A 576,716-nucleotide genomic window follows, 5' to 3' on the forward strand; every position below is an offset into this window, starting at 1 on the left:
GTGAAGAAAACGTTGACGACGAAGGTTTCGGTGATGCGGAAAATTTGCAGTTTACGCCTGGAGAAGCATGGAGATATGGAAGCACACGTGTCGAAGCTGGCGGAGTTGTTCGAGAAGCTCAACAATTTGCAGCCTGAAAAAATCCTGGACGACCAGTGCACATTGGGGAAATCCGAACCCAAAGGTGGAAAAAATTGATAACTTCCACAATAGAAAGATAAAAAATAAGTTTTATAGCTCATTCGAAAGGAAATTTTCTCAGGAATCGATTGGTGATGGTTTCATGAATGTGGGGCCACTCTGGGATAAGCTATGGTGCCCGTTTTGCCCCGATTCCTTGAAAATTTTAGATTTTCATGTTGTTTTGAGTAAAACTATTTTATTGTGGAGATTATTTCTCATGAAATCCATCATTTCTAGTCCAATCAACAATGTTTCACAAAGAACGTTATAAAGAGATGGAAATTTAGGGGGGGGGGGGGGGCAAATGTACAATGAAATATTTTTGAAGAGGAATTTTTGTTTTAAATTTTTCCAACGTGTTTTTATATTGAAATAAATTTTTAAATAGTCTAATAATCATGAATATAGCATGCAGAAATAAGTTGTATTAAAATCTTTTAGAATATGTATGATCATTATTTATGCTCTATGCAAAATATTGTGAATAATTTACCTTCTTATATCACAAATTCCAAACGTTTCCAAACGATGTGCGATAGTTTGGGTAAACGATATTGATCTAAATGATCGATTGCCGTTAGCCTCATTGATAGGAGATAGTGGGAGCATATAGTTTTTTGGCTATTTTTGCCCCAATTCCCCTAAAAACGATTTCTTTCATAATTAATTGAACAGATATCACCGAATTAAATTTATTATGTACTAAATTATTCATTCAGTAGTTGGTACAGTATCTAAATCCTAAAACATAGGAGATTATGGGGATTTTTTACACACAAATAAAAAAAAAAACAAATAAAAACACTCAAAAATGGATCCATTAAGTAACCATCTGCAGTTTTTTTTTCTGATTGAAACAAATCACTCAGAATTAAATTAGTTACACAATCATACCTGAAGAAATTTCATGACAATAAAATTGCATTTTGAAGAAATTTCATGAGAATAAAATTGCGTGGAAGTGACCAAGTAGCTCTGCCTGCACCCTACTACTGAAAAAGTGATCATAAACAATCAAAGTCTTCCATATATTTCAATATGGCACATTTTGATTGAAGATGTAGTAGTTAATAATGCTTAATTCAAAATAAATTGAAGCTTATACTGAGCTGTTCGGTAATAATATCCGCATGGTTATTAAATTAATTAACTCATTACGCGTGGTAGAGATGAACAAATCATGGGTGAAATTATGAAAAAAATCCACGTGCTCGGCTGGAATTTGAACCCAGGACTCTTGTATACTAGACGAGTGCTTTACCAACTAAGCTACTGAGCCCGTAAAGCGCTCGTCTAGCATACAAGAGTCCTGGATTCAAATCCCAGCCGAGCTTCATATTTTCACCCATAATTTGTCCATCTTTACCACTCGTAATGAGTTAATTAATTTCAATTTCTTCATGTTATGCATTTTAGAAGGCTCTTGAACATGCTTGAAATTCAGTCAAACAGATGTAACCATAATTACTGTTTACAATATTAACAAAGTAAGGTTCACCATGAGGAACATTAATGTCAACCAACAAGCAATCTGTTAACAGCTAATGTAGAGGCAACATAACAAACATAGTAACTATAAATTATACTAATGAAATGAATGATCGATTTTGGAAAAATCTAGAATTGAGCATTATTAACAACTGCAATATTACTTTTATGATAACTTTTTCTGTAGTGTATGATGGCAATTGGAATATTGAATACCAAATATCCATAAAAAGACAAAATTATTTCCCGAATAATTTCTTGTAAAATGCAATTTGACTCTCACGAAATTGCTACAGTAATGATTGAATAACTAACCTGATCCTGAGTGATTTGTTGCAATCAGAAAAAACGGCTGATGATCTCTTGATGGATTCATTTTTGTTTTTTTTATTTGGTTATATTTTTGTTTATGTGTAAAAGATCCCCAAAATCTCCTTTGTTTTAGGATTTATATATTGTATCAGATACAGAATAAACAATTCAGTACACAATAAATTTGATTTAGGAAAAAAAGTTGAATTAATTACGAAAGAAATCGTGTTTATGAGAATTGGGGCAAAAATAGCCAAAAAACTATATGCTCCCACTATCTCCTATCAATGAGGCTAACGGCAATCGATCATTTAGATCAATATAGTTTACCCAAACTATCGCACATCGTTTGGAAATGTTTGGAATTTGTGATATAAGAAGGTAAATTATTCACAATATGTTGCATAGAGCATAAATAATTATCATACATATTCTACAAATTTTACTACAACTTATTTCTGCAAGCTATATTCATGATTATTTGACTATTTTAGAATTTATTTCAATAAAAAAACACGTTGAAAAAATTTAAAACAAACATTCCTCTTCAAAAATATTTCATTGTACATTTGCCCCCCCCCCCCTAAATTTCCATCTCTTTATAACGTTCTTTGTGAAACATTGTTGATTGGACTAGAAATGATGGATTTCATGAGAAATAATCTCCACAATAAAATAGTTTTACTCAAAACAACATGAAAATCTAAAATTTTCAAGGAATCGGGGCAAAACGGGCACCATAGCTTATCCCAGAGTGGCCCCACATTCATGAAACCATCACCAATCGATTCCTGAGAAAATTTCCTTTCGAATGAGCTATAAAACTTATTTTTTATCTTTCTATTGTGGAAGTTATCAATTTTTTCCACCTTTGGGTTCGGAATTCCCCAATGTGCAGTGGCTGGTTGCCATTCTGTTCAGCAGTCTGCCGGAGGAATATGAGACGTTGGTGACCGCTCTCGAAGCCCGACCGGAACAAGATTTGACCCTGGACATGGTGAAAGGCAAGCTCATAGACGAGTGGCAGAAAAAGAAGCAGCGCAACGGTGATGATGACGGGTCCGAGAACGTTCTGTATGCGGATTCGAGAACCGAGAAAGATCGGTGTTTTTTCTGCAAGAAATTGGGACACCAGAAGGCAAGCTGTGAAAAATTCCGAGCATGGAAGGCAGCGAAAGCGAACGGGGCGGTATCCAAGCAACCGAAGGTGGTAACCTAGCAACATAAAGCTAACCACGTGTCACAACGCAACGACGACGATGACGACGATCACTACGCGTTTCTCACTGGATGCGCAAACGGGACGGAAAAATAGTGGATTTTGGATTCTGGTGCGACTTGCCACATAGCAAACTACCGGAACTTCTTCGAGAATCTGGACGATGCAGCTATTGAGGACGTTTGGGTCGCAAACGGAACGAAATCTTGCTCGAAAGGCCGTGGTTCAGGACGGATTACCGTGATAGATGGTGCTGGTCAGCGGCGTGAAGTGCCAATAGAGTGCGCGCTGTATGTTCCAGAGATGAAATCGAATTTGCTGTCCGTGAAGCGACTGGTGCAACGGGGATTCGTCGTCACATTCGATACGAGTGGAGCTAGGATCATGAGAGGTGAGAAAGTGTGCGCTATGGCGGAATCCGTTGGAAATTTGTACGTGCTGCGTCAGCCCACCGAACGCGTATCGATGGCATCGGTGAATGATGACTGCGTGCACGCGTGGCATCGACGATTGGGGCACAGAGATTGTGAAGCGGTGCTGAAGCTACAAACCGTGGCTAACGGAGTGAAAGTGAAGAATTGCAACTGCAGCGGTGCTTGCAACGTGTGCATTGAAGGCAAGATGCTCAGAGCACCATTTCCGAAGGCATCCGAAAGTGTATCATCTGCGGTGATGGATTTGGTTCATACCGACGTTTGTGGACCAATGCGAACAACTACTCTGGGCGGAAGACGATACTTTATCACGTTCATCGATGACTACAGTAAGTACACGGTGGTCTATTTGATGCGTGAAAAATCCGAAGCGCTCGAGAAACTAGCTGAGTACGTCGAAATGGCTAAGACGCAGTTTGGAAGGAAGCCCAAAATTTTGCGATCCGATCGAGGTGGTGAATACACCGGCAAGAAGTTCAAAGCGTTCCTGAAGAAAAATGGTATCGTCGGACAGTTGACAGCACCGTACACCCCACAGCAGAATGGGGTAGCTGAACGGAAGAACAGGTACCTCGTCGAAATGGCAAGGTGCATGCTTATCGACGGAAATCTGGACAACCGTTTCTGGGGAGAAGCGGTTATGACGGCCAACTACATGCAGAATAGGCTGCCGTCGCGGTCCATTAGTGGCACATCACACGAACGATGGTACGGAAAGAAACCCAATCTTGGTCACGTCCAGCGGTTTGGTGTGGATGCATACTGTCTCCTGCCAAATGTAAAGCGAGGTAAGCTAGATCGAAAAGCTATTAAGTTGAGATTCGTTGGATATATTGAGGCGTCGAAGGCATACCGCCTAATTGATGAAAGAAACGGAAAGGTAACCATTAGCCGTGATGTTAGGTTCCTGAGCACATGAGGATCTGGTTCAAGCCGAGTGGAAGAAAGTCTGGTTGTTCCATCTATCAGCTTTCAACGACCGGAACCACCAAATGAGCCGATCGAATCTGATGATGACGAAGTCTGGGATGTTCCAAACGATGGATTAAATGATTTAAGTAGCGGCGAAGCTGGAGTGGAGAACGTACCTTGTGTTGATGCTGGTACACCTCGAAGGTCAACGAGATGCAACTTGGGTACAATTCCAAAGCGGTATGCGTGTAGTGCGTAAAATTTAGTTCAGGAGGAGCCGAAATCTTTGAAGCAAGCGTTAGCCAGTCCAAACAATACCGAATGGCGCCAAGCGATGGCGGAAGAGATGTCATCAATGCAAGCAAACGATGCCTGGGATTTGGTCGACCTGCCGGCCGGCCGCCGTGCCATTGGATGCAAATGGGTGTTTACGCAAAAGCGGGACGAAAGCGGTAAAATAGCTCGATACAAAGCCAGGTTGGTGGCTCAGGGATTCAACCAGCGATTAGGAATCGACTATGGAGAAGTTTTTGCACCTGTTGTTCGCCATGCAACGTTTCGGGCGTTAATGTCCGTCGCAGCGAAGAAGAAGATGTCCGTCAAGCAGTTTGACGTAAAAACGGCGTTTCTAAACGGCAACCTTGAGGAGGAGATCTTCATGAAGCAGCCTCCCGGGTTTGTCGTCAGCGGAATGGAAAGCAAGGTATACCGTTTGAAGAAATCCTTGTACGGGCTCAAGCAAGCGGCTCGTGCTTGGAATCAGCGACTACACGAGGTTGATAGCAGATGGATTCGAGCGTTCCGAGGCAGATCCCTGCCTATATAAGAAACAAGTCGATAGCAAGTGGTGCTATGTTCTCGTCTACGTTGACGACCTCATCGTGGCGAGTGAGGATGAGCGCATCATCGGTGCCTTGAAGACAAAACTGTCGAAAAATTTCCGGATTACCAGTCTCGGTGACGTCAAGATTTACATGGGAATCGAAGTCGATCGGGACCATAATGGAGATTTCTTCATCAGTCAGCTGAACTACATTGAAAACATTGTGCGTTCCGTTGGTTTACAAGACGCAAAAGTGTCAACCGTGCCAATCGATCCTGGGTACGGTAATACGGACGATGATGACGAGCTGCTCCCAACCTGAGAGAGACTCGCGAAGAGGAAAAATATCAACGTCATATGCAGCCCAGATTCCCCTCTCACGTAACGTCAAATGCAGCCCACCGTTTTTATGGCTGAAAAAGTGAAAAGTATTGTGTTCAAAGTAAACTGTTATTGAAAACCTCAGTCGGCAGAGCAGTTCCCAACTAACAATTCAGAGCCACAAACAAGCATGCATGTTTAATTATTGTTCAATAATGGTAATGGCAGCTGAATAAAAAAATGCTCTATAAAAAGCTGAGAAGGTGCTTTTTTAACACAAACTTAGATCAATGTTCAACGTTATGCATTAGAATGAACAAAAGTTGAATCGCCACTTATTAAACGTTTCCAAAGATTCTCATTTGGCTAGTCAAGATTGTTCTACAAATGAGCTGAACAAGACATGTTTCCCCCAAATATAAAGCCAATATTCCACTAAACAAATTTATATGTATAAAAGGATATTCAGAAGACGAACTAACGTTTTACTTGCGTCGCACTTCAGCTATTCCCACATGTTTAACATAAGCATGAATAAGAGCTGAATAAGTATCTTATAAAATCCTAATTCAGCTTCAGTATATTATAAGAACAGTTGATCCAATAGAGGCCAAAATGACGATTGACAAACACATTGTTCAGCAATAAATAAGCCTTGTAAAAGCGATCACACTATAGCTAAATTTCATAAAATGGACAAAATATCCGAAATTCGTGTTGAGTTCCGAATGCATTTCAAAGCTCATAAATTATGCTTTCTTAAAACTTTTGAAATAGCTGTTCAAAAAATAAACATGGTCAGTCTCCAGAAATGCAGAATTATTGTGAAAAACAAAAATAAACATTTAAGCTAAGTATTCCGAGTAGGAGCAAAATACTGACAAACAAAGCGTGATATTGACTTGATTGACATAAGAGATAAAATATCTGAAGACAATATCAAAATTTTGTTCCTGGAACTTCTAAACCTATGAAAAATTTGATGTACGCAGGTCTAATGAATAGCTCGCAGCTATTGGTAAAATCTTGCAGAATCTAAATATGACATGCCAATTTTGTTCTAGTAGTTTATTTTAGATATCATTTCCATATATTTTATATCATATATCTATCAAGTTAATATCACTTTTAGCTATCCATATTATATTTTCTATAGCTAAGCTTTTTTCGCCTGCTCGGGATGTTTTTCCGTACAAGAAAAATAGAAATTTCTTTGACAGAATTGATTAAATAAATTTCTATAGCCAGCTACATTTGAAATGACATTTCTTCACAACTGAATAAATACTGCGCTCTAAGAAAAATGATTTACTTGGCCATTTCCGAAAATAAAAATCAAGATATTCGAATATTTTTCTATTCAGGTGGGTTCTGAGGACTGACCCTTCAAATGATTCAAATATATTCATACAGAGAACTTTTACTTCAATGCATATGTAAAAGGTTTATGAAAAAATTCAAATAAAAAAATAATCAAACTATAATTCATAAAATTATTTAAGTTAATTAATCATTTTTGAACAAACTTAAACTTATTATGAAATTAGATTAATCATTTCAGACTGTTTTTACTTTGTGTAAATAAACATTATTTTGACCAACATCGACATAAATTTTCTCACTGTGCGCTAAAAATAGCCGACTGAACTCAGCTTGGATCATCACTAAACAGCAGCTAAATAATATGCTTGTTCAGTTGTAGATTAGAGTACCATGTGTTGATTAGACGTTGTCGAATAGGAGCTCGAACATGGTCAATATTCAGCTATGAGAAGTTTATATTTTGCACTGGACGGTATAATCATCAATTCTAGGATGGCGCAGATAGCAAGGTATACCGCTGACGATTGGAAGGTCTCGAGTTCGAATCCAGTATACAGGCGATTTTTAAATAAGATTGTTATACTATCATAATAATAGTGCACACTACATTTATAAAGTGCCTAGAAAAATAGTTTTTTGTTTTTATTAGTCTTTAATTATTTTTAGACCAGCCGTATAAAAGCTGAACTAAATGCTTGAAAAACGTTTTTAAAGCTGAAAAATAAAGTTGGTATTCAACGACATGCTTTAAAGTTTCTCCAAATTTGTGTGAACAATGCTTTAACAAAGGTTGGCCATGGAAATTATTAAAATGTTATAAAACATGATGCTGGATAAAACTGCCATAATGGTGTTTGTTAAATGAGTGAATGTTAGTTGGGTTTTTTTCCAAAGTTGCTGATAAATATAAGCAGAAGATTAATTATTTCTAATGTCTGCTACGTTTGCTGGCATGAAATTTCACTCAAACGGCTATTTATGATTCGATGTTATGCAAACTCAATCATTTTTTGCTGAGAGGTTCATGTGAGAATTTGAACAGCATGCGCATAATTGGTATAAACACAAAGTGGAATAAGAAAAAAAAACTCAGCAATCACAAAAAAAGAAGACCGTCTTCGCGAGTCTCGTCTCAGCTCCCAACCAATCTGGAGTACCAAAAGGTAGTTGGGCAGTTGCTGTACATAGCGGTCAACAGCAGACCGGATATTGCAGCGGCAATTTCGATCCTGAGTCGTAAGGTACGTTGTCCAACCCAACGCGACTGGAACGAACTGAAACGAATGGTTCGCTACCTAAAGGGGACAGCAAATCTGCGACTTCGGCTAAGCAGCACAGGTGATTCTTCTGGTTTGGTTGGATACGCCGATGCCGATTGGGCAGAATGTCGGACCGATCGGAAATCAAACAGCGGATATGTGTTCCATTACTGTGGAGGCACAATTTCGTGGGCATGCCGGAAGCAATCTTGCGTGTCTTTGTCCACAGCAGAGGCAGAATTCGTGGCTCTTTCCGAAGCGTCTCAAGAAGCGGTTTGGCTGCAGAAACTCTTGGAGGACCTAGGTGAGAGAACGAAAGTATTGTTATTTGAAGACAACCAAAGTTGTTTGAAGATGCTGGACTCCGAGAAGTTCAGTAACCGTACGAAGCATGTTTCAACCAAATTCCATTATGCCAAGGACTTGAAGATGAAAGGAGTTGTTCAGTACGAATACTGTCCTAATGAAAGGATGACAGCGGATCTTCTAACGAAACCTTTATCAAGGTTGCGTTTGGAAGTACTTCGGCAGCAGTGCGGTCTACAGCAGCAGCGTTGAGGAGGAGTGTCGAGTGTATGCAACGCAGCATGCCATCGACAATCGAAGCAACCCTTGAAATTTGAATTTTCAATTTGAATTCTTAGTTTGAATTATACTACCATCTAATAAAGACGTATTTTAATTGTAGTCAAATTTATCTTTTCAAGTCCAGTCCGATTGACTCCCACATTCCGCCAATAGAAGTCTGAGCAAGCAAAATCCTGGCGAAGTGCGATGGACGACGAGTACCAGTCGCACATGGTGAACGGCACTTGGGACCTAGTCGACTTGCCGCCCGGCAAGAAAGTAGTGGGTAGTCGCTAGGTTTACAAGGCGAAGCTGAATGAAGCGGGCGAAGTAGCGCGATTCAAGGCACGCATCGTAGCACAGGGCTATACGCAGAGATACGGTGTAGACTTTGATTCAGTCTTTGTCCCTGTCACTCGACACGCTACTCTACGGACACTTTTGGCGCTAGCTGGAAGAGATGGACTGCTTCTTCGGCACTTGGACGTAAAGACCGCCTATTTGTATGGTGACATCGATGAGGAGATGTACATGCGTCAGCCACCCGGTTACGCAGTGCAGGGCCAGGAGGAGAGAGTGTGCAGATTGCGTCGGAGCATCTATGGGTTAAAGCAATCCGCTAGGTGCTGGAACCAGAAGTTGTTCGGAGTGTTGAAGAGTATGGGGTTCGTCGCCAATTCGGCGGATCCGTGTTTGTTTACTATGGTAAGGAACTGAATCAGGATTTATCTCATCGTATACATCGACGATCTTCTCGTCGCTTGCGAGAGAGAGGCTGAAATCAAGCGTGTTTACGAGGCTTTGAGGAAGAACTTCGAGATAAGCTGGCTCGGCGAAGCGAAGCATTCAAGGTCTGGAGCTACAACGAGGCCCTGACGGAGTCTACAGCCTGGGTGTTCAGAGCTACATCGAGAAGCTTGTTGTGAAAGCTGGATTAGAGAATGCGAAGATAGCGAAGACGCCCATGGACCAGGGATTCCTGAAGAACACAGCTACAAACGAAGTCATGGATGACACTACGAAGTACCGGAGTATCGTCGGAGCACTGATGTACGTTGCAATGTGTGCAAGACCCGACATAGCTGCAAGTGCGTCGATTTTAGGGAGAAAATTTGCTGCGCCGACTGAGAACGACTGGACGGCTGCAAAGAGAGTGATGCGTTACCTTAAAGGCACCGTCGACTGGAGATTAAAGCTAGGAGGCGTCGAGACCAACGAGCTAGCTGCGTACTCGGACGCTGATTGGGCAGGAGACCCACAGACGCGTAAGTCAATGACAGGATTTGCAACGTTCTTTGCTGGAGGTGTCGTATCTTGGGTCAGTCGTCGTCAGGACTGCGTAAGCCTTTCGTCCATGGAGGCGGAGTTCATTGCGTTGGGAGAAACTTGCCAGGAAGTTCTGTGGATGAGACGCTTGTTGGAAGATTTTAGGGAGAGCCAGTTGACCGCGACTGTCGTCCATGAGGACAACCAAGGTTGTCTAGCGTTTGCACAATCGGAGAAGATCAACAAGAGGTCGAAACATGTGGAGACTAAGCGTTGTTTCGTCAAGGATTTGTGTGAGCGAGGAACCGTAAAGCTGAAATATTGTCAAACCGACGAAATGAGAGCCGACGTGCTGACGAAGCCACTTGGGGCTGTGAAACACCATCGGCTCTCGGAGCTACTTGGACTTGGACCTCCGAGGGCTGACCGTTGAGGAGGAGTGTTAGGAGTACAACGTGTCATCCCTCTACACCGGGCAGGACATCTGCCATACCAGAGCATAAACCACATTGTGTGGTATACCTTTCAGTATGTATACTTTGATTGTTGTTATCTAATAAAACGCCATTCGAGAGTACCGCGTGCGTTCATATTTTGGTCCGATTATTTTCCGAGATTTTCCCGTCGATTTCCTTCCTACCGGTCGCGTAATCCACTGAATTCTGTTCCGCCAAACCCACATACGTGATATTTGAATCGTCCCTAAACTGCAAAGCGATTAGAGCCCATTCACAAATTTCATAACGCTGAAAGGGGTGGGTGGGTGTCGTCGTGCTGTTACGGTTCATACAAAATTTGTAAAATGCTCATACAAAAAGCGTTACGAGTGGGTGGGTGAGTGTCCAAAATGGCCATTTTTGCAGGCCCATGGCACGGGACAACTTTTAGCGTAGTCAACATCTCCATGTGTTTACTCATTTTCGGGTAATTTGAATCGAGAGTGCAATCAGAATGCAAAGTTTTGTTTAATGTTTATGATTCATACTCGAGCAAGTGTCGCAATCAAATCACTGATTGCTTGCTTCGAGGCTTGCAGGATGCCTTTTAATGTTTGCTCTCCTTCCAAAACCATCGAAATGTTGAATGTGCTTCAACTTTTTGGCACTTTATTATTGTGCTCTGCAAGATAAATCCACGTAATGTGATTATCTGAAAATGTCGATATACCGTCGCAGTGATAATGAAAATCACCAAATGTTTCAGATTTGACAAATTTGAAACATTTGCGTCCTTGAAGAACGAAAAAATCCAAGCCTACTTGAATGTTGACGTTGCGTTTGAATTGCGCGCATATCTTCTGCGCGTTACCGCCGCCGCTGGACGTGGATTTAATATAAGCGCCGCAATAGCTGATTTAACAATATCAAAAATTGATAATCAAACCATAACAAACAATTAAACAAAGCAATGGTCTTTATTTTCACAGTTGTCACAACTGACAGTGGGCGATATTCATTTATCGCCCGGGATATCCTGGCTACGAAGAACACTGTGTATCGATATATGGTTGTCATGGGCCTGCATTTATGGCGTTATGAAATTTGTGAATAAACCCTTACTCGGATGCAAAAATAAATACCAATGGCTAAATATTAGGGCGAGATCATAAGTTATGCGAGAAGTCAATTTTAAATCGATTTGTGGTTCCGTGTGTGTCCCAAAAATAAAGCCTCGACTGTGTCATGTTTGTTTACAGCGGCACAAGTCTGGTGCGCGTCAAAAACGTTGCGATGTTTTGCGCCCTCTCGTTTGACGTTTCCATTTTCGTTCGCCCACCGCTCTCAAACATTCAACATTATTCCCAACGATCGTTTGACCAAACGCCGAGAGCGTCCATCGCATCGTAAAACGATTTACTGGTTTGAAATTACGCAAAATCCAATGGTATTTTTATTATCTACATAGTTTAAACAAGTGATTGAACCGGTTTTGTCCGAAATGGCCAAGAGAAAGCCATCGATTGTGTAAGTATTCACCGAATTACGCCTGGGCCGTACAATTCGATTCAGTTCTTTGTTTACCTTCTTGTGTTCATACTTTTTCTTCTGTTTGTAGGATAGAGGAAGTGCTACCGGACGATGACCGGCTTGGCGAGCGCGGAAAGCTATGGAAATGTTTGATGGAAGTTAGTATGCTAAAATAGTTAAATCATAATTTATTCAGTAAAACGATACCTCATCATGATAATACTAAGTCAAGTCTAGATAGTTTGTAGTTAGGATGGTAGGGTAAATGTACCAATTATGGTTATAGAGCTTAGAGACCAACCCAATTGCCTGCATAGTACACTTATGGGCAAAATAAAGTGCCCACCTTACCAGTTTTCGAATTTCTCTCATTGATTTGGTTCAAATTAAAGTTAACACACTTTTACCTTTATTGATAAGGTATCGCGGGGCAAGTGGGTAAATGGGGTAAGTGAAAACAATTGACATATTTTACTGAATATGTGAATTAACGTTTTAAACTCATGCGTAAACCTTTGAGGTCATTGAGAACATTACGATAGGTAAGAGATTTCTGAGATTTTTCAGCCATTGCATAATAGAGTGAAAAATTATTAACCTGTCAACTGTTACTCCGTAACAAGTTGGCGGCGTACAATCTTATTTTAATATTTTCAGTGGAAAAAAGTTGCGGAAAATAATTTCCTGTACCACTTCTTAGTTGTCCTCTGTGACAGTTTCAAACCGCAATAAAAAAAAGTTTTAGAATTAATTCGACGTAGACCAAAAAATAACTAAATTTAAACACCGTCAATTTTCTTATCAGGTGGGGCAAGTGAAAAGTTTATCATTAGAGATTGAATTTGTGTTTTCTCTTTAAGTAGCCATAAGTAAACATGGTTCGCAATTATCAGAGAAAAACATAAAAATGGGGTATAGGTCTATCCACATAAAAAATACCCTAAATACGTTATTGAAGGATTCCGTTTGATTTCTCCCGAAGAGTTATCCGCCGTCATATCCGACTTTCTCAAAAACAAATAACGAGCGATGGAAATTCTACAGAGCAGAAATGCAATTGCTGTCCTATAATGTAAGAACTAACATTGGAAATGTTGCAGTTATAATGTTGTCGAATCATTTCAACTAACATAACTGAACAGAAGAAAATTAAAGTGAAAATAATAACATTTTCTTTGTTTACATGTTACTTATGTTATTGTTCATTGGGAAGCCTTAACAAGTGTTAAAGGTAATAGAAATCGTGAATATAACTGTTTGTTTTTGAATTTATTGTTCAAACGGCCCCCAAGTGGGGGCAAGTGAAAAGTAAGGAGACATTTTTTAAAAACTTTTTCTGTATTTTTTTCTTCAATTTTCCATAAAAATCAATTTCAGCATGCTGCTTATATATGGTGGGAGTCAAGCTAAAAAATAGACACAACCTCATTTGTTTTAATTTAAAGTCTCTAGAATTGGAAGAATCTCACTATGCGAATTCCATTACCCACTTGCCCCACGGTACCTTACCAAATAAAACAGCTGGTTGTTTTTGTTTTCTTTTTTTCTTTAATTTGCTGGTTTAACAGGAGGAAACCGCTTTTTCAATTTTGACTTTTGTATCAGTTTTACTTAGGCCTTAAAGCATTGAATACACTCATACTTACAAATATTATGATATTCCAAAACTAATAAAAAACACTAACTCATACACAGGAAATTTTAATCGATAGTATCGTTAAATGGCAATAATGACTAAATATTACTGCATTAAACATGTTTTACAGTTGGATTACAAATTCATAAATTGCAATAAATTGTTTGTTTCAAAACTAGCGAGATGCAAATTTCTGCACATTTCAGGGTGTCCATCCATCCGGGAAATTCGGGAAAACCGGGAAAAACCCGGGAATTACAAATAACCGGGAAAAATACGGGAAATTCCCGGGAATTTGGTGAACACCCCGGGAAAACAAAACATAAGACTACCGGTTTATTTAAATTTTAAGTACTATGGGGTAAAACTAGAATTTTTAACAAGGGGTGCACTACCGTCTGTATTTCGTACTTCGCATTAGGATTATTTTTTGGTGAGGTGATAGAGAGATACTCAACGATTAGGATCCTTGAAAATTTTTTAAAGGGGTACTTAAGGATTTCTGACAATGTTCTTGGCGAGATGCTTGTTCGATTTCCATTTGAAATCATGGCATATAAAATCTTTGCGGGAATCCTAACGAAAATCGAACCGATATTCGACCAGTATTTAAAATTTCTTTCTGAGAGATCAATGAAATGGTTATTAGTAGATTGCTAATAAGATTTTCAGTAGATTCTAAAAAAGATCTTTGGTTAATTTTGCTTTAAATTCTTAGAAGTTATTGTCCCTCTGATATTTGGATAAAAATATTTTTTTTTATATCATCCGTTCAATGTTTTTCTCACAGGCGCTCTTTTTACTCAAAATTTCAATCACATATCACATAGTAAATGTTCATTTAAACAGCATAAATGCTGATACATATTTTTTAAATAGCAGTTTCCTGAGAAAAATCTTATTTATTCATTGTGAACAAAAACAAGCGAATTTATATGATTTAAAATTGTTTTATTGAAAATTTACACTAAGATATTTTCTTGAGGAATGCGCAGAAAATTACTGACATATTTTTGATTTTCCTCGGTGGATTTTTACTTATTGTACCCAAATCCTTGGCGCAACTCGCATACAGTTAACTGGATTTCTATTTGATTCCTTGTGAGATTTTAACATATTCCTGCAGCAGTACTTCTTGAGAAGATTCTTGAAGGTTATCTGACTAGCTTTTCTGATAGTTCCAGGTGAAATTCATCTCACGGTATACAATGGGCTATGAAACCCATTAGAAAGTGTCTTGAAATATTCACAGAAGCCGCCAAAGTTGATGCTTGCTATATTCCTTACAATATCTTCCAAAAATTGCCTGGCAGAAATATCTTCACGGGTAGATCCATACAGAAGACCATAGAAGATATTATATGGAACGCAGACGTGATCTGTGCGAGACCCTGTCAAGGATATCTATTGATAAATGTAAAATTTTTCGAAGGATTTCCCTAAACCGCTAATTAGGTTCCTTGCCAAGGTGGAAATCACGAAGCATCTTAAGCGTGTAAACCAACGCAAAACAAATACGACAGACTCGCGAACAAACTTAATGAGAGTAGGTTTGCACCCGCCTGCACGGGAGAACATACCAGAATAAATATTAAAATGTTCGTGAACATTTACTCGCGTGCAACTAAACAAGGTGAGATTTATTATGGTTTTGACAGACAAATCAAGTGTACATCCATCAAATCGACAGTTAACTACAAGTTTGTAATAAAAGTCCCTTGAAGTCTAGAAAACTCAGAGGCCTTTTCTACCAAAAGCCCAATTGATTTCGAACAGCTCCGAATACGTACACGAAAAGATTTATCATCGACAGATTACAGCACTTTTATACTCGCGAGTATTTTGCTTGTTTTTGTTCTGGTTCAGCAGATGTTCACCACCTTTATCACTGGTTCATTGACAGTTTCTTTTTTCAATGTCATTGATCGTAGCCAAATCCTTTGTGAGATCTATTTAGATATGCTGAGAAAAACGAGAAAAAATATGTTTTGTAATTGTAGTTAATTGAATTTGATCCTTTTTCTGATCTGCATTTAAGTCACCTTATACTAAAAACCAATCAAATCTTTTTTATTTGTTTAACAAAAAAAAAAGATTTCTACAATTTTTGTTTGCAGGGGTCCGCGGGATATTTGTAGAACTTGAAAGGGGCCACAGCTCCAAAAAGCTTGGGAATCACTGGCCTAGACGGTTCTTACACACTGAAATGAATTTTATTGTAGAAACTACTGAATCCATGGTAAAATTAAGAACTGCACCAACGATTTTCAACCGACTACATTAATCTGTTAACTCTACCAAAACATAGTCAACATCACTACACATGAAAATTTCTTCTGTTGATTTAACCAGAGTTGTAGTATTTTTGATTTGAAATATTCTAGGTTTGGGAAGTTTAGCATCATACTTTTGACCACACTGTGTTGTACGGTGGGTGTCACGGATTGAAATACAATGCTTTGTAGCGGATGCTACTTTGGACATAGTCAAATTTACTGCACTCCTCAGTGGTTTTCACCAGATTATAGTAAACTTAATAGATTTTTGTAGTCGGTTGAAAATTGTTGGTGCAGTTCTTAATTCTACCATGGATTCGGTAGATTATACAACAAAATATGTTTGCGTGTAAGGCCTCTGACGAGATTTTGTATAGATTTCTGCAGATTGACAGCGAATTCTTTCAATAATATAAAACAAATGTCATGGCTAGTTCTTTGATGAATAAATAAATAAAAAGGTCCTTTAGGTATTCTTGGTAAGATTTTTGTAAAGTATTTGACTAGATTATTAATATGTTCATTGAATCTTTTGAAGATTACTTGGAAGATGCAATCTTGGATTCATGTGATACGTTTTAGCCAGCTTCATAGGAGAACAATAACATGTATTTGGAAATATTGTTTCTGTTAAAGGATCTTTTCTTGGATCCAACATGAGATTCATCACAGATCAATCATTTCTCCATAAATCAGGCATAAGCCATGTCTAACGCATAATTCTTAAGGCAGGTAATAGGTTGGCTATTGTACTTTGCCCTTTTGTGGAAGTTTAGATGCACAAAGCAGGCATTTATATTATTCCATAATTTCTCTGAACTTCCTACGAATTCCAGGGGGTAACGGTGTTTTAGATATTTCAGCAAATCAGCTTTGTTTTTTCATAAGGGCCTATCTGCATTCATCGATTTCTCTTCATCGTTGTTTACTTTGCGTTATTGCAGAAAACTGATTCTGTTGTCGTAGGATGAAGAATCACTATATCTTCTTCATTAATAAGAAATGTTGCAGATTTATTTTAGCAAAGTTATTAGCGGAAGAGAGGATCGATAAAGATGTGCAGAAATATTTTAAATCTTTTTGTCCATAACCCTTTCAAAATGTAAACCGTATTTTTGAATTGTATTAAAATCAATTCATAAATAAATTAGATCATGTCCTCCAAATTTGTCCACATCGTATTAAAAAAGAAAAACGAAAATATCAAAACGCATCTGCTTTTTAATTTATTGGACACCCGGGAAAAATCCGGGAATTGGAAAACTGATTTTGAATGGACACCCTGACATTTGTGTATTTCAACAATATCTAAAAGTTTCTAAAACATTCTTGAACTGTAGAATCAAAAATGCAAAAGTGATCTGGAAAAAAAAAATTAGGAATTGTTTTTAGAAAACTATATTATATTTTTAAAAGTAATTAAGTTATGAACAAAGTTGCTTGAAATAGTATTTTCTACTACTTTTGTGAAAACACCAACCCTGTATATTGAAAAGTTCAAAACATAAAGTTTCTATCTCACTTTTAGGGGGATATAGCAAAATGCTGAATACATCAAAAGAAGCGCATTTACTTACTGAGAAACTTTCTAGAAGACACCAAAACGCTAGTAAGCATAATGAGGGCGTTATTTATTAAAAGCTGATGAAATCCCCCACTGTGTAATGTTGAGCTTTGTATGAAAAAAAAAACGTTTTTATATCAATAACAATGCATGCATATGAACTTTTAAAAACAAGAAATCATAAAAAGAGTGAAAAAAATGTCACACTATTCATTTTTTTTTTGTATTTTTAAATTATATTGTACACTAAATCGAGGCATACCTGTAGCAGTAGTAGCCTAGGCAAACTGTTTCTCCTAGCCGACTTAAACAATGTTACAAGGGATCTGCCTCTGCAGCCAACTCTTGACCGGCGCGTCATAGGCGCTCCAATTCTAACATAATGTGAGTGACAGCCCTAGTTACTGCATTCCAGCACTCGGCGTCCGCACACATTCTTTCTATAATATTGTCGGGGGACGTGTCCCAACTGCATGTAGCGAGCATGCGACCTCTCACAACAATGAAACGGGGGCAATCGAACACGACATGCTCCGCTTTTTCCTCCACACCAGCACAATTGGGGCACGCAGAAGATTCTGAGTGCTCGAACCTATGCAGGTACTGTCTATAGCAACCATGTCCTGACAGAAACTGCGTCAGGTTGAAGTTCACTTCTCCATGGTTCCTTTTGTACCAATCTGACACATTTGATGGATCTACCCATTATCCCATTCCTGCTGTCAACCTTTGAGCGTTGTTTCTTTGCACGCGTTGCGGACTCCGAAAAGTCTTGAAACGTTCAAAAGAATTCACTGCCAACTCAACTTTAAATCATTGTTTTACATTATAATTTCCCGATTTTCATTTAATTTTACATCGTCTCGGGAGGCATAATTTATATCCCAAATTCCTGGATTTGTTTGACTGAGTTGCTTTCGGATTTGCTTGGGCACATTGGTTCCATTTAACAGATTCTCTATCACCATTCGTTTGGTTACTGGTGTAGATTCAGCAATTGAATATAGCAAAGGGCAAAGAACTAAACGAATGTCCCCTCATATTTGCAGACGATTAGAGTTGGATCGGCTGTGATCGAGCAGCAGTTGAGGCTCTGGTACCTCGTCATAGTGCACGGTATGCAGGCCTTTCGGCGGTGGCTGGTGCTGCGGGGACGTAAACGTAAGCTGGATCCGCCACCGTCGATTGTGGATGCCCCGGACGAATTGGCCACCGGTGAACCGCCTCCGGTAAGACTTCCAAACGAGTGGTGATATTGAGCTTTATCGGGAAATAGAGTAAGGTGGGGTAAAAGCTACTTTGCAAGGTTCCTTGATCATTTCAACACAAATGTTATGTTGGTTCGAATACTATTCAAGTAGGAGACTTTCACTCCAAATATCTCAGAAAACGATTGGGATTTGGGAAAGCCTTAGCAATTTGTTGTTTGAAGACGTGGACATTGTTATTTTCGATAGAAATTTCATTACAAGGAACAAAATAAGAATAAGATATAATTTTTTATGTTAAGGACATAAATGTTTGCATAAATATTTGGAAACCATTTTTGATCCAAAGTTCGAGCCCTTTGTTATGTAATAAAAAAACTTATAAATTGCCTTAAACCTACATTATAGCTTTAAATTTAGCTAGATATGCCTAATTGTGTGAGAATGTTACAAAAAATCACATTTCATCTTAGTTTTGAAAAAAAAACTGCTATTTTCGCGTATACTGCAAGTATACTACAATCTCCATTTTACGACGAGTACAAGGTATTCTTGGCACACAAGTATCGATATTTTGTGTTTCAGTCAGCGAATTTTTGCCCCCTTTCTTCTTGATTTGAACTCTTGCCCAAGATAATCAATTTTGAAACGATTATAAGTAAAAATAGGAAAATATTTTGACAAAAGTTTGTTCAGTAACATTGTGGCCAATATATTGGTATTTATTACTTTGTTACTGTTACACTTTTTCCTGCAAATATTGGTCATACTACTAAGGTCGAACTTTTTTCCCACCTTACTCTGATGATAGAAATTATTATGATAGTGTATATAATGACTTACACATAACTTTTTTATATTTTCTTTTTCCAGAAATATGCCAAAACGAAGGATCGCAACGAAATGGAATTGGAAAATGTTTGTAATATGCTAGACTATGAAGTTAGCGATAAAAGCGATGCAAGCGACGTCGAAACGGATGCATTATGCGAGGAAGAAGATTTTCCACTGGAAAATCGCGAAGAATTGGACAAACAGTTGGAGCAAGTTGTGGCAGTTAGGAAGCGTAATTGGGCTCAAAACGGATTGCTAAAACTGATGGAGTCAATCGAAGCTCCGGATCACAACATGCTGAGCCATGAAAAGGTCGAAAAGTGGTTGTTCGGTCAAAGGGGTCCGCTCAACATGACACAAGCCAACGAAACGGTCATGACCGAACGGAACGCGGATGGGGATCGCATGAAGTACCATCGGAAGCAACAGGTGACCGTTTCTAGGAGTATAGACGACGCAGATTCGTTGTACTCCGTTGACACCGCAAAGTACATTTTGCAGAACAAAAGAGATAGGAACACAACCAGCAAAATTAAGGTCACGACTATGATCAAGCAGTACACTATTTCAACAAATAGCTCAAATGCGCTGGCGATTCGACCTAACTTACATTCCATCAGCAACTTTCCCATCATTAATGAAGAGCCTAGCACTAGCCTTTTGCATAAAACATCTAAATCGGATTCCGCTTTCGAAACGGGCGAGGATCAGGTAAGAAACATATACACCCCAACCTCTTTTTACGACCGTTATCGGGAGTCGTAAAAAAATCAGGGTTATAATTATGTTTTTGAAAAATGCAACGTCTAGATGCGGAAATACTGATTCGAGATATTCGGCAAAGTTGAAGCATGGGTTGAGAACTTTCCAAAATGGCCGTTCAAGTTTTCATATTTTGGTAATAGATGGCAACACTGCTCAATTGTTATCAAAAAAGCCAATTTTATGGGGGTGTGATATGCAAATACCAAAAAAAATTAAAGATAACGATACCGAATGTTCACCAAAGTTGAAGGAAGTGTTGCGTGCCATGCAGTCGGCCGAATCACAAATGTTCATGTGGCTGGCAGAACTGTTTAAGAAGAATAAAGTAAAGACCAAAACAATCAAACTTGGGCGGAACAGAAAAATTTAATGCTTAGCAACATAGCAATACTCTTCAACTATAATCCAGCTTTTCATGAAGGGTTCAGAATTTTTTTCGTAGCAGGCAACACTGCTTAACTGAAATTGCGCCACCAGGCAGTACAAGTGTGCATGCAACTATTGTTTTGCGGATATCTCAGGATCCTGACCACTTAGAAAGATGGCCTCTTCGGCAAAGTTGTTCAGTAGCTCAAGGACTATCATAATTCTAGCCAAGAGATTAGAGATTTTGCCACCAGGCGGCGCTAGTGAGCATAGGATTTTTGTTTTCCGGATAGCTTAGGATCCTGACCACTTAGAAAGATGGCGTCTTCGGCAAAGTGGATCTTTAGCTCAAGGACTATCATTATAAAAGCTATGAGGGTCAACATTTCGCCACTAGGCGGCGCTAGTGAGCATGAAACTTTTGTTTTGCGGATATCTAAGGATCCTAGCCACTTAGAAAGGTGGCGCCTTCGGCAAAGTTGTTCTGTAGCTCATGCGCTATCATTATAAAAGTTATGAGATTCGAAATTTTGCCACCAGGCGGCGCAAGTGAGCATAGAATTTTTGTTTTGCGGATAGCTCAGGATCCTGGCCACTTAGAAAGATGGCGTCTTCGGCAAAGTTGTTCAGCGTTATCATTATGAAAGTTCTTCTGTTTCCTGGCGTTACGTTCCAACTGGGACAGAGCCTGCTTCTCAGCGTTCTTATGAGCACTTCCACAGTTATTAACTGAGAAGCTTTCTGTGCCAATTGACCTTTTTTTGCATGTGTATATCGTGTGGCAGGTACGATGATACTCTATGCCCTGGGAAGTCGAGAAAATTTCCTTCACGAAAAGATCCTCGACCTGTGGGATTCGAACCCACGATCCTCATCTTGGTCTTGCTGAATAGCTGCGCGTTTACCGCTACGGCTTTTTGGGGCCCGCATTATGAAAGTTATGAGATTCGAAATTTTGCCACCAGGCGGCGCTAGTGAGCATGGAATTTTTGTTTTCCGGATAGCTCAGGATCCAGACGACTTAGAAAGATGGCGTCTTCGGTAAAGTTGTCCAGTAGTTCAAGCGCTATCATTATAAAAGCCATGTAATTAAAAATGTTGCCACCAGGTGGCGCTAGTGAGTATGAAGCTTTTGTTTTGCGGACATCTCAGGATCCTGACCACTAAGAAAGATGGAGTCTTCGGTAAACTTGTTGAGTAGCTCAACGTTTCCCAAGACGCCACACGCTATGTCTGAACCAGACGATTATAAAAATCGAATGTACATCGGTGTTTTTCTCGCTAGGGTACAGTATTTTGGTTATATTTTCGTAATCTGAAGGTTTTAAAATATTTTATCGGTGAAATTTTGATTTTCTCCAATTTTTAGCTAAGTTTAGGCAAAGCGTGCGCCATGGATCCTGATATATTCGCAAAACAAAAGTTTCATGCTCAGTAGCGCCGCCTGGTGGCAAAATTTTGAATCTTTTAGCTTTTATAATGATAGTCCTTGAGCTCATGAACAACTTTGATCAAGGCGCCACCTTTTTGAATAGTCGTAATCCAGAGCTATCCGAAAAACAAAAATTATGTGCTCACTAGCGCCGCCTGGTGGCGGAATTTCAAATCTCATAGCTTTTATAATGATAGTCCTTGAGCTACTGAACAACTCTGCCGAAGGCGCCATCTTTCTAAGTGGCCAGGATCCTGAGATATCCGGAACACAAAAATTCTATGCTCACTACCGCCGCCTGGTGGCGCAATTTCGAACCTCATAGCGTTTATGATGATGATATTCCTTGAGCTACTGAACAACTTTGCCGAAGACTCAAATCTCTTGGCTAGAATAATGATAGTCCTTGAGCTACTGAACAATTTTGCCGAAGACGCCATTTTTGTAAGTGGCCAGGATCCTGAGATATCCGCAAAACAAAAGTTTCATGCTCACTAGCGCCGCCTGGTGTCAAAATTTCGAACCTCATAGCGTTTAGGATGATATTCCTTAAGCTACTGAACAACTTTGCCGAAGATGCCATCTTTCTAAGTGGTCAGGATCTTGAGATATCCGCAAAACAAAATTTCTAAGCTCACTAACGCCACCTAGTGGCAGAATTCCGCAATTCAATGACCACCATATGTTAGCCCTTGAACTACTGAACAATTTTGCTGAACATCATGATCCTCTATTTTGAATACTTTTTAAGATAATGATTATTTATAAAAACGGTCGTTAATCTGAATTTCGGTCGTAAAAAGGTGTTCGGAAAAAGAACCGTCGGTAAAAAAAAAAACAATCGTAAAAAGAGGTTGGAGTGTAGTTGTAAGATCGAAGACCAGTATGAGAAAAAAACTGAGAGCTCTGTCAAAATCAGAATTCACTGTTAGTTACGTACACGGCAACGCGGGTCTACTCAAACCTGAGTTGTTTCAATGGAAAACCGTAGTTGAGCCCAATAACCCAAATTTGGCTAAATTTTCAAGGCCTCCATTAGGTACTTTGCCTTTGAAGCCATTAGAAAAAAATACTTAAATTTTGTTTGATTCAACGCAATGAATGAACTCAACCCAAGCTTGAGAATAAGGCTGATACAAATATTAATTTTCTTTTATGTCACCCCCCCCCTTCAAAAATCCGAAAATTTTGAAGGGGAGGAAAAAAAAGATACATAATTTTTTTGACATCAGTTAGGTTTTTTTTTATTTTTAGAACAAAAACTAGGTAAAATAATAATCCAGATGACGATTGGAAAAAATTTAACAACTATCGTTAAAAATAAAAATTCGAACAAATAACTTTTTTTTCATTTCTAATTTTTTGTTCCTTATTTATTTTTATCCCCCCCCTCGTACCTTCCAAGTGGTCTCGGACATAAAAGAAAATTAATATTTGTATCAGCCTAATGCATTAACCCAAATTGGGAAGGTGCAGCCAGGGACGAAAAAAATCATGCTCACTATGAACCAATGCACGAGTTCACTCGTTGATGTTTTAGCGGTGCCGTGTTATTTATGTGGCCATGGAAACGCGTGAACTTGGCACCGCTCAAACGTCAAATTAGTGAATTCGTGCATTGGTCCATACTCAATTCACTGACATTTATGCCACCATCAAAGTAACCGCACAACCACCACCAATATGATTGTACCAATGAAGATGGCACAAAATTAGATGGGAAAAACAAACAACGATTCCCGTATGTCGTTGATGTTTTTGATTATCAGAACCAGAAGAGTGTCAATTTTAGAAAATTGATTATCAATGAGGTTCATATTAATTAAACAATATGTTGCTGTGCGGGTAATTGACGATCCGATGCACGTCATCGATGATATTAACGCGTCTTTAGTGTGCTTAGTGCAAAAATTACAACTTTCCGAAGTGGAATTTAAGAAGTTGATTCGAATGAAAATCATTTTTTGTTTACGATTATCACAAAGCGGTTGGGTATCGGCAGGCTAAAAGGAAACTGACAATCTTGCAGCAAGCGCTTTGCCAATCTTTGTTGTATTGTCAAGGTGAGGATAAAAACACTGACTAAACTGACGTGACTCTCGATTGCAGACGGTAACCGAAAATATGCAACGGTCAATTCAAATGAAGAGTGGTCGCAAATGTCAAACTGATGCAACGTCAATAGTACAAACACAGACAAACAGACGTAACACTTAGAACAAATGTCGATCAAAATCATAGTCACGAGGACATGTACGCCCAATGCTAAAATCGGTGTGTTTGGCCGATAGGCCAACAGATGGCGGTAGTGTGCAAACGTCAAACACGAACAAAAACGATGCGAGCGCTGCGGGTGGTGAATCGGCCACCTACCATATTTTTGAACCGATCGTTAAAAAGGTGGTAGATGGCCAATGATGAGAGTGTGACGTCTGTTTGTCTGTGGTACAAAGGTGACATTTATACAACGAGCATCTTCATCAGTCAAACCAAACAATACACACTGGTTTCAAACTAGTAAGGTATGAGTAAAATACTAAATCTAAAATAAACTAAATCAATTTCGTATGATGCATTTTAGTTTTGTCAAAACTATCGACAATCATGTGAGTCTGATTCTAAAGCAATATATTTGAGTCAAGAAAATTTTATTTCGTAAAGGAAAGCTTAGATTTTTGTATTCTCTATTTCCCAAATATGATTAAATATATTCCTCGTATTTTTACCCGAACATGTGTAGTTTTTCCTCGGAGTGCTAAAGATTTGTCCGTCAAAGTGTTTCTTTACAAAAACCACCAGGTGGAGTTAGTGTTCCAACGTATTTTCATTCAAATATTTGGCTATTATTCATGAAGCAAAATGCTCTAGCCACCACGTCAGTTTAGTCAGTGATAAAAACATATAGAAATCAACGAGGATGCTCCCAGTAAGTGTCAATATAAAAGAGGGTAGATTGAGTATTTTCGTCCTTGGGTGCAGCTCTCTTTATTTTTAACAACATTGGCGGGGAAGAGAGAAAATACCGAGATATTTTGGGTTGGGAGAATAATCGATATACTTAATTTTGGGTAAAGCCAACTAAAAAATTAGGTAAACTGTTTTTTTCCGTGTAACGCTAAAATTATGTATTTTTGTTAACGGTTCATTTCCCGAAGCCTTCGTTTGAAACATTCAGCAGAAGCGTTAAAGTCGAACAACTCGTACACTCCGTGGAACGTTGCCGATATAAATCTTATAGGATCATGTGAGCCATAGCCTGTGTTTCTGGATTTCAACATTAGGAAGCCACGTTGTCGTAGCACCTGCGTTGGAGCATATATATTCAGTATTTCAGGAGAGTCCAACTCTCCCAACAAGAATTTTGCAATGATTACAGCCTGTGAATTACCATCAGTGCACCAGTATCCGCTCATGTACCAGTAGCCCGCTCACACCGAAAAAAGATAAGTTTAAACAAAATAAATATGAAAACTATAGCCACTAGACGATTCAAATCGACAAATTGAATTATACTGCGGACAATCTTTTGCGTATTTACTCAAATTACCTTACTTTCAAAACTCGTGAGCGAGCTACTGGAACATGAGCGGATACTGGTGCACTGATGGTACTCCTTCTTTGCTCAAGCGTCTCGATTCCTAGCAATCTGCAGCGGTCTTCGTACCTTGGCAGATTCGTAGAATCATGCCATGGAAGGCTACGTAGGGCGTATCTCACAAACTTTCGTTGTACAGCTTCGATCCTAGAGATCCATGTTGATTGATACGGGCACCATACAATAACTTTTTATTCCAGAATAGACCGAACAAGTGCACAATACAGGGATCGTAAACACACCCCAATTCAAGGGGTGAAGCGAAAACCTGTGCTGAGGAATGAGTGGTCGAGGGGGTGAAAAAGATGCTCGGCCATTAACGGAGCCTGTGGGGCACCTGGGCACCCCTCACAGTAATTTGTCCCTTACCGCGTTAATGCAGGGCTCTGGCGTGGTGGACCTCTTTTCCCGTGCTACTCGTGGGATCCATAATGAGTACAAATTCAAATCAAAATAGCAGTAGTAGCGCAGGTAGCAGTAGTAGGGAAGCGAACCCCTTCGCAAGAAGTGGGTTAGCTAGGTCTCCGTTGAGGAGAGCGGAAGCAGGAGGAGGCTGCAGTGCACGTAGTGCCAGTGCTGGACACCATGTTTCATCCCCGGCTAACGCATCGGGTGAGGTTATGGATGGAGCGTGGTTGATGAGGGCCATCAATAAAAGTAGAGATGGGCTCTCTTCGATGGAAGTGGCTGCACAGCAGCTTGACTCCATCATTGACTTTGCGTCCTCGAAATCTTAACATCAGCAAGTAAATACCCCGTCCAGGAGTTGGTGTCTACTACCTACGAGGGCTTCGTGATCGCCGAAGTAAACGGGGTCCTCTTCTGTAGCTGCTATGCGCCTCCGAGTTGGTCGACCGAGCGGCTCACGCAGATGCTGGACTGTATGACGACCGCGCTGACAGGGCGAAGGCCAGTAGTAATAGCGGATGACTTCAACGTCTGGGCCGTGGAATGGGGAAGCCGTATCACGAACCAGCGAGGTCAAATCCTGCTTAAGGCACTGGCCGTGCTAGATGTCGATCTGGCTAATGTTGGTACTAAAAGTACCTTTAGCCCAGTGGTCCTCAGCCTAACTGCTTATACGGGCCACTTCAATGGTTTCAAAACATGACACGGGCCGCAAGTTATGTTAAGATCAGGGTAGACAATTTTCGCCGGCAAATGGAAAAAGTCAGCAACGAAACTAACGAAAGAATAGTCAACCGTTGTATAACTATTTGCTGTAGTGATCCGTCACATAGGCTTTGCGTCATGACGAACAAATAAGCTTCTTTCGCAATGGTAGAATCTTCGTTCGGGATCTCTGAGCTGACCAAAATATCAATCGTGTAGGCCACAGATTACGGGTTTAAAAAAATAAAAATAAAATAAAGCACAAACAAAGAGAGAAATGAGGAGAGAGCAATGAGGAAAGCGGGTTCAATAGCCAATACAAGCAATTCTGTGATGGTATTCGTCGTTTGATGCTTAACAAGCAAATATACAACACCCCCATTTTTAAGAAATAATATTAAAAGAAACAAACTTCGTTAAATATTTTGGATTGAAGTTAGTCATTGAATCTTTCGTGAAGAAGCACAGAGTCGGTGTCACCGACCTGCCCGAGTTGAACACACTTATTCATGTTTACGGTGGATACAACTTTCGGTTGAATCCTATTCGTTAGAATCCATGGTCCACTTGATTTTGCTAGCGTAAACGTAAATGCTAAACGGTTTTCGAAGAGAATTTGAACGTAAACAAAAATAGGAGTAACTATTCTGGCTGACGATTTTTTTTATTTCGTCACGATTGTCAGCCTTCGTGAGGATTCATTTTAACGACTTTTTATGTGACTACAAAGATCTCTTTTTGAAGATGAGATTTATGGAATTTAAGGAAGCGTTGATGACATGAAATATCTAAATTTAACTTTAAATTTGTAAATCTTTGAAATATTTTCAACCAAGTAAAAATTCAAAATACATTTATGAAAAAGTTCTGAGGTGTCCGGTCTTTCTTTGAAGACTTGAACACATTCTATGGCGTTACTGGGGAGTGAAGACATTTTTGAAAGCATGAGGAAATTTTGGAGCCACTAGTCTGCCGATACATTTTTTTGGACTCGAAATAACTGTAAGATTTGGGGAACCTTGGAATGTTAAGTCGAGTCTAGTACACGACACTGAAGACGGCCTTACAGTTGAGGTCGAAATACGCGTATCTGTCAAAGGATACATACTCTAGTGGAATTAAATGGTATAGTACTAAATTCGGTTTTTTCATCTACTTATAGGTATTCTACTAAACAGCTCGAAGATTAATTATCTTGGGATGTTAGACAAGCTATTTCTGAAGAATTAAACACAGTATATTCCTCATTATTTCTTGTTAGGCATTCAATTGTTGGTCATGTAGAGAAGCAGGCAAAAAGCACGTAATTTTTGTAATGATTTGCAAAAACTTAAGAATTTAACCGTTGTCATCAATAATTTACTGCTTGCGGGCCACTTCACATTGCCATTCTAAATTTGTTCGCGGGCCGCACGAAACGCTCTCGAGGGCCGCATGCGGCCCGCTGGCCGCAGTTTGGTGACCACTGCTTTAGCCGAAACGGAGCGGAGTCGATCATCGACGTTACTTTTTGTAGTCCTGGCCTAACGAGTAGTTCGAACTGGAGGGTAGACAATGCCTACACTCACAGCGATCACCAGGCGGTTCGCTACAGTATCGACTACAACAACAGCAGGCAGCATGTAGAGGAAGCGGATAGGTCAAGGCCAAGCCCTCGTAGGTGGAAAACATCGTACTTCAATGAAGAAGTACTTAGAGAGGCGCTCCGTTGTGAGCGTAACCTACTCGGCCTAAGCGGGGACGAACTGGTAGCGGTGCTCTCGCGTGCATGCGATGCGACCATGCCTAGGAAAGTCCACCCTAGGAATGGGAGACCACCGACGTACTGGTGGACTCAAGCGATTGCGAACCTGCGCCGTGCCTGCCTACAGGCCAGGAGGCGGATGCAGCGAGCACGTACCGAGCAGGAGCGTGAAGAACGACGGGCGGTGTTCACCTCTGCCAAAGTCGCGCTGAAGTCCGAGATAAGGGCAAGCAAAAAGGCCCGCTTAGAGGGACTCTGTCAGAGTGCCAAACGCCGTATAAAATCCTGGAAGCCTGAGGGTTTTCTTGAGAGCTATCTGAAAAAATCTTTAAAGAAATTCCTGATGATCTCTGAGTTCATTTCTGTATATATTTGGCGAAAACCAGGTTGTGTTCTAGAGCTATCCAAAACAAAATTCTTTGATGAATTCCTTCGGAAATGGATTCCATGGAAACTATTCGCTAAATGAACTTCTGAAGAAATTTAAGAGATGAGCTAGCCTCGGGCTGCCTACCCCTCAAGTAAGAAAATCTATTAATCTTTTTTTTTTTTTTTTTTTTTTAAATCTTTATTTGAGTGTATTTTAACGCACGAGGGCTAGTTCTACACTTAAATCTATTAATCTATCCTCACCTAATGAAATTTTCGGAGTAATATCTGAATCTTTGGACAAATATCGGAAATAATTTATGGTGAAATTCCTTGAGAAAATCATTGAAAATGCATACAGTAATACGGAGCAGTATTATTTGTGGTAATGTCACGAGGAATTTAATAAAAAATAGAAATTACTGGTCTCATTTCACGAGGAATCAAACTTTTATCTCCTGGTTCCTGTTAGATTTCGTTCTTTTTTTACTGTTTGGTCTCTATAGGCATTTCGCTAACCAAACAGCAAGCCTCTCACTTCACCCCTACACCTTCCCGCATGAACCGGCGTAGATGCAGAGGTATATCCGGAATACTGTGGGAGCCAGTTTTAATGCATCATCAATTCCTTCCCCTTCCCCTCATTGGTCTGCATTCTGACGTGACAGGCGCCATTGTTGCCTAAAAATAGAAGATCACCAGCACTACCCAGGTAACCAGTAAGCATTTGAATAAGCCGTGCGGAAGACTATTGTCTGCATTTGAACTGCTTGCTGCACTATCAAAGCAGTTTGATTGCTTTGCTGCCTCTAATCAGCAAAAGCACTGCTATTTGAAATCTCTAGGCTGTTGATAAGCATTTCAGATGCCCAGACTGTTTTAGGCTTGAAGCAAACTAAATGCTTTCTTGTTGCTGCATGAATGCCATGTTAGAGACGTACAGGTAATATGTTACTGGTTGGATAATATGTGTTGTCTCTGTCGCACCCTTTCCTCGTTTATATAGAGACTAATTTTGACACCTCCATGACTAAAAGAGATCGCAAATTGCTCTCGCACTAACGAGAAATCTCGTAAGAAACTGTCAACATTTGCAGGAAGGAAAAGGCAACAAACATGTTGCTCCTTCTCTTACACAAAGCCTAAGAAAACGTCAGTATCTTTGAAGTCAAGAATAGCGTCTATCGAATAGGGAATATAATCGTAATGGAAATGCGGGAGGGGTATGGTTTGCCTGTTTTATTTACCTTCTTTCTTTTTATTAGATTAATATGCGGCTATCACAAGATCATGATCTGGTCGGTTGTGCTCCGAATACTTTAAACGAGCGCATAATTGGCACACAGTAGAAATGAATGCGAACAAAACGTACCTTTTAAAGGCTATAAAAGCATCGCGCAGCAAAACATCCTCTGTAGCATACTCTGTAGCGTGGATGGATTATCACCAATGCCATTCTGCGAAACACCGGGTCATAGTTTCAAGTTTCAATTATACATTCAGCTTGCAAAAATACACATCAACTAAAAGTATCCATTACAAAAGACAAGGGCCGGCGCAGGAGAGAGAAGGATAACATATTTTTATTTTGTTTTGCTCTTTTCATGAGGCGTTACACTTTTTGACAGGAATTACAACGTTCCTGAAGGTGTAGCATTAAAGCAGCCCGTTATTTCGCCAAAACCTGCTGTGAAGAAGCACTAAAGGCAGATATACTTTTTGCGAGCATTTATTACTTAGCTTTGTAGGCGCATATAATGCTGACTGAATGCTGCTTTAAATGCTCAATGGTTACTTGGGTAATACACTGAGGGTGTCTGTTAGACCCAAGCAGTCATTCGGTTGGTTCCTTGTGTAAGTGCAGCTGATCTGGCGATACAGGAGTAGCAACCACGGGCGCCCGATCAAGCTTAAGCTCAAGCTCATGGAAGAATCATACACTCAGGCAAATGGACTATCGATAAACATAGGAACCCCTTATGAAAATTCGCCACAAGAAATCGGGTTGAAATTCATAAATTTGCCTTATGAAACCAGAATTTGAAAACAAAAAACGTTTATCGCGGCAACCTGGAATCGTACCAAGAGCCTTGCGATCGATAGGCCCGAGCGTGCACCACGCGCCAATCGACGCCTTGATGTGGAGTGATGCTAAAACGATACATAAAGCGTTCGTATTGCAATAATCGTTCTACCTTTCATAAGGCAAAATGTATGAAATTCGATAGTCCAGTTCGCTGCGTGTAAGACAAATCCCTAGAGGTCTTACGCTTTGTCGAAAAATGTTTGACAGAATCTTCAATAAAAATTCTTATCGAATTTGAGGCAAATTCAATGATTATCCTTAAAAAAAATTCAGGTTGAATTCTTGTAGAAAATTTGTAAAAAAAAGCACTTAGTGAACTCCGGAAGAAATATGCTGAGTAATAGCTGAATGAAATATATAAGAAAATGACAGAGCTTCCAGTTTTCATCGATAAAATTTAATGATATTGTAACATTTTTGTTCTTTGCAGACGCAGAATCGTTCGAATGAACGAAGCACAGTTTCACAACCGTCAAAATCCACCAAACCTCCGGTCGTCGAGAAACCCGAAAAAGGCAAACGCAAAAAAGTGTTCAAAAAGACGGTTAAGAAGTCCGTCATAAAAAGCCCATCCAGCAAGGGAAGCGCCGTCACTTCGCAGAAGTACGAAGAAGCACTGAAATCTTGTGTCAACGTTAAAAAAGTCCCGAATCCGAAGTCGCGTCGTATTCACTGGCAGGAAACCTCGCATATTTTAGATAGCAGTAGCGACGAATCGGACGGAGTTTTCACCAGAAATACCAGATCCAAAACGAAACCATCTTCGAAGCGGGATCTTCGATCATCGACGAAAAGTAGCAGCAGATCTAGTGCAACACCGGAACGGTCACCCCGAAAAAAGGCAACCTCTCCGCGGAAACGTGTCAATTCACCGAGGAAGAACGTCGACCGAGATTTGCTCCTGCCATTTGAAGCCATCTGCCTGAGCCCTAGCAAACGAAACGCAAAACCCCCGTCTCAGGTTACCACCCAGCAAATGAACAAGACCGTCGACCAAACGACAAATCTGACGGCCCTTTTCAGCGGAGCCAATGAAAAGATTACCAATTCGACCGAGATTAACAACACGACGGCATTCAGTAATCGGTCCGTCAAGAGTAACAGTTCCTGGAATCGTAACGCGACCGAATATCCGGACGAAGCGCGCAGCATAGTGGTGTATGAACCGAAAACGATCCAACCGAACCTGGGTCCCAAGGACGTAGTGCGCATCAACTACGCTGACCTGAAGCTGGAACAAGTGACCAAGCCACGGCATTTGGATAAGTTTAAAACCTTCACTTGCCTCATCCACCCCAACTCGACGGTGCGGTTCTTCCCATCGGACTCGGAGGAGGATTTGCCAGCACCTTCTAAGGCCAACACGCTCCCATTGGACGACGACGACGATGAGAGCTACGATGAAGACGATCCCATTCTGACCTTCAATTTGCGTGACTCCGGTCGCCTCAAAGTCCTGGAGTATCCTTATAATGTAACGCATTTTTAGGGGTAAGATGTTTTAAGTGTTCTATATGATTAAGTAAAACCGTGCCAGTCGATGGTTGAAATATTTAACGGGAATGATATAGAGTGATTATGTAAGAAGCAAAAAATGTTATTTCCATATAGCGTTTTTAACGAGCATAGGTTTTTGGCATGTTTTCTAATCAGAGATTATGAAAGAAATCGCCCTCCCGATAACGGAATGGAAGTAGATTAACATATACTGCCCCTCTTTGCATAACAGTCCCATGTTGGAAAACGACAAACTGAGAAAAATACGATTGAAATGTGGAAACAATTTCGTTCCATTTTGAGTCTCTATTTGGCCTAAAATGTGTTAAATTTCTACATATCACTGTTTGTTGAGTACACGAACAAACCAAATAATTTTCTTTTGAATTTAAGTTGAAAATTTGCATTAAAATGCAGAAAAATCGTAGCGAGACTGTTATGCGATTATATACAATATAATATACCAATGTATTTGCATATCAGTCCCATCATGTTCATCGGCTCGTTCGACAGCTACTATAACACTCATTGTTATTAAAGCACTGGTTGTTTCATTTGCTATTTATGTTCTTTGGCCGTAAAAAAAAGTTATTATAGTACAGTCAACCCTCCGTAACTCGATGTTAAGGCGACTATCGAGTTAGGGAAATATCGTGTTAAAGAACACAAAATCAGGGCAACTTTGGTTAAAGGGACCATCGAGGTATCCATGAAAACCCACATTTACTACACGTTCTATAACTCTATATCGAGATACGGAATAGCGAATTACGGATAGTATACTGTATGTCCATGGTTGAATCACCAGATAAAAAAAAACATAGGATTCAATATTTTCTCAAAACACACATCATGATGTGGAATGCGCTTACAGTCATGAGTCCCAGTCATGAGAGACCCAGATGATAATGCGGAAATGGAATCCGATGGAAATGATTCGAGATGTTCCAGAACAACCTGGTTCAGGACGAATCTAGCTAATCCAGCAATTACATTACAAAATTTAAATGCAAAATGTAGAATGAACTTAATTTTATTTTTTTTTTGTTCCTCATTTATTTTTATTCCCCCCGTACCACCCAAATGGTTAAGTACGGACATAAAAGAAGATTAATATTTGTATAAGCCTTATATAAAATGGAAATCTGTAATGCATCGTAATTGAAAATACATAATTATGTGTGATATTCACTAATTTAAAAATATTTTCGAAACAACGTGAACACATGACATTTACAATACCGTAAGCATGTGTGTATTAAATACAGTCAAACCTCCATGAGTCGATATATGAAGGGACCATAGACTCATGGGACAGAAATGCTTTGGAATGCTGTTTAAGCGAATCATCATAGTTACCATGAAATTTTGTTTAAGTATGGTTCCATGAGTCAATATTAAGATATAGAACATCGACTCATGGAGGTTTCACTGTATAATTGATTTCCCTTTACTTCGTTACACATAAGTGAATAACTAGTAGTACCGAGAGACCGTATGTAGTACTAGAAGTGGTATCCATTCTGAGCCCGACCACTATACGGACTTTGATGTGACTGTTATGCGAATATTTTCAAGATGGGACAACACAAGTGGGGTTCGTTTTTGTACAAATTAGGAACAAAGGCTACTTTTTTAGCAGTTTTTATTGATCTTCTGAAGATGTTGAGTTGATTTATGTAAAAAACGCAAATCGGTCAAAAATCGACATGGGACTGTTATGCGATTATGGGCAGTATAGGTATGCTATGGATAGCACAGCGTAAGAAAAATGGCATTTTTGCGTGTCTCTAGGATTAAATTATGTGTCTCTAGTAGATTTGGGGTCGCTGAATCTTATGCCGTTTTCAGAAATATCCCTGCACGTCACAATTTTTAGCTACAGGTCGCCAAAGCTGTATAAAACACTGGTTTACATGAAATTTAAAACATGATTCATAAAACTTTTTTGTGATCTAATCCAGCAAGCATGCAAAATAGGACTTCAAACTTTCATTTCAGATATAATTTGGTTCAAATTGCACGATAAAATTTTGTTTTAATCGATTTTTTCAGCATGCCCACAGTCTTCATACAAAACTCTTTGTTTCTGTTATATGGCAAAGTACAATACTTTTCTAAAACTCCAAAAATCGATAGTATTATGAACTTTGCTGATAAATATTGTCATACACATAAAGTTTGAATTCTGTGGCAATTTAAGCAAATAAATTGCCTTACAAGCTCGCAAATTTTCATGCAAGTTGGTTGATATAGTCAAATTTTGCATTTTCAACAGCCAATAGCTCAAAAACTAAACGTGCTTTGATATTTTTGAAAACGGCAATGGATTTAGTAACCCTTAGTTGAGTACATAGGTAGCTGTATTTTGATACTTGAGACAAAATCGTGTTCCGCAGTGTAGTTCAACATAACATGCAAAGGCTAGGTCATTCATTTTATTTTCTAGAGATGAAGAATTTCTTTTTCAACTAATTGTTCATTGTGTTCTACCAGAAACACAATGAACACTTAGTTGAAATAAAAATGTTGCTCTTTTATCTTTATTAACGAGGCCTTTTTAGGCCATAAGTGACTATCTTGGGGATAGGATTCGATCCCACGTCCTCGGTGTGAGAGGCGTGACTTCTAACCAATACACCAGGCACGCACGCATCATGTATACGCGCTTCGTAATCAAGAGCTTGTGATCAGCTTGCCATGAGCACAAAAATATCCGCGCGCTTGAGCATGTGCTATGGTGAAACACATTTTTTTAGATCTCATGTAACGATCACGTCGATTCTATAACATTCCCTAGAAAACCATGGGAAACTAGACTTTATTCATAATTTACAAGTTTGATTTTGTTGAAAAATTTGACTTGTCGAAATTGCCTAATTCCGCCTAATTGGCTGCTCTTCTATATTTCGCGCAGAAGAATGCCTAATTCCGCGCACTAGCGGAACAAACAAACATATTTTTTTGCCTATCACATGAAATAAAGATAAACATTTGTTATGATCTTTTCTATACCGCGGTATTTGGTATGTGCAAATTTCATATAGGGGAAAGTGAGGCAGCTTGACCGCCTTAAGGAAAAGTTGATAGGGGTCATGCACACATTACGTCACGCTCCAAGGGGGGAGGGGGTCAAGTCAAGCGTGACAAGTCTTAAAAAATTTTCGAAGGACTCATACAAAAAACGTGACATAGGAGGGGGGGGGGTCAAAAAAGTCGAAATTTAGAGTGACATAATTTGTGTACCATCCCTAGAAGCCCAGAGAATAATTTGGAATTTTCTGATTTTCAACAACTTTTAGATCAATACACTAGATCCGCACGATTTCCGTCGTGAACTTTAACGAATGAATATTTTTTTCAAAATTTATAATTTTTCGTGTCGATTTTCTATCGATGCACAGTGCGTTGAACGTATGAAGATGCGGGACAAAAATCAATACTGGAAGATCCAGCCATTTTAGCACCTTGGTATGAAAGGGAAAGTTGTTTTTGGTCAAATGAACTACAATTTGCATAAATGACATATACTATACGCATAATCGCAAAACTATCACAAGCGCCAATTTCATTATTTTCCAAGAAAAACCTTGCAATTTGTACTTTTGTTTGCTCATAATGATGTAAGAAGTTATTAACAAATATACAAAATCACTCAATCAACTCAAACTGTAAAAAATATTTAGTCGCAAAATCCGTCAAAAATTCGTGAAACCCGAATGTTGTTGTTTACGTTAGAAAGGATTACTATAATTTTACCTGACTAACAAGAAATTACTGCCGTGTGTGAGTAAACTGTGGAAATACGAGACAATGAGTCAAAAAGGTGAGCCAACTCATGCATGATTTTTTGACTACTGAGTTTGTAGTGAAGGCTCGGGGAGGTAATTTCTGCTCGGGGTACAAGCCCATCTCGGGCGAATGATTCTTGATCATGGCAATTACAAATGGCTGCCTTGAGGCCAATTCCTGTATGATTGGTAATTTACATTGGCGATCCTGCCAGGAGTGTAAATGTTAAGGATAATAGCAAATGGAAAAGAATCATTCGACCGAAGACTATTAAGAAAACTCTAAAAGAGATTTTGGTGTGCTACAAAAAGTATCAGGGAGGGGAAAATAAAATGGCGTTTTTTTTCGGAGGACCACCGCAGTGAATCAGTAAGGATGGCAGAATTGCATTTGCAAAAAAAAAAAAATGGAGACGAGTAATGAAGACCGTTAATAGAAGAAAGTTTTGTTTGAAAGAATGATAGACGTGTAAGGAAAAGCGTCTTCAGATAGTGCATAGTGGAAAACCACAAATGAAAATGTTATCGTGAACGGTGTGTAATGGAAAGTTAAAAAAAAAAACAAACTAAAAAGTTTTCGTGAATGGTGCGTAATGAAAACCACCAATTGAAATATTCTCGTGAATGGAGTGTAATTAAAACCACCAAAAAAATCACAAATTTCGAAGGGAACGTAATGAAAATCGTAATGAATGGATTTATTGAATAGTTTGGAGATGACAATAATTATTTTTGCAAATTCTCATCGTAATAGGCTGTTTTTCATCACGCCAATCTGTCATGAAACGGCCTACTTTCCTGCACTGAAGTATGCAATGTGGGAATAGTCATTACGCAACTGAAATCAGTGCTGTAATGATTCATTACGTAACGCATTTTCATTACGCAACTGTTTTGAGTTGCGTAATGAATCATAACACAACAATTTTTGAGAAATTGTAAAATTGTGATGAATGCATTCCAATATAACTTCTGATACCCTCAAGTGGTCTTTTACGAAATTGCAAAAAATGTTGTACGTAACTCGTTGCTGAACTCGATTTTTACATCACTCGTCGTAATTATCCTACTCGGCAAGCCTCGTAGGATAAATTTACGACTCGTGTTGTAAAAATCATCATTCTGCAACTTGTTGCGTAAACTACTAGTTCAATTTTGTGAACAGTGTTGGAATAGAGGTAGTGTCGCACCTCAGGTAGAAGAATCGTCGGTTGAGAAGCATGCGTCGTCGTAGATAAAAGTATGGAAGATTTATTTGTGTAGGATGTTGAATTGTAAAAATAGATACCTGGTTTGAATAAGGAGAGTTGCAGCTGCTGATTGAGGTATCAGTCAGTTAGCTGCCCAGTTGAAGGAAACATCTACTGTATTGTATTTCTTTATGATTTGCAATCGGATGTGGACGGGCTAGCCTCGCTGGGATCTGCGTGGTCTTAGCGGACTAGCTCTTCAACAAACAGGACTGAAATTACTGAAATCAATGGGAATAATATTTGAAAGAATTAGAGAATCTACTACCGTGAGCGATAATGCCATATTCTAATTCAATTTGTTTTTGGTCATTTAACAGCTTGCAGACAATTTATAGGGGTCCAGATAGCCGTAGCGGTAAACGCGCAGCTATTCAGCAAGACCAAGCTGAGGGTCGTGGGTTCAAATCCCACCGGTCGAGGATCTTTTCGGGTTGGAAATTTTCTCGACTTCGCAGGGCATAGAGTATCTTCGTACCTGCCACACGATATACGCATGCAAAAATGGTCATTGGCACTGTAAGCTCTCAGTTAATAACTGTGGAAGTGCTCATAAGAACACTAAGCTGAGAAGCAGGCCCTGTCCCAGTGGGGACGTAATGCCAGAAAGAAGAAGAAGACAATTTATAAACGTGAACAAGTTCAAAGATGTGAAGAGTGAAAATGTCGAACGAAGGCAAGTACGTTCGTATGGACCGCCATAGCGTCGATGAGAAAGGAAACCGAAAGGATAAGTCCAGTATACACCTCACAGGTGGGTTGGCGTTATGAAATTTGAGAAAAAACCCATAGTGTATCAACGCGCCTGTCACAAGATATACAAATGCGAAAATTGCAACTTTTTCAATGAAAGCTCTCAGTTAATAACTGTGGAAGTGTTCATAAGAACGTAATGCCAAGAATAATAATAATAATAATTATATAATGTTAAAGAATCAACAAGCGAGTCAAAAAGTGAAAAACGAGTTTTGATTTCACTGTGTAGATTTAATGACCAAATATGTGTGAACATCTTTATTTTTTCAACCTAAGACCTTCGAATTTTGTTTTTGGATAATTTTGTAAACCGATTGATTATCTACTATATTCAAGATCAACACATTCAAAATCTCTTATTTGTTAAAATGCTCAATGGGAATTTGCTTCCACAGGGCAGCTAAGTGCCTTTATAGTATTCTATTTTTTTTTTTTTCGTTATTTTAAAAACCCGAAGAATGGCTTATCCGGGAATTCATGTGCTCTAAGACATATATGTAAAATTTGGTTGAATACTGAGCTAACTGAAACATTTTAATGCTTCGACTGCTGCATCCTATGTTAACCTTCCGTACATCACCGCAACAAGCACCACGCTGATGCTGAGTATGAAACGCAAGGTTTGCCCACCTGCGTTGTACAAAATACAAAAGCGCCACTACTGAACTGTTAAATTCAACCCGGTGCTAGGCAGCCATGTTTTCGTGGTCAGCATCAAACTCAAGAGCAACAACGTACAATGGTCTAATCATATTACTGAATTTTTCCTCCAATACTAAAATGTGTTTTTAGCTAATCACATCAACCCAAATTGACTTGCTGTACTGCAATCCAATAGTTTGCAACCGTTTGTTAGTTCGAATTACTGTTGTTATGCGGGAAAAGAAATTTTTCGGAGAAAAAGATTTCGCCATCACCGATTGTTATTCCTCAAACGATTATTTGTTTACAAACATTGAGCTGTCAATGGGAACCACTTCCCAGTAGGAACCAGAGATGTTTGCTCGTTTTTTTAAATGGGGTTGTATGGGCCGTGTCAGGAGGCTGGTTAAATAGCTTCCAATATGTCTAAATCTCACACAAAGCCTTCAATTTATTATTCTGAAAAGGCAAGAAAATTTCGTTATTTAGGGTGAATTATGTATTTTAGACAGGCTAACGATATGTCTGAAAAGGGCGATCGATTAACTGCATTAGTTACTAATATTTTATTACGTAATGCTACTTATATGCTTAATGTCTCCTTGTACTGTGAGTTTCTGGGGAGAAAAGGCTTACAAGCTTCCAAAATAGCGGCCTGTCTGTTATACATTTCGGGCACCAAATATACATTTTGGACACTCCCATGTAAATATAATTTGGACAGGGGCGTTATCTCAATATCCACATTCTTGGATTATTAATGGATTCTTAACCTTCCGCGGATGTTAAGAAAAACAACTTAATTGGGTTAATTCTACGAGTGGCGTGAGGTGGCAATTGTCAGTGTCGTATAGCGAAGTGACAATTCTCGACTTGAGTGAAGTGACTCTCCATTTGATTTACACGGCGAGTCACTTCACTCGAGTCGAGAATTGTCAACTCGCTATACGACACCGACGATTGTCACCTCACGCCACTCGTAGAATTAACCCAAATAAGATACTGGGGTCATTATGACCAAGAAATGTTTACCCCTATAAATCAGCGAAAAATCAACCGAATAATGAAATTTATGCCGCATTCTAAAGCCATACTAAGATTCTAATCACTACCTGGAATACCGGTTCCGGTTCCAGTGGCCACCGGGAATCGGCTACGAAAGGGACCATGTTGGGCACGTGGAATTCAGTACACTCAGTCCAGAAAGCTGCAGTCATCACCAAATTGTATGAGATGCAGGCCATATAGGGACGTAATATCTCCAGTAAACTTGCTTCGGGGACCAAGAATTTGCACATGGGATACAATTTAGTTCAGAACTCGACCACCGCGTGGTATCATATCGACGCTAGGATATGAACTTCCGGTAGGGGCTAATTATGCGATAACTTGAGATTGCGAGCACATAGAAGGATGCTGTCTGCGGCAAAGTTGCTCAGGTGGAAAAGGACTTTTGTATGGATCCTTCGAAAATTTTGTAAGGCTTGTCACGCTTGGCTTGACCTCCCCCCCCCCCCCCTTGGAGCGTGACCTAATTTGTGCATGACCCCTAAGATACAATTTAGTTCAGAACTCCACCACCGTGTGGCGCTAGACGGTCACATCATAAAATTTTAAGAGTTCACATGTGATTTATGCATTTTTTCGCCTATTGGATATGTATATTAGTGATAATCAATAATTTAATTTAATGCAAGCAAATATCATCAGATCCACGGAATATGCCTGCAAGTATGCATGCATGCGACATTCCAGTGTATTTCATCAGATGGTCAAATTATATCAACTGAACAAAAACCATAAAATATTTTGGACATCATCTGATTTATGCCTTATATACTTATGTTAAGATTTTAGATGAACTTTGCTTCAATTCTAGACATATTTTTTCATAATGCCGCTTTTAAACTTTTTACAAATGCCAATTCTGAGCGCTATTATTGCATTTAATGTGTGTTTTTGAAATGTACATTCTCTTGCATTCGTAGGTTTCACAGATGTTCTGTTGATATAATATACAATTTTGATATTGACCGTTCAGTTCCTAACTGTTCACGACCGTTTGAAACAGTCGTCGTTTCAAACGGTCGGTGAAACAGTCGCTGTCAGATTTGGCAGCAACAACGAGCGAAGTGAGAAGATTTTCCCGTTCAAACAAGCAGTCCTACTCTTTCAAGTAGAGCAACAAGGACAGCAGAGTGGGCGTCGAGTCAGATTTCCAAAATAGCTGTTGTTGACACTCAGCTGCCGGTTTCACTCTTGGAAGTTGAGGGGTGGTCTGATGGAATGTTAAAAAAAAAATGTTTCACCAAACATAATTCAACCTGTGATTAGTGTTTCTAACGCTCAAAATACACATTTATTGAAACAATACAATAAATGGCAATAGTTTATCGTGCGTAAGATATGTATAGTTATCATAATTATGTGTTTCAACAACATCGGCCACATTGTTCGATATGGATGAAATACATTGAGATGCCCCTTAATTCCCGACGACTGTTTCGAGCAGTCTTATAAATAACCGGGATAATCCAATATTCAAGTGGATTTACAATGTTTTTGAAGCCAATTTGTAATTGTTAAGAAAATGGTCATCATTAATTAGTAGCATAATGTATTAATAATGCAATGCATATTGCTCACGACCAGCATGCCCAAATTATATGCATGTCCAAGTTATATGCGTTACCCTGTGAGATTTTTTTTATTGAACTCTTCAGGGGTTCTTCTTCTTCTTGGCATTAATGCCATCACTGAGACAGAGCCTGCATCTGTTCTTATGAGCACTTCCACAGTTATTAACTGAGAGCTTTCTTTGCCAAAGTTGCCATTTTTGCATTCGTGGGCTTCGAAGCCGTGCGGTTAGCGGCGTCAGTCGTTTAGGCGTATTGTGCTACGGAGTGTAGGTTACGATTCCCGTCCCAGTCGGAGAAAACTTTTCGTCAAACGAAAAATTCTTCATTGGTCCACTGGTCGTTGCGTGTGTCCGTTGTCTAATGTTAGTTATGTTCAGTCTGTGCAGCCTCTGGCTGAAGAATGTATAAATTGTCTCTTTATATCGTGTGGCAAGTATGATAGAGTAGACATAGAGTATGCTCAGGGAAGTCAAGAAAATTTCCATTACGAAAAGATCTTGGACAGACCGGGAATCAAATTCAGACACCTTCAGCATGGCTTTGCTTTGTAGCCTCGGACTCTAACTCTAACTCGGCTAAGGAAGGCCCAACTCTTCAGGGGTCTAAGAATAAAAAAAACAACACATATTTTAACAAGTAATAATATGAACTAAACTAGGTTACTGCTGCTTGGATGCATAAGATTTATACACGCAAAAAAATTGTGCGGTAAAAACTACCATTTTAGGGGGTTAACTTAAGCGTTCGCACCGGAAATTTACAGCAGACCAGAAATGCGCTTGATTTTACCATGTCTGTAGTTGAAATCAGATTGTTGTAAATTATTTCTGTCAAACGTACCAGAAATATGGTGGGAAGTACCGTAAACATAGTAAATTGGGCTGAAATTCCATGGTAGTTTCAAGAATGGGCGTAGTCAGCTAAAATAGTAATTTTAACCACGAATTTTTTTTCCTTGTAGTGATGAGTTTCAAATATACCTAGTAACCCTTATTTTTTTCGGCTCTGGGGGTGGCGTTTGATCCCAAATCTCCCCTGGTTGCGCCACTGTTGTGGCATGCTCATTGACTTGGTAACGTTGTGCAAATAATTTAGTAAGGCAACCCTGTTGAAGAGCTAGTCCGCTAAGACCACGCAGATCCTAGCGAGGCTAGCCCGTCCACATCCGATTGCAAATCATAAAGAAATACAATACAGTAGATGTCTCCTTCAACTGGGCAGCTAACTGACTGATACCTCAATCAGCAGCTGCAACTCTCTTTATTCATTCCAGGTATATATTTACAATTCAATCACACTTATCCAAATATCATACCTCTCGATAAATCTTCCACACTTTTACCTACGACGACGCATGCTTCTCAACCGACGATTCTTCTACCTGAGGTGCGACACTACCTCTATTCCAACAAACCCAACATCACTTCGTTAAACCGTCCAAAATAGAACCGTTACCCTATTTTCCTTTTTTCTTTCACTCACTAATCCATATAAAAATGGGGAAATCCGTTACCTTATAAATATACAGGTACTTTGCGTTTTGCTCGGGAAAAGTCGATAAGGTGCCCTTCAGAAACAATCATTTATAATATTTTGTCAACGGTGCCGCTATAACAAAGGTCAGATCTGTCACCTTATGCTCAAAAGTAAACATCGAACATCGATGTCCATCTCAGAAACGTGTTGATTTCGTTGTATTAAAATCTTTTCTGATTATTTTGAAAGTAATTTTTAAATATTGTGTATATTGAAGTAAAGTAAAATGTCTAGCTGGAAGAAAGCCGCCAAGTCGAATCAAAAGGTTCACCGTGAGCGAGCTCAACCGTCAGCACGGTCCCATCTGGGAATCCTCGAGAAGAAGCAAGACTACAAACGGCGCGCCGATGACCGACACCAGAAGGAAGATACGCTCAAATTGCTTCGGAAGCGAGCATTGACCCGTAATCCGGATGAATTCTACCATCACATGATAAACTCCAAGGTTGAATCGGGAGAGCATCACGAACTGGACAAACAGGATGAACATTCGCCGGCGCAGATTCGACTGATGCAAACACAGGACCTAAAATACATCAACATGAAGCGAACGATGGAGGCCAACAAAATCCAACGGCTGCAGGGAAGGCTGCACATGACCGAAGTGGCCAACCGTATCCAGAATAAGCACACATTCTTCGTTGACGACGAAGAGGAAGCCAGAGGATTTGATTTGGCGGAACGGCTACAAACCCATCCTAGTCTGCTGGGGAGAAAGTCCAACCGACCGAAGCTGGATCAGTTGGACAAATTGGTTCTCGGGGTGCAGGATGAAGCGGTAAGCAACTTTTTGAATCGTGGTTTGTCGATAGGTTCTCCTGGATGGTGATTTTGATGTGTTGGTTGATAAAGAAGTTGAAAGTAGCTTTTGGCTGCTCAGTTAAGGATTGGATTTATTTTATTAGTTCAAAAGTTAGAGTAACGATTTTGAGCTTGATATTTACTTAGCACGGCTGTATCTCATAAACAATTTGAGAGGAAGAGCATTTAAACCTTTCAATGCATTATCAATAATCTAACTAATTTGTGATTTTTCCTGTAAACCTCATCAAAATCGATCAAACAATGGCGCGAAGACACCGAATTTTGAAATTTAGATGTCGACAGTACTGGGTCCCTAGAGACTGATAGGTGTATTTATGAACCTAGGGGTTGTATGTATCGCATCACTTACCAAGCTTTCGAACCCTCCCCACCAACAAACTACTTCCTATGACAACCTTGGAGATGCAGAGGTGATCTCGATCCCTGCTAACAATGGATGTCTCACTCATAATTTATATGAAGTTGAAGGTACATGAAGTTTTCTAATTTCAGACGATTTTGGCAATGAATCAGGAGCGCGAAAAATCATACAAAGAATTGCAGCGTCGAGTCGAGCGCGAGAAGGAACTCACAATTGTGCAGCAAAAGTTGGAGTTGAAGCGGGCTCTGCAGGAGAAGCGATCCCGCAAACCGAAGCGAGTGGCCAAGGGCACTAAGGACCAAGCACCAATATACAAGTTCAAGTACGAAAGAAAGCGATAAGGAACGATTATTTTGTATATCATCATTTATTAATATCAATATAAGTATGTAATAAAGGATAATCTTAAACTTCGTTAATAAATTCAATCCAACTTTATAGTAAACTTCATCAGTAATGCTTTTTGAAAGTCAAAAATAGAATAATCGATGTCGCAAACGCAAACTAAAACTTAATCGCAATCTCGATCGTACCCGTCGTACGAATTGCTGTGAATGTAGGTCGATCCTTCCTGAACCAAGCTGGCCAGTTCCGATGCGTTGTAACCGATCAGCTCTCGTAGATCGCACACGAATTTGTACACGAACCGCTTGCCGTGCACCTTGGAGATCATATCCCCGTCGTAGTAGTAGCGGAGTGCTCGCGACAACTTTTCGTAGTTCATGGTCGGTTTGTTCTTCCGTTCTCCCCACAGCTGAGCCACCAGTTCCGGATTGCACAACTTGAATTCGCCTTCCTTGCCTGGAATGTTAGTAATTGCAGTTAAGAACAATATGCACGGTGTGTCTGAAACGGTTATTATTCAAAATAAAATGACCATCAATTCTGCACCTACCATTCGAAAAATATGATATTCTAGCATCCTCTCCGTTAATTTGAAAACGGTTTTATCGAGGGAAACGAAAGCAATTTTGATTTGGAGATTGAGGATCTTTTACAAGGGACTTTTTCAATCTTGATAATATTGTACGACTGTGAATCAATCACCATTCACAAACAAATCAATTCTCAGCTTCACATTCAACACTCAAAAGAGATGATGTTCAAGCACATTTCCTTCAAATTTGTAGGCACTAGAGTTTGTACCCTTTGACAGATACGCGTATTTTGACCTCAACTGCAAGGCCGTTCAGTGTCGTGTACTAGACTCGACTTTGTAGAAACATAAAATTTCTACGAAGCACCCAGTTATCAAGGCTGAAGTTTACAAAATCAGTTGTCATCACTAGATCTACGTTGATCAAACAAAGCGACTCTTCAAGTCGAGTCTAGTGCACGACACTGAAGACGGCTATTATAGGTATAGGGGGATTTTGGGCATAATGAACATACGGGGCGAAATAGACACCCCCATTTTCTCTGAGAAGATGCACATTTCATGAAAATTTTAAACACTGTATGAAATCAGTATTGCATTTGAAATGTTTGACGGTATAAAAGTTTTTGGTTTGCTTCAATTATGCTCTATTTTTTTTTCTCAGCTTCAAATTGATTTCTAAGCAAGGTGGTGGAATAATCTTATTTTTTGAACAAAGTATGTAACCTAGAGAAGTCGTTTCTTGCTTATATGACAGAGGGGATCCTTTTTACCTATCAGAACGTTTGACAGCCATTAGGAATGAAATTTTCACAAAATTCAACGAAAGTGTTCATTTTGCCCCGATGCTTTTTTTTACCAGCCTTGTTTTCGACCTTATTTTCTATCTCGTTTTTCTGAAATTTGATATGATTTTCCTCACCACGAATGAATGCAGCACGTAGTATTAATAACGAATTTTGAAACCAGCTGAGCGTAACTGAAAAATATTGCCTTTTTATGGTCTTAAAATAGGTATTTGCTTAATGTGTGCATTATGCCCCTAATCCCCCTAGTACTGATTTCGGTTTTTCATTTATTTATATTTCTGGAAATGGGTGCAAATATCAGGTTGTAGGTTTTGGGAATTCTGCTGGCATATTTATCTTTAGAATCTTTAGACTTCCATAGATAATCTTCGGAACAAACATTTTAGAACAGGCACGAAAGTGTCCTTGTCATAAAGGCTGGAACGCACAAAAATTGGTCGACGAAAAAATCGTATCTTTCAATCAAAATTTATAATATAAAAACCTTCTTATTTTCTTTTGGTAGTCTAATTCATATGTTTAAAAGAAACAATATTCGTTTAAAATTGTGGTTTGACAAATCCGACCTACCGTGCCTTCAGGTTAACACCTTCCACAAAATTTTGCACAGTGGTCTCATCGATCTTATTCGCTCGAACGTTAGTTTGATTTAAACCGCTGCTCGTTTTCCATGGGTTTATTAGTTGTTTTAAAATTTCATGTGAACAAGACCCAATACCGTTAGGTACACACTAAGCTCCTACGGTGAATTTCACCGTAATCTCAACAGTTTGGTGAAATAAAACACCGTAATTTCGTCGGAATTTTACGGATTCCGGTGAATTTTTACCGAATACTGTGAAAATTTACCGTACTCCGTTAATTTGTTTTACCGAACCGTTCAGCTGTTGAGATTTCACAGGAATCCGTAAAATAATTTAAGTGTGTAGGAACGAGCTTTGGGCTGTTGTGAGGGTTGTGGCCTTTGGGTATCAAAACCACGTTTTTCGCATCGTACCACTTTTACCATAGTGGTAGCTCGCCAAGTCTGGCCAGATCTATTAGGTTGCTTCAGGAATGGCTGCAGCCGCTTTTTGAGGCACTTCTAGACGTAAATCTCTTGACTGATGGTTCCGTAGTGATGAACATGTCACTTTTTAGACCACACGTGCATATAGCATGCAGGACAAGGTATTGTTTTGTAAATTTCGACAGTTCGATGGTTTTGAAAATTTCTGTCTCCTTCCCTTTATCTGATGCGATATAGAAATCGTGCCCGGAAGCTGCTTGAAATCCGCCTTCACATAAGTTTCGTGTGAGAACGTCGGAATCTCTTATTGCGCGAGCAAAATTTTGTCACACTGCTCCTCTTACTTGGACGTCATTTTGAAAACTGAATAGCAAAAGGTGAAAATTCATTATAGCAACCATTGTATATATATACTCAATTTTCAACTTTCTTTAATGCATTCTCAATAGAAACACATCAATTTGAAGTCGATCATTTTTTGCGCGTTTCAGTCTTTGGCCCCCGGATAGATTCGAACGAACTTATGTTTTTATTAAATTCCGTTCAGAGTTTAATTTCCTCTAACCTCTGTAAGAATTCTTGACGAATAAAGAAACCACTCTAGTTGTGACGTGCAAACCGCGTGGACGGGTTTTTCAAAATGATCGCTCCTTGGCAAACACAACCCCAAGCCCAGTGCATAGACAAACAGACGTAACAGAGGGATTCCACGGAGGCATGCAAGTCGATTCTGATCGACCATTTCAAAAATATCTGAAACTTTGCACAGTTTTTCAGTTCCATCTAAATCGTCATTTTCCGATATCAAATCTTCAAGTTGAGTCACGACTAACTTTTCAAAAGGGTGTATGTGAAAATGGTTCAAAAATATTCAAAAAGCTGCACAGCAAAAACGGTTCGTTCGATTGTTAGACAACTAAAGAAACAAAGTTAGACAACAAAATAAAGATTCCAAAAAAAAATACACACAGTAAAAACAATTTTTTTTTTGCATTAAAAAACATCATTTTTGTCACAAAAACTCAAATATCTCAAAACCCTATCGGAATACCAACGTAATTTTTTGAGGGAAAACGGTCCATTATATTAGCTATCTACCATAAAAATTTGGTGATGGTAAGCCAATAAACAAAAAAGTTATGACATTTCAAATATTTCACAAATTTGACACTTAGTGAATTTTTTTTTTTTTCATTGTTGATTTTTTTTAGGACCGGAATTTTTTTGCTGAATTTTTTTGTTAAGGGTACCACATGAGGTTTAACAAGTTGTTTTCATGATATTTTATTTAATTATTCATAACTATTATAGCATCTATTAGGAAGTTAGACGCGATCCAGTGTTGTGATCTAAAGTCTTGATAGTGTCATATTTTTTATTGTACGTAACTGAAGAAAAATTCTCTCAATAGTGTTAAAACCATTTGATAAAAGAAACCTATAAGAAATCTAATATTGAAGACAAAAGCTACAAAAAAAGTTTTCTATACAGGTATACGACTAGTTTACCTGCAAAAAGTTTACCTCGTAGAGAACAAGGCGGGTCTATACCCAGGTGATCTAGTATACGTAAAGCAGGTCGGTTTTCTCGGCGCTGGTTTTCTCCACAAAGTTAAAATCTGATTACACCTGGGTATAGACCCGCCTTGGTAGAGAATAGACTTTGTTAATCATATTTGGGAGAAAGCGAGTAACTTCAACAACATCAAAAGCATGATAGGTACATACCATGAACATACTCACGAAAAAGCTAAAAATATACTACCACTATGGTTATAAAAGATTTAATTGTAAAATTTTTCTTCAGTCAAGCAAACGACACCAAACTAGTCAGTAAAAACTTAAAAGTGATTTTGTTTATTAAAATCTAACGAGCAACATGAGTAGTCGCTTTCTCTACTGTTGCAGGCCGTTTGCAGAAAAAAAGTGTTCGAAAGAGCTACGAAATCTCACCGAAAGCACCATAGATAAACTGAAAGCGGCTGGTTATGCTCCAATGTCTACATTGAATACAAATTTACGCATTTGTACGTCCTGCCGTTTAAACGTTGACAAACGGGCAATCTGTACATCATCGGTGGATCAGGTTGCAGGAAGTTCGAAAACAACAACTGAGGAATTACTAGATGCACCGACAACAACTGAGGAGTTACCAGAAGTACCAAGTGCAGATAGTCTTGCCACGGTACCATCAGCGACATCTGTTTCAACAAATCAATCAGAAGATGAGTGCATCCAGAAGGTCAACATCGAACGCTTCAACGAAGGGATAGCTGGAATAAAAGTAACTCCGATTAAATGGACGAAGATGGGTTACGTCAATTATCCCGAGAAAAAATATCGTGAAATCAACGAAGCTGTACGAAGAAACCTCTTCAAATTAGGACCTGAGGATGTGGAAAATACAGACTACGATGAGGTAATTATGAATATGAAGGAAAGGTTCTCGAATCTAGCCACGACAAGGAAAGAAAAATGATTGATTTTGTCGATGCTGCAAAGCTCGTGGTCTATTCAAGACGCCATTGATGAGTTCAAAACCAATAGAAATACAGCAAAAGAGGCAAAACAATTCAAAAATAACTGTCTTGCAACCAAAAATGCTAGGTCGTACTTCATTAACAGATGAGACAAAAGAAAAAATAATTCAATATTTTGAAGACGATGAAGTAAGTAGAGCTATGCCTGGCCAAAAAGATTATGTATCTGTAAAAAAAGATTAACAGATGAGACAAAAGAAAAAATAATTCAATATTTTGAAGACGATGAAGTAAGTAGAGCTATGCCTGGCCAAAAAGATTATGTATCTGTAAAAAAAGATGGAAAGCGTCAAGCAATCCAAAAACGATTAATGATGACTACTTTGAAAGAAGCGTATACACGCTTCAAGGAAATTAACGAAAATATTAAGGTAGGTTTTTCCTCATTTGCAAGCCTTCGTCCAAGGCAATGCAAGCTTCTATCCAATTCAGGAACACATAATGTTTGTGTGTGCACAACACACGAAAATATTAACCTAATCTTACATAGTTTGAAAAGAATCAATTTATCAAAGGATATTAAAATGTTAACTGGTAGTCTTTTGTGTGAAAATACAACATCAAATTGCTATCTACGATCTTGTTCGGATTGTCCAGATTCTTCATCATTGGAAAATACTTTATTCGCTGAGTTTGAAGAAAATTATATTGATCAGTTATCATTTGAGCAATGGGTGACCACGGATAGGTGTGACCTAGAAACTATTGTAATTGGCATTTCTTTGCTACGTCACATGGCAAAGGTCCTTGTGATGCTATTGGAGGAACCATAAAGCGTATGGCCACAAGAGCAAGTTTAGCCAAAGAACGTGAGCATCCAATTAAAACTGCAAAAGAACTATTTGATTGGGCGAATCGCAGAAAAGAAGAAGATTTAACAAAATTATCATTTTGTTTTACTACTACTGAAGAGTACGAATTAACGGCATCAGAGCTTAGCGAGCAATATAATAACGCGAAAACGATCCAAGGAACCCAAAAATTTCACTGTTTCATTCCATTGTCAGAAAATAAAATTAAAGCAAAACTATACTCGAACTGTACTGATAATGATGCAAAAGTGTTCTATATTGTAAAAAAATTGAATAACAATAAATAAATAAATAAGTATTAATAAAATGTTTTCATGATCTCATAACGCATACCCAAATCCAAAACTTTTAAAGTTTATATATAACATTTAGAAACTCATCGATCATACTCTAAAAAAAATATCCTGGTAAAAAAAAATATTTTCGTGTAATCTGTTAATTCATTTTAATTTATACATATATACATATACATATAATATTTATACATATACATAATATTTATACATATAATATACATAATACTAATGAATACATGAAAACGACTTGTTTAATTCACGCAAGGCCCTTAACAATAAAATCAGCAACAAACTGCGGTTCCCGTAATAATTTACACCGAAAAAATAATTTTTTTTTCTGCTAAATGTGAAAATTGTGACATGTTTGGAATGTCATAACTTTTTTGTTTATTGGTTTACCATCACCAAATTTTTATGGTAGATAGCTAATATAATGGACCGTTTTCCCTCAAAAAATTACGTTGGTATTCCGATAGGGTTTTGAGATATTTGAAAAATTTATGTTTTTTAATGCAAAAAAAAAATTTTTTTTACTGTCTGTATTTTTTTGGAATCTTTATTTAGTTGTCTAACTTTGTTTCTTTAGTTGTCTAACAATCGAACGAACCGTTTTTGCTGTGCAGCTTTTTGAATATTTTTGAACCATTTTCACATACACCCTTTTGAAAAGTTAGTCGTGACTCAACTTGAAGATTTGATATCGGAAAATGACGATTTAGATGGAACTGGAAAACTGTGCAAAGTTTCAGCTCAATAGAAAAAAATGAATTAAAAAATTTACCAAATTTTGATCAAACTCATAGTCAGGATGCCATGTACGCCCGTCGTGGTCTAATCGCTTATCAAAGTGAATCCTGTGGTTCAACGATCCTCCCCATTAACAAACATCCCTCCCCGCAACCTTTGTGGAGATGCAGAAGTAAACACGGTCTCCAAATAGCAAAGGTTATACACTAACATTCCTTCCCCCAATCCCACCTGACTGCAAGGACATGATCGGCGCCGTTATTGACTCTGTATAAATAGAAGCATTGAATTATGCACACTGAAGAAGATTATGGCCAATCCCAGTCGATCTTCTAACTGTTTTTTTTTTGTGCATTTTCACTGACTTCGATCAATCACGGAATAGCAATCATTGATATGTGTAGTCAGTCTAAGCTAAGCTAAGCTAACCATGTCCCAGGATATTGTACACAAGTGTGGATATGAACGTAATTTGAGTAGTATGATTTGAAAAGCATAGACAATATGATTATTTTCAATATTATGTTCACACTGCGAGTACATAGTGTGGCGAATACATAGAAATTCATCCTCAGTTTGTAATCTTCTCAAAAGCTTGAAATTATTTTTCCCCGGAATATAGATAACTTCGATGAATGATCGCTGTATTATGCAGTAGTTTGACCAGAACCATTAGATCAAAAGGTAAATATTTGATTATTATAATAAAAACTTTGCCATTGTCCTGGAAATCATTGATCTTCTATTAACACCATAAACACTACGATCAAATATCTAAAATGATTGCTCCCCGGAAAATATATCTTACCTATCTTAATGTTCTGAATGACCTCAAAGGTTTACCATTCATGAATTTGAAACATAATGTGTTCAGTACAAATACAAATTATGTTCACTTACCCCATTTACCCATTTGCCCCGCAGTACCTTAAGAATGTCTTGAAAAATCATTGGCAGAATTAGTGAAGAAATCTATAATAAAATCTCTTGACTGTATTCCAGAATAAAATTAGGTACTAGGAGTATTCTTGAAGCTTCTCTTAAGTGAATCAGGGAAGAAATTCCAGAAGACCCTGTGGAATAGTCGTGTAAGATTCTCTGAAAGTTTTTTTGAAGCCTCTAGGATTCATTGCAAGCCTAAAAAGTCATTTTAGAGATTGTTTTGGTTTAAAAAAGGGACTTAGACTTTCCATTGAAAATGAAGACTTGCATTGAAATATTTACCAAGTCTATAAAAAGAAACCTGTTACCAGCTCTGCATATCTTTGTGTGCAAAATTGATGGTCATTTTTTTCTCGTTAATAACGGTTTCAGCCAGTGTTTACAGTGAATAATGAGTCATACCTATCCATTGAATGATGCCCTGATGTTCCTTGTCGGTGAGTATCTCCAGAAGAAACTGCCATAGTTGGATTTGACCGTTGTTTCCGCTTCGATTGCCACAATAACTTTCATCTGAAAGTTACTCCATTTGAATAATCGATAACATAGAAACTAAAAATCACGTTACTCACTTGCCAAACTATTCCTCGGCACTTTCCTCAATATAGCCATCTCGTCGTAATCGTCCCCGTCGCCATGCTTCTGAACAACGGCCACAAACTTGCACTTCCGCAGCAACTCCAAATGGGTCCAGAACAAATCGCCCGGATCACTGGGAACCTTCTGTTTGAACTCCGCGTGATCCATATCGCAGAGTTCCTTCCCACTGATGCTCCAATCCTGAAGCTTGATGCTGGTGAGTTGGAATATTTTAACCGCCCACTGGATCCAATGTTTGACTTGGGCAACAGTCCACTCCAGGGGATCGTCCGGAATGTTCAGCCGTTGCTGGTCCCGCTTGAAGTTCGTATCGCAAACCCATCGCAGGGCCGATTGTCCTCCTTCGCCCATTTCGTCATCATCGTCGTCGTCATCGATTATCGTCGGAGATTCCATCATGGGCGGAGTGTATTTAACCGAATCCGTCCCGTTTGTGACGGTGGGCATAGGGGTAGTATTTGTTGTAGTGGTCACCGGTATTGCGGTCACTGTCGTAGTGGTCTGAGCTGCGACTTTCTCGGCATTCGCTTCTGCATTGGCGGAATTTATGATTGCAGCGACTGCCGATGCAGTTTCCATTTCTTCCTTTGCAGTTTGCTGTGGTGTTTTAGGTGGTGCTGGAGCAGGAGCAGGTACAGGAGGAGGAGGAGGGGCAGGTGCAGGATCATTCGGAACGGTAGCTGCCATTGGGGATGCCATGGAAGTCGATGTCTGCTGTTGAGGAGACGGAGTGGGCTCCGTGATGGAAATGGAAGCAGCAGCAGCAGCAGCGGCCACCGCAGCAGCTTGGGCTACAGCAGCCGCCTGGGCCGCGGCCAGTTCTAGCTCCTGTTGGTAGCTTTCCAGGACTTCATCGGTCGGTTTCAACACATCGGCAATGTTGATTCGGCGTTTGGCCGTCTGCACCTGCACATTAATTTGAACCAATCCCTCGCCTTGGACGCACTGATCGACCAGATTCTTGTGCGATTCCAGCATCTGAGTGTCCTGCAGCCAGAACTCATAGTGCTTCAGTGATACTCCGATTCGCTGCTCAACAAGACCTCTGGAAAAGAATCAGAAAGAGAAAGTTTACTTCCAGATCCGATATTGACTAATTAATAAGCGGTCTACCACTAGACCTCAAACTAGGCTTGACGAACCTCTTTGAACCGCAGGCCGAATCGCAGACATAGATATTTTTGTAGCGGGCCATGTTTCAAATGCGCAGATAATCACATGAAACCTAATAACAAATCAGTCAATAAAGCACATTTATTTTAGAGAAATCGAAACACACAAAATCCTGTTGAAGTTCGTGAAGTCTCTCTCTAAATCATTCATAATCTTGCCAAGGATATTTTGAAGAATTCACCCCATTTTTTTGGACCTCGTGAGAATAATGGCCAAAATTTCATGAAAATCATGCTCAGGAACAGGACTTCACCAGAATTCCAGCTCAAGTATATACTAGCTTACTAGTGTATTACAGTCGACTCTCCATAACTCGTTATTCAAGGGAGCATTGACTTATGGAATATACCGACACACCAAATCACAAAATCAAAGGATCAAATTTAATTTTAGTTCACTTCTGTAAGAAAGCAATATTATTTTGTTGATAGTAAATATTCGAAATGCTCAAAAAAACACGTTATTTTTACTGACAATATTTTTTTGTTTTCACGTTTTTCAACTTTTATTACAACTTGCAAGTACCTAGTTATCAAGTCTCTCAAGAGTGATTTTCTACCAGCCCTGTACTTCCGGTCAATGACCTTTCCCTACTTACAGGACAACTACTTACCTCAACGTCGAGAGATTCTCCCGCAAGTCCATATGCACCACAATCGTATCGTCATCGTCGTCCCCGTCATCCGTTTCACCCAGAAACAATCCATTGCTGTTGGCAAGGAATTCCGAATTGGCAATCATGCCCAGCCCATCTTCGCCCAGTTGCGAGATGTGATCCGGAAGTGGCAGATCCGGTACCTCCATTTTGATATTCAACGAGTCCATGGCTCTTCGTAGTGGATGTTTCGGTTATCGAAATTCTTCCGCCTTTTCTCCTGAGTTGAACTATAACACTTTGCGTTAATTAGTAGAATCGGGCCTACTGAACATGTAAAACTATCTCATTTCGCGAGAAATAGCGGAATTCATCACAGATATTCAAAAACAAAAACACGCACAACCAATTTCGGAGAATGCGGACCACGAAACCCAATCACAAACTGGTTTTGGCTGATGTGGTTGGTTTGACAGTTGCCGTTTATTGGCAGCGGTTCATTATTTACCAAAAAAAAAATAATTGGACCAACGATTCTGAAGGGTGTTCGATGTTTTTAGTAAGGACATCCATATACAACTAAAAGGGTTGTCTAAAACTAGGCGCTTCATATGCACTACACTGAACGAAACCTCCGGTCACACATTGAATGATTTGTAATTCACATGGTTATAAAACTTCATATTCCTCATTTTGAATGATTATGAAAGAATATAATGCATCCACCATTTATTGAACAAAAATCATCCAAATCAGAGATGAATAATAGAACATAATAGAATGACATTCTGCAGATAATCGAATGATGATAACACAAATGATTATCATGCAATTTATGACGGATTATTAGTTCTCCCTTGTCCCATACCGAAAATCATTCAATTACTGTCTGATATATCAGACGAAAAGGGAATGCTCCTAAACGTCAAATTAATCTTGTAAATATTTACGTTAACATCATGGTGGCGGCAGCGTAATTTGAAAAACTTTGCTGCGTGGAAATTACAGGTAATTTCACTTGAAATCTCATTTTATCCTCATTTGCGGTTTTTTTTTTAGTCTTCTTAAGAGTGCCTACTAACCACAGATCGCTTACATCCGAGTATTTAGGTGCCATGGAGCTATATACATCACACAATTATGCTCCTTACAAGACGGCTGAAAAAACTGAAAACTGAAGATGTTAAATAATGAGTTTATATCACATTTAAGAAATATAAAGCAAATCCAACAACGTTTTTTAATGCTTAACTTTTGATTTGATTTATTTTTAATTAATAACTAACATGAAAAAGGGATTGTTTACATGTATGTATGATAATCATTCAATTAGAGGCATCTATTTGAAGGATAAAAATCATTCCAAGACTGGATGATTTTCATTCGGAGTAGTTTGTAAACAACTGATTTTCGCTAAGATGAAAATCATCTTGATTGTGTCTGAAAATAGGTATGGGGCACGGATGAGTCAATAATCATTCAATTCGTGGCGGGGGATTTCGTTCAGTGTATGGAAAATCTCCACCCAGAGCCGTAATAGGATTGCCCAAACACCACAGATTATCGAGAAGTGAGAACAGACATCCAAGCTACACTGAAATGAATTTTATTGTAGAAACAACTGAATCTATGGTAAAATTAAGAACTGCAGCAACGGTTTTCAACCGACTACATTAATCTGTAAACTCTTTCAAAACATAGTCAACATAACTACACAAGAAAATCTCTTCTGTTGATTTAACCAGAGTTATAGTATTTTTGACTAGAAACATTCTAGATTTGAGAAGTTTAGCATCATACTTTTGACCACACTGTGTTGTACGGTGGGTGTAGCCTCCTGACACGGCCCATACAACCCCATTGAAAAATAACGAGCAAACATCTCTGGTTCCTACTGGGAAGTGGTTCCCACTGACAGCTCAATGTTTGTAAACAAATAATCGTTTGAGGAATAACAATCGGTGATGGCGAAATCTTTTTCTCCGAAAAATTTATTTTCCCGTATAACAACAGTTATTCGAACTAACAAACGGTTGCAAACTATTGGATTGCAGTACAGCAAGTCAATTTGGGTTGATGTGATTAGCTAAAAACACATTTTAGTATGGAGGAAAAATTCCGTAATATGATTAGACCATTGTACGTTGTTGCTGACCACGAAAACATGGCTGCCTAGCAGCGGGTTGGGTGGGTGTCACGTATTGAAATACAGTGCTCTGAAGTGGATGCTACTATGGACATAGTCAAATTTACTGCACTGCTCAGTGATTTTCACCAGATTATAGTAAACTTAACAGATTTTTGTAGTCGGTTGAAAATCGTTGGTGCAGTTCTTAATTCTACCATGGATTCGATAGATTATATAACAAAATTTGTTTGCGGAACCAGGTACCCGGAGGACTTCCGGGACGTAGCCAATGTGGCCAAAACCAATTGATATAGTGTTCAACATACTTGATTTGTAAAATCTTGATGTTTGATATGTCGCAAGCCCTGCTTCATAACCGGCCCATATATGGCCACTTTCCTGAGGGCACCAGGTGCCCGGAGGACTCCCGGAACGTGGCCAATGTGCCCAAAAACGTTTGAAATAGTCACCAATATAATTGGTTCGTGAAATCTTGAAGATTGATATGTCGCAAGCCCTGCTTCATAACCGGTCCATATATGGCCACTCTCCTGAGGGGATCAGGTGCCCGGAGGACTTCCGGAACGTGGCCAATGTGGCCAAAATCAATTGATATAGTCTTCAATATACTTGATTCGTTAAATCTTGAAGATTGATATACCAGGTGACCGGAAGACTACCGGAATGCAGCCAAAGTGGCCAGAAAGGCCCAAAGTGGTTTAAAGTGACCTCCTCTTGATAAATCATGAAGAATGACATGTCGAAGTCCAGGTTTCTGAAGCACTTTGTAAACGTCAAGATTTGGACCGTTTACAGAAAACGTCTTGTATTCGGCAAGAGAAAGTTGCATGCAGAGCATGACCAACTAAGTAAATAACACTTTGACATCAAAAACTATAGAAGTAATGCATTTTCCACAGCGATAGAGCAGTTTTTCCTTAGGGGGGGGGGGGCGTATTATACCTGTTTACCCTATAAGCGTAGTAAGGTTTTGGAGAGCAGACGTGCGAGCCGACTATTGGGGATTTGTTTAGTTTTTGGGGGAATGATGTTTGGTCCGTGAGTGTTGAAAGGTGGTGGAATTACATGTCAAATACACGGCAAAACAATGAAATATCACGTCATTTTTGCTGCATATGACTTGCGTCGCGAATATAACTTAAATTTAATGTCGAATAATTGTAACACAAAATATAAAACGACGTAAATTGATTACTCACGTCAATACTACCATGTATTACAACAATTTTGATGTAATTTTCTACAAAATTCACAACGCAGAAAATACGTCGAGCTGTGTGAGACTATTTGTATTATTTTGAATCTGTCAATGACCTAATGCTAATCGTTGTTGGGCAAACATATGCAATAACACATTCTTTATTGGCATTATAGCGCATGAGATTGACCGCCCTCAGTTGGGAACCAACAGATGCATCCTCAATGTGCAGATACTGGTGCTCTTATGATGAGAAACAATAACGTCACCGGCTGCGTTCGAATGCAGATCAATTTGGTGATGGAAGGAAAATGTTGACGTGCAACTAGCTTTATGGAAGCCGAGGAGTCTTCTGCACTTCCACAAAAAAATAACTAGAAGTTTGGATATGGGAAAATGTTGTTCAAAGAATGTGTTTTGGTAAACGATTAAGATATGATATAAAATGAGTACGTGAGCATAACTTGGGGGATTATCCAACTTTTACATTATAAACGTTAGATATATTTTCCAATGCATTTTGTCTAAATAATACCTACCTAGCTTGAGGTTTCCTTCAAAATCGGGTAGGGGAGAGCTGTATTCAGGCTTTACAATACTCCTTAACATCGCCAAAGTTCGGTAAAATTCTACAGAGCAGCGTGATGTCTTTGCCTCTTTGCGAGGGAGCGAAAAATACTAAACAGAGACGCAACAAAAAATGAGCGAGACGAATGCAGCACAAAACACAACAGTGTAATATGCCGTAACTCTGTGAGGCTTGTTTTGTTCGGAAGGGTCACTTAAGAGTTCATTTAAAGTGAGAGTAAGGGTGAGCATACAAGCAAGAGAGAAAGAATACAGGGAAAAATCTACGCATTTCGATGCACTCTCACTCGAATCGTTTAGGATTCATGTTGCAGAGGAGTTTCTGTCAAGCCTGGCTGTATTTGAGATTCTACCCCATTACCCTGAATTCCAAATCCCCGAACGACCAATAACCCCAAATTCCAATGTCATGCGGAAATGTCACCAATGTCATAATGTCAAGATAATTGTAAATTCGAAGAAATAGCATTCGGGGTGATGGAATTCGGGGTAATGGTACAATCGGGGTAGTGGAATTTGGGGTGATGTCATTCGGGGAAATGGCATTCGGGGATAATGGGGAAGAATCGTATTTGAACTGTCTCTGTCTTATTCTAAACGTTTGTTATCATCTAAGAAAGATTTATAATGTAAAAACCATAGTAAATTTTAAAATAATTGATAATTTAATAATCATCTCATTCAGCTAACAATCAATGTATTGAAAAATTTAAGGATGAACTTTGGAACTTCATTTTTGAATGAATTTGATAAAGGTATCCGAAAACATTTTTTTACAGAAATATTTCAAAATGCATTGTTAACTTTTAATTATTATTACTTGATTTTTTTCTTTAAGAAATTCATAGATAAATCATTGAAGGAATGATGGATTTTTTGAGCAATATGTTGATTGAATTGTGGATCATATTTAATGGATGAATTGAAAAGAAATTGCGATTTTCATTTCGAAAAAAAAAATGTTACGTAACTCGAACAGGCGAAAAAAGCTTGATAATAACGAATTAGGATATGATTAAATATTCATTGATAGATATAAGAGATATAAGATCTGAAAATTATATCCAAAATTTACTCCTAGAATACCATTAGCATATCATATTTAGTAATAGCAATCAGCTATTTATTCGATCTGCAAACATGATTTTTTGCAATGACTCAGAAGTTCCAGCAATATAAGTAAGGAGAAGTAAGCAGAACGAATTTTGAACAGAATAATTTCAGAAGAAAACAAAACGATTTTCTGGCAGCAAAAGAATAACATCTGGTTAAATTTAATGAGAATTTATGATAGTTTCCTGGACGAAATCTTAGATTTAAAAATTTTAAGATACTTTACATGAAATCTTTTAAGCATTCAGAAACTACTATGAATTTAAAATGTATTAACTTCAGAAACTCCATCAGAATTATTTAAACAAAAAATCTAGTAGGTTACATCAGACGTTTCAATTCAGATTTTTTCAGCAAATTCTATATATTTACATCAGCAATGAATCTCTATGAAATTTTTAATGTATGGAATGTAGGAAGCTTTTCAAGTATCTAAAAAAGCTCTCAAAGCTTTTGAAAAGCTTCTGAGCGAAGCTCTTCAAGCTTCTGATAGAAGCTTTTCAAGCTTCTGAAGGAAGCTCTTCAAGCTTCTGAAGGAAGCTCTTCAAGCTTCTGAAGGAAGCTCTTCAAGCTTCTGAAGGAAGCTCTTCAAGCTTCTGAAGGAAGCTCTTCAAGCTTCTGAAGGAAGCTCTTCAAGCTTCTGAAGGAAGCTCTTCAAGCTTCTGAAGGAAGCTCTTCAAGCTTCTGAAGAAAGCTCTTCAAGCTTCTGAAGGAAGTTCTTCTAGCTTCTGAAGGAAGCTCGTAAGCTTCTGAAGGAAGCTCTTCAAGCTTCTGAAGGAAGCTCTTCAAGCTTCTGAAGGAAGCTCTTCAAGCTTCTGAAGGAAGCTCTTCAAGCTTCTGAAGGAAGTTCTTCAGGCTTCTGGAGAAGGCTGTTCGAGCTGGAGGAAGGTTTTCAAGCTTCTGGAGAAAGCTCTTCAAGCTACTGGATAAAGCTCTTTAAGCTTCTTGAGGAACCTCTTCTAGCTTCTGAAGGAAGCTCTTCAACTTCTGAAGGGAGCACTTCAAGCTTCTGAAGGAAGCTCTTAAAGCTTCTGGAGGAAGCTCTTCAATCTTCTAAAGAATGCTCTTCAAGCTTCTGGATAAAGCTCTTCAAGCTTCTGAAGGAAGCTCTTCAAGCTTCTGAAGGAAGCTCTTCAAGCTTCTGAAGGAAGCTCTTCAAGCTTCTGAAGGAAGTTCTTCAGGCTTCTGGAGAAGGCTGTTCGAGCTGGAGGAAGGTTTTCAAGCTTCTGGAGAAAGCTCTTCAAGCTACTGGATAAAGCTCTTTAAGCTTCTTGAGGAACCTCTTCTAGCTTCTGAAGGAAGCTCTTCAACTTCTGAAGGGAGCACTTCAAGCTTCTGAAGGAAGCTCTTAAAGCTTCTGGAGGAAGCTCTTCAATCTTCTAAAGAATGCTCTTCAAGCTTCTGGATAAAGCTCTTCAAGCTTCTGAAGGAAGCTCTTCAAGCTTCTGAAGGAAGCTCTTCAAGCTTCTGAAGGGAGCTCTTCAAGCTTCTGAAGGAAGCTCTTCAAGCTTCTGGAGGACGCTCTTCAAGCCTCTGGATGTTGCTCTTCTAGCTTCTGGAGCAAGCTCTTCAAGCTTTTGGAGGAAACTATATAAGCTTATGGAGAAAACTTTCAAGCCTCAGGAGGAAGTTCTTTAAGCTTCTCTTCTCAAGCAAGCTCTTCAAGCTTCTAAAGGAAACTCTTCAAGCTTTTGGAGGAGGCTCTTCAAGCTGATGAAGGAAACTCTTCAAATTTCTGGAGAAAACTCTTCAAGCTTCTGGAGGAAGCTCTTCAAGTTTCTGTAGGTCTTCTAGCTTTTAAAGGAAGCACTCCAAACGAATAGGGGGATCGATCCCCCAAATTATTTCAAATTCCCCCGAGCAGCAAAGCAACTGAAAAAGTATGTTTATTGCTGTATTGTTGTTCCTGCCATAAATAGCAATGCCGACACCGCCGTGGCCACCACCTCCATCTTATAATAGTAAATATAATAGTAAATAGTTTTTCAAAACGGATAGAAGTGGAGTAGATGAAAAATGGAACTGAATGCTGGCAAGCAGGTTTCTGGTAGAATTGTTTTCAAGATTTGCCCTTCCAGTCGTTTTGGTCTCTAAACCTCTGAACGGAAAGATCAGTTTAAACCGTTAAGGAATTACTCACTTTTGTAAGGATTTCTCAAATTTTCTATATGCTGGACCAGACCGAATGGGACACTGTTATTATTTAACGTTTTTATTTTGATATTTTTAAAAATGATTCCTTTTGAAAGAAATAATAAATAATTCTGATACCATTTCTTCTCTCTTGGCTCTTAAAAATGATTCAACGTAAGGTAAACATACAGATCAAAATATAAGAAAACAGATATAATAACATTTTTTGAGAAGGTAGACGGAAACGAAAAGAAAATGTCTAAGGTCTAAAACAGAGTACGATGGAGATGCGAAAACTATCTGTAGTGATGCTATACTTAAACAGATGAGGAAAAGTTTGCGAAAAGACATGGAAGGATAAACTTAATCGAACATTATCGTAAATTGATAATAACTAGAATAACATTAATATGTTTCCTCTTTCTCTCGCTCTCGCTGCTGTTGGATGTCCTTTTGCGGCGAATTGAATTCTACGGGTCTCATCTGTTTCGTGGGGTTGTTCAAAGTCGTGTTTGTCTTTGTCTGGAGGCACGTATGTGTTCGATTTTATGTTTCTGTGAGAGAATTCAATTTTCATAAACTTATTTATCAGCGGACTGTTACAACTCTGTGTTTTAGGTCCCGCCTGGTTGTGAACTTCCCTATCTAGATAAAAACAAATGTTTTTGTGTGTTGTAGCATTTCGAGTGTCGGGTGATTGCAGGACGTCGAGATGTTGAGTTCTTGGTATCGATTGATCATGTCTTTCATGAATAAAATGTAGTTTGCTGGCTCCAAGAGTAGAGTAACTTAAAATGACACTGACTGGCCCTCTCGTTCGAGTTGTTTGTAGAGTGATGGTGTATCTTAATAGAAATAAAACAAAATGGCGGCTACCGAGACCTTCGAACGGTGTCGGTTGGGGTCGAATCCCCCCAAAAAGTACAGGTTTGAAGTGGTTTTCTTCTAGGGGAGGCACAACTAACGCGCACACACACAACGACGCATTTCTCTGCAATGGTGAACAGGAGGGGATGGACGAAGACGACGGTGACGACGTGGCGGTGGCGATGGATTTCTCCGGTGGTGACCAGAGGGGGCGGCTTACACTTCGACCTTGAACGGGGAACCGGGAATATGGTCGTCGCCCCATTTCACCAGCAGAATGTAGTCGCCACGCTCGCGGACCAGATAGTTTACCTGGTACTGGTTGCGGCCGGTATGCTTGATGAACACTTCGTCGCAGGGTCCCTTCGGTCCGTAAATGCCCACGAATAGGATGTTGTTTCCTGGTTAGGGTGGAAGAAAAGAGCGGAGAAAATTAGAGGAGTGCCAATAGATGGAGTTCATGGATGAAAATAAACCATTGGTTGTTCGGTAAAAAAAAAATGAGTCATCATACAATATATAGACACGGTAAATGGCTGGGCAAGGCGTACCTGCAGGAATAAAATAAATCCCTTTGTGTGGGCCTCTTGCCCAGCAACTCCTATTCCTACCTACTCGCGGTACTGGCCGGGGTACGAGTAACCTTAGGGAAGATCTGGTAACCAACGCCGGTGGGAACTTTGGTCGTATGCTGACAGGGAAGGGGGGGGGGTGCTTTAGCTTTTGCTTCAGCAAACCTGGAGTGTCTGTACTCCATGTTAGGAGCGGCTCACTACAGAGGGATTCCACGGAGGCATGCAAGTCGATTCTGATCGACCATTTCAAAAATATCTGAAACTTTGCACAGTTTTTCAGTTCCATCTAAATCGTCATTTTCCGATATCAAATCTTCAAGTTGAGTCACGACTAACTTTTCAAAAGGGTGTATGTGAAAATGGTCCAAAAATATTCAAAAAGCTGCACAGCAAAAACGGTTCGTTCGATTGTTAGACAACCAAAGAAACAAAGTTAGACAACTAAATAGAGATTCCCAAAAAAAATACACACAGTAAAAAATTTTTTTTTTGCATTAAAAAACATCATTTTTGTCACAAAAACTCAAATATCTCAAAACCCTATCGGAATACCAACGTAATTTTTTGAGGGAAAACGGTCCATTATATTAGCTATCTACCATAACAATTTGGTGATGGTAAGCCAATAAACAAAAAAGTTATGACATTTCAAATGTTTCACAAATTTGACATTTAGTGAAATAAATTTTTTTTTTTCATTGTTAATTTTTTTTAGGACCGCAGTTTGTTGCTGTTGTTTTGTTTTTTAGGACCGCAGTTTGTTGCTGACCGTTTTCCCTCAACAAATTACGTTGGTATTCCGATAGGGTTTTGAGATATTTGAGTTTTTGTGTCAAAAATGATGTTTTTAAATGCAAAAAAAAAAAATTTTTTACTGTGTGTATTTTTTTGGAATCTTTATTTAGTTGTCTAACTTTGTTTCTTTAGTTGTCTAACAATCGAACGAACCGTTTTTGCTGTGCAGCTTTTTGAATATTTTTGAACCATTTTCACATACACCCTTTTGAAAAGTTAGTCGTGACTCAACTTGAAGATTTGATATCGGAAAATGACGATTTAGATGGAACTGGAAAACTGTGCAAAGTTTCAGCTCAATAGAAAAAAATGAATTAAAAATATTACCAAATTTTGGTGCTGTTGCTTGGAATCACTCTACAGCGTCTGTTCCCCATGTCAGGGGCGGCTGATCATCGTCCGATGCCAAAGAAGGACTCTAAGTGGGAATGGTCCTCCGGAAATCTAGGGGGTTGATGTCAGGCCCTAAGTATACGAGAGTATACGAACCAGGACATTCGGCGAAGACCACAGCGACGTAAAGGGACTAATGATTGGAAGCTCGGTGCGTGGAACTGTAATTCTCTTAACTTCATCGGGAGCACACGCATACTCGCCGACGTGCTGAAGGACCGCCGATTCGGCATCGTAGCGTTGCAGGAAGTGTGTTGGAAGGGATCAATGGTGCGAACGTTTAGAGGTAACCATACCATCTACCAGAGCTTTCGCCATACACACGAGCTGGGAACACTTTTTATAGTGACGGGTGATATGCAGAGGCGCGTGATCGGGTAGTGGCCGATCAATGGGAGAATGTGCAAGTTGAGGCTCAAAGGGCGGTTCTTCAACTTCAGCATAATAAATGTGCACAGTCCTCACTCCGGAAGCACTGATGATGAAAAAGACGCCTTTAACGCGCAGCTCGAACGTGAGTACGACAGCTGCCCAATAATCATAGGAGATCTAAACGCTCAGGTTGATCAGGAGGAGGAGTTCAGACTGACAATTGGAAAGCTCATCGCCCACCGGCTGACGAACGAAAACGGCTTACGACTAATTGATTTCGTCGCCTCCAAGAATATGGCCATTCGTAGCATCTACTTCCAGCACAGCCTTCCATACCGATACACCTGGAGATCACCACAGCAGACAAAATCACAAATCGACGTTCTGATTGATGGACGGCACTTCTCCGACATTATCGACGTCAGGACCTATCGTGGCGCTAACATCGACTCTGACCACTATCTGGTGATGGTCAAACTGCGCCCAAAACTCTCCGTCGTTAACAACGTACGGTACCGACGGTCGCCCCAGTATGACCTAGAGCGGCTTAAGCAACTGGATGTCGCAACTGCACACGCGCAGGACCTCGAGGCTGCGTTACCGGAAGATGGTGAGCTGGACGAAGCCCTTCTTGAGGACTGCTGGAAAACATTGAAAGCAGTCATCAATAATGCAGCGGAGAGCAACGTCGGGTACGTAGGACGGAGCTGATGGAACGATTGGTTCGACGAGGAATGTAGGCGATTCTGCAGGAGAAGAATGCAGCACGGGCGGTTATGCTGCAGCAAGGGACCCGGCAGAACGTGGAACGTTATAGACGGAAACGGCAACAGCAGATCCGCCTCTTTCGGGAGAAAAATGTCGCCTGGAGGAGACGGAGTGCAAGGAGATGTAGCTGCTGTGGCGGTCTCAAGGAATGCGTAAGTTCTATCAGAAGCTCAACGCATCCCGCAACGGTTTCGTTCCGCGAGCCGAGATGTGCAAGGATAAGGATGGGAGCATCCATGACGTATGAGCGTGAGGTGATCGAAAGGTGGAAGCAGCACTTCGACGAAAACCTGAATGGCGCTTAGAGCACAGGCAATGAAGTTTGGGGCAACGGCCTTTGTTACCAACCAGCCCACACTTTGAGGGAGGTTAAGAATGCCATTCACCAGCTTAACAACAATAGAGCTGCTGGTAAGGATGGTATTGGAGCTGAACTCATAAAGATTGGCCCGGATAAGTTGGCCTTTTGTCTGCACCGGCTAATAAGCACAATCTGGAAAACATAACAGCTACTGGAGGAGTGGAAGGAAGGGGTAATAGGTCCAATCTACAAGAAAGGCGACAAGTTAGATTGTGAGAACTTTCGAGCGATCACCATTCTTAATGTGGACTACAAAGTATTATTCCAGATCAGGTTCCGTCGTCTGTCACCTGCAGTAAACGGGTTCGTAGGAAGCCGGCTTCGTTGACGGACTAGATCTTTACTGTACGGCAAATCCTCCAAAAATGTACGATAGAGCTATAAAAAATCATGGACGAGAACAGCTTTCCCGGGAAGCTTACGAGACTGATAAGAGCGACTATGGAAGGTGTGCAATATTGTGTGAAGGTTTCAGGCGAACACTCCAATTCATTTGGATCCCGCTGGGTGATGAATGCATCCAAGACAAAGTACACGAAGAACCACGAGCTCGCCCAACACTTCACTAACTCAATTTGCTAACTTTGTTAAAAAGGTCACTTTAAATAAATCTGTAAAAAACGACTTCTTAAAACGAGGTTTTAATGTACTAACCTGCATCTCCGGCATTCAGCGTGAACTGGTTCTGTTTGCCGAGGTACGCCTTCTTGAGTCCCATGCCCTTGGATTGCACTTTGCTGGCGTCCGATTTGAAGATGGGCAGAATGACTCCGGTTCGGTTGCCTCCCTTCGACACCTTGGCCACCGTTTCCACTACGACCGAGGACGTTTCCTGGCCACCTTCCTCCGCGAGTTTATCACCTGTAACGTAGATTGTGGATTGATCATTGGAGAACTTCAATAAAAGGCATTGTTTTAACAAACCTGTACACTTGATCTTGAACGGCGATCCGACGATATGCATCTGGTTGTACTTGATGGTCATGTAGTAGTGTCCCGGTAGCAGTGGAGTGTATCGTACTTTGTAGCCTTCCTCGACCTCGGTGCAGTCCATAGCTACCTTGGAGGGTCCGTCAATGGTAACGGCCAGGGTTCCAGCGCCAGCGTTGCAGGTGTCGATGATGAGGTCGGTTTTCTCGCCGGTCTTGATGTCGCCTAGGCCTTTACCGGAGGCGTGCACTGCAGCCGGGTCGACGTCATCCTTGCCAACCTTGATACGGTACGGCGATCCGGGGATATGCACTCCGTTGAATTTGACGTGGATGGCGTGGATTCCGTTCTCGCGGGGGTAGAAACGCACCGAGTATTGGTCCTGATCGATCAGCTGGATGAAGCAATCATCCTCGTTGTTCGATGGGGCAACGACCTGAGGGTACAAAGGTAAATATGAAGATATTGCTGATGATAAAAGATCGAAGAACCTACCTTGGCGTCTAGGTCACCCTTGGCACCATTCTTTCGGACCATGAACTGAGCAGGCTTGTCAGCTTGCACCGGTCCACTTGGGAACTGGGCAATCTCCAACTTGTGGGCTTCACCCATGGCCGGCGATACGTAAACCTTGAATGGCGAATCCGGAATATGGCGGTCGTTGAACTTCAGTCCAATGCGGTAGTCACCTGGTAGTACAAATTTCCGTTAGTTAGGATATATATGTTATATTAACATTCGTTGGATCAAACCTGGTTCGCTGACGACGTACGACACGTCGCACGAGCCGTCCTTGCGGTCCTTGAACTCGATTTCGGCCTTGCTGGGACCCTCGACGGAGATGGCCAGGGTGCCACCGCCGGCCTCGCGGGTCCACACGTTGAACTCGCATGGCACTCCCTGTTCACCGTGCTCCAGACCTGGTCCACCGGCCTTCACCAAATGGGCACCGGTGTCCTTCAGTGGACCGACCGTGAACTGGAATGGAGATCCTAGGAAAAAAGCATAGCTAGTTAGTATTTGAATCAACCACAAATTCTAAGACAAGGTCAACGCACCAGGAATATGTATCTGCTTGTACTTGACGGAAACGGTGTGTACGCCGAGTTCTTTCGGCACGAAGTGCACCGCGTAGAGGCCGTCTTCGATTTCTTGGATTTCGGCGTCCTCGGTGACTCCTCCGGGCGAGGTTACGGTTGCGGACAGGTCGAATGAGGTAATTCCTGGCATTTTGAACGTAAGCTTACATTGGCTGCCGACTTCGGTGACCGGGACGGCGTCGCGTTGGCGTTGGATCTTCTCGCGTTGTCGGTTGGTTCCCTCACCGGATACCTTAACGGTGAAGGGCGATCCATTGACGTGATGATCGGCAAATTTCAGGTTAACGATGTAGTAGCCCGGTTCGGTTGGTTTGTAGGAGATGTTCAAGGTGCCGTCCTCTTTGTCAGTGCATTGGATTTCGGCCTTGCTAGGTCCTTCAATGGACAGTGATAGACCACCGTAGCCTGCGTTGCGGGTGTCCACGGAGAAGACGTTTTCGGTATGGGTTTTGCCCTCTTGGAGGGCACTGCCGGTGACGATGACCTTCTTGGCATCGCCCACTTCACGTTCGCATACATTCACCTTGAACGGGGAGTTGGCGATGTGCTTTCCGAGTCGTTTGACCGAAACGGTGTGTTCGCCGATTTCACGAGGTGTAAACGAGATGCCGATATTGCCGGTGGGCATGCGCTTCAAGAAGCACGGCTCCTCCAGCCCCGATGGAGCCTGGATGGAAGCGTTGAGCGAACGGAGATCCTGATCGGAGATAACGCCGGGCAGAGTGACCTCCGAGCAGGAACCTACGGAGATCTGGTTACGCTTCCGGCCTTCACCAGTGATCTTGGCGAAAAATGGTGAGCCCTTGATATGCTTGTCACCGAACCGGACGGAGATCTTGTACTCGCCGGGCGCAGTTGGCAGGTAGGATACAGACACCGTTCCGTCCTTATTGTCGTGGTAGGTGATCTGTCGTGGAGAGATTATAATGAAATCACTATCACATAATTTAGGTTTAGTACTTACATCCGCCTTGCTAGGACCTTCGACGGCCATCTGCAGTCCACCGGCACCGGCTCCCTTGGTGGAGATGGTGAACTGAGCCGGTTCTCCGGTGACGCCATGGGTTAGCCCGGGACCGTACGCCGTCACGTAGCCGCTGGAGATGGAATCGACGTGGAACTTGAAGGGAGATCCCTGCACGTGTTCGCCGTTGTACTTGACGGCCAGCTCGTGGATGCCTTCCTCCTTCGGGTCGTACCGGATCGACACGGTTCCATCGTGGTTGTCGTCGATGACTGGCTTGTCTACTTCTCCGCTGGGCATCTTGATGTCGGCTGCGAAAGGATTGAAGGGAAGATAGCCGTAAGTATGTGAAGATCTCGATCACGTTGGAATTTCGGTTGAGCTTGCAATGGACTGCTTTTAGTTATATATAAAATGTATTGTTGGAAGGGGTGGAAAACCCCATTCCAAATCGTGAGTCCCTCTTCGGGAAAATTCATTCATAGCAGAGTTGTAAATGTGGTAGTGGCCAAATCCGATCAAATCCACGACGTTCAGCCATTTCTACATATCGGATACACCTGTTGGTTCTGGCACATTTTATTTGTGCTGGCGGATGATGTTCTCACTGGTTTGCGAGAGTGCTCATGGGGGAGGTTTATTTTTGATCGCCACTTTCGTCAGACGGATCGATATGCATGAAAGCAGGAGTGAAAAGTGGTGGGAAATTTTTCTCTCGATCAAAATTATTGCAAAATTTCCGAGAGTATGTAATACGTTTGGCGGTCATGACGGACTTTCCGCTGCTCTACGTCGAGGGTGGGGATCGAATTTGCATTCTTGAGCAGTGAGTGATCTCAGCCACGATTGAGAAAGTTGAGAAACGCGGAAGGATACATGCGATCGGGGCGTTGGAAGGGGTGCACATTATTTTAAATAATGGAAGACCAGAAATAAGAAAATGCGTTTCAAACGCGGAGGGAACTTCTATTTATTCGCCTACAAAATTGCACTGTTTATATAAACGGGATCTGTCGGAAATTTTGAAAGCCAGTACCATAATACGATACAAATACAACGGCGTTATAAAAACCTGTCAAAGTGACCTACCGCATCCTACTGAATTTCTATTCGAGTACTGTTTGGAAATACAAATCTTATTACCCAAACCTGTAAAAATACATTCCTATGAGATATTCCTTCAATATGCATATTTTTTTATCTATTATTTACACCTTATAATCAACTTGTGTGTCTTTCTTAGACTTCTGGAAACATACGCGAAATTTACTATGAAGAAAAGCTGTACTGATACAGGATTTTCGAATGCAAAATTAGCTTAGACATAGAAAGCTCACAGTTAATAATTGTTGAAGCGCTCATATAGCACTTTTCAACTGAGAAGCAGGCTCTGTTCGAGTGGGGACGCAATGCCAAAACGTGTTAATCGGCACGAACATAAATTACAGCAGCCTTAGTTTAAATTCCAGTTTACGACTGGACTGATGACTGTTTTCTGATTCTGACTAAGTAGTGAAACCTCTAACACATTGTACAAAAAATTTATTCAGCTTAACAGAACAGCAGAAGAATAGGATCAGAACTGATTCTGGTGGGCTTCGTGGCCGTGCGGTTAGTTTTACCAAGCATTTAGCCGCATCGTTCCAAGGGGTGTGGGTTCGATCCCCGCTTCAGTCCGGAAAACTTTTCGTCAGGAACGTATTTCGACTGTGCCACTGGGCGTTGCATGCTAGTCCGTTGTCTAGTGTGGTGCTTCCTTCAAAGGGCTAATCGTCCACTGGAAGCATTAACGTGTCGGTGTCTTTTATCGCCTTAACCCGGGTAGACCGGGTAGACGTGAATGGCAGATCAAAAATAAAATAGAAACAAATTTTGCCTTATGCACTAATATATATTTTTGATTTTTTCATGAAAAGCTGAAAAATCATTACACTAGCAAAATGTGCTAGCATATCAAAATATGTTATTTTGAATACCAATTGAAACTCTTAGAATAAGAGTGTATAGTTTCGTCTCATTTTTCCCATATTTTATATATAATTAGCTACAATATCCGAGATTTAACCTTGTCCCTATAATTCTACGTCATTTATGAATAGTCCCTAACTAACTTTCTTTTTATTTTAGTCAATTTAACGACATAAACGCCAAAGAAATTTAAATATTAGCACACGAATATAAAAAAAATATTTTAAAATGATAAAACAAAATCTAGAAATTATTTTCGGTAGTCGGTAGTCAGTGCCGGATTTGGGCTTCGGTGGGCCCGGGTCTGAACTCTTGAGGGGGGCCCTTGGTACAAAATGAGTGGAAAATGCTAAGAAATATGGAAATGAAATATTCGGAAAAATTCAAAAAAAAATTAATACTACACGAATTTTAGTATAACCAACTCACTTCGTGAATGTTACGTAAAATAAATCATATGTATCAATTAATTGAAAAGTCTTACACAATAGATGAAGATTGAATTTCAACTGAATCATCCTCAATCAAATTAAAAATGTTCCTTTTCCAATCAAGACAAAATGATTATCGAGATTTGGATAACAATAATAAAAATGAACTAATATTTTTTCAATTTAATTTAATGAACTTGCATGTCATTTGTTATTGAAGAAATAAGCGAAACGGTTAGCTTTGGTATTATATCGTGAAGTAATTTCTGATTCCCTGCCTTTATTGTTAGAAAAAAATGATCATATCGTGACTCGATTAAACTATAATCTTTGAAATACTCAATTTATTTTGCGTAACGGTAAAACAACAAACAATTATCAAGATTTGTTTCAATCAGAAATTAAACTAGTCTTTGAGTACAAGGAGCAATTGGTTTCAGAAAAAACACATGAGCATCACTCGCGGTATAATAACAACTTCCAGAACTAGCTACATAAGCTTTCTTCATGGCTCATGTTTTAGTTTCTTACTTTATAATTACTGTTCGAGATATTGACAACAGTTTGGAAAAACTATGCTCGCTTAGACAACCTGCAGATGGTGCTATAGTTTCTGTAAATAGCTCTCGAGCAGAAATAACCTTGATATTTTATCCACTGGGGCTAGTAATTTAGGGATCGATTTAAATATAGTTGTATTTAAATTCTGTAGATTTCAGTCAAAACTAAGGTCACTTTTAAACTTTAGTAAAAATTGCAATATTTAAACAAAACTATGAAAATAATAATGCAAAATAAAAAAAAACAGACACAAATGGAAAAGAGTAACAGTAAAATATGGAAACATCAAATTTCTGGTAGAATTTCGATGTGTTTGATAAGTTGGTAGTTTTAGTACTCTGACAGTAAAATCAAGAAAATATATGAATTACCAAGTATTTTAGATTTTACAGGATCATTCCAGAACATAGAGCACTGTAATTTAATTCAAAAGGCTGTTACTTGCTTTATATTAACCCGAGAAGATTTTCAAAGTTTTTGATGGTTTTCATTGGATCAAGGTTTTTTTTCCCAGCCTTGTTTCTGAAAGCAGTCTCGATGAGATTATCAAACAAAACATTAATGTTGCTAGTATTCAATCTACGAAGTATGCCACATCTACGCTAACGTTAACCTGGATGGTTTTTATTGCCGAATAGAAGGATTTTCATTAAAACTGAAAAATACAGATGAAAATCGTATGAAATTTAATGCTAACTATAAAACGATATCTCCGATGGATTTTTAAATTAAAGATCATTAATGTAAAGAATAATTCATCTTTCCTTTTTTTTCAATTCTCGGGGGGCCCCCTCAATCAAAATTTGCCCCCTTGGCACCCCCCCAAATCCGGGCCTGTCAGTAGTTGGTCTCTTCTGTGTATCTATCGACCATCTACGATGAGTAGTTCGCTCGATGCTCAAAGTACCCGAGCTCGAACGGTGCTGCGGTAAGTTGTAATTAATAGACCAGCTCCTGTGCTGCAGTTTGGTATTGGCAAACAATCATCATAGGTTGATACCGGGCAAACGAATGATAATTTCTGTAAACCTCCATGCGGCTCCAGTCGCTTCGAACCGCAGTGATGGGTTTCTTAAATTCTCAGATGATTCTGTATTTTGCATGGAGGTTAGACTGGCCCAGCTCAGTATGCAAATAGACTGTTAAATAATTCCACGGGACAACCCCCAGGATTATCCCTTAGGGTAAGAGGAAGACTTCCTTAAAATTCAGCTCATTTAGTCGTTCCATGATCTGGCACATTTGAATTGAAGTTAATGTGGGATTCTTAGCATAAACATATGGGAAACAGCGCATAACCTAATGTTTGGTTCTGGAAAATTGTTGATCGTGTTCAGTTGAGCCCATAATATCAAAAACACTATTTGATACCATAGCAAACAATATTGTAGAAGATTGTATCATGATTAAAATTGATAAATTTTGTGTTTTAACTATTTGAAGTAGATTTGTTAAGCTCATGCAACACTGCTTTGTATTTCTTAAACTAGTGGTACCAACTAAGGGCATCATACCCAGACAACCAGAAATCGCATGAAAGTGCACGTTACAACTCGTTTATTAATACTAATTACATCAAACCCGCAAAACACCGTGGATAAACTCGTCAGTTTGATGAGTTTCCTCGCATAAAACACTTCTTTTCTGAGTTCATTTATACATTTTGTTTCGTCTCGTACACTCGTACAAAGTAAGTCGAATCAATCCGTAGCAGCTGTCAAATCAACATTTGTTATCATAAGTTAAGTCGCATAATATCACAGGTTAGTACGGTAGAATATTTATACACTCGCATTGTATGTTATTATTCATCACATAATAAAGCCTGTCCACGTTAAATTTCGGACACCCAAATAATGGCAGCAAAAAAAAGTTACTCATAATTCAACAAAAACAATTGTTTATTTCAGAATAAAAGAGTTATATCTACAAAATAAACAGTTGACAAGGATGTTAATCCTTCTTTGATTTTGATTTTGACTTCCCAACTTTGCGAGCCACATTTCGCATAGGAAGATTGGGATTTTTCTCAATAATGGCTACCACCTTCTTATACATTTGTCGGGAGCATACTCTTCGATTTGTTCCACTTCCAACCTTCCGATCCACAGTCAAGCGCTGGTCAAATGATTTGCAAACACTAAATACCGTACTTTTCGGTAGCTTTAGTTTTTTGGCAAGATCGCGTACCGATAAATTCGGATTTTGCTGCCGTTCAAACAAAATGCGTTTGCGCACTTCCATTTGATTGGACGCCATTTCAGTGAATGTTACGATAATGTAAACATGTTGTACCACGAAATAAAGTGGAGAGTTTCAGCTGTCATATAAGTGAAACGTTTCAGCAATCCGTGAAATAATTCAAAATCTACACTGAAAAAAAAGTGTCCGAAATTTATCGTGGACAGGCTTTATATGCACGCATATCGCCTCCACTTTTGTACGTAGAAGGCCTTTTCGCGACATCTTATAAGTGAAATTTTGCACATATAAAGCCTCCAGGTGATTTTGTTATACATAAATTTTGGTTGTCTGGGTAGGCATTAGACTGGCCCTTGAACAAAAAAAGTTGTACGAATCAACGGGGCACTCCCTATATATGAGCCTTAGGGTAAGAAAAACGCTCTCTCAAAATTTCAACTCAATTGATTGCTCCACCAGCTGGCGCATTCGATTTGAAGTTTGTATGGGATATTCGTCTCAAATATATTGAAAATTGATCCTATGTCACTGTTTCGTTCCGTATACTAATTTTTCGCGTTCGAATAAGCCCAGAATAACAAATACACTAGTTGATACCCTAATGAACATAATAACAGAAGGTTGTATCAGGATTAAATCTAATTTTCATTACTCTTTCAGTTGTTGAAAGTTAGACTTAGATCAGCACTCCCGTACAGTCACTTATATGCATGCGACATGTGTCTCAGCTCGCCCAGCGTCATAGGTGGCTATGATGTGCTTAGTGGCTACCAACAGCTATGTTGAAGAAATACATGCAGTATTGCATGAAGATGGTTAAAACACCAACTTTATTAATTTTGATCATAGTACAATCTTCTACAATATTCTTCGCTATTACATCAAGTAGTGTTTTTGACATTCTGGGTCCTATTGAACGCAATCATCAATTTTCCTGAAACAAACAGTAGATGATGTGCTGTTGCTCATATGTTTGAGTTGAAAATCCCATATTAACTTCAATTCAAATGCGCCAGCTCATGGAACGACCAAATAAGCTGAATTTTTCAGAAAGGCTTCCTCTAACCCCAAGAAATAATCCTGGAGGGTGCCCCGTCCAAGTAACAATTTTAGTTTTACGAATTACTTCCAGGGTGGTATAAATGAACGCCCATAAAACCACGGTCAAGGCACTGTTGCCTGCATCGCATCCCCCAAAACCTCTTGTAGATTAAAACGTGCCTAATTGGCCCACTCTGATAGAGGCTATGAAGTGCATATTTATGTCACACAAATAAAGCAAAATAGCATTAATGATAGCAATTTTGAGGCCACCTGTTCTAGATGAATGTCGCTTCATCTTGAAAATGATTTTATCACAACGTCGATCTTACAACGTAAACAAAACAAAATAAGAATGAAAACGTCTGTGATAATTTATTTCGTAGTGCTTTTTATTTGAAGTGATTTCTTTGGATATAGTGCTCAAATTTTTAATGCCGAGTGAGATTTACTGTGAAATGTGATGGAAAAGAAGAAAATTTGCCTATACCCCCTCTGAAAGTGGCATATTTCTAGTAATTAAGCAATTGCTAAAATAAATCACCAGGTGAAGGATTCGACATTTCTTCTTCTTCTGGTTTGATTGGTCAGTTATTGTGCTTTAAATTATTTCCAATCAGTTTAATCATCACACCATATCATCTTATGAGGGAATTCATGGAGATAACATGATTAGAAAAAAATAAATTGTGGCAACCGAAGTGAAATTAATATGGCGGAACCATGATTGATAGATTGCCATCGACAAATGCTGTTTTATCATCATAAATACTCAAATAAGGGCACATAGTTAGCATTCGGAATTTGTGGATGTAAAATTGCCTTTATAAATGCTGATTGAAGATGATTCAGCTTTTATTGGCTTTTTATGGCAACTAAGCAGCATTCAACAAAGTTTGACAGTTTTGGTATGTTGTTTTGAAGAATATTCGCAAAAACAATGAAACGGACATTAGTTTGTCTTTTTTCCATCAGGAATAAGTGTTTGCAATGCATCGCAATGCATTCGCAATACATCTGAAGAGCCCAAATACTGATTTCAAAGGTATAAATAAGGTAAGTTATCAATATTCAAGTGCAAGTCAATCAGTTTAAAAGCAGCTATTATGACAACAAGGTGTATTATATCAATCTTTTATCGTAGCCGTCACAAATAAGTGTCATTCAGCCACCACTAGCAGTTTAAATGAGGTATTATTTGCTGCAATAAAGCTGGTCTTGTAGCCACAAAATTTTAACTTTATAGTTTTTCTCTAAAAGGTTTTGAAAACAACTTACAGCCGACTCACAAAATATAATCTTCTAGCAACGTTAAATGTCGCCTCTAGCTTTCCTAGCATTCACGTAACTGTCATAAAACATTAATAAATCCACAGGAATGCCAAATTGCTGTGGAATTGTTACTTGGGCGTGGAATCGTACAACTTTATTTTTCTCCCATACTGAGCTGGGCCAGTCTAATAGGCATAAGGCAGATTTTCAAAGTGTATTTTTGCAATAACATAATAAAATACTCGAGTTGCAAGAATTTTGACATTATTTTCAGATTCAGGAGACCCAAATTTAGTAGAGAGGGAAAGTTTTTATTCCTTACTTTGCTTTTTTTGTATGGTAATCAATTTCGCCCCAGTGTGTCATTTTGATTTTTGGATATTAAAACAATTTTTATGATGTGTTAAATATTATTTCATGAAAAGTCGATTACATAAACTGACAAAGATCAACAATGGAGTACTGATTTTAGCGAAATTTATTTGATCATATTTGAATTCCGAAGGACAACACAACAAAAAGTTGTAAAATAGTTATCAATTTGCCCCCAGATCACGGAATGCTTCCTTAAGAGCTCAGGAGTTCTCTCAAAAAACTTCGTGGGAGTTCATCAAGGGTTACTTTCAAACTTAATCAAATTTTATCAGATGGTATTTTGGGATTTCCTTCCGAAATATCTGAAAAAAATAAAAAATTTCACTTGTAATTTTTGAAAAAAAAAATCTTGATATTTTTCTGGAGATTTCCCTGGTTATTTTGACTGGTAAATTCTTTGAAGACATCTTTGGGAAATTTTTGGTGGATGTTTTAAGAAAACGATAGTAAAATCATTTGATCTTTTGATTGTCCTGAAAAATATTTGAAAGAAGCTTTGAAGGAATTCATGGTTGAATATCTGAGGTTAACTTCTTTGGTTATCCTCAGAAAAACTCTACTTTGAATTTTTAAAGGTATCTTAAACGGAATTCTTAGTAAGTTCGTGCAAATCGCATCTCCTGAATAAATCTTTGCGGTTCATTTTGTAATTTATCTGAAGGAAACTTTGGGCAAATTTATTAATTTCTTAGGCATTTCTTTCACCAAGAATTTCGAAACCGATCCCGGCTCAAAAATACATTTTTTTAAATGTTAATGTATCATATTCTATTAAAGCTGTAAATGAATCATTGCATTCCAGAGCTACTTCGCCAGCTAGCATTTTCACTTCCATGGCAATCCACTGGAAGTCCCCTCTATAATTTTCAGTAAACTAATGTATATCTAAACAAGAATTGAGCAAATAATTGACATAATCCATCACTTTAGTCATAATTATACGAAAGCTATTTGTTCCTCGTTTATTTCAACATTCGATTTCACATCAGCGCCTTACACTCAGATGGCCTTCATCTTAATCTTAATCTTAAGACAAAAATATTTTCGACAAACTTACACATGCAAGCGTGTACACGAACTAAAAATAAATTGGAATGTATTTTTAATTCGATCTTCGATTACGGATGCTTGTTTAAACCTGGCAGGGAATTCCAATCATCTAAACCAACAGCAATCGATTATGATTGATGACAAAGGCCTTGAGCTTGTTTATAGGGGAACTTGTTTGTTTATCACGAAACTAAATATTTGAAATCAGCCTGAGATGGAAATATTGTATAGGACGGTATGTGATTCGCCATTCCTATTGGCTTCAATAGGGCAATATTCAAAACTGAAATGGAAGTTTGAGAAATTTGAGGATCCAGCGTAGTGAGTAGAATACAAACATCAGTGCCGCTGCTCGGCGGCCAGTGAGAGAAACTTAATGTTCGAAAGGTTGTTATTTATACTTTTGCCGCTGGCGCCAACTGTTAGCTCTTAAGAACGAAATAAACAATCGTTACCCTATTCAGTTGCGTTAATTATTCATGACAGTTCACTTTAGCACCGTCTGTTGACAAAATCTTCAATCTTTTGACTAGGATAATGAAAGTCCTTGAGCTTCTGAACAATTTTACCGAAGACACCACCTTTTTAAGGCGAAGTAGGCCGTCATTGAAATTTGTACGCGTCGTTGATGATTGTTGCTAATTCATCTCACGATTTCGAATCAAAGAAAACCAGTTGGTTTTGCACTGACACTGCTGAATAAGTATCAGCATACTTTATGCATGTAAGCGCGTACAGTGATAGTTTTTCAAGTCAATAAAAACTATCAAGACTGAGTTTTATCACTTTGAAATGCAGGCTGAAAAGTCATCATTTTTGCCAAAACGAATGACGAGCTACTTAGCCTTAAGTGGTCAGGATCCTGAGATATTTGCATAACAATAGTTTTATGCTTACTTGCGCCGCCTATTGAGCTACTGATCAATTTAGCCGAAAACACTTTCTTAGAGGTCAGGCTCCTGCGATAAGCAAAGTACGGACTTGAAAAGTAAAGCACTCAAGTAAAATTTCTTCTTTTTAACAAAGTAATTTTGACAGCCGATATGTATAAGTAATGTCACTTATACTTGCGGAATAATTGAGCGGCACATTTTTCCGTACAGAAAAGTAACAGCTCCATTGGATTAGCACGGCAGGCGTTACCGACGTTATGAAATCAGCTCTACTTTTCAGCAGCATACAGCTCAAGTAATTTCGCTAGCAGAACCATTCATTGACCGTTTCTTGTTCTATCCTTTTGCACAGTACTTATGAACAGCGTAATACCGAATATCCGTAAAATAAAAGAATCATGTTCTAGCGCCATCTGATGACAAAAAAAAATTTGCCGAAGACGCCTTCTTTTCAAGTGATCAGGATCCTGAGATATTTGAAAAAAACAAGCACCGCCTGGCGGCAAAATCTCGAATTCGTAAGTGTATTTCTAATGGCTTTATAGAAGCTCTCAAACGATTTCAAGAAGTTATTCGGGTTTGTTTAGCATTCCGAAAAAAATAACAGTACTTTGGTTTTGACTAGGTTGGAAACCGGTCACCATAGTAGTTCATTATTACCCTTTATCATATTAGTTTTGAAGTGTTTCGAAAGGATTCCGTCATTTCGGCAACACTGTAGATTCTAATCGTCAACTAGTCAGGGGCTGGTCAGTTTTGGCTGGAAATATTTAGATATAACTGGATATTTATACTTGGATGTCTGCCTTAGATTCAGAGGTCATCTGGTGATGCTGGTAGTTCCAAGGGTATTCAGAAGTATTCCAAGAAAATCTTTTAAAACTACTAGAACCTCTTTTGTAATTTCTGGGAATGTTTTAAAAAATCCTGAAGTCATATGAGAATGATTTGAGTACATTTAAAAAAACATTACGATTAATTTGTCATTGTTGGGAAGAGCGGAGTTGATCGAACACTTTGTTTATCTTTGCAAAGAAAAAACTTTGCCTAGCCTCGTCTGACTGAACTCCGATAAACAGCTTGTAAACCCCTGGGAACCGCTAAGGAACTACTGGAAATCTCAAACAACTACACGAGGGCTCCTCCACTTTTGGGACCCCCTGGGAAGCAGTGCTGGAAAAGTTCGCATCACGAAGCAGCTCACGAGTGTATACCAACGCATAACAAACATCACACACTCGGGAACTGGCTAGGTGTGAGTAAGTCCGCACCCATCTGCTCAGGAGAACATGTCAAAAGAAATAGCAACAAGATTGGGAGCGTTTACTCGCGAGTAACCGAGCAAGGTGTGATTTATTATGGTTTTGACAGGCAAATCAATTGTATAACCACAGACAAACAGACGTAACACCTAGAACAAATTTCTTCAAAATCCATCGCCCATTTTACACCATCATCATCTGGTGAGCATGTTGCACGAAAAGGTGTTTCGTGCAACAAGACCGACAGATGGCGGTAGTGTGAAACGTCAAACGCAAATAAAAACGATGCGCGCGCCTCTGGTTGTGAGATTTGTAACATAACGAATTTTAAATGATCGTTAAATGAGTGGTCGATGGAAATTTCGTCAGTGTTACGTCTGTTTGTCTGTGGTATAACCATCATTTCGACAGCAAACTACTAGTTTGTAGTCAAAAGCCCTTGGAAACCATAAATCTCGGAGGGGAAGCAGCTTTTTTCTCAAAAGCACAATGTGACTCTGAACAGCTCCGAACAGGTTCGCGAATCACTTTTAGCTTCAGTTACTCGGGAGCCGACAGATGTTCGTCACTTTCTATCACTGCTGGGAAGCCCTTTGTTTTGCAAATCTCTGGAAGTTTTGAAACAACAACAAAATTAAGAAAAAACAACTCTTTATTTTTCAAAGAAGAAAAAAGAAATCCACTAAGCAAATCATCATCAATATTCTTTTTTGACCACGTGGCTTTCGACAATCAGTCCGTTTTTTTTTTTGAAATTTCTAAGAAGCATCTTGGAAACCATGGATACTATGAACTTTCAAAATCCCCTTTAAAATTTATGAATTCCCAAGAAACTCCTGGGAATGCTTCGGATACCCTTGGCAGCCTTTTGGTTATCCTCAAGAAACCTCGAAAAATCCATTGGATACCCTTCGGCACACCCTTGGAACTGCTAGTTACCATTTGGGAATCTTGAACCTTCGAAACGTTTGGGAACATTATTATTCCGCACAAATGTGTTGCAAACAGAACCCGAAATTGATGAGGTGTATTATTTATTAAATAATAAAAGCTTTTAATCATAGTTATCGCATCTTTATGAAAAATCTCATAGACCATGGGACAATCATGCATACAGCTACAGTATAAATCTAGTTGCTCCGTTCTGTGACATCTTTTTCCTGAGTATCTTGCCGTAGACTCAAAACACGATAGAACAAGCACCGCTCTCTCATTCCACTTAACTTAAACCCAAATTTCCGTTCGCTACAACGCCATTCTAAATGCGCGCAAGAACGGTAAACAGCACAATTCATTTCCCTTTCGTGGCTGAATGAAAAACCGAGCGCCCATCCATCGACACTTAAATTTATCGGTTTTCCCATTCATCAACCGGCACCGGGCCGTGAAATTCCTCCGCCGCCACTCATTTAAGCCAAGTGCACACGTTCCTCCACAAAACTATAGTCTATAGACTATATTCCGCCAAATAGGGGAATTCGGGGTAAGACCGACACCCTAAGCTTATTGATAAAATTTGTGTACTTTCGCTTGTCAAACGAACCTAAAATTGTTGTAGAATCACATATTGGTTATAAATCTATCAATCCTTGCGATCGCTGGATGATATATTAAGCTTATATAGTGATTTAAATCAAATTGAAATTTCATCCTTTTTAGGTGAGACAATTAAGAGTGCGGGTAAGATCGACACCCTGTTGGGGTAAAACCGACACTTCCATTTTGAGTAGAATTTATACGTTGTGAACATCACCATCACAATGCATATTTAAAAGAATGCTTTAAACGTGACTTTCGACATTTATGACCCCTTACTCCAAAGGATTAATCACATATTACGTAAATTATTGAGGAGAGGCCAAAGATCCACTAAATATATGTGAAAATTTCAAAAGCCCCATGCTAAGGTTACAAAGTTGGGGTGAATACACATGGATATAATTAATTTGTGTTCATGGAATGCTTACGAAGATGAAGTTTTAGCGAATGATTGGTTGTGGAAATAAATACTGTTTTATTATAACAAAACAGAAAAGTGTTATTATTTTTAGATGATAAAAACTGTCGAACCTCATAGTTTGTAAATAAACAATAAGATTAATTTATGTGAAAACATTTCAAATTCTGTTAATTCTGCAATTTAAAATGAGAAAAATTTCTTCAAGCTTCATCAAATTATTTGAAACGTGATAACATAAAAATATTGTTTTAATACTTAATGATAGCTTGTGGCAAGTCATATAGTGTCATATTTTACATGTTAACAAATTCGCCATCCATGAAGTTCACTGTAATTTGAAATTAAAGACTCACATAAACTACAGAGATAGTCATCCGATTAGAAAGATTCCTTGAAGTTAGATTATGAAGCAAAGAAAGGTGTCGATTTTACCCCAAATGAAAGTGTCGATCTTACCCCGAGTGGACATTTATTTTTCAATAGCGTTTTCAGCTGTCGAAAAACCAAACAATAATTTCTCCTTCATGTTGTATCAACGTAATAATAGTAAATGATGATGTAGACGCAGAACAAAAAATGACATTATAAAAATTTCACATGCGAAATAGTTAAAGAATAACAGCGAAATATTGCAACTGCTGTTGCTTCTATGTTATCCAATATGGTTTTGTTATTTATTTTGGCAGTTTATCGGTAGCGTCAGTTGTAATGTCATTCGAAACACAACATTTCACAAGTTAAGATAGAGCGTGGTGGAAATTGCATGAAAATCTGCTCAAAACATGAAAAATCAAAGGGTGTCGAGCTTACCCACAGTGTCGGTTTTACCCTGATTTCCCCTACGCGAAAGTGAATCCGACGCGTGGATAGATTTGAAAATAAACAAAACCACCGACCAACCCGACTCGTAATCTGCCCCCCCATTCTTGGTCTTGCTCCAACGTAATTCCCCATTCGTTACAACCTGTTGGGTAGTAATCGACGCTAGATTTAGTACACTCTTCAACCGAGAGAACGGGAGTCGATGTACCCGGATAAAATCGTATTATTCAGTGAATGGATTAATGTACAATATGACGTATTGGATTCAATAAAACGTATTGCAGTTGAATATCGAAGCAACATAATTCTTGTTTGTAGATACAATTCAAAAACAATCTACAATTATGTAAAAAAATACTGTTTTGCTTTTTCGTGGTTCTGAATATTACTATTTTCGTCAAATTAATTTTTGTCGTGTAAAACAACTGTGACCGTAACTAGACTGACAGAAGTTAACAAAGCATATTCAGAAAGCAAGCCACATTATGTGAAAATATTTAAATATCGTCGGTACGATTACCTGGTAAGTTGTGAGTAAATTCATAAAAAAAAAACAAATTCTATTCTTTTCGCCACCATTTAGAATGCATTTTTTGCATAGTTTGTTATTGTAGAACTTCAAAGGTTTTTAAAGGAATACCACAATTGCTTCATTCAACATACTGTGAATAAAAAACGCATTGATCATTCAAAACAATACATAAATTATTTGTTTTACAGTTGGATCTTTGAAAAACCATTTGAATCATTGTTTTGTACAGTATTGTACTCAGTTATGTAAGCCCGAAACAAACAATATATCGGATTTTGGCTAAGGAAGGCCCCATAATTTACTGTATTGTACTTTGTATTACAATACGTTATATTGTTTTCGTATGATGTTTTTTATCCGGGCAGCAGGCCCACAATTTTAACGATGTTGAACAATACATCTCATAATACCACGGGCCCTCCAAGCGTGTCAACCCCATATATATAAACCGTGGCCAACATGATTTTGACATTTTTGGGAAATTGACACTTTTGGGGAATCTGACAGTTTTGGGTTGTTCACGTTAACTTATAACTACTCATTAACGTGGGTTTAAGCTGGGTAAGGCGCATAATGACGAAATTGATTTTAGTGTGATATTGCTCAAAAGTTACACGATTCCTAGAAATATGCAAGTAAATGAGTAAACCATTGTGTAAGCCACTGAATAAAGGGAGAAACTATCTTCAACGTGTTTTTGTTGTTAGCTACGGGGAAATCATCTTTTGCTGGCCCCCTGCATAATACAGCGGCGAGGATTACGACTTTTGTCTACCGTGCGTTGTCGTTTGAATTATGGCCACGCTTTGTGACGCTAATTGGTGGGCGATGAAGCTCGAAGCGTTCAAATCTTCGGTTCTCCCCCATGTCATGTCATGTAGCAGCGCCAGATGTGTTCGTTTCGGGACGGAAAGCATCTTGATGTCCCGTTGAAATTTATTGTCTCCCAGGATAGACGACGACGACGACGACTGCCTGTTGCTGATGGAAATGATGGTGCTTGGCTACTTTCAAACAGGTGGCAGATTTTCGTTGAGGAGGAAAAGTTGTTTGAATTATTTGAAGAATTTTGATATAGATATAAAATTTGTTATGGAATTTATTGTTCAATATTGTTAAAATTATGGGCACGCTACATCGTCTTGCGACGCCGTGGACTAGGACACAACATCTTCAGCGTAGTTTTGCTGAACAGTTAACTGTGCATTCACCTCTAAGGCTATTTGGGCTCGAATTCATCAAGTATTGAGTGTTTTTGTCAAACCACTAAGGCAAGGGTCCTTTTGCCTTTTCTATCTTATTGTCTGATTCACGGTGATGAAAAACGGACTGTTCTACATTAAAGTGGTGGAAGAAAGTATCTATAACTACACAATATCGAATCAAAAGGATCTATTCCTACTAGAATCATACGAGTACTTTTTATTACCAATAAAACATATAACAAAAATCATTTCGATAATCATTGTTCTCAAGAATGGACTATTGATTTATCCATATAATCAAAATTTTCAATGGTGCTCCTGGTAGGAGGCATAGATCCAAGTAAATTAGGCTACATTAGCCATAGGCTACTATGTGCTACAGCAAAACAGCAGTGTTGCTCTGAATGTAATTGAATGATCATCTCAGCATGATTTATAATTTGTTATCTATAATAATAAATTATTCTTACGCGTCATCAAAATGTGTTCTTCAGCAAACTTGTAGGGGGAAGGGGGGGGAGGGTGAATACGGATGAATGAGTAAATGGTAACATTCTTTATGACTACAGAAGCCATTATTCAAGGAGTGGCATCTTGAGCAGTAGACATGTAACAGATCTGGTCATAACTAAAATTCTGCTATTAACCTTTTGGAGGATTTTGAAATCTTAAAAAAATATATTTTGCAATTTGAATAATTTCATAAATGGTTTTACATGACTATTGATCGCATTAGGCATTCATATTAACGTGATAATCCGACTCTGTGTCACAGATATGATCCTGGTGCCCTTAAGAAAGTGATAATCTCTACAATGTTGACCAACTTATACGCATTCAGAATTGATGGGGTCACTTCTGACAGGTTCCTAATGCCTCACATAAAGTGATTAGTTTTTCCAATGCTATTAGATTATTTCCCAATGTTCTAAACCCAAGCAACCAATAGTTCGGATTGTTCTTAAGCAGTGAACTCCTTAGTTTACTTTTGGTATAAATCTAGTTTCAGTGAAACTTTCTCGCTGATTAAGAGTTCACTGCGGACATTAAATGAACTTGATTCTCAGAAAAGTAACTCATGAACTCATCAACAACTTGAAAGTTTAGAACAAGGGCGAATTGAACTTATTTGGTACTTGAAGGTAAAAATCAAACTTAAACGAACTTTATATGAACTGTAAACTCCGGTTAATTACTTAAAAAGTAAGCTGATTAAGCCATAACATGCCCTTTTATCCGAACTTTTGGTTGCTTGGGATGATTCATGCAATAGGGTAAATGTTCCAATAGTGGTGATACTAAGGACAATTTTACTTCAATTACCGCTCAAAATTCAAGAATTGCAATAAATGTACAGTCAAAGCTCGTTATAACGAAAACTTTTATTGCGAAAAAAGCTCTCTATAACGACATTTTTCGGTCCCTCGAAGTATATTTCAGTGTTATAATAATTCTCTATAACGACTTTTCTCTATTACGACGGTCCCTTGCGATGTCGTTATAACAAGCTTCGACTGTACATATTATTGTTGTATAGGGAAGTAATGACCATTTACTTAAGCTAAGCATGCTGTTTCGCTTAAGAAAGGTAAATAAATGCCTTAACTGAATTGGTCAAGAAATTTCCTACTGAGAGCCTCATTTGAATTGACATTTCTTCTCAACTGTAGGAATTCAAGAAATGCGATTTTCTTGACCATTTCTGGGAAGAAATTTTCCACGTATTGCATGGGATTCTCCATTATGGGAACAAACTATTGGTACAAGTGAGACAAATTCAAGCAGCCTTGGTGATACCCAACAAACAATTATGCTGAATAAGAGTTTAACAAATCATTCTCCAGCATATTTCAGCTGAAGAAACGGTTATTCAGCTACTAATGTTACTTGGGATTTCATGAATTTCAAAGCAATTCAAATGGCGTTTTCAACTATTTCGTGTGTCAACAAGCCCAAACGTCGATAGCTAGTTTCGGTTCTGTGGCTCATATAAATGGCACTACTACAACTATAAGAACACCCACAACTAATAGATAACTTACCCTATCGAGGATTTTTTTCTCTTAGGGGATCAGCAACCTTTTGGAGTGAACCAGATCCCGAATGGTCATTGTACGATTGTAGTTATACTTTTCCGTCTGTCATTTCTCTGAATGTAATTCCTTTAAATGTCAACTCTTCAAATGTTCTTTTTTGTCCGAATACCATCCACTCGAACACGTTTGCCCGTAATTTGATATATAGAGGTCTACAAGCAAACTGCCACGAATACCAACGCACGATCAATTTTACACAAGTCGATTTCCTCAGAAACAAAAAGTGTCGATGTTTGTTTGACATCATTCGAGCTTTCGGGCAACGTCAGTCCAACGAGGAAGTGAATGCTCGGCAGCAATTATGTTTATATTTTCTTTCTCACAGCAAACAAAAGCAATGTTGTGACAGTTCTCACAGCAAACAAAGAAAATGTTGTCAACATTGCACTACTACGTAGGCAATTGGATTGGTCTATAGTTCGAAAGGTGCAGGAACAGGCCTTTTCACGAGACGTTTAAAATCAGCTGATCTCGAAGTACTTTGATGGTTCCTCTACCGATGTAAACAAATGCATACACACGGGTCTGTCACATGAAAAGGCCTACACGCTTCATATTCACTATGACCACTGTGCTCTATTGCTTTGAAATAGCTAGTTGCAAATTCAACATGGCTGCCAAAATCAATGATGGGCTACTTTAAACCGAGATTTAGCTCTCACATATTGTCAGGTTGCTCAGTAACGAATCACAATGTATTGATACTCGGCTCCTCATGAAATTTGTTTGCAGAATATTTGATAAGAATTATTATTAGCTTTATTTACGAGTCTTTCAGCCCGCGGCTGGTTCGTCTCCACTCGATAAGAGTGAACAGAGATTCGGCATTTTATATTCAGTGAGTATTGAATTCACCGGACGCGAAGCATCACAGATTTTTATTACTCATTCTGTTGTCGTTTTAACGTAACGTTGTCGTAAAGCCTGATTCGCTGCTGAAAATAAATTTCTTGGCCTATCTTGATGCATGGGAAATTCCTGCAAGGAATCGATCATGAGATCGCAGTACGCAGTTGAAAATAAATCATCTTCACCTTAAAATATCAAAACTAAGATTAAAAAAATGATCTCAAGAAATCAAATAGAAAACTGTTTTTGGTATCAGTGGGAGCAAATGGAAAATTTTTCTTCTTGGCCTTATATGCCCATATTCACATAACAGTCCCATTTATATAGGAAATCTCATAGAATTTTGGTTCAATATTTCCACACATCCTTATGTTACTTACAAGCACTGTAATGTGAAGTGGTAATCATGCAAAAACATAATTTAAACCTCCTATAGAACGATTTTTAGATGATCGAGTCATGGAAGCGTACCCAAAACAAAACTTTATGGTTACTATTGTCGATTTCGTTTTTGAACTTAGGTTGGAACTGGCGAAACCCGTTTCAACGCCAACCCGATTCAGGTTCGACCGAACTACAATTTGTTGACGTTTGTTTGTTTATGTGTTGATCGCCGACCCAGTTCCTAAAAACGAAAACGACATATGATGGTCTCCTAAAACAGCTTTGCATTCCTGATCCATAATAGAAAATAGTACCCTGCAACAGCTATTCAGCAGAATATTCGAAAATGTCCGGTAATATACTTATATCTAATTCATAGAATGTTCTGGAACTTTTGAAATGTTTCACAACAAAAAAAAACACTACAACAGCAATAAAGCCACGTGCTTAGGTACCGTTCATAAATTACGTAGTAGCTTTTCGTTGGACGTGGCTAGCCTCGTTGGGTAAGCTAGGTGTGTAATTTTTTAATTATTTATATTGAGTAATGGAGAAGAAGAACCATTTGATGCCGAAAACTACGGAGAAACCAAATGTAGTACAGTCTACTCTTGATAACTCGTTATTGAAGTGACCATCGGGTTATGGTACCTTTAGACTGATATTATGTAATATAGGCTATATTGATATCAAACGTCATACTTCTCATTGTCAGTGAAAACTAGATATGAGGTTTCTGATATCAAGAGAGCCTATATATATTACGTAATATCAGTTCTAGTCTGAGCGTAGTATTAGGGAGGTATCGAGGTACAGAACACAAAACCAGTGTTAATGCATTACAAGGGATCATCGAGTTAGCCATGAAAACCAACTTTTACTATGGTACTTTAACTCGATTCGAAATACAAAATATCGAGTAAATTGGCTTCCATTCTGAGCTCGATCATACTCGGCAAACGTTATTAAGATTCGGTAAACGTTTACCAACATCTCGGTAGTTTTTTTTTTAACCGAAATTTGACAAATAATTAACAAATCAGCTGTTGGGTTTTCGGCGAATCCGTTTACTGCGGTCAATTTTCGAATTTGAGTGTGTACGTTTTTATAGAGTCTTTGCTGGAAAGTAGAACTTTTGGAAAAGTTCACCTCTTCGCAGTTATTTCGGTGAGTCAAATCGGGTAAAATTGACTCCAACTTTCTTTTTCATCAATTTTACTCAACTTATAAGCGGTTTCTTCACCACCGCTTAGGCCTTAAACCTGGTTTAATCGTATGGGTAAACGTGGTTTACGGCTTAAGCGAAGGTGAAGAAATCGGCCCTTATTGGAATAAATTTGTTTTTATAGTTTCAACAACGAATGTCATGTTAGAACTGAATTAAATAGTTGTATCAGCATTGATTTTGCGGAACTTTTTTGTTAATTATCGAACCTCCTTGAAACCGGTCTCAGATAGGTCAATTTTATTTTTTCTTCAAAATTGGAAAATTTTTGGTGTCATTTTGAAAACCCAGCTAGAACCTGGTCGCTGGTTCACAGTAAATTCCCTAGACCCGTCATCTACGTGGCCAATATACTTGCAATGATTCCCCACGACCATGTCTGAGTTAGATTTTCAATATGATGAAGTTTAACACCCAAATACAGACACACACACACTTCTTCAAATTTTGATGAAACTCCACGTTTACTATAACCAAAGACAAATTAAAGACCTCCATGTCCCTTGCAGTTGCCCAAAATTTTTTGGCTCATAAGGTAATCTAGAATGCCGTGAAAAGTGTACTGTGACTGATCTGCCAAACTTGGGTTGGCAAGAAAACTCCAGCTTGCCAACGACAATCAAGGCAGACTTGATGAAAATCGCTAGTTTTCTTTTATTGTGTTCCTTCGATCGTTCTGGACAAACATGGAAAAAGGACTTAATTTTCTATGCATTTCATTTTCGTTTTTATTGGAAAAAGTAAAATGATGCGTATAAAGTATTCAATTATATTCAATCAGAATGTGACATTACTTTTGAATAGGCATGAATAGCTTTTCAATGGATTTTTTGTCACATTTGATAAAATGCAAAAATATGTTTTAATCGATTACGAGGTTTTATCATGTTTGTCCATTGTTTAAGATCTGGGCTCACAGTGGCAGTTCGTGACAGCAGAATTTCGGCTCATCTTGACGTACATAAATTTCGTATCGGTTTCTCCCTCCCAGCGAGGGAATGCACCAAATGCAGTACTAGAAGTGGTACCCAATCTGAGCCCGAGTGGGACGGACCTGCTATAACTGCTTCTCAAGTGTCTTGATTTTTGATGAACATATGTTCCAAATAAAATAGTGCTCTTATGAGCAAGTTAATGGAAGTTTTAGATCTTACTGTCTTATTTGGTGTGCAATAGGGTACTACAATGTTTAATGAAATCTTGTTTTTTTTAGTAAAACAAAAGAGCATGTTACTGTAACTACTTTAGCAATTTTTCCCGCTCAAATAACGGCTATATCATATTGAAACTTTAAGTTCAAAATTGGGTCCATAAATGAACCTTGACACTTAGTCGACAAAAACACCACAGGGCTTTTAGTTTTAACACTGGGGTTGTTCCTATCTGACATTTCGGAAGGGACACGGAAAACAAAATACACCCAAAATTTGAGTTTAAGGCAAGGGGTGCGACAAAATCTAAAGAAACGTAAAACAATTTTTTTTTTTGACTTGAACAAACGAAAAGCATTGGAAAAATTGAGTAAACATGTGTTTTTGGCCTAAACTTAACCGTTTGGCACTAAAATTGGGACAGGGCTCTAGGACCCTATTCGCAATACGAGAAACATCTTCATGAATAAAAAAATAGTTTTATATCCACTATTTACGTTTTATGTTTCTTATACCACACCGTACTCTCATATTATTCGTCAAAACATGGAAATATGATAACATATTAAAGCGGTAGGATATCAACTCGATTTTGTAAATGATTTAACAAAATATTTGTTTTAACAAACAAATTTAAAATTCGATGTGGTACTGGGAATCTGATAAAAAAAATGGTCTGGCATACCAAAATTTAAATATTCTATATTTCAACAAATATTTCTCCAACTTTTGTTCTAAATTATATTAAATCATGGGTAGGACATTGTCCTACTAGGACAATCCCTTGACTGTTCTACCCAGATCCCAGGAAATGTCCTACTTGTCCTACCCACTTCCCGTGCAACTGGATTGTAACTTCCTGAACTTTTGATTGCATTAGCCCTTTTAAAAAAAATATCGCTTTATTCCTGGATTCAATGATCCATTGAATCTAATTCAGATTAAATTGCCCGCATCCCGAACGGTGTCTTGCGGTTACCTTTGTGCGTGTGCAGGAACATGGCCGACAGCATGTTGGTCGGCACAAAGTCCAGCACGCCGTCCTCCGACGGGGGCACATCCTGCTCGATGAAGAACACCCGGACCGTTTCCTTGCGGTCGTGCTCGGAGATGGTCATGAACCGCTCGTAGCTCCGGTAGACGTGCGTATACTCCTCCCACGTTTCCACGATCGGTTCCCTCTTCCGGCCGAAGTGAACCTCTTCCTCGTCACTCCACATGGTTCCAGAGGTCTTGCCAAACTTGATTCCGAATTCGGGTCACTTGTCACTTGATCTGATCTTGGTTTCGTTTTGTTTTTCCTTTTTCTCGCTTGAATAGATCACGAACAATGGCACTTCCGATGACGATCTTCCAAGAGTTGGGCGATTGAAAATTGATTGCTTTAAGATCGTTTCCGTTTTCCGTGTGGGAATTTCGTTATGTTTAGTACTGGGCTAGTTTGCTAGTGGAGGTCAGAAAGTGAACTCGGCGGCTCTCATGTGGAGTGATAGAAGGAACCGAATCGGTGGCACCGGAGTCGTATCGATCTTACTGAACGACGCAGGATGGTCTGGGTGTTCCAATCGTTCAGGCTGTGGGGCCAAATTTTATGATTTAATTAAATTTTGATTTTGGAAATTTCAGACCACCTTGTTGAAGTTCTGTTGTAGGAATTTCTTAAAATCAATTTGGTTTGGAATCTCAGCTTTAAGATTCGATCGTTCGTGCAGGTTTCTTTAGAATCCAATGCTTAGTGGGTGAATGTGATGTTAGTAAGGAAGATGCCAACAAAAAAATGATTAGTGATTACTGGGTTTAGTGAAAGAAAAAATCCGAGCATGTTAAATGGTTTTCAACATTTGGAACAACCGAAACGAAAATCTTAAAGCAATCAACTGTCATAACCCTGGAAGAAAATAACTGATTTTGATCATTCGCACAACATCTTCAACAACTGGTTCACAGCGTGTGGGAGCTGAGAAATGTGGATGGAATTTCCAAAATGGCCGTTTTCGTCTTTCGGAAAATGGTTCCACGCAGGGCACAGACACAAACGCACGCACATTCTTCAATCCAGCAGCCTAAAGTGTGTCGCACGAGATCAAGCAAATTCCATCACCGCTTAATCCCGATGCTCGATCGGATCATTGCTCGAAAACGTAATTCACATTCCACATTTGGGTGTGATCTTCACAAGTCCCCAAAAGCAGATCACCTTGCAGCGATGGGTCATCTTCTCTGACTGAACACCACACAGTTGCAAAACTTGAAAATCATCAAAGTGATCCAGAAGAATCAATAAAACCACACTCACTCACGCCCTTTCACGACACGATCGAGTTAGCGATCGAGGTGAAGGGCGCCACATATCCAGCCTACTACGTACAATTAATTTCGTTCGATTCTGCACCGATTTTCCAGGCCGATTGCTCACGAGCTCTCCCTCTCTCTTGTTCCAGCGTACGATCACAGACACTTTCCGCGAACTCTTCAACGACTGCTTCCGGTCGGCGTTTCTTCTTCTATCCTACTAAGCACTGCGCTTCCGACGTGTGAAAGCCTCAGCAGTACATCCAGTTAGGACCCCTTTTTGTCCAGCACGACCAATCGCGATTTCCTTTTATGGTCAATGACGCGAATGATGACGACGACGGGACACTCGCGAAGCGCTGTGAATCGAATCACGATCACCTTTCACGCACGAAAAGATCGTCCAGAAGTCCAGAGTTTCATGAAGAAATGGCCCGAAGCAGACACTAAGCTAGGAGCTAGATCCGAAACCAGGACACAGCAAAACTGACCACACGCACAAAAAAGGACAAAAAGAGAAACCGAAGCCCGCGTGTCTCCGGGGGTACGTCCAAACGTTCCTAGCGACGTTTTATAAATGAGACAAAATATTTTGGATACTGGGTGTCCGCTTATTGCAACACCGGAATCGGGATTGAGCCGCGGGTGTGGATTTTCTTCTGCGTTGGTGTTGGAGAAAAAATTCTAGCCCCGTGTCCAGACCAAACCCCCTTTCCCTCAGAGGGGGACGAACCTTTCTTCCAAAATCCGTTGAAATTTCCACACGCACGCGGCCATAGAGAGAGAGAGCGAGAGTATGCGCCATGGCTGGTCTATCACGGTACGATAGGAGAGACTGGGTAGATTTGATCGACGGGGAGATTTGATTCCACTCCATTTTCTCGGAATCTATACAACAAGCGGTACTTTACTACTTCAATCATCTACGATTTACAGGAATCGACTGTGATGGAGGTTATGTTTTTGGGGTTTTCGCCTTTCAGTCTCTAGGAATCATAAACGGATTTCCGTTCTACACCTGACGTTTCGGTCACAATAAATGTGACCGAAACGTCAGGTGTAGAACGGAAATCCGTTTATGATTCCTAGAGACTGAAAGCCGAAAACCCCAAAAACTCAATCATCTACTCAAATATGGAAATCCATGAAGTTTACTTTCGAACATATTTTTTTTACTACATGCTTGTAGCAGAGAAGTATCAAATGAAATTGGTTTTCCGTCGTCTCCAACGTATGTAATAATCAAATTTGGAATTTTAGCATGTATTAGGGATCACGAGATTACAGCAATAAAACTAAGAATTGTACCACTCCTAGTTTTCTTGCGATTCCTGTACTGAAATTAGCGTGGGGCTCACTTGATTTTGGTCAAGTGATGTTACAGAATCGATTAAAATTCGTTATTTCGAATCGATTCACCGAATTATTCGAATCCTTTGGGTCGATTCAATTTTCAAATTCATTAAAAGAGTATGAAAACAAAACAAAATGCATATGCATTAGAGTGGTTCAAAAAATCGTTTTCGCTCCACACCGCTCATTAGATTCTAGATCAAATTCTGAGTGTCCTCCCAAAATTTGAGCTCATTTGGATGAAAACTGAGACTGCACAAGTCCTTTAAAGTTTATATGGGAATTACTATGGGAAAAGCAAGCAATACATTCAATCGGTCATAGTGTTTTCCCATGTGCTCTTGGGGATTAGAGCTACGTTGATACTGTGAGATACATTCATCAGCTACAACTTTGCCGAAGACCGTTTTTAAATCGGACGCCCCGGTAATTAGTTATTGATTTTTGAATGAGTTGTAAAACTTTGGCTATAGTTATTGGGCTGTTCTGCAGGCATCACTGGACATATGCAGTAAAACATAGTACCGTCGTTGGGGGTGACAATGGGTCAAAAAGGCATATGTACGATTTGTTTATTGAATAACTATCGCAATTTAGCTCCACTAAACTTCAAATTTGGTGTGAATGTGCTTTAATGGTACAATAACAACTATTCAAAAATTTATTGAAAAATATTTATTCACAGCGGCACTACAAGTGAATGAAAAATGACCCAATCTCACCCCATAGAGGGGGTGACATTGGGTCACTATTATTGAAATAACTTATTTTTGAGAATATGATTGCAAAACCATTCACAGTTGAAAAATATTGATGAAATACGATGCAAACAAGACGAAAAGATATCTAAGATGTTTCACAAGTATGATAAACCCACTTAAAATAACGATTATACCAAAAATTTGAAGAGCTATGAGAAAATATATAAGACCCAACATTTATCGTCAAGTTTACATAAATTTTCTTGTTTGTTTCCCTCAAATTATCTTCAAAGTCTCATCCCCATTGCCATAAAGCCTATTCAGTTTTCCCAAAGGTGTACTGAAACAGTGATTATTTAAACCCTCGCAAATAGTTATATTTCGGTGCGTTATTCCTCGATCAATATATTTCTGGCAGATTTTGACGTCATAGTACCGGTATTTCAGCGATCCAACTCATTCGTACTTTTGTGAGATGTTTCTGTAATATGAAAACACTAATAAATAATTAAATTTATTTAAAAAAAAAAACAATTGATAAAATATAACCATGTTGCTGCGCACGAAACACAGTTGCTGGTTTGAGAAGTTGTCAAAATTCGTTGCATTGTTATTTGATGCACGGAATCCTCAAGTAGACTTGTTTGATGTTTCAGAGATGCTGTATTTAGAAAGAATAAACACATCTTAATGAGGAATGAGAACACCCGGCACAGTAAAATGTCAATAAAGTGGTCTTGCAATTTAATTTACTATCGTTCTTGCTTGACCCAATGTCACCCCCATTTTCAATGTTTTAGACACCGTACCGAAAAAAATAAAATTTTTGTGGAAAAATCAATTAGATTCCAGAAAATACTTGCGAAGTGTAATGAAAAGCCTTTTAACCTTCTACTAATACAACGAGAGAGGTTAAAGTACATGCGTTATACTTTGCACAGGAGAAATTTAATGCTGTAAATTTTATCTAGTTTCAACATACAAGTTTATTGATATAGTAAACAAAAATTACTAATTCTAAAAATGTATATTGTGATGAATTATGTGTAATAATATGTTCCCCAACATATGAATCATTATTTCTAGCGATATCAGCGTTATTAGCTGATATATTACATAAATCATAATTTTCCGTTTTGACCCAATCTCACCCCCTAGACCCATTGTCACCCCCATCGACGGTAGCCATGATTTGTGCGTGCTATCTTTCGCGCCAAGTGCAGCAATGTTGCCTGTTCAGAAGTTAAATGAGCACTGCCGAAGAATTTGTGACTGGATATAAATCAATAACTAATTACTGAGGCGTCCGATTTAAAAACGATCTTCGGCAAAGTTGCAGCTGATGAATGTATCTCACAGTATCAACGTAGCTCTATTCCCCAAGAGCACATGGGAAAACACTATGACCGATTGAATGTATTGCTTGCTTATCCCATAGTAATTCCCATATAAACTTTGAAGGGCTTGTGCAGTCTCAATTTTCATCCAAATGAGCTCAAATTTTGGGAGGACACTCAGAATTTGATCTAGAATCGAATGAGCGGTGTGGAGCAAAAACGATTTTCTGAACCACTCTAATATGCATTCGATTTTAAAATTCCTTCAATTGAATCGTCTTTGAATTACAACGTTAAACAATAAATTGAAGTGTGAAGTGAAGGCAGGGTTAAAATAATGGTTTTTAAAAATCAATTCATTGAAGAATACTTATCAATTTTACCGTTTCGAATCGAAACAAACAATCAAACGAAGAAAATCAATTCACTCTTGTGTGCTCTCAAAATCTATGAAAAAAAAACCATTTTTTCGAATGAGTAAATGGATTTATGGAACATCGTTTCAAAATTGCCTACGCTAACTGAAATTTCGAAAATTGCGATAGAATTTCAATATTATTATGGGATTTCTTCACAGCATGAAAACTTTCAATGGTGACCAATGGCCTCACAGCACCCTTGGTAAACCTCGCTTTAGGCGAAAATTTATTTGCAAAATATTAAAAGCTCTAATCCAAAGATCTATTACTGCAGCATAATGCAAAAATAGCCTATACACGAGAGCAGATTATGTATCGTTTAAAATGTTTAAGGCTCTAGCGCAAAAAAAAAATTCTCCCAGCACAACTTAAATAAATAATACAGTTTTAAAAGAAAATATTTGTGGCAAAACTTTTCAACGATTCAATACAAATTTTAATTTTGGAAGACAGGTTCTAAAGTAATTATCATTGTAACAGCACGTCTTGCAAGAATTAATAAAACAGCCAAATATAAAAATGATTAACAGTTAGGTTTACCAAAATATAAAATTTAAAACAGTATAAGTATAAAGAACAACCTATTTTTTTAGAGGAGGCATAATTTATGATTAAACCAATAGAAGATTGGACGCCAAAAATCATTGCGGCATAATAAAACGAAAAGACATCAACAATTGCGTTCAGAATCATCGAAGTGATTGTACTACTTTTCCCCGAATGTCGTTTCTCCGAATGTCGGTTCCCCGAATGCCAGGTACGAATGCCAGACCGATGAGCAATCAAAAGAAGGTGGTAATCTGTCATTCCTGGCTATACACATGTTGGCAAAAATGCAGATGACGGTAAAACTCGAAAGAACCGCCAATTAAATAAAGACGGGTGCATATTAGAGGCCAGTTCGTTCACCCCTCTGAAATGTATTAAGTTACGACAGGGAAACAGGTATGGAACGGAAGGAAACGGATGGAAGAAGAGAAATTAATTAAATTATTTGCTATTGAATATTTAGCTCTATATGGGTTTGTAGCCCCGCAAACTTCTGCAAAAATCCCAAACAAAACTAGCTCAAGCGAGATTTATTTCTTGGCATTATCCTTTATTAAGGATTAAAGAATGAGCTTTCACTATGAGACGGTAAGTTTGTAGTTACATTACAGTACTAACGTGTTTGGAACATTTTTCAAAAATTTTCCATGGTAATTTCCATATAAACCTACAGCGTCTTTGGGTCACCTTTAAACTTTTTTTGAAAATTTTACGGTACGCAATATTTTTTTGTAAGGATGGTGAGGTAGATATGGGAGATTGGATTTTTAAACTTTTTTGAATTCTGAACCCTGACATTTTGGCAGTATTCTTGGAAGTTCTAGAATTAAATATCAGTTCCCATGAGTGGTTGGATTCCCGATCAGAAAGGCATAACATAATTAAAACACAATTATATCAACTGTTGATATTTATATTAAGTTTTTTTATATTCTGATATGCTCATCAAACGTGTTCTGCAAACATTTCACCATAATAACATTATTATAACAAAGCAAGTTATAATTTATTTTAATTCATTGAACAGCAGGGCTTCTGAGGTTTATAGCTACAATCGACATAATATGAATTTAACCCGACATTAAACCGTAATCGATCCAAAAACATTTTGATCACCGACTTTAACCCAATGGTAACCTGATATTAGTCCGACATCGTACCGACACAATTTCATCCGACTTGGACCCGACTTGTATGTCTATGCGTATGCGTACATACGTATAATAAGAACTATATTGGCCTTATATTCGCATAAAGGGCACGTTTTATTGCTATTCAGTGTTTTGACAGATGTACCACGTGATTAGTGTTTGCATGTAGTAATGAGAAGTAGCAAAACATAAAATCGTATTATTTGCTTATTTTATGACGGGAAGAAATTATGGTCTCCACAACAATCATCATCTTTGTGGTCAAACAAGCAAAAGAGCAGGTCTTCAACATTACGGAATTTCCATCACTATATGACAAGAATCAAAACGTTGCAATCGTGGAAATACAGATAAAAATGACAAAAAATCAATATGATACAAAGAAGTACTCTGAATCAATGTCGTATAGAACAGATCCGGTTCTTAGTACATATGTGTAGCTTGTTTTACGGTTGAGAAGACAATTTTTCGTTTTACGGTAGCCGCTGAGTTCTACCGCAGCTGTCAAAGTTCTACCGCAGGCATTGAAATCATTCTATCATTGAAGCAAACGCTTCAATCATAGTATGCTTGAAAGAGAAAACGCTATATGAAAAATAGCAACAAACAGCGATCATCATGACAGTAACCAATGTATCATTGAAGCCTACTGATGATTTACCAGTGCAAATCAGTGATGTGCACTGAACAAAGAAATATCATAAATAGTATTAAAAACGTCACATACTTGAACGATTATCGAATTCACATTCATCTTATGTGTATCCATCGAATTTTATGTACAAAACACGTAAAAATCAATATGATACCTAATAATATTTATCTGTTATACCGGTAAATTATACATGACCAAGTGTTATGGATGTTACCCGATAAAGTCTAAGTGATGTGCACATGTGAAAACTTATAGCAGAGTTTCAAGATGGCGCATCTTTTTGATTCACTCTTCACAGATCTGGGATTCTCGGAGATTTCATGGTAAGCTTTTAAATGTAAATTTCGTAAAATGCCAAATAACTAAGCACAATTATCTTTTAGAATGCGTTTCAGAATTTTATTGAAAATTTCGGGTTCATCTGGTCAGAGCGACGTGAATTGGAATATTTTATAACGAAATGTAAGTTGAATGCTTAGAAAAAAAAACTAATTGGAGTAAATTAATATGTTGTATTTGAAATTACAGAAAAGAAGCAGTTCTGAGAACTTTATCGCTTGAGTTACTGGTGCAGCAAATCAGCAATCAGGAAACACAACTTTTTTTTCTGGATCAACCCTGATTTCAATGAAAATGTAATTGGAGCTTAGGAGCAAAAGCAGATTATCAATAAATCATTTCGAAATTCAAATATTTTGTTTGTTCAATTTAGTGAAACAAAAAAAAGTTCATTTAAAATTTATTATAATATCACATGGACATTATTAACCAAATCAATTATTCTCATCTGAATTTTACATGAAATTCATTGACATATTCCCATAATTCGTATGTATTTATTACATCTAAGGTATGTGTTCCATCAGATAAATCCAATCAAAACCATCTCGACACTGTTTATGTGATATATTGATGAACGTCATGTGAAAAACTAGATGGAAAAAAACTACATATATGTGTTTTCAGATAAATCGGATATGATTCCTTGGTTCAGTGTGGCAGTTGCGGTAGCTTTTCGTTGAACCGTAAAACGGAAAATTTTCTCTAAAATTGCAATATTAGCCACGAAAAAGATGTAAGCAAACCGATCAGCTGATAGTGACGACAAGCCTGGTAGACAAGACGCAACTTCGTACATTTTTGGCTCGCCGAACTTCCACTTCAAAACTGAAGTTATCACAGATACTAATTCAATTCTTCAACCGCATCTCCTAATGAGCCTCTGCACGTGCCATGAATTATTTTGTTATTTTGACTTTTACAGAGCGCCATGTGTTGGTGCATTATCGCTCTCTCCCACGGGAAACTTGAATACTACGCGCACAATAAAAGTCAAACGTTTTATAACATGTAGGTATAGGCTTATACCCCACATCGACTCTTAACTGTTTCATTTTCTTTTTGATTGTACTTTGAATATGAGTAAGCTGCAAACGCTAAAGCACAAGAGATTCGCCCTAAAAATTGGGCAAAAATAACTTTCGTTTCTCATGGTGTAATATGCCTTTTCATGTGACAGGTTCGTGTCTGCATTTGTTTACATCGGTGGAGGTGGGGCTGTTTCCATACAACAACTGTCAAAGTGCTTTAAAATCAGCTGATTTGAAACGTCTTACGGAAAGGCTTACATTGGCATTCATGATGCAGAAGAGCACGGTTACATCTCTGCATTATAATGGGACGCTATGTTGCTTTTTGTGGCCTTGTAATGATATTACATGTATAAAATGACTACTCTATATGCGTATATGATGCTGTTATCGTGCCGCATTATCATGCATACTGGTTACTTGGAAAGGCTCAACAAATTCAAAATAAAGCCGAAATCATATTTTCTGATTTAGCGCATTTGATTTGAGGCTTGAAACGTATCAAAAGGTAATGGAAGAACCAAATTATGATAAATGTTTAGCCAAATTATTGTTTTCCTGTAGAGTTACAGCCTCTTTAAGTAAAAGGGATCAAGTCTCCCCAGTCTCCCCTATACTTCCTTCGTGGATTGCTTCGATGGATGGATGATGACCGATGATGATCATCATCAAGCGCATGCCGCTTCATCCTACCGTCCATCGCCTGCCTGGATGGAAAACCGATGAGTATCAGCGGAAAGAGTCTTTTTCCATCCCGAACAACACCGAATCAACACCAGCACCACTACAAAGTTGATCGTGGTGCACGATTTCCGATCCCCCCCTCGAGTGAGAGTGGTGGTCATTTATTGACGGCGAGTGGTGGAAATGAGAACTCACTTCGACCAACCGATAGCACGCTTAAAAAAAGATATACGGAATTGAGTACAACTTACATCTCAAATCGCGGCTATGCAGACTTTCTTCTTATTCTTTTTCTTAGATTTTAACATATTTTAACGATTTTGTGTAATATATTTTAAGCGTGTGTAGCGCTGGGCAGTCTCGCTACTTGTTGCATAAGGTTGCGTCCTCCTTCAAGTACAACCTTAACCGATCGTCATGAACTGGATCACACCTCGGCAGTATAGAGTAGAGGGGTTGCAGCCGATCATTGCCAACCGTTATTGTTGTTTACTTTTCGCTTACAATGTCTTCGGGACAGAACAGAAAGCGGTAACGGTAAGTAAAAAGCAGGTGCTAGCTAAAGATGATGTATGTACTCCGTGATTGAGGAGGTGCGTGGTGCTTTGTAAAAACACCGAACGACTTTTGCGGCGGGGATGGCTAATTTTACTGCTAAGTGGTGTGGCAATGATTCGGTCGAAGAAGTAATATGGATTCTTTCATACGTTTTCTTTATCTATCAAGAGATTTCGTGGAAGTTTAATTAATCTTATTATGGACAATGTTAGATCTTGAATACAGCCACCATCAAAATAAAGTTTCCACTTCCAAATAATTACGCAAATTTGCAAAAACATATGTTATAACGAGAAATTCTTCCGTTGGTGGGCTTCGTGACCGTGTCACCAACAATTTATTACCTAAATTATAAGTTAACTTTACCCAAAATTAAGTATATCGATTATACTTTCAACCCAAAATCTCTCGGTATTCTTTATCTTCCTCACGAATGCTGTCAAACATATTGAAAGCTGCATTTACCCAATGGGGGTACTTTAAGGTACCAATAAGATAAATTTGAGTAAATGCAACTTTTCTTATGTTTGGGTTGAAAGAACTCAATTTTGCGTTAAATCAACTCAAAACCTTTTTCTATTAGGTATTAAAGGCACAGACTACCTAGTCCTGTTATGTCTTGTCTCACGTTGCTTCTTGTATGTACCCCACTAGAACTATGGAAATTTCAAAATTGAGTAATTGGGCTACACTACGGAATTGCTTATAAACAACTCAAAATTTCCGTGTACTTTCAGAAATTAATTCAAAACATTTTCCAAGCGTTCATGAATCTATCTAGGAACCTTTCTTACAACCCTTGCATGAATATTCAGGAATGACCTAATAAAAATGTCGAAGAAATCATTTGGAAATTTCGTTGAAAACTCAAAATCCTCCTTCCTCCATCCTATCTACAAATAATATAGTAATAAATATTGCAGCAATTCCTTCCGAAATTTCTCCTGGTTTTTTTTTTCGAGAATCCGTTAAAGCATTTTTCATTATTATCCCAGAGTTTGCTTTGTAAAAGCATTTGATTCTACAAATACCACTACCAGGTTTTTAAAAAAATATCTAGAAAAAATTTTCGTATAATGTGTCTTTTTTAAGAATTCTTGCAGGTATGAATTACTCACTTCCAAAATTCAATTCAAAATGTTTTGGGTTATTTTTTTAAAGTATTTGAAACAGAAAATCTAACATTATAAAACCCGAATTTCCGATGAATTCTTTCTAATTTTTTTAGGTGGATCCGTCATTTACTTTAGAATTTTCAAAACCTTTTTTTTTCGTTTGAAATCGACTACATTTACATGAAAATGTGTTCACTGTATTATTAAACCGATACAAAGTGAACACATTTTCAGCTAACAAATTTCTGTTTCGAGTAGGGAAACTGCCTTTGTTGTTTTGATGACGATGATCGACTCTTAATAGATTACAAAGTGCATAAAGACAACTGCCTCAAAGCACTTCTTCGCGAATAGGGTCCAAAATCCCTGTCCCAATTTTAGTGCCAAACGCTTAAGTTCAGGCCAAAAACACATGTATACTCAATTTTTTTAATGTTTTTCGATTGTTTAAGACCAAAAGCATTTTGGGTGTGTTTTGTTTTCCGTGTCCCTTCTGAAATGTCAGATAGGAACAACCCCAGTGCTAAAACTAAAACGCCTGTGGTGTTTTTGTCGACTAAGCGAACGTCAGACGTGATCAAAAGTGTCAAGGTTCATATTGGGAACCATTTTTGAAATTAAAGTTCAAATATGCTATAGTTGTCATTTAAGATGGAAAATTTGCTAAAGTAGTTGCAAGAACATGCTCTTTCGTATTATCAAACAAAAACATTCCTGGAAGCCGAAAGGTATTCCACATAGAATAACGACTTCCAGCAATTCCTTAACCCATTGTTCTGTACATTCCTTAAAGATTTTTCAATAGTTTCTCGAGATTTCCAAACAAAAACAATGCACATATTATATGGATTTCACCGAAAATTTATCCATAAATTGTTGTTATTTATGACCCCTGCAATTGCCTTCAGTGAATTTGTAATGAATTAGGACAATTTTACTGATTCTTTTTTTTTAAAGAATTCAACATATCAAAAATGTGATCATCGGTTGGACTGTAAATATATGAATAACAGTACTTGACAAGTGTGGCTAATGAAAAATATCAAAATTTGACCAGGGATTATTGCGGAAACTTTTTCTGAAATTCTTCCAAGTATTCATTTAAAACACTAACAGGGTTCTCCTCAAGTATTCCAATTCATCGAACTCTCTAAGAACTTCTTTTACCCAAACACATTAAAATAAATCATGAGATTCCTTCTGAAATATCTCCAAGGATTTCTTAAAATAATCCTCCAGTAATTTATGCTGAAATTCCTCAGGGATTTCTCGAATAATGTCTCCAGGAATTTTCCAAAGGATTCATGCAGAGATCCCTTCATGAGATTTTTCCATAAATTCCTCGAAATCTCAACAGTAGCGATATCTTAGGGATTCCTCAAAGAATTATCCCAGTAATTTTTTCAAGATTGTTTTAAGGATGACTTTTCGACCATAACCGTGTTTTTTTAAAGCAGTTCCGATAGAACTCCAATCCATTACTCCAGGAACTTCTCTAGAGACTCCTCTAGGGATTCCTTCAATGATTTTTCCAAGGATTCTTCCAGAGGCTCCTCCGGAGATTCCTTCAGAACACTTTCTAAAGGGCTTCTAGACGATTTCTCCAACGATTATTTCAGAGATTTCTCTAAGGATGCCTCCACCATAGTCTTTACAGTGAAGAATTTCTCCAGGAATTCCTCCGAAGATGCCTCCACAGATTGATCTGACAAAATCTCTGTAAGGATTCCTCCTGAGATTCTTCAAGCATTTTTTTCAGGGATTACTCCACTAAAATCTTTTCATGGGTTCCTCCAAAAATAGTTCCAATTTTTCTTCAGGAATTCCTAAAGAGATTTGCCCGGGAATTCTTCCAAAGACTCCGGTTTTTTTTCCAGTGCCTCTTTCAGATATTAAACCAGAGATTCTTCCAGAAGTTTCTCTAAGGATTTTTCAAGAGATTCTTCCATGAAATCCTACAGAGATTTCTCCATATTTTTTGCTAGATGTTTCTCTAGCCAGGGATTTCCCCAGGTATTCAGGTATTTTTTCAGGAATTTACTTCCGTTCTACGCATATTTGTTCCGCGGTCCATGAGGTTTTCATAGAACACGGGACAAGTAGGCGTAGAAAGGCAGTGTCTCCAAAAAAATCTTCAGAAAAGCAGTGTCTGGAAAAAATCTTGGAGGATACCCTAGATGAATTCTCGATGTTATTTCTGATGCAATTTCTGGAGGAATTCATGAGGAAATCTCCAACGGAATTTCAGAAAAATTCTTGAACAAATCCTAGAAAAAAAAATGGGTAATTCGGAACAATTCTCTAGAAAAATTTCTGGGTAAATCCCTGGGTAAATACCATGAAAATCCTTGAAGTAATTCCTCTAGGAGAATAAATGGAGCAAACACTTGAGGAATTCATGAAATAATTACTTGTATAATCCTCGGAGAAATCCCTGCAGGAACTCCTAGTAGAATACCTGAAGCAATCCCTGTAGAAGTCTCCGGAATTACTCTGATAATTTTGAGTGTACTGCCTAAGGAAAACCCTGCTAGTATCCGTTGAGGAATCTATGGAGAAACATATTTAATAATCCTAAATAAGTTGTAGGAATTCCTGGAGAAATCCTTGGTGGCAACTCTGCAAGAATCTCTGTAGAGATTTTTCTAGAGGAATCCCTCGAGCAGTCTCCGGAAGACTTTTAAGAGAAATCTGAAAAAATCCTAGACAAATCTATGAAGGAGAATCCCTGTACTAGTTGCAGGAGGAACTCTTGGAGGAATCTGATTAAAAATATTGCCGGAGCAATCTAGAGAGGAATCACTGGAGGCATTCCTGCAGGAACTTCTCTTTTGTAGAGTTTTTTTTTGGATGAATCTTTGGAATAATCCTTGGTAAAATCCTGGAGAAAATCCTCGCAGAATTCCAAGAGAAAGTACTCCTGGAGCTTATCTGAGTCGGTCTGGAAGAATCTGGATCCGATTGAAAGCTCTTCTTGGAGAAATCTTTGACCAAATCCTTAATCACTGTAGAGATTGTATTGAAGGAATTTCTGTTAGAACCCTTGGTGAAATCTTCGTAACAAATCCTGGAGAAATCTCTGGAATAGACTCGGGACAAATTCTTGTCGGACACCAATGTTTCTATTTAACAATCTGACCAAAGCAAATGAATAATTTGTTTTTTTTTAGCAACGCAAGTTCGACAAACCAACATGATTGAATGCTTAAATATTGTTTACAAAATGTTTGCTAGAAGTTCGTGCAGTTCGCGCGAAAATTCGTGCAATTTGCACAAATGTTCGTGCATTGCACGCACTGTATTTTTATATCTTGCAAATAAAGAATAAAATACTAAGTTAATCAGTCCACAGTCCGGGAAGTCTCTTCTGCGTCTATAGCAGCCAGTATGTATAGCTCAGAAATCCCGTAGATACGAACAAGTAAAAGGTACCAGAGTCACAAGGTCGAATTTTTTGACAACAATGGCGCCTGTCACGACAGAATGCAGACCAATGAAGGAAAGGGGGAGGATTTGATGATGCATTAAGGCTTAGTAGCCCGTCATTCGTTTTGGTAGCCATATTGGCATTGAAGCTCGAATTTCAAAGTAATAAAACTCAGTCCATATAGTTACCAATGTCCCGCAAAAGTATCGTTATATGTGCTCACATGTAGAAAGTATGCTGATACGTTTTCAACAACGTCAGTGAAATATCAACTGATTTTCATTAATTCGAAATTGTGTCATGATTGGTAACAATCATCAACGAAGCCTGAAAATTTCAATGACGGCCTACTTCGCCTTAAACTGGCTTCCACGTAAACCGTATATACCACTGCGTTAACGCCAGTTCATGCGGGAGTATATGGGTTGGGGGGAAAGGCATGGCAGAAAGGTTTGCTCTTTGGTTAGCAGACTGCCTATGAATCAGGCGTAGGGAAACAGTTTCTTGTCCGTTTCTGGTTCTAGCGTTTGCTATGAACCAAGGCGGGTCCAATTCTCTAAGGTGTCCTATTATGTTCACCTTGTGGAGAAAACTAGACAGGGTAGGTGAGGAAGGGCTGGCCGTTTTGTCTACAAACATCTGAGACAGGTAGTCGAGAGATTGACTCCTGATTGGTTGGAGAAACAGTGTTGTCAAGAATTATTCTAATCTGGTCGCCCCTGCTCCTTGTGTGCTCTACTACTTTCTTTCTTTTTTGACAATTTCGTCCGCACTGATGGCAGCACAGTTAGTTTCAGTTTCAGCATCATCCAGGCAAGGCAGTAATGTTTGTAAACAAAACGGCCAGCAAGTTAAAGATGGCCTCCTAGCCGCTTTCGCCAAGTCATTACACCTTACTCTGGCTACAGAGTAAAGTGCACATGGGATTGAACCCATGACCTTCTGCATATGCATAGTTTCTTTCACGATCGTGATATCATTCAGAACAACCTCAAAGATTTGGAAAAAAGGCGAGGTGTTCCAGCCGTAATGGGTAATTTTTGCAGTAAATCATCCAGATTTCTTTCGAAACTTTATTGATTAATTATTTTCAGAATTTCCTACGATACGTTTTCTGGAATTTCTAAGGACATTTTGAAAGAATCTCGTTCAGGGTTCGCTCTAAGGATTTCACCCAAAAATTTCTTCATCGCATCCTCCAAATTGTTATTTTTTCATCGCATCCTCCAAATTGTTATAGAATATTCATTGATGGAAATGTTTAGAAATTTTCCAGAGATTTCGTCGAGACAGTTTTAGAAATATCTTCAGAAAAAAAAAGTTTAGCGATACCTCTAGAAAATTCACCCAGAAATTTCTTCAAGGATCAGTCTATGTAATCCATGGATTCATCCAGGAGTTCCTGCAGGAAATATTCTTTGATAAACTTTACAAGTCCCACGAGCTTTTGGAGGAATTCTGCAATAGATACTTTCAAGGTTTCTCCAAAACAATTTTGAAGATTTTGTTTACGGATCCTCCAAGGAATTCCTATGATTATACCTTTAAAATTTTTCCTAAGAATCTTCCCGAATCTTGGGTTTTACATTGTAAAATTACATCTACCAACAAAACCTTGGTTTTATCCTCCGTGTTATTGATTTTCGCTTTGACTTGCAATCTCCTAAATGGGTGTACTTAGGACCGGCTTCCTTTCATATTGCGATTGAAATGTCCGTTGTTATTTCTGTACCAACAAATTAAAATATATTCTGCTTACAGCAGGAATGACGCATGACTCCTGGATTGCCGTCGGTTTTGGCAATGCCCATGAGTCAAGTTTGACAATTTGGTCACGGGTTTCACGTGATCTCTTCCGTCAAAGAAGATTATCCATACTCATCGTTCTCTTCGAAGAGCAGGTATCGTACGAACGAGCTAGCTGTAGAATGTTGTAACCGGCAGGCATCCGACCGACCTACCCACGATTCTGGATTCCATCCACCACCAATACTGCTGGGTGTATCTAGCTACAGTCAACTCTCCATAACTCGATATTGAAGGGATTATCGATTTAGGGAGATATCGAGCTATGCAATACAAAATCATCCCAGACAACTAGATTGTACGTATAACGAAATCACCTTTTGCGTTATGCGATACTTATATGTGCAAAGATTCCGTATAGAATGTCGTAAAAACTCTTTATACGTACAAAAGTGGATGCGATATATATGCATATATTAATTATATTATGAAAAATGGCATACAATGAGAATTGACAAATTTTATTGTGATCTAATCTGTAATCTTATGCGACTTAATTTATGATAACAAAGTTGATTGTAATTCATACCAGTAAACGATTTTTTACGCAAATTCTTATGTGACTTTGGTTTTTTAGGATTCCAACTATTCAAGGGATAATCGAGGTAGCCATGAAAGCCAACTTGTATTACGGTTCTATAACTCAATATTGAGATACGGAATATCGAATTATGGCGAGTTGACTATAGTTGTAATTTGGAAGCTGTTGATCGCGCCAACAACGGCGCGCAGTGTAGCGCAAGCAGTTCCTTACGTCAACGGTCAACGGAATTTTATGCACGTCGGTTACGTTCTGCGATATATTTTTTTTCTCCACGGCCCGCAAAGTATTTGCTTTCTTCCTGTAGGCCAGAGCAACGCGCGGCGACATTGAAAATTGCAGCTGTTGGGCGGAGATTAAAGCTATTTTTATTAGGTTTTTCTTAAATCTCGCAGCGCACTGCAAACGAAATCAAAGAAACGACCGCCGTCGCGCCGTTCATCATTGCTGGTGATGGAACGCTGGAGGTTCACTGTAGGATAACATCCCGTTGGAATTTTCCAAACTGTTTTCCTTAGGATATCTCAACGCATGCTTCCACGAGGTCCATGGAAAGAGATCTGATTAGCAAAATATCACATTGAATCATCTCTATTAACCCACGTATAGACATGGAATGACATCGATCAAAGTAATCCAGTCATCTAATAATAACAATGGAGATTACCGAAATGGCCTACTACGGCCTGCACTAGTACCAATTATCAAGAATTGTTGTAATACTAAAATTTTAGCGCATACTGCCTCTTTTTCTGCAGAGTAAACCGAATGGAAGAAGTTTGCATGTTCAATATAAAGTGTCTCTCCACGAACTCGACATGGTTAACGGCAGCAACGGCACCTGTTGGACCGGGGACGGCCCCGAAGATCTGTGTAGTGCTGTATTGCGCAGGCGTAGCCAGCCCTAAGCAGGAACTGCCGATTGTGTGACGACATGTGTGCGAGGAGACATCTATTTTGAAAACTGCCAGGAGTAGTTCTTAGCAGCAGCAGTAGCGACACACTAATTGATTTCTGAACGTTTCCATCTTTATCGTTCGGCTTTGGTAGATGGAGGTAGAAGGGATCGTGGTGGACAAACATTTTTGAACAGGAAGCTGGTTTGGAACCGGGTGGGGTGGGTCAGGTCGGAAACACTCCATTGGGGAGCACACGGCAGTTGGCAACTGTTAGGGAAAATAGCTATAAATGTCTATATATTTTTACATGGAAAGAGTGAATGAATCAGGATGCTTGAGTCACATGTTGCAAGATGAAGAAAACTGGATATTTAGGGAAATTTTTATTTGGAGCGAGAGAAGAACATTTACTTTACTTTATGGGTTTCGTAGTCGTGCGGATAGCAGCGTATTGTGAGAGCCATTGATTGAAGGTTCGATCCACTTAGAGGAGAATTTCTGCAAACAAATATTATTACTGACTACCGGATTGGCTATCCCAAGTAACCATAAGCACTAATAATAAGCCCTTAATCAGCATCATAGATGCGTACATGCATTATAATAGCACCACAAATGCTTACACACCTTATAACAGCACTTCCGCTGCATAGAAACCCTATTACAGCATCATTAATGCTTCTAAGCCTGATGCATACAGGCATTAAATAAGCACTATATTGGCTTTATATTCGAATACAGGGCATGTTTAAATGCCATCCAGTGTTTTGACAGATATACCACGTGCTTTGTGTTTGCATATAGTGGTAAGAGGGAATCAAACGTAAATCTTCTCACTACTACAATTGCAGGTTTTATGACGGGGAAAAGTGACGGTTTAAATTGGTCACTTTTCTTTCCAATACTATTCATCTTATGTGGCCATAGGAGCAAAGGAGCAGGACAACAACTCAACAAAACGGGTGTCGCAGGTTCGAGACGCAAAATGAGGAATTTCATCATCATAAAACAAGGATCAAAATGTGGCAATTGCAAGTCCTCAAAAGGATGAAAACTACCAAAACGAATATGTCTGATATGGAAAAGTACTATCAGTATCATTTTATTACATTTTTTTGCATACTATTAGAGGTTTCCGTTTTCATTCATTCATTTATTTACCTCGTGTACCAGTTGCTTGGCCGCATACGCGAAGGCTCTCTGGCTGCGTACGCGAAAGCACAAAATATTCGCCCTAAAAACCTGGCGAAAACAACTGACGTTTCTCACGTGGTCTTATATCAGCATTAGTGGTGCAGAGAAGCACGGTTATATCTTGGCACTATAATGGCACGCTATTTCGCCTTTTCTGGAATTATAATAGCATTATATGCGTATATAAAACTGACATGCATCAAATGATTACCCTATATGCGCATATAATGCTGTTACCGTGCCGCATTATCGTGCTTACTGGTGACTTGGGATGTTCAATCTGCGCAGTTTCAAAATTACATCGCTGTATTTTTTCTGTAATACTGGGCACCCCTAGGTTCTCCGCTGATATCTATCATGTTTCGGTACAATATTATAATTCAATGCGCAGATTTGTATCCAAATCAATTTGTTTATCCAAATTGTTTCTGGAACTTGCAACAGCAGCCTCAAAAATTCGATATTTAAACGTTCTAACAAAATTCTTCGAAAAATATCACCCTCTTTATGTGAATCTTCAATATTAAGCTAGTCCTCTACTTAAAATCTTTCATACAATCTCCAGGTATTTTTTTTAAAGAAATTCAGAAATTTAATGAAGTTCCTGGAATCTCTGTAATTAAAATTTCCGAAGAAAGCCTTTTCGCAACAAGGCTTTTATCCAGGAGCATGAAAAGTTTTTTTTTTCAGCAGCTTGAAAAACTTCTTTCTAAGAGCTAACAAAGCTTTTTTTTCTAAAAGTTGTTCAAGCCTTTTTCCAAAAGCGTTCTTGCAGAAGCTGGAAAAACTTCTTCCAAACGTTGGGTAAGTTTCTTTCAAAAGCTGTGACAACTTTCCAGAAGCTGGAAAAGCGTCTATCTAGAATTTGGTAAAACTATTATCTAGAAGCTGAAAAAGCTGGTAAAGCTTTCTCCAGAAGCTGAAAAGCTGGTAAAGCTTTCTCCAGAAGCTGGGAAAGCTTCTCGCCAGAAACTAAGAAAACCTCTTCTGAGAAATTGGAAAAGCTTTTCCTCAAAAGCTAGTAATGTTTCCCCCGCCATTAACTGGAATACTTCTCTCAAGAAAAAAAGAAGCTGAGAAAGCTTCTTTCAGAAGCTGAAATAGCTTATTTTTCTTCAGGACGGGAATGGTTTCCTTTAGGAGCTGGTAAAGCTTCTGTCCAAAAGTTAGGTAAGCTTTCTTCAGGAGCTGGAAGAACTTTCTTCAGAGGTTGAGAAAGCTGTCTGTACAGGCTGGGAAAGCTTTCCTCAGAAGCTGGGAAAGCGTTACTTTAGAAGCTGGGAGAGCTTTCTTCAAAAAGTGGGAAGCTCCCTCCAGAAGCTGTGAAAGCTTTTTCTATATGCTAGGAAAGCTGGTCCCCATAAGCAGGGAAATTTCTCTCCAGAAGCTGGGAAAGCTTCTCGCCAGAAACTAAGAAAACCTCTTGTGAGAAATTGGAAAAGCTTTTCCTTAAAAGCTAGTAATGTTTCCCCCGCCATTAACTGGAATACTTCTCTCAAGAAAAAAAGAAGCTGAGAAAGCTTCTTTCAGAGGCTAGAAAATCTGCTCTCCAGTAACTGGAAAAGTTTCTCGCCACAAACTGTAAATATTTCACGCCAAAAACTGGAAAAGATTCTCCCTAGAAACTTCTTTCGAAAGCTGGAAACACTTCTCTCTAGGAACTGGGAAAACTTGTATGGGAAAACTTTTTCCCAAAAGCTGGCAAAGCTTCTCATCAGAAACTGGGAAAGCTTACTTCAAAAACTGGGAAAGCTTCTTCCAGAATACGCAAAGAGTTCTTCTCAAAAACTGCCTCCAGAAGCTGAGAAAGCATCTTGAGCAAAGGCTGGGACAGCTTCTGCCTAAAACTTCCTCCAGAATCTGGGAATGTTTCTCGCCAGAACCTGAAAAAAAACCTGGGAAAACTTCTCCAGAAGCTGGGAATGTTTAGCTTGAGCATGAGCTTGATTGGCCGCCCGTGGATGCTACTACAGTATCGCCAGATCAGCTGCACTTACACAAGGAACCAACCGAATGACTGCTTGGGACTGACAGACACCCTCAGTGTATAAGTGCTGGTGATCTTCTATTTTTAGGCTATAATGGCGCCTGCCACGTCAGAATGCAGATCAATGTGGGGAAGGGGGAGGAAATTATGTTGCTCTTAACTAGTTCACTGTAAACCGTGGAGTCCGACTGCATCTACGCCAGTTCATGCGGGAGTGTATGGATTGGGGGAAAGGCATGGGGCAGAGAGGTTTGCTTTTGTGGTTAGCAGACTGCCTATGTATCAGGCGTAAGCAAAGGCATGCGCGTGGAAGAATGGAAGCGTTGGGGAAACGGTTTTTTGTCCGTCTCTGGTTCTAGCGTTTGCTATGAACGAATAGTTTGAGTGCGATAGATTTAGAATGGAAGACAAAAGCAAGTGAGAGATATACAACTACAAAGAACGAGAAAAGGGACGGGCCTGGGATTGAACCCATGACCTTCTGCTTATGAAGCAGAAGTGGTAGCCATCAGACTGTAGTATAGTGTTGTGTCATGAGATAGAGTAGGCCATGCCCGAGAGATGTGACAGGAGGATTGGTGAAGAATAAAGAATTGGTAATTAGTACTGCGTAATAAACTGTTGGTTTCTATACTCTGCTACATTGGCGACGAAGATTAAAAAAAGTGTTCCTCGGTTTATCTTCATGCGGAAATTGTTGATGAAAAGTGCAGAAAACGATGGTAAAAGTGTATACAGTACTACGGGAAGATGTATCCTAATTTAAGGAACAATCAAGAGGACGGTTTTATGGAGAAAAAGATCAAGCTATGATCGAGTTTAAGTTTTATATCCCGGTTTAAATGGTTCAACAGATCGAACCAAGTGAATCTACAGTTTTGATTGGTTGGACAGAAGCGTAAGGATTCTGGTAAGATAATGTCAATACAATATGAAGAGAAAATCGTGACAGTACGCAATACAGAAATACGATTCAAATGTAACTAAAAAGAAACATCGTGACGTTGTATGAGGAGCCAATTGACAACGAGTTATTTGTGTGGATTGTGTGTCGTTAAAACTTGTTATTTGTGTGTTATCAAATCTTGCTAGATACTTTTTGTTTGACAGCATGTGTAAAGATCACAGTGTTTATAGTTGCTACGTACTGGGTTAGTCAGAGCTACTTTGATCTAATTTTATAAAAAAAAGTAACTCATAAAATTGTTCCTGGAACAATATTAGTCACAATGAATTTTACATACGGTATTGACTGTTTAAATCATTCCGAAATACCAACAGTACAACAACAAAATAGTACAGAAAATAACTTCTCTAATATTTAGCTCGTACTACTAACAGTCCAACGGCGATATCGAAATTAGCATTCCAATGATTGAACGTTCTACGCTCAGTTCTACAATTGACGCGAATTGTCACAAATTTCTTGAAAATAGGATAACTAATCAGAATAGTAATGGTTTTATTTCTTAAGTATAGAGGAGTGATGGAGCATAGTGTGTTTATAGTGTTTTCTGTGCTTCAAATTCTTGATTTTACTACCTTTGGCATGGAGTTATTTTTAGCTGACTGTCCTTTTATTACAAGCACATGAAAAAAAAATCTATAGATAGTGATCTGATTACTTTGATGATCGAACTTGCAGATGAATTTAATAACAATTGTATATTTATATAAACTTTATATTCTTTTCATTTTGAAAAAATGTAAACATTATTATCCTTATGGAGAAATATGTTTTTATTCAGTAAAAAGTATTCATTTGATTTGATATTACCTATAGGGTTGAAACTACTGTGTCGTACTACGATGTGTAGCTCATAATGTGATGAATTCACTGTTTTAAAAAAATGTTAGAAAATTAGAACTGCATATGAATAAAATCTTAATGCTTCAAAAGTACTTTAAAATAACCGTCTTCTGAAAAAAAGGACGTGAGGTTTGATAAAAATGGTCTATTATCCAGCAAGATTTTCATTGACGATATTTAATTAGTAATTTTTAACAAGTGGTCACCCTAAATTGATTGAATGGATGCTAAATTGTATATTCATTATAAGTTGTGTATGAAAAGTCTATACTTTTAGGGCATTATTTATTATCGTGCGTGTCATACACTATACATATTTATGCAATAGCAGACAAATAGAGCACTGCACTTAATAAATGAATGTCATTAAGTTGAAGAGACAGGTCAAAATTAATTGGGAATGCAGAATCACAAATAAGAGTACACAGTAAATCGACTGGTTTTGATATAATGATAATAATAATTTGTAAATGTCATTTGAAAGTCCAGTATACCACGAAATGAATGAAACTCTTAGTTTTGCAATTTTTAGGAAAGAAAACCTTGTGATCCTATGTTAGTAGAACTACAGCCACATCCACTATGTCTTTTAACATCATATTTATATCTTTAAATTGTTTTTCTTTAGTTCCTGAAGTTGAATGGAGCCTGAAATGTTTAACTTCAATTGAAAGGAATATCAAAATATTCAAGAAAGAATAATGGACAAACGCTCAAGAAAGAATCATAGACAGAAACGCTGAAACTGGGAAAGCTTCTCCCCTGAAGCTGGCGAAGCGCCTCCCTAAAAGATGGAAAAGCATCTGTCCAGTAGCTGGGAAAATTTGTCTTCAAAATCTTGAAAAGCTTCTATCCAGAAGCTGGCAAAGCTTTCTCCAGAAGCTGAGAAAGCTTACTCTAGATGCTGGGAACGCTTTCTCCAGAAGCTGGGATAAGTTTTCTTCAGAAGCTTCCAAGTCTTCATTTAAAAACTGAGAAAGCTTGCCGAGAAGCTGGGAAAGCTTCCTTCAGAAGCTGAGAAAGATACTCCCAAGAAGCTAGGAAAGCTTCTTTCAGAAGCTGGGAAAGCTTCTTCCAGAAGCTGGGGAATCTTTCTCCAGGATCTGGATTAGTTTTCTTCAAACATTTCGAAATCTTCATTCAAAAACTTAGAAAGCTTGCCATCAGAAGCTGGGTAAACTTCCTCCTGAAGCTGAGAAAGGTACTCCCAAGAAGCTGGGAAAGCTTCATCCAGAAGCTGGGAAGCTTCCTTTAGAAGCTGGGAAAGCTTCTTCCAGAAACAGTGAAATCTCCATTAAAAACTGAGAAAGCTTTCCACCAGAAGGAAAGTTTTCTTCAGAAGTTTCCAAATCTCCATTTAAAACTGAGAAAGCTTGCCACCAGAAGTTGAGAAAGCTTCCTCCAGAAGCTGGGAAAGCTTCCGACAGATGGTAAAATAGCTTCATACAGAAGCTTAGAATGCTTCCTCCATAAGCTTGGAATGTTTTTTGTAATAGATTTGATCCTCGTGAAAGTGCAACCCGACCTCAAGTGTAGGTTCTCATTTTATCCAAGAATGGCTTAAATGCCTTAAAAATCCCACACCTGTTCAGCAAAGTCTCTGCTGGCGAGCATATGTACATACTAAAATGTGATAGATGTTAACATGTGGTACGAAAGTTAATGGTAGCTAGATTTAAAGCCGACATGATTAGTCACACTCTACATCTTACAAGTTAGTCTGGATCCAACATTGGTTCGAATTATTGTCGCAATCAATCATGAGGGACATCGTAGTAGATAAACAACGGTAACATCTGCTGTAAAAGAGGTTCATTTATCTTTCGTAGCAGTTTTTTTTTATTTCTTATATAGTAAAACCTTCATAAGTAAATGATAATCGAAATGACTTCCAGAATTTGAATATTAGACATTCTTCATATCATTAATCATCCTAGGCAAATCTATTTCCGTTCCCCGTTGCTGTTAGTTCAGCAATTTGCATAACACATCCGGTTTTCCCTCATTATGATTGTCTTAAAAAATAAAAGTTGCCGACAATCAAAACAAAACCAAATTTTCAAATTTCGATCCGCATTTAATCACGACGGATGTCATAAAACTTTGAACAAACAAAAACGACAAATCGCAGCTCGTTTTCGTTTCACGCAAAAGAACACGCATTTCCTCGGATCCGTTTGCATTTTTTCACGTTGATGAAATTTATTTTTTCCAGTGGCTTCTTGGCTCATTAAACGAAGCACGTGGATGCAATATTCGACTCGACTGCGATCCTGTATCATAAACATAATTTATTTATTTTAGCACCCGATTGCTGCCCCCAAGGCCATCGGATGAAGAAGTTTGTTGATCGTTTTGTTTCGACTTTTCCATCGATTTTTCTACCCACTCCGGTGGACTGTGGAGCATGTGATCGGAAAAACGGGTCAAATAATAAAACGAAGTGAAGTTGTTTCTTTTCTGTGATAATCGAAGGTCTGTATAAAGCAAATAAGCTCGTGTAGCATGTGTTACGTGTGTATTTCGTATTTGAAGGGTGAACACGAAATAATTGCGACACATTCAACAGGGCATAACTTTTCTACCATAGGATAAAAATCAACCAAATTTTGCACACTTTCTCATTGATGTGTATTGTTTACAAGCTGTCAAACTCCAAGTCGTGTTTTTCGATTCAACGAAAATGGAGGTGAACCAACGCGAGTCGAGTGAGCAAACTCTTTCCAAACACCTGGAATTTCCTGACCTGTCGCACCGGCAGTTGGGAAAAATGTTGAACATTCACCATTCAACTGTCTCCAGAGTGTTGAAGTGGTTCCAGGAGCGGTTGACGTTGGACCACGGCAAAGGAGCTGGAAGAAAACCGGGACCGGAGAACAAAAAGACGGAGGCAGAGGTGAAGCGGATAATTAAAGCAAATCCCAACGCCTCAAGCCGTGATTTGGCTAAAAAGATCGGTATGTCGCAGAGCTACGCCCAGAATGCAAAGAAGAGAGCTGGACTACATACATACAAGGTACAGAACTTCCCAAACCGCGATGAGCGGCAACAATCGACGGCTAAAATTCGGGCACGGAAGCTCTACGAGAAGATGCTGACAAAATATGGCTGCTGTGTGATGGACGACGAAACGTATGTAAAAGCCATTTTTAGATTAGATTCCAGATTTTAAGCAAATTCCGGGTTGGAGTTTTTCACCGGCAGGAGCAAGTTAAATGTGGACGACAAATTTAAGAAAAAGAAAATGTCGAAGTTCAGCTCCAAATATCTCATTGGCAGGCCATCTGCTCTTGCGGACTGAGGAGTGAGCCTCAGTAAATGGCGAGATCTACAAATCTGAGTGCCTTGAGAAGCGCCTTTTGCCGTTCTTGCAGCAGCACGACGAAGCTTCGCTATTTTGGCCAGATTTGGCATCATGCCATTATTCTAAAAGTGTCCTGGAGTGCTATGAAGCCAATTCTGTCCATTTTGTTCCGAAGGACAAACTGCCAGAGCTGCGCCCGGTGGAGCAGTACTGGGCAATAATGATGCGGTAACTTCGGAAGAGCAAGAAGACAGCCAAAGACGAGAAGGAAATGTTAAGAAAATGAAAAAAAAAAAAAAACTAAGGGACTGGTACCGGATGACACTGAAAAGACTTTGAAGGAGGGCATCAAGCGAAAATGCTTTCAATTTTACACTCAAGGCTCCATCGATTAACTTTTCTTTTGATTTTTGAAGTAAATGTATGTATAAAACTACCCTAAAATTTTGGTTTGATTCTCAACATTATATACTGCTTCGCGACTAAAAATGGATGAACCAACGTGCGAAGTTCAATTTTTGACCAACTTCGCCGTGTCGCGAGTCACTTTGCCATAGTGCGCATCTATGTCCTCCACCGTGTGCATCATGCGCACTATTGAGAATCGAGTTGCGACGCGGCGAAGTTGGTCAAAAATCAAACTTCGCACTTTGGTTAACCCATTTTCTAACGCGAAGCAGTATAAGAAAATTGGCATGACATTTTCGGTGTCGCAATAATTTCGTGTTCGCCCTTTACTTTTAGGTTCCTTAATAGAGCTTAGTGCCATTTGAATACACGTAGACTAGCATACGCTCGTCATACACAGTTTGTTTTTGTTTTCCTCACAGAAACTTGCACACGCTTTCCAGACTCATGCATATGGAAATATTACCCAATTTAAAAAAAATATACCCGGATTCTGGGTGTTTTTCGAGACAGAGTGCATATTGTTTCCTCTAAGATACACAACTACATCTACACTAGGGCACCCATACCATTGGACATGATAACCACTATACTTATTGTAATTGTATGTAATGATACCACGAATCGAGTCATTTTGACAGATCATTCACAGGCAAGATAAAGACAAGAAGCAAAGCTATCCCTATCTTTCCAATTGTACATGTCAAAATGACCTGAGTATTGTCAAACTTAGTGAGGTTATGTTTGTTGGTAGCACATTCTGTGAAACATGCTGGTAAGTATTGAGAAGTGTTCTACGATGGGAAGTGTAGTGTTTGTGGCCTCAACATGAGATATTGACTTTGCAGCATCTATTTGGAGTTCGCTGGTAGGACTCCAAAGCGAATTTTCAAGCAAACTAACTGTCATTGCTCTGCCGGCTTAGCTTTTATCTCGACCGTTTTTGAAAACAGTCCGACATCACGTCGACGGAAGCTTCAATGTTATTAATGCTCAGCACGAGACAGAAGGCGGACTCAGAGACTGTAACAGAGAGGGATAGAAGGAAGCGTAAGGCGCACATTCAAATGGGAGATAAGGCTTTATCCGAGATGCGGAAATCCTTGGGATAAAGCGTATGGTGTCGTAATGTTGAACTGCGATGTGCTTGTGCAAACCAAAGACAATCGTAGAGAGTCCTTGCGAAGTGTGACCATTTACACAATATAGTTAACATGAAGAATCGACATATGAATATGCAAGACAGTGTCTAACGACAAGCTTGTAGGAGATGGGTGCTGAAATGATCAACACTGAGTTGCATAGAAAGCAAATCCTCATCTATATGTGTTACGTTCTGAAGAGATACTTCTAAAGCAGCTAGCGTTCCTCAAAGCTCTGCTCTCGGTCCAACTCTTTAAAAAGAGTTGTATGATGGAGTCTTGAAACTTAGGTTGGTTGGGAAGGTGAAGATTGATGGTTTGACAGCTGGATTAGCGGAGTTGATCTGCAGATAATCCACCAAAAATGCAGAGGTGTTGTTGATCAGCAACTGGGAATCAACGGCGGAGGGCATGCGATTTCATCGAAACAGACACTGAAGCTCTTGGGAGTGACGATCGTCGATGAGCTCAACTTCAACAGCCATGTTGTAGCGGAATCGTGACTACGCGGAATGACGACAAACTGGTCAGGATGCATCAAGAAGTATCTCTATGCATTTGGGCACGCACAGTCCCCACGCTGTCCAGATTCTCCGAACAGCTAAGAGACCTCGTAATATACAGTATTTATTCAACTACCTTATATTCGCAACAGTACTGAGCGAAACGATAGGAAGTAGCAACGCAGAGCTCGACAAATCGTGGCACGCAGTGAAAGAAGCGATAACGCAGATCATGTAGCCGTTCCAACGAAAATGGCGGGATAACCAGAGGGTGTCTGGGTGCAATCGAAGTAGGCCGTGTAGAACGAGCGTTACATTGAATCGACATTGATCATCTGATCGACCTAGTTATAAGTTACCGGTTCTGGAAGAACTTCCTTCGAGGCGACAGTTAAGCGGAAGTCGTTCTCCGCCGAAAACGCAGGACCAACCTAAGCGTCTCCCCTGAATAGCATCAGTACGGAAAATTTTCAATAGGGTAACGACTCTTTATTTCGTTCATAATCGCTAACAGTTGGCACCAGCGGCAAAAAATACAGACAACAACCTTTCGAGCATTCAGTTTCTCTCACTGGCCGCCAAGCAGCGACACTGATGTTTGTATTCCACTCACTGATCGCGCTACGCTGGATTCTCTAATTTCTCAAACTTCCAACACAAGCGCATGGAAGAATGGTAGTCGAGAGCTGTCAAAACGTATGGATAATAATGAAAAACGTAAATTACTAGTAATTAGGAAACTGGATCGAAAATGTAGTGATTAGAAATCAAGCATAATGTGAATAGATAACTTTTTGCCTTTAGTTCATCTTGCATGGTGCTTTCTTTGCTTCAGGATTTCGTTTTTACTACTACTGAAAATAGCCTTTTCAGTTTTGAATATCGCCCTATTGCCGGGACATTTTTGGTCAGAGTCGGATAGATGCATCATAGGTAACTACAAGTATTCTTCTTCTTCTTCTTCTTTCTGGCGTTACGTCCCAACTGGGACAAAGCCTGCTTCTCAGATTAGTGTTCTTATGAGCACTTCCACAGTTATTAACTGAGAGCTTTCTTTGCCGATTGACCATTTTTGCATGTGTATATCGTGTGGCAGGTACGAAGATACCCTATGCCCTGGGAATCGAGAAAATTTCCTTTACGAAAAGATGCTCGACCAGTGGGATTCGAACCCACGACCCTCAGCATGGTCATGCTGAATAGCTGCGCGTTTACCGCTACGGCTATCTGGGCCCTACAAGTATTACAAGTATTACTGAGCACATTAACGGCTTGAGTCGTCGGGCGCCAGTGAACTGGAAGTTTTCCTCCACTCTGAATCGCTGGAATGACTCCGGTATTATATCGGCCATTAACGAAATTATAAAAAACGTTATGTTTTCGGTTTTAGGAGATATTCCTTCAACGGGGCTTCAACGGAGTTCCGCTGAAGTACACTGAGAAATAAAAAAAGTCACAAAATTTCTAAAGTTTATGCATTAATGACTATTTTCTATCTGCCTCTCTTTGATTCTGCTGTGAATTTTCACACTAACTGTCATTTCGACTGGGTTCAGGCTTAGCGATGCGTCAACCAGGGTGAATTGACAAATAGGAATAAAATTCCCTGCAGGGTAAAAAAGAGATAGATAGAAAATAGTCATAAATTACTAAAACTTAGTCATTTTGTGACTTCCCGCGTTTCTGAGTGTAGGCTAGCTCCACCGTTGGGGACTATGCCGAATCAGCGATTGAATCTTGAGAAAATTGAGAGTATCTATCACATATCGCTCTCTGTAATTATCATGTTCAGCAACACACCATGAGAGCTTGTTTATCATCTTCTGGTACAGCTCTGATTGAATCAGGGGGATAACAGTGCATGATAAAAACCCTCTAAACCAGGGGCACTATTGTTATCGAATGTTCGGGGATTGATTATCATGTCAGTGAAATAAAAGTCTTACCCCCAATGGTAAATAAGCGAGAGAAAAACCGAAATGAACCCATTTAGTACTATACCATTTAATTCCACTAGAGTTTGTATCGTTTGACAGATACGCGTATGTCGACCTCAACTGTAAGGCCGTCTTCAGTGTCGTGTACTAGACTCGACTATAGAAATAGGTTTTAACATCATTCTCTCTTTGGGGCTGCTGTTGTTTATCAAGCTTGTAACAACTTGCGAAACATTGTCGATCATGGACCGATAGAGATGGGATGTTTTCTCGCGTTGAGTATCATACAGGCGTATCTGCAGTGATCGATTTCTCTTCATCGATTCTCTCTTTTGATTAGTACACGAAGCTCAATCGATTTTGGTAACATTTTACGATGCAACAAGATGAAAGACAATGAGTTCTTTCGACTGAATCAAAAATAGCAGTCGAAAACAGTCGCCCAGCTAAGTAATTGGCTAAAGAGAAAATCGATGAAGAGAACTCGATCATTGCAGTTACGCCCTTATGATACTGAACGCGAGTTTTCTTCGTTTGCTTTGATTATTCTTCGAAATCGAAATGAGAACGAATTCTACGATACCTGCGCCAAATACTACCGATTCTTTCCATTCATAGCTCTTCTTGAGTGGCTTGGGGTAATTCTCCCTAACTAATCACGACTGATTGTTGAAGTTTATCATGCAGATTATCGTAATCATGAGAAAGATTGTTAAAACATGTATTCTGAAACAAATTGTCAAAAAGAAATGCTTTCATTTGTCCTTCTGTCCAAAAATGGAGTGACTATGAAGAAAAAAAAAAACAACCGCTTGCAAGAAGTTCCGAATCGATTTTGTGACCAGACGGTATAGTTATAGTTATGGAATCTGATGATGATGATCAAGATGAGATGATTTCATCCGCTCGATGCGCACGCCAACACGACGAAGACGACGATCGTTGTAAAAATAGACGACGGCTGTCATTGAGCCGAAGAGTCGAATTTGGGATGCGATGTAAACAATCGAAAAAATTTTCGAAAATTTGATTAATTCTGCCGTTTCGTCATCCAAGAACCTGTCTAGAGGATGGAATAAGCTAAAGCGATTCCATGAGTTTGAAGGAGAATCGTCTATCGAATGTCTAATATTCGGAATGTAACAGACGATAATGATCTCAAATCACCGAAATCCGCTTCCACCGGCTGCCAGCGTTGGAAAATTGGAACACGTGCTCCGGAAACGAATTGTTTGTCCTATAAACGATCCAACGAGATTGGCTAGCGGAGTTTCACTTCCCATGATCGTATCCGATTATATTGCACTTGGCGACAAAATTGAAACTTTTGTGCGCGCACTTTGATCAATTGCAATTGATTCTATAGGTTTCGAATCTGTTCTCTGAATTTTCGTAACACGTTGCAATTTTTGTGTCAATATTCACGTTTTTATATTGCAATGCCCCGATTCAACAAATAAATATGTTACATTAATTAACTCATTACCCATAATTTGTCCATCTTCACGCGTAATGAGTTAATTAATTTAATAACCATGCGGATTGGATTACCGAACAGCTCAATATAAGCGTCAAAATATGTTACAGTTTCAAGAGCATCAAGTTATGTTTGCAAAGAAATGTTAACATCAATATTACTACAGCCGAAGCTCGTTATAACGACAACTTTTATTGCAACAAATCTAATGGTCCCTTTAAATTCCCATACTAATTTCAACTTTAATATCGACATTTCTCTGTTTCGACCGTTCTCTATTGCGACATTAGTTTTATATTCAATAGTCACTCAATATAACGACATCTGTTTAGCTTTTTTAGTACATATTATGATCGTTTTATTCCTCCATGCTCTATAACGACATCCAACCTCTTTATAACGACGATTTTATAGCGACATCTCCGTATACCGACGGTCCCTTGTGATGTCGCTATAACGAGCTTCGACTGTATCAACGTATGTTTCATATGTATTCCAGTCGGCTCGTAAATAATTGAATGTAGAGCTGATAAGATTGAGAATCGCTTCATTGGATATTTGAAATGTAATAGAGACATGATCAGAATCAAAATCAGCATGAGTAACCAATTGGCTACATAACTGACTAGAGTCGATTAAGACCTAATTAATCGTAGAAGGGTTTCTAGGAAGGGAAAACTAAGTAGGGCTTTCAGGGTATTGAATTGAGAAATAAACTGAAGAACAGTTAACCTAGTTCGAGACTCAATGATTTGCTTGCGCCAAGGGCAATCCCAAAAGTTAGATTTACGGTTGCTCCGACAACTTACTCATATAAACTTTTTTGTATTTTCCTTCACAGGACAGACGTCCTTTGCGTGAGAAGAATCTCCGCAGATCATACATCTAGCATCCATGCGACAATGTTTAGTACCATGACCCTATTTTTGGCACCGACGGCTCTGAGTGGGGCTCTAGAAATTTAAAAAAAGACTCGGACACCGTCTTCAACCATTTAGCTGCATAGACTGTAAACTTAGCACTAGACAACGGACAAGCTGCTCCAATGGTACAACCGAGAAACATTCCTGACGAAAAGTTTTAATGGCTGCAGCGGAAATCGAACCCACACCTCATGACACGGTGCGCTCATTGCCTGACGACACTAACCGCACGGCCACGAAGCCCACGGTTTTTGGTAATGTTCCCTTGTCACACGGACAGCGAACATAAGCTGTTGCTTTTTCTAAAGCTTTCATATTATTTAGATCGTTTTTGTAAAAGTGAACTAAATAATATTCTTGAGAAAGTCCTTTCCGAAGAATCTCAAATTGGGTACTCTTCTTGATAATGATTACTTGGACTGAGGAAAATCCAAGTAAATCATTTATTCCATTTTTGATCTCTTCAGGTGACTTATAGTCACACGAGAGACCTTTCAAGACGACTTTGAGCAAACGTTCAGTTTTGTCCTTATAAGTGAAAAATGTATGCTTCTTCTCTTCATGGTGCTTGAGAAGAATTTCGCGATCTTGAAGAGTTTCCGGCAAAACGCGACAGTTACCTTTCTTTGCGATTTGAAAGAAAACCTTGATTCCCCTAATGGAGTTCAAGATCTCTTGCCTAAATGCGATTGACGATTGGAGGCACTCTTTGTTTTCTCATCATAACCAAAGAGACTGGGCTAGAGACTGCTTCGATTTTCTGTTCATTTCGTGTTCCAGTGTCGGCCAGTGTAATTTGTGTCGTGTTTGAGTGAGTGAGTGATAGGGCTGCGTCCACCACACACCGTTCCACATCTCGCGCGCGCATTCCAGCACTGGGGAGCGGAAATATTTAGCAACGCTATATTTATGCGGCATCGCAGTCTTTCGAATGAGTTGGCGCGCGATGATGATGCGTCTCCTCCCGACCAAAAGCCGAAAACGACGACGACGACAATTTTGACGGAAAACCATTTTCCGCTGGGCGTGTGCGTGCGAAGCGAACGAGTTTTCGGTGCCGCAGCGGCACAGTGCTTTCTGAGCCCTGAAATCGTGATCGAAAGTGTTTTGCTCTCGAAAAGTTGATTTCAGAGGCATGCCCAAGTAACCATAATCACTAATAATAAGCCCCAAATTAGCACCAGAAATGGATATAGGCGTCATAATAGCACTAAGAAAGCAGACAGCCTAATAACAGAATTTTCTCCGCATAAAAACCCTATTACTGCATCATTAATGCTTCTAAATCTAATACGTGCATGAATTAAATAAGCACTATATTGCATCTTTATTCGCATATATGGCATGTTTCAATGCCATCAAATTTTCGACATATATACACTCTTTTACGCCTCTTTTTACGACCGTTTTTTACCGACGGTTCGTTTCACGACCACTTTCTTACGACCGAAATTCAGATTAACGACCGTTTTTATAAATGATCAATATCTTAAAAAGTATTCAAAATAGAGGATCATGATGTTCAGCAGTTCAAGGGCTAATATACGGTGGTCATTAATTTACGGAATTCTGCCACTAGGTGGCGCTAGTGAGCATCGAAATTTTGTTTTGCGGATATCTCAGGATCCTGACCACCAGCCACCAGCCAAGAGATTCGAAATTTTGCCACCAGGATCTTTTTGTTACTAATCTTTCCACCGAATTCATCAGTTCTTTTTCTAGGAGATCTGCCAATGTTTTCCACAGAATTTTTTTCCGAGGAGATCCACAAAGGTTCATTCCAGAGTGTTTGAAAAAAGCGGGTTTTTTTTTTTTCAAGAAACCCTGCAAGAATTCCTTCGCCTGTTCATGTGAATTCCTTCAAGAATTCATCCACGTTTTCTCCTATAAATCCAAAATTCCTTGTGGGGTTCTTCGAACAAAACTTTTTTTTCTAGGATTTTTTTCAGCATTTTATTCATTACTCCTGAAGTAGGGGAACTTACGTATTGTCGGCAGCCTAAGCAGCTGAACTTTTAAGAGGGCAATTTTACGTAACAATAGAGCACAACAATTAGCAGGAGACACCTGAACTACACTCGGACACTCTTAATTTATTAATTACTAGTGGACCCAGCAAACTTCGTCTTGCTATCAAGTAGGCTGTTGAAAAACGCCATAAAACGTCCCGTACAAAATGACAGTTCCGTTCACTCCCGTTTTTCGACTTTTGCGTTCAAAACCCTGGGCATTCTATATACATAAACACGTCGGAACACTTAAGGAACATAACAATGGAAGAATTTTCAAAATCCGCTAGGCCGTTTTCAAGCCATTTCGTGACATACAAACACCACTCCATTTTTATTTATATAGATTATACACAAAACACTATTTTATTCTTTTAATCTTCTATTTTTCCTCACCAAAGTCACGAGGCACTTGTTCTTTTATCGCAATGCAATTACTATTGTCGGCAATAAAAATGTTCACTTCGGCAATCCAAAACTGCGCAAAAACTAGTTTATGTATTGGTAACAATTCGTATTTGTTGACAAATCCTGAAATTAAATGTCACTCATTATGTTCGACTCGTTGAAAGGGCCAATGCAGAAAAATACAGACTACACTAAGAACAGAATTGCAGTTATAAATAAAATAGCAGAGAGTCAAATTGAACACACCACGCCCCTAAATTTATGCAGACTAAGGCGCCGTCCACAAATTACGTAACGCTCTAGGGGGAGGGGGAGTAAGCTCAAACACAAAATTTATTTTCTTCTTGCAAAGACCGTTGTGGAGGGGGGAATGGTCGAAAATTGTACATTTTAGCGTTATGTCATAAATGGACGCTGCCTAATTTCGTTTTCATTTATTTCATCGAATATTTTTTGTGTTCAATCTAGCATTTCGGCTGTAAAAATTTGCCATGTCATGGTTATAAACTTGCAGCAAGTGCGAATCCAACCTAGAAGTTGCAGCGTGACGTCATGGTTAATTGATTCATAATATTGTGCTCTGCAAGAAAAATCCACGGAACACGATTATCGGATTACTTTAATTTCAGAGTTGCGTTTGAATGGGTTACATGCATGCCCCTTCTCGCTACTCACACTACTGTGTATTAAGGTGCAGCTTATTTTCAAATGCTCTCAAAACCAAAAATTCTTGTACTCTTATGAGTTCAAATCATATTAGAAGAGAAACCTCAAAGTTTGAGCCAAAAATATTAAGATTTAGAGTCTTGAAGGTAAATTTTGAAGTTATAAAAAATGGCCTTCAGTGAAGTCACCATAACTTCAGTAATTTCTAAACAATTTTGAAACTTTCAAATTTATCAAAATCAAATTTATGAAAACTTTGTAGAATATCAAATTTGAGTAAAATCAAAAATAGTTTCAATAAAAAGTAGTTTACTCTAAATGATTCCTCATTTTACTAAAAAAAATCTTTGTTTGACCATAACTTCATGAATACTCAACCGATTTCAGTTCTTTTTGCATGTTTTAGAAGCTTAGTTAATTGTATTCAAACTTTTCATACGCCACATTTCACTAAAACAATGTTTTGACCAAGCTATTCAACAAATACTGCAAAAAACATGATTTCTTAACAAAAAACGCCAGTTTTTTCTCAGTTAAACAATATTTTTAAAGCTGAAACTGGTTTTCCTCATTTGTTAAACCTTTGAAAAGGACTTGTAAACAATTTTTAAATAATTTTGAAACAATATTTTTGCACTATTCAACTCGTAATTAAAACAAAACTTAAATAATCCAAAGAGATTTGATTTTTTCTTCAAAAAATCATGGTTTTGGGTAGTTTTTGTTACAAAACTAAGCCAAAACCATTTTTTAGAAAAATGTGTTGTATGAACAGTATGGAAACAACTATGTTTTGCTTCAAAAACATGTACATACAAATATTTGAAATCGGTTGAGTATTTATGAAGTTATGTTCAAACAAATATGAATTTTTCAGTAAAATGAAGAAAAATATTGAGAAAACTACTTTTAACAATAATTGTTTCGATTTAAGTCAAATTTGATGTTCTGCAAAGTTTTCATAAAATAATTTTGAAAATAATGCTAACAGTTTCAGAATTGGTTAGAAATAACCGAAGTTATGGTGACTACACTGAAGGCCATTTTTATAACTTGAAAATTCACCTTCAAGACGCTTACGCCACCCGTAAATCTTAATATTTTTGGTTCAAACTTTGAGGTTTCTCTTCTAATATGATTTGAATTCATAAGAGCACACGAATTTTTGGTTTTGAGAACTTTTGAAAAATAAGCCACACCCTAGTGTCTATGCGCAAAAAATCGTTAAAAGGTAACGCAAAATTGGAAATTCTACAGGCTTTTTTACATTTTTTTACGTCCATATTATTCTCAGTGTATGAGAAAATCAAAATTGTCCCTTTGCAAATCAATTCACTTATGATTTGACACAAATACATCATCCTCTGATTGCCTGTAGAACAACAAGAGTGTTGCCAAAATAGTTAACCTATTGAAAGACGTATACTTTATATGTTTCTTAGTATATTGAAGTTTATGCGCTACAATCTTCAGATAAGGAAAGTATTGAAAGGCTCAATTATTACCAATGCATGCTTTGTTGCAGAGTTGCTTAATATCAATCATATCAGCTGATGGATGATGGTCTAAAACTATCACTATCACTTGCTAGCTATCAATATCACTTTGATTTGACAACCAACCGCAGTGATGCGACATCGCACTCTAGATCATAATCACTGCGGAATGAGTGATCACGTGGTAATTATCCATGCTATTACTTTTTCTCAGTGACCATCAAGTAGATTCATTCTATCTGCAACACTGTCAAAAATATCATACTGATAAATTGCCATTTTATCTGCTTAATTTATGGCTAAACTTAACCCATCAGTGATATTCATAGTCTGTCGCCATCAATGCACTTGTGATGGAGTAGACAGCATGATGTTGATGTGATATAGATTGATCCGAATTGTATCGCAGTCGGCCTGTTCAAATCACCAAATTTTAAGCGTTGATAAGTGACAGCGAGCAACTCTACTTTGTTGCCTAATTCTAATGAATTAATTAGTTGTGTTCGGTTTTTTCAATGAATTTAAAATGTGAATAAAAATTATACCGCAATTGAATATGGTTTTCTGGCAACCTATTCCCGTAATAAATAGTGATTGCCGAGGAAAGCAAAGTGCATTAATTTTAATTTGTGATTTGAAGCATGAAAATTCAGTATTTTCGAGTGCTTTATAGATGAATCAAAAGTTTAATAGTGCATAAATGATCGGAGCGTAGCTTTTGTGACAAATTGGTATTGGAGCGGAGAATTGGAGTTTTTCTTAAGCTGTTCTTGTGTTGTTTTATTCGGCAGCTCACAAATGACGATAATTTCGTAAGCATTTATTTCATTCAATGATAAAGCCCATGCTATATAATATTTTTGTGAAAGATGAAGTTTACATGGAAGCTCATAGTTCAAGGAATATATTGAGTACATTGAAGGTAACTCTTGTTCCGTAGATAAATTTTAACAAGGACGATAAGTGAGTGCTGCCGAAAATACCCTCAGGGTGCCAAAGCCACCATTTACCCTATTACCAAACATTTACTGAAAAAGCTCCCATGCTACAGCACTTTTTCTAATCATTCCTCCGATCACTTCACAACAAATTTCTATAGAAATTCTGACCAATGTTTTTCAAGAAAATCCGGCGGAATACTATCCCGATATGCAATTTATTTGTTTTTTAGATTATCTTTGCAAATTTTCTAAGAAATTCTCTAAAACTTCCTCAGAAGAATCCAGGAGTTCATTTAGAGATCCTTGTTCATAGAGGATGACTTTAAAACTTACCCAGGTTTTATCAGAGGGTTCTAGAATTTTCTTTAGAAATTTCACACTGACTATTTTTTCAGAAAATTTGGCTAGGAATTCCCTTGAGTACATTTCTGGAGGAATTCCTGGAAAAAAGTTAAGACCCACTTGAGAAATTCTAAAAGAATTACTGAAGAACTTTCTGTTGAAATCTTAGAGAAAATCTGGAGCAATTGTAGCAGGCAGCTTTAGAGAAATCCCTAGTTGAGATAGTATAGAAATCGTGGAGAACGCTTTTTAAGGAAATCCCCAGAAGTTTCTGGAAAAGTAATTGTTTGAATTTAAAAAAAAAACCTTTTATTTGGGCATCTTGGAGGTTGTCCCAGGGATACAATTTTGGAGGAGCTGGGACTATCTTGACAAATTTTATCAAAGAATTTTGGGAGGAACACAGATGAATAATTAAAAAACCTTAGGACTAATTCAATTTCTGTGATTCTTGTAAAATCTAGGTTGAATTATTTAGGTAATCTTGGAGGAATTCCTACGAAAAAAATGTTGAGAAATACTTTGGGAAATAATCACTAAATAAACTTCTTTAAAAATTTCCAGAGTAATATCTGAACATTTGGGCAAATACCTCTTTCAATGGTAATCACTCAAAGGGATTTTTCCCTCTTTCAAAATTTTAGATTTTAGAGAAATGTCTGCTGTGATGCTATGAAGAATCAATCTCTTATCTCTTCTCAGACAACCAAAATGTACGTATAATTAAATCATCTGGAGGCATTGTACGTGCAACATTTTACTTTTAAAATGTCGCGAAAAGGCCTTCTACGTACAAAAAAGTAGGCGATATACGTGCATATATTATGTGATGAATAATAGCATGCAATGCGTATTGGGGGTCGTGGGATCGAAGCTCACCAGAACGATACCATTATTTTTCACAAATTTCACACCTCAATATCTCCATTTTGTTTTTGGTGGCGAACTTCAGGTTTCATTTTCGATCACAATTAGCCAGAGTAGAACTAGCAAAGTCACAGATATCAAAAATCATGAATAATGAGCCGTCGCCTAGTTTTGGTACAAAAACTGAAATGTCCCACAATACGTATATTTCCGGTGGGTTATTTCAGTGGGCCAGAAGAACCAAAGTAGTCATTCATCAATAATTGAACCAGAAGAGTCACAGGTATTCAAAATCATGAAGATTGAGCCGTCGCATGCCTACTTTTGATGCTAAAACTTTGTGGCCCCATATTACGGGTTTCCCGGTGGCCATTCCGGTGCTCCAAAAGGACCAGAATAACCATCCATTCTTTCTTTTGGCATCGTAAAGAATCCGTCACAATTCATTTGGTTTTGGGGTATAAATCTGAGTAATTTCATCGAATTGTCCTGATTAGCCACCCCCGGGACTCCAGGAACCGGTTCCGCATGGACCATACTGAACCGAATTTTTCAGGGAATGTGCGCCGGTAATTGGACCCTTATTACGGAATAAAATTATGCCAAAATATCCATCAACCGAATAGTGCCGATGTGAATGACATATACAGAACTGAGATGGAAACTTACTTTTCGGATGTTCCGGGTTTCCGGAACCGGGTATGAATAACTAAGTGATTTGAGAATCTCTATTTACAGTCCACGTGAATACCTATTCAACAATATGAGGACGATCCAGATTACTTGTTTAGTTACGAAACTACACGTCGTCAAAGTAAGGGTCTCTAAAGAGACTTTTTTTTCAGATGTAGCAGGTTCCTGGGGCCCAGATAGCCGTAGCGGTAAACGCGCAGCTATTCAGCATGACCAAGCTGAGGGTCGTGGGTTCGAATCCCACCGGTCGAGGATCTTTTCGGGTTGGAAATTTTCTCGACTACCCAGGGCATAGACAAGGTGTCTACTCATTTACAGAAATGAAATTACCTGAGATTTCCAGGTTTTTCCAGGTAAAAAAATCCATGTTGTATAAATTCTCCAAAATGCATAAATGATTAACGAATAGTTCATTTTACATGACTAAAATTTATTTTTAAAATGTATTTTTCATTTTGATAAACAAAATTTTTATTTTCGGTTTGTTCTAAACGTGTAAACAGCATCAGAAAAACAAAATTAAAATTCGATGAATTTTTTTTTATTTCCACAAAAAACAATTATTTTTATCAAATGATCTAAAAATACCTCAAAAACAGAGATGAAGAAAATAGTCTATCCGAACTTAAGGGAAAAAATCTTTCCCTTGAAACTGGATTTTGAATTATGGACATCAGCGATACACCCACAAAAGTTCTCTAGAGGGCGTTTTGTTTTTTTTTTTTGGGAAATTGGGTCTGGTAGCGTTTGATCGTCTTGGAAACAGAGTGTCGTATTTCTCATGTATACCTGAATGAGCTAGTGTGCCATGCGATATTCCATATCGCAGCTCACAGATTATGTGAGACACGAGATGCAGATACGTACAAAATATATCCTAGTGAGCGAGTCTCATGAGACATCTCGTGAGGCTCGTCACATGCGCTTACTAGGAGTACTTTCATGCAGTTATGTTTGCCTAGTACAATGACCCCACGGAAGCATACGAATTCGGTCTATGCCTATGCTTCTTCGGTGGCCAGTCCAAGTTTTTCAATTCAGATTCTAGAATCTTAACCGCGTTGAATCACGTCAGTCCTTTGAAACTGCCTACGGGCAGTTTGATCCATAGTTTAATCCCTTTTCCTTGCTTTTGAAACCTTCTCCTGCGAGGCTCAAATGCACTGTCACATTGAGATTTTCTCATGAGACGGCGCATGAGCCAGTGCAGATGTGATCGTTTGAGCTAGTACATTGCTACATGAGATCTAAAAAAATGTGTCTCACCATAGCACGTGCTCAAGCGCGCGGTTATTTTTGTGCGCTCATGGCAAGCTGATCTCAAGCTCTTGATGTGAAGCGCGTATACATGATGTCTGCTTGGAAATAGAATTTTAAATACCTTTTGCCTGAAAAAACAGACATGAACCAAAAAGAATATAAAACAGTCATGAACCAAGAATACGAAAAGAAACCCAACTTGAACCACGTCATGAGATTTTGGTTCCTCATTTGAACGGACAATCCTCTAAGAATGAATTTAATAATGTTTTGGGAGTTCTTTGACGTTACGACAAGTTATCCTACTTGTTTTACTGTGGATTTTTTTATATCTCACTCCAACAATCTCACGAGAGAACTTTTTCAAGAAATTTCTAAGTAGCTTTTCCAAGAATTTAGTTTTGGATACCTACAAGAACTCAATCTGGAGCTATTTTGGGAATAACCATAGAAACTACTTCGGAGATTCCATCAGGACTCCCTCCAAAGACCGTTGGAGAAATTTTCAAAGGAAGTCTGAGGTTCTCAAGAAATATATCCATTGATTTCCCTAGGACTTTCTTCAACATTCTTGTTTAGAGCATCTTCAAAATTCAAAATTCATTCAGTAATTCCTGTTATTTTTTATTTCCCAAAGAAATCTAAAAAAATATAGTCTGTCTTCCAGACAGGAAAATGTGAAGGGTTTGATTCAGATTAGTTTGGAAGAAATTTTGAGGAAAATTCGCATGGAATTTCTATAAAAATTTTATGTTTGTTTTCTAAGTATGCCTTGATGAATTCTTACGAGGATCTCTCAAAATACTACTGTATTCTTGATGAAATTATTCTTAGGATTTTCTAATACGAAACCGTGAATGAAGTTTTGAAGAATCCATGGAGATTGGAAATATTATTTGAAAAATTATTAGACAAATGTTTGAACCACATCAATAATAGTTTATAGAAATGCTGAGAGAAAGTTCTGGAGGAACCTAATGAGGAATTCCAGGTCAAATTTTTTGAGGAATTCTTGGAAAAAAATCATAAAATATTTCATCGAATAATGTGAAAGAAACAATTCTAAGCAATTTTATAGAATACATATGAAAAATGAAAAAATCGGCGTTATCGAAACTATGAAAAAAAAAAACTTTGTAGAAGAACTTCATTAACCCTCTAACACCCAAATTTTTATTTTCGATTTAAGTATTATTTTTCGTTATCTAAAATCGTTCTAAACACGTTTTGGGCAATTATTTATTTTTATTCGCAAATTTTTAAATTTTGGTATTTGATTTTTATAATTTTTATTTTTGAACATCCCTAGCTTTTTTCATTTTTTCTTGAAGCTTTTTCTATTTGTTGATTTTTGGCAATAATAAAAATTTGAATTTTTACGGCACTTTTAAAAACATGATCAATCAAAATCAAAATCAGTCTATTGTGAAAGATTTCGACGGCATGTGGGGGCCCAGATAGCCGTATCGGTAAACGCGCAGCTATTCAGCAAGACCAAGCTGAGGGTCGTGGGTTCGAATCCCACCGGTCGAGGATCTTTTCGGGTTGGAAATTTTCTCGACTTCCCAGGGCATAGAGTATCATCGTACCTGCCACACGATATACGCATGCAAAAATGGTCATTGGCATAGTAAGCTCTCAGTTAATAACTGTGGAAGTGCTCATAAGAACACTAAGCTGAGAAGCAGGCTCTGTCCCAGTGAGGACGTATCGCCAGAAAGAAGAAGAAGAAGTGAGTGCAATGTGTCATTGAAAACATTTGAACATGCTTATCGATATTAGTATGCCTAATTAATCTATTTGAAATTGGTCATTTTAATAGTTACACTTCAAAAAGGGTGTAACTCAAAACTTCGACGATTTTCTCATTCAAAACTTCGCCCAGAGGTAACAAATAACTAAAAACACCTACTTTGAACCAAAGTGTAATGGTTTATTTCTTTTGACAATCACGGTCAATAAAAATCCGTTGAAATTTCTCAGATTTCCTTAGAATTTGTGGACTATACACTGAAAAGGGCGTAACTTCAAAACGGGCCCTACGATTTTTTTGAAATTTTGTCCAGACATGCAGCTTAGCTATAGAAAACGACTGGTGAGCACAGATTTGATGGAGATTTTTTTGTGATAATAACGGTCAGGGGAGCACCGTGTATCTAGTAGCTTCTTGATAGCGGCGCAGCCGAAAATTTTTATGATTGCAAAGATTTTCTGTCACAAAAAGGATATATTCTACCTCGTATCACTGATTCAACTAAAGTTCCCTGATTATGGCCGAAATTCTCTGAGAATTCCAGGTTTTTCCAGGTTGAAAAAAATTCGCTGATAATTCCAGGTTTTCCAGGTTTTCCAGGTTTTTCCAGGTAGTAGACACCCTGATAGAGTATCTTCGTACCTGCCACACGATATACGCATGCAAAAATGGTCATTGGCACAGTAAGCTCTCAGTTAATAACTGTGGAAGTGCTCATAAGAACACTAAGCTGAGAAGCAGGCTCTGTCCCAGTGAGGACGTAACGCCAGAAAGAAGAAGAAGAAGGTTCTCGGTTGCCACAGTGACCAAATTTGGATCTCCGGGAGGGTTTCTGAAACTAGACATGTGTGCCTTTCATTTAAGTCCAACAGAACTAAATTCGGTCAACACACTGATTTTTGCGAGCTGTTTGAATTTTCGGGCCGAAAACGACCCTAAGTCACAATTTGTAACTTTTTTTATGGAAGCTCCCCTAGAGGTCATTCAAAACTTTTGTTTCGACAAAAACAAAATTTCCCACAAAAAAATAATTGTCAGAAAGTTTCAAATTGCTAGGTTATTTCAATCAAAAGTTACATTGATTTGAATTTTGAAATGGGTCGAAAAAGACCCAAGGTCCTTACTATAGTTAATTATAACTATCGAGGGGTCCATCAATTTGACTAACCGAACGCAGTTGTTTTACTTACTCGACAGGAGCTTTCGAAAAAGTATAAATTTGAACATTTTGAAAGACCAAGTGTAAATAGTCTCAGCGAGATTTGCTCAGGACACATAAAATAATTCTTTCTTAACCCACCGTCGGTCGCCCTAGTGTACTGAGTACACGCACTTTGCGAAAAGCCGAAAAACACGTTGAAAATCTCTTCAAATTGATCCGGGTTTTGGTCCTATTCCAAGATCTACTCTTCTCCTTGCTTGTACAGAAGAAATTTTTCGAAAAAATCAACGAAAAGTATTCGAAAACATCGTGTTTTTAACCTAAGTTTTTACGCGTGTACTCAGTACACCAGTGCGACCGCTCGTGTAACTTTTTTTTTACCGGGCCCGTCACACGAGTGGTCGCATCGTGTACTGAGTACACGCGGAGCTATTTTGCTTGTCAATCTAAAGCTAGGCAAGATAGAGTATTGATGTCTTTGGCAAATTTCTTCAGTTCAACGGTACCAATTGGTCAGTGGACAAATGAAACTTTGGAAACATCCTCAACTTCCAGTGGCCATCGGATTGTCCCCCGGGGGAACCGATGAAGGGGACATTTTGCAATGCAACTTCTCGAACACAAATATCTCAGGATCTAGATTGTTTAGCACGATGGTGTCTTCGGCAAAGTTGTTCAGTAGGTCAAGGACTAACATGTGATAGGCCGCTTGTTTCGGAATTCTGCCACCAGTTGGCGCTAGTGAGCATGTAATTTTTCAAACACAGATATCTCAGGATCCTGACTACCTAGAAAGATGCGGTCTTCGACAAAGTTGTTTAGTAGGTCATGCACTAACACATTATAGGCCATCTAACTAGAAATTCTGCTATCAGATGGCGCTAGTGAGTATACAATATTTCAATCACGAATATCTCAGGATCCCGATTTTTTAGAAAGATGGTGTTTTCGGCAAAGTTGTTCAGTAGTTCAAGGACTAATATGTGATGATTTAGTTAATTCGGAATTCTTTCACCAGATGGCGCTAGTGAGCATGACATTTTTCGAACACATATATCTCAGGATCCCGATTATCTAGAAAGTTGACGTCTTCAACAAAAGTGTTTTTTTGTTTATTAAAGACACTTTACACTCAAAGAGTGCATTCGTGTCGTAAATTGTATTTGTTCATTACACATATCAACAGCGTCTTACAAATTAAGCACATCTTTTTTTCGATCGTGTATAGTGCACCTTCCACTAAGAATCGGGTTTCTGGTCGCCTTGATTACACGATCTCTTGGCAGTGTTAAGTAGGTGATAAATCATGTGATAGGCCACCTAACTTGAAATTCTACTACCAGATGGCGCTAGTGAGCATGCTGTATTTTGATCGCGGCAATCTCAGGATAGCGATATTATAGCATGATGGTGTCTTTAGCAAAGCTGTTTAGTAGATCAAGGACTAAACATGTGCTATGCCGTTTGATTAGAAATTCTTACACAACACGGTTTATGTATTTTTTCAAAAGCATATATTTCAGCATCCTGATAAGGGAAATAAAAGATTAGAAAGATGATGTCTTTGATGAAGTGGGGGACGGACCTGGTGTACTGGTTAGAACACACGCCTCTCACGCCAAGGACCTGGGATCGAATCCCATCCCCGAGATAGTCACTAAAAATTTTAGTGACGACTTCCTTCGGAAAGGAAGTAAAGCCGTTGGTCCCGAGATGAACTAGCCCAGGGTTAAAAATCTCGTTAATAAAGATAGAAAAAAAACTTTGATGAATTTGTTAATCACGGGCCAACGTGTGAGGGGTAAAATATACTTGAAATTCTTCCACATCAGGCTACACTAGAGGTCCTGATTAGAGTTTCCAATTTTCCCGGGATTTGACTTCCCGGGAATCGGGAAATAAAATTACCATTTCCCGGGAATTCCCGGGATCCCGGGAAACTCTCAAAAACGTGAAAATAAACCAAATTTGATGGGATTTTTGTTAGACTTCAAAACAAGAAAGTTTATAACATCAAGCAAAAGTCCATGAGAAGCTTGCTCTTGACAGATCGTATGAAGTTCAAATAATATTTACCAACATTGAATCAATCCTTTCATGCACTAGGTTAGAAAAACAACAAGAATCTTACGTTGAAAATTGTGACTGTTATATCCATGAAATCTCTATAAGCCTGCTCACTTCATGGAAAAGATCCCTTGAAAAATCCTATATTTTGTATAGCATATAATCTTTTTTTCAGAAACATATAGTCAAAAACTATTCTATCAACCAGTGCTGTAAAATGCTAAAATTTTGAAAAAAAATCAAATATTTATAGCATAATTCCATACGGAATATAGCTTCAGCAAATATTGCCAACCGAAAGTAGTTTAGAAATGGTCACCGGAAAAAACATTTCTCGATTTATTTTCTCACGGGGAAGGGAGATATTCGGAATAATCAATTGTTAAAGTCACGTGATATTCATGATATTTAACAGCACTGTTATCAACAACTATTTGTTTACAGAAAAAAAATAACAAAAAATCTCGCATAATTTGTGATCTCGCCCTGAAAGCCAGTGTGTAGCTCCTTGTTTGTAAGCAAATGAATGGACCAGGATGAAAAGTACTTATCACCACTGGGAGATGGATGAGGATCTTCTATTCATCGTAGCATTATTGAGTAACAACGATCCACTCGTTTTCACGGTAACAACAAGCTTCACACTTGGTTACCAATGGCTTTTAGGGCGGGATCACAAGTTATTCGGAAAATCAACATTGAAATATAACACTAATCTAGTGAGTGAGAAGTAAATTGTGCGATGGTTTTAATTAAAAATAGATTGTCAATCCTTATTTTTAAATAGATATACCCGGTAAATACGGAAATCCCGGGAAATACGGGAATCCCGGGAAACAGAAAATCATTTCCCGGGAAACGGGAATCCCGGGAAATCTCATTTCCCGGGAAATGTTCCCGGGATTGGAAACTCTAGTCCTGATTCAATTTTTTCTAATACAGAATCTCGAGTTCCCGATTATTTTAAAACTTGACGTCTTCATCAAAGTTATTAAGTAAGCAAAGTGCTGACATGTTATGGGCAATTATATTTGGAATTATGTAATTCGGTGCCAGTGAGCATTTTATTTTTTGAACAGCTTATGATGCTGACATTTGGGCTATCAGTGCACGTTTTGTCAAATGTTTAAATATTTCGCTACCAATGAATTGGGTCCTAAAGCCCTGTCCCTATTTTAGTGCCAAACGCTTAAGTTTAGGCCAAAAACACATGTTTACTCAATTTTCTAATGTTTTCCGTTGGTTCAAGCCCAAAAAACATTTTTTTAGATTTTGTCAAATCTTTTGGCTTAAACTCAAATTTTGGGTATATTTTGTTTTCCGTGTCCCTTACGAAATGTCAGATAGTAACAACCCCAGTGGTCGAACTAAAACCCCTATGGTGTTTTTGTCGACTAAGCGAACTTCAAACATGATCAAAAGTGTCAAGGTTCATTTATGGACTAAATTTTTAAATTAAAGTTTGAACATGATATAGCCATTATTTGAGCAGGAAAAATTGCTAAAGTAGTTACAGTAACATACTTTTTCGTGTTATTAAATAAAAACAAGATTTCATTAAAAATTTTAGGACCCAATTAATAGGCAAGCACAACATAAAACGAGAGATATAAGGTTCATTCTCGAATTCTAGATTAAAATTGAACTTATTTTTTAAATTTATACGCGGTTTCTTCACCACCGCTTAGGCTTTAAACCTGGTTTAATTGTATGGGTAAACGTGGTTTACGGCTTAAGTGAAGGTGAAGAAATTGGCCCTTAGCCCATTAAACGAACTTCTGATGAATACATTGAATATGTTTGCGTGAAAAGACGAACAAAGTTCTCACATAAAACTCACTATATCTACGCAGTTTACAGGTAGAATCATCTCGTAAATTCTCATGATACGGTGAACCGGATAAATGGAGATCCGTACACACTTACATTATGTCTCCGACCTCAGCGAAACATTTCGCCAAGAACCCAAGAGCTGAGAATTCGGTAATTTTTAAAATCGAACCTCAGAACATATTCTACCGAGATATCGGCAAACTGAATTTTTCACAACATAAGTACTGTTCGGTTTTGGTAACATTCGTTTTCGACCCCAATGCAAAGGGTTTCCTAAATATGTTATGATATAGCATTAATTATGAACAATGTATATAACAAAATCAATGTTATAGGATGATTTACTATTTCAGTATCTAAATAATTTGACTACAAAAATGAGTCACAAAAAGATCGTTTAATTTCGGCATGCTTCGTTTACAGCAACATAAATAATATTGAATTTTGCTGCACTGGTATATTGTGAAACCTCCATGAGTCAATTTTTCGCTACTCGATATCGACTCATGGAATCATATTAAAATTCAAATTTCATGTTCACTGTTATTATCCCCAACAACAGCTTTCCAAGGTACTGTACATAACGCGATATTACAATGAGTCGCTGATCTCTTCAATTACACAGCGTAACAAAAATGACATGTTTGCGTGTCTCAAGAACCAAATTATGTGTCTCTAGTAGATTTGGGGCTGCTGAATCTGATGCCGTTCTCAGAATTGTTCCAGCACGTCACAATTTTTAGCTACAGGTCGCCAAAGTTGTACAAAACAATGCTTTTATTAATGTTTACATGAAATTTAAAGAACAATTTATCATACTTTTTTGTAATCTAATCCACCAAACATGCAAATAGAACTTGAACTTTCATTTCAGACATAATTTGATTGAAATTGCGCGATTAAATTTCGATTAAACCGATTTTTTCAACATGCTTGCAGTCTCCATACAAAATTCTTCGTTTCTTCTATATGGCAAAATACAACAATTTTCTAAACCATCAAAAAATAACTTTTCCTTATCGAAAATAATACAAACTTTGATGATAAGTATTGTTATACACATAAAGTTTGAATTCAGTGGCAAATTAAGCCAATATATTACCTCACAAGCTGGAAAACTTGCATGCAAGTTGGCTGAAATAGTCATTTTTTGCATTTTCAACAGTCAATATCTCAAAAACTGGACGTGCTATGATATTTCTGAAAACGGTAATGGATTCAGCAACCCTTGATTAAGTGAATAGCGGTATTTTGGTGCTGGAGACAAAAACGTGTTCCGCAGTGTTATCAGAGCAATCATGGAGCGTTGACTATAATGATAAACCCAGGAAATATGATTATATTAGAGATGCACTGAGAGCATTTTGAATTTATTTATAAACAACACAGACAGTGACTATAGATCGTTGCACGTCTGACGTAACCTTGAAACTCCATATAGAAAAATGTCAACAATTCCAGCAGTGGATGACAGAGATGGAGAATTTTTTGTGACCTCACATGCACATTCGAGGTGATTCGAAAAATGTTGTAGTGTGCGTGTCGTTCCGTGAGTCGCCATAATAGACCGAGCTCAACGTATTTTGACAGCTACTAAAGGTACGCTGCATTTTTGTCTATCTTACACGAAAACACTCACACAGATAAAATAGTTATGAAAATCCGTCAGATTTGTACTGAAATCGGAATATAAATTCAATTAATTCAATTGGTTTGTTTAGAAGTGTCCATTTTTTTTACATATCATGATTCTACGTAAAAAGTAGAGCCAGAATCCAAAATATTATAATTTTCCGTGCCCTGGAACTATTTTTAAAATAAATTTGAAGTTAGTATGGAAATCGCTTTTAAATCATTGCTCGGCAAATGTTACTACGGGACAAGCTGTTATTATGTAAATTAAAATCTCATTGAGTCTACTGATTTAAATCTTCATTAATCATTTATGACGTCAAAATTATGATATTGAAGCGCTATCAATTTGTATTATACTTAGACAAATCTACTCTTTCGATCAAGCTACGAAAACTTTTGCAGAGCCAGTTTTCACCGGTTTGATACTAGAAAAGCGCTTAAATTTCACCATCAAATTATCGAATTGTCATGTTCCGACATGCAGGAGCAAATTATATTCCAAGAAATCATAAAACAGAACCATGTAAACCGGTTACTTTCCATAGAGTTCCAACGATCAATGTGCAGAGAAACCGATGACTGACATTTTTGGGCTAAAACGTGAAAACAAATACCACGAATCTTTTCGTATGTTCCAAGCACTTCCGAGAATCAGATAGCAGGACTATAGCGGAAGAAAATAAAAAAAAATCCCAATGTAAGTTTTGAACAACTATCGAAATTTAAATTATACTGAACAATAAACAACAAGCAAATGTACCTTGTGTTATTTATTTTATTATACCTATCTAAAAGATCGAAAAGGTCTATCGAAAATCTTCCGAAAACACTGTTGTAAAGCTTGAAACTTTTCAGTATACGTAACTCAAAACCGACCTAAATGTCACTCTTACTCCTTTGTATTTGGGCCCCTCATGTGACCAAGACGTTCGGTCAAATTTCCCAAATTATATCAGATTCAACTCCTGCATTCCGTACAATCAGGCCTTTCTATGTACATATAGTAAATATATTCTTGTATATAAAATAAAAAAAAAACAACTTGCACTGCTAGTTATTTCTGAGAGAGGCAATGGATTGTGATGAGAAACATGAAAAATACTCCTCATAAATAGAACAAATGCATTAAATGACCTCCCAATCGGATACGTAACAAATTATTCTGCTAAATTATCAATATTTTGTTATCCTAAATACCTAAATTTACTTAAATTGCATTAAAATATAACAAATTCCATACAAATCCGGTAAAAGTTCATAACTATCTACTAATACCAATGCACAGGCGTGAATAGCATACCTTCTATAGCTGTCAATATACTTAGGACCGAGCTAACCGGAGACGTCACTTTCATATCGCTTTGCACTAACACACACCCATCTTCATTTTTGTGTAACAGCTTTCTGCCGTCAATTGGACAGGCCTTCTCATGAGACAGGTCTGTGTTTCCATTCGTTTCTATCGGTGGACCGGTGCATTCAAGGGACTGTCATTTCCATTCAAGACTTCAAAGACCTTCCGAATCAGTTAATTTGAAACATCTCGTGAAAAGGCCTATTGCTCGATTGGAACAACGTTTCGCGCATCTCTATATAAACAAATTCTGTGGATAACCCTTCTTTCTGGATAATCTAGAACTTCAAGTAGTATAGTAAAATACCTTAAGATGAATGAAAGATGACAGATACGCATATTTTGATCTCAATTGTAAGACCGTCTTCAGTGTCGTGTACTCGGAAAGCAATTCTATTGAAAAAACGATGTCAAAAATGAATATGAGAACGAATTTTATTGAAAAAAAATTATACTGGTGGAGCTGATATAGAAATGAAAATAAATATAATTTCTTACCAAACACAGTTCAGCCAAGATTTCTTAGGGTTTTTTGTAATAGGAGCCAGGAAGCTGTTTGTTTCGAGAAAAATCCAACACAGTTCGTGAAGAGAACAGAAGACGCCAGATTTCTAAATACAGTCACACCTCCATGAATCGATGTTTCATAGCTCGATATCGACTCATGAAACCATACTTGAAACAAAAACAAAAATCATGGTTACTATGATGCTCCCTTCAATCAGCTTTCCAAAGAATATCTGTTCCATGAGTCGATGATCCCTTAAATATCGACTGGAAGTTTGACTGTAGTTAAGATTCTGAAGTATTTACTTATGGAATGTTCATGCTGTATAGCGCCGTTTGGTGGGATAATTTCGAAACAAACGGATTATTACAACATACCTTAGCCTTGAATAGAATAAACCTGATAGGAACTCGCGTAGAGGAAAAATATCAACGTCATATGCAGCCCAGATTTTTGCCCTACGGCACCTGAGCCTTCCAAATAAACGAGTTAAGTAAAAAAAATGTGCAGCCCAGATTCCGCTGTCACGAAACGTCAAATGCAGCCAGTCGTTTTCATGGCTGAAAAAGCGAAAAGTATTCAAAATAAACTATTATGAAAAACCTCAGTCAGCGGAGCAGTTTTTCCAAAGATGCTGATAAATCACAAGACTGATTTATTTATAATGTCTGCTAAGTTTGCTGGCATGAAATTTCACTAAAAATCCCGTTTATGCTTTCGGTGTGATGCAAACGCAATAGTTTATGGCTGAGATGGTCATGTGAGAGCTTGAACGGCTTGCACAAGATTGATGTAAACACTAAGTGGAATAAGAAAAAAAACTCAGCAATCGCAGAAAAAGAAGACCGTCTCCGTGAGTCTCGTCTCAGGAATGAACAACTGAAGATATCATTTTCATGATTATGTAATCACGATCTTAGACATTTGGGTTGTAAATATAGCGTACTCAGTAGCACCATCTAAGAATTCCGAACCAAATGTGGCCCACCACAAGTTTGTACTTGATTTACTGAACCATTTAGCTGAAAACTTCATCTTTCGATGTAATCGGGATCTTTGGATATTTGCAATCATAAATCTGCATGCTCACTAGCGCCACCTGTTGGATGAATTTTAAAACTTGAGGTCCTTCGCATTTAGGCTTTCATCTAATGAACAACTTTGCCGAAGATGTAATATTTCTTAGTAATGAGGATATCTCAGGACATTTATTTAGGAATCAGGATCCAAAGATATCTGCGTTTGAAAAATTCCATGATCACTAGCACCGTTTTGTGGAAGAATTCCTACAGTATGGCCAGTATAAAAAAAAGCGAAAATCGTCATATCATGTTTTATGGTAGTTTTTACATAGAAAATGTGAATGAAACATAAATATTATTCATTACTTGTATTGTTTAATCTATTTAGACTCAGTTTTTCGCTTTGGACATGATTTTTATTTGTTACTTTCACCTTACCAGAGAGGAATTGGAAGCATACCTTCAAATTTTATCATGCGGACGTCGAGTTCAATATCTGAGCAATGAAAGCTTCTAAAACACCAACGATGGCGACGGATTCTTCACAGGCCTTGTCTCCAGCATACGCCCATATCAAATGATAGAATTGATTCATACCTGGGTAATTGGAGACTTAAACATATTTTCGAAAAAACGGCTCATTTTGGAGAGCTTTGATTGAACCTTCATATAAGTGTGATAAGCGGCTCCGTTTTGCTCAAAACCTATGAGTTAGTATTGATATAAGTTGTCTCTAACCGAAGGAACAAATTTCATCCTCAAAAATCTTTTATAAGCCTCCGTATTTATTTTTTATTCAACACTTGGAACAGGTGGAAAGTTTATTATTGTGCATTTAGACAAAAATTGTCGGCAAGTCGCTGCCAAACTGGCAACTTTGCTTACTTCCGATACAACTTTCTGTTCAAATCATATCATCCCGCAACACTACACCTAGCAAATCAAAACAAAAACATCGTGCAGGATGACACACTAATGGGTGTGAAAAATCTCCTGTGGAACTTTTGCCTTGCCACTTCATGGAATAGGACTGGTTTACGGCGGTAAATGTCCACTAGCCATTCCCTCATTTCGCCACTGAGTTTCTTAAATACCTGCTTTTGCTGTTTTTTCTTACGGATTCCATTTTATTCGTAGGCATGTTGTCGGCGCACTGTATCAGACTTTACTTCCCTTTTCTGCTAGCCAAAACAAGTTCATCCTCATCATAACGTAGCTGCCAAATTCAAATGTCAAAAAACTTCGGAAGTAAGTTCGGAAGTCGGAAGTCTGGACTTCCGAACTTCAATTTAGTGCTGGCGACACAATACAAGAGTATATGACAATCAGACGCTGTTTCTAGCTTTGGGCGGACAAAACCTTCGAACTTATTTGCTTTCTTACATTATTTAGGACAGTTAGAAAAATATGACAAAAATTGTCCTGGATAGCGAAGTTGTGTCAGAATATACTACAATAATCAGAAATTACATTCACTATCAAAAACAATGAAAATTACGCTTGTAAATGCTATATTCACGTTCGAACAACTTTCGCATTTTTTATGGGCCATACTGTAATCAAACGGCACATCATATGTTTAGTCCTTGATCTACTAAACAGCTTTGCCGAAGACACCATCTTGCTATAATATCGCGATCAATATACTGCATGCTCACTTGCGCCATCTGGTAGTAGAATTTCTAGTTGGGTGGCCTATCACATGCTAGACCTTGACCTACTCAACACTTTTGTCGAAGACGTCAACATAACGGTACGAAGATAATCGGGATCCTGTGGTATCTTTGTTCGAAAAATGTCATGCTCACTTGTGCCATCTGGTGAAAGAATTCCGATTTTAATAGATCATCACATATTAGTCCTTGAACTACTGAACAACTTTGCCGAAAACACCATCTTTCTAAAAAATCGGGATCCTGAGATATTCGTGATTGAAATATTGTATACTCACTAGCGCCATCTGATAGCAGAATTTCAAGTTAGATGGCCTATAATGTGTTAGTGCATGACCTACTAAACAACTTTGTCGAAGACCGCATCTTTCTAGGTAGTCAGGATCCTGAGATATCTGTGTTTGAAAAATTACATGCTCACTAGCGCCAACTGGTGGCAGAATTCCGAAACAAGCGGCCTATCACATGTTAGTCCTTGACCTACTGAACAACTTTGCCGAAGACACCATCGTGCTAAACAATCTAGATCCTGAGATATTTGTGTTCGAGAAGTTGCATTGCATAATGTCCCCTTCATCGGTTCCCCCGGGGGACAATCCGATGGCCACTGGAAGTTGAGGATGTTTCCAAAGTTTCATTTGTCCACTGACCAATTGGTACCGTTGAACTGAAGAAATTTGCCGAAGACATCAATACTCTATCTTGCCTAGCTTTAGATTGACAAGATAAATAGCTCCGCGTGTACTCAGTACACGATGCGACCGATGGTGTAACTTTTTTTTGAGCGACTGACGGAAGGTTAAGAAGGGTCTCTACATCTCAAAAAGTTTCTCTTAAAACATCATACCTCTAAAGGCTACTTTCGGGCGAACCAATTTCGATCACGAATACCGGTCTCAAGGAGCACTGTGTCGCACTTGTAGCGCAAAACGCTGCGGTGCCGATCTCGAAAGGAAAGTGATCATAAATTTATGCAGTTTTATGACAGAACGGATGGGGTCGGGCTTGCCATTATTTTTGGAACATTTAGCATTGGGTGACAGCTGTACTAGCGCGCGGCTCGAACATCAGAACTCCCGGTGGTGGTCGTACGGCCAGCCATTTATATGCAGGTCTGCACCAAGTCGTGATTGAGTCGAGGGACGCAACTGCAGGCGGAAAAATGAGCCGCATAATTGTTTGACGTTTCGTGAAGGTTGACCACTTTGGAAGGTTTGACACAGGAATTTGCTGGTTGTCAGTTGGTAATCGGATGGATGATGGCGATGTGCAAGGCGGATTCAAAGTACCTTGGCAGAGATGGCTGCGAAGATTGGCATCTATGGGATTGGTTTGTAACTTTCAATAAACGGACTTGCTAACAGTGATGAATGACGAATATAGGAACAAGAAATCTATTTAGATGAATATTGAGCTGTTTGATTGCATCCATCACTCTACTTCGAGCGGTATTCACTCAATGGACAAATCCAGATATTTCTTCTGATTTTCGATCCGTCAATCATTCAAGTGTTCATTGACGGACATTTTCTACCTTTCAATCATCTACTTAAAAACCCTTCTTGAAATTAGGCTCCCCATAGATTGAACCTTCATTTCAGATTTGTATGGGATGGTGCACAAATTATGTCACACCAAATTTCAACTTGTTCGAGCAAGTTACTTCATTGCGTTCCAGGAGATAAGTGACTTTTGAACAATTTTTAATTTGAACGATGTGCAAATTGGCGGGGGTCAAATTAAAAGTGTTCAGACTAAAAGCGGTCAAAGCAACGGGGTTACCTGGTAGATGTCATTTATTAATACATTTGTAGTGCTATTATATTGCATGTATTGTTATTAGTGCTTATGATTACTTGGGTACTACGGATCATACTAGGAAACCGCTGCTAATTAATGAAAGTTCGAAACTTGCTCAATTGAAAATCTTTCTAATTTATTGATTTCGTAAAATACGTGTTTTTGTGAGCAAACATCTGTTGTTTCGCTTCCACGTTCATCGCCATCATCATACAAAAATTTCACATATTTCCGCAACACTCATGCTTTCTCTCGGAATTGACTCATCATTCATCGAAGATCTAAAAAAACACCACAAATGACGCTTTTGGCGCCATTCCGAGGCATTCTTCATTCCCCCGCTGTCGGTTCATAAAAAAACCGTAGCCAATCATTTTATAAAGACTGCTCAACAACTTGTGCAAAAAGAAAAAAAAAAACAGCGCGGAATCAAACTACACAAATTAGCATCTTGCTTCTTTTTTTTGTCATGCGGACGCATAGACCGTGTCCGCCGAGTGAGACACCTGTTCCACCGCAGATTAAAAATAGTCCACGGTGGCAGATTTGTGTCCTTTCCGTGGTCGGAACCGCACGACTTGGCGGACTTGGCGACAAATCACTGGATCGAGGGATGTTGCCATGTCCAATGGAAGGAAAGAATACCTCTCGCAAACAGAAACTGCGCACGGAGATCCAGTTTAAAAAAAAAAACTGACAAAATCCAATTTTAAAACATATTTTTCAACTTTTATTTATTTTATTAATTTCAATAGAAATTGGTTCTTCTTCGATTTTTGATCCTAAAAGAGGTGAACATGTCCAATAAAGTATGAATTTTTGCTTTCAAACTCAACTATTCCATCTCCACTAAAACCAAAGCATATGTTTTTCTGTCCGGTAACTCAATTTTACCTTGATTCTACATTCCCGGATGTAAATTTAACATGAAATGAAGCCCAGATATCCGTAGCGGTGAACGCTCAGCCATTCAGCAAGACCAAGCTGTGGGTCGTGGGTTCGAATCTCATTGGCCGAGGATTGGAAATGTTCTTGACTTTCCAGAGCAAAGAGTATCTTTGTATCTGCTACACTGCAAAGGGGAAGTGCTCGTGAACACACAAGGCTGAGAAGCATTTTTTTTCGTATAAAAAATAGCACGAAGCAGCTTTTTCGAGGCCTTCGAATATAGATAAGATTCTGTTTTCAGATGCTGAAAGTACATACCCAGACTACAACAATGGATCCTGATGGCAAGTTCTGCCCAAGAAGGAGTATATGCTGGAGCAGTTAGAAAAATCCATTGAGAGAGAAACCAAGCGGCTCATGAGCTTGAATGCAAACCCGGAAATGAAAGCTGTCTACACAGCATTTATACATGAGTATTTGCTGATGGGACACATGAGAGAAGTCAGAGACGACAAGGAAGAACCGATGCACACCTTCCATTTGCCACATCATGCTGCGATGAAGCCAGACAACACCATGGTGAAGCTGAGAGTAGCGTTTGATGCGTCGTGTGCGACAGATTCAGAAGTTTCTTTTATCGATACCCTGATGGTGGGTCCGGTGGACTAGAGCGATTCTACTCTCCATTCTGATTCGCTTCCGACTCCACAAGTAAGCAATAGTCGCTTATGTGGAGAAGATGTATAGTATGATCAACGCAGTAAAGGATTCTTTGGCGAGAGTCCGTTGATGAGCCACTTCGAACGTTTCAGCTATCAACGGTGACTTACGGTACTTCTTCGGTGCCGTATTTGACAATTCAGAGCTTGAAGAAGTGCGCAGCAGCAGCCAACTTCATCAAGCACGACTTCTACGTGGACGACATGTTAGCTGGAGCGAAATCTGTGAAAAAATGAGCAAAGCTGTGCAAGGATTTTCTGTTGCTGCTCACATTTTCACATCGAATGTGAAAATTTTAGGTTTGACCTGGGAACCGGCGTCGATGCTTTAGTTCAAATCTCCACGTTGGAATGTGAAGTGACCCGTTACTCAACGCATTGCGCTGTCTGATTCCGCACGTTTATTCGATCCGTATGTACTATTGGGGCCAGTGATCGTGCAGACGAAGATGTTCCTCCAAGAGCTTTGGAAATAGAAGTGTTCTTGGGATGAACCGTTGAGACCAAACCTGCAGTCACAGTGGCTAGAATTCGACGACTATGAATTTGGATCGGATTGCTACAGTTTCCGTACCACGCTGGATCGCATTCAGTGATACTGTGGTGTCATGCGAGTTACACGGATTCTGTGACGCTTCAGAAAAGGCGTACGGAGCAGTAATGTATCTTCGATGCGTAACATAGAAGGGAGAAGTCCTAGTCCGATTAATAATTGCTAAGTTTAAGGTAGCTCCGTGGGAAGATTTGATACGGAAGAAGAAAAGGCAGTCGATCGCCAGACTTTACTGGAGTTGTCGTCGGCTCTTCTGTTAGCACCGACGAGATGGCAAGTGTTCGTGGCGTCGAGAACCCAACCGACATATCGCGCGGTGCAACACAGCTATAACTTTTCGAAAGCACCGTGTGGTGAAATGGCCCGAGTTGCTTCGAGAAGATTCGACTGTGATTCGACTCAAAACAGTTGTGTAATGAGAAAGCGTTGTGCAATGATTCATTACAACACTGGTTTCAGTTGCGTAATGAATATTATCGAACTGCATAACTCAGTGCAGGAAAGTAGGCCGTTTTATGACAGATTGGCGTGATGAAAAACAGCCTATTACAATGAGAAATTGCAAACAATATTTTTTGCAATTTCTCATCGTAATCATCACGCCAATATGTCATGAAACGGCCAACTTTCCTGCACTGAAGTATGCAGTGCGGTAATAGTCATAACGCAACTGAAATCAATTGCGTAATGAATATTACGCAACGCCTTTTCATTACGTAACGCTTTATCATTACGTAACTGTTTTGAGTAGTGTAATGAATCTTTACACAACACAACTTCAGAAATTGTAAAATTATAGTGAATACATTCCGATATAATTGCTGATAGCCTCAAGTGGTCTTCTACGAAATTGCATAAAATGTTATACGTAGCTCGTGATTTTTACAGCACTCGTCGTAATTATCCTACTCGTCAAGCTTCGTAGGATAAATTAGCGACTCGTGTTGTAAAAATTATCATTCTGCAACTTGTTCCGTAAACTACTATTAGCCCACTAGGGGTACTTTAGGCAGCAGGTGGCAAGTATTCGCCGTTTACGTTTGCGGGCGTCTCACAAGTCACGTTCATACCTCCTTTCGTATTTGTTGGACCCTACTGCTTTGCTTTCCAATGAATGCTTCAAATGAATTTTTGTTTCAATTTGTCTATCTTTTATTTTTGAACATTTATATCCACTTTCATTTTTTATTGATGAACCTTCTGGTAACCGATTTTTTGAAAATAATAAAAATTTGAGTTTTTGAGTTTCATTTTGTTTTCCGTGTACCTGACGAAAGTAACTGTTTTAGGGCAAAATGCCTGGTATAATCAGGATTTTATTCTGTGTCAGATTGATCGTAGAAAAATTTAAAACGTCAATTTTTTGTATTACACTTCAAATTAGAATCAGGCATTTGTATTTTATGAAATTATACATTTTTTAAATATTTTTCAAAAGTACAAAAATGATTCTGAAGTTATAAGATAGTTTTATGATATGCGGGTTAAGGTCTTACCTTTTAATAAAAAAACTAATAAAATATTTTGATTTCAAATCTACGAAAAATTACAAAAATACTCAATGGGTCTAAAGGCGTCTAAAGGCGGGGTAGGGTATTATAGGGTTAATTAGGCTATATCTCCCAAACTATTTGGTATTTCTCAAGCATCTTACGGACGAAATTTTCATCACACTAAAGGCACCTTTTTTGAACACGCCGTGGTGGTATTCTCATTTTTTCGTAGTATTTTGGTACAAATACTCAGGTAATGTTGCAGTTTTTCATAATGTTTGGTCGTAATTCATAAACCGTTTATGTGTTTGCATGAATGTCTTCCTCAAAAATATGATTCGAAAAGCATGTTGTTTGGCTTTCACAGACATTTTTTTTTCATCATCATAGACATATGGTGTCTTCGGCAAAGTTGTAGAATTCGCAATTTGAAACAACTTTGTCGAAGACACGATTTTTCTATCTCTTATACTTTTTGAGATACATGTCGTTGTATGTGAATGACCCCTAAAAATCATATTTTTTATCATAACTTTTTTCCAAGATTTTTAACATTTTTTGTGTTTTCTACAAAGTTATTTGTCATAGAAAAACCCGTGTTTTTGCTGAATATATCATCACCCTATCTTTTGAAGTTACAAAGTTATTCATGAATTACTCTTTTTTCAAGGGGTAGTTACCCAACCTACAATGTTAGCGCTATAAGCCAAGATTATTTGCTTTGTGCTGTATAACAGTTGAATTGAAGCAACGAACGCAGCAAAAAATTAAAGCTGTCTAAAATAGAACGATTAGCGTTAATACAGCTGTAGCGCAAACGTTTTGCAGCTACAAATCTTAGCTGAATAAATTTCGTCAGTTATCGCTTTTGCTGCTTTCACTAAGCTGTAACTCAACACCGTAAAAGATAGCAACCTAATGATGTGGAATAAAACTCGCCATCATCAATCCGGCTGCTTCTATACAATATGATTTGTTATGCTGCTCAATATATATTTAAGAAGCGCTTTGTCGTTAGTTATACAGCGAGCATACAGCAGTATGCTGTAAAACAACAATTTGTGGCGCTTCTACTCAGCTTGTTGGATGTAAACATTGCGTTTGACGTTTCGCACCCTTTTACAGCCTGATAAAGTGGTGTAAGCGCGGCTATGGCATCTTTTACGATCATTATAAAATATTGTGTGAACCGTTTTCGATGTAGAACAAAACGGTGTGTTTTCTTTGCCTTTCGATATAGACTGTGGTGGCAACAAGAACAGCGTCGAGACTTGTGGATACAGAGATCGTGAGTTCCATTCCATGCGGTGGCAGGTAACGTTGGGAACAATAAATTCAGATACTTATGATATGAATTCCGGAAGCTGTGAAACAACTTGAAAATAATATTTAATCGATAATACAGCGAAGCTGTATAATAATTATTCAACAGTTGCGAAATGGTTGAGAAAGCGCCTTCCGAAGATGTTACACAGCTACTTGTCGTATAACTGTCGAGATAGAGCAATGATCGGTATGAATAAGAGCTGCCAACACAACTTAAAAGAAGCTGAGTAGATTCGCCAGATTTGTTGGTAAAAGGATCGCATAGAAGCTTTCGTTCGTATGTACAGCGCCTTTACTCAGCATAAAGTCGTATAAAAAGGGCCTAGAGAATGTTTACATTTGCACTAAATGTTAGTTGGGTAAGGCCTCTATAACTGGCTTCGGCGCAAAATGGCGCAGACAACTCTTACAATTCATGAAAGTACCATATCTCCCCTTTCGGCAGTTGATAAAAACCTTTGTCTATAAGCGTCTTTGCATGGGTTTTTACTATCAAACAAATAAGCCTTATTAAAACGAATTCGACTGATAATTATTTTACTTTAAGAGATAGAGAGGAACAATGTTCAGCAAAAACACGCGTTTTAAGATGTTTAACAACTTTGTAGAAGACATGAAAAATGTTAGAAACGAAACGAGAAACCAGGTTTTTTTTATGACAAACAACTTTGTAGAAAACACAAAAAATGTTAAAAATCTTGGAAAAAAGTTATGATAAAAAATATGATTTTATTTATTTTTTAATACAACGGCATATATCTCAAAAAGTATAAGAGATAGAAAAATCGTGTCTTCGACAAAGTTGTTTCAAATTGCCAATTCTACAACTTTGCCGAAGACACCATATGTCTATCTAAATGTTTTGAAAAAATAGTTTTTCTATCTCACTGTTAGATGGATTGATCACAAAACTTTTTTCGTCAAAAATTGCGCATTAACATACCAAGAAACTTCTTCGAACAAACTATATCGCTAAAATCAACGGTTTGGGCGCTTTTCAAAAAGCGCGTGAAAACGAGAAAATAAAACACAGTGCAGTGCTAACCGTTGTTTGTTTGCTTCCATTTCCATTTTCAAGATGCACACTTAAAATACTTCACACAAAGCTTCTTCAGTTTGATGCAGGCAATAAGTTCAATAAATCAGCTGAATTAGATAGTTTTTGATCGTATGTTAGTTAAAAATATATTTCACAAAAGTTCTGAAAAACTTACGCATCAATAAGACCAAGTAAATGTTTTTGCAACAATTGATAGTTTTTGTGTTACATAAAATGTATAGCAGTTTTTAGCGTGACGAACTAATGACTGCACACTCCTAGCCATACTCGGATCATTTTGATGAAAAGTTTCGGCTTGACAGCAGCCTGGCTGCTTGTTGATATCCTACCCAAGTAACACCAAATACTTCTTTATCAGCCGTAGTGTGAAGGTCTTGTTATATAAAAGTTCTATTGGTGAAATCTATAATAGCACGTGTAATATAAGAGCTAAACAATAGTTCTTGAGAAACATGTTTTCTCAAAATATTAGATCGCAAGCTAACACCTTTATTAGGTATTATCATTGCCATATTTACGTTAATATAACTTCATTTATAATGACAAAATTTAAGCTTTAAGCCTGCATTTTAAAAGATTTTTCAACTAAATAAAAACATCAGCATATGCCACCTACTTCGGATGATTTTGAGGAAGAATATTAAACTCAGCTGGCACAAACTCTACAGAATGAAGATGGTCACTAATATTTTTTTTTTTTTTTTTGAAACACTGAAACCAAGATGCTGATCGGAGTTGATGTGGCATAAGTATGTTCGTTTTCGCGGACACCTGATTATAATCATATTAAAATCGAGGTAGAATATGCACTACTGACCTTTGCTCGGTGATCGACGATTACGTTCTTTCAGAGCCATCGGTAACCGGTGGACAGGCGATTTGAGTTTGTCGATACACTCTTGAACATTTTATTTCGGCTCCAGACATGAAATACCTGTGCCTTCATTGATTTAATGACTTGCTTGTTCCAATCGTTAATTTTCATACGCTTTAAATACACTATTTAATCAATTAAAGACTATACTGTGCTAGCTAGACCCGTCATTATAATTGCAATGTTTATAAACAATTGTTATTTTGACGTTTAGAAAGATTTTGATCTGCAAATATAAGAAGCTTTAATGAAGTTATTATAGCGTTATATTTGTAATTTCAAAACATAATAACAGCTTATTTGAGAGCAAACCGTGAATATGCTCAAAATATGTATTACAAACGTATATTATAAGTATTTTCAAACTTGCTGTTGTCGTTGAACTGCAATCCGTATTTATTACAGTACCGGCTAAAAATATGAAATTATGACGAGAGATGAATACCCTATTCTTTTGGTTAGAGATCTGAATTCATTTTGGTGATGCGATGAAGAAATGTGATATTTGAAATTGGCCAATAGTATGAGTCAGAATCAATGTGACCGATTATTTTTTAAATTTTGAAATGTGTTTTTTCACATACGAATTACTTTTAAATTACTTTAATATTTCAACACAAGATTCTGCTACAAACGTAAGCCATTTCATCATATTTTGGAGCGGCACTGTTAGCTTCGCATAGAATCCGCCATATTATTCCTCCATGCGGATCAAAACAAATCTTATAAAATAACAAAACTTTGATGAATATGTTAATCGTTTTTCATTTGCATTGCTAGCGCATAAATTCTAGTAGAGTTAAATTAGCAGTTTCACGATAAATCTTTCACCGCAATGAAAATACAACTAAACTTATTAAATGAGATACATTTTTTTCTGAATTATAATTGTGGTCATCTATTTTACCACTTGTGAATTATTTCTCGGGTCAATATAGCCATTTAATTCTAAACATAATTTCTATTGTCAGTTTCATATGAAACTCTGCACTTTGAATGTAGTTGTATTTTCAAATGATAAGTTTGTAATACAAAAGTATTTTGTGGGTTAAATCACTCGCAAATAGCTATATTTCAACTAATACAACTAACTGCATTATATATTGATGAGATTGTGATATTAATGTATTTTACAAGTTATATTACTTGTAATTTGCTTGATTTCAACAAATGAATGCCGGTGAGTTATACAAGTTTTTCGCCAGTGCTTATAGTTAGCGAATAACTTGATTATAACTTATAATTATTTCTGATTCAATGCGTGCTTCTATAATGTTGATGATACGTTAAAGAATTGTCCATTGGAATGATCTTGCAAAATTTTGAGATGTTATATAAGCCGCCATTTTTTGCGCTTTTTTAGTTATATAAGTGTGCGATATTAACTCAATAATACTAGAAAAATACAACCGAATATGTATTAAACGTTAATTTTAAACTATTATATGACTAGCTGTGTTACTTGGGTATTCGCACCCCCAGCTTTATATCATAATTGAATGCATCTGAATTTGATTTTTGGCAGTTTACCATATATGGATAGGTGGTCTGAAACTGCAACAATTTCTGTGCAGACAGAGTGGACCAAGTGTCAAAAAGTCATGAAATGTTGATATAATTGCATATTTTAGGGTCGATTTTAGAGTCGCATAGAAGTTTTTGGTAGTTTTTGGAATATTCTAGAACCTGCCTATTGGACCAACATATTTTGATCGGTACTCAAGATTTTCCCTTGGTTCATTCTGAACGCAAATTTGAATAATTCTGGTCTTTAATGCTCTGAATCAGTGTTGTAAGCAATCAAGGTAGTTTGTTTATGTAATTTTTCGTAATATCCGTTGCTTTCAGTGTATGCGTGTAACATTCGACATAACAAGCAAGGCCAAACTATTTATGTTGTTCATGACCCGACATGTCTTCATTCTATGCAAAACCTATGATTTTTGCAAATGTCATCGTGTCAGACGACATTCAATTGACAGGTTTCTCTGTTTCTTGATGTTCATTCTACCACTCGTGCTGTTTGTGAAAAGTGACGGTAGCGGATGAATGCAGAAAAATAGAATGAATGTTGATGGTTAATGAAACGTACGTCGCGAAAAATGTCGAATGCTTACAGAACTGGCTCTGACCCAATAAAACTTTTTCAAGCTATCGGAATGTCACTGATTTCAAAATTAAAGACATAGATTGTTGAAATTTTGACGATACTGATGTCGAAGGATGTAGGTAATCTGTTTATCTTAAAGATATGAGCCCAGCTTAATCATGCAAACATCAAATGATTGTTATTTTCCAATAAATTGTTCAGTCAGAGTGAACCAAATCACTGAACGCTGTTCTTTAGTTCAGTCAGAAAGATCCAAATGCACTTAGTTTATCAAACAATCGTTCTATTAGAGTTTGATAATTGCTTCAAATTCTATTGTTTGAAAGTAACACAAAGATGCGCGAAAATATTGATCCAAAATTTTTTCTAATTACGAAGTGTTAGACTTTAAATTTTTTTCTCAAAATATTAAAAATGTCACTTTGACAAACGTGATGATTTTTGGCGCGTGGTGAAAGTTTTCCTTGTAGGAACTTTTTTTTCTGTTTGGCGGCCAAAAAAGGTGGCTATAGGGAATTGTATTTGATTGTACCCCGTTTGGCATAAAGTCGTTTGGCATAAAGCCGTTTGGCATAAAGCCGTTTGGCATAATGGTCATTTGGCATAATGGACGTTGGGCATAATGATTCACTTAAAATAAATAACGGTATTTTTAAGCTTTTACCGAGATGAACGCCATTGAGCCCATAGCAAAAAAATTTGGTAGGTTCTAAACAAGCGCGGTGTTCGTTCAGAGATTTTCCTAGCTAAGAATTTCAAAAATTGTTGCGACATTAGAGAACATTACTAAATAAAACTCGTGACGTGTCTCTACATCTCAAAACATAGAGTATCTTTGAGCTTGTTGCGATATAAATATGTAATAAAAGTAAATTAGTAAAGAAAGTTCGCAGTTATTCATCATAAGAACGCTTATAGAATATTTCGCTGCAGATCAAGCTCTGTCCCAGTTTGGACGTAACACTCGATGAAAATAACTTGATTAAAGAATGGATTTTTTTTTTGCAAAATGTCATGCTCTAATCCAAAGATCTATCAATGCGACCTAATGCAAAAATAGCCTATATACGAGAGGTGATTATTTTTCGATCCAAATGTTTAAGGCTCTAACGCAAAAAAAAAAATCACAGCATAGCTTAAATAGCTTAAATAAACAACACATCTTTAAAAGAAAATATTAGTGGCAAAACTTTTCAACGGTTCAATATAAATTCTAATTTTGGAAGTGTACATCAAAAACATCGTCTATTATCGAGATAAGGGAAAATTTGTGATTGAAATGATATATATTCCAGCATATCTCAGAAGGAGATCACGCGTTTGCCCCAAAAAAGTATATGTTGAATATTGGCAGGTTCTAAAGTAATTATCATTCTAACAACACTTCTGGCAAGAATTGATAAAACAGCAAAATAAAAATGGTTAACATTTAGCTTTACTAAATAATAAATTTAAAACAGTATATATATAAAGAACAGCTTATTTTTAAAAGAAGGCAAAATTTATAATTGAACCAATAGAAGAATGGACGCCAAAAATTATTGCGGCATAATAAAACGAAAAGACATAAAAAGTGCGTTCAAAATCATCGAAGTGATTGTACTACTTTTCCAAGAATGCCATTTTCCCTAATGACTGGTTTTCCCGAAAGTGGCGACGAGAACAGTCAAAATAAGGAAGTATTCTGTCATTCTCGGCAATACACATGTTGGCAAAAATGCTGAGGACGGTAAAACTCGAAAGAACTGCCAATTAAATAAAGAAAGGTGCATATTAGATGGTCAGTTCGTTTACCACCCTGAAATGTATAAAGTTACGACAATTATGAGTGCTAAAAACTTTTCGGGGAAGTAGGCTAGTCGGAGAAACGGGATACTCGGGGAACTGGCGCTCGGGGAAACGACATTCGGGGAACCGACATTCGGAGAAAAATAGCACAACTCATCAAAGTAACTACAGTAATCCATTTCTCTTTTCGCTGATAATTTGAGCAGATCAATGTTATCGATTGCCGCCCTTTTGTCAGTTGGAAATAAAAAAATACTTAAAAAACATAGCTCCAAAGAACAGTCTATGCATAAAAGAAGGAGAAATTTATTGACATTTTAAATCAACAGTTTTCATACCTATAATTATGGTTACATCATATTTAGAAAAAAATAGAACAATTAAAATAAGGGTAAATTTGTGCTAAATTTATGAAAATCTTCAGTGCAAAAATTGTTTCCAATAGCGAAAATCAGAAGAGGAATTAATATTTGAAAGAAGGGTAATTTCTGGATAAATAATAAAATACTATTGGCAATAATTTCCTAATATGCTTAAAATTATTCAAGAGCGAATGATTGTTGAATAAAGTGTCATTTTGTAACAATTGACTCCAAAACAAGCCTGATGTCATCAGAAAGATTCAATAGAAACAAAAAAACGAAAAATTGAGAAATTCTTGATTTCAGACTCATTATGCCAAACGACTATTATGCCAAACGACTTTATGCCAAATGACCTACCACCATTGTATATTAAGGGAACACCCACCTTATGTATGCAGCATCTTCATATAATATAAATCACATCCCGCCGCTCCTCACGGAGATATTCTACACAAATGCAAATCCTATGTCAAATAAATCGATTGGAGAAACATCGTCTTGCCTAAACATTTGGTATTTGATTTTTGAAAAAGTTGCGAGCCTCAAAATGTATGGAAAAGTGCAATTTTACAATTATAAATTTGTTTTATGAAATTTTATATGACTATCACCAAAACAGGGCCTGTTACCATAAAACATGTTCCTCAACACTTGTTATGACCAAAACTCAGAATCTGTAACTATTGCCATGACATTTTAAATCTGGACCACTGTGCATTGGTGGACATTTTTCATGAGTGGAGCTCACTCGCGTCGCACATCATAAATCCCCGAATTGTGCGTGGAGCAAAAAAAAAAAAAACGGCCGTTTTGTCCGTCGCCGATCCCGGTGATAATGTTCATCACCGGAAAGCAATCGGGAGTGGGATCCGGGAAAAATATGACCCCGATTTGTTTAAATCATGCCGTTTTATTGGGCCAAAGCCGATATGCGTCATGCCCCTTGGGTCTGGGGGAGATGGCTTTTAATTGGGTTTTTGATTTTTCCACCGCTGCTCGGCAACACAAAGCCGGAATGGCGTGAAAATTTTTCTGGGGATTTATCGAACCTGTTAGCTGTGGAATGTAATCGCGTTTCGTCACCGTCATGTGATAGAGAAGAGAGAATTTGTGTTTGGACATTTTAGACGCTGATGCAATATGACGGTTGGTGTTGAACATCATCTCGAAGTGAATGATTCAAATTTCGGAATTAGGACCGAGTTTGCTACCATATACCTGTCATGTGGGAAAGACAGTAGTTTACTTGGAGAATTTAATAGCAGCGGTTAATCTAGTGTTGGTTGTTTTTCTTAGGACATTTGGAATCAGTCAGCCCGGTCAACCAGTTCTATATTTTCTTTACAGATAATTGTCCAACGATGACGATCGCCAACGATTCAAAACAAATTGCTGTCGAAAATCAATTGCTGGTTGATCGGGATTTCAGATTTCATCCAGAATTTCCCAATCATACCTAATCTCAATCGTTTCTCGCTGATGAGCACATTATAATGGGCAGCCATCATCGCCACTTCAAACCCGCCATTCGTTTAATTCCCCACTTTATCACCTTGAAAGAAGACGATTCAAGTGGCGATGATTCTTCGCCATCGAATATATGTAGGTAATTAATTCAATCATGTTAATTGGCTTTCTACTATGTAATAATCTTCTTCTTGAACACACTTGTTCCGCAGCAGATGCGAATTTCTTGTATTTCGAGAGCACTCGAGAGCATCTCACCTTTTTGGCAAACGTTAGGTTTTAGCAGGTAGATGGAGAACTTAAAACAGCACAGTACGGTGCGCTGCAGGAAATTACAATTTCCCTTCAGTAGTTCTAAATTGGCCTGGCGAATTTCTTGGCAGGTGGCAGGTTTGGGTAAAAATACTCTCACTTCAATTATTCCATCTAGCGGTGGAAGGTTGCCTTTCTCATGTCTTTACTATTAAAAAGGTGTTTTCAAAATGCTGTTTTTGAAATTTCTCACCGTGATAATTGCGCAAATCTGTTATGATTTGGTCTACTTTTCGACATCGTCGTCGCATTGTTCTATGTATTAACCCGTTAACGCCCAAGGTATCTCACAATAGGAATTCAGCTCCGTTTTCGTTATTCATAGTCGTATTCCCACAAATTAAACCTTATTTCACCAAAAAATTTCAAGTCTATGGTGCGGATCCAAAAAAAAATCTTGAAAGTGTGTCGTTCATATCTAGTTGTTCTATAAGTTTATTTTCGAGATCAATCAAATATATTTTCATGCTCTTTGACCCATTGAATGTAATCAAGTTGAATGAAAAAACTGCAGGTGAGGCGAAATTCATAAATTACGCCACGTACAGAAGAGGAAGGGGGGGGGGGGGGTTACAAGGAAATGTGACTACCCATATCAAAATTGGAAAGTGTGATACAGAGGAAAATTGAGGAGGATGAATATGGTTAAACTTTGCGTGACGTAATTTATGGACGTACCCTGAAAGATCTAAATGGTGTCAAGGTTCATCTAAAATGTAAGGAGCATGCGATTGTTGCTCGAATCGATAGTAAGTATCCATTGTTTTGATCTAGGTAAACCAATTTCTTATTGGTTGTTTCCTTGATGTTTCGCACATAAAAGCAATTCCTAGCTATTTTTTTGCGAAAATATCTCCTTTAGTTGATTATCCCTTTCGAAGATACCAAATTTTTCATCACTGGACTTCAATATGGGCGAAAATAATATTTGCCGACTGCGCCATCATGAGAATGACTTCCGAACTAAGAAGGTTTTAGACGAATAGCTTTCTTTGGATTCAATCAGTGGACTGATATATAAGCGAATAAAATGTGTGCCCAGTAGTACCATTTAGGTGATTTCCGAAGTTATAAGTTTCCAGGCGAATAGGTCTCATTTATTTCTTCAACTTTGTCAAAAACACTAACTTTGTATCCAATCACTGGATTGAGATATAAGCAAATAATATGTTTGTCTACTAGCGCCACCTTGGAAGAGTTTACCCAACTACTATGTTTCTGGGCGAATTGATCCCAATTAGTTGAACACTTTTGTCGAAGACACCAATTTCGAATCTCATCGCTGGACTGAAAAAAAATGACCACTAGCGCCACCTTGTGAGTGTTTTCCCGAACTAATATGGTTTTAGGCGAATAGGATTCATTTAGTTGTTCAATATTGTCCAAGACACAAACTTTGTATCTAATCACTTGACTGAGATATTAGCAATTACAATCTTTGCCCATTAGCGCCATCTTGTGAGTGTTATAAGGTTTTATGTGACTACGAATCATTTAGTTGTTCAACATTGTCGAAGACACCAATTTTGCATCTCATAACAGAACTGAGATGCAAGCAAATACAATATTTGCCCACTAGCGCCATCTAATGAATGTTTTCCGAACTAATAAGTTTTCGGGCGAATAGATTTCATTCAGTTGAACACATTTGTCGAAGACACCAATGTTGTATCTCATAACTGGACTAAGATATAAGCAAATAAAGTTTTGGCTCACTATCGCCATCTTGGGAGTGTTTTCCGAATTTATAAGGTTATATGCGAATAGATATTATTTAGTTGTTCGAAGACACCAATTTTTTTATCTCATCATTGGACTGAGATATAAACGAAGCAAATATTTGTACGCTGGAAAGTTGTTTCATATGTTGCTTATATACGCGACATTTGTTGGCGTCTGTGTGCCACCTGGTGAGTTACAGTGAGAGGCAAAATAAAGTGCCCACCTTACCAGTTTTCGAATTTCTCTCATTGATTTGGTTCAAATTAAAGTTAACACACCTAAATCTTTTGTGATATTTTATTTTTGATGTTCTTTTAAAGTTGCACTTACGAAATTTTGATTAAAAAAAGAATTTTACTTAAAGAAAAAGAAAATCAATTTGTATTGAAAAAAAAGTAGTGACAAAAATAAGTGCCCACTTCCTTCTTGGCCCCAGAAAAGATGATTTAAGAAAAATAAAAAGCAATTTAATAGTTAATGTGTCCTCCTTTGGCCTTAAGGACTTGCTGGAGGCTCTTCGGCATGCTTTTCACCAGGTTTTGTAGGTGTTGTGGATCTAGTTCTTCCCAGGCGCGCTCCAAGGCTTCAAAATAATTATTTTTGTTGGTAACACCAGTTTTTTCAACCCTAGCATCGAGAATCGCCCACAAATTCTCGATGGGGTTGAGGTCTGGGCTTTGTGGAGGCCATTCCAGCGGTTTAATCCGACAAGACCGGAAGAAAGACTTGGTCTTCTTTCCAGTATGCTTCGGGTCGTTGTTCTAGAGAAATATGAATTTCTCTTCAAGGCCCGTCTGGATCAGCGAAACCTCCAGATTTTCCAGCAAGATGTTAATGTAGGAATCTGCCGTCATTATTCCGTCGATTTTCACGACGCTTCCTACTCCACTCCATGAAAAACACCCCCAGACCATCACATTTCATCACATCACACTTCCATGCGTCACCGTTCCTTGGATGTGGCGCTCCTGAAGCTCGAGCTGTCTAACCGAGAGCGGCGGGCTCGTGTGTGATGCAGAGCACCACATCCAAGGAACGGTGAAGCATGGAGGAGGAAATGTGATGGTCTGGGGGTGTTTTTCATGGAGTGGAGTAGAAAACCTCGTGAAAATCGACGGAATAATGATGGCAGATTCCTACATTAACATCTTGCTGGAAAATCTGGAGGTTTCGCTGATCCAGACGGGCCTTGAAGAGAAATTCATATTTCTCTAGAACAACGACCCGAAGCATACTGGAAAGAAGACCAAGTCTTTTTTCCGGTCTTGTCGGATTAAACCGCTGGAATGGCCTCCACAAAGCCCAGACCTCAACCCCATCGAGAATTTGTGGGCGATTCTCGATGCCAGGGTTGAAAAAACTGGTGTTACCAACAAAAATAATTATTTTGAAGCCTTGGAGCGCGCCTGGGAAGAACTAGATCCACAACACCTACAAAACCTGGTGAAAAGCATGCCGAAGAGCCTCCAGCAAGTCCTTAAGGCCAAAGGAGGACACATTAACTATTAAATTGCTTTTTATTTTTCTTAAATCATCTTTTCTGGGGCCAAGAAGGAAGTGGGCACTTATTTTTGTCACTACTTTTTTTTCAATACAAATTGATTTTCTTTTTCTTTAAGTAAAATTCTTTTTTTTTATCAAAATTTCGTAAGTGCAACTTTAAAAGAACATCAAAAATAAAATATCACAAAAGATTTAGGTGTGTTAACTTTAATTTGAACCAAATCAATGAGAGAAATTCGAAAACTGGTAAGGTGGGCACTTTATTTTGCCTCTCACTGTAATTCTGAATTAAAATAGTTACTAAGTGGAAGTCAGCAGTCCTGTGATCAACTTTGCAGAAGACAGTTTTCGCCTAAACCTCTTTATTTTCAAGGGTTCCGGGTCATTTGGTCGAATGCCATTTGACCGAATGCCGTTTGGCTGAACGCCATTTGGCCGAAAGGGTCATTTGGCCGAAATAGGAAATAATAGTAAATTACAGTTAGCATGTTATTATAGTGATTTTCGAAGCTGAACTTCAAAAAACTTATCCAACTTATTTTAAAAGAAGATTAATGATCATTGATATACACATAATTGGCTCTTTGTGTTAGTTCAACTAACAGTCAGTGCTGAAAGCAGAACATCCTAAATGTAAGCAAATATTTACTTTTCTGCTAGCGGTAATAGCTGCCAGCAGAAGTTTTTGCATTGTGTTTGTAGTCAGCTTTTGACAGTAACTAAAACTGTTCACGACTTATTAGTCCTGCTGCAGGACTGGATTGCTTCGATCCCTCGAATCGTATTAAGTATATAATTCTAGTAACCGCAAATTTTGGCTTCTTTTCACAACGGAGAAACTGTGAGCTTTTTCCACGTAATTGTTCACCGAGTCAATCGGTTTACTGCAATTGGCAAGCAACGGTGCAGAGTTCTGTTCATACGTTGCAATCCTAATATTGGAGGAGAAACAGAAAGAACAGCCTATGATCAAAAGAAGGAAAAATCTCTTATGAAAATTTAAGCAAGTGCGATGCAAACAATTTTTATACAGTGGGATTCCGTTTTTGGCACGCTCCGTTTTTGGCATGCTCCGTTTTTAGCACCCCCCGATTTTGGCAACAAAATGGATCCGTTTTTGGCAACATTTTTCAATATCATTAAAATTTGTATTTTTTTTTGTAAATATTATTGTGTCGTTCGTTTAAGCCATTTGAAAAGCAATCCAGCTTCACGCTTACCGCATTCCTGAGTTCAATTTTCGCCGATATTTCTCAAAATGTCACCAACTTCTAGGAGCACCGTATGCGCTTATTTAATTCTAGATGGCCGTACAGTCGCAACGTTTCATGAAGTCATTAATCTCTATGAGTATCTACTAGTGTCAATTAGAGTTCCAACATCTTTTCTCAGGCATTCACGCTTTATGACCAGCCCACTTGAGTATGCCAGTAGACAATAGTAATTAGTAAACGTCAGTTTTCTTCAGATTTCGAACAGCTTTTCTTAACAAAGCAACATTGACATAAGAGGAACAAAAAGTCTAAAAATCACACAGAGTTTTCATATACAGTTTCGTTTTACCATTTCAGCTCACTTTTCTCTTTATTGTATAATTACATACATTGCTTATGTAGAATATACCATAGCAAAAGAAGCAAATCACTTTTTTAAGAAACGATCCAACATTAAATTCCAGTATTACTCAAGCTAAAGTATACTACGTGCCATACCAAAATTTAATTCAAGTATGCCTGCCGCATGAAATTATCAAAATGTTACTTGTGACCCCTGGCTAGGTTTAAGGGTTGTCTAACTGGATTCTGATTCTGATTCTGGATTCGTTTTTTGACTGCTATGTTTTTAATATGAGCTTCTGAGAATTTTTAGCTAATTTTTGGAAATACTGATCGAAATTTTTAGAAATCCTATCGGATATTACTAAAAGGTTTCTTACGGGAACCTGAGAATGTATATTGTGGATACTGTGCAAAATCGATTCCTTGTAACTCCCAAGATTCATAAGGCAGCTTGCGATTTTTTAGAGGAATACTGCGGATTCTTAATTGTATTTTGAATATTTTTGGTAAGATCTTGAGGATTCTAAATAGGTTTCCAGCGGAATTTGGGGATTGCTAGTAGCACTCTGGAAAGTCCTTATGAACTTTTGAGAATTTCGATCCGAAACTTGAGAATTTTCAGCAATATCGCAACGGAATCTTGAATGTTTAAGCGCTATCTTCAAAATTATTAGCAAGCTCTTGGGTAGATGTAAATTCCTTTCTGGCTCCTAAGTAAGGTCCAAAAAATTCAAAGCAAGATTCTGTGGATTCCTAGCAAGCTAGTTTAGAACACAAACGGGTTCTATACCATTTTGTAATAATTTTCAGAGGATTTTTTCATCCATATTTAAAAGACAATATACACCGTCTTAAACCAAACACTGCACTTATATTATACAACGGACACACGGACAAATATTCATTGAAGATGAAGAATTTTTGTTTGACGAAAAGATTCCTCCGACAGGAGCGAACTTCCACGAAATCGAACCTACACTCCGTAGTACAATCGCCTAAACGATTGACGCCGCTAACCTCACGGCTACGAAGCCCACATTTCTATGGAAAATCCTATTGAAGGCTTAGTCAATATTATGTTCCAAAAAATAAGCAAATGATTTCAGCTGTTTTTGTGTGCTCTTTGAGTGTAGTCTATCATTTGATATGCCTTACTATGCAAGAAATTAAATTTAAAATAATAATTTTCAAATTATCGAATATTGTCAAATTTGAAGCTAGGGATTAAAATAGAAACCGTTTCTCTTTAAGTTTATTTAACTAGAATCATTCAGTTTTGTAACACCTAGAATTTTTTTTTGTAAATACACTTCCAATGAAATTTCTGTATTCTCACACTACTTGTTCTTGAACAAAGGTTACTTATGCGATTATTGTTTTTACATGACCTAGGTTGACGGGGTTGGTGGTCTGATGGCTACCACTTCTGCTTCATATGCAGAAGGTCATGGGTTCAATCCCAGGCCCGTCCCTTTCCTCGTACTTTGTAGTTGTATATCTCTCACTTGCTTCTATCTTCCATTCAAAATATATCACACTCAAACTATTCGTTCATAGCAAACGCTAGAACCAGAGACGGACAAGAAACCGTTTCCCTAACGCTTCCCTACTTCCACGCGCACGCCTTTCTTACGCCTGATAGATAGGCAGTCTGCTAACCACAAAAGCAAACCTCTCTGCCATGCCTTTCCCCCAATCCATACACTCCCGCATGAACTGGCGTGGATGCAGTGGAATATACGGTCTACGTGGGAGTCAGTTCAATGCATCATCAATTCCTCCCCCTTCCCACATTGGTCTGCATTCTGACGTGGCAGGTGCCATTGTTGCCTAAAAATAGAAGATCACCAGCACTTATACACTGAGGATGCCTGTTAGTCCTAAGCAGTCATTCGGTTGGTTCCTTGTGTAAGTGCAGCTGATCTGGCGATACTGGAGTGCATCCACGGGCGGCCAATCAAGCTCAAGCTCAAGCTCAAGCTCAAGCTATTGTTTTTACATGACCTAGGTATACAAATAGTATACATAACGTTTATAAAACATCATTGAAGATATATCGGCTATAAAAAGTGTGTAGAACGCCTGTTAAAATAAATATGTCGGATCTTCAGATTTATAACATAGTCCTATCCTACGGATTATACTTTGAAATGGACCGTTCGGAAGCCTGGCCATCATTTGGTTCCATAATTATGATGAAACAATGTCAAAATGATATTTTTGAAATTAAAAAAAAATGGGTTCCGATTTTGGCAACTGAAAATTTCGGCTTTGTTGCCAAAAACGGAATCCCACTGTATTAGTATATGTACAAAGAACTGCCGATGATTTAAAGAAGGTAAATATCCCAATTTAAATATAAGCTGAATTATTTTTAATAGTAACGAAACCAGCAAAAATCGAAAGAATAGCCTATGCTTAACAAAAGGGAAAAACTTTTTTTATGAAATCATTAAAAAATTGGAACCCTATCATACCGTTGGTAGCCCCAGATGAAACAACCATGAGCTATGAGTCTTGACACAATGAAAGGAGTTCACAACTTAGTCCTAAATGAACGGGTCAATTTTATCATTCTCTTGGAGCACTTATATAGTGACAAACATGACGTCCCTTCACATCATTAAAGTCAATTAATCAGCTGATCAATTATTGGGTAACACCTAAGAATCTAACACATAAGTGTTATAGTAATTTGATAATTTTTTTGTTCGTAATTCGGCCAAACGGCATTCGGACAAATTACCCGTTTGGCCAAATGGCATTCGGCCAAATGGCGTTCAGCCAAACGGCATTCGGCCAAACGACATTCGGCCAAACGGCGTTCGGCCAAATGGACGGACACCATTTTCAAGATATTTGCACTACAAGTACTGTCCTATTTATAGGCGGATATACAGTATACAGATATACAGATGATACAGTCGAAAGAAAAAAAATGCGTAATGCCTTATTACGCAAGTCAAATGTGAGAATAATATTGCGAGAGCGATAGAACAAGAAACAAAAGCAGCAAGCCCGCGTATTCAGGGACAAGCGGAATGTAAAGAAATGGAGCAGCTGTATCGTCCATAAGAAACACAACAGTCCGATGAGAAGCTCAACGCATCCCGAAAAGACTTCGTATCGCACTGAGATGTGTAGGAATAAGGATGGAAGTATTTTGACGGACAGAAGTGAGGTAATCGAAAGGTGAAAGTAGTAGTACGTCGAACACCTGAATAGACACAGGCACAGTTGGTTAAGACAGCGAAGGAAACGAGTAACATTGTTTGATTAGGTACAACAAGGTCAGGAGAGCGTTGGCCGAAATTGAGTAATATTCACGGAGGTTTTACTAAATTAATTGATGTAGTGCCAAGTAAATACTAATAGTCTCCATTGGGCAAATGAATATCGTTCCTTGGATCGTTGAGCCTTTTTGTAGGCCTCGCAAGACGACTTGAAAGGCTCCAATCCAGAAGGTCTTCTAATATTACTCTTTTATTTTTACCTGAGTCAAACTTTAGCCAGATCGGAATCCCTGCAGCGGGTTTGGTCTTCACAGATCGCATTCCTTCTCTGATATATGCCAATTTAAAATTTCCAAAATAAACGGATCAGAAGCCGTCAGTGAAATAAAGCTCTTTAGACTAAATAGAGAAAAAGAAAAAAAGATAGCATTGGTAATAACTCCTAAAAGTCGACTATAGAGTTTCATATTTGTCATTCAACCTGCTCAGATAGTCAAACAACAGCAAGCTAGAAAGCATCAAATTCATCAAATTTGCGTCGTATTTTGATGAAATAAAATAACCCATCGTTACTACATATGACCTACTCTAAGAAAACATCAACAAATTCGGCGCAAAATTGCTCCTTCTGCTTCATTCTACGTATACTCTGTCGCACCAGCAGCAGGTTATGTAATTGTCGATCGGCCCCATCCCGAATCGCGTGCGCATCTAGACATTTTCTAATTCCTGTCGGTAATTAAAATACTATTTAGCGATGCACTGTCCGGCAGCCGGCAGCATTGGATGATCATGATGACACAGCGTAGTAAGCTCCCGTTGCAGTGGTTTAATTAAAATTCCTCCCCGGTCCGATCGGCGTCACGCTTCACCCATTCTGGAGGATCCGAAATTAAGATGTTTTCACCCGCTGGCTGACTGGCTGGCTGGCTGGCGGCTTTCCGATCGTAATCTTTGTCTTTGGGGCTACTAAAGGGCTGATAGCGAGTGAAGTGAATTAAAAATAGGAACTTTAGAGACCTCATAATTGATATAAAAAAGACCCAATAGGAGCCAAAAAAAAAAGGAACAAAAAGGGATTCCCTGGAAAAAGATGGTTCCAAACGAATATCTTAAACACTGGAATGAACCTTTGTAGATTTTATTTGAAATACTCTTGTTGAATTCTTTGAAAGATACCCTATAAAAAAACAGAAGAAATCGATAGAATAATTGGTCGGCGTTCAAACAGAATGGACTAGATGATATTTTGGCGTTCTGAAGATATGTTAAGGACTCCACCAATACTGATTTTTCCGGTGCTTGATACAGATGTATCATCAAATAGATAAATATCGTATTAACAGCAAATAATGCAAATATTTTTATATTTCGAATGCCTGGGATACGTTTTCCTTTGTCCAGTCTGTCAGAACACCGACCAATTAGTGGAAAATTTCTGGAGCTAATCATGGAATAGTCCCTGAGAAAATTTTTAGAACATTCCTTGTTTAATATACTGGAAATAGCGTTGGATTGATTGGTTTCTTTTTGGAACAAATTATTCTAAGAATCGCTTGGAAATTGCAGAGGTAATTTCTGGAATGATCCCCGGAGTATTCCAGAAAAAATTGCCACAGAATTCACTGCAAACGGACTTTTTAGAGATTTGCGTCGAAATAGTGACCAAGTCGCTCAAAAGAGACGTGCTACCAGCCCTGTACTATTACAGAACTCACCTTACCTGGCCTCTCTCTAATGATCACCGATGCCAACATCAACAGCGATCGGTCGCGGAAAACCCGTTGGATGGATGGTGGAGCCGCATGGCACTTTAAAATCCACACTTGAGCTGCCATGGATATTGACCGAATTATTGCGCCATTCTTGTTGCCAGCGCTCCTCGATCGTAGCAGGCGTGAAAACTATTCAGAAATTGTTAGGAATTTTATTCATCATTCATATTGGCCGCATACATAGGGAGGCCAGGCGTGATGAACAGTGTCAGCTCGGAGCGAGTGTGAAGAACCCAATGGGTGACAATTTTCACACCCAAATTTACGAGTCGATTTCGGCCAAGGGGTCCACCGTCACTAGATGGGCATAAAATGAAATATCTCGCAGATGTTGAACGCAAAGTACCTCTACATCTTTGATCGTTCGTACACGGTGCTTCCCATGCCGATATCATCAGAAAAAGTTTCCATCGGATCATAATTGAACAGTCATGAACAAAAAAAAATTGGTTAGGTCATAATATCAGGATCACAAAAAATGATTCCTGTAGTCATAATCATGATTATTCATGAACGTAATGCCCAGAATGACAACACTGAGCGGTGCGTTTTGCTTCAACTTATTTGTGTTGATCACCCACAGGGGTTGAATGCTAAGTAAATTGAGAAAATCTCTCACTAATCACTCTCTGTAACAATCATGATCTGCTGCACACCATGAGAGTCTGTTTATCGCCTGCTGCAACAGCTCTGATTTTATCGGGGCAATAACAATGTATGGTAAAACCCATCCAAACAAGCTCCAAACCTGTGGGCACTTTTACTATATGATGTTCGGGGATTGTTTTTCATGTCAGTAAAGTAAAACACCTACCCACAATGATAAACATGTGAGAAAAAATAGTTTTATCATCGCTTTTAGGGATATCCTTCGCAAACTTTTGCAAGTTTGTTACAATTTGTGAAATTTTGCCGATCATGGACTGATACAGATGCTTGCTCAAACGTAATTGTGTACTCAAATGCGTTCCCATAAACTTGGCACAGATGTTCAGATATAAATTGGCCAATTTATTGTGAGTTTGAGGCGTTCCGGGACTCGAAAATGGACATTTGTAGGATTAATCAAATGCAAAACTCATAGTTATCCAATTCAATTGTTTCTCAAAAGGTTTACACTGATGCCATTTTTTTAAAATTCCGTCATGTAGTGGCCACATTATAACCGATTCCGGAAATTATCTGTGTCTTGAAATTTGCCTACATACAACGGCACAAACGCACAGTACCCTTCTCACCCGACCTGACCCAGTGATCCACCGGAATAACTCCAACCATAGGAATATTTCCGCATTCCTCTGTCCACTTCCAGAAACTAGATATGTGTACCAGTATACTGACAAAAAATCATTTGAATCCGTTAAGAATTCGCTAAGCGGTGAGGGTTTCAGTATTTTTGGTTTCACTCAGGCCTATACGGGTTAAAATCAATTGAGAACGAATTCTGCAATACATTATGATCCATGATCAAGGATGGAAAAAAATCGTCTCTAGCGACCAACAACACAGTATTTGAATGGTCTAAGAGAGCCGTCGCTCTTGCAGCAGCATGATTTCAACACCTCATTGCGCGTGCGTAGAACGAATATATGAAGCATCCGATACATTGTTTGTCGTGGGACAAAGAGTTTGTCGGATGTTGTTGAAAGTCACGATCAACTTGAATCATGCTACATTCATGCTATTATTTCTTGCTAACCCAATGTCCGAACGGTTTTAGAATCCCAAACAGCATTCAGATAATCATTTAGTAAAAGTGGAAAAATTCTCTAAATCAGGGGTTTTCAGCCTTTTCTGCTCGCAGAGCACTTTTTGAAAACAAAATTGATGTGTGGAGCACCTGTTTTTCATCAACACTCCGTTTGAAATCACGCTTAAATCGATCTTATAATTTCCACGAAATTCGTTAGGTAAGATGTATGTTGGTCAATCTTCAATTAATTTTGATTTTTTGACAGTGTCTATTTATTACTTGACGCTAAAATTTACAACCCCCTCCTCCATCCTTCACGCTTTTTGTAGGAAAAAAAAAATGTGAGTCATAACGAACTAGCCTCCCAACAACCAGTGTCGCGTAGTTTGCAGACGACGCCTTTTGAACTTTTGATTAAAAATTAAAAATTTGTTTTATTTGATTGAGCAAGCTTTTTTATTTCAAGCTTAAACTGTGACAATTAAGTATCTAAATGGAACCTTATTCAGTTTATCGCTAAATATTTCAAAATTTGTAGCTTCTTTTTTAAATTCGAAAAATTGAGCGAGTTTCTGCATTTTTTTAAATTTGTATTAGTCTGCTTCAGTGGATTAATCCCAAGTCCCTAATTTAAGTATCTCGACAAAATATTCACACCCTGAAATTTTATAAATATTCTATCAGAGAAAACAGATTTTTTTTAGAATTGTTTTCCATACTAAACTCAAGAAAATCCAATTTTTCAACGAAAACTGTCCTATACAAAATGTTCGCCGATAGAATATTTACCTTCCAATTACAAAATCTTATCCCAAATACTAGACGTTTTCGTAAAAACAACCGAGGTACATGAAAGATTGATAATGATCGAACACCGTGTGTAGAAAATTCGTAAGTGCTCGTCGTATGGTCAAGATCAAAACTGTCACTAAACTTTAAGCTGCACAGATACAGAGAGCAAAAAACAGTGGTCTTTGATGAAGGTGGTAGGTCATTTGGCATAAAGTCGTTTGGCATAAAGCCGTTTGGCATAAAGTCGTATGGCATAATGGTCATTTGGCATAAAGTCGTTTGGCATAATGGTCGTTAGGCATAATGAGTCTGGGGGGCCCAGATAGCCGTAGCGGTAAACGCCAGCTATTCAGCATGACCATGCTGAGGGTCGTGGGTTCGAATCCCGCTGGTCGAGGATCTTTTTGTAGAGGAAATTTTCTCGATTCCCAGGGCATAGAGTATCTTCGTACCTGCCACACGATATACACATGCAAAAATGGTCAATCGGCAAAGAAAGCTCTCAGTTAATAACTGTGGAAGTGCTCATAAGAACACTAATCTGAGAAGCAGGCTTTGTCCCGTTGGGACGTAAAGCCAGAAAGAAGAAGAATGAGTCTGAAACCAATTTTTTTTTTCAAGATGACATTCGTTTTTACGTTTCTATTGAATTTTTCTGATGACATCAGGCTTGTTTTGGAGTCGATTGATACAAAATGACACTTTATTTAAGGTGACACATCTCGGAATCCAAACATGGCAGGCACAATGGCCGTCTTGTGCCTCTACTCACGATTTCGAAGGCACTAATCTGCTGAAATAATGAACGTACAAAGTCAATCTTCTTATTTTAAGCTGTCTGCTAGTGCACAAAGCTAAAATACAAAATGCACTGTAGCTTGATGCTTCTTTCACGAGATTTGTGCCTTCAAAGTTTTGATACATTATTGAAATTTGATTTCAATCTGTTTCACCTTAACAGTCATATGACAAAAAGTCAAAAGACAAAAGGTCAAAAGGACAAAAGGTCGAAAGACAAAAGGTCGAAAAGACAAAAGATCGAAGGACAAAAAGAGAAGGGACAAAATGTCGAAAATCTTTTTTCAAAGAGAAAATTTCCTACCATGCAAATCGTTTCCGACCTTTTGTCCTTTTCGACCTTTTGTCTTTCGACCTTTTGTCCATTAACCATCCAGAAATTACCCTTCTTTCAAATATTAATTCTTCTTTTGAGTTTCGCTATTGAAATACATTTTTGCACTGAAGATTTTGATATGTTAAGCACAAGTTTACCCTTATTTCAAACATTATATGTTTTTTTTCTAACTATGATGTAACCATGATTATAGGTATAAAGACTGTTGATTTGAAATTTAAATAAATGTCACCTTCTTCTATGCATAGGCTGTTCTTCGGATCTATATTTTTTAGATATTTTTTTGTTTCAAACTAGTAAAAGGGCGGCAATCGATAACATTGATCTGCTCAAGTTATTGGCGAAAAGAGAAATCGATTACTGCAGTTACTTCGATGGGTTGTACTACTTTTTCCCAAATGTCGTTTCCCTGAATATCCCTTTTCTTCAATTGGTAGTTCTTTCGAGTTTTACCGTCCTCAGCATTTTTGCCAACATGTGTATAGAGAGAATGACAGAATACCTCCTTCTTTTGATTGCTTATCGTTCTTTCTCGTTCACTATCCAGCCACTAAAGACTATTATAGCACCTATTTACCCTGCACCACTTTTCGGGGAACTTGCATTCGGAGAACGGACATTCGGAGAAACAACATTAGGGGAAAAGTATCACAATCAGTTCGATGATTCTAAGCGCAATTTTTTAAGTCTTTTCATTTTATCATTCCGCAATAATTTTTGGTGTCCAATCTTCTAGTGGTTTAATCATAAATTTTGCCTTCTTTCAAAAATTGGCTGATCTTTTTATGTATACTGTTCTAAATTTTATTATTTAGTAAATCTAAATGTCATATTCATTGCGAATAGTTCCTGGATATAATCTGAGCGACATAACTCAAAGTTTTGTAGATCATCCTATGCAAAATTTTGCCCAGTATGTTGGATCTTATACATGATGAAGATGTTTTTTGTGATACTAACGGTCTGGGGAGCACCGTGTCATTACATTTTTATTCGGGCCGCGAGATCAAGGCAATGCGGGATCGTCGTGGCGCTTGAGACAGGTGGTAAACAGAATATAAATGTAGTCGCTAACGGTCGGGAGCTGGACTGAACCGATTGCACTAATAATAGTTCACAAGGCGCAGGATAGAGAGAGATGACTGGCTTTTGGTACCTACAGTCAGCGACTTGGGCCCCGTCCCATCTTTGGCACCAAGTCCAAGTACTCCGCTGCGGGAGAGTATCGATGTTTTTTCGGTCTTGCAAGTGACAAATTATACAATAAATTACACCGAATGTACGTCAGCGAGGCCGTTTGCAAGTGCACTGCGCCGCTTTGCTGCAGCGAACTTGTTTCGTTGCTCTGCCAATGCAAGGACTCGCGCTGTAGGTTGCTTGTTCGAGAAGAATTTTGATTTATTTGTTTTAAATTGTGTAATTTTTGAGTGAAATAATAGCTTGATTTAAGAATTGTATGCGAGCGTTGTTCGGCACCGAAGGCTCAATGACAAATAATTAGAGTAAGTGCTTGAGGCCTTCCTTGGTCGAGTGGTTAGAGTCCGCGGCTACAAAGCAAAGCCATTCTGAAGGTGTCTGGGTTCGATTCCCGGTTGGCCCAGGATCTATTCGTAAAGGAAATTTCCTTGACTTCCGTGGGCATGGAGTGTTATTGTACCTGCCACACGATATACGAATGCGAAAATGACAACTTTGGCAAAGAAAGCTCTCAGTTAATAACTGAGGAAGTGCTCATGAGAACACTAAGCTGAGAAGCAGGCTCTGTCCCAGTGAGGACGTAAAATGTCAAAAAGAAGAAGAAGAAGCTTGTCATTTTTCATAAGTGTTTCACCAGAAACACCCGAAGTTTCAAAAACAAAAAAATGTGATGTTTTATACGCCAATGAATGACGATATAAAATCCACTAGGGTTTCGTTCTACTCCGGCGTAAGCGCTATTATTCGTCGTATCAAACTTTAAATGTTCCACTACGGCGGATATTCAAACTTCCCTGCAACATAGACTCATTATCCAAGTGTAATTTTGTGAAAGCTATTATGGTTGGTACAATTGTACATCAAAAATGCAATAAAAACTGTATTTCGGTAAATAACTTCAGTTCAATTATCCAATTTGCACTTTTTCACCGAAATCGCATGGACGAACACGATTTGAGAGAAATGCTTAGCGATCGACTGAGCCACACCACTTTCCAACACAAGTTTCTTCCCGCCCCCGTGGGTGACTAACTTCGCCGGGCACTTATTTTCACTATGGAAAACCTTCGTACTTCTTCAATGAAGGATTTCATTCCAATCACACGCCGTAAAACTTCAATAAATCACTACATTTTACGAAATTTCCTCAACCGCCGCGTATAATTGAGAATGTAGACAAAATTCAATCCGTCGTACTGAAAAAAAAGCTTGTGCGCATCAATGTGTGCGCGACGCTCGACGTAAAAATACGGTTCCTTTGATTGTGTTGTTTTCGCTGCACTGTGAGCAAGTGCCATAATTGTACGGTCAAAAGGAATTGTGTTCATATGTTTGGGCTGAATTTTGATGACGAACAATTAATTTCAAAGGAAATTAGTATATTCCATCATGCTAAAGGAATGGAGGGAGATGCCCGTAGATCTATATATTCTAGTAAAACATTTCATTATAGCGTTGATATATTGTGTTTTAACAACATCACAGCCGTAAGTTGTGAGACGAATCTGGAAACTGATTGCGACGGAGTTGAAAACGATACGACAGATTGAGAATACGGTAAGATGCATTTTCTTTGCATTATTTCCGAAAAGAGATCAAGTTTTATCAAAATGTTATTGTACAATGCTAAAGCCGTTTTGAGAAAGAATTGTTTGGCATCGGTTTGTATCAGCATAATTCACTGCAATACTGGGAAAATTGCAGTTCTCACTGATCAATGCTTAATACCCTAGTAGCACACATGTTATAATTGAGGCAGAATAACTCTTATATAAACAGATCTGATCATATAGGAGTTATTCTGCCTCAATTATAACATGTGTGTTACTCGGGTACGATGGATACTAGCACATCACCCTACAGGCAATCATTACGATAAAACAGCTTATTTTGAGTCTGGATCCAGGTTTGAAATAAGTGTTAGTAATACCTGCCTAATGAATGTTAGATAATTAAGCGGTCATTCCAATTTGAAATGTTCTTGCAATGTCGACAAATTTTATGCATCTTTCCTTAGAGATAATTGCGATTTTTAATGGTTTAGGTAAAACGCAAATATCTTTATTCGTGATTTGGAAGAAAACCATAATTCCCTTAATGGAATTCAAGATTTCCAACCTGAATCCTCCAAATTCGGAACAACTGATCAAAATTGGCGCCACCCTTTGTTTCCTCGCTTGGGCTGAAGGCTGCTTCGATTAGTCCATTAAAAAAAAAATGATTGAAACATTAACATCCATTCTATATTATATGCTAAATTTCCACTGAACTTCCAGATCTCTGATTGTCTCGAATCCATTTCTTAATTCTATTTCGGTCTCGCCAACATCGAAGTTGTTTATATCTCAGAAAACGACAGGAACACTTGTTCCCTCACAAAGTATCATCGTGGTCCGAATATGATGAAGAATGACCCGCGAGGCGTGGGCCCGGAGTGATATGATCAATCTCCGCGCGCGACAAGTGTTTCACCAGCATGGATGGAATCACTTCTGGCGCGGTTTCGGGATGGAACGCGATATTTTTAACATTTCGATTGTTATTATATGTACGATCCGGGTGCGTTATTTTGATTCGCCGCGGTCCGAATCATTTCGCCGCCAAAGTCACTCATCGCTGACACCCACGCGCGTACAGTGACTCGGATTCATATTCGTACAGGACACTGTTTTCATATCAAGTTGGTAGCAAACTATCAAATGATCCATTGCATTTAAATCACTGTATTTCAAACGAATCTGAATCTGGCCTTGTTTCTCTAGGCATGGAAAAAACATTCAAAATGAAGGATTGATTGTAAAATTGAAAATTTTTAATTTTCCAACATACATTGTTAGAATAATCCGAAGTTATCTGTCAAGTCCTACACTTCAGGATCAGAACTTCAAGTCAGAAAACTTCCTGTAAGAGTTGGTGTTCCTCAAGACAGCTTTTTGTGACCAATATTGTCTGAGACCTTCATTTTTGACAAAATATTTGAATTTAAATAGACCATTTGATAGTTTCTTACCAACTTAATGTGAAAGCAGTATCCGGTACCGTCGATGGGGGTGACAATGGGTCTAGGGGGTGAGATTGGGTCAAAACGGAAAAATATGTTTTGTGAAATATTTCAGCTAAAATCGCTGATATTACTAAAATTAATAATTCATATGTTAGGGAACGTATTATTACACATAATTCATAACAATATACATTTTTAGAAATAGTAGTTTTTGTGTACTACATCAATAAACTTGCATGTTGAAACTAGATAAAATTTACAACATTAAATTTCTCCTGTACATACTTTGTACGCATGTACTCAAGCCTCTATCGTTGTATTAGTAGAATGTTGAAAGTCTTTTCATTACACATCACAGGTATTTTCCGGAATCTGTTTGATTTTCCCACAAAAAAATCATTTTTTTCGGTACGATGTCTAAAACATTGAAAATGGGGGTGAGATTGGGTCAAGCAAGAACGATAGTAAATGAAATTCCAAGTCCACTTTTTTGACATTTTACGGTGCCGGGTGTTCTCTTTTTTCATTAAGATGTGTTTATTCTTTCTAAATACAGCATCTCTGAAACATCAAACAAGTCTACTTGAGTATTCCGTGCATTGAATAACAATACAACGCATTTTGACAACTTCTCAAACCAGCAACTGTGTTTCGTGCGCAGCAAGATCGTAATATTTTATCAAAAGGGTGTTTTTTTTCTAAATTTGATTATTTATCAGTGTTTTCATATTATAGAAACATCTCACGGAAGTACAAATGGTTGGATCGCTGAAATACTCGAATTATGACGTCAACTTCTGCCTGAAATTTATTGATCGTGGAATGTCGCACCGAAATTTAACTATTTGCAAAGGTTTAAAATAATCACTGTTTCAATACACCTTTGGGGAAACTGAATGGGCTTTATAGCAATGGGAATTAGACTTTGAAGATAATTTGAGGGAAAAACCAAGAAAATTTATGTGAACTTGACGATAAATGTTGGGTTTACATATTTTTTCTCATAGCTCTTCAATTTTCAGTATAATCTTTCTTTTAAGTGGGTTTATTATACTTGTGAAACATCTTAGATATCTTATTGTCTTGTTTGCATCGTTTTTTGTCAATATTTTTCAGTTGTGAATGGTTTTGAAATCATTCTCAAAAACAAGTTATTTCGATTACAGTGACCCAATGTCACCCCCTCTATGGGGTGAGATTGGGTCATTTTTCATTCACTTGTGGTGCCGCTGTGAATAAATATTTGTCTTTAATTTTTTGAACAGTTGTTAATGTACCATCAAAGTACATACACACCAAATTTGAAGTTTATTGGAGTTAAATTGCGATAGTTATTCAAAAACCAAATCGCACATTTCCCTTTTTGACCCATTGTCACCCCCAACGACGGTACTAATATTAATTTGAATCACTGTAAAAATCCCAAAAGGCAACAAAATTTCGACTGATTTAAAGAATTGGTATAAAAAAGGAAGCATGTCAAAGTGCGGAATGTTGCCATTGAACCGCGCGAAGGCTATTAGGACCAAGTGCCAACCGCTGGTCCAACATCCGTACGATCGTAAATTAGCCAGTTTGAAACCCTTTCATGGTTCTTGGGGACGACGAAGCGACCAGCTGCCTGTGGCCACCGGTATCCAATCAGTCCCGTTGACAGTTTTATGCCGCTCACAAAGCTGGAGGGATTTCATTTTTTTTTATCGGAGGGGACGTTTGTTTCCCCAAATTTATGGTGTTATTTTTCCCGACCGACCAATGCTGACCGATCGAAATTTTCCACGGTGCACAGAGGAGTAACGAGACCAAATTCGTGGTCATTATTTCAAATTTTAAATCTTGCAATGTTTAAAGCTTAGCAAATAGTATGCCGTGTGTTGCATTTCCATTGAAAAGACTTCAAAATATATTTAAAATAAATCTTGTGTAAGACCAAAAAACAGTGTTTTTTTTAGTTATTTTTTATTTATTTTCAATATGTATTTGGAATCATTTCTTTTGGTATGAAGTATCTAGAATTCATGTAATTTTCGGGCTACATCATATTGTCATCAAAGCAGGCGGATCGCAACTTTTTGAATTTCCTGTCGCGGTTTTTTCTTGGTATCGTGTTATTTTCAATTCGACTGATGGTGATTGTCCACCCGGCACTAGTTTCGAAGCATAGTGAAGTGAAAATAGTGGATAAAGTGGAAAATAGAGAATAGCGGAGCATCCGGTAAATTAGCAGTGCTATAAATTTGTGTCATATCCAATATAGAATCGTTTAGAAGTCTCTATGGACGCAAGGGTCGTAAAAAGATGGACTGATTGCCGAAGATATATGTAGGGTAACCAATATATTTTGGACCCCCCGGGCCATTTTCCTGCAAATTTCCCAGTTTTAATCGAAAGACCAACTCAATTTGCATGCCATTTGGAAAGATAGGATTATTCCGCACTTGCTTCAACCGTTTGTACATAGACTAAGTGTTTATTTTATCTGAAATTAATTTAATTTAATCGGTTCATCCATGCAACCGTTACAACACGTTACACACAGAAATTGAAGCTGTCAGAAATTTTACAAATGTTAACAAAAACTTTTTTCATATTTCTGAACTAAAAGCGAAGAATTACATAGGTTTTCCATTGTCAATCGATAGATTAGACTATGGGCAAGCATATTATACAACCAGTGTAGTGGACTTTGTCGCCAAACGATAAAAAAATGCCTGTGGTCCAAAATATATACCTTGAGGGTCCAAAATGTATTGGTATGTCCAAAATAATGAAAAACAGTGCATCACAATTCAATTATTTTCGACGTTTTTTGGGTCCTACATGACCGTATGGGCATTTTTATCTCGTAGAGGAAGTTTTTCTCTACATTTTGGCATATTCTTTGACTTGGTTACGCTGTGCATTAATTGGAACAAAAAACTAGAATCACTTCCTTAAGGGGTCCAAAATACGACCGTTACCCTATTTGTGGTTTTTTCGAACGACCCGACGTACTTATAAGAAGAATTATGGTTTAGAAAATTGTGTTCGTTGGAATGCTAGTAGACTAATGTTTTGCTTGGCTGGCTCCCTGCGGTATTACACTTCTGAAATAGGAACGGTTGGATGATCCGGTGAGTTCGTTCCATATTATTCTACACTGTTTATTTTAAAAAGCTTTAGATAAACCTTGTAAATAGCGACGGGAAAGAATCGGTTTTGATTTATTTGTAAATATGTGTATCGCCGGTTTAATTTCACTAAAATAAAGTAGCTCGCGTCTGCGCTTTTTTTTTTCTTTAACCGCTTTTCTTTTTTGTTTTGTTTTTTTCTTTCCTGTATTTTTTTTGTTTTCTACGATACTATACAATGCGTATTTTAGTTGAAACGCAAAGTACCGTGATTTTTTGGTTTAGTTTTATCAGTGTTCAATACTTTATAAACGGACAGTAGCATTTTTTTATAATTCTAAAAATAGTTTCGGAACAATACGATGTCCCTAGAGGGATCGTTTCTACTTTAAACTTACTACTGAGCAGAAAAAAGACGATTAATCTATTAGTGCTTCTCGAAACATAATTATCCATATAGTAAATTATAAATGAATTCTCTAGCATTGAAGAGATTAATGATCAACGGCGAATGTTTTTGGCGGAATCCGATCTGTTCATTGGCAAAAAATGAATTTTCGTTGATGTGGGCACTCTGTTTAATTTTCTCGATTTCATGCGCTTTTTGAATAGCGTCCAAACCATTGATTTTAGCAATATAGTTTGTTCGGATAAGTTTCTTGGTATATTAAAGCGCAACTTTTGACGCAAAAAAATTGTGATTAATCCACATAGCAGTGAGATAGAAAAACTATTATTTCAAAACATTTGGTTAGACATATGGTGTCTTTGACAAAGTTGTAGAATTGGCAAATTGAATCTCTTATACTTGTTGAAATATATGCCGTTGTATGTGAATGACCCCTAAAAATCATATTTTTTATCATAGCTTTTATCCAAGATTTTTAACATTGTTTGAGCTTTCTACAAAGTTGTTTGTCATGAAAAAAAAACATGATTTTGCAGAACATATTATCACGCTATCTTTTGAAGTAACAAAGTTATTGATGAATCACTCTTTTCTCAAGGGGTAGTTTAGATTCTTACAAATCATGAAAGTACCATATCTTCCCTATCGGCAGTCGATAAATACTTTTGTCTATAAGCGTCTTTTTATGGGTTTTTACTATCAAACAAATAAGCTTTATTAAAACAGAGAAAAATAGAGAGGTACAATCTCCAGCAAAAACACGTGTTTTAAAATGTTTAACAATTTTGTAGAAGACATGAAAAATGTTAAAAATTTTAGTTAAAAGTTATGAACAAAAATGATTTTAAACGAGTTGTTTTTGCTGAACATTGCACCTCTCTATCTATTGAAGCAAAGGAATTATCGGTCGAATTAGTTTTAATAAGGTTTATTTGTTTGATAGTAAAAACCCATGAAAAGACGCTTCTAGACAAAAGTTTTTATCAACTGCCTTAAGATAAGATATGATACTTTCATGATTTGTAAGAGTCATCTGCGCCATTTTGCGTCGAAGGCAGTTATAGGGGCCTAAGGGGTAGGAGGAAAGAGTGATTCATCAATAACTTTGTTACTTTAAAAGATAGCGTGTTGTAAAACCATGGGTTTTTTCATGACAAACAACTTTGTAGAAAACATAAAAAATCTTAAAAATATTGGAAAAAAGCTATAATAGAAAATATGATTTTTAGGGATCATTCACATACAACGACATATATCTCAAAAAGTATAAGAGATAGAAAAATCGTGTCTTCGACAAAGTTGTTTCAAATTGCCAATTCTACAACTTTACCCAAGACACCATATGTCTATCTAAATGTTTTGAATAAATAGTTTTTCTATCTCACTGCTAGGTGGATTGATCATAAAAAAAAATCATTAGAAGATGCGCTTTAATATACCAAGAAACTTCTTCGAACAAACTATATTGCTAAAATCAACGGAAATCGAGAAAATAAAACACAGTGCAGTGTGGATTGCGGTGATTCTGAGATTCCAATGGATTCGAAAATGAGTACTGTTGTTCAAGTGTGAACCCTGGGATTCCAGTATGGATAATTTTGTTCCAGTGTACGATTCCAATCGTGGTATTTCAGTGTGGATCTTGGTATACTGTAGTTCCTTTGATTCCAGCACGGATCTTGAGATTCCAGTATGTACCTGGATTAAATGTGGACCTTGTGACGTCAGTGTGGATCCTGATATTTCAGGGTTGACCTTTTGATTCTAGTGTGAATTGTTGTGGGAATCCTGGGACTACAATGTCTCCCCTTGGATTCCAGTGTGGTTTCTTCGATTTATGTATATCCTGGGATTCAAGTGTGGATCATCTGATTTTGGTGTCGATCCTGGGATTTCATCGGGGATCCTTAGATACTGAGTTTCCAGTATGTATGCTGAGATGTCAATCAGTATCCAGGGATTCCAGTGTAGGTACTAATATTCCAATGGTGATCCTGAGATTCTTTTTCGGATACTATGGATCCAGTTATTCCAGTGCAGATCCAGAGATTACAGTGTGAGTTCTGTGATATTCCAGTGTGGATCCTGGGATACCAGTGTAGGTTCGGGATTTCTATGTGAATCCAGTGTTTCCAGTGTGGATCATGGGATTTTAGGTAGGATCCTGGGACTCCAGTATGGGTGATGCACAAGTTATGTCACGGTTAATTTGGATTTTTTTTATCCCCTCTCCCCCTGTATGGATCCTTCAAAAAATGTATGTAAATGTTGATGCTGGGATGCCAGTATGTATACTAAGGTTACAATGTGAATTCAGGGATTCCAGAATGGGCTCTAGAATTCAAGTGGGCATCCTGTGATTCCAGTGTGAATTTAGATATTTAAGAATGGATTCTGTGTTTCCAGTGTAACACCTTTGATTGTAGTATAAATCTTGGGACTCCAGTGTGGATCATGGTATTTCATCCTTTGGATCCTTTGGATCCTTTGTGTTCGTTGCAGATCATGGGATGCCAGTTTGGATCCTGGGATACTTATGTGGATCTTTCATTTCCAGTGTGGATCCTGCGATTCTAGTATAGATTGTAAAATTCCAGTGTGGATCGTGGGATTATAGTTTGGATCTTGGGATTTCAATGTGTGGATTTTGTAGTTTTAGTATGAATGTTTTGATTGCAATGTGAATCTTGAGATTCCAATGTAAATCCTTGTATTATAGTGTGGAGTTTTTGATTTCAATGTGGTTCTTGGGATTCCAGTGTAGGTTGTAGTATCTTTCTCTGTATCCTAAGACTGTATTGTGATTTGTAGGGCGTCAGTGTGGATATTGGGATTCCAAAGTGGATCTTGGAATTGAAACGTAGATCTTCAGCTTCTAAGGTAAATACTGGGATTCCAGTGTTGATCATGGGATTCAAGTGTTGATTCTCGGGTTCCAGTATATATCTTGGGATTCCAGGGTGGATTCCAGTGCGGATAACCAGAAGTCACATAACATTCAACGAACAAAGTCGTTTGTTCATAAAAATTGCATCACTCTCGCACAACTTGCTGAATGAAATCGTTTGATCGATAAGTTTCCTCTCATAAAACGCTCTTCTATGAGTTCATAAGTCCATTTCGTTTCGTCCCGTATACTTGTGCAAGATAAGTCGGATCAATCCGTAGCAGCTGTCAAATCAAATTTATTATCATAAATTAAGTCGCATAAAGGTACAGATTATTACGCAATAAAATCTGCACACTCGCATTGCATGCTATTTTTCATCATATGAAATATGCACGTATATCGCCTCCACTTTTTTACGTATAAGGCCTTTTCGCATCATCTTGTACGTAAAACTTTGCTCATGTAAGCATCGCATAACGCAAAAGGTGATGTCAATATACGTACATTCAGGTTGTCTGTGTAGTGTGGATTCTGTTATTACATTAGTAATGGTAGAATAAGAAACCTAGGATTCAAGTGTGAATGAAATGAAAAAAAAAAAAACTGTGAAAAACCTGTGGAAATTAGGTGGACATTAGAGTGATGCAAATTTTGAAATTTTGGCTCCCCTATGCTTAAACGATGTCAATTATGGTAATGAGCTGAGACGAGACTCGCGAAGACGGTCTTCTTTTTCTGTGATTGCTGAGTGTGTTTGTACAAATCATATGCAAGCCGTTCAACCCCTCACATAAACCTCTCAGCAAAAAATAATTGCGTTTGCATCACACCGAATCATAAATAGCCTTTTGAGTGGAATTTCATGCCAGAAAACGTAGCAGACATTAAAAATAACTAATCTTGTGTTTAAATTTATCAGCAACTTTGGAAAAAACTGCTCCGCCGACTGAAGTTTTTAATAACAGTTTATTCTGAATACAGTACTATTCACTATTTCAGCCATGAAAAACGGCGGGCTGCATTTGACGTTTCGTGACAGCGGAATCTGGGCTGCATAAGACGTTGATATTTTTCGTCTTCGCGACTCTCTCTCAGGTCTAGACTAGTGTAGTCAATATTAGCGCATAAGAAGATCATTGAAGGCAGAACATAATTTTGACCATAATTGAACCGAATTACTCCTGACTGCGGTGTGACGATAGGAGAGTGACGCAATATTTTCACACAGGTTCCCAGTGTAGCTACATGTGTCATCGCCATCATCGCCGCACGATCATCGTCGGAAAATCGCTGCCTCTCCAGCGAAAGCGATCCGTGTGACGATTCGGAGAGTCCATACGAAACGTGATATTTATAGCACGCAATCCCCTCGGTTGATCATTTCGGTTGTGGGACAGAAGCATCCGAATCTTCCGACGACGACGGTGCATCTTGTTGCGCCATGTGTTACATGTCTCGGAATTATTGCAACAACTAACTGCACCTTTCCATGAACTCGACACGTTCGGCGTTTTTGAGTTGGTCGGTGTCATTGCCGAACATTTTTACGAGCTCGCATTCGGTTGTTTTATGGGCTTGCTAGGTGGTCACTCATCGATTACCAGTTAACGGCGCTTCAGTTCTAAGGCGGTGTTTGCCAACTATGAGTAACCTGTAACAGCTGTTTGGAATTGGGTGAGAAACTTGTCAAAACCGAAATCGATACTGATTAGTTTCTGTTTCTAGACGAGGAATCAAATTTCGACCTGAAGTCGATTTGGAATGGCACACACGCTGTCATGTCATTCATTTGCTAGAGAGGATCTCATCACTCACGGTGTGCACTCATTGTGTTTGGAAAATGTAGGCGTTGGAAGATGCGGTTGTGTCAGTCTCCCGGATGATGGCTGCAATTTACGATGGTTTTCCGGATCGTAAATTGGTGCCATTTGATGTTAATCGTTGGCGTTATGTCGCCGTTGAATTACATTACAGCCCATTAGTGGCAAAACAATGGGGGGAAGCTGGATTTATAGGTGGATCACCAGTCGGATATGATATACAGGAATAGCGGAGTGAATTAACATGTGTATATAATCTTCTGTTTTACGATTTTGCTCATAAAAATTGAAATAGGAAAGCAATGGGTTGAGCTTAAAGGTATAATAAAACCACAAATCCCTATTTAGCTATATGCAAAATTCGGATAACTTTCACATTTTCAATCTTTTTGAAGGTTTCAACATCAAGAAATATCCTATATCTTACTGCTGAAACACAAAAAAAAAACTTTTCAAAATGTTGAGATATTCAAGTTATCATGTATGGTGAAATAGGGAACCATTATGGCCATAACTGGTACACCTACCCTACGTGAACAGGGTTTCCGAATATTTTAGCTAATTGTCTAGGTGCTACTTTTGAGTGAAAATTCGCGTACCTATCGGACAAAAGCTCGGCAGTACAAAGAATGTTTTTAATTGAACAAAAATGAGCAATCAACCATGTGTCTCCATCTAGTTTTATACACATAGACTTACATCCAGTTGATTGTTTTCTATCAGAGGAGAAAAAAAATATGTTTTGTTCTCGACCCTAAACTGAGATATGGTGTACCAGTATTCCACCAGGAAACATATTTTTTAATAAGTTATTCAAAAGACCTTTGATTACTGTTAATACTTTCAACGAAAACTTTCAATCAATATTTTGCAGGAAAAATAGAAGAAATTGTTAGATATTTTGTTTTTGTATTGAACATTGCGATGGCAAATATTGGATCATTTGCACCAATACTCGTCATGTTTGCTATTTCGATACCTGAATTTGCCACCTGCGCTAATTTCTTATGGAGGGTGGTAAATTTAGGAACACCATGTCGAAATAAGGTGCAAGCAACAAACATTTTGAACTGCGTATCCTGGAAAGATGCGTTTTCATCGAGATTAATGATGCCGATGTAGCTCCGTGGCTGCTAAAAGAACACCATCTCTAACACTGCTTCATTCGCGAGGGTTTGAAGTATTACATCCCAATCTGCGTAGATGGACCTACTACTACAGTAAGGATCAATGGCACTGAAGATGTCAAATGCCGTCATCTGGGATCATTTGGAGCAGTACGGCAAAATTATCTCCATCCACAACGAGGTATGGAAAAATTACTTCAAGGAGATGCCGAACGGAGTCAGAGTAGTACGAATGAGGATGACGAAAAATTTTTCGTCGTACATCGTAATCGACAACTTACCCAAACACGAAACCGATTCATCAAACGGAACAACAACAGCCAGCAAACACTCGAAAGACGACCAACAAGCAGCAGCGCGTTATAGCAGATGAATCCCCAGCTGAAGCAAACGAATCCGATGAACGCGATAAACGAAACAATAACAACAATGACGACGACAGTAGCGCAAATGAAACCGATGTCGAGTTAGATTTGCAGTAAAAAGAAAAAGGCTGTTGTCAACTGAAACGCCTAGCAGCACGAAGGAAGATAATCAACCAAAGCAAACATGCAATCAGGGTGACTAGGAATGCGAAAGCACAATTAATGAATTCGGAATGAAAAGTTTATAAAACTAGGTGTAAGAAAAAATAATGTAAATTTATCTCTTGACACGAATGCACCAAGCGGTGTAAAATGTCGTAAATAAAATCGAATAACAAACAATTTCAAAGTGATTCAACGAAAACTATTCGATTTCTCATTTTTGCTTATTTGTGTCGTGAAACGGTATAGAATCCGTGGTGACGAATACCGGTACACCTAACCTACTACCATATCCATCGAGGTATTTCATTCATGGGTTCAACCCTATAAATGGGAGAAATTTTCGTTAGCTTTTCTGGAAGTAATTTATGAGAAGTTATTTGGAACATCCATATAAAATCATCAAATATTCGTGAAGAATCTTTGGAAGAAGCTATGGATTAATCTAAAACCTGTTGTATTGTATTATAAAAGGCACGAGTGTGCTAGCGATTTCTTTACGTTCGATCACTCTTGATATAATCTATCAAAGCATTGCTGAATCTCTTAATGATTTCCAGAACAATACCTATATAGAAGTTCCAGAGTATCATGAAATTCTTGGCTGATTCAGAAATGCCTTAGAAATTTGTGGAAGTAGTCCTTAGTTAATTCTTAAAAAAAAAGAAAGATTCATAAGATTCCCCCCTGATATTTTCTGGTCTCTATTTCAATGCAAGTCTCTAAAAAGTTTCTACTTGATGCAAGTCTCTGTTTAAACCAAAATGGTCTATTTTTCCTTATTCTGCTTGCATTAAGTCCTGATGCAAAATTGTACAGACTATAAACAAATCTTCAGGGACTCTATCGGGTTCAACAAAGTCTTCAATAATTTCGGTTCAAATTCCCCGAGGAAAAGCTTCAGAAATCATCATAGTAATTTTACACTTTCAGAGTCTCCTAGAGGGCCAATTCTCCCAGAAATTCTTCCAGCGATTTTTCAAATCATGGTTAGAAAATTTTCTCCAGAATTTCCTCCAGTGATTTCCTTATTTTGTCCACATCTATACTAGAATTTCATCCAAATATTTTTTCACCAATTCTTCAACCGATTTCTCCAGTTGCTACTGTAGGAAATCTTCCAAAGATTTCCACAGAATTCCTCCCGAAGAAATCCACAAAGGTTTATTCCAGAGTTTTTGGTTTAAGGATTTTTTTCTAGAAACCCAACAAGAATTCTTCCGTCTGTTAATGGATGCCTTCTAGAATCCATTCACGTTTACTCTCATGAATCAAGAATTCTTTGAGGAGTTCTTAAAACAAATCGATTTTTGTTTTCTAGGACTATCTCCAGCATTTCATCCAAATATCACCCCTGCAGTTTGTTCCAAACATTACTTTAAAAGTTTTTCAAAACATACTCATGTAATCTTCAAAAGTCTATTTATGTTTTTACTCCAGTTAATACTATACATAGTACTGAATACAGTCATTTTCCCAATCATTCCTGCACAAATTCCTTTCGAGATTCTGTTCTATGTTTTTCGAAAAATTCCTTGAAAAAATCATGCGAAACACCTTCCCGAGATTTTCCTACAGACATTCCTAGAAGAATAAAAAAAAATCCAGACCTACTTTAGAAAATCTCATAGAATTAGTGGAAGAATTTCTGTAGAAATCGTGGAAAGAATCTTTGTGGTAATTGCTGAAGGTATCTACAGAAAAATTTGTAGTTGATATCTTATATAAATCCTGAAAGACAATTTCATAGGAAACCTCTGGATGCCGTCAGATTTCTGGAGAAGTTATTGATCGAATTTGAGAAGATGTTTTGAACAGTAAGTGCCAGGAATCTTGGAGGATGTCCCAGAAAAATCTATGGATGAATCACTGGATACAATTTTGGAGAAACTAGGATTGTCTTGAAAAATTTTTAAAGAAACTTTTATGATTTCCGAAATAATCTTTGGAGAAATTCCATTTCTGTAGGACTTTTTAAGAAAATCTAGCCTGAACCCTTGAGGTATCCTAAGGCAAAATATTCACCAACGTTTTCCTACCCATGGTTTCGCACGTGGACGCGCCTTTGCATGGTTTGTTGTACAAGAAGAAGTGTCCTGTTCTGAATGTAAAAAAAAACAACTTTATGCGTATTCATTAGTGTGTGAAAATTCCAAAAAAAAAACGTAACATTGGTAGCTGAATAACAGCTTATTCAGCTAAAATGCTGTTTATAAAAGGGACTGTATTCAGTATTATGTTACCAGAGAAGGAACCTATTTTATGAAACTCAGAATATATGGAAAAAAGCTTACACGTGTATGAAAACTTGTAAAAAAAACCATTTAATATAGATTCATATATGTTAAAGTTATCCTACACACTAAGAAAAAACTATTATTACATAGGAAGCTGGATCCTATTCTTGGCACTTTTGATTCACTTCGGCAGTAGGGTTTTCGTCGTATTAAAGTAATTGCAAAGTGTTTAGACGATTCAGCCGAGAAAAATCCACCACGCTAAAGTATTTCAAAGTAGTGCCCAAGTAGCTCTATGACTTCAATTTCATGGTAAGCAAAATGTTCGATATAAAAAATGAAATGACATTAATATGCAACTTAAAAATACGTCATTCTTGTAAAATCAGGCCCAATGTGACTGGAAATTTTAGTGATTCGGACATAATTCAGTTCAATGTGTCGAAAATTACGTCTTTTGTAACTTCAATTTACGTCATTTTACTTGCTCTAGTATGTCGGGCACATATAACGTAAATTTAAATGATTTTTTTTATGTGTATATCAACTAAATGCTGTTCAGTCTTCCATTCGGCCATACACGCAAACAAATTTTGCTGCATAATCTACCGAATCCATGGTAGAATTAGGAACTGTACCAACGATTTTCAACCGACTACATTAATCTATTAACTCTACCAAAACATAGTCAACATCACTACACAAGAAAATATATTCGATTTATTCGATTCGATCAGACAATAAAATTCATTTCAGTGTATGATCGTCCCATCAAATTTTTTTCCGATAAAATGACAGATTTTCCATGATCGAAGAACAATTGCATTTTTCCGCATAACATAGTACTGGATATCAAATGAACAATTGCGGTTATATATGAATAGTGTGTCTAGCCAGCTTATAAAACTATTGATTTTGCGACCATCAACTATAACTTCTGCGTATACTTTTTTTAATTGTTCGAATCGAATGGTGATTGCACGAAGTATTTATTATGAGTAAATTTTATACTAAATTTATATGGAAAATGGTATTTGTAACGAAACAATAACGATTACATAACGAAATAAGGACATTGCATCTTAGGCATTCAAAAGATTTATGAAAACATGGGACTTTAAAAACAATATTGGCCAAAAATTGTAAGCCCACTTTTAATCTCTTCTATTACTGAGTTATAATGAACTAGTGACAAACTGTTTGGAATATGATTCTATGCCGACCCTAGAGAAGATAGTTTGAACGCTGAAATACCTATCAATATTTCGCATTGCACACAAAAATTGAATTCTGAAAAATCCAGAACTATTGATCGCAAAGTTTCCAACCTAAATCATTATAGTCACCGATGACTTTGAGGATCACCCAAGTAACAAAAATACACTTGAATTCGCCCTGTGTGCTAATATACATACTGAGATACTGAGAAACAAAACTAATATTACACATGACGTAAATTTCATGATTTGCAAAATACTGTAAATTTGATGATATTTGAACTTAAAAATACGTCTTTCTTGTAAAATTACGTTCAAAGCAACTGATTTTTTTTGTGATCTGAACAATATTTTAATGTGACGAAAAATTACGTCACTTCTAACTTGAATTGACATCGTTTGACTTGCTTTAATATGACGTAAATTTCAATGAGTTTTTCTAAGTTTGTAGTGATATTATACAGTTGAAATACCCTATCACTGTTAAAAATAATGAAGATTAAACGTCATGTTAACTTCATTTATGCGATGTAAACATGATGTCATGTAAATTTAAGTCTGAAATCGTGTAAAAATGTGTTACATGACATGTAATTACACAGGATCCTGCTGGATTGCATGACATATAATGGAAGTTTGCATGACATACATGTAAATATCCATGATACTCCACTCTCCAATTATGTGCATTATATGTCTCAGAAATTTACACGTTTCGTTCGAATTGTGTGTATTAGCCACATAGTAATAGAGCTACTATGAGTCCAGAGAAAAATGAACGGGCAAGTGGCAATTTGGGTATATTATAGAGCTCTGCAAAATAAGCTACCTCACTCTTTCGTTCTTTCATAAAATTTGCAAACAACAAGGACAATAAAAGTCAAAATCTTGTACAAAATCGAAACAGTGCACGTCCGATGTCGAAGGATGTCATTGAATTCCTCGTTTGTTACACGATACTTTGTTGTATTACGAAAAAAAAGAACCCATAAGTTGAATACTTGGGCTCACAGGCATCGTCCGTGTTTAAGTGCTGATGATCTTCAATTTTTTGGCAACAATGGCGCAGTTCAATAAAGGAAAGGGATAATAGAAGGATGTTGCATTTAGCTCGCCCACTGTAGACTATCTATTTAGTGCACATACTCGAGTTTATGCGGGAGTGTATAGGCATTGGAAGTGAGGCGATTTGTGGCAGAGATTTGCTTTGGTTAGCAGGTTGCCAACGTATCAGGCGTAAGGAAAGGCGTGCTGTAATAATAAAAGATTGGTAGCAAAGTAATGGGGTCCATATACACCTGGACTACTTAGAAGGGCTAGTGGGTACGAAAAAGTCCACGCTAGTCCGCGAAGAGGGTGAAGAATGAAATAAAATGTCCACATGAACATCGTTTATTTGACGAACGAAAAATTCAAATCAATAATTCAACCTGGACGGCTCCGAGCATGTTTTTGTTGGGTTAATCTATGAATAATCCTAATTTAAACGAGCACATTTGGAGTATAAGTAAGCTAATATGTTCTCATTTTCGAAAGTAGTACATAGCTGAGACGAGACTCGCGAAGACGGTCTTCTTTTTCTGTGAGTGCTGAGTTTTTTTTATTCCACTTTGTGTTTATATCAATCATGTGCAAGCCGTTCAAACCCTCACATGAACCTCTCAGCAGAAAATGATTGCGTTTGCATCACACAGAATCATAAATAGCCTTATGAGTGAAATTTCATGCCAAACGTAGCAGACATTAGAAATAACTAATCTTGTGTTTAGATTTATCAGCAACTTTGAAAAAAGAAACTGCTCCGCCGACTGAGGTTTTTAATATCAGTTTATATTGAATACAATACTATTCACCTTTTCAGCCATAAAAACGGCGGGCTGCATTTGACGTTTAGTGACAGCGGAATCTGGGCTGCATATGACATTGATATTTTCCCTTTTCGCGAGTCTCTCTCAGGTACGTAGTACATAAACCAAACCAATGATTGCGTAAATGATACCTTTGATTGCATCAAAACAGATTCCTGATCAAATCAATCATCAGAAATTTGCACACTAAGAATAAATTTTCCAGCTAAGTATGTTTTTACTGAGTTGATATAACTCGGTAAGCTCGATTATCAATGTTTCCTGTTTAAATCATAAATTAAATTATTAAAGTTATTAAATACAACTTTGAATAAAATATAATTGAATATAATTTTGATTTTTTTTTCAAATATTGTTTTGAGGATTTTGAGCATAACAGGCTTTCAGTCAATTCACGGTTTTTGTGTCCACGTGGTATATGGACGGCCCCTGAACAAAATATTGTCCGTTTTTTGTTTTTGCGATAGCATTGATCGTCTACATCTCGCGTTGAGTATCATACAGGGGCATCTGCAGTGATCGATTTTTCTTCGTCGATTTTCTCTTTGTATTATTACACGAAATTCAATCGATTTTCGAAACATTTTACGGTTCAATACGTTGGAGGACGGTAAATACTTTCTACTGAGTCAAAAATAGTGTGAGAACAGTCGCCCGGCCTAGTAATTAGGTAAAGAGAAAATCGATGAAGAGAAATCGATCACTGCAGTTACGCCCTTATGAAACTGAACGCGAGATATGGTGTATAACAATAAAACAGATGTGAACGATGTTGCTCATAACCCCATATTTGTAACATTCGACAAAAGTAGACAATGGAGTACCAAGTGTGTATATTTGGTCAGTATGGGAAGAAACTAAAATTTCCTAATGTTACCTAGAACTTAATAATACTTATTCGAAGCTGAAATTTTGAACAGTTTATATCGCATATTTGGTAAATAGTCATAAAATAAATCTGATAGAAATGTCATTGCTACTACATTATGAGGCCCATGTATAATCTCAATGTGACTGTTATGCGGTTACAATTAGCAGTGTGACAAAACAATTTTGTTTTTTTTTTTTCGAATTTTCCAAAACAATCTCACAGATTTCAGTTAGTTGATCGAAAGTGTTTATGATTGGATGGCTTTACACGGTATTAACTTGAAGTTGTTAAAATCGTCTAATGTGACATATATTCAGTTATGGGCAGGATAGATAGATTATAGTTTAAGTGTAAGGAAATAAGTGGGCCTGTGATTGAACTCATGACCTTCTGCTTATAGGAGAGTAGCGAAAGCCATTAGATCACCAACCCCGTCGATATCTTAGTAAGTTTTTGGATTATGCTTGTAGGTCTTTAGATCTATATTTCATGAATCAGTTGAACTCATCAAATTGCACGGGCACAAAGACGTATTTTTAAATATGACTTCAAAAATACATTGATCTAGCACCTTAGAATCACGAGATAATATTCAATTTATTATTCTTTATGAGTGTTGCAATACGCGATTTCATGCTTATGATGGGTAGTATATATTCCTGGGAGCTCTTGCATGCTGCAGTTTGTACGAGACCTTTTTTTTCCTGCTTAATACCTACATTTATTCTTGGAAGTTGAGTAAGGTGTCGTCAAGAATATCAACTTCTTCGTGGAATTTACATGCCTCAACAGAGGCAATAATAGAGCAATAGAGCAAAAGATAGTATTACAAATACGTGAAAAATGTCACGTAAAACCAACTTTGCAAATTGTTTTAGTGTATAAAGGTCTGGCACTTGCTAGAACATCGGAAGTGAGTCCCCATTGCTCAACCGACATTCCAAAGAATATGACGTGAAAATACAAAAAAAAGGTACTTACCGCTCACTGCACCCCCGGTCTGCGGCAGGTTCAACCGTTCGAGTTTGAAATCTCGCAGTCGGTTGGCACCACTGCTGGTAACGGCGCTAGTGCTAGTGGTGTGACTACTAGTGGTACAGGTTTCCTGCACTGCCGAGCTAGTTTTGCTAACACTACTGCTACTATTGCTGGAGTTGTTAACGGCGTTCACCGAGGTCGTCGAAGACGAGTGCACGTGGTTACCGTTGGTTGTAACGGCGGCGTGGTGACCGTTGCTCAAACCGTTTTCGTATTTGCCGTTGACTAGTTGGCGTTCGCGGACCTGAAACGAGGAAGTGACGAGATTAGATGTTGCCGCGGAGATCGGAGGTATTTCAGAGGTCGGACTTACAAGGAACTCCTCGCACGCGGTTTGCTGGTGGAATAGTTTGGATTTGGACACGGACGAGACCTGCTCTACGTAGGATTCCTGATGCTGGTAGATTTGCTGATTCTCCGAAACGGTTGCCGATGAGGATTTGGTTGTGCTGCTGGTGGTGCTCGTCACCTGTTGCTCGACGTTCTCAACGGCCTGCAAGTACAAAGTTAAGGAGAAATTGTATGAATGGTTAATCTACGAATGCAATGATGAATAACAAGAGTAACCATAAGCACTAATAATAAGCCCCAAAACAGCATCAGCAATGCATGTAGGAATTATAACAGCACTACAAATGCAAACACGCCTAATAACAGCATTTTCAGCGCAACCCTATTACTGCACCATTAATGGTTCTAAGTCTAATGCGATGATAATCACTATATTGGCTCTATATCCGCATATAATTCTACCCCATTACCCCGAATACCATCACCCCGAATGCCATGGTTAGTGTTTATAAGTAGTTGTAGGAGGGGGCAAATGATAGCATAACCTAACATTTTACCACCACATTCACTTATTTTATGACGAGGATAATTATTATGGTTTCATTTGATAATGAAAGTCGGTTCTTCGTGGTGTCACGTTACGCTGGTATGTGTCATATGCGCATATAAAGGGCGAACACGAAATTATTGCGACACAACAACAGGGCATAACTTTTCTACCATTGGGTAAAAATCAACCAAATTGTGCACACTTTATCATTGATGTGTATTGTTTACATGCTGTCAAACTCGAAGTCGTGTTTTTCGATTCAACGAAAATGGAGGTGAACCAACGCGAGTCGAGGGAACAAATTCTTTCCAAACACCTGGAATTTCCTGAACTGTCGCACCGGCAGTTGAGAAAAATATTGAACATTCACCATTCAACTGTCTCCAGAGTGTTGAAGTGGTTCTAGGAGCGGTTGACGTTGGACCACGGCAAAGGAGCTGGAAGAAAACCGGGACCGGAGAACAAAAAGACGGAGGGAAAGGTGAAGTGGATGATTAAAGTAAGTCCCAACGTCTCAAACCGTGATTTGGCTAAAAAGATCGGCATGTCGCAGAGCTACGTCCAGAATGCAAAGAAGAGAGCTGGACTACATACATACAAGGTACAGAGCTTCCCAAACCGCGATGAGCGGCAACAATCTACGGCTAAAATTCGGACACGGAAGCTCTACGCGAAGATGCTGACGAAATATGGCTGCTGTGTGATGAACGACGAAACGTATATAAAAGCCAATTTTAAGCAAATTCCGGGGTTGGGGTTTTCACCGGCAAGAGCAAGTTCGATGTGGACGACAAATTTAAGAAAAAGAAAATGTCGAAGTTCGCCTCCAAATATCTCATTTGGCAGGCCATCTGCTCTTGCGGACTGAGGAGTGAGCCTTTCGTGACAAAGGGCACAGTTCTAAAGGTGTCCTGGAGTGGTATGAGGCCAATTCCGTCCATTTTGTTCCAAAGGACATGAATCCGCCAAACTGTCCGGAGCTGCACCCGGTGGAGCAGTACTGTGTAATAATGATGCGGGAACTTCGGAAGAGCAAGAAGACAGTCAAAGACGAGAAGGACATGTTGAGAAAATGGAAAAAAAAAACTGAGAAACTGGTACCGGATGACACTGTAAAGATTTTGATGGAGGGCATCAAGCGAAAATGCCTTCAATTTTATACTCAAGGCTCCATCGATTAACTTTTCTTTTGATTTTTTAAGTAAATATATGTAAATAAAATTTTGGTTTGATTCTTAACATTATAAGAAAATTGGCATGATATTTTCGGTGCCGCAATAATTTCGTGTTCGCTTTAATGCTGTCATCGTGCCATATTATCGTGCTTACTAGTTAAGGCCGCACGGGACGTCATTATAATCATCCTATCCATTTGAAGAAGCAGATCTCAAGTACCACTCAATATAGGGATGTGAAAAATTTATCACTATATTCTATATATGTGGTGCACAATCGATTAAATTTTCAGCTTCATTGGTTCACTAAAACTCGAGATTTGCTTCGGCAAAGTTTTGATGATAATTGTTAGAGTAAGACAAAAGATAGGGAAAATAACACGGTCTCCCGTGTCCCCTTAAGCTAAGTATGCTGTTCCGCTCAAGAAAAGTAAAAATTTCTGCCCAAGAAACGGTCAAGAAATTTCGTACGGTGAGCTCCATTTGGATTGACATTTCTTTTCAACTGCGTACTGCGATCAAAGAAAAATGCTTTTCTTGAGCATTTCTTGCAAGAAATTTCCCACGAATCGAGATAGGCGATTACTTTTCTGTTGAAGTGCATACTTCGCTTTACTATGAAACGGACATAGTGCGACACAATGTATCAAAGGAGGCGAGAAATGTGTACATCTGTCATTACATATATTTCCATTACATATATTGTGGACACAGGAAGGAAAGGGGAGATTTGAGTGCGAACATGCTTCAATCGTTGCTTGAAAGGGAGATTGCGATCAAATCCATGTTCAACAGGCGGCTGACAAGCTAAAGCCGTCTGTGGATGGGTGAACCGAAATCTCTTATGAGCGAGATTTCAACACCGCCAGAGCATCGTCATCGTCATCATCAGTAGCACAAGGTGGAGCAAGTCACTGCAAATATTAATAAGACGTATCGACGACAGGTGTCGCGTGTGAGCAGTCATGCTTGTGGTGTTGATTCGGTGTTGTTCGGAGAATTTATTTTTGAAACATTTTCGGTACCCACCTCGACGTACGCCTACCGGAGAAGCGTTTCTCGGAAACGGAGATGCCGAGAGGTCGAATCGAGAATCAGAAGAGCGAAAGTGACTCAAGTCGACCAAAACGCCTGAAGTTAGACATTGGTCACGGGAAGATTGACACGTAACGACCAAACGACAGCCTGCTTTGTCGTTCGGGTTTGACAAAGTTGCGAAATTTGAGCATCCCCAACCCAGGTCCGTGTAATCGTTCAATGGATGCAGACTTTCGGGCAACTTAATTCCCTAGTTGTTCTTTAGTTTTTCGTTGCAAGTCACATGTCACTTGGGGCACGTTGCGGATTTAATGCACTCAGTCAAGCGAGTAAGAGCTAATCTGCTAATTAATGTACTAATTGTCGTTTACGTGATGCGAAGGACCATAAATCTTTGCGCTGGCTGAGGCTGTAGATGCAAGTCGAACGGACGGATGGATGGGAAATGTGACGAGAGATGGCGTGTACGTGTGCCAGTTGTCAAAGTGAGCGTTGCAAAGTGTAGGGTGTAATTGTCATTGTTGGTTGCCAAGATGCCACTGGCTGTCATTCTTGGATGACAGCCGGCATGACGATCCGTTTGAATGGATGGGTGAAAGAGTTGTTGCAGATTTTCACTTTCACAGGTGTCTACTGTTGTCTATCTTGCGCCATTTGCGCGGTAGGAAATCGAAAGTGGCGCCAATTAGATGCGGCATTAATTTTGCCAGAGAAGGAATGCATGTGTTTCCTTTTTTGTACACCAATACCTCGATTTACGAAGTCTTCTTTTAAGTGAATTCAATTTATGTTTTTTTTTTCAAGAATTTCGTATATTGAGTTAGAACGATTGAATGGGAAATTATGCATCAGAATGATAAGATTCGCGGAAATAATGTGCTGTATATTTCAGTTCAAATAAACACATCATTGAACCAATAAAACATATTTTTGATCATACCTGCCTTGAACTCCAGGATACTCTGGAATTTTGTTTCCAAATCTACAAGTCTGATCTATGAACTATTCAAAATCTTTGCATATGCAATGAAGTTTAGAGTTGCGTTGAGTTTATGTTGTATTGATGTGTTATATTTAAGAACTCTTTTAAGTCATCCAAGAACATCTTAGAATATAGGTCTTAACATCTACATAGGTAATAAGTAACAAAGTGGACGATCATTGATGTAGTACTCGCTCTTAATAATTCAACGAAATTGGTTTCATAAAATCTAAAGCCTTATTTAGTTGGGAAAATAGCATGTGGACAATCTGGGGCAAATCTACGAGCATAATTTGTTATACTTTGAAGAGTTTCAAATTTGGTACATGCTCAGAAATGTTTGAAGGATTCAACTGCGAGTATTGATGATCGCAACGGAAGTTTTAAGTTATCCAAAATCTACCAGCATAACAACTGATTGTTTGATAAACAGTACACGCCCAGTAGACTCTTATTATTGTACTGGATGAATTGATGAGTTCAACGGGTGCTATTCCCGATCAGTTCATTACACTGAAACCACGATTTATGAAGTCATGTTTTACGTAAATTCAATTTACGAAAATTATTGATTGGGATGATAAATTTCGCTGAAATAATTTGATATCGATGTTTAGTCTTTAAATTAAGGATACATATTCTTGGTCTTGTCTGTCCTCAACTCAGAATACTCTAGAATATTGTTTTCCTATCTACAAGCGTGATCTACGGAACATTAAAAATCTTTGCAAATGCAAAGAAGTTCAAGGCAGCATATTGTTTTGATTCTGTTGTATTGTCAAGTTCTATTCAGAAGATTTTCTGAGCATTCCAAGTACATTCTGGAATATAGGTTTTTTTTGTCTACAAAAAAACGCCAAAATTGTCTTACGTAATTAATAGACCGCCCCTAAGGCCAATACTCCGTGGAATCCTTGAAGATCCAAGAAGATCAAAACAAATCAATACAATACTTCGTTCACTGTGAATTATTGCTCACGCTTGTTGATCCTAAGGCCTGTATTTCATGGAGTCCTTCTAGAACCAAGGACACCGGTACAAATTATAACAATGCTCAATTTACTGATTTAAATAGATAAGGGCCTGTGCAATAAAGACAAATTCAATGGATCGCTAAATACGGTAGAACATTGCAGGCATATGTTCCAGGATGTTTTTGGGTTAACTTGAACACCTGTTGTACTCTCAATTTATCAAAATTAAGACCTTATTTAAACAACTGATTGCGCTAAAAAACAATCTTCTAAGTGACCAGAGTTAAGAGTGTTCTAATGCCTAAACATATTGAGTAGATCTCTATTTGCTCTGGTAGAGTCTCAAACTCCAAGGAATTATTGGAAGACTTGCATAAATTTTGGCTAACCAAGATCCACAAAAATCAATAATATGATAAGCATACTTTTTATATTAGGAAGCATAATTTCAACGATGAATTTCTTAATAACAGACTCCAAAAGGCAAAACCTTTTTACTGAGCTGATTCATCTCACGAATCCAGTTCGCAAATTGAGGTTACAGTGTAGTTATTGTGCAACAATATTCATTGTATAAAATTTGGTTTTTAAATGATATAATCATTGAAAAAAGAGTAAAGACGTGTTATGGTTAAACGTGGTGGGTAGAATGCTCAATAAATGGACAATTAAAAATAATTCATAATTTTAAACGAGATAATCCTTCAATCGGGTCCTAAAGCTATTTCTTCGTTTTCCCTAATATTCAAGCTTAGAAATGCATGGTCAGAAAGTTTTGAAGTCCTTTTTTATTTTTTTATACGCAAAAATACAAATTTCTTGGATTTTGCTGTTTAAGTAACACCCTAAAATTTAAGCTCAAATTTGAAATGTAATTTGCATGACTTAACCAAAAGTGTTAAGGTAAAAAAAACACATCATGAGTTACATTATTAGACGAAGAAATATCGCCAGAGTTGATGCCAGAACTGAATAATAATAAGATCTCATAAAAAAACTTGAATCATATTCTTCCTTTAGCAGTTATTGAATTAATCACCAAAAGAGTTATTGTGAAAGTTTTACCAAGATTTTGTTTAGATATCGGCGTAGTTTATCAATATAATTTATCGATAGCGCCAAAACGAAACCGCAGGATATGAAAAATCTTTGTTTGTCGTTGAATCTGATGCTGTTCTCAGAAATGTTCCTGTACGTCACAACTTTTAGCTACAGCTGTATAAAACACTGGTTTCATTGATGTTCACATTAAGTTTCAACTATCAAACTTTTTTGTGATCTAATCCACCAAGCATGCAAAATAGGGCTTAAACTTTGATTTCAGATATTATTTCTCGCATAACTTCTGATCTCGCCCTAAAAGCCATTGGTAACCATGTGTGTAGCTCGTTGTTTCTGGCCATTTAAATGGAGTTACATGTTATTTTACAATGGTATGGTGAAGAAAGGATTATTCTCTACACGCCTGTGATGTTGGTTTGGATGCTGATTCATTCATTTGCTCAGAAACAACGAGCTACACACGTGGTTATCAATGGCCTTTAGGGCGTTATCCCAGATCATGCGAGATTTGGTTGAAATTGCATGATAAAATTGATATTTATCTGATTTTTTCAATATGCTTGCAGTCTCCATACAAAATTCTTCGCTTCTCTTGTATGGCAAAATACAATACTTCTCCAATACACCTAAAAATAACTTTTGCGCATCGAAAGTATTATGAACTTTGTTGATAAGTATTATAATACAAATGAAGTTTGTGTTCTTTGGCAAATTAAGCAAAAAAATCGCCATTCAAGCTGGAAAACTTGCATGCAAGTTGGCTTGAATAGTTAAACATGGCATTTTCAACAGTCAATATCTCAAAAACTAGATGTGCAGTGATAGTTTTGTAAACAGCAATGGGTTAAGCAACCCGTAATTAAGTAAATAGCGGTATTTTGATGCTTGAGACAAAAACGTGTTTTGCGGTGTATTTTAAACTTGACTAAAAAGAATTATTAGAAACAAATATTAGAGTAATAAAATTACAACAAGTAACGCATGAAGAGAAAAAACAAAATCTTGCTTTTCGTCCACGGTATGAGCGTGACGCTTCTGGCATTGGCAACTGTGCGAGAAGTGAAAAGTTTACATCAGAACAAAATAAATGAGTTATGTTATTTTTTATATCAGTGTAAAATTTCTTATAAAGAAACTAGTGGGCCCGGCAAACGTTGTATTGCATTGTAGTAGGCTGTTGTTTTATGCTCTGTAAGATTTCCATACAAACTGACAATTTCGTATGTAGGGGAAGGGGTGGTAAAATGAACACCGTGGCCTTTTACCGAGAAAAAACTAATTTTGATGAATTTTTATCATGCACTTCCGATTCAGAGCATAAATCGGAGTGTTCGAGTTGATACGTAGGTCAATTCAAGTGAAAATATCATTAAAAACTAGAATTTCAGAAAACCACGTTTGAAAACTAGAACTGACGTAACTTTTAGCTCGGAAGACTTGAGCTTTCTCAGTGATTCGAATATCGTTATGATATGATGTCAAATCTGATACCTCTACAATTCTTTTTGAATGGGCTACAATGATTAACGGGTGAATTTTCTGTAAGGCAATGAAAATTTTCAGAAATATTTGTTTTGCTCACGTTTTTTGCATGATGTTCAATTTACCACCAACAGCTGTTCATTTTACCCACATAGTGCAGGTAAAATGAACATTTGCATCGGTTTTTGTTAGCGATAAAAATATGTGAAAATTAAGCTATTTCAGTCTGAATTCGTGCCGCTGCTATAGATAACATCTCTATTTTTGATGTTGTGCGATAGAGCTACACAAATCCCTCGTTTTTCTAACAGAAACAAGATGATATCCTTAAGGTGTTCATTTTACCACCCCTTCCCTTACCGTTTTTTCGACTTTCCCGTTGAATACCTACTACTTTTTGTGCATACTTTTCGGACCACTTCACGAACACTTTAGTGAAATAATTTTCATCATATGGTTGCCCGTAAGAAAGTTGTTTCGTGGCATACAAACACCCCACCATCCAGCTACTATAAATGTGGAACAATTGTTCATATTTTCAGCAAAATAGCTGTACTCTGTTAAAACCGTTGTTTAAATTGCACTTAAAAGGGAGTAAATCTCATATTCCCAACGAAAAAAAATCCCTATATTTCCGGTCATGTGCTTTAATAGAGACAACTTTTTTCAGAAAATTCCAACCAGATCTAGTTACTATTAGATAAAATACTGAACTACAGAAAAATGAAGTTCGTAGACACAAAAGTCAATTTGGACAAATTGAGATGTAGAATTGTGAAAAATAATGGAACCGTTGTGGTGGGCTTCGATCCCACGACTCCCAATACGCTAGACTGGGCACGTTAACCAACTACGCCACAGATTCTGCAGCACAATCGGCCAAATTCCCATACTAACCATTTCATTCAGCCAACGATGGCTCATGAGTAGTGTGGGGAAAACAAGGCAACAGTGCGACGCTAAAAATAAAATCTATCACTGAGCTGAGGGAGATGTAGAGTTGTGAAGGAGAATGTGGGGTCGCGAAGGACTTTGGTTTCAGGTTGGCCAGTTGGTCGTAGCGCTGCAGGAGGTGTGCTGGACAGGAGCATTGGTGCGAACGTTTAGAGGTAATCATACCATCTACCAGAGCTGCGGCAACACACGCGAGCTGGGAACAGCTTTCATAGTGATGGGTGATATGCAAAGGCGCGTGATCGGGTGGTGGCCGATCAATGAACAAATGTGCAAGTTAAGAATCAAAGGCCGATTCTTTAACTTCAGCATAATCAACGTGCATAGCCCACACTCCGGAAGCACTGATGATGACAAGGACGCATATTACGCGCAGCTTGAACGCGAGGACGACTGCTGCCCAAGCCACGACGTCAAGATCATCATAGGAGATTTGAACGCTCAGGTTGGAGGAGGATTTCAGACCGACGATTGGAAAGTTCAGCGCCCACCGGCTGACGAACGAGAACGGCCTACGACTGATAGATTTTGCCACCTCCAAGAATATGGCCATTCGTAGCACCTACTTCCAGCACAGCCTCCCGTATCGGTACACCTGGAGATCATCTCAGCAGACAGAATCGCAAATCGACCACGTTTTGATCGATGGACGGCACTTCTCCGACATAACCGACGTCAGAACCTATCGTGGCGCTAACATTGACTCCGACCACTACCTGGTGATGGTGAAACTGCGCTCAAAACAATCCGTCATCAATGATGTACGGTACCGACGCCCGCCCCGGTATAATCTCGAGCGGCTGAAACAACCGGATGTCGCCAATGCGTACGCGCAGCATCTTGAGGCAGCGTTGCCGGATGAGGACAGTCAAAGCAGCCATTAACGACGCTGCCGAAAGCATTGTCGGATATGTGGAACGGAGCTCAAGAAACGATTGGTTCGCCGAGGAGTGCCAGGAGGTTTTGGAGGAGAAGAATGCAGCGCGGGCTGCAATGCTGCAGCATGGTACGCGGCAAAACGTGGAACGATACAGACTGAAGCGGAAACAGCAAACCCGCCTATTCCGGGACAAAAAGCGTCGCCTGGAAGAGGTGGAATGCCAAGAGATGGAGTTGCTGTACCGTTCTCAAGAAACGCGGAAGTTCTATCAGAAGCTCAACACATCCCGCAAAGGCTTCGTGCCGCGAGCTGAGATGTGCCGGGATAAGGATGGGAGCATCTTGACGGACGGACGCGAGGTGATCGAAAGGTGGAAGCAGCACTACGATGAACACCTGAATGGCGCAGAGAACACAGGCACAGAAGGTCAGGACAACGAAGGCGATGGCTACGTCAGCACAGCGGATGCCATTCAACAGCTCAAGAACATCAAGGCCGCTGGCAAGGATGGTATCGGAGCCAAACTCATCAAGTTGGGCCCGGACAGGTTGGCCGCTTGTCTGCATCGGCAGATAATCAGAATCTGGGAAACGGAACAATTACCGGAGGAGTGGAAGCAAGGTGTTTTATGTCCTATCTACAAAAAGGGCGACAAACTGGAGTGTGAAAATTATCGTGCAATCACCATCCTAAACGACGCATACAAAGTGCTATCCCAGATTCTCTTCCGTCGTCTATCACCTATAGCAAACGAGTTCGTGGGAAGTTATCAAGCAGGTTTCATCGACGGCCGCTCGACAATGGACCAGATCTTTTCCGTGCGGCAAATCCTCCAGGTCCCTACGCACCATTTGTTCATCGATTTCAAGGCGGCATACGATAGTATCGACCGCGTAGAGCTATGGAAAATCATGGACGAGAACAGCTTTCCCGGGAAGCTCACAAGATTGATCAGAGCAACGATGGACGGTGTGCAAAACTGCGTGAAGATCTCGGGCGAATACTCCAGTTCGTTCGAGTCTCGGCGGGGACTACGACAGGGCGATGGACTTTCGTGCCTGTTGTTCAATATTGCGCTTGAAGGTGTTTTGCGGAGAGCCGGACTTAACAGCCGAGGCACGATTTTCACGAGATCCGGACAATTTGTTTGCTTTGCGGACGACAAGGATATTATTGGGAGAAAATTTGAAACGGTGGCAGATTTGTTCACCCGCCTGAAACGCGAAGCAACAAGAGTCGGGCTATTGGTGAATGCGTCGAAAACAAAGTACATGCTGGTTGGCGGAACTGAGCGCGACAGGGCACGCCTAGGAAGCAGTGTTACGATAGACGGGGATACCTTCGAGGTGGTGGACGAGTTCGTCTATCTCGGATCCTTGTTGACGGCTGACAACAATGTTAGTCGGGAAATACGAAGTCGTGCCTACTATGGGCTCCAGAAGGAACTGCGGTCAAGAAAGATTCACCCCCGCACCAAATGTACGATGTACAAAACGCTCATAAGACCGGTAGTCCTCTATGGGCATGAGGCGTGGACTATGCTCGAGGAGGACTTGCAAGCTCTTGGGGTTTTCGAACGCCGATTGCTAAGGACGATCTTCGGCGGCGTACAGGAGAACGGCGTATGGCGGCGAAGGATGAACCACGAGCTCGCTCAACTCTACGGCGAACCCAGTATCGTGACGGTAGCTAAAGCTGGAAGGATACGCTGGGCAAGGCATGTTGCAAGAATGCCGGACAACAACCCTGTAAAGATGGTGTTCGCTACGAATCCGGTCGGAACAAAAAGGCGTGGGGCGCATGCGAGCTAGGTGGATTGATCAGGTGCACCAGAACCTGGAGAGCGTGGATCACAGTCGAGGATGGAGAGAAGCGGCCATGAAACGAGTGAATTGGCGAATTATTGTTGGTGAGGCTTTATCAAGATAATTGATGTAAAGCCAAATAAGTAAGTAAGTACTTGCTTAGATTTGAGAAAAAAATAATGTTGCACCAACTTATCACTAATTTAATTTTAAAGAGCATGATACAAAATTTGTTAGAAGTAACAAAGTTCTGAGAACTTTACTGAAGATCGTATTTTATAACTTGAAAATTTACCTTCAAGTCGCTTGCACTGCCTCTTAATCTTAATATTTTTTCTCTCAAATTTTGTAAGTCGATATTTTGTTTGGAGTAGCTTTGATAATGGGTGTGTAAATACATAAATATCGACAACCAAACTAATATTTGGCATCGTTCCAGTTGGAACTGGATTGAAGAATGTTATTAGGGAACGTTGATCAGATTTTGTTTATAAAATAACAGAACTTATAAAAAAGTCACCTACAGAAATGTTTTAGGATCAAATATGCATGACAAACAACATATAAGTCTGTATGAATTGGTATAAAATAATATTTCTGAGAAGATATCGATTGATATTCACGCTGGGTGACCTGTCATGTCGTCGCGTGACAACCTGTCACCTGCCGACATCATCGCACCATGTGGGGAATTGAGCTGTCAACTAGGTACGAACCAATCGATTCACTCGACCCCTTCTCGGCTTACTTTGTTGTGGGGTTCTCCATCATATTAATTGATGAAAATTCGGACAGCGCCAGCGCCGGTTTCCCGTGCTTCAACAATCCGCATCCTGGCGCTAAATGGAACGCGACGGCTGAAGCTGCTGGCGTCTTGGTTGCTTTGATGCGCGTGGGATCGACAGCATGTCCCCTCAGAAGCCGTCTTCTAGTTCATGTGTGCAGTGAATCAATCTAATATTCGTACAAGGCTTTTTTACCATTACGTTGGTAAAAATCTATCAAATAGTACTGTACTTATGTATGAAATTGATAACTTTTCACGGTTTTCTATGTCTGTTTTCTAAAATATTATTAGTAAAGTTAATTGAAAGCTTTTTTTTCTCTTATACGCAGCTGAAATGAAAATTCGATTGGGGTCAGAGTAAAAAAAAATTACCTGTAACAATTCTTAACTGCTACGGCAAATTAAATGTACAGTGGGATTCCGTTTTTGGCATGCTCCGTTTTTGGCATGCTCCATTTTTGGCACCCCCCGATTTTGGCAACAAAATGGATCCGTTTTTGGCAACATTTTTGAATACCATTAAAATTTGTATTTTTTTGTAAATATTATCGTGTCTCTTGCTTTATTTATCTGAATGGTAGGTCAACTACACACCTATTACCTTCCAGATCTTCATTTTCGTTGATATTCCCCCAAATCTCATTAAATACTAAGGGCTCCCGTTCGCGCTTATTAACTTCAGGATGGTCATTTGTCATGCATTCGCAACGTTTCATAAGGCCATTCATCTCCACCACAATCTCAACTAGAGATCAATCTCTTAGGCATTCCTTTTAAGTGTCCAGCCCACTTGGGTCTGCCAGTAGGTGGTACACTAAAAAATCACTTCTCTCCAGTTTTGGAACAGCTTGTTTGAACAGAGCACAAGTACATTAGGCAACTAAAAGTCACCTTTTTAGCTCACTGTTATTATTATGGAGTTACATACATTGCGCATGAAAAACACAACGCAGTAATAAATGAAAATACAACAATATGTCGTGCATCATAACTTTCAAGGAATTTCATAGAATAAATTGCTTAATTCTAGTGAATTGCAGAAGTGGCAACATATAATCCATAAAAAAAGTGAAGATTTTACTATATTGCATATTATTTTTTAAGAATTCCAATGTTCCATTCAATACCGGCACAAATGCGAACACAGTCCAAACTACAGCTTATTCTCAATAATTGAAGCGTGCGATAAAAACGATTAAGAGTTTTTTAACTTTTTGTTTGTGGTATTAGTGTGTATATTAATATTTCTGCGACAACTAATTAGAGCTACGTTCCCTCTTTGTTGGAAATTCTTTAAGGTGTTAGATTTTTAAGAGACGAGTTCTGTACAAGATTTTTAATCAAGGATACGGGTCTCAACATAAACAAAATGTTCTTTGCGAGCTGGAACTATGAGTTTCCTAACTGAAGCATGGAGAATCCTTAGGAGATTCTTAGTCCTTAAGGGACTTCTCAGAAGTTTTAACGGATTCTTGAGAATGTCTGCAGATTCCTAGCGGACACTTGGGGTTTTTTTTGTGGGATCCTGAGAATGTGTAGTTGGTTATTGGGGATTAAGTCCGAAATTTGGTGATTCCTAATAAACTCTTAAGATTTCTAGGGCATTCTGGTAATTCCTAGCGGGAAAATGTGAATTTGTGGTGGTGTTTTGAGTATTTCTGGCGAAATCTTGTAGATTTTGAAAAGGTTTCCAGAGGAATTTGAGGAGTGCTAGTGGTAACCTAAGAATAAAAAACATTTGAAAATTTTCCTTGGAGACTTGAGAATTTTCGGCAATATAGCAACAATATTCTCAGCAAGATGCTTCGGAACCTTAGCGTTTTCCTGAAGATTACTTACGAGCACCTGAAGATTCCTATCAGGTTCTTGAGGTTTCATAACATGGATATATGTAAATATATGTTTCATATGTTTATATGTTTAGCTAAATAAAAACTCACTCAATAATAAAAGTTGTATGTGTATTCTACAAAATTACGAGTCGCATTTGACGGGGTTGGTATGATGGCTACCGCTTCTGCTTCATAAGCAGAAGGTCATGGGTTCGATCCCAGGCCCGTCCCTTTCCTCGTACTTTGTAGTTGTATATCTCTCACTTGCTTCTATCTTCCATTCTAAATCTATCACATTCAAACTATTCGTTCATGGCAAACGCTAGAACCAGAGACGGACAAGAAACCGTTTCCCTAACGCTTCCATTCTTCCACGCGCATGCCTTTCCTTACGCCTGATACATAGGCAGTTTCCCCCAATCCATACACTCCCGCATGAACTGGCTTAGATGCAGTGGTATATACGGTCTACGTGGGAACCAGTATAATGCATCATCAATTCCTCCCCCTTCCCCACAATGGTCTGCATTCTGACGTGGCAGGAACCATTGTCGCTAAAAATAGAAGATCACCAGCACTTATACACTGAGGATGCCTGTTAGTCCCAAACAGTCATTCGGTTGGTTCCTTGTGTAAGTGCAGCTGATCTGGCGATACTGGAGTAGCATCCACGGGCGGCCAATCAAGCTCAAGCTCAAGCTCTACAAAATTACGAGTCGCATCTATGGATCATGAGATGTAGTTGTTTATGTTTGGTCTTTTGACTGCAGTCAATCATTCATTATGAAATGCTTTACTTTATCAGATACATTAATTAGGAAGGTATTCTAAACTTACCGAAAGCATGGATGTAGAACGTTTGCCACAATTAACATTTCGGCCCTATAGATCCATAGCATAGTACAATATCACGGAAAACTGCTTCGAAGTGAACCGTTCAGAGGTCTTTATGCCATATGGTTCTATAAGGATGATATAATAACATTCTAATGATGTTTTCAAAACCAGTAGTTAAAAATAAAATTTTAAATAAGGGTTCCGATTATGGCACGGTTCCATTTTTGGCAACTGAAAATTTCGACTTTGTTGCCAAAAACGGAATCCCACTGTAATATGTTGTTGAAAAAATGTTAATGAAAGTCTAATTTTATTTTATCAAATTAGTCTAATTGATACAGACAGAACATTTAGATATAAAAAATGAATATGATGTTTGAAATGATACTAATAAAGGAATTAAAGAAGCATTTTGAATTCGATATTTCATTTGATACATTGTTCAGCAACTTGATATGAACAGTGCCCTGTATGAATACGAATTTGAATCCCTGTATGTTCGCTTGAGGCTTGTTTTGGAGAGGGTGCGGAGAAGTGTTTATTATTAGTCGGAAAATAAACCACATCACAGAGAGATTTCCAAGCTCGCGCGCGCCCGGCTGACTCATTTATTTGGAGCAAAAATTTGAAGATTAGTGTTTCTGTTTGCTACGCCGATTTTCGTTTTTTTTTTATTTTGGTGGGGCCGCACCATTAGACCATTAGGTGGGTCGGAGGTGGATGATGTGTTTATGATTCGCACGTTTACCACAATAAACACAAACCGATCTTGATGGGAATTTTGGGGATTGATGTAGGGGATGAGCGTAAATAGTTTTTAAATCCAGCTCAACGTTCAAAAACATCATAAAACAAAGTCAATTTGATGAAGGACTATGAGACATCAAAGACTTAAATGTTTGCCAGTAAAATCATTGTTGAAGTCAACATACTACAAATCAGTATTCGATGACTCTTCCAATCTACGATTTTTCATCCACATAATTACTTACACTAGTGATGACTGCGAAGTAACTGTGCTTCCAATGGTTGTCCCATAATAAATCATCCACAAATAACGTAAGACGATTTTCAAGGTTTTTTCTACACCCCTCCTCCCTATGTTTGATTCTTTCCATGCAAATCTGATTTTTTTGTATGGATTTTAAGAAAACGTCAAACTCCTTTCCCCATGAGTCCTTACGTAATTTGTGGATGGCCCCTAAGGCCGCATATTAATTACGTAATAAAAATTTCGCAGATTTTCATAATTTCATTTCATATTTCAAAAACAATGTGCGCGGAAAAAGGGGCCTTCCTTAGCCGTGTGGTTAAAGTCCGCAGCTGCAAAGTAAAGTGTCTGGGTTCGATTCCCGGTCGGTCCAGGATCTTTTCGTAATGGAAATTTCCTTGACTTCCCTGGGCATAGAGTATAATCGTACCTGCCACACGATATACGAATACGAAAATGGCAACTTTGGCAAAGAAAGCTCTAAGTTAATAACTGTGGAAGTGCTCATAAGAACACTAAGCTGAGAAGCAGGCTCTGTCCTAGTGAGGACGTCAATGCCAAGAAGAAGAAGAAGAAGTGCACGGAAAAACGTGACTTCAAGTGCAAAAATGAATCACAGAAGTTTTGTTGCGCTTGTGGAAGCGGTTAGTTTTACTGCTTATTTGCAAAATGCGTATTGCCATTACTTAAAAACTGATCCTGAAAATCTCGGTGAATCGTGGTGAATCTACACTTGCAAATAGATTTTTTCCTGGAGGGATTCCACGGAGGCATGCAAGTCGATTCTGATCGACCATTTCAAAAATATCTGAAACTTTGCACAGTTTTTCAGTTCCATCTAAATCGTCATTTTCCGATATCAAATCTTCAAGTTGAGTCACGACTAACTTTTCAAAAGGGTGTATGTGAAAATGGTTCAAAAATATTCAAAAAGCTGCACAGCAAAAACGGTTCGTTCGATTGTTAGACAACTACAGAAACAAAGTTAGACAACTAAATAAAGATTCCAAAAAAAATACACACAGTAAAAAAAATTTTTTTTTGCATTAAAAACATCATTTTTGTCACAAAAACTCAAATATCTCAAAACCCTATCGGAATACCAACGTAATTTTTTGAGGGACGGTCCATTATATTAGCTATCTACCATAAAAATTTGGTGATGGTAAGCCAATGAACAAAAAAGTTATGACATTTCAAATATTTCACGAATTTGACACTTAGTGAAAAAATTTTTTTTCATTGTTAATTTTTTGTGAAGGGTACCACATGAGGTTAACAAGTTGTTTCCATGATATTTTATTTAATTATTCATAACTATTATAGCATCTATTAGAAAGTTAGACGCGATCCAGTGTTGTGATCTAAAGTCTTGATAGTGTCATATTTTTTATTGTACGTAACTGAAGAAAAATTCTCTCAATAGTGTTGAAACCTTTTGATAAAAGAAACCTATAAGAAATCTAATATTGAAGACAAAAGCTACAAAAAAAGTTTTCTATACAGGTATACGACTAGTTTACCTGCAAAAAGTTTACCTCGTAGAGAACAAGGCGGGTCTATACCCAGATGATCTAGTATACGTAAAGCAGGTCGGTTTTCTCGGCGCTGGTTTTCTCCACAAAGTTAAAATCTGATTACACCTGGGTATAGACCCGCCTTGGTAGAGAATAGACTTTGTTAATCATATTTGGGAGAAAGCGAGTAACTTCAACAACATCAAAAACATGATAGGTACATACCATGAACATACTCACGAAAAAGCTAAAAATATACTAAAAAAGCTACACGAAAAAGCTAAAAATATACTAAAATTTTTCTTCAGTCAAGCAAACGACACCAAACTAGTCAGTAAAAACTTAAAAGTGATTTTGTTTATTGAAATCTAACGAGCAACATGAGTAGTCGCTTTCTCAACTGTTGCAGGCCGTTTGCAGAAAAAAAAAAGTGTTCGAAAGAGCTACGAAATCTCACCGAAAGCACCATAGATAAACTGAAAGCGGCTGGTTATGCTCCAATGTCTACATTGAATACAAATTTACGCATTTGTACGTCCTGCCGTTTAAACGTTGACAAACGGGCAATCTGTACATCATCGGTGGATCAGGTTGCAGGAAGTTCGAAAACAACAACAACTGAGGAATTACTAGATGCACCGACAACAACTGAGGAGTTACCAGAAGTACCAAGTGCAGATAGTCTTGCCACGGTACCATCAGCGACATCTGTTTCAACAAATCAATCAGAAGATGAGTGCATCCAGAAGGTCAACATCGAACGCTTCAACGAAGGGATAGCTGGAATAAAAGTGACTCCGATTAAATGGACGAAGATGGGTTACGTCAATTATCCCGAGAAAAAAAATACCGTGAAATCAACGAAGCTGTACGAAGAAACCTCTTCAAATTAGGACCTGAGGATGTGGAAAATACAGACTACGATGAGGTAATTATGAATATGAAGGAAAGGTTCTCGAATCTAGCCACGACAAGGAAAGAAAAATTATTGATTTTGTCGATGCTGCCAAGCTCGTGGTCTATTCAAGACGCCATTGATGAGTTCAAAACCAATAGAAATACAGCAAAAGAGGCAAAACAATTCAAAAATAACTGTCTTGCAACCAAAAATGCTAGGTCGAGTACTTCATTAACAGATGAGACAAAAGAAAAAAATAATTCAATATTTTGAAGACGATGAAGTAAGTAGAGCTATGCCTGGCCAAAAAGATTATGTATCTGTAAAAAAAGATGGAAAGCGTCAAGCAATCCAAAAACGATTAATGATGACTACTTTGAAAGAAGCGTATACACGCTTCAAGGAAATTAACGAAAATATTAAGGTAGGTTTTTCCTCATTTGCAAGCCTTCGTCCAAGGCAATGCAAGCTTCTATCCAATTCAGGAACACATAATGTTTGTGTGTGCACAACACACGAAAATATTAACCTAATCTTACATAGTTTGAAAAGAATCAATTTATCAAAGGATATTAAAATGTTAACTGGTAGTCTTTTGTGTGAAAATACAACATCAAATTGCTATCTACGATCTTGTTCGGATTGTCCAGATTCTTCATCATTGGAAAATACTTTATTCGCTGAGTTTGAAGAAAATTATATTGATCAGTTATCATTTGAGCAATGGGTGACCACGGATAGGTGTGACCTAGAAACAATTGTAAAACCTGTAGATGAGTTTGTGTCATTTTTTTGCTTGAAATTAGAAAGTTTAATTCCTCACGACTTTATTAAAACTGAGCAATCCCGCTTTTTAAAAAATACGAAAAACACATTACAAGATGGTGAATTTTTAGTCATTTGTGATTTTTCTGAAAACTATAGCTTTGTATTGCAAGATGAAGTGCAGTCCCTTCACTGGAACGTACAACAAGCTACAATTCATCCATTCGTTATTTATTTCAATGGAAGTACGCAAATTGAACATTTTAGTTTTATTGTAATTTCCGAAGATTTAAGACACGACTCAGTATCTGTAAATTTGTTCATTGCCAAAATGATTAACTTTTTACGCGTTGATAAGGATAAAGAAATCAGAACGATATATTTCATGTCTGATGAAGCAGCATCGCAGTACAAAAACCGTAAGAATTTTTCGAGCCTATGTCAATTTAAATCAAAGTACGGAATTGATGCAGAATGGCATTTCTTTGCTACGTCACATGGCAAAGGTCCTTGTGATGCTATTGGAGGAACCATAAAGCGCATGGCCACAAGAGCAAGTTTAGCCAAAGAACGTGAGCATCCAATTAAAACTGCAAAAGAACTATTTGATTGGGCGAATCGCAGAAAAGAAGAAGATTTAACAAAATTATCATTTTGTTTTACTACTACTGAAGAGTACGAATTAACGGCATCAGAGCTCAGCGAGCAATATAATAACGCGAAAACGATCCAAGGAACCCAAAAATTTCACTGTTTCATTCCATTGTCAGAAAATAAAATTAAAGCAAAACTATACTCGAACTGTACTGATAATGATGCAAAAGTGTTCGATATTGTAAAAAAATTGAATAACAATAAATAAATAAATAAGTATTAATAAAATGTTTTCATGATCTCATAACGCATACCCAAATCCAAAACTTTTAAAGTTTATATACAACATTTAGAAACTCATCGATCATACTCTAAAAAAATATCCTGGTAAAAAAAAAAAAATATTTTCGTGTAATCTGTTAATTCATTTTAATTTATACATATATACATATACATATAATATTTATACATATACATAATATTTATACATATAATATACATAAAACTAATGAATATATGAAAACGACTTGTTCAATTCACGCAAGGCCCTTAACAATAAAATCAGCAACAAACTGCGGTTCCCGTAATAATTTACACCGAAAAATTTTTTTTTTCTACTAAATGTGAAAATTGTGACATGTTTGAAATGTCATAACTTTTTTGTTTATTGGTTTACCATCACCAAATTTTTATGGTAGATAGCTAATATAATGGACCGTTTTCCCTCAAAAAATTACGTTGGTATTCCGATAGGGTTTTGAGATATTTGAGTTTTTGTGACAAAAATGATGTTTTTTAATGCAAAAAAAAATTTTTTTTACTGTGTGTATTTTTTTTTTTTGGAATCTTTATTTAGTTGTCTAACTTTGTTTCTTTAGTTGTCTAACAATCTAACGAACCGTTTTTGCTGTGCAGCTTTTTGAATATTTTTGAACCATTTTCACATACACCCTTTTGAAAAGTTAGTCGTGACTCAACTTGAAGATTTGATATCGGAAAATGACGATTTAGATGGAACTGGAAAACTGTGCAAAGTTTCAGCTCAATAGAAAAAAATGAATTAAAAAATTTACCAAATTTTGGTGCTGTTGCTTGGAATCACTCCCTGAAGAATCTTGGCGATGAGAATGATGAACACGGAGAACGTTTTCACCAACAGATGAAATCCATAGAACAGCATCTTCAAGAAATCTTTCGAAGCTTCTTCCAGAAAATTACTAGCCAATCCTTCAAGATAATCTTTACCGTAATCCAGCCATTCCACTAGGTTTTTTGCCAGTAATTTCTCCAGGGGAAACTTTTGTTTGCCATGAGACATTTACCTTCATACATAATACCTTCACCAAATCCCCCTGGGATTTGACAAGGGATTCCTCCGATTCCTCCAAGGATTCCTGTAATAACATTCCTACAGAAATTTCTTTAGAGATTTTGCAAGGAGTTCCTGCGAGAATGTCTCCAGTAATTCCTGCAGTGAAATATTCACTTGATTTTTTTCAGGACGTTCTGCAAGGATTCCCCCTGCAATTGTTTTAGGAATTCTTCCAGGATTGTTTCGAAACTTCTCCAAGGATTTTTCAAGCAATTTCTTCTGGTATAGCTTCAGAGATTCCTCTAGAAAATCTACCAGAGATTTCACAAGGATTCCTCCAGAAAAATCTCTACAAGGATTTTTGCAGAGATATGTTCAAGGATTTCTCCAGGACTTACACTAGGACGATCTCCTCAAGGATTTCTCAAGATATTTTTCTAGAGATTTCTCCAGAATTTGCTCCGAGTGTTCCTCTACAAATACATACAAAGATATCCCCAAGTAGTCGTCTCTAGATTTGTCCAGGAATTATTCCTGAGATTTCTTTCGGGATTCCTACACGGATCGCTTAAGGGATTCAACCAAGAATTCCTTTTACAACCTACGAATTCCTCAAGAATTTCCTCAAGGAATTCTCCAAGAATTGCCTTCAGGGAAATCGCTACATGACTTACATTTGTCCAGGTAAACCTTCAGAGATTCTTCAGGAATATTTCCAGGGATTCATTCTGGGCCTCATAAAACTTCTCCGAGGATTCCTCCAACAGTTCCTCTTGAAATTCCTCCAGAGGTTCTCCCATGAACTTTAGACATTATCCGAAGAATTTTACCGGGGATAACATTGGGAAAATCTCTACAAAAATTCCTCCACATAAAACCACATAAATTGCTTTTGGGTAAACTCTTCATGGATTTCTCCAGAGATTTCTCCAGGGATTTCTCCAAAAAATTCTGCATGGATTTTTCCATGGATTATTCCAGGGCTTTCTCCAGGAAAAAGTTTTTTTGTTTTCGGTGATTGCTCTAAAGATTCCACCAGGAAATCTTTACCGTGATTCTTCCTGGGATACCTCGAAGGATTCCACCACACAGCTAAAAATATGTTGTAAATTTAAGTTTATTTTCATGCACATATTTGGAGCATAAAAATAAACCTAAATTTCAACGACCAATCCATTATTTTTCAATCGAATTCACTTTAATTTTACACGATCATTTAATGTTCAACCATTTCTAGTTGAAAATTGAATGTATATTCATTTAAATTTACATGATGCTGTAACGACACACGAATTAGATTTATTTTTACAGTAGACTTCAGTTTACATCACAAAAAATTTTTTTTTTTTCTGTGCAGATATATCTCCAGGAGTCCTTCAGTAATTAACATAGATAATCTTTCAGAGATTTCTACAAGAGTTTCTCCAGAGACTCACCGAGGGATTTCCCTAGAAAAATCTCTACAGGCATTCCTGTAGAGATCTCTCCAGGTTTTTCTTCAGAAATTTCTCCAAGGATTGCTCCAGAAAAATCTCTGCATAATTTCCTCTTGAAATCGTTCCCGGGATGAGACGATAGAGAATCGACTACGCTTTTTTATTTACACGTTCTTAGAAAAAAGTCGTTTAAAATAAAGACTGCGTAGCCGAAAAGAATATTTGATATTCCAGGAATTATTCTAGAGATTTCTTTGGGAATTCCTCCAAAGGCTCTTGCAAGAATTGCTTCCGGGATTCTTCCAGGAATTCAACCGAGAGATTACTCTACATTTTTTTTCTAGATGTTCCTCTAGGGATTGCGCCAGGAACTTATCCAGCGATTTCTCTAATAACTTTTTCAGGAAAGGCGTTCCTTGAGGAATCTCAAGAAATATAAAATTCTTATTTTTTCCTGGAGGAATTCATGGATCAATCTTTTTGGGAATTTCTTGAAAGAATACTCTATTGGATTTTTGAGGGCCCAGAAGGAATCTTTGGAGAAATTTCGAAGGGAATTCTTGGAGGATTAGCAGGAAAAAAAAACCTGGAAGAAGTCCTGAAGATAACACGTGATGAATCTTGAAATGAAGTTATTTTTTATGGCATCCGTAGAAAATTTTTCAGAGGAATATCAGGAGAAATTGCTCTGGAGGAAACTCTGGAGAAGTCCTTGAAATAATGTCTGCAATAACTCGTGGAAATGTTTTCTGAGAAATCCTTGTAGAAATTCCTGGAGAAATCCCAGTGAAAATTTTACTGGAAGAATCCCTGGAGGCATTCCAGTAGGAACTCCGTGTGAAATTGCTAGAGGAATCTCTGTAGAAATATTTCTGCGAAAATTCCAGGAACAATCCTTGAAGGAATGCCTGGAGGAACTCCTGCCGAAATTCCTGAATGAATTACTGAAGGTATTTTTGGAACCCTATCAGAACCGGTCTAGAAAATCTAGTAGCCAACAAAAAATCTTCTTGGACAAAACTCTTGCAAAACCGCTAATGGAATCCCGGGAGAAAATACTGTAGAGATTATCTTGGAGGAATTTATGGTAAAATCCATGGAGGAATCTTCGGAACAATGCCTGGGTAAATCTCTGAAAGAGCCTCTGGAGATATTTCGAGAGGAATTATTGATGGAATCTCTGGATGTTTTCCTATACCTTGGATTTACAGGAGTCCCATTTAAAACTTTTTCTAATTTGGCCGTAACGAAAACGTTATTCGAGTATGATAACTTCATGTTTGGTAGCGGTAAACGCGTAGATTTTTAGCAAGACCAAGCTGAGGAGCATGGGTTCGACTCCCACCGCACATTGGTCCAGTTTTGAAAAATCATGGCAAAAATTGGGGTGGAAGACTCTATTTTGGACATAGTTAGAATTTTGTGGTTGTCATAGGGCGTAATTCTAACAAAAATGCTGTTTTTCATAAGTTTAACGACTCTCAATTTTTTCAAACAAATATTGTTTAGGCAAGCTTAGGCAAGAAGAGTCTTCTTCAATCGATTCCTTAGTCCTAAATGCGTGTTTGAGCAAGATATCTCCACGGGGAGTAGCGGGGAGCGATTTTTACGGTATAAAGAAGCTCTTCTTTAAAGTTACTTCAACCTTCGACAATAACTATTAATTTAATAAGGTTAACGACACTTGAATATAAATTTGCATCCGAAGATGTTGAATCTATATGAGAATGAGTTATCGACCAGAAAAAAATATAATGAAATCAAAATTTGCACGGGTTTTGGTGAAAATTGATTAGTTGAGCAACTACCGAAAAGCTAAACATTACATATAATTTGCAATTGGATTAGATGGACAAATTGATGTGAAGATTTGCGAAAAAGTTACACGTCTTCTCAGTGAGAATCAAACTCACGACTCCCCGATTTCTAGTTGGGGCGCGTTACCACTATGCCATGAGAGGACTCATGCACGCAGAAGTTAACCTCTCATGGCGTAGTGGTAACGCGCCCCAACTAGAGATCGGGGAGTCGTGAGTTCGATTCTCACTGAGAAGACGTGTAACTTTTTCGCAAATCTTCACATCAATTTGCCCATCTAATCCAATTGCAAATTACACAGCGGAACAAAAATGACATTTTTGCGTGTCTCAAGAATTAAATTATGTGTCTCTAGTAGATTTGGATCTGCTGAATTAGATGCCGTTCTCAGAAAAGTTCCAGCACGTCACAATTTTTAGCTACAGGTCGCCAAAGTTGTATAAAACACTGATTTCATTGATGTTTACATGAAATTTAAACAATGATTTATCAAAAAATATTATGATCTAACCTACCAAGCATGCCAAATAGGACTTTAACTTTCATTTTGGATATAATTTGGATGAAATTGCACGATTAAATTGAGATTAAATCGATTTTTTCTACACGCTTACAGTCTCAATACAAAATTCTTCGTTTGTCTTATATGGCAAAATACAATACTTTTCTTAACCAACTATAAATAAATTTTGAGCATCGGAAGTATTATGAAGTTTGTTGATAAGTATTGTTATACACATGAAGTTTGAGTTCTGAGGCAAATTAAGCAAATAAATTGCCATACAAGCTGGTAAACTTGCATGCAAGTTGGCTGAAATAGTCAAATTTAGCATTTTCAACAGCCAATATCTCAAAAACTAGACGTTCTATGATATTTCTGAAAATGGCAATGGATTCAGCAACCTTTAATTAAGTAAATAGCGGTATTTTGGTGCTTGAGACAAAAACGTGTTCCGCAGTGTTATATGTAATGTTTAGCTTTTCGGTAGTTGTTAAACTTCCACTCGGCTGGTTAGCCGTAAACCACGATTCATAATTAAAAAACAAGTATTAAAATACAGTTAACTCTCTTTTACTCGATATTCCGTATCTCGATATCGAGATAGAGAAAAATTAAAAGTTGGTTTTCATGGCACTACTCTTATGTTCTATAACTCGACAGTACCTTCAATATCGAGTAATAGAGAGTTAACTGTATTGAGCATGCGGATCTTTCACCTTTTTTAAATCTGGACCACTGTGTGCCGTCTGTGCCCCCTCCCATGGCATGCTGCGAGAGTTAGTTTATTTAAAGCTAATAAAAGTGTCTTTATTGGAGGTTGGGGTCGGTCCAAAGGGGGGAGCAAGCCACTGACTGCAAACGCATAGTCGTCAGCAGGAGAAGGGAGGGGGGGGGGTTCCCATCGTCGGCGTGCGATATTTTCAATTTGCAAATTTGCCACTGAAGCAAACGACGAAAGTGCGGAGAAATTGCTGCGAATACTGCCACGACGTCGTCCAATTATTGAGTGATTAAGGGGGTGATTTACGCTGTCATTTGCAAACCATTTCGACAAAATTAATGAGCAAGACGAAAGCAAAGGCTTTGTTGATTGCAACGGAATCTAGAAGAGTTGAGCTGAACCCGATAAAACAAACGTGACGCACATGGGGCAATGGAAAAAGCTTTGCGAACAGGATTGAGTGTTTCTTGATACAAAGGACAATTATAGCATCAGTGGGTAACAAATAATGATCGCTTATATAAGATTTGTTTGAAGTCACAAATATATATTTAGCTATATTCCAGACTAAAATCAATTGCACGCAACATTGAGAAACGGAACGATCGAACTACTTTACTTCCATGCAGCCAACAAACTTTTCACATGAAGAAAAGCTCATTAAAATCTGAATAACTTAATGTGTTTTTTATATATTCTGTTAATAATTCAAAATATCCTGAAACACCCTTCTAGTTGCAAATTCGAAAAAAATGTTGAGGTCATCATCATGTAGAATATGATTAGAATGGTTAAAAATATTTTTTTTGAAAAATGAACGGCATAAACTGGATTGGTACGTATCCAGTGAACATGTTTGAACAGAAATATAAATTTTGGAAAACACTAAAAATTTCTTTCATCAAAATATTTACTAGAAACCTTAAATTTCCATCCCGTTTACCTCTAGAACAGTGTTCAAAGCAAAGACGTGTAAATTGACGCTTATATTGAGCTATTCGGTAATCCAATCCGCATGGGTATTAAATTAATTAATTCATTACGCGTGGTAAAGATGGACAAATTATGGGTGAAATTATAAAAAAATCACATACTCGGCTGGGATTTGAACCCAGCTTGTGTTGGTAGCAAAGCTCAAAACTTTGAACTAACCCTTCTCCAGTAGGTAGAATACCGTTTTGATTCATATTACGGACACTTAAGGCCTCGGTGAAGTATAACTCACAAAAAAGCATGTAAAATAAATCATTCCGTATGATTCCTCCGCGTTATCGAACTTTCAAGCCCCTTAACTTTCGAATGGTGAGTGAAGATTTCGATTCCAAAACATGAATAATTTTAAATAAATAGAAATGTGTGGACTATACATGATTCTTATTCCGGACGCTTACTTACTTTTGCCTCATATTCCGGACACTTCGATTCGAATTCCGGACAGGTCAAACTAATCATATGTAGAAAAGTCAAATCATCAAATGAAATCGTTAAACCACTAAAGAGACGCCTAAGGAAGTTGGGTATTATAAATTTTCATAGATATCTATGGAAAATGCTTGTTAATACGAGCCTTGAAAGTGAGAACTTTTGAACGGCGAAAATTGAAACATTTCGTGTGAAATGTTTCCCATACAAAGTAGAGTGTCCGGAATTTGAAGCTGTCCGTAATATGAATCAAAACGGTACAGGACGCTTCGATGCTTACAGACTTTAAAAAATGGCTTGCTCAATTTTCACCACCTAATAAAAAAGAAATCTTGTCGTCTTTTATAGACTCTTTTCACCTTTGAGTCGCATGACCGATATAACCATAATTAAATAGAATATAAAACAATTACTGTCGATACCTTCTCCTATGAAAAAAAAAACGTATTTGTTTTAATTTTGTGCGTTTAAAACAAATTTCAATGCGATTCAATTGATTGTACAAGAACGGTACTGTATGTTTAAGCAGAAAGACTTTAAAAAATACAAAAATGTCAAGGTAACCTTGCCTGAACCTCAGAACTGGAATCCACGAAGAAAGTGGTAGAAATTAGCGTTGGGCGATTTTGAATCGATGTTCCAAAAATCGATGTTTTCATACTGAATTTTTTGAATGTTTGAGGCGTCTGAAATCGGGTGAACCGATTATATTCATTTGATTCTTTGATTCGATTCACTTTGTTGAAGTTGATGGATATTTCCTAACAAGCAGATGGAAATAAAATCAAATTTTAAACTAGTCATGCTGTACTAAATATTTTCTATAGAATTTCAAAACTGATTAAATTAGAGGATGTTAAATTCGAATGCAAATGCATTTGGTCTCATTTTAAACTTCATAATTTTCAATATGAATACGATTCGAATCGATTCCAAAACATCGATTCAAAGTATTGTCCGACATTTCCCCGAAAACCATTTCCCCGAATGCAATTTCCTCGAATGAAGTTTTTCCGAATGAACTATTTCCCCGCAAATTATTTTCCCGAATGTACCATTTCCCCGAAAAAATCGTAATGTAAATGACATACTGAAGGCTATCCTTGTTCCTGCTGCCATAAAGTATTCAACTTGTTAGCTGATGTAAGATTAGACTAAAATTGATTATTTGTGATAAAAATCCATCCATGTGTTTAAAGTTACAGATGTTCAAAATAATGAGCCACGAGCATTTGGCTCAAAACAACTGAACATTCGGCTTAGTTTTGCCTTCTTAGAATAATAGGCTGTTCTTTTTATTTATACTGTTCCAATTTTCAGTGACACTTAGCTGATAATCTTAAATTTCCCTTCTTTTAATAATAGGCTGTTCTTTTACATTATTTCTCATTACTACACAAAGATGCAAAACGTCTTCGTGCCATTTGTCTACTTGGATAAACTTAATTTCATTACACTTAGTGACTAGCTACAGTGAAACCATTGATCCTTAGAATCTATTATATCTTGCACTACATAATTAAACCTCGAGCCTCCCTTCTAGTCTTTCTTCTCCCTCTGAAAATCAATTGTGCCTATTCTGCGCGGCGTGTGAGGTGAGACAAGTCGAACGAGGTTACGACTCGTTCCCATTTGATTTACATTAGTTGTCTCACGTCACCCGAGGTGAGAACGACTCGTCTCGACTCACACGCCGCGCAGAATAAGCATTAGTTTTCCAGATAAAAATCTTTTTTTATGTCTTGGATAGAAACAATTCTCCCGAACGTCAATTTTTTCAAATCGTTCCTAAATGGGTCATCTAGTCAAAAACGTTAAATACAGAGAACATGTTAGTAATGAATACTAAAAATGCTAATAATCACTAATTAAACAGAAAAAATCGCCTGTTTGAAAAAAAAAAACTCATAATTTAGTTAAGTAATTAAGTCTTAATTAATAAAGTAGGTCGAAAGCATTTAAAATGTTGGATCAAAATATTAGAATCTGTAGTATTCGTTCAAACTGACATTTGAACTAGTACTATGTAATTACCCGAAAAAATCTGATTAAAGTTTCAGTAGCTCTGTTAATTTATATTGATATATTTATCTATGAAGAACAGCCTTCAAATAAAAGAAGGGCAAACTTATGATGAAATCAGTAGCAGCTGCAAGCAGAACAATATGAAACCAGCAAAGCTTTAAAGAACTGCCTACGACGATAAGAAGGTGAGAATTTTAAAATTATCAACTAATTTGGCGCCAATGATTATTGGACCAGTAATATAAAGAAGAACATCCTAAAGAAGGGATTTTTATAAAATTGAAAACAAGCCTTTTACGTTCTCAGTTGTAGTTGAAAAAACATCTGCTTATGTTTTAAGAAACACAATCTACTAACGAAGAAATAATGATCGAATGATAGTCTGGACAAGGTGTGCTGGACTGTCAAATGCGTCCCCAATCAACTAATGTCAAATTCGTTTTTGAGCCTAGGTTGGAACTGGCGAAACTTGGAACTGGTCACTCTTACTCACATTGATTCGACCAAGCTACAATTTTCTTGATGTTGGCTTGTTTATGTGTTGACCACTGACCCAGTTCCTAAAAACGAAAACGACATTTATGACTCATTCATTCTTTCTAAGTTTTCATGCAGTGCAGATCTCATTAGGGTCACGTCTTTGAATCCTGCAAACTGTTTTCATCCAGGTCAAACTTTATTTCATTATTCTGCCTTTGCCCGTTCAGCTAGATTTCATTAAGATGAATTATGTTCGAACAAACAACATTAAGCGTCAGATTTGAACATCTCTTGAATGATCTTTCGAAATATTTTATGTATTTTTATTGCGATTCTTAGCATAATAAATTTGAAAACCGAACTTTACTTTTTTTTAAATATTTTTAAAAGCAGACCTGCCAGTAAAAACTGTCATCGATTTTCACTCCAAATATCTCATCTTTCGTTTTTCGATTCAAATCATTCATAAGAGAATCATCCGTTTGAAGCGATTATCAAGCTTGCTGAATATACAGTGATACCTCCATGAGTCGATGTTCTATGACTCGATATCGACTCATGGAACCATACTAGAAACAAAATTGCATGGTTACTATGATGGTCCTTTGAAACAGGTTTCCAAAGCATTGCTGTTCCATGACTTGATATCTCCATGAGTCGATGGTCCCTTCAATATCGACTCATGGAGGTTTCACTGTAATCTTACGCAGCGTCCATTTATTAAGTAACGCCTAAATGGGAAATTTGTGACCCCCTCCCTCCATCCGTAATGCTTTTTGTATGAAAAATTTCAAATTTTTGTGTGAGCCGTAACGTTTGAGCCTACTCCTCTCTAGAGCGTTACGTAATTTTGGGATGCTACCTTCACCGATATTTTTTTTTTAAATAAATGAACGATGTCTTTGGAAAAAGCTTTCGGGGAAACAATTCATTCGGGAAAATGGTTTTCGGGAGAAAATCCTTCGGGAAGAAATCATTCGGGGAAATGGTTTTCGGGGAAATGTCGGACAATCATTCAAAGAATTCGATTAAATCGGTGAATCGATTCGGCAGTTTAATTGTGATACGATTCAGTAACATCGATGTCATAGACAAAATTGCCCAACGCTAGTAGAAATCCAGTAAACTTGTTTAAGATAAAATAAAAGTTTTTGATTACACTCAAAATTTTAACAACTAAAAGAACTAAGAAAACTGCTTTTTATCTGAAAATCTATATATGAATTCTTTATTCGATTGATAATCCAGAAAAATATCCAATTTTTAACATTGACAATGCATGTATCCGCTTAGCGAAGCGACTTTAAAAACTTGTACGGAAATGGAACTAAACACTATTCAAAATTAAGGCTAAGGAGCCCGTCATTCGTTTTGGCAACAATGATGACTTTTCAGCTTGCATTTCAAAGTGATAAAACTCAGTCTTGATAGTTTATACTGACTTGAAAAAGTATCACTGTACGAGCTAACATGCATAAAGTATGCTGATACTTTTTCAGCTGTGTCAGTGCAAAACCAACTGATTTTCTTTGATTCTAATTCGTGAGATGACTTAGCAACAATCATCAACGACGCGAACACATTTTAATGACGGCCTACTTCGCCTTAATGCACAAGCAGTGTTGCATTTGAACGCTTTCATTTTGCGTTCCAGTTCAAACCTTTGAACGAGGAATCAAGTAGGCTTGAACACTGAGCCGTTTTAAAAATTTGAACCCGTGCGAGCTGAAAATTGAACGCGGCATGAAAACTTTCGTCATGGCGACGACTTATTTCAATTTTGCAAAGTTTTGCAAAGATGTTAGGAAACATTTAAGGTGCCAAATATGTAACGATTGGAATTTAAAACAGGCATTTTATTAAGTTATTGAGCTAAGGACACTTCCTAGTTTTATCTGGTACGCTTTTTGGCAAAATTCCAACAATGCAACACAATTCCATACGATGAGCTGTATGTTTACAAGAAGAAAACAAAATTTGATTAAGCTCAATGTAGTATTTTTGCGTCTCAAATTAAATAATGGATGCCAAATGAACATGTGTAAGCAGACATAGAAATATATGATTACAATGCAAATTTATGTTAATTAAAAAAAATGCTAACGAATTCATATTTTTTAATATGTTTGCAAATATTTCCAAGTTAAAAGCGATTACATGTGGTAAAACTTTCCTTCCCTCCCATTTTTTTTTAAGTTTACTGGGGAGACCTGTATTTCTATCTGCAAAAGTTTGCCTTGAGAAATCGATTAAACTCGTTTGTGTTGACATCAAAAAAATTTATTAACACTCAAGCTTGTCACAAACAAATTATGACAACCTTATCTTTAACGACTGGCTTTTACTGTGAATCTAAATTTAATGCGATGACCTGTGAAAATTTTTAGTTCGAAAAAGAAATGTCATCGCTTTGACTTTTGATGTACAGGCAAACATGCTTGAAAAAATAGGATGTTTCTTAGATTTAGACAAGAATTTTTGGATGTAATATAAATTTACTATTTATGCTCATAGATATCTTGGAGATTGCTTTCAATGTTGATTTTCAAACGAACGGATTAAAAAACTAGTATTCCTTGTAATTATTTCAACATTTCAGTCGTCACGCTGTTTGTTTTGTACAACACTGTTGAAAAACCTCGCTTTTCGTTCACAACAGCAGCGTGCTGCTTCTGATGGTGGCAAACCGCCGAGATATGGCTGATGGAAAATAAAGGTAAACTGACATTTGAACCCGGGGCTCCTTGTGTTAATCACTTGCAAAACGTTGTGTAAACCCCTAAGAACCTTCTAAAGACTTGTAAACCTGCAAAAGCCCCAAAAACCTTTAGGAAAATCCATGAAATTTTGTTGGCTGTGATAACTCACCCTCAGAATGGTCTAGCGGGAAAACTTCCCTTCTATCGCAAAGACAATTTGAACTCCAATACATGTTTTAGAATTCTATCTAAAGTTTTTTTCTCTTTGGTTTTGAACAGGAGAAGACGGGGTAAGACCGCCCACCTAAGCAATTTAATTCCTGTGTCAAAATCAAGAATCAATAAATCCTTTTTCGACGCAGCCTGTCGTTTTTTGAAGCCTTAGGCATGATCAAAAAATATCACAGGTGTTGTATTTGTAAAAATTTATTGTTTTCTTGAAGTTTGAAAAAGTGATGTCTTATCACGATTATTTTTAGCGACGAGGTAAAACCGCCCACCCACGGGGTAAAAGTGACCACCACGATTTTCGTACACATTTTTGCGAAAATATATTAGTTCCCTGTTATTCTAAGAAGCATAGTGTTATATAAATTCTACATTGATTAACGTGGATATTGAATCATTTTGAGGGTTATTAAATCGAACAAAAAAAAAATATATACCTTGACACACCCATATTTTAGAAAAAATATGCGAATTTGGCTTGTACAGTGAAACCTCCATGAGTCGATATTGAAGGGACCATCGACTCATGGAAATATCGAGTCATGGAACAGCAATCCTTTGGAAATCTGTTTGAAGGGGCCATCATAGTAACCATGAAATTTTGTTTCCAGTATTGTTCCATGAGTCGATATCGAGTCATGGAACATCGATTCATGGAGGGATCACTGTATTTTTAACACAATTGATTTAATTTTACTTGAATAGTAATATACAACGTAGTTACAACTTTTAAAATGGTTCAGACATTTTATTTTGCCTAAATTAAGGGTGGCGGTCCATTAACAGTGGTCGGTTTAACCCCGTTTGCACAATTTTTACAACTATGGCCTTATTTCAAAGCTAAATATTCACAATTCATAGTTCACTTTACTGAAGCATATGTCGTATTTTTGTTGATACATGGATGGGTAATTTATTATGTTTTTACAAAAAAATCCCTTCCGAAATCCTTAAATAAGCATCCGTTAAATTTAGGTCAAATTTGTTTTTGATATTTGTTATGGAAAATTTAAAGTTAATATCACCCTGAATGGTTCGGAATCTAAAAAATCTTGTGTTTATGGGAAGCGCTTGGTGAACTTTTAAGAAAACCGCCATTTTCATGCCAAACTGAAGGTAGTCCGTCTTACCCCGGTGGGCGCTTTTACCCCGTCTTCCCCTAGTTGAATGAGTAAAAAAAAGTTTTAACTGCAAGAGAATTTTGAAGTGAACGATGTTTTTAATGGTACATGCCAACTTCTAGGAAGATTTTTTAGCATGCTTTCCAAAAAACCATCTCCAGATTGTTTGTATGTTCAAGAAATCCGTTAATTTTACCAATTAACTATAGCAGGGGCACAGGATGTTAGGTTGACAAAAATCTCCTTAAAGCATCTCTACCAACATTTTTTCCATGAATATCATTAAAATTGTTTTATAAATACCAATGGCTAGTGTTTTTAATAAAAAAATTATTTATAATTTTATAAGCTAGAAGTTATTTAGCACTACTTTTCAGCATCAATCCAAATTTTATTCCGTAATCTCCATGATTTCTTCAGACATTTGTGGATAATTTCTAATGATCCTCTGGTATAGCAACTGGGTGAGAACATCGATATTGTTTTACAAACGTTGGTTTTGAAGATATTTCAAAGAAATTTTTCAATTAAATTAATAAATGAAATCATATTATCCATATCGGAAGATAATTCCATAGAGAACCGAACAAAGTAATTCCTAGAATGAGGAAGCTACTGGCGTACTTTGCAAAAAATTCTTCCTCCTTCAAAATTCGAAGTTCGAAGATTTTTTCTTCTTTTCATGTGCGAACTTTAGTCATAAGGTCGACCCGTTTTGACTTATTGTTCTTTCTAAGTTTTGTCTATCGACATTTCATCTACTTAGTTATGATTAATGTTATACAGCCAACTCTCCATAACTGGATATTGAAGAGATCATCGAGTTAGGGAAGTATCGAGATATAGAACACTAAATCAGTGCTAATGCGATCCAAGGGACCATCGAGGTAGCCATGAAAGCCAAATTTTACTATGGTTATCTATCTCGATATCGATATACGAAATATCGAGTAAGGGAGAGTTAACTGTTTATTAAAATCTAAATTTTAAAGAGAAATTTTACCGGATTGCAAGAATTTAGAATAGTTCAAAATTCTTGAAATATCAGCAAGTCTTTTTTTTTTCACGATAAGTGACATTGCCTACTTTAATAAACACCGGTAGCAATTTTCTACATTCTTTTCCAGAAAAATTATCCAGCTGTTGGCGTAAACCTGCCCAACCGACCCTCGCGGCTCAAAATTTCAAAACATCCGACTAAAACCACATTCCTATCCGTCTCTCAAAACATCCAACATTCCGAAAAATAACAAGAATCCAACTAGCGGCTTCCAGCAGAGTGTGAGACGATGATGTTTGTGCAAATTTTATAATTTTTGGCGAAATGAGGGGAAAATGCAACGAGCCAGTGCTGGATTGGCAACGAAGCAAACTACGTGTTTCCATGTAAATTGGACTGCTCCTTTAATCGGATGAGTGATCACTTTCACTTTCAAGTTTGCATGAGCAATTTAGCCTGCTGTGATTGATGAAGGATATTCTCCTTTGGGGTTGTTTGTTGCTTCTGCACCGTTGATGATCCGTTCGCTCGGAGGTCTTCCAATTAAAATTCAAGACGTAGTAGGCGACAGTTTTCGGCTGTTTTTTTTTTCTTGTGCGGTCCATAATTATCACACACTAATGCAATATGAAAGGAGAAAAAAAAGGCCTACTACCACAAATTCACACACCGTTGATTAATCTCCAAGAAAAAATCTCCTCTGGGGCGTCCGTCGAGGGCGACACACGATGTAATCCGATGTATAATTTGGAAATTGTTGCACCTCAAAGTTGTAGTGAAGAGAACTTCTGTTGCACACGCACGAATTAGACACTTTTTCTGGTCGGCGGGGGAAAAACTATAACAACACTTGCGACCACTCGGCCCGAAACAGACTGTCGAAATGTGTTTCTCGGTGTGGACCGGGTTTGGGTTGGTCGGTAAAAGGCGTTGCTTTTTGACTCCGGGCCCGGAAAAGCTGGGTGGTAAATGGGTGGGAGGGTGGTGGACAAAGTGACGAGGAGCGAGTCACTGGGATGAAGAGCTCCCTGAAGAAGAACGGCAGAGTGGATGACGAATAGGGTGACCAGAAGGATTAGGGGGAATGATGGGATGAAGACTGGTCAGATTGATTGTTGGTAAGACATTGCAATTGAAATGAGATCATGGGCAAGTAATCACTAGCCTGCTAATTTGCCTTTTTGGACCTATAGGGTTATTATACGACAAATTTATTAAGTAGTGTTTGATCCATAATCTGTTGCATGCTCCTTTCTGGGCGAGGGACGGAATCCAGATCAATTGTGCACATTCGATATCGGTCATCCGAGTGTATGCTCATGTAATCATTTCAAAATATATCTTTATCGTTCACCAAAACGAATTCTTTCCCATATCCAAACTCCTAGTGTTTTCTTGTGGAAGTGCAGAAGACTCCTCGGCTTCCATAGAGTAAGTAACACGTCAACATTTTCCTCTCATCCCCAAATTGATCTGCATTCGGACGCAGCTGGCGCCGGTATTGTTTGTTATAATAATGAGAGCACCAGTACTTACAAATTGAAGATGCTACTGATCCTGTGTATTATCTGTTGGTTCCCTGTGTAAGTACAGCTGCCGGCTAGTGATTAGACCTATATCTGCCGTATAATACATGAGCATGAGCATGATTGACCGCCCACAGTTTCTACTAGAGATGGGCAAAATGATCAAATTTTGAGAGTGAATCGTAGCTGACTTCCTCACAAAAGTAAATCGACTTTTTTTTATCGATTCGGTGACTCATTTTATAAAACCAAAAATGAAAAATGTATTTTACACAAGAAACAAAAAGTATAACAATTTTTGAATGAGAATATATTTTCGTACAGCAACTTCAACTATAAATACATGTCCGAATTGTTTGACTATGATAATTCCAACTCAAAAATATGATTCCTAGTAAATTTTTAAGCGCTCTTGCAAAATATTCGGTGCTAATGAATCATGACTCTTTTGAAAAGAACCGTGATTCGTTCGCTCATTTTCGAGAGTCGACTCTTTTCGCCCATCTCTAGTTGCTACTCCGTTATTGTAAGAATAGCTGTACTAACACAGGGAACCAACATATGCTACACAGGATCAGTAGCATCAATTTGCCTTTTTGGACCTATAGGGCTATTATACGGCTAATGTAGGTATTGTGAGCTCTATAATAGCACTATATTAGAACGCAGGGTTAAATAGAATGCTATTTCGTTACATGGGTAACGCATTTCAGCATTTTTGTAGTTATTCTTTTCTCGGTGATTCTCGCTGACTCTACAATCATGGCCATTAGAGTGATGCAAATTTTGAAATGTTTGCTCCCCTATGCTTAAACGATTTTAATTATGGTAAATGATCCTCCCAAAATTGGAAGTGATTCGGAAGGAATTTGGTTGTGCACACGCTATTTGAAGTTTATATGGAGATTACTATGGAAAATGCCAATCTTTTGTGTTCAGCCCTCTATCTCTTCGTCATGATATTGTATGGAAAAGTGAACAAATTCTTCTAATGTGGAATCTTCCCAGCTACAACTTTGCCGAAGACCACTTTTTGATTGGACCTCAGGATAAATTGTTATTCATCATCATAAAGTTGGTTTGCATGTAGCATGCTTCACCAACTGTTCGGCAGGCAACAGTGGTGCTCCTGGCGGAAAGAATAGATCAAAGTAATCCAGACTACTATGTTCTACAGCAAAAAAGCAGTGTTGCTCTGAAAGTAATTGAATGATCATCTCAGCATGATTTACACTTTGTTATCAAAAATAACAAATTATCCTTACGTCCCATCGAAATGTGGTCTTCGGAAAAGTTGTAGCTGGGAAGTTTTCACATAAGATGAGTGTGTTTACTTTTCCATATATTATTTTGACGAGCAGTTAGAGGAGTGAACACAAAAGATTTGCCTTTTCCATAGTAATTTCCATATAAACTTCAAATAGCGTGTGCACAACCAAATTCCTTCCGAATCACTTCCAATTTTGGGAGGATCATTTTCATCATAATTGACATCGTTTAAGCATAGTGGAGCAAAAACTTCAAAATTTGCATCAGTCTAATGGCCATTCTGACAAAGCTAAGTAAGAATAACATAGATCTCTATAAAAAAAAACTTGTAGTTTTTCATCTGGCAAAATACACTGTTTTTTCAAAATCATAAGAAACAAGCTTTTGAGTATAGAAAGCATAATTAAATTCACTGATAAGTATTCTGCAGTGCATGAAAAATAAATTGTACACACTCAAACAGAGCATGCGAGTTCGGTAAATAAAATCACCGAAACAAATCCGTAAATCTCAATATTACCGATGTTTCGGTAATCAAGCTGTTTTTTGACAGTACGTCAGAAATCAAATTACCGAACTACGGTGAACTTGTCAAAAAAAAAAAAAACTCCGAAACTTCTGTAAACCGTTTATACCGAAAACGGTAAAACATTTTACTGAAGTTTCGGTAAACGGGCTGTTAGTTTACCGAGATCAGTAATTTGGCTGAATGACAGTGTCAATTCATCCTGTTTATTTTTGCTTCCCCGCTGCGACGAAACTGTTTGTGGTGTATTTCAAACGATATTTTCCAGCATCAAACAGATTTTTCGGACCCATCGTTATGATAGAGGTGAGTAAAAAATACATAATGTTTTATTCATGGTCTAACAGAATTATTTGCAGTCCAACGCCGTCAGCGTCCACTGCTATCCGGTTGCGCTCAGCGCATCGTATGTGGAAGCAGAAAATATCGCATGGTTCCCGACCTCACATCACATCCGTCTCATCATGCTGGATCCGGGAACATAGTCGTCAATTTATATGAAAGCATTACTAATAAAAAGACCATTAGCTTACATTGTTTGGGTTGCTTTATTTGTCTAAGAACGCGTTTCCGAGGAACAAAAATCGCTTCCCCGTATCTACAGTTCTTCGGTAAAGGACTACCGACAACTCGGTAGTTTTGACAACTGGGCTCCAAAATGCGGATTACCGAAAGGTCTGTAATCTATTCGTTTACCGAACCGGTTACCGACCATTCAGCTGCTGATATTTTAGAAAACGGCATTTGATTCCGTTATCCCAAAATAAGTGAATATCGATATTTGAAAGTTCTTAGTAGTTTTTGGAGCTCTCCACAAAATTTATGGAGACAAGTTTAAATAATGCTTCCATGAATCTTTCAATGATTGCTTCAAGAATACATGCTGTGTATTCTCCAAAAGAGGATTTCTTCAGCAATTCCTTCAGGAATTCGTGAAATATTTACTCCAACGAAAAAGGATTCCTTCTGAATTTCTTCCATATGTCAGCAATACAACGCTGATACTTCATCTGATAATTCTTCCATCGATTATTGCATTATATTCCTATATAAACTCTTTCAGGAAAACCTCCAGGACATCAATCTAGCAAAATTTCCATCCGATGTTCGTGTTCCAGTAACATTTCAAGCTATTTTCACTACGGTTGGATTACAAATGTTGTCACTGATTCTCCCAGCAATTGCTCCAGGAATTATAGAGGAAATCAAATCTACCAACAACACTTTCAGAATTTTTCCAAATAAAAATTTGGTAATTAGGAGGTCCTTCCGGAAGATTTTCTAGAGATTCCAGATTGTATCAACATTGAAACGAGCGTTGAAGTAATCAGAACCATGAACAAGTTCTTAATTTTACTATTCCAATCACAATTGAGCTATCAAGAACGCTTTTTATTTGCGTTTTGGTCCCTCTCTACCCATCCGCATCGATAGACGAGCGGTAAGCGTTCGCGCTTGACAATCGCAAGATCCTCGGTTCGATTCTGGCTTGCTGCAACTTTTTAACCATGATATAGTAATTTTTACTGTCGAAATGGTACCATGGTAAAATTTAATGCACAAAATATTTGAAATAAATGCAAATTTAGTCTGCACAAATCAAGTGGCGTTGTGTATTTAATTTAACCCTCTAATATAGTATTTTCAACTGCAACGCAGTTCTCAGTGAATGAACTCATCCAGAGTTTTCTCATGAAGTACCTCCAGGAACTTTTTGGAAGATTTTTCGGAAAATTTGCTCAGAATTTCATCAGCCTTTTGCAATAATTAACCCAAAAATATTCCACCAATTTATCTGAAAAAGCATGTAGGATTCTCTAAATGGTCAAAATATTTCTTTAAATATGTATTGGCAAGAGTTCAACAGATATTGTTCAAGGTTCCTCACACTTAAAGATTTCCTTGTGAAATGTTTTTTTTTTTTCAGTTGTTACTTCAACAGTTCCTCTAAAGGAATTTCTGGAGAAACTTAAAAAAGAAACATGTAAAAATTACAGAAGGAACTTCAAAGGTAATTTTTAGAAGAATTCCTAGAAGAATTTCTGAACAAATTTTTGCAGGATGCCGTGGAGAAATTTCTTTGAAAATTTTCTAGAGATTCATTTACCAAGAGGACTTCCTGATTGAACTCATGTAGAAAGTCTTAACAAAAATGTCACAAGAAGTCAAGTCTAGTACTCGACACTGAAGGCGGCCTAACAGTTGAGGTCGAAATACGCGTATCTTTTTTTTTCATTTATTGATCGTTACAATAAATTTGGAGATAATCCTAAAAAGTCCGTGGAAGCTACACTGTATGAATTTAAATGGAAATCTCATAAAGAATTTCCAGATAGGCTCACATTAAATTTCTAAGGAAATGTTTGGAAAAATGCATGGAGATGTTTTCTGAAGAACCAGTAGATTACTGGAACAACAACACTTTAACGAACATAAAAGTTGACGCATTTCACTCCAACGCGAACTTATTTTGGCAGCATCCTCTGAGATTGCAATGAAATTTTCTGGATGTGTAGACCTTGACCTGAGAGAGAGAGAGTAGACAGCTGCCTTAGATTGCGAGCTCTCAAAAGTCAAGGAACCTGTCACCAACTGTCACTGGAAAACCGTACATTCGAAGAGGAGAGAAAAACCGTCAAAATTCAGGTAAACCTAATTCAAATTTCCAGGTCTTATTCGATGATTTCAAATTTCAAAAAGTAGAGTTACTAAAAATAGTTGTATGTTGGAAAATTGCTTTTGATTTTTTTATATTCATAATCTTTTTCATAGTGAACAACTAGAAGTGAATATAATTTTGATCACAATAGGTTTATCTGACCGTTGTGCACAACCGAAAAATAATTTTAACTAAAATTCAGCTAACATACTGTTAGATTGAGTGTGTATAACACGGTGTCAAATATTTGACTGAGATCTGGTCGCTGTACAGTCATTTGTTTGACACTAAAGAAATTCTGATAGAGTCAAACGGATGTTTGGACTGTTGTCAAATCCCAATAAAAAATTTGACACCATGTACTGACCGTTATAATGAATAAAAGACAATTTGATTATACTCGGCAATAATTTCCTGAGATATCATCAAATTTATTTATCGATAACTCGGCTGTTCAAATCTAATTTAGATTAAACTAAGATTCGGTATTGCAAATTAAGTGTGCACGCTCACAGGCAAAAATTAGGCCAAACAAACATTTTAGAATGAGGATAAATAATTACTACGGTCAATGATGTCTCTGATTTATGTGTGGAAAAGCGGGAAACCACCCGTGACTCTTGGTTCGAGGAAAATTACAAAACATTGATTTTTGTCAAAAAAAAAAATTGTAATTTGTTTTACGAAATTGATTCATACTAGAATAAATAATAAAGAAGTAAGTACCCAAATATCGCATGTACAATTATGTTTCCAACCTATATTATCGACATGCTTAGTGCTGTTGGTTGCCATATCAAAACGATATTGATAGTTCATAACTGATACTGTTTGAAAGAGTTAGAAAATCAGCTATCAGCTGATATGACTGACATTGTGCAGCTGGGATCATTACCAAACATTTAAAAAACAAAAAAAAAATCAGTATCCCTCGGTTGGTTTTTTGGGGAACCTGTTAAATGAATGCTAAAAATCTATATTTTCGAATGGTGAAAGATTTGACGATGCCTTTTTTTGTGTAAATATTGTTCTGTGTTTGAATAAATAAATTATATAATACAGGAATAAGTATTTATGCCGACACTTGTAGTAACGAACCAACCATAGTTTGTTTGAAAGTTAAAAACGTTACCACGATAAAAATGAGTTATCAAAATATCAAAATATGTTGGCATGAAACGATCTCACCAGTTGGCAATTCATCCTTTACTTAACACGAAAATGTTCGTACTCGAGCAACACAAACCAGACACAATTGATTCTGATTCCATCGTTCGTCCCACAGGGGGCAAGCCACAAAATCAAAAAACGAATATCCGATAAGATACCATTAGGGCTTAGTCCGTGGCTACCAAGCAAAGCCATGTTGAAGGTGTCTGGGTTCGATTCTCGGTCGGTCCAGGATCTTTACGTAATGGAAAATTCTTTGACTTCCCTGGGCATAGAATTTCATCGTATTAGCCGCACGATTAAAAATGGCAACTTTGGCGAAGAAAGTTCTCAGTTAATAACTGTGGAAGTGCTCATAGAACACTAAGCTGAGAAACAGGCTCTGTCAAAGTGAGAACGTAATGGCAAGAAGAAGAAGAAGAATTATTTTAAAAATACGTCGAAAATGAATCTCAGGTACAAAAGGGTCCATGACTAACATTGATAAAACTTTCATCCACCACAATTGCATTTCACCTAACAAAGTTGGGAACCCTAACCGGTGCCATCAACAACGTAAAAAGCGCATATTACACATAGCGGAAAGCGCGCAAATCCAAAGAGTGCTAGGCTAGGGTTGCGCAGGTCATCGTCTTCCGGCTCACATGCGCGGCAAATCAACGACGAAGGCAATTCAGCGCGGGCGGCGCACTTGGCTCGATTCGTCGCCGTCTCCTGCCGAATTAAGGCCGGCGGCAATACAACATCTTCACTTCGCCACCACTAAACGTGACATCGTGCATGAACGAACGAACAAACTGTAAAGCAAGTTGTTTAGAATTTTATTTATTTATTGCCAGAAGTGTAATGGAATCGAATGGAGGCCACTTTGCATCGCTCAACGAATGAAAAACTGAATGGAAACCCGCTCCCGCTACTTTGTGACTGACCATGCGGCTCCATTAGATTCGGACGATTGGATTTGGATTATTTATTACTCAACCAAAAAAAAGATATCTGGAAGCTGTTTGTCCTCGGAAAACGATCGTAAACTCGATACGTTTTAACGATTTGATCAAAAAGTAGATCAACCGTGCGAGATATCTAGTGATGCTTGAGTCGACTGTTCCAACTCAACGGAATGTAGGATTGGTAAACTTATGTGTGTGTCATCCATTTTCAGGAAAATCATCGTCATCAAACTTAGGAAGAGGACGAGTTGTCTTATTTTTTTAACAGCTATTCATTAACATTCAAATAGCAGTCATTGGGGGCCATCCGTACCCGAGTGGTTAGAGTCCGCGGCTACAAAGCATAGCCATGCTGAAGGTCTGGGTTCGATTCCTGGTAGGTCCAGGATCTTTTTGTAATGGAAATTTTCTTGACTTCCCTGGGCATAAACTATCATCGTACCTGCCACACAATATACGAATGCGAAAATGGCAACTTTGGCAAAGAAAGCTCTCAGTTAATAACTGTGGAAGTGCTCATTGAACATTAAGCTGAGAAGCAGGCTATATCCCAGTGAGGACGTGAATACCAAGAAGAAGAAGAAGAAGAAGAAGAAGATAGCAGTCATTACTGAAACTTATTTGAAACCTGGATCCAAACTCAAAACAGATTCAAACTTTTTTGTTTATCGTGATGATCGACTGGATGGAACATGTGGGGGATTTATATCATCATTCATAAACGTATAAAAACATCAACTTGCGTCGTCATTTGAAACTAAAGTTTTTGAAAATTTGGGTGTTTCTGTTGAAACACAGATTGGTTGATATACTTTCATAGCTAACTATTTGCCTTTTCAATGCACTACACATAACAAATATATAAAAAGTATGTATCCACTTACTACAACTTTGTCTTAAGAACAAGCTTATGATCTTCAAACAAATTTTCAGGCCAGCCATGTTGTATGCTGTACCAATATGGACTAGCTGTTGTAATACCAGCAGGAAAGCTCTGCAGAGGATTCAAAATAAAATTTTGAAAATGATTCTGAAGCTTCCTCCCTAGTACAGTACTAATAAGTAACATAGAATATCCAATGTTGAAACATTGGAACCATTATCGAATTAAGTTATTAATAACTTTAGGCAAAAATCATTGCAATCTTCTATTGCCACGATTAATGCATTATATATTTAGGTTAAATAGATTGAAAGAGCTTTTTGGTTCAAGATGTTTTATCTCATGATGTACTAATGCAAAATCTTGGAATGTTAGCCATTTTTAGACCACCTACTATGTCCGTCGTTATTGTAATCATAGCCATATTGTCACATTCAATTTAAACATGCACAGCAATAAACAATGGTTTGCACAGCATGGCTACAAATTGTGGACATTCTGAACAATCTGGATTACCGCAGCAAAAGTAACTGGCATTATCTCCTTGATATCAGATCTTCGAGTGCACCCGAGCAAGTGAAACAATTAAGAATTTTCAATTGATAAAAATACGTTGACTGCACTGAGGATGAGATAATCCAGCACGTATCGTAATTTTCCCGAGCGACAAAAATTTCATTCGGAAAAATGAAACAACTGCTCGTGAGGGATTACCAGCTGGGGAAAATGCAGCTCCCACGTCCCGTGCCATTGGATCAACCATTTGTCGCACATAGGAGTAACAGGACCAATCTCATGGCTAAAATGTTTAAAGACGTTCAAATGGCCTGTTATCAAGCATTGCAGAATTCGTTCTCATTTGATTTTGAAGCACGATCAAAGCAAGCGAAGGAAAACATCCCATCTGTTGTAACATGTTTGATCAATGAGAGCAGCAACCGAGAACCTGAAAGAGAGAGAGCGATGGTAGAATCCATTTTTCTCGCTTGTTTACCATTGGGGGTAGTTGTTTCATTTTAATGGCATGATTAACAATCCCCGAACATCCGATAGCAATAGTGTCTTCTAATGTTTAGAAGGATTTTATCGTTCCCTGCTATCCCCCTGATCTAATCAGAGCTGTATCAGTTTACGATAAACAGGCTCCCATAATGTGCTTATTCTCTCAGTTTTCCCTGCCTGTTATACATTTATAAGCTATTAATCCTTTTGAATTATAAATCACCATTATGCTTCATGGTAGGTTATAAATTTCCATTAAAAAAATAAAAATCTGTTAAAACAAACGTACCCGACCAGTGGATAACAACAAAATGTTATCACAATTTTATTAAAATTTGTTATAAATAACAAATTTTGTTTCAATTTTGTAAGTAGCACAGGTCAAAGAAACTATAACACAATTAAATCAAACTCAGTTATAATAACAAAGTCTTTTCAAAATTTGTTTTAGTTTTAAGCAAAATGATAACACAATTTGCTGTATCTATAATCCAAATTCAATTTAAAATCGAGTGAAAATAACAAATTTTGTTCAAATTTAGGTATGAGAAGTTTTGTTTAGTTTGTAACATAGGGAGTTATTGTTTTGTTTGAATCATAACCTATTTTGTTCTAATCTTGTTTAACGCATAAGAAATTATAATGAATTTTGTCGGAAAAAACGTGCTAACAGAGTAACAAAATTAGATACAATTCTGTTGTAATCCACTGTTCGGATAGTTACAGCAGTCAAATGTGTCTTACAAAAACTATAAACAATGTTGTTGGTACATTCTTTTGAACTGAATTCAGTTGGTCAATTGATGTTTTTTGTGTGTGTAGGTTAAGTACAAGTTTATACAGCCAAAAGTTTTATTGATTTCCACGACATCAAGTTTCCAAGGATTTGGAATATTGGTATTGAGGAAATGCTGTTCATTGAAAATATGATTCTGCAACTTTTGATTTGAAATGGTATGTAAAAAGCCCTTTGCCTGTGTCTTTATGAGTTTTAGTAACTTCTGCTACGTGTTCTTTGAATCGTGTGTTTGTGTGCGTTTTGTTAGTCTGATGTTAATTTTGTTACAGCGATCGCATGTAATTGTATAAACGCCTGATTTACACAAACTGTTAACTGGGTCTTTTGTTGAACCTAGGAGAGTTTAGAGTTGTTCTTTTTTTACTAGTAACGTAAGAACACCATTCACCGCTCATTGAATTATTTAAAAGAATCTGTAAAAAAAATCAGCAGAAAATAGTACACATGATTTCATTATGGCAGATCGTAAAATGCTTGTTGTCTGACATAACTCAATATGTTGTCGTGTTATAGTTCAAAGCATTGGCGAAGGAACAGGGGGGGGCAGGGGGGCATGGCCCCCTTCAGAATCATCTAGGCCCCCCCCTAGAATTTTTGATGATAGTAAAAAAAAGTAACACGAAGCAAAATCTTCTCAATGTACATGACTCTTGTTATCGACAAAAAATATATCAATAGTTACGTTATTTTAGAGAACACATCGCTAGTCTTACACAGCATCAGCGTGACGGTTCTGACTTCGGTGAATAGCTCGACAACCGAAAGCTTAACCGTTCGGCTGTCGATTGGTTTACTACAGCTATAACTAGCTTCTTGTTGTATGCGATAAGCGCAATTTTTCGACATCTCCGTTGCAAAAAAAAATACCGAGGTACAAAAAAGCGCCAATAACCTGGTAATTTAATTCCCAAAATTAGTTGTTTTTTCTGAATAATCCAAATGCTGTTTTAGCATAAAGCAGCATGTTCACTGTATTCTTATTTTTCATGTTATTTAGGATATCCTGGTCGAGGTGTCCGATAATGATGATTTCCCTAATGAGAATTCACTAAAGAATCTCTTATAATGTCCGAAAAATATGGATAAATAGACAAAATTACTAAAGAAATTTCTCAAACCAATACATAGCGGAGATTTTTGTCGAGAAATAAGGCTTCACTTTCAAGAAGTTTCGGCATGGCCAAGTTTTCTTCTGATGAATGGAAAAAAATTTAACCTGATGTGAAAATATGTAAAACAAATCCATAAAAAAATCTTGCTTTGGTTTTGATTCAATTTTTTCAATATTTTTGCATGAATAAATTTATTGATTAATTTCCTACAGATTTTAAGCAAATTTTGCAAAATAACTGGGAAGAGAGAAAGGATTTATTAAGAGATTCATAATGAAATTATTAATCTGCCTTAAAACACTTCTCTAGAAATGATTTCACCAATTGATCGGTGTTCAGACAGACCAGATTAGATGATATTTTAGCCTTTTAAAGATGTGTCAAGGATAAGGTCGGTACGATTTTTATACAGATGTGTTATAAAATTGATAAGCACCAACATTACAGCAAACAAGGCAAATATTTGGTTATTCCAAATGCTTGAAGTACGTTTTCCAGAAATCAATTAGAAATACTTGGTCCAGTCTGTCTAAACACCGACCAATTTTTGTCCGAATCTATATTCTTGGTTTGAATTTTTGTGCGATACGAAGGCAGAATTTCGAGAGGCTTTCTGGCAGAATTCTAGAAAACCAGAAGTCAAGAAAGAATGTATTTCAAGAATAATTTTTAAAGAAGATTCTGATGGAACTTCTTGAAAATTTTGTTTTACTTGTGAATACATTAGAGAGGTTTTAACTATTTTGTAACCTAGATAAAAGATTATAAATTATCTTGCATTGCACCATTCTGTGCACTTTATTCAAAAGGGCGATATTGATCTCGACGCGAAGATGAGAAATCGACGATCGAATTTCTCACACATTAATTCAATTCTCTATTTCTTATAGTACTCATTTTTGACCCGCATTATCTTTAGTCATGTTAAATATCACTCGCTTTAGCAATTTAACAATATCCCACAATGAATTAGTTCTGTTCTGGAACTTTATTTAATAAAAATAAAGCTGTGCCGTTCTTTGAACATCATTCATGAATGCGCCCTTGTTGAATTCGCCTGCTGTCAAAACATGAAGTAATTTCGCCCAAAAATCTAGTCCAATTGGAAAATTAGCTGTCAAGTAAGCCTGTTTGTTTTGATGTTTTGTTCTCTGCAGTTGTAATTGCGCCCTTCTGCACTAGATTGTTTTTTTCAATAATTATAAGCTAAAAAGTACTTTCCAAGTGATATTATTACATCAAGGCCTACATTATAGTCGCAGGTAAGTTGATACTCATTGTAATGCAGCAAGTTTTTCGATAATTGCATAAATCAACACTTTGTAGATGGGTGAATAGGATTGCTCCGAAACGTTTGCCGCCTACAATTTGGAGGGGTTCGAGGAACCCACTGAAGGCCAAGATTTCCGTAATCCTGGAAGACAACCACTCCAAGATAAAGTTTTACTTGCGTAGGAAACCCGCTCTAGTTCAAAATTAGTTCACTATAAACCCTGCAATCCGCAAGCGAATCCAGCTGGCACAGCTTCCAGTTCAGTGTAGTCGGTTGGAAATCATGCTTGGTAATATAATAATTCTCCAGAAATGATTAGCCAGATTCGGGCAACATTCTCCGTGAAAGGATACGTCGGTGAGCTGCTCTCACCGCGACGAGGTTTTCCAGATTGTCGACTCTCTTCAGAGGACTCCGTAAGTACATGTAAATCATGTTATCAAAATTTACCAGCGGAATGCAATGGAATCAGCAAAAAGTACATCAGGCAGCGTCCATTTATTAGATAACGCTAAAATTAACAATTTTTGATTCCTTCCCCTTCTCTGTAACACTTTTTGTATGAAAAACAAAAAATCAAATTTTCGTATGAGCCTTAACGCTTGAGCCTACTCCTTGGTCAACCAGTCAGTAATTTCGATAGCGATCGTCATCTTTGGACAAAGATCTATAAAGAAATTGGAAAGTTGGTTGATCGGGCCCCCTCCCCCTGGAGGGTTAAGCAATTTGTGGACCGCGCTTTACTACGAATGAAATGCATTTGATTTGATTTCTCTGCACTTTGTCTTCAACTCATGGCAAGTGCTAATAATGCACCAGGTCGATTCATGTAGCCTTTAATTTTATTTGTAAAAAGTTTGGAATTGGGGTTTAATTGACAATGCAATCAATCATTAGGATCTTAATTATCATTACCAAACTAATAACAAGTTAAATTATGAGAAAAAAATAGCACAAATGTGTAAAATGCCCAACATTGAATTAGAAGTTTAAATAAGCCCTTTTGTCACCATCTGTTTGGTGTGTAGGAGAAAGGGCGAAATAGCACTCAAGAAGAAATCAACTCATAATTCAATTACGCCTATTTGTTTTTTATGGTTTACTTGATGTTAAAACCAATAATATTGGAATTTTATGACATTTCATAAAACTTGAGAACGAACTGATGCCAATAAACACTCTAACTCAATTTGTTTATTTTTGTCAGATACGCCCATTTGAATAAAGTGCACAGCATTGACCATCTTTTGTTCTCCCTGCCTCAATATTTTGCTGTTTTTCTTCCTTCGCATGACGCTTTGAGGAACTTCGTTCAAAAATCTTTTCATACTCCAAAAAGAAACATCTAAAAATAGGTAAAACAAAGGAGTTTTAAAAAATACAGAATTTATATGCGTATGTTTCCTGATTGCTGAAAGTCCATCAGGAATTCCTCAACAAATTTTCAAAGTAATGCGAAAGTTTTCCCCTAGATTTAAATTCATTAATATCTTACATTATGAATTTTACCACAAAATATCTTCGGTAATGTTCTTAAAACCGGCTATATTTTCGCGTTGCACTTCTACAGTACTACAAAAAATCGATAATCGATCCTTCAAAAACGTTTTGTTTGGAATTTATAAAGGTAGGAAAAATCATACAGCTTTAAAAATCATACAAAATATTATATAATATTTTAGTTACAAATACCTTCAGTAGAAGTTTCATTCGTTTTAACACCAATCATTTTCTAATAAAAAAAGACGAAGAAAAAAGAACAAAAACTTTTGTAGTAAATACTAAAAGGACCCTTTAAGCTTTTTTGTGAGTTACATTGTCAACAAGTTTCAGAAATTCCTAGTAGGATACATGTATTATCATTCAAATATTTTTAAAACCTGTGCTTTATGGATGTTTATCGAATTATAAAAATGAAATTTTGACTAAATGTTTCCATAATAATAAAAACATTTTTTAGTAATCAAAATGTGGAGTTTTTGCTTCCGGGGTAAAGTTGATCAGTTACTGCAGTCAATTTCCTAAAGTAAAGAGTTACGCTATTTACTCAATTTGGGGTCACTGAATCTGAATCAAGTCTCAAAAATGTTATAACTTGTTGATAAATCGGTCAGTTTTAGAATTGGATGTTGTGAATTAAAGAATACACCACAGTAAACGCCAAAAGGTATGCAATTTTCTGTGAAATTAGCAACTCGCTCACTTGAAGAACATTATTTTCTCTGAAAATGATTTTTCATCATCAATGCAAATTCAAAACTGGATTCACAGAACATATCTGGAATGTATGTAATAGTTTATTTAAATGATATTTTTATATAGCCTTGGCAATAGCCGATTGTTTGGAGGAGAACCCTTCAACAGTCCATCAAACATTTCCTAAAAAATATGTTTTTCCATGGTATAATTATCTTAAATGTCAAACCAAATTTAGGAACACCAAGAACAGCTATCAGGTAATGCGACATCATATAAATTGTGATAATTGAAATCGTATCATAGCTCTCTTAACAGTTTATACATGTGGATACATGACTGATCAACTTCTCCCCAGTGATCAACTACACCCCGAATTACGGTAGTAATTTTTGGAGAAATCCTCAGTAATTTCTGAAAATCCTTAACAAATTATTAATAAACAACTTAGGGATACTACACTTTTTTATATTAAACTTTGGGAGGGATTATTAGAGTATGTTTAAAACTACAAATAAACTTTAACACTTCACTTTCTGCAAAAAAAAAAAAAAATACTAAAATCACTAAGGTGAGCAAATACCTTTAAACTCTAATATGTATTGCTTATCTTGACAGATAGGCCTATTTCGTCTGCGACTTACAGACTTCTTCAGTGTCTCAGTCAGCACTCGACACTGAAGAAGTCTGTAAGTCGCAGACGAAATAGGCCTATCTGTCAAGATAAGCAACACATATTAGAGTTTAAAGGTATTTGCTCACCTTAGTGATTTTAGTATTTTATTTTTTTTTTTTTTGCAAAAAGTGAAGTGTTAAAGTTTATTTGTAGTTAGGGATACTGTTAACTAACAATTGGAATTTATATGCAATAATTACCTGTAGGACCTTCCAGAGTGCTTCGTGAAGCCCAAGCAGGACAGTTCGGTTTTGCGTCGTCCGATAAATTTGGCTCACGGTTTCGCGCATGTTTTCGTCGCCGGAGATTTTTTTTTTCCTGTTTTCAAGCGTCTTGCTGGGTAGTGCTTCGTGAAGCCCAAGCAGGACAGTTCGGTTTTGCGTCGTCCGATAGATTTGGCTCACGGTTTCGCGCGTGTTTTCGGCTCCTAAGATTTTTTTTTCTGTTTTGGAGCGTCTTGCTGGGTAGGTATTTGGAAGGCACAAGCAATACGGTTTGTTTTCGGGACGCCAAGAAGTTTTGCTGTCAGTATCAGTTTTGTGTTCAGTCGAGGATGGATTACCAACTGGTGAGTTCGTTTCATTCTTGTGATAACACATATTTTCTTGAAAGCGTAACTTTTAAGTAATTTTAAAACAAACTTTGTATGGTTCGTCACTATAAGTGTCGGCATTATGTTTTTTTCTTATACAATTTCAATATACATATATTTGTCTCTTTTATACGTTATTAAAAATTATCTTTTGAATTGTTCGACATTGTGAATGTTGACGTATTTTTTAAAACTTGTACCATATCGAGACAAAATGCACAGTAATACTCATATGTAATTTTCAAACAAACTATGTATAGTTCGTCACTACAAGTGTCGGCATTATTCCTGTTTCATATAATTTAAAATATATACATGTAATTTTCAGTTTTCGTCATTAATAAAAACATCTTTTGAATAGAGTAGTGTTTGATCCTTCGACCTTGACGCTGGCTCCTGCGGGAGCGGGTGATGAGGGCAGGATCAAATATGTCGCGCGTCGGTAGTGAAGCGGTGAAAAAGTGATCGGTTCGTAAGTAGTGTTTGATCCTTCGACCTTGACGCTTGCTCCTGCGGGGGCGGGCGATGGGGGCAGGATCAAACTTGTCGCGCGTCGTTCGCTCAGAGAAATGAAAAAGCGCCGCGGATCGCTAGTAGTGTTTGATCTATTGATCGCGTCGCTTGCTCTTGCGTGGGCGAGTGACGAACACTTGTTCGGCGTTTAATGCGATCATCGAATTATTTCGCGAATCCGGTTAGGCGTGATTATATCATGGCTCGCATCACCAAACATTGGTGACTCCCAGATCTTTACCTTATCCCACTAACCCAATATCCTCTCCATGACAACCGTGGAGATGCAGAGGTGATCTCGGTCTCTAGTAACAACGGTAGTCACACTAACATTCCTTCCCTTCCCCGATGACCGTAAGGACGTGGCCGGCGCCGTTATTGACTTTTAAATTTGAGCTCTCGATTTGTGCACATTGAAGAATGGTAAGCTAATCCCAAGCCCCATTCATTAATTCCCTGTGCAACTTCGATTGTTCTGGTCAATCACGGAGTAGCAACTACGAATTGTACGGTCATCTATGCTTATGCTTATGCTTAATAATTACCTGTAGGACCTTCCAGGAGAAATAATTAAAATAATTTCTAAAGCATTCTTTGGTGGAATTCTTGAAGAGATTTTAAGCAATTTGATACACACTACCAAAAAATAATGTGATATACTTCTGTTGGGATGCACATAAAAGAAGCGAGTCGAATGACGAAAATGTGTGTCGAATTTCAAATGCGTTAGTGTCTGATTCGGGAAATGTCGATCACAGTTCCAGCGTTTTTTTGTGTCCTTTAACATGTAAAATTACATTTCTTGTTCAATATCTTCAAGGACACGTTTTTGTGTAGTTCTATCACTTACATCATGTCATTCATGTCATGTCATTCAGTCATAAAGTAAGATTACGTCCACAGTAGTTTTCATTATTTTTAAGAGTGTAGAGATTCTTCTACAAATTTTATGGTGAGATCTAAAAGTCTGGGAATGATTTTCTGTGGGAATCGCAGGACGAACTTAGTGAAAACTGGTAAAGGAGTTCTTGAAGAACCCACTGAAAAGTACGAAAACAATTCATTAAGAAAATCCCACAGTAATTCTAAGAGAAATCTCGTCAAGGCAAATGGTTGAAAATAAATTAAATCAATACAATTCTGTTAAAACTACGCACTTTGTGAAAATCTTGTTGTTACGACTGACATTACTTCTATAAAACAAATATTTGCCAGGCCCCCCCCTAGGCCCCCTCTAGAAAAAAATCCTAGCTACGCCAATGGTTCAAAGATAACAACTAGCTAATGAAATCATATTAATTCCAATTAGTGTTATATTTAGGGCCTCACACTTATATTATTCGGTGTCATTATACATATCAACTTTTTTTTTTCATCAACAAATCTTGTGTATGACGCAAAAAATTTGTGTAAAATGTTGAAACACGATTTTCTACAGAATTTAATATGTTGAAATGCTATTAAATGAGCGGTGAATGGTGTCCTTACGGTATAAACCAAGGTATTCATAAGGGAGGTCATTCAATATGTCAATAAGTACAATCCGCCATATTGAAAAAGGATCTGACAGCTGGCGAGATTGTATTGCTTCAATAAGTCAGCAGGCCTCGAGATCCTAGCAACGTAAATGTCATTCGATAAACGAATGTGAAAATTTACGGTTTTGATCTTTGGAAATTAGAATCAATAAAAAGATAACATAGTTAGAATGGCATCATCAGAATCTCGTAGTAAGAAGACACATAAGAATCAATCTTGTAGGAAAAAGACACATGAAAATCAAAGTCAATTTAACTGTAAGAAAACAAGCAAGGCTTCTCTTGATAGCTCGTTTCCGAGGACGATAAAATCAAGAAGTACACTTTCACAAAATTTCTTACTGATTGATGTTTGTAGAAGGAACGCCACAACATTGTTCGGCTAAATAGCTGGTCAGGCATAACAAAGACAACTTTCGAAATTTTTGGATTTGCACTGCACAAGGTAGTTCTTCCTATCACTCAAGAAACCATACATTTTAGCTTCCTATTTTTATATTGACCTCAGCTGAAGTTGTATTTTCCGACATGAAAACAGCACTTTGGTAGTCGGTCACATCACACAATCGTCTGTTGTTACTTCCGCATTCCAAATTCCAATAAGGGTGTAATTTTCAATAGTTTTATCACATGGCAGAGAATACAACCAAAGACAACATAAAGACCTCCATGTCCATGGCACATAAGGTGATAGAGCAAATTCTAGAATGCCATGAAAAGTGTACTGCGATCTGTCAAACTTGGATACCTTTTGCAGTACCAAGGAGCCAAATGCAGTACTAGATGTGGTACCCAACCTGAACCCGAGTGGGACGCACCTGATACAACGGTATTCTAAAATGATACAGCTGAAATTATATTTGAATCTAATACAAAGAACATTGCAACAACAAACTCGCCAGCTCGCTAACTGGCAAGCTGTCATTTTCCTCCCCCGCTGTTAACCACTCTTCGCATCTAGTGACTGCTTAGATAGAAATACCTCTTTTAAAAATACCTTGGTTATAATTTACAGCGATACATGAGTGTTCTTGTGTTAGAGTAGTAAGTAAACGTCGTTTGTTTTGTTCTCGTGGTGATTTGTCTTCGAATTGTTGTATTGTTTGTTTCGTGAAACCGTATGATTGTGCTGTTTACAAAGTTAAGTCGAGTGGGATTGTATGAATGAGAAAATATTATATACTAAGGTGTGGAAGAAGAAGCCTTGATTAGTAAAAAGAAAAAAAAAAACGTAAACAAAAATAACTATGTCACCTTTTTACACAGCTCCGTATCGAAGCTAGCTCGCTTGTAGTTGTAAAAGATTTTGCCTCGTACAGAATGCCATGCACACTAAATTTCAATAACTTATTAAAACAGTCTAAAGTCAGAAAAGTAAACAAACTTACTTTATCGATCCTACGTGTTTCGCAGACGAAATTGTACACTTTCCGCTCCAAAACTACTCGATGTTTATCTTTTAGAACGTTTAATTTGCGTATTTACATAACGACGTGAGTAAGATTTTCAACCTTCGCAACCTAACCGCTACTTTCACCGCTCCGTTGTATGGGGAGACAAAGTGACTTAATCAAAACTCAAAGCAAAACACAACTTGAGTCGATCTTACACTGGTAAGTAAATGGACTGAAAAGCTTAAAAATTCATGAAAAATGCAGCAAAAAGAGTTCATTTTGCTGTGTCCTAAAGGCAGCTTTGATGGTGTTTGCATGAAATAGTTCAAATAAATGGTAAAGGGTCATACTTAATAAAAATACCTCACATATTGAAATTGATTAAGTTTTTACAAAGTTATTTATTTTTTACAAACCGACGTAAAAGATGGCGCACCCTGTATTAAAAACATACTTTTTCCAAGCTTTCCAGCAGTAGTTCTTGAGTAATTTTTCCGTCCAACATAAAAAATAACATAATTTATAGGAGATTGGCTTTTTGTATTGGCTGTCATCAATTTGTATGAAATGAGCAAATCAAAAATTCAAAATCGACCGTCTCGAAAGTAGATTTTTGTCACTTACACCCCTTTGCTTCTAACCGCCTCAGTTGTTTCTAAAGTTTGAGGTAAGAGATGTTATTTAATTGACCTGTCCACGAATTATTAGATTCTAGAGAAATTATTCATGTGCTGGATACAATTTGCACACTCACTAACTTAGAAGGCGTATGGTTTGAAAGCTATTGACGTTTCAAAATAATTCAAAGCAGTCAAATAAATTTCATGAAAGTTTCTTTATGGTTATGTTCATTAGAAAGCAATTAGGATTGATGTCAAAAAATCTCCACCGTATTGCCAGCTACACACCACTACCAGACTTATTTTACATTGTTCCTTTTGCATGGTCTTTGAAAGCTCGAGCGGCCAATAGCCAGCAGCTGTAAAGCTGATTGGGAAGTTTTCCTTTGAAAAGATATTGTTTGTTGGATCCAAACTTATTGAGTCATCCAAATCGTCTCCAGAATCAGATCTATTTCCCGCAGATTAAGGACATAATCGTTTAGCGGTTCGGCATTCCTCCTAACGGAAGAACTTTCAGCAACTTGATCTACGTCTTTCTCTAACGGTTCACCCAAGTACTCCACGTTGAGAAACGAAGTTAACTCGTCATTCTGCACTGAGCTCTGTAGTATTCTTTCGGTGGCGTTTATGGCAATGTTCGGATTGCATTTTTGAACTGAATGAATTAAATTCTCCGGTGGATGAGTCAGTTTTTGGCACCCAAAATCAAAACAAAGACGAAAAAAGTTAGTATCCAAGCATGCTGCCAAACTAATGTGTGAGGTGTGCAAATGTTCACTGTGCAAAAATTTTCTGCACAGTAGTCTAATAAGGCGCAAAATGCTCAATATTATACCGAAAACATCATCAACGCAATTCTACCCCATTACCCCGAATTCCATTTCCCCGAATGCCATCACTCCGAATGACATTACCCCGAATGTACCACTACCCCGAATTCCATCACCCCGAATGCTATTTCCCCAAATTTACAACTATCTTGGCATGATGACATTTCCACATGATATTGGAATTCAGGGTAATGTCATTCGGGGTTATGGGTCGTTCGGGGTGATGGGGTAGAAATACATGGGTGGCGTAAATCTAATTCGAAAGTTGTATTAAAAATAGTTATTTTAATTTTCTTCGTTGCCACTGTGCATATATGTTATGTTTGATTAATTTCAATACAATACCGATCAATGTATATACTAAATAAATACTTGGCAAATACTTTGCAATATTGTGGGTAGGTGAATTAATAGCTGGAACAATCTCACGCATTTCATTATCAGGTTCATGAACTTTAGGAAGTCCTTTAATTCTTGGTAATGAAGGATTAGATTTCAGGGAGTTTGCAATGTTTCCCAAAACTGGTTTTGATTGTTTGAGAGCTTTTTCAATAGCTCCAAATAAAAACCTTAGCACTTTTGATTATATTTGACGTTCACTTTGCCGACAAATTGACACTTGTGTTTTGCTGTTTAAGAAGTGCTAGCACTGGTGTTATTCTTATCTGACATTTCGGGACACGGACATCAAAATACACCCAGAATTTGAGTTTAAACCAAGGGGTGTGGCGATCGTATAGCTTGTTTCGTTTTCGTAATGCTGTGATTTTTTTCGTGAATTCTATTCTGTTGTGCCAACGTTTTAATACAGTTTTATGAAAATTTGATCGCGTCTTGTGATATTCAATCAGATGCAGCATAAAGCAGCCCAGTGAGACAACGAATCGAAATTTGCAATTAATTTCTATTTACCTACGACGCCCTCAACAAGTCGGACAGCAGAAGTCCATTGTTTATTGTTTCTTCAGTCGTATAGTCGAACCACACATCTTTGAAGTTGGATACTCGCAACGCGCTGCCAGGGTTCACCATACCGCATAATCATGGATTATTGCTACGCCTGCAATAATGAAATTCGAGTCAGTCGACACACAGCTTTCGTTTCGTGAACACGTATCATACGAATAGCCAAGTGAAGAGATTTTATTTGCACATCGGACGTTTGTCCGATGAATTTCTCCAACCTTATCCGAACGGAACAAGCTCATCCAACTAACAACATGGAACGCCGTCAAAACTGCGCTGTTATTGACTTCAGCATCATACCAGCAAAGCCAAAACCATCACGTGTACATGAATTTATCATCGGTAAAGTGCAACTAGACTGGGCGCAGGTGAAAGGCTTGCAGCTCAACAATGTCATGTCGTGTGTGTTCCTGAAGATGGACTCACCTGAATCAGTGGAGCACTTCGTAGAAACCAACAACATGAAACACACCATGGAATACAAGGGAACAACATACGAAATTCCATTCTTCGTTGCTGATGGTGCAGTCGATGTGAAATTACACGATTTGCCTTTCGACATGGGAAACCAAACCATTGTCGAACACATGAAAACGTATGGGGAGGTATTATCCATCAAAAATGATAGCTGGCAAACACTTTTCAAAGGCCTTCCAAATGGTGTGAGAATTCTCCGAATGCGCATTACAAAACCTCTGCCGTCGTATGTAGTAGTGGCTGGAGAAATGACTCTATGCACACACAAGAATCAAATTCCCACGTGTCGCCATTGCGGACGTCGCGTACACTACACCATGAAATGCTCAGAGTACGCCAAATCGCTAGTAGCAAGCACTCAAACACACTGCATCATCTGGACCTGTACAGCAAGCAAGAGAGCTGAGTGACCATGCACGGCCGATCTCTCCGGTGCCAAGTCGCTCTTCATCTGTTGCCCACGTTAACACCTCTGCCAGCACCACTGCCATCACCACTGCCGTCGCCACTGCCGCCACCAAGTCTGTCACTACAATTACCGCTGACAACGAGGACGATCAACTCTTCGACGAAGTAGAAACAAGAAATGCGTCTACGTTTCCACCATCTCGTTCTTCATCCCCACACGTCGTCTCTAGACGTACAAATGATATCGAAATTGCATCCGAGATCAGCGATACCGAGATTGATGAGATCAATCCAACTCCGTCTTCTTCCCTAGCCGAGGTAGCGAAAAGGAAAATCAGCCCTATGACGAGGTCGCGAAATACCCCACAAGAAAACTTCAAACGTCCTGGGTCTCCGGGTACTAAAAACCATGACAACAAGCGTGCATCTAGATCCAGAAATCGGCATTAGAATGGATTTCGTAAGCTACAATGTAGGTACGATTAACATTAATAACATTACCAACCAAACGAAAATCGCTATGCTGCAGTCGTTTGTACGATCAACTGAACTCGACGTAATCTTCCTCCAAGAAGTGGAAAACTCTGACTTGGATCTACCAGGTTTCGATATTGTATTTAACATCGACGAACGAAAGCGTGGAACTGCAATTGCTGTTAAACATCCTCTGCATTATGGAAACATACACCGTAGTATCGATGCGCGTCTGATTTCAATTAAGGTAGGAGGTGTCACGTTTATTAACGTATACGCTCCCGCTGGTGCGCAAAATAAGTCATCCAGAGAAATTTTTTTCAACACGACAGTCGCTCACTATCTTCAACATTCATCCGAAACAATCGTGCTAGGTGGAGATTTCAATTCAGTTGTGAATGTAGCAGACTCAACTGGATCAAGCAACTACAGTCCAATGCTAAAGCGTCTTATGTCAGCATCCAAGCTCATTGATACGTGGTCGATACGCAACAAAAATCGTGTCGAATTTTCTTATGTTAGAACTGATTCTGCCTCAAGGCTGGATCGAATTCGAGTCAGAGATACAATGCAACCATGGGTTAGAAATGCATATTTCACAGCAAACGCCTTCAGTGACCACAAAGCTTATGTTATGCGAATCACATTGCCAAGTATTGGACGTACTGTTGGCAGAGGAGTGTGGAGACTAATGCCGCAAATACTTGACGAGCCAGACACGATGACTGAACTTGAACGCAAATGGGTCTATTGGGTTCGATGTCGCCGACAATATCAAACATGGATGGACTGGTGGTTAACTTTCTGCAAACCGAAGCTGCAATCGTTCTTGAAGTGGCGAACATCGATCTTTTACAATGACTTTCGGGGCACTATGGAGATCTATAATGGATGTCTAAACAGAGCGTATGCCCAACTACTAGGAAATCCGGAGCAACAGGTTGTGATCAATTGCATAAAAGCACAAATGCTTCAACTGCAGCGGAATTTCTCGACAACCATAAGGAGGCACAACAGTACTTACATAGCTGGTGAACAAACAAGCGTGTTTCATCTTCAAGAAAGTTCTTCGCGTCGTTCTAGGACATGCGTTAAGAAACTCTCTACGCAAGATGGACGTATTATGACGACATCGGAGGACATCGAAAGGGAAATAGTCAACTACTTTCAAAATCTCTACGGAAACAGTGAAACACAGAATGGTGGGAATTTCGTCCCTCACCGTTCGATTCCTCGTGGCAACATCTCAAATAACACCATCATGAGAAAAATAGAAGAAGAAGATGTTCTAACTACCATCAAAGCCAGCTGCTCCAAGAAATCCCCTGGGTCAGATGGACTCCCCAAGGAGTTTTACCTTAAAACTTGGAGAATCATTTCGAGAGAAATAACGCTAGTGCTGAACGAGGCTTTGGAAGGTAACACTCCTAAAAAATTTCTCGATGGAATCATCGTGCTCGTTAAGAAAAAAGGTAATCGAAACAACATGTTGTCTGGGTTTCGTCCGATATCCTTGCTTAACTTCGATTTCAAGTTACTGTCCAAAATAATCAAACATCGTATGACTCCGTTGCTACCTCTTGTTCTTTCGTCACACCAAAAATGTGCGAATGGAAGCAGAAACATCTTCGAAGCAACCACGAGGATATTCGACAAAATCTGCGAGACTAAGCACCGCAAAAAAAATCGACTGCTGGTTTCCTTTGACTTGGACCATGCCTTCGACCGCGTCGATCATCAGTTTTTATGCTCGACGTTACATAACATGAACCTCAACCATAACCTGATAAACCTGTTGAGCAATATTTGGAGAAACTCCTTCTCTAAAATTATGGTGAACGGCCGATTATCTTCGGATATTCACATTCAACGTTCTGTGAGACAAGGCGATCCACTCTCAATGATATGTTTCGTTCTCTACATTCAACCACTTATTGACAAGATCGTCCAAACATTCCCGAGGGCCATTATTTGTGCGTATGCCGATGACATCTCGATGTTCATGGACAATGAGAGGATGCTGGAACGTGTAACAAACATATTCAATGATTTCGGTATTGTAGCAGGAGCCGTCTTAAATAGGCACAAAACTGTTGGCCTAATGCTTGGAAATGTGAATTTGACTGAAAGGACAGAATGGCTGACAATCGAAAACTCCATCAAAATTCTTGGCATCTTCTATTCCGAAAATACACGTACTTCAAGGGACCAAAACTGGAACGCAATATTTGCCGGGATACAGCACAGAATTTGGGCCTGTAGTCCCAGGAATCTACCACTGGTACAAAAAGTGATACTATTAAACACGTATGTGAACTCCAAGATCTGGTACGTCGCATCAAACGTGTATCTTCCAAAGAACTTCGAGGCACGAATCGTCACAGAAATTCGAAAATTTCTATGGATAGGTCATCCTGGAAACTTCAAAATCGCTTTCCAAAACTTATGTCTACCAAAATTAAGAGGCGGACTGAATTTGCAATCACCTGGAATAAAGTCGAAAGCGCTACTGATCAATAGAATATTGCAGATGGCTAACGAATTACCGTTTGCTTCACAGTTTCTAGAAATGTCGTCAAATCCCCCGTGCCTATCCAGCATCCCTGCCGAATTTCAACATATAAGACTCGTCGTTCAAGAAACTGCTTACTTGCCCCAAAGGGTATTGGACTGCATTTCGGGATATGGCTTGTATCAGTACTTTGTTTCGCTGTTACCGGATCCGACTGTAGTGATGCAAGCTCCAAGAAATTGAAAATCAGTGTTCCAAACAATTCATTCAAAAATTCTCACGGCGGAACAGAAGTCAACGTGGTATCTTATCATTCATGAGAGAATCCGGCATAATGTTCTTCTGCATCACCAGAATCCTGACAACAGCCAATTTTGTGATCGATGTCCAACGGAAGAAGAAACAGTTATGCATCGCTTATTTAAGTGTAATGGTAGTAGACGTATTTGGATGTACCAAAAGCGCCTCTTCCATTCGTTAGAACCAAACCTTGGAAGAGCAGAACCAGAACGATTCATCTACCCAGACTTTCAGAGAATTTGCCGAACTATGAAGAATAGAATTGTTAAATCATTGGGAGCGTTGTTTTGTTACATCATCAATAATGCACAAGAAGATCAAAGTATTGAAGAATATCAAATTTATGTAGATAATCTGTAATTTCCAAACAAAATGACAATAAACAAGAAGATTTTATAAAAAAAAGTCGAGGATATTGTTGTGTGCTGCGAAGGCTTCTGTGAAAATCAACACAATTTTCACGCCAAGTGTGTTGGTTTAACTTATGATGAGGGCTGCGCCTGTTTACACAGCAACATATTTTGGATGTGTGATTCGTGTCGGCATGCCATTGAAAACGGTCGCTTCAGGAAGCCCGCTAATGCTATTGGAAACGAACCTGCAACTGCATTGGAAACGAGCAAGCTGGCAACGAAAGATGAAGTCGAATATTTGAAAACGGAGGTACAAAAAATCAGCAAAATTGTATCACAATTGAATTCAATCTCATCTGTTTCGTTTACTACGTCGGATGGATCAAATTGTAATCTACATGCTACGAACTCTTCATCGTCTTCTTCTTCACCATTGACTTCAACAAAAATGAATGCAATGAATTCACTCAACGAACAACCTCCCAATACCATAGAAAATTTGCAACTTTACGTTTCAAACATAGCCAATGACGTCACCGAAAACGAAATAGATTCCATGGTGCGCGAGGTACTAGGAGCCGATAAAGTTTTGAATGTCAAACGCTTAGTATCTCCGTGGAAAATCATTTCTTCAATGGATTACGTGTCATTCAAAGTCGTTGCCGATGCACAATATCGTGATTCTGCCTTCATTGCATCGAACTGGCCCACGGGTGTACGTTGTCGTGAGTTTAGAGATCGTTGTAACTCAGTATGGAGACCAAACCGAACAATGCAGCAATGATTTTGAGTTCTACAATATGTGTTTTTGTAATATTTTTACTTTTGTAATATGTTCAATGCTTGCTATTGTTAATTTGTGAAATGCTTGTTATATGTATATTGTTCAATTTTAGTAAAAGTAGTCTGTGCGACCCAGTCGAAGACTGTATAAATAAATAAATAAAAAGTTCAAAACCCAGAAAAATATGCGATTTTGGTCTTAAACTTACCGAAAATTGAGTAAATATGTGTTCCTGGACTAAACTTAAGTGTTTGACACTTAAATTGGAACGGAACTATAGGACCCTATCGTGACTACTTCGATTGTCAAAATAATTGACAGAAGCTCTTACAAATTATTTTAAAATTAATTATGCTAAATATATCTTGATAATCCGATATCGTAGCTGAGCTTTAAAAATAATCGCGTCAAGTTTCAAAGCGAGCAATTGTGCAAAGAAACCAATAAACGGATCTCTAACATCGAAATACTAAATACTAAACATACCGTTCTGATTAAAATCAAGACACTTTGCATGGGAAACATTTTACATGGAATGTTTCAATAATAGGGTCCTAACGCCCTGTCCCAGTTTTTGCACCAAACGCTTAAGTTTAGACTAGAAACACATGTTAACTCAATTTTTAAGTAATTTTCGTTGTTTTAAGGTAAAGATGCATCGAAGCCAAACCTCAAACTTTCAAGAGCACGGATCTGGAGAACCAGACATCGGTTTGAGCTGAAAACTTAATCGATTGGTCACGCGCTGGTGGTGACCAATCGATCAAGTTTCCAGCTCAAACCGCTGTCTGGTTCTCCAGATTCGTGCTCTTGAAAATTTGAGGTTTGGCTTCGATGCATCTTCATCTTAAGTAAAACAAAAACTTTTCTTTCTGGTTTTGAGATTTGCATCGCTACGGAATGATTGTGCTCTTGCTGTTAGCGCCAGTAGATTTCAATTAATTAAAAACACAAGCGAAATGTTAGCAATTGACTTACAGTGGCCACACTGTTATGGGTCATCTAGACACGATTATTAGTCACTCTGTTCCACATGTAATGTAAATGCAAATGACCCATATTAGTGGGTGACCCATAATATAGTTTCTATAGATATCTATGAAATTTCTGAGAATTCCCAACTGCCTTAGATGTTTTTCTAATGGCTTGGTGGATTAAGTTAATGATTTGACTGTTCTAAATACAATTTACGAGCTGTCAGTAATTCGAATCAAACTGTCCGAAGCAAAAGTTAGGAAGCGTCCGCAATAATAATCATGAAAGGCCAGACATTTCTATTTATTCAAGTTGATGAACCAAAATATTGACCCATCACTTGAAAGTTAAGTGTCTTTATAGCTTGGTAATGCAGAGGAATCATTCAGATTAATCTATTTTATATTCATTTTATTGAGTCATACTTCACTGTAGCTTCAAATGTCTGTAATATGAATCAAAACGTTTCATCAAGTATCTCAAAAATAAAAGGCATATAAAAATAAAAAAAAATCGATTTATGGCCAAGAATTTGGGCCAATTACTCCTATGTGCGTCGTTCGGTCATGTGACGACGATGGCAGCGGTGCAGGTGCGATGGGACTTGCGACATCATCTGACTGAGGAATAGACGAACGGGACGGATCATGTGCATGTGCGATTTTCAGTCCCGAACAAACATATTTATTGCTTCTACCCCCACCCTCCCATATCTCAGACTTCCCGGTTTTCCCTCCTTGACAGACATCCTCCGGCGTTTGCTGGTGCACGCCGTCTTTTTGAATGATTTGTTTTGATAGGCAGCAGACAGCGAACTGTGAGCTCATATGTACACAGAATTTGTCGTACCGGATTGCTGCTTTCGACAGTTTTCCAAGGTCAAACGATGTTGATACTGGGCGGGAGGAAAAACAATACCGAAAACAGTTGTCAATATGCTGACAAATGCATCACTGCAGTAAATTAGTCAAGGCAGAATTTTCCGAGGATCCAAAATGGCATGTGGATGAATTGCGACTGAGTTTTTGGGAGAACCCAAATTTAGGTATGGAGATCTTAAGAATGATGTCTGGACTGTGTCTTCTGTTTCGTGAAGAAATGGGCGATCTATTCATCTTATTTAGAATATTCATCTTATTTAGAATCCTCAATAGAAGTTAGAACGAAGTCAGTTTAATAAAAGATTATATGATTGAACTATTACCTATATGGTTTTGCAATATGCGTTGCACACAGTGTATTCTGTGCTCCTTCGCCTTTGGAGGTTTTCAATCGATAAGTTTTTTTTTTGTCGTAGCAGTTCCTTTTGACATTGTGTTTTACAAAAGCTTAATCTAACCTTGTTATAACGATGATTACGGATCAGAGAGCTCATATCTATCTTCAGCAAAAAAGGATAGCTACGATATTTTTTGTAAGGTAGTTCACAAAATCTTACTTCCGTAAGAGCAACATTTATGTAAGCCATCTTATGAAATACCTTCGGTAAACATGAAATTGGGGATTTGTGCTAGTTAAAAATAATATCGTAACTACACTCAATTTTTAACTTACTCCCAGAGATTATGGATGGATGCTATCCAAGGAGCTTTTGTTTGATTGATCTTTTGAGGTGAAGATGCATCGAAGCCAAACCTTGAATTTTCAAGAGCACACATCAGACAACCCTTCGCACTGAAAATTTGATCGATTGGGCATTACCAGCGAGTGAACTGTTCCCCTGATGCATGGAACCGACGACATAAAAATTAAGTCCAATCATATTTACGACGAGTTAATAGTTTCAAATAGTTTGGCAGGTTTTAGAAAAAAGTAATAAAAAATAGCACGTAAATATAAAGCAAAGTACTTGCTGATGGGGCCATAAATATCACTCAGTGCCGTGTCTCCGAAATGGCCTTCCGTACAATTGTTTAAAATATATAACTGTCCGATGCCAAATGTGCTTGACACTTCAGTGATTCGTTGTTGCATTTCCATTTTTATAGCTATCGTGAATGAAAATTTGTTGGAAGATGGTTGAAAATTGCGAGGACCTATTTTCAGATTCTTATCAAAATTTTTCATTGAGTATAAAAATGATTGACGTATTCACTAACATTTTTTCCAGCCCAAGGCCATCTTGAACGTTGGCAACGGTCATTCTGGGTGACAATAACAACCCAAACAACGCCGGAATTTGATTTATGATCCATTAAACGCCATCTGATGGCAAAACTGTGCCAACCAACGCTTCTGAAAGATTTGGCTGCGCTAAAATTAACTTTTAAATTAAACGTTGTTTTGTTTTACATGCGGACCCGTAGACGTCGGTTGTGGGTGCCAAATTTTTGAAGTTACTAGATTTTGACTCAGTTTTTGGGGAGCACGATGCTCCTTGGATGCCGAAAGGGTGCTATCGGTTCCATTGAGTGAAATACGAAATACACTATTTATTAAATAATTCGACTGACATTTTTGCTATTTTATTAGGAATGCAAAATCCTCACACCATAACGGATCGTAATTCTGGTTCTTTTGAACGCAAATCAAGTAATTTGGCTTGAGACGTAGGATCATTTAAAAGCAAAGTCGGTTGACTACACGCGAATGATTGCTTGTGAAAACGCCCTCAACAGGTGCCTTGCCTAATGGGAATGAATTGTTGAAACGACGTTTGCCGACTGGCTGTCCAACTGTTGTTGGCTGGCGGTAATTTGAGTCGGTTATAGCTAGCTGCATGTCTGCCGAGGAAGAGTCGGCTCAAATCTGGCACGTCGTCACTCCCAATGTACGTTGGATGGGTATTTTGTCGACGTTTCTCTGAATTCGTGCGTGAAATTCACACTTTGCATTTCAACCGGATCAACGCACGCGGCATACTTGTCCTGATGGGTGCTTACAGTTGCTGACATTTAGGGATAGACATGATTGGGATACTAGCCTATGAACAAGCTATTGCGTTGCATAGAGGAGTAGGGTGCCGGTACCAATGGTTGTAATGTACCAGTAGATTGGACTATGGAATAAAACGTACATTTTTCGATACAAACGACATGTTCTATTTTTGGTCGATAGATCGCCTCTAGTTTAGCCGATTTGCCAAATTTCAGCTTTTTATTTTATCAAAAAGTCATATAAATAATTGAAATTTCGCAAAAAAAAAATGCTCCCTTGCGCCAATAGTTGCCGTCGTGTTCCAGTAGTGGATCAACGGATGGAAGCAGATTTTGAAATGGATGTATAAACATGGAGAAAAGTTCCAGAGATGATCTTCATGCTTCATTCGAAAGATATTAGTTGCTGTTCCGAGGGAAAAATGTTAAACCTGTGTAAAAATTTACCATTTTGTTAAAAGTTCCTTGTATAATTCCAAAACGTCTACTACTGGAGCAATAGCGCAACTACTGGAACACGTGTACCAATAGTGGCTCAAGCGATTTTATGTTGAAAAAATAGTTTTATCACTCTTTTTATATTTTTCCCATATAGTAGAGGTTGAAATCTTTCTGTTCACGCCAAAAGATCTCGGTTAGGGCTTTTCGTTATTTTGTTATGATTTTTTTACAGCTTAGGTAGTTCACTAATGGCACCGGCACCCTAACTAAAAGAAAATTGCATTTTTCAGGGAAATTCCACAGCAACCATCAACATTTTAATACACATAATTCTTCAAACTTTGTTTTTTCAAGATATCAGAAGGAAGTCGGAATTTCAGATATCTACAACGATAAGTATTTTAACTCTCGGAGTGTTGTTATAGAAGTTTCAAAATGAAATATTGTATGAATCAATACATAGATGACCCCATTTTGTCAGCCTTTTTTCAAGTTGTGTTCGGCGCCCCTTCAAAGAGTATACAATTTAGTTTTTAGTTTTTAGCCCTATGTTGCGCATATTCATATGTTACTCACTAATAGGGGGTCGTCTATGAACTACGTGGTCATTTAGAGTAAAAAGGGGTGGTCTGAGAAAATACTACGGTCCATGAAAATTAAAAAAAAGAGGCATGGACAAAAGCTTCTAGGTGGATAGGTGTCCTGCAACCGATCGAAATTATGCTAATTCAGCTATTATCATATTTAAGACAATATTAAGGCATATGTAGGTCATTAGGGAAAGAAAATAATTTTGGTCATGATTAACTCAAATTACTCCTGTATGCGTTGGTGAGAATTTGGCACTAAGTTCAGCACTCTTCGCATAGTTCTCGATAAGATATTGTCTACCGAGGAGGCAGGTGTCAACGAACTTTAGGAAATTATTTTCTCTAGCCTTAGGTAGGCGAAAGCCCAACTCAGTAGTGGCGGATGTTTAGTTTCAGGAAAATTCCAGCATGTTTCTTTTCAAAACCCATCAGTAGCAGCTCGCATTGCAAAATTATCGATAGGAAAATATTGATCTTCCGATGGATATACGACAGAAACATATTTCGTGCCCATTAGTGGCAGGTCTCATTGGTAGACATTGGCGCGGAATCCCAGGCCGAACCAAAAAGTGGATATTCAAAACGTTTTCGATTTTTCAACACTTGCTCTCTACTGGAGGAGAGCAATTTGTGAATAAATAAATAATCTCCACGTTCCATCTAGCCGGGGCGGCATAATTTTGGCCTTCGGTCGAAGAATGTTTCGGTGATGGCCTTCATGAGACAAGAGTGATGAATTCCACCTGGTGATTCCGGGGTTCTACTCTATTTGTTGAAAAGATCCGGGTTGTGAATCTAATATGAGGTGAGTCACTACTTTGATTTTTTGCATTCCTGATAAATAAAGATTGCTGTCTAGATGACCACTGACACAATAATGATGAGTAAACCCAACATCCCCAGTAACTATTTTGGATTTATTACGATTTTGTCTACCGATGTTAAACTCATTCTTTTTCAAGTATTACTGAATGTTTGTATATGGTTAATCATTATTACAATGTTGGCATTAGATGGCAACACTGCTCAATTTTCATGAAAAGAACCACAAAAAATTGTCCCAGAGATTAGAAACGAAGAATGATCAAGGATACCGTTCAATTCTCACTCTATATAACAACCATTATCAACAGCAAACCCTAAGAATCTGTTTATCATTCAGTGCAAGAGATATTATCAGATTGAGGCCATACACTGCATGATAAATCTATCAAAAGAAGTTACAACACTGGTGAACACTATTTCTTTCGATTGTTTTAGAAAATGTCAGTGAACCAATGACAAATCAACTAGAAGAAAAAAATGATAACCGAATTAAGTACTATACCATTTAATTCCATTCCAGTATCGTGTACTAGACTCGACTTGAATGCCAGACAATTATATTGTAGAAAATGACAAATTTCGTGGTTCAAAATATGATATTGACCAATATAGGTTTAATTGGGGAGCATAAGTGTACCGTCGTTGGGGGTGACAATGGGTCAAAAGGGATACGTGCAATTTATTTTTTGAATAACTATCGCAATTTAACTCCAATAAACTTCAAATTTGGTGTGTATGTACTTTGATGGTACATTAACAACTGTTCAAAAAATTAAAGACAAATATTTATTCACAGCGGCACCACAAGTGAATGAAAAATGACCCAATCTCACCCCATAGAGGGGGTGACATTGGGTCACTGTAATTAAAATAACTTGTTTTTGAGAATATGATTTCAAAACCATTCACAACTGAAAAATATTAATAAAAAACGATGCAAACAAGACAAACAGATATCTAAGATGTTTCACAAGTATGATAAACCCACTTAAAAGAAAGATTATACAGAAAATTGAAGAGCTATGAGAAAAAATATGTAAACCCAACATTTATCGTCAAGTTTACATAAATTTTATTGGTTTTTCCCTCAAATTGTCTTCAAAGTCTCATCCCCATTGCTATAAAGCCCATTCAGTTTCCCCAAAGGTGTACCGAAACAGTGATTATTTTAAACCTTCGCAAATAGTTAAATTTCGGTGCGACATTCCACGATCAATCAATTTCAGGCAGAAGTTGACGTCATAATCTCAGTATTTCAGCGATCCAACTCATTTGTACTTCCTTGAGATGTTTCTATTATATGAAAACACTGATAAATAATCAAATTAAAAAAAAAACACCCTTTTGATAAAAATTTACGATGTTGCTGCGCACGAAACACAGTTGCTGGTTTGAGAAGTTGTCAAAATGCGTTAAAAGAGAACACCCGGCACCGTAAAATGTCAAAAAAGTGGACTTGGAATTTCATTTACTATCGTTCTTGCTTGACCCAATCTCACCCCAATTTTCAATGTTTTAGACATCGTACCGAAAAAATGTTTTTTTTTGTGGGAAAATCAAACAGATTCCGGAAAATACTTGTGATGTGTAATGAAAAGACATTCAACATTCTACTAATACAACGATAGAGGCTAGAGTACATGCGTGATACTTTGTACAGGAGAAATTTAATGTTGTAAATGTTATCTAGTTTCAACAACATGCAAGTTTATTGATGTAGTAAACAAAAACTACTATTTCTAAAAATGTATATTGTTATGAATTATGTGTAAAAATATGTTCCCTAACATATGAATTATTAATTTTAGTAATATCAGCGTTATTAGCTGACATATTTCACAAAACATATTTTTCCGTTTTGACCCAATCTCACCCCCTTCGACGGTATTAACTAAGTATGGGTACATTTCACAGTGTGAATGGAACATATTGATTTATTTATCATGCGTGGAATATTTATTCATTGCTACATTTTGTTACCTTTAAGGTGAAGATCGAAGCCAAACCTCAAGTTTTCAAGAGCATAAATCTGGAGAACCAAACATCCGTTTAGGCTGAAAAATTAATCGATTGGTCACTAGGTGGTAGTGATCAATCGATTAAGTTTTTAGCTCAAACGAGTGCTCGGTTCTCCTGATTTGTGCTCTTAAAAATTTGTAGTTTGGCTTCGATTCATCTTCACCTAAATTGGAAAATTTATCGACTTACCGGTACAATTCAACCTATTCATAGAACATATTTGCTTCTTTGTGGAATATTTGTGTACTATATTGGTACATTACTAACTTTGTTATACCATAACCGCCCGGGTTATGATTTTTTCAAATTGTTATTGTGAACGTCCAATTCAACAGATTTAAATACTCTTTTTTCACTAAATGCAATAGAAAGGCTTCTTGCTCCATATGCTTGAAAAAGTGGACTAATTTTTTGCTTTGGCCGGAGTTATTCCGGTGTCCTCCTGAGCCAGGTCGGGTAAAAATTCGATCATCTTCCTTTTCTGAACAGAATAATCATAGTAAATGGTGTTCAACAGGGCGATTCAAATTTTTAAATTGTAGTACAGTAATGAAAGTACAAACTCATCGCAAAAAAAAACTCATGAATATCTCTTCTGCTATCTGCCGGATTGAATTTCTCTCTTCAGCAAATTTCTTTATTATGGTTTGAAGAATGAGTTTTTACAATGGGATAATAAGTTTCTACTTACATTATAGTACTAGCGTGTTTGGATCATTTCTCAAAATTTCTCCATAGTAATTTCCATATAAACCTACATTGTCTTTGGGCCACCTGCAAATCACCACCTAGAAAGCTGAAAATTTTACAGAACACTATTTTTATGGTAAGGATGGTAAGAAACATATGGGAGATTGGATTCTCAAACATTTTTAAATTTTGAACCACCCTAGTGTTCAAATCCTTCTGATTTAACAGAAAACGGAAATTTTGTATAATATCGTGGGGCAAACGATTGCGGTCAAAGTCACTTTCTGGTCCATCGGAAAATTCAGAACATACGCAAAAATGGACATTTCTTGTAAATCGAATTGCAATGATGATCTTCAAATTAGTATATCATCGTTGCCTTGGTAATGAGAGGAGTTTAAACATCATTTACTATGATTAATCTACCGTGATGCATCAATACCCGGACACTTAAGGAGCGTCAAATGTACACATACAATTTCCAATGAGAATTATGGGTTAACAACCAAATTTTTGTTACTAAATGAACAACTTCTAATCAGATTTTATATACGTGATACATTTTACCTAAAAATTACGATTTTATCACGAAATTCGTTAAAACAATGAAGCATGTCTAGTCATTAAATCCGCACACCTGAAGTAAGTGTTATATTTAAATCCAGAAACTTTTGAATCGAAATCCGGACAATTGTTTAAAGTTAAACTATTTGCACAAAATTCATGAAAATTATATTGAATTTGAATTCCATATCATTTATCATTCAGTATGATGCATTTTCGCGATTCACAGTGCTTCAAATAGACGAATGATGAGTTTTAATTTTTATTTGAATTACCTATAATGCACTTCCTCTAGGTTCTATGGATCGGTTGTAGGACATTTCCCAGAGAGCCAAACCCCAGAACGACATTCCCCAGAATGACGTTCCCCAGAATCCCATTCCCCAGAATGGGACAGTCCCCAGAATAGGACATGCCCCAGAATCGTTTTTATACGTTATAGAAGAGTGGAAAAAATAAATTTGGTTTTTTAGTTTTATTGTCGTTAAAAAATGTTCCTACTGAATTGATTCGAATTGTCAGAAACTTCGAATTCCGGACACAGGCATCAATTCACCCAAAATATTATTTGGTCAAAATTATTATTATGGATCTCAAGCAAATTAAATCGGAATGGAGTCAAAAAATTTTGTTTTTTTAAATGCGAGTGTTTGCTCTCCTTTTCTCAGGTAAACAATCTGGGGCCGTCCATAAACCACTTGGTCATCTATGGGGGGGTCCATGGTTTGGCCAAAGACCACGGCCGATACAAATTCCAAAACGTTTGTACGGGCAAAATACGAAAGATGGGGGTTTGAAATTTCAAAATAATTGTGTACATGGTTCACCAACCAAAATCTTAAGGGGAAAATATTGTTTAACAATTTTACATACATTTGCTTAACATGATTTTGCTACTGTTATTTCCCTGAATATCATTTCCCCGAATTCCAGCTTACCGAATGACCCATTTCCCCGAATGACTCGTTTCCCTGAAAAGCGATGCAGCTAAAACAGGTGCACGAATAGTCTTTGGGACTAGGTGTCGAACTAGAAAGAATGATAAGCAATTAAAAAAAGAAGATAATGTAGATTATAAGGTTACCTTCGACTAAATATGTAAGTACATTTTGCCACAAATGCCGATGATGGTGAAACTCGAAAGAACCGCAAATCAAGTAAAGAATAGTAAAGAATAGTCAGGAAGTTATGACAATTATAAGAGCTAAATACTTTTTGGGGAACTAGGCCATTCGGGGAAATAGGGTATTCTGGGCACTGGCGTTCGTGGAAACGAAATTCGGGGAACCGTCATTCGGAGAAAAGCAGCACAACCGTTCAAAATAAGCTGCTCTTACATATGTCATACTATGTTTTATGATCAAACTTGACCCAAGCTATTGATTTTTTTTTTGTTTTCATAGTTATTCTTCCTTCTCTTAAAATTGGCAGTTCTTTCTAATTGTATTTCCAAAGGGTGATTTATATTAGTGTAATATTCTTCATATGTACAAAATAAACTAATGGAATGTTTTTTTGTTTTGCTTTCATAGCATCCATACCATCCCTTCTTTTGAACATATGCTGTTCTTCATAGGTTTATTGTCTTCGTAATTTCTGATCAATAAATGAAAGACTGCAACAAATCGGAAGTGCTGTCGTTAAAAAAAAACTAAAATGTTTACCTATGAAAACTATAATATTGGTTTTCCTCGAATTTTTCAGTGAAATGTGTTTACTATTTACCATTTACCTGGATTTTAACAGCCCAAAAATCTCTTGTAATTTTTTTTCTGGGGAATGTCCCATTCTGGGGAATGGTTATCTGGGGTATGTCCTATTCTGGGGAATAGATTTCTAGGGAATGTCATTCTGGGGAACGTCATTCTGGGAAATGTCGTACAATCCTATGAATCTAATGATAGGTTCACACATTTTCGTATAAATCGTTTTGTTTTCATTCATAATACCTTCTGTAGTTATTTAACCGGTTTTCCTTTATAATCAATAATTACAAATCCGTTCACTTAGATTCAACAATGGTTTCCAATGTAATGTCCGGATTTAAACCATTTGGTCATTAATCCGGACACCCCAAGGGACACCCTCTTATCACATATTTTAGTACACATTTACACCATATTCCACGATTCTGATGTCACCGAACCGTGAATTTATCGTTTTCAGTCTATTTCAGTTGAAAGCAATTCACTAACAAGATAAATGAAACACATTATCACAAGTCCTGCATTTGTCACTTCTACCAAATAAAATGGACCGATGCACGACTTCACTATCTGACGTTTGAGCTGTGCCGTGTTATTTACGTGACTATGGCAACGAGTGAATTCGGCACCGCTCAAACGTCAAATTAGTGAACTCGTGCATCGGTCCATGGATCAATGCACGAGTTCACTAATTTGACGTTAGAGCGGTGCCGAATTCACTCGTTGCCATGGTCACGTAAATAACACGGCACCGCTAAAACGTCAAATAGTTAACGCGTGCATAGGTCCATTGCGATGCGAAAAATGACGTCCAGACGGAACGGCTTATTTGTTTTACATTTTTATTGATTATTGGCAATGATAACTAGATTACAAATATCATCAAATGATCAAAAGTATCATATATAGTTAATATGATTAAAAACTGGCAGAAAATAAATTAGTCACTTGTTCAAGCATATTAAACTAGAAGCCTTTGGATTGCATTTAGTGGAAACTGCCTCTAAATCAGTTGAATTGAATGTTCACAATAACAATTTGACAAAAAATCGTAACCCGGTCGAATACGGGTGAAGGTGCACTTTTCGATTATTTGTGGAGCTCATAGGGTAGGTGTACTAGTTATGGGCATAGTGGTTCCTTATTTTGCCATACGTGATAACTTGAGTGTCTTCACATTTTGAAAGTGTTTGTATTTGTAGTAGTGAGATTTAAGATATATCTTGTTGTCAAAACATTCAAAAAGATTAAAAATGTGAAAGTTATCCAAATTTTCTATATGTCCAAATAGGGAACCACTATGGTCATAACTGGTACACTTTCCCTAGATTTTTTATTGTCACAAAAAACTATAGCCAGGTTGAATATATGCATATGCTATAAAATCTACTGATACGCAACTTTCAATGTAGCTGGCAACACTGTTCAATTGAAACCGAAGGAATTTCAAGGTGTAAATAAATCTACAGTTCAATTCAATTTTGCACGTAAGATGCTAAACTATGAATTAGTATTTATTATTAATCCTCAAAAGCCCGGGATGTACCTTAAATTTTCAAATGGCAACAATTTGGAGACCGCTAGATCAACTAATTGGAAATAAATTCTAAAGACATGAATCCTCTCCAGGCATTGCAGGTACTCCTCTCATTTGATTTTGAAGCACGATCAAAGCAAGCAAAGAAAAACATCCGATCTGTTGCGGTCCACGATCGTCAATGTATCGCAAGTTGTAACAAGTCTGATAAATGGAAGCAGCGAACGAGAGCCCCAAAGAGAGAGCGATGACAAAATCCATTTTTCTCGCTTGTTTACTGATGAGGGTAGGTGTTTTTCTTTACTGGCGATTACGATAAACAATCCACGAATTTCCAATAGCAATAGTGTCCCCCAGGTTTGGAGCATGTTAAGAGGAGTTTTATCATGCACTACTATCCCCCCAATCTGATGAAAGCTGTAGCAGTATACGATAAACAGTCTCTCCTGATGTGCAGCATATTATGATAGTTATAGAGAGCGATACGTGAGAGATTCTCTCAATTTTCTCAGGATTTAATCCCTGCACCTCTCCGTTTTCTCTCTTTTCGGATTTCAATTGTTTATCTTACATATTCTTGTAACAAAACGCTCAGTTTAGAGTGAGTTGATGATCAAAATGCTGGTTTTGCCTTTAGAGTACCTGGCCACACTGGAACCGGTTCCGGATGTTCTGGATGATGGTTCTTCTTTTTATTGGCATTACGTTTTCACTGAGACTAGTCCTACTTCTCAGCTTTGTATTCGATAAGCACTTCCACAATTATTAACTGAGAGCTTTCTTTGCCAAAGTTGCCATTTTTGCATTCGTATATCGTGTGGCAGGTACGATGATACTCTATGTCCAGGGAAGTCAAGAAAATTTCCATTACGAAAAGATTCTGGAACGACCGGGAATTGAACCCAGACACCTTCAGCATGGCTTTGCTTTGTAGTCGCGGACTCTAACCACTCGGCTAAGGAAGGCCCCTGGATAATGATTCTATGAGGTCGTATTTAAAATTACTTAGAAACTAATGAACCTTTCTAAGAGAGATTCGAGGAAATAGACATTTCTGTCAAAGTGCGAGCCATAATCTGGAACATCCGGAACCGGTTCCATTGTGGCCATTGAAGGTTTAACCCAGACAACCAAAACGTAAGCATAATATAGATATGAATTCGCATGATATGTGTCGTATGATATAGTTTCTAAGTAACATCAACCACGGCCCCATGGAACCATAATCCGGAACTTCCGGATTATGTTTCCATTATGGCTTGCTCCTCAAAAAAAAACTAACATTTTGTTCAAAAATTGACATCAAACTGAGCGTTTTGTTACAAAAAAATATATAAAATTAACAATTGGAATCCGAAAAAATATCATCGTGCCCACGCTTTTATACCCAGAAAATGGGGAGGGATGTCCCATCCAATGATTGCAAGATCAACTAACCGCATTAACTTTCGAATTTATTTCAAATTAGATGATCTAGCGGTCTCCAAATTGTGGCTATTAAAAAATTGAAGGTACGTCCCGGGATTTCAAGGATTAACACTGCTCAGGAGTAATCGATTAAGCTCAATAGTTTGGATCTGCTGCAAGATATTAAGTCAAATCTTCAGTAAACTTAGAGTTGCCATTATGCATTATAGATTGCGTCTCGGAAAACAATGTCGAACTCTTATAGTAGCATTCACATTGTATCATGTGTAGCATACAGTCCTTGTGTAAGCTCAAATAAAAATATCTATAAGCAGTTTTAATAAGAGCAAAATGCATGTTGTGCAATGTTCGAGCTATACTCTCTCAAGACTTTCTTCGAGAAATTCGGTACCTCTCAAAAATTCCACAGCAAATTTCTTTAAAATTTTATTCAGGAATTTTTCTAGGATTTCTTGTTAATTTGTCCATAACATTTCTTCTTAATTTTAGCTGGAATCTTTTTGAAATACCACGAAGTACTTCTGCAAGCATTGATCAAGAATTTGTTTCCATCGATTTCTCAGAGGATGATTTTTTTGTTAGCATTTCCATGAGGCATCTGCTCGGAGTTAACTTTCATAATTTCATTTAGAAATTATTTTAAGAATGGCTACAAATGATCTTATCCCCTTGTCAAATGAATTCTGTGTGTGAATCAATGCATCAAGAAATCTCTTAAATAGATCACAGAGATATCTTAAAACAAAATACTTTGGAAAAATTCCATGCACTTAACCGTGAAAAATTTCAATGCAATTGGAAAAAAAATCAGGAGAGCATGGGAAAACTTCTGATTGTATTCTTTGAGAAATTCCTCGAGGTGTAGGAGTTACTGAATCCCTGGAGATGTTTTCGGAAAAATGTCTGAAAAAAAATTAGAACAACTAATGAAGAAATCTTGAGAAAAAATCCTGGTGGAAGCTCTTAAATCACATTCCAATAAATCCTAGAAGTATTCAACCAAATCAATGGAGCAAACATTTTGTGGAATTTGTGGAGGAATTCACGGCAGATTTTTTTTTATAGATATTGTAACAGAACACTTAAAAATACTCCTGAAAGAACACCTGAAGCAAACCACGGAATAATTCTTATAGGATTTCCTGGAGAAACTCTCATATCGCATTTCGAGCGAGCAACTATATTTCGCAATTTCTCAAAACAATTCTATAATAAGTCATTAAGCAATTCAAATGATTAAAGAGTTGCTCAAATGGAAGATTTCTCCTTTTTTTTTTTTTTTTTTTTTTTTTTTTTTTTTTTTTTTTTTTTTTTTTTTTTTTTTTTTTTTTTTTAATTAGTATCATTCCAAACATTACATTCATTATTTCTTATATCTAGGTGTTCTGTGTTATTAGACAACACTATCATCCTAATTTGGTAAAACAAATCTAAGATTTTATTAACATTTTGTTAACAACATATTACATTTCATTTGCCGTAGCAGTTCAGATTTTTTACAGGTGAGTTGATTTCACCTGCTTATAAGAGAAAAAAAAGTTTTTAATATACTTAACCTAACTTAACCTAAACATATAACGCATTAATCGTGGCAATAGTAGATTGTAACGATTTTTGCCTGAAATTATTGATTATTTTATTTGACATTTGTTCCAATGTTTCAACATTGGATATCCTATGTAACTCATTGGTACTATACCAGGGAGGAAGCCTCAGAATCATTTTCAAAATTTTATTTTGAATTCTCTGCAGAGCTTTCTTCCTGGTATTACAACAGCTAGTCCATATTGGTACAGCATACAAGATGGCTGGCCTGAAAATTTGTTTGAATATCAAAAGCTTGTTCTTAAGACAAAGTTTTGATTTTCTATTAATAAGGGGATAGAGACATTTTACATATTTGTTACATTTGGCTTGAATGCCCTCAATGTGATTTTTGAAAGTTAAATTCTTATCTAGCATGAGTCCTAGATACTTAACTTCATCTGACCAATTTATTGGAACCCCTCTCATCGTGACAACATGTCTACTTGAAGGTTTCAAATAAAGAGCTTTTGGTTTATGTGGGAATATTATTAGTTGAGTTTTGGAAGCATTAGGAGAAATCTTCCATTTTTGCAAGTATGAAGAAAAAATATCCAAACTTTTTTGCAATCGACTACAGATGACACGCAGGCTTCGTCCTTTGGCGGAGAGGCCTGTGTCATCCGCAAACAAAGATTTTTGACATCCCTGAGGTAACTCAGGTAAGTCAGATGTGAAAATATTGTATAATATTGGTCCCAAAATGCTGCCTTGGGGAACACCAGCTCTTACAGGAAGTCTTTCAGATCTGGAGTTCTGATAATTAACCTGAAGTGTACGATTTGACAGATAACTTTGAATTATTCTAACAATGTATGTTGGAAAATTAAAATTTTTCAATTTTACAATCAAACCTTCATGCCAAACACTGTCGAATGCTTTTTCTATGTCTAGAAGAGCAAGACCAGTAGAGTAGCCTTCAGATTTGTTGGAACGGATCAAATTTGTTACACGTAAAAGTTGATGAGTAGTCGAATGTCCATGGCGGAATCCGAACTGTTCATTGGCAAAAATTGAATTTTCGTTGATGTGGGCCATCATTCTGTTCAAAATAACCTTTTCAAAAAGTTTACTGATGGAGGAAAGCAAACTGATTGGACGATAGCTAGAAGCTTCTGCAGGATTTTTGTCTGGTTTTAAAATTGGAACAACCTTAGCATTTTTCCATTTGTCAGGAAAATATGCTAATTGAAAACATTTGTTAAATATATCAACTAAAAATGATAAGCTACTTTCTGGAAGTTTCTTGATGAGGATGTAGAAAATTCCATCATCGCCAGGAGCTTTCATATTTTTGAATTTTTTAATAATAGTTCTCACTTCTTCCAAATCAGTCTCCCAGGAATTTTCGAAAACGTTCTCTTGATTGAGAATATTTTCGAACTCCTGAGTAACTTCATTTTCAATTGGACTAGTAAGTCCTAAATTAAAATTGTGCGCACTTTCAAACTGCATAGCAAGTTTTTGAGCTTTTTCGCAATTAGTTAGTAATAATTTGTTTTCCTCTTTCAATGCCGGTATAGGCTTCTGAGGTTTTTTCAAGATTTTAGATAATTTCCAAAAGGGCTTAGAGCCGGGGTCCAATTGAGAAATTTTATTTTCAAAATTTTTGTTTCTTAAATCTGCAAAACGTTTCTTGATTTCTTTCTGCAAATCCTGCCATATAATTTTCATAGCAGGATCACGAGTGCGTTGAAATTGCCTTCTCCTCACGTTTTTAAGACGGATCAAGAGTTTAAGAGATCATCGTCTATAATCACGGATTCAAATTTTACTTCACATTTTGGAATTGCAATGTTTCTGGCTTCAACAATGGAATTTGTTAAAGTTTCAAGAGCATTGTCAATATCAATTTTAGTTTCTAAAGAAATGTTAACATCAAGATTAGAGTCAACATACGTTTCATATATATTCCAGTCGGCTCGTAAATAATTGAAAGTGGAGCTGATAGGATTGAGAATCGCTTCATGCGATATTTGAAATGTAACAGGGACATGATCAGAATCAAAATCAGCATGAGTAACTAATTGGCTACAAAGATGACTAGAGTCGGTTAAGACCAAGTCAATCGTAGATGGATTTCTAGAAGAGGAAAAACATGTAGGGCTATCAGGGTATTGAATTGAGAAATATCCTGAAGAGCACTCATCAAATAAAATTCTGCCGTTGGAATTACTTTGAGAATTATTCCATGACCGATGTTTGGCATTAAAGTCACCAATGACAAAAAATTTTGACTTATTGCGAGTTAATTTTCGCAAGTCAGTTTGAAGCCAATTAACTTGCTGTCCAGAGCATTGAAAAGGCAAATAGGCAGCTATGAAAGTATATTTACCAAACTGTGTTTCAACAGAAACACCTAAAGTTTCAAAAACTTTAGTTTCAAATGACGAAAACAGTTGATGTTTTATACGCCTATGAATGATGATTGCAACTCCCCCACATGCCCCATCAAGTCGATCATTACGATAAACAAAAAAGTTAAGATCTTTTTTAAATTTGGATCCAGGTTTTAAATAAGTTTCGGTAATAACTGCTATATGCACGTTATTAGCTGTAAGAAAATTAAACAGCTCGTCCTCTTTACCATTCAGAGAACGAGCATTCCAATTTAAAATATTTAAATTATTATTTGGATCCATTAGAAAAACGTAATCCAATAACAATTTTATTTGTAAATTTTACACCTACTTGGACTGCTTCAGTCATAGTGGTGGCTTTGAACATTGCATCAATCATTAGATTCAATTGTTCAGTTAGAAAATTAAAATCAGAGGCAGACATATCATCTGATGATTTCCCATTGGAATTTTCGGTAGACGAAGAAGCGGGGTAGGAGTTACCTGTGGCGGTAGGGTTTTTTCCATTTGATTTGAAACAAGTAGAATGGGTACTCATGGAACGAACAGGGGAAGAGTTCAAATTACCTGCTACGATATCGGCAAAGGATTTACCGTGGGTAGATACATTCGAAATTGAAAGATTCGAACGGCTACCCGACGGATTAAAATTAGTTTGTGAATGAGCATGATTATGATCTTCCTGGTGGGTATGATTCCTAATCAATCGATCGTTAACTGAAAAATGAGCATTGTTCGATACTCTACCAGGCAAATTCCGGAAACGACCGTTATCGTAACGGATATTATCCTTCATCTGCTTGGCACGAGCCTCAACGACTCTTTTGCGTGAAATGCATTCCCAAAAGTTAGCTTTGTGAGGGCCTTTGCAATTGGCGCATTGAAATTTTCTGGTATCTTCTTTCACAGGACAGTCGTCCTTAGCGTGAGAAGAACCTCCGCAAATCATGCATTTAGCATCCATGCGACAATTTTTTGTACCATGACCCCACTTTTGGCACCGACGGCACTGAGTGGGGTTCTGGTAATTTCCTCCAGGTTTCTGGAAATGTTCCCACGTCACACGGACATCGAACATAAGTTTAGCTTTTTCTAAAGCTTTAATATTATTTAGTTCTTTTTTGTTAAAGTGAACTAAATAATATTCTTGAGAAAGCCCTTTCCGAACAATGCCAGATTGGGTTCTCTTTTTCATAATGATTACTTGGACTGGGGAAAATCCAAGTAAATCATTTATTCCATTTTTGATCTCTTCAGGTGATTTATAGTCACTTGAGAGACCTTTCAAGACAACTTTGAACAAACGTTCAGTTTTGTCGTCATAAGTAAAAAATTTGTGCTTCTTCTCTTCAAGATATCTGAGAAGAAGTTCGCGATCTTTAAGAGTTTCCGGCAAAACGCGACAGTCTCCTTTCTTTGCGATTTGGAAGGAAACCTTGATTCCCCTAATGGAGTTCAAGATCTCCTGCCTAAATCCCCCAAATTCGGAACAACTGACCACGATAGGCGGCACTCTTTGCTTCCTCACTTGAATCACAGAGCCTGGGCTAGAGGCTGCTTCGATTTGGTGTTCGGAAAATTTGTCTAGAGCATCGAACTGATTGCTCATTTCAATACAATTATTCATTTCACCCTTGGAAGAAACTTCGCATTCCGGGGAAGCGTCCTTTCTTCCATTCTTGCCACGTGTAGTGACAGTTTTAAAACCCACTTTTTTGGAAGGAAGTAGTGAATTCAGAGATTCACCCTTCCTTTTGTTAGTTGTTGATACCATGTTTAGTTAATAAACGAGAAAGACGTGACCTTCGAGAGGTTTTTTCCCTAGACGGTGTCCAAGAAGGATTACCACCGCTAGCTTTCGCCAACGGGTCCAACGAAAAATCGAAGGCACGGGTCCAAACAAGGATCGTAAAGGGATCAATAGTAGAAAAAATAGTACTGAAAAGTACTGTTTAAGTAGCACTGAAAAGTACCGTTTTTAATTTTAGCACTGAAAAGTACTGTTTGTGTAGCACTGAAAAGTACTGTTTTATTGCTTTAGGTAGTTTTTAAGAAAACTTCCAAGAGCAGAGAGAATTCGTGTACGCACAGCACGAAGGTACGATGCGCACTGGAAGATTTCTCCTAATGCTTCCAAAACTCAACTAATAATATTCCCACATAAACCAAAAGCTCTTTATTTGAAACCTTCAAGTAGACATGTTGTCACGATGAGAGGGGTTCCAATAAATTGGTCAGATGAAGTTAAGTATCTAGGGCTCATGCTAGATAAAAATTTAACTTTCAAAAATCACATTGAGGGCGTTCAAGCCAAATGTAACAAATATGTAAAATGTCTCTATCCCCTTATTAATAGAAAATCAAAACTTTGTCTTAAGAACAAGCTTTTGATATTCAAACAAATTTTCAGGCCAGCCATGTTGTATGCTGTACCAATATGGACTAGCTGTTGTAATACCAGGAAGAAAGCTCTGCAGAGAATTCAAAATAAAATTTTGAAAATGATTCGGAGGCTTCCTCCCTGGTATAGTACCAATGAGTTACATAGAATATCCAATGTTGAAACATTGGAACAAATGTCAAATACAATCATTAATAATTTCAGGCAAAAATCGTTACAATCTTCTATTGCCACGATTAATGCGTTATATGTTTAAGTTAAGTTAGATTAAGTATATTCAAAGCGTTTTTTTTTTCTTATAAGCAAGTGAAATCAACTCACCTGTAAAAAAACTGAACTGCTACGGCAAATGAAATGTAATATGTTGTTAACAAAATGTAAATAAAATCCTAAATTTGTTTTACCAAATTAGGATGATAGTGTTGTATAATAACACAGAACACCTAGATATAAGAAATAATGAATGTAATGTTTGGAATGATACTAATAAAGAAGAAAAAAAAAAAGAGTTGCTCAACGAAAAAAAACGGTACGTAATAATTCTTAAGGCACTGCATTTTTCCGTGCAGGAAAACAGGCCGTTTCATGATAGATTGACGTGATGATAAACAACCTATGACAATAAGAACTTGAAAAAAAAAAGCCTTACGAAGAATAATTTGCGAAAACGTTGAATTGTGTTAACAAATTAATTTTGCTGTTCAAATGAACAATTGGTTTTTTGGGCTTTTCAATTGTAATGTAACAACGTTGCAGCATTGTATGCAAACTAAACACAAAATCAGTGATAATTAAATGAGAATATTGTTGCTACATCTCACTATTTTCAACGGACTCGTGATCATACACATAATTTTGAACTTTTCTTCTCAAGATGCTTGCTGTGTAGATACTTCGTCTGACCGATAGATAGAAGCGTGAATCGACCCGAAAAAAATCACTTTACTAGATGAACTAATTGAAACATCATAAAACCTATGGTTTACAATAGTGTCTATAATTTATCAATTGTTGAATATTTCAACAAGGTTGAAACATTTATTGTTCTTTCTGTAAATTCACATTTCTTTTGTATATATATAAATACTATTATGTTTATATTATTGCACTGCGGAACACTTTTTTGTCTCAAGCTTCAAAAAAATATATAATTTACTGAATACATTGTCGTTTTTGAAAATATCATAGCACGTCTAGTTTGTGAGATATTGTTTGTAGTAAATGCAGTATTTGACAATTTCGGTCAACTTGCATGCAAGTTTACCAGCTTGAACGGCAATTTATTTGCTTGATTTGCCCCAAATTCATTCTTTCATGTGTTAAACAGTACTTATCAACAAAGTTGATAATATTTTTGATACTTAAAAGTTTTTTTTATGATTTAGAAAAGTATTGTAATTTGACACATGCACAGAAAGAAAAATCCATGCGTAAAACCATGCACATGAAGGGAATGCCAGATATGTCGCAAATTTACACGTCACATCGTGTAAAATTACAATACATTATGTAAGTCGCCGCTACACATTATGTAATCTAGCAAGGGCTCTAACCGATTACGCGACAATTAGCATAAATTTACACGATGTGTCATGTAAATTTGCGACGTAGGGTAAATGATGGCTTCGGCACCCTGAGGGTATTTTCGGCAGCACTAACTTATCGTCCTTGTTTAAATTTATCTATGGAACAAGAGTTAACTGCAATGTACTCAACATATTCCTTGAACTATAATCTTCCATGTAAATCACATCTTTCACAAAAATATTATATAACATGGGTTTTATCATTAAATCAAATAAATGCTTGCGAAATTATCGTCATTCGTGAGCTGCCGAATAAAACAACACAAGAACAGCTTACAAAAACTCACCACTTTAAAAGGTCCAATTCTCAGCTCCAATGCCATTTTTTTCACACAAGCTACGCACCGATCACTGATGCACTATTGAACTTTTGATTTGTATATAAAGCACTCGAAAATACTTAATTTTTATGCTTTAAATCACAAATTGAAATTAATGCACTTTGATTTCCTCGGCAATCAATTTTGATTACTGGACTAGGTTGCCAGAAAACAATATTGAATTGCGGTGTATTTATTATTCACGATTTGAATTCACCGAAAAAATAGAACACAACTAATTAATTTATTGGATTTAGCCAACAGAGCATGCATTGGTAACAATTGAGCCTTTTAATACTTTCTTATTAGTAGATTGTAGGGCATAATCTTCAATATACTGAGTAACATATAAAATATACGTCTTTTAATAGTTGAACTATTTTGGCAACACTCCTGTTGTTCTACAGGCAATCAGAGGATGATGTTTTTGTGTCAAGTCATTGATGAATTGATTTGCAAAGGGCCTATTCTGATTTTCTCATACACTGAGAATAATAGGAACGCAAATCAATTTTACTGGCAAAGTTTGGATTTTGATCCGAATGGATCGAACAATATTCATAAACCAGAAAAAAATCGTGGAACATTGAAAACAAATGTGCAAGTGCCGTCGTTGGGGGTGAGATTTGGCCAAAAATGCGTAAGTCCTCATTTATTTTTGAACAAATTTCGCAATTTGACTTGATGTGTTCTGCTAAAAAAAATGTATTCTCATTGCAAAATATATTTCACGGTAGCCTCAGGCAGGCATCAAAATTTTCAGACAGACGATGATACTACCACCGATCTGATAGACAACTGATACAACCAGTTCAGCCAAATGATACTATCACTTCTTGTCCATCCTGATAGTATCACTGAGAGAATGGTTCCTATCAGAGAAAGAGGACAGAGTGATAGTATTCCTATCCCAAAAAATTCTTATGATGCTACTATCAGTACAACATCTCTCAAGTAACAATGATAGAGGTTCTATCTTTATCAATGGATTACTTCTTGCCCACAGTTGATCAGCAGGAGTTTTCTCATTTTATTTTGTATGGGGAAAGGCATCTAACTTCAAATATCTTGTGAATGAAAGCTTTAATCGAAACAATATTTGGTAGGCGTGGTAGTCACGCACAACCGGTACACGCAAACAAATTTTGTTGTATAATCTACCGAATCTATGGTAGAATTGAGAACTGCACCGACGATTTTCAACCGACTACAAAAATCTGTCAAGTTTACTATAATCTGGTAAAAATTACTGAGCAGTGCAGTAAATGTGACTATGTCTATAGTAGCATCCACTACAAAACATTGTATTTCTATCCATGACACCCACCGTACAACACAGTGTGGTCAAAAGTATAATACCGAACTTGTTAAATCTAGATTGTTTCTAGTCATATATACTACAACTCTGGTTAAAGTAACAGAATATATTTTCTTGTGCAGTGATGTTGACTATGTTTCGGTAGAGTTAACAGATTAATGTAGTCGGTTGAAAATCGTTGGTGCAGTTCTTAATTTTACCATGGATTCAGTAATTTCTGCAATAAAATTCATTTCAGTGTACCTAATATTATTCCGAAAATAGTTCCCAATTTTGAGAAATAATTCGCCATACAAATATTTTTCGCGTTACCTGTTAGCGATTTTTCGTGCATAGACACTAGCGCATGTGCATTACGGTGTGGTGAGTAGCGAATCAGGGCATGCATGTAACCCATTGAAAAAAATAGAATAAAAATTGTTGGACGATGGGTATAGGAAATTAACTAAATTCCATATTTAGCAATCCAATGTGGCGGCTTCAGGAGTGTAAGAATTGTTGGAAACCCATGCAATATGGGTATTTTCGGAACGGGCACGATGAGGATATGACGAAAATCGATATCCGACGCCATTTTTAAATCCAAGATGGCGGCCTCCGGATTAGTAAAATCATTGAAAACCCATGCAATATGGGCATTTTCGGAACGGGCGCGACGAGTGGATGACGAAAATCGATACTCGACGCCATTTTGAAATCCAAGATGGCGGCATCTGGTCAAGGAAAATTGTTGAAAACCCATGCAATATGGGCACGACGAGGAGATGATGAACATCGATATCCGACGTCATTTTGAAATCCAAGATGGCGGCATCTGGTCAAGGAAAATCATTGAAAACCAATGCAATATGGGTATTTTGGGACGTGCGCGACGGGAGGATGATGAAAATGAGTCCATAAACAGTAGTTCCTGATAAGCATTGGAACACGACTGTTGCTGCCAACACTGCCTCGCCGTATTGTCTTTGTATTAGATTGACTGTTCCAACGGAGCTAAACGATCTCTCACTTGGACAGTTGAAACTCATAGAATCTAGAGCGTGAATGTGCTATAAGAAGCTTAGTTAAAGTATTGAATTTTCCCTAATTATCTAAAATCTTTGCGAATGGTTAAATATGTAACACGATCATTACATCTAAACTTTATCAACTATTGTATCACAGTAAGTTATCACAGTTTCGTTAAATCTAGTTTTCTTCAATCTAACCTAAAATTACATCACAGATATGTATACTGTACGATCATCGAGGCAATGGGCTATTTCCTAAGATAATTGAACCTCAACACCGAAATTTGTAAGTTGAATTTCCCTATAGTGAGCTGAATTAACTAATAAAATGAATTATTCCAGCTTACAGCTGATTCGCACCCACATCAAGGAGTTTGCGAGCTGCTAAATAGAATTCGGTCGAAAGCCCCCCTCTTTGTTCCCGCAACAACGACGGAACAAAATGAAACAATGTCTGACCGTTAGCCTAAAAGAATATCTTTCAGATATAAGTTGTTTAGTTTGCCACTTTTTACCGCTTTTCATGATATTTTGAGTCAAAGTGACTATTTTTTTTGACTAAAATTGATAATAACTCGGAAATAAGATGGAAATGGAAATAAGAGAAACAATGATTTTTTGATTGTTGACAACTTTCTAGAATAAACATTTTTGCTAAAATCGTTATGTAAAAAGTTATTTGAAAAAATCTGGTTTTAGGAGTATTTTATACAAAATGCTCTGTAACTCTTGAACAAACGTTTGTACAAAATTGGTGTCTAAGAAGAAATTTTTTCAATTATCATTATCTACAACTTTGCTGAAGACTGCTACGAGATTTGAGCAAATGTAGAAAAAAATATTTTCACACTGCACTGCTAGGTGGGATTATTGATGCTAGATCACAATTATTTTTATATAAAAAAAACCTTAAGCAATATCCTCCAACTCTTCAGAATACACCATCCTTCTTAAATCACGTTTAGATATCGAAAACTAAAAAACGCATGTTTTTCGGACTCTGAACCAGTGTGCTCCGCAACGGTTTTTGCATAAAAAAGTAAATTTTGTGTTTGAGCCGCAACGTTTGAGCCTACTCCCTATCCTCCTAGAGCGTTACGTAATTTGTGGACGGCGCCTTAGTCTGCACAAATTTAGATGCGTTGTGTATTCAATATGACTCTCAGCTATTCTATTTATAACTGCAATGCTGTTCTCAGTGTAGTCTGTATTTTCCTGCATTGGCCCTTTAAAAAAGTAGAACATAATGAGTGACGTTCAATTTCAGGCATTGTCAACAAATACGAAAAGTTACCAATACATAACCTAGTTTTTGTACATTTTTGGATTGCCGAAGAGAACAATTTTATTGCCGACAATAGTAATTGCATTGCCGATAAAAGAACAAGTGCCTCGTGACTTTGGTGAGGAAAAATAGACGATTTAGAGAACAACTTAGTGTTTTGTGCATAATAATTAATAAATTAAGTGTGCTCAAGTGTAGTTCAGATGTCTCCTGTTAAGTGTTGTGCTTTGTTGTTGTGTATAATTGCCTTCCTAAAAGTTCAACTGCTTAGGCTGCCGACAATACGTAAGTTCCCCTATCTGGCATTCCTTTATGTGCATGATTTTACGCTGAAATTTACATGAATTTTTCTTTCTGTGTGAGGTAAACGAAGAAATTTTTGTGGAAACTGCAAGCATGACGAAAAAGTCGATTTAATTTAAATTCAAGCGTACAAGTTCAACCAAATTATATCTGAAAAAAAAAACTTCAAGTTTAATTTTATTTTAATCTTGTTATAAGCGATGTAGGAATACTTATCTTTAATGGTATTATGAATTCCAAGAATAAATTTCAGATAGATAGTTGAAAACACTATAGTAACTATTGTAATAAATAAGTTCTACGAAGTAATTATTTTAAGAGTAACAGACTGAAGCTTTATAGTTGCCCATTTTGATCAAAATGCGTTAAAAATGTAATGATAACTGTGTAAACTATTGTGGATATTCGCAATAACTATACATCTGCGCTAAAATTTCACGTTTATAAATTGAATTTCGAGTTACACAGCTAAAAATGTGTTGTAAATTTCAGTTTATTTTCATACACATATTTGGAGCATCAAAATAAACTGAAATGTCAAGGAAATATCGCTTATTTATCAATCGAATACATTTTTAATTTACTCAATCATGTAACATTCATGCATATTTACTTGAAAATTAGACATGACGCTGTAACAATGAATGAATTTGGTTTACTTTCACTATCTTCTTCTGTTTACAGTAGGGTAAAACGCGCCCTCTAAGGAAGGAAGCGTTTTTAGCTATGAAGAACATTATTATAAGCCAATTTTTATTCACTATCTCATAGACAAACATGTTTTCTATCAAATAGTACAAATAGCCATCCATTTTCTTTTTTCTGGAGTTAATACATCAATTTTTATAAAATGCTTGCTTATCTGCATTTTTATTTTTTGCGGGGTAAAACGCGCCACCTGATCTCGGCGTTAGTCGTTCGCGCGCACGCATGCGCAATCATGCGTGCTATATACGTTGCATACATAAGGGCGTTTGATCAGATGTTATTGTTCGATTATAGTATACATGCTGATTCGAAAAATGTGCATTTGTAAGGTTCAAATGGGCACGTAACTATAACTTGGCATTACGTGTGCTGGAATTTGAATTCAAACGGCTGTTTTGGTGTTATGAAATAGGTGTGGCCGTTTTGCCCCACGAGTTGATTAAAGTTTAAGTCTTCCAATACGCTTTTTAAGGACAAATTCGACACTTTTTTCGCATGGAATACGAACTTTGGGAGTGCACAAGTCGATTCTCGGGGATAGTTTCAAAAGTTTTGTTATTTATCGGCCTGAAAAATGGCCTAGAAAATAACACAAAATTACAACGAAAACAGCGAAAATCGTTTTTTCGAGTTTTTCACGATTTTGGCAGGAAAACACTTAAAAATATGTATAGAGAAGCATTTTAATACATTTTGCATTATCTCGGGTGAAAAACAGCGTCCCAAAGCACGTTATTCGTTCAAAACAAGGGTGGCGCGTTTCACCCCAACGGCGCATTTTACACCCAGTTCCCCTACATTGACATTCACATATTTTTATCTGTGTACTTCATAAAACGAGACGAACCATCCAAGGGCTGAAAGTCTCGTTAATGAAGACAATAGATATAATATTTAAATTTTATAATAGGCCATGTTCATTAACGATCCGTGATTCTTTATCATCATCAATAGGTTTTCCAGAGTATGGGTCATATTTCCATCTACTGATTGTTCTTGATATGGAATCAAGATTAACTAATAAAAATGGCGTACTTATTTTTTGTTCAGTAAATTTTTGCTTTATCCTCGAAAATTACTGCTTCTCTTTTTACAAAAAGTCTCCATCATGAAGCTATGTCCCAAACATCTGTTTGTTTATCAAGATTTTATGGTTGTTTCAATTCATTTAAAAATATAAGAGTTTTATGTTTATCATGTTGAAAAATATGGTATCGTTACAATAAATTCTATTGTATTTCAATAATAATTTCAATCAGGGAAGTCATAATGCAATGTACGTTTGTCAGTGACTACAATCATCCATCGTCACGAGGCGAGAACCTCCTCACTTACCTGCCAAAACGACGCGACGACACGGCAATCTGTCGCTTCGCATGAGTTGAGATCCTAATTTCTCGCGATTCTTTAGTATATGGTACAGAGCTAGTCTATGAGTACTAGATGCCACTGTTTCTTGGCATCGATTCACCCAAGTAGGCGAACATGATGTTTCGGATAACCGTTTCTCGTGTGAGTTGTAAATCATACCAGACTTAACACAATGTTAGACATGGAAAATTATTCATATTTGTGAATATCGTGGATGAGATAGAAGGGGGGGATAGGTTAGCAAACAAATGCAAACAACACGGCTAAAAAAACGTTAAATTCGGGTTATTTATGAAACTCTGAGAAGAGATATTCCGCCAATTGTGTTTCTCTGAATGTGGTTTGATGAATAGCTACGATTGCGGCTGTTGATTGGCAGGCTCGGGGGTTTTGAGGAGGGCACATAGTATAAGCGGGGACTTCAGCTGGTAAAACATATACTTTTCCTTTGAGTTTGGGTGAATTGCGGAGCCAAATTTGAAAGCGAAGGAATTTTGATTGCAGATAGGATCACTCATTACCAGACTTCTCTCTCTCTCTCTATCGCTACGACATTCAAATTCAAACATGGTTGGAAGCGCAAACTTGCATGCAAGCTACTCGAATTAGCGTGATTTCGATCAGATAAGATGTACACTATTCGTCATAAGTATGGGCTTTCTTAAAAAAAGTATTGAATATTGAATCATCCCCTCAAAGTTTAGCATCATCTATAAACAGGTAAACATCTCATGATTTTGATTATTTTTAAAATTGTTCAGAAACTTGGTTTAAAATTTTGCCGCTTGATGGCAATTAGCTAGATCTATCTAATGATATTGATAACATAGAAAGTTAAAATCTTCGACAAAGGTTAAGTTTAGCCTAGGTAAGCATGTTTAATTGAGCATTTTTCCACTAGTGTTATCTTGTGATCCACATGAGATAGAAAGTTCGAGTTTTCGGCAAAATTGATCAGATGGTCAACTACATCCAGAAGGCAATTAGGAAGGGAATTCGAGCTTCTCCATACTTATGACGGGTAGTGTACACTCAAGCAGTGGGTTTTTCTAGTTGCGGCAGCTGTTAGATCATTACTCCTACAATTTTTGCGCGACAAACAAAAACAACGCAAAACAGCCAAACAAATTGCAGAATCATGTCATGAAACTGAAATGAAAATAAAGGAAAGGTATATGTTTTGGTTCGGTTTTCCGCTCAATCTCTTTATTGACCTAATTTTCTTTTACGCACGCTTTTTCCTCAATCTTGAAAGCCGCCGTCGCCTTTACCACCACCACTGAAAAAATGTAGCATGTGCTTTTGGGACTAACTCTTCTACTGAACTGTTTCATAAATAACACGAATATAACAAGCTTAGCCTAAATGTTTGATGCTTCTTAATCTTCTAGCTTAAAAAATGAGGTGTAACCAACGACTTTCCACAAACCCTCCACCACCATTTGACTAGACTAGGGAGGGATCGAACAATGACTAGAGGACAGAGCGACAGAACAGTTAGTCTACCTTGATGGTGAACGTGCCGTTGGGGATGTGCTGGCCGCCGAATTTGATGTCCAGGTCGTAGTCGCCCGGGTCCTTGAGGGTGTAGAAGATGTCAAAGAAGCCGTCCTTTTCGATCACCTCCAGGTCGACGTCCCTGTGAGAATAGAATGATTATGATAGAAAATATAAATTAAAAATTTGACTTGCATTAGATATTTTGTGGGGCACCTCAGTGCAGCTTCGTGCTGTGCATACAAAAATTCTTTCTGTTCTTGAAAAGTTTTAAAAACTACCTAAAGCAATGAAACAGTTCTTTAGTGATTTAGGCAGAAGATCTTGAGCTCCATTAGGGAATCAAGGTTTCCTTCCAAATCGCTAAAGTTAGGAGACTGTCGCGTTTTGTCGAAAACTCTCAAAGATCGCGAACTTTTTTTCAAACATCTTGAAGAGAAGAAGCACATTTTTTTACTTATGACGACAAAACTGAACGTTTGTTCAAATTCGTGACTATAAGTCAATTGAAGAGATCAATAATGGAATAAATGATTTCGAGGTCGTCCATAAATGACGTAGCTTTTTAGGGGGGAGGGGGTATTTACTAATTTGTGACGAAGTGTGACGAGGGGGAGGGAGGGGTCCTAGCTAGTGGACGTAGCATTTTGAATAAAGTCCGTAAAAAGAAAGGCGCTGAAAAAAATGCATACAATAATTTATTAACAAATTTCTTTTTTTCACTTATTAACTTGGGTTATCAAATTATGATTAATAAATTTATAAATAAACAAAATAAAAGTTTAATAAATTGATTAAATCAATGCTCTAACTACTTGGAGTATAGTCACCCCACGCAGTTGAATCACCCACAATTTATGAATCAGCTGATTTCAAAAGGCAAAATTACTATCAAACTTATCACAAAACATCACAGAATCATTTTTACTGATAAGTAACGCATAGTGTTCAGCAATTTCAAGGCTTTTTATCTCAGTAAAATAGCTTTTGATCACGGTATGGACCAACAATATTACTTAATTCTTCTTGTAGCTATTTGGGCTGTATTTTTGGCCAACTTTGTAAGCCGTGTGCCCATTGACGCCTAACTAGAAACGAAGTTTTAAAGTTTGTTTCAAAGATTTTTTGTGACAGATTGAACCCCAGACAACATTTACAGATTCAATAAACATAGCTATGAGAGATAAATATGTATTGATTCGGATTTGGTTGAGATTTTTGAGTTAAATACTTGATCATTAAATTGTGGGAAGTATACACACCAGTCACAATTTATGAATCAGCATTCAAACTACGAGTACTTATTATTTTTCAAAATGATTCTTAGTTTCAAATAATTTCCTATGTAAAATTTTGTTACGGGAAAGCAAAAGTGGTTTGGGACCGCTCACAAACTCTTTTTTTTTTGTGGAAAAGGAATCTGAACATTATTAAGGGGGATTATAGTTTTATATGGCCATAAAAATTGTGGACGTTATTTATGTAATGACTTAAAGATTATTATGCTGAATAATTTAGGGATACATAAAAAATCCTAAATTAGTGAGGAACAAAAAGAAACAGTATAGATGTAAAAAATGTTAGGAATTTTACAGTTACACCCGATAGGTTCTTCCTAATTTTGCTAACAGGATATTGCTTCTGCAGAAGGACCAAAAACATCAAGTGGGTAAGAAACGAACTGATTTGTTTCCTCCCTGATTGATATTAATACCAATTGTTTGTCAATTTTATGATCACTTTGGTTAAACGTAAGTTTTCTTAGATTCACTCCCAGGCTAAACTGTTGCCTCTTCTATCAGACACATGGAGAAGTCCAGGGTATTCACACTTTTAAAGAAAAATCAGAGGTATTAAATGATACCACATTCATGTAGCCGATTTTTTCACGCGTGTAATATGCCACTATATAATCGCCATACAATATTGGAATCCTCACACTAAAAAAAATCTACACTTTAACGTCGTGTGTTTGTTAATAAATCTTCGAGCTCGTGTGTTTAACCTAAAGATTTGCGCAATGAGGAAAACCACATGACTTGTTGGGTAGCTATATGGATTTCGTCATTGACTTCACGGTATAATAACATGTGTTTCAACTTTAAGTTGTCATGTGAAGCAAACATAACTGTTTTAATATTAAATCATAAAAACCTACTGATTTGCTTATTGAATTTGAAATTAAGTGACTTTAGATAGCCATGTGTGACAAAATATGAAACTGAAAGAAGAAATATGGTAGAAGAACTCTTGCCCTCCAGAATATGGATTCAAGGCTCCTCTGCTTGTCGCAAGCTCACTTGAATGTTTTTTTTTCATATTCCTCATAGAATTTTCTTATATCGGACAACTTTTCTAGTGAATGAAAAAGCGAATTCACAAATCTTTATCTAACACTTCCTGTTTCAAAATTTACTTCTCATCATTGGAAGCATGATGATGACTGTCGTTCGACACGAGGTCCAACCGCAGTTCAGTTCGCTATGGGTTGATCACAAACAATTTAGAAGTTTTGAACATGCAAATCGATAGCAAAGCTCAACGATTTCATCATAACAAACTCATTGCACAAATCGGTTAATTGATCAACTTGAACATGATGACAAGCTAACCATAAGCGAACACAGCAAAGTTCGCATTGGGTGATGATCTATGCGTCCATATGTTGACGCATACGAATCTGAAGGGAAAGCTTCGGGAATTTATGTGGAAAAATTATGGAATCCCTGTTATCAGTCCATGAAGCAAAACAAAGGAATCCAATGTGTAACACAAACAATTTTGCAAGAAAATCACAACAAATCGATATGGACTTTCATGAATCGATTTATAATTTTAAGCACACAGATCGAACGTGTGGATTTTTATCAGTGCAGTAAAGGCAGTCGAAGAGTCGAGCATTTACGAGTTCTGCTATTTAGATCTAATGATTGTCTGATTACCTGCCAACATCCTCCAAAAAACATGCTCCAGAAGGATATAAATCCACAAATTCGAAGTTTACTAGGCCCGCTCAGTTGCAAAATTAAACATCAAGCAATGTCCTGCAGATTCTTGAAATGCTTGGTCCCGGTTTACTCCCGGATATAATTAACGTTGTCCGAGGCAGTGTTCTAATAAATATATGAACTATATAGCATTTAATCGCAAAATAATTGAAAGTAAACAACTGATTCATAAATCGTGTTCACATTGATTCATATTTGTGGACAACTTTTTTGCCGATTTATAAATTGTGGTTTTAGACAATGTTCAAATAAGTGAAAATTTTAAATCTTTTCATTAACTCCAATGATAACATTGTGCATGAACTGCAAGTATATACCCCACTTTACCATTCGGCATTGATTTCATAAAAAAATATTGTATATTTTGCTCTCTATAATTTTTCAAATTTAAGCAGAGCCATAAATGATTCATAACTGTGGAGCCAGTGTATATTTTTTTGCCATTTCTTAACATGACCTAAAGTCTGTCGTTTTAGTATTATCCATTTTTCTGTTGGGGCTTTATTTCTTCAAGAAAATAAAACTATTCTTGGCAAATATTACAAAGATATTTATTCCGTGAATTATGCCTTCAATGTTGCAGAAGATCTCCACCAAATCAACTCATCATTTGTTTTGATATATCAATACTATTGCTATTCCAGCCTGAATATTGATGAGGATAATAGATTCGAATGTTATCAAAATTGCCCTATCATTAAATTTTCTTAATAACTTGTTAATTTGAAGAATTTTTTTTATTTAACTGTTTAATTATAGGTTGTGTAAGATTATTTCAGTATGGAAACGATAATGAAATTCAACTCAAATATAAATAGAGATTATTGGTTTTTGTATAATAATCGTTAAAAATTTCTAAACATTCCAAATATTTCAAGTGTAATCTTTTATGTATCTGGCCACTGTTTGCAAAAATGATTTGAAATTGGATAATATTAACAATGATTCTTTTCAAATTAATATATGTTCTTGATCATCTTTATTGAAATCTATTTACTAACACCGAATAATTAAAAAAACAATCCTCTAATATAACTAAATTTTTGTTCAATATATTATAAAATATATTGGACCCTAACTCAACAGTAACGAGCTTCATCAATCTTATCAAAAATTGTTTTCACATTTTTTATAGTAAACTTGTTTTTTATAGTAAGAACAGCAAAAGTAATATAATTTAGCCTATATGAAACAGGAAACCAAAACCAAGGAAAATGTTTATTTAAAACTTTTCCAAATTACTTTTGAGCGCTACTGTTTATGAAACTGTTAGATTAGATTATCCTTCCATTTCAGTCAGTAATTAATATCAAACTTTGTACACCCGATTCTGTTTTTGCACGGATTTTTTTACGCGGCCGTGCAAAAAAAGTTTCCATACAATTTTTCCCATAAAAACCTTATTTTTGCATGAAACGCCGAGAAATGGTGTTACTTTTTTTACACGGTTTTTGAAATTTTGAACTGAAAACTTATTTTGCACGTTACGCATCCCCCGTGCAAAAACAGAATCGGGTGTATTGAACTTTTCAGTTCCAATTTTTTGTTTTAACCCAGTCACTAAGGAAAACAAATAAAAAAAATAATAGGGGGGGGGGGGGGTGCTTGATGTGCTACGTATTTTCCAGGGGGGAATACGAGCATTTGTGACGAAATGCTACGAGGGGGGAGGTGGGTGTGAAAAATCAGTGAAAAAAATGCTACGTCATTTATGGACGGCCCCTTACTTGGATTTTCCGCATCCAAGTAATCATAATGAGAAAGAGATCCTAATCTGGCATCCTTCGGAAAGGGCTTTCCCAAGAATAAACCGGGTGATTACTATTTCCTGTCAGTAAAATAAGTAATCATAGAAAAAAGATGGTTGTATGAATTTTAATTACCAGTGCATATTCAGTTTTGTACATCTTTAACTTTTGTCTTCACTGTACATAGATAACATATTTATTTTTTTACCTTAATTTCCAGCCACATTCGTTGTTTCAGAAGCATTACACTTAACACGCACGTTATTCAAAAGCATATATTTTAATCAAAAAAGACATATTTTTTTCGCTAAAATTTTCCATAATCAGTCTTATGCTGTTTCCTAGTAAGTCTAAAAGATTGTGCTAACATGCTGCTTCAATCAGGTAAATTTTTCAGCGAAGTTTAGTCAAAAATACATATCTGTGGAAAACGTGCGTGCCAGGTGTGATGCCTTTAAAACAACACATATGACTTAAAACTATGGTAAATGAAAAAAAGATTTAATCTTTACTTTGTCAAAACAAACTTTATAGATGTACAAAACAGGATGTACACTGGAAATTAAAACTCATACATACATCTTTTATCTACGATCATTTACTTTACTGACAGGAATTAGTAATCACCCTGTAAATTAGTGCACTTTAACAAAAACGATCTAAATAATAATGAAGTTTAAGAAAAAGTAAAACTTATGTTCGATGTCCGTGTCCAGAAACCTGGAGAAAATTTACAGTACCCCACTCAGTGCCGTCGGTGCCATGAGTGGGGTCATGGTACCAAACATTGTCGCATGGATGCTAAAAGCATAATTCGCGGACATTCTACCATCATTCACAAGCGTATAAAACATCAACTTTTTTCGTCATTTGAAACCAAAATGTTTGAAATGTGTTTGTTTTTCTTGAAACACATCTTAGCAAATATATTTTCATAGCTGCTTAAGTATTTGCTCTTTCAATGCACTTGGCATATTTTTTTTCGCTTAAAATTCCCTCAGAAATTCTTTTGTAAATTCTATAATACATTTTTCTTGATATAATTAATTAATTTAATTACGAAACTTTTTGGTTAAGGATGATCAAAATCTGAAATGGCCGTTTTTTTTAAATCGACTTTAAAGTTTTGAATTTTTTTTTTTCAGTGTAGAAAATGTGTTTTTATTTTTTCAATATTTTTCTCTAAAACGTCAGGAAATTTCACGACAGTCCCCCATACAACCCTTTTTTGTAGGTCTTACCGTTTTCGAGTTATACGGGTTTATAAAAAAAGTAAAAAAAAACTTTGACCCTTTCCAAATGTTAGTCTAGATCGATTTTGAAAAAACAAAGTATGTAAAGCATCTTAGTTTCACATAGTCTTCACACCCAGAAAGTTTCATTGAATTCTGAAGGGGTGCTGCCAATCCCTTTGTCGAGTTGGCGTGAAATCCGTCTATAACAGTTCACAGCAGAAAATGTTGGAAAAAGGTAAATATTTTGTTTGGAATGATTAGGCCAACAGCAATGAGTAAGGGTTTAAAATATTTTGTAATGTATTAAGCAGACATTTTGTTACATTCGAGTTGTTTTTCTTTAATTATTCATGGTTAAGAAACAGATTTCAGGGAATATGATCAACGAAATTCTTCAATTTGGAATAGATCTTCGTCATTATTCTCTAAATTCAAATCGATTCAGGAAACAGTGACCAGATGGATGTAAAATGACAATTGTAATATTTTATATGTTTCGAAATCAGCGATTTTGATACAACCATATTTAAATATTAATCTTTCAACTAAAGTCGTCGTTCCCCATACTGAAATATTCTTACACTACTCACATAATGAAACAATTAAATATTTCGTTGAATTACCGTGTGATTGAAAAACCTGAATGATAGGATAATTTCGATAACACTCAAATTTGATAACCTCATTATTATCCAGGCTGTTCTTTCAAGAGCATTGATATGTCAGATCAAACTGATAAGTTGACTGAATGGAGATTTCCTGCAATATTGAACGCACTTAACAAATATTCTGATTTACTATAATAACGTTAATATTTGCTTAAATGAGCATATTGTATTCCTTTGAAGAATTAAAGCTCTAACAGAAAATAAGAATAAAGCTAAAAAGATTGATTCTATGTCTTGTTAACACATGGAAAAAACAACATTTTCCGAGTCGAGAAGGTATTGATTTTTATTTAAATCGTTAATCTTTTAATTTGTTTATTTACACATTAGTTACAGTTACATTAGTTACAGTTCAGACACGGAATTAATATAATATTCACATAAGCTTCATAAAATTTGTTTGATTGTATTCATCAGAAAAAATTAAAATTTCTCAGAAGAAATGTATACTTGCCATATTATTGTATTAAGGCTGAATCATCATTTTATAACCCAAGTTTAATAAGTCAGACAAAAAAAGTTTGAATAACAATTATTTATCATTTTTTTCAGCGCTTCTCTTTTTTAACAAAATTATTCAAAATGCTACGTTCACTAGGTGGGATCTCTCCCTCCCCCTCGTCACACATCGTCACAAATTCGTGAAGACCCCCCTCCCTCCTAAAATGCTACGTCATTTATGGACGACCCCTTTGCGTATTATGAACCCCTTACAGAAAAATTGCATTGTTGTGTATTGTTTGAGTCGGTCTGTCTGCTTTCCGTTCGACGAAACTGTTCAATTTATCGTTTAAATTGTGTCGAAAAATCCTTAAAAGTGTTGTAAAGCAAAGACTGTCACTGTGAATCAGTATATATACCAGAACTTCATATCCATCGCTGATCATCGAGAAATTTTGGACTCAAGTTGCGGATCAAACTAATCATGGATTGCAAAAAATGTCTTCATCACGTCAAGACGGCAGATCAACCATTCATTTTTTGCCATGGGCTGTGTAGTGGAGTTTACCATGCTGCGTGTGTTGAGCTGAACAAAGAGAGCCTAGCAGCTGTATCGCCACCGAACAAGAACAGCATTTGGTTGTGTGATGATTGCTTGTCGAAGTTTGTTCAGTGGAGAGAGGGGCAAAAAGATTCAACCGATCGAGATGGCTCAGCGTTACATCGTGACGTAGAAGTCCTAAAATCTAAAGTTGAAGCAATTATGGCAATTCTTGCTCCAAGTTCGATATGCTACCAATCGGATACTGTTATAAGCCATTCGACTCCACAGTTAACTTCACAACTAGAACGTGAACGAGTGAATCAGCACAGTGAAACGCCGCTTGTACCTGATGTTTCCCGAGAATCACCCGGTGTAGCAAACACTGCTGATGAGAGCTTTGCCTTATTATTGATCAATATCGACGGCAGCGTGTCTGAGAAAGATGTTCAACAAATGGTTTTTCGATGTTTGGGTGCTCGTGATAAAGATTGTAAAGAAGTTCGAAAACTAGTTCCAAGATGGATTGACTGCAACAATTTAGATTATGTTTCGTTTAAAGTTGTTCTCGATAAAAAATGGAAGTTGACCGCAATGACGCAAAATGTATGGCCAAAACACGTTAAATTTAGGGAATTCGTGAGAAGGCAATGCACCTGGGAAACTGGCATTATGTAACGTAGTTGTACTTTATGAGAAACTCTTTTTTTTAGTGTTGATTTTATTGATTTGATATGTATTGTTATTTGTTGAAGAAACTTTTGTATTTCACATTATGATGTTGTTAGTTATGTATCGTTCGTACCTGTGTCGTTTTAGTTTAAGGTGAAGATGAATCGAAGCCAAAGTTCGAATTTTCAGGAGCACAAATCTGGTGAACCGAACACCCGTTTGAGCTGAAAACTTAATCGATTGGTCACCACCAGCGAGTGACCAATCGATTAAGTTTTCAGCTCAAACGGATGTTTGGTTCTCCAGACCCGTGCTCTTGAAAATTTGAAATTTGGCTTCGATTTATCTTCACCTTAACAACATTCATTTAGACAAATCAGTCCGTTGAATTATACAAATAAACTAAAACCAAACTAAACTAAAACATAAAATTAACACTCAAAGCAACCTTATTATTATGAAAATCCACCAGGGGAACTTCGATTACATCGTTAATCAGCAGTTTCAGGCAAAATACTTGATTTGAGACGCATAAATACAGATATTTGAACAGTTTTGTAAATGAAACCACACATGGACCCACATTATGGACCCTTAATACGCATTTCCAGGTGAGTCCATAATAGGCTCGTCGGCAGCCAGCCGGATTACATGGGAATCAAATGGAGGGTCCATAATAGGGCACTTGCAGCCTTTGTTTAGTGTGCCCAACGGCCCCCTTTGATTTTGCTGGGAAACGTTTCGTAACGTGTTTTTCGTTTCAAACCGTTACCCAGCAAAATCAAAGGGGGCCGTTGGGCACACTTTTGTTTGCTGCAAGCGCCCTACAGGAAACGTCAAATTTGTAAACATTCCTATTATGGATCTCGGGAGGGTCCATAATAGGCATTCGGACAATAGTTTTTCAAATGCATATTTCTCTGGAAAAATCGAATGATTTTGAATGTTTCATAGGCGTACTAGGAAGTAAAGACATTAAATTTGCTGTTAGACTCCACAAAACGCATATGCGTCTGTTTCGAGGGACCATCATAGTAACCATGAAATTTCGTTTTAGTATGGTTCCATGAGTCGATATCGAGTTCTAACCTTAGTAAAGACCTTGCGTCTTTTTCGACCCATTTCAAAATTCAAATCAATGTAACTTTTAATTGAAATTACCAAGCAATTTGAAATTTTCCGACAATTTTTGTTTGGCGGGAAATTGTATTTTTGCGGAAACAAAAGTTGTGAATGACCCCTAGTGGAGCTTCCATAACAAAAGTTACAAATTGTGATTTAGGGTTGTTTTGGACCCGAAAATTCAAACAGCTCGCAAAAATCAGTGTATTGACCGAATTTAGTTCTGTTGGGCTTAAATGAAAGGCACACATGTCTAGTTTCAGAAGCCCTCCCGGAGATCCGGATTTGGTCACTGTGGCCACCGGGAACCTGCTACATCTGAAAAAAGTAGTTCCTTTAGAGACCCTTACTTTGACAACCTGCAGTTTCGTAACTAAACAAGTAATCTGAACCGTCTCCATATTGTGGAACAGTATTCATTCCTGGTCTATTTCTGTGTTCAGGGCACAAGGATTCAAATAGGCGAAAACGTGCACCCGGATCCGGGCTTCTGATATGGGTCACATGCTTATTAGTCGTTTTTACATTTTGAACCTTGTTAAAAGTGACAAGTCTCGGTTTTCCCAGTTGGCCTCGAATGATCTTGAGACAAGGAAAAAATGTAGTCGAAGGCGCACCCCTTTATTAGTCAAATTCGAATCCCTTGACAATGTCAAGAAATGACACCGATATTGTCCATATATTAGAATCCTAGTCCTCACTTCTTCGAACTAAATAACAAAATAAATAATACAGTCGACTCTCCACATCTCGATGTTCTACATCTCGATATCTCTCCCTGTGTCGATGATTGCTTCGGTCCCTTCATTCTGCATACGATTTTGCTTTCCATATGTCGATAGAGTAAAGTGGGGCAAAAGTTCGAGTGGGGTAAGAGTTTCTTTTTAAGATTTCTAGCTCAATTCAAAACAAATCTTATAAATGTCATGGTGGCTCGAATGTTATTCAAGTAAGAGACTTCCAATCCAAATATCAGAAAAATCGATTGAGATTTGGAAAAGTTATGGCTATTTGTTGTTTTTCGACGTGCATATTGTAATTTTTGGTCAAACTTTCGTTGTATGGAACCAATTGAAGATAAAATCTTTTTCAATATTTTATGTAAGGGCGTTCCTAGGCCTATCATGAGGTTGCTTTGAGGTGTATTAGTTTTTGCATAAATGTTTGAAAACAATTTTTGGCCCATAGTGGGGCAAAAGTTCGAATCAGCGGGGCATAAGTTCGACCCATGTATAAAATCACGGAAAATGCAAATTGCCTAAAATCCACATATTATCTTCAAATTTAGTTAAATTTGTCTGATCGTGTAAACTGTCACCAAAATTTTGCATTTTCACTTAGTTTTGCGAAAAACTGCTATTTTTAGGTATATTACAATTAACACGGTTTTGAGCAATTTTTTGATGAAAATTTAGTGTGTATTTTTCGTCGAACTTAAGTTTACGGCTGGTGTAAAGTATGCTTGTCATAAAAGGATCGATATTTTGTGTTTTAGCCAGCGAACTTTTGCCCCACACTAGAGTCGAACTCTTGCCCGGTGGGGCAAAAGTTCGAATAAGACAATCAATTTTGAAACTGTTATAACTAAAAATGGGTAAATATTTTGACACAAGTTTGTTCATCAAAATTATAGCCAATATGTTGAAGGTTCACTGTATGGTATTTGTTTTGTTTGAACTGCTATTGTTTTCCCTGAAACTTTGATTATACCACTAAGGTCGAACTTTTGCCCCACCTTACTCTATCCTCCTTATCTCGATGTAATCCTGTTGATTCTTTGTTCCCAATTTTCTCTCTATATGTCGATATGAATTGTGCTTAAACTTGTTTTTTTTTTCAGGTTTGTTTGTAACGTAAGTTTCAATTAATCATTGCAGGTTTCTTTACGGATTGTTGCATTTTTCAACAAATACTGAAATGCTAGTGGTTGAATTATTTAAATACTATCGATGTCATTTTATCTTCCTGTAACCGTTTTAATTTTCCCGCTGTACCTGTAAGTTCGCGATTTCCGTTGGAATTGCCAAAACGGCTACTTCCTGTAGCGTAGTCAGTGACTAGTCACAATACTCGGCGGGAGCGGCGCTACCGGCTACTCCACCACAAAAGCTCACGGAGTTGTCGCTAACTTCCGCCAGTAGTCTTCTTCTACTCGAATGGAAACTATTCGCACTTGGAATTTCACTTTATTCACTTCAAACTTAATTTGGATACAATTGGGGAATACTTTATGCTTTGGAAGCTCAGAAACTTAGCTAGCTACTACAACTGATAAAATCAAATTCTATGCTACTCCTTTCTAGCACTACTACTATCGTCTAGCACTCAATTGCAGTACTAGAGCAGGTGGGTTCGACGCGAATCTATAAAACTGGTTGGGAACTATTTGAGTAAAAACAATGGGTTACATGCATGCCCTGATTCGCTACTCGCCACATAGTAATGCACTTGCGCTAGTGTCTATGCACGAAAAATCGCTAAAAGCTAACGCGAAAAATATTCGTATGGCGAAATGCATTTAACGAATTATATCTCAAAATTGGGAACTATTTTCGAAAAAATATTTGGTACTGGTTGTACGTAATGATAATGACTATCACGCCTACCAAATATTTTTTTCTATTAATGCTTTCATTTACGAGAAATGTGAAGTTAGATGCCTTTCCTCATACAAAATGATACGAGACAATTTCTGCTGATCAACTTTGGACAAGGGCAAAGCAGGTAATCCATTAGACCAGATCTTTTGAACGGTTCATTGGATCAGCGACTCACAAAAAAAGAGCGAACGGAAATAAGAGCGGTTCACTCCCTGTTGCGCGTTTCGCATTTGTACATTTCGTATTTCTCTCTCTATCTCTCTCATTCTTCGTACATTCTTCCCCAGAAACTCACGATACACTCGGCGGATTTCCCGCGCCCGAAGCAAAAGGAAGAAGCAAAAATGTGCTTGCCATTCAAGTGGGCACTTTTTCTCTCTATCTTGCATTTGCACACAGTGGACGAGGCAAGTCTATGCTAACTGCTGAGAGAGAGCGCAGAGAGCATGGTGCTGCAGAAATCGTTGCTTGCATGTGTGGCGTGGCGCTCAAAGCAAGGCACGTGTCAAGCGCAATAATAAAGTCAAGAAACGAACGAAGGAAAATCGAAGAAGAGGATCGGTTTGTTCTTTTTTCGGGTCTCTATTTGTCTGATCCGAGCTGATCAAATGAATTAACTCTCGCCAAAAAAAGAGCCACGGATAAGTCGTTCTTTTGAGTGGTCCGGATCTTTTGAACGGCTCCGATTCTATTTGCCCACCTCTACAAACAATTCCAAATGACACAACAATGTAAAAAAGTTGCATAACCATGAGAGTAGCAACTACCGAAAGCTAAACATTACATATATTTTGCAATTGGACATTATTTGGACAAATTATGGATTAAATGGACAAATTGATGTGAAGTTTTGCGAAAAAGTTACACGTCTTCTCAGTGAGAATCGAACTCACGACTCCCTGATCTCTAGTTAGGGCGCGTTACCACTACGCCATGAGAGGACTCATGGACGCAGAAGTTAACCTGAATTCGATTTCAGCTCAATAATCACGTGGTCCTCTTTCGCAACTATGTGGGTAAAATGAACAGCTGTTGGTGGTAAAATAAACATCATGCAAAAAACGTGAACAAATCAAATATTTTTGAAAATTTGTATTGCATTCCCGAAAATATATCTATTAATGATTGAAACTTATTCATAAAGAAATCTAATGGTATCGAATTTGACATCATACCATAAAGATATTCATCTCACTGAAAAACCTCAGCACTCCCGAGCTAAAAGTTACGTCAGCTCTAATGTTCAACCTTGGTTTTCTAAAATCATAGTTTTCGTTGATATATTGACTTTAAGGTGAAACATCTCGGAATCCAAAGATGGCCGTCACAATGGCCAACTTGTGCCCCTACTCACGTTTTCAAAGGCACAAATCTGGAGAAATAGTTAGCAAACGTTTCTGATCTTCTTATTTTAAGCTTTCTACTAGTGCACAAAGCCAAAATAAAAAGTTCACTGTTGTTCGATGCTTTCTTCGCGTGATTTGTGACTTTGAAGTTTTAGTATAATCTTAGAAATTGATTCCAAACTGTTTCACCTTAATTGACCTCCGTATCAACCCGAACACTCCGATTAATGCTCTAAATCGTCAGTGAGTGATAAAAACTCAACCAAATTTGTTTTTCCACGATAAAAGGCACGGTGCAAGGATGTTTTCTCTCGCCTCAATATACACTCAATTCGAAATTATTGCCGAATCGATTGTTGCGCTTGGAGAGGGCAACCGAGTTCACCCTCTCAGGCGAAAGGCGACATGGCAAAGAGAACGTTGAAATGAACATTGCGCGAGAGTCAGCCTCGTTCAATTGGCATGTATGTTCATTGCAGTCTACTTGTGTTAATTGGTGAACCATTCTTCATTGCCGGCAGGCTGTTCATTATCGTTTCGTGATCCGATCCTGCGCGTCAATTTGCACCGCTCGATCGGATCACTATTCGATTGTTTGAAGATACTATCGGTACATGCATCAATGCGTCGGTCGCTCGGGCGCTCTTAGGAATATTTGCGACCGCATAAATTATAGACGGTGCGTGTCAGCAAACTGGCAATGTTTTGAAAACTCGACCCGTTCGTCACGTGTTTTTAAACTTTGTAACAGAGTGCATAAGAGATTCCTACGGTATATTAAAAGATACCTATTGACGTGGTAGAGAATTAGAAACTGTCTGCCGAATCTTGGATGTGATTCTTATGATTAGAATTCAAATGTGTAGTCGTATATGCGCTGGTATTAAGTACGGCATCTCGCACGGATTTCAAGATTTTTTTTTCCTTTAATTACTATGCGAAAACATATTTCAACAATGTCGATGTTCAACAATGTTTTCAATTTTTAAACAAAATCTTACACTAACAATGGGGAAGAAGGGTTCGAGAAACCGACGAAAATTCTAACGTGAACAGTCCTTTAGTATAATGTTTTCACAAATGATTGTGATATAAGAAGTATCGTCTTCATATTCTTGTAGATTTGAACTTTCAATTCAATCTTGCCAAATGATTTAGCGAGCTAAACATTTCTTTTTCCATTGGTAATGAGTATTTGAACGAATTTTGATGCATAGGGTAAGTTAGTCATACTGATGACGATAACCAATTTATAGCAATTGAAATGGTTCTTTAGGTAGGAGTATGACATATTCACTGTAATTTTTACATTTTAATATTTTTTTGTAGATTATTTTATTATATGTATATTTTTTTATAGGATTATAACGTGATAAGAGTTTTCTGGATGAATAATGTTCGAATGTTTCATTATCCAGTGCCTTAAGGCGAAGTAGGCCATCATTGAAATTTGTACGCATCGTTGATGATCGTTGCTTATTCAGCTCACGATTTTGAATCAAAGATAATCAGTTGGTTTTGTACTGACACAACTGAAAAAGATTCAGCATACTTTATGCATGTTAGCACGCACAGTAATACCTTTTCAAGTCAATTCAAACTTTTAAGGCTGCATTTTATAACTTTGAAATTGTCAGCCTCAAAGTCATCATGGCTGCCTAAACGAAAGACGGGCTACTTATCCTTAAGAAAGCTATGCATTAAGTATATGACAATTTATCCATGTAATTCATAATATTGTTGTATTGTCATAGTTGTCACTTTTTGCTTGGTGAATGGTGTGACTGGTAATGGTAAAAATGATTTTTATTTATTTTCAGTTATTAAACTTTCAAACCTTGTGATATTATGTAATGAAGACCAATCCAATTTCTGCAACATTTAATTCCTTTCAGAATTTTTCATTGTGATTGACTAATTCCAAAGTTTAGTCACCGTGTGTTTGTTATGATAATTAATTTTTCAATCAACTCTCCCAAACTCGATATTTAATGGACAATCGCGTTAGGTTGGTATCGAGATACAGAACACACATTTTCCAAATCTTTTTAATATACTTCAACTTTTAATTATATTGACAAAATACATTCAAAATAGTAATGTTAACGTGAAGAATAGTAAAATTTTAACATTTTTATCTACATATTTGACAGTTTTTAGGCAGCATCCAAAAATTTCAAATTTTGTTGCCCTGAAATGAGTTATAAGCCTTTATATAACTATTAAAATAATCATAACATTCAATTTTAAGATATTTGCTATCATTTGGAGAATATTTGTAAATTTTCTTGAAAATATCGATTAACCTTTATAGGAAACTGAAACAGTTCCCATCGAATTGGGTAACATCGACTTAGAGAGGGAAAATTGCACGTTTTTAAGGGTAAGTAGCCCATCATTCATTCTGGCATCCATGTTGACTTTGCAGCTCGCAAATTCAAACTAATAAAACTCAGTGGTTATATTGAATATTGATTCAGAAAACCATCACTATGTGCGCTCACATGCAGAAAGTATGTTGATACTTTTTTCAGTTAGGTCAGTGAAAAACCAACTCAACTAGTTCAAATTACTGTGAACGAGATCGTCCAAATAAACTTCACACGAACGCAATTCGTGTTTCCATTATTCTTTTCAAAGTATCCAAAAGTATCTACAGTCGAAGCTTATTATAACGACATCGCAGGAGACCGTCGTCATAGAGAAAAGTCGCCATAGAGAATAGTTATTACAATAAAATATTTTTCAAGGTGCCGAAAAATGTCGCTATAGAGAGCTTTTGTCACTATAAAAGTTGTAGTTATAACGAGCTTCGACTGTACAAGACTTTGAGAAAGCCTTCCAACTAATCAATCAAGATTAGTCAACGCTTAATGCTCAATGAGCGAACTCCGGCGGTTTTTATTTGAAAAGATAAATTTTCCTATAGTAAAATTCATACACATTTTGATCGGCTGGCGCTAAATTATAGTATAACCGATCGAGCTGAAATTTTGCACAGTTATTACACAACCCAAATGCAATCCAAAAAGTGGAATGGAGCGAGAATTTGATTTTTGTCCCATACTAGTGTACACAGCGCATTAAGGCTAATAGGATCAATTTGAGCAAAAAGCTTTCCTTGGTTTGAATTAAACATAGTGTTTTAATTTTAGATTTGTTACTTAGACAGGATGCATCAAGTATACTTACCCGATTTTAGACATGACAACAATACAACATTTTGACTTCAATTGAATTAAAAAAGTGTTTACACCATGAAATCAAAAACAAATATTAATATGGTATACACCTATCCATTTCATAGTCACCAATTAAACACATTGGGAAAAGAGCCTGATTATTATATAGAATAATAGTTTCGATTGACACCAACATAACTTTAATATACATTGGTCCATAATGGTGACTTTGGGCCAATATTTTTACAGCAAATTAAAACCAGAATAATGAAAACAATGTGGTATTTGAATAATACATTATAAACAGCCACTGGATGCCCATGGATTAGTGTTTTAACACCCACACGACAATACGCACGTCAGTTAGATGTTAAATTACCTGAGTTATGAATATAATCATTGAATCCGTATTATAATTGGCTCAAATGTTCGAAGCTTATTTCAAAATGTCCACTCTTCAAAAGTTTTATGATGAATTTTTAACAAATAAAATAAAAATTAAACTGTTTTCTTCAACTTTTTAATAAGCAGAACGCTTTGTTGAATGCGAAATAGGGCGATTAAGTATTGCAGTTTGATATTTCAATTTAAACCAATTAAACTGTGTAACAAATAATATCAAGGATATCTCACGTCTTCTTCTGCAGTATATCATAAGGTATAACATCTTTTTCAACTGTTTCAGATTAAAATAATTTAACTGCATTTATGCTCAACGCTGAAGGAAGCGGCAAATGATTGTCCTCATGATATTAAAGTTCATACAAAACTGTCAAATTAACATACAAAAAGCATTATAAAGGTGAGAATTGCAGCGTTGTTGAATTTGTGTTGTAAAAAAGACAATTATACGCACGCACAAGCTGTCGGACTTGCAAAAGCATTGCAAACGGCCAGATGGATCTTCGTAGGTGCGAGCCGTGTCCAAAACGAACAACATAGCAAATAAAAAAAAGAATCGCAATAGGTACGAATAATGCGAAAACCGCCATGGAATGATTGCGATCAAATGAGTGAAATCCCTCTCATTTTTTTGAAAATTATCGGTCGGCGATTCTCCTGTATGCGATCTGTATGCAGCCGCTATCATGGCATGAATCAATCGACTACGCTGTGTATCTTTGTTCATTTGCAAGAAGAGAAGAAAATGAACAAGTCAACCGAATGACACAATCCGTTCATTTATTGACTTGCCCATGCGCTGCTTCTCCTACCACCCGGTGCGAAGAGGGAAGGTGAAAAAGAGAATAATTATCGTTGGCTCTCGCTGATTCTCTCGCCGATCAACAACACTGGCACGGTGTTCATTTTACCACCACTTCCCGTATGCATGACTAAAGACTAAGAAAGCATTGTTTTTTTAATTATAATTCAATTTAATCTTCAAAAACAGTAAAAGTCGAGCACTCGACACTGAAGAAGTCTGTAAGTCGCAGACGAAATAGGCCTATCTGTCAAGATAAGCAACACATATTTGAGTTTAAAGGTATTTGCTCGCCTTACTAGTGATTTTAGTATTTTATTATTTTTTTGCAAAAAGCGAAGTGTTAAAGTTTAATTTGTAGTTTTAAACATACTCTAATAATCCCTCCCCTAAATTAAATATAAAAAATGTAGTTCAAAAACAGGTTAGGTTATTGTGAAACTGCTCTTTAAAACTAAATATTACTTCATAACCCACTCCGACCGTTCTATAGTCGTTTTGGAAGCATTTAATTGTTGTACCGGGATCCCGGGAAATAACGGGATTTTTAAAAATAAAATCCCGGATCCCGGGACTTATTCAAGTCCGGGAAACAAGACCCTTTAGTTCCAACAGAATTACCCCATGGAACCATGAGTTTCTCAGGGAATTCATTCAAGAATTCCCTGACGTTCCTCCAGGAATTTCATAAAAAGTTTTTACTGGGATTCGTCTAGAAATTCTTGCAGTGTTTTTTCCATGAATTCCATCAAGTTTCGCAAACGCAGTTGCCTGTTTTGGCGCCACTTTTACAAGAGTAAAAGTGGCGCCAAAACACGCAACTGCGTTTTCAGTTCTGCGACCCGGATCGTTTTCGGGTTTCTACTCTCGTATAGTACCCGAACGGGGAATTCGTTTTATGCTGTTGGACAAATGTTGCCTATGCTGTGGGCAAACGATAAAATGGAACACAGCTAATCCTTGAAAAAGACACAACACATGTGTCCGAAACGTCGGATGTAAGCAAAAATCCGTTTTTGAGTTGTATTTAAAACTGAAAGCCATAACCTCAAACATCAACATAACAGTCGTACCTCCAAGAAAGTTACCATTTTCGCATTCGTATATCGTGTGACAGGTACGATGATACTCTATGCCCAGGGAAATCAAGGAAATTTCCTTTACGGAAAGATCCTGGAGCGACCGGGACCTTCAGCATGGCTTTGCTTTGTAGCCGCGAACTCTAACCACTCGGCTAAGGAAGGCCCTTTTCTTGAATTCCTTTTGGAGAAATCTTAGGAATAACACCTGAGAGTAGCTGTTTGTTTTGGTAAAGTTATAAAGAATTAAATTAGTAATACCCTCGAATTCTCCGATTAATGTCTTAAAATGACTGGAGTAATAACTTTGAAACTTGGTCAAAGTTTGAAATCCTACTCGGGAGTGGGTTGGCGATGGATTCAAAATACTATCGGACATAGATCGGTCAAATTAAAACAGCATAACTAAGATCAGACAGAACTCTATGACGGAACTATGATGTGAAAAGAATCTTGTGAAACTTTCTCTGACTCTGCTGCTTATGGGATGCTTCGAGCATGGTAACCTCAAATTAAAATAGCATGAATAAGATAAGACAGAATTGTACGCGGTGTATTAGAAGAATGACAGTTCATTGCTGTTACAATTTTGACAATGACGATTCTCTACTCACGATGTGCTGTAGATCACCATACGATGAAAGAGAAACATTTTAATATTTTCTCCGTTATCAATACCTAACCACGCACATTCTCCCTACTTTCAAATCGATTATCAATGATCACACTTACCCAGCTTCAGAATGGGACACAATCTTGCAGGTAACCGCGCCGGTTCCAGCCTCTCGCGCATCGACGGCCACATGGTTCTTCTTGCCGTACTCTTGATTAGTTGGAATAGCCTCCAAGAGTTTTACTTTCTCCGCCTAAAAAGACAAAACCATATCAAAATTTACCATCAAATCTTCCCTTCTCTACGATGAATCTTACCTCCCCGGTGGGGATGGCCTGCAGCAGGAAAGGCGATCCTACCACGTCCTTTCCGCCGCACTTAATACTGACATTGTAGGGTCCGCACTCGTCCGGCACGAACGTCACAGCGTACGTACCATCCTCGACCTGTTCCATCTTGGGCACCAGCGACTTTCCGTCGGGACCCTTAATACTAACGTTGATGTCCTCCTTGCCCGTTGCTCCGGTGGTGCCCTTCTTCGGAGCGTCGATTTGGAACTTGGCCGGCAGCGATGCGGGGAGATTCTTCTTGGTGGCGGCATCTCCGTAGACTTTGAAGGGAGATGCGTCCGTTGGGGCGGGTTGAACGGTCATAACGAACGGACTGCAGCTAACATCCTGATCGGCGAAGCGAACCTTAGCAGTGAGGACTGATCCTTCTTTGGGAGGACTGTAGGAAACAGCGTAGACACCATCGCCCTTGTCCTCAACGTGCACCTTTATTGGGTTTCCATCGGACGAGGTCAGCTTGACAGCGACCGCACCAGGTCCAGCCTGTCCGCAATCGATATAGAACTCTGCCGGGACTCCTTCGCAAACTTGCCCATGCTCAATTCCAGGACCGTAGACCTTGACCTTCTCCGGACGAGTCGACTCGTTGACGATAACCTTAAACGGCGATCCGGGGATGTGCTTCTCAGCGAAACGGATTGTAATATCGTACTCTCCCGGCTCGGTTGGCACGTATTCAACGTCGCACGATCCGTCACGGTTGTCGGTGCAACTCATCTTGGCCTCAGAAGGTCCTTCGATGGCAAGCGACAGACCTCCAGCACCGGCACCTCGAGTCTCCACCGTGAACGTAGCTGACTGATCAGTCAGGGCGTGTTCAAGACCTGGACCGTAAGCACGACAACGAGTCGGATCACAGCCGGATTTGACATTGACGACGAACGGCGATCCCGGTACTGGCACATTATCGTAGAGGAGGTCGATGGTATGACGACCTGCTTCGAATGGGGTGTACATGATCCGGAAGATGTCGCTGTTATCGCTTGGTACTAGCTTACTCGGGATTTCATTGCCACGTGGATCGAAGATGTTGCAGGAGAGCTTGCTCTTGTCCACGTCGTCCCCAACCTTGCTCATATCGACCATGAAGTCGGTCGGAGCGTTCATGATGACACCTGTGAATATGGGAGGAATCAAGCATTAGCGATCGTCGCATTTGGACACATTGTACGATAGATTAGTTCAAACAGTTTGTATAACAAAGCCATGCAAATATTTGAGGGAAGGAGGGATTCGCTTTTTAGTTATCAACGGGAGCGGAGGGCGAACACTGAACAACGAAATCAACGGCAACACTCGAGCACTCAAACACGACCGCTTTACCATGCGGTTGGATTCCCATTCCGGACACCCGGATGCGGCTCAGGTTCGGTTCAGGGAGGATGATCGCCTGGAAGGGTGACCCGGCGATGTGGTCGTCGTTGAACGTGATGTTGATGGTGTAGTCTCCGATCTCCGTCGGTAGATAGGCTACGTTGCACGTTCCGTCGCCATTATCCCTGCAGTTGATGGCAGCTTCACAGGGACCTTCAACGGTGACTCCTAGCCCACCCTGACCGGCACCTCGGGTATCGATCATGAACTCCGCCGGTCGATTGATGATGCCTCTAATCAAGCCAGGCCCGCTGGCCTGAACCTTACGCGAATCGGAACCTACTAGACACTGCAGTCGGAAGGGTTGGGGAGTTATCGGTGTACCACCGAAACTTACACTGAGAAGGTACTCTCCGAGCTGGGTGGGAGTGAAATTGACGAGGAAACCTTCCGCCGTAGGAATGACGTGCGCTTTGATGCGGTTCCCCGAAGGGCTAGTGATTGTAACGGCAAGATCGGCCTTGCCGATGCCGTTTGTTATCACTCGGAACTGTTGAAGACTGTTCAACGGTGCCGCTGATTGAAGGAAGGTCAGAAGGTTGAATAGAGGGAAGATCTGGGATGAAGAGTAGGATACTTACTTGGTTCTAAGCCATCAACTTTGATCTTGGAGACGTCCACCGCTGGGTTGACGGTAACTTTCGGAGCAATCGGGACTTTGAGTCCTCCATAGACCAGGTTCGTGGTGTAGGTTCCGGCCAATGGGGGAATCACTTCCACAGCGTAGGTGTTGTCGTCGTTATCGATGATACGCACTGGAATCTTTTGCTTCGTTTCTTCGTGGATGAGATTGACTTCCAACAGTCCGTTGCCAGCGTTTCTGGCGTCGACGTTGAAGTGAGTGGCTGCATTAGGCCGGTTGCCGGACTCCAACCACGGTCCGAAGAACTGAACCTTGGATGGATCCAACGGAGTCGACACGTTAACTCGGAATGGCGATCCAGGGATAGCGACCCCTCCGTAGTTCACCTCGACGGTGACGGGATCAGCAGTTGGTGCGGTGTACAAAACCTTCTTGGTGCCATCCGAGTTCTTCATGAACTTGTGCTGAATGGTATTGGCGAACACGTCGTTGATCTTCACCTCCAGAGGGGCGTCTCCGGCTTTGGTGGCGTCAACAGTGAATTCAGTTGGTTTGTTCGTAATGACGCTTCCGTTCTTTTCTATTCCGGGACCAGATACCTTGACCAGCTCGGGATGGAAGTCATCCACCTTGGGCAAAATATGTGCGATATAAGGACTCTTCGGGATATCTTCACTGTCGCATAAGATATGTACAGCGTATTCACCCGGGGCGGTTGGATGATATTTGACTAGAGCTGAACCATCCCCATTGTCATGGCATTCAATCTCTGCTTGCGAGGGGCCAGCAATGCTGAAGCCTAGATTACCGGTTTCGCCGTTGGTTTCAACCACGAAGCTCGCCGGATTTCCAACCATTCCGGATTTAAGTCCAGGACCATACGCCACTATTGAGGTATGCTTTTGGGGACCAACCTTAACTTCGAAGGGTGACTTGGGGATCTCCACTCCGCCAAAAAGCACCAGAATCTTGTAGCGACCCTCCTTCAATGGAATGTATTGAGCTTCATAGGTTGTACCGTCAACCTTACGGATGCTGTACTCGGGGATAACACCTCCCGGACCGAATACTTTAACTTCCGGGATGCCTTCGCCAGCACCTTCCGTGTAGATACGGAAGGTACAATCTTCATCATTCACGCGAACTCCAACCGGTTGAAGTCCCCGACCACTCGCTCTGACCTTCTTGGGATCACAAACTGGAGCCACTCGAACTCCGAACGGACTGTTCTTGATCTGCTGTCCATTGTAGAACACATTCACCGAGTGCAGACCCACCTGGTTGGCGGTGTACTCGCACCGGTAGTGATTTTGAGCAAGTTGACGAAGCTTCGCAGCCACCGACGTCTTGTGGTTAGCTGGATCGAGGATAATTACTTCGGGCACTCCCTTTCCAGCGTCCTTGGTCGAAATTTCAAAGTATGTCTGCTTGTTGACGGTGACTCCGTCCGGCTGGATACCGGGCCCGCTGGCTGTCACCTTGGACGGATCACCGGCCTGGCTGTCCACGAGCACCTCGTAGGGACTCTTGGGGATGTCCCGGCCGCAGAACTTGACGTAAACTTTGTGCGGACCCTCGATCTTCGGCACGTACGAACACGAGTAGGTGAGGTTCTTGTCGTTGTTGAAGCGACAGTCCACCTTCTCGGAGTTGCCGTTCGGGTTGACGACGGCCACGTCGACGGTTCCTGTGAGAGAGTGGGGAGATATTAGGGAAATCGAAAGATAATGTTGGAGGTTCAGATAGACGTACCTTTACCAGCGGAGAAGGTTTCCACGGTGAAGTTGGCGGGAGCTCCAACAACCGGTCCGGTTGGTTCGATGCCTGGACCGTACGCGCGAACCCTACAGTGAATGAATGGGGGAGGAAGTCATGGTTAGTGGTCTAGCTAGAACTTGCCGTAACGCAGTCGAATTCTGTGGGTAGATGATCAAGAACTCAACAGATCAAAACGAGAAACTAGTGGTACAACCGCATGCTTGTTGAAAGCGTTGTTGCTATTTACATGAGCTTTTGTTCTTCTTCTAGGTTTCTTTCGTACTGAGTATTGGTCTTGGTGTTTGTGTCGAAATTACGTTTGGGTGAGTACATTCGGTGGTGCCATCTGTGAGCGATTAGTTAAAACAGCAACGACGCGTCAACGCTACACACGGATAGATGTCGCTACGGCGGAATTTTGAATTTTGAACAAGTGTCTGAATTTGGTCTCGGCTAATCAAGGCTGTACAGAAATTATGAGCAAAACGCGCAACTTATGCAACTGAGCTGAGCAACTTAAGGCAAGCGACACGGCAACTTACCGCGGCGGTGGAGTACTGTGCAGCGTGAGAGAATGGGAGAAAGATAAAACAAAGAGTAAAATATGGTTTTGTCTCTCCTGGCATCCTGTCCTTCGTATCAGGGATAAAGGAAGGTTTTCTTTTGGGAAGGGCATTTGTTGAGGACTAGAGGTCAAAACAGACTATCTACAACTATATCAAAATCAATCAAGGTCTGATTTTAGAATTTTGGTTTCATCCGAAAATTTAGTTTCGTCAATTCTTTAAAATGTCTCGTCATCGTAAGCTACGCCTACTCACCTGTTCGGGTTGGTTTTGGGCCGCAAGGGTGCGCCCTGCTTCAGTTTGGCGTTCGGATATTGTGAGAGGTAGGTCATCATGGACTGCTCGTCGATGTTCGGGTTGACCATTTCCTCCGGCCGAATCAGCTGCCTCACGTCGAGCCAATCATCGGCCAGACCCATGGCCTCGGTTGCGTTCTGGACGGCATCCTTGGGATCCCACATGGGCCAATCGGGACACAGACCCGGGGCCACTCCGTCCACCAGGGCACCAATGGCCTTGCCACTGGTCCAATCGTTTGTGAAGTTGTTGATCGGCAGGTCCGGAACCAGCCGGTGAATCCAGTTCATGAGTCGCTGCTTGGGGGTTGTGTTGTTGCCGTTGGCCTGATTCTCGCTGTCGTCGCCTTCCCACATCGGCAGCGAGATCGAGTAGTGCAAGATCAATGTCCATATCAGACCCATGATCAGCTTCAGCTTGCAGTCCACGATGTCGGACGAATCTGCAAAACGAAGAAGGCAAACAATCGATTAAGCCATTGTCATTTATCACGTCATCGGGCGACGAAACATTCCATTAATAAATAATAACTCAGATGCAGATCGGACCCATGTTTGCCTTTCCATTCATTCGTGTGATCCCGACCAGTGGATTATAACAAAATTGTGTCACATTTTGTTTCATTTTGTTAGCAGCAGTCTGAGTTGATTGAGGTAATTATAACACAATTGTAACAAAACCAGTTTTGAAAACGAATTGTTTTCATTAAAAACGCAATCATAACAAAATTTGTTAAGAAAAATCTGAGAACAATCGTTATATTTTATGTTAGGTTTAAAATAACAAATTTTGTTTGCAATAGTTCCACTTTATTGGAAAGACCAAAGCAATAACATTTGAAATAAATAAATACTGCATTCTAAGTAACAAATTCTGTTACAATTCATTCTACTGGTCGGAATGAGTTTCGCGGTTCGGTTGATTCGTTAAGCGCCGGGTGGCATCAAATCATGTCCATTCCATACATAGGGCTATTGATAGCGATGACGGCAGACGACGACGGACGCAGCGATCTTTCGCCGCGTTTGTCATCGCTATTAAGCATTCAGAGGATGGTTTAACCTTCACCCAGTCAGCGAAGGAAGTTACAGGTTCAATATTCTAGTTGGCGATAATGCATCTAATGGCCTCGATTAGGCGCGTTTTGTATGCTTGAGCTAGCTTGGTAACACGGGACGGGAATATTGCAATAGATAGGGGCAAGAAGGCATGAGGTCATTTCTAATTTCTGGGGGAATTGAGTTGCAAATGAAGCTTTGAGCTAAGAAGGTTGTTCGTTTAAATATATAGAGAACTAGTAAAGCTTTGTCAACCATATGCTGAATTGCTTTAGTTCATCAATGAACTCCATGTAAAACAGACCTTCATATCTACAAGTTTTTGCTCAATGACTGCTTAAGATTGAATGAAAACTCTTTTGAGCATAGGCAGATCTTAAAGCATAACCAGTAGGGTGCGGTTTATTTTTTAAAAGTTCTCAAAACCAAAAATTTGTGTGCTCTAATGAATTCAAATCACTTTGAAAGAGAAGCCTCAAAGTTTGAGCTAGAAATATTAAGATTTAGAGGTGGCGCAAGCGTCTTGAAGGTGAATTTTCAAGTTACAAAAAATGGCCTTCAGTGAAATTAACATAATTTCGTTATTTTCTATCTGATTTTTTAGCACCATTATCTTCAAAATAAAATTAATGATAGCTTTGTAGAACACCAAATTTAGAATCGAAACTAGTCTTAGTTAAAATAGTTTTCTTCATTTTTCCACATTTTACCAAAAAAAATCATCTTTGTGTGACCATAACTTCATAAATACTCAATAAATTCCCTTTTGCATGTTTTTGAAGCAAATTGTGCAGTTTTTGTTAAATAACATAGTCAAAAGCATTTTTTAAAAAAATGTGTTGTGTGAACAGTTTGAAAACGACTAAATTTGCTAAAAAAAACATGTAAAATGATTTGGAGTCGGGTGAGTATTCATGAAGTTATGGTCAAACACAGATGATTTTTTTAGTAAAATGAGGTAAAATTTTGAGTAAACTGTTTTTAACTTGAACTAGTTTTGATTTTAGACAAATTTAGTGTTCTACAATGTTTTCATAAACTCAATTTTGATGGTAATGATGCTAAAAGTTCCAAAATTGGTTGAAAAATAACAAAGTAACGGGGGACGGACCTGGTGTAGTGGTTAGAACACACGCCTCTCACGCCGAGGACCTGGGATCGAATCCCATCCTCGAGATAGTCACTAAAAATTTCAGTGACGACTTCCTTCGGAAGGGAAGTAAAGCCGTTGGTCCCGAGATGAACTAGCCCAGGGCTAAAAATCTCGTTAATAAAGATAGATAGATAGATAATAACAAAGTAATGTTTACTAAATTGAATATCACTAATTATAACTTTAAAATTTACCTCCAAGTCGCTTGCGCCAACTCTAAATGTTAATATTTTTGACTCTTATTTTGAAGTTTCTCTTTTTATGTGATTTTAATTCAGAAGAGCACACGAATTTTTGATTTTGAAAACTTTTGAAAAATAAGCCGCACCCTATTAACCAATGATATTTCCGAGAATTATGAAAAAGGATAAATCCATACTGGTTCATTTATTTAAATGCTACAAAGCTTTGAGTTTTTGCGAAAATCTTGGTCAGAATTAAGACAGAACGTTGTCCAGGGTTTTACACCACTTTTGTTTGGGATTCCTTCAAAATCTCACACAATATTCATACTCTTTTCGATTTTTTATGATTCAAAACTTTTAAAGAAGAAAGGGCCTTATGAGTGAATTCCTATCGAAATCATTATCAAAAAGGCACAAAACCTCTTTACCTTTTCGAAAACATTACAAAATATTATTTATAATAAATTATTATTCTAATAGCTCATGCGGAATTGATTCATTACAGAGCCAAAAAACTTTAAAAAAGGCTAGTACTCGAAAAGTAGTTAAAGTCATCATTGAGTGAGATTGTTTTTTATATTTTCTGCAAACCTGAAAGGAAGAAGGAACAAAAAAGCATATAACGAATGGGTACAAAGAGCAAACGACGATATATTTTGAAATTCGTAATGAATATTTTTCTAGGTATAACAAAACAAGTAGGGGAAAAGCACAAATTTTCGACCCATCACTAATGTTTGACCCATCCATACGATTTTGGCCTACTGTGTATGAAAATCCGAAAATTGGCACAAAATTCTTGTAGGTCGAAAATAAGTGCTTTTCCCCTACAATGAAAAACATTATCATGTTACGCTCGAAGGGGGAAGTGGGGTATGTTCAAGCGTTATGACTTCTATAAATTTTGAAAATTTTCATGCAATACGCGTTCCGGAAGAGAGGGAGGAAATCAGAAATTTCATATATTAGCGTTACGCAATAAATAGATGCTGCCTAAATTAAATCTTTGAGAATGCTTTGCAGGAATTTATTTCCAAACGATATTTTTTTTGTATAAGGACTGTTCATTTAAGTAAGTGGACAGCAATTTTGACAGCAGACAAAAGTTGACATAAAAAAATTATAAATTCTAAACGATGGGTCGAATTGACATGGCGACTCGCATTTTTTTTTTTCTGCACAAATGGTGTACAGAAAAACTGTCGTTCCGAGATTTGGCTAAAATCGCGAAGTGTCCAAATTGAATTTTTTCAACGCTTTGGCCAAAACAGATATTCCTGACGACGTACGATACATCCCAACAGAAAAATTTGGGGAAAATGATTTGTTATGGCAAGCAATTTGCTCCTGCAGTATGAAAATAATACATATTTCACGACGGGTTCAATCAACAGCGAAAATTACAGAACTGAATGCATTAAAAAATTGCTTCTGCCCATCTACTGAAAGCATACCATGCCTCCATTGTTTTTGCCAGACTTAGCATCGGCTCACTATGCTTCAGCTACTTTGGAGATGCTCAAGAAGGAAAAAGTCGAATTTGTAGAAAAATGATCGAATCCATCAAATTGCTCAGAACTACGCCCCATTGAAACATATTGGGCAATAATCAAACGGCATCTTAAGAAGGATGGAAGAGAAGCAAGCTCCATCGATTTTTTCAAGAAAATGTGGTCACAACGAACAGCAGCACAACGAAAAGTTCCGAAAAAAGTTGTGCAGAACCTTATGGGAGGTATAATGAGAAAAGTAAGAGCATTCTCCAGCAATGCTCAATAAATGTTCAAATTTATGTGAATTTGGTCGAAATTACGTTGATTTCCATGTATTTTAGGTAAACTCATGAATTTGTTCGAAAATAAACAGTTTACTGTAAAAACACGTGTCCACTTTCTTAAATGAACAGGCCTTAAGCGGATAATCTAGACTCCAGAACTTAACCCGTCCATTACCAACCCCCCTAAACGAGTGTTGGAAAAAACACGTTTTGGGCTGTAACTTTTTTGTTTTTTGATATTTTTAAACCAAATTTTGACACAAGAATCCTTCTAATTTAAGGTCTTGAACAGAATTCTAGGATTGGTCACCTGGTTCCGGAGTTATTCCGGAATCAAAATTCGTTTCGAAATGGCCAGTTTCGCAAAAGTGAATTTGCAATATGAAATCAGCTGATTTTTTATAATAATTAGCTCTATAACGATGAGGACGGATGTCTACAAGGCCATCATGGTCACTGCATGCCGCGGATCACAATTTCCGGATGTTCCGGGGAACCGGTTCCGGGGCCATTTTTGGAAGCGAGTAAATACTATCATGCAACACATCAAACTTCATGATTTTTCAAATAATTGTATTCCATGACTGAGCTGAACAGTTCAGAACCCATTTGGCCACTTTGGAACCGGTATCCGGGTTTCCAAGGAACCGGTTCCGAGGTCAATTATTAAAAATCATTGAACACTATCATGCGACATATTGTCATGATTAATATATTGGAATTCTGTGGAACCGTTTGCGGAGTAATATTTTTTTAGATGAGTCTTCGAAGGTAAGTGAATACTGGCATACATCAAACTTCATAATTCTGCAAATAATTGCATTTCATAGCTGAACTGCACCCATTTGATTTTCAAGGAAGCAATTGAATTTTTGTTGATTTTTGAAGATGAGTACATGCTGTTATGTGATACATTTTTTTTTTAAATTTTGCATTCTGGGGGGAGAACTGCACAGTCTTTGGCTTATTTGGCCGCTTGGAACCTGATACCCGCGTATCCGAGCAACCGATTTTGCGATCAATTTTTGAAAGTGACTACATGCTATCAAGCGACACATCAAACAAAATTATATACCAACAACTTTTGCGCCATATGGGTGAGTTGCACAATGTAGAACTCATTTGGTTACCTAGGAATCATAATGTGATTTCCAAAGAACAGTTCTTGGACCAGTTTTCGAAGCCGTGTTAATACTTTCATACGACAGATCAAATCACTGCAACGATTTTGAACCTGTCGAAGTACATATGATTATTCTGGGACTGATATAAGATTAACTGGTTGCTAGTTTTACATCCTTTGATTGCTCATAATTATTTAAAACTAATGGTCCCGGCAAACTTTGTCTTGTCATCAATTAGGCTGTTCATTTTTTCATTTCTTTGAAAAAAAATTTTTTTCGTTGAAATTGTATCCAAGATCACTTAAATCACCTAAAATGACTAAAATTACAAGAGAAATACTGGAAAAATACGAAAGAATACTTTGAGCTAACTCTTGAAATTGCAACACAAATTGGTTCAAAAATTCATCAGGGAATAGCTTCAAGAATCTTTTCAGGAATTACAAAAAATAATCTATAATTCTTTATGTAGTTTTTCAAATATGACATCTTGCAATCTAATGAAATTTGTCTACAGATTTTTTGCAGAAATTCTATAGGAACACCTTAAATAAATCATGATATTTTCTAAAAACATTTCTATAGAATTCTGAATTATCACTTTTAGAGCTCTAAAGAATTTCTCAAGAAATTGCTTCACAAGAGAAGATTTCTCTATAAGTATTTCTAGAGGAATTTTTGAAAGACATCTCTGTAAAACTGTGATACAGTCTACGCTACACATCTCGATATCGAAGGGACCATCGATATAGGGAGAGATCGACACAAAGAACATTTGTGTTAATGAACACTAGATTGAAAACCACTCCGTCACCAGGAAAATTATAAACAAACAGACGTCATTTCGTATTTGAAATTTGTTTTGGATCACTGAAACCTAGTCTAGTAACCTTTGATAATGGGCATATCGGAATGAAATTCACATCAAGATAGGTAGATATCGAGATAAGGAGGATATCGAGATATGCAGAGTTAACAAAATGAAAGGACCGAAGAAATCATCGACATATGGAGAGATATCGAGATGTAGAACATCGAGATGTGGGGAGTCGGCTGTAGTTATTCCGAACAATGTCATGATTAGCTGAACTCTCTTAATTAATTTCCTAAAATTAGTTCAATTGAGGGTGTTACAAGTTTTCGACTAAAAACTGTTGAATAGCATATTTTACGAGTTTTGAATTTTGAAGTATTGCTACACTATGCAGTATCTTTCGTAATACAAAAGTGAAACAATTTGTGGGCTTCGTGGCCGTGCGGTTAGTGTTACCAAGCATTTAGCCGCATGGAGTCAAGGGGTCCACTCCCCTTCAATTTCTGCTTAAGTCCGGAAAACTTTTCGTCAGAAATGTATTTCAACTGTGCTACTGGGCGTTGCAGGCTAGTCGGTTGTCTAGTGTGGTACTTCCTTCGAAGGGCAAATCGTGCACTGGAAGCATTACCGTGTTGGTGTTTAAAAATCAGCTATACTTGAACCAGAAACTTCCTATGGAACCTGCGTTTTAAATTCTCAAGTGTGAGTTATGGATGATTAAAAAATATATATAAGACATCCATTAAGTCGCCAGACAATATTTACTAACCTTCGAGACGGTTCCTCGGAAACCCAGATATCGGTTCCAAAGTGGCCGCATAGGTCCCAGACATTGCAACTTATTCATGAAATATACTATCTTTAAAAATTTGAATGTTTGATGTATCGTATGACAGTATAAACTCATCTTTTGATCCCGCAAACGATTCCCCAGAAACCCAGATAACGATTCCACAATGACCATATGAGTTCTATACTATTCAATCCAGCCACGGTATGTGAAATTTGAAAAATCATGAAGTTTAATGTGTCGCATTCAGTCTTGGGAACTGTGACCACAATTCACCACAGTTCATCGATTCTGCCATTCCACCAAAACACAAAGCAGCAGCAGCATCAATACCATCAGGCGTTGCGCTGCCAACGGTTCACACACTGCTTGACTGTTTTTGTCTCTCCACTATGACCATTTTCGGGCAGCTATTCCAAGCTGAATGATTGGAAAAAGTGTTAAATCATTCAATCGCTAATATTTCGCTTGTGTTTTCAACTAATTGAAATCTATTAGCTCTAACAGAAAGACCACAATCATTCCGTTACGATACATATAAACAAGTTCAATTTCATACTGCCTTTATCGAGCAAAAATGCAAAACCCCGAAAACCGCAAAAATCGTGTCACCACTGTGCTCGAGTCATTTCGCATTCGGGGTTGAAAAACGTTAGGAAGAAGAAGATAACATTTTTGAAGAGCTGTGACATTTTTTTGTTTTGAACCGTCATGGTTTGCTTTGGATTTTGATGGTCGTGTAGAAAGATGTAAATGTAGAGGCGGTAAATGTTTGCTACAGTACTTTTCTCATCCCTGGTCGCATTATAGTATTTAGCCACCTTTGAAGATTGACCACGAACCGGATTCTCGGAATTCTGGAAATCGGTTCCGAAGTGGCCAAATAGGTCCGGCGTTGCAGCTCAATGTAATGACTTTCAATATCACGAAGTTTGATGTGTCGCATGACAGTGTTCAGTGATTTTTAATAATTGACCCCGGAACCGGTTCCTCGGAAACCCGGATACCGGTTCCAAAGTGGCCAAATGGGTTCTGAACTATGCAGCTCAGTCATAGAATGCAATCATTTGAAAAATCATGAAGTTTGATGTGTCGCATGATAGTATTTACTCGCTTCCAAAAATGGCCCCGGAACCGGTTCCCCGGAACACCCGGAAATTGTGATCCGCGGCATGCAGTGACCATGATGGCCTTGTAGACATCCGTCCTCATCGTTATAGAGCTAATCATTGTAAAAAATCAGCTGATTTCATATTGCAAATTCTCTTTTGCGAAAGTGGCCATTTCGAAACACCCATTTTGATTCCGGAATAGCTCCGGAACCAGGTGACCAATCCTAAAATTCTGTTCAAGCCCTTAAAATAGAAGGATATGCGCTTCTAGTGTCAAAATTTGGTTTAAAAATATCAAAAAACAAAAAAGTTACAGCCCAAAATGTGTTTTTTCCAACACTCGTTCAGGGGGGTTGGTAATGGAAGGGTTAATACATTGCTAAATAGTTTAGTTGAGTATTTCATTTTGTCACGTTTTTTGTATGAGACCTTCAAAAATTTTGTAAGGCTTGTCACGCTTGGCTTGACACCTCCCTCCCCCTTGGAGCGTGACGTAATTTGGGTATGACCCCCAATAACATTTTTGCAAGTAATGCCAGCATGGGCTGCATACATCAATAGTACGCCATTTAAAAGACTCGCCAGTTTAGAAGCAAATAGTAAGTGAAGGTTTTAAGCTCCAGTTGTCCAATTTCATAAATATTAAAGCAGATATTGAACCAGGATGCATTGTAGAACACCAAAATGGATTATCGATTCAACATTGAATTGACAGATTATCAAAGCAAGCGGGCATTCCAATAATACGTCCATTGTTTTTAAGTCTATCTAAGGGGTCTATTTTGTAAATCGAGTGGATTCATGTGATTCGCCTGTAGTCATTGCACTATGGGCCAGGGACGCAATCCAACGGGACATAATTATTAACTCGGTAACGAAGCGTTTTCGGTATTTGGTGTCTTCGGCAAAGTTTTTTGTAACAACGAGGAACATCTACTGACATAACTTTTTATTGTGACGTTCTAGAGACTTGTTATTTTCGGCAAAGTTGTTCATTTCAATAAAACAAACAACTCTCGAAGACGTCAAAATTCCACAGCCTACTGTTTTCGAGGTATTGGCAAAATTAGACCAAATTAGTGAAAAAACGTTTTTTTTTCACCGAATTTGCCATTTTTCCTAAGAACCATGTCATATAATATTTTTTGCTGATAATTATATAACAAACATAAGCTCTGGTGGAAAAAAATTCATAGTACGACGCATAAAAGTTAAGAAATAATGAAAAAACTTGAAAAATAGAGCAATTTCCGAAGCCTAATATCTCCAAAAGCGCAAAAAATCGCAAGCTCAAATTTTCAGGCAACATAGAACGATACTTGATGAAACGGATGTCAAAATTTTAGAGAGGTATATTTTGGTGTTTTTGAGATATTTCAATTTTTTACAATGATTATATAACTCCAATACAGTTGAATTCCCATGAGTCAATCTGAAGGGACGAACGATTTTTAGAAATAAAGAGTCATGGAACAAAAACTTTCAGAAAACTGTTTAAATAAGCCATCATAGTAGCCATTAAATTTAGTTTATAAATAACTGGCTCTGATTAAATAATCTGTGTTGAAAAAGCATAAAGCATAAAGCATAAAAAAGCATAGATTTTTTCATAAGAGATAGTAAAATCTTGAATGAGAACGTTATCATATTTCACGCCAGTATGCATTTGAAAGAATAGCCTACGTTTAAAAATGGGAAAAATTTCTAATGAAATCATTAAAAATTAACATCACCACACAGTTAATAACACAAGAATGAACCTGCCTGAAAGTTTCTAAACCATGTGCGAAATTCACAGATTCGTCCTAAATTTACAAATCGTATTTATCTTTCTGTTGGAGCTCTATACACCCGATTCTGTTTTTGCACAGATTTTTTTTACACGGCCGTGCAAAAAAAGTTTCCATATATTTTTTTTTCGCCAAAACCTTATTTTTTTCATGAAACGTCGAGAAATGGTGTTACTTTTTTTGCACGGTTTTTGAAATTTTGAACCGAAAACTTTTTTTGCACGGTACGCATCCCCCGTGCAAAAACAGAATCGGGTGTATAGATAGGAACATGGCGTCCGGGAACATCATGAAGCAATACAAAATAAAGAGCTGATCGAGCATTGGGCTACTCTTAAAAATCCTACACATAAGCGTTATAGCAATCTAATTAATTTTTAGTTCGTTATTCGGTAAAACGGACAGATGGCATTTAAATTTATGAACGCATAAACATATTTTTTGCTATTCCGTTGCTTATAAGCCTACTTTTCTTCATTTAGGGTAGATGTACCAATAGTGGAGGTACTAAGCACGACTGAACTTCATTTAACCGCCTTAATTCAAGAAGCGCAATTAATGCACATGTTGATGTTGTAACGGGAAGTAACGACCATTGACTTAATGAGAAACATAATTTCATCGTAGTAATCCACGGCATGTCAGTGAAAAATAATACCTCCACTATTGGTACACTGTTCCTTTGGTTGCGGTATATTTTTAATTTGTGTTCCTATAGTTGCGGTATCCGTAGTTTTTTTATGGGATCCTCCACTATAGGAACACTTTACCGCAACTATTGGTACAAGCAAGAACAGTTTTAGCAATTTTAGTGATGTTTCATCAGTTTTTTAGCAATTTGAACGCTCTTTTCAACTGTTCCGTGTATCAACAAGCTAATACATCGATTGGCAGTGTCGGTTTTGTGGCTAATGCAATAAAATCAGTGAAAACGGCACTACCGCAACTATAGGAGCACCCACAACTAAGGGAACACTTACCCTAAATGAGCAAAATAACGGCCTACTTTTCCTAACAAAAGAAACAGAACTGAAAAGTGCTACTTTTCAGCACTGGTTTTGAGAATCGACAAATGAATATCTGAATGGCTTTTACAACCATCCTTCGAATTGTTTTGTATTCACCATTGTCACTTGCCCTACATCAATTGGACGATCCGAATACCATTCGTGTGTGCGTTTCTGATACGGAGGTAGTAGAGTTATCTAGTTCATAGCTTCCCAAACTTGAATTTCGTGACCCTCCATCTTCTCATCAGTTCGCTATTTATTGATAAAACGAGCGAGGCGACGAGAGGTCGGAGGGTCGCGAAAGCCAAGTTTTGAAAACGATGATCTAGTCAATTCCTAAAAAATCCGATGCGTGCAGACAACTTAGCACATGAGTAGTGAGTATACATCTATCTATATACAGTTGTGTTCAGAATAATAGTAGTGAAAGCCGATTTTCATACAAAATGCTCAACTTTGGCCTTCTGTAACTTTGTTTCCATATGAGCAATTGTCATGAAATTTTGGCAGTAAACTACAAATATACTCAATTTCATTATCACAAGATTTGAAAATTTTCACACTACCGGCTAAAAAGTTAAGCACCAGGTGAAATCGCTCAAAATAATAGTAGTTTTTCTTTTGTAAATTTTTGTTCAGTAACAATTTTGTAAAAAATTGGCTTGTTTATACATTTATAGCTTGGGTTTTAAATTTTTGTTCAGTAACAATTTTGTAAAAAATTGGCTTGTTTATACATTTATAGCTTGGGTGGAAATGGTTGAAATGATGAATAAAGAAAAATTCAAAAACTCAAAATACAGCAGATTTTTTAATTATTAAAACTACTATTATTTTGAGCGATTTCACCTGGTGCCTAACTTTTTAGCCGGTAGTGTGGAAATTTTCAAATCTTGTGCTAATGAAATTGAGTATATTTGTAGTTCACTGCCAAAATTTCATGCCGATTGCTCATATGGAAACAAAGTTACAGCATGCCAAAGTTGAGCATTTTGTATGAAAATCGGCTTTCACTACTATTATTCTGAACACAACTGTATATAAAAATGGAGTGGTGTTTGTATGTCACGAAATAGCTTCCGAACGGGTCAACGGATTTGTATGATTCTTTCTCTGTTTTGTTTGTCAAGGGTTCCGACGTGTTTGTGTGTATGAAAATCCCAAGATATTCACCGGGAAAGTTGGAAAAACGTGTGTGAACGTAACTGTCATTTTGTATGGGACGATCAATATCGTTTTTCAACAGCCTACTTGATGGCTAAACGAAGTTTGCCGGGACCACTAGTTTGGTATAAAATTGCATGCATCTTACCTGGCCTGTCCTCGAATATCTGTTAATCTTGATCACCTCCACGCTGATATCAATAAAGCGTGAAAATGTATGACAGTCATGTAGTATGTATGTATCAAAGCCTACTTGATTAAAAAAAATTGAGCCTGTACGTCGCATGGATGGCCACGTGGGTTTTTTTTGAAATAGCATTGTGATCCTTGATACAACCCGATTAAACGGTTTTTTCATAATAGCAAAAACTGTTGTATGCAACTCGTTGCAAAATTCGATTTTTTCAGCACTCGTTGTATTTATCCAACTCGGCGAGCCTCGTTGGATAAATGTACGACTCGAGCTGAAGAAATCATGTTACAACTTGTTGCATAAATAAATATTTCAAACTTGTGTCAAATCACATCGTATCTTAATAAAGATGAATAATTTTGTTTGAAGTGAAAGGTCATTGGTATCAAAGGGTGTTTTTGAAGGAATTTGATTTCGAATAACGAATACTTATCATCAAAACAAATATTAGCTACTCACACTTGTGGCAAGTAACACTCCTTTTCTAACGTCCCCCAAAAAGAAGTCATAAAGCAAAGATTGAAGTACCAATTTCGGCTCAATTTGACTGACATATTTGGCATGGGCTTGATTATGACTGATGATCGAAAGGGTGCAGCAGCGATTGAGATGTCAAATTTCGCTCACTCATGTCTCAAGGAACCAATCACCGAAAATTCGAAGAAATTTAACCACCTAATGGCTAACATTCACAACAGCACGCACAGATAGCTGCTCAACAAACAAACCCATCAAAAGCTGATTAATCATTTACCCACGCTTCCGTTAACCGCGTAAGCTTGATCGGGTTTCAGTTCCGAAGAATGCAAGATGATTCGATATCGCCCGCAGCACTCCCCGCTCGCTATCATTTGAATATGTGAAACAGGGCTGGTAGCGACTAAGTGTCTTAAAAATTGGAACTTAATAAACCTCTTGTTTTTATTTAGAACTACTTTTATTTAGAAAACTATTTTATCAGTTTTGATATTTGCTCCATTTTTACCTGGGTCTTAATATTGCATCTCATCATGATCCATACTTTTCCCCTGAGGATGGCAATTAACATTGCCAAACATAGGGGCGATGAGTACAGAGACAACACTCAACATAACCTCATAAAATAAATTTCTAGGATTCTTCTTTTTCTTCTTCTAGGCATGACGTCTTCACTGGGACAAAGCCTGCTTCTCAGTTTAGTGTTCTTATGAGCACTTCCATAGTTATTAACTGAAAGCTTTTTTTGCCATAGTTGCCATTTCGGATTCGTATAGTGAAACAAATGAGAAATTAGAGTCCTATTGCTTGGTCAAATACGAATACTACCGAATTGGCTCCTCAGATATCAAATCAATTTTCGCGTTTAGTATCATACAGGCGTATCTGCAGTAATCTCTCTTCATCAACTTTCTCAATCAATTTTTGGACTATTTGATTTGCAGAATGATGAAGGACGATTCTACTGAATCAAAAACAACATTCGACTGTAGAGACCGTTTCAGTACCACTAAAAGTAGACTTTTGAAACCCGTCTCCTAAAAGAGACCGGTTACCGGCCCTGGCGGGAACGCAACTGATGACGTTACGCCTGCGGTCGGTAACAATTTCGAATGACACATTCGACCAACACAACTTCTCACCACACAAAGGGATGAGCTTTTCCCTTCTGATGACTGTGTCGGAGACCGACCCTGTCTGTGTTTACTCACTCTCCTCGCGATGCATTCACTCTTCTGCTTACACTCTGTGCATCGCAAGCAGCAGGCGTTGACCCAAAATCACAGCCAACTGAGTGCGCCGGACCACTCCTCGAATGGTTGTCGAGCCACATTGATCCCAATTTCGTGAGGCGCGACGCGACGCATCGCATTGATCAGATTAGCAGCCTTTGTGGAGTGAGTAAGCTCAGCGTGGAGTTCTCGTTCTGGACGGGCTGGTCTCTGTCTAGGGTGCATATCTGTGCTCGGATCGTCGCCGCTTAATGAACAAATCATGTACGTCTATAGACACGTTTGGAGATATTAGCTTATGGAATGCACTGTTTGGGAAGAACCACACCTGTGCGGTGACGGTCGAGGTGCATGTGAGGTCATTGCAGTAGGCGGCATTATTGAAGGGATATCGCCGGTTGCGATGCCTTCTCTCTGGAGTTGCGTCCCAACTGGGACATAATCTGATTCTCAGCTTAGTGTGCAATTGTCTTAATATCTCAATCCACGAGTTGCCTTGAACGCACAGTGTGTGGGGCACGTGCAATCTGCTTCCATTGCTACGGATCGTACTCCAAACATTGAAGTGTGTTCTCACTTTTTCACCGCCTCCGATGGTGGTCTTCCATCCAGTAGAGTTCGTCTCTTATTCTTACGGTTCTCCACTGAATACCGGTTCTCGAAGAAGTAGCTCTCCTTTACAGCAAGGTGTTAAACCGGATACCGGATCGGGTGTCGTTGAGAATTTCTGCCCATAAAGCTCCGTACCCTATCTGAAGTTCGAATTCTTTCGACTCATCCCCTTCTCTCTAATTGTGCACCTTAACGACGGCCGACTGATTCCGATGATGGCTAATGGTCTTGTTTTATCGGCTCTTATCTTCTCGGGTGGATGAGCGATCGGAAAAGCCCCACCTCTTAATAAGGTACAGGTTTTGTACATGGTTTAATTTGTAAATTGATTAAACTTCACTCGCTCGGCGATTGCTGTTTGGGCCGGTTCGGGAGAAAAACTAGAGACGAACCCGTTGTTTGGAGATGGAGGATACTTGAAATATCGTCGATCGATGCTGAGCGTAACTGACCACATACCTAACTGGACTCAACGTGAGAGTAGTTAAGAAGTTTGATTTATTGGCTGAACAGTATGGAGACTTTTATGAAAATAGTATTGGATGTTGCTACGATGTTGCGATAAATAACGGAATTGACAGGTTTTACTAGGTCATTCGAAAGCGCAAGATTATATAAAATTTATAGTGACTGAGCGTCGAACAATAGGAATTTTAATTAAACACGGGCAAACAATAACAGTTTTTCTTTTTCTGTTTCTAAAACTAAATTTATTTTATTTTCTCCTAAACGTTCTATTGTTAATATAAATTTATATCTTAATGGTCACGAAATTGAACAAGTTGATGATTACAAATATCTAGGAATATGGTTTGATTCAAAATTATTGTGGAAAAAACATATTCAATATATCCAGATAATTTGTGCAAAAGGAATAAATTTCCTTAGAACCATAACAGGTACTTGGTGGGGGGGCTCATCCTACAGATTTAATTACAATTTACAAAACGACCATTAGATCTATTATTGAATATGACAATTTCTACATTCAATTATCATAATTTTGATATTAATGTTCACTCGTTTCATCCTATGATCGATTTATCGTTATATGAAGAATTAAAACAAATTCCTAGTAATGAGTATTTTCGCTTCGCTCCTTTATTTTTTCGGCGTATATTTGTTGGATTAGATTCACATCAAATTTACTTTTCTGATGGATCATTAATCCGAAATGTTGCTGGTTTTGGAGTTTATAATTATTATTCTGCTTATTTTTTCAAATTACAATCTCCTTGCTCATCTTTTATAGCTGAGCTAACTGCCTTGTATATTCTTTAAATAATTGGCAGCTTTCATGGGACTTTAGTGATAAAGGACGATGGTGTCATTCTATTTTACCTAATGTTAGTCGATTTAGTTGGTTCAAAATTTTTTCTGTCGGAAGAAATTTTATTTGTACATTGTCGAGGCTTATATCCAACCATTATATTTGTAATAGTTATTTATATCGTATCAACATCAATGATTCTAATTTGTGTGATTGTGGTGTTGCTTATGAGGATATTGACCATATTGTTTTTCATTGTACGCGTTTTTCTATACCTAGAATTTAATTTTTTTAGAAATTTGAAAATATATCATCGTTTGCTCCCTCAATTGAAAATACTTTATAGATTTTTAAATGATGCTTTGTATTTCGTATGATTCTGCTTCGTTCTTTTTCCTCTTTTCAGGTTTGATGGAAACATTTTCAATAAACTCATTTAAGGATGGCATCAAGTTGTTTTCGAGTCATGGCCCTTTTTCAACATTTTTGGCTCTGCAATGGATAAATGCCGCCTGAGCCTTTAGATTTATATTTTATTATTATTATCATTTTGTAATATAATTTTGAAAAGACAAAGAGGTTTTTTGCCTTTTTGAGAAGAATTTCATAAGGAAATCACTCAAAGGGGTTTTTCCCTCTTTCAAAATTTTTAGTTAAAAAATAAATAAATTAATTAATTAAACACGAATAAAAAATGACTTACAAAGAACCCAGGGATTCTTGAAGTGTATTCTATAAGATTATACCTTATACTCTTAAGTAGTAGTACCTTATACTCTTAAGAGTATTATTCTGAAAATTTCTGCAAGAATTCCTCTTCTTGCTCCAACTTAACCAAATTTCTCCAATAAGCCAGCTGATGTATTCACGAAATGTACCAACGACGAATTCTCGTGCACATGATTGTCAGTACAGATAGGTAGCCATCTGTACTGCCAATCATGTTCAAGAGAATTTGTCGTTGTTTGATTAATATTTGCCAGATTTCCGTACCATTTAACAGTGACTGAATGGAACAGTGGTAGCCAATATGATTAGCGATCTGAAGATCATTGCGTGGAGCCTTGCACCTACTTGTTTTACTTTTTTGTTTGTTTGTTAAAACAAAGTGCAAAATACTTCTTCTTCTTCTTTCTGGCGTTACGTCCCCACTGGGACAGAGCCTGCTTCTCAGCTTAGTGTTCTTATGAGCACTTCCACAGTTATTGACCGAGAGCTTACTATGCCAATTACCGTAAATTCGGGTGAAATTGATCAATTTTCACGGTTTTTCTAGTCTGTTTTCTATAATGTTAACAATGCCAAACAACTAAATGCAGGAAAACAAGTACGAAGGTGAGCCTCATCGACTTATGTACCGAAATTTTCTAACAAATGTCATTTTAGTGTTAACAAATACCTCTAAAATAAAAAATCAGAGGATCTCATATCGGGGTGAAATTGATCACTTGTCAATGCCATTATTGTTAGTTTCCAAAACAACTCTATATGATAATTTTGAGCTCCCTGAATTCGAATATGCTTGTAAAATTCTTAACAATGCAATATTTATATAAATAACGAATAGTAAAATTTCAAGAATTACGCGGAAAACGCCTAAATGTATGCAATTTCCTAAGGAATTCAATGATATCTAACAGAAATTCAATTATTTCAACCATATGAGCTAATTGGTACGAGTTTTGGTGATGAAATCTGGTTTGGGGATATATCTCATGGATCCTCACAAACTTTTAGGTTTATACCATGTTCAAATCCTTGCTTATAAATAGAAGTTCATAGCTGTTTGTCAATACTGCGCCGTGCATGATTTTGAAATTTTACGTTATTTTCATAGTAATAAACATTCTTTAACGCAAAAAACTTCACTATACACAATTCTACAATAGTTACGACAAGCAACGTTCATTTACTGTAGCTTACATTGATATTTGTGCTCCATTACGAATAAATAAAATCGTGTGATACGATGATCAATTTCACCCTTCTGATCAATTACACCCGATTTTACGGTACCATTTTTGCATGTGTATATTGTGTGGCAGGTACGAAGATACTCTATGCCCTGGGAAGTCGAGAAAATTTCCAACCCGAAAAGATCCTTGACCGGTGGGATTCGAACCCATGACCCTCAGCTTGGTCTTGCTGAATAGCTGCGCGTTTACCGCTACGGCTATCTGGCCCCCTATGTGCAAAATACTATTATGTACGAAATTTTAGAAAGCACCAAATGAACTTATCTGAAGTTGTATTTCCCACACTACATTTTCGGGAATGTACATATATGGCCTCCACATATATCCACATAGAGCGGAATAAGCGTTCACTTTACTGAATTGAATCTCAGATATGGTCGGGGTTCTGCTAAACCGCACCAAGTACCAAAATCTTTATTCCGAGATATTTTACTTTAAAGTCTTTTCCTGTACTAGTTTATCGCGGACGATAATATTATTTTTTTATCGCTCACATGCGATTAACAGTGTTCAATAAGTACACCGAGAGTAAATATACTAGTAAATCATCAAAAATTAACGATGTAGGGTAGGTGTACCAGTTATGGCCATAGTGGTTCCCTATTACGCCATACGTGATAACTTGAATGTCTCAATAATTTGAAAAGTTTTTTTGTGTTTTAGCAGTAAGATATAGGATAAATCTTGATGTTAAAACATTCAAAAAGATTAAAAATTTGAAAGTTATCCGAATTTTGCATATGGCCAAATAGGGAACCACTATGGCCATAACTGGTACACTTTCCCTAATTGGATTTCATTAAACAATATGAAACACTCAGTTCACTCTGGCTGAACAAAAATTGAAAAATATGGTTCTTGGTTCGGTGTGGTTGGATGTATTTCACAGTTTTCAACAACACAAGTAAAATTGGAGACAAATGATGTTTATCATCACCTTGCATGTTGCAATCCATGTCATAAGTGCTTATAGGAAGGATTCGTATGTATTGAATCAAGGTTCTCACGTGTTCATACATAGATCCTAATGATCGAAGAAAACCATGAATTCGCTTTGCCAAAGCGCACCAAGTTGCTCCCATTTGGTGTACCTTTGCTGATCAAGTTCACAGTTCAATGCGTGAAGTGTTCACCAATAATGACCATCATTTCAGATGTACATTGACCTGCTGATGTTTTACTGCAATATAAAAATAACCACAGAATTTAAAAGTTGTTTGATTTCCATCACCATCGGATAGAACAACATAAAAAAAAAGATTCATCGGGATACGAACTCGTGCCTTCTGAGTGGTAATCTAGTGTGCTACCACTAGGTCATCTTCACTTCTTGAAGGAGTAGTGATAAACTTGAATCAGGTAATGTGCACTTTGTCTGACGGGGTTTGCTGGCGATAATGCCATTTTCTGAACAACTAAAGCGCACCAAGTCCACCTGAGTTGTTCACACAGTATCAGATTAAATTAATTCGTTTTTTTCATTACTGCTTCTGTGTGGATTGATAAACATATTTTATAACAAGCAAATGCAAGTATTTATTGCATGTCAATGCCTTTACTTCATGTCTAAATGTGATTTTCAGATAAACAGTACTTAGTGCGGTGTGGCTGGATAACATTTCAAAGAAAATAGATCAACGCTACCGAAACAATATTTAATTTTAATTAAATAATTTCTGCCCATTTTCACTGGCCTCCGTTTCTATGAGTTGCTTGGAATGGATGAATTGTAAGAATATAGAAGGAAATTGGAAAACTATAGCTTTATATCTGAAAAATGAATTCCCTCTGAAGACGTGCGTTGGTTTATGGTTCACTCTGGCTGAACAAAATTACAATTTTACGTGTCCTTCCAAACAAAATTTGTGATCTAAGATTAAAAGGGATTGTTCAAATCACTAGATATTTTTATAGTAGAGAGGTTGTGATTATTTAAGTCCTTTGGTGTAAAAAACTCAATTTGGGAAAAAATGGCACTTGGTGCGGTTTAGCAGAACCACGACCATATGTGAACACATTTTTTGGCTGGGCAAGATCCTGTGACAACCCGAGCAGAAGAAAATAACTGCTGAATACCAAATTGAGGTATTCCATACCAGATAATTTCCAATACCTACAACCTGAATGAGGTATGAATGAGCCCTGCATGAGAGGTAAAATACCTCAAATAATACCTTCTGCATATTCTACAAATACCAAAACTGATAATTAGATCAGGTATTGTAATACAGGTATGTTCCGTTTTTATCAACACGATCGGCAATTTTCAGTTGACAAAAAACGGAACCGTGACAAAACCGAATAATTTTCTTAGACAAAATATTTTACAAATTTGAAAAGAAAATTGCAGTTTTGTCAGTAGAACACAGATTTTCATCATATAAATGCAGAGTATTGATGTTTAGGAGCTGTGAGGAGCATTTAGATTGTTAAGTCTTAAAGGTTCGTAATGAAAATTGATTGCAGACTCCTATCAATCAATATGATTACCATATTGATGAATATGAAAAACCATTAACACTTTTAGTTTTGGTTAGAATTTCAATAGGAAAAGTGTACCAGTTATGGCGATAGTAGTTCCTTATTTGGCCATATGTAAAATTTCGAAAATATTCAGAGTTAGAATCTTTTTGAATAGTTTAACATAAAGACATAATTGATATCTTCCTATTAAAACACATATTCTTCTTTCTTCCGTTACGTTCCAACTGGGACAAAGCCTGCGTCTCAGATTAGTGTTCTTATGAGCACTTCCACAGTTATTAATTGAGAGCTTTCTTTGCCGATTGACCATTTTTGCATGTGTATATCGTGTGGCAGGTACGAAGATACTCTATGCCCTGGGAATCGAGAAAATTTTCTTTACGATAAGATCCTCGACCAGCGGGATTCGAACCCACAACCCTCAGCATGGTCATGCTGAATGCTGCGCGTTTACCGTTACGGCTATCTGGGCCCCACAAAGTTATTACTACAGTCGATACTCCACATCTCGATTTTCTACATCTCGATATCTCTACATATTCGATGTTTGAAGATAGCAATCTGCATATATTTTCACTCTCCATATCTCGATATCCTCCTTATCTCAAAATCTTGATGTGATTTTTGTTCTAGATTTTCTCTCCGTATGTTGATATGCCCGTTATCAAAGGTTACTAGACTAGATTTAAGGGATTCAAAACAATTTGCGAAGAGAAAATAACGTCTTTTTTTGTGTTTCCTGGTAACAGAGTGATTTTGAAGAATTTATTTATTTATGCACCATCTTCGGCTACGCCGTACAGACTGATTTCTTAATAACTACTTAATCTAAACCTCTTATTCTAACACTGAATACATTTTTGGACATATTAAAATCAAACTCGTCACAAACATCATTGAACGAACGCAAACACATATGAAAACAGTTGCTGTATCCAAAATTAGATCTATGGAAAGGAATCACGAATAACACTGAATTACGAAGACGTCTGGAAGGAACATTCCACGGAATAAATTCTAACAGATCAGGGCAGTCTATAGTGTTTGTGATGAGGTCAAAAATAAACAATCTCTGCGATCTGATGCGCCTTGCAGAGAGAGATTCTAAGTTAATTAACTTAAGTCTTTCCGGATAGCTCGGTAAGTTTATCGGATCATTCCAAGGAAGATGACGCAAAGCAAACCTTAAAAAGCTTTTTTGGATACGTTCAATTGCCAGATTATGCTTTACGTAGAATGGCGACCAAACCGGTGATGCATACTCAAGAATGCTGCGTACTAGAGAACAGAATAACGTCTTAAGACAATAAATATCGGAAAAACCGGAAGCATGGCGACGGATGAAACCAAGCACGGTAAATGCTTTGGCAGTTATGATGCTTATGTGCTCGTTAAATCTCAATTTTGAGTCAATCGTAACACCCAGATCACATATTGAGTCAACCCTTTCCAAAAAATCTAGTCCCATGTTATACTGATGGAGCGAAATGCTATTGGATCGTGAGAAGGAAATTACTTTGCACTTTTTACTGTTTACGCGCATGCCATTATCGTCGCACCAGATAAGCAGTCGATTTATGTCTTCTTGTAGTTCGACACAATCTGCAGAGGAGGCAATCACACGGAAAATTTTTAAGTCATCCGCATATGAAAGATTAAATGAAGAAAGCAGCTCATAAAGGTCGTTTACATAAATGATAAAAATCAACGGACCGAGGACACTTCCTTGCGGGACGCCGGATGGAATATTGAATGTCCTGGAGCGTGTGGATTTCACTTTCACGAAAGCTTCACGATCGGTTAAGTAGGAGCAAAGCCAGTCAGTAAGCCACGCCGGAAAACCAAGATGACTGAGTTTTCTGCAGATGATATCATGCGGTACTGAATCAAAAGCTTTTGCAAAATCCACATACACTGCATCGATTTGCCGCCTTGATTCAAGTTCACGGGATACAGCTGACACATAGCACATAAGGTTCGATGTTGTGGAGCGGTGCTTCATGAAGCCATGCTGGTTGTTAGAGATGATCGGAGCAGCAGCTCGGTACAAAACTGCGTGTATCAGCTTCTCAAACACTTTGCTTAGGCTGCAAAGTATAGACACCCCGCGATAATTTGCGACACAATTGTAGCTTCCGGACTTGTGAATCGGTGTTATAGATGCCGTCTTCCACGCACTTGGAAACCTCCTGTCACGAAGCGAGCGGTTGAAAACAGCAGTAATAGGCATTGCGAGCGAAGCTGCACAGTTCTTCCAGAACGAAGGGGGCAGATTGTCTGTACCAGGTCCTTTTGTAGAATCCAGATCTTCAAGAGCATTCTGAACTTCCTCTACAGAAAACTGAACGAACGGTAGAGTTATGTTATGAACTGGTATCTGCTCGAAACTATCACGACGTTGAACGGGCGATGCTCTACTAAAAACACTCTCGAAAAAGGTGGCGAAGAGATCGGCAACTTCGGTGTTTGAATGGGCGGTGACTCCATCGAAAGAGACAGAGCTCGGAATGGCAATACCTGCCTTGCGTTGCTTTACAAAATCCCAGAAACGGGAAGGATCCTGCTTGACGTTTCTTTGGATGCTTGCTAAATAGCTTTCATGTGATGCGTAAAGACTATCTTTGTACTGCTGCTCAAAGTCACGCAGTCTAGTCTTATCGTGATCGTTTTTCGTATTAAAATAGCGATTGCGCATCTTACGGAGAATATTACGAAGGTGACGAAGCTCTGGATTCCACCATGGTTTGTTGTAAATGGAAATAAATGCTTGACGTTTCCGAGGAACGTAACGAGAAATCACTCCAGCTAGCGATTCGTAAAATGATGATAACATCTGATCTACAGTAGCGTAATTCGATGATCGTCCCCAGTCAGTATTCTCGAAAACAGAGTTCAGTAGTTCAAAATCACACGCCGAATAGTCAAATCTAAAACACGTTTCAAGATTGTCAGGAAATGTTTGCGTGTCGCTCTCGTCAAGTAAAATAATGATTGGCATGTGATGGCTATCAACCGGTAACAACGGAGAACAAGGTGCAATTACGTCCAGATACTCTGGGAGATTGGTAAACATGAGGTCCAAAAGTCTGCCGTTGGTGTTGATGAAGCTATTTATCTGTCTCAGGCCACTGGCAAACATTGCTTCAGTAAAGTTGAGCTCGGTGTCAGTTGAAGTATTTACTGGAACGTATCCATTGATATCCTCGTCAAGATGCCATCGCAGATGAGGAAAGTTAAAGTCTCCTGCCGATAACAGTATGTCGGACTCCATGAGACGATCCGCAATAAGCTGTACTGCACATGAATGAGCTGTATATAGATCTTGGCTTGAATTAGGTGGCAAATACACTGCGATCACATAGAGGGTGCGATGATGCAAATTTATGCGAACGGCGACTTGTTCAAGGGTCTCACAGTTGTCCAGTGGAAAATACTCGCATTTCAGGTAGTTTTTAACGGCAATAAGTACTCCGCCGCCTCGCAAATGCTGACTGCTTGATTCACTGCGATCGCATCGAAAGAAAGCATAATCAGGCGAAATTTCATTACTTTCGATATCACCTCGGAGCCAAGTTTCGGTGAAAACGAGTACATCATAGTCGCAGCTGGACAACAGCAAACGTAGCCGGGAAATTTTCGTGCGTAGCCCCCTGACATTTTGGTAGTACACCGAAAGTGTACGACTTGAAATACCTGCCAATCTGGTGCCAACATTGGGTGTTAAGTTGCTTGATGAAGGCGCAGTGGACCCAGTGCAAGGACGATCGTTCATTTCGATCACATCGTCAATTGATCGGAAATCATCTGGAGTTTGGTAACTAGAAGCGATGGAAATTACAGGAAGAGCAGTATTCCTAACATTTGCAAACTTGCCTGCATTAACTGGTTGGAAGACCCCTTCTTCGTTCTCAAACACAGGACCGGGATGACTGCGGAGCGCTGGCGGGAAGGGCTCGACTGTGTTGAGGGAATTAGGGGCTTCCATAAGACTTGCAGGCGTGCATCCCGGGGCAGGAACGATTCTCGCTGAGCCAGACAAACAGGAGTACAATGACCGACTGGAAGCGCCAGAATAATCAGGTACATAATTATTCAAACTGTATGCGTACTTGCCTGTAGTGGTTGTTTGGAAGACCTCTTCTCCGCACTCAAACTCAGGACAGGGATGACTGATGAACGATGGCGGGACTGACTCGACTGAGATGAGGGGATAAGAGGCTTCCATGAGGCTAACAGGCATGCATCCCTCTTCAGCAACGATAGATCCAGATGATGAATGGCGGAATTGAAGGAGTTGACTAGAATCGACGAGCGCATCAGGTACAATATTATCGATATTGAATGAATACTTGCCTGTGGCAACGGACTGGAAGACCCCCTCTCCAGACCAGAACACAGGGCCGGGACGACTGCTGAGCGCTGGCAGGAATGACGCGACTGTGCTGGGTGGTTCAGGGGCTTCCAAAGTGCTTAACGTAGTGCGTCCCGGGTTGATGGTGCTTAACTCAGGTCCATTACAGGTGTGATGGGAGAAGAAACTGACAATCCAGTATTAATTAAAAATTTGTTCTATGTCTCGATCTCTCCCTATCTCGATAGTCTCTTTGATATCGAGATGTGGAGAGTCGATTGTACAAACTCCGAAAGAGATGCACTAACCGCCAATCTAGAATCGCTCATTAGCTTTACATTAGATCACGAATAGACTGGCAATAAACTTGTTTTTTGTTGAGTAAAAATAACATTAAGTGGTCCCGTCAAACTTCATAGATATCGTAATTGCCATACAAATTGTTTTTTACTTACTTACTTATTTGGCTTTACATCAATTATCTTGATAAAGCCTCGCCAACAATAATTCGCCAATCCATTCGGTTCATGGCCGTTCTCTCCATCCTCGACTGTGACCCATGCTCTCCAGGTCCTGGTGCACCTGGTCAATCCACCTAGCTCGCTGCGCCCCACGCCTTATTGTTCCGACCGGATTCGTAGCGAACACCATCTTTACAGGGTTGTTGTCCGGCATTCTTGCAACATGCCCTGCCCAGCGTATCCTTCCAGCTTTAGCTACCTTCACGATACTGAGTTCGCCGTAGAGTTGAGCGAGCTCGTGGTTCATCCTTCGCCGCCACACGCCGTTCTCCTGCACGCCGCCGAAGATCGTCCTTAGCACTCGGCGTTCGAAAACCCCAAGAGCTTGCAAGTCCTCCTCGAGCATAGTCCATGCCTCATGCCCATAGAGGACTACCGGTCTTATGAGCGTTTTGTACATCGTACATTTGGTGCGGGGTGAATCTTTCTTGACCGCAGTTTCTTCTGGAGCCCATAGTAGGCACGACTTCCGCTGATGATGCGCCTTCGTATTTCCCGACTAACATTGTTGTCAGCCGTCAACAAGGATCCGAGGTAGACGAACTCGTCCACCACCTCGAAGGTATTGTTTTTTATTTTGTACAAAAACCTCCTTCCCAGGTTGAAAAGCCGCCAAAATTATCTCACGTAATTGATTGACTGCCCCTACCTCTATCAAACTAACATACAAAATTGTTTGACGCCATGTTATATAAGAAAAAGGAGAGGTCTCTGTCACTCTCTTAAGTACGTATTTAACTAATCACAAATTCCAGTTGTTACTAGGACGGGGCCAGAGCAACTCTCGATTGTTGAAGGATGGATCAATCTTGTCCAACAGACCATGCTAAGTTTGAAAACTCCAATTGATTAGTGGATAAGAAGGAGTCAATCCTTATTGAAACGTATATGACTTGACACCTACCGTGTATCGTAGGTGCTCAACATCAACATAATGTCGAAAATTCAACTCTGAGGCTATTGAAAAGCATTTAAATGGCTTCTAAATAAGTATTAGGTTATATTCTAAACATTTTGAAAATAAAAAAAGAATCAATTTTTGAGTGTTGATAAAAACGGAATAATTTGTTGACGAAAACGGAACGTGACAAAATCGGAGCGTGACAAAATCGGAACGTGATTAAAACGGAACATACCTGTACCTTAATAATACGTGATGGATTTTCATATAAAAGTGAAATTTTTCAATAATAGTTCAATACCTCCAGCAGTCCTCAATAGCTGTCGAATACCTCAATGAAGTATTATTGATTTTTTTAAACAGTTTTCCCAATACATATAGGGTAGGTGTACCAGTTATGGCCATAGTGGTTCCCTATTTCGCCATACGTGATGATTTGAATGTCTCAACATTTTGAAAAGTTTTTTTGTGTTTTAGCAGTAAGATATAGGATGTATCTTGATGTTAAAACATTCAAAAAGATTAAAAATGTAAAAGCTATCCGAATTTTGCTTATGGCCAAATAGGGAACCACTATGTCCATAACTGGTACACTTTCCCTATCAAATTGAGGTACACCCCAACCTCTTTTTACGACCGTTATCGGGGGGTCGTAAAAAAAATCGGTCGTAAAAAAAATCAGGGTTATAATTATGTTTTTGAAAAATGCCATGTCTAGATGCGGAAATACTGATTCGAGATATTCGGCAAAGTTGAAGCATGGGTTGAGAACTTTCCAAAATGGCCGTTCAAGTTTTCATATTTTGGTAATAGATGGCAACACTACTCGAATGTTATCAAAAGAGCCAATTTTATGGGGGTGTGATATGCAAATACCGAATGTTCACCAAACCTGAAGGAAGTGTTGCGTGCCATACAGTCGGCCGAATTACAAATATTCATGCGGCTGGCAACACTGTTTAAGAAGAATAAAGAAGGGATCAAAACCATAAAACTTGAACGGAACAGAAAAATAGAATGCTTAGCAACATAGCAATACTCTTCAACTGCAATCCGGTTTTTCATGAAAGGTTCAAAATTTCGTCGTAGCTGGCAACACTGCTTAAGTGAAATTGCACCACCAGGCAGTTTAAGTGTGCATGCAACTTTTGTTTTGCGGATATCTCAGGATCCTGACCACTTAGAAAGATGGCGTCTTCGGCAAAGTTGTTCAGTAGCTCAAGGACTATCATTATTCTAGCCAAGAGTTTATTTATTTACCTACATCTTCAGTAAAAACTACTGTACAGACTGTTCTTAAAAACTAAAAGCCAAACTATCAACGAATACAAAGGAAATCTAAACGAGATTTTGCCACCGGGCGGCGCTTGTGAGCATAAAATTTTTGTTTTGCGGATAGCTTAGGATCCTGACCACTTAGAAAGATGGCGTCTTCGGCAAAGTTGTTCAGTAGCTCAAGGACTATCATTATTCTAGTCAAGAGATTCGAGATTTTGCCACCAGGCGGCGCTAGTGAGCATAGAACTTTTGTTTTGCGGATAGGTCAGGATCCTGACCACTTAGAAAGATGGCGTCTTCGGCAAAGTTGTTCAGTAGCTCAAGGACTACCATTATTCTAGCCAAGAGACTCGAGATTTTGCCACCAGGCGGCGCTAGTGAGCATGAAACTGTTTTACGAATATCTCAGGATCTTGACCACTTAGAAACATGGCGCCTTCGGCAAAGTTGTTCAGTAGCTCAAGCGCTACCATAATGAAAGCTATGAGATTTAAAATTCTGCCACCAGGCGGCGTTAGTGAGCATGAAACATTTGTTTTGCTGATATCTCAGGATCCTGACTACAGTGGGATTTCGTTTTTGGCACGCTCCGTTTTAGGCATGCTCCGTTTTTAGCGCTCCGTTTTTGGCACCCCCCGATTTTAGTAACAAAGTGGATCCGGTTTTGGCAACATTTTTCAATTTCATTTTAATATTTATTTTTCTGTAAATATTATTGTGTCGTTTGTTTTAGTCATTTGAAAAGCAATCCAACTTCACGCTTACCACATACCAGAGTTCGATTTTCGCCGATATTTCACCAAATGTCACCAAATTCTAGGAACACCGTATGCGCTTATTTAATTCTAGATTGCCGTATAGTCGCAACGTTTCATGAAGTTAATAATCTCTATGAGTATCTACTAGTATCAACTAGAGTTAAAACATCTTTTCTCAGGCATTCACGCTTTATGATCAGCCCACTTAGGTATGCCGGTAGACAATTGTAATTAGTAAAAGTCAGTTTTCTTCAGATTTGGAATAGCATTTCTTAACAAAGCAACATTTATATAAGACGAACAAAAAGTTTAAAAATCACACAGAGTTTTCATATACAATTTCGTTTCGCCATTTCAGCTCACTGTTCTTTTTATTGTAGAATTATATGCATTGCTTATGTAGAACATACCATAGCAAAAGAAGTAAATTACTTTTTTTAGGAAACGATTCAACATTATATTCCAGTATTACTCAAGCTAGAGTATGCTATGTGTCATATCAAGATTGAATTCAAGTATGCCTGCCGCATGAAATTAGCAAAATGTTCCTTACGAGATCCTGGTGACCCCTGGCTGGGGTCTAACTGTTTTCTGGAGAATCCTTAGGTTTTTTTTGACTCCTTTGTTTTTAATATGAGCTTCTGATAATTTTCAACGAATTCTTGGAAATACTGAGCGAAATTCGGGAATTCCTATCGGATATTACTTACACGGGAAAAAATAAGCACCATGCTATCAATAGTTCTGCACTTGGATTTGCACTACTGTCAAATCTTGACAAAATCTAGGTAACAGCACTTGAATTCAACGTTGCATGTTTTGATTTGAAATTAAAAAAAAAAGTTAAAATAAAAATTTCCGCCTCACCCAGATTTGAACCACCAATCTTCGGAGTGCAAGTCTAGTATCTTACCTCGACACAAACACGCATCTGTTGGAAGAGGTTGAATTGATCTCAATTACTTTCAACAACGAGCTGTTAATGATCGATTTCATACAAAACACATGATGTTCAAAATCAACGACTTTTCACTTCACAGTATAGTGCTAGAGACAGTAGAGCAAATCCAAAGTTAGAACTCTTCAAATCATGGTGATTGGTGTGTGATCAATCCAATCAATCGAACGTGCTGATTAGTTACCGTTTAGAGGTTTCTTGCAGGAACCTGAGAATGTATATTGTGGATGCTGTGCAAAATCTGTCGATTCCTTTCATACTCCTAAGTTTTCTAAAGCAATTATATCTATCTATATCTATCTATATAAATAAAAATGGAGTGGTGTTTGTATGTCACGAAATGGCTTGAAAACGAGTGAACAGATTTTTCTGGTTCTTCCACTGTTGTATTCGTCACGGGTTCCGACGTGTTTGTGTGAGGAAAATGTTTAGGATTAGTCTCTGAGACAGTAGAAAACCGTGAAAAAGCTAATCTGTCACTTTGTATGGGAGTTTTCAATGCGTTTTTCAACAGCCTACTTGATGGCAAGACGAAGTTTGCCGGGACCACTAGTTTTGAATATTTTTGGTAAGATCTTGAGGATTCTGAATCGGTTTCCAGTGGAATGTGGGATTGCTAGTGGCACTCTGGAAAGTCCTTATGAGAATTTTCAGCAATATCACAGCAGAATCTTGAAAGTTTAAGCGCTATCTTCAAAATTATTAGCAAGCTCTTAGGTAGATGTGAATTCCTATCTGGCTCCTAAGTAAGATCCAAAGAATTCCAAGTAAGATTCTGTGGATTCTTAGCAAGCTAGCTTAGAACACAAACGGGTTCTATACCATTTTGTAATAATTTTCAGAGGAATTTTTCATCCATATTTAAAAGACAATAGGGTGCCGGTACCAATGATTGTAATGTACCAGTAGATTGGACTATGGAATAAAACGTACAGTTTTCGATAAAAACGACATGTGCTATTTTTGGTGGATAGATCGCCTCTAGTTTAGTCGATTTGCCAAATTTCAGCTTTTTATTTTATCAAAAAGTTTTATAAATAATTAAGTTTGTGCAAAAAATTTGCTCCCTTGCACCAGTAGTTGCCGTCGTGTTCCAATAGTGGATCAACGGATGGAAGCAGTTTTTAAAATAGATGTATAAAAATGAAGAAAAGTTCCAGAGATGATCTTTATGCTTCATTCGAAAGATATTAGTTGCTGTTCCGAAGGAAAAATGTTAAACCTATGTAAAAATTTACCATTTTGTTTAAAATGCCTTGCATCATTCCCGAACGTCTACTACTGAAGCACTAGCGCAACTACTGGAACACGTGTACCAATAGTGGCTCAAGCGATTTTATGTTAAACAATTAGTTTTATCACTCTTTTTATATTTTTCCCATAAAGTAGAGGTTGAAATCTTTCTGTTGACGCCAAAAGATCTCTGTTAAGGCTTATCGTTATTTTTTATGATTTTTATAGCTTATGTAGAACCTCCACGAAATCGACCCCACACTCCGTAGTACAATACGGCTAAACGATTGATGCCGCTAACCTCACGGCTACGAAGCCCACATTCCTATGAAAAATCCTATTGAAGGCTTAGTCAATATTATTTTCCAAAAAATGTAATATTTTTTATTGGTCAATAATTTGATATCAGATGCCTTACTATGCAAGAAATTTAATATAAATTAATCATTTTCAAATTATCGAATATTGTCAAATTTGTTTTTTCTTTTAGTTTATTTAAGTAGAATCATTCAGCTTTGTAACACCTAAAACTTTTTTTTGTAAATGCGCTTCCAATGAAATTTCTGTATTCTTACACTACTTTGAAAAATTGTTCTGTTCTTGAACAAAGGTCACTTATGCGATTATTGTTTTTACATGACCTAGGTATACAAATAGTATACTTAAAGTTTATGAAACATCATTGAAGATATTTCAGCTATAAAAAGTGTGTAAAACGCCTGTCAAAATAAATATAACGGATCTTCAGATTTTTAACATAGTGCTATCCTACGGAAATCTACTTCGAAATGGACCGTTCGGAAGTCTGGCCATCATTTGGTTCCATAATTATGATGGAACAACGTCAAAATAATATTTTTGATATTAAAAAATGGGTTCCGATTTTGGCCAGGTTCCGTTTTTGGCAATTGAAAATTTCGACTTTGACTTTGGCTACAATAATGATAGCCGGAGGCGCCATCTTTCTAAGTAGTCAGGATCCTGAAATATCCGCAAAACAAATGTTTCATGTTTACTAGCGCTGACTAGTGGCAAAATTTCGAATCTCATAACTTTTATAATGATAGTTCATGAGCTACTGAACAACTTTGCCGAAGACGCCATCTTTCCAAGTGGTCAGGATCCTGAGATATTCATAAAACAAAAGTTTCATGCTCACTAGCGCCGCCTGGTGGCAAAATCCCGAATCTCATAGCTTTTAATGGTAGTCCTTGAGCTACTGAACAACTTTGCCGAAGACGCCATCTTTCTATGTGGTCAGGATCCTAAGCTATCCGCAAAACAAAAGTTCTATGCTCACTAGCGCCGCCTGGTGGCAAAATTTTGAATCTCATAGCTTTTATTATGGTAGCGCTTGAGACACTGAACAACTTTGCCGAAGGCGCCATCTTTCTAAGTGGTCAGGATTCTGTGATATCGGCAAAACAAAATTTCGATGCTTACTAGCGGCACCTAGTGGCAGAATTCCGCAATTCAATGACCACCATATGTTAGCCCTTGAACTACTGAACAATGTTGCTGAACATCATGATCCTCTATAAGTATTCAATATTAAGATATTGATCATTTATAAAAACGGTCGTTAAGGCGAATTAGGCCGTCATTGAATTTTGTACGTGTCGTTGATGATTATTGCTCATTCATCTCACTATTTCAAATCAAAGAAAATCAGTTGGTTTTGCACTGACACAGCTGAAAAAGTATCAGCATACTTTATGCTTGTTAACGCGTACGGTAATACTTTTTCAAGTCTATATAAACTATCAAGACTGAGTTTTATCACTTTGAAATGCAAGCTGAAAATTCATCATTGTTGCCAAAACGAATGACGGGCTACTTAGCCTTAATCTGAATTTCGGTCGTAAAAAAGTGGTCGTAAAACGAACCGTCGGTAAAAAAAAACGGTCGTAAAAAGAGGTTGGAGTGTATTGACAAATAAACAATATATAATTATGATATGATACCAAAATATGGTATTATTATGTTATTGCGAGTTATTTTTTCCTCCTCGGGAAGCCTTCCAATCTTCTAGGAGAAGCCTCCTTTGATTCAAAATTCAAAATTAACTTCACAGTTAGACAAAATACAATAAAGCCCCTATGTCCTAAAGTTTAGCAATGTGCCTGGCTATGTCCATGATTTCACATTCTTCCCGAGTACACCACTGACATTTACCTACTGACTTTGACATGTCACACAGTATCAAACCCAGCAAGCCACTCGCTTCGCGGCAGTCAAGGCCTACTGTATATTACCAAGCAGCGCCGTAAACCTGTTTCCATATTTGGCTTTACGCTGCTGGCCGTCTGACTCGCGTGGTCCTTCCTATCCACCGCACCCTTCATCTTCCTCGTAGTTCTTGGGCAGTTGATTCATAGTTATTCCTAACCCGAAACACGGCGATGCAATCTACCAACCAGACAACGTGATGATGATGGTGCAGGTTTGATATTAGAATTGCGCTATCACGGACGACGATGATGAGCAACATATTCGACCGAACAAGCCCCGATCAGGAAGGCATAACAAAATTGGAACATAATAATATCAACTGTTTCAATATCTGTTATAATTGTGTCACAGTCTGGGTACATTTTGTTTTATTTTTTGTTATTTTGACAGCCTATTATCTTATTTTAGAACAATCTGTTACAACAAAAAATTGAAACAAATAACACCAGTTGTTATAATTTTGTTTTGCACATCTGATCGGGTGACTAGCAAAGCAACCGACGTGAGGCCACGACAACTGAATCGCACGTGACTTGAGCAAGAAAGGGCGATCTGCTACAACACACCTTAACTACATCTTGTACCGGTGATTTGCGCGATGGTGGTGGTCTCGAAAGCGAAAGTCGGTTTATCATTGCGGTGTGTGAATCGCATAAAGAAAGAGCGGGCGTTTCTTCCTTTCGGTACCTACGAAATCGACCGTTCGACTTCGGTGGTTAGCTGGATTGGGTCGCAAATCTTGATTATCACCACAGTGGCGCAAGGCCAAACATAACCCTCAAAAGTGTAGTTCTTAAAATTACTTGTTTTGCAATTGGATTAGATGGACAAATTGATGTGAAGATTTGCGAAAAAGTTACACGTCTTCTCAGTGAGAATCGAACTCACGACTCCCCGATCTCTAGTTGGGGCGCGTTAACCACTACGCCATGAGAGGACTCATGAACGCAGAAGTTAACCTGAATTCGATTTCAGCTCAATAATCACGTGGTCCTCTTTCGCAAAGTGCACCTCTTTCGGAAGAATTATTTATCGTATTTATCGAGCAACGGACTCATGTTCCGTAACCGGTCGTTTGAGAACGTCGCGACCCATTGGAAGCCCACACAATAGAAACCTCAGCCAGCGCAGTTGCTGGCTAGTGTAGTGTGCTATTCCTATATCTAAAAAACAATGCGCTCTCGGGCTAGGCATTGGATATATATAGAAAGCGTTGTGTTTGGATGGGCATCTAATTCTTCCGAAAGAGGTGCACTTTGCGAAAGAGGACCACGTGATTATTGAGCTGAAATCGAATTCAGGTTAACTTCTGCGTTCATGAGTCCTCTCATGGCGTAGTGGTTAACGCGCCCCAACTAGAGATCGGGGAGTCGTGAGTTCGATTCTCACTGAGAAGACGTGTAACTTTTTCGCAAATCTTCACATCAATTTGTCCATCTAATCCAATTGCAAATTATATGTAATGTTTAGCTTTTCGGTAGTTGTTAAACTTCCACTCGGCTGGTTGGCCGTAAACCACGATTCATAATTAAAACAAGTATTTATCGAGCAACGGACTCATGTTCCGTAACCGGTCGTTTGAGAACGTCGCGACCCATTGGAAGCCCACACAATAGAAACCTCAGCCAGCGCAGTTGCTGGCTAGTGTAGTGTGCTATTCCTATATCTAAAAAACAATGCGCTCTCGGGCTAGGCATTGGATATATATAGAAAGCGTTGTGTTTGGATGGGCATCTAATTCTTCCGAAAGAGGTGCACTTTGCGAAAGAGGACCACGTGATTATTGAGCTGAAATCGAATTCAGGTTAACTTCTGCGTTCATGAGTCCTCTCATGGCGTAGTGGTTAACGCGCCCCAACTAGAGATCGGGGAGTCGTGAGTTCGATTCTCACTGAGAAGACGTGTAACTTTTTCGCAAATCTTCACATCAATTTGTCCATCTAATCCAATTGCAAATTATATGTAATGTTTAGCTTTTCGGTAGTTGTTAAACTTCCACTCGGCTGGTTGGCCGTAAACCACGATTCATAATTAAAACAAGTACTTGTTTTATTGATTTCCAATGATGTGTACCCAAAATTTAAGATTGATAAGAGTTGATCCAGGTTTCAAATAAATTTCAGTAATAACTGCTATATGTACGTTACTAACTGTTAGCAAATTAAACCAGGCTCTCTATATCATTCAAAGAAAAAGCATTCCAATCCAGAATATTAAAAAAAATATATTTGGATTCATTAGTAAAGCCATAGTGAAACGTAATCCAATATCAATTTTATTAGTAAATTTTACAGCAACTTGGTGTGCTTCAGCCATAGTGGTGGTTTTGAACATTGTATCAATCATTTGATTCAATTGTTCAGTTAAAAAACCTAAATCGGAGAGTTGTTACATGTTACTAGAAATAGGTACATTTTATGTTGATTTTCTGTTGGGATTATCCGTTGTTGAAGAGACGGAATAGAAATTACCTGTGGCGAAAGAAGCATAAATATTTGCGTATCAATTTAAACAATTTGAGCGATTACCAGTAGGTTACAAATTTGAAGGGGTGAAATTGAAATTACCTGCTAAAACATTGGCATAGGAATTTCCTTGAGTAGTTCCGTTTGAATTGGAAAGATTTGAACGTTTACCCGACGGAAGAAAAATGAGAATTGTTGGAGATTCTGCTTAGGCAATGTTGGCTACGAAAAACGATGCCGTTCCTTTGTCAGGTACGAGCCTCAACGATTTGTTTGTGCGTAGGGCAATCTCAAAAGTTAGACTTATAGTTACCCCTGCAATTTGCTTAGCTTAGCTTAGCTTAGCTTAGCTTAACTTAGACTGACTACACATATCAATGGTTGCTATTCCGTGATTGACCGAAGTCAGTGAAAATGCACAAAGAATCAACTAGAAGTTCGGCTGGGATTGGCCATAATCTTCTTCAGTGTGCATAATTCAGTGCCTCTATTTATACAGGGTCAATTACGGCGCCGGCCATGTCCTTGCAGTCAGGTGGGATTGGGGGAAGGAATGTTAGTGTATAACCTTTGCTATTTGGAGACCGTGTTTGCCTCTGCATCTCCACAAAGGTTACTGGGAGGGATGTTTGTTAATGGGGAGGATCGTTGGGTCATAGGATTCACTTTGATAAGCGATTAGACCATGATAAACAATGATTTGTGAGATATATACATGCTTATACGTAAATATAATATTTTCATTTGATATGAACAATTTCTATGTAGATGAAAATTATGCCGACACTTGAGGTGACGAACCATTCAAAGTTTGTTGAACAATTATCTAAATGTAACATTCCTATAGCTGTCAGGACGAAAGCATGTGTTATTATATTTTACTCATTTGAAAAGAAACAAAAAACTCGATTGGTTGGGACATAATAGAACACTCTTATTCTTATGCCGACACTTACAGTGGCGAACCATCCAAAGTTTGTTGAATAAAGTGAACCTTTCGCAAGTCTACACTTGTAGTGTCGAACCATTCAAAGTTGTTTTAATTACAAAAATAAAGGTATATAAGAGGTGTTCTGAAAAAAAATGTTAAACATAAATAAATCATGAATCAGAGTTTGTGTCGACACTCACAGTGACGAACCATCCATAGTTTGTTGAAAAATCATATTTACATCCCACCATTGTAACGATTGAATGTGCAGTCATACATATTTTATAGATTAGAAATAGTAGCATGAAACGAGCTCACCAATTGATCCGTTATCCTTGACTGAGCAGCCACATTCCACTTTCGGCTTCACTCGTTTGCTCGGCTATAAAAAAGCACTCAGGAAAAAAAATAAGCGCGCGACCCAAAAAGAATAAAAAAAAACGGTTCGGGCTTTCTTGACGCACTGCCCAGGAGCAAGCGTCAAGGTCGAAGGATCAAACAGAACTAACCGATCGCGGCACTTTTTCAGTTACTCCAACCCAACTCACCGATCACGCCACTTTTTCACTTACTAGACCAACGCGCGACATGTTTGATCCTGCCCTCGTCGCTCGCCCCGGCAAAAACAAGTGTCAAGGTCGAAAGATCAAACAGAACTAACCGATCGCGGCACTTTTTCACTTTCTTCAACCGAACTCACCGATCACGCCACTTTTTCACTTACGAGACCGACGCGCGACATGTTTGATCCCTCCCTCGTCGCTCGCCCCGGGAAAAGCAAGTGTCAAGGTCGAAAGATCAAACAGAACTCCAGGAACACACTTAACACCCATTAAAGAAATAAACTTCTTGATGCACAGTCACACTTTTGAACAATCAGCAGTTCATACATTCTTTAAAACTTCAGTTAATACACTTTTAATCGCATTTTAATTTTGTCAAATCACTATAGAAATGGAAACGTTTGAAAATTTATGTTTTTCTTCCACAAGCACAAATTTGACAGACGCACGAAAAACACAACCGTTCGGCTTGACCGCTTACTACGATCTTTATGGTTACCCCTGCAATTTGCGCATACAAACTTTATTTCTATGAAGTTCTGTGAAAGCGCGCCACTGTGCATCGGTATAGTAGGCTGTGAGTTTACAACCCTATGCATACAGAGATGGAATGCACCTCATTAGGCGGGAATGTTTCTAGAGTGAAGAATTTCCGTAGGCTTCTTTGAATGGAGCATTTTTTTTAGCAATTCAGTGGGAGGAAGCATCCACAATTTATTGGATACGGTCTGGTGCGCTAAGTAGGTGTTCTATTGTATAGGTTTTATCGCACCACGGATGATCTTCACCAAGGGGTTTAGGTAATTGGCCACAGGCTGTCACCTCGGGCGCCCATTCGGAGAGAAATGTCCCCCCAGATGGAGCACGCGCGTGGTCAAGTCACATCCAATTAATAGTGTCATTGTCGCGACTCAAACCAATTTTGCACGTCCCAACCGGAATAAATAAACAATTTCGTTGAACAATGTTGGCGAAGAAGTCGGAGAAATGTGGCACTCCGGTCACGTACGATCAGAGAGCAAAGCACACCATCTTCGTGTTCCAAGGGAAGAGCCATTTATGAGTCCACTTTAACCGGACTTACTGGCAGATGAGCAGCGTTTTAAGGGTATGCGATAAATATTTTTTATGTCGAAACGATACGATACACGATATTTAAAGCCTCCTACCAGAAATTACAAATTTCTACACATAAATTATACAAATCAAGATAACCTTTTTTGTTACTGATTGTATTGCACCATTTCTTCACAAGTTCTTCTTATATGGTTCGCCCGCTGGTTTTGAAGATATTTCGATGTTTCTTGGAATATCTACAATCCAGAATCGAAATTTCTTTAATGTAGTACCTACTACTTTTGAAAATGCAGCGTGAAGTCATGCACCTAAAGGGAATGCCAGATTTGTCTCATATTTTTCATTTATACTATATATCATGTCAAATTATATTACTATCATGTACATTAGACCTATTCAAATGTCTGGAAGTTCCTCAGTCAACCAATATTTTGATTTTTCGTGACAAAATGAACTTCTGGTCAAAATTTCAGTCAATTTGGAGAAAATTTAGATGTGCTTCAAATCAATTATGTGTTTGTGACTATTTTCAAGCTTCAAAAATTCGAAACTACTGAACGGAACAATAAAAATTTTCGAAAATACCTCTACATAGTAGTTTATTCAATTCTACGAACTTTTGTCGAACACGGTTTTATGATTGGAGCAAGTTTAAACATAGTTTGGTTGAGGTTTGTGCTTCAAGGTTCTAGAAAATCATTAGTTTTGGGGAGTGTTCTCCCTGAAAAACATACCTGTATGAAAATTTTGGATTTTGATTTTCCAGAACATGATGACTATGCATTTCTAAAACTCAATCCCGTTTAAAGATACCTTCTATCTTACGAAAATAAATTGTAAAAAATAGGTTATTAGGAAGCACATTCGTAAATCCGCTGTAGGTGAGCCAAGAACACCACCATGAACTACAAAGAATGTAAAAAATGAACACGTTAGCACTGCTTTTTCTCAGTCGATGATAATGATTGTTTTCAAATCGTTCTGAATGGTTAGTGAAATACGATCAAAACAATCATCACTCGGAAAGAAACAGCAATGCTAACTTGTTCAATTCATTCATTCGACGGTACATGTGTCATGCACGATTTAACTATCATCAGGTTGGGATGGGTTGTTCGATCTTTGGGCATTTTTTGTAATTTATTTCCTAAAGCAACATGTAAGCTGTTAATGGTTAATGATTTCATAGATTTATTATGTTTGTTTCCTGTTGACAAACGCCTGGAAAAATAATGCCACTGTATGTTTTTTATAGCATACATATTTAGAAAACCGTGATTTCTGGGTACCGTGGAGAACACATCTCGATCAAGCAATGTTGAAACTTAATTTAATCTTATTGGCGTGTTTGACAAACTTTACCAAAATAGAATTAGCTTTCAATAGGTGGTAATAGCAAGTGGTTTTGATTTATGAGTATTGAGTTATGATTTTTCAAATCTTAAAATAAGCCTAAAAACACATTTTCAACTTGAAGCATAGTGTAATCTCTATCAAATGAGCTGAAAATTTGACCAGACATTGCTCTTAGCATGAGAATTCAGAATACTGCTTGACCGGAAGATTTCCAGACTTTTTTTTGAATATGAACAGGTCTAATGTACATCACGTATCTAACCGATTACGTGACAATTTTGCGATAAATCTGGTTTTCTCTTATATGTGATTCAATTATGTTTTTACATCAAAGATTTTTCTAGGTAGTTTACGGTTTTTGCCAATGTCAGTATTTAGCAAATTTTGGAATTACGAGGGCAAGCGATGAACACTTGTTCGGCGTACAATGTGTTTTTTGAATAATATCGCGAATCCGGTTAGGCGTGAATATATCATGGATCGTATCACAGATCTTCATCTTATCCATCTAACCTAATATACGCCCCATGGCAACTGTGGAAATGCAGAAGATTCTTCGGTCTGTAGTAACTATAGCTGTCTGATTAACATACCGTTGCTTCCCCTGTTGACCGTAAGGCCGTTATTGATTTTTTAAAATGTTGAGCCCTCGATTTGTGTACATTGAGAATGGTAAGCTAATCTCTGTGCAACTTCAATTGCTTTGGTCAATCACGGAGTAGTAACTACGAATTATACGGTCATCTATGCTCATGCTTATTAATTATATTATTTCACATTCGCAATTTTGAATGAGGATCCGACATTCTGGATTTACAAAGGGCGCCGGATGTTCATTATCGTGATATGCATACTAAGCTCGATAGAAAGATATCCATTTTGCATGGTTTCAGGCCGCCAGCTTGGATTTACAAATGATCCGAATATTAATTTTTGTTACAGACACACCAAGCCCGACCAAAGGATATTCATTTTCCATGGTTTTAGGCCTTTATTCACATATTCACGGTCTTCATCTTGGATTTTGAAATGTTGTAGGATATTGATTTTTGTGGTTATGTTGTCGGATATTAGTTTTGCTTTCACTGAAAACATCTCTTCGTATTTTATCCAAAATCCATTTTGTAAAACAAGATTTCGTACTTATAACGCTATTTTCATTCATTGTACGAATTATTTGTACCTGACAGAATTTCGTGATTCAGTGACTTTATGAAATAATCGTAAAATACATTCGTAGATGCGTGTTTTCGTATTTTTTGTGTTTGTCTTTCACCTACGTTTCTCGCACTGGATGAAAATTCTCGAATACTTTTTCAAACATCCGTATTTCAGAAGAGTAAACAAACTTAGATTCAATTTTGAACCAATTCCACTTTTTGGTATAACATTGAAATTTCGGAATCACGACGTAACTACGAATTACTGTAATCCGGGGTATCATTGATCAGCGGGGTAACATTGATCGGAATGACTCATCTCGTAATAAGTTGGTATCATCATTTATTGATGAAACAGTTCTAAAGCATGAATGTAGCTTCTCTTTCTTATATTTGTAAGCTACTAAAATTTAACATTTTTGCAAAAATTAACGTTAACATTATGCGTAAATTTGTCAAGTGTGCAAAACAATTATTTCAATGGTTATAAGCAGGTGAAATCAAGTCACCTGTAAAAAATCTGAACTGCTACGGCAAATGAAATGTAATATGTTGTTAACAAAATGTTAATAAAATCTTAAATTTGTTTTACCAAATTAGGATAATAGTGTTTTTTTTATAACACAAAACAGCTAGATATAAGAAATGAATGTAATGTTTGGAATGATAGTAATAAAAAAATTAAAAAAAAAGTGGATCGAAATTCAGGTGGAGAAAATGCGAAAATGATTATACAATGACTGATACACATATTCGTACAGTGCAATGTTTTCACATCAAGTTGGTTAAGAGCTATCAAATGATACATCGACTTCGAAATATTTCATCAATAATGAACCTCGATTATTGAGAAAGTATTTTAATATATCTTTTGATTAAAAATTACTTACTTGATTTGAAGTATTGTACGAATATGAAGTTGAGTAACTGTAAACAAAAAAGTAAACACAGCAAATTGTATCTTTTGTGAAATGCACGAACCCATTTCGTACAATGCACTAAAGCTCCAGATCTATTTACGAATGATTCGTACATTGCGTATAAATGTTCGTTCTCAATACGAAACAAAAGAATTTCGACTACAAAATTTTTAGAAGAATATACCAATCATTGTTTGTTTTGACTTGGAGCTTGAATTTTATTACGAAGCTGGTTACATACATTTTACGAAACTGTTTCGTTGCCGAAAACAACGAATAATTTCGTAGTTCAAACGAACGATTTCGTTGTATAAAACAATATATATTTTCAATGTTTCATCAAAGATATCTAATCTGCATGGTTTCAGGTTCTCATTCACTGTTTTAGACCGCCATGTTGGATTTTCAAATGGCACTGGATATTTATTTTCATGATATACACACCAAACCCAATGTAAAAATATTCCTTTTGCATGATATCAGGACTTAATTCACAATATTCCGACCACCATTTTGAATTACGATCCGCCGTCTTGGATTTTCAAATGACGCCGAATATTTAATATTGTGTTATGCACACCAAGCGCGATATAAAGATATCCATTTTGCATGGTGTCAGGCCTTGAGTTACTATCTCACGGTCACCTTATTAATTGCGATCCGCCATATTGGATTTAAAAATGACGCTGGATATTATTTCCTAGCATTTTTGAGACCTGAACTGAGATTGCGGTGGAATTTAGAGGCACTCCGTGCGTTTACTTAACAGCATTTTGAATTACGAAGATTCTTAGTATATCTGTGATATTCTCAATATTCCGGTGGGGTTCCTGGCAGTATCCTTGGAATTTCTAGAATTGAAAATCAGTTCTCACAATAGTGGTTGAATTAAAGAAGGTTTTTTTGGAACTCGGGTAGAAATCTACGTTAAAAATTCTTTTGAGTTTAGTAGAATTGCTGAGTTGTTTTAAATCTTGTACTTTGTTCGATTTGTTGAAATTTTATAATCAAATTCGATCTTGCAGGAATTCTGAAATCCAGGTGGAGATGTTGGGATTTTTATGGGAATTTTAGTCACTCCGATGGTAATCGATTGAATTCAATAAAGATCCCTCCTGAAACACCGGGGTTCCTATTGAAATTATCAAGATTCTTATTGATATCACAAACAATCTCACTGGTATCCAGAAGGTATTTACCGATATTCAAAAAGTTTATATTGAAGTTTTGCTCTGAAATCCCAACGGAACTGAAAATCAACGGAATCTCAAAGGTTTTCATAGGAATTTCAAAGATTGTTTTTCAGAATTCCAAACACCAGAATTCACAGGAATCCCACCGATACCACATGGACTTTTACAGACATACCGTCTCAAATAAACTCATTCAATTCCAAAAGATTAACAACCTGAATCTCATTCCCACCCGAATTCAAGAGTTTTTACCGAATTTCTAACATTTCCACAATATTCCTAGAATACTTTCCAAAATTATAATAACAAATCAAGAATTCCTATCGGAATCTCAAAGTTCCTACATTAATCCCGGAATTCCAAAGAAAATCTGAGAATCCGGGATGACAGAATTTACACGGTAAATTCAAAATTACTTTATAAATACCTGAATTCCCACCGACATCCCAGAATTCCTATAGGAAACGACATAATTATCGTAATGCCAGAATCCACACGGAAATTACAAATTCCTACGGCCGGCAATCTTACCGGAATCTCAAAATTCTTTCAAAAAGAATTCCTCAGAATTCTGAAATATCAAAACTCACATCGCTTTCCCATGATTTTACTCAAAATGACATCTATTACCGAGAATGTTGTAAACTCAACTTTACTACATTTTATGCATGCCGCCCATTTTCACTATGTTTTAAGTTGTGTTGTCTTAGGTGCACCACTAGTGGTGCATTTACCCTATTGGATTCCGTGGAATTCCACTGTATTTCACGTCGATCATTATTCACTACAATCATTCGAAATAACGCATACCCTTACAGCAGTGACATGACGTCACCGCTGACCAATCCTGTGTGGATCGCTCCGCCGCCGTCGTCAGTCGCAGTTGGCTGGTGCTGGAGAACGATGAGCTTAAGTCGTAAAAAGGAAACAAATTCGCGCATAATTTCAAAACTAACTCATGCGTCCTCCGTTGCCTGCTCTGATCATCTCAGTAGATACAAACGAGTCGATTGTATGGATTGAACGTACACACTCTCAAAAACGATTACGCCGTGGTATGTCATGCGGCGGTGGCGGCGATGCATGGCCGATAGGAGTTTTGGCTCCATTTTTGGGGTTCGTACCTTCGGGACTACGAAATGCCTCCACAGAGCAGGGAGTTCTACGAACCCATTTCCAGCTGGCGCGGTTAGGGGAAAGAATTTGTAGGTACTCCCTGCCTTGCTTCCAGACCCCAGGCACTGATCGTTGACACCTAGTTCTCACTTCGGATGGCCACGACGACAACAACAACGGAAGCATCGGTGCAGAAAAACGAGCAAAAATCAATTCAATGGAAATTAAGCTGTGGTGGCTGGCTTTTATGTGGCGGAGGAGCCGGCCATGAACGCGTGTGTTGTGGCTATGCGCAGGGCTTGGTGAGAGGCTACCGAGGGGCGGCAAGGAGTGAAACATAAATTTAAATATGCATAGCATTGGGAATGGCGACGCATGCATGAGGCAGTGTATGAGATCATTTTGCTAAGGTTTTCGTCCAATACGGTCATCGTAGCGATGCGATTGGAGTCGGAACATGTTTTCGATATGATCTAACTGGGAGAGTGGTTTGGCGAGGAATTTGCAGTAAGCTTTCGTTTACAACAAGCACGTATCGCAGTTCGTGTGGTGAAAATCAAGTGATGACAATCATTTGTTGACGCTGCGCTGCATCACAATTTTGTTCATTGGTGCAAACACACAATAAAAAAATGGGTTTGAAATTTCTTCCAGAAGCTTGATTCTGATGAGAATCCTGAAAGGGTTCTAGAGGCAAGAGTAATCTGATGGATATTTTGATGAAGAATCCTAAGAGGATTCTGATAAGGTTTCAGAAAAAGTCCAATGGAACCAAAAGGAGTTTACAATGAGAATCCTGAGAGGATTATGAAAATACTGAGAAGATTCTGATGAGAATACGGGCAAGATGCTACTGAGAATCTCGAAAGGAATGTGATCTTAAGCAGTATGATGCAATTTTTATGTGATGAAAATTCATAGATTACACTGCGGAACACGTTTTTGTCTCCAGCACCAAAATACCGCTATTCACTTAATTAAGGGTTGCTGAATCTATTGCCGTTTTCAGAAATATCATAGCACGTCTAGTTTTTGAGATATTGACTGTTGAAAATGCAAAAAATGACTATTTCAGCCAACTTGCATACAAGTTTGCCAGCTTGTAAGGTAATATATTGGCTTAAATTGCCACAGAATTCAAACTTTATGTGTATAACAATACTTATTATCGAAGTTTGTAATACTTTCGATGTGGAAAAGTTATTTTTTGATGGTTTAGAGAATTGTTGTATTTTGCCATATAGAAGAAACGAAGAATTTTGTATGGAGGCTGCAAGCATGTTGAAAAAAATCGGTTTAATCGAAATTTAATCGCGCAATTTCAATCAAATTATATCTGAAATGAAAGTTCAAGTTATATTTTGCATGTTTTGTGGATTAGATCACAAAAAATTTGATAAATTGTACTTTAAATTTAATGTAAACATGAATAAAACCAGTGTTTTATACAACTTTGGCGACCTGTAGCTAAAAATTGTGACGTGCTGGAACATTTCTGAGAGTGGCACCAGATTCAGCAACCACAAATCTACTAGAGACACATAATTTGGTCCTTGAGACACGCAAAAATGTCATTTTTGTTACGCTGTGTTATACTAATGAGAATTCAGAGAGTTTTCTAAGAAGAATCCTGAGCGGATTTTGATGAAGATATTTTAAAAATATCCATAAGGAATTGCGAGGAGATTCTTAAGAGAATACCGAAAATATTGTGACGGAAATCCCGAGAGGATTCTGAAGATAATCTTGAGAGGGGAATGAAATTAAATGAAAATTTTGTGCGGGTTTTGATGCAAAACCAGAAAGCATTCTGACAAAAATGGCGAGAGGATTCTGGTGAGAAAATTGAGTGAATTTTGATAAGAACGCTCTACAGATTCTGATGAAAAGTCCGATGTGAATTCTGAAGGAATCTCTATTAAAATCCTGGGAAAAACCTCTCTTATTCTCTTATGAGAATATTAGGAAAATGCTGATGAGAATACCTAGAGGAAGCTGGTAGGATTCTAAGGAGGATCTTGGAAGAGAATCTTTAGGGGATACTTAATAGAATCCTGAGGCGATTCTGAATAGAATCTTGAGATGATTCTGATGAGAATCCTGAATGGATTCTGGTGAGAATATTGAGATAATTGTGATGAGAATCCTGAGAGGATTCGAATGGCAATTCTAAGAGGTTTATGATGAGAATACTGTGAGGAATCTGATGTGAATCCCAAAAGGATTCTGTTGACAACCTTGAAAGGGCTCTGATAAGTATCGCAAAAGATTTTTGATGAGAATTCTGAGAGGATTCTAATGATCATCATGGAAGAACTCTAGTGAAAATTCTGTGAAGATTCAAAAAAAAAAAAAACAGAGAAAATTCGGACAACAATGCCAAGAGGATTCGAAATAGAAAATCAAGTGAATTCCGATTAGAACGCTTTAGAGATTCTGATGAGAAGCCCGACAAATGATAATTCTAAGGGGATTATGGTGAGAACTCTGAGAGGAATCTGGCGGAAATTCAGAGAGAATTCTGATGAGAATTGTAGGATCTTAGTAGTCCATGATGTGCGTAGTTTGACGAGAGACTCTAATAAAGATTCATAATTAGTTAAACTATCAATCAAACAAGTCTACAAAATGGCGACGAAGATTGAAAACAGGAAAAGTCTTAACTCTCAAACCCCCAACGTTTGTCTTTTCATAAAAACTGAACTTTAAAAAATCATAGCTTAGCCAGTTATAGACCGATTTTGGATCTTTTGGTCTCAAACGAACCGCACACTCTTCAAGATTTATTATGTTGCATGGGTTTGGCCACTTGATTCCGGAATTGTTCCGGATTCAAATGGGGTATATTCGTTCCGGAAGTGATGGTTTCCGTAGTTTTTTCAAGATTAGCGATAAGAAAATTATTCATTGTGTACTTTCTATGAATAAAAAGATGCCAGAAGGTCGAATGACATTGGTTCTCATTGATTCTGGCCATTTGCGATACCCGGTCACTTGGCACCGGTTCCTGAATGTAGCCAAAGAGGACATTTTCGGAAACTTAACCTTCGGGCTGTCGCGCTGTTGTACTTTGTACAACAGTTGTGATTTATATGCTATCATTTTGCAACAAAGATATCTATCGACACCAAACCAAAATGTATTCCTCAAGAATCTTCTTAAGAACAATACTCGACAGTTTTTATTTACAGTATGGCCCTTAATAATACGGTAAAATCAACAATTGTACATGGAAGTCGCATAATAATGAACGCACTATGTACGGTTCGAAGAAACCACAGTTTGAAATCGTCATATCTTAAAATCCAGATAATATAGAAACTTGGGGTCTTTATTAAAGTTATTCCGGAGGTGAAGCGCTATCTGATGGTACTTCATTTAGTTCGGAATTTGACCGCTAGGTGGTGTGAAGCTCCGAATCGATGTTGGCAAGCGGGAGCCCCACGAAAAACCTTTCATTCCATTCTGACGTTACTATAGGAGTGAGGCGTCAAAGTTGTGCCATGCCTACTAGATCGTTTGATGTTCGATCCGTTGCTACATTCTCGGATATCTTTCAACAGGCTTTTGATTGTCAGCCATCATAACAGGGTTGGAAGACAAGATCTATGACAATGTTCATTCAGTACCACACAGGTGGCACTAGTGGGCATGGGAGTTTTACTTTTGTTTTGCAGATATTTCAGGATCCTGACTATTTAGATGGATGTCGTCTTCAACAAAATTGTTAAGTAAGTTAATGACTATCATTTTTCGAGCTAGTTGATTCAACATTTTGCCACTAGGCGGCGCTAGTGAGCATGAAACTTTTGTTTGCAGATATCTCAGGAGCCTGACCACTTAGAAAGATAGCGTCTTCGGCAAAGTAGTTCAGTAGCTCAAGGGCTATCATTATTTGAGCCAAGAAATAGGGTATTTTGCCACCAGGCGGCGCTAGTGAGCATGAAATTTTGTTTTGCGGATACTGCAGGATCTCGACTTTTTGGACAGGCACCTTCGGCAAAGTTGTTCAAAAGCTCAGGGATTATCATTATTTTGCAGAACTTTAAGGATTAAATAAAGAAATAATTTGAGCTACTGAACAACTCTGCCGAAGACACCATCTTTCTAAGTGATCAGGCTGCTGAGATATTTGCGACGAATGTTTTATGCTCACTAGCGCCGCCTAGTGGCACAATTTTGAATCAACTAGCTCATACAATGATAGTCCTTGTGTTACCGAACAACTTTGCCGAAGACGTCATCTTTCTAAGTGGTCAGGATCATGAGATCTGAGAAACAAAACTTTCATCACAGACAAACAGACGTCACACTCTCATCATTGTCCATCGACCACATTTTTAACGGTCGATTCAAAAATATGGTAGGTGGCTAATCCACCACTCGCAGCGCTTGCATCGTTTTTGTTCGTGTTTGACATTTACACACTACCGCCATCTGTTGGCCTGTCGGCCAAACACACCGATTTTAGCATTGGGCGTACATGTCCTCGTGACTATGATTTTGATCCATATTTGTTCTAAGTGTTACGTCTGTTTGTCTGTGGTTTCATGCTCACTAGCGCCGCCTAGTGGCAAAATCCCGAATTTCTTAGCTATAATAAAAATAGCCCTTAAGCTACTGAACAAGATGGCGCTTTCTAAGTCGTCAGACTCCTGGGATATTCGCTAAACCAAGGGTGTTGTACAAAGTACAACGCGCGACTACTCGCGTTACAAAAATTCGCGCGACGACCGAAAGGGTAAAGAATAGTACCGTGCAACGGCTCAAAATTCGTGATTTTTTATCCTGAACATCATAGATATAATGCCAAGGACCAATATGAGGATCTGGTCACATGCGGATATCCCGGAATCGGTTCCGGTAGGGGCTCAGAATGGCACTTTTGTAATTCTACTCACTCCTATCATGCGACGGCTCAAAATTAATGTTTTTTTTATCTTGAACGTCATAGCTTTAATGCCATGGATTAATATGAGATCGGAATCGATTCCGGCAGGTTCTCAGAGGGACACTTTTGTAATCATATTCATTCAAATCGTGCGACGGCTCAAAATTTATGAATTTTCTTCCTGAACGTCATACCTATAATGCCGTGGACCAATATGAGATTCTGGCCACATCCAGATACCCCAAAATTGGTTCAGATAGGGCCTGTGGCACACTTTTCAATTATATCGTGCGACAGATCAAAATTCAAGATTGTTCTTTATTTCTGAACACCTCAGCTATAATGTCATGGACTAATAAGAGGTTCTAGTCACATACGGGTGTATAGTACGAAATACATATCGTTTATTCAACAGCATCACGCCACAACACAAAATAAAGGTTCTGTCCAGATACTTGAAATGGACACTCTTGAAGTCTTAACGAGATTCTAAGGCTCGGTTCGAAGTGCGACTATAAGGAAACAGAACCTGGACTAGGATACAGAACCTGGACGTGGAAGCAGAACCTCTTTGTGGAGAGGTTGAGGTGTAGTCTAGAGGAAGAAGTAACATGGAAAATTGGCAATCTAGGGCTATCCCTAAGATTATGGCAGAATCTGAAAGCAGAGAGTATGCCAAACCATCCTCGGATGTAGAGAAAACCTGCTGGCGATCCTCAGGTTGAATCCCAGAGGCGATCCTTACAGGAAATCAATGAGCTCTATGAGACCTGGAGGCGAACCTCAGGATGACTTAAGAGAAGGTGGAACCAAATTTAGGTGATGAAAGTACACCATTGCGCGACCCGGAAGCAATCCTCGCGGAAAGAGATCGAGACCTAGAGGCGATCCTCAGAATACATCTCAATGGATGGATTCAAGACAATTTACAAAGGTAATAATTTATACTCCATTGACTTCCACAGAAATGAAATGAAGGATAAAAAATAACTGATACAATCGAGATGTAACGCTTAAGAATAGAGGAAGACACTAGAAACAAAAAAAATGTACCATTGGAAAAAAATGAGAAGGAGATAAAGTACCAAGTAGGATATCATCAGAACATCTATATCAAAAGTGAAGCAAGAAATAATTGAGTATGGAGTACAACTTCTAAGCCACATCTGAAGGTATTCAAATAGAAAATTAGAGGATGGACAACAAGAAAATAATAATGATCTTAAATATTATATTAGAATTGAGCACTCCTTCAGACTCAAGTTTTATCCTTTTTGAGACTACAACCACAGAGAAAACAAACTATGACCAACAAGAAGCCCGGCCCGCTAAATAACAAGAAACAAATTTTATAAAATGTGAATCACATACTTAAAAATAAGAAACTAAATGATTTATAAACCATAAATGAAGTTAGAGATGTAGGATCCAAGTAGTCCATGACGTACGTTGTTAGACAAGAGACTCTAATAAATATTCATAACTAGTGGTCCCGGCAAACTTCGTCTTGCCATCAAGTAGGCTGTTGAAAAACGCTTTTGATCGTCCCATATAAAATGACAGTTTCGTTCGCGCTCGTTTTTTCAACATTCCCGGTGAATATCCTGGGATTTTTATACACACGAACACGTCGGAACCCCTGACGAACAAAACTGAGAAAGAATAATTCAAATCCGTTGACCCGTTCGTAAGCCATTTCGTGACATACAAACACCATTCCATTTTTATTTATATAGATTAGTTAAACTACCAATCAAACAAGTCTACAAGAATCCTAAGAGGATTCTGATAAGGTTTCTTAAAAGTGTCCAATAGGAATCGAAGAAAGTTTCCAGTGAGAATCCAGAGAGGATATTGATGAGAATCCTGAGAAGATTTTGATGAGAATCCGGAATGATTCTACAAAACAATCTCAAGAGTAATGTGATGAAATTCTGATGGAAATCTTGTAAACTATCTCATGTTAATGTTTTGATATGGAACCAAATTTTGAAACATGTTCCGCAAAATATATTTTTTATTATTCATTGTCTTGTTTATTTTCTCGAAAATCATCCTAAATTTCTCTTTTGGTACTGCATCGGCCGAATCGGGAGCTAACCATTTCACATTGAACAATGTTTAGACCAGATTTTGACCCTCAATTAAGCCCTTTAGGGATCAGCAACGCTACTAGAACCCTACTTGCGGGAAAACAAGTGGCTTGGGCAAAAGGTTACCAACGTATCGCAAACTCTTGGAAGTTTGTTGAAAAGCAACTTTGAAATAGGAAGTCTAGAACTTCGGATACCGTTTTGATTCATATTACGGACACTTAAGGCTTCAGTGAAGTACAACTAATCACTACACATATAAACTGAATCGTTCTGTTCAAAATTTTAGCGTAATCAGGCCTTGCAAACACTTAAATTTTGAATGGTGGGTGAAGATTCGGATTCCACATCTTTAATTCACTTTAATTAATAAAAATATTCGGCCTCTTCATGATTTTTATTCCGGACACAACCACACTTTCGCTCCATATTCCGGACACTTTGATTCGAATTCCGGACAGCTCTTGAAAAACACAATCAGAATAGTCGAATCATTAATTAAACGCACTAAGCCGTTAGAACGACGTCAAAACTAGTTGAACATTGTAAAATTTCATGGATTGCTATGTAAAATATTTATAAAAATCATCTTCAAAATTGGAAATTTTTGGACGGCGCATTTTGAAACTTTTCGAGTGAAATCTTTCCCATACAAAGTAGAATGTCCGGAATTTGAAGCTGTCCGGGATTCGAATCAAAACGGTACTCACGTAAAAAGTGGAAATTACTTGGAATCCGCTGAAAGCCACTAGAAGCCTCCTTGTTAACAATTGAAAACCCCTCAGAAACTTCCTGAAAATTAACGTAACGCAAAAATTGACAATTCTTGACCCTCTCCCCCCTCCGTAACGCTTTTTGTGTGAACAATTTCAAATTTTTGTATGAGCCGTAACGATTGAGCCTACTGACTCCCCCCTTTCCCTCGAGCGTTACGTAATTTGTGGACGGCGCTATAGAATCTCCTCGAAATCATTTAAACATTTGATTCGATGGAAACACTTTTGGAATCCCTAAGAGACTCTTAAAATTCTCAAAGTCTCTAAGAATCGCATTGGAAGCCCTTGCAGGGCTTAAGAAGTCAAAAAGAAACATTCATGATTTTTTGAATAATTATCGAGATATGCTGTTATCGCTTGGAAATCCTTACGGAATTCTAAGATACCGTTTTTGAATCTTTGTAGTTTTGTTAAGAACCGTTGAATATTTAGAAGTTTTGCATTGATTTGTCCCCTGGGTTTTTCAAGCTCTTACTGCTTAATAAAATACTAAGCAATATGAAATTACGTTATGCGGTTCATTTCTTTGAACCAAAATAATCTACAGTAAATTTATCACAAATTTAATGTACTTTCATATCTGCTCCGTTTTGTGTGGAACGCACTTAGGGTTCATTCATTTATTTCATAACGCTGAAATTGGCCATTTTGGACACCCACCCACCCCCTTGTAACGCTTTTTGTATGAATGTTATTGAATTTTTGTATGGGCCGTAACATCGCTAGGACAGCCACCCACCCCCTCTAGCGTTATGAAATTTGTGAATGGGCCCTTATTTATGCGAAATTTTGGAGTGTGCTATCTTCATATGTATATGAGAGGTCAAACGATCATAGTTTCCGCATTTGTTCTTACCAGATTTAAATTCAGGTCATGAATGACGCCATACCATTCAATGTTAATCAATGTCTTAGTTCTCGTCTCAAATTCCTAACGTTAGCTACTGCCTTGCTAAGAAACACCTCAAATGAGTTCATGAACGTAAGACCCGTCAAAACCAACACCTTAACCTTCTCCGAGCCCCAATAATTAGTCCACTAGTCCATGTACCATTTTTGGTAGTTCGAACAAAAATGTGTTTCGGCATTGCAAGTGAGCGCCTTCATTGAACCTCCCCACTGACGTACTCCGTGTCTGCAAAAGCATAGGTACTTCCCAGAATCCAAGCGGGGGGAGACCACCCGATAATTACCGGATAGCCGCGGTTTCATTTCATGCTCTCACTAAAAAAACGTGTTAATTTTTGCGTGCCAGTGTTAGAGCGGAACTGCACCCCGAACAGGGTCGTCTTCTCAGCACGAGGCACCACGAGTTAATAAAAAAGGTAAACCGATGATTTTTTGCTTGTCTTCAAGGTTACCTAGCACTACGGAATGACTGCAACGAAGGGAAGGAACAAAAACAACCAACGAAACCATGATTATAGCTGTAGCAGACGTAGGTATGAGCGTAGTAAGGTTTTGAAGAGCCGACGTGCTACCCGGCCAATGGGGATTTGTTTCGTTCATGGGGGGAAAGAATTTTGGGCGTTGAAAAGTTATAAAATCACATGTCAAATGCATAGTAAAATATGTAATATTACGTCATTAGAGCTACAAATAACTCGCACCACGAATATTACGTTAAATCATTTTTTAATAAATGTAATATAATACATAAAACAACGTAAATTGCTCAATCATGTAAAATATACATTTTATTACAACAATTTCGATGTAATTTTACACAAAATAAACAACGCAACAAAAACGTCGAGCTGTGTAAGACTACATATTTGTATTACAGTCAACTCACCATAACTCGATGTTGAACGGACCATCGAGTTAGGGAGGTATCGACTTACAGAACACAAAACCAGTGAAAATGTGATCCACGGGACCATCGAGGTAGCCATGAAAACCAACTTTTACTATGGTACTCTAACTCAATATCGAGAAACGAAATATCAAGAAAGGGAGAGTTGACTTATTTTGTATCTGCCAATTCGCTCCCGAAACGACAATGGATTACCTGCTTTGCTCTTGTTCACAGTTGATCAGCAGAAGTTTTCTCGTTTTATTTTGTATGGGAATGCATCTAACTTCAAATTTCTCGTAAATGAAAGCTTTAATCGAAAAAATATTTGGTAGGCGTGATAGTCTTTATCATTACGTACAACCCGTACCAAATATTTTTTCGAAAATAGTTCTCAATTTTGAGAAATAATACGTTAGATGCATTTCGTCTTAAATATTTTAAGCGGTCACATGCTTGCTGTGATTCGCTACTCACCACATAGTAACGCACTTGCGCTAGTGTCTATGCACGAAAAATATTTGTATGGCGAAAAGCATCTAACGAATTATTTTTTAAAATTGGGAACTATTTTCGAAAAAATATTTGGTATCGGTTGTACGTGATGATAATAACTATCACGCCTAGCAAATATTTTTTCGATTAATGCTTTCATATACGAGAAATTTGAAGTTAGGTGGAAATGGTGCCTTTCCCCATTCAAAATAAAACGAGAAAACTTCTGCTGATCAACTGTGGAAAGAGCAAAGCAAGTAGTCCATTGTTGATGGTCAAAAATTTGCCATAACACTTCGTTGGCATTGTAGTGCATGAGCATGAGCATGATTGATCGCCCTCAGTTACTACTCCGTTATAGCAAGAACAGCGGTACTTACACAGGGAACCAATAGATGCTACTCAGAATCAATAGCATTCTCAATGTGTAAATACTGGTGCTCTAATTATTATACCAAGCAATACCAGCGCCAGCTGCGTCCGAATGCAGGTCAACTTGGGGATGGAGGGAAAATGTTGACGTGGACGTGTTATTAGCTTTATGGAAGGAGCCCTCTGTACTTCCACAAGTAAAAACTGGGAGTTTGGATATGGAAAAGTGTTGTTTAAGGGATTCGTTTTGGAAAACGCTAAGTATATAAACTTGAAATGAATACATGAGTATAATTTTGGAACGGATTATCCGATTTTGAAATGATATACGCTATATAACATTTCGAAAGCATTTTGTCAAAATACCTAGTCCGATTTTCCTTTCAACATCGAGTTGGGGAGAGTTATATGCTGGCTTGATAATATTTATTTATTTATTTATTTTACCTTTCCATACACCATGTCTTTTATGTTTCAGTTCGTCTAAGCTAACATGAAGCGCGCCATTAAAAAAATCAAACTATCAGAAACAGAGCAAATGTAAATCTTTAATTGACATGTTGTAAAACTGATTTCTTGAAATGCAATGAGGAAACAATTGATATAAATTCGTCCGGCAATTGTATTTACTTCTAACAAGAAGAGAACTAGCATAGTATGAAGTTATAGATCTCGGGCTTCTTAACCGAATAAGTTTATGATGCAAATATGCAGGACATTTTTTAGTTACAATTATGTGCAGTAAAAACACGGATCTCACTAAGGGAAATTATTAAGTGAACTACCAATCAACGATTTGTGTAGGTGAGTAACAGAAGCATATCTGTTTCAGTTATATACAAATCTTACAGCACAGTTGAGAGCGACCTTTTTATCACAAAATAATAAATGTGGACACATCAAGCTCTTGAACAATTTTAGTTTTGTAGCAGTCTTTGGGAAATCTGTATTATATCGTAATGTGCGTAAAACTGAATAAATCTTTCCATATTGTTGAAAAAAATGAAACTGTCCCAAGTAACACCGAAAACATAAATCCTAATGCAAAAATACACAGTTTGTCCTACAATGATTGCTAGAAAGTTTTTGAAACATGTCATGTCTCACGTAAGTCGCTATTTTGTTTTGTTAAACCTTTCAATATTGAACTTGAATGGAGATGTTCTACTAAGGCATATTATTTGTTTTGCAATACAAATCTACCATTTTTCTGAAAATGTTCTAATTACGTTTACTATGTTTCAACCATATTATGTTTTATATTTGTCTTCTTATGTTTATCAAAACATGTGTTTGGTTATATGTCTTATTTCGGTTGTTTTAGACATGTACGACAAATAAACAGTCTCAATATGTTATATTCATGTTACATGTATGTCATAATATATACTCTTTTCAAACATGTTCTGAATAAACAAATTATGATTATTTTCAGTCAAATATAAGTTTTTCTAGTTGTCTATAAAACAAATGCAACAAAAGTGACATTTAATACTTTTGATAGCATGGATAATACACTGCCGGCTAAGAAATTCGCCACATGGTGTTCACTGAATACTTTTAAGCAAATGTTTAGAGTAAATTATTATTTTTAAGGTATGCTCTAAAGCCGATTCAATGGAATTACCTAACTCGCTTACAGTTGTGTTCATGCAGGGCTTACGTGTTTTTGTGAAAAATTGTAGGAAAAAAATATATAAATACTTAGAAAACACTTCATAGTCATTTGATATAGGAGTTTTCCGTCAACAAAATTGTAACATAAAGTTTGCCGGAATAGTTTTTGGTAATAACCTGATTAGACTATTTTATTTCGGGTACAAATCAACAACGGTTCGTGAGACTTGAGATGAAACTTTCATGCTACAACTTCAATTTATGCTGTCATAGTCAAGTGATTTATCAAACTTATATCACACTGTAAATTTATGATCACACTAGTTGTCCCTGAAAACTTTTCACTGCCTTGAATGAAACAATGGCAAATGATTGGCAATGAAATTTTTGTCTTTTCCCAAAACACTCGTCATGCAGTGTGTCTAAGGGGACCATCTTTAATTTTTGAATTTGATTTTGAATATTAACCATAACGATGAGATTTTTGTTCTGAAGCTTTGAAAAAAGTAAAAATAGTTCAGTATAAGTTCAGTGTATTAGTAGAAAACAAAATAATGAACTAATTTGCAAAATGTGATGATTCCTTTTTGGAAATATTTACTTGGCTTGATGTCGAAACATGTATATTGAACGATTTATAAGGGCGAATTGTTTTTTTCGAAGCAAAAGTGCATATTTCACCATAATTTTTGATTCGCATATTAATTTTGTGTTAAATAACAGTAATCAATCAATAACAGTTATGCAATCAAAAATGAAGGCTTGGCAATGTTTGCACTTTTACATTTTTCATTGTCGACCATCCAATGCATTTCCACTACCAAATTTTCTCAGTATTTTGTTGCGTTAATGGTTTGTTGGACAAAGTATAATACATAATTATGTATACCTAAACCCATATGATACATAATTTTGACATCAAAAATATGTTGCACAAGCTCCACCTTCTGCGCTTTTCCAGTTATATATAAGTATGAATTCCAGTTTTTTCGCTATGAAACAGAACATTCTCATTAGTCATATTGAAGTCATTTTGATTTATATGAGACATGTTGTGTTACTTGGGGTCCCATTCAAAGTTACTTTGAATATTTACGCCCAACAACTTTGTAAGCGTAACTATTTGGTATACCGTTTGAACTTAAGGACGGTTTGTCACACAGAAAAAAAATCCGTCCTCGTATCCGTGAACAGCAGGCGTGAACTCGTCAACAAGCAATGGACCGATGCACGAGTTCACTATCTGACGTATGAACGGTGCCGTGTTATTTACGTGACCATGGCAACGGGTGAATTCGGCACCGCTCAAACGTCAAATTAGTGAACTCGTGCATTGGTCCATAATACACCGTGACCTAGATCATGTATACGAGAACATTCATGGTAGTTCACGGTGTAGTTTTGACAGTTCACGTTTTTCAGAACACTTTTTTGAGCGTGCATGATTACGGCTCTGGCGTGTGATGTAACACGCTTGTATTTTTTTTAGCATATAACATCAACGAGTTTTCTGAAGCTCATGATGATATTATTGATAAATTATCATTGATCAAATATGCAGCTGCATCACTAGTCATTCCAGACACATTAAAATACATTTGGACGTCGTCTGCAAATTAGTGAATTTGGCATCCGTTAAGCCTCAGCGGTAGATCATTAATATAAATGAGAAATAATAAAGGATAAAACACGGATCCTTGAAGAACTCCTGATAAAATTGGAAGGTAATTAGAAAAACAATCATTAACAAAAACTGTCTGATTCCTATCTGTAGGATATGTATGAATAGGACTAACGGTATCATATGAAAATCCAAAATTCTGTTCAAGATTTTTACAAAGCTCAACATGAGAAATGGTGTCGAAGGCCTTGGAAGAGTCGAAGGAGGAAGAGCAAGAGAAATACTGATCCTCCTTTAATTAAAACGAGACCGATATCATCGCATAATTTTAACATTGCCGTTTTGATGCTATGTGCTTTGTAGTAACCTTATCGGAATTGCTATAAAAGATTGTTACTAGATAGATAACAAGTAATTTGATCTTTTAACAACCGTTCGAAAGCCTTTACAATTACAATTAAAATTCTGATAGGTCTAAGCTTTTCCAGTGAGTTTTCCGTGGATTTTTTCTTAATGGAAACTATTTTAGAATACTTCCAAATTTTTGGATTTGTACCACTTTTGATAATACTATTGAAAATATGTTTTAATGGCTTCATAATTAGCGGAAGTATCATTTTGATAAATTTTATGGATATATCATCAAGACCTACAGTATTAGGGCGTGGCTTATTTCCTTAAATGTTTCATAGTCAAGATTTACAAAATGGAAAATGATCAATGGTCTCAAAATAAGATCCTTTAAAAAAAATTTTTTTTGGTGAAGGTTTAGAGGTGGCGCAAAGGGCGTAAGTGCGTTTCTCTCGATTTTAGTAACGCAGAAAATTCTATAGTATAGTTTACTGTTTTGTTGATTTTAGGACCCTTACGGGCAAAAAATCACCTCAAAATTGCGATATCTCTACTCCTTTAGTTTATATTTTTTAATCAAACAACTTCTACGAATTCTATTTTTGGCCCTTGAATAGGTAACGTTGACTGACTAGTGTTAACTCGAATAATAAAATGATTGAGATAGGTAAAATTTTGCCTAAATTCAAATGCTTATAACTTTATAAAAAATGGATGAAATCGGATGCATCCAGAAGCAATCGACGGCAATGTTTTGAATTGACTACATACCCGGGGCACCAGGAACCTAGTACAGAGTGGCCATGAAGCCGGCGGGGCTGGAAATGCTTCGAAAAGCATAACCTTTGAAAATCATGAAGTATGATGCCCATATTTATATGGTTCCAGATATGTTCCTAATTGGTCACTTTCCCCAGGGCACCTACCATAGAATGGCCTGTGCATCTAATGGTTCTGAATATGATGCTGAAAACATCATTTTGAAGGTTGATGCTCACTTGGATATAGCTCCGGATAATATTTACATGATTGGAAATACAAACATGACTGACTATGTTTTTCGTAACCAGTTTTACGGAAATGGTCATATTTTTGAACATTTTCAAAGAATCTTAATGCGTCCAGTGGCATTCAACTTTCTATTAGGTCTAGTTTCTAGGAAAATTGAAAACATCTATCCAACTTTACACCGCACAAAAATACAAGCGACAGAAACAATGACATTTGGACAAGACCTCGAAAAATTCGGAACATCTCCGGTGTCCAGTGGTCAACATGCACGACCTAGCAAGTTCTTAAAACTAGACCAAATTTGGCGTCGACTGCTTTCGGATGCATCCAATTTCATCCATTTTTCATGAAGTTATAAGCATTTGAATTTAGGCAAAATTTTACCTATCTCAATAATTTTGCCTATCCCCTGTATATGAAAGGTTGAGGAGGACTCCTATGTTCGTAGAATAGGACAAAGAGCAAAGAATGAAGAGAAATAAATAAATAATACAAAAGAATGCAAGGTGGAACGGGTTAAATAGGTGGGAGGGTGTAACCTGGGAGGGAGGCACCGATGCTACACACGAAATATGAAACAACACTATTCCAAATTGCAAGATAATTTCAGCTCACCAACGACAATCAAGGCAGGCTTGTGTTAAATCGCTGGTTTTCTTTTGATGTGCACCTTCGATCTTTCTGGACAAACATGAGAAAATGGCCAAAGTGTTCTGTGCATTTTATTTTCATTATTATTGGAAAAGAGTAAAAATATGCGTGTTTCAATACTTTATATTCAATGAAAAGAAAAAGGTGCTATCGTGGCATTACTTTTGGATGTGTAGGAATTGATTTTCAAACGATTGTTGTCAACTTTCATGAAACGCAAAAAAATGTTTTGGTGTATTATGCGCTTTTATCATGTTTGTCCACTCTTTAAGATCTGGGCTCACAGTGACAGTTCGTGACAGCAAAATCTCGGCTCACCTTGACGTACATAAATTTTGTATTGGTTTCTCCCTCCTAGGGTGTATTGTAATAAAACAAATCGCGGAGCCGTGGAAACATTTCGGTTTTACGTATGGGATGTGATCTAAAATTGAAATCAAAGCCAAACAAGCAAGTCGAATTCAAGTTCAGTTTTCTAGGACTTGTTCGAATTACCTCTAGCAATTTTGCTCTCAGTGTTATTGGCAAAAACATCTGTTCTAGTTGTGAAACAAGTTTTATTCTTATCCATTACAATTTTTTTTTGGCATTTATGTAATTTCTATACGTTTAATTTCGGAAGTATAAGTAGATATAAAAGTGCATTCGACTTTCAAGACAGCGTTCTACATCTGAATTTATATTTAATTTACAGAAAAATCAGCAGAAGGAAAATATTGAGAGTCAAAATTCAAATTAAGCCATAGTAAAATTAAAGCTAATATCAAAAATGAAACAGCAGTTTTCTCCATAATAATCTAATTTTACTAGGGCCTAAATGCACGAGCCACCATAGAGTGCGAGAGATAAAGCACCTCAGATCGAAAATCCCTCAATAAAGTCAACATTAAGTTTTCACAGTTTTATTACAACTTTTCATAGGAACTGAAACAGAATTCCATATAGGAACAATCACATGATTTCCTTTAAAGTCTCTTCAAATATTGCGCATGTGCAAGATTTCTAGCAGGTATGTTTTGTAGCGGTCTTTTCGGAGGAATTTCTATCAACATTAAGGATTATTATTATTATTATTTATCTTTATTAACGTGACTCTCCGTCCGTGTTGAACTCGCCACAGCAAATACAAGAAATTATCGAAATAAAGCAGTACTCATTGTATATATGAGTAAACATATGGGCAGGTATTACCATATATCTACCAGGAGAATAATGATGAAACTTCTTCTTGAAGTATTGAAGAAAATTTGCTTAAAATGTTTCTAAATGAGTTCATATCAGATATATAACAATTAATATAATCATCGTTTTCTAAAGGAACTTATTTTCTCACGCGCAAAACCCAGATATTGCCAAGTTTCCTGAGTTGAACAGTTGAACTTGTATTAGTTACACCTTCCCACCTGTTAAATCCGCCCCACCTTGCATTCTTTTGTTTTCTTTCTTTCTTCCTTCTTTGCTATTTGTCCCATTCTACAAACATAGGAGTCCTCTTCATCTATTCATATAGTCATTCGGGTTAACACTAGTCAGTCAGCGTTACCTACTTAAAGGCCAAAAATCTTATTCGTCGAAGTTGTTTGACCAAATATAACCTAAGTGGATATATCGCAATTTTGAGGTGATTTTTGCCCGTAAGGGTCCTAAATTCACCAAAACAAACTGTAACCCATACCTAATTTTTACTGAGTCACTCAAATCGAGTAAACTGCACTTACGCCCTTTGCGCCACTTCTAAATCTTCAGCAAAAATTGTCATTTTTGCACAGGATGTCATTTTCAGACCGATGATCATTTTCCACATTGTAAATCTTGACTACGAAAGATTTTGAGAAATAAGCCCCACCCTACGTGACATCGTATTGGTTTTGCTTCTTGTCCATACTTGACTCATATAGATGAACGGTTACTTTCAAATTCTATAACGTTGTTTCGCCGAAGCAGAATTGACTTCGATGATATTTTTTACAACAGTGAAGCATGAGAATATGCTTAGTCGATATACACAGGATGTTGGCCGATAGAATGCAGAAATCCGAAGATAATTATAGTTTTTGTTTTTTTTTTAAGACACTACACGTTAATGCTTCCAGTGGGCTATTTCCCCTTTGAAGGAAGCACCACACGAGACAACGGACTAGCATGCAACGCCCAGTGGCACAGTCGGAAAACATTCCTCTCGAAAAGTTTTACGGTCTGAGACGGGAATCGAACCCACAATCCTTAGCACGATGCGGCTAAATGCCTCGGTGACACTAACCGCACGGCTATGAAGCCCACAGTTGATGATGCGTTCTGATTCTACTGCCACTTCATTTTACCACTGTTGACTACAATTACTTCTCAACATCGCCAGATTTCGGTAGCATGCTCTTGAGTAGCGTGCTGTCGTTGCCTTTTTGTGAGGGAGAGTAAATACTAAACAGAGAGGCAACGAAAAATGCGGCACAAAACTCAAAGGAGGGAAATTCCTTCAAAAAGAGTGTCCTCACAACTCTGCGAGGCCTGTTTTGTTCGGAACGGTCACTCTAAATCGCCTTATTTTGGCATCGCAGAGGAGTTTCTGTCAAGCCTGAACTGTATCTGATTCGAATTGTTTGTTATCATCTAAGAAAGATTTATAAAGTGTTAACAATAAATGTATTGGAAATTTTCGAGGATGAACTTTAATTTTTTTTATTTTACAGGAATATTTTAAAATACACTGATATTTAATCAAAAATTCTTGCATGTTTTCATTAAGAAATTCCAGGGGAAAATTGTCCGAGTTTATAGATAAAATATCTGATAAATTTCTGAGTGATATGTTAGTCTATGTTCCACACATTGTTTTCAGAAGGAAAATTCAATCTCCATTTCGGAAAACAATTTTCACGCAGCCGGAGCAGGCAAAAATAGCTTAGTAATAACAAATTTAGATATGGATATCTTACAATCTGAAAATTTTATCCGAAATTTACTTCTGGAATACCATAAGCATATCATATTTAGCTTTCGCAAGATTTTGTTAGAAATGAAATGAATAGCTATCCATTTGATCTGCAAACATAAAATTTAGCTATGGCTCAGAGTTTGCAGGAATATAATTATGATATTCTCTAAACCTCAATCAATTATGTCAATCAATTCAATACCACATGGTTATGTTCAGCACTTTGCATCTGTTTGAAAAGCGTTTTCTACATGTTTTCGCGGAGTTTTAGCAGAATATTTGGAAAACAATCATGTTAGGCGAATTAAGCAGAAGGAATTTTGAACAGAATAATTTCAAGAGAAAACAAAACGATTTAGTGGCAGAAAAAGGATAATTTCTAGTCAATTTTTATGAGAATTTATGAAAGTTACCAATGATGGAATTCTGGATGTAAAAATTTTGAGCTTCAAAAAATGATTCTGAGTTGAACAAGAATTAACTTCAGATTTTATATCAGAATTATAAAAAAAATCCAGTAGAGTATGTCGAATATTTCTATTTATATTCCTCCAGCAAATTCTATAATTATTTGTGCATGTTTTTTTTTTCAATTTGCTATTGTTCACAGCATCAACGAATCTTTAAGAAATTTTCAATGTATTTTGCATTCGGAAACCAAAACTAAATCATCCTTTTTCTTGAGAAACCTCTATTTTCTAGCTTCTAGAGAAAGCTTTTCAATTATTCAAAAAGCGCTTCAAGCTACTGGAAGAAGAATTGTATGCTAAAAGCTTTAGGAAAAACTTCTTTCAAGCTCTTGGACAGAGCTTCTTCAAGCTTCTGAAATATATGTAAGCTTCTTGAAGATGCTCTCCAACCTTTTGAAAGAAGCTCGCTCTTTATGCTTCTGGATACTGAAAGCCTTTGGGATTAGCACTTCATGTTTCTGATAGAAGCTTTTCAAGCTTCTGGAGGAAGTTCTTCAAGTTTCTGGAGGAAGCTCATCAAGCTTCTAGAGGAGCTTCCTGGAGATAGCATTGCAAGCTGTTGGAGGAAGCTTTTCAAGCTTCTGGAGAAAGCTCTTCAAGCTTCTGGAGGAAGCTCTTCAAGTTTCTGGAGGAAGCTCTTCAAGCTTCTGGAGAAAGCTTTGCAAGCTGTTGGAGGAGGCTCTCCAAGCTTCTGGAGGAAGCTCTTCAAGCTTCTGGAGGAAGTTCTTCAAGCTTCTAAAGAAAGCTCTCCAACTTATGGAGGAAGCTCTTCAAGCTTCTGTAGGAAGCTCTTCAAACTTCTGGAGAAAGCTTTTAAAGTTTCTGAAGGATGCTCTTCAAGCTTCTGGAGGAAGCTCTTCAAGTTTCTGGAGAAAGCTCTCCAACTTATGGAGGAAGCTCTTCAAGCTTCTGTAGGAAGCTCTTCAAACTTCTGGAGAAAGCTTTTAAAGTTTCTGAAGGATGCTCTTCAAGCTTCTGGAGGAAGCTCTTCAAGTTTCTGGAGAAAGCTCTTCAAGCTGGAGAAGAAAGCACTTCAAGCTTCTGGAGGAAGCTCTTTCAGATTTTTTGAGAAAGCTCCTAAATCTTCTGGAGGAAGCTCTTCAATCTTCTGAAGAAAGCTCTCCGAGCTTCTGAAGAAAGCTCTTCAAGCTTTTGAAGAAAGCTGTTCAAGCTTCTGGAGGAAGCTCTTCAAGCTTCTGAAGGAAGCTCTTCAAGCTTCTGGGGAAAGCTCTTCAAGCTTATGTAGGAAGCTCTTCAAACTTCTGGTGGATGCTCTTCAAGCTTCTGATGGAACCTATTCAAGCATCTGGTGGACGCTCTTCAAGCTGCTGAAGGACGCTCTTCAAGCTTCTGTAGAAAGCTCTTCAAGCTTACGGAGGAAGCTCTACCAGTTTTTGGAGAAAGCTTTTACAGCTGCTGGAGAAAGCTCTTCCAGCTTCTGCAGGAAGCTCTTCAAGTTTTTGGAGGAAGTTCTGCAAGCTCCTGGAGAAAGCTCTCCAGGCTTCTGGAGGAAGTTCTTCAAGCTTCTGGAGAAGGCTCTTCAAGCTGGAGGCAGATATTCAATCTTCTGAAGAAAGCTTTTCAAGCTTGTGGATAAAGCTCTTTAAGTTTCTCAAGCAAACTCTTTGAGCTTCTATTGGTCTTCCAGCTTTTAAAGGAAGCTCTCCAAGCGAATAGGGGGATCGATCCCCCAAATTATTTCGAATTCCCCCGAGCAGCAAAGCAACCGAAAAATATGTTTATTGCCGTATTGTTGTTCCTGCCATAAATAGCAATGCCGACACCGCCGTGGCCACCACCTCCATCTTTGGTGGCAAAACGGTGATCACCAAACAAGTTCCCACCGTAGCCAACGAAATGGAAAGGTTTTCGGGGCTTTAAACGCTGCCCAAACAAAAAAAAAACAAAATCGATTCGAGTGTACGTGTCTTTGGTTGTTATAAATCTTTGACATTGTAGGTATGTATTGTGGTCTTTGCAAACGAAATCAACTTGTTCGGAAAATTCCGCACTCTGAAAGATTTGGATGCACTGGCAAGTGGGGAAACTTCTCGGAATCCACCCTGCTGGCGGGTTTCTTACACCTCTTCAGCTAATCGTTTGATTGCCGACCCGAATAAAAAATTACTATTTATTTAATAGTTAAACTTATTCAAATACCATTCAAACTATGGTGTACAATAAAGGCCTTAATTTATTCGTTGTTGAATGTTTAAGTAGAGTTTAATTTATCTTGTTATGAGCAAATTATGAAATATGCCTTCAAGGTTCGCTAATCTCTGACAGTCTTCTGAACTCCAAGAAGTAATGTCAAATAAAGTGCGCTTCGTAAAGCCCAAGCAAGCATTTTCGTTATTCTTTGCGTATTTTCTAAGTTTTTGCTGGGCTGCTTCTGGTTGCAGTCGAGGATAGAATATCAAATGGTAAGCTCGTTTCATGCGTCTGATTCTAATGAGATAGACTTGATGGTTCTATTATCGGTATAACAAATCTTTAACGTAGAACTTTATTAGCCGAGTAGTGAGAGTGTACAACTACAAAGCAAATCCATGCTGAAGGTGTCTGGGTTCGATTCCCGATCGGTCCAGAATATTTTCGTAATGGTGATTTCCTTAACTTCTCTGGGCATAAAGTATCATCGTATATACGATATACGAATGCAAAAATGACAACTTTGGCAAAGGAAGCTCTCAGTTAATAACTGTGGGAGTGATCATTGAACACTAAGCTGAGAAGCAGGCACTGAAACAGAAGCGTCCCAGTGACGACGTAATGACAAGAAGAGGTTACAATAAAATCTGTTGTACTTCAACAATATTTCCTAACAGGGAATTCAGACAGCAGGTTGCTCAACAGCTAAAACTAACTATCGAAATCGCATGATCTTCCAGATCGAGAAAAAAACAACAATCCTTCTACGGTCAATCGGTGAAGCAGTCAGTAGTTAATCAACAGAAGGTCGCATCTTCAACGGCCGTCAGTTGGTTGGCACTGCCCGACGAATATGGGGTTAGATGCAAGCTTGATTAGCGATCGTGGGGAGAAGAGGTGAGAAAAGGCAATAATCGCACGTCGACTTCCTTTTCGGAACACACAGTCTCCCGGACTTGGACGCGTGAACGCGTGAAATGTCCGATTCGGACCAAATCTGACGGCTGAGTTGTTTGTTCGTGATATTAGACACGACATGGCAGGCGACGCATGGCGTCGCTTGCGATTGACACTTTGTCACGTAGCAACAAGAGTGATCACTCACTCGAGTGCTCGCAGTAACTCATCATGCGAATCTTATAAATCTATCCATAAGCAGGAAAAATACGACTCATACTCAAAACTAGTTTTGAATTTTTGGCTCGCGGTGAAAAGATATTGGTAAAAGATTTAAAAAAATACATTCATTCATAATGTCGGATTCAAAGGTTATTTCTTGTAATGACGACTAAAAGTTGCATCAAATTTGGCTAGTCACGTCGCGCCAGCTAGTTAACAAATGATAATCATAGCAAAGATGAGTACTCACCAATGTTGACGATCTTGATTCCTTCGCACTCGAGAAACTTTAGCGCCACCGAAACGTTCTCCAGCTTCTGGCTGCGGAACGTGGGCCGCTTGTTGTGTTTGCTCATGCGCTTCTGCGACAGCACCTCGATCAGGGCGATCAGCTTCAACCCGTCCGAAAGGTCGGACTCCAGGCTGGCAATGTTCTTGTCGATGATCTTGAGGTGCTCGTTGGCCCACCGGGTAAAAGTGTTCTGCTGTATCCGCTTCCACTGGGCATCTTCGGCCAGTTCACGTTCCGCTTCCATCTCGGCTTCCTCGTCCTCCGGGTCGTCGTACTCGCGCGGTTGCTGCTGGGCCGTGAGCTCCTGGTAGTACTGGGGCTGGGCTCCCTGGGGGTTCTGGGCGTTGGGGGGAAAGAAATGGAAACAATGGTTAGTTTTATTGTTTTAAGACGTTAATTAGTACACATTATTGCATATCAAACTTTTCTAAACGACCTATCTAACTTTGAGAGCCTTTCTTTGTTTCCTTTCACAATCATAAAAATCAAAGCCGCATTCACATCTTCCGATGTACTTTTTGTACGAATATCTAGACTTTGATATTGTTGTTTTATCTATTATAAAAAAACTGATTAAAAGCGTATTGCACTGTCATAGTCAAAAGAAATCGAGAGATAATATAATATCTCATTGTTATTTAGGTCGTTTAGAAAAGTTCAGCGAGAAATCGTTGTTAAATTTTATTAAAACTTGTAACACTATTTCAATAAAGCATTACGACTATGAAAGCGTGTGGGATAACTATGATAAAATTGAAAAGAGAAGGAAGCTACTGGCACACATAATATTCACACGAGAATTACCTTCAAAACCATAATTCCAAACGAAAATTGGAAACTAGAATAAACAAATGCATTTATATCTAAACGAATTAAAATAATATAAATAAAATGCAGGCTTTGTCCCAGTGAGGACGTAATACCATGAAGAAGAAGTGAACGTAATGCCAACTATACCAAGTGAATTGGTGTATAATTCACTACGGCAAATATTAATGCTATGCCCAAAATCGGTGCTTCTACTCTACTAGATTCATAAAACTTCAGATTTATAAGAATCTTCTACATTACTGCGGTTTTAGTAAGACCTTCATGAGGCAGAGAAACCCTGGTAGTTTTTACCTAAGCCAAATTTAAGTTGTTATCAATCTGAATATATTGCCGCTCTCAGAAATGATCCATCGCGTCTCAATTTCGAGCTAGAAGTCCCCAAATTTGTATAAAATATTGATTTAATTAATATATAACCATATTTGAATTATGATTCATCCCTCTAATACCCAAATAGTTATTTTTGCTCTAAATTTCATTTATCGCTATGTAAAAACGAGCTGCACACGTTCTGAGCAATGATTTATTTTTAGTCGCGAATTTGTTTGATTTTTCTAATTTTGATTTTGGAACATCCCTTTCCTTTTATCTTGAATTTTTTCTTCCTCGCTACTGGTTACCAGTTTTTGAAAATAATAAAAAATGAGGTTTTAAATTACTTTTAAAAATATGTATTTTCAAATAGTTTTCTGATTTTCTTTTCATTTTCCTTGTAACTAACGTTTAGAATAAATTTGATACCATCAAGCTTCACTTCTGTGACAGGTTGGTTGTGGATAAATATAAAATGTGCGAATGTTTTGATAACACAATAAATGAGAATCATTTGCAGTTTATGAAGAAATCAATTTTTAAAGCATTTTTCTAGATAACAAAAACGCTTCAAATGTCACAGAAAATGTTCTTATATGCATGTTGCATGCAAGAAAAATCAATATCAATTTGCCAACATACAACTATATTTAGATATTCAACGTTTTAAAATGTGAAATCAACGAAAAACACCAAGAAATTTTAATTACCGTAAAATCGGGTGTAATTGATCAGACGGGTGAAATTGATCATCGTATCACACGATTTTATTTATTGGTAATGGAGCACAAATATTAATGTAAGCTGCAGTAAATGAAAGTTGCTTGTCGTAACTATTGTCGAATTGTGTGTTGTGAAGTTTTTTGCATTAAAGAATGTTTATTACTATGAAAATAATGTAAAATTTCAAAATCATTCACGGTGAGGTATTGACAAACACCTATGAACTTCTATTTCTAAGCGAGGATTTAAACATGGTATAAACCTGAAAGTTTATCAAGATGCTTGAGATATATCACCAAACCAGAATTCATCACCAAAACTCGTACCAATTAGCTCACATGTTTGAAATAATTGAATTTCTTTTAGATATCATTGAATTCCTTAGGAAATTGCATACATTTAGGCGTTTTCCGCGTAATTCTTGAAATTTAACTATTCGTTATTTATATAAATATTGCATCGTTAAGAATTTGACAAGCATATTCGGATTCAGGGAGCTCAAATTTATCATGTAGAGTTGTTTTGAAATCTAACAATAATGGCATTGACAAGTGATCAATTTCACCCCGAAATGAAATCCCCTGATTTTTTATTTTAGAGATATTTGTTAACTCTAAAATAACATTTGTTAGAAAATTTTGGTACATGAGTTGATGAGGCTCACCTTTGTACTTGTTTTCCTGCATTTAGTTGTTTGGCTTTGTTAACATTATAGAAAACAGACTAGAAAAAACGTGAAAAATGATCAATTTCACCCGAATTTACGGTACGTTTACTTGAATTCTGACGGTTTTTATGTTCTGCCCTTCGAATGTGCGGGATTTTCAGTGACAGTTGGTGACAGGTTCTCCTGACTTTTGGGATCTCACAATCTAAGCCAACTGTTTCCTCTCTCTCAGCTCGCTATCTTTTTCCGTTGGGGAGTTATTGTTATATTTTTTGTAACTTCACGCCTACTCTGATTGTGAATATCTCTGATTGGGGCAAACATAAAAAAAATATCTGTTGTCGGCATTCAAAAGACTAAATTATATTGTAAATTATAGCCAGCAGCATGTGGTTTCTTTTCACAGTTTCAATTTCGTCATTTCGTCGTGTACCGTAATCCGGGGGCAAATTGATCACTGGGGTGAATTTGATCAGGTCGGTACCAAATATCATTTTCTTCCAAGGATGCTTAATACTTCGTTGCCATCACAGACATTCTATGTTTTCTAGTTTATAGATGTCAAATGATGATTTTAAACTATTTCATTTTAATTAAGGTCAATTTTGCATAGAAATATTCACAGTTTTGAAGGTGTTGGCAATACTGTTGGAAATGTCGGTACTAAACAATCCGCTGGTGCTAAGCCTGCATGTAAACTTTGAGTGTTAAAATGTTGTGTTAGCTTCATTGTGAACTGCTGAACTCATTCTTGAAATCGTACAGCATAACAAGAATAGTTTTTTGCCCATAAAACCGTTTGTTGTTGAATAACGTGCTTATTTCAAGGGAAATTGTAGAGTAAAGTGGGGCAAAAGTTCGAGTGGGGCAAGAGTTTCTTTTTAAGATTTCTAGCTCAAATCAAATCAAAACTTAGAAATGCCATGGTGGTTCGAATGCTATTTAAGTAAGAGACTTTCACTCCAAATATCACAAAAATCGCTTGAGATTTGTAAAAGTTATGGCTATTTGTTGTTTTTCGACGTAAATATTGTAATATTTGGTCAAACTTTCGATGCATGGAACCAAATGAAGATAAAATCATTTTCAATATTTTATGTAAGGGCGTTTCTAGGCCTATCATTAGGATGCTTTGACGTGGATTAGATTTTCCATAAATAGTTGGAATCAATTTTTAGCCCATAGCGGGGCAAAAGTTCGAATCTGCGGGGCAAAAGTTCGACCCATGTATAAACCAACAGAATTTTTTTCAAATTTCCTGAAATCTACATATTATCTTCAAATTTAGCGAAATTTGCCTGATCGTACGAAAAATGTCACAAAAATTTTACATTTCCCTTAGTTTTGCGAAAAATTGCTATTTTTTGGGTGTATTACAATTAACCCTGTTTTGGGCATTTTTTGATGAAAATTTAGTGTGTATTTTTCGGCAAACATAAGTTTACGGCGTGTAGAAAGAATGCCTGGCATAAAAGTATTGATATTTTGTCTTTTAGCCAACGAACTTTTGCCCCACACTAGATTCGAACTTTTGCCCCACCGGTGGGGCAAAAGTTCGAATAAGACAATCAATTTTGAAACTGTTATAACTAAAAATGGGTAAATATTTTGACACAAGTTTGTTCAGCAAAGTCATAGCCAATATGATGAAGGTTCGCTGTATGGTATTTGTTTTGTTTCACCTGCTATTATTTTCCTGGAAACTTTGATTATACCACTAAGGTCGAACTTTTGCCCCACCTTACTCTATACATTTAGGCGTATTATTCAGAATCACAAAGTTTAATTTTGCACTGAATTGATGATATACACGAGTTGTAAGAATTTTGACATCATTGTCAGATTTAGGAGAGCCAAATTCAGTAGATAGGGAAATTTTACATTATAAAATATGCTTAGTTATGTAGTGATTAATTTCGCCCCAATGTGTCATTTTCAATTTTTGATATTTAAAATAATTTCACGAAATGTTAAATTTAATTTGATAAAAAATCGATTACATAAACTGATAGAGATCAATGAAGTACTGATTTTACCGAAATAAATTTCACAATTTTTGGATTCCAAAGGAAAACATGACAAAAAGTTGAAATAGTGACCAACATGTCCCCGGATAAAAGACTACGGTACATGTAAATTTCGAAACTTCAAAACCTTATAACAGCATGATTCCTTAAGCGAGAATTGTCTTTAACTTGACAATTAATTAACTATGGAAAGAAAATACTTACACTTAAAATCTTCTAAATATCGTTTATTTTATTTTATTCAAATATCGTTTTATTCAAGATTTTTCGTCAAAGCAGTCTATGAACGACTTTTAGCACTTGAGAAAACGCAAATTTTCATGCAAGAAGAGTGTTGACATCTATTTCATCTCAAAAGTTATTGAATCATAATTAGCATTAATTGTTTTTTCCTGGTGAACGCGATACTACTCAAAGGGAAGGGAGCAAGGAAAGCGAGCGACGTAAGAAATGAATAGAAGTTGAAAACTAATAGAGGGCCATATATGAACAAAATCGAAACGACAAATTGTTGCCTAACGTCCTGGTTTTGAACTGCTAGATGTTATAGCGTTGGTCACTACTAACACTAGACAGGCAACAACTAAATGTTATTGAAGTTTTTTTTTGATAAAAAAACTCTTTGTTTTTCAAGGCATTTTATTAGAATTACAAAAATAAAACATCTATCAGCAAACTTTTTGAAAAGGTCATTTTGAACAATCCTCAACGAAAATTCAAGTTTTGCCAATGAAGAGTTCGGATTCCGCCATGGACATTCGACCACTCATCAACTTTTACGTGTAACAAATTTGATCTGTTCCAACAAATTTGAAGGCTTTTCTACTGGTCTTCAAGTAGACATGTTGTCACGATGAGAGGGGTTCCAATAAATTGGTCAGATGAAGTTAAGTATCTAGGGCTCATGCTAGATAAGAATTCAACTTTCAAAAATCACATTGAGGGCATTCAAGCCAAATGTAATAAATATGTAAAATGTCTGTACCCCCTTATTAATAGAAAATCAAAACTTTGTTTTAAGAACAAGCTTTCGATATTCAAACAAATTTTCAGGCCAGCCATGTTGTATGCTGTACCAATATGGACTAGCTGTTGTAATACCAGGAAGAAAGCTCTGCAGAGAATTCAAAATAAAATTTTTAAAATGATTCTGAAGCTTCCTCCCTGGTAAAGTACCAATGAGTTACATAGAATATCCAATGTTGAAACATTGGAACAAATGTCAAATACAATCATTAATAATTTCAGGCAAAAATCGTTACAATCTTCTATTGCCACGATTAATGCGTTATATGTTTAGGTTAAGTTAGGTTAAGTAAATTGAAAACGTGTTTTTTTTTTCTCTTATAAGCAGGTGATATCAACTCACCTGTAAAAAATCTGAACTGCTACGGCAAATGAAATGTAATATGTTGTTAACAAAATGTTAATAAAATCTTAAATTTCTAACAACTACCGAAAAGCTAAACATTACATATAATTTGCAATTGGATTAGATGGACAAATTGATGTGAAGATTTGCGAAAAAGTTACACGTTTTCTCAGTGAGAATCGAACTCACGACTCCCCGAGATCGATTCTCACTGAGAAGACGTGTAACTTTTTCGCAAATCTTCACATCAATTTGTCCATCTAATCCAATTGCAAATTATATGTAATGTTTAGCTTTTCGGTAGTTGTTAAACTTCCACTCGGCCGTAAACCACGATTCATAATTAAAAACAAGTACTTAAATTTCTTTTACCAAATTAGGATGATAGTGTCTAATAACACAGAACACCTAGATATAAGAAATGAATGTAATGTTTGGAATGATACTAACGAAAAAATAAAAAAAAAATACAAACAATTTTGTGGAAAACCGTTTTTGTCTAATGTTTCATTCTAAAGTTCAAAATGTATCCTCCGAGTGTAACTGCTTTCAGGACCATACGCAGTGAGTGCGAGGTGTGGTTAGCTGCGGGGACTTTGTTTGCATATATCTTTACTATGGGATTGCCACAGAAAACAAAGCCTACCGATGAAGTGAAAATTTTCTTTCGCATATCTGATTGAAATTTGTGGTTTCGTTCGTATTTGACATGATGTAATAAGCGATTTTGAACTTGAAATCTTGACTATTCGAAGAACTGAATTCAATTATGAGTGATTTAAACAAATCCAAACATTCAGGCATGGTGTGTGAGACATTGTAGCGTTTTCTAGTGTACTCTAACCAAAACAAACTCTCCAGCTATTACCTGGTATTTCAATATAGCGGATGCAGTATTCTGACAGATTTAACTACCTCCCTTTTAGATAACTTGGATCAACCATGATTCTACGATTTCATAGCAAACCGTAAAGAGTTTTGTAGTTCGAAAGGAAACCAAATAATTTATTCGCTTTGGTCAAATTTTGATAATGAAATCATTGGTGTTGGAAGAGAATTTCTCCAGAGGCTTTTCCAGAGAGTTCTCCAGGGTCTTTTGTTAAAATTCCTCCAGGGATTTTACCAGAAATATATCCAAGATGTTGGGGCTTAGATAGCCGTAGCGGTAAACGCGCAGCTATTCAGCAAGACCAAGCTGAGGGTCGTGGGTTCGAATCCCACCGGTCGAGGATCTTTTCGAGTTGGAAATTTTCTCGAATTCCCAGGGCATCAAGTATCTTCGTACCTGCTACACGATATGCACATGCAAAAATGGTCATTGGCATAGTAAGCTCTGCGGAAGTGCTCATTAGAAAACTGAGAAGCTGGCTCTGTCCCAGTGGGGACGTAACGCCAGAAAGAAGAAGAAGAAGTTCTTTACAGTGATCCCAAAGAATCCTTTACGAAGAAAGTTTGATCGCTATGGGCTTTTAAGACCTGATCATATAGGACTACAGGAGTACCTTCAGCAATTTGTCAAAAATTTTGCCTGGGATTCTTCCAGGAATTTCTCCAAGGATTATTCTAGAGATTCCTCTAGGAAAATCTCTATAGGGAATCATCTAGAAATTTCGCAACGAGTTTCTCAAAGAGTTCCAGCGGGAGAGTCTCTAGTGAGTTCTCCATAGAATCTTTCTGCAATAAACATATTCAAAGAAAGATTCAAAGAGTTTCTCCAAGAATTCCTCCATAAACTTTTTCAGGGATTGGTTCAGGGATTCCTCCAGAGATTCTCTCAGGCATTTTTCAAGCGATTTCTCATGATATTCCTTCAGATACTCATCCAGAAGAATATCAACAAAGATTCTTGCAGAGATGTCTCCAAAGATTTCCATTTAGGGGTTACACTAAAACAATTTTTTTATGGTTACTCCAGAAATTTCTTCAGAAATTCCTTCGAGGATACTTTCAGTATATTCCCGAAGTAGTCCTCTCAAAATTCCTTCAGGGTTTATTCCGGAGATTTCTTTAGGGATTCTCCACAGATTACTCCAGAGATTCTGTCAGGGATTCCTGCAGGGACTCCACCAGGATATTTTTTCTGGGATTCTTCAAACAATAACTTCACAATTTCCTAAAAGGATTCCTCGAGAATTTTCACCAGCAATTCTCCTAGAGATAGCTTTAGCAAAATCGCTACAGGAAAAGTATTTCTACAAGTTCCCTAGAAGTTTATCTAGAGAATTGTTCTAAGCCTCAAAAAATATCACCAGGATCTTTCCAAGATTCCTCTAGAAATACCTCCAGAGATTCTCCCAGAAATAATCCCAAGAATTCAAGATTTTTTCTAGAATCTCCTGAAACGTTGGGTTATTGACTGAAAAACTACGGGGCAGTCTTAGTTGAGTTGTCCTGTTCTATGCTAGTGTAGTATAGTGATCCTTTATAAGAGAGATTCGCGAAAGCAGACATTTCTATCAAAGTGTGAGCCAATCGAGCAGCGAGAGCTGTCCAAGCGTGAGCCAAAGCCGGAATTTACTTCCGCTTATTTCTCATATAAAGGATCACTAGTGTAATACGAAAGAAACCCAAATTATTCATTCGCCTTAGTCAGATTGATAAACATTGGTGTCGGAAAAGAATTTCTCCAGGGATTCTACTACAAATTCCTCCAAGATAATCTCTACAGTGATCCATACATCGATTATTCCAGGGACTAATAGTTTTAATGAGATTCTCCAAGAATTCCTGCAGCAGTTGGTACAGAGATTCCTCCATCAATTCTTCCAGGGATTTTATCAGATCTCTCTTGAAATTCTCCCGGAGACTGCTCAAAGGATTCCTCTAGAACAATCTCTACAGGGATTATTTCAACTGATTTTAGAATTATTATAGATATTTGTTCTGAAATTCCTCCAGAGATACTTGCACGGTTTGTCCCAGGTAGTACTCTTGAAATTACTCAAGCAAAAATTTCTCAAGATTTCTCCATGAATTCTCTAAGAGAAACTACTCCGAGGCACAAAATCGCAACAATGTTGGGAACAATATTCAATACTGTACACCCCCGCTAATTTGAACGGTACCGTAAATTCGGGTGTAATTGATCAGTAGGGTGAAATTGATCACCGTGTCACGCGATTTTATTTCTTACTAATAGTGCACCAAGCTCATTGCAACTTATAGTAAATGAACGTTGTTTGTCTTAAATGATGTCTAATTGTGTATAGTGAAGTTTTTTGTGCCACAGAATGTTTATTTCTATGAAAATAATGTAAAATTCTAGAATCAAGTTTAGTGTGAAAATGATCATCATCTATAAACTTCTAGTTCTAAACAAGGATTTGGACATGGTGTAAACCTGAAAGCTTGTGAGGATGCTAACAATATATCTCCAAAACAGATTTTACTATCAAAACTCTTACCAATTTGCTCGTTTTGTTGAATAATTCAATTTTCTGTAACAAAGTAGGGAAATCCTTTGGAAATTGCCTACATTTAGGCGTTTTTCGCGGTATTCTTGAAATTTAATTATTGATTATTTCCATAAATATTGTCTTGTTAAGAATTTGGCAAGCAGATTTGGATTCAGGAATTAAGTATGTTAAGTTGATTTCGAAACTAACAATAATAACATTGACAAGTGATCAATTTCACCCCGAAATGGGATTCCCCGATTTTTAATTTTAGACCAGATTTTTGGCACTAACATCACATTTGTTGAAAAATTTCGGTACATGAGCCAATGAGGTTCACCGTCGTACTTGTTTTCCTGCATTTAGTTGTATGATATTGATAACAGTTTAGAAAGCATACCAAGAAAACAGTGAAAAATGATCAATTTCACCCGAAATTACGGTACCTCATGCAAACCATCGGGGTTCATTTTTAATTTGAACATCTAGTCACCCTAGAAACGTGTATCTGGTTACCTCTTTTACTGTTTTGTTTTGATTCTGCGTTCCGTTCCACAGCGTTCCATTCCACTTTACTCTGTTCCATGAGCTAAATGACGTTTGAAGCATTTTTAATCTGAACGATGTGCAAATTAGCGGGGTACACATTAAAAAGTGTTCAGATTAAATGTGGTCAAACCAACGGGGGTACCCGATACTAATCAGTTCGAAACTGCAATTTCAATTAGGAAAACCTTCCACCGAGGGATCCAGAGACACTTCTCATCGCACTCGAAATTAAACGCGTCTGGTTACAACGATTGGACAGACAAAAACCGAGAATTCCTCTAGAAAATCTCCGTAGATTTCTTTTTGAATTCTTCCAGTTATCACATCCGAAATAACCTCAAGAATTCATCCAGGGATTCTTCCAAGATTTTTTCCAGACACTCCTTTTTTGAAGATTTTTGGAGACATAGGGTGCAGAGCTACTTGGGCACTTTCATGATTCACTTTGGCATGGGGGGTTTTTCTCGGTCAAACATTCTGAAACTTTGCAATAAGAAGCATTTCAATATGACGCTCATTGTGGCCAAATATGAGCTCAGCAGCTTTCAAAAAACCCAACTGCCGAAGTGAATCTAAAGTGCCAAGAATAGGATCCAGCTCCCTACCTGGATCGATTCATGGAGAAATACCTGGTTGAGCTCTAGGGGCAATCCCTGCCTAGAGGAACCTCTAGAAACAAAAACATGGAGAAATCTCTGTAGAATTTCATGAAGAAATCTCTAGAAAAATCCATAGAGGTACTTCTGGAACTATCTCTGGTTAAATATCTGAAAGAAACACTGGAAGAAAGCGGAGTCTTTGTAATACTACTGGAATATATATTCGTTGGCCATTCGTGGGTTATTACGGTGATGGAGAAGAATGTGTCATTCATCTATAATTGAACTAGAAGAGTCACAGGTATTTAGTGGTTCCATAACACGAGTTACCCGGTGGCCATTCCGGCGCTCTAGAGTTTTGGACGCCGTTCATTTTGTGTTTGGACATGAATCTCATCGATTTGTCCAGATTAGCTTCCTTCCGGGACCTCAGGAATCGGTTGCGCATAGATGATTTGAGAATCTCTATTCTCAGTCCAAGTGAATACCGATTCAACCATACATGAACGGTTCAGGTTACTTGCTTGGTTACGAAACTACAGGTCGTCACGCATACCCTTCCACATAACTAAAAACTTTCAATAAACGACCGGTCCTTTCCAGTTCGGACCAGAATGAAAGGCAACATCTCCAAAAACATAAAAGTAAAATAAATTTCCCGAAAACGACGATGATAATGGAATCATTCTCTGTCTGGCTGGCGGCGGTCTGATTCGACCGCTGCTGGCTATCGACTGCAACAGAAAAGCGCAGTAAACTGCGAAGATCGTCAAGAATGGCCTGCTGCGAGTAAACAAGTTCAAGTTTGATTGCGCGCCTTTTGGTTGAAGATGTGAGAGCAGAAAATGTTTTCGTGGTTATCAAACTTTGACTTACCTTTGTGAGAGTTTGGGTTGTAATCAAGTTGTACGAATTCACTTAAACACACTAGCACTTAACTACACTATGGAATGATTACTTTATGAAATAGCACAAACAATATTCACCGATCCCACACTATGTATCGTTGTGACTCTAATTAGATACCTATATAGATCGATCTGAGAATCTTCTTCTCTCCGTGCACTTTCTAAGCAAATCAAACAAAAAATCAACAATTAATAAAAACATGCAAACCCATTTCACACGCACACACTAAATTCAAATCGGACACATTTTGTTTGCTTTTCGAGGTGACGAATGGCTTCGGGCCGAACGATTTCGCTTCGTTCACACCTGGACGATTGTTGATAGAACTACTAATATCAAATGAGTACACTTTCGTGGTCATCCATCATCATCATCAGTGTGGGTACGTGACCGTCTTCCTCACTTCACACCGGCCGGGCCGGGCTGCTGGTGACATTCGTTAGTTCTCGGCCCGTAAGATATGAGACGCGACGATGCACATAGGAGTAGCAGGACGGATTCCTTGGCTAGAAATTTAACACGTTTAAATGACCTGTTGCAGATTATCAGGTAGTCGATGATACTATCATCTATCTGATAGACAACTGATACTCTCAGCCAGCTGATACTATCACACCAGTGAGAGACTGATAGAGGGCTTCGTTAGCCGAGTGGTTAGAGTCCGCAGCTACAAAACAAAGCCATGCTGAAGGTGTCTGGGTTCGATTCCCGGTCGGTTCAGGATCTTTTCGTAATGTAAATTTCCTTGACTTCCCTGGGCATCAAGTATCATCGTACCTGCCACACGATATACGAATGGAACAGTGGCAATATTGGCAAAGTAAGCTCTCAGTTAATACCTGTGGAAGTGCTCATAAGAAGACTAAGCTGAGTAGCAGGCTCTGTCCCAGGAGAACGTAATGCCAAGAAGAATGTTGAAAAATCAGAAAAAATGCTATTTTTAATAGTTGAACGCCAAATGCTGTATAATTGGAATCTAAAATTAATTAAAAAAAGGAGTACAGTTTTGCATTAAACTAATACAAGAAATACTTTCTTAAGATATGAAAATTATTAACAAATATTATATTTTGATTTGTAACTTAATATACAGTAAATGGAATAATACCTTTAAGAGTTTTATCTGTATCTTCCTTACCGATACAGTTCTATTTTTTTTAGCTAATCTATATTTACATCTGCATTCACTCTCTTCTGCTCTTTTGCTCTCAAACCGAGCAGGTAGGAGAGTGCTCTGCTGTTGGTCCAATCGATTTCCATAAGACATAATCCATTGCTCTTGCGGTGGTTCATTTTGCCGTGTTCCTGAGTCGTTTTGAGGCTAGCTGCCTGCGAAGTGGGTCAGTTTGTCTCAGTCACCATCTGATACTGACGGAGGATGGATGTGTTCCCCTAGGCACGGTCCTCCGTGCGGCGTCTTCTGGTGGCTGGACGGGTTTTTTTGGAGGGGCTGGGAATTGAATCCATGACCTTCCGCTTATGAAGCGAAAGCGTAACCTCAAGGCTACGGACCCCCCTTAACTTTATTGTTGTATGCTGGGAATTAAGCATTGCTAGCGTTTGTTCCAAGTAACGCTCCTTTACTGGTGCGAAAACATCATCTACATAACGCCGCCAAATACGTGGAAATAGTTTGTTTTTCTGAGTTTTTTTTTCGAAGTCGCTCATGAAAACATCTGCTAACAAGGGTGATAGTTTGCTACCCATACTAAGGCCAAAATTTTGCGATAATCTTTAAATCTCATCAGTGTCAGGAAGTGAAAGTTTGTGGTCCATTGATTTTGGAAATAATGAAGATTCACAACTAAAATTGCAAATTATTCAGTTTCATAAAGTTATTTATGTTCGTACTGCTGAAAAAGGTGAATTATGCACCCGTGTGAGTGATGGTAGGGGAAGTAGTTGCCATGGTGTTTATGGAGTGAAAATAACGAGAAAAATGTAGTTGCACTCACACTAATGGTATGAGTCTGTCCACGAGGTAAACCAAACGAATTACAGTGGCTAAGGTAAGATAAATTAAAGTAGTATTGGGCATGCTGTCGACGAGGGAAGAACATAATTCTGAGTGCCAATGTAATATAATACAGTGAATTGAGTTTCATACTGGTGCTAATAACTAATGAAGGTTGGGAGCCCTAAGCAATTGAATATCGTTATGGAATCCTTACACATGATACATCTATGTTCGGAAATTAATAATTTGATTTTGAGCTTTAGGACACTTTGAAACATCATACTTGGATATGAGGTAGGCTCACAATGACTCAGTTTCAGTGTATGTATGAAGGGTAACCGCACATCGACGTTGCGTTAATACTTACCAATGCAGCGGAAAACCTTCAATCACATGGAAAACCAAACCAGCCAATCGTTTGTAGTAGTGCAAATCATCGATATATGTAAGTAGTATATTACTGGTAGCGTATATGTACGTATATTACTGGTAGCCTCATTTGGAAGTAGGGTAAGTGAACCAGTTATGGACATAGTGGTTCCCTATTTCGCCATACGTGATTACTTTAATGTCATTAAATTTTGAAATTTGTTGTGTATTGTAATAGTTAGATTTAAGATATAACTTGATGTTAAACCATTAAAAAATATTTAAAATGTGAAAGTTATCAAAATTTCACATATGGCCAAATAGGGAATCACTATGGCCATAACTGGTACACTTTCCCTAGTGGTGAGAAGATCTGCAATGCATCGATTGAACTAATCTATCAAATATGCAGCGAAGACGGCCAAGTACAGCTGATGGAGTAAATTATAATTAATTTTGCACGCAAAAAGCGATTTTCCTGAGTGGTTGACCGATAGAAAAGAATATATGCACGGACTAACGCTTACAAATAGGAAAATTGGACGACGTGGATTGTAGATAGGCACCTGCTAGTTAATTCTCTCGCGGGCGATCAGTATTTTGTTGCGTTTGTTTTGTTTTCATAGTCGGAGAGTGTCCTATCGGTAAAACTGTTCTCAAACATAATTCCGAAATGCAAATCTTGCTAATGTTTTTTGTTTACGAAATGAAATTCAGCTTAAAATTGGAAAAAGTCATAACGTCATCGATGAAGACCTACCGATTGTGTGTAAACTGCAGCAATCACACGCGTTACAAAATTGCAATAATGTCTTTCACACAAATCTTGCACAATTCATGATCTTGCCCTAGAGGCCTTTGTTCATTCATTGTTTAATGACAGTGGGCTGCACATTCGGTTACCAATGGTTTTTGCGCTGGGATCAAATGTTGTGCGGAAAATGTTCCAAATCAGTTTGACACTTTTTTCAGAAGATGTAATTCGACACAATGTGCGCGTGCAAATATTAGTAAAGTAAAATTTAAGTGTATGAGGACTGCAGTATGGTCTTATCCACTGGTGTACTAAACCAGCTCGGTCGAAGAATTTTGACACTAGAGCGGGTCCAGATCACGTGGGGATCATACGGGAGCGTGCCCCGCTCAAGTGTCACAATTCTCAGACCGAGTAAATTTAGTACGCCGGTGGATTGGACCATACAGTCAGGACTTCTTTAGGACACTGCCACCCACTATCGTCCGACGGCAATTTCTCAGCAGTTGTTGATGGGATGTGACTGGGGTATAGTAGGAGCTTATTAACTACCAAATTTTATCAGAATCGACGGGGAAGTACCTAGCTGAGAAGTTGTGGTGGGTGTAAGGTGGGTGATGGCCTCTAATAGGAGACCTGACTTCCTGAGGAACTTCCGAAAATGGTAAAAAATTGACTGGGAAAAATATAGTGAAACTTTAAGTGTATTTATGTATGTTCATCCTATTGAGACAATTTTGAAATTATATGAAAGCTTTGCTTAGTTCGTCATTTTAAATGACGGCGTGATACAACTGATTCTTTTCATATTTTTATAGTTAAATAAACCATTGTAAAGTTCGCCACCAAAGGTGACGGCACGTTTTTAATTCGATTTTTTTCCCAAATAAAAGCCATTTTAGTAGTTACAGGTTGCATGAATCACATTACTTACCAAGGTAAATTCTGAAAATGCAAATTTTTATCCCTTCCCACTGAATCCTCCTCCTGTGACAATCATGGAGATGCAGAGGTGATCTCGGTCTCTAGTAACAATGGTTGTCACACCAACACTCCCTCCCTTCCCCGATGACCGTAAGGACGTGGCCGGCGCCGCTATTGACTTTTTGAAAATTGAACTCTCGATTTGTGCACATTGAGAATGGTTCGCTAGTCCCAAGCCCCATTTGTTGGTTCTCTGTGCAATTTCGATTGGTCTAGTCAATCACGGAGTAGCAACTACGAATTGTACGGTCATCTATGCTTATGCTTATGCTTTATGCTAGTAAATGGAATAATACCTTTAAATAGCGTCAGTTTCGAGCAGCTATTGCCGAAAAACAATCAGTTTAATTGTACTAATAAAATGTAATATCTACAGATATTATATTTTAAAGAACATATAATATAACATTAGTTTGACTTGTGGCAAGGAAATAAGTCCAGTTACTCCTGTGTGCGATGGTCTGATATCAGCAAAATTGGTGTTCGTGGAGTTCGGCTGCCGGCTATTTTTGCATCGCTAGACCGTCGTCTTCGTCGCGGCCGTTATCTGTTTTGCTTGATAGAATATGTATTCTTGTTATATTCATGCATTTTTATTTCTGCTATTGGAATGAAGCGGTACTGTTATCTGTGCGAATGCAGAACACGCGTGGGCTGTGATTTTGGATTGGAAGCAACGCTGAGTGGCGGCATAGTGAATTGAGCTTGATGGCAATCGTTGAGGGATTAGCCTGGCACTGAATACGATTTCCGAGCAATGGCTTATCGCGGTTAACTTGAAATGATGGCTGGGGATGGGTATTTGATCGACTTCGACGTATTGAAGTGAAGGAATTTTTGGAGGAATGCAAGAAGAAGTCCTTGGGCGATTTTTTTTTGAGCTGTTCATGTAAGAATTTCTGACGAATTTCATGAAGAGAAAAAATGAATATATCCCTGGAGTAGTTCCATAGCAGGGTATCAACAGATCTTAAAACTGGTGGCAGTGACGGATCCCAGCAGGAAAAAAAAAAACTTTGGCAATAAGCTGTAAGAATTCCTGAAGGATTTTCTGGACGAACATCTGGTGGAGCTCGTGGAGGAATCTTTTTAATTGCTACCTGGAAAGATGTACTTCCCATGAACAAAGTTTGAAAAAAAAAATGAATGAGAACCTTTTAATCAAGTCGTAAAGGAATCCTTAGAAACGAAGAAGAATTCCTGCAAAATTCATGGAGCAAACAGTAAACCTTGAAGATCTCCTGAAGAAACACCTGGAATTTCTGGAACAATTCGTGTCGGGATGACAGGAAAAATTCCCTAAAAATATTCTGAATGAATCGTGGTGGGATTCTTCGAAAAATGATCATTTTAACTCTTAGCAAAGTTCTCTAGTCATATTGTCATAATCTTTACATTACCTTTTTGTGAAGATTAGATAGGATATGTTCAAAATCATGAGCGCAATAGATCAATATCAAATTATATTCTAAGATTTAATAATAATCCTGTGCAATTTTGTCTCAGAACCTTATACGGATTATCTTACAATCAAGAGCAGATTTCTGAGTGCATTATACCATGTTCAGCGTACTTGCCCCACGATTTCTGTGATTTCCTACCTAATGGAAATTACAAACGAAAAAAAAAACTCGCATAGTAAATTGTACAATACATTACTAACTGTTTAGACACAAAAATATCCAGTACCGTAAATTCGGGTGAAATTGATCAGTAGGGTGAAATTGATCACTGTGTCACTCGATTTTATTTCTTCCTGATGGAGCACAAATATCAATGTAACCTGCAGTGAATGAATGTTGTTTGTCGTAAGTATGTCCAAATTGTGTGTTGTAAAGTTTTTTGCGTTCAAAAATGTTCATTTCTATTAAAATAATGTAAAATTTCAAAATCTTGTACGGTGCAGTGTTGACAAACATCAATAAACGTTTAGTTCTAGACAAGGATTTAGACATGGTATAATCCTGAAAGTTTGTGAGGATGCTTAAGATATATCCCCAAACTAGATTTCATAACCAAAACTCGTACCAATTCGTTGATTTGGTTGATATAATTGAATTTCTGGTATATATAAGGAAATTCCTAAGGAAATTGCATACATTTAGGCGTTTTCTGCGTAATTCTTGAAATTTAAACATTCATTATTTCTATAAATATTGTATTGTTAAGAATTTGGCAAGCATATTCGGATTCAGGAAGCTAAAATTTATTATGTAAAGTTGTTTTGAAAATTAACAATAATGGCATTGATAAGTGATCAATTTTACCCCGAAATAAGACCTCCCGATTTTTTATTTTAGACATATTTTTTAGCACTAATAATACATTTGTTAGAAAATTTTGATACTTGAGTCAATGAGCCTCACCTTCATACTTGTTTTCCTGCATTCAGTTGTTTGGCATTCTCAACTCTATAGAAATCAGACAAAAAAAACCGTGAAAAGTGATCGATTTCACCTGAAATTACGGTACAAGGTTATAAAATCGAACCCTGCCTAATATTAGCAAATTCTACTCAGGATTCTGAGAAGAATTCGAAAGATTTCTCGGGGAAATGCTGCGACCTGATGTTTTGTTACAAAACAAGTAAATTTATAGAATACCAGTAGCGGTATAGCGGTATTTTTAACAGAAACGATATCTTGCCCAACCCGTTTTATTGTTCTATGGAGCTGGATAATTTTTTTGCCGTAAATCCACAAAGCATATTCTAATCAATTTATCAAAGATTGCTGTCGAGAATCTTGTCAAGAATTTAACAAAAATCTTCCAAAGAGTACCCAAGAGACCTCGCTATTTATTTATCCACCAAAGATCTTGCCATGAATTCATGAATAATTTTACAAGTAGTCTGTTGGAAATTATTGGAAGAATTTACTGTAAATCTGCAGAAGTGCAGATCTCGTCAGTAGCCTTATAAGAACTTTGCCATGGATCTAGGACTAGTCAAACTAGTAATCGTGACAATTCTTAACCATGAATTAGAATCATCAGTGACTCCAGAAATCCTGTCAAACGGAATACTTAATGAATTCTTTTGAATGAATCCATTTTTTTTTTTTGGCACAGCTATTCGCCAACCTCAGCAAAGGATCTTTTCTAGTATCCACTAGAAACCTTTAAAATAATTTCCTTAAAACCTTTTCAGGAATAGTTGCTTTTTTATTTATTGTCAAAATCAAAAACTGTCCAAGAAAGTTTTGTAAGCGACATCATTTCATGAAAGTTTGTCGTAAAAATGATGGGTATCCCCTTAAAACTCATATATTCTCCATAACTTCTAAATTTGAATTTCTACATTTTTACAATGTTCTACTATGTTTAAGGTCCTGTAAAACTACACACTTTTGCCGAAGACACTGAAGCGTTAGCTCTTCATTTTGAAGTTTTACGAACGATTTTCTACGGATAAAATTGTTGCTCTTCACGAATGATTGTCTAGATAAATTAAAAAAAAAGTATGCAGAGTGGCTTATTTGGTTAAGGTCCAGAAAATATATAATGCGCTAACTGAGCAACAAAATCTGTTTCAACTCTGTTGCAATCCACTGGTCCGGTACAGAAAATCGTCAATGGATTTCCCAGAGGTTTCACTAAAAATTCTTCTAGGGACGAGAATGATTCATCCTGAAATCCTACATGAATGTCTCCAAGATTTCCTGCAAGAATTAGGTACTTCTTTTCCTATGGCTACCTAATCTTTCGTGGGTTGCTCCAGGATTTCTTACATTAGTTTTTCTTAGAATTTGGCCAGATAAGAGTGCATCAGGAAGTCTCCAAAAAATCCCTTAGGCATTCCGTAATTATACTATGAACACTTTTAAAAATCCTTCAACATTGATTCCAGGGCTACTACCAGGATTTTTTCCAAAGCAATAGATATAAATAGAGATTCTTCCCCTAATAACTGCCTGCCCCCAGAGGATACTTCGAAGAACTTCGTGAGAAATTTTTCCAGGGGTTCTTTTAAGAAATTGTTAAAGTTTTTGTCAAGTTTTTGTCCAAAAATTACCCGAAGAGTAACCCCAGTTTAATGTTTTTCAAGAGATAATCGTCATGAATTTCTTCAGCTATTTTTAAGTAATGTCTTTATTAAGTCCTCCAAAGATATATAAAAAATCCGTTTTGGATTTTCTTCAGTAATTGCTTGAATTCCTCCAGTAATTAAATAAATAATTTGTGAGTAATTGGCTTGTTTAGGGGTATCCAGTTTTTACTTAATCTACGTTAAAATTTGAACCAGAATTCAAAATTTCAAATTTTTCCGTGCCCTGAAACTATTTTTAAAACTCGTTCGAAATTAGTATGGAAATCACTTTTGAATCACCCCTCGGAAAATTTTGTTTCGAAGAGTGCTGTCATTGTGTAAATTGAAATGTCATTGAGTCTATGGATTGTAATATTTTTCAATCATTTATAATATCAAAATTAGGGTATTGAAGCGCAATAAAATTGTGATATACAGTCAACTCTCCCTAACTCGATATTGAAGGTACCATCGAGTTAGGGAGGTATCGAGTTACAGAACACAAAACCAGTGCACATGCGATTCAAGGGACCATCGAGGTAGCCATGAAAACCAACGTTTAATATGGTTCTCTAACTCGATATCGAGATACCGAATATCGAGTAAGGGAGTGTTAACTGTATTAAGAAAAAAGTGCTCTTTCGATTAAGATACAGAAAACAGTTTTTTTATTATTATTAAACAATCCAATTCCCCTAGAATTCTTTCAAATTTTTTAAAGGATTCATGCAGAAATTATTCCAGACTTCCTTTCATAGATAACTCCAAGGATTTTGTATGGCCATTTACAATGGTTACGTGAACACAATTGAGATACATTTTTATGCATTCTTATTTCAATTGTATTGAAATCTTACAGCCGCTGGCTTGATGTAGGGTTAGTCATGTATTTTGGACAACTATCTGTTATATACCAATGTTAAGTTCGTAGATGGACTTAGCTTTAGTTTTAGTTATAGTCCATCACATTATCACTTTTGAACTTATATGCATGCCAATTTTGAGCGCATTGCATTTAATATTTGTTCTTGAATTGTACATTCTCTTGCAGTCGTAGGTTTCACAGTAGTTCTGTCGATACAATTCCGGTACATTATACAATTTTGATATTTTTGAAGCCAATTTGTATTTTTTATGAAAATGATCATTCATGTAGCATGGTATCTGCATAATGCAATACAATTTTTTTTGTACATATATTCTGCACCATATCGTTGGAAATAAACATAGAACGACTAGCCTGTCAAAATCATATGCATGTCCAAATTATATATGTTACCCTACTAATTCATTTCCTATGCTCTTTACACATTTTGGACCTTGCAAGATCTGACTGAGACCCCAAATTTCAACGATTCCTGGAAAATGGCAATCGCCTGTAATGTCCTCCAGCTCATCGCGAATCAATGCCATCATTAACCGACCTGTGGACAAGTTGATACCCCCTGCTCATAAAAAAACTACCAAGAACTACCAGCCATCGTGATTCACAATTCGCACGATCACCTGCTGATCCGCATCGCACTTGTTGATTCAGCAGGCGATGACACGACACCACGGCCTGCTGACTAAACAGCACCCCAAGTTGATACATCATTCTCATTCACCGGTCACCCAACTCAGGGCCATCTTGGATGATCGTGCATACCACTCGGCACCAGTCAGTAAGTGTTAGAGGTTCCAATCCAAAAAGCAGGAGTTAGTTCCGTCGCATTAGTAAGCAAAATCCGCATCAAGCCAGCCGAATTGTATGCTAACGCACGAATCACACGGTAACAGAGCGCACAAAATAAAACTGAAGCGATCATAAAAACTTGCGAATGCCCAGCCACAGATCTTCTCCGGCAATTGCCAAAAGCCACTCGAGCCCGAAAGTCTCACACTTGCGGGCCAATTTCGGTTTCTTCGAATTTCTTCTTCACCTGCCGCTGTTGCACCAAGTTGCTGCTGCTGTTGATCCTCTGGCCGAAAACGCTGCTCAGTTGACTGAGGACACTGGCCCGGTTCTTCAAAATATTTTGATCATACAACTCCGACGACGGGCTACCAACAATTCGAGGGCCCAAGATTCGACTGTCCACCGAAGAATTGCAACTGCTACCGTTGCCGGTTTTCTGATTAGAAGAGGAGATACTGCGACGAACGTCTCGACTTGAACGCGGTCCGGATTCAACTAACGAGGACGTAGACGACGTCGAAGAATCGCAGCCACCACCACCACCAACACTACTGCTGGTATTGCTGGAGCTGCTGACGAGGCTTTGGGCTCTGCCGCCCATGTCAGGGACTCCATCATCTCCTCCGCAATCGCCGCTACCGCCAGCGACGGAATTTATGCTCGATCGTCCATACATGGCTATCACGGGATTCTCTCTCTCTCTCTTCGGCCAAGACTTCGACGACGCCCCGAACGGCCGAAAGCGTTTTGTTTACTCTGTACCGCTCTCTCCCGAAATGGAACCGGCTCAAAACAACACCACGCTCAAACAAACCACTTGTTGATCGTTTCTTCACCAACACTAATTCCCGCCGAGGGCTGCCTGCCGTGCAGGTTGATCGCGACTTTTGTTACAGATCACTCTCCGGCGGATCACTTCACCAACACCACTAACAAACGCAATCTGGCCGCAATCATTTAGTCACTCTCGCTGGATACTTTGGAAAATCTCAAAGTAATAATTTCACCTATCCCGCAAAACAGAATCAAAATCAAAGTCGAAATATTGATCGAAATCATCCTCATTTATCAAGTGTCTTGTTGCATTTCAAATGCACTTGAAACAGTCATACGGAGAGGGGGCCCACAAGACCAATTAGCGTCGCTTAAGCCGTTTACAGCTTATTCTCTCAAGAGGCCAATAATCGAATTATTGTTATGAAATTGCCGGTGCTGCTTCTCCACCGTCGCCCACCCACTTCAGCAGCCAACATCAGTAAGTGTATGAATACATTGTATGCGGGAAAGAAAGAGTCTGTTTTGATGCGTGGTTGGTGTGCAATAACTGTTGGGAGCGTGCGTGAGTCTCTCACTGATTGCGTGCGCGAGAGAATTGTGGTGTATGCGCCTCGATGCAGGCAATTTGTTGAGATCGTTTTAATTTTTCGTTTAGAAGCTTTGGTCGGAGCGCTTGTGCTTTTATGCTGTTTATGAGTTCAATTGACCTATTCCTCTGAACATGATTCAAGATTATTTTATATTCACAGAAAAAAAATCATTTGTCCAGAAAATGTTACAACGTGCCATTCGACAATAGTTACGACAAACAACGTTCAAAATTAGTGAAAATGCTTTCCGTTTAGAGATTTGAGACTGTAGAACAGGTTTTCTGTAAGCGTTTCAAACATGCTACCATCTCATCATATTATAATTAATGAATATAAAGCCTCAAATGTTCTTGATTCCAACGACAAAAGATCTGACAAGTTTTATATTAACATTCTACACTCTCGCATGTGTTTGCTTAGCTGATAAACACCTGTACACTAGCCTGGGACACGGTTATATGAAAAATTTAGATTCACGCTCTAGTCCACTTTTTGGATTGCATTTAGGTCCCAAAACAACTGTGCAAAATTTCAGCTCGATCGGAGAAACTATATTTTAGCGCCAGCCGTTCGAAGTTTGTATGGGATTTACTATGGGAAAACTTACTTTTGCAAAGAAAAATCGCCAGAGGTCGCCCATTCATCCCTATAAAAATTCTGTACACAGATCTCGATAGGTATTTCTACGATGTACAACATTGCCGAAGACTGCAAAGCAATTCGATACTTGTGAAAAAAGTTATTAAGCATAGACTATTCTGAAATTTTGCCCGATTTTGTTATTGTAATTGTAATTGTAATTTATTGGCAATACGATAACATGTTAGTATTTACACTTTAAATCATGTCAAGGAACATATTATTGTTATTCTTTTACGTGTTAATCAACGTCGCGTTGCCAATAGGTTTTCATTGAATAACTTTTTTCACAAGTGTCTGATTGTTTCGCGGTCTTCGGCAATATTCTTCATCGTAAAAATACCTATCGAGATCTGTGTACAGCATTTTTATAGAGATGAATGGGCGACCTCTGGCGATTTTTCTTGGCAAAAGTAAGTTTTCCCATAGTAAATCCCATACAAACTTTGAACGGCTGGCGCTAAAATATAGTTTCTCTGATCGAGCTGAAATTTTGCACAGTTGTTATGGGACCTAAATGCGATACAAAAAGTGGACTGGAGCGAGAATCTAAATTTTGTCCCACACTACTGTACACTCAACCCAATGTGATGAATTTTATTTAGATTAAGTAAAATCCATCACATCGCACCCAACCCCCCTCACAGAATCGGAAGTGCAAATTTGACCATGCATATGATGTTCATTTTTGGGGTTTTTGAAATAGATGCGTCTACCCAAAGTTATTAAGCAAACGACATTTCTTAATTTTTGGGAGAAACAATTTTTTTTTCACAAATTCAACAATACAACAAAATTCAAGGCGTTGACAGTTAATCAAAATTCATTGCGGTGGCATGAAGTTTTTTCAACATGAAATTGATTGTGAAAGTCAAGTGAACATGTTTGAGCAAAAAAATGGATTTCCTATAACAAAAAAAAACTTTATTTCACCCACAAAACCATACAAAAACGTATTTCCTGAGCTTTTTATTTATTTATTTATTTATTGTCGTCAATTATGTTTGTAGACCGTTACAGAGAGTTTCTTATGCGCTAGTTACACTTCTACATTCAATTACCTAATTTTTTTCTTAAGATAATGTGCGGAAGTATTGTTTTAGATACGCTTTGGACCAAGTTAAGTCGATTGAATTGTATTGTTTATTATAAATAGTCATCATTTGGTTCATTGGCCCAAATTTTGCATAATTAGTACGGTGATAGTTGATTGCAAATAGTTCTCGATGGCGTAAACGTCTGGATGGTACATAAAAGTTTAATGTAGATAATAATTCTGGTGAATCAACTTTATGGGATACAATATCGTTTATAAATGAAATCATGGCATATTCACGACGCTCTCTTAGTGTTTGAATAATAATCAACATACATCTAGCTTTGTAAGATGGTAATGGAAATTTTGTCCAACCTAATTTGCGAAGAGCATATAATAAAAATTGTTTTTGCACCGACTCTATCCTTTCATCATGTACTGTTGAAAAAGGTGACCAAATTATGCTGCAATATTCAAGTATTGATCTAACATAGGCAATGAACAATGTTTTTATTGTGTATGGATCATTGAAGTTATATGCGAAGCGTTTAATGAAGCCTAACATATTATTAGCTTTATTTATCATAGTGTTATAGTGATCAATGAAAGTAAGTTTTGAGTCTAAAATTATGCCTAAGTCTCTGATTCTATTACATTTTTCAACATTTTGATTGCCTAAAGTTATTGTTACATTGGGAATGTCTCTTTTCCTGTTAAAAGATATCAGGTTACATTTTTTTACATTTAGTTGTAGTAGGCTTTTCTGACACCTCGTGTGGAAGATTTGTACTTCGTGTTTAAAAGTATGTATGTCCTGTGCAGTTTTTATTTCCAAATAAAGTTTCATATCGTCAGCATAGATTAATACTTTTATTTTGTCAAGAATAAACGACAAATCGTTCACAAACAGTATAACCAAAAGCGGACCTAAATGAGAGCCTTGTGGAACCCCTGAAGTGGCATGTATTGGAGTTGACTTTTTTCCTTTGAATTTCACTTTTAGCTCGCGATTCAATCCATTTCAGCAATTTGGCTTCAATACCAATTTTTTGTAGTTTAAATATAAGCATGGGTATATCAACACGGTCAAATGCTTTACTAAAATCAGTGTATAAAGCTTCTACATGATTTCCATTTTCCATAGCACTCAATGAATAGTTTACAAATTCGAGCAAATTAGTGGCTGTCGAATGCCCTTTAAAAAAGCCGTGCTGCGCTGTAGTTATTCTGTTTTTGATTTGGATGAATACTTTTTCATTTATGATAGCCTCAAAGAGCTTCGGAATGCACGAAATAAGGGCAATGCCACGATAGTTAATAATATCAGATTTTTTGCCAGATTTGAAAATGGGAACAAGGTATGAGCTTTTCCACATCTTTGGAAAGACTCCAGACTCCAGTGACATATTAAAGAGCCAAAATAAGGGAGTAGTTAATTCAATTGCTAAAGTCTTCATGAAGATTGGTGGAACTCCATCCGGTCCATTTCCTTTGGTTGCATCCAAGTTTTTCAAACCATTCAATATTTCATGCACATTTATATGACTGATACCAACATCGTTAGGAAATTCAGAATGGAAATCGAAATATTCATAATCACGATCAGCTTCAGAGTATGTTGTGTATACTTCTTGAAAAAATTTTGAATATAAGTTGCATATATCTTGTGAGGTATGGCCAGCCTTTTCATTAAAATACATTGTAGAAGGAAAGTTATTGGATTTTAGTTTAGATTTAACATAGTTGAAGAAATTCTTTGGACAGTTTTTGATTTCTTGCTCAGTTTTGGAGTTGTAGCTTTCATATGCCAATCGCATTGCTGAGTTGAGTTGTACGCTCATATTCAAATATACTTGTAAATGCTCTTGACTTTTATGCTTTTTGTAAATTTTATGTAGTTTCTGTTTACGATTCTTCAAATATATTATTTCTTTATTGAACCAAACAGGCTGTTTTGAAAAACCATTACACCTTTTTTTAATGATTGGTACTTCTTCTAATATTATTTTGAACAAACAGTTGTAGAAAACTTCTATTGAATTATTTACATCATCTTTGCTTCTCAAAGTCGATTGCCAGTTAATGTTATTTAATTTATTTCTAATGTTGTCATAGTTAGCTGAATTAAAGTCGAATATTTCCTCAAATTCATTGTCAATATAGAAATCTGTATTAGAAATACACTGAGAAAATTCTATTGCCGTATGAAACACTTCATTTTTCCAAAGTGGAGTCAATGCCTCATTAACACAAAAGTCATCAGAGACGTTTGTCAGCAAGAGATCAAGATAACAGTTTTGTTGATTTTTTACATGATTGATTTGTGTTTGTAAATCAAAATAAATATTTTGAGTGTTATTGGAAACATACTTTTGTACTCGAACATGCTTACTTGACTTTAACAATCCATTTTATGTTGAAAAAACCATATGTCATCGCATTGAATTTTGAGTTACAGGCAAATGGATCCAAAAAATAGGGTTTTTCGAAATATTTTAGTTAAAATAAATTTTTGAGTGTAATACAATAAACTGTTTCTGTTCAGACATGTTCACTTGACTTTACAAGAAAATATATGCCGAAAAAACTATATGTAATAGCCTTGAATTTTTGTTTACAGACGAACAAACTTGGGAAATATTTATGTAATTTTGTAGGTAGAAATAATTGTGAGTGTAGTCAAAAATATACTTTTCTACTTTACAATACCTACTTGATCTCTGCAAATGAATTCATTCTGAAAAAAATACCAGTCATAGCCTTCAATTTCGTTTTACAAAAAAAAAAGTTTAGCAAATACTTTTTTGTGTGCTTCTCTGGGTAAAATAAATTTTGAGTGTTTCCGGAAATGAGTTTGTACACTCAAACCAGAGTCTATGAATGGAGAGTTGCGCGAAGAGTGAAACCAAATCTACCTATCGAACTGTCAAACCGTCTACCTATCGAGCAGACCAGCAAAACAGATAGGGGCTATTTTCGAAGACGAAAAAGAACAACCATTCAAAGAAGCCTCTTCGCGCAACTCTCCATTCATAGACTCTGACTCAAACATGTTCACTTGACTTTCAAAATCAATTTCATGTCAAAAAAAAAACTATATGTCATCGCTTTGAATTTTGAGTTACAGGCAAACGGGTTCAAAAATAGGGTTTTCGTGATATTTGAAGAAAAATTAATTTTGAGTGTAAACAAAAATTTCAATTTCTGCTCAAACATACTCACTTAATTTCTACAAGTAAACTCTAGCCGAAAAAACTGCACATCAAGGCCATAAGTTTTTATTTATTCACGAACAAATTCAGGACATAAGTTGTTCATGTAAATAATAATAGAAATAAATAAATAAAATTTATAGGGTAAAATAATTTCGAGTGCAATATTTTTTTTCTACTTGACTTCTAGGGGAACACGGGGCAGTATGGACACCCTAAGGAATTTTTCTATTTTGTCTGTAAAGACACGAATATTATACATTTTTTCATGTGCAGTATACTTTTAAGAGGTCTCAAGCATTTGTTAAACATTGTTGCAAAATTTTGAAAAAAATATTTTGTTTGCAAAAATGGGTTTAAAAAAAGCTCATATTTGGTAGTCACCATCAAGCTAGCGGGACAAAGTGGACACCCCCATGGGGCAGTATGGACACCTTAACATTTATAGGAAAATTGTCCCACGATCATTTCCAAACCTCGAAAAATGAAGTACACATTCAGGAAACCATAATGATAGATCACTGTTCCACTGAAAACATGATTAAAACCAATTTACGACTTTTTTCGTAGTGATGCTTTCAATATTGCCTCCAGATTAGTTTTAATACAGAACTGACGATTTTCAACAAATTTGTGGTTCCGAATCATAATCATTGCATTGCACGCTAAATATTTTTGGATAGTTTTGTGTATGAAGTTACATTTCTTTTTCTTTAAAGTGTCAGCTCTACTTTGTCACTCGGTGTCCATATTGCCAAAACAGTATAGGAAATTTTCATATAAGTTTTTCAGTGTCTCAAAGTAGCAGAAAAAAATCTACTATATTTTTGAATTTAGCATAAATAATTGAAGATTCAGTCAAGAGCTACATTTTCGGTTAACTTGTAGTCATTTGCCTCTGAAACCTTATTTGGTGAGGTGTGAATGTTATAATTTTTAAACCCAATTAAATCATGCTCCATTTTTTGGTTTGAAATGAATGTTTAAAACAATTTTTCTGAAATTTTAGTGGACAACTTACTCTTTCGACAGGCAACTGAAATATTGTTTGCATCTAAAGTGTAAAATTATTCGCATATGCAAAGATACAGGGGGTGTCAATTCTGCCCCGGGTATCCATACTGTCCCCGGTACCCCTACAAGTAAATTCATGCAGAAAATACTTCAAGTCATAGCCTTTAATTTTGATTTAATAACAAAAAAAGCTCTGGAATTACGTTTTCTGTGCAAAATATATTTTGAGTGCAATAGGAAATTATTTTTTTTACTCGAACGTGTTCATTTGACTGAAACAATTAATTTTATGTCGAAAAAAAAAAAAAAAAAAATATATATATATATATATATATATATATATATATATATATATATATATATATATATATATATATATATATATATATATATATATATATATATATATATATATATAATTGCTTTGAATTTCTGAGTAAAAAATAGGGTTTTTGTAATATTTAAGGTAAAAAAATGAGTGTAATCAAAACTTAAAATTTCTGCTCAAACATGTTTATTTGACTTTTACAAGGAAATTGTTTCCGATAAAACTACATGTCATAGCCTTCAGTTTTGATTTACAGTCAAAAACCTGAGCTTTTTTTGTGTGGTTTTCTGAGTAATATAAATTTTTAGTGTTTTAGGAAATTCATTTTTTACTCGAACTTTCACAATCTATTTCTTGTCGAAAAAACTATAAGTCATCGCTTAGAATTTTGAGTTACAGCAAATAATAAAAGTTTTCGTAATAATTTAATTACCATACATTTTTGAGGTAATAAAACAAAAATCAATTTCTGCTCAACCATGTTTATTTGACATCTACAAGTAGATTCATTCCGAAAAAATATTTGGGTATCAAAGCCTTCAATTTTGATTTACAGACAAAAAAGCTTAGGAATTTCGTTTGTATAATTCGATAAACATTAAACCAGTACTAAACATATTTCCATTATAATACATGCATCCTACTAGGGATTACAGCACAGAATCGTCTTAAGGTGATCAACTTCACCACATTTTACGGTAACAATGTTTTTCATCACTTATGTTTTGTGATAGCTTTTTAAGATTTTTGAAAGATGTTTTTATGTAATTTGTGATAGTTTAGAGAGTCGCCTTCCTTAGCCGAGTGGTTAGAGTCCGCGGGTACAATGCAAAGCCATGTTGAAGGTGTATAGAGACTATGAAGTATAAAACTTCAAACCTACACAATTTTATTCAATAGCTAACGACGTTTTTGTACCAGTGTAAAATCGACTGAAGTAGTGTTTTGTTTGAGTCTTTTGTCTTTCTATATAGCGGACCGAAGAAAGCAGTGGTTAGGTTGCAAAAGTTGGCAACACTCTTAAAGGTAATGAAAATCACTCCGGACGTAATTCACATTATGACTGAATGACACATGATGTAAGTGATGAAATGACGTAAAAATGGCTTCTGAAAGATGTATTGTAAGAAAACTGTAATTTTACATGATGAAGGGCATGAAACCGATGCTGCTATGATTGACATTTCCTGAATCAGACACCATCGCATTTAAAATGTGACACAAATTCACGTCATTTGGCTCGCTTCTTTTATGTGCATCCAAAAGACGTAAAATCGCATGGTTTTTTCGGAGTGTGAATCTTACTTACGTCGATTTGTAAATGTTGAAATTAAACTTTTTTTTTATTTCTTTATTTAGGTCGAAAGACTGACCAATAGAGTGATGCAAATTTTGAAATTTTTGCTCCCCTATGCTAGAACGATTTTTACCATGGTAAATAGCATATTCCCAAAGTTTGAAATGATTTTGAAGAAATTTGACTGTGCACACGCCATTTTAAGTTTACATGGAGATTACTATGGAAAACGCCAACCTTTTGTGTTCAGCCCTCTATCTCTTTGCCACAATATTTTATGGGAATGTTAACGAACTCTACTCATGTGAAATCTTCCCAGCTACAACTTTGCCGAAGACCCCATTTTGATTGGACGTCAGGATAAATTGCTATTCATAATTATAAAGTGGGTTCGCATTTTGCATGCTTTACCAACTGCTCGGCAGGCAACAATGAGGCTCCAGGCGGGAAGAATAGATCAAAGTAATCCAGGCTACTATGTTCTACAGCAAAAAGCAGTGTTGCTCTGAAAGTAATTGAATGATCATCTCAGCATGATATAGACTTTGTTATCAATAAAAACAAATTATCCTTACATCCCATGAGTGTGTTCATTTTTCCATAGATCATTATGACGAGCTGTTAGAGGACTGAACACAAGAGGTTTGTCTTTTCCATAGTAATTCCCATATGAGCTTCAAATGGCATGTACACAACCAAATTTCTCCCAAATCATTTCAAATTTTGGGAGAATGATTTTCGTCATAATTGACACCGTTTAAGCATAGGGGAGCAAAAACTTCAAAATTTGCATCAATCTACTGACCAACCTATTCCTACAACCAAATTTTGGAGATTTTTTGGCTTTACTTTCCATAATTTTCAGCCGATTTCAATAAAATTTTGACACAACACCATTGAAATTTCATGACCTGTACTGGGCACTCCATTTGGACGGTCGGTTCCGAACTATACGGATGTTCTGTGGGGTCTATCCGAAGGCCATTTGAAGTATTTCCCTAATTATTTTGTACGGATCAAACAAAACTATAGTGCACATTGCACAGTGGTACCGCCTATAGGCCATAAATCGAAAAACAAAATGTCTTGGCTGTCATTCCTTTACCTTTTCATGGATCAATTATGATTTCAAGAATATAAAAACATAAACATTATAGAGGTTCAAGTATGATATGCATAGTAGGACTATGAATGATTGAGTGTATTTTTCATGTATTAAAAATACGTTAAGAAATAAGCGATTTTAGCACTTTGTTTATTGTCTTCGCAATCGAGAATCAAATGATTTTTCAATCAGTTTAGATTATAGAACATTAGTACAGGTATATATTTATCACTTCCAAAGTATCTAAGAGTGTTTTTGCCATCTAGAAGTCAGTATTGATGTCAGTAATAAGGATAGAAATATACTCACTTCGTAACTACATCACTTTATATGAAGTTTGTTTTTGAATATGTTCTTAACCACATTAAATCAAACTTCTGCCACCAAATGATCATGTTTGAGTATGAAAATGAACCCGTGAAGGTCCCAGCTGCAAATATTTGAAAATAAGTTAGCAGCGTGCCTTCAAAGTTGTTAGTTTTTACCAATAAAGGCAATGGTAAAAATATTCATAGATTTTATTACATACCAGTATATTTGTGACTATCTTGAATGAATATACACAATAATGAAATTTTCACGACTCATACTTCAATTCGATATGAATGCAATTGCAACATTGTATATTGATTCAATAAGTAGTTTCAGTGAGGGCGCTGAGACAATAAAGTCGCGTTAAATTAGTATTGGTACAACAGCCATTCTAATATATATAACAGGACTTCCCAAAGTGTGGGAGGAACGACATGAAATTGTTCTTGTATTTATTTTGGGCATCGAAACAAGTTATTCAACAACATTCCAGTATTTATACATCCAGCGTTAAAACAATAAAATTGTGGTAATAAAAAAACAACAACATTAACAAATCATTCATTAGTTATTTCTTAGTTGTAAGTATTTGGAACGTAAGGTTAATTACATTAAGGGGCATGTTCGTTATTTGGTTTTGATAGAGGTTTGATGTAAAATTGGCATTATCAATCAATGAGTATTTCAAGTATTTATTTGGTATGTACATCTTCAGCACTTAGAAAAGTGTTCATTAGCTTTTAGATCCACATACCAAAAGAAGGCTGATGAGCATGTGACGCAACTCTGTGCAGGGAATCTTCTCAAGTTGGACAATAATAATCCTGATATATTACTTTCAATGTAAGGTACACCGGGCAAGTTGAAACGGCTGGGGCAAGATGAAATGGCTAGGTATCATTATGTAATTGAAACATTATTACAAATTTTATTACAGAAACATTAAGTTAACAGAAGGAACAAACTTTTATGGCAGAAAAATTTGATAACATTTATTTGCATCATATTCAAAACTTTGCATTTCATCTTGCCCCACCCGTTTTAACTTGCCCCGGTGTACCTCATAGATTTCATGGTACTTACCAATAAAATATTAAATACTATTGTTAATTTTGGACACGAAAAGAGAGATAATTGAAAATTCGGTTTATTGCACATATAATAATTTATATAACAGAGCATTTGCAACATGATCTCCGCATCCTAATCAGAATGTTTGAAGTGATATCAATAAGACATCAACCTCGATGGAGTTTTAACAGTCAAAAATAATTAGTTTGTCAATTTCTGATGATATTTGCCATCGTATATTGGCTAAAATGATTTATGACCGCTTCGTAGAACAAATGGAATCACTGTGTAATGGTACCAAAGCCATATCTAGGAAGACGAAAATGATTGCGCCTAAGCCGTCATCTTAAGATATATGGTGTCTTCGTCAGAGTTTCTCCATATTTTCAGATTTTTTTCAGTGATATGACATTAGGATAGCCCGCATGGTTTACAGAGTTCAGAATATATTTTTTTTTGTTGAAGCATTTAGGCCTATACAATGTTCTACACTGTTTTAGAACAACCAATTTGGAGCAACTATGTCCAAGAACAAGAACCCAAATTTTTATCTCGTATGGTTCGCCAGTTATGATTTTTTTAAACAAAAAAAGTTAGGGTGGCCCTGAAAAATCAGTTTTTTCTTGATAACTTTTTATACGATAATTTCTCGCAAAAACATTGTTGCGGGCGTTTTCAGAACTGTTGTTTGCACAACTTTTTCCTGAGAAACTACTGTTCTATCTCTTATGGTTGCAGATTTATCAGAGATTTTCTTCGAAAACAATGGTTGTTTTCAAATGCCGATATCTCTAAAAGGCGTAAACGGATTCTCAATCTTTTATCGCCATTAGAAAGATATGTTTTCTCTGTTCATGGTGAAAAAACTGTATTAGTTTTGGAGCTTCTACAATAACAACAGCAGTATGGGGCAAGTGTGCCACCGAATAAACATAGCATGAAGTTCCACGTGTAATGGAAATTTCTTTATTTCCTATTCAAATTACTTACAATATCACACCAGATCAGCATAAAATGACGGTATAATTTTGATGAAGATACGTAAAACATTCTTGAAACGCCGAAAAACATGTTTATATTGAATATTTAGAGCAAAAATACCCTTTGGGAGCAAAACCATCAGTTATACCCAGTCAGTTCCACTGCCTGTCAAACAATGATGATCCAGAAATTTGTAAAATATAGTCATCCGTATCCTACTTTGAGGGATGTTTGGGGTATTATTCAACAGCTTAAGAGCAACAAGGATGTTAGAAAAGATAATAACCGGACTAAAACTCATCAAAACTGCCCTACTGCCGATGTGTCTGCATCAACTGGTAATTAGAATGTGGGAAACCAAATAGCTACCGAAAACCAATTTTATCAATGAATTAATTTTGCAAGTATCTCATAAACACATAGCAACAAGTCCCAAGTGATCTCACACAATCTATTCTCGGGCGACTCGTTGATCTTCTAGAGACCATTCATCACGCGCCGGTCGGAGGTGTGTTTCATTGTGCGAATCTTCACAGTGTCATCTTGTCGCCACAATGGCTACGCTGCACTGTCACCAGTTCTATAAATATAAAGGCATCCCAATTAGATGATAACTTGACTACCCGCAAAGGATTCATTGACCGCTACCTCTAGCTATGGCAGCGTGCTTCAGTTCAGTTCGTCTTCTGGTCTTTCGATATTGTTTTCAACGCCACAATCAAAATAACCTAATGCTGCGTACGGCTGAACAGACACACAGTGGCGCAAGGACGAAAAAAACCTCAGAAATTGATGTTCACGAGATCCGGACAATTTGTTTGCTTTGCGGACGACATGAATATTATTTGAAGAAAATTTGAAACGGTAGCATTTGGTTGTTCACCCGTAAACAAAAAACATCCTGGTAGGCGGAACTGAGGAAGCAGTGCCACGATAGACGGGGATTCTTTCAAGGTGGTCGACGAGTTCGTCTACCACGGATCTTTGCTGATGGCCGAAAACAACAATCAAGTCGAGAAATACGAAGGTGCATCATCAGTGGAAGTAGTGCCTGCTATGGGCTCCAGAGGAAAATTCACACCCGTACCAAATGTACCATGTACAAAACGCGCATAAGACCGATAGTCCTCTACAGACATGAGACGTAGACTATGCTCGAGGAGGACTTGCAAGCTCTTGGGGTTTTCGAACGCCGGGTGCTCAGGACGATCTTCGGCGGCGTGCAGGAGAACGGTGTGTGGCGACGAAGAATGAACCATGAGCACGCCCTACTCTACGACGAACCCAGTATCAAGAAGGTGGCCAAAGCTGGAGGGTTACGATGGACAGGGCATGTTGCAAGAATGTTGAACAGGATGATGTTCTCTTCGAATCCGTTTGGTAAAATTTTAGAGTTTTTTTCCGCTTTTTGTATGAAGGTGCGCCACTGTGAGAAGACCCAAGCTAAATTTGGATCACTCGGTGTGATGATCAACATGTTGAGATAAGTAACGACTTAAAATAGCCTGGCAGGAATGGAGACGAAGTAGCAGCGTAGCAGTAGGACACAACATCACATTTTTACGCCAGAAGATTATTTGTTTACACTTGTTCGAAGGCCCAAACTGTCGGAGTCGGAATTAAGCCCATCCTGAGTCAGGTTCGAAGTGATTCACCATCGCCGCCCAATCGCGAAGTGATCAGCTGCTTGGTGGTAAAAATTTATTGGTCCTGCGAACGATGCTCAAGTTTGCTCGAGATCGAATATTTTCGGACTGATGCATAAATTGCCGTGATGGCAAACAAAGCGCAAAAGCCGGGGGATGATTCAACAATCTTTCGGTGTGTGCGGTGGATATTTTTGTAAGGGTGGAAGAAACAATTTCACTTTCGTTTTCTAGATGACGTGAATCATTTCCGCAAGCTGACCAGCCGGGAAATGGTTACTGGTGAAATTTTCACTTCGAGGATAAAGATAAATGTTTTTGTTTCATCATGTTTAACCGAATTCAGACACAGAATGACAAGGCGATTTAAAGTATGGATCTCCCTCCTTTACTGTCTGGTGTAACGTCCCAACTGAAACAGGGCCTTCTTCGCAGCTTATGAGCAGAGCACTTCCAATTCCAATGTTATTAACTGAAAGATTTCATTTAAAGGCCTTCCTTAGCCGAGTGGTTAGAGTCCGCGGCTACAAAGCAAAGCCATGCTGAAGATGTCTGGTTTCGAATCCCGGCCGGTCTAGAATCTTTTCGTAATGGAAATTTCCTTGACTTCCCTGGGCATAGAGTATCATCGTACCTGTCACACGATATACAAATGCGATAAGGGCAACTTTGGCAAAGAAAGCTCTCAGTTAATAACTGTGGAAGTGCTCATAAGAATACTAAGTTGAGAAGCAGGCTCTGTTCCAGTGAGGACGTAATGCCAAGAAGCATTATAATACCGTACCGTTAAGCATGTTCAAATGTTTTCAATGACACATTGCTCTTAAATGTCGCAAAAGTATTTCACAATTAACAGATTTTTCATAGGCTCAAGTGCTATAAGGCATTATGGAGCCAATTTCATCATGTAACCAAATTAGTTTCTATACAATAATATTCCGAATTGTTTGATGAAGCAATGAACTCACGATTCAGATGATTTAATATGCAATTAATGTTGTATATCGAAGCGCAAGTTGACGTCAAAGAATACATTCGGACTTGAGTTTTCAGTTATGGGTAGCAGGATTTGGAATAAAATGAAAAAGCAGCGACACAAAATGGAAAAAAATAATACAAAGTATAGAACCTCCGTTATTATTTTGTTTAACCCGTATGGGCCTGAGTGAAAGAAAACATACTAGATCTCTCACCGCTCAGCGAATACCAAGCGGATTTCAAGTATTTTTTGTCAGTATACTCGCACACATATTTAGTTTCTAAAAGTGACCAAAGAATCTCGGGAATGTTCCTCTGGTCAGAATTATTCCGGTGGGTCGCTGGGTCAGGTCTGGTGACAAAGGTGCGGTGCTCCTGTGCCCCTGTAGGTAGGCAAATTTCAAGTCACAAATACTTTTCGGAATCGGCTAAAACGTGGCCAGTATATCATGGAATTTTAAGAAAAACGTATCAACGTAAACCTTTTGGGAAACGATTGATTTGGATAACCATGTTTCCACACATGATCAACCCTACATATGATGATTTTCGGATCTCCGGCTCGTCTCCTATATACGATAAAGTGGCCAATTTGTAACTGAACATCCTTACCAAGCTTATTGGAATGTATTTTAGTGAACTATCCCGACCAGAACCACATAACAAGATTATAACACATTTCTATCAGCAGCAGTTAAAAACAACAGAAGTTGATATAATTTTGTAGCTCTCAACTTGTTGTATTTTTAGTAACACATTTATAACAACATTTGTTATATTTTTGACATCGCTTTTATAAGTTTGTTGCAAATAACATCCGATGTCATAAACAGAAACATAGTTTCCAATTTTTTGTTATTTTGTAACATCCTTGCAACACATTCTGTCAAAATTTTGATATAATTATTACAGGGTTTGTTATATATTAGTTTAATTTGTTGCCAATTTTGTTAGAGTTTTTGTTATTTTAACTACTAACGGTACATGTTTTATAACAACTGGTGATATAAAAAAAATCATATCAGGGGAACACATTCTGTAATAACCTTGTTTCTTCCATCTAGTCGGGATTATTTTTGATCTTTAGTTTTCGAGAATTGAAACGGTTTAGTATCCATCAAAACCATAGCCGGTTCTTCAGGGTATTAAGGCCAAGTGGCCATATCCACTACATTCTAAATGGTGCAAAACTCTTCATTTATCATGTTAAATATCAGATCTTAATGATTTATGCAAATTAAAATTATTATCATTGCAAATAAAAATAGATAACTTGGCATGTCCCAAAAATAGCCCTTTTTACCCGACCTGACCCAGTAACTTACCGGAATAACTCCTGCCACAAGCATATTTTCGAATTATTCTGGCCACTTTTAGAAACTAGATATGTGGGCCAGTGTACTAACCAAAAATCATTTGAATCCGTTAAGTGTTTTCGCTGAGCGGCGAGGGTTTTAGAATTTTTGCTTTCACTCAGGCCTATACGGGTTAATGGAATTTTAAAATTGTAGCGCTTAATTAACTTAAATATTTGTCTTTATTACCTATAACAAGCTTGTTTATGATTCAATTTCGTTTGTCTTCACTGATTACAGCAGCGGGTGAGCCTTAACATCACAGGCACAGTTTGCGATCGAAAAAAAAAATTAAAGTTTACAGATAAATAATCAGTTTGTGTAGGATGTAAACCCTATTATGGAATATAGATTAGCAGGTAACCAACACGATCACAGGAAAAAAAAACATTTTCCGGTAACAACAACTGGAAGTTAAATCATTTTTAAATTATACTTCTTTGAATTCCATTGCCCCGAACACCATGAATCTGAAGACAATAACATCGAGTTCCAGTTCCTAGAATGGCATTACTTCGAATTCCATCGAGTGCGCATCGTACCTTCGTGCTGTGCGTACACGAATTCTCTCTGCTCTTGGAAGTTTTCTTAAAAACTACCTAAAGCAATAAAACAGTACTTTTCAGTGCTAAAATTCAAAACGGTACTTTTCAGTGCTACTTAAACAATACTTATCAGTACTATTTTTTCTACTATTGATCCCTTTACGATCCTTGTTTGGACCCGTGCCTTCGATTTTTCGTTGGACCCGTTGGCGAAAGCTAGCGGTGGTAATCCTTCTTGGACACCGTCTAGGGAAAAAAACCTCTCGAAGGTCACGTCTTTCTCGCTTATTAACTAAACATGGTATCAACAACTAACAAAAGGAAGGGTGAATCTCTGAATTCACTACTTCCTTCCAAAAAAGTGGGTTTTAAAACTGTCACTACACGTGGCAAGAATGGAAGAAAGGACGCTTCCCCGGAATGCGAAGTTTCTTCCAAGGGTGAAATGAATAATTGTATCGAAATGTGCAATCAGTTCGATGCCCTAGACAAATTTTCCGAACACCAAATCGAAGCAGCCTCTAGCGCAGGCTCTTTGATTCAAGTAAGGAAGCAAAGAGTGCCGCCTATCGTGGTCAGTTGTTCCGAATTTGAAGGATTAAGGCAGGAGATCTTAAACTCCATTAGGGGAATCAAGGTTTCCTTCCAAATCGCAAAAAAAGGAGACTGTCGCGTTTTGCCGGAAACTATTAAAGATCGTGAACTTCTTCTCAGACATCTTGAAGAGAAGAAGCACAATTTTTTTACTTATGACGACAAAACTGAACGTTTGTTCAAAGTTGTCTTGAAAGGTCTCTCAAGTGACTATAAGTCACCTGAAGAGATCAAAAATGGAATAAATGATTTACTTGGATTTTCCCCAGTCCAAGTAATCATTATGAAAAAGAGAATCCAATCTGGCATTGTTCGGAAAGGGCTTTCTCAAGAATATTATTTAGTTCACTTTAACAAAAAAGAACTAAATAATATCAAAGCTTTAGAAAAAGCTAAACTTATGTTCGATGTCCGTGTGACGTGGGAACATTTCCAGAAACCTGGAGGAAATTACCAGAACCCCACTCAGTGCCGTCGGTGCCAAAAGTGGGGTCATGGTACAAAAAATTGCCGCATGGATGCTAAATGCATGATTTGCGGAGGTTCTTCTTACGCTAAGGATGACTGTCCTGTGAAAGAAGATACCAGAAAGTTTGAATGCGCCAATTGCAAGGGCCCTCACAAAGCTAACTTTTGGGAATGCCCTTCACGCAAAAGAGTCGTTGAGGCTCGTGTCAGGCAGATGAAGGATAATATCCGTTACGATAACGGTCGTTTCCGGAATTTGCCTGGTAGAGTATCGAACAATGCTCATTTTTCAGTTAACGATCGCTTGATTAGGAATCATACCCACCAGGAAGATCATAATCATGCTCATTCACAAACAAATTTTAATCCATCGGGTAGCCGTTCGAATCTTTCAATTTCGAATGTATCTACCCACGGTAAATCCTTTGCCGATATCGTAGCAGGTAATTTGAACTCTTCCCCTATTCGTTCCATGAGTACCCATTCTACTTGTTTCAAATCAAATGGAAAAAACCCTACCGCCACAGGTAACTCCTACCCCGCTTCTTCGTCTACCGAAAATTCCAATGGGAAATCATCAGATGATGTGTCTGCCTCTGATTTTAATTTTCTAACTGAACAATTGAATCTAATGATTGATGCAATGTTCAAAACCACCACTATGACTGAAGCAGTCCAAGTAGGTGTAAAATTAACAAATCAAATTATTATTGGATTACGTTTTTCTAATGGATCCAAATAATAATTTAAATATTTTAAATTGGAATGCTCGTTCTCTGAATGGTAAAGAGGACGAGCTGTTTAATTTTCTTACAGCTAATAACGTGCATATAGCAGTTATTACCGAAACTTATTTAAAACCTGGATCCAAACTAAAAAAAGATCCTAACTGTTTTGTTTATCGTAATGATCGACTTGATGGGGCATGTGGGGGAGTTGCAATCATCATTCATAGGCGTATAAAACATCAACTGTTTTCGTCATTTGAAACTAAAGTTTTTGAAACTTTAGATGTTTCTGTTGAAACACAGCTTGGTAAATATACTTTCATAGCTGCCTATTTGCCTTTTCAATGCTCTGGACAGCAATTAATTTGCTCCAAACTGACGTGCGTAAATTGACTCGCAATAAGTCAATTTTGTTTTGTCATTGGTGACTTTAATGCCAAACATCGGTCATGGAATAATTCGCAAAGTAATTCCAACGGCAGAATTTTATTTGATGAGTGCTCTTCAGGATATTTCTCAATTCAATACCCTGATAGCCCTACATGTTTTTCCTCTTCTAGAAATCCATCTACGATTGATTTGGTCTTAACTGACTCTAGTCATCTTTGTAGCCAACTGATTACTCATGCTGATTTTGATTCTGATCATGTCCCTATTACATTTCAAATATCTAAAGAAGCGATTCTCAAGCCTATCAGCTCCACTTTCAATTATTTACGAGCTGACTGGAATATATATGAAACGCATGTTGACTCTAATCTTGATGTTAACATTTCTTTAGAAACTAAAATTGATATTGACAATGCTCTTGAAACTTTAACAAATTCCATTGTTGAAGCCAGGAACATTGCAATTCCAAAATGTGAAGTAAAATTTGAATCCGTGATTATAGACGATGATCTTAAACTCTTGATCCGTCTTAAAAACGTGAGGAGAAGGCAATTTCAGTGCACTCGTGATCCTGCTATGAAAATTATATGGCAGGATTTGCAGAAAGAAATCAAGAAACGTTTTGCTCAATTAAGAAACAAAAATTTTGAAAATAAAATTTCTCATTTGGACCCTGGCTCTAAGCCCTTTTGGAAATTATCTAAAATCTTGAAAAAATCTCAGAAGCCAATACCGGCATTGAAAGAGGAAAACAAATTATTACTAACTAATTGCGAAAAAGCTCAAAAACTTGCTATGCAGTTTGAAAGTGCGCATAATTTTAATTTAGGACTTACAAGTCCAATTGAAAATCAAGTTACTCAGGACTTCGAAAATATTCTTAATCAAGAGAACGTTTTCGAAAATGCCTGGGAGACTGATTTGGAAGAAGTGAGAACTATTATTAAAAAAATCAAAAATATGAAAGCTCCTGGCGATGATGGAATTTTCTACATCCTCATCAAGAAACTTCCAGAAAGTAGCTTATCATTTTTAGTTGATATATTTAACAAATGTTTTCAATTAGCATATTTTCCTGACAAATGGAAAAATGCTAAGGTCGTTCCAATTTTAAAACCAGACAAAAATCCTGCAGAAGCTTCTAGCTATCGTCCAATCAGTTTGCTTTCCTCCATCAGTAAACTTTTTGAAAAGGTTATTTTGAACAGAATGATGGCCCACATCAACGAAAATTCAATTTTTGCCAATGAACAGTTCGGATTCCGCCATGGACATTCGACCACTCATCAACTCTTACGTGTAACAAATTTGATCCGTTCCAACAAATCTGAAGGCTATTCTACTGGTCTTGCTCTTCTAGACATAGAAAAAGCATTCGACAGTGTTTGGCATGAAGGTTTGATTGTAAAATTAAAAAACTTAAATTTTCCAACATACATTGTTAGAATAATTCAAAGTTATCTGTCAAATCGTACACTTCAGGTTAATTATCAGAACTCCAGATCTGATAGACTTCCTGTAAGAGCTGGTGTTCCTCAAGGCAGCATTTTGGGACCAATATTATACAATATTTTCACATCTGACTTACCTGAGTTACCTCAGGGATGTCAAAAATCTTTATTTGCGGATGACACAGGCCTCTCCGCCAAAGGACGAAGCCTGCGTGTCATCTGTAGTCGATTGCAAAAAAGTTTGGATATTTTTTCTTCATACTTGCAAAAATGGAAGATTTCTCCTAATGCTTCCAAAACTCAACTAATAATATTCCCACATAAACCAAAAGCTCTTTATTTGAAACCTTCAAGTAGACATGTTGTCACGATGAGAGGGGTTCCAATAAATTGGTCAGCTGAAGTTGAGTATCTAGGGCTCATGCTAGATAAGAATTTAACTTTCAAAAATCACATTGAGGGCATTCAAGCCAAATGTAATAAATATGTAAAATGTCTCTATCCCCTTATCAAAAGAAAATCAAAACATTGTCTTAAGAACAAGCTTTTGATATTCAAACAAATTTTCAGGCCAGTCATGTTGTATGCTGTACCAATATGGACTAGCTGTTGTAATACCAGGAAGAAAGCTCTGCAGAGAATTAAAAATAAAATTTTGAAAATGATTCTGAGGCTTCCTCCCTGGTATAGTACCAATGAGTTACATAGACTATCCAATGTTGAAACATTGGAACAAATGTCAAATAAAGTAATAAATAATTTCAGGCAAAAATCGTTACAATCTTCTATTGCCACGATTAATGCGTTATATGTTTAGGTTAAGTATATTCAAGCGGTTTTTTTCTGTTATAAACAGGTGAAATCTACTCTCCTGTAAAAAATCTGAACTGCTACGGCAAATGAAATGAAATATGTTGTTAACAAAATGTTAATTAAATCTTAAATTTGTTTTACCAAATTAGGATGATAGTGTTGTCTAATAACACAAAACACCTAGATATAAGAAATGAATGTAATGTTTGGAATGATACTAATAAAGAATTAAAAAAAAAATCAGTTTATCATACCGGTCATTCGACAATTTATCGGAACATATGCTTGCTATCAACAAGCATGTTGATACACTTTAAGCTTTTCTCTATCCGATAAAACGGGATTCATATCCCCAAAAGTACCGTTTTGATTCATATCACGGACAGCTTCAAATTCTGGACACTCTACTTTGTGTGGGAAACATTTCACACGAAAAGTTCCAATTTTAGCGGTTCACAAGTTCTCACTTTAGACCAGTGATCCTCAGCCATGTTTTTTCAACCATTTTCATTCCTGATAGCGGATAGTTTTCGTAATGGTTTTATTTGATGTTCTTAATAACTTTGGGAGTAGAACAGCTTCCCGAGAAAAAAATATGCGGAACTTATCAGATTTAAGAGATACAGACATCACGTGCGGCCCGCGGGCCGCACTTTGGTGACCACGGCTTTAGACGCTCGTTTTAATAAGCATTTTCCATAGATATCTATGAATATTTATAATGTCCAACTACCTTAGGGGTCTCTCTAGTGGTTTGACGATTTCAATTGATGATTTGACTTTTCTATTTACCGTTTTGTCTCAAATTCCGAACAGACTCATATTCCGAACACCCGCTTTTTGTATGGCGATTTGGTTGAAATGTTTCACTGAAATATGTCATCAAATTACTAGGAAATGGCAGTCAATTGAAATTCAATTTAAACATATTCCAATCTATTTTAGACCTCGGGAGTAGTGATGATTCTCTAGCTCGAGGCTAGTAAAACCAGCGCAGATAAATTTATTTGCGAAATTATTGATTTGAATACGTTTTATTCGTGCTGTTCGGAATTTGAATCAAGGTGTTCGGAATATGAGACAGAATGAACACAGTGTTCGGCATTTGGATCAAAATGTTGTTCCATACTTTTGCATAAAAACAATACTAAACTCGTTAAAATAAACATTTTTTACCAACACACCCAACAGCTAACAATCAGACTTGACGAATGAGTTGAAATTTTTACAGATATCATGTAATTTATGTTCATGAGATGCATTTAAAGACACGCTTGGCCTTAAGTGTTCGGAATATGAGTCAAAACGGTATTATTTGTTTGACATGTCCGGATTTCGAGTCAAAGTGTCCGGAATATGAGGCAAAAGTGAGGTAGTGTCTGGAATAAGAATCATGATGAGTGCACACATTTCTATTTATTTAAAATTTTTCATGTTGCGGAATAGAAATCTTCACTGAGTATTTCAAAGTTCAGTGTTTTGAAGGAGAGGAATCATATGGAATGGTTTATCTACAATGATTATCATTTCTGGAAAGCAAACAGTTGCACCTTTAGCACCACCAACACATTTTCATTCGGAAGGATTTTGACACTCCCGAACTGGCAAATCCTCCGTTGTGGTTAAATTGCTTCCGTTGACATGATGTTGGACTTTTCAAAAACAGTCAAGATAAAAGCCGAGTCGGCATAGCATTGCGCTATGGGCCAGGGACGCAATCTGGCGGGTCAAAATTAATAACTCGGTAACGAAGCGTTTACGGCATTTGGTGTCTTCGGCAAAGTTTTTTGTAACAACGAGGACCATCTACTGACATAAACGGATAGCTCGTAAATCGTCCGCATAGGTGGCGCCACAATATAACTTTTTATAGTGATGTTCTAGAGATTTGGCATGTTCGGAAAAGTTGTTCATTTCGATGAAATGAACAACTCACTCCAAGACATCAAAATTAGCCTACTGTTTTCAAGTTATTAGCTAAATAAGACCAAATTAGTGAAAAAAAAACGATTTTTTTTCATCAAATTTGATAATTTTCTTCAGAGCCTTATCATATAATATTTTTTGCTGGTAAAAATATGACAATCACAAATTCTGGTGGAAAACAATTAATAATACGAAGCTTAAAAATTTAGAAATAATGAGAAAACTTGAAAAATAGGGCAATCTTTGAACCATAATATCTCCAAAAGCGCAAAAAATCGCAAGCTCAAATTTTCAGGCAACAAAATTAAATTATAAAACATATGCCTGTCGATATTAGCTTAGCTTAGCTTAGCTTAGACTGACTACACATATCATAGTTGCTATTCCGTGATTGACCGAAGTCAGTGAAAATGCACAAAGAATCAACTAGAAGTTCGGCTGGGATTGGCCATAATCTTCTTCAGTGTGCATAATTCAGTGCCTCTATTTATACATGGTCAATAACGGCGCCGGCCACGTCCTTGCAGTCAGGTGGGATTGGGGGAAGGAATGTTAGTGTGTAACCTTTGCTATTTGGAGACCGTGTTTGCCTCTGCATCTCCACAAAGGTTACTGGGAGGGATGTTTGTTAATGGGGAGGATAGTTGGGTCACAGGATTCACTTTGATAAGCGATTAGACCATGATAAATAATTATTTGTGAGACATAAACATGCTTACATGTATATATAATATTTTCATTTGATATGAACAATATCTATGTAGAGAAAAATTATGCCGACACTTGACGTGACGCACCTTTCAAAGTTTGTTGAATAAAGTGAACCTTTCGCAAGTCTACACTTATAGTGTCGAACCATTCAGTTTTTTTTTAATTACAAAAATAAAGGTAAAAAAAGAGTTTTGAAAAAAAAATGAACATAAATCATTTATGAATCAGAGTTTATGTCGACATTCACAGTGACGAACCTTTCAAATATTGTTGAAAAATCATATTTACATCTCACCGTTGTAACGATTAAAGGTGCAGTCATACATATTTTATAGATTAGAAATAGTAGCATGAAACGAGCTCACCAATCGATCCGTCATCCTTGAGCAGCAACAATCCACTTTCAGCTTCACTCGTTTGCTCGGCTATATAAAAGCACTCAGAGAAAATAGGCGCGCGACCCGAGAGGGAAAACAACTGACGACTGCTCAGGCTTTCTTGGCGCACTGCCCAGGAGCAAGCGTCAACGTCGAAAGATCAAAAAGAACTACAGCGGGGATTCGCTCGTTGGGGGTCCGCTACATGGAATGACTCGATGGTTGGATATTCGCTGGATGGAAAATATTCCAACTAAAAAGCACTCAAATGTCACCAGAAAATGTCAAACTGATTTTGACGTCTGAGTACCGTCGCATTGAAGTCTCCATATATAGAACAAATGCGTATGTATATGTGCGTTTCGTGAAGATTTGCTCTCCAGATGCGTTAATGTGGAGCATTTTCACCAGTTGTCAGTCGTTCCAACTAACGGGTCGGATTCGCTAGATGGAAGGCAAGCGTATTCCAACCAGCGAACCCCCGCTGTAATCGAACGCGGCGCTTTTTCACTTTACATGTTTGATCCTGCCCTCATCACCGGCCCCCGCAGGAGCAAGCGTCAAGGTCGAAGGATCAAACACAACTCTATTAAACATATGCCTGTCGATATCTCTAAATATCTCTAATTTCAGAGTGCACGATCTCTTGTCATGAGCTTGAAAATTTGGTTTTAAGCGGGGAGAATGTTAACCCTTGGATGTTTTGAAACAGAGGATGCAGAGTAAAGTTATCAATTGGAGGATTCCTTCGATTTTGAGAACTGTTTGGTTTTCACAGCTTTAATATGTGTTTAAATTCCGATGCTTTGTTTAAATGGAAAGCTTGCAAAAACTGTAACAGATAAATTCCAGATGAAAACCAAAGCCAGCTTGTACTGTAGGCTGATATAATAATTTCTTAATATAATAAAATACATATTTTTCCTTTAATTTTAAATTACACTTAAATATTTGTGACGAAAATATTAATCGCGGTCTGAGAAGAAAACCATAGAAAAATGAAAAAATCTCAAAAACACCAAATTATACCTTTCAGAAATTTCGACATCCGTTTCATCTAGTATTGTTCTTTGTTGCCTGGCAATTTGAGCTTGCAATTTTTTGCGCTTTTAGAGATATTAAGGTTTAAAAATTTCTTCATTGATCAAGTTTTCTCATTATTCCTTAATTTTAAGCATCGTATCATTAAAAAAAATTCACCAGAGTTTGTGATTGGCAAAATTTTACCAGCAAAAATAGTATATGACATGGCTCTGGAGAAAATTATCAAATTCGATGAAAAAACCGTTTATTCACTAATTTGGTCTTATTTGGCCAATAACTTGAAAACAGTAGGCTGTGGAATTTCGACGTCTTGGAGTGAGTTGTTTATTTTATCTGAATGAATGCGGACGATTAACGAACTATCCGTTTATGTTAGTAGATGGTCCTCGTTGTTACATTTTTTTTTTCTGAAAACACCAAATGACGGAAATGCTTCGTTACCGAGTTATTAATTTTGTCCCGCCAGATTGCGTCCCTGGCCCATAGTGCAATGACAATTAGTTCGCTTGTAACTTCGCTTCGGAAGTCCAACCGAAGAACTCCAGATTGGTTCTGTGAAGTCAATATTCATATTAAAATATTTTACAGATAAACAAATGTTCCATTAAGTTTTGTAGAAAGTCAAATAAAATCATGGGTAGGACAATGCATTGACTGTCCTACACATGTATTTTTGTCCACAGGACATGTCCTACCTGTCCTACCCTCTTCCCGCGACCCTGCGTGAATCATATTGAGATGCGGTCATTCGTGATATTTTATTTTCTGGTAACTGTTGTTGAATGATTCACTATGCAACTCAAAACAGTTGCTTAGTAAAAAAGCGATGCGTAATAAATCCTTACGTAACTGACATCAGTTACATAATAGTTCCTACGGCACTGCACAATTCAGCGTAGGAAAGTTGAGCGTTTTATGACACTTTTTCGTGATAAAAACAGCCTACATATTACGAGGCTTGCCGAGTAGGATAATTACGATAAGTGCTGTAAAAGCATCATTCTGCAATTGGTTGCATAAACTACTATTTTGCAATTTCGTAGAAGGCAGAAACTATATCGAGATGCGTTCATCAACTTCTGAAAAATGTAGTGTAATGTAATTGACAATGACTTATAAAAAATATACTGTTTATCGGCACACCAATCTGTCATGAAACGGCCTGCACTGAATTATGCAGTACCATAAGAGACATCAACTGGAATCAGTTGCGTAATGATTCATTACCTAACGCTTTTTTATTACGTAGCTATTTTGAGTTGTGTAGTGAATTATAAAATAATTGTGAACGCATTTTGATATGATATCTGATTCTCTCAAGGTGTCTTCTACTTCATTGAAAACAAAAATGTGAACAGCTCGTTGCAAAACACGATTTTTACAGCACTCGCCGAAATAGTACATGTACAACTCCTACTCTGCAATTATATTTTTGAAACTTGTTGCGTAAACTACTGTTGAATACATCTTATACAAAAAGAATCTAAGAGGCACAACCTCATTTTCTATACTGATCAACGAATCGACTGCACTCACAAGCCCAGCTTTAGTTCGTGTAAAAAATACACGTATTGTAATATAAGCAGGTGTAGATTACTAAGTTTAACCAGGGTTAATGTTAGCAAATGCTACCAACCAACACCGAGTCTAGTAGTTTATTTGATCAACAGTTAGTGTGAATAGTTTTTCAGTAAAGTACCTGAATTTGGACATCCATGTTGGACTGCTTTGTGGTGTTGTAGTGTTCTGTTGTCTCCGGTGTACTTTTGCTGTTCTGAGGCAATGAACGTCTGTAGCGTGTTTGTCCGAATAATGTATGCAAATTGTTGTACTGTTCTGCTATTTTATGTCAGTTTCACGACCTCCGGATGTATCGATGGGTTTGATGAAGCGTTTGAGGGAACTGTGTTTCCTGTTTGATGCTGGAGTGGATGGAGCGCGTTCAATCACAGGGTGGGACAGCACGTTCCCAATTTAATATCATTCGGCTTCCTGGCTTTGTCACTGGCACCTGTCCCAAAGCCAAATTGGAGAAAACGATCGAAAGGAAGCTCCGAGAATCACGTTCACTTTTGTACGCTTTTTTTATCGTCGTGGTTGCGTATTTTTAGACGGTGATGATGACAGTCACTAAAAACGACTGGGAAGACGGTTGTACATTTAAAATCAATTATTTTTTGATTAACACTCCGAGCCCCGGGATCAATTATTAGTTGTACCTGAAATTTCAATCGGTTGATATAAAAAATGTTACTACAGGATAAGCACCAAGTTTCGGTAAGATTTGATACGTTCCTGATGTAGCTTCAGTGTGCAAAAAATGTACTGGTTTTGTTGCTCTAGGGGAAATTGGAACATCTCTTCGAACATTTCATCTAAACCGTACAAAACTCTAGGATAAGGACATGGTATACGTGAAAGAATTGCCAAAAATCGGTTGAACCATCGCTGACAAACAGCCGAACATAAATTGACAAATTTTTAATCCCAGAGCTACGCGTAACTTTTTTGATCCCGGGACTCTTATTGTTAAACACTGGGGAACATTTTTCAGAGTCATTTATTAGCACACTGCTGAAAACAAGAAATTTAATCACATTTCACATCAACCAAACGCGAATCAAACAACCTGCTTGTTCCGATTGATTTCACTTGCTTTCAAACGATGCACTTTTTCTTCTTCCTCGAAACCGTCTTCAGTTGCATTATTCTTCTGTGATTTAAATTCACAGCCTGTTCGAAACGGTTGCTTCTAATTCGTCGCACAAAAAACAGCAGGTGAATCCTCGTCACTGAAAATGCGATCGAACATCTGTTTTATCTTCGCCGACACCGTACGATTTGGGGAGGGAAAGCTCGTCTGCCTGTTAGTGTTCTATTTTGGACGACGGTCTTCTTCGTCCGTTTTCACACGTCGTCTTATTTTTCGCGCACACTTTTCCGCCGGTTTTTTGGCAAAACAGAAAAAAACATTTCACCGACCAGATCGCGATGATGACGACGAAGGCGACACGCTGTTGGAACAATCTTCTTCTGCCGCGCTAACGATGAGCTCGATTTGCGAGGATGTAAACACAGGATTTGCTTTCTTTTGGCGATGTCGTCGATTTTTGCTGAGGCGCGCGTGTTGAATGAGAGTGAGGTGGGATAGGAAGCATGGTTTTGTTAAGAAATTATACTGAGAAATACATGTTCAAAACCAGCTCTGGCTGAAGCAACCGAAGTTGATGAAAAAATTGCTAATAAAATTGTTCTCGTTCTTTGACTGGTAAAGAGGTCGAGCTGTTTAGTTTTATAACAACTAACAACATACATATAGCAGTTATTACTGGAAATTATTTGAAACCTGGATCCAAACTCAAAAGAGATTCGAACTCTATTTTTTAAAAAGCTTGGCAGCAAGTTAATTTGCTTCAAAATTACTTGCAAAAATTGATGTCTTTTTGTATTTGGTGTTTTGCACTTATTCGCAAAGCAATTCAATACGGTTTTTGAAAAGGTAATTTTGCACAGAGTGATGGTCCACATCAAAGAAAATTCAATTTTTGCCAATGAGCAGTTTGGATTCCGACATGGACATTCGACAACTCATCAACTTTGACGTGCAACATATAGACATAGAAAAAGCATTCGACATCTTTGTTTGCGAATGACACAGCCCTCTCCATCAAAGAACGAAGTCTGTGTGCAATCTGTAGTTGATTGCAATAAAGTTTGGATATATTATCCTAATACTTGCAAAAATGAAAGCTTATCCTAATGCTCACAAAACTCAACTCCGTATAAACCAAAGCTCTTCTTTAGAAATACCCAGTTTTTGCTACTTTCAGCAAACTTGAAATGGTAAACTCGCGCTCCATGCCTCGCGCATGCGTGCTCGTTAATAAAGCAATCGTTGCTACACTCATTTCTGAGTTAACTACCAGAGATGTATGTGCTGTCACAATCGATGTTCCTGTTGGTGACCTCAACAGGAAATACGTCTATGTTCGAGCTTGAGCTTGATTGGCCGCCCGTGGTTGCTACCCCAGTATCGACAGATCAGCTGCACTTGCACAAGGAACCAACCAGATGACCGCTTGGAATTAACAGACACCCTCAGTGTATAAGCGCTGGTGATCTTCTATTTTTAGGCAACAATGGTGCCTGCCACGTCAGAATGCAGACCAATGAGAGGAAGGGGAAGGAAATGATGATGCATTTAACTGGCTCCCACGGTCGACCGTATATACCACTGCTTCAACGCCAGTTCATGTGAGAGGGGTGAAAGGGTCGGGTAATTTTTATGGCAGAGAGGCTTGCTGGTTTGGTTAGCAGACTGCCTATGTATCAGGCGTAAAAGAAGGCATGCTATAATGAAGAACGAATGGAAGCGTAGGGAAACGGTTTATTTCTGTCCGTCTTGGGTTCTAGCAAATGCTATGAACTGTGATAGATAAGAGTAGTAGATAGAAGCAAGTGAAAGATACAACTACAAAGTACGAGGAAAGGGATTGAACCCATGACCTTCTGCTTATGAAGCAGAAGCGGTAGCCATTAGACCACCAACCCCGTCAAGTAAATACGTCTATTGTTCGGTTTATTTACCACATGATGAACCATCCCCAACGGATGACTTCAAACGAGTTGTCGTACACTGCGTAACAAAAGGCCTTCTGCTGATTGTGGGCAGTGATGCCAATGCTCATCACAACATCTGGGGCAGCTCAGATATCAATTTGAGAGGCTCCAGTCTGATGGAATATTTAAGTAGTACAGATCTTGGATTACTTTACATAGGCCCAACCTTCATGGTATCTAATAGAGAAGAAGTGTTAGACATAACGCTCTGCTCGAATAGAATTAGTCACGATTTAACGAATTGGCATGTATCAAATGAGGAATCATTATCTGATCATCGCTACATCTTCTTTGAACATTCAAATGTAACTGCGCAGACTTTGCGTTTTAGGAATCTCCGGTCAACAAACTGGAAACTGTATATTGAATTGGTTGCGACCAAATATCATGGATATTCTCTGTCCATTGAAAATCCAAGTGATTTGGATGATGCCGTTGATACTACAATATCCTACATTATGGAAGCTTTTGAAGAAGCATGCCCTCTGCGGTCTGTGAAGACTATAAGAGGGACCCCATGGTGGAATTCCGATCTGACTAGACTCAGGAAACAATGTAGAAGGAGTTGGAACAGACGCCGTTCAGCTGGATCAGATTCGTTCAAGTCAGCTCGCAAGGCTTACAAGAAGGCTCTTCGTTCTGCTGAACGATCCGGCTGGAAAAATCCTTTGTACAAATGTTTCCAGTTTGAGTGAAGTCTGTCGGCTGAACAAAATCCTTGCAAAATCTAAGGATTTCCAAGTGAACGAGATTCGCTTACCTAATTGTGACTTTACTTCTTCCGATGAAGAAGTTTTAGAATGTTTATTCAATACCCACTTCCCCGGATGTGTGGACATAGCATCTACGGATGAACCAAATGTCTTATCATTTTTTTATCCCGAAAGGAGGACGTGCGTCGTATGAAGAAGCGAAGAGTCTTAGACCAATCAGTCTGACCTCTTTTCTTCTGAAATGTCTGGAGCGCATTATCGATCATCACATCCGTGATGTTTATTTGGCAAATATGCCTCTTCAAGTGAATCAACATGCTTACCAATCTGGAAAGTCCACTGTGACTCTTTTACACAAAGTTGTATACGATATCGAGAAAGCATTCGCTCAGAAGCAATCCTGCTTGGGTGTTTTCTTGGATATTGAGGGTGCCTTTGATAACATGTCTTCTTCTTCTTCTTCTTCTCCTTCTTGGCATTAACGTCCCCACTGGGACAGAGCCGGCTACTCAGCTTAGTGTTCTTATGAGCATTCCACAGTTATTAACTGAGAGCTTTCTTTGCCTAAGTTACCATTTTCGCTTTCGTATATTGTGTGGCAGGTACGATTATACTCTATGCCCAGGGAAGTCAAGGAAGTTTCCATTACGAAAAGATCCTGGATCGACCGGGAATCAAACCCACACACCTTCAGCATGGCTTTGCTTTGTAGCCGTGGACTCTAACTACTCGGCTAAGAAAGGCCCCAACGATTGATAACGTGTCTTTCAATGCCATATTGGAAGCCGCACGAAACCATTGGCTACCTACAATGATTACCAATTGGATTCATTAAATGCTCAAAAACCGACATCTCTTCTCGACATTGCGTCAAGCAGCGATTCGAAAATGGAGTGTTTGCGGATGCCCCCAAGGGGGAGTCTTGTCACCACTTTTGTGGAATCTCGTAGCAGATACGCTATTGAGGCAACTCAATAATAGCGGTTTTCCAACTTATGGATTTGCCGACGACTATCCAGCTTTCATAGTTGGTATGTGCTTAAACACCCTATTCGACCTGATGCAAAGTGCTCTTCAGGTAGTCGAGAGTTGATGTCGCCAATGAACTAATTTACAATGACGTTACGCTGCTTCTTCCACCAGGAAGAAAACCTTCTACTGCGGGCCGTGTTTACAAAAAATGAACGATTTCGTTGTGCATTCACTCACTTCATGTTCATCCGGTGAACATTCGTTGTCCGGATGTTGATCCGGATGTCATTTAATGTAAACATTGCCCGCATTTAGAGCAGAAAATAAATAGAAAGTTGCAGATAAAAGAAGACCGTGGATAAGTCCATATGGCCTTTCGGTTAACCCGAATAAAACACCTATTGTTCTAAGTATATGAAAAAAACAAATTTAGTACTATACCATTTAGTTCCACTAAAGTTTGTATCCTCTGACAGATACGCGTATTTCGACGTCAACTGTAAGGCCGTCTTCAGTGTCGTGTACTAGACTCGACTTATTATCTCGACTTTACTATTGCGGCGCTTATATTAAATCCACATTCAGCGGCGGCGGTAACGCGCAGAAGATATGCGCGCAATTCAAACGCAACGTCAAAATTCAAGTAGGTTTGGATTTTTTCGTTCTTCAAGGATACAAATGTTTCAAATTTGCTAAATCTGAAACATTTGGTGATATTCATTATCACTGCGATGGTATATCGACATTTTCAAATAATCGCTTTACGTGGATTTATCTTGCAGAGCACAATATCTATTGTTCTGTTTACGGAAAGAGGAAACCGCGATGGAATTTTTACGTCTTTTTGGCACTGAGATTAATGTAACTGATCAGGTAAAGTATGTCGGAGTCGTTCTAGATTCCAAACTTTCTTGGACGTCTCACATTGATTTCAGAGTCAAAAAAGCTTGCACGGCCTTCGGTCAATGCTGGCGAACCTTTGGTAAAACTTAGGGCCTCAAACCCAAGTACCGTAATCCGGGGTAACATTGATCAGCGGGGTAACATTGATCGGGAAGACTCATCTTGTTAAACGTTCAAATAAAGATTTATTGATGAAGCATTTTCGAACCATGAATGGTGCCTCTCTTTCGTATATTCATAAGCCAATGTTAATTAAGGTTTTTGCCAAAATTGCGTTTAGTTCATGCGCAAATTTGTCAACTTTTTGAAGCAATGATTTCTATCATTTTCACTGACACTACCGAAAATTCATGTCTCACATGAGTTCTGCAGACGATGTGATCAAGGAAAATGCGGGTGTTACTAAAAATGGCATCGCCGAAAACGATTCCGTTGTCAAATCTTTCATAAGTTTATTCATTTAGGCAACATTAACTAATTACTATTACGAATGTAGAATTTCCTGAGGAAATTGCCTACTTTTAGGCGTATTACGCGGTTCAAGGTGTTTTTAATTTAGAAATAACTCAAAAAGTAAATGACTTGTAAGAGTTTGGTCTTCATATTCGGCTTCAGGGGCCCTGATTTTAGTAAGTAACGACATTTCCAATATTAGCGAACGTTGTTTACTTGGGTGATCAATGTTACCCCATATCAGCTGAATCAAAAAATCACTTAAAACATTTATTTAAACATGTTTAAATCTTTCGAAAAACAAAATAAAGTACCTAGCTAGGAGCGGTGGGTGCCAGTACTTGTTTTAAAAATATGAAACTTGTAACATTTGTATTGTGAAATCAAAATTTTAAGAAAAACTAAAAAAATGATCAATGTTACCCCGGATTACGGTATATCAAATGGATTTACACAACAGGTGTTCGACCAATAAGTGGATATTTTGTCACGATCAGTCTTCCGAAATCATCATTGCACAAGATAAATTTAAGGCTAAGTAGCTCGTCATTCGTTTTGGCAGAAATGATTACTTTGCAGCTTGCAATTTCAAAGCGATAAAACTTAGTCTTGATAGTTTGTATTGACTTGAAAAAGTATCACTGTTCGCGCTAACATACATAAAGTGAATCTATGACAAAAGGTCGAAAGACAAAAGGCCGAAAGGACAGAAGGACGAAAGACAAAAGGTCGAAAGGACAAAAGGTCGAAGAACAAAAAAGAAGGGACAAAAGGTCGAAAATCTTTTTTCAAAGAAGGAAAAATTTCCCACCAAGCAAATCATTTTCGACCTTTTGTCCTTTCGACTTTTTGTCTTTCGACCTTTTGTCCATAAACCTTAGCAACAATCATCAACGACGCGTACAAATTTCAATGACGGCCTACTTCGCCTTAAAAAGCGTGCCTTGAACATTTTCATTTTCTAATGATGAATTTTAATCCACGTATTTCATTGCTCCTATAATCACTTGATCAAAAATATTGCATCATTGATGCACATCATTTCAGCTGTTTTGGATTCGACTATTTCTGACGTTGGGATATTGCTAAAATTGAACTATTGATTATTGCTTAAAGTGTTTTAGTAAATAAAATCTAAGGAAATTTGTTGATGTCTGTATAACAATGCCGTATAAAGGATTAACTATTTATTGGTCAGAATTGGACCTCCAGGAATATACTCTTTTTATTATCTCCAGGATGGTGCCTATAGAGCAATTACAAGCATAAGTGTAACTTTAACTCAAATGTAGAGGAAGGCTGGAGAAATTAAATTTTCCAGGAGATGGTTGAACATTTCCAGGAGGGCTAACACCTCCAAATTTCCGCCAATTATTACAAGAGAATTGGCAGTTTATCACCAAATATTGTCGAATATTAGTTGATATGGCTTAATTGTTAGGATAGATTTTGTTACACATCAGAAATAGCTATATACTACAAAGCTTAATCGCATTCAGTCAGGCTTATTCTGCGTGTCGGTGTGGTGAGACAAGTCCAAGAAGTAACTACCCGAGGAGGAACAAATAACTCCCCAATAACTTATGCATACCATTTTTTGGTATCACACCAAAATTAGGTATTGCTCAGTTGTCAATACCTCAATTTGGTATTATAATGGTATGGAAAAAAATCTTCAAAACAATTAAAAATACTCATTGAGGTATCAAACAGCTATTGAGGTCTGCTGGAGGTATTGAACTACAATTGAAAAATTTCATTTTCATTCATCAAGTATTATTGAGGTATTACAATACCTGATCTAGTTATCAGTTTGGTGTTCGTAGAATATGCTTGAGATATTATTTGAGGTATTTTACCTCTTAGGCGGCATCCATTTATTACGTAACGCTAAAATTGGAAATTTTCAACCCCCTCCCCCCGTCCGTAACGTTTTTTGTATGGATTTTTTTTTAAATTTTGTATGAGTTGTAACGTTCGAGCCTACCCCTTCCCCCCCTTCGAGCGTTACGTAATTTATGGATGCCGCCTTATGCAGAGCTAATTCATACCTCATTCAGATATGTAGTATTGGAAATTATCTGGTATGGAATACCTCAATTTGGTATTCAGTAGTTATTTTCTTCTGCTCGGGTAGTATTAATTTGCTCCCATTTGATTTAGCGTTCATTCAAATATTTCATAATCGTTGGCTTGTAAATTACATAATTTGGGAATGGTAGTATCAGGATGTGTTAAGAATACCCGAGCAGAAGAAAATAACTACTGAATATCAAATTGAGGTATTCCATACCAGATAATTTCCAATACTAACAACCTGAATAAGGTATGAATGAGCCCTGCATAAGAGGTAAAATACCTCAAATAATACCTTCTGCATATTCTACTAATACCAAGCTGATAACTAGTTTAGGTATTGTAATACCTAAATAATACTTGATACCAAAATGAGGTATTGACAACTGAACAATACCTAATTATGGTATGATACCAAAAAATGGTATGCATATGTTATTGAGGAGTTATTCTTTCCTCCTCGGGTATCCTTTTATTTTATTTGATTGAAATTTAATATAAAATACACAGTAAACGTTCTAAGAGCGGCCTGGGAAGATCACAGATCCGGTTAAGGTCTTGCTGGAAATCTTATTAATCGGCTTGAAAATTCTGAATTCCATCAAGAAAACAAAGAATTATTAAATTAGTCAAAAAAGAATTCAATTGAACCCTGAGTAAATTAGATAAAGTTCCGCATTATATTATTCAAAATTTTCAATCGCTGACAACTGCTGTCTACACTCAAGAAGACAGTCCCCTTAAATACAAGTGCAGTTGCACATTAATTGGCTGAATTTTCATTCTCATTATTTCTATTTATGCCCCATATTCATCATGTTCGTATTGAACACAATGTATTTGTGTAACACCTACATATCATTTGAAGAATATTCAAAGTATGTGCAAGGTTTATACCCTCCTGAATTACATTGTAAAACAACAAACATAGTATCCAAAAAAGTTTCCGCGATTGTGATATCCCCGGAGAACATGTACCGTAATTTCGGGTGAAATTGATCATTTTTCACGGTTTTTCTAGTCTGTTTTATATAATGTTAACAATGCCAAACAACTAAATGTAGGAAAACAAGTACGAAGGTGAGCCTCATCGACTCATGTACCGAAATTTTCTAACAAATGTCATTTTAGTGTTAACAAATATCTTTAAAATAAAAAAAAAAATCAGGGGATCTCATTTCGGGGTGAAATTGATCACTTGTCAATGCCATTATTGTTAGTTTTCAAAACAACTCTACATGATAAACTTGAGCTCCCCGAATCCGAATATGCTTGTCAAAATCTTAACAATGCAATATGTATATAAATAACGAATAGTTAAATTTCAAGAGTTACGCGGAAAACGCCTAAATGTATGCAATTTCCTAAGAAAATCAATGATATATAACAGAAATTCAATTATTTCAATCAAATGGTTTGGTACGAGTTTTGGTGATGAAATCTGGTTTTCGGATATATCTCAAGCATCCTCACAAACTTTCTGGTTTATACCATGTTCAAATCCTTGCTTAGAAATAGAAGTTTATAGGTGTTTGTCAATACTATACCGTGCATGATTTTTAAATTTTTTTTATAGTAATAAACATTCTTCAACGCAAAAAACTTCACAACACACTATTCGACAATAGTTACGACAAACAACGTTCATTTACTGCAGCTTACATTGATATTTATGCTCCATTACGAAGAAATAAAATCGTGTGATACGATGATCAATTTCACCCTTCTGATCAATTACACCCGATTTTACGGTATATCGGTTTGTTGCAGTAGGTCGGCAATATCCTTAGAAAATAAAGGTATTTATCTAACATTTGCAATTCCACTGATATACTAACATTTATTTGCATGTATGCAGATGCGGTAATCATGGAATCGAAAATTTCTGTATACCTTCTTACATAAATGTAGTGAACCACAAATAAACCCAACACAAGTTTCACCATGAATGGTTTTGATTCCCTCGTGATACATGTGTTTTCATTATTAGCTTGTTTTAATAAACTTCCCTTACTTCGTTGTGCTCATCATAACCTGCTTATTATTAATTGTTTCTTGGATCTCATTTGATTCGAAGCACAAACCCAAATTTTATCAAAATTGCATAAATGGTTGTGATTCCGATGGAATAATTCTGATTCAAGGAACGAAAAGTTGAAATGTTTGACTTCAAATGGGAAAAGAAAACAAAAAAAAAGTGATGTGCCGATCAATATATTTCATTAAAGCTACCCCCGAAAAGTATGTGCACAGATAATGGATTACATATTAAGTAATAATAATTTCAATGAAAACAAAGATTGGCAAAAATTTATTAATTTCGCACATACTATGAATGTGCAAACCCACATTGCAAAAACCAATGTAAGCCGGCACATGAATCAAATGGGGACTTTATCTTGAGTGTAGTATTTTGCTAGCTTTTCAACCGCACAATGAATAATTGCATGATTGCTTTGCCTACTACCCATGTTCGCCCAACGGAAGGAGTTGATATTTTTTTAGATCATTAACTCCTCTAACGGCAGCTTCATTTTTTCCCGCAAAATAATTATTCAAATCGTTATAACTATTTTGTTTTTTAATTTTTTTGGCACCATTTTTTCACAAGCTGTCAAAAAGCTTTTCTAGTTTTAGAATCTGTATCGATATTGATCATTGGTCATGTGGTTCCGAAGATATTCCAAAATTCCTTGGGGGACCAATCCGTAACCATAACCCCTCGTTAATTTCTTAGGCTACAGAATTTCAATCGTATTCGGATATTCACTATCCAGAACAATACATCAATGAGAGTATGTTGTGAAAAAAAAATGAAGCAATTCGGTGTAGCCGTCTTTGAATAATGAGCTTTTAGGTTTCTGGTAGTACGCTGGTCAAATAAAGATCTTAAAAACTTCAAAAAACATCAAATTGTAATTTTCAGATATCTCCAAGAATTCTTATTTGATTTGTATGATTTTTTTTTAGAGTAGCTCCTTATTGCCTGGTATTATATAATCCACATTTTATTTTTCAGATACATTGACCAAAAACAAAATGGCGGCCAAAGACATTTTATATGGAGAATGTCGGCCCCCCAAGGAACATCAGAATATATTCAAAACCAGATCACCAATGATTAATATCGACACGGATTCATAAACTAGAAGAGTTTTTTTGAAAACTTGTGAAAAAATGGAGCAAAAATATTGGAAAACAAAAAAGTTATAACGATTTGAATATTTATTTTGCGGTAAAAAATGCAAAGGATACTTTGAAGACTTGTTCGCGTCCTCAGCTCAGTTTTCAATTGGACGCGAATGGAACAATCACAGTGTGCTATATAAGAAAGGTGATATATTCCGATACAACTGACAGCTACTTGACGACGTCATTCCTACTCATCTCGAACAAATTTGCGAAAAAAAAATGATCTAGTTGTCCGGAAGGTATATGGTACGATAGGAGTGATGTCACATGTTTACAATCAAACTTATATTTACATCAGTAAAGAACAAGCATATCGGAACCTCCGAAACTAAAACTGCTCTCTTGAGTGCACCAGCATCTATTTATTAGGGTGCCGGTGCCATTAGTGGACTACCTAAGCTTTTAAAAATCATAACAAAATAACGAATAGCCTTAGCAGAGATCTTTTGGCGTCAACAGAAAGATTTAAACCTCTACTATAGGGGAAAAATATAAAAAGAGTGGTAAAACTAATTTTTTAACATAAAATCGCTTGAGCCACTATTGGTACACGTGTTCCAGTAGTTGCGCTAGTGCTCCAGTAGTAGACGTTCGGGAATGATACAAGGAATTTTGAACAAAATGGTAAATTTTTACACGGGTTTTACATTTTTCCATCGAAACAGCATTTAATATCTTTCGAATGAAGCATAAAGATCATCTCTGGGACTTTTCTTCATTTTTATACATCCATTTTAAAAACTGCTTCCATCCGTTGATCCACTACTGGAACACGACGGCGACTATTGGTGCAAGGGAGCAAATTTTTTGCGTTAACTTAATTATTTATATGACTTTTTGATAGAGTAAAAAGCTGAAATTTGGCAAATCGACTAAACTAGAGGCGATCTATCCACCAAAAATAACACATGTCGTTTTTATCGAAAAATGTACGTTTTATTCCATAGTCCAATCTACTGGTACATTACAACCATTGGTACCGGCACTCTACGTGCTTTGTGAAATAGGGCAAAAGCAGTAAACTAGCTTGCAGAGCTCCGCTGTCATGGTCCTGCAGAAGGCTACCGTCATCCTTCTGGTTGACTGGTTGACATTCCCATAAAACGCTATTGAACTTCATTGCGATCGGACATTTCGTTACAGAGCTATGATTCAAACAGTATTGTGAAGTACTAGAAAAAGCATATTCTAATATTTTCAACTGTCTGCATTTTGATCAATTTCTCAGCCATTTTTAAACTGATTCCAGTTCTTTATCGGCTAATGAAAGCTCTGACATTGAATCATAAGCCTTCAAATTTTCATTGAAATCGGATCTTTAGTTATAGAAATATCATTAGAAGAGTTTTCTAAGGTACTGGAATTTTTTTTTTTCTAAAATATTCAACTTTTTACATTTTGATCAATTTCTCAGCTATTTTTAATCCGATTCAAGCTCTTTTTTATTGATTGAAAGCTCTGACATCATTCACAATCATTTTTCAATCGAATTATAAATTATAGAGACAAAAAACATAAATTTTTAAATCTCTAATATTCCCCTTTTTTAATTTAAACTTGCACATAAATCTTAAAAAATCGCTGGCAAAATCATTTTAGGACATCAATTTTTCATTTTTTGATATTATTTTACAGGATGGCAACATGGGTTTATAGACCCCATTAACCCTCTAATAACCAAATTTTTAGTTTCGATTTAAGTATTATTTTTCGTTATGTAAAATCGTTCTGAACACGTTTTGGGCAATTATTTTTTTTTCGCAAATTTTTGATTTTGGTTTTTAATTTTTATTTTTGAACATCCCTACCTTTTTTCATTTTTTCTGGTTGTTAAATTTTGGCAATAATAAAAAAATAAATTTTTTCGGTACTTTTAAAAATATTAATTTTTAATTTTTTTTTCGGAGCATATTTTATTTCCCGTGTAAGTAACGAAAAAACAGGTTTGAAATTATTTCAATACCACCAGGCTCTTCTTTTGTGATATGTTTATCGTAGAAAAATATAAAAGGTACGATTTTTTATATTAAACGTTACATGAACCCCGGGCATTTGTAGGTTATATAAGAATACAATTTTTCAAACAATTTTCAAAAATACAAAAAAAATTTAAAGTCATAAAAAACTTTTCTTATATGCGTGTTATGAGTAAAGGTTTAAGCCAAATATAAAATCATTTTGATTTCCGAGCTACGAAAAAATACACAAAATTCCGAAGTGTACCCCATCTAAAGGCGGGGTTGGGTATTAGAGGGTTAAACTATGATAAAAAGCGTATGAAAAGTAATAAAATTTGATATCCGCCTTTTGACGTGCAGTTTCCAGGACTTTCTCGCAAACCAATAAACTATTAGGGCAGATAGAACATAGTCACAACATTCTAAAGTTCAGTTATACTGGTACAAGGTTCCAAATGAATGATGAATAATAATTATCTCAAACCTGTATGGAAATGTTAGAAGGGTTCAGTCTCACCATCGGTGGAATAAGTCAGGTTTTTTTTATCTATGACTAATCTGTCCGACCCTATGAAAATCTCAGATATCAATTATTCTTAAAATTGCACATGATTTAAACAAATCCAGCATGCATAACACTAATACTTCGTGTTTGACAATCATCAAGTAATGCCTTTATCTCTTTAAAATTATCATAATCAGAGATATAACTATATAAGGTAAAATATTCCTCGGATTAGTTAAGTTTGGAATTGTTTATCCTTCAGATGTGTGTCCTCTAAATGTTATGTGCAATTATTTTCAAATGCTCCCGTGTTAGCTTTTTCGCCCTCTTTCTGGATTTTTCGCCCCCCAAATTCTGTTTTACAAAATTTTGCCCCATTGAGCCTGAAAATCGCCCCCCGGGGGTGAATTCGCCCACTTTGGGAATCACTGATCTAGACCAACGACCATAACGTGTTTTAGTTTTAGACACGCTCCTGAAACTGTACAGTGTGCATGCATCAAAATAGCAACGAAATCGTGGCGATTCTCCGTCGCAGTCGCTGTAAGTAATGGGCAAGTAGCTACAAAACGACAGTCGCCGAGTTTCAGTTTAGAAAAGCTCGATATTTTGACTGGATTATAGTACGATATTACTGTGCAAAATTACCCTTATAAGCGCCCAATATTATTCTACAAAAGATTTAACAGAAATTTCCTGTTAACGTGCCATGATGTTCCTTCGCAAATGTATATCTGCCATGAAACTTCTCTAAATCCATAATGATGCTTGATATTTTTTATCACAAAAACTTTGTCTGCATTCTCAATTTTACACGGTCGTTGAGGAACTTTCATATAATTTCGTGAATTACAGAAGTTTTACGGCGTGTGATTGGAATGAAATCCTTCAGTGAAGAAGTACGAAGGTTTTCCATAGTGAAAATAAGTGCACACAGCGGGGAAACTTGTATCATAAAGTGGTGGGACTGGTGTTGATCGTTAAGCATTTCTCTCAAATCGTGTTCGTCCATGCGATTTCGTTTAAAAAGTGCAAAGTGGATAATTGAACTGAAGTTATTTAACGAAATACAGTAGATACATTTCAAATTTAAATTTGTTTTATACTTATTCAACACAAATCAATCTTACATATATTTGAAAATTAACCTTGCCATATTTCTACTATTTTATTGACTAAAAAAATATTCCAAAACTTGGGCTAACTTGGCTAATGCTAGACTCATAATAAAACTCCGCTTGGAATGCCTAAATATTGCTGCAAATGCCTAGGTATCTGATAGGAATTCATATAATCCCACTTTAAGGCTAAGTAGCCCGTCATTCGTTTTGGCAACAATTCTGACTTTTCAGCTTGCATTTCAAAGTGATAAAACTCAGTCTTGATAGTTTATATTGACTTGAAAATGTATCACCAAAGACAAATTAAAGACCCCCATGTCCCTTGCAGTTGCCCAAAATTTTATGGCTCATAAGGTAATCTAGAATGCCATTCAAAGTGTACTGCGATCTGTCAAACTTGGGTACCTTTTGCACTACCGAGGGACCAAATGCAGTATTAGAAGTGGTACCCATTCTGAGCCCGTATCACTGTTCGCGCTAACATGCATAAAGTATGCTGATACCTTTTCAGCTGAGTCAGTGCAAAACCAACTGATTTTCTTTGATTCGAAATCGTAAGATGAATTAGCAACAATCATCAACGACGCGCACAAATTTCAATGACGGCCTACTTCGCCTTAATATCAATAGTTTGCAATGAACCTCAGGATCAATTCATGAATCTAGTAAGGATCTCGTTATGAAGCACTAGGAACCCGCAGAGAATCCCTAGGATCTCGGAAACCAAAAAGTTTGCTAGGAATCTTCAGATTTTACTGGGATCTCCATGGGAACTCTCTCTGCTAGGAATTCTTCGGGTCTCGCTTATAATCCTCAGAGTTTCACTAATCTTACAGTCGTCGAGCGGTTTGCCACCGGCAGAGCCACCACGCTGCTGTTGTGAACAAAGAGCGAGGTTTTTTCAACAGTGTTGTACAAAATACAACAGCGCGACGACTGAAGTGTTACTAATTCTTTGGATCTTTTCCTAGTCCCATGAGACCGCCAGATCTTTCCAAATAGCATTCTAACTCCACAAAAATATTAAAAATGTCAATGGTTTCTCAATTGAACTGCACTATTAAAATATGCAATTTAAATCCAGAGTCCCACAAGCAAACATCAAAATGCTGTGAGGAATCATCAAATTCAGCTAGGATCCTGCTGAAAAAGCTGTTCCGTTTCTATTTCTCAAGACTCTATTTTGAAGCCTACGGATTCCGTGGCCTATGGAATCAATGAACGTTGTTCCTGAGCTTACTAATGGATATAAACTTCATCCAACAATGCTACGATGAAGTGAACATCTTAATCTCTTAGGGCGTTATCATAAACAATGCGAGAGTTTCAGGCCGGCAGCAACGATGAAATTTTTTTGATGTGGCCCACAGTATGCTCCAGCTTGAGCACTACTGGTGTACCGTTTAAAAATGGAACAAAATCATTGGTGGGAATGAACGTTAAAAATATGGTCATTTTGCACGAAATCAGTGAAAAATATTAGTAAGCAGATAATTCCATCGAAAAGTTTATTGGGACTTTTAAAATAGTGGCCCAGATATCCGTAGCGGTAAACGCGCAGCTATTCAGAATGACCATGCTGAGGGTCGTGGGTTCGAATCCCACTGGTCGAAAATCTTTTCGTGAAGGAAATTTTCCCAGGGCATAGAGTATCTTCGTACCTGCCACACGATATACGCATGCAAAAATGGTCAATCGGCAAACAAAGTTATCAGTAAATAACTGTGGAAGTGCTCATAAGAACACTAAGCTGAGAAGCAGGCTTTGTCCCAGTTGGGACGTAACGCCACAAAGAAGAAGAAAATAGTGACCAGGGCTCTAAAATGAGACTTCTTACTAGCATCCCTTTAGGGCTTGATTTCTAAAAGCTTATGAATTTTCGCTTATGCTAAATCACGATATGCTAATTCGACAACAAAAAATAAATCGAAACAAACACCTGAACTATAAATTTAGAACTGAACACTAATTACACATGCGGTATCTTATGAAATAAAACAGCTCTTCACTATCGCTCGCTGTGGTAAAGGTTGCTAAGTGGATCTTGTAAGGTATAAGGTAAAAGCGTCGATTATTTCATGCCTGCCATTTGAAAAGGGGTACAGCCATAAACCACGAAATGTATTGTAAATTATATCTCTGTGATAACTCTCATGAAACATAGAAAAATATCCCCAAAACATGAGACAAGTGCTCTTCACAAAGTCTAAATTTGTGGAACGTAATTCCCGAACGCTTCTAACCCAGAAGCTAAGCGCTAAAATTAGGTCAATAATTGCCAAAAATATGTCAGTGTTGACTCGCAAAAACGCGAACGAAATAGAACAGAAAACAGCATCGCGCCGCTCGTCTGCTGCTCGAAATCCACAAACACAAACCGTCGAAAACACGACTCAAAGCAATTGCCGTGACGCGTCCTGCTCTACACAAGAACTAGATATTCACTAACAGGGGGAAAATTTTCACCTTTCCGCTCTATCTTTCTTTTTCTCTCTCTTGTGCTCACGCCAAACCTAACCCAACTCGCTCTCATTTTCACACCGCTTGCTTTTCCGATTGCACTTTTCTTCTTGCTTCGCTTTTCGCCGTTTGCTTCTCAGAAGTGTGGGCACTTGTTTTCCTCGACACGCATCCGTTCGTGTTCTGTTGTGATCTTACGGGGAGCAATGGTTCGAGAAGAATCTTCATCGATATGACGACTTATCTCAGGAGAATTGTTTTCACTGATTTCAACGAGGATTTTCACATAATTACGAAAGTTCAAGTAGATCATTTTTTGAAAATACGTAGAATAGGCACTTCCAGAGCTGATATTAAGTGTTCTCCTCCCACAAATCGTTCACAGCAGATAAACGCACACTAGGGTGGCCGATTTTTATGCGAAGGAAATAAAATCATAAAAATCCTAAGTTAAATCTATCAAATTAAATGAACAAATTTTGAAATGAACTCCCTGAAGCGACTGGTGGAATCCGTAAACTCTAGAGCGAGCTTGATTTTTTATGGGTAAAATCGACAAAGTATGGTGGAAAAACTGTTCCAATTACCTTTTTGGGCCACAGGGTGCACCGCAGTCAATGAAATTCCTTCATTGGTGACTTAAAGATTCTCCTATCAATAGGGAAGAGACTGCAACAAACCGTAAGTCTTTTCGTTAAGAAACAAAAAAGTTATATCCTCCTCTTAGCATCAAAAGTGACATCGTAAACCACTTGTTCATTTGTTTTTTTAGACTACCCCCCTTCGTGGTGTTCCATCGATACAAAAATTTAAAAATAAGTATGGACCATGACCTTTGGCCAAACCCCACCTCCCTTCCTCCATAAATGACTATGTGCTTTACGAATGGCCACTATTATTAGCTTAAGCCCAATCACTTTTGAACAAATTTTATACTTGCTCTGGACACGTGTGATAGCCTATTACGTGGCCTATAACAATTGAAATTAAATAAAACACAATATCTCGTGAAAATGTATTATTTTAAGACCGGTCCTTTTACGAGTCTCCAAACCAGTTTGACCCGTCAAACCCAAAAAGTGTTTTAGAAGCAAAAAAAAAAAAAAATTCTGGAGTAAACTCTAAGAGACTTGCTAGAATTTCCAAAGAATTTTTCAAATGAGTCATTACCATTTTGGAGAAATTTTCTTGGAAACGAATTTTCGGTTGGATTCTACGAGAAAGTAACGTAGTAACTTCAGTTAGAGTCCAAGAAGATAATAACGACCCAAAAATATCGTTTGTGTTTGGTCAGTGTAAAAGAAAGGCTAAGGAATTGCTCACGGTATCTTAATAAAAAAAAATGTAAATCCTAGAAGAGTTCGAGAGGGAGGTCTGAGAAAAAAATTGCAAACAAATGCATGGAGATACCGTTAGCAAAATTTCTTTTCAAATACTTAGTGAAATCTTTAAGAAATCATGGCTTATTTCTCAATTTATTTTTAAAACACTGGAAAAAATCATTAAGTAATTGGTTTAAGATAAAACTTCATCGAAAAACTTATAATCTTCAGTAGATTAAAGACTAAATCTATGTGAAACTATTGAAAAAATGTATTTAATTAGCAGAGGAACTCAAGAAACGTTCTCCGAATGAAATATAAAAAAAACTGCTGAGAAAACATATGAAGAGAAATTATTAAGAAGAAAGAAAGAAACTTTCCTGAAACCATGAACTCGAAAAATGACAAATTTATCATCCATGCTTTCTGAACGTATTTTATTTTTAGATAGCAATTAGGGTAGATATAACAGTATTTGGCATTCGAAGGAAAAATAATAGTTTAAAATCAGCCATAAGATTGTTGTATACTGTTAACATGATAAAAAGTAGACATTGAGAAAATGGGATGAGAAGTTTTTAAACTCTTTTTCCATAGGAATATTCAAACAATTCTTGAGGATTGGATTAAGTTCAAATTTTAATGATACTTTCACAATTTGCGTGAATACGAGTCAAACCGGAGCAGCTTGATACGCAGCTGTACTTTAAGTTGAAGCGAGTTTTCGAAAACTCTTAGGCAAGGTAAATGATTCAATTTTCCTTTAAATTCTATTAGCCTAATATGTTTACTATTTATGTGTAGGTAACTAACTAGCAAACAAACTAACTGGCTAATAGCGGAGCACTCGTCATTCTGTCGTATAGAGCTGACCAGATCGTACGACATCACACGTGGCGACGAAGTAAAACCGGAAAAAGTGCGTCAAGTTCTTAGCAAAAGTGTATTATCGAAGTGGTAGAAGTTATTGATAAAGACAGGAACAGTTTGGCTAACGAAGAAATTATTGTTCAAACCATGTCTTTCTTCAGTCCAGCGTCGTACAATTTGCCGATGTTTAAATTTTCTCATTTACCGGCAACGGAAGTGAGAAGCGCTTGGACATCGTGGTCGCGATAGAAATACTTATTGATTCGGGATCTACGTACAATCTGATAGATGATAAAACATGGGAAAACAGGCGAATAAGGCGGTCTATTTCTCGGAAAGATATGATAGGAGCAAACAGTTTATGGCGTATGGACGAAAACCTTTGGAATTATTAACGGTTTTCGATGCCGTTATCGAAGTCCCCGATGAAGACGATGTCATATCTACCACAACAACATTTTATGTAATTCAAGGTGGTCAACAAGCGTTGTTGGGTAAAAACACGGCCCGCAAACTTAGCTTATTACGAGTTGGGCTACCAAGTTCCTTTAAAGAAGGCGTGAACCAGATCAAACAAGTAGATGCATTTCCCAATATTAAAGATTCCCAGCTAGTCCTTCCTATTGATAAAAATGTGACCCCAGTAATACAGCCCTTGCGGCGTTGTCCAGTTCCGTTGCTGGAGCAAGTAAAAAGTAAGCTAGACGAACTACTGGAAATGGGCATAATCGAACGAGTGGAAAAACCTTCGCCTCGGGTTTCACCATTGGTTCCTATTTTAAAGGTCAATGGTGAACTACGTCTTTCCATAGACATGCGGCGAGTCAATCAAGCGATGCAGCGATTGCCAGTCTTTGAGGACATCCTTCCGAACTTTAGTGGGGCAAAGTTTTTTACTACGTTGGACATGAACCAAGTATTCCAACAGGTAGAATTGGCAGAAGAAAGTCGTGAAATAACAACATTTGTCACCAATTGGGGTCTTTATCGTTACACAAGACTACTTTTTGGTATAAACTATGCCCATGAATTATTCCAGCATCTAATGGAAAGCATACTGTCGGATTGCTCCAACACGGTTGTCTTCATTGACGATATCATGATCTGGGGAGCTTCGGAAAAGGAACACGATGAAGCAGTTCGAAAAACATTATCAGTTTTGAAAGAACATGAAATCATGTTGAATATGCAGAAATGCAAATTCAAACAACATTCCTGGGACACAAATTTTTCGGAAAAGGGAGTTCTTCCGGCTGACTCAAAAGTTCGATCAAAAATGCAGTTTAGACCACCCCAGAACAAAGAAGAGTTAAGAAGTTTCCTTGGACTTGTCACCTATGTTGCAAAATTCATTCCAAACCTTGTGACTGAAAACCATCCTCTAAGGGAGCTACTCAAAGACGCAGCTCCTTTCGAATGGAGTTCTGTTAATCAGCGGTCGTTTTAAGAATCGAAAGTACTATCAACATTGTTGATAAGCATACACATGAAGTTTGAATTCTGTGGAAAATTAAGCAAATTTATTGTCATACAAGCAGGTAAAATTGCATGCAAGTTGGTTGAAATATTCAAATTTGGCTTTTCAACAGCCAATACAGTGGGATTCCGTTTTTGACACCCCCCGAATTTGGCAACACAAAATGGATCCGTTTTTGGCAACATTTCGAATAACATTAAAATTTGTGAATTTTCGTAAATATCATTGTGTCTTTTGTTTTAATCATTTGAAAAGTAAGCCAGCTTCACGCTTACCTAATTCCAGAGCTTAATTTTTGTCGACATTTCTCCAAATCGCACCAACTGCTTGGAGTTCCGTAAACGTTTGTATAATTCTAGATAGTCGTGTGTGCGCAACGTTTCATGAAGTCATTGATCTTTATGAGTATCTCAATTTCGTATCAAATCTTCAGCTCACTGTTCTTTTTAGTTTAGAATTGCATGCCTTACGTATGTAAAAGCATACCATATCAACAGAAGCAAACTAAGCGGCAAGTCGTGTCTTTTAACTTTTTAAAATTTCAAAAAATAAATTTCAAGTAAATTTCAGAAGTGTCAACATATAATCCATAACTTTGCAATCCCTAGAAAAATAAATGACCCACCAGCTTCTTCTATACGCTGTTTATAGCGACCGCGACAAATACGAACACAGTCTAAGCTACATTTTATTTTCAATAGGGTCATTAAAGCTTGCGATGAATACGATTAAGGCTCTGTATGACGCTCGACTTTTCAAGAAACGATCCAACATTTAATATCAATGTTACTCAAGCTGGAGTATACTGCGTGCCATATCATGATTTTAAAAGAATGCAGACCGCATGAAATTGCTTATGAGGTCCTGGTGATCCTTAGCTGGATCTAGGAGTTTTCTAACTGGTTTCTGGAGAATCCTTAAAGGGTTTCTATGCTCTCCTAGAAGGCTTGAGATAATTTTTAGCGGGTTGAAAATTCTGATTGAAATCTGGGTATACCTACTAGACAAACTTGTGGAATTTTGAGAATGTATAATTAGTTATTGAGGTGCAAAATCTGTCGATTTCTAGTTAACTCTCATGATTTTTATGGCGTCCTGTGAGTTTTTAAGCGGAATACTGTGGATTTTGAGTATTTCTGACAACATTTTGAGGATTTTGAATAGGTTTCCAACGGAATTTGTAGATTGCTAGTGGTAGTCTGGGAAGTCCTTCCTTCTTTCTTTCATTCGAAGAATTTTAAATTCTCAGCAATATCGCAGCGAAATCTTAAAACTCTGAGCGAAATACTCGAAATTTCTAGCAAGCTCTAGGGTAGATGTGAATGTGACGATTAACGGACATCTGAAGATTCTTATCGGGCGCTTGAGGTTTCAAAGCGGGAGCCTGTCAATTTACTTCGATTCATATGCTTGATTTATGACATAGAATCTCAACTTCTTAAACAAAATTGAGAATCATTTTAGATTGAAGTGATGGAAAATTATTTGTGTATTCTACGAAATTAACTCGATGGCCCCTTCAATATTAAGTTATGGTGAGTAGAATGTATTGTCAAATTTGACGTTTTGGTTTAATAGGTGAACTGATTTGTTATGTTCATAACATTAGGGGCCCAGATAGCCGTAGCGGTAAACGCGCAGCTATTTAGCAATACCAAGCAGAGGGTCATGGGTTCGAATTCCACCGGTCGAGGATCTTTTCGGGTTGGAAATTTTCTCGACTTCCCAGGGCATAAAGTATATTCGTACCTGCCACACGATATACACATGCAAAAATGGTCATTGGCAAAGAAAGCTCTCAGTTAATAACTGTGGAAGTGCTCATAAGAACACTAATCTGAGAAGCAGGCTTTGTCCCAGTGGGGACGTAACGCCAGAAAGAAGAAGATAACATTAGAAAAATCATTCAGTTTTGTAACACCAAAAGCTTATTTTTGTAAATATGTTTCTAATGAAGTGTATTGTATCAATGTGTTGCTACACTGTTTTGAGGAAAGGTCCGCTTCTTGAATATAGATCACTTAAGCGATTATTGTTTTAACATTGCATATGCATATAAATATTATACATGAAACTTGTTAAACACCATTTATCTTCAGCAATGAAAAGCGTGTGGAACGTTTGTCACATTTGATATGACGCGTCTATAGATTTACAGCATTGTACTATCCTACGGAAATCGGCTTAGAAGTGAACCGTTCGAAAATCTGGTCACCATTTGGTTCCATGATGATGTTGTTACAACGTGCAAATTGTATTTTTTGAAATTAAAAAAAGGGTTCCGATTTTGGCAACTGAAAATTACGAGTTTACAGGTCGGACTCGATTATCCGGGGACTCGATTATCCGGTATTCGATTTTTCTTGTTCTTGTTTTTCAATTTTTATGCATAAATCTGAGATAATTTGGTATTGCAATATACAATATTAATGGTTTTGTAGTTTTGAACGTATTTAAGAAAAGTTGGGTTTGGAAAAGTGGTTTTTTGTGTATGCTGTTCAATTTTTTTTTTGTTCTTGTAAAGACCCCTACTATTCCTAGAAATAATTTCTAACTACGTACCCGCATCATATAAATAAAACAATAAAAAATAGATAATATCTAAGTTCGTTTATCGAAGATTTAATTTTTTTCTTAGTGATTCGATTATCCGGAGAATTCTATTATCCGGAGTGAAAAAAAAATCAATGCTCCGGATAATCGAATCCGACCTGTATTGCCAAAAACGGAATCCCACTGTATCTCAAAAACTAGACGTGCTATATTTTTTTTTGAAAATGGCAATTGATTCAGCAAATAAGAAAATAAGAAAATAGCGGTATTTTGGTACTTAAGACAAAAACGTGTTCCGCAGTGTAATTGGAGACAAATTTTAGCATGTTGGATTCCATGACACAAATGTGTATGTACCGTTATCCGGGGTATCATTGATCAGCGGGGTAACATTGATCGGAATGACTCATCTCGTAATAAGTTGGTATCATCATTTATTGATGAAACATTTCCAAAGCATGAAAGTCGCTTCTCTTCCTTATATTCATGAGCTATTAAAAATTAAGATTTTTGCCAAAAGTTGCGTTAACTTTATGCGTAAATTTGTCAAGTTTGCGAAACAACGATTTCAATGGTTAAGAATGACACAACCGAAGATTCATGTCTCACATAAGTTCTGCAAGCGATATGAGCAAAGAAAATGCGGTTCTCACCAAAATTGGCGTCGCCAAAAACGATTCCGCTGTCAAAACTTTTATAAGTATGTTCAATTAGGCAACATTAACGAATTACTGTTAAGAATGTAGAATTCCCTTAGGAAATTGCCTACCTTTAGGCATATTCCGCTGTTTGAGGTGTTTTTAATTTTAAAATAACTCAAAAAGTAAATAAGATGTAAGCGTTTGGACATCATATTCGGCTTCAGGAGCCATGATTTAAGTAAGTAACGACATTTTCAATATTACCGAACGTTGTTTACATGGATGATCAATGTTACCCCATATCAGCTATATGAAAAAATCACATAAAACATTTTTGCAAACATGCTTAAATCTTTCAAAAAACAAAATACAGTATATAGTCACGAGCTATGGGTGGCAGTACTTGTTTTAAAAATATAAAACTCAGAACATTTGCATTTTTGAATTCAATATTTAAGAAATATTCTAAAAACTGATCAATGTTACCCCGGATTACGGTACAATGAATGTGAAGGATTCGCTGATATTCAAAGGTTTGGCTGTGCCGTTATGTCGTGGACATTTGTGGACAATTTAAGAAAAGGCTCTCCTAAACGCTTTCCTTATATCCTTGATTAAGTGAGTTATATATTTTCACAAAGACACATATTAAATCAAGATCCTCACGCGTTCAAAGTTTCTAAAGAGACTATGGTGTTGTATTTCAAAATGGTGATGATCAAAGAAACCCATGAATTCGTTCTGTCAAAGAGCACCAAGTTGCTCCTATTTGTGGCAATTTTGCTGAACAAGTTCCCAATTCAATGAGGAAAATGTGTATCAGAAATGGTACGAAATGCATCATTCTAGCTATACCTGAAACTGCTTATGATTTACTATAGTTAAAAAAAGTAACATAAGCTGAAAACTGATTGATTTTCATCCATCGGATGAAAATAAGAGAACAAAAAAAAAAGTTCGTCGGGATTCGAACTTGTGTTTCAAGAGTGATAATTTAGCGTGATAAAGCTTGCTATCCCAACTTCTTGGACTAAGGGTGACAAGGTTGAAACAAGTAATGTGCCTTCTGTTCAAAGTTGAAAGATGGCAGTAATATCATTAGTACAATATATTGAAATAATTGAATATATTTCAAAAAAGTTTATATGACCTTGTGCGATAAATTTCATTATTTTATCAGCTGATTCAAAAATTGGGCTCGATTAAACTGTGTGGGGTGACTGTACCTAGGGAATTTGATATTCGGTTTTATTCCGAGGTTGAAAAAATAGTTTTTGAACCACCCTTAACAAAACTAGAACACGTGTGTTCCAAAATAAAAATATGGGTATGATATTTTGATAAATGACTCACAAACTTTGAATGAAATAGGAGCCACGGTGCTCCCCTGACCGTTATTATCAGAAAAAAATCTCCATCAAATCTGTGCTCACCAGTCGATTTCTATAGCTAAGCTGCAAGTTTGGGCAAAATTTAAAAAAAATCGTAGGGCCCGTTTTGAAGTTACGCCCTTTTGAATGGGTAAGTCTACTAATTCAAAAGAAATCTGAGATATTTAAACGAGTTTTCATTGGCCGTGATTATCGGAATAGATATAATATTAAAATTTGAATCAAAATTGGTTTATAAAGTTATTTGTTACTTCTAGGAGCAGTTTTGAATAAGAAGATAGACGAAATTTTAGTTACGTCCTTTTGGCAGCGTAACCATTGAAAACACTTATTTCCAATAGATTAATTAGGCATTCTTATACCTTTGAGCATATTCAAATGTGTTCAATGGTACATTGTACTTATATGCCACCGAAATATTTCACAACCAACTGATTTTCCATAGGTTCAAGTGTTTAAAGGCATTACGGAGCTAATTTCATCATGTAACCAAATTAATTCTTGTAGCACAATATTCTGGCTAGCTTGGTGAACCCATGTACTCACGATTCAGATTATTTTACATGCAATTGGTTGTTAACAGTTGTACATCGAAGCGAAGTATACGTCAAGGAATACTTTATGAGTTAAGTTTTCGGTTATGGGCAGCAGAGTGTGGAATAAAATAAAAATAAAAAGGTAGAAAGCAGCGATATAAAATGGAAGAAAAGAATGCAAAGTTTAGAACATCCGTTGTTATTTTGTTTAATGGAATTCAAAATTGTAGCATTTACAGAGCTTGATTTGGAATGTTTGTCTTTGTCAATTTGGAAAACTCAGTGAAGCTCCTAAAATATGATTTTTTTTTCGTTTGTACTTTTGAGTCATAGCAGCTGGTGAGTCTTTACTTCACAAGCATAGTCTGCGATCAAAAACAATTAAAAGTTTACATGGAAATCCTCAGTTTGTGTAGGATTGACACCATATTCTTGTATGTAGACCAGCAGGTTATCAACAGGGCCACAGAACAATTTACAATTCTCCGGTGATCAAAACTAAAATTTTCGTAAAATCCATGAACAACTCTGTTTTAACCATGTTTTAAATATCTTTTCAAAATTATACCCCTTGACTTTGAATTCCATTACCCGGATACCCGAAGACCATCTTCGTAAGCTCCAGTTTCTAGAATGACATTAGTTCGAGTTCCATTATCACAGGACAATGTCAAGCAAGACACGACGAATATATAGACAATAACATTCAGTGTAATAGTGCGTTCAGGGGGATGACACTTGGGTTCATGAAATTTGGAGTTAAGGTATAGAATTTTCTCAAGAGAGTTTGATTTTCAAGAGAGACATGTAACATAAAGCTCTGAAAGTGTTATGATTTTAAATTCAATGAAACCAAATAATAACCAATGTTTCTTACTCTTCTTAAGCATATTTCAAGTACTGAGGCTTTCTCTTCACGTATTAGCACGAGAATGGATTGATTGATTTATACACTTCTTTCACTTTTGTATTTGAGCAGAGCTCTTACGTGTTTCTGTAATAAGAAAGACCAAGAAACCCAAAGGTAAAATTGTAGATTTTTTAAATTTATATTGTAATGTAATGGGGCCCAGATAGCCGTAGCGGTAAACGCTATGAGCAGGCTTTGTCCCAGTTGGGACGTAAAGCCAGAAAGAATAAAAAGAAGATTGTAATGTAGTAATGTATGCTACAAATGATCACAAAAGTATTGACAGTGGTCTAGAGTTTGGCCAATTTTGCATTACTCAGCAATTTAAGTTTATGTTCTGATGCAGTACAAAATTAGCCGCAATAGCCGGTAGCTTCTTTTTCTTCTTATTGGCATTACGTCCTCACTGGAACAGAGTCTGCTTCTCAGCATAGTGTTCTTACGAGCACTTCCACAGTTATTAACTGAGAGCTTTCTTTGCCAAAGCTGCCATTTTCGCATTCACATATCGTATGGCAGGTACGAACATACTCTATGCCCAGAGAAGTCAAGGAAATTTCCATTATGAAGAGATCCTGGACCGACCAAGAATTGAACCCAATCACCTCCAGCATGTCTTTGCTTTGTAGCCGCGGACTCTAGCCACTCGGCTAAGGAAGGCCCAAGGTAGCTAGTTGGACCATAACAATATTTTATAAATAATAATAATAATGGCACGAAAATTGCTCCATAATGCCTTACATCGCTTGAGCCTTTGAAAAAATAATCAATTGTGAAAGAATTTGGTGACATATAAGTGCAATGTGTCATTGAAAACATTTGAGCATGCTTAACGGAATGCCTGCTTAAAAGAATGTCTTATTAATCTATTGGAAATTAGTGTTTTCAATGGTTACGCTTCCAAAAGGACGTAACTCCAAGTTTCGTATATCTTCTCATTCAAAACTCCTCCCAAAGGAAAAAAAACTATAAATACCAATTTTGATTCAAATTTTAATATTATATCTAGCCTGATAATCACGGCCAATGAAAACTTGTTCAAATATCTCAGATTTTCTTTGAACTAGTGGACTTACACATTCAAAAGGGCGTAACTTCAAAACGGGCCCTACGATTTTTTTAAAATTTTGCCCAGACATGCAACTTAGCTATAGAAATCGACTGGTGAGCACAGATTTGATGGAGATTTTTTTTCTGATAATAACGGTCAGAGGAGCACCGTGGGAGCACTTATGAAAAATAAACTGTTTTTGCGGAACTGCCCGTTCCACCTGTGGGGAAAATCGATTGAAAAGACTTTTGATTTGTTACAATCTTTTACCGATTGATAGTAGAATCTTCACATCATTCACAAAGAAATCCAGTCAACTACAGCGCACCACATGGCGAAAAATATAGTCGGAACAGTTTTTCTCATATAAAATTGGTCGATTTTTTCCATACAAACTTCAAGCTCGTTCAGTCTCCCTAAAAGTTGACAGATTCCACTTAAATCTTCACTGTAGCTTCTGAGGCCCAAATAAACAAATTCGGAGGGTCTAGTCTAGTCTTAGTATTTTTTCGATCATTATGGGACACCCTAAGGCCCTCAGCGATTTTACACGATCAAACACTTTTCCGAACATTTCAACCCCTTAGCGACACTTGGATCCATCAAATCCCATGCGGATCAAACTGACGTAACGATCCGTCAGCCCCACAATTTCCCGTAAGGGAAATCCACCGTAATTATCCACACCTATAGGATCGAACTGCGAGAACGATTTTCACCTTCTTTCACGAACACATTCACTTGTATTTCACGCACGCACGGATCGCACGAGATGAATAAGAGGGGAAGGGTAAACGGTACCGGGGCGGTTTGCGTGGTTCCGCACTGACTGTGGGGCGTTTGGGACTTGAGACGACTTTACCGAGCGAGTTGAGAATCGAAACTGATCGAGCGAGGATCGTTACGAGGAGTTTGCCGTGCTAACCGTCGTCAGGTCGTGACGACGTCGCTCACCTCGAGGCTGCTGCCTTGTGTGTTTTGGACGGGAGGATCATCCAATCCGAAATGCGACTGCGCAGTGAGCGACAGAGAAAACTGTGACCATATGGTTGGCAGTTTTCCCGATTTGCTGGGGATTTGACGGGAAAAACTGTCGGTTTGTGGGTGGAAAATGTCTTTCGGTTTGTGACGTTTCTTAAACCTAGAAATGGAAGTATTTAAGAAATTCTTAATCGGGATTGATTATTTTTTTACCGTAGTCATTATCGTGAAGCAGTAAATTATATGCATCACCATCGATTTTTATCCAATTATTGATATACTTATTTATCATTCTATCGGAAAGTAATTTAAGATGGAGTGATACATTTTAAGGGCCCAAACGCAAGGAGGTATTAGTGACATTTTGGTTGGTTTTGAGTTAAGTATGCTGAAAAATTCTACTGTTTCAAAACTTTCAAACATATTTTTATGTGTTTTTGTTGTCCAAAAAAAAAACAACATAATTTACTGAAGATTGGTTTGGTTTGAAAAGAAAAATTGCTATTAAACTTCAGAGTCGATTTTCTCAATACTGTTGTTGTCACTTACACCCCTTTGCTTCTAACTCTCTCATATGTACATTAATAGATGTAAATTGATACACTATTATGGCAGAAGTTTAATCAATTTTCAAATCATCATTTGCTCAGTATTAATGTACTTTATGTTTTACTGTTACAAAAATGGATGTTCGGCACAAGCCTTAAGATATTCAGGAATTTACACCTATGACTCAATTAGATCCTATTCGATTTTTTCCGATCGTATTACTAACTTTCAACTAAGCTTACAATTAGGGAAAGGCTCCCCAGTACCCAACACCTAAGCCGACAAATGCATAATTCCGAAGTTATTGGTTTTATGCGATCTTGTAAGCCATACATTTATTTATTTGCAATGTGAATACGTATTTTGACAGCGAATTTCGGTGATGCATTCTAGTATCAAATTGACAATCTCTAGAGGAAAATAACCTCTCAAAATTGAAGCAATGCTTAAGAACCCTATCCCTGCATCTGTAATGTGATAGATTCTCAGGAGGACTGCTATTAATTCACGAACAAACAGGTTTTCAACTTTTGATGATAGTGCGATGGATTCTTGAGCTTTGAAAGGGGGTCTCCAATACCAGACATAATCAAGATACGTTCTGCTTTCGGGCTTCACGTCACAACCGAGACAGAGTCTGCTTCTCAGATTAGTGCAATTATGAGCCCTTTCGCCGTTATTACCTGAGAGCTTTCTTTAACGATTGACCATTTTTACTGTTACCGGTAGTAACAAGAAGCCTGTTAGTTTGTAAGTTTTTTTTTATTATTATTATTTATATGTCCCCGTGAAATTTTAAATTTAAATTGTATTGCATGCCATAAAAACACCCCTACACCTGATATAAAAGTTGAGTACACTACACCACAAACAAATTAGCCATAAATAAAAGTAGACAAGTTAGGACGAGGATCACATTCAAAGCGAACGTTAAAAGTGATCAGGAAGATTGAAGTAATATTAGCTGGAGTTAGGAAGTTGAATATATTTGAAGAAGGAAGATTTAAGAAAGATTAGATAAAGTTAATAAGTGAACTGAGGAGCATTGATGCGAATCAGGGCTCGTGTAGTTTTATTCCGCAAACTACGAACAAGTTCTAGAGCGAGTGGACCTAGTTGGTTCTTCTCCAAACCCCAAGCGACCGAATCCACAGAACTCATTGGCCGACGTATCGGTTCCGAAGGACAGTAAAACCGCGTGGACGGAACCCCTAGGACGGTTAGGTCCTAGTAGTTCAGTCCAACGAACGCCCATTTCCAGTACCCGTTCGGCGTTTACACGCTGCCACCTCCACCGAAAGAGTTCCACAGTCTACCGTACCACCAACCCTCCAGAGATCCCGAGCATACCACACAGCTATGAACAATTAGAGCAATATACAGGATAAATTGTGAAACACTAAAGCTCATACTTACACCCATCCCAATATCCGAGGTCTGATTATCCTAATAGAGTACTCCAGCCTATCTTGAGACCAGAGAGGTGATCCAGATCGTGCTAGCCAAAAAAAGAAGTCTTTGACGCACGCAACCTCACAGGGAAGGCCGTTGCTTAGCCAAGCTTGCCGAGGTCTTTGTCCTGGCAGCAGTGTTGATAGACTCACACTCAAAATCTCAATCAATACGCTGTCCCGTGAGAGCAAACTAATTAGAGATCTGGTTCGCAAATCTCACGCTTGAGATTTTGATGCAAAATCAACTCAATCAACTCAAACCGAAAAAAATGATTCTGTCGAAAAACCCGGCAAAAACTCGTGAAACCCGAATGTTGTTGTTTACGTTAGAAAGGCTTAATATAATTTTACCAGACTAACAAGAAATTGTTGCCGTGTGTGAGTAAACTGTGGAACTACGAGACAATGAGTCAAAAAGGTGAGCCAACTCATCCATGATTTTTTGACTGCTGAGTTGCATGATTGACAACTCACGCATGAAAAATCTCAAGCGTGAGTTGTGAGAAATTGAGTTTTTCACAACACTGCCTGGCAGCCCACGTGTTGCCTAACCTAGCAGAAACATTACATATCTATAAAGCGTGACAGGTACGAAGACATTCTATTCCCAGGGAAGTCAAGAGAGTTCCCAACTCGAAAAGATCCTCGACCAGAGGGATTCGAATCCATGATTCTCAGCATTTCATTTCGTTTATTTAGTTAACATCTAAACAGACAAGCTCGCTGCGCTCCTCGCCTTCTTGTACCAACCGGATCCGACGCGAACCCCATCTTTGTAGGGTTGCTGTCCGGAATTCTTGCAACACGCCCTGTCCATCGTATCCTTCCAGCTTTGGCCACCTTCTGGATACTGGGTTCGCCGTAGAGTTGGGCGAGCTCGTGGTTCATCCTTCGCCGCCACACACCGTTTTCTTGCACTCCGCCAAAGATCTCCTAAGCACCCGACGTTCGAAGACTCCAAGAGCTTGCAGGTCCTCCTCGAGCATCGTCCATGTTTCATGCCCGTAGAAGGCTACCGGCCTTATGAGCGTTTTGTACATGGTACATTTGGTGCAGGCGTGAATATTTTTTGACCGCAGCTTCTTCTAGAGGCCATAGTTGGCCCGACTTCCACTGATAAAGCGCCTCCGTATTTCACGGCTAACGTTATTGTTATCCGTCAGCAAGGATCGTCGACCACCTCGAACGTATCCCCGTCTATCGTAACACAGCTACCAAGACGAGCCCTGTCGTGCTCGGCCCCACCAGCTATCATATACTTTGTCTTGGACGCATTCACCACCAGTCCAACTTTCGCTGCCTCGCGTTTAAGGTGGGTGTACAGATCTGCCACCTGTTCAAATGTTCGGCCGACAATGTCCATATCATCCGCAAAGCAAACGCCTCTCCGCATAACACCTTCTAGCGCAATATGGAACAACAGGCACGAAAGTCCATCACCTTGTCGTAGTCCCCGGCGAGATCCAAACGAACTGTAAGCTGTGCTCGTCCATGATTTTCTATAGCTCTACGTGGTCGATACTATCGTATGCTGCCTTGAAATTTATGAAAAGGTGATGCGTTGGGACCTTGTATTCACTATATTTTTGGAGAATTTGCCATACAGTAAAGATCTGGTCCGTTATCGATAGCTCGTCAACGAAGCCAGCTTGAAAACTTCCCACGAGCTAGTTTACTACAAGTGACAGACGACGGAAGATGCATATCACCCATCACTATAACAGCTGTTCCTAGCTCGTGTATGTTGCCGCAGTTCCATTTTGAGTACCGAGCGAGTCAGCGTGTTTTTCGCGAGTTCGATAATAGTAGTTGTTTTTCGCTAGTGAGCAGAAGATGGAGACAGAGGAGACGTAGTCCGACGCGGCGAGTTTCTACGCGCCGAAGAGGCAAAAACGGAGGAAAAGCGAGGCCTACATAGTCGTCGACAAACTCACCACAACCAGTACGTCACACTGGTGAAACATCCCCAAGTTTCCGCCGGAACGTTGCGACGTTTTTCGAGAAATTGCGGCTCACAGGTGTGCTTCCAACCTACAAGCTGACCCGGTTCGGCACCAAGATAAATTGCACCTCCGCCGAGGAATACAACAAGGTGCGGAGCCAACTGAACCAGAGTGGTTTCGAGTACTACAACCACGACAAACCGAACGAGCGGCCCTACCGGGCGGTGGTTCGTGGACTACCGCTGGTCGACCCTGGAAGCCTCCTGGTTCGCTTGAAGGAGGATTACGGACTGGAAGCCCAGGCGGCGCACATCATCAAGCGACGGGGAGAACGCTCCCAGGATGAATCGTTCCTCCTACTGAATTTCCCAAAGGGAGCCACCAGCCTCAAAAAGTTGCGTGAGGTGAAACATATTGGGCAGATCATCGTGCGGTGGGAAGCGTACCGCAACAAGAAGGCAGACGTGACCAGGGATGCCAAGTCAATTTTCCGAAAATCTAGAAGATATTGAAAATTTGTCTGGAAAAGTCTGGACCGCTTATGTCGTACATGGAGAACCTTACAAATTATTTACAAAACCTTACAAATTCATTTCAAATTGTATCTGGATCTTCCAGATGTTTGTAAAATAGGGCCTCAAAAATCTGGAATATTCTAGACAAATCTGGAAGGTTAGCAACGCTAGACGTGACCCAGTGTATGAACTACATCCACCTTGGCCACGGCACCCGGAACTGCCACTTGAAGAGAAGGTGAAATTGTTTTGGGGAAAACCACGACACCGACAATTGCCCGACGAAGGAAGCCTCGGCGAAGCGATGTGCCAACTGCGGCGGAAACCATCCGGCTATGTACGGACCGTAGCCGCCCCGAGCGATCCGAATACATCCGTATCCGGCAACATGCGGCCACAACCAATCAACCCGGCCGAAGACCGGCCAGGAAGAGCCCGGAGGCTCCCTCTCTGACCACGGAGGCATTCCCTGCACTGCCCAAAAGCCCGGCAACCGCCGGACCACCAATCACTGCTGGCAGCCAGCCGGCATCTAACACCGGGATCTATCCACGCTGCATTGATCCCCGCATCAGAGCGGGCCTGCACGCGAACTCTCCACCGACCGATAATTCTCCCGAGGGAAACAAAGAAGATCTCTATAATTCAATCGAGCTGTGGAGCATCTTTACGAAGTTCCGTGGCCGGCTGCTCCAATGCAAGGCTCGAACGGACCAAGTCAACGTCCTAGGCTATAAGGTTTGCAAATATGGGGTCAAATGAGCCCCGCATCCGTATAGTAAACTGGAACGCTCGCTCTATCAGGGCGAAAAAGTTTAAATTGGGTAACTTCCTTGCCCAACACGACATCGATGTGGGAGTGATCTCCGAGACCCGGCTCATTCCACCAATCAACTTCTCGCTCTCGACACACACCATGGTCCGGTTCGATCGGCCCATCCCAAACGGCGGAGGCGGATTGGCTGTCCTTATCAAGCAGGGCATCCGCTACGAAATCCTGCCGCATCCGAAAACCAGCGTCATCGAGGCAATCGGGGTGAAAATCCACGCACGCAGTGGTGATATCTCTCTCTCTATGCCGTATACGCTCCCCGATAGTGTACGGACAACGACGGCACAACCATCCAATTCTCGGAGGACCTCGAGAAGCTCACCAGCGGAACCGGCTTTGTGGTAGCCGGCGACTTCAACGCACGCCATACCCTGTGGTGAAATCAAACCTGCAACAGGAACGGCAACCTCCTTGCCGACCACCTCAGCTCGAGCACGTGCGTTCTTCACTTCCCAGACGAGCCAACGTTCCTCTCTCCAGCCGGAAGAACATCAGACGTCTTCCTCTCGGACCCGGACCTCTCAAAGCCAGTCACCCACCAAGAACTGAGTTCCGACCACTATCCGGTTGTGACCTGTCGCTTTATGATGTCCCCCTTTTCTCATAGACTTTCAGCCTTTATGGGTAAATAGATAATTATAAGAGGAAAAGCGATGAATAATACTTAGCTAGCTAGTAGGGAAAAACACACACATATACCATAAAATTAAAAACCATTAAAAAAATAAATTAATACATGCTTAAAAATCATACAAAACCCCATGCAAAAATCAAATAATATAGATAGGAGGACGGCACAACGGTCGAATCAAAGTAAATGCGAAACACAGAACACAATTTATTAAAACAGACATACAACACTCCACTCACACAAAACACCCAACGCTGACTGTGCTTGGTAGCCGATGCAATCTGGCAAAACCAGTTGCCAACCACGAAAAAAAAGGCTATTCGCTGGTACCGAGTGAGCTTTGTGGACTTGACTCGGCGACTTACTGGTAGACCACACGAAGCAAGTTATAGTTCCGAGTTATTCCAAGTGAAGTGAGACAAGAGAATATTTCTCCCCTCAAATCAGCTCCAGTGGTGGTCGACTTTGAGCGATCTGTGACCGCATGGTGGTGCTGAACCACTACGAACCCCAACCCAACCATTAGGCAAGGCCATAGTGAGGCGGACCAGGCCAAGATATCGTCCGGCTCGTGACTTCGGACGGAAGCTCAATACAAGCTCCAGGCTTCGGACGGGAACCTGGTCACGGAAACCACTGCAGCGTGCTGAACCACACAACCAGGCCGCGTAGAGGGACAATCTACCTCGGCTAGGACAGTTACACGGTGGTATGCGAGCTCGGATGCAGCCCAACACCAGCTGCGGGATTACCATCGAGTCAACTGGGTGGCTTTTTGTCGAATAGTGGACGCCCGCCTACCTGAAGATCCGGAACTCCGGACTCCCGAAGCAATCGAGAACCAGCTCGGCCTGGGTACCGGTGAGGCGACAATTCACTACGATTGACGCCTACACTCGGCAGCTAATCCAGCAATGCAAGACGGTGAGGAGGCAATTACAACGCACTGGATGTCGACGGTGGCATTCTGGCAAACGCTACCGCTGGCAAGCTTGTTCAAGCGCACAACCTCGGTGCGGCTATGGTGAGCCCGCATGAAGCCACGGTACAGCGAACCATCAATCAGTTGGACGAAGCTGATGGCATCCCATTCCCCGGCCAAGTCACCAAAGACGAAGTTCTCTCGGCGGTGAAGCGAGGAAAGAATATGAAGGCCCCCGGAAACAATGGCATATTACACTTGGCTTTGAAGGGCAAGGACCCAATTGCCCCCCGAGCTACCGGCCAATATCATTGCTCTCGGCTGTCAGCAAACTGTTCGAGCGGCTTATCCTCCAACGACTGATGGTGCACATCGAGGAGCACCAAACTATTGTCCCGGAACAGTTTGACTTCCGGAGAGGACACTCTACCGACCACCAGCTGGTCCGGGTGGAAAACATCATTCACCGGAACAAGTCACTTTCCAACAACACGGCCATGGTTCTCCTGGACGTCGAAAAGGCCTTCGACAATGTGTGGTACGACGGGCTCATCCACAAGCTGGTTCAGGTGAACGTCACAGACTTCCTAGCGAGGATGGTAAGGAGTGACCTCGCTAACAGATCGTTCCAAGACCAACTTTCAGGTTCTTCATCAGTCGTTCAAGAGGTCGCTGCGGGCGTTCCTCAAGACAGCATCATAGGACCCGTTCTATACAATCTGTACACTTCCGACTCTTTCGGCACCTAACTTCACCGAAACTTCTTCCACCACCCAACTGTTTCATTCGGGTGAACGGCTGTCCCGTCGACTGGTCAAGCGAGTTTGGCTACCTTGGTGTAATTATCGACGACAAGCTGACATTTCTTAGCCACACGGACAAGCTGAAGCAGAGGTGCAGCATCGGGCTTCTGAAGTCGTTGTATCCCTTGATATCTCGTCGGTCTCGACTAACGCGTCGGAACTAACTGGCAGTCTTCAACGCGATCATCGCCCCGGTGGTCAACTACGCCATGCCGGTGTGGGGTACGTGCGCTACGACCCACAAGAAGAAGCTGCAGGTGGTAGAGAACCGGCTGCTGCGGACGATAATGGATGCCCCGTACGACACGAAGATCACCGAACTGCACAGAGCCGCAGGGTGCAAAATGATCCAGGATCGCATCGAAGAATCGATCGACACCCTCACCATGAACGCCACGGCCTTGGAATTCCCGCTCATCCGAGCATTAGTAAACTAGGTCATCAAATTTTCAGATTAAGTAGGTTATCCAATTAAAACAAACCCCCCCCCCCCCTTCCGTGTCAGCATACGACCAAAGTTCCAATCGAGGGTTGATTACCCGATCTTCCATAAGGTTACTCGTACCTCGGCCAGTACCATGAGGAGGTAGGGATAGGAGTTGCTGGGCAAGAGGTTATGGACCACACAAAGGGGTCTATTTTATTCTTGCAGGTACGTGATGTACCAATGCACAGTGGTCCAGGAATCAGTTTTACGCGGAAAGATGCATTTTGAGCTTTAGAATGAAACAGTAGACAAAAACGGTCTTCTACAAAGTTGTTTGTATTAGTTAAGCCCTTTGTTTGGTGTTATTGAAAATTAGGGTGGACCACATTTTCATACAAATTGTGTAACTAACTTTCTTATTTGTAGAAATTATATCATACATGCTTCAGCAAAGTTATAGACCATTCAATTTCAAGCAACTTTGCCAAAAAAAGTTTTTTTGTATCTCTTAAATTGACCGATTTAGAGCTTTTCTCCTGCAGTGACATAGGGTGGTCCGAACAAAACTGGTTTTCTGGCTCTAGAGTTTTCAATTCAAATTTCTCATCAAAGTAGTCTATGAAACACTTTTAGAGCTTTGAAAAATGCGTAATTTGGTGAGTGAAAAAACTCGCTATCTCCTTTCGTTTAGGAGTTATTGTTGTTTTTCTCTCAAAAACATGCCTACTTTGATTGTAAATATCTCTGATTGGGGCAAACATAAAAAATATCTTTTGACGGCATTCAAAAGACAAAATGAAATTAAATATTATATCAAAAAATTACAGATGTGTTATTTTTGTAACTCTAATAAAATGCCTAGAAAAACAAAGGTTTTTAAGCAGAAAAACTTTAATAACTTTTGAACTAAAATAGATATCATCAATATTTTTGCATGAAAATTTGCGTTTTGCTATGTTCTAAAAGTCGTTCATAGACCGCTTTGACGAGAAATCTGAAATAAGAAAGATAGGGCTCTAAAACTATTTTAAAGATTTTCATTGTATGTATTTCTTTATTATTTTGCATTTTGAGCATGAAAATGAAATTTTAGACAAAAATGATCTTCTACAAAATTGTTTCTTAAAATGTAAGCTCTCATACTGCGTCATTTGAAACTAGGGTGGTCCACAATATCACACATATCATATAATCATCTTTTTTATTTGCAAAAATACTGGTATATGCTCTTAAGCAGAGCTGTAGAACTTGAAATTTTGATCAACTTTGCCAAAAAAAGTTTTTCTGTAGCTCAAAATTTGACCAATATAGAGAATTTTTTCCTAATCATCGCAGGGTGGTCCAACAAAAATAAGTTTTTTAACTCTAGTTTTTTTCATATTATTTTCTCGTCAAAGTCGTCTATGAACGACTTTTAGAACTTAGCAAAACGCAAATTTTCATGTAAAAAGATTGTTGATATCTATTTTAGTTCAAAAGTTATTAAAGTTTTTGTGATAAAAAATGTTTGACTTTCAAGACGTTTTATAAGAGTTACAAAAACAACACATCTGTAATTTTTTGACATAATATACAATATTATTTTGTCTTTTGAACGCCGTCAAAAGATATTTTTTATGTTTGCCCCAATCAGAGAAATTCACAATCAAAGCAGGCATGTTTTTGGAAGAAAAACAACAATAACTCCTAAACGGAAGGAGATAGCGAGTTTCTTCACTCACCAAATTACGCATTTTTCAAAGCTCTAAAAGTGTTTCATAGACTACTTTGATGAGAAACTTGAATTGAAAACTCTAGAGCCAGAAAACCAGTTTTATTCGGACCACCCTATGTCACCGTAGGAAAAAAGCTCTAAATCGGTCAATTTAAGAGATACAAAAAAACTTTTTTTGGCAAAGTTGCTTGAAATTGAATGGTCTACAACTTTGCTGAAGCATGTATGATATAATTTCTATGAAAATGTGGTCCACCCTAATTTTCAATAAAACCAAACAAAGGACTTAACTAATACAAACAACTTTGTAGAAGACCGTTTTTGTCTAATGTTTCATTCTAAAGCTCAGAATGCATCTTTCCGCGTAAAACTGATTCCTGGACCATAGTGCAATGGTACGCCATGCCCAGCCATTTACCAACCACATGAGGTTTGCTGATACAATTAAAAATTCCGATATTTTTTAAGCCAAATGCAATTGTTATGAAAATTCTCATCAAGCATCAGTAGCTTACTTACTTACTTATTTGGCTTTACATCAATTATCTTGATAAAGCCTCGCCAACAATATTTCGCCAATTCCCTCGGTTCATGGCCGCTTCTCTCCATCCTCGACTGTGACCCACGCTCTCCAGGTCCTGGTGTACCTGGTCAATCCACCTAGCTCGCTGCGCCCCACACCTTCTTGTTCCGACCGGATTCGTGGCGAACACCATCTTTACAGGGTTGTTGTCCGGCATTCTTGCAACATGCCCTGCCCAGCGTAACCTTCCAGCTTTAGCTACCTTCACGATACTGGGTTCGCCGTAGAGTTGAGCGAGCTCGTGGTTCATCCTTCGCCGCCACCCGCCGTTCTCCTGCACGCCGCCGAAGATCGTCTTTAGCACTCGGCGTTCGAAAACCCCAAGAGCTTGCAAGTCCTCCTCGAGCATAGTCCACGCCTCATGCCCATAGAGGACTACCGGTCTTATGAGCGTTTTGTACATCATGCATTTGGTGCGGGGATGATTCTTTCTTGACCGCAGTTCCTTCTGGCACGACTTACGCTGATGATGCGCCTTCGTATTTCCCGACTAGCATTGTTGTCAGCCGTCAACAAGGATCCGAGGTAGACGAACTCGTCCACCACCTCGAAGGTATCCCCGTCTATCGTAACACTGCTTCCTAGGCGGGCCCTGTCGCGCTCAGTTCCGCCAACCAGCATGTACTTTGTTTTCGACGCATTCACCATTAGCCCGACTCTTGTTGCTTCGCGTTTCAGGCGGGTGAACAAATCTGCCACCGTTTTAAATTTTCTCCCAATAATATCCATGTCGTCCGCGAAGCAAATAAATTGTCCGGATCTCGTGAAAATCGTGCCTCGACTGTTAAGTCCGGCTCTCCGCATGACACCTTCAAGCGCAATATTGAACAACAGGCACGAAAGTCCGTCGCCCTGTCGTAGTCCCCGCCGAGACTCGAACGAACTGGAGTGTTCGTCCGAGATCTTCACGCAGTTTTGCACACCGTCCATCGTTGCTCTGATCAATCTTGTGAGCTTCCCGGGAAAGCTGTTCTCGTCCATGATTTTCCATAGCTCTATGCGGTCGATACTATCGTATGCCGCCTTGAAATCGATGAACAAATGGTGCGTAGGGACCTGGCACTCACGGCATTTCTGGAGGATTTGCCGCACGGAAAAGATCTGGTCCGTTGTCGAGCGGCCGTCGATGAAACCTGCTTGATAACTTCCCACGAACTCGTTTGCTATAGGTGATAGACGACGGAAGAGAATCTGGGATAGCACTTTATAGGCGGCGTTTAGGATGGTGATTGCACGATAATTTTCACACTCCAGTTTGTCGCCCTTTTTGTAGATAGGGCATATAACGCCTTGCTTCCACTCATCCGGTAGCTGTTCCGTTTTCCAGATTCTGACTATCAGCCGATGCAGACAAGCGGCCAACCTGTCCGGGCCCATCTTGATGAGTTCGGCTCCGATACCATCCTTGCCAGCGGCTTTGTTGTTCTTGAGCTGTTGAATGGCATCCTTAACTTCCCCCATCGTGGGAGCTGGTTGATTTCCGCTGTCCGCTGTGCTAACGTAGCCATCGCCTTCGCTGTCCTGACCTTCTGTGCCTGTGTTCTCTGCGCCATTCAGGTGTTCATCGTAGTGCTGCTTCCACCTTTCGATCACCTCGCGTCCGTCCGTCAAGATGCTCCCATCTTTATCCCGGCACATCTCAGCTCGCGGCACGAAGCCTTTGCGGGATGTGTTGAGCTTCTGATAGAACTTCCGCGTTTCTTGAGAACGGTACAGCAACTCGATCTCTTGGCATTCCACCTCTTCCAGGCGGCGCTTTTTGTCCCGGAATAGGCGGGTTTTCTGTTTCCGCTTCAGTCTGTATCGTTCCACGTTTTGCCGCGTACCATGCTGCAGCATTGCAGCCCGCGCTGCATTCTTCTCCTCTAAAACCTCCTGGCACTCCTCGTCGAACCAATCGTTTCTTGAGCTCCGTTCCACATATCCGACAACGCTTTCGGCAGCGTCGTTAATGGCTGCTTTGACTGTCCTCCAGCAGTCCTCAAGAGGGGCCCTATCGAGCTCGCCCTCATCCGGCAACGCTGCCTCGAGATGCTGCGCGTACGCATTGGCGACATCCGGTTGTTTCAGCCGCTCGAGATTGTACCGGGGCGGGCGTCGGTACCGTACATTGTTGATGACGGATAGTTTTGGGCGCAGTTTCACCATCAACAGGTAGTGGTCGGAGTCAATGTTGGCGCCACGATAGGTTCTGACGTCGGTTATGTCGGAGAAGTGCCGTCCGTCGATCAAAACGTGGTCGATTTGCGATTCTGTCTGCTGTGGTGATCTCCAGGTGTACCGATACGGGAGGCTGTGCTGGAAATAGGTGCTACGAATGGCCATGTTCTTGGGGGCGGCAAAATCTATCAGTCGTAGGCCGTTCTCGTTCGTCAGCCGGTGGGCGCTGAACTTTCCAATTGTCGGTCTGAACTCCTCCTCCTGGCCAACCTGAGCGTTCAAATCTCCTATGATGATTTTGACGTCGTGGCTTGGGCAGCGGTCGTACTCGCGTTCAAGCTGCGCGTAAAATGCGTCCTTGTCATCATCAGTGCTTCCGGAGTGTGGGCTATGCACGTTGATTATGCTGAAGTTAAAGAATCGGCCTTTGATTCTTAACTTGCACATTCGTTCATTGATCGGCCAACACCCGATCACGCGCCTTTGCATATCACCCATCACTATGAAAGCTGTTCCCAGCTCGCGTGTGTTGCCGCAGCTCTGGTAGATGGTATGATTACCTCTAAACGTTCGCACCAATGCTCCTGTTCAGCACACCTCCTGCAGCGCTACGATGTCGAAACCGCGGGTCTTCAGTACATCGGAGAGTATGCGAGTACTTCCAATGAAGTTGAGAGATTTGCAGTTCCACGTACCGAGTTTCCAATCGCTAGTCCATTTTCGTCGCTGTGGTCTTTGCCGATTGTTCCGGTCCGTATTCTCTCGTTGACGTTCCTGTGCTGATGTATTTTTACGGTTGGCTTGCAGGGCCTAACACCAATCCCCTAGATTTCCGGAGGACCATTCCCCCTAAATGTTCGGAGGGCCATAGTGCGCAGTTTAGCTTAGAGTCCTTCTCTGGCACTCGGACGATGATCAGCCGCCCCTGACATGGGGAACAGACGCTGTTGTGAGCCGCTCCTAACGTGGAGTACAGACGCTCCAGGTTTGCAAAAGCAAACCCCCCCCCTGTCCCTGTCAGCATACAACCAAAGTTCCCACCGGGGGTTGGTTACACGATCTTCCCCAAGGTTACTCGTACCCCGGCCAGTACCACGAGGAGGTAGGGATAGGAGTTGCTGGGCAAGAGGCTAAGGACCGCACAAGGGGATCTATTTTATTCCTGCAGGTACGCGAGGTACCAATGGTACGCCATGCCCAGCCATTTACCGCGCCCATCAGTATCAGTAGCGTAGTGTCTGAATACCGTAAATTCGGGTGAAATTGATCACCGTGTCCCACGATTTTATTTCTTACTAATAGAGCACCGATATCAGTGTTAACTGTAGTAAACGAACGTTGTTAGTCTTAACAATGGTCAAATAGTGTGTTGTGAAGTTTTAGCAGTTAAAAAATGCTTATTTCTATGAAAATAATGTAGAAATGCAGAATCATGTAAGGTGTGGTATTGACAGACTTCCATAAACTTCTAGTTCTAAACAAGGATATGAACATGGTGTCAGCGTGAAAGTTTTTGAGGATGCCTAAAATATTTCCCCAAAAGAGATTTTATAATCGAAATTCGTACTAATTCGCTTATTTGGTTAAAATAATAGAATTTCTGTTAGTTAGTTTGAAATTCCTTTAGAAATTGCCTACATTTAGGCGTTTTACGCGGTACTCTTGAAATTTAATTATGAATTATCTCCGTTAATATTGCATTGTTAAGAATTTGGCAAGCATATTCGGATTCAGGGAGCCCAAATTTAGTAAGAATAGTTGTTTTCAAAACAAACAATAATCACTTTGATAGGTGATCAATTTCACCCCGAAATGGGATCCCCCAATTTTTTATTTTAAAGATAATTTTTAGCACAAAAATCACATTTGTTAGAAAATTTCGTTACATGAGCCAATGAGGCTCACCGTCGTACTTGTTTTCCTGCATTCAGTTGATTGAAATTGACAACATTATAGAAAACAGATCAGAAAAACCGTGAAACCTGATCAATTTCACCCGAATTTACGGTACTTATTTTCTCTACCATCACATGGATAATGAACAAAAAAGATTAACCTGTCCAAATTGTTTGCATTTCAAAATCCTGTCAAATAGAGTGTGAAGATTACACCCCATTACCCCGAATGTTCCATTTCCCCGAACGACCCATAACCCCGAATGACATTGCCCCGAATTGCATAACCGCGGGGCAATGTCATTCGAAAAGTTTGCACATTCGGTGCAACAGCATTCGGGGTAATGGAATTCGAGATTATGGTACATTCGGGGTAATGGCATTCGGGTGTATGGCATTCGAGGTAATGGGATTCGGAGTAATGGGGTAGAGCCAAGAGCATTTAAAAACTTAAGCTAAGTATTTTTATGCTGTTTCGCTCAAGAAAAGTAAAGAAACTCCTTGACTGAATTGCTTCAGAATTTTCATTTGAAATGACATTTCTGTGCTGTAACTTTAATAGGCCTAACTGACATGAGCGATTTCTCTTCATCGATCTTGGTTCAATTATATAAATCTGTAATATTTATTGTTAATGAAGCAAGATTTCTGCAGTAACGTAAAGAGAGCAAGCAACGATTAAGAGAAATCGATGTATGCAGAATGCTGAATTCTTTAACTTCATTCGAGTAGGCCAGATTTTAAATGTTGAGATAATCCACTCCACTAGCGCTTGACAGATATATTATGACTCGCTAAGCAAAGCCTACTTCTACGTATAATAATTACTGCCATGATCGCAGAATCTGAAGGGATGCGTAAACATTTCAACGTTATGCGCTCATACACATCGTAAAAAGGCGCAATGGACTGGTGGCTGCAGCATTAAGGGAAAGCCTACCAGAATCTTAAAAATCACCATCTAGGCAACCATCTTGCTTTAAACTTCCTACTGGTTCACATCAGGGATGCCAAGTCAATTTTTCAAAAATCTGGAAGATTATGAAAATTTGTCTGGAAAATTCTGGATCGCTTATCTTATGGAGAACCTTACAAATTATTTACAAAACCTTACAAATTCGTTTCAAATTTTATCTGGATCTTCCAGATTTTTGTAAAATGGGGCCTCAAAAATCTGGAATATTCCAGACAAATCTGGAAGGTCGGCAACGCTACATAGATCAGAAAGAAATTACACTTTTGCTAGATGTTCACTTCGGGAGATTTGTATCAATGAAGTTTTCGTACAATATTGAAATTGGATTGTTATCTGTTTCACCTTAACCCAGCATTGCGATATTCAAAATTTCAGTTAAGATGAAATGATTCAAAAGGGAAAATTGCCGAAGAACTACAAATTCTCGGGTAAACCATAATCGCTGGTAAACAGTTTGATTATCGCCAAAAGCAGAGTGACCTCCACCGTCGCCAGCCAGCAACTTCCAGTGCGCGGATCCTCCGACTCCTCATTGTATAAAACCACCAGAGTGAGCAATCACAAAAAATATAAAAAACCAGACAGCCACTTTAGCGCCATATAAAGGAATTCAATAATAGCGATCCAACCGCAAGGCATACATTCGCACATGGCGAGCATACAGTGAATATTCAATAAAGCACTTCTCACCCCACAATGGTCGAGCTTTAGTCAAAAAGGCGTCTAACAGTACCAAACATTTGTGAGTTCAATTAAATTTGAAAGCATTTCAAAAACAATACGTAAATTTACAGTAAAAAACTTATTTATTTGAACAGAACTTCCTGACTTATATTGTTTTAAATACCATATTAAGGTTAGATATTTCATCGATTAAGGCGATAGCACAAGTTTTGATCAAACTAAATTCTTTCGACCATTGTGCACTCTCTCGCTTGATCGCATACCTTTTGGCTGGCCGATGGACCACACTTGACTTGAAGCGGGAGGCTTACCTTACAGTCAGTGGGTCAGCAAGATTCGCACCATTTAAGGAAGTCACCGTTCTTGGATCAGTCAGCTTCGCGATATGCGCGATGTTGGAGTTGATGTTGATGCGGATGGTAGCAAAACTTTTGGACGAATGGTTTCGTGGCGTCTCCTTTAACCTCCAAAGACATTCGTTTGCTCTGTAGTTACTGACATGGGCATAGCCAGGATTTCGATCAGGGAGGTGGGGGTTTGTGTAAAATAGGATGGCCCATAATGATTGAACTACAAATATCTTAAGTTACACACCTAAATTTGTGAAACGTGGTGTTTCGGCCGTTGCAGTCTTTGAAAGCAGCAAGAACAGTTTTGCTTCAATATCCGACGGTTTCGGAAATTTTTTTTACATTTTTCAAGGGTTTCAAGATTTTTGAAATTAGTTACGATTACATATTTTTGACCTACCATATTACTTACAGAAACTACGTACTTTTGTGTTTATATGTTAGTACCCTACATAGGATAGTCTATACATAATATTTACAATATTATTTATAAGAAAATGTCTTCCCAATACTCGTCACTGATTCTATACCAGTGCTTCCCAAACTTTTTCAACTTTCGCCCCCTTGAGGCCAACATTTATCTGGAATCGCCCCCCTGATATGTGATTTCAATATTTTATGTAATCAAGTGCTGTACGTCAAAAAATGTCTTTGACTCGCATATCCACAGATTCATGATACAATTACTATTATGTACATACATTTAAAAATATTTTCTTAAATATCGATATCCCAAAATTATTAGGAATGATTTACTAGATTGCAATTTATAATAGCAATTTAACAATATTTTGCATGCATTACAGAATACTGAATCAGTTTTTGATACAAGTTCAGCCCAGTTTAAACTATTTGAATGAAATAAATGCATAGGTGACGTAGTTGGGGCATGATTCGTTAATGGTGATTACATACTGATTTATCTTTGTTTCTAAAGTTACTGCAATAATTTTCAGAAATTGTGAAAAATAAATGTTTGACGTTTCTGGGAATGTTTTTTTTTCCATTCAATCCTAAAACGTTGAACAAATATACGAATAACCAGAATGTTTCTCAACTCATATTCAATGCAATATATAAAAAGGATATTTTTCCTATCATTAAAAAAAATTGTTTCTAAAATGATTTGTACCATGAGAATAGATAAAAAAGAGTGCAACCGAACCTTCCTTTTTTCTGTAAAAAAGCTGAATGCCAATGAAAGAAATATTAGCTTGCTAACTTCAAAGTTCCCACATAAAAAAAAATCCTTATATAAAATATGGGGCACTTACAAGACGTTCTAAAAATTCTCAGATACATGTTTTGTACATCAAAAATATGTTGTGTTTTAAATGTTAATTGTGACTAATCATCCAACCTTGTGAAAATCTCAAATACCGACCTTTTTAAAAACTCACATGATAATTAAAAACCTGAATGCATGTGTTTGACAATTATCAAGTGTAGTCAATCATAATTTTAAAATGACCCTGAATGGAGGTATATCAATCCAAAGTAAAATATTCCTGGAATTAGTTACGTTTGGAATTGATTTACCATAGATGTGTGTCCTATAAAAATTATGAGTAATTATTTTCAAATGCTCACGTGTTAGCCCTTTCGCCCCCTTTCTGAATTTTTCGCCCCCCAAATTCTGTTTTACAAATTTTCGCCCCCTTTAGCCTGAAAATCGCCCCCAGGGGGGCGAATTCGCCCACTTTGGGCATCACTGTTCTATACATTCCATCATGACGCATTTCAATATAAATATTGATGGTTGGCACCATCTTTGAAAAATTCAAACAATGTATTAATTTTGAACAAATAAGTTTATTTTAAAAGTTATTTAGTCCCCTCTGACTACGTCCATGGTTATTGAGATCGGGGACTTGATCGCACCGGCGACAACGCAAATCCGGATTGAGGTTCGCGACTGGATGGATAAGGTCGCTTTCGGCCGGCAAGGGAAATGCCATTTTCGGCATTTTTATTGCGGTGGTATTAGTGGTTAAGGGTCCTTCCCGAAATGGTGATCGTATATTATATGACACGCTTACCAACAATGTGTTGGAATGACGCATATGGGTTGTGGAAAGGTGGGGTCTTAAATTGAATACTGTGGTCACGAAGAGTAAACAAGTGATCACGCGAAGGACATCTGGGTGCATTTATGGAGTTGCTGTCTTCGAGGCATTTGAAGTCAGATGACAAATGATTGTCAAATTGGATTAGTTTTTGTTGATGATCGTTAAGTTGCTATGCCTTATTTTGAGATTATACAAATATGTACCTCCTTTGAATACAAGAAGAGTTTACTTAGTTTCTGTTGATTGCTTCTGCAGGGTAAGCAATAGAATCGGTATCACACATGTTCAACGTTTAGAAGAACTTATACTCGGTCTCTAGTTGAATACAAGAAGAGTTTACTTAGTTTCTGTTGATTGCTTCTGCAGGGTAAGCAATAGAATCGGTATCACACATGTTCAACGTTTAGAAGAACTTATACTCGGTCTCTAGTAACAATTCATTCACTTCCTCGTATGACCGTAAGGACGTTACAGGCTCCGTTAATGGCTTTTAAATTTTGAAATATCTTTTTGTGGACATTGAGAATGGTAAACTAATCACAAGCCCCTTAAGGGTGGGGCTTATTTCCCAATTAGTCAGAAACTAGTGGGAATTCTAAGTTGCCGCGATGAATTTCTGGCTCCATCCCATTACCTCGAACGCCATTACTCCGAACGCCACTACCCCGAATGGGTCACTACCCCGAAAGCCATTACCCCGAATGGGTCATCACCCCGAACGCCACTACCCCGAATGAGCCATTACCCCGAATGGTATGAGATACAGTTCAGTATCTTGTTTTGCGGACAAAAATGCATCTCTAATGAGAACTGGTAGTTAACGGCGCGTAAAATTCGTCGGTAAAATTTTTATCATATATTTTCCCTTCTTTCATATGTCAGCTATTCATTCAAAATATGTTGTCGGCAACTATCTTCTTCTCTTTTTTTCTGAGACAGTGCCTGTTCATTAGCTCAGTAGGCACTTTCGTAGCTCAACGGTTAATTCACAAATTTCACAACGTCCAAAATTGCCATTTTTGACACCTACCCACCCCCTCGCACCATTTTTTGTATGAAAATTTTATATAATGTGTATGGGCTGTAACATTCTGATGACAATCACCCACAACATATTTTGGCCCCTTCAGCGTTACGAAATTTGTGAATAGACTTTTAATGAATTAAGCCTTTTATTGACTGAGAGCTTTCCTTGTCAATTTACCATTCTTGTATATGTGCCTCTATGCCCAAGGACGTCAAGGAAATGCTCAATGCATAAGATCCGCCAGCGAAGGAGTTCGAATCCGTAACCCTCACTATGGTCTTGCTGAACAGCTGCGTGATCACCGGTATTTGGGCTTCTTGGTTGTGTTCATATTACAATTTTGTTTTTAAATAAATATTTTCCTTTCTTATCGATGTTCTATGGCACAACTTATATTCCACAATGATCATTCACGTCATAGCGGCAAACATTTCACCAGAAATTTGCCCTTCTTTCCTAAATAGGCTGTTCTTTCAAGTTTTCGTTGGATAAGCTAGTCACTATTTTTTTCATATAGAACAGTTTTTTTTAAAGGAATATATATTGAAGGCATTCACTTAATTGAATCATGCTATAATTCTAATCAGAAATTTTCCCTTTCTTCTATCTTAAAACAGACAGGTCTCTTATGGATTTTCTCACCACTTTTCTGTCATTATCATTTTTTCATTACCTTGAATTGAATTTTGTTTTTGTTTTGTGGTTATCTCATCGAAGTTCAAATTAATGATCCCACAAACCAACGAAAGTTTTCACTGTAGCGGCATCAGAGGCCACCGTTTTTCTAACATATACAAGTGTATTAACGTTTCCTTGCTATAGTGAAATGGTTGTTTATCAGGTTGGACTTGAGGCGGGTTCCATAGAACAACACTTGCAGCGACTATCTCAGAGTGATCTTCCATTACCATCGTTTATGAAACAAAATCTTTAAGAAGATCTCAATGCTGGTAGCCCGACACCTACAAAAATTAAAAGTGGGTATCGATGTCTAATAAGAGACTTTACTACATCCTAATTTTGTGCATATTATAGCTATCCTTTTCATAATAAATTCACCCTTCTTTTCATAATAGGCTGTTCTTCAGATCATTGCTATGTGGCTGTGTGAATTTCACCAAAATTGGAGTACAAATCCAAACAAAACATAGCATGTAAAAGTTATTTGCTGAAAAACTAACTGCTTTTTTATTTTCAAATATTTGAAAAATACTCATAAGGAATCGTACAATTATCTCCCCACTCTCTAACTAGAATAAATCTCAAAATGTTTTGCATTCGGGGTAATGGCGTTCGGGGTAGTGACCCATTCGGGGTAGTGGCGTTCGGGGTAATGACCCATTCGGGGTAATGGCTTTCGGGGTAATGGCGTTCGGGGGTAGTGGCATTCGGGGTAGTGGCGTTCGGGGTAGTGTCATAGAATCGTTAAAACAACTTAAACTCCGAGTGGTACAAAGGATTGGTTATCTGAAAAAATATAAAAAAAATGCGAGCAGTATCAACTATAATAAGAAATCTCATTATGGGTATTATATAAAATTTTTAAAATATTTAAATTTTAAGGCGCCAAAATATCTCGAATAGATGTAGGTACATTAAGACCCAATCTTGAAATTTTTTCAAAAATATTTCTTCTTGGCAAATCAAAACGAGTACAATTAAAGACAATATGATCTATATCTTCATATGATTCAAGACATTCACAAAGATTAGAGTCCTTGATATTTATGCGGTATAAATGACTATTACATATATAGTGATTAGACATAAGTCTGGTATAAAAACAAATAAAATTACGGCTGACCGATAATTGATGAAACCAAGGGAAACGCTTCACCTTAGGAAAAATGGAATAACAATAACGTCCTTTATCACTTGTATTCCAAGCGATTTGCCAATTATTTATAGAATTTTGTTTCAATTTAGAAACATATTCTGATGGAAAAATTTCTCGATTATAAATTATTCCACGAGAAACACCTAATTTTGCTAAAGAGTCAGCTTGTTCATTACCATAAATATTAGAATGAGCAGGAACCCAAACAAATTTAATGACAAATCCTCTACAAAACAAATCATTCAATATTTCTTTAATAGATAAAATAATTTTACTTGTTTTGAAATTGAAATTTATTGTGTTCAAAGCATGAAGACTACTAAAACTATCAGAACACACCATATATATATTTGGAACACAATTTCTGATTAAACAACAAGCAAAATGGAGAGCTGTTAATTCAGCAATGTAAATTGAACAAGGAGATTCTAATTTAAAAAAATGTGCAATATGAAAATTGAAAACTCCAAAACCCGCTATATTATTGATCAAAGATCCATCTTTGAAATAAATTTGTTGAGGTTCCACCCCAATAAATTTACGTTGAAATAATAATTTTGCAAAATATGAGCGAGCACTAAAATGAATATGTTTCAATTCTTCATGCAAGGTAAAATCAACATAAGGACGAAAAGAATGAACATTCATGTTATATTCATAGAAACCAGGAGATGAATCTAACATGACATTTTCAGCAGAGCAATAAATGAATGAACTCAATAATCTACTGGTGGGATTAATTTCAAACAAAGATTTTAATATATTAATTATTGGATGATTATTGGAGAAACATTGTAATAAAAATTTACAATTTAGTTCATGAAAACGGTATTCAAGAGGAATGATACCAGCTAAAACTTCAACAAATTCTTAAATAACGAAATTGGATTTTTTCTAGTTTAGAAAAATGAGTTTGAATGGCACTACCAAAAGTAAAACAGCCATATTCCATTACAGAACGAATAGTTGTTTTATAAAGGGTAATCAAATCACTGGGATGAGCTCCCCATCAAGTTCCAGTGATTGTACGAAGAAAATTTATTCTCTTAGAACAAATTGTTTGAATGTATTGAATATGTTTGTTCCATTTTAGTTTAAAATCAAACCATATTCCAAGATATTTATATTAAAAAACCTGCTCTATCTGATGATAATTTAAATATAAAACAATATCAATTGGAGAATGTTTACGAGAAAATATAATAAATTTTGTTTTTGTACTGAAAAACTAAAACCATTATTATGCGCCCATGTACCAAGGTTGTCCAAACAACATTGCATAAAATGACGAATAACTTCTCTACTCTTACCACTGATAGAAATAACCTTATCATCAGCAAATTGAATCAAGATACACCCATTAGGAATAATAGAAATAATATCTCTAGTAAATAAATTATATAAAAATGGGCTTAAACAAGAACCCTGAGGAAGACCAAAATAACTATAACGGATCATTTTCAATTCTCCGTTATGAAAAAAATGCATTATTTTAAATGAAAATAAATTACACAAAAAATTTGCAATTATTAAAGGAAGTTTACAATCAATCATTTTATTATAAAGTAAATCTATCAGTACAGAATCATATGCACCAGAAACATCAAGAAATGTAGAAACTACATCTTGTTTCTTGTTCAATGATAATTCAATATATGATGATAAAAGAGCTACACAATCACGTGTGCCTCGACCTTTTCTAAACCCAAATTGAGATGAAGAAAATATATTATTTTTTTCTGCCCATAATTCAAGACGGTTTAAAATCATCCTTTCCATTAATTTACGAAGGCATGATAATAAACTAATTGGTCTTCTACTTTCAACAAGTGAAGGATTTTTCCCAGGTTTTAAAATACTTACAACTTTTATGAAACGCCATTCCTCAGGAAAAATATTTTGAAACAAAAATGTATTATATAATGAAAGTTAATGTAACTTCCCATCAATAGGTAAATTTTTTAAAACTATAAATTTAATATTATCAATACCAGGAGTAGTATTTTTCGTAACTGATAATGCCAAATTCATTTCTTCAATAGAAAATTCAGTGCAAAGATTAGTAAAAAAATTATATGTTGAATTTTTTTTTAAGTTTTATATCTATAGGTGTAAAATCAGGACAAATTTTAGAAGCAAACTGGTCAATCCAATCTTCCGAATATTCAAAAACTGGTGAAGTAGAAAAATTATAATTTCTCATATTTCGAGCAACAGTCCATAATGTTGATAGTGATGTATCAGGATCAAGATTTTCAATAAAATTTCTCCAATAATTCCTTTTTTTAAATTTGATAACTCTAGTAAATTGAGCTTCAGCTTTACAATATAAAATATATTGATCTCTAGAACCAAATCGTCTAAATAATTTGAATGCATTTGATTTATTTTTCAAAGCAATTATACAATCATTATCCCACCAAAATGCTGTATTTTTTTTCTTAGATGATGAATGCACCATTTTTTTAGTTTGAGATTTTTTTAAACAATCAATTAATAATTTTGAAAAATATTTATAATTTTCAATGGTAGAAAGTGAATTGTCAAAACTAAGCAAAGCAAAAGAAACTAAATCAGAAAATTTAGCTCAATCCACATTTATTGTTAAATCAGGAACATAAGGTTCTTGATTATATTGTATATTATTAGGATTATGAATGTTAATCAATATAGGCACATGATCACTTCCGTTTGCGTCTTCAATAGTTTTCCAAGATGAAATCATGGATAAACTATTCGAACAAAGAGATAAATCAATACAAGAAGAATGACCAGGAGGCACAACAATCCTTGTAAAAGAACCATCATTAAGAATATTTAAATTTAATTCATCAATAACGTCCATAATTAATGAACCCCTACCATCAATTTTATGGCTTCCCCATGCCAAATTATGAGCATTTAAATCTCCTAGTATATAAAAAGGTGAAGGAATATTATTCAAAATAGATTTCAACTCTAACAAAGAGAATTTTGCTTGGGGAGGAATATAAATGCAAATAATTGAAAATTCTAAACCTTTATGTTTAACAGAAACTGCAACATATTCAATTTCTGAATCAATTGAAAAATATAAATATTTGAATTCAATATTTTCTCGAATTCCAATTAACACACCACCATTTGAAGTGTTGCGATCTTTACGTATAATATTGAAAGATGGAATTCGAAATGATTTAGCTTCTACTAACCAGGTCTCATTTAAACAAAATATACCCAAATCATAATTTATGACTAATGCTTTGAATCTGTCAATTTTTGGGATAATACTTCGACAGTTCCACTGTAAAATATTTAAATTATTAATTTTTGATGAAGCCATTACGAAGAAAACAAAGAACAAATGAGGGGGCCAATTGAATTCAACTTTTCAAAAATAGAGGCTAAAAATGGTAAAATTTTCTTAATTATTTTTTTCCAAAAATCGTTCATTCCCAAAAAATCAATCAATTCTTCCAAAATATTCAAAATAGAATTCTCTGCATCTGAACTTTCAGTTTTTTGAAAAGTTGAATTTGAATTGTCCTTATTTTCGTTTGTGTTTACTTGTGTTGTATGTTTTTGAAAACCAGGAATAACACGAGAAGAAGTAGGAGAAGTAAGAGGGGTAAAATAAATATCAAATGATGTTGATGATTGAGGATTTGAAAAACAATCATTATTTATAACTGGTTTAATAATTCGTTTCCTTTTATTAGGAGGTTTATAAATGAAATTTTCAAGATCATCATTTGATACAGCATTATCAAGATTATTTGAAAGAGGAGCAAACATATTCGTTGAGCATAATTCCGGAGAAGTTTTAATTACCTCAGAATATGATAATTTGTTTCGATTTTTAATTTTCTGGTTAGATTGTTGTTGTTGCGAAATGTAAACAGAACAATCTTTTAAAGAATTGTGTTTTTTACGACAATAAATACACAAATCTGAATTCTTATTGCAATCAGTAGATGAATGACTACCACCACATTTAAAACATTTAATTTTGTTAGAACAAAAATGCGATGTGTGACCAAAAAGGAGACAACGATATGCATAATCTTCGGATAATAAAGTCTAACTTTAAAAATAACATTGTCAATGTCTACATAATCGGGAAGAACAGAACCCTCAAATGTAATTTTTATGCAATTAGAATGCATGTATGAAGATTGTTTATCGGTAAATGTTAATTTCGATAAACGCATGCAATCTAAAATTTTAACTGTCTGAATTGCCTTATTTTTAAATTTACCTGAACCGTAATTTACAATATCTTCACAGTTCAAATTTTCATCGTAAATGACTCCGTTTATTTCACACGAGTCACAAGGAGCGTAAACTCGATATGAATCAAAAAAAAGTTTAGATTCCAATAATGAATTTGCATCATCACGGGATCCAAATATAACCCTCAATTTGTCCAGTGAAACTTTTTTAATTTCCTTGACAGATTTGTATAATTTATAAATTTCGAAGATATCAAAAGAACATTTATAGGCTTTTCATTTTTACGAAAATAAACAACAAAAGGGCCTAAAAAAGTGGAGGGATAAGTTTTAATGCGAAAATGCTTGATGGAAGATGATTCACCAGTTTCACCAGATGTTCCATCCCCGTCAGTCTCCATATTGGAAAATTGACGGGGTGAGTGAAAATATATGAAAAAATACTGAAGTGCAATTGATAATATAACAAGTAATAATAAAAATAAGAATAATACTAATAAAATAAATAAAATTATACTTAAAGAGACTTCAATCCACACCAAAGGCTTGAGGCCGTCAAAGACAACCAAGTATTTCCACCAGCACTCTAATCAATCTTGATGAGTTGAAGCTTGATTTTTTAGTTCACGTCTTCTTCATCAAATCCTCGTTGATTCCAGAATGGTCGAATTTCCTCCTTTGAACTTCAATTCTCTTCAACAGTCGTTTGTCTTGAAGTCGACAAAGCCAAATCAATTTCTTCACAATCACCAAACTCGAACAGTTGAAATTAGTCCAGTACACCTTCTAGTACCTCTTCTTCTTCAAATCTTCGATGGCCACTCGTTTGATAATCCACCTTTAAATCCTTTCCGAAATCCACCTGAAAAACGGAAAAAAATTGACAAGCGCAGAAAAAGACCGGTAATCCGATCAAGGCCTACTTACCAAAGATGATATGTCAAATATTCTTTCGAAATATCTTGTTGGCAACTATCTTCTTCTCATTCTTTCTGAGATAATGCCTGTTTCTCTGCTCAGTGGGTACTTTCGCAGTTCAAGGGTTCATTCACAAATTTAATAACGCCAAAAATTGCCATTTTTGACGTCTACCCACCTCCTTGTACCATTTCTTGTATGGGAGTTCTACATATTGTGTATGGGCTGTAATTCTAAATCATAACCCACAATGTGGTCTTGCTGAACAGCTGCGTGATCACCGGTATTTGGACTTCTTGGCGATGTTCATATTTCATTTTTGTTCTAAACAAATATTTTCCTTTCTAATGTATTTAGGTTGTGCCATAGCATCACGTTGTTACAGTGATCATTCACGTCATAGCTGCAAATATTTCTCCAGAAATTTGCCCTTCTTTCTTAAATAGGCTGTTCTTTCAAGTTTTCGTTCGATAAGCTAGTCACTAATATTTCCATATAGAACAGCTTTTTTCAAAGGAATACATCCTAAAGGCATTCACTAAAGTGAATCCTGCCATAATTCTAATCAGAATTTTTCCCTTTCTTTTATTTTCTTGTATTGAAATAGACAGGTCACTTATGGATTTGCTCACCACTTTTCTGCCATCATCGATTATTCATTGTCTTGAATAAAAAAAATGTTTTGTGAGAGACAATAGAAATTCGAATTAATGGTCCCACAAACCAACGAAAGTTTTTACTGTAGCGGCAATCAGAGACCGCCATTTTTCAAGTGTATTAACGTTTGCTTACCATAGCGGAACGGTTATCTATGAGGTTGGTCTTTAAGCGGGTTCCATAGAGCAACACTTGCAGCGCCTATCTCAGGGTGATCTTCTATCACCATCGTTTACGAAACAAAATCTTTAAGAAGATCTTAATGCTAGTAGCCCGACACCTTCAAAAATAGAAGGAAAGAGGGTACCTACATCCAATAAAAGCCTTTACTACTTCTTAATTTTGTGCATATTATAGGAGAAAAGTAGCAGTTATGGCTATAGTGGTTTCCTATTTGGCCATATATGTTATCTTAAAAACTTTTATGTTTTGAATATTTTTGAATTTTTTAACATCAAGATATATTTGATATCAAACTTCAAAATTTTAGGATAATCAAATTATCGTGTATGGGGAAATAGGGAACCATTATGTCCATAACTGGCACACCTACCCTAGCTATCCTTTTCATAACAAATTCTTCCTTCTTTTCAAAAAAGGCTGTTCTTCAGAGCATTGTAATGTGGCTGTAAGAATCTCACCAAAATTAGAGGACAAAACCAAACAAAACTTAGTATGTAAAAATTATTTGCTGAAAGACTAGCTGCTTTTTTCTCTTCTAATACTTGAAAAATACATTGTTGAGCCAAACTCGTTAAATACTCATAAGGAATCGTACAATTATCTACCCACTCTAACTAGAATAAGTCTCAAAATGTCATGCATTCGGGGTAATGGCGTTCGGGGTAGTGACCCATTCGGGGTAATGGCTCTCGGGGTAATGGCGTTCGGGGTAGTGGCATTCGGGGTAGTGTCATAGAGTCGAATTTCTACGACGAAGTCTGAATGGATTCTAAATGAAATTATTTCAAAGATTTGCTTGATTAACTGCTAAGATAACTGAAAAAAAAACGAATCTGTGAATAATGTCCTACAAGAAGTTTTGAAGAAACTCTGACATAAAATAATATTTTGATGAAATTCTGGAGAATCGCCGAGAGAAATTTAATGAGGAATACCAGGTCCAACTTATAGAGGAATTTAGGGTTCGTTCAAATATTACGTAACGCAGCAGGGGGAGAGAGGGGGTATAACATAGTGTTACGATCCATACAAACAGTTAAAATTTTTTCATACAAAATCTGTTACGTGGGGGAGGGAGGGGGTCTAAAATTGGAAAATTTTGCGTTACGTTATATTTGAATGATTCCTTATGGAAAAGTTTACATTAGATTTCATCGAATAATGCCTGAAGGAATTTTAGAGCAATTCCTTAGAGAAATCGTAGATGAATGTTAAAAAGAATAATTTTGAAAATACCTGAATTAAAAGAAAAATTCGGCATAGTAATTATTATACAGTTTCTAGGAAAAATCGAAAATTCAAAAACTCTGAAATAAACCTTGATGGAAGAACTCCTGTAGGATCTGTGGGAAATCTCCTAGAAGTAACAACTGGTGAAATCGAAATTGAAAGAACCAGTGAAAAACATCTGGAGAAAATGCTGGGATAATCGCGAGGATTTTTCCAGAGTAATTTCTGTGGAAGTGTGTAGTGGCGGTAGCAGCATTGGAGTGTTCTAGGATTTTCTGGACCGAATGCTGAAGAAATCCCTCTGAGCATCCTTTGAGCGTCCCTGGAGGAGTTCCTTAAAATATTCCAGAAAGCAATCACTAGAATTCCTGAAACATTCCTTGGTATCTAAGAAAAATATCGTTAGGAACTTGTGGTAGGACTACCGGAACATCTGCTTCAACTCCTCCGCCAAGTCGTGGTAGGATAACGTATATAACTTGGACATGTATATAATTTGGACAGGCTGGTTGTTCTATGCTCATTATAATGAGATGATGAGGAATTTATGTACGGAAAATCATGTATTGCATTATTAATACACTATGCTACTTTTTAATGATGATCATTTTCATAACAATTACAAATTGGCTTCAAAAATATCAAAATTGTAAACTGTATCAATAGAACATCTGTGAAACCTACGAATGCAAGATGATGTACGTTTCATGAACATACATTAAACGCAATAATAGCGCTCAGAAAAAGCATTCATAAAAAGTTTAAGGGTGGCAATATGATAAAATATGTCTAAAATTGAAGCTAAGTTCATCTCAAATCTTAACATGAGTATATAAGTCATAAATCAGATGGTGTCCAAAATAGATTACGGTTTTTGTTCAATTGATATAATTTGGCCATCTGATGAAACGCACTGGAATGTCGCATGCATGCATACTTGCAGGCGTATTTCGTGGATCTGATGATATTTGCTTGCATTAAATGAAATTATTGATTATCACTAATATACACATCCAATAAGCGAAAAAATGCATAAGTCACATGTAAACTCTTAAAACATTATGATATGATCGTCCCCTTAAGAAACCATTGAATAGATATTGAGATAACGCCCCTGTTCAAATTATATTCACATGAGGGTGTCCAAAATGTATATTTGATGTCCGAAATGTATAACAGACAGGCAGCTAAAAAACGCTATTTTGACAGCTAATGCTACAGTTTGTAAGCTTTTTCGCTCCAGAAACTCAAAGTTTTATGATACATTAAGCATATAAGTATCATAACGTAATAAAATATTAGTATCTAAGGCAGTTAATCGATCACCGATTCCAGACATATCCTTAGCCTGTCCAAAATACATAATTTACCCTACTTCACTATCTTGTTAGAGAACGTTGATTGAACATTGTGGTCCAGCGGACAGCGACGTCGATGAGTGTAACTCGTTTCATCCTCTTATCGTAGACTACAATGTCGGGGCGGTTGGCACGGATGAGGACGAGCTTTATGCAACTATTTGCCAGAACCGGGTCAGGCAGGTACCGTAAAACGGGGTAACTTTGATATTTTTTTCGAAGAAAACTTGAATATTTATGCTTGCTGTTTCAAAGAATAATAATTTATATTTTTAAAACAAGTACTGGCATCCTAGCTATCGATTGCAGTCGATAGATTTCCAAAAGATTTATTATGAATGGATATATAATTTTTCATATAATCGAAAGTCGATTTTCTGTTTTGGGATAACTTTGATAATGGAGTATGCATCGAACAAAATTGAATGAATAACGAACATTTGTAGGGCATTGCATACCTCTAGGCGTTTAACGTCATATGGAAATTTCTGACTTAGATTACAAAAATGGTCCCAGTTTGTGAAAATGCTATTCGCTAAGAGATTTGAGACCGTATTCAAGTTCTATGATAACTAGGCTGTCAAAGATAAGTGGCCAACTATTCAAAACTACATCGAATAGTGATCGTAGAACAGATTGTTTGTAAGCGTTTCGAAAATGCTAAAATTGTGTCAATTTTTAATATTCGTATAAAACTATAAGCAGGCTTGATAGAAACTCCTCTGCGATGCAAAGAGGAGGCGATTTTGCCGTTTTTCTGAGGAGAAAAAAATAAACTCAAAATTTTCAACACAGATCCTCAAGCGATTCGAGTGAGAGTGCAGAAAAATGCGAGGATTTTTTCAGACACTCTCTCTCTCTCGTTGCGATGCTCACCATCACTCACACTTCAAACGAACTCTCGAGTCTGCCGCCCGAACAGACAGTCCTCGGGGAGTTGTGAGAGCACCCTTTTTGACGTTGGATAACGTCTTACGGCAACATACTGGGGTACAATTTCGAAAAACCAAAAATCGCTCGCGTCACGAAAAGTGGTTAGATTTTAACTACTAATAACTTACTAAAGCCCGCATAGATTTTCAAGATTCTTGCACCAATCGATTGGAAATCTTTCTACGAATCTACTCGAATAATGAAAACTATTGATTTCCATGACTAAACTATTGAAAAATTGGTAAATATTGAGGCATGTCTTATTTTCAATAGAAAAGCACATTTTTCTTGCTTTTATAAGGTTTTGACGTTTTGAAGATTACATGTACCGTAATTCGAAATTGATCATTTTTCATATTTTTTCTTGTTTGTTTCAAACGACTCTAGGGTAGATGTACCAATAGTGGAGGTACTAAGCACTTTTGAACTTCATTTGACCGCCTAAATTCAAGAAGCGCAATTAATGTACATGTTAATGTTGTAACGGGAAGTAACGACCATTCACATAATGAGAAAAATTATTTCATCGCAGTAACCCACGGCATGTCAGTGAAAAATAATACCTCCACTATTGGTACACTGTTCCTTTAGTTGCGGTATATTTTTAATTTGTGTTCCTATAGTTGCGGTATCCGTGGTTTACTTATGGGATCCTCCACTATAGGAACACTTTACCGCAACTATTGGTACAAGCAAGGACAGTTTTAGCAATTTTAGTGATATTTCATCAGTTTTAAAGCAATTCGAACGCTCGTTTTAAATATTCCGTGTATCAACAAGCCAATTCGTCGATTGGCAGTGTCGGCTGTGTGGCTAATGTAATAAATTCAGTGAAAACGGTAGTATCGCAACTATAGGAACACCCACAACTAAGGGAACACGTACCCTACATAATGAATATGAGCTCCCTGAATCCGAATATGCTTGCTAAATTCTTAATAATGCAATTTTTAAAGAAATAATGAATAGTTAATTTCATTTTTGAAAACGCCTAAATGTAGGCAATTTCCTAAGGAAATCCCTGATATCTAACATAAATTTAATTATTTCAACCGTATGAACCACAGTTAACTCTCCCTTATTCCCGTATCTCGATATCGAGTTAGAGAACCATAGTAAAAATTGGTTTCCATGGCTAACTCGATGGTCCCTTGGATCGCAGTTGCACTGGATTTGTGTTCTGTAACTCGGTACCTCCCTAACTCGATGGTCCCTTCAATATCGAGTAAGGGAGAGATGACTGTAATTGGTACGAGTTGGACGAGTTGGATGAAATTGGGCTCGGGGATATATTTTAAGCATCCTTACAAACTTTACTTACTTTAAATAATGCCTTTGTTGTCATCGCTATCTACATGTAAATGCATGCTAAACTGATCAGAGTATCAACTTGTCAAACAAAGGGCTAAAACTATTCAGCAACAGCCTTGTTGATGTTTTGATTTGGTAAGAAATTGTCGATCGAATCGAAATACGCACACAGGGAAGACTGCTAAAATGCTATCGCCGCCCGACCCGAGTAAGGGGAACCTAGAACCAGTAGAACTTTGTTTGCCATATCTCACCTTGAAAACTTAATTGCTTCAATTTAAGCGCATTCTCCACGGATACGACGAGTCAGCTGGATGTCCTTCGGTATGATGCTGAGAAGGTCAATCGCTTCTTGCAGGACCATGACGGCCGAGCTCTGGAATCGCAGGTTTGCCTCTACATTTCCCCGGATACCACGACGAAGCAGAAGAAGTTCTTCATGATACGGAACTTCTTCGAGTATCAAAAGGAGATCATGCCAATCATCGTGACTGGCAAGTTTAACATCGATTTGAGCAAAGAGGAAAACATGGAGCTCACGGGCTTCATGGAGCAGTACCTCAACCTCAAACTGGCTTCGAAACCCATTAAAGCAACCAGTATTAGTGGATCATGCGCGGATCTAATGTTCGACCGGAGCACCAGTTACCGCTTCTTCCATCGAACGATTCTATCGGTGTTGAAGTGTTAACCGAACCAACCAAATAATAACACACAATGTCCATAATAGGTCAGAATTGACATGCTACAAATAGTATGAAAATTGATCGGATTTATATTAGTAGAAATCTTTCATAAGTTCGTGACGGTCTCAAGCCAGGAAATAGAAGAAGCTAACGTTATCCAACGTCAACTTGGCGGTTGTATCTGGGAAACAACCTCTTACTTTTTGATGGAATTTAACTCGGCTTTTTTTTTGTGCTGCATCTTCCTCGCTCATTTTTCGTTGCCTCGCTGCTTAGCATTTTTTGGCTCCCTCGCAAAGAGGCACTGGCAGCACGCTGCTCTAGAGTATGTCACCGAACTCTGATGATGTTGAGGAGAATTATCAAGCCTGACTATAAGGGTACATCCCTATGGGGTTGTACGAACTGGTGACGTAGGACCACGATGGTTAATTTAACTGAATTTTATGTCGTTCTTGTTGCTCGTTTTGACTTCATAATGTTTTCAGTGCTCGAAACTTTCGTAAATATTTATGCATATAATGATTTGCAGCCAAGTGTACGTTTAATCATGTCCTAAATATACCTTATCTTTATTCGATGAATTCGTCATATTTATCTATGAAAATGTGAAATTTCACTTCAGGTTGTATGATCATTTTGAAATTAGATTAGTAACCTCCTATGAAATATATGGTAGCATTGGAAAGAACAGTAGTGATTGAGGCTTGTTCAGTATGCTGAAGCAAAATCTAAGTAACTCTAATTAAAGAATATTTAACAGCAATGTGTATAGGATGTTATTCGAGGATTATAATGAAAGCTTCAGTCATCGCTTTGTTGATCTTATGGTTTGAGAGAAATATTATTCATTGCTTGGCAATGTGATAAATAAAGTCGGAAATATTACTCTGTTAACTCTCTTACACACATTTGGTGGCCCTGAAAAGAGCTAAAGGCTTTGTTAGCTCGGATGCTATCATAGATGAATCGCACTACAGGATGTTATCAGTTGATTGCCATGGTTAAACAAAGAATCCCCAACCAGTTGAATGTTTTGTGGTGTGGATGGCACACATCGGCAACAGCTATTAGATCACACGGCTGAAGTCGAAATCTGCAAACGTAGCCTAAGTTTGAAATCTTGAGCGATACCACAAGCCGGACGCTCGATTTGTCTAATAATAGTAGTAATGATGCCTAACGGGCTTGATTCTTGACTGCACCACAGATGAGTTTATCACGAGCCGAAATCTCATAAACCAGATGCTGATCAACAGCTCAACAGGCTACGAGGTGCTCCTCGCTAAGCAGGTTCGGAGGAGCTCTTACCAGCTCGAAAGCGAAAATGGAATGAAATCGAATCCGGCGAAGGAAGCATGCTTTAAACCCTTAGATTAGCAGATGATGCTCCTCCCATTCGAGCTCTTCTCTTCTAGTCGATCAATCTGGAAAATGGGTATGTGCCAATAATGTGTTGGGCTTAGAAAAATGGTAATGCGTGAGAAATTGATCAAATATGAATAGTAGGAATGCTTGACATTTACTAAATATTATCTAGTTAGCTATTGATAATCAATAAATTTCTTTAGTATGAAGGTGAATTTCTGATAAACGGGTGCCAAAATGATGAAAATTGTTCAATCAGAATTTCTCTTGAAAACCATTCTAAGTATGTCGCAAATTTGTTACATGTGATAATCTTCATAATTGAAATGCTCCCATAAAATATGGCAAATCAAAGACTCTGTTGGAAATGCCACTCTAATTTACAATAGTTGTGAAATGTAGAGCTTCCACCCCGACGGCACAGCAGCAGCGTCCAAGAATAGTCTCAAATTGTCGTGCCATCAATTATTCATGACAAATTAAATGTTGTACGAAACTGTGAGATTGATTGAGGAATAAAAGATGTAATAAGATCGGAAATATTATTCTTTCAACTCTTTTCCACAAATTTGATGGCCCTGACAAGGGCCGATGGCTTTCTTAGCCTCGATGCGGTCACAGATAAATAGCACTGCGGGATTGATCAGTTGATTGCCATGGTCCGTGGATGGCGCACAACAGCAACGGGTAGTGGATCACCGGGCACAAGGCGAAATCTGGAGACGATGCTCACTCTTGAAATCTTGAACGATTTCATAAGTCCGACGCTTGATTCGCTGATCTTTTCTCTTCGGATCAGCAACTCTGGGGCTTCTGGAAATTGGCTTCTAACGGGCTTGCTTCTTGACCACCGATCACCAGACGCTGGATCGCTAGCTTGAAGGTCAGAGCAGGTGCGAACGTCGCTGCACAGGATCGGAGGAGCTCTTGCCAGCTCGGAAGTCGAAACGGAATAAAACCGAATCCAACGAAGGAAGCATGCTATATACCCTGAGATTTGCAGATTATGCTCCTCCCATTCGTGCTCTTCTCTTTCTAGTCGACCAATCTGGAAAATGGGTATGTGCCAATAATGTGTTGGGCTAAGAATTACTTGAAAATTGCGGAAAATGATAACGCGTGAGAAATTGATCGAACATGAATAGTTGGAAGGGTTGACATTTACTAAATATTCTATAGATAGCTATTGATAATCAATAGTTTTCCTTAGTATGAAGGTGAATTTCTGATTAATGCGTGCCAAAATGATGAAAATTGTTCTATCAGAATTTCTCTTCAAAACCATTCTAAATTTGACGCAATTTTGTTACATGTGATAATCTTCATAATCGAAATGCTCCCATAAAATATGGCAAATCAAAGACACTGTTGGAAATGCCACTCTAGTTTACAATAGTTGTGAAATGTAGAGCTTCCACCCCGACGGCACAACAGCAGCGTCCAAGAATAGTCTCAAATTGTCGTGCCATCAATTATTCATGACAAATTAAATGTTGTACGAAACTGTGAGATTGATTGAGGAATAAAAGATGTAATAAGATCGGAAATATTATTCTTTCAACTCTTTTCCACAAATTTGATGGCCCTGACAAGGGCCGATGGCTTTCTTAGCCTCGATGCGGTCACAGATAAATAGCACTGCGGGATTGATCAGTTGATTGCCATGGTCCGTGGATGGCGCACAACAGCAACGGGTAGTGGATCACCGGGCACAAGGCGAAATCTGGAGACGATGCTCACTCTTGAAATCTTGAGCGATTTCATAAGTCCGACGCTTGATTCGCTGATCTTTTCTCTTCGGATCAGCAACTCTGGGGCTTCTGGAAATTGGCTTCTAACGGGCTTGCTTCTTGACCACCGATCACCAGACGCTGGATCGCTAGCTTGAAGGTCAGAGCAGGTGCGAACGTCGCTGCACAGGATCGGAGGAGCTCTTGCCAGCTCGGAAGTCGAAACGGAATGAAACCGAATCCGTCGAAGGAAGCATGCTATTTACCCTTAGATTAGCAGATTATGCTCCTCCCATTCGTGCTCTTCTCTTCTAGTCGACCAATCTGGAAAATGGGTATGTACCAATAATATGTTGGGCTAAGAATTACTTGAAAATTGCGGAAAATGATAACGCGTGAGAAATTGATCGAACATGAATAGTTGGAAGGGTTGACATTTACTAAATATTCTCTAGTTAGCTATTGATAATCAATCGTTTTCTTTAGTATGAAGGTGAATTTCTCATTAATGGGTGCCAAAATGATGTTTTCTTTAATATGAAGGTAAATTTCTGATCCATGCTGCCAAAATTATGAAAATTGTTCAATGGGAATTTCTTTTCAAAAGCATTCTAAACATGTCACAATTTTGTTACATGTGATCATTTTCGTAATCGAAGTGTTCTCATAAAATATGGCAAATCAAAGACACTGTCAGAAATTCCACTCTAGTTTACAATCGTTGTGAAATGTTGAGCACTCACCCCGACGGCACTGCAGCAGCGTCCACGAATAGTCAATTATTCATAACAAATTAAATTTTGTATGAAGCTGCGAGATTGATTGAGAAATATAAGATCTAATAAGGTCGGAAATATTATTCCTTCAACTCTTTTCCACAAATTTGATGGTCCTGACAAGGTCCGATGGTAGATAAATAGCACTGTGGGAAGTTATCACTTGATTGCCATGGTCAAACGGGAAATCCTCAACGCAAACAGCAACAGCAACGGGTAGTGGATCCCCGGGCACAAGTCGAAATCTGGAAACGATGCTCACTCTTGGAATCTCAAGCGATTCCGACGCTCGATTAGCAGCAACTCCTCGGATCAGCAACTCTGGGGGCTTCTGGTAATTGGCTCCTAACGGGCTTGCTACTTGACCGCCGATGCTGAATTTATCACGGGTCGAAATCTGGGAGCGCGGATAAATTTGCGGCGGCGACGACGATGGCTTGGACGCTTCTCCGAGCAGCAGTAGTTTGCCGCTCGGAGAAGCGCCCAAGCCATCGTCATCGCCGCCGCAAATCAATCTTGCGTCTTCCTCTTCCGACGACACAAATTGGACTGTGACGCGGGTGCAAAAGCAAAGCGAGAATGACTCGCCCGACCGTGTTCACAGTCCGACCGCAAAAAGAAGACTGAGGGAAGAAGCAGGGACCCGTTTGCTTTTATAGTGGGAAGCGACACCGTCGAAAAGTGCTCGAACGTGATTGGTTGGATAAGAAAGAGGTCAACATTTATCAAATTTTCAATAGTTTAACAACAAAATTCACTTATCGGATGTATTACTAACGATGCGTAGATACATTTCTGATCGAATGATACTAAAATCGTAATAATTGGTTCATAAACAACTGAGTTATTTCAAAATCTCCCCTAATATCGTTACATGTCTCATTTTCCGTACTTTTAAAGTGAAATGTTGAGCACTCACCCCGACGGCACAGTAGCAACTTCCACGAATTGTCAATTATTCATAACAAATTAAATTTTGTATGAAGCTGCGAGATTGATTGAGAAATATAAGATCTAATAAGGTCGGAAATATTATTCCTTCAACTCTTTACCACAAATTTGATGGTCCTGACAAGGTCCGATGGCAGATAAATAGCACTGCGGGAAGTTATCACTTGATTGCCATGGTCAAACGGGAAATCCTCAACGCAAACAGCAACGGGTAGTGGATCCACGGGCACGTGTCGAAATCTGGAAACTCGAGCGATTCCGACGCTCGATTAGCAGCAGCTCCTCGGATCAGCAACTCTGGGGGCTTCTGGTATCTGGTTCCTATCGGGCTTGCTTCTTGACCACCGAGAATTTATCACGGGTCGAAATCTGGGAGCGCGGATAAATTTGCGGCGGCGACGACGATGGCTTGGACGCTTCTCCGAGCAGCAGTAGTTTGCCGCTCGGAGAAGCGCCCAAGCCATCGTCATCGCCGCCGCAAATCAATCTTGCGTCTTCCTCTTCCGACGACACAAATTGGACTGTGACGCGGGTGCAAAAGCAAAGCGAGAATGACTCGCCTGACCGTGTTCACAGTCCGACCGCAAAAAGAAGACTGAGGGAAGAAGCAGGGACCATTTGCTTTTATAGTGGGAAGCGACACCGTCGAAAAGTGCTCGAACGTGATTGGTTGGATAAGAAAGGGGTCAAGTTTTATCAAATTTTCAATAGTTTAACAACAAAATTCACTTATCGGATATATTACTAACGATGCGTAGATACATTTCTGATCGAATGATACTAAAATCGTAATAATTGGTTCATAAACAACTGAGTTATTAACGTTCAAAATCTCCCCTAATTTCGTTACATGTCTCATTTTCCGTACTTTTAAAGTGCACCCCAATATAGAAAACAAAGACGTAGTCCTACGTCAAAAAGCCTCAAATGCACTTGATTCCAATGAAAATAGCTTTGACATGAAGTGTCATACTAATACTCTTTACTTTTGCATTCGTTTTGCTTAACTGATTAACAGAAACTTCGTTATTTCGTTTAATATGTTGTGGGTCTCGCACTATCAAAGTTACCCGCATTATCAAAGTTACCCCGTTTTACGGTACTTGTAATAGGGCACAAATCGATCCACCAAGTTGTGCTTAAGGGCAATCTGTTGGTGAACAATCTTGGCAACTTCGTTGTGAGGATCGAGGTAGGCTGATCCAGCTATGAACAGCCGGCAACGACATGCTCAATGAGCCTCTGTACGTGCCATAAATTCTTTTGTTCGTTTGACTTTTACTGTGCGCCGTGTGTTGGTGCTGTCTCGCTCTGTCTCACGGACAACTTGAAATCAGAGCGCACAGTAAAAGTCAATCGTTTTATGGCATGCATAGGCTCATAGTCTCCCCTACTGAATTGCACTTCCAATAGCGGTTTCCCACGTCTTCGTGCAATATGTAGTGCCGATAGTTTTTGATGTCGCTGGTAATTCTCCTGCGCCAGATACAGGGCGCTGAAGCCGTGGTCAGCTTCGCATACAGTGTGGTAAATTTTGTGGCGGGTCTGGCTTTCTGCGTAATATGCCCGCAGCTGCTGGATCTGGGAGACACATAGTGCCTGGATATCGGTGACGCCTCTTCCTCCTGCTGCACGTGGCAGGGTAACTCTCTCAATGGACGATTTTGGGTGGCGCATTCGATGCTTGGTGAACGCCTCGCTCGTTCGATCGCCTCCAAGTCAGTCTTGGTCCACTTTACCACCCCGAAACTATACGTCAACAGGGGCACAGCAAACGTGTTGATCGCCTTCACATTGTTGCCGGCAGACAGAAAGCTCTTCAAAATACAGTTGACACGAGACAAGAACTTTTCCTGCAGCTCCTTCTTGATCATCGTGTGGCAAATACCTCAAAGCTGCAGGAATCCAAGGTATTTATACGTTTCGCCTTCAACCATATTCCGAATCTCCTCCTGCTCGTTGACGCGAAAACACCTTGCATCCATAACTGAACCCCGACGTAGATGAATTGACCGGCATTTGTCAATACCAAACTCCATCCGGATGTCGTTACTGAATGTCGTAACTAGCTTCAACAGTTGATGTAGCCTCTGCATTTCGCATGCGGTTGTAAAACTCTCTCTCGTTTATGCTGAACATCCGGTTTTGTTCCTTCCGCTTCGCACTTTCTCCATAACGTCGCAATCGTTTCGCAAGAGCACTCTGCGGGCCTAACAATTTCAGCAACATGACGAACTAGCCTCGTTGATCAGGGGAATCGTACTTCGCTTGTACTGTGTTAATCGACCAACCTTTGACCGCAGTGTGGCGATCTGGCTCTCAAGGCGTCGCATCCGTGCCATCTTCTCCTTGCGGGCGCGTTCGCAATCCCAACGTCTTAACTATAGCTACTGCAGCTGAATACACGATAAACTGCAGATCCTCGAAGTTCTCCACGGATTCCATGTACTGTGCCAGAATATCCTGATTCAGGATGCTTACTCCACTCGTCAGCCCGTAGGAATACCGCAGCTTTGGTATCCGGTGCCGGGACATGGGGTCTGTCCCACGGAACTGCATAACTGCTGTGCCCATATGGAGCGCTAGTTCGTCTCGTAATTGCTGTCGTTGCATATCCGCTTTCGGTCCTGGCGCAGTGGAATCACGACTCTCACTCGCGATCGATGCATCCAGCTCAACAGAACTCCTTATCGATCTCGTCCTCTCCTCTCCTATTTCCCTCTGCACTTCCAGCTTGATGTACTCCATTTCTGCAGCGGTAAGCATATTATGAGACATAATTTCAGGCTGCCGTGTGTACAACTTGTTCAAGTCAAGCTGGCGCGCAAAGCGAGGGAATGGCTCATTGAACATCTCCAGCATCCCTGATCTGCCAGACATGTCCGTCTCCATCCTCGTGCAGACATAGTAACAGCGAATCACATACATATTCGTCTCCCTCGTCCACATAATCCACTGCCGTCGGCCGCCTGCCAACGTGAGTGACTGACGTCTATTAGCCACAGCAACATCGGTAGGTGCAGCATGGCCTTGGTGAATTATGCTGCTGTCGTTTCTGTTTCGCGTTCGCGGTACGGGCTGTGCCCGTTGACTGGAAGCTTGCTCTTGCACATTATCCTCTTCTCAAGGATTGAAGGTAAATACGTCGAAGACGAAATATCTGCTGGCTGGAGGAACCGAGCGCGATAGAGCTCGCATTGGCAGACGCGTGATGATCGACGGGGATGAGTTCGAGGTGGTGGACGAATTTGTCTACCTCGGATCATTGATAACGTCGGATAACAACTGCAGCAGAGAAATTCGAAGACGTATCATTGCCGGAAGTCGTGCTTAATACGTACTCCACAAGACCTTGCGGTCTGGTAAACTTTACATCCGTACTAAGTGTACCATGTACAAGACGCTGATAAGACCGGTAGTCCTCAACGGGCATGAAACGTGGACAATGCAAGCGCTAGGAGTTTTTGAACGACGTGTGCTTAGGACGATCTTCGGCGGAGTATGTGAGAACGGCGTATGGAGGAAAATGATGAACCACGAGCTTGCGCAACTCTACGGTGAACCCAGTATCCAGAAGGTCGCCAAAGCTGGAAGGGTACGATGGGTGGGACACGTTGTGAGAATGCCGGACAACAATCCCGCAAAAATGGTGTTCACCTCAAATCCGGCCGGTACAAGACGAAGGGGAGCGCAACGAGCAAGGTGGTTTGACCAAGTGGAGCAGGATCTTGGAAGTGTGGGCCGATCGAGAAACTGGAGGTTAGCAGCCATGGACCGAGTTAATTGGCGTAACATTGTGGCGCAGGTCAAGTCTTGAAGGACGTAGAGCCAGCAAAAGTAAAGTAAGTAACCCAACTCGGTACGTTCGTGCGTTACCCCAAATTTGAGTAAATAGCCTAGTACTCAATATTTTTTATTTATTCGATAGTATTTGAGTACATGCCCCCAACTGTATCAGTGGGTAATATTTTCCTAATGTATTTTATCGTGAAAAACGCAAAAATAGGTAGTTTTCAAAACCAAAGCGAATTGAAAACGAAAAAACGGTCACTAAAAAGGAAGTATACAGTCAAGTTATCGTAAGGAATGATTCAAATCTAACGTAACGCATTATTTGCCAATTTTAGACCACCCTCTCCCACGTAACAGCTTTTGTATGGAATATTTATAAATTGTGTATGGACCGTAACACTACGGACCCCTTTCCACGCCTTGTTGCGCTACGCAATGTTTGAACAAACTCTGATTATTAAATATAAACAAAATTCAATTTTAACTAACAAAACGTTTATTTTCTTTTATTTCACAGCAGAAGGAGGAGTAGGATTCACTCATTGGCAACAGCTTGTCGGTTCCAACAATCGTTTACCGAAATGGCCGAGCACCTAGAATCCTGCAACCATTCAAAAAATAACACTTACATTTGTCAAATCCGGATTGCCGGTGAAGGCAGCTGGAACTGGAGAAGCAACAGTCGGGGCGGTGCAGCAAATCTAACCGGATCAAAATCCGCTGTTCTGTTCCGGAAACGTTAGATGCGGGTGGATAACGAGCTGTAAACAGAAAAAAACCGTGTTACTATTTTCCTCTGAATTAGGAGCCGGATCCTATTCTTGGTACCGAGCTAGGACAGGACATGACAGCTCAAATAAGACTGCCCCGTTGTTTTTCAGTCGATAACCTTGACGATACAAAAGCGAGTATCCTTTTTTTTAATACCCGCAACGCTGGTAGATCACCTTTTCGTGGTGCGTTACGGGGTGAGATCTACCATATTGTACTCTAGTTATATCTGTTCTTGAGAATACTTATATGTTACTGTCGGAAAAGTATAAGAGAGTAACAAGCCACTAAGACCCACCTATTTGTCCTAGATGATGAGGAGGTCGAAGTGGAAAAATGGCTCAATCAGCATCTGAGGTTGGTTTCAACTCATGAGACAAGTACTTTCCGAGTTCAAGAGTTTATCTTTCGATATCCAGGAGCAGGGATTGAATCCTGAGAAAATTGAGAGAATCTCTTACGTATCGCTCTCTGTAACTATCACAACATGCTGCACATTATGAGAGACTGTTTATCGTATACTGCTACAAGTTTGATCAGATTGGGGGGATAGTAGTGCATGATAAAACCCCTCTAAACATGCTCCAAGCCTGGGGGACACTGTTGTTATTGGAAGTTCGTGGATTCTTTATTTTGCCAGTAAAGAAAAACACCTATCCCCAACGGTAAACAAGCGAGAAAAATGGATTTTATCATCGCTCCTCGTTGGGGCTCTCGCTCGCTGCTTCCATTTATCAGACTTGTTACACCTTGCGATACAATGACGATCGTGGACCGCAACAGATGGGATGTTTTTCTTTGCTTGCTTTGATCGTGCTTCATTCTCAAATGAGAGCGAATTCTGCAACGCCTGTCCAGGAGGGAAACAATTCCGAATCAGTGGAGTAGCAGACCTCCTAACTTCTAAAATAGGCTTCTTGTTTCAAGGAATCTAAATGTCTCATGCGATAAAACCTGTTCACAGTTTCAAAAAACGACTTTGAACCTTAAAAGTAGAAGCAATAAGGGGTCATGCACAAATTACGTCACGCTCCAAGGGGGGGAGGGGTTCAAGCCAAGCGTGACAAGCCTTACACAATTTTTGAAGGGCTCATACAAAAGGTGTGACAAAGGGGGAGAGGGGGTCGAAAAAGTTAAAATTTAGCGTGACATAATTTGTGTACCATCCATAATTTGATACGCTAGAGTACCGATGCATGGTCAAAATCAGTATCATTCAACTAGCTTAGTGGCCGAACCTGATTAAGGGACGCGCTTTTGAGAGTTTAATGGCGATAAACTGTTTTCTCCAGAAGGTATAAATAGCGGTATAAACACAGGTATACCACAAAAGATCAAAGAAAGCTGGTCGCAGTGGTTCATCCCGAACAGAAACAGATCCTTTTTCAGCAAATCTTTTAAACAAATTCAAACATCAAGATTCATAATTTGGTTGTTTCTTGCTATTTTAAAAATCAGGTTTATATTCAAAACCATCGATATATTTAGAGAAAGTTGACACAATTTCCATTATATTGCTCTCAATTGAGTATTTTTATTTATTTCACCATTATAGGGGCCAACATTGAATAAAAATTTAAAACAAAAGGGGTTTATGAAAAAATTAAAACTTCTGGTGAAAATTCAAATTTGTGAACTAGCAACACGCCCGGGTAAGCAACAAGTGCCCTGTTGCAATCTAACTCAACGATTGAAAGTAGACCTTTACCAAAACGACCAATGAGAAGTGGTCTTTTTTGACAGGCAATTGGTTTCGTTTTTGTACTTTGACCTGACACGTCTTGTCTTAGGTACCCAGTAAACACACGATCGTATATGATGGGATATAAGAGTACATATGTGGAGGCGATATACGTACATCTTGCATGCAGCCTTATGGCGCATGTACGTATATCGCCTCCACATTTGTACTCTTATGCGCTGTCGTATACGAGTTTGTGTTTACTGGGTACCGAGTAGCTCCCGCATAAAAATTTACCGTACATGAAATATTTACAAATATAACGGGAGCATATTTACTATTGTTACCCATTCACTGTATGTTCACTCTAAATTCCAAGTCGAATGGTAAAACAACAGCCCTGTATTAGAAACTATTATAGTACAATAATGGTTGAAAAGTTTCTCGTTTGAGTTACCATACTTGAATTTAGTCTAACCATATCAGCTATTATTCTCTGCTTTGGCCGGAATAAATACCAAACATTTCAAAAGAGTTTAAATTTGAAATGTTGAAAATTTGCTTTTATTAGTGATTTGCAAGTTATTCACGCAGCGAACTGGACTATCGAAATTCATACATTTTGCCTTATGAAAGGTGGAACCAAAGACACATTAAAGACCTCCATGTCCCTTGCAGTTGCCCAAAATTTTATGGCTCATAAGGTAATCTAGAATGCCGTGAAAAGTGTACTGCGATCTGTCAAACTTGGGTACCTTTTGCACTATCGAGGGACCAAATGCAGTACTAGAAGTGGTACCCATTCTGAGCCCGAGTGGGACGGACCTGGTGGAACGATTATTGCAATGCGAGCACTTTTTGTATCGTTCTAGCATCACTCTACATCAAGGCGTCGATAGGCGCGTGACATACGCACGGGCCTATCGATTGCAAAGTTCTTGGTTTGATTCCAGGTTGCCTCGTTAACATTTTTTTTTTGTTTTCAAATTTTGGTTTCATAAGGCAAATTTATGAATTTCAACCCGATTCCTTGTGACGAATTTTCGTAAGAGGTTCTTATGTATTTCGGTAGTCCCTTTGCCTGAGTGTTATGTACATTTCGAACAAGTAGATTTTTTACATATCTTACTAGTAGTACTTAACTCAAATATTATACAAAGTATTAAGCAAAGTAGTCGACAAAATAACGGTAAAAATATACGGATAACTCATTGTTACCATTTTTAACTTTGGACATTGTCAGTAGTTAGTCCATTTTTTTGTGATTGTCAATCATAACAGTCGTGATCGTTCTGTTAGTTTTTGCATTTTATTTAGTTTTCTGCCCATTCTGAACCTGGTATTCATGTACAAAAAGTGCTTTTTTAATCAGAACATCGGAAAAGAGCATAACAAAATCTCAGGTAAATGATATCTTAGATTATTAAATTTCAGTGAAGTGAGAAATTGTTTTGTTTTACAGCTTTGGATCTCCTCGAACGATTCCTGCCATGTCCAAGCTGCGGCAACCGACAATCATCTTCATGAAGGAATTGGTTGAATTACCAAACGCAGAGCTCTTATTAATTTCGAGAGTAGAAAGCAGCAATGTGGCCTCTAAAATCTCGTTCGGTGAGCTTCCAGCTTTTTCCATGAAAGAAAATGAAGTAGCATCTGTTTAATTATATTTTAATTAAGTACGATAATGAATATATCAAGTATATATGATTTTTATTTTCTATTATTTTTTTCAAAGAATAATAAATAATTTTCAACTAAACTATACCAACAATTGTTCACCGTTATAGTAGAACATTACTCCGACCTTAAAAGCATTTTTTCAAAGCTCAATAACTGAGCATATAGACTATGGTACTAGTGAAGTACACATGCAAAAATTTCATGGGGAAATGTATGTTTTGAAACGGTAACAACCCGTTGTTGGCATGGTCAAGTTGCTGAAAACATTATTTAGTGTGGTCAAAACTTTACCCAGTAATGGTTTGGTTATGGTCGATGAAACCATTTCGAATATAGTTTTGAATGGAATATACACCATTTCCAGTACTCTTCCCGTACGGTTTTGATCTAGCTAGAATCCAGCAAACAAAGAGGACCATTCTAAAACGAATACTTACCTTTGTCAATTCCGGAAATTATTGTCGGGCAGCTGGAACGGGAGAAGCAACAGTCGAGGCGGGCGGTGCGGCAAATCTTTGGAACTAATTAAAAAAAAAAACTTTACATAAAAAGACGAACACAATTTATGATCGAGTTACAATTAGATGATTAACTGTTTTAATCATTGGATAACATTGGATAGACTGCAGTGTTAGCGGAATTATAAAAAAAGTTGAGTGACCAATTTCACGAACAATAAATACCTAAACATAAAGAAATCTAGGATTACGTAACTTGTCTTAGTTCAGAAAATACGCTGACACTAGTTCAAGTAGGGTAGATGTACCAATAGTGGAGGTACTAAGCACGATTGAACTTCATATAAACGCCCAAATTCAAGATGCGCAATTAATGTACATACATGTTAATGTTGTAACGGGAAGTAACGACCATTGACTTAATGAGAAAAATGATTTCATCGCAGTTTCAAAGCAATTTGAATGCTCTTTTCAACTAATCCGTGTATCAACAAGCCAATACGTCGATTGGCAGTGTCGGTTCTGTAGTTAATGTAATAAAATCAGTGAAAACGGCACTACCGCAACTATACACGGAGAAAACGGAAAACCCATATTTGAGTATTTTTCAACTTACTTTTGAGTTATTTTTCTCTCCCTATTTCATTCGCTCCTTCTATTGTTGTCAGAGAGCGAAGAGCAAAACAACCCAAAAACCGAACCTTTGTGCGTTACCTCAAATTTGAGTAAGTGGCACAGTACTGGAAGTTGAGTTATTTGATCTGCCGATTGAGTGAAAAGAACTAAGTCAGTAGGTATTTTTTCGCATGGCTGCAAATGAAAACAACTTCTACCCCATCAACTCAAAATTAGGTTAACGCACAAACCCCCGGAATTGAGTGGAATGAACTCACTTTTGAGTACTTCATTTTCTCCGTGTAGGAACACCCACAACTAAGGGAACACTTACCCTGTTAACATTGGGTGGAAAAAGGTGCAATAAATTGAATAAGTTTTTTAGTCAAACATGAGTTTTAGTTGAACAACTCAAAGTTTGGGTTAAATGTACCTGTTTGGCAGAATGAAAATCACCCATTTTTCCAGTTCAACGCCTTTACTTAACTTTGAGTACAAAAAAACTTATTTTTGAGTACCGTTTTGTCTCAAATTCCGAACACTCAGTTTTTGTATGGCAATTGGGTTGAAATGTTTCACTGAAATATGTCATCAAATTAGATGAAAACGGCACTCGTTTGCAATTCAATTTAACGTCTTCCAATTTCTTTTATACCTCGAGAGTGGAATGGTCTACAAAATGCTTGACGTCAAAATAAATAAATAAAGTAATGTTGATGCTCTAGTTCAAGGCCAGTCAAACTAGCTCAAATAAATTTGTTTGCAAAATTATTCATTTGAATACGATTTATTAGAGGTGTTCGAAATTTGTTTTATTGTTCCATACCTTTGCGTTAAAACAATATTAAACAGGTTTCAATCAACATTATTAACAGCACATCTAACAGCTAACAGTTAGGCTTTGCAAAGAAATTAAAATTTTCACTAATATCAGCTAATTTATGCCCATCAGATGCATTTGAAGTTACTGTTGGCCTTAAGTGTTCGGAATATGAGTCAAAACGGTACTTCGTTTTCTCCATATTGCTGCAACGAAATTTGACAGTCGGTCAAACGATTGCATCGACATAAATCGGTTTGACTACTTCGGGGGCGGAGGTAACATTGGTCAACCTATCCGAGCGTCTGTGGAATATATAAGAAATAAATACAATAAATATTTGAAATGACACTAATAAAGAGAACGATCTGTTGAAAAAAATCAAAACAAAACGATCTTCAACCGAGAAAGTTATCAATGACGAATGGCGATACGAAAATCGGTTAAAATCACTTAAGGGACCATCCATTAATTACGTAATGGGTTATGGAGAGGGCGAGTTTGTGATTTCATACGCGCAATAGATTTTATTTTTGATTTTCATACAAATAATCTTATCATTGGGTTAGGGAACATAGCTGAATGCACAAATGAGCAGCTCCTAGTGATTTTGATTTTGAATTACTCAAGAGAAACCGGTTATTATATCGGTACCAGTAACCCTACCGTGAGCGGAAGCTTTTGGCTGCATGCAAACTGCCACAACCAGATGGCAGCACCGAGACACTGCAAGAAAAAGTTGTCCTGTTCGTAAAAGCACGCAACTTACTTGCGTGCAATCGAAGATAAAGTTTAGTGTGGATTGTACCCTACTTGTGTGATAGTCCAATTTGGGGTGAAACGCACAATATTGAACCAGAAAACTTGTACGTGTTTTATTTTTCTAATTTTTGTGCTCTTTTTATTATTCGAACATGAGTGAACGCAAACTAATTATTGTTCTTATTGAAACACTAATTCCTTGCAAAAAAAAAAAAAATTGAAGAGAATGTGAAAAATACTAATAATAATCCGAAAATTTTGGATTTTAGTTAGTTTGAGTCATTGAAACTTGTAAACTCTCTTCTTCTGCAAAGTTAAGTCAGCTTTTAGGAGCTGCCAAGTGCATAAACCCGAATTTTCAATGTCCAGTGTTTTTTTAATTCTGCAAACCTGCCATAAGGGATGGTACACAAATTATGTCACGCTAAATTTCCACTTTTTCGACCCCCCCCCCCCTTTGTCACACTTTTTGTATGAGTTCTCCGAAAATTTTGTAAGGCTTGTCACGCTTGGCTCGACCACCTACCCCCCCTTGGAGCGTGACGTAATTTGTGCATGACCTCTGATTGAACCTACTCTGAAATGAGGGTCATTTGCTTTTGAGTAAAATGCGGGACATTTCGCAGGACGCTGTAAGACATCCTTCATCGTTAGGAAGATATTTCGAACTGTGACTTAGTCGCCATGATTTTTGATTATATTTTGTTCTTAACAGTCACTCTCAGTTAAATCATACATGTGAGGAGACTGTATCTGCTAAAATTATTAGATAAAGATATACAAACAGAGCCTGCTTTTCAGCTTAGTGCTCTAGGAGCATTCCAAAAGCTGTTAACTAAGAATTTTCTTAGGCAAATTGTATTTTTTGCATTTGCATAGGTATCGTATTGCAGATTCGACGACAGTTTATGCCAGGGAAAGTCAAGGGAATTTCCACTACGAAGACTGAACGAGAATCGAACCCAGACACCTTCAGCATGGCTATCACTAGAAGAACGTAAATTAACATTGTTCCTTCGTAAGGGCTTAACTGACATTATCGACTCCTCTTTCTCGATGCTCCCGCTAATAATCAAATGAAGAGAAATCAATCAATGCAGATAAACCCTTATGAAGAATCAATGTTGAAATGTGAAATTCAATACATGCCATTGCATATAGCAATTCGTTCCGATTAGCAAACAATATATTAGATACCTTTTTCACAGATTTGCATTAATCATGAATTTCATTTGCTTTCCAAACACACTAAACCAGTTTCCCAATACCGAATCGATCAGTAAACTACATATTGGTGCACCTTCCAAAGAATCGTACATTTACATTTACAGCAATGTATGCCATGATGATACTTTTTCACGCGTGGGCGCTGCGAATTATCGCACTCTGGCCCACTTAATTTAATGTGAGTCGGTTTGCCCACAGCAACATATGGTGGTGCAGTTAATCCGCAAAAACCAACCAATAATCAATTTTGTGGGCACCAACCATCACCGGAACAAATGGGATGGGTTCCACTTTCGCTCGCATTGCGTTTATCCCACAGTCACAGTAGTGGGCAAATTGGAAGCGGACCATCGAGATGGAATGAATTAAGTTTGTTATTTATGGAGCGAGTGGAAAATTTATGTTGGGCGCATCCTAACGAGTTAAAAATTGCCCAAAGGACATTTATTCCACTACGTTTCAACCAGGGTTACCATGTACACATTTATTTGTATTTTACTGATTTTCTTGTGACAATTTTCCCCGGCAAAGTTGGTGTGGGTGGTTACCTTGGACCTTATATGGTCGGCGTGAAGTTAGAAGGGACCAAGTACAAAACTTGGGAAAATTGATTATTCTTTCATTGGATGCGAAATTAGCTTACCACCATATCACTTTGATCAGCTTTGATCAATGCTGTAGCGTAAAAGCACTATATTTCGACCCATGAAACCAGTATATGAGTATAAAACTCCTAAAAAGCTTGCAAAAAAACATCAACTAATATTCAAATTTGGCAGTCGAATAACAAAACATATTATTTGTTCATGAATAAAATCTATCAGATGATATGTCATTGTTTTTTTTTTTTTTGTATTTTTACAGATAAATTACTTTATCTTTTTGTGCTATTTTTCGACCCACTGTTTTATTTTTCGGCCCATGCATGTGCTAATTTTCGACCTGTACCAATTGATACAATGCAATCGGTATATTGTATGCGGGAAACACCTTTATTACTGAATTTATATCAAGTTTGTGCTTATCTGATGGGAATTAATAATTATTTTTTTCTTTTCCAGAGCGTAAAAGGAACGTGGCAAGTTTTAAACATTAATATATGGGCGAAAATTATCAATTTATTATTGAATATTCTTCGATTATTTTTCTTTTTAGAATTACATCCCAGTGGAAACAGTGTATGCTTCCCATTTCATTAACGAACTTTATGATAAGCAGTTCAACAGTTATTATCTGATAGAACTAAGAAAGGTTCCTGAATACCATAAATTTTTGGTTTTGTATCCCTTTCACATCCTTTGAAGATGTTGAATGTAATACGTTTCGTCATTAGTCTAATAGTTTGTGGAATTGCGTGATTAAGTTGTGGACTACGATATCATAATTTAAGAGGAAAGTAACCATCATGTTTTACAAAGCTTTACAAAACCTATATTTTTGCTCAAAATTTAAGCAATGTTCAAGAAAATCTATCATTGCATTACACTTGCTATCTGGATTGTGATGATAGATTTTTCTGAGGATTTTTTTTTTTTTTTTAATTTGAACGAAACACCTGTTTATGCATTTTTGATGATTGCTGAAGATTGAATGATGGATTCTTGAGCCTTAAGTACAAACTGTGTGACCAAGGAAAGGCGCGATTCATGAATACTAATCGATTTTTCTACCATTTAATTTGTCTTTGATTTAACGGTTTTACGTGGAACATACTACATTACATTCAACTGTTGCGATAGGATATAGTACAGCAACGGGATATTGTTATTGAAACATGTAAAGCCATTATGTTTAAAACATTAATTTCATTCCATTATTTAATAGTGCAAGAAAAATAAACTCAAATTCTTCTTCTAGCTCTCGATTATGACTGCATTTTAGGCTTCGACTTCTACTTGATGGGCCGTTTCGGTACATTGTTTTATTCCCCTTCAAATTTTGCTCGAATCATTTTTCTTCCGCTCCTTTCTAAGAATATCGTGATTTTATTTATCATGCTCTATCAATTCATCTGGATCATTGTCTTTAAAATAGCTGGGCCTTTCAGCAGTATCAAGAAACCCTTCGACATGCTCCAACGTTGAGTCACGTTTCACTAGCCATCCCCGTCGCTGATTGCCGAATATTCACACCTCAAATTCTGCCTCCTCCTCCATTGTGGTCGGTACCGTACTTGTCTGCACTTTTCTGGGCGCTATAATATGTTAATTCATATAATTTTGATTGAATTGATGCACAAGGTGAGTATATTTCTAAAACGGTATAGTTAAAAACCGTTGAAGCAAGAAATTCAACTCCACGAAAAAAACAATCATCATTATGATCGATGTTTATTTTTGATGAAGGGTCAAAAACTGAAACACATCACCTGCTGAAATCATGGCATGCTTTTTCGACCGGTCGAAATTGAAACCTGGTGTTTCAATTTTCGAACAATTTCAATCGCGTAATAAACTTTATTTTCGCTTATAGATGCACAAAATTATATACAATATGATTAAATTTTATCTGTTTTCATCGAACTTTATCGATTAGGCATCACTTTGATCAGTTTTTAAACTGATTTAAGCCTTTTCAATATGTGGCGATTTTTCATCGATGGAAAAAAAGGACTGATTTAGACACAGGGATATCAGGAATTATCAATTTAGGATTAAAACTCCGTTACATAGATGCAATTTTTAATGGATCATGACAGGTATAACAGCAATGGCATATTCCAGTGATTTAAAAATGTTTGAAAATTTCACATAGTAGTTTAAATAACATTTGTTCTGTCAATGGGTCGAAAATTAGCACTGGGTCGAAAATTAGATCCCTTACCCTAAACTGCGAGAGATATATAATAAATTTACTTTGGATGATCAAAAAAACCGATAAGAGTATGCAGTCAGAGCAGGTCCGTCGCACTCGGGCTCAGATTGACCACTTCTAGTACTGCATTCGGTCCCTCGGTAGTGCAAAAGGTACCCAAGTTTGACAGATCGCAGTACACTTTTCACGGCATTCTAGATTACCTTTTGAGCCATAAAATTTTGGGCAACTGCAAGGGACATGGAGGTCTTTAATTTGTCTTTGGTCAGAGTGGACCAAGTGCTTATTACCATAACAGCAAAAATAATCAGTGCACTGAGGAATTCGAAGAAATGTAAGACATGTCAGGAGATTTGTCAGATTTTTCGGCTTTGAATGATTCTTCTACTCATCCATCAATAGAAATTCATGAATATTACTTATTGCATATTCGATGCATTTAATTTTAATTTTTCTATTCTATTCTATTCTAGAGCTAGCACAGCCAATAATGAAAAGCATCCTGGAAATATCAGCGTTTCTGCTGGTATTTTCTTGTCAGTAGTAATATTTGCAGCATATCATCAGTAATATGACACAAATATTAAAATTGCCAGGCCCACTGTGCATACTAATGGAGTTGAAGATAATTCAAAAATTAACGGCAATCAGATTATTCACTCATGAATGACGATTTTTTTTTAATTTGGTGGCAGAAGAAACGGGGACAACCGTACCAACCGTTTCTTTGTTGGGAAATGGGAATTTTGTGTAGGAAGTTGCTGGGAGTGGCGAAGCTAAGAAGGTTAAGGCACACTAAAATGGGCCCGTGTCTCGTCTCTTAGGATGGGATACAGGTATTTCTTCCTTGTATCCGGGCTCTAAAGCCTAGGCTCGCTCTCTGAAATGAAATAATAAGAAAAGAAAAGAAAAGGAGAAAAATATGGAAAAATATATATACAAGTTTTTATTGATTCCAACCTTTGAATTGTTTAGAGAAAATTAAAAGGCAAAATATCGACGGTCATGATTGTATAAGTGTAGTTATCGAGCTGGGATTTCAGTTAAGATTTGCGATAATAATGCAGTTTTTTTGACGTAGAATTACGTCTTTCTTCTCTATACAGGAGTGAAATTGGAATTCCAAAATCGAGAGCGTTACGTTGGCATGAAATATTTTAAACGTTAATAACTTTTTGCTGGCTTAACGAAATTTCATGATTAGCACCTCAATCGAAAGACAAGACATCAAAGGTTCATGTCGTTTACTACTTGAATCTCACATACCTGTCCAAATAGTTTAATAACTGTTTCAAAAGAGAACATTGATTTCAAGCATATCTATAAATAGGGGTGCTAGAGAAAAAATGACGTCATTTGCTTCTCACTCTCCGATTGGATCGCATCTCAGCAGGCAACACATCGGCTTGCTCTGACCGGGCGTACTTCTCAGGCACAGACATCGATAGCAAAGGACCCCCCGTTTGTCTTGCTTTGCTCAAATCAAACTGTCGAGCGAGCGAGAGAAGATGCCGTCCGAAGCCCAAGCCATCACCGCTGCCGCCGCCAAGAAGAAGAAGAAGAAGAAGCAGTCCACAGGAGAATTTGCGGTCGAACTGTGAACACGGTCGGGTGAGTCATTCTCGCTTTGCGGTTCACCGCTTGTTGTTGAACTATAGCTGGAGCCAGAACTGAAACCGGTCACCTAACCATACAACACAAGGAAGCGACGACCAAACAAACAAACTCAATCATCTGGCACAACACTGGATTATACCTGGAGCACCAAACACTGGTTCTCGGAACCACAGAACGACAAATGGTCCTTTTTAAGGACCACCAAAATGAGTCCAAAAAGAGTTAATTTCTAAAAACTCCTTCCGATCAATAACAACACAAAACTAGTATACTTACAAATTCATACACATGACAAATCAATCATATATATAAAATCCCAGAGTTGTCTGTCTGTCAGTAACGCTTTGAAATGTTTCATCGAAATATTTCACTTCAGGATGTGAGTGACTTGATGTGAGCGGCTTACCGACAGTCACGATTCCAGTCACTATATCAATAGTCTGGCCAATAGAAAATCACAAGGATTGGCCGCTGGCAAATTTGAATGCTATACTGGCAGCAAAATTTGCAAGCTTTCCGTTTACTTAATGAGGATAAACATTTTTTACAAATTTATTTGCGAATTTCAAGAAATCTATTTTGAATTATGAACGAATATGATTGTTTTGCTCAGCATAAGACACATGTTTTATTTGGAAATTTCAATATCGAAATGCTCATTCACGCTTCTCAATTTAAGCGCTCCCAAACTTATACGTTCGATCGGCTCTCATAGATCTAACCTGAGACGAGACTCGCGAAGACGGTCTTCTTTTTCTGTGATTGCTGAGTTTTTTTCTTATTTCACTTTGTGCATACCAATTATGCGCATGCGCATACCAATAATGCTGGTTCTCAAAAAATGTAGTTTTTAAGGAAATTTTTGAGTGTTAATAATTTTTACTTTTGGCAAATACCCAATACATTATATGTATTCATTACAATTGCTCATGTATATGTGAATAAGAATGAAGAATAAAGCTTTTTATTCAACATCCCCTGTGTTTTGACGTTGGATAACGTCTTACGGCAACATACTGGGGTACAATTTCGAAAAACCAAAAATCGCTCGCGTCACGAAAAGTGGTTAGATTTTAACTACTAATAACTTACTAAAGCCCGCATAGATTTTCAAGATTCTTGCACCAATCGATTGGAAATCTTTCTACGAATCTACTCGAATAATGAAAACTATTGATTTCTATGACTAAACTATTGAAAAATTGGTAAATATTGAGGCATGTCTTATTTTCAATAGAAAAGCACATTTTTCTTGCTTTTATAAGGTTTTGACGTTTTGAAGATTACATGTACCGTAATTCGAAATTGATCATTTTTCATATTTTTTCTTGTTTGTTTCAAACGACTCTAGGGTAGATGTACCAATAGTGGAGGTACTAAGCACTTTTGAACTTCATTTGACCGCCTAAATTCAAGAAGCGCAATTAATGTACATGTTAATGTTGTAACGGGAAGTAACGACCATTCACATAATGAGAAAAATTATTTCATCGCAGTAACCCACGGCATGTCAGTGAAAAATAATACCTCCACTATTGGTACACTGTTCCTTTAGTTGCGGTATATTTTTAATTTGTGTTCCTATAGTTGCGGTATCCGTGGTTTACTTATGGGATCCTCCACTATAGGAACACTTTACCGCAACTATTGGTACAAGCAAGGACAGTTTTAGCAATTTTAGTGATATTTCATCAGTTTTAAAGCAATTCGAACGCTCGTTTTAAATATTCCGTGTATCAACAAGCCAATTCGTCGATTGGCAGTGTCGGCTGTGTGGCTAATGTAATAAATTCAGTGAAAACGGTAGTATCGCAACTATAGGAACACCCACAACTAAGGGAACACGTACCCTACATAATGAATATGAGCTCCCTGAATCCGAATATGCTTGCTAAATTCTTAATAATGCAATTTTTGAAGAAATAATGAATAGTTTATTTCATTTTTGAAAACGCCTAAATGTAGGCAATTTCCTAAGGAAATCCCTGATATCTAACATAAATTTAATTATTTCAACCGTATGAACCACAGTTAACTCTCCCTTATTCCCGTATCTCGATATCGAGTTAGAGAACCATAGTAAAAATTGGTTTCCATGGCTAACTCGATGGTCCCTTGGATCGCAGTTGCACTGGATTTGTGTTCTGTAACTCGGTACCTCCCTAACTCGATGGTCCCTTCAATATCGAGTAAGGGAGAGATGACTGTAATTGGTACGAGTTGGACGAGTTGGATGAAATTGGGCTCGGGGATATATTTTAAGCATCCTTACAAACTTTACTTACTTTAAATAATGCCTTTGTTGTCATCGCTATCTACATGTAAATGCATGCTAAACTGATCAGAGTATCAACTTGTCAAACAAAGGGCTAAAACTATTCAGCAACAGCCTTGTTGATGTTTTGATTTGGTAAGAAATTGTCGATCGAATCGAAATACGCACACAGGGAAGACTGCTAAAATGCTATCGCCGCCCGACCCGAGTAAGGGGAACCTAGAACCAGTAGAACTTTGTTTGCCATATCTCACCTTGAAAACTTAATTGCTTCAATTTAAGCGCATTCTCCACGGATACGACGAGTCAGCTGGATGTCCTTCGGTATGATGCTGAGAAGGTCAATCGCTTCTTGCAGGACCATGACGGCCGAGCTCTGGAATCGCAGGTTTGCCTCTACATTTCCCCGGATACCACGACGAAGCAGAAGAAGTTCTTCATGATACGGAACTTCTTCGAGTATCAAAAGGAGATCATGCCAATCATCGTGACTGGCAAGTTTAACATCGATTTGAGCAAAGAGGAAAACATGGAGCTCACGGGCTTCATGGAGCAGTACCTCAACCTCAAACTGGCTTCGAAACCCATTAAAGCAACCAGTATTAGTGGATCATGCGTGGATCTAATGTTCGACCGGAGCACCAGTTACCGCTTCTTCCATCGAACGATTCTATCGGTGTTGAAGTGTTAACCGAACCAACCAAATAATAACACACAATGTCCATAATAGGTCAGAATTGACATGCTACAAATAGTATGAAAATTGATCGGATTTATATTAGTAGAAATCTTTCATAAGTTCGTGACGGTCTCAAGCCAGGAAATAGAAGAAGCTAACGTTATCCAACGTCAACTTGGCGGTTGTATCTGGGAAACAACCTCTTACTTTTTTTTTGACGTTGGATAACGTCTTACGGCAACATACTGGGGTACAATTTCGAAAAACCAAAAATCGCTCGCGTCACGAAAAGTGGTTAGATTTTAACTACTAATAACTTACTAAAGCCCGCATAGATTTTCAAGATTCTTGCACCAATCGATTGGAAATCTTTCTACGAATCTACTCGAATAATGAAAACTATTGATTTCCATGACTAAACTATTGAAAAATTGGTAAATATTGAGGCATGTCTTATTTTCAATAGAAAAGCACATTTTTCTTGCTTTTATAAGGTTTTGACGTTTTGAAGATTACATGTACCGTAATTCGAAATTGATCATTTTTCATATTTTTTCTTGTTTGTTTCAAACGACTCTAGGGTAGATGTACCAATAGTGGAGGTACTAAGCACTTTTGAACTTCATTTGACCGCCTAAATTCAAGAAGCGCAATTAATGTACATGTTAATGTTGTAACGGGAAGTAACGACCATTCACATAATGAGAAAAATTATTTCATCGCAGTAACCCACGGCATGTCAGTGAAAAATAATACCTCCACTATTGGTACACTGTTCCTTTAGTTGCGGTATATTTTTAATTTGTGTTCCTATAGTTGCGGTATCCGTGGTTTACTTATGGGATCCTCCACTATAGGAACACTTTACCGCAACTATTGGTACAAGCAAGGACAGTTTTAGCAATTTTAGTGATATTTCATCAGTTTTAAAGCAATTCGAACGCTCGTTTTAAATATTCCGTGTATCAACAAGCCAATTCGTCGATTGGCAGTGTCGGCTGTGTGGCTAATGTAATAAATTCAGTGAAAACGGTAGTATCGCAACTATAGGAACACCCACAACTAAGGGAACACGTACCCTACATAATGAATATGAGCTCCCTGAATCCGAATATGCTTGCTAAATTCTTAATAATGCAATTTTTAAAGAAATAATGAATAGTTAATTTCATTTTTGAAAACGCCTAAATGTAGGCAATTTCCTAAGGAAATCCCTGATATCTAACATAAATTTAATTATTTCAACCGTATGAACCACAGTTAACTCTCCCTTATTCCCGTATCTCGATATCGAGTTAGAGAACCATAGTAAAAATTGGTTTCCATGGCTAACTCGATGGTCCCTTGGATCGCAGTTGCACTGGATTTGTGTTCTGTAACTCGGTACCTCCCTAACTCGATGGTCCCTTCAATATCGAGTAAGGGAGAGATGACTGTAATTGGTACGAGTTGGACGAGTTGGATGAAATTGGGCTCGGGGATATATTTTAAGCATCCTTACAAACTTTACTTACTTTAAATAATGCCTTTGTTGTCATCGCTATCTACATGTAAATGCATGCTAAACTGATCAGAGTATCAACTTGTCAAACAAAGGGCTAAAACTATTCAGCAACAGCCTTGTTGATGTTTTGATTTGGTAAGAAATTGTCGATCGAATCGAAATACGCACACAGGGAAGACTGCTAAAATGCTATCGCCGCCCGACCCGAGTAAGGGGAACCTAGAACCAGTAGAACTTTGTTTGCCATATCTCACCTTGAAAACTTAATTGCTTCAATTTAAGCGCATTCTCCACGGATACGACGAGTCAGCTGGATGTCCTTCGGTATGATGCTGAGAAGGTCAATCGCTTCTTGCAGGACCATGACGGCCGAGCTCTGGAATCGCAGGTTTGCCTCTACATTTCCCCGGATACCACGACGAAGCAGAAGAAGTTCTTCATGATACGGAACTTCTTCGAGTATCAAAAGGAGATCATGCCAATCATCGTGACTGGCAAGTTTAACATCGATTTGAGCAAAGAGGAAAACATGGAGCTCACGGGCTTCATGGAGCAGTACCTCAACCTCAAACTGGCTTCGAAACCCATTAAAGCAACCAGTATTAGTGGATCATGCGTGGATCTAATGTTCGACCGGAGCACCAGTTACCGCTTCTTCCATCGAACGATTCTATCGGTGTTGAAGTGTTAACCGAACCAACCAAATAATAACACACAATGTCCATAATAGGTCAGAATTGACATGCTACAAATAGTATGAAAATTGATCGGATTTATATTAGTAGAAATCTTTCATAAGTTCGTGACGGTCTCAAGCCAGGAAATAGAAGAAGCTAACGTTATCCAACGTCAACTTGGCGGTTGTATCTGGGAAACAACCTCTTACTTTTTTTTTTTTGGTTTACGTCGTCACATTCATCCAAATATTTATCTAAATAGTTTAAATTTAGTAAGTAGATGAAATTTAGAATCTTCAAATGTTAATTAACGTGGCTAGCCACGTCGGGTCAGCTAGTTATTAATAATCTTTCATAACACTCATACTCAAACTTTACTGTTATTCAAACATCATAATCAAATCATATCCTTTATAAAGTATTTTACTTTGAAATTTGAAATCCGAAACTCTGAAAAAGCTTCCAAACCAAATGACAGAGCTCCCTTATTGAATACCGTAAAACTGGGTAACTTTGATAGTTTTTTCGAAGAAAACTTGAATATTTATGCATGCTGTTTCAAAGAATTATAATTCATATTTTTAAAACAAGTACTGGTATCCTTAGTATCGACTACAGTTAATAAATTGTCAAAAGATTTATTCTGAATGGACATATAATTTTTCATATAATCGAAAGTCGGTTTTCTGTTTTGGGGTAACTTTGATAATGGAGCATCAATTGAACAAAATTGAATGAATTACGGAACATTTGTAGGGCGTTGCATACCCCTAGGCGTTTAACGCTATAAGGAAATTTCTGACTTAGATTACAAAAATGGTCCCAGTTTGTAAAAATAGTTTTCGCTTAGAGTTTTGAGACCGAATTAATGTTCTACTATAACTAGGCTGTCAAGTATAAGTGACGAATTCATTATGACTTCATCAAATAGTGATCGTAGAACAGATTGTTTGGGAACGTTTCAAAATTGCTAAAATCTTATAAATTTTCAATATCTGCATATAAATCCTCAAATGTACTTGATTCCAACGAAAATAGCTTTAACATGTAGTGTCATACTAATACTCTTTACTTTTGCATTCGTTTAGCTTAACAAATTAACAAAAACTTTCTTATTTCGTTTAGTATGTTGAGAGTCTCGCACTATCAAAGTTACCCGCATTATCAAAGTTACCCCGTTTTACGGTACTCACAATCACAGCACCTATCATCTATCATCAAACATCCTAGGGGAAAAGCACTAATTTTCGACCTACAAGAATTCTGTGCCAATTTTCGGATTTTCATACAAAGTAGGCCAAAATCGTATGAATGGGTCGAAAATTAGTGCTAGGTCGAAAAGTGGTGCTCTTCCCCTATCACCTGCAAAAAGCTACCGCACTGTTGTAAGAGTATGACCCAGAATTGATCGAAATTGTGTCCATAGTAGTTCTACGTCAACCCCGCAGTAATGTAACAGACATTACCCATCCCAATTTTTTTATTTGGAACAGGGCCGTAGTGGATATTAATCATTGAGTTTCTATTCGCGATACGCATCATCAAGGTCGCGAACATCGCGATTTATCTAGGTTTTTTCCTTTCTTTTCAACATATATCATTAAAAATGATCCCTTGTTGGTATTTTTCGGTTTATTGTAATTCTAATAATATTCCTTTTTAGTCTTCAACATATATCATAAAAGGGGCCCAGATAGCCGTAGCGGTAAACGCGCAGTTATTCAGCAAGACCAAGCTGAGGGTCGTGGGTTCGAATCCCACCGGTCGAGGATCTTTTCGGGTTGGAAATTTTCTCGACTTCCCAGGGCATAGAGTATCTTCGTACCTGCCACACGATATACACATGCAAAAATGGTCAATTGGCATAGAAAGCTCTCAGTTAATAACTGTGGAAGTGCTCACTAAGCTGAGAAGCAGGCTTTGTCCCAGTTGGGACGTAACGCCAGAAAGAAGAAGAAGATATATCATAAAAATGATCCCTTGTTGGTATTTTTCGGTTTATTGTAATTCTAATAATATTCCTTTAGGGAGCCAGACCCAATTCTTGGCACTTTTGATTCACTTCGGCAGTGGGGTTTTTTGAAAGCTATAAAGCTCATATTTGGCCACAATATGCGTCGTAGTGAAATGCTCCTTATTGCAAGGTTTCAAACAATTCGGCTGCGAAAAACCCCCCATGCCAAAGTGAATCATGGAAGTGCCCAAGTGGTTCTGCACCCTATTAGTCTAATGTTCTGGCTTCTTTATCTCGATCTATATTTTGATGGATTCTTCACTATCCGAGTGGTCTCTCAAATTATTTAACATTTTTACTTCCGTCTTAAGCTTTTCCCTATCTTTTAACATATGTTGAAAGTATTGCTTATTTTTTCCAACTGAGTGCAATTCTTTGTCCAGTGTTGTGAGCCATGTGTCACATGGCCTGCATTTTCTAAGAGTCCCACTTAGGTATAGGCCGCTTGTAGTAAATGGTTGCCTTCCCGTCTCACAATGTGCCCCCAATACAATATACGGAACGCTTTAACTTTTTTCACAATTGTTCTACCAATAAGAAGGCTTCTGGTCGTAACATTATCTTTTCCCCCACTTGCTCTGTACCATTCTTGCACAATTTTTCGCTCGATTCTTCTTAGTGTTCGCCAGTTTCTTGAGGTCAACGCCATCGCATTTAATCCGAAGGTTATTGTGGGAACTATTACGGAGCTATAAATGTTCCTCACCAAATTCCATGGAGGTTTGTTTTTTTGAAGAAACGGGAGAAGCATTTTGCTTGCCCGTACTCCTTGAGAACATCTCCGTTTGACATTCTCGGGCCTGTCTAGCATTCCGGTAAGATAAGCTCCGAGATAACGCATAAACGGCTTGGCTTTTATATCCATTGACGCTATCTTGTAGGTACCTTCGTCTGCTTCTTTGGTGGATAGTGGATCCCGTATAATCAATTCGGATTTACCTGAATGGATCTGGAGCCCTGCCACTAGCAACAGCCCTTTAAGGTAGTCCACGATCTCATCAAGCTGTGCAAGGTCCTTGCTGATGATAAGAATATCATCTGCATATGCAAGGATTACCGGTAGCCTAATGGTTCTTCCTTGACCTATTGAGATTCCAGGAAATTTGTCCTTTAACTTCATCAAAATGTGATGAAGAACTATAGTGAATAATCTAGGCGATAACGAGCAACCCTGCTTCACTCCTTTTCCTTTATCTGTAGTTGGCGTTTTTTTGGTTTTTCCAGCGCAAGGATGTTCGTTCTTTCATTCCTAATCGGAGTATCCTATTTATTAGATAATTCGGAACCTTCAAAAAGCGTAACGCGTTTATCATGGATGTTTGGTTTACAGAATCGAAGCTTGTTTGAGGTCAAGCGAAAACGTAGCGGACTTTAGGGCAAGTGTGCCATAGGGGCAAGTGTGCCACCCCTGCTTTTTATAAAAACTACAATATATATTTTCTCTTTGAGCTTAACAATATGTTCCCTTATAGTTCACAATACGATGATCAAAATATGATGAAAATTGCTCTATTTTTCACGTATTTACATCGACTTGAGCAAAGAAAACCAAATTTGAGTGGATTTTTATAAGATTTCGTTGTTTCTAAATAGCATGGTGAACGATAAATTATTCACAGATTTTTATAACGTACTGTACATCGTGAAACTATTCAATTGTGTAACTTATTGTGGCATTTGAACGAAAAAAGTATTTAGTTTTACACACAAAATCTAGTTTGGTTGAAATGTATACTTATTGGGGCAAGTGTGCCACCTATTTGGTAAACAAATATTATTGGAGTGAAATTTATAAAAATGCAAACATCATCCACAAAATCATAATAATAAACTAGAATGAGGCGCCAGTAGTAGTTTCTAAAGTAAAGTAGGGGAATAACTGACATTTTTGCCCACAAAGCAATTTTTCTCAAAATATTAAATTTTGACATGTTTTTGGCTTATTAACTAACGTTTTACATATCTACATCAATATTTTACCGTTATTTAGTGCTGATCTAGTTTAATATTATACATATTCGCCATAATATAAGGGTAATACATATATTGTATTGAATGGGGACAAAAATAACCATTTTAGTTATTCGAATTAAGTAATAGGGAGTTACGCATGTTACGAACCTTGTTATAAAGCCCCCCCCCCCCTTATTACGGTAGACTTAAAATATTTTTTTGAATTATCGATAAGCGTCTGCTTTGCAAGTAATATCAATAGGAAATAAAGAAAATTTCATTACAAGTAGAATTACATGCGATATTCATTCGGTGGCCGTCTTGCCCCATATGGGTGGCACACTTGCCCCATAGTGTCGAAAAATATGTTATTTTGGATGATATTTGAAAAGCTCCAAAACTAATACTTTTTGAAATTATTTTCTTTTTGAATGGCACAGTGGTTATGACAAGATGTGAAACTAACCTCATGAGGCTAAATTGGTGGATTTTTTAAGCTTTAGGCAAAGTTAGAGAACAATTTGCTTAAGGTGGCACACTTGCCCCAAATTCCGCTATAGATTCTCTCCATGGTTCCAATATTCTTCCATTATTCGCTTCACTGTGAAAATATGATCTTCTACTGATCGGTTGCTGAGGAATGCCGCTTGATAGGACGGTATTTCTTCAATATTCTCATCCAATTTTTGTAGCATGTATGTGGATATACTCCACTGCACTGTGACGTCACGCATCAATTTTGACAGGTACTGGTCCTGTTGTTTACAGTTTGGACTTCGTACTTATTTCGTATCATTCTTAATTTCGTGAAAGTTTGCTGCGAGGAGAGGTCAAATCCACTGCAGATGCCCACGGATCGTATAATTCTATCTTCCTACCGTGGAAAATCGTCACCATCAGCATGCTGGTGATAGAAATGCGAAGATGAAACAATGATGGAAAAAACGACTAAGTCCGAAACGTAAACAACAGGACCAGCAGCTGTCAAATAAATGAGGTTAGGCTCGTCATATGCAGCGCTCTATAATCATGTAAATCACATTGCATAGAGTTATCCTCCTTAAGTCCTCGACCTCTTTGGGAACTGCTTTTTTTGGTATGGGAACCTAGTTCAAAGTAGATATAATATTTTGTTTTAATTTAAATAGTAGTGGCGATTTTGTTTTATAGTGATGCTATTTTAATATATATAAGCTTGTGATATTTATGACCTTGTTTTGCTTATGGATGGTTTCCTATTTTAAAGATTTTGAATTGTATCTCTTGAATTAGCTAGAGATTGTCCATTATCCAGGTATGTCAATTTTTATAAGGTCAATTTATACTTAGTATTTGATCGTATTAATAATTATAATTAATTGTTTACACTCCTTTTTTAAGTTTACGTGGATTATGAAAAGACTAAATAACCTTATTGATTTTACCTGCACTGTTTCAGAGAACTCCTCAGGCGACTTATTTGCTTCCCAAACTTTCTGGATAAGCTTGCTGACTTTTTCAATATACTTCTCCGATGCATATTTGAATAGTTCTACTGGAATTCCATCGGGTCCTGGTGTAGCACGTAAAATACGGCTAAAGGTTTTCCGTCTCCTGTTCCGTTCCCTGGCTCAAAAAACAGACGGCTTTAGCGCCACCTCCGAAGAGGACCGTCTGTCGAGTTGTGTTTGCCCGGCAAGAAACCCAACCTCAGGGCGGGTTTGTTTTATAAGAGTCCAAATAGCAATTTAGGAAACGATACAGAAAACTCAAAAGGTATAGTGGATCGAGATTTCTCAGTTGTAGAGGTCGCCTTAAGCGATTCTCAAAAAATAGTTGATACTGACCGTCGTTCTACCGACACAAAAAGACACCACTCACGAGTATCATCACTGGAAGAACTCACTAATTCAAATTTCCCTGTCCGCTTCAGACACGTGAGTGGAGAGACTGATTTCCCAGGCAGTCTATCCTGGCGTACAAAAAAACAGAAAAAGAAACAGGTAGAACGACGCGAAACGTGAGAAATCTCGAAGACCAAAAACTGTTACAGGGAAAGCTTTAACATACTACAAAAATACATAATTTAGTTGAGAACAGCAAACACATTTAGCACTTTATTCAAATTTGATAACCTAGGTTTTATTCATATTCGTGTGTTCCTTTCCTCTTCTACTTCTTCTTCCTACTTTCCCTAATGTGTGTGCGGATTTTCTAATCTACTTCTATCGATGTTTATCGATCATCTTCTTCTTTCCGAGCTCGGTTAGTTGTGTGGAGGTTTAACGCATGCGCATGGTTAGTTTGTTTGGCTTGTACTCACGGACCCTTTTTGCTGCAATGAATGCCGACGGCAAAGCAGAAGCGACGGTCGTTCAATGGGCTGGCAAAGCAGAAGTGCCGGACGAAGAATGCGACGGCAAAGCAGGATTCCGATTTTAGCACATCGATGATGGTGGTATTGCGGCTACCACTCTAAATACAGAAACGAACTGCGACTTTTTGGATTTCCAAATGATGAAGTGTCGCACGCCGGAAATCACATGCGTCGGTGACGGATGACGCAGTTTACGACGGTGGGGATCGTCGGGGCTTCACACGTGGCCTGTCCACGCTAATAGAAATTGGTGATGGCCGCTCTGTCGGAACGGTTTGTTCCCTTCCGGCTTTCCCCTCAAACCGGGACTTTTGAACGCTGAAGCGTGGGGTCGAGAGCAGCGTTTAGCGAGTAGATGCGGTGTGCCGAGCTTGGGCCGTTGATCGCTAGATTTAAATTCTGGATAAAAAGCCGTCGAACGGCTGTTCGACGCATTAACAAAAAAAAATCTCCACACAGCAAAAAAAAATCACAATTACCTTTTCTTATTCACAAACGCACACACAAACTAGCTTGACCGCACGTAACCTTTGAACTTGGCTAACGTACTTTACTATATTACAGAAAGGAACAAAAAGTAACATTAATTTTAATCTAAAATACTTCTCACATTTTGAAACTATTACCAATTTAAACACACCGCGACACTAAAAATATTCACGCACTCTCGCCTCTTCCACGGTCCAGGTCAAAATGGACGAGTAGAGATTCTGAATGTCCCCATATAAGGTGTGATTTTACATCTTCGTGGACGGAAGTGCGTAAAATCACCGAAGTAATTTCACGACCTTTTCAAACGACGATCCTCATCAACTACGAATGAGAACCGATTGAAGCGCTATCTCTTTCGCTACCATTCCATCTGAATGACCTGTATCGTTCCGTCTATTTTTGGACTCCGATCTATTTATAACGATCGTTAACGTTCGGGCTTGAACTTTGAACCTTAGGCTTAATCGTGTTTCGTGGTGTAGTGTGTAAGGCGACAGGGACTTTTATTTGATATAGTATTGGTAGAAGCTGACTTGTATGCAAGTTTTGTATGCGGTTTTGGAAAAGTGCATTTCATTTTGAACTGTGATATTGAATATCGCATATATTTAAGTGAACTATTGAATTTGTTAAATTTGACAATGAAACAATATATGATTAAATGAAAAATAAATTACACGAATAATAAATTAACATTGAAGAACATGAACAAACAATATAATTATATAACAATTTATGTACACCTATATTTATATTGAATAAATCTTAAAATAATATTTACACAAAAGTGACCATGCTACACTGGACATGTGCCGTTTCTAAAACCTTTTATGATCGTGATGATTTCCTGGGTTGATGGAGCCGGAATTTGTTCATCTGTGGATTCCTTCAGATACGGAAGCGACTGATTTTCGACCACGGAGTCATAAAGAGCGCCGAGCCACTTGAATTGGTTTACACAATCTCGTGGCTTTCGTTTAGCCTGCGACTTAAACTGTTTTAAGAAGCTGTATGTTTTACCGAGCCGCTGTGATGGAATTATATGTTCGATATTTGAGAAAAACTTCTGCCATTCTTTCCAGGTATGCTCTCTTTTTGCTCTCTCGAATTCACTTCTTGCCCATACAGTCACCCCACAGTTATGGATCAACTAACTATAGTTGTTTTTGAGAATACACCTCAAAATACCCGGTTATTTACGAAAAAGTTTCGATTTCGATAGAAATTGTAAACGATGTCCACCCCACAGATGTGGATCAGTGGGAGAGAAGGATCCGTATTATGGATCAAATCGACTCATATTATGGATCAAAACACTATAAAAGCAATTTATCTGCGAGATAAACGAATGGTGTGCTAGTGAAAGCATACGTTTTGGCGTTTTTTTCGGAATCGTCTTATCTTTGATTCATAACTGTGGTATGGGTTTCAATGCCCCACAGTTATGAATCAACGCATCTGGGAATACGCTTGACATTTTATTTCCTACGGACGGAAACAATATGAATAAGCATATTACAATTGATTGTGATGCTGTACAGATTTATGGTTCACGTAGATAAAATGTGTTCTGCGTAATTGCAACTCTATTTGATGAGATATTCCCGTTTTAATCCAAATCTGATCCATATCTGTGTGCTATCAATAACTGCTGGGTGACTGTACTACTTCTTTTTTACATCTGTCTACATCTTTGAACTTTTCCAACCGATGCAATTTTTTGACGTTGGATAACGTCTTACGGCAACATACTGGGGTACAATTTCGAAAAACCAAAAATCGCTCGCGTCACGAAAAGTGGTTAGATTTTAACTACTAATAACTTACTAAAGCCCGCATAGATTTTCAAGATTCTTGCACCAATCGATTGGAAATCTTTCTACGAATCTACTCGAATAATGAAAACTATTGATTTCCATGACTAAACTATTGAAAAATTGGTAAATATTGAGGCATGTCTTATTTTCAATAGAAAAGCACATTTTTCTTGCTTTTATAAGGTTTTGACGTTTTGAAGATTACATGTACCGTAATTCGAAATTGATCATTTTTCATATTTTTTCTTGTTTGTTTCAAACGACTCTAGGGTAGATGTACCAATAGTGGAGGTACTAAGCACTTTTGAACTTCATTTGACCGCCTAAATTCAAGAAGCGCAATTAATGTACATGTTAATGTTGTAACGGGAAGTAACGACCATTCACATAATGAGAAAAATTATTTCATCGCAGTAACCCACGGCATGTCAGTGAAAAATAATACCTCCACTATTGGTACACTGTTCCTTTAGTTGCGGTATATTTTTAATTTGTGTTCCTATAGTTGCGGTATCCGTGGTTTACTTATGGGATCCTCCACTATAGGAACACTTTACCGCAACTATTGGTACAAGCAAGGACAGTTTTAGCAATTTTAGTGATATTTCATCAGTTTTAAAGCAATTCGAACGCTCGTTTTAAATATTCCGTGTATCAACAAGCCAATTCGTCGATTGGCAGTGTCGGCTGTGTGGCTAATGTAATAAATTCAGTGAAAACGGTAGTATCGCAACTATAGGAACACCCACAACTAAGGGAACACGTACCCTACATAATGAATATGAGCTCCCTGAATCCGAATATGCTTGCTAAATTCTTAATAATGCAATTTTTAAAGAAATAATGAATAGTTAATTTCATTTTTGAAAACGCCTAAATGTAGGCAATTTCCTAAGGAAATCCCTGATATCTAACATAAATTTAATTATTTCAACCGTATGAACCACAGTTAACTCTCCCTTATTCCCGTATCTCGATATCGAGTTAGAGAACCATAGTAAAAATTGGTTTCCATGGCTAACTCGATGGTCCCTTGGATCGCAGTTGCACTGGATTTGTGTTCTGTAACTCGGTACCTCCCTAACTCGATGGTCCCTTCAATATCGAGTAAGGGAGAGATGACTGTAATTGGTACGAGTTGGACGAGTTGGATGAAATTGGGCTCGGGGATATATTTTAAGCATCCTTACAAACTTTACTTACTTTAAATAATGCCTTTGTTGTCATCGCTATCTACATGTAAATGCATGCTAAACTGATCAGAGTATCAACTTGTCAAACAAAGGGCTAAAACTATTCAGCAACAGCCTTGTTGATGTTTTGATTTGGTAAGAAATTGTCGATCGAATCGAAATACGCACACAGGGAAGACTGCTAAAATGCTATCGCCGCCCGACCCGAGTAAGGGGAACCTAGAACCAGTAGAACTTTGTTTGCCATATCTCACCTTGAAAACTTAATTGCTTCAATTTAAGCGCATTCTCCACGGATACGACGAGTCAGCTGGATGTCCTTCGGTATGATGCTGAGAAGGTCAATCGCTTCTTGCAGGACCATGACGGCCGAGCTCTGGAATCGCAGGTTTGCCTCTACATTTCCCCGGATACCACGACGAAGCAGAAGAAGTTCTTCATGATACGGAACTTCTTCGAGTATCAAAAGGAGATCATGCCAATCATCGTGACTGGCAAGTTTAACATCGATTTGAGCAAAGAGGAAAACATGGAGCTCACGGGCTTCATGGAGCAGTACCTCAACCTCAAACTGGCTTCGAAACCCATTAAAGCAACCAGTATTAGTGGATCATGCGTGGATCTAATGTTCGACCGGAGCACCAGTTACCGCTTCTTCCATCGAACGATTCTATCGGTGTTGAAGTGTTAACCGAACCAACCAAATAATAACACACAATGTCCATAATAGGTCAGAATTGACATGCTACAAATAGTATGAAAATTGATCGGATTTATATTAGTAGAAATCTTTCATAAGTTCGTGACGGTCTCAAGCCAGGAAATAGAAGAAGCTAACGTTATCCAACGTCAACTTGGCGGTTGTATCTGGGAAACAACCTCTTACTTTTCTGCAATATCGAATATGCCCTCTTGGTTTTCGGTGATTTTGGTTCTTTTTTCCAGTTGGAATTCCCATGCTGCGTGTACCATGACTTTCTTCAGATTATCCCATTGCTCTTCAATGTTATTTGTTTCTTCAATCTTCTGCAATTCTTTGTCAACAGCCTCTACAGAGTGATCTACAGGTGCCGTTTAAAAAAATTACGTTTTTTTTTGGGGTGGTGTTTGAGACCAATCCGCGAGTCCTGCAAGCCCATGTTGTATTGATGTTTTCAGATCGAGCTGACACTATTCAGGTTCTTCTATATAAAACAAGACTTTTTGATTGTTTCTATGTTTTTGCGTAGAGGAAAAGTGGGGTAAAATGGCCCCAAACAAATTAAAGTTGAGAAAAACTTAAAAAAATTGCTATAAGTTCCGCAAAAAAAAAACTATAAATAAATAATTATTTGTTAAACAATAAATTAACAATAATAATAAACAATTAATAAATAAAGTTAGAGGGAAGTAGGGAAAATTAATCCCTTATATTTTTTCTAGAGAGACACACTTACAAAAATGCTTCAAATAATACATGAATTTACTTGTGAAGTTATAGAAAAAAAAATTACTTTCACAACTTTTAAAACATCTTTCGTATTTCATAGAAAAATCTGAAAAAATAATTGAGTGTAGAATACAAATAATAACTTTTAAATGCTATGGTTACGGTTTATTTATTCGATTCATTGTCGTCGTCGGACCAATCATCGTACTCTTCGTTGATTTTCTCTAGCGCATTTTCTAGAAAGTCTTCAACTTCTTGCTGCAACTCCATCTGTAACACATAAACGAAAAAAAAAGATATTCCAACAAAACTAAATTGTTGTAAATTACCAATTTGTATTCATGATGTTCTTCAACATTCTAAAAACTGTCCTCACTTACGTCACATACATAACACGAGCTTGTTCTGCCTGAAAATCGCGCAAATAATGTAAGACTTAGGTTAGAACTCTTTGATTTCAGTAATCCGGTCAAGCTTACTTCTCATTACCCTATGAGCATCTTCCGGAGAAATTTTCTTTACCGTTTTGACGTTGGATAACGTCTTACGGCAACATACTGGGGTACAATTTCGAAAAACCAAAAATCGCTCGCGTCACGAAAAGTGGTTAGATTTTAACTACTAATAACTTACTAAAGCCCGCATAGATTTTCAAGATTCTTGCACCAATCGATTGGAAATCTTTCTACGAATCTACTCGAATAATGAAAACTATTGATTTCCATGACTAAACTATTGAAAAATTGGTAAATATTGAGGCATGTCTTATTTTCAATAGAAAAGCACATTTTTCTTGCTTTTATAAGGTTTTGACGTTTTGAAGATTACATGTACCGTAATTCGAAATTGATCATTTTTCATATTTTTTCTTGTTTGTTTCAAACGACTCTAGGGTAGATGTACCAATAGTGGAGGTACTAAGCACTTTTGAACTTCATTTGACCGCCTAAATTCAAGAAGCGCAATTAATGTACATGTTAATGTTGTAACGGGAAGTAACGACCATTCACATAATGAGAAAAATTATTTCATCGCAGTAACCCACGGCATGTCAGTGAAAAATAATACCTCCACTATTGGTACACTGTTCCTTTAGTTGCGGTATATTTTTAATTTGTGTTCCTATAGTTGCGGTATCCGTGGTTTACTTATGGGATCCTCCACTATAGGAACACTTTACCGCAACTATTGGTACAAGCAAGGACAGTTTTAGCAATTTTAGTGATATTTCATCAGTTTTAAAGCAATTCGAACGCTCGTTTTAAATATTCCGTGTATCAACAAGCCAATTCGTCGATTGGCAGTGTCGGCTGTGTGGCTAATGTAATAAATTCAGTGAAAACGGTAGTATCGCAACTATAGGAACACCCACAACTAAGGGAACACGTACCCTACATAATGAATATGAGCTCCCTGAATCCGAATATGCTTGCTAAATTCTTAATAATGCAATTTTTAAAGAAATAATGAATAGTTAATTTCATTTTTGAAAACGCCTAAATGTAGGCAATTTCCTAAGGAAATCCCTGATATCTAACATAAATTTAATTATTTCAACCGTATGAACCACAGTTAACTCTCCCTTATTCCCGTATCTCGATATCGAGTTAGAGAACCATAGTAAAAATTGGTTTCCATGGCTAACTCGATGGTCCCTTGGATCGCAGTTGCACTGGATTTGTGTTCTGTAACTCGGTACCTCCCTAACTCGATGGTCCCTTCAATATCGAGTAAGGGAGAGATGACTGTAATTGGTACGAGTTGGACGAGTTGGATGAAATTGGGCTCGGGGATATATTTTAAGCATCCTTACAAACTTTACTTACTTTAAATAATGCCTTTGTTGTCATCGCTATCTACATGTAAATGCATGCTAAACTGATCAGAGTATCAACTTGTCAAACAAAGGGCTAAAACTATTCAGCAACAGCCTTGTTGATGTTTTGATTTGGTAAGAAATTGTCGATCGAATCGAAATACGCACACAGGGAAGACTGCTAAAATGCTATCGCCGCCCGACCCGAGTAAGGGGAACCTAGAACCAGTAGAACTTTGTTTGCCATATCTCACCTTGAAAACTTAATTGCTTCAATTTAAGCGCATTCTCCACGGATACGACGAGTCAGCTGGATGTCCTTCGGTATGATGCTGAGAAGGTCAATCGCTTCTTGCAGGACCATGACGGCCGAGCTCTGGAATCGCAGGTTTGCCTCTACATTTCCCCGGATACCACGACGAAGCAGAAGAAGTTCTTCATGATACGGAACTTCTTCGAGTATCAAAAGGAGATCATGCCAATCATCGTGACTGGCAAGTTTAACATCGATTTGAGCAAAGAGGAAAACATGGAGCTCACGGGCTTCATGGAGCAGTACCTCAACCTCAAACTGGCTTCGAAACCCATTAAAGCAACCAGTATTAGTGGATCATGCGTGGATCTAATGTTCGACCGGAGCACCAGTTACCGCTTCTTCCATCGAACGATTCTATCGGTGTTGAAGTGTTAACCGAACCAACCAAATAATAACACACAATGTCCATAATAGGTCAGAATTGACATGCTACAAATAGTATGAAAATTGATCGGATTTATATTAGTAGAAATCTTTCATAAGTTCGTGACGGTCTCAAGCCAGGAAATAGAAGAAGCTAACGTTATCCAACGTCAACTTGGCGGTTGTATCTGGGAAACAACCTCTTACTTTTTTTTTTCGCCAAGGGAAAACAGTTCCAGCATAATTTGCTTTACACGCACATCGAAGCGAACATTTTCTCTAGAGCCAACTCCCCAACCTTTGCTGAAATATGTACAAAATTCTTCTGAAACAACTTCACAGTTCTCCTCTGCCCTTTTTTTTGGTCATTTTGACCTTGCAATCTTGTATCATTTGTCGTTATCAAATTTGATACAAAATTATTAATAGCATCTGTTGTTGAATTCTCCGGAATACACCCGAATCTGTTTTTGCACGGATTTTTTTTTACACGGCCGTGCAAAAAAAGTTTCCATACATTTTTTTTTCGCCAAAACCTTATTTTTGCATGAAACGTCGATAAATGTTGTTACTTTTTTTGAACGGTTTTTGAAATTTTGAACTGAATACTTTTTTTGCACGGTACGCATCCCCCGTGCAAAAACAGAATCGGGTGTATTTGATTGCTTAGAAGCATCTATAATTTGCGTTTTCGTCGAAGGAGTTCCGAGTTCAAGTTGAGAGTTGGCTGTTTTATCGTAAGATGAAATAACATCAACATAAAAATTCAAATGGATGTTTTGGATTCTATGCTTGACGCCAGTTCCAATATCGTCAAAAGATCATAAATGGGTATTCGAATGAGACGGAGTGGATAGCCTGGGCGCCTTCTCTGTTCTTCACTCCTGACATTGAACTATCCCGGATTTTCAGTACTCCAACATATGTATTCCGGGTACCTCCCTGGAACATAATCCCCTTCTTCAGGTCTGCTGCAGTTGTAGTATTGTTAGAAGCATTCACGTATGCCCGGATGTAGGATTTGCAAACGGCTGGCTCTCTGTCTCAAACGCCCTCACATTACACATGCATACAATTATGCGATATTTGCTTACCTGAATAACAACCAGCATTGTCCATTCTAATAAATAGCGAACATATGTCTTGATACAAACTACGAAATTTAACTAGTATTCCAAGAATGAATGTCAGAGTTTCTGCAGCATTTTGATTGCAATTGTCAAGAAGCGTCACAAAAACTGCCTTGTTGAACTTTTTCGTTTTCACGTCGATGGAAATGAATACATCAAAATGTATACTCATCCCTTTTTTGCCAAAGTACCTATGACGATTGCTCTTCACGGTGTTTCATTGGTAGCACTTTTTGTCCCCAATTTCCAATCCATACAGCTTTGGTATGGTCTGTCTGAATATCGGAAAATGCATCTTGTTTGGCTTGGTTTTGCTGAACGTGTCTCAAAATGTGTTGCTGCCATTTCAAAACAGCCTTTGGCACGGTGTGCCCAGGACCGTTATTAACAAAAAAAATGTCCATCAAATTGGCACCCACCACTCGAAAGATATGGTATTCAAGCATCTTCTCTGTGAAAATGAAAATATTTGAACGAGGGAATCGAAAGTTAGAGCGATTTGAAGGTTTGCGCTCTATTTGATATATATTCACTATATATCAGCTATGTACTAAAAGCGCACACATTCAGCTTTGATTCGATTTCTAATAAGAATAAAATAATGGATGCTCTTGGCATCCGAAAATCTCTGACACTATACTCTATGTACAATTAGAAATTGATTTACTCAGCTACCACTCACATACACATCAAAACAAAATGAGTAAAACTATGTCAGTTATATGTGTATAAGAAATAATGTACGTCTCGTCATTTGTCGGATCTTGCGTAGTCTGTTTTTATCAGTGGCGCGAACACGTTGTCGTTGACGTTAAATCGAACGAAAATGGTGAAACCTAAATCACACGAAGCAAATCGCTACGTTTTGTGTGCCTTATGTGCCTCAAAAAAAGGTGAATTGAGAAAAATAACGGAGGCTCAGAAACAAACGATTACTACACATTTTATAAGTGATTTTATACGACTTGTGGCTAATTATCCTGCTGTGATTTGTGGAACTTGTAGAATTGTTTGCACTGAATATGCTGTTGGTAATTTCGAAAGGTCCATAAAATTGTACAATTTTTTACACACAAGTTCAACAGTTACAAGGTTGAATCCTAAGTGCTGTTGTGAAATTTGTGTAATTGCTCGGGCTGGGATTAACAAAATCAAACCATCCAAGCTCCCACGAGGTCGCCCAAGGATCAAAGAAAATAAAGCCAAGGAGACTAAACGCATGTGTACTGGTTGCTTTTCTAACATTGGCCAAGGAAAAATACATTTTTGTACAATTTCTGAGCGTGTCCGAAATTTGACTGGTCTACTGGATAATAACTCCTCTGCATCACGCGCTGGAGAAGCGGCTGTTTCATCCTTCATCCACAAAAAAAAAGTAAGAGGTTGTTTCCCAGATACAACCGCCAAGTTGACGTTGGATAACGTTAGCTTCTTCTATTTCCTGGCTTGAGACCGTCACGAACTTATGAAAGATTTCTACTAATATAAATCCGATCAATTTTCATACTATTTGTAGCATGTCAATTCTGACCTATTATGGACATTGTGTGTTATTATTTGGTTGGTTCGGTTAACACTTCAACACCGATAGAATCGTTCGATGGAAGAAGCGGTAACTGGTGCTCCGGTCGAACATTAGATCCACGCATGATCCACTAATACTGGTTGCTTTAATGGGTTTCGAAGCCAGTTTGAGGTTGAGGTACTGCTCCATGAAGCCCGTGAGCTCCATGTTTTCCTCTTTGCTCAAATCGATGTTAAACTTGCCAGTCACGATGATTGGCATGATCTCCTTTTGATACTCGAAGAAGTTCCGTATCATGAAGAACTTCTTCTGCTTCGTCGTGGTATCCGGGGAAATGTAGAGGCAAACCTGCGATTCCAGAGCTCGGCCGTCATGGTCCTGCAAGAAGCGATTGACCTTCTCAGCATCATACCGAAGGACATCCAGCTGACTCGTCGTATCCGTGGAGAATGCGCTTAAATTGAAGCAATTAAGTTTTCAAGGTGAGATATGGCAAACAAAGTTCTACTGGTTCTAGGTTCCCCTTACTCGGGTCGGGCGGCGATAGCATTTTAGCAGTCTTCCCTGTGTGCGTATTTCGATTCGATCGACAATTTCTTACCAAATCAAAACATCAACAAGGCTGTTGCTGAATAGTTTTAGCCCTTTGTTTGACAAGTTGATACTCTGATCAGTTTAGCATGCATTTACATGTAGATAGCGATGACAACAAAGGCATTATTTAAAGTAAGTAAAGTTTGTAAGGATGCTTAAAATATATCCCCGAGCCCAATTTCATCCAACTCGTCCAACTCGTACCAATTACAGTCATCTCTCCCTTACTCGATATTGAAGGGACCATCGAGTTAGGGAGGTACCGAGTTACAGAACACAAATCCAGTGCAACTGCGATCCAAGGGACCATCGAGTTAGCCATGGAAACCAATTTTTACTATGGTTCTCTAACTCGATATCGAGATACGGGAATAAGGGAGAGTTAACTGTGGTTCATACGGTTGAAATAATTAAATTTATGTTAGATATCAGGGATTTCCTTAGGAAATTGCCTACATTTAGGCGTTTTCAAAAATGAAATTAACTATTCATTATTTCTTTAAAAATTGCATTATTAAGAATTTAGCAAGCATATTCGGATTCAGGGAGCTCATATTCATTATGTAGGGTACGTGTTCCCTTAGTTGTGGGTGTTCCTATAGTTGCGATACTACCGTTTTCACTGAATTTATTACATTAGCCACACAGCCGACACTGCCAATCGACGAATTGGCTTGTTGATACACGGAATATTTAAAACGAGCGTTCGAATTGCTTTAAAACTGATGAAATATCACTAAAATTGCTAAAACTGTCCTTGCTTGTACCAATAGTTGCGGTAAAGTGTTCCTATAGTGGAGGATCCCATAAGTAAACCACGGATACCGCAACTATAGGAACACAAATTAAAAATATACCGCAACTAAAGGAACAGTGTACCAATAGTGGAGGTATTATTTTTCACTGACATGCCGTGGGTTACTGCGATGAAATAATTTTTCTCATTATGTGAATGGTCGTTACTTCCCGTTACAACATTAACATGTACATTAATTGCGCTTCTTGAATTTAGGCGGTCAAATGAAGTTCAAAAGTGCTTAGTACCTCCACTATTGGTACATCTACCCTAGAGTCGTTTGAAACAAACAAGAAAAAATATGAAAAATGATCAATTTCGAATTACGGTACATGTAATCTTCAAAACGTCAAAACCTTATAAAAGCAAGAAAAATGTGCTTTTCTATTGAAAATAAGACATGCCTCAATATTTACCAATTTTTCAATAGTTTAGTCATGGAAATCAATAGTTTTCATTATTCGAGTAGATTCGTAGAAAGATTTCCAATCGATTGGTGCAAGAATCTTGAAAATCTATGCGGGCTTTAGTAAGTTATTAGTAGTTAAAATCTAACCACTTTTCGTGACGCGAGCGATTTTTGGTTTTTCGAAATTGTACCCCAGTATGTTGCCGTAAGACGTTATCCAACGTCAAAAGTCGAGACGAAAAATTTGACTATCCAGCGTAGAAATAGAAGGGGCAAACCATCAGTATTCCAGAAACATAGGTAAACTATTTAGTTCAAAATTTTGAATCTGAGTTTTTGAAATTTTTAAATGTTTAATTTATTTTAGTTTAACACAACAACCTTCTTTGGTATCCACCGAGAACGTTTTTCGAATGAAAACAGATAACAATCTGAGCATACGAAAAGCTATAAACGTCACAAAAAACTTTCGACAATACGGAATAAAGTTTGAGCCTAACCTAAAAAGGAAATTAAGTTCTTTCAACCGTCAGTTGCGTGATTTCTTCGAAGTCAAAAACATACGAGAGATAGGAGGCGTTGAAAGTGTCGGAGATGTTCCAGTTGTATACTGCGTCGATGTTGAGGGACTGATCAGAAAAATTCAAGAGGCCCGCAAAATCAACGGTGAAGATGTTTTGATAAAGTTTGGCACTGATGGAGGCGGTGGTTTTTTTAAAATGACTTTATCGGTTATTGCAGCGGAACATGAAAATAAAACCGAACGCTTCAAAGATGGAGGAGTTCGCCGGTCAGTATTTGATTGTTTATTCAGAACCCAATATTTTAAACATGTTTATTTTACTTTAGACTGTTGATTCTTGCCCTTGCCCCTGGTTTGGCAGAGAAATATGAAAATGTTGCTCCAATCTGGAAAATTTTAAGGCTGCAAAAAATTGATGGAGTTATTGCAGGAGACCTAAAAATCATCAATATTATTACTGGTATAATGGCCCACTCATCGTCACATCCATGCCCATATTGCGATGCTGATAAACAGCATCTAACAACATGCAACGGAAACTTAAGGACTATCGGCAATATAATGGAATACGTACAGTTATGGAGAAAATCAAATTCAAAGTCAGCTAAGCAATTTGCTTGTTGTGTTAATGAACCTTTGTTCAAAGGTTCAGAACAGCAATTAGTTTTGACAGTTTGTCCTCCACCATCATTGCATATTACATTAGGTATTGTGAACGCATTATACAAAGCTGTCGAGAAAACGAATTCCCAATTTGCCGAAATGTGGGCTACGAAAGCCTGTGTGAGGCACCAGCAGCGTAATTACGGATTCACTGGAAAAGCTTGCCATGAATTAATGGAGAACTCTGATGTGCTCAAAGGATGTGTGGAGCTAAAAGACTTTCTAAAAGTGAGAAAAATGGTTAGAAAGTATTTTAATAAGTAATATAAATTTCACTATGCTTATATTTTCAGGCAGTGGAACTGTTCAGGAATATATACCAGGCGTGTTTCAAAGATGATCTAAAACCGGAGTATTCATCGTTGATTGACGAGTTTGCAACGTTGTGGGGATCGTTAAAGCTGCCAAACTCTTCAAAGTTCCATATACTACGGTTTCATGTGAGACAATTTTGCGAGGATACTGGTAGATCTTTGGGAGTGTATGGTGAACAAGCATCAGAAAGCGTTCATAGTGATTTTGCGGAAACTTGGTCGAGGTATCAATTACCAAAAACGTCGAAATCATATTTTGAACATCTATTACGCTCCGTCGTAGACTACAACTGCGGTCATGTAAATAATTGAAATACAAAGACTGAGAAATCTGAAACTAGAAAATAAATAGCATTTAGAAAGAAAGCGTTTTGAATATTTAGTCTCAAGAGTCTCTATGAAGAAAATAAGGCAATTTTTCAAAATTCGATATCTCGTTAATATTTTGATGGAATATTATTTTCTTTGCTTAAATATTACTTTATAATTAAAGTTCTTGCAAGCCGCAAACAAAGGTGAAATTGTTTTTTAATTGAACTAACGTTCGAACAAAAACTAAGTGTTTGTTTGATTTAGAGCTGATTGGAAATCTATCAAATATAGCGTAAAATTTCAAATCACTGTAACTTTCGATTCCCTCGTTCAAATATTTTCATTTTCACAGAGAAGATGCTTGAATATCATATCTTTCATATGGTGAGTTCCAATTTGATGGACATTTTTTTTTGTTAATAACGGTTCTGGGCACACCGTGTTTGGCTGTGTCTTTGAGATGGTTTCAGTAAGTTCAAAACTTTGAACAACCCAATGCGACTCTATGTGTCAGTGTTTGTATTATGGCAAAAATCGATATAATTGGCAATCATGTGACTTCTAAGACCAGAGGTTTTGGGATGTGCGTTGTGTACCCAGGACTATAACGAACCATGGTTGTTCCGTACGCCATATCACCCAAGGTAAGGGTATGCGATATGGATTTTTTCCATGTCGATACGAAACGAAACGATACGCGGAATATCTTGCGCTGATAATGACGAAACGAAACGAAATTTAAAAATGTTTCGTGTAACTCGATACGAAATCAAATATCTCACGGAATTTTTCGAAACGAAACGAAATATTTGAGTTTGTTTCGCGGAATACACGTTTAAGTTTTTTTTTTTTTTCTTGTCAAAAGCTGGAAATTTGACAAAAGGCTTAAAAAACGTATTTTTAAATCCGCTACCATATGGAAACCTTAGTGTTGCTCAGCGGAATCCTTAGATGTTTTGGTAAGGCTCTTGTTTGTTTGAAATCTTCTTAATAACTTTATAAGGTTTCATTTCAACACATTTGACATTCACACAAGGGAATGAGTGGGTTAAATGTTACAACTAAGAAGTGGATCGAGAAGCAGTTGCAAACATTTAAAACAATCTCAAAAATATTGAGTGGAGCCCAAAATTAATTTAATTTTTAGAAATGCCTTACAATTTTTCTAATCATGTGAATGTGATGTTATGCCAATATATACCATAAAACACGGAATAGTGATTTTCATTATTTTTTTGCTGTACTGTATGCTTTGTGGCTTAAATGAATATGATTGGGGACACAAGTCGATAAGTGATCATGAAAACACTAAACTGAGAAGTAGTCTCTGTCCCAGTTGGAACATATCGCCAGAAAGAAGAAGAAAAATAAGTAGAACAGATGAATCACTGGTATATTTGCTTTAGTCTTTACTGGAGTATTGAATTAAATTACATTTCAAGAATCCATCAACACATACCTAAGAAATCAATCAAGATAAATTTAAAAGAACTGCAAGAGTAATACATTCCAAGAGATATCGCGGCAGCAACTTAACCAGGATTGCCTGTTGGGGTTAATTTACAAGTTCCTAATAAATTTTCTGGAAAAGCCTTGCATAAACTGTGAATTATTTTTTGGAGAGATCACTCTGGAGGATCAAATCTGGATGAATGCAAACTTTTAGAGTAAACCTTGTAGAAAATACTGAAGGTATTTCTATTATTTTGTAGAGCAAATACTGGAAAAATGATCTTAATCCAAAATCTGTGAAGGAGTTTCTGGACGATTTCTGGAAGAATTAAGAATTGTTGATATTATCTCATTTTCAGATTCCTTGTTTAAAATTGACTACTAAATCACATTTTCACTAAATTTTGAGCCTCGAGAGTATTTTGAAAAATATTTGATAATTTCGAAAAAAAAAAGTTTTGAACCTGGTAGCATAGAGGAAGCGCAAATAAGATTGACAAGTTCACCCATTTTCGTTCAGACAATCCGTTTTTCAATGAGCTAAATTTAATGTTTGGCTTTTTTTTCTCGAGATTTAGATGTGCGAAAATCGAAAAAAAGTAAGAGGTTGTTTCCCAGATACAACCGCCAAGTTGACGTTGGATAACGTTAGCTTCTTCTATTTCCTGGCTTGAGACCGTCACGAACTTATGAAAGATTTCTACTAATATAAATCCGATCAATTTTCATACTATTTGTAGCATGTCAATTCTGACCTATTATGGACATTGTGTGTTATTATTTGGTTGGTTCGGTTAACACTTCAACACCGATAGAATCGTTCGATGGAAGAAGCGGTAACTGGTGCTCCGGTCGAACATTAGATCCACGCATGATCCACTAATACTGGTTGCTTTAATGGGTTTCGAAGCCAGTTTGAGGTTGAGGTACTGCTCCATGAAGCCCGTGAGCTCCATGTTTTCCTCTTTGCTCAAATCGATGTTAAACTTGCCAGTCACGATGATTGGCATGATCTCCTTTTGATACTCGAAGAAGTTCCGTATCATGAAGAACTTCTTCTGCTTCGTCGTGGTATCCGGGGAAATGTAGAGGCAAACCTGCGATTCCAGAGCTCGGCCGTCATGGTCCTGCAAGAAGCGATTGACCTTCTCAGCATCATACCGAAGGACATCCAGCTGACTCGTCGTATCCGTGGAGAATGCGCTTAAATTGAAGCAATTAAGTTTTCAAGGTGAGATATGGCAAACAAAGTTCTACTGGTTCTAGGTTCCCCTTACTCGGGTCGGGCGGCGATAGCATTTTAGCAGTCTTCCCTGTGTGCGTATTTCGATTCGATCGACAATTTCTTACCAAATCAAAACATCAACAAGGCTGTTGCTGAATAGTTTTAGCCCTTTGTTTGACAAGTTGATACTCTGATCAGTTTAGCATGCATTTACATGTAGATAGCGATGACAACAAAGGCATTATTTAAAGTAAGTAAAGTTTGTAAGGATGCTTAAAATATATCCCCGAGCCCAATTTCATCCAACTCGTCCAACTCGTACCAATTACAGTCATCTCTCCCTTACTCGATATTGAAGGGACCATCGAGTTAGGGAGGTACCGAGTTACAGAACACAAATCCAGTGCAACTGCGATCCAAGGGACCATCGAGTTAGCCATGGAAACCAATTTTTACTATGGTTCTCTAACTCGATATCGAGATACGGGAATAAGGGAGAGTTAACTGTGGTTCATACGGTTGAAATAATTAAATTTATGTTAGATATCAGGGATTTCCTTAGGAAATTGCCTACATTTAGGCGTTTTCAAAAATGAAATAAACTATTCATTATTTCTTCAAAAATTGCATTATTAAGAATTTAGCAAGCATATTCGGATTCAGGGAGCTCATATTCATTATGTAGGGTACGTGTTCCCTTAGTTGTGGGTGTTCCTATAGTTGCGATACTACCGTTTTCACTGAATTTATTACATTAGCCACACAGCCGACACTGCCAATCGACGAATTGGCTTGTTGATACACGGAATATTTAAAACGAGCGTTCGAATTGCTTTAAAACTGATGAAATATCACTAAAATTGCTAAAACTGTCCTTGCTTGTACCAATAGTTGCGGTAAAGTGTTCCTATAGTGGAGGATCCCATAAGTAAACCACGGATACCGCAACTATAGGAACACAAATTAAAAATATACCGCAACTAAAGGAACAGTGTACCAATAGTGGAGGTATTATTTTTCACTGACATGCCGTGGGTTACTGCGATGAAATAATTTTTCTCATTATGTGAATGGTCGTTACTTCCCGTTACAACATTAACATGTACATTAATTGCGCTTCTTGAATTTAGGCGGTCAAATGAAGTTCAAAAGTGCTTAGTACCTCCACTATTGGTACATCTACCCTAGAGTCGTTTGAAACAAACAAGAAAAAATATGAAAAATGATCAATTTCGAATTACGGTACATGTAATCTTCAAAACGTCAAAACCTTATAAAAGCAAGAAAAATGTGCTTTTCTATTGAAAATAAGACATGCCTCAATATTTACCAATTTTTCAATAGTTTAGTCATAGAAATCAATAGTTTTCATTATTCGAGTAGATTCGTAGAAAGATTTCCAATCGATTGGTGCAAGAATCTTGAAAATCTATGCGGGCTTTAGTAAGTTATTAGTAGTTAAAATCTAACCACTTTTCGTGACGCGAGCGATTTTTGGTTTTTCGAAATTGTACCCCAGTATGTTGCCGTAAGACGTTATCCAACGTCAAAAAATAGTTGCGCTTTTCCATTGTGAAATGCCCTAGGTACAAGGATGGAAAAAAGAGTAAGAGGTTGTTTCCGAGATACGACCGCCAAGTTGACGTTGGATAACGTTAGCTTCTTTCATTTCCTGGTTTGAAACCGTCACGAACTTATGAAAGATTTGTACTGCTAAAAATCTTATCAATTTTCACACTATTGGTTGCATGTCAATTTTGACGTACAGTCACCCCACAGTTATGGATCAGCTAAGGGTCATTTTTCAGAACAAAATTTGATTAAAAAACATGGTGACACTGTACAAAACAAAATTACCTTCCTGACACTGCAGACTATAGTTGTTTTTAAGAATACATCTCAAAATTCCCGATTATTTACGAAAAAGTGTCGAATTCCCTAGAAATTCCAAACGATGTCCACCCCACATATGTGGATCAGTGGGAGAGGAGGATCTATATTATGGATCAAATCGACTCATATTATGGATCAAAGCACTATAACAGCAAATTACCTGCGGGGTAAACGAATGGTGTGCTAGTGAAAGCATACGTTTTGGCGTTTGTTTCGGAATCGTCTTATCTTTGATTCATAACTGTGGTATGGGTTTCAATGCCCCACAGTTATGAATCAACGCTTCTGGGAATACGCTTGACATTTTATTTCCTACGGACGGAAAAAAAAAGCCAGAGCATGTTATAATTGATTGCGATAATGTACAGATTTATAGTTCACGTAGGTAAAATGTGTTCTGTGTAATTGCAACTCTATTTGGCGAGATATTCCAGTTTTAATTCAACTCTGATCCATATCTGTGTGCTATCCATAACTGTGGGGTGACTGTACTATCGATGGACATTGTTATTATTTGCATGGTTCAGTTAACACTTCAATAGCGATAGAATTGGTCGATGGAAGAAGAAGCATGAGCGGAAACTCTCGCTCTCCAAACAAATATTCCAGTTGAACGTTAGGTCCACGAATGATTCACTAAGATTGATTGCTTTAGTGGGTTCCGGAGCCAGTTTGAGGATGAGGTACTTGTACTCGAAGTCCGTGAACTCCCTGTTCTTTTGTTTGAAGTTGCCTGTCACGATGATTGGCATGATCTCCTTTTGATACTTGAAGAAGTTCCACGCCATCAAGAACTTCTTCTGCTTCGTCGTGGTTTCCGGGAAAATGTGCCTCTACATCTACCAGTAGTGCCCGACAATTCATTATAGTGAGCTCGGCAGCGCAAACATCACCATAATCATCTGACAAGCCCAGCAATACATCATAACAGGTGCAAATATTAATGCAACCTGCAGGGAATCAACGGTGTTTGTCGTAACTATTGTCGAATTGCGTGTTATGAAGTTTTTTTTGTATTCAAGAATGTTTATTTCTATGAAAATAATGTTAAACCTAAAAATCATGTACGGTGTAGTATTGACAAACATCCATAAACTTCTAGTTCTAAACAAGGATTTGATCATGGTATCAACCTGAAAGTTTGTAAGGATGCCTTAAATATATCCCCGAGCCCAATTTCGTCTTCTTAACTCATACCAATTAGCTCATACGGTTGAAATAATTAAATTTTTGTTAGATATCAGGGATTTCCTTAGGAGCTACATTTAGGCGTTTTCATTGCAATTTTTGAAATTAGCTATTCATTATTCCTTCAAATATTGCATTATTAAGAATTTAGCAAGCATATTCGGATTCAGAGAGCCCATATTCATTATATAGTGTCGTTTCAAAAATAACAATAATCGCATTGACAAGTGATCGATTTCACCCCGAAATGGGATTCCACGATTTGTTATTTAAGGGATGATGTTTAGCACTAAAAACACATTTGTTAGAAAATTTTGGCACATGAGTCAAAGAGGCTGACCGTCGTACTTGTTTTACCGCATTGAGTTGTTTGGCATTTCAACATTATTGAAAACAGACAAGAAAAACCATGAAAAATGATCAATTTCACCCGAAATTACGGTACATGCAAATTTCAAAACGTCAAAACCTTATAACAGCAAGAAAAATGTGCTTTTCTATGATAAATAAGACATACCCCGATATTTCCCAAATTTACAATAGTTGTCATGAAAATCAATAGTTTTCATTGTTGAAGTGGATTCGTAGAAAGATTTCCAATCGATTGGTGCACGAATCTTGAAAATCTATGCAGGCGTTAGTATGTTATTAACAGTCAAAATCTAACCACTTTTCGTGACGCGAGCGATTTTTTGTTTTTTGAAATTGTACCCCAGTATGTTGCCGTAAGACGTTATCCAACGTCAAAAATCGCCTCTAGCGACTAACAACATAGTATTTGAATGGTCTAAGAGGGCCGTTACTCTTGCAGAAGCATGATTCGAACAGCTCATCACGCGTGCATAGTAAGGATAAATGGAGCATCAGATGCACTGTTTGTCGCGGGACAAACCGTTTGTCGGATGTTGTTACAAGTCGCGATTAACATGAATCAGAACGCGTTCACGGCATAATTTTTCACTCAGACCATACCCGATTGACATTCGAATCTTAAATGACATACCACAAGGCAGATCGCGGAATAAAAACGTAAAAATCCCCCAAAAGTTATGACTTTGGTTTGCGAACAATTGATCGTTAGCACACATGCCGGGCGATTCATTTTTCGCCGAGCGGAGTTTGTTGTTAGGACTTGACGACTAATGGTTAATCGTTGTTGCTATGATCGCACGATAAAGAACAACCGCGATGCATCATTTATTTTGTCATGATCACTAGATTTCCATCCTTGCCTAGGTACCCCACCAAACTTGTATCTAAATCGGGAACCAATTTAGATGATGCATGCAATGCATAAATGAATTTTATAACTGATTTGTGATTTTTCCTTAAAAAGTTCATCAAAATCGATCGAAAGATGGTGAAACTAGCGAATTTTGAAACTTTGATATCGGTGTTGAAAAGGTTAAGACCTTTTGGCTTCCAATACTTGTGATGATATATTATCAATATTAAACAATCCGAAAAAATCGCATTTTTTTTTAATTGGTGGTCGTGAGGAAATTATGTCACGATATAAGAGGATAGAGGAGTTGGTGGTGTGGTACAGCGTGAATAAACCTAGATTCATTTTTCGATTTAAAATAATGTACGCATCTTCCTTGTTTCAGGTGAATATAAATCGAAGGCTTGCCTCAGAATTTCAAGAGCACAAATCTAACGAACCCGACAGCGGTTCAAGCTGAACACTTTGTAACCAATCGATAGAGTTTTCAGCTTGAATGGACATCTGGTTCTTTAGATTTGTGCTCTTGAAGATTTCAGGTGTTACTTTGGATCACCCAAATCTACGCGACTTTTTACGGCGACAGCGACAAGAAATTGTCGCGATTTCGTTGTTGTGTCGCTGCAAGCACTCTTCTATGGAACTACAGTTAACTCTCCCTTACTCGATATTGAAGGGACCATCGAGTTAGGGAGGTATCGAGATACAGAACACATATTTTTCAAATTTTAAACATTTAATTATTTTGACAAAACACGTTCAAAATAGTCATATAAATGTGAAATATAATACAATTTTACCACATTTACCTATGTGAAACTTTTTTAACAATCGGCAAAAATTGAAAATTTTATCACCCAGAAATAGGCAGTAAACCTCAATTTTACTATCAATTTAGTCATAATATTCAACATTTGGAGGACATTTGGAACTTTTCATGAAAATATCGAGTTAGAGAGGTAAATTTACTTGGGAAACTGGAACAGATAGCATCGAGTTAGGGAACATCGAGTTAGAGAGGTATCGACTTACAGAGGTATCAAAGCATGCTAAATTGAAGGGACCGCGCATTCCATCGAGTTAGGGGAATTATCGAGATACGAAATATCGAGTAAGGGAGAGATGACTGTATCTTGACTGATACGACGCGAATCGCTGCGAAATCGCGTCGCTGTGGCTTAGACGCGCTCATCAAACAGTGCATGCAGCGAAATATCAGCGAAATCGCGGTGATTGTCGCTGTCGCCGTAAAAAGTCGCTAAGATCTGGGGGAGCCTTTACTCATGTGGCACGAATAATTGATGCGTGCTATTAGTTTTCTCTTCTATTCTCCCGCTGTTCTTATGCAGAGTTAAAAGTCACGTCACAGCGGGAAAGTAAGAGAGAGAACTAATGCGTGCCTCAATAATCTGCACCACCTGAGCAAATCCAGAACATCAGGGACTCACGCTCCGCAGCTTTTTTGACATTTGTGTATAAACAATTTTTGAGATATATTAACGAATTTGCTCAAAAGGACACGCGTTGTTCCCCGGAGGAAACGAACAACCGTGGTTTTGCTTTCTTCATTCTTATGGAAGATAACATAGCGGTAGTTCATCAAACGCCGCTATTCGCCGCAAGGAAATTAGGGCAAATGGGCGTTTTTGGAAACTTTACAACAGCGCTAGCGCATGACGGCTCACCATAGTAGCATGTCCGAAAGAACTTGAAACTATTGAGAACCAGAGCTACAGGTCCAAAGCCCTGATAAAGGTGGATGGTTGTGATGGCTATGACCGTGGTCATCATGTAAAGAACAAGCGGACGATGCTGTATCGTGTCAGCATCGAGGAGGCAGCCCCTCTAGCACGATGTAGGTAGCGCAACCCTGGTTAGGTGGCCTATCGAAGACTCTTCACCAACCAAGAAAGGCAAAAGTAGAGCAAACGGATTGATTTTACGGCAACAGACCCGGCAACGAATAAAGGACAACGATTGGAAAGTTGGATCTTGGAACGTGAGAACTTTGAATGAACCCGCGCGTGTTGGGCTCCTGGCTCGTGAACTGCGGAATGTCGGCGTGAACGTGGCAGCTATCCAGGAAATACGCTGGCCGAGAACCGGAGAACGCGAATTCCGAGCGGTGGACCCCATCGCCAACACTTCATTCAAGTACCACATCTACTACAGCGGTGGCGACAGAGCAGAACGTGGAGTTGGCTTCATAGTGATTGGGAAGCAGATGAAGCGAATTATTCGGTGGAAACCGGTAAGCGACCGAATCTGTGTGTTGAGAATGAGGGGCAAGTTCTTCAACTACAGCCTGATCAGCATATATGCGCCAACGAACGATAAGCCCGATGACATGAAGGATGAGTTCTATGAGAGCCTGGATAAGGCCTACGGAGAGTGCCCAAAACAAGACGTCAAGATAGTCATTGGCGACGCAAATGCGCAGATCGGGAAAGAAGATTTCTTCCGACCCGTTATTGGAACGGAAAGCCTTCATTCCGTTACCAATGATAATGGCCTGCGGCTAGTAACCTTCGCTGCTGCTAGAGGGATGGCAATCAGCAGTACCTACTTCGCACGAAAGAATATCCGCAAACACACCTGGCGACACCCGAGTAGCGATGCCTGCTCCCAAATAGACCACGTACTGGTTGATGGGCGACATTTCTCAGATGTCATTGATGTCAGGACCTTCCGAGGCCCTAATATCGACTCGGATCATTATCTCGTTGTAGCTAAAATTCGGGCGCGGTTATCCAGCGTCACGAGTTCCGCAACACACAGAACGCTACGCTTCAATATACAACGCTTATCGACTGATGGGGTAGCTGCGCAGTACCGTCAGCAACTAGACGAGAAGTTGGGAAGAGTCAACGTTGCTGGAGACGTCGACAGCCTGTGGGACCCTATCCACGAAGCTGTGACAACAACGGCGCGGGAAGTGATCGGCACTGGTCAACGACGAAGACGGAACGACTGGTTCGATGAAGAGTGCCAGAGGGTGACAGACATGAAGAATGTTGCCAGAAGCCGTATGCTTGTGGCCGGTACCCGACAGAACAGAGAGCGGTACAGGGCAGCGAGAGCCGAAGAAAAGCGAATCCACCGCAGAAAGAAAAGGCAGCACGAAGAAAGTGTGGTAGCTGACGCACAAGAAAGCATGAACCGAAATGATATGCGGAGATTTTATGCAACGGTCAATGGTGCGCGGCACAATACCGTACCAGTGCCCGCCATGTGCAATGACCGAGAAGGGAATTTGCTGACCGATAAAACGGCGGTGGCTGCCAGGTGGAAGGAGCACTTCCAGCAATTGTTGAACGGTGAGAATGGAAATGTAGCGAGGAACAGGATGAACATAGATGATGACGATCAAGCTGTGGACCCACCGACCATAGGAGAGGTTAAAAAGGCTATCAGCGAGCTGAAGAACTGTAAGGCTGCTGGGAAGGACGAGATCCCGGTCGAGCTTCTCAAGCACGGAAGCGAGCAGCTTTACCAGTCGATCCACCGAGTACTTCTGAAGGTATGGGAGGATGAAGAATTGCCCACCGGCTGGTTGGATGGCCTCACCCGCCCTATCTACAAGAAAGGGCACAGACTGGAGTGTGCCAATTACAGAGGAATTACCCTGCTGAATTCGGCGTACAAAATTCTGTCGCGCATCCTGTTTAACAGACTGAGACCGCTCGAGGAGTCCTTCGTCGGCGAATACCAAGCTGGTTTTCGTGAGGGCCGTTCGACAACGGACCAGATGTTTAGCTTGCGAATGATCCTAGACAAATTCCAGGAGTATAACTTGCAGACTCACCATCTGTTTATTGATTTCAAGGCGACGTACGACTCAGTGAAAAGAAATGAGCTTTGGCAGATAATGTCTGAAAATGGTTTCCCGGCGAAACTAATTAGGCTGATACGTGCTACGCTGGATGGTTCGAAATCAAGTGTTCGGATCGCAGACGAGGTGTCAACCTCGTTCGTGACGTTAGACGGATTGAAGCAGGGAGACGCACTTTCGAATTTACTGTTCAACATTGCACTTGAGGGTGCTATTAGGAGATCTGGCGTGCAAAGAAATGGCACTATTATCACAAGGTCGCACATGCTCCTTGGCTTTGCGGACGATATAGACCTGATTGGAATCGATCGCAGGTCAGTGGAAGAGGCCTTCGTGCCTCTGAAGAGGGAGACAGCGAGGATAGGCCTGACCATCAATTCTACCAAGACGAAGTACATGGTTGCAGGTAGAGATAGAGTCAGGCATGGTGGTGTAAGTGCTGAGGTAGTGTTTGATGAGGATGTGTTTGAAGTTGTTGAAGAATTTGTTTACCTTGGAACACTTGTGACATGTGACAACGACGTTTCCCGCGAAGTGAAAAGACGTGTTGCGGCTGCGAATAGGGCCTTTTACGGACTACGTAACCAGCTTAGGTCCCGCAGCTTGCAAACCGAAACTAAATTCGCCCTGTATAAAACATTGATTCTTCCGGTGGCTCTCTACGGGCACGAAGCGTGGACGTTGAAAGAGTCAGACCGGAAAGCTCTCGGTGTTTTCGAGCGTAAAGTGCTGCGGACAATACTCGGTGGGAAACTCGAAAATGGTGTGTGGCGCAGACGCATGAATCACGAGTTGTATCAAGTGTACAAAGATGCGAATATTATCAATCGTGTAAAATATGGCAGACTTCAGTGGGCTGGTCACTTAGTGCGAATGTCGGAAGAAAGAATTGCGAAAATAATATTCAGCAGGGAACCAGGTAGAGGCCGGCGGCTTCGGGGAAGACCACGAATACGCTGGCTGTACGCAGTGGAAGAAGACCTGGCGACCCTAAACGTTCGGGGCAACTGGAGAAGTTTCGCCCAAGACCGACGAAGATGGAGCTCTACAATACGCCCGGCAATGGCGTGATGCTACGCTGTAGCCTTCAAGGTATCAAGGTAGGTACAACAGCAGTGTAGTTTATCATATCCTGCGGACCAGTCAATACTACAGTCAGCCCACAGTTATGGATAGCACACAGATATGGATCAAAGTTGGATTAAACGGAGAATATCTCATCAAATAGAGTTGCAATTACGCAGAACCCATTTTACCTACGCGAACCATAAATCTATACAGCATTGTAATCAACAATAACATGCTTAAACACATTTGTTCCGTTCGTAGGAAATAAAATGTCATACATATGCCTAGAAGCGTTGATTCATATTTGTGGGGCATTGAAAACCATACCACAGTTATGAATCTAAGATAAGACGATTCCTAAAGAAACGCCAAAACGTATGCTTTCACAAGCACATCATTCGTTTGCCTCGCAGATAAATTGCTGTTATAGTGTTCTGATCCATCATATGAGTCGATTTAATCCATTATATGGACCCATTTTTGACTGTAGCTTGAACTAGAAGCGACCGTTTTGCCTTTTTTCGTTCGAAATTAAACTCGAATTTCGCGAAATTCCGTTTGTTTTCAATTTTCCGTGGAAATATTTTAACAATTTGGCGAAACGAAACGAAATAGCAAAATACAAATTTCGCCTGTATGAGTTCCGTGGAATTCCGCGGAATTTCGTTACGAAGCGTATTTGACGGAATCATTCGGTATTTCGCATACCCTTAACCCAAGGAGCCACTTTCATACAGCCAGACCAGGAAATGTTTGCATTTTTCGATGTCTAGACGTTGCTTTGATACGCTCCATTAGACGGCTCATTGATTGTTTGTATTTTACGAGCTTTTGAAATACTAGATCGCGAGCAGCCCAACTGATCCTCGATTTCACGATGTGAGAATCTTGCCTTATCAATGTGTGAAATTACTCTTAGTTTCCGATTATCAGACGTTTCTGCATCGTATAATTTGCGATACGCCTTCAGCTCACCCTGCCTGATACTGTTATCATCTTCATGGAAAAAAGAAGCTTTTTGTATTTTTCTTCCTGTCCAGGGGCAATTGTTACAAACAGGTTCTTCATCTTTTCGAGGGCAAACTCGATCTTTTGACGCTTAGAATCTAGAAACTTCTTCGCCAACTTTTCAACTGGAGTGTCTATGGTAGCAGTAGAAGCATTAGTCGTAGAAGGCCAATGTCGCGACTGTTCGTGTGACCAACATCTAGTTTGCCACGCTCTGACAGTCTGAGTACCGGGTCTATAAATGTCAAATCATATTTTTCAACCATAATAAAACATTCTCTATAACATGCCAATAAACAAACTATCAAAAACTTCAATAATAAGTATTAATAAAATAATTATATTTTGTGATAACAGCGCCACTAGCGTTCTACTACTTAGACGATGCCCACCAGTGCGTTCACAGATGCGTGCATAAAATGAATACGCAAAGCGGTTCTATTTTAGCTATTCTTTCATTTCTGCACCGATCGTTGATGTTGATAACAAGGTTGGTAGAGTACGACCCGTTTCCGCACCGGTAGTTGCTATTCTTGCTTCTTGTTTATCATTATTGACAGCTACAGTGTTTGCACGACATAACGTGAAGTGTTTGTTCCGCATTGTTTGGACGTTTAGGGTTTGTTCATAAATTCCATAACGCCAAAATAGCCATTTTTGACACCCACCCATCCCCTCGTAACGCATTTTGTATGAATATTTTTCAGATTTTGTATGAGCTGTAACATCTTAAGCACACCCACCCACCCCCTATAGCGTTATGAAATTTGTGGTGGTTGGTCATTTGGCATAAAGTCGTTTGGCATAAAGCAGTTTGGCATAAAGTCGTTTGGCATAATGGTCATTTGGCATAAAGTCGTTTGGCATAATGGTCGTTTGGCATAATGGCCGTTTGGCATAATAGTCGTTTGGCATAATGAGTCTGAAACCAAGAATTTCTTAAGATGACATTCGATCTTACGTTTCTATTGAATCTTTCTGAAGATATCAGGTTTGTTTTGGAACCAATTGATAAAATGACACTTATTCAAAAATCATATGCTCTTGAATAAACTAGAGCATTTAAGGAAAGTTATTGCCAATAGTATTTTATCATTTATCCAGAAATTAAATTGTATGACATTTGCCAGAAAACCATTTGCCAGAAAGCCGTTTGCCAGAATCAATTTGCCAGAATGGATCATTTGCCAGAAAACCATTTGCCAGAATGGACCATTCCCCAGAAAGTCATTCCCCAGAAAGACCATTTCCCAGAAAAAATATTACTACATTACTTTGCTTTGTGTAGCAATATTTAGGTGTGTAAAATCTTTCGAATCATTATGATTTTCAGCGTACGATACATAATTATATGCAAAATAATTGTGACGTAAGTTTTTAAGCTCTTTGTTTGATAAAATGTTTTAAACTAATAATGATATCATAAACTTATTATATAGAAAGCTGTAGAGGTAAACATGCAGCTATTCAGTAAGCTGACGGACGTAAGTTCGAATTCCACCGGGCGAAGATTTTATTTGATTGAAAATTTTCTCGATTTCCCAGGGCATAGAGCATATTCATATCGGCAATACGTTATACACATGCAAAAATGATCAATTGGCAATAAAAGTTCTCAGTTAATAACTGTGGAGGTGCTCGTAAGAACACAAAGCTGAGATTTGGCTCTGTCCCAGTTGGGACGTAACACAAGATAAGAAGAAGAAGGTGTAATATATTTCCGAGGTTTTCATAGTTTCTGAGAAATAACTGTTTTTTTAATGTTGAAATAGTCATCAATTTTATACAAGCTATTAGGGGTCGTCCATTAACCATGTGATCATTTATGGGAGGATGGAAGGGGGCCTGGCCAATGACCACGATACAAACAATTTTTTTTTAAATTTTTGTATAGACGAAAGACCCCGTGGAGGTAAAAAATCCGAAAGAATTGACCACGTTGTTAATGGACAACCCCTTATAGGCAACTGTATTTTCAACATTCTATTAATGATTTACCCTTCATTGAAGATTAGGCTGTTCTTTAGGGCTAACTAATTCAAGGACTTATATGCTTCATAGGAGATTTACCCTTCTTTATATTATTGGCTAGTCTTTATAATTCTACTGTGTGTTTCTGCCTGCAGTTAACAGAAGGAATGGAAGTAATGTAAACAAGGTCATGTCATCTCAATTTTAAATAATTAAAGCTAAAAAAAATCAATATAGGACTGCTGTCAATAAAAATGTCTGTAAAAAGGATTTATGTAAAAAAATGCAAATATCGGGAAATGGACAATCAATATATGTCCTCAAATAAAAAAACTAAATTGTAAGTGATTCAATAATGGAATATTTACCATGACCTTCATCTAATTTCTCATTGAAGATTACTCGAGTGATTCCGAAAACATTAATCTTCATAACCGACTTGTTTCGTAGAGCAAGCGACAGAATATGAGAAACAAATATATGTGTGTTTTTTTGGTTTCCACCATTAGTCATGGCCACGTAGCAGTCCTGCTAAGAATTTCAAAATATTTCCGGTTCCAGATAGCTAAAACTAGCAATCAGGGTAAACACTGAAGATTGAAGAGTTTTCCGGCAGCCTGTCGCAAATGTTGTAAAACTACTTTAAAACAATAAATAATGCGGTTCAAATTATTATTAAGAGTAAAACAGTTTAACGTTCTTTTCAAGGACTGAATAATGTATTTAAATATATGACCGAAAGAACATTGGATAGTCATTTGAGTTATATTGTTCCAATGATTATTGGCGCTAAACTGATCATATTTCAAACATAATTTCTTTCACTCAAAGGCTGTTCTTTTTAGTTGTTTTGCAATTTTTTTCCGCAAAGATACACTATTTATATTTCTGAAATTATTCAACTAAACTAATTCGTGTCAAACGTTTCAGCTGTTTTGTTCTCAGACCAGTTATGTAATTAGTGAAAATTGCATAAAATTGTATGCGAAGGATTTTAACAATATAGACTAAATAACACGGATCGATCAGTTGCGTTGTTTTATACTTGTTATAATATTACAAAGATATAAACATTATTTGGAGCAATATTTACGATGCGAGTGAAGTACTGTAGAAGTGACACTAAATTTTAATTATTTTTGCGCTGCAGCTGTGCAGTGCTAGTAGTCCAATCCTCTTGATGTAAATAATGAGAAAGTTGACTACACAATGTTTCATGCAATAAGTGCAAATAATATGAGTATATTCAAGATACAAAAATGACAAATATCGAAAATTTCGGTAGGCTTGAGGTGAAGATGCATCGAAGCCAAACCTCAAATTTTCAAGAGCATAAACCTCGAGAACCAGCCAGCGGTTTGAGCTGAAAATTTAATCGATTGGTCACACGCTGGTGGTTACCAATCGATTAAATTTTCAGCTGGAATGGCTGTTTGGGTCTCTAGATTTGCGCTCTTGAAAATTTGAGGTTTGGCTTCGATGCATCTTCACAAATATGTCGATCAATTGATATCAAGGTTGAAAACGAATTACAAAAAATGATTCTGGGGAATGGTTTTCTGGCAAATGGTCCATTCTGGGGAATGGCTTTCTGGCGAATGGTACATTCTGGGGAATGGTTTTCTGGCAAAAATCATTCTGGCAAATGGTTTTCTGGCAAATGTCATACAATCAGAAATTACCCTATTGCCCATAATACTTCTTTTGAGTTTCGCTATTGGAATGGATTTTTGCTCTGAAGATTTGTATATATTTAACACGATTTTACCCTTCTTGCAATCATGGAGATGTAGGGTTGTGAAGGAGAATATGGGGTCGTGGCGGACTTTGATTTCAGGTTGGCCGATTGCGCTGCACAATCGTTACCCGTTCAGTGGCGTAGTTGGTTAACGCGCCCAGTCTAGCGTACTTGGGAATCGTGGGATCGAAGTCCACCAGAACGATTCCATTATTTTTCACAATTATACATCTCAATTAGTCCAAATGGACTTTTGTGTCTACCAAATTCCGTTTTTTTTTTTTCAAAACACCGTCGGCTGGTTTAAGCCGTAATACACATGCTAACCCTAGTTGCGAAACATTCTATGATTTTTATTTTTTTCTAAATATGATGTAACTATAATTATAAATATAAAGACTGTTGATTTAAAATTAAAATAAATTTCACCTTCTTTTATACATAGGCTGTTCTCTAGAACAATATTTTTTAGATATTGTTTTATAACTGACAAAAGGGCGTAAACCAATAACATTGATCTTGTCAAGTTATTGGCGAAAAGAGAAATCGATTACTACAGTTACCTCTATGGGTTGTGCTACTTTTCCCTGAATGTCGTTTCCCTGAACACCAGTTCTCTGAATATCCCGTTTCCCCGATTAGCCCACTTCATCCAAAAATTTTTGGCATTCATAATTGTCGTATATTTATACATTTCAGGGTGGTGAACGAACTAACCATCTGATATGCACTCTTCTTTATTTAGTTGGTGGTTCTTTCGAGTTTTACCGTCCTCAGCATTTTTGCCAACATGTGTATAGCTGAGAATGACAGAATACCTCCTTCTTTTGATGGCTTATCGTTCTTTCTCGTTCACTATCCAACCACTGAAGACTATTACTGAGAACTAGCATTCGGGGTACCGATGATTCTGAACGCCATTTTTGATATCTTTTCGTTTTATTATGCCACAATATTTTTTACGTCCAATCTTCTATTGGTTTTATCATAAATTTTGCCTTCTTTTGAAAGTAAGCTGTTCTTTATGTTTATACTGTTTTAAATTTTATTATGTTGTAAAGCTAAATGTTATCCTTTTTATATAGTGTTGTTTTATCAATTCTTGCAAGACGTGCTGTTAGAATGATAATTACTTTAGAACCTGCCAATATTTAACTTTTTTTACAAGTGCATGATTTCCTTTCGATATATGCTGAAAAAAAAATAATCACAACATTTCCCTTCTTTCGATAATAGACGGTGTTTTTGACGTTCACTTCCAAGGTTAAAATTTATAGTGAATCGTTCAAAGATTTTCTTAAAAAAAGTTGAGTTATGCTGTGGGAAGATTTTTTTGCGTTAGAGCCTTAAACATTTTAAATGAAAAATAATCTGCTCTCGTATATAGGCTATTTTTGTAATATTCTGCAATATTAGGTCTTTGGATAAGAGCTTTTAATATTTTGCATATAAATTTTCCCTTCTTTTATCAAGTAACTTTCATCAAGTGTTACGTTCAAACTGGGACAGAGCTTGACCTGCTGCGAAATATTCTATGGAAATTCCCTTTATTAATAACTGAGAACTTTCTTTGACAATTTAATATGATGGTGGTGTTGATCTCGGTAACAGCTTTAAAAATGCCGATATTCATTCTAAGTCAATCATTATGCCAAACGACCATTATGCCAAATGACCATTATGCCAAACGGCCATTATGCCAAACGACCATTATGTCAAACGACTTTATGCCAAACGGCTTTATGCCAAACGACCTTATGCCAAACGACTTTATGCCAAACGGGGTACAATCGAAATTTGTGAATGAGCCTTTAGACAAAAAGTATCGCTAATGTATTCCTTTGGTTATTTCCACCAGGAATTCCACCGGAATTTTCTTCAGAAATTCAACCGATGATTTTTTCAAAAAAAAATCCTCCAGGGATGTCCCATGAACTCCTCTTAAGGTTTCCCGTTCGGGGTCGAGGATTTCCTCCATGGAGTTCCACCAAAAAATCCTCCGGAGATTTGTATTTCAAGAACTCTTCCGGGAATTTTTTTGCAGCTCCTCCGGTAATTCTTTCGGATTTTCTCCATAATTCGTCCTGTTTTTTTTCGAAATATCTTCAGAATTTCCCAGAGTTCCTCAAGTACAGGCAAACCTCCATGAATCGATTACTGAAGTTCCCATCGACTCATAGAACAGAAATGCTTTGGAAAGTTGATTGAGAGGACCATCATAGCAAACATGAAATGGTTCCTCAGAAAATTTCTCAAAAGTTTCTCCGGGAATTTCTCTAGACTTCTTCTGGGAGTTCTGGGAATTCCTCTAAAAATTATTCCGGATTTCCATCGGCAATTCTTCTCTCGTCCTCCGGATTCCACCGGAAATTCTTCTAGATTTCTTCCAGAAATTCCTCCAGCGATTCATTTGGATTTCTAGAAAGTTCCTCCGAAGTTTCTTTCCAACTGTGGGAATTTGAATTTTCTCCTTAGTTTCTCCATGAATTGCTTCGTAGTTACTCCAGGATTTCCTTTGGAGATTTTCTAGGGTTTTGTCCAAAATTCCTACAGGAATTCCTTTAGAGTTCTTTCGGAGCTTCGCCGGTGATTCCTCCTGAGTTGCTCCAGAAATTCCTCTGGAGTTCTTTCAGCAATTCTTTTGGATTTTATCCAGCATATGCTTCGAGTCTTCGTCAAAGCTTCAGGAAGAACTCCGGAGAAATTTCTGAAGGAACGCCGGAAGAACTGTTAGAGGAGCTAGAGAGGAATTCATGGGGGAAACCCGGAAAATTCCTTGAGGAATACCCGAAAGAACTACGCAACAATTCCAACGGAGCTAAGAAGGAAATCCTAAGTACTTCCCGGTGGAACTTTGAAGGAACTTCGGAGGATATACTGGATTTCATCCAGAAGAATTGCTGAAAGAACTCCTAAAGATTTTCTGGAACAACTCAGGAGGAATGAACGGTGAAGCACCGAAGGAATACCCAGAATCCTACAGAATCTCAAAAAAAAAAATCCTAGAAAAACTATTGAGGAACTCCGGGGTAATTGCTTGACGAACTCTAGAGACATTCCTGGAGAAACTAAGAAGGAAATTCGAAGGAATTCCTGGTGGAGCTCCAAAAGAATTCCCGGAGGAATTCTTGGAGAATATCTCCAAAGGAAATCCCCGGATTATTTCTTGGAGGGAATTCTCGGAAAAGTTCTTGGAAGAAATCCCCGGGGGCATTCCTGAAGGAAATCCTCTGAAAATCTAAAAAAATCCTGTTGCAAATTTTCCAAGAACTACCTGGAAAAAATTTTCAGAAAAATTCTCTGAAAAAAATCCCCGAAATAATTTTTGAAGAAAATCCCCTCAGAAATTTCCCTATGATTTTTTTTTGAGTGAAATACCCAGAGGAAATTCTGGACGAAATCCCCTGAGGGATTGCTATTGGAAATCCCCTTGGTAATTCCTAGAGCAAATCGCCAGGGAAGTTTCTGGCGGAAATGCTCAGGGGAATTCCTGGACCAATCTCCGGAGGTGCTTCTGGAGGAAATTCCCGAAGCAATTCCTGGAGGAAAGCACAAAAGAATTTCTGGACGAAATCCCCGTAGGAATTGTTAATAGAAGTCGCTTGGGGAATTCCTGGAGAAAATTCTCAATAAAGGTCTTGACGAACATCCCCGAAGGAATTTCTATTTGATATTCTCGGAGAAATTCCTGGAGTAAATCCCCAGAGGAATTCTGTAAAACAATCTCCGGAGGATTTTTTTTAAGAAAATCCCCAGGGAAATTTCTGGTGCAAATTTCCGAAAGAATTGCTATTGGAGATCTCCTGAAGAATTTTTGAAGAAAATCCCTGGTGTTCTTGAGGAAATTCTCCGGAAGGAATGCCTGGAGCATATCGTCAAAGAAGTTTCTGAAGGAATTCCTGGACGAAATCTCTGGAGGAATTTCTGGACGAAATTCCCAAATGAATTCCTGGAGGATATCCCAGGAAAAGTTTAGAGAAGAAAATAATCTCTAAAAAAAAATCCCTGAATAAAATCCTCAGAGGAATATCTCAATTAATTTCTGGACGAAATCCCCAGATAAAATGCTGGACGAAATCTCCGGAGGAATTGCTATTGGAAATTCCCTGAGGAATTCCTGTAGTAAATCCCGTGAGGAATTACTATTGTAAATTCCTGACGAAAATTCTCAGAAGAATTCTTGGGGATATTGCCGGAGTAATCCTTGAAATCCCCGGAGGAATTTCTGAAGAAAATCCCCGGAGAAATTCCTGGTTGAAATCCCAAGAGAAATTCCTAATTCAAATCCCAAGAGAAATTCCTAAAGGAAATCTCCGAAAAAATTCTCTGAAAAAAAAATCCCCGACAGATTTTTTGAAGAAAATCCTGGACGAAATCCCCGGAGGAATTGCTATAGCAATCCCCTGTTGAATTCCTGGAAAAATCTCCAAAAAGGTCTAGGAATACCCCCTGAGAGAAACCTTGAAATTCTCGGAGAAATTCCTTGAGAAAACTCCCGGAGGAGGTTCTGGGGAAATCGCCGAAGGAATCCTCGAAACCCCTGGAGAAATTCTAGAAAAAAAAATCCTGGAGAGTACTCGCGAATAAATTTCTGATTTAAATCCCAAGAGAAATTAACGGAGGAAATCTCCGGAAAAATTATCTGAAAAAATTCCCGAAAGTATTTTTGAAGAAAATCATCCTAGAGAAAATCCTGAACCAAATCACCTTGGACAAAAATCAGAGGGGGTTGTGTACAAGACACGACCGCATGACGTTAACTACGTCAAGGGATTTTCTGCATTTGAATTTTAGTCATCAATTTCATCTAAAACATTCTATGGACCGATGAATGTACGTTCACCAAAGCTGGATATTTCAACACACATAATGAACACACATGGGCAACGCAAAACCCAAGAGTTGTGAAAGTTACAAGAACTCAATTCCGATTCAAAGTTAATGTTTGGGCAGGTATTGTAGACCACCATCTAGTCGGACCATTCATCATTGACGGGAATCTCAACAGTGAGATGTACATGAGCTTTGTAAGAGATGAGCTGCCCATTCTGCTGGAAAACGTACCACTTAGTGTCAGGCGGCGCATTATTTTTCAGCAGGATGGAGCCCCGCCACATACGACAAACGCTGTGAAAGACTATCTCAATGACACTTTTACACAACCGTGGATTGGGCGAAATGGCCCGATTGTATGGCCTTCACGGAGTCCAGATTTAACTCCGATGGACTTCTATCTATGGGGGCATTATAAACAGGAAGTCTATTCAACTCCTTCCGCAACGCGTGAGGAGTTGAAAGATAAGACTTATCTTGCTGCTCACAAAATGCAGCAGGCTTTGAACAACATGAACCTAGATAATGAGGTTCGCAGAAGGTTGGATGCTTGTATCGAGGTTAATGGAGGACATTTTGAGCAACATTTGAAATAGAACTGAAAAAGAAAATTTAGATCCTTGTTTTTATTTCATATAACTAATAAAAAAAGAAAGGATGTGTGTCAAATGTCAAATGAAATCATTTTCAAGTTTATGTATTATTAGTTATTTATGGTACAACCAGGCGTTGCAGAATTCGCTCTCATTTGAGAATGAAGCACGATCAAAGCAAGCAAAGAAAAACATCCCATCTGTTGCGGTCCACGATCGTCATTGTATCGCAAGGTGTAACAAGTCTGATAAATGGAAGCAGCGAGCGAGAGCCCCAACGAGAGAGCGATGATAAAATCCATTTTTCTCGCTCGTTTACCGTTGGGGATAGGTGTTTTTCTTTACTGGTACGATAAACAATCCACGAACTTCCAATAACAACAGTGTCCCCCAGGCTTGGAGCATGTTTAGAGGGGTTTTATCATGCACTACTATCCCCCCAATCTGATCAAACTTGTAGCAGTATACGATAAACAGTCTCTCATAATGTGCAGCAAGTTATGATAGTTACAGAGAGCGATACGTGAGCGATTCTCTCAATTTTCTCAGGATTCAATCCCTGGGTACAACCATTTTACAGGTATAATAAAATTATTTTTCCTCGATATTTTTGGAGAAAAATATTTTAAATTTGAACGGAACCAATATGAGTAGAATTGTTTTGGTTTCAAGTACGTCCTGACGGAAGTGCTAATCATATATATAAAATCCCAGAGTTGTCTGTCTGTCAGTAACGCTTTGAAATATTTCACCGAAAAGTTTCACTGAGCGCTATTACAGCAATTTTAGAGCACTACAAGAGTAAATTTTATAGTAAGAACATTACAATTCCAAATTGCAGAGTACTATAACAGTTATTGGACAGAATATTCTAGAGTTTTATGGACCATGTTTCTTCCCCATGCGTAGAATGTTCTAGAATTTTTCATCGTCGTCGTTTTCATTTTTGGGAAGTTCTCTTTTTAAAAGTGTTAAACAAAATCGAGCCCTTCTGGACCAATATATCTATGTTCACTCATGCTGGAAAATCAATTTTGTGCAGATATATGCCTTTGTTTTAAAAATCTCATGTTACATTGATAAGTTTCTATTGCCAGAAATCAACATAAGAGCAGCTTTTCAGAATGTATTGACATTACACACATGATGTGCTGGTTGAAACGCTCGATTTTGTGTGAATCGTTCTCAATTTTGTGGGACTTCTATTAAACGTGTTGTTCGGTGATCAAATAGTATATAAACCAACTTCAAGCAAATTGTAATTCGGTCGAACTTGGATTGGGTTGGGGTTATACACTATCCACCATAAGTATGGAATCGTTGCAATACAGAGTATTGCAGCACTTTTAAGTTCAGCATCACCCAAAATCCAGTGATAAAAGATTTTCAACTAAAACAAAAAATTGCAATGGCTGTAAGATGTGTTGTTAAAGATTACCTCAAAAATATGTTGAACTAGCACCCTAGAATCACGAGATAATATTCATTTTAGGTGATGCTAAACTTTTCAAGGTGCTGCAATATTCAGTATGAGTGTTGCAATACGCGATTCCATACTTATGGTGGGTAGTGTATATGTGATTCAGAAGAGGTTTCAACAATTCCAACCTATAAACACGAGTTTGAATCAGATTATTGTCCGCCAAATAGAGTTTTTATTATATTTACAGTGAGACCTAAACATACTAAAACCAAAATTTCATGGTTACTATGATGGTCCCCATAACAGCTTTCCAAAGCATTCCTGTTCTATGAGTGGATATTTCCATGCGTCATTATAACTGTGATTTTAAAAGACAATAATAAATTATGGAACACTGCAACAGGTATTCAGTAGAACATTCGAGAATGTTATTCTATCTAATTCATAGAATGTTCTGGAATTTTCGAAATGTTTCACAGCTGAAGAAACAGTACAACAGCTTTAGGGCTGTAATTATTCCAGCATAAATTTAGGCGATTTGGCGGTCATTAGTATCATGCGTGTCAATCTCGGGTCATGTTAAGGCTCATGAATCCATCATTCAATCATCATAAGTTAAAAACCAGTTTTTTCGCTCAATTTCAAACAAATCCTCATGAAAATCTATCATCGTATTACAGATGGCAAATGCAATGCAATGATAGATTTTCCTGAACGTTGCTTAATTTTGAGCAAAAAAACAAATTGTACAACGATGATGGTTATTTTCCTCTTAATAAAATTATAACCATTATCCTCTACTTCTAACATTACACCTCAACTGGGACGGAGTATGCTTCTCATCTTATTATTTAAAAAGCACTTTCACAGTTATGAACAGATAAATTTATTAGTCCATCTTGTCATTTTGCAGTTAAACATTAACACTATCAATCCTTAAAAGATTGTGCATGGATTTCTGCTTTCAAATTTTGTTAGAGCGTGGCTAGCCACGCTGGGTAGGCTAGTCATATATATAGAATCCCAGAGTTGTCTGTCTGTCAGTAACGCTTTGAAATGTTTCATCGAAGTTTCACGGAGCACTACAACAGTAAAACAACTTTCCCAAACCATTCCTGTTCCATGACTCGATATTTCCCTGTGTCGATGGTCTTCTCATCACCTTGTGGTTTTTAAAAATGATAATGAATTCAAAAGAATCTGAAATTAATTTATTGGAATCTTCTGGAGCTTTCGAAAATTTTCACAACAGAAGAAACACTACAACAGCATATAAGGCTATAATTATTTCAGATTAGAACACCATAACAGCGTTAAGGCCGCGTGCTCGATGGGGTATGGCCAGAGCATAACTTTAGGCGATTTTGAGGTCAGCACTTCAGCAGTATCATGCGATTTAAAAGATTATCAACAGCTTTTCGCTTTAACATTTCGTTGGAACGTGGCTAGCCACGTTTGGTAAGCTAGTCATCATATATATAAAATCCCAGAGTTGTCTGTCTGTCAGTAACGCTTTGAAATGTTTCATCGAAAAGTTTCATTGAGCGCTACAACAGCAATTTAAGAGCTGACTGTTGTAGTAGTCAATTTGAGGACTAGAGCATTACAACTGCTTGTTTGGAGCACTACAACAGCTATATGATAGAACATTCTCAAACTTTCATCATTGTAGTTTTCGTTTTGAAGAACTTGGTAGATGATCAAAACCTCAACAACCCAAATTCAAGTAAATTGCAGTTTGATCGGATTTAATTCGGGTTGCGGTTGAATGTTTGATTCACAACGATGTTTGCCAATTCCAACTTTGGTTCAAAGACCAATTCGACATAAGCAAAGGCCAGATAATGAGATGATTGTGCATCAAATATTCGAGTTGTTTTATTTACAGTAAAACCTACACTGCCCATAACGGATTTTTTGTAACATTCGACAAAAATAGGCATTGAGTAAAGAGTAAAGTGTGCTTTTATGGCAGTAGGGTAACGTATATAACTTGGACATGCATGTTATTTGGACAGGCTCGTCGTTCTATGCTCATTTACAATGAGATGATGAGCAATTTATGTACGGCAAATCATGTATTGCATTATTAATACACTATGCTACTTATGAATGATGGTAATTTTCATAACAATTACAAATTGGCTTCAAAACTATCAAATTTGTATCAACAGATCATCTGTGAAACCTACGAATGCAAGAGGATGTACATTTTAAGAACATACATTAATAGCAATAATAGAGCTCAGAATTGGCATTCATAAAAAGTTTAAACGTGGCAATATGATAAAATATGTCTAAAATTGAAGCTAAGTTCATCTAAAATCTTAGCATTAGTATATAAGGCATTCAACAGGTATAGTCCAAAATAGATTACGGTTTTTGTTCAGTTGATATAATTTGGCCATCTGATGAAACGCACTGGAATGTCGCTTGCATGCATACTTGCAGGCGTATTTCGTAGATCTGATGATATTTGCTTGCAAATCATTGATTATCACTAATATACACATTCAATAAGCGTAAAAATGCATAAGTCACATGTTAGCTCTTGTAACATTATGATATGACCGTCTTTTTAAAAAACCATTGAATAGATATTGAGATAACGTCTCTGTCCAAATTATATTCACATGAGGGTGTCCAAAATGTATACATGATGTCCGGAATGTATAACAGACAGGTCGCTAAAAACAATAGTTATGCTCAGCGGTGCCAACCTTCCAGATTTATCTGGAATATTCCAGATTTTTGAGGCCGTATTTTACAAAAATCTGGAAGATCCAGATAAAATTCGAAACGAATTTGTAAGGTTTTGTAAATAATTTGTAAGGTTTTCCATTGGCGACATAAGCTATCCAGACTTTTCCAGACAAATTTTGAAAATCTTTCAGATTTTTGAAGAATTGGCTTGGCATCCCTGGTTATGCTACCGTTTGTAAGCTTTTTCTCCCCATAAACTGAAAGTACAATAAGACATCAAGCATATAGGTAACATGACGTAATAAAATATTAGTATTTCATGCAGTTAATCAATCGCTGTTTCCAGCCATATCCTTAGCCTGTCCAAAATACATAATTTACCCTATGCGAGAAAACTAAAATTCCTAAATATTACCACGAACTCAAAAGTGCTTATTTTAGGCCGAAGTTTTGTACAACTCTCATCACATACGTACTAGGTGAATGGTCAGAAAATAATTCTGATACAAATTTCATTGCTACTTCATTACGAGGTTCATGTATAAGCTCACAATTGCAGTTCATGTGCAATCTCACAGATTGCAGTTAGTTGATCGACAGTATATATCATTTGGTATTAACGGTAAATTGTCAAAAATGTCGAATGTGAAAAATATGCAGTTATGGGCAGTACATGAGTCGATGTTCCATGGCTCTATATCGAAGCATGGAATCATACTAAAACCAAAATGTTATGGCTACAATGATGGTCCCTTAGTACAGATTTCCAAACATTCCTGTACCATGTCTTGATATTTCCATGAGGCGATGGTAACTCCTCCCTAATGTTCCGTCCCTGCTGTGATTTTGAATGATGACAATATATTACTGCAATATTCGAGAATTTTCGATAACAGCATTTTGTAAATCCTAGAATTTTCTGGAACTTTTGAAATCTTTCACAACAGAAAGAACACTACAACAGCATAAAAGCTATAAGGGCTTGTTCATATATTTCATAACGCTAAAATTGGCCATTTTGGATACCCTCCCACCCCCCTCGTGACGCTTTTTGTATTAATACTCTACAATTTTTGTATGAGCCGTAACAACGTTAGGACACTCACCCACCCCCTAAAGCGTTATGAAATTTGTGAATGGGCCCTAAGTATTTCAGATTAGAAAATTACAACAGCATTAAGGCCACGTGGTCGATTGAGTATGGTCAGAGCATAAATTTAGGCGATTTTGCGCCTAAATTTTGATTTTTAGTATCAGGCACTTTAAAAGATTATACATAGCTTTTCGCTATACAATTTCGTAAAAATGTGACTAGCCACGTTGGGTAAGCTAGTTTATCAATAGTTTAGTCATGAAAATCAATTGTTTTCATTATTGGAGTCGATTCGTAGAAAGATTTCCAATCGATTGGTGCAAGAATCTCGAAAATCTATCCGGGTGTTAGTGTGTTATTAACAGTCAAAATCTAATCACTTTTCGTGACGCGAGCGATTTTCATTTTTCGAAATTGTACCCCAGTATGTTGCCGTAAGACATTATCCAACGTCAAAACTGATCCAGAGATAAACTCACCGCCAACATCTCTGTCGACACTATCCGCCAAACGACTCACCCAAATAGGAGAATCGAACAAACTTTTCAGCGATTATGTAGAAGTTCCTGTTTAGTCCACAAGTTAATAGTCATCAAGGCGTATGGGCCAAAAAAAAGCTAAAATGTTAAAACGAGTCGAGGATCACGATTCAGCCATGAGTAGAGTTCTCAAAGAAATTAAAACAAATGCGCGTAATGTCTTGCAAGTAGCAACAGATACAAAGATAATAACTACATCCCTGGACGGTTTGGATGGAAAGTGCAAACAACTGCTGATGAGAAGACAAAAAGAGTGAAAATTACTACAGACGAAAATTCAGAACTCTTGAGAATAATCCTAATGATGAAGACCATGATGTCATATCAGTCCCATAAGTGATCCAGCAGACGATGATCCGATTGATATTGAACTTATTGTAATGAATGCCTCGTTTGAACAACTGGAGTGCGGTACTTGTGACGAAGAAGAGATAAACGAAACTTAATACTTTTCTGAAAACCCGTTTGAAAATTATGGTTCGCGTGCGTGTTGTATTCTCGGTTGCCCAGCCACTGTTAATATGAAAACCCTGGATTACCTGTCCAAGCTATGTATCGATTCAAAAATGTCAGTGACCTAAGTATAGACAAAGAGTCGGCTGCAGAGGATTAGCCCTGCCGAGGTCCCCTGTAACATTGTTAAGATCGGCTAGAAGAAGCAGGTTGGTTAGGTTACTTCTGCTAGTCTCTCCCGAAGTAATACCGTAAGGTAGTTCCGGGGAGAAAAGGGTCTGAGGTTAAGGTTAATGTCTGTGCAATCTGTACACTACTCCCTGAGTTACCTTCTCAGTGGTCCGTGGTTGCAGATTTCCCCCTTGGATTAAAATGTAAGAGGTTGTTTCCGAGATACAACCGCCAAGTTGACGTTCGATAACGTTAGCTTCTTCTATTTCTTGGCTTGTGACTGTCACAAACTTATGAAAGATTTCTACTGATAAATATCCAATCAATTTCTATACTATTTCAGTTAACACTTCAACACCGATATAATTGGTCGATGGAAGAAGAAGCATGAGCGGTAACTCTTGCTCCCCAAACAAATATTCCGGTCTAACGTTAGGTCCACGCATGATCCACTAAGATTGGTTGCTTTATTTAGAATTTAGCAAGCATATTCGGATTCAGGGAGATCATATTCATTATGTAGAGTCGTTTTAAAAAAATAACAATAATCGCATTGACAAGTGAGATCAATTTCACCCCGAAATGGGATTCCCCGATTTTTTATTTATAGGATGATTATTAGCACTAAAAACACATTTGATAGGAACTTTTGGCACATGAGCCACAAGGCACAAGAGGCTGATCGTCTTACTTGTTTCCTGCATTCAGTTGTTTGACATTTTCAACATGATTGAAAACAGACATGAAACGTCAAATTAAAATTCAAAACGTCAAAACCTAATAACAGCAAGAAAAATGTGCTGTTCGATGAAACGTAAGACATGCCTCGATATGAACCAACTTTTCAATAGTTTAGTCATGAAAATCAATAGTTTCCATTATTGGAGTAGATTCGTAGAAATATTTACAATCGATTGGTCCAAGAATCTTGAAAATCTATCCGGGCGTTAGTATGTTATTAACAGTCAAAATCTAACCACTTTTCGTACCCCAGTATGTTGCCGTAAGACGTTATTCAACGTCAAAAAATACACCATTCATTTACCTCGTGGATAAATTGCTGTTGTAATGTTCAGGATCCGATGGTTAATAATAAGGCGTTCCATCGTGCGGGGTAACATTGGTCCATAAATTCCAGTTACATTTCGCACAAACTATTCCGGCAACACTCTAGGAATCTCTGTTGGGAATTCTGAATAGTCATCAATATAAGAATGGCTTTGGGAATTTCTTTAAACATTTTTCCGTAATCTTTCAATGACGTTATCTTTTTGTACCCCTGAAGAGACACTACGAGGCATTCGTCCTGGGATTTCTTCAGAAATTACTTGAAGGATCTACCAAAAAATTCTCCGAGGATTCCTAAAGCAATTCATCCATCAATTTTTTTTCAGTATTTTTCCAATGAGTTCACCAGGAATCGACTAAAATAATCCTTTAGGAGTTCCTTCAGGGATCGCTTTAAAGTTCTTCCAGAGTTATATGAAGGAATCACTCCAGTGATTTCTTTGGTGGATCCTCCAAGGATTTTTGAAGACATTGCTCCATTGATTTTTCCAGAAATTTTCCCAAAAATACTTCCAGGTGCTACTTTAGGGGTTTAACACTTAAAGAAAATGCTTTGTATAATACTCTGAGTAAATATAAGTGGAAACCCTGGAGGAATAATCTTTTGGAACTTTGCAGAAGATTCCTGATGGAATACCTAGGGTAGAGAAAGGAAGAATCTATAGTTCAATCCTTTGTGGATTTCCTGATCGATTCTTTCTTGGAAATATTGATGGTTTCTCAGGTAGGTACTGGTGAAACTCTGGTATATATTTTTGGTGGAAATTCTAATAATGAAATAATTAAGGGAAATACTTGTGAAGTTTCTGAAGGAATTACTAGTGGAATCTTTACAGAAAATTGTGTCAAATCCTCGATATGACTGTCACTGGAGGATATACTGGTGGATTCCCAAATCACAACATTCGTGTTTTCGGCGCAATCGACGCACTCCTTAGAGGTAGGTCTCGACTTAACGCACTCTATAGAGGTAGGACAAGATAGAAGTTTACTGTACTTGACACATTCCTCACACAGTGAAGAGGTAAGAGACAGCCAAGAATCAGGTATTCCAATTGACTCAACCCAGAACACTTCTTCAAATCCAACACAAATTGGAACAGAAATCGTAGTATATTGCCAAAATTTCAACCGAATGAAAAGTTCGTTGAAGATAAGAGAAATTCATAACAAAATTTTGAGTTGTTCCTTCCCAATAATTTTAGCAAATGAAACAAGTTGGGATGAAGGAGTTAGGAGTGAAGAAGTGTTTGGGTGTAACTATAATGTTTATAGAGATGACCGGAATTTTGAAACGTCTGAAAAGAAGTCAGGGGGTGGAGTTCTAGTTGCTGTTTCAATTCAATTTAATTCGGAAATTATCAGCACTGAAAAATGTAAAGAATTCGAACATGTTTGGGTGAAAATACTTGTGGAAGGCGAAACACATGTGTTTGCCTCGGTATACTTTCCCCCAAATAACGCTCGTAAAAACTCTTATGATAAATTTTTCCAAATCGCTGACGAAATCATGTCTAAGCTCTCTCCAGAAGTAAAAGTTCACATATTCGGAGATTTTAATCAAAGAAGCATTGACTTTATTCCAGACGCTGACAATGAGTGCATCTTGCTTCCAATCGTTGGTGATAACGAAACATTGCAATTTTTATTTGACAAAATCGCCAGCTTAGGCCTCAATCAAGTTAACCACATTAAAAATAAGCAAAATAACTATTTAGATTTTTTATTAACGAATATGTATGAGGACTTCTGTGTGTCTGAATCACTAACCCCATTATGGAAAAATGAAGCATTCCATACGGCAATTGAGCTCCCAATTTTTGTACACAAGAATAACAGACCTGATGACTGCGAATATGAAGAAGTTTTTCAATATCATTCGGCAAATTATGAAAATATTAGGGAAAGGTTAAACAGGATAGATTGGCAAACGATTTTAAGAAGCGAAGGAAAAGTCGAAGCCTCAGTCGACGTATTTTACAAATTGTTATTTGAAATTATTCTTGACGAGGTTCCATTAAAAAGAATAAGGCGAAGAAACCATTCCAAAACACCAGTGTGGTACAATGAACAAATAAAAAATTTGAAAAACCGCAAGCAGAAAGCACATAAAAAATACAAAAGAAATAACAATAATGAAAACTTAATAAGCTTTTTATCAATTTGTGATCTACTTAATCAAGCCATAGATAACGCATATGAGGATTACAACTTAAAAACTGAAAATGAAATAAAATCTTGCCCTAAAAATTTCTTTAATTACGTCAATACAAAACTGAAGTCAGATAATTTTCCCTCGATAATGCATCTTGACAAAAACGTTGGTGATAGCTCCGAGAAAATTTGCAATCTTTTTGCATTTTTCTTTCAAGAAATCTATACTACTTTTGATGATGAAGACCGCGATTGCAATTACTTTGATTTCTTACCAGAATATACTAGAGACATTGAAATCAGTCATATCAACGTAAAGGACGTCATGGAAGGCTTGAATAAGTTAGATGTTTCAAAAGGGTCTGGACCAGATGGAATTCCACCATTATTCATGAAGAGCTTAGCTGTAGAATTTACAACTCCATTGTTTTGGCTTTTTAACATGTCATTAGAGTCTGGTACTTTTCCAAAATCATGGAAAAGCTCATACCTGGTACCCATCTTTAAAAATGGAAAAATATCTGACATAAGGAATTATCGTGGTATTGCCATTATTTCTTGTATTCCTAAACTATTCGAAGCAATCATTAATGAAAAACTATTCAATCATATTAAAAGCAGAATAACAAATGCTCAACATGGATTCTTTAAAGGACGTTCAACAAATACAAATCTAATAGAATTTGTCAATTACACACTCACTGCAATGGATAATGGTCACCATGTAGAGGCACTTTATACTGACTTCAGTAAAGCATTTGACCGCGTTGATATACCTATGCTACTATTCAAATTACAAAAACTAGGAATAGAGTCTAATCTTCTGAAATGGATTGAGTCCTACTTAACCAACCGTCAACAAATAGTTAGATTCAAAGGAAGTAAATCGAATCCCATTCAAGTCACCTCTGGAGTCCCTCAAGGTTCCCATTTGGGCCCTCTTCTCTTCATACTGTTTGTCAACGACATCTCTTTGATCCTTAAACACATAAAAGTTCTGATTTACGCTGATGATATGAAACTTTATTTAGAAATTATTAATAAAGAGGACATAAATATATTCCAAAATGAAATAAAAGTCTTCTACACCTGGTGTAATAAATCCCTGCTGCAATTGAATGTAAAAAAATGTAACTTAATAGCTTTTAGTAGAAAACGAGACACACCAAACGTTGCAATCACCCTAGGAAATCAGCCAGTGGTAAAATGTGACAGAGTCAGAGACTTAGGTGTCATCTTAGATTCAAAACTAACATTCATTGATCATTATAATACAATCATCAACAGAGCAAATAACATGCTTGGATTCATAAAACGGTTTAGTTACAGTTTCCATGACCCGTACACAATTAAAACGTTATATACTGCATATGTGAGGTCAATAATTGAATATTGTAGTGTAGTTTGGTCTCCTTTTTCAATAACACATGAAGAACGGATAGAATCAGTACAAAAACAATTCCTACTGTTTGCCCTACGTAAATTAGGTTGGACAAGATTTCCTCTACCTTCTTATAAAGCACGCTGCATGCTTATCAACATACAAACTCTAAAAGTGCGTCGTGAATTCGCAATGGTGTCCTCCGTAAATGATATTGTTTCACATCGTATTGACTCCGCAGAACTCTTAGCAAAACTAAATTTTTATGCACCCTTCCGACAACTGCGAAACCGGAATATATTCCTTACGTGCCATCATCGTACTAACTATGCCAAATATGGGCCTCTTAATCAGATGATGGCAACATATAATAAACATTGCGCTAGTATTGACTTCACAACGACAAAAACCAAATTGAAGCGATATTTCAATTCAGTTCGATGATTGTAAACTCGTTTATAAAACATTGCAGCATAAAATGTTCCTTTATAATTCCTGTTAGAAATAAGAAAAACATGTAAAATTAGTGTGTAATGAAACGGTCTACTATTGATTGACGACAAATAAATAAATAAAAAATCCTTATATTCTCCAGTAAAATCGCCTGAGGAGCTGCTGAATACCCCCAAGAATATCTGGAGATATTCCACGGAAAATTGCTTTAAAAAATCCGGGAGGACCCGCTTGAGGATTTCTGGGATTAATTCTATAAGGAATTCCGGGAGGAATCTCTTAATGAAATCACTTGAATAATACCGGTAATGAAATGCTTATAAGAAATTTCTGGTAAAATCTCTGGAGGAATTCTAGATAACCTTCAAGAATCCTTGGAAATTTTCTGGAGGGGATTCCTTAAGGCATTCCGAGATCAATTCCTTGAGGAATTTCGGGAGTCATCCCTTGATTAATTCTGGGATAAATCCCTTGAGGACTTCTACGAGGAATCCTTTAAGGTATTCCGTGAGGACTCCATTGAAGAATTCCTGAAGGAATCTCTTGAGGAATTCCCTAGAGGAACTCCTGGAAGAAAATTCTAGTAGAATTCCTCAATAAATTCTGGAAGGAATCCATGGTAAATGGCCTGATGGGCCCAGAATAACCTTGAAGGAACGTTTAGAAAAAAATCTTGATAGAATCCTTGACAGAACTTCTTGACAGAAGGATCCTTGGAATCCCAGAAAGTGTCCATAATGGAATCTCAGGATGATTTTATAATGAAATCTAATAAATATTCCAAATAGAATCCATGGAAGAACTTCTAATGGAACCCTTACAGAAACTCCTAATTATATCTATTGAAGAACTTTTGATGAAATCCCTGGAGGAATTCCTGATGGAATCCCTAAAAAAAACTCTTAATAGAATTAGTCGGGGTTCTGCTAAACCGCACCAAGTGCCAAAAACTTTATTCTGGTATATTTGACTTTGAATTCTTATCGTGTACTAGTTGATCGCGGATGATTAATTTTATTTTTTTATCGTTTACATGCGATTAACAGTGTTCAATAAGTAACCCGAGATTAAATATACAAGTAAATCATGATAAATTATCGATGTAATTGATTGTTGTATAAACATATGAAGCACTCAGTTCACTCTGGCTGATCAAAAGTCGAAAAATATGGTTCTTGGTTTGGTATGGTTGGATGTGTTTCGTAGTTTTCAAAAAAACAAATAATATTGAAGACAAATGATGTTTATCATCACCATGCATGTTGGAATCCAAGTCACAAATGTTTATGTACTATGATTGGGAAGCATTCGTTGTTATTCAAAGGATTGGAAATGCTGTTGTGTTGTGCATCTATGTGGACAATTAATGCAACGGCTCTCTTACGCTTTCCATAATATACCTTTGAATAAGCGAGTTATTCATTTTCATAGAACTTATTAATATACTAGCTTACCCATCGTGGCTAGCCACGTTTCAACATAATTTGGAAGCCAAAAATCAACATTGCAAACAGTGGTGCCAACCTTCCATATATGGAATATTCCAGATTTTTGAGGCCGTATTTTACAAAAATCTGGAAGATCCAGATAGAATTTGTAAGGTTTTGTAAATAATTTGTAAGGTTTTCCATTGGCGACATAAGCGATCCAGACTTTTCCAGACAAATTTTGAAAATCTTTCAGATTTTTGAAAAATTGGCTTGGCATCCCTGATTGCAAAGTAAGCCTTGCACTTTGAAAATTAAAACAAACTTTGCAAATTTAAATTTGAAACTGCATTTTATCTTGCCCACCCGTTTCAATTTGCACCGGTATACCATATGACCTTTCTAGAAAAATCTCCCTAAGGTATGTTTCAACCAGGGATGCCAAGCCAATTCTTCAAAAATCTGAAAGATTTTCAAAATTTGTCTGGAAAAGTCTGGATAGCTTATGTCGCCAATGGAAAACCTTACAAATTATTTACAAAACCTTACAAATTCGTTTCGAATTTTATCTGGATCTTCCAGATTTTTGTAAAATACGGCCTCAAAAATCTGGAATATTCCAGATAAATCTGGAAGGTTGGCACCGCTGGTTTCAACCATACTTCTATTAACATATGTTGTCTTTATGCTGTTGTAATGTTCTAATCTCAAATAATCACAGCCTTCAATGTTGTTGTAGTGTTTCTCATGCTGAGAAACGTTTCAAACGATCCAGAACATTCTACGAATTAGAGAGAAAAATGATATCGAAAATTTTCGATTATTCTGCTGTTGTAGTGCCCAATAAAACATTTTGGTGAAACATTTCAAAGCGTTACTGACAGACAGACAACTCTGGGGTTTTATATATATGATAGTTTTCAGGGTGTCTGCTGACCCCGTCAAGCGCAGGGAGATGGCGCACTTCGACCTAGCCTCGGACAAGCCTCCGACTTACCCTTCCGAGTGGTTCAGGAATAACCCGGGTCAAAAACCGCCCATGGAGGTCCATCTTGTGCCTGACAACCGTCGTGGAAATCTGCATTCAACTGTCCGGATCCAGTTCGCTGCGGGGACTCTATCCCCTGCCGTTGCAACAGCGTTCATCTGGTACGAATTATCCAGAGAACAGTACACTCTGTCGAAAGACTGGATGTCATTTAATGTGGTGATCGGTGCCAGAGGATCTCGCGTCAACATTTCGAATTTTGCAGCGGTGATCGAACAAACGAGTAACCTAGACCTAGTGGCTGAGAACGTTCTGTTCGATGCCAAGGAGTTGAGAAGGTACGTGATTGCTGTGGCATGCGTGCTGAGGATCATTGGGATAGATAGAGAAGAGTATCGCGAACAGGTGATTACCCACATGAACGCGCTAATAACGCAAGCCCCAGGCACCGAAATCAACTTGGATCAGGTGTATATCCATTATAAAACATGGGCAACGTACACCCAATACTCCAAATGTCTTGCCTTTGCAGACATGTTTCTAGCCGAGTTCCCAGCCCACCCGTTGGCTGGCTTGCGGATGGGGTCGATTGTTTGCCGGATGCGCGATTGTTCGGCTCTGGTTGCCACTTTCTACATCTTAAAAATGTTTGGGATGACAATTGGGGACTTCGCCCTCTGGATATGGACCAAGCCAGTGGCCGCCCAATATGATCAGGTCACAGTCGGGGGCGAAGAGATGGACCAGCCCAGATCATATGCGCTCTATTTTCGAGATCTCGGATTGTCAGACAAGTCGCCATACTTCGCTCCGTCAAACGCTGATCTCCATCTCTTTTTACATACTCTTGGAGTGACCGAAGACTCTGAAAGGTCCGTCAGAGCACAAGTCGGCACCCCATTGAAAAACGCAATAGTCGCTAATGCCATGGTGGTAGCGTATGTGTACGGCAGATTTAATACGTTCCAGAAAGAATATTCAAACGATGGCGAGCCGATTGAGGATATACCGTTCGATGTTGCGGAGGAGATGGAGGAGCACCAGATGCCCGATTCCAAAGATCCGGATGCTTGGCTAGGGTGGTTGCAACAACAGAATGGTGTCATACCACCATTTATAAAACGACAATCATACATGCACTGGCTTAATCACGCCGGTAGCAGACCTGGGACAATTGGCGAGATGCTCTTCCAGGACGCCACCGCAGGGATGATGACTCTCCGCCCGAATAACGAGGAAGGTGAACAGTAAAAGTAGAGATAAGAAGTTTGAGATTGGATTTCGACTATTGAATAAAGGTCCTCACGCGTTCATACATAGATTCTAACAAGATAACAGTGATGTGTTTCAGAATTGTGATGATCGAAGAAAAACATGAATTTGCTCCCGTTTGATGCACTTTTGCTGAACAAGTTCACAGTTCAATGCGTGAAGGTACACCAGAGAAGACCATCATTTCAGCTGTAAATTAACCTGCTGATGTCTTACTGCCATATAAAAATAACCACTGAATCTAAAAGTTAATTGATTTCCATTACCATCGAATAGAACAACAGAAAAAAGTTTCATCGGGATTAGAACTTGTGCCTTCTGGGTGGTAATCTAGTGTGCTTACGCTAGGTCATCTTCACTTCTTGAATGAAGGATGATAAACTTGCAACAAGGCGCCACCCATTTACAGTTTAAGTCCATTGGAGTAGATGCCGCTCTGCAATCTTTCATACCAAACGTATCCAGTATCTTATCAACATAGGATTGCTGAGAAAGCTCTATTGTACCTCTTTCAAGATTTCTGGAAATTTCCAGTCCTAGGAAGTTTTTAACGTCCCCTAAATCCCTAAATAGTCATGAAATCATCTTCACTATTTTCATTTAATGGTAAATCATTTTCTACTTCAATGATCTCAAGTTCAGGTCTTTTCTCCACCTCACAGAAATTGGGATTCTCTTGTAATTCGTCATCAACTTTAGGGAAATAAAAATGATGTTCATCAAATTTGACATCCCTCGAAACCGTGATCCTGTCAAAGTTTTCATCCCATAGTCTGTATCCGTTCGGTGCATATCCCATCATACAAAGACGTCTTATCAAGCTTTGTACGGTATTCCATGTTCACATGTGTATATGCAATACACCCAAAAACCTTTAGTTTACTGACATCAGGTTTCACTCCAAACCACATCTCATAAGGCGGCATCCACAAATTACGTAACGCTCGAGGGGGGGGGAGGGGGTAGGCTCGAGCGTTACGACTCATACAAAATTTTAAAAGTTTCTATACAAAAAGCGTTACGGAGGGGGGGGGGGAGGGGGTCGAAAATTTCCAATTTTAGCGTTACGTAATAAATGGATGCCGCCTAAGGTGTTTTTGGAACAGATAATGCACTTGTGGGACTACGGTTCAATGTATATGTAGAAGCATACAAAGCTTCTCCCCAAAACATAAATGGACAACCACTCTCATGTAGAATCGTCCTTACTTTTTCCATTAAGGTACGATTCATTCGCTAACTTACACCATTTTGCTGTGGTGTGTAGGGAGCAGTGGGTGTCATTTGAATTCCTCTCTCTCGGCAGAACCTTACAAATTCTCCACCAAAGTATTCACCACCGTTATCTGTACGAAGCTTGGCAATGCGAAGATTGAAATGAGCCGTTGCCATAGCCTCATATTCCCGAAACTTGTCCAGAACTTCACTTTTATACCGGATTAGATACACTACTGTAAAATGTGTGTAATCGTCAATGAAAGAAACAAAGTATCTACAACCATCATAGGTTTCTTCCGGTAATTGACCACAAACGTCAGAGTGAATAAGCTCAAGTGGTCGGTTCGATCTCGAAGTGATCGAGTTATCAAAAACCTCTCTGGTTTGTCTTCCATAAATACATGATTTACATGCAAATGGGCAATCAGACATGGCAGATAGTTCTACATCCAACCTCTCTACCATATTGTCTCTCACAATTTTGGGCTCCCAAGTGTCCATACCGAACATGCCATAACTCGGCATCACTAAGCATTTTACTTGCAAATACCTTATTTGCGTATCCAACAAACTCAATATCCAAGATATACAAACCATTGACTCTCTTTCCAGTAAGAATCACCGTTCCATCGTTGTCCAAAATTTCAACTCCACCATTCCTGAATAAGACTGCCTTCCCAGTGGACTCAATACGCGAAACAGAGACAATATTAAAGTTCAGATTTGGAACGAAAAGAGCGTTATACAAATGAACGTTGAAATTTTTATTTGTCCGCAAATTTACATTTCCGGCTCTGCGTGTTCGCATCATCTCCCCTTCTTTAGCCGTCTCGATGTTCGCAACATAGTCCCACATCTCGTTGAACATTTGTGCATCGCGGAACATATGATTGGAGGCTCCCGAATCTAGCAGCGTAACGCCGCCGAAAGTGGGCGATGGAACCGGCAGTCGCTTGAAATCCATTTGGAACACTCGGCAGTCGCGTCTGAGATCAGGATTCAGCTCATCGAGGGGAATACGCACCATGAATGCACCATTCTGTCGTGTTACCAGGGCAACATCGCGTTTCTTGCCCCCCGGATGGGTATGGAACGTCGGCTTCGATGCTTCCTTTCGGCGACGCGCTTCCCGACAGTTGCGCATCTTGTGTCCATACCGTCCGCATTGGAAACATTTCAGGTTCCGGTAATTCTGTTGTGGTGCAGTCATGGCAACTTGAGATGGTCCCGGCATGTTCCGCTTGGTCTTGCCCTCCTCAGCATCCAAGAACACCCTTTGCACTTGTTCAAGAGACATTGTGTCGAGGTCGTCCTTTCGCAAAACGGAAAGAGCTCCAATTAAATGTTGGAATTCATCAGGAATAGCGACAAGTAAAGAAGTTAACTTTTCAGTACTTGCAATAACCTCACCCATGCTTTCAAGGTCCCTGATTATCTCTTGGTGGGTTGCAAAAAGTTGCTTCAAACAGGTAAACTTTCGTGACTTCAGCGAAAGTAGTTTCGTTCGAAGCCCAAGCATAGCCATTGGGCCACGCTTCATAAAAATCTCTCCTAGCCGATCCATTATGTCCTTCGCATAAGCACAATGCATAATGTGCCCCATCGGCTCATCATCAATTGCAAGCAACAGTTCATTAACTGCCGCATCTTCCTCCTTAAGACGCGCTTGCAATTTGTCTTTCCTCTCAGTCTCTGCTGCGGCTGAGGCACCAGCCACCGGTTGGCAGAGCCAGCAGACCTTGAACCAGGAAAGCGAGCAACCAGAAGGGGTCGTCACCACTTCCTAAGTTCACTTATATACTCACCAGAACTAATCCGCTTCCGCAGGGCTTCCTTCAACTTCAACCGGCTTTTCGGATTTCGGATCGGTGTCAAAAATATTCGAAGTCTCAAATAAATTTGCCTAACGCAATCTTTATTAGTGAACTTCCATCGGGGTCCGATCACATCCGATTGAGAATGATTTCGGTTGGTGCACCCACCCGACCTAACTCTTCACTGAACATTGTACACTAGCGATAACTACGCTTTGCTACCTACCTACGCGCGCACGCGACCTGCTGTTCGCTCTCGTTTTCTTTATTATGACAGCTGCGCTCTTGCTCTCGCTCTCTATTTATGTTTCGGGGGGTGTTGCCAATTACACCGACTTTCATTATACCGACAATTTACACCGTACAACAAAATATTGAAAAATTAATATTCCAATATCTACTACCTGGAATAACCTGGAAAACCTGGAATTCTCAGGGAATTTAATTCAACCTGGAAAAAAATTAAGTAAGAGGTTGTTTCTAAGATACGACCGCCAAGTTGACGTTGGATAACGTTAGCCTCTTCTATTTCCTGGCTTGGGACCGTCACGAACTTATGAAAGATTTCTACTGCTAAAAATCCAATTAATTTTCACACTATTTGTTGCATGATTCTGATTTATTATAGACATTTGTGTTATTATTTTGTGTTTATACAAAATAATCACTTTACATGTATTCAGAAGCTTAGTCCGTTATATTGAAGAATAGATTTTTAAGTGTATACTTAATCATTGTTGAGCAATTACTTCAAAATATTTGAATCATTCCTTAACAATAGAAAATATATTGCATTCCGACAGCACTGCAGCAGCGTCTTCGGAAACATTCTCAAATTGTCGTTTTGTCAATTATTCATAACTAATCAGAGATGAATTATAGCAAGAATGTGGTAAACACATTAGCAAATATAACACAAACAACTCTTTAGTACACATTTGTTAGCCCTGAAAAGGGCCGATTGAACTGTGAGAATCGAGTAACTATTATTTAGTTCACCGACAGGTCTGTTGCTGTGAGAATTGCCAATACTGTTGCGCTTCATGGTAGAAATATTTTCAAAACTCTTTCAAAATTGAATTGTCGTCCTGAAAAGGACGGTTGGGTTTGGATATCGTCGATCGCCATTCCATGCTCAGGTTTGATGGATTCAGTGCTTCAGTTTTGAATTCTGGTCACGGTGATGGAGGTGATTTAACCTCAAAATCTGTACAGCGTACGGCCCTGCCACTTCAGAGTGTAGGCGACAGAATTCTGGATGACTTCAGCACACCGCGGGTTTTCTCGTAGATGAGACCGAAGGTACGCTTGACGTCACCACGGCGAGCCAGACGGCGGTGGTTTGGTGATGATGCAATTGATGTTGTCACGCAAAACCTTGCGATGACGCTTGGCGCTTCCTTTTCCGAGTCCGATCTATCTTCGGCAACGATTGTAAGAAAACTGATGCTTGGCCGCCGCTCGGCACCTTTTATGCGGTACGCAATGGATGAATTCTTCTTGCTCGCTCGCTGTTCACTGTTCGTCTCGCTCGCTCGCAAGAGAAGGTCATAAAAGGGACCGGCAGCCGCGCACATTCAATCATTCATTTGTTTCAATCCGTCCAGAGAACACTACGTCGATGGCTCTACCAAGCAGACTGCCCGTAAGTCCACTGGTGGAAGCGGCCCCACGAAAGTCGCTCGCTAGAGCGCCTCAGCCACCGGAGGAGTCAAGAAGCCGTATCGCTATCAGCCAGGAACGGTCTCTCTGCGTGAGATCCGTCGCTACCAGAATTCGACGGAGCTGCTGATCCACAAATTGTTTTTCCAGCGCCTGGTCCGTGAAATCGCTCAGGACTTCAAGACCGATCTGCGATTACAGAGCTTGGCCGTCATGGCCCTGCAGGAAGCGAGCTAGGCCTATCTTTGAGGCTACCAACATGTGCGCGATCCACGCCAAGCGTGTGACCATCATGCCGAAAGCCTTCTAGCTGGCTCGTCGTATCCGTGACGAACGAGTTTAAATTTAAATTGAATGACACAAGCAAAACGGCCCTTTTCAGAGCCACAACAATGCATTCCACGTAAAAGAGTTACGGCTAGAGATATTTCACATATTATTATTAATTTATTTATTTATTTAATTGCCAATTGAAATTTCGGATGTTTAGTTTTCCAACGGAGTGAAATGGCAAACAAAGTTTTACATAGGTTCCCGTCGGGCGGCGGTAGCATTTTTGCAGTCTACTCTGTGCGGTTATTTGGTTTCGACCGACAATTTCTTACCAAATCAAATCATCAACGAAGCTGTTGCTGATAAGTTTTAGCTTTCAAATCGACAAGTTTATACTGATCGCTTTGTCATGCATGTGGTTAGCGACGACGACGACAACGGCATTATTCAATCATCGCATAATGCGAGGCAAACCGGGATCCTCATTCTAGTGCCGTCCCCAATTTATCTCTCATGCACACAATGTCGAAGATTGCCCTGCAAGAGTGCGATGGGAAATTGATTTCTTGGCCCTGTGATTCTCGTAAAGCACTAATGTTGACGCTTATGAAAGATTGCATGCAAATGACTGACCGAAATATGAATCCATCACATCCATTCACCAGTAATGTCGCTCTTCACGTTGTAAAATTCTCATAACTCTCTTTCAAAATGAAATTGTCGTCCTGAAAAGGACGGTTGGTGGTAGTCACAATCGATCGAACTGGGTTTTCATTCCATTCTTAGACAGAAACACACCAAAAGATTACCGAAGACGATTTAATTAAAATGCGGTCGTGCGCGTGCGCGTGAAGTGGAATTTGATTGGCTTCGACTGAACACGAGATAATGGAGAGAAGTAAGAAGAAGACCGAAAGGGGCGTTTCCCTTTGAATGACGAAAGTGGCTAAGATATCGCGCAATGATGTCTGTGTCAGGAATACACAAGAAAAATGTGCTTTTCTATGAAAAATAAGACATGCTTCGATATTTCTCAATTTTTCAATAGTTTAGTCATGAGAATCAATAGTTTTCATTGTTGGAGTAGATTCGTAGAAAGATTTCCAATCGATTGGTGCAAGAATCTTGAAAATCTATCCGGGCGTTAGTAAGTTATTAACAGTCAAAATCTAACCACTTTTCGTGACGCGAGCGATTTTTCGTTTTTCGAAATTGTACCCCAGTATGTTGCCGTAAGACGTTATCCAACGTCAAAACCTGGAATTCTCAGGGAATTTCAGCTACACTCAGGGAAATTATTTTGAAACAGTAATAGATAGTAGAATATGTTCTTTCTGTGGCAAAAAATCTCCACAACCATAAATTTTGTCGGCTGCGCCGCTATCAAAACGCTATTTGACATGTTCAGTCCTTTTAACGATTTCTAATGAATCAGTATAAAACATGTTTGGACAAGGACTTAAGGTTGCCAAATTGGTAAATGCAAGTACATTTTCAGTTGGGTCTCGTTCATGAGCAGTTGATAAGTTGAAAACTTGAAAAAAAAAATACAAAAATGTTATTTTGGATATTATACAAAATAAATAAGCAC

General features: G+C 37.9%; 4 protein-coding genes, 2 long non-coding RNA genes and 1 pseudogene across 18 annotated transcripts; 4 read left to right on the forward strand and 3 right to left on the reverse strand.

Moving 5' to 3' along the window:
- The first annotated feature begins 11,872 nt into the window (after positions 1-11,872).
- Positions 11,873-32,690, forward strand: LOC5566035. 2 transcript variants are annotated; one of them, XM_001650350.2, is made up of 5 exons: positions 11,873-12,071; positions 12,163-12,232; positions 18,600-18,779; positions 19,632-20,303; positions 31,493-32,690. In XM_001650350.2, the coding sequence occupies exons 1-5, from the start codon at positions 12,046-12,048 to the stop codon at positions 32,549-32,551; spliced, it is 2,007 nt and encodes a 668-aa protein (XP_001650400.2). In that variant the 5' UTR covers positions 11,873-12,045; the 3' UTR covers positions 32,552-32,690. The 2 variants fall into 2 exon arrangements, with proteins under 2 accessions (XP_001650400.2, XP_021713206.1); XM_021857514.1 differs by lacking the exon at positions 18,600-18,779 and having other exon boundaries at positions 11,874-12,071.
- A 10,576-nt stretch (positions 32,691-43,266) lies between these two features.
- On the forward strand, positions 43,267-44,797 carry LOC5572169 (probable U3 small nucleolar RNA-associated protein 11). Its single transcript, XM_001660194.2, has 2 exons — positions 43,267-43,951; positions 44,491-44,797. The coding sequence occupies exons 1-2, from the start codon at positions 43,400-43,402 to the stop codon at positions 44,698-44,700; spliced, it is 762 nt and encodes a 253-aa protein (XP_001660244.1). The 5' UTR covers positions 43,267-43,399; the 3' UTR covers positions 44,701-44,797.
- On the reverse strand, positions 44,779-55,226 carry LOC5572168 (DNA-binding protein Ets97D). The gene is made up of 4 exons (XM_021857515.1): positions 54,777-55,226; positions 52,963-54,035; positions 52,793-52,903; positions 44,779-45,160 (listed from the first exon to the last, which is right to left on the reverse strand). Exons 1-4 carry the CDS (start codon positions 54,986-54,988, stop codon positions 44,871-44,873), a joined length of 1,686 nt encoding a protein of 561 aa, XP_021713207.1. The 5' UTR covers positions 54,989-55,226; the 3' UTR covers positions 44,779-44,870.
- A 6,771-nt stretch (positions 55,227-61,997) lies between these two features.
- LOC5572167 (filamin-A) lies at positions 61,998-453,840 on the reverse strand. Of its 11 annotated transcripts, none has more exons than XM_021857516.1 (20): positions 453,676-453,840; positions 398,089-398,851; positions 376,650-377,028; positions 310,779-311,262; positions 310,500-310,514; positions 309,952-310,043; positions 308,198-309,886; positions 307,566-308,132; positions 306,210-307,357; positions 306,012-306,145; positions 286,443-286,575; positions 195,370-195,549; positions 195,000-195,300; positions 69,065-69,375; positions 68,059-69,007; positions 67,753-67,992; positions 67,496-67,689; positions 66,995-67,436; positions 66,725-66,931; positions 61,998-63,207 (listed from the first exon to the last, which is right to left on the reverse strand). In XM_021857516.1, the coding sequence occupies exons 2-20, from the start codon at positions 398,518-398,520 to the stop codon at positions 63,023-63,025; spliced, it is 8,082 nt and encodes a 2,693-aa protein (XP_021713208.1). In that variant the 5' UTR covers positions 398,521-398,851; positions 453,676-453,840; the 3' UTR covers positions 61,998-63,022. The 11 variants fall into 11 exon arrangements, with proteins under 11 accessions (XP_021713208.1, XP_021713210.1, XP_021713211.1 ...); XM_021857518.1 differs by lacking the exon at positions 398,089-398,851 and adding an exon at positions 424,932-425,372; XM_021857519.1 differs by lacking the exon at positions 453,676-453,840 and adding an exon at positions 388,043-388,235 and having other exon boundaries at positions 398,089-398,222.
- On the reverse strand, positions 91,700-93,195 carry LOC110681524. 2 transcript variants are annotated; one of them, XR_002503236.1, is made up of 3 exons: positions 93,127-93,195; positions 92,541-92,590; positions 91,700-91,787 (listed from the first exon to the last, which is right to left on the reverse strand). It is a non-coding gene; the product is annotated as an uncharacterized LOC110681524 (long non-coding RNA). The 2 variants fall into 2 exon arrangements; XR_002503235.1 differs by lacking the exon at positions 91,700-91,787 and adding an exon at positions 91,794-91,917.
- On the forward strand, positions 241,907-242,545 carry LOC110681525. Its single transcript, XR_002503237.1, has 2 exons — positions 241,907-242,392; positions 242,457-242,545. It is a non-coding gene; the product is annotated as an uncharacterized LOC110681525 (long non-coding RNA).
- Positions 453,841-574,756: 120,916 nt separating the features above from the next.
- On the forward strand, positions 574,757-575,147 carry LOC110674610 (annotated as a pseudogene).
- Positions 575,148-576,716: the final 1,569 nt, after the last annotated feature.

Source organism: Aedes aegypti, chromosome 1, assembly GCF_002204515.2.
Source record: "Aedes aegypti strain LVP_AGWG chromosome 1, AaegL5.0 Primary Assembly, whole genome shotgun sequence".
NCBI lineage: Eukaryota > Metazoa > Arthropoda > Insecta > Diptera > Culicidae > Aedes > Aedes aegypti.

What these genes read in the sequence shown, in the direction of transcription:
- LOC5566035 (XM_001650350.2), top strand. Translation starts at nt 12,046, where the DNA reads ATGGCCAAGAGAAAGCCATCGATTGT. An exon ending in TATGGAAATGTTTGATGGAA is followed by an intron (nt 12,233 to 18,599) that starts GTTAGTATGCTA and finishes TCATATTTGCAG; the next exon opens with ACGATTAGAGTTGGATCGGC. An exon ending in TCGAAACGGGCGAGGATCAG is followed by an intron (nt 20,304 to 31,492) that starts GTAAGAAACATA and finishes TGTTCTTTGCAG; the next exon opens with ACGCAGAATCGTTCGAATGA.
- LOC5572169 (XM_001660194.2), top strand. Translation starts at nt 43,400, where the DNA reads ATGTCTAGCTGGAAGAAAGCCGCCAAGTCGAATCAAAAGGTTCACCGT. An exon ending in TCGGGGTGCAGGATGAAGCG is followed by an intron (nt 43,952 to 44,490) that starts GTAAGCAACTTT and finishes TTCTAATTTCAG; the next exon opens with ACGATTTTGGCAATGAATCA.
- LOC5572168 (XM_021857515.1), bottom strand. Translation starts at nt 54,988, where the DNA reads ATGGACTCGTTGAATATCAAAATGGAGGTACCGGATCTGCCACTTCCG. An exon ending in GAGAATCTCTCGACGTTGAG is followed by an intron (nt 54,036 to 54,776) that starts GTAAGTAGTTGT and finishes ATTCTTTTCCAG; the next exon opens with AGGTCTTGTTGAGCAGCGAA. An exon ending in GGGCATCATTCAATGGATAG is followed by an intron (nt 45,161 to 52,792) that starts GTATGACTCATT and finishes CTAACATTCCAG; the next exon opens with GCAAGGAAGGCGAATTCAAG.
- LOC5572167 (XM_021857516.1), bottom strand. Translation starts at nt 398,520, where the DNA reads ATGTATGGACGATCGAGCATAAATTCCGTCGCTGGCGGTAGCGGCGAT. An exon ending in AGGCCATCCCCACCGGGGAG is followed by an intron (nt 306,146 to 306,209) that starts GTAAGATTCATC and finishes TTGTCTTTTTAG; the next exon opens with GCGGAGAAAGTAAAACTCTT. An exon ending in GTTCAAGATCAAGTGTACAG is followed by an intron (nt 66,932 to 66,994) that starts GTTTGTTAAAAC and finishes TCTACGTTACAG; the next exon opens with GTGATAAACTCGCGGAGGAA.